At 43.2% G+C, this 458,341-nt stretch overlaps 7 protein-coding genes and 1 long non-coding RNA gene across 10 annotated transcripts; 3 read left to right on the top strand and 5 right to left on the bottom strand.

The window, feature by feature from the left end:
• Positions 1-42,842: 42,842 nt before the first annotated feature.
• Positions 42,843-82,889, bottom strand: WSB1 (WD repeat and SOCS box containing 1). Its single transcript, XM_060757056.2, has 9 exons — positions 82,729-82,889; positions 72,306-72,474; positions 69,440-69,708; positions 64,567-64,698; positions 60,197-60,297; positions 54,907-55,079; positions 52,802-52,915; positions 46,356-46,463; positions 42,843-43,168 (listed from the first exon to the last, which is right to left on the bottom strand). Exons 1-9 carry the CDS (start codon positions 82,766-82,768, stop codon positions 43,009-43,011), a joined length of 1,266 nt encoding a protein of 421 aa, XP_060613039.2. The 5' UTR covers positions 82,769-82,889; the 3' UTR covers positions 42,843-43,008.
• A 16,850-nt stretch (positions 82,890-99,739) lies between these two features.
• On the top strand, positions 99,740-352,026 carry NF1 (neurofibromin 1). Of its 2 annotated transcripts, XM_060757062.2 has the most exons (58): positions 99,740-99,979; positions 126,414-126,557; positions 128,829-128,912; positions 130,916-131,106; positions 132,570-132,676; positions 132,795-132,862; positions 137,061-137,136; positions 139,256-139,413; positions 142,497-142,670; positions 144,908-145,030; positions 146,444-146,518; positions 148,197-148,328; positions 149,381-149,515; positions 150,354-150,467; positions 151,422-151,501; positions 157,456-157,579; positions 159,308-159,463; positions 163,732-163,978; positions 164,091-164,164; positions 165,721-165,804; positions 166,017-166,457; positions 168,217-168,356; positions 169,630-169,752; positions 171,523-171,606; positions 173,356-173,472; positions 175,125-175,306; positions 175,402-175,613; positions 178,765-178,926; positions 181,565-181,668; positions 184,319-184,454; positions 187,796-187,858; positions 198,024-198,182; positions 199,859-199,956; positions 203,083-203,229; positions 204,630-204,776; positions 207,382-207,492; positions 298,277-298,709; positions 299,238-299,578; positions 302,819-303,021; positions 306,495-306,688; positions 307,439-307,579; positions 309,630-309,909; positions 316,913-317,127; positions 321,460-321,521; positions 321,628-321,742; positions 324,879-324,980; positions 327,118-327,258; positions 327,528-327,654; positions 330,269-330,400; positions 334,247-334,382; positions 334,540-334,697; positions 335,366-335,488; positions 337,842-337,969; positions 342,841-342,941; positions 345,373-345,515; positions 347,934-347,980; positions 348,112-348,328; positions 351,187-352,026. In XM_060757062.2, the coding sequence occupies exons 1-58, from the start codon at positions 99,920-99,922 to the stop codon at positions 351,327-351,329; spliced, it is 8,514 nt and encodes a 2,837-aa protein (XP_060613045.2). In that variant the 5' UTR covers positions 99,740-99,919; the 3' UTR covers positions 351,330-352,026. The 2 variants fall into 2 exon arrangements, with proteins under 2 accessions (XP_060613045.2, XP_060613047.2); XM_060757064.2 differs by lacking the exon at positions 187,796-187,858.
• LOC137097690 (uncharacterized) lies at positions 155,124-155,911 on the top strand. The gene is made up of 2 exons (XR_010910359.1): positions 155,124-155,446; positions 155,482-155,911. It is a non-coding gene; the product is annotated as an uncharacterized lncRNA (long non-coding RNA).
• LOC132763521 (uncharacterized) lies at positions 229,486-239,424 on the bottom strand. The gene is made up of 2 exons (XM_060757057.2): positions 239,313-239,424; positions 229,486-231,432 (listed from the first exon to the last, which is right to left on the bottom strand). The coding sequence occupies exon 2, from the start codon at positions 231,423-231,425 to the stop codon at positions 230,148-230,150; it is 1,278 nt and encodes a 425-aa protein (XP_060613040.2). The 5' UTR covers positions 231,426-231,432; positions 239,313-239,424; the 3' UTR covers positions 229,486-230,147.
• Positions 247,621-250,728, bottom strand: OMG (oligodendrocyte myelin glycoprotein). 2 transcript variants are annotated; one of them, XM_060757058.2, is made up of 2 exons: positions 250,335-250,728; positions 247,621-249,452 (listed from the first exon to the last, which is right to left on the bottom strand). In XM_060757058.2, exon 2 carries the CDS (start codon positions 249,444-249,446, stop codon positions 248,130-248,132), a length of 1,317 nt encoding a protein of 438 aa, XP_060613041.2. In that variant the 5' UTR covers positions 249,447-249,452; positions 250,335-250,728; the 3' UTR covers positions 247,621-248,129. The 2 variants fall into 2 exon arrangements, with proteins under 2 accessions (XP_060613041.2, XP_060613042.2); XM_060757059.2 differs by lacking the exon at positions 250,335-250,728 and adding an exon at positions 249,587-249,681.
• On the bottom strand, positions 257,622-261,782 carry EVI2B (ecotropic viral integration site 2B). Its single transcript, XM_060757060.2, has one exon. It carries the CDS (start codon positions 261,719-261,721, stop codon positions 260,834-260,836), a length of 888 nt encoding a protein of 295 aa, XP_060613043.2. The 5' UTR covers positions 261,722-261,782; the 3' UTR covers positions 257,622-260,833.
• On the bottom strand, positions 284,141-285,544 carry EVI2A (ecotropic viral integration site 2A). Its single transcript, XM_067472250.1, has one exon. The coding sequence runs from the start codon at positions 285,538-285,540 to the stop codon at positions 284,716-284,718; it is 825 nt and encodes a 274-aa protein (XP_067328351.1). The 5' UTR covers positions 285,541-285,544; the 3' UTR covers positions 284,141-284,715.
• A 31,963-nt stretch (positions 352,027-383,989) lies between the features above and the next one.
• AKAP1 (A-kinase anchoring protein 1) lies at positions 383,990-441,044 on the top strand. Its single transcript, XM_060757061.2, has 11 exons — positions 383,990-384,140; positions 422,796-424,375; positions 428,295-428,428; positions 429,456-429,582; positions 430,389-430,516; positions 431,171-431,348; positions 434,030-434,180; positions 434,587-434,654; positions 436,693-436,766; positions 437,770-437,835; positions 439,758-441,044. The coding sequence occupies exons 2-11, from the start codon at positions 422,821-422,823 to the stop codon at positions 439,818-439,820; spliced, it is 2,544 nt and encodes an 847-aa protein (XP_060613044.2). The 5' UTR covers positions 383,990-384,140; positions 422,796-422,820; the 3' UTR covers positions 439,821-441,044.
• The last annotated feature ends 17,297 nt before the right edge of the window (positions 441,045-458,341 follow it).

Raw genomic sequence — 458,341 nt, 5'->3', positions numbered from 1 at the left:
TTGTATGTATATATATCTAATAAGCCTCTCTGAGTCCTCTTTGGGGTGAGGAGGGCAGCATATAAATGTCGCAAATAAATAAACTGGGAGCAAAGTGCATGAATTTGATAAAGTGAAGAGAGAGGGGTCCAGGAAGACAGTTCCACATTGTTCCGTGCTATGCTAATAATATAGTATATTGTATGTATATATGTATCTTATAAGCCTCTCTGAGTCCCCTTTGGGGTGAGGAGGGCGGCATATAAATGTCGCAAATAAATAAATAAAGTGGGAGCAAAGTGCATGAATTTGACAGAGTGAAGAGAGAGGGGGCCAGGAAGACAGTTCCACATTGTCTTATAAGACTCTCTGAGTCCCCTTTGAGGTGAGGAGGGCAGCATAGAATCAGAGTTGGAAGAGACCTCATGGGCCATCCAGTCTAACCCCCTGCCAAGAAGCAGGAATAAGAGAGGGGGCCAGGAAGACAGTTCCACGTTGTCTTATAAGCCTCTCTGAGTCCCCTTTGGGGTGAGGAGGGCGGCATAGAAGCAGAGTTGGAAGAGACCTCATGGGCCATCCAGGCCAACCCCCTGCCAAGAAGCAGGAATAAGAGAGGGGGCCAGAAAGACAGTTCCACATTGTCCTGTGCTATGCTAATAATATAATATATTGTATGTATATATATATATCTTATAAGCCTCTCTGAGTCCCCTTTGGGGTGAGGAGGGCGGCATAGAATCAAAGAGTTGGAAGAGACCTCATGGGTCAGCCAGTCCAACCCCTTGCCAAGAAGCAGGAATAAGAGAGGGGGCCAGGAAGACAGTTCCACATTGTCCTGTGCTATGCTAATAATATAATATATTGTATGTATATATATATATATCTAATAAGTCCCCTTTGGGGTGAGGAGCGTGGCATATAAATGTCGTAAAAAATAAATAAATAAAGTGGGAGCAAAGTGCATGAATTTGATAGAGTGAAGAGAGAGGGGTCCAGGAAGACAGTTCCACATTGTCCTGTGCTATGCTAATAATATAATATATTGTATGTATATATATCTTATAAGCCTCTCTGAGTCCCCTTTGGAGTGAGGAGGGCGGCATATAAATATCGTAAATAAATGAATAAATAAATAAATTAAGTGGGAGCAAAGTGCATGAATTTGACAGAGTGAAGAGAAGGGGGGGCCAGGAAGACAGTTCCACATTGTCTTATAAGCCTCTCTGAGTCTCCTTTAGGGTGCGGAGGGCGGCATAGAATCAGAGTTGGAAGAGACCTCATGGGCCATCCAGTCCAACCCCCTGCCAAGAAGCAGGAATAAGAGAAGGGGCCAGGAAGACAGTTCCACATTGTCTTATAAGCCTCTCTGAGTCCCCTTTGGGGTGAGGAGGGCGGCATAGAAGCAGAGTTGGAAGAGACCTCATGGGCCATCCAGTCCAACCCCCTGCCAAGAAGCAGGAATAAGAGAGGGGGCCAGAAAGACAGTTCCACATTGTCCTGTGCTATGCTAATAATATAATATATTGTATGTATATATATCTAATAAGCCTCTCTGAGTCCCCTTTGGGGTGAGGAGGGCAGCATATAAATGTCGCAAATAAATAAACTGGGAGCAAAGTGCATGAATTTGATAAAGTGAAGAGAGAGGGGGCCAGGAAGACAGTTCCACATTGTCCTGTGCTATGCTAATAATATAATATATTGTATGTATATATATCTAATAAGCCTCTCTGAGTCCCCTTTGGGGTGAGGAGGGCAGCATATAAATGTCGCAAATAAATAAACTGGGAGCAAAGTGCATGAATTTGATAAAGTGAAGAGAGAGGGGGCCAGGAAGACAGTTCCACATTGTCCTGTGCTATGCTAATAATATAATATATTGTATGTATATATATCTAATAAGCCTCTCTGAGTCCCCTTTGGGGTGAGGAGGGCAGCATATAAATGTCGCAAATAAATAAACTGGGAGCAAAGTGCATGAATTTGATAAAGTGAAGAGAGAGGGGGCCAGGAAGACAGTTCCACATTGTCCTGTGCTATGCTAATAATATAATATATTGTATGTATATATATCTAATAAGCCTCTCTGAGTCCCCTTTGGGGTGAGGAGGGCGGCATATAAATGTTGTAAATAAATAAATAAACTGGGAGCTAAGTGCATGAATTTGACAGAGTGAAGAGAGAGGGGGCCAGGAAGACAGTTCCACATTGTCTTATAAGCCTCTCTGAGTCCCCTTTAGGGTGAGGAGGGCAGCATAGAATCAAAGAGTTGGAAGAGACCTCATGGACCATCCAGTCCAACCCCCTGCCAAGAAGCAGGAATAAGAGAGGGGGGCAGGAAGACAGTTCCACAGTGTCCTGTGCTATGCTAATAATACAATATATTGTATGTATATTATAAGCCTCTCTGAGTCCCCTTTGGGGTGAGGAGGGCGGCATATAAATGTCGTAAATAAATAAATAAATAAATAAAGTGGGAGCAAAGTGCATGAATTTGACAGATTGAAGAGAGAGGGGGCCAGGAAGACAGTTCCACATTGTCTTATAAGCCTCTCTGAGTCCCCTTTGGGGTGAGGAGTGTGGCATACAATCAAAGAGTTGGAAGAGATCTCATGGGCCATCCAGTCCAACCCCCTGCCAAGAAGCAGGAATAAGAGAGGGGGCCAGGAAGACAGTTCCACATTGTCTTATAAGCCTCTCTGAGTCCCCTTTGGGGTGAGGAGGGCGGCATAGAATCAAAGAGTTGGAAGAGACCTCATGGGCCATCCAGTCCAACCCCCTGCCAAGAAGCAGGAATAAGAGAGGGGGCCAGGAAGACAGTTCCACATTGTCTCCTGTGCTATGCTAATAATATAATATATTGTATGACTTGGAAGGCGCTGAACAGACTGCGCTCTGGCACCACGAGATGCAGAGCCAACCTTAAGAAATGGGGCCACAAAGTGGAATCCATGACATGCGAGTGTGGAGAAGAGCAAACCACTGACCACCTGCTGCAATGCACCCTGAGCCCTGCCACATGCACAATGGAGAACCTTCTTGCAGCAACACCAGAAGCACTCCAAGTGGCCAGATACTGGTCAAAGGACATGTAATCAACTACCAAACTCGCAAATTTTGTATTTTGTCTGTCTGTTTGTTTTGCTCTGTTAGAAATGTAATACAATTGACTGGTTACCCTGACACGACAAATAAAATAAAACAGGAGCTCAACCCGACCCACAACTTCAAACTACCGATCTTTAGGTCAGCAGATTCAACAATTCAGCAGTTTAAGCCGTTGCGCCCAAAAATTGACATTGAAGGTATGATGTTCATAGGTGTTTTTGTTCCATTATAAGACTAGTCTCCATAAAGCTGGAAGAAAGGTGCATCAACACGGTAGAATGAATCAAGCTTGATGCCAATTGAACTGCCGTGGCTTGATGCTGGGGTATCGGGAGAGCCAAACAGCCTTGCTGTAAGAGCATGGGGCCTTTTTGCCGCAGACAGCGCACAGTGTGCTTCCCCAGACATTTTGGTAGCTGTCTCTCGACCCGCCACTAAAAAAGCGGGATTTCAAAGGCCGGGAGTGTGCTCTTCCCCTTCTGTGCCTGTTCCTGCAATCTGGCTGCTGTTGTTCTTTGCTCTGTTCAATCTGGCCTCCCTCGCAAGGCACAATGAGGGTGACATGCGCCACCTCCTCCTCCTCCTCCTCCTCCTTTGCAGCCGACTAGACAGCCTGACGTGGGAAGCGCTTTCAGCCCATTGTTCAGGAGAGATGGGGAGTGAGTAATGTTGGGAGAAAGCCGGCAGGAGGGAGTCGCATGCAGCTCTCGCAGGCAAGCACACACAGCCACAGCCTCCACCTTTCCCCTCCTCATTTCTGGAAAACCACAATATAAAAAGCTGAGAAGCAACCACAGGGATAGAAAAACCTCTTTGGGAATGGCATATCATGCGAATGCAATATCCTACAACCTCCGTATCCATGGGACTGGCTTCGTTTCATCCACATTTATTTATTGTCGAAGGCTTTCATGGCCGGAATCACTGGATTGCTGTAGGTTTTTTCAGGCTGTATGGCCATATTCTAGAGGCATTCTCTCCTGACGTTTCGCCTGCATCTATGGCAAGCATCCTCAGAGGTTGTGAGGCCTATTGGAACTAGGAAAAGGGGTTTATATATCTGTGGAATGACCAGGGTAAGACAAAGGACTCTTGTCTGCTGGAGCTAGGTGTGAATGTTTCAACTGACCACCTTGATTAGCATATAATGGCCTGACATTGCCTAGAGCAAACTTTTGTTGAGAGGTGATTAGATGTCATTGTTTGTTTCCCCTCTGTTGTTGTGCTGTTGTAACAGTAGTATTACATTTTTGACATAACAAACAAATAAACATACAAAAGACACAGAGTTTGCAAGCTTGGTAGTTGATTAAATGTCCTTTGACCAGTATCTGGCCACTTGGAGCGCTTCTGGTGTTGCCGCAAGAAGGTCCTCCCTTGTGCATGTGGCAGGGCTCAGATTGCATTGCAGCAGGTGGTCTGTAGTTTGCTCTTCTCCACACTCGCATGTCGTGGATTCCACTTTGTGGCCCCATTTCTGAAGGTTGGCTCTGCATCTCGTGGTGCCAGAGCGCAGTCTGTTCAATGCCTTCCAAGTCGCCCAGTCTTCTGTGTGCCCAGGAGAGAGTCTCTCATTTGGTATCATCCATTGGTTGAGGTTCTGGGTTTGAGCCTGCCACTTTTGGACTCTCACTTGCTGAGGTGTTCCAGCGAGTGTCTCTGTAGATCTTAGAAAACTATTTCTAGATTTAAGTCATTGAGGTGCTGGCTGATGCCCAAACAGGGGATGAGCTGAAGATGTCTCTGCCTTGGTCCTTTCACTATTGGCTGCTACTTCCCGGCGGATGTCAGGTGGTGCAATACCGGCTAAGCAGTGTAATTTCTCCAGTGGTGTAGGGCACAGGCACCCCGTGATAATGCGGCATGTCTCATTAAGAGCCACATCTACTGTTTTAGCGTGGTGAGATGTGTTCCACACTGGGCATGCGTACTCAGCAGCAGAGTAGCATAGTGCAAGGGCAGATGTCTTCATTGTGTCTGGTTGTGATCCCCAGGTTGTGCCAGTAAGCTTTCATATGATATTGTTTCTAGCACCCACTTTTTGCTTGATATTCAGGCAGTGCTTCTTGTAGGTCAGGGCCCGGTCCAGAGTGACTCCCAGGTATTTGGGTGCGCTGCAATGCTCCAGTGGGATTCCTTCCCAGATAATCCTCAGAGCTCGGGATGCTTGTCTGTTCTTGAGATGAAAAGCACATGTCTGTGTTTTAGATGGATTAGGGATCAGCTGGTTTTCCCTGTAATAGGCAGTAAGAGCACCTAGAGCTTCAGAGAGCTTCTGTTCAACCATCTCAAAGCTCCCTGTAATGGCACGATCATCAGCATAGATGAAACTCTCTGTCCCTTCTGGCAGTGGCTGGTCATTTGTGTAGATGTTGAACACGGATGGAGCAAGCACGCTCCCCTGAGGTAGGCCGTTCTTCTGTTTCCGCCATCTGCTTCTCTGGCCCTGGAACTCAACAAAAAAGCTCCTGTTTTGTAGCAGGTTTCCTATGAGGCGGGTGAGGGGCTAGTCCTTTGTGATATTATGTGCAAAAGCTGCACATCGCAAGTGCTGAACCTGACCCAGCACATAGAAGATGGCTTTGAAAGGAAGCAGATCACAGGAGTTGTCTTCATAGACCTGTCTGCAGCTTATGATACTGTGAACCACCGCCTCCTCCTGAGAAAAATGTATAATATCACCTCTGAGGATGTTTGCCATAGATGCAGGCGAAACGTCAGGAGAGAATGCCTCTAGTGATGAAGGCAAGATGAAAATACATAATACACATATTGGAAAATATATATTGGATGTAACCATATTAGACACTCTGGCACATGGTCCTCATTAATAGCAGCTCCTTAGATAAAGATGCTTAAATGAAGATTGATAGGTGTTAAAGTTAAAATATGCCATTGAAGTCAATGTAAAAGTAGAATTTTGTAACGCACATTGTATGATGCATGCATATTATTTAAAGGGTATATAAACCAAGGCTTTTCGTTGTTCGTTACCCTGTCTCTGGACTACCAGCAGGGTCCACATCCGGTTGGTGCTAAACGAGAATAAACCGTGCTTTTTCAGACCTCAGGAACTCTCTTTGTCTCTTTTCCTCAAACCTTCTCCCTGCCATTTCACTAGAACATGGCCATACAGCCCAAAAAAACCTACAACAACCCAAACATTTATTTATTTATTTCCTGCATTTGCAACCTGCCCTTCTCACCCCCCGAGGGGGGACTCAGGGCGGCCTCACAGCAAGTGCTGCCACAATTAGAAACATTCAACAATGCAATTAAAACATTAAACAATCGATTAAAACAATTAATTAAAAACAGTTAATTAGAACAGTCAATTAAAACAACTGATTAAAACACGCCAATTAAAATCCAAATCCAGCTCTGGGTCAATTCATTATCGTAAGTTATCTAAAATCTTCTTCACACATTGCTGCTATTCACGGGTCGAACACTTGGTCCCATAGCCAAGTCTTGAGTTTCCTTCTAAAAGACAGGAGGGAGGTGGCCAGTCTGATGTCCCTGGAGTGGGAATTCCACGGGGGGGGGGGAGGCCCTGAAACGGCCCTGTCCCTCGTCCCCACCAGTCGCGTTTGCGATGGCAATGGGATCGAGAGCAGGGCCTCGCCAGATGATCTTGGACTTCATGATGGTTCGTAACAGGAGATACGTTCGGAGAGATAATTTGGGCCAAAACCGTTTAGGGCTTTAAAGGTTAAAATCAGCACTTTGAATTGTGCTCAGAATCATAGAATCATAGAATTATAGAGTTGGAAGAGACCGCATGGGCCATCCAGTCCAACCCCATTCTGCCAAGAAGCAGGAATATTGCAGAAAAGAAGCAAGGGAGCGGAGGGATGAATTATTGTTGCCACCAACTTGAAAGGAGCCAGTATTCAGGAGATTTTACCCCAGTTCCCAATTTTAAAAAGACTTAGCCGATTTGCAATGGAGGTTGCCGATTAGGAACCAAATTTACCATCAAGTTAGAAGGGAGGATGTTCAATTGCACCTCCTCCTTTATTAAGAAAGTAATAGCTTAGTAGTAATTACACTGTATATACTGTAGCGTGACTGGAGAGAAGAATGTAGATTTATTTGGTTACTTTTCCCTGCGTTTCTGCCACCATGTGAGGTAAGTTGTAATATTGTGAGAAATGGCACTTCGTACACAGAATAGACGGAGCTGAGGCAATCTTCAAATAAAGGTTAACAATTTTATTAAGTACACAGCGTGTGGTTGCAAGACGTAACTTCTCCTTGTTGCACTTGGAATAATACTTGTAACTTTAACAGTTCATTCTTTCAAGTAACACAGTATCTTTCTGACGTAGAGCACTTGTTTCAGACAAAGTTTCCATACAGGGATGTTTCCCTTAGTTGATCCTCCCTAGATCAAATACTAAGTAAACTATTCTTTAGCCTCTCCTTAGACTAAAAGAATACCAGCTATGTTTCACCATTCGGCTGCACTAGCCTGAGAAACTTCCAATAGCCAAACCCAGCTTTTCAAAGCCTCAAAGTTTTGCTTCACAAGTCACTCCGCCACCTTTCCTTTCCTTCTCTCCCAACTCCTAACTCCTCACTCCTCTGAACCTAACTCCTGACTGCTCACTCCTCTAAACCTAAACCCTAACTGATTTTTTAACTGTCGTTTTTTCAAACTCTCCCCTCTAAGCTCCTCCCACTTCCCTCTCTCCTGCATCAGTCTCCATGGCAATGCACGTGAAGGACTCCTCTGACTTAGGCCGCTCCAGCATTACTGCAGCCAATCTAAACACAAATACAGTTAAAATCATACAATTTATAATCAACTCCTGTACAATTGCATTCAAAGCACCCCCAACAGAGGGCCATCCAGCCTCTGTTTAAAAGCTTCCAAAGAAGGAGCCTCCACCTCCCTCCAGGGCAGAGAGTTCCACTGCTGAACAGCTTTCACAGTCAGGACGTTCTTCCTAATGTTCAGATGGGATCTTCTTTCTTGTAGTTTGACAGCAAGAGTTTCCATCTGCGTCCTAGTCTCCAGGGCAGCAGAAAGGAAGCTTGCTCCCTCCTCCCTATGACTTCCTCTCATGTATTTATCCCTGGCCCTCATCATGTCTCCTCTCAGCCTTCTCTTCTTCAGGCTAAACATGCCCAGCTCTTGAAGCCGCTCCTCATAGGGCTTGTTCTCCAGACCCTTGATCATTTTAGTTGCCCTCCTCTGGACACATTCCAGCTTGACAACATCTCCCTTCAATTGTGGTGCCCAGAACTGGACACAGTATTCCAGGTGTGGTCTAACCAAGGCAGAGAAGCCCAACTTCATTGAAACCTTCCAATCTATGTTATGGAAAAGACCCATTTCAATCAAATCTCCAGACCCTTGATCATTTTAGTCTCCCTCCTCTGGACACATTCCAGCTTGTCAATATCTCTCTTCAGACTGACAGCCAGTGGAGCTGGCATAACAGAGGGGTGGTGTGCTCCCTGTACGTTGCTCTGGTGACCAACCCGGCTGCCAATCGTTGGACTAATTGAAGTTTCCGGGCAGTCTTCAGAGGCAGCCCCACCTAGAGTGCATTGTAGTAGTCTATTTGGGATGTAACAAGAGCATGGACCACTGTGGCCAGATCAGACTTCCCAAGGAATGGGCGCAGCAAGTTTTAATTGTGCAAAAGCTCTCCTGGCCACTGCCGAGACCCGGGGTTCCAGGCTCAACAATGAATCCAGGATCACTCCTGGATTCATTGTGTCTTCAGGGGGAGTGTAAGCATGTCTAACACAGGCTGTAACTCTATCCCAAGGTTTGGCCTTTCAACTGACCAGGAGTACCTCTGTCTTGTCTGGATTTAGTTTCGATCTGTTTGCCCTCATCCAGACCGATACAGCGGCCATTCAGGACCTGCACAGCCTCCTTAGTGAGAGGTGGGAAGGGGTGATAGAGCTGAACATCATCCACGTACAGATGACATCTGACCCCAAAACTCCAGATGATCTCTCCCAGCGGCTTCATGTAAATGTTAAACAACACGAGTGACAGTACTGATCCCTGAGGGACCCCACAAGTCAATAGTTGTGAGGACAAGCAACACCGTCTGAGAGTGACCCTCAAGGAAGGACCGGAGCCACTGCAAAACAGTACCTTCAAGTCCCTGAGGCGTCCCAGAAGGATACCATGGTCAACAATATCGAAGGCCGCTGAGAGGTCTGGCAGAACCAACAGGAACACACTCCCCCGTCTAGTTCCCGGAGTAGATCATCTACCAAGGCGACCAAGGCCGTTTCGGTTCCATGTCCCGACCTAAAACCAGACTGTGCCGGATCTAGATAATCCGTGTCTTCCAAGAATACCTGGAGTTGCGAGGCCACCACATATTCAAGGACTTTGCTCAAAAATGGGAGATTGGAAACTGGCCAAAAGTTGTTCAATTGGGAGGGGTCCAGTGATGGTTTCTTTAACAGTGGCTTTATAACAGCCTCTTTTAGGCTGCCTGGAATCTTGCCTTCCTATAAGGAGGCATTAACCACCACCTTCTCCCACCCTGCCAAACCCCCTCTGGCTTCCTTCATCAGCCGCGATGGGCAGGGGTCTAGGATGCATATGGTCGCTCTCGTCTCTCCAAGGATCTTGTCCACATCCTCGAGCTGCACTAATTGAAACGAATCCATTAAAACCGGACAAGCAGATATTGTATTACAGCCCTCTAGGCATTTTTGAGGTCCTCCAATGTGATTGTAGGGAATTCTTGGGCTGGTAGTCCTTCACTTCAACATGGTTCTCAACAGCAGCAACAACAACAACAACAGGGTTGCTGTGAGTTTTCGAGACTCTATGGCCATGTTCCAGAAGTGAAGTCGAACATGACCCCCCCCCCCCATAAGAGATAGTTTTGCTAAGGGCAAGGACGCCAGGCTGGATAATAAAGGTTAAGCCTTGGTCAGTTTGGTGTGTATCATTTAATCAAGGCTTTATGCTCTGTTTTCATATGTTTACAGCAGAAAGTAACCAATTTATTACTGAAAATCATGCCACAAAAGTATTTGAATTTTTCCATCTGGGACACACCTGGGCTCCTGATGGTCCCCCATCTCGCAAACAAGGGACTCTCTTTCCCCCTCATGGATATATTTCCCTTTATGGACCTTCCTATGAATAATATAAACTATGGACACTGGGGGAAGGTAGTTGGGTTTACTCTCTGTGTTATGATTTCTATATTTTCATATTTTCTCCTATATTTCTATATTTTCCGCCATGAATTTGACCTTGCCTTGACCCTTTTTGCCCCCTTCCCCTCCCCATGGGGGAAATGTACAAGCTGCCCTGTCTCGGGAAAAGCAATCATGAAAAGACCCTTATCTTTGGACATTCTTTGCATGGACAATAGTAAAGGAAATCTTTTTGACTTCGGAGTTGGGCCACCATTAGGATTTCTGTTTGGCAGACTTTTTGATCATATAACAATGGGAGGAATATGACCTTAGGAAAGTCCTCTTTTCCTCCAAGCCATTTTTCTTTCAAATCTTTCCAATAAGGACATTCACAAAAGTTTCTCCTTTGTGCCCTATCTGATTGTAAGAGGAAAACCCGGATTAAGCCATCAATGCTTATCACAGACCCATCTCAGGACAATAAAGTGGTTTCTCTGGCAGACTGATCCCCGGACTCGATAAGCTTAAGGACATTAAAACTCCATAATCCACTCAAGAATGCATTGTCTCCCTTCATCCCACCTCCCTTCTGATTCGCTGGAGCGTCGAGGCAGCAGGAGCCTCCTGATTGGCTCTGATGCATGGGGGACGGCCAAGCCTCCTCCCAGCTGTTTGCACGTCAGCCAATCCCCTTCAAGTTGGGCAGGAGGGGGGAGCAGGAATTTTGAAACTCACAACTCTGTATTTTCTATAAAAATGGCCTTTATTTCTGTAACCACATGCTCTGCTTAGTGAATGATTGCCTCTCTGCATCCTTTTCAGCCGAATCGCTAATAAACCTCGGTGGCACTTCCTTCCACTTGGCGAGACCTTTTATTGGGAAAAATCAGGGATTGGGTGCTTCTCTCTGTCTCGCCAGGGTAACGAACTCTTTAAGGAGTCAGATTGGTCTCTGCCTCCTGGCAAAGACCCCTAAATTCCAGCTCTAAAACAATAGGACCATCAATAAAGAGCAACACTCAGAAAACAGGACTCAATCAGGACCAGCTAACACCTCCCATCAAAGACAGCTCCACCAGTGCCACGCTGCCACCAGTGCTAGTTTTTCACGGCAAAACTATGCCGTTTTTGGTTCAAGGAATCTGGAATTATTAGAGCTTGGTGGTGAGTTGTACAAAGATGATCATGAGAGGGGGTTCTCATTCTTCAGAGCTCCCCAGTGAAGAATCTTCCTGAACTTTGCAAACGTTGCAAGGCATGTTTTCTTAGGATTAGTTCGGAGGGTCAGCCTCCCTGCGGTACTTAAGCCACTTATATGGGCCGTGAACTCTCTGGCTAAAAAAGGCACATGGGAATCACTGTCAGATGGCAAAGTGGAGGCATGACCAAATGAAGGTATAGGCATCAGCTGGCTACCCCTGGGAAATAATTACCTCCATTTATTTATTTATTTATTTATTGTGTCACAAGCAAATTGAAGATACAATTATAATGTATTTAAAAACACAAACAAAGTTTCAAAACTTGGCATTCCATCTGAACATTAGGAAGAACTTGCTGACTGTGAGAGCCGTTCAGCAGTGGAACTCTCTGCCCCAGAGTGTGGTGGAGGCTCCTTCTTTGGAAGCTTTTAAACAGAGGCTGGATGGCCATCTGTCAGGGGTGATTTGAATGCAATATTCCTGCTTCTTGGCAGAATGGGGTTGGACTGGATGGCCCATGAGGTGTCTTCCAACTCTTTGATTGTATGATTCTATGATTATACTAAATGCCACTTGGAGTGCCTCTGGTGTCACTGTGAGAAGGTCCTCCATTGTGCACATGGCAGGGCTCAGGCTGCATCGTACTAGGTGGTCAGTGGTTTGCTCTTCTCCACACTCGCATGTCATGGACTCCACTTGGTGGCCCCATTTCTTCAGGTTGGCTCTGCATCTCGTGGGGCCAGAGCACAGCCTGTTCAGCACCTTCCAGGTCTCCCAATCTTCTGTGTGCCCAGGAGGGAGTCTCTCATCTGGCCTCAGCCACTGATTGAAGTTCCGAGTTTTAGCCTGCCACTTTTGGACTCTTGCTTGCTGAGGTCTCTTGTCGACCTTAGGAAGCTATTTCTTGATTTAAGACATTGGCATGCTGGCTGATAGCCAAACAAAGAATGGGCCTTGGCCCTTTCCTTAAAGTATTCTGTTCCTACAGACATTTAAAAGCACACCATTTCTACTGACTTTTAAAATGGAGTCTGAGTTTGAACAGTCCCAGATCTGATCACATGGTCTGCAGCCCCTCCCACAACATGCGAGTTAGAAATCGCATAGCAATGCGTATATATACAATCCAGAAAGCAATCTGAATTCTGTAAAGCATTCTGATCCTACAGGCGTCTAAAAGCACACCGTTTCTACTGACTTTTAAAATGGAGTCTGAGTTTGAACAGTCCCAGATCTGATCACATGGTCTGCAGCCCCTCCCACAACATGTGAGTTAAAAATCGCATAGCAATGCGTATATATACACCCTGTACAATGCAGAAAGCAATCTGAATTTTGTAAAGCATTCTGATCCTACAGATGTCTAAAAGCACACCATTTCTACTGACTTTTAAAATGGAGTCTGAGTTTGAACAGTCCCAGATCTGATCACATGGTCTGCAGCCCCTGCCACAACATGCGAGTTAAAAATCACATAGAAGTGCGTATATATACAATGCAGAAAGCAATCTGAATTCTATAAAGCATTCTGATCCTACAGACGTCATTTGTTGTTGTTTGTTGTTTATGCTTTGATGTTGTCCGGGCTTGGCCCCATGTAAGCCGCTCCAAGTCCCCACTGGGAAGATTTTATTTATTTATTTCTGTATTTATTTCAATTACTTATGCCCCGCCCTTCTCACCCCCGAGGGGGGACTCAGGGCGGCTTACAAACAAAGGCACAATTCGATGCCTCAATCAATTAAACAAACAATACATAAAAACGATTTAAACAATTAACAAGTTAAAAACATTAATACATAATAAAATAGCAAAACAATCTCTTGCTCAGTGTTCAGAGCTCCGTATATCCATTCCATTCCATTCGCCCATGTTTATCGTCAGATCTTCCCTTAGCTGCCAGAATGCCCAAAAGCTTGGTCCCATATCCAGGTCTTCAGTTTTTTCCTGAACGACAAAAGGGAAGTCGCTGATCTAATCTCCCCGGGGAGTGAGTTCCACAGGTGAGGGGCCACCACTGAAAAGGCCCTGCTCCTCGTCCCCGCCAACCTCACTTGTGATAGGGGCGGAGTCGAGAGCAGGGCCTCCCCAGATGATCTTAAATTTCGAGATGGGATGTAGAGGGAGATCCGTTTCATAGAATCATAGAATCAAAGAGTTGGGCCATCCAGTCCAACCCCCTGCCAAGAAGCAGGAATATTGCAATCAAATCACCCCTGACAAATGGCCATCCATCCAGCCTCTGCTTAAAAGCTTCCAAAGCCTCCACCACACTCTGGGGCAGAGGGTTCCACTGCTGAACGGCTCTCACAGTCAGGAAATTCTTCCTAATGTTCAGATGGAATCTCCTCTCTTGTAGTTTGAAGCCATTGTTCCACGTCCTAGTCTCCAAGGAAGCAGAAAACAAGCTTGCTCCCTCCTCCCTGTGGCTTCCTCTCACATATTTATACATGGTTATCATATCTCCTCTCAGCCTTCTCTTTTTCAGGCTAAACATGCCCAGTTCCCTAAGCCGCTCCTCATAGGGCTTGTTCTCCAGACCCTTGATCATTTTAGTCGCCCTCCTCTGGACACATTCCAGCTTGTCAATATCTCTCTTCAATTGTGGTGCCCAGAATTGGACACAATATTCCAGGTGTGGTCTAACCAAAGCAGAATAGAGGGGTAGCATTACTTCCTTAGATCTAGACACTCTGCTCCTATTGATGCAGGCCAAAATCCCATTGGCTTTTTTTGCCGCCACATCACATTGTTGGCTCATGTTTAACTTGTTGTCCACGAGGACTCCAAGATCTTTTTCACACGTACTGCTCTCGAGCCAGGCATTGTCCCCCATTCTGTATCTTTGCATTTCATTTTTTCTGCCAAAGTGGAGTATCTTGCATTTGTCACTGTTGAACTTCATTTTGTTAGTTTTGGCCCATCTCTCTAATCTGTCAAGATCGTTTTGAATCCTGCTCCTGTCCTCTGGACTATTGGCTATTCCTCCCAATTTGGTGTCGTCTGCAAACTTGATGATCATGCCTTCTAGCCCTTCATCTAAGTCATTAATAAAGATGTTGAACAGGACCGGGCCCAGGACGGAACCCTGCTGATGGCACTCCACTCGTCACTTCTTCCCAGGATGAAGAGGAAGCATTAGTGAGCACTCTCTGTGTTCGTCCATTTGACCAATTACAGATCCACCTCACCGTAGTTTTGCCTAGCCCACATTGGACTAGTTTCCTTGCCAGAAGGTCATGGGGGACCTTGTCGAAGGCCTTCCTGAAATCCAGGTACGCCACATCCACGGCATTCCCCACATCTACCCAGCTTGTAGCTCTATCGAAGAAAGAGATCAGATTAGTCTGGCATGACTTGTTTTTGATTAGCGATGACTGCATTTGTTTCTAAGTGTTTGCAGACCGCTTCCTTTACAATCTTTTCCAGAATCTTGCCCGGTAAATACACTGGGCCGGAACCGTATAGGGTTTTGTAGGTCAAAACCAGCACTTTGAATTGTGCTCGGAATTGGATCAGCAGCCAGTGGAGCTGGCGCAACAGGGGGGTGGTGTGCTCCCTGTACGTCGCTCCGGTGAGCAATCTGGCTGCTTCTCGCTGGACTAGTTGAAGTTTCCGAGCAGTCTTCAAAGGCAACCCCATGTAGAATGCGTTGCAGTAATCCAACCGGGATGTAATAAGAGCGTGGACCACCGTGGCCAGATCTGACTTCCCAAGGTACGGGCGCAACTGGTGCACAAGTTTTAATTGTGCGAAAGCTCTCCCAGCCACCGCCGAGACCTGGGGTTCCAGGCTCAGCGATGAGTCCAGGATCACACCCAAGCTGCGAACCTGCGTCTTCAGGGGGAGTGTAACCCCATCCAGCACAGGCTGTAACCCTATGCCCTGTTCGGCCTTACGACTGACCAGTAGGACCTCTGTCTTGTCTGGATTCAGTTTCAATTTGCTAGCTCTCATCCAGTCTGACACAGCAGCCAAGCACCTGTTCAAGGTCTGGTGGCGGGGTATATTATTATTATTATTATTATTATTATTATTATTATTATTGCTGCATGCTCAAACTAGATCTGCTCCTGTCCCCTTTGTATTAGGAAAGCAGGCCAAAAAGTCTAGTTGATTTTCCATTTCGTTTCAAGTGGATTTTGTTGTGTCTCTCCCCTCCTTTGTTTCCTCCTGGAATCCATTAGGGTGGGAAGAGGGGCACGGGGAGGGCAAAGGCCTGAGCCAGTGGTCTCATGGACGCTTCCCATGGGAAAGTTGGAACTGGGATAAAACCTTTAAGACAGGGCAATCGGGGGGAAAACAACAACAGGAGATTCCATTGGATAGCTTTGGATTCCTCCACAGTCAGAAGGGTCAGCTTTGCCCGCAGGCATTGCAGACACAAACGTCCCCACCATGTAATAATAGTCCACAATCCCCTCCACTATTTCCCCTGGATGGAGAGATCGTGGTCCTGCACTCCAGCCGTGGCTTGCCCCAGTGATGTCACCAAATGGCACCGTGCCACGAGTGCTTCTAAGCTTTTCTGTGCCACAGTGCCAGTCCTTTCAAACCAAAGCCACCATGACAACAGGGAACAAGGCCATATTTGGCTTGCAGAACTGGCTTCCAAGAACCTGGAATGAGTGCAGAGCAAATAACAAAATAATGGCAATGGTTTCCATTATTATTATTATCATTATTTGAAACACAACAAGATGAGTCCATAGCAAAAAGGGTCACTCTGGTGGCTGTTGTATTGGATCACACGTTGGACCCTTCCCAAATGTCCAGGACTGTGTGATGTCTTCTTCACCTGGCAGCTGGTAATTTTATCAGCGCTGATTGTGTTTAAGTGCAGACCAAGGTCTTGAGGCACTGCACCCAGTGTGCCATGCCTATTTTTTTTGTAATTAAATAATTTTTGTAATTAATTTTTGTAAATTATTATTATTATTATTTGAAACACAACAAGATGAGTCCACAGCAAACAAGGTCACTCTGCTAGCTGTTGTATTGGATCACACGTCGGACACTTCCCAAATGTCCAGGACTGTGTGATGTATCGGCAAATAATGTGTGCAGATCCAATAAGGTGGCCTTCTGCAGCTGGCAGATTGTAATTTTATCAGTGCCGATTGTGTTTAAGTGCAGGCCAAGGTCTTGAGGCACTGCACCCAGTGTGCCGTGCCTAAATTTTTTTGTAATTAAATATTTTTTTGTAATTAATTTTTGGATATTATTATTATTATTATTATTATTATTATTATCATTATTTGAAACACAACAAGATGAGTCCACAGCAAACAAGGTCACTCTGCTGGCTGTTGTATTGGATCACACGTTGGACACTTCTCAAGTGTCTAGGACTGTGTGATGTCTTCTGCACCTGGCAGCTGGTAATTTTATCAGCGCTGATTGTGTTTAAGTACAGGCCCAGGTCTTTAGGCACTGCACCCAGTGTGCCATGTCTATTTTTTTGTAATTAAATAATTTTTGTAATTAATTTTTGTATATTATTATTATTATTATTATCATTATTTGAAACACAATAAGATGAGTCCACAGCAAACAAGGTCACTCTGCTGGCTGTTGTATTGGATCATATGTCGGACACTTCTCAAGTGTCTAGGACTGTGTGATGTCTTCTGCAGCTGGCAGCTGGTAATTTTATCAGCGCTGATTGTGTTTAAGTGCAGGCCAAGGTCTTTAGGCACTGCACCCAGTGTGCCATGCCTAATTTTTTTTATAATTAAATAATTTTTGTAATTAATTTTTGTATATTATTATTATTATTATTTGAAACACAACAAGATGAGTCCACAGCAAACAAGGTCACTCTGGTGGCTGTTGTATTGGATCACACGTCGGACACTTCCCAAATGTCCAGGACTGTGTGATGTATCGGCAAATAATGCGTGCAGATCCCAATAAGATGGCCTTCGGCAGCTGGCAGGTGGTAATTTTGTCAGCGCTGATTGTGTTTAAGTACAGGCCAAGGTCTTTAGGCACTGCACCCAATGTGCCATGCCTAATTTTTTTTGTAATTAAATAATTTTTGTAATTAATTTTTGTAAATAATAATAATAATAATAATTATTATTATTATTATTTGGAAGACAACAAGATGAGTCCACAGCAAACAAGGTCACTCTGCTGGCTGTTGTATTGGATCACACGTCGGACACTTCCCAAATATCCAGGACTGTGTGATGTATCGGCAAATAATGTGTGCAGATCCAATAAGGTGGCCTTCAGCAGCTGGCAGGTGATAATTTTATCAGCGCCGATTGTGTTTAAGTGCAGGCCAAGGTCTTGAGGCACTGCACCCAGTGTGCCATGCCTAATTTTTTTGTAATTAAATAATTTTTGTAATTAATTTTTGTATATTATTATTATTATCATTATCATTATTTGAAACACAACAAGATGAGTCCACAGCAAAAAAGGTCACTCTGCTGGCTGTTGTATTGGATCACTCATCAGACATTTCCAAAGTGTCTAGGACTGTGTGATGTATCAGCGAATAATGTGTGCAGATCCCAGTAAGGTGGCCTTCTGCTCCTGGCAGGTGGTAATCTTGTCAGTGCCAATTGTGTTTAAGTGCAGGCCAAGGTTTTGAGGCGCTGCACCAAGTGTGCCAATCACCACAGGGACCACCTTTACTGGCTTGTGCCAGAGTTGTTGAAGTTCGATCTTTAAATCCTCATATTGTGTCAGCTTTTCCAGTTGTTTATCTTCAATCCGGCTGTCACTTGGGATGATGATGATGATGATTATGATTATTATTATTATTATTATTACTATTATTATTATTTCCCATTTTTGAGTTGTCTTCATAGACCTGTCAGCAGCCTATGATACTGTGAACCACCGCCTCCTCCTGAGAAAAATGTATAATATCACAAAGGACGACCACCTCACCCGCCTCATAGGAAACCTGCTACAAAACAGGAGCTTTTTTGTTGAGTTCCAGGGCCAGAGAAGCAGATGGCGAAAACAGAAGAACGGCCTGCCTCAGGGGAGCGTGCTTGCTCCATCCATGTTCAACAACTACACAAATGACCAGCCACTGCCAGAAGGGACAGAGAGCTTCATCTATGCTGATGATCGTGCCATCACCGCTCAAGCAAGGAGTTTGAGATGGTAGAACAGAAGCACTCTGAAGCTCTAGGTGCTCTTGCTGTCTATTACAGGGAAAACCAGCTGATCCCTAATCCATCTAAAACACAGACATGTGCCTTTCACCTTAAGAACAGACAAGCATCCCGAGCTCTGAGGATTACCTGGGAAGGAATCTCACTGGAGCATTGCAGCACACCCAAATACCTGGGAGTCACTCTGGACCGTGCTCTGACCTACAAGAAGCACTGCCTGAACATCAAGCAAAAAGTGGGTGCTAGAAACAATATCATACGAAAGCTGACTGGCACAACCTGGGGATCACAACCAGACACAGTGAAGACATCTGCCCTTGCGCTATGCTACTCTGCTGCTGAGTATGCATGCCCAGTGTGGAACACATCTCACCACACTAAAACAGTGGATGTGGCTCTTATCATGGTGTGCCTGCGCCCTACACCACTGGAGAAATTGCACTGTTTAGCCGGTATTGCAACACCTGACATCCGCCGGGAAGTAGCAGCCAATAGTGAAAGGACCAAGGCGGAGACATCTCCAGCTCATCCCCTGTTTGGATATCAGCCACCACGTCAACGACTTAAATCTAGAAATAGTTTTCTAAGATCTACAGAGACACTCGCTGGAACACCTCAGCAAGCGAGAGTCCAAAAGTGGCAGGCTCAAACCCAGAACCTCAACCAATGGCTGATACCAAATGAGAAACTCCCTCCTGGGCACACAGAGGACTGGGAGACTTGGAAGGCGCTGAACAGACTGCGCTCTGGCACCACGAGATGCAGAGCCAACCTTCAGAAATGGGGCTACAAAGTGGAATCCTTGACATGCGAGTGTGGAGAGGAGCAAACCACAGACCACCTGCTGCAATGCAACTTGAACCCAGCCACATGCACAATGGAGGACCTTCTTGCAGCAACACCAGAAGCACTCCAAGTGGCCAGATACTGGTCAAAGGACATTTAATCAACTACCAAACTCACAAATGTTGTATTTTCTCTGTTTGTTTGCTTTGTTCTATTAGAAATGTAATATAATCTTGGACTCATAGAATCATAAAATTTGAAAGGGTCGACCAGTCCAACCTCAATGCAGGAAGGCACAATCTAAGCCCTCCTGATAGATGGCAATCCAGCCTCTCCGTTTATAGAGTCAGAATAGGGTTGGAAGGGACCTCTCATGTCTTGAGACTCAAGACCATCCAGTTCAACATCCTTCTGCCTTTAGGGAAGGAGATACTTCTGGAACATGACCATACAGCTCTGAAAACTCACAGCAAACCCATCAATACATTGTTTACTATCTGTAGTTAAAGAGGGGATAGTTTCTTGTGTCCCTCAAAGGAATGCAGTGTTAAAGGGAACTGTTTTCATTCTGAGGCTCTGATGCCATCTAGAGGCAGCAGAAGATGCCAATAAGAGAGGGAGGTGGGAGGAAAATTCTGCCCATTTAACTGACATGAGTTGTAGTTCTACAAGATCTTTCGCATTGTCATACTGAGTGCTGTTGCTTCTGCAAACAACAAGCTCCATAGCATCGAACCACGATAAAGTGTTGTCAAATGGCATTAATTCGACAGTATTCTACATAATTTGTAGGATTGCAAAGTTGAAATCCACATAGAATCATATAATCCTAGAGTTGGAAGAGACCTCGTGGGCCAACCCCATTCTGCCTTCAAAGCACCCCGACAGATGGCCATCCAGCCTCTGTTTAAAAGTTTGTGGCGCAGCTGGCTGAGTGTCAGCTGCATTAAGATCACTCTGACCAAAAAGGTCATGAGTTCGAAGCCAGCCCGGGTTGGAGTGGGTTTCCAACCTATTGTGTGTAGCCTGTTGTCGACCTTTGCAACCCGAAAGACTGTCTGTCAATTAGGAAAATAAGGTACCACCTTAAAGTGTGGGGAGGCTAAATTAACTGATTTATGAGGCCATAAAGAAGACTCCAGCAAAGCATTCCAGCGGGGAAGCATGTGGGGATTGCGGAAGTGCTTCATCAGCGTCGCAGATGGACTATGAAAGCGACAGCTCCACTGGTGGCCAGAAAAAGTTAAAAAATAGCCTCTGTGTATGTCTGTATATGTTTGTATGTCAAAAATTGGCATTGAATGTTTGCCACATATGTGTACACTGTAATCTGCTCTGAGTCCCCTGCGGGGTGAGAAGGGCGGAATATAAAAGCTGTAAATAAATAAATAATAAATAAATAATAAAGAAGGAGCCTCCACCATTCTCCGGGGCAGAGAGTTCCACTGCTGAACGGCTCTCACAGTCAGGAAGTTCTTCCTCATGTTCAGGTGGAATCTCCTTTCCAGCAATTTGAAGCCATTGCTCCATTGCGTCCTAGTCTCCAGCTTGCTCCCTCCTCCCTGTGGCTTCCTCTCACATATTTATACATGGTCCTCATCATGTCTCCTCTCAGCCTTCTCTTCTTCAGGATAAACATGAACAGCTCTTTAAGCCGCTCCTCATAGGGCTTGTTCTCCAGACCCTTGATCATTTGAGTTGCCCTCCTCTGGATACATTCCAGCTTGTCAACACCTCTCTTCAATTGTGGTGCCCAGAATTGGACACAATATTCCAGGTGTGGTCTAACCAGAGCAGAATAGAGCACGGGGAGAACGACTTCCCTGGATCTAGGCACTAGACTCCTCTTGATGCAGGCCAACATCCCATTGGCTTTTTTGCCGTGACATCACATTGTTGGCTCATGTTTAACTTGTTGTCTACGAGGACTCCAAGATCTTTTTCACACGTACTGCTCTCGAGCCAGGCATTGTCCCCCATTCTGTATCTTTGCATTTCGTTTTTCCTGCCCAAGTGGAGTATCTTGCATTTGTCACTGTTGAACTTCATTTTGTTCGTTTTGGCCAATCATCTCTCTAATCTGTCAAGATCGTTTTGAATCCTGCTCCTGTCCTCTGGAGTATTGGCTATCCCTCCCAATTTGGTGTCATCTGCAAACTTGATGATCCTGCCTTCTAACCCTTCATGTAAATCATTAATAAAGATGTTGAACAGGACCATCATTCTTATAAATTATTATTATTATTATTATTATTATTATTATTATTATTATGTCTCTTTGCATTTTCTTTTTTCTGCCTAAGTGGAGTCTCTTGCATTTGTCACTACTGAACTTCATTTTGATGCCAAACAGACTTGAGTGGTTAATTCAAAACTTTGTGGCATCTCTCATTCGTCCTGTGATGAGAGTCGTAGTCCATCTTATCTGGACTGCCTTTGTTTTGGGGAAACTGGGATGAAAATGCTTTGGAATTAGGGAACCACTGCCTTCTCCGCCACTTATCCAATTCAGGACTGGCATAAACACTCTTGTAGTCTTGTAGAGCAGTATTTCTCAACGTGAAGGTCGGGACCCCCAGGGAGGGGGTCGTGAGGAGGTCTCAGAGGGGTCACCAAAGACCATCAGAAAACACAGTATTATCTGTTGGTCATGGGGGTGCTGTGTGGGAAGTTTGGCCCAATTCTATCATTGGTGGGGTTCAGATTGCTCTTTGATAGTGGGTGAACTATAAATCCCAGCAACTACAGCTCCCAAATGTCAAGCTCTATTTTCCCCTAACTCTACTACATTTGGATATATTGAGTATTGGTACCGAGTTTGATCCAGATATATAATTATTTGAGTCCACAATGCTCTCTAGACATAGGTGAACTACAACTCCAAAACTCAAGGTCAATGCCCACCAAACCCTTTGAATATTTTCTGTTGGTCATGGGAGTTCCGTGTGCCAAGTTTGGTTCAATTCCATCGTTGGTGGAGTTCAGAAGGCGCTTTGATTGCAGGTGAACTATAAATCCCAGCAACTACAACTCCCAAATGTCATGGTCAATTTTCCCCAAACTCCACCAGTGTTCATATTTGGGCATATTGAGTATTGGTGCCAAGTTTGGTCCAAATCTATCATTATTAGAGTCCACAGTGCTCTCTGGATGTAGGTGAACTACAACTCCAAAACTCAAGGTCAATGTCCACCAAACCCTTCCAGTATTTTTGATTGGTCCTGGGAGTTCTGTGTGCCAAGTTTGGTTCAATTCCATCGCTGGTGGAGTTCAGAATGCTCTTTGATTGTAGGTGAACTATAAATCCCAGCAACTACAACTCCCAAATGACAACTAGTATTCAAATTTGGGCACATTGGATATTTGTATCCAATTTGCTCCAGTGAACGAAAATCCATCCTGCATATCAGATATTTACATTACAATTCATAACAGAAGCAAAATGATAGTTATGAAGTAGCAACAAAAATAATGTTATGGTTGGGGGTCACCACAAAATAGGAACTGTATTAAGGGGTCGCGGCATTAGGAAGGTTCGAGAAACATTAAGACGGTTCGAGAAACACTGTTGTAGAGTAATATTATTTTACTAAGGCAATGTTGAACCACCAGAGGGAGCTCATATTCTGGAAATATCCAATCTTCCAAGTACAAAACTTGTAAATATCTACACAATGGCCTCCAGCATGGTGTTGCAATAGGAACACAAATATGTGGCATTCCCAAAATCTGGAAGCAATGGTTCCTTTGCTTTCTGATGTGCACACATTGTGTTTCATGCACAACAATAATAATAATAAGCCCATCAAGCCAGTCACAAGCCAGTCAAGGTGGTCCCAGTGGTGATCGGCACACTGGGTGCAGTGCCTTAAGACCTTGGCCTGCACTTAAACACAATTGGCGCTGACAAAATTACCATCTGCCAGCTGCAGAAGGCCACCTTACTGGAATTTGCACACATTATTCGCCGATACATCACACAGTCCTAGACACTTGGGAAGTGTCCGACGTGTGATCCAATACAACAGCCAGCAGAGTATCTGCTAGTGAAAGGACCAAGGCAGAGACATCTCCAGTTTGGGTATCAGCCAGCACGTCAACGACTTAAATATAGAAATAGTTTTCTAAGATCTACAGAGACACTCGCTGGAACACCTCAGCAAGCGAGAGTCCAAAAGTGGCAGTCTCAAACCCAGAACCTCAACCAATGACTCAACCAATCCCACTGGAGCATTGCAGCTCACCCAAATACCTGGGAGTCACTCTGGACCGGGCCCTGACCTACAAGAAGCACTGCTTGAATATCAAGCAAAAAGTGGGTGCTAGAAACAATATCATATGAAAGCTTACTGGCACAACCTGGGGATCACAACCAGACACAGTGAAGACATCAGCCCTTGCACTATGCTACTCTGCTGCTGAGTACGCATGTCCAGTGTGGAACACATCTCACCACGCCAAAAACAGTGGATGTGGCTCTTAATGATACATGCTGTATTATCACGGGGTGTCTGCGCCCTACACCACTGGAGAAATTACACTGCTTAGCCGGTATTGCACCACCTGACATCCGCCGGGAAGTAGCAGCCAATAGTGAAAGGACCAAGGCAGAGACATCTCCAGCTCATCCCCTGTTTGGGTATCAGCCAGCACGTCAACGACTTAAATCCAGACATAGTTTTCAAAGATCTACAGAGACACTAGCTGGAACACCACAGCAAGCGAGAGTCCAAAAGTGGCAGGCTCAAACCCAGAACTTCAACCAATGGCTGATACCAAATGAGAGACTCCCTCCTGGGCACACAGAAGACTGGGCGACTTGGAAGGCGCTGAACAGACTGCGCTCTGGCACCACGAGATGCAGAGCCAACCTTCAGAAATGGGGCTACAAAGTGGAATCCTCGACATGCGAGTGTGGAGAGGAGCAAACCACTGACCACCTGCTGCAATGCACCCTGAGCCCTGCCACATGCACAATGGAGGACCTTCTTGCAGCAACACCAGAAGCACTCCAAGTGGCCAGATACTGGTCAAAGGACATTTAACCAACTACCAAACTCACAAGTTTTGTATTTTTCTGTTTGTTTGCTTTGTTCTTTTAGAAATGTAATATAATGGACTGGTTGCCCTGACACGACAAATAAATAAAGCTGCTGTGGACTCGTTATGTTTCAAATAATAATAATAATAATAATAATAATAATAATAATAATAACAACAACTTTATTTATTGTTGTTCATTCATTGAAGGCACACCAGAACAGCCAAGTTTTTAGGCTCTTCCTGAAGACTGCCAGGGTGGGGGCTTGCCTAATTTCTCCAAGGTGTGAGTACCAGAGCCGAGGGGCCACCACAGAGAAGGCCCTCTCCCTCATCAACACAAATTGCGTTTACGACGGGGGCGGGAGCGAGAGAGGGGTCTCTCCAGAAGATCAAAGGGATTGTGTCGGTTCGTATTAGGATATTGACAAGCTGGAATTGTCCCGCGCAGCTATGCAGATGACATTGAGGACCTCGAAATTTGTCAATAGGTGAGCCTCTTCATCCCACCTTTTCAAGGCCGGCTGAAGGCAGTGAGCTTGGCTACGTGGCCTCCTCCTTGAAAGGAATACATTTTGCTGGCAAGGCAGCACAGCTCATACATTTACTTTAGATAAGAAATCTGGGTTCGTGTGGAGGCCATTGTAACAGGACCGGGGTTATCAGCAAGGCGATGGCCTTGTCCAGCCGCTGGAATCTGAGCGAGGATAAAGCTGACAGCGCCAAAAAGGCTTCGGTAGACTCCGTTTACAGGTCTTGAAGGCATAGAATCATAGAATCAAAGAGTTGGAAGAGACCTCATGGGCCATCCAGTCCAACCCCATTCTGCCAAGAAGCAGGAACATCGCATTCAAATCACCCCCCAACAGATGGCCATCCAGCCTCTGTTTAAAAGCTTCCAAAGAAGGAGCCTCCACCACACTCCGGGGCAGAGAGTTCCCCGACATTGTGGGTAAAGTAGTGTTGGCAAGGCGGTTGTCCCCCTCCCCCAGTGCGCCTAATGAGGTTTGCGGGTCTGTGAGCAAAAAGGTGTTTTCCTACTTGTGTGAGATGCACCCCATCCCTTGCCAGTAGGCCATCCTCCTGGAAAAGCAGGCCATGGTCAAGGAAGCCAAAGCGTTCCTCCTGACACCATTTTCTAAGCCAGTCATTGACCTGCATCTTGGACAAGGGGTGGATGGGTTGTCTTACAAAGCTTGGTACACACTACTAAAATGTTTCACCTCTCCATTTCATGCCACTGTACTTGGAATAATAATCAGCAACACAACAAAACAATACCGAAAGAAGTAAACCATAGAATCATAGAATCAAAGAGTTGGAAGAGACCTCATGGGCCATCCAGTCCAACCCCATTCTGCCAAGAAGCAGGAATATTGCATTCAAATCACCCCTGACAGATGGCCATCCAGCCTCTGTTCAAAAGCTTCCATAGAAGGAGCCTCCACCACACTCCGAAGGTCAGAGAGTTCCACTGCTGAACGGCTCTCACAGTCAGGAAGTTCTTCCTCAAGTTCAGATGGAATCTCCTCTCTTGTAGTTGGAAGCCATTGTTCCGCGTCCTAGTCTCCAAGGAAGCAGAAAACAAGCTTGCTCCCTCCTCCTCCCTGTGGCTTCCTCTCACATATTTATACATGGCTATCATATCTCCTCTCAGCCTTCTCTTCTTCAGGCTAAACATGCCCAGTTCCCTAAGCCACTCCTCATAGGGCTTGTTCTCCAGACCCTTGATCATTTTAGTCGCCCTCCTCTGGACACATTCCAGCTTGTCAATATCTGTCTTGAATTGTGGTGCCCAGAATTGGACACAATATTCCAGGTGTGGTCTAACCAAAGCAAAATAGAGGGGTAGCATTACTTCCTTAGATCTAGACACTATGCCCCTTGTACAAGATGTCTTGAAGACATCTTGGACAAGGGGTGGATGGGTTGTCTTACAAAGCTTGGTACACACTACTAAAATGTTTCACCTCTCCATTTCAATCTCAGCAAGATGGAGTGGATGAGGGATTGGAGAACATCCAACCCCAAATTGGGAAAGAAGTCGTCCAGGAATACCTGGCCGCTCTTAATGAGTTCAAGTCCCCAGGGCCAGATCAACTACACCCCAGAGTATTGAAGGAACTAGCGGAAGTCATTTCGGAGCCATTGGCAACCATCTTTGAGAGTTCTTGGAGAACGGGAGAAGTTCCAGCAGATTGGAGGAGGGCCAATGTGGTCCCAATCTTCAAGAAGGGAAAAAAGGATGACCCAAACAACTACTGTCCGGTCAGCCTCACGTCGATACCGGGCAAGATTCTGGAAAAGATTGTTAAGGAAGCGGTCTGCAAACACTTAGAAACAAATGCGGTCATTGCTAATAGTCAACATGGATTTATCAAAAACAAGTCATGCCAGACTCATCTGATCTCTTTCTTCGATAGAGCTACAAGCTGGGTAGATGCGGGGAATGCCGTGGATGTAGCGTACCTGGATTTCAGTAAGGCCTTCGACAAGGTCCCCCACGACTTTCTGGCAAGGAAACTAGTCCAGTGTGGGCTAGGCAAAACTACGGGGAGGTGGATCTGTAATTGGTTAAGTGGACGAACCCAGAGGGTGATTCTCCCCAATGCTTCCTCTTCATCTTGGAAAGAAGTGACAAGTGGAGTGCCACAAGCAGGATTCTGTCCTGGGCCCGGTCCTGTTCAACATCTTTATTAATGACTTAGATGAAGGGCTAGAAGGCAGGATCATCACGTTTGCAGACGACACCAAATTGGGAGGGATAGCCAATAGTCCAGAGGACAGGAGCAGAATTCAAAACGATCTTGACAGATTAGAGAGATGGGCCAAAACTAACAAAATGAAGTTCAACAGGGACAAATGCAAGATACTCCACTTTGGCAGAAAAAACGAAATGCAAAGATACAGAATGGGGGACAATGCCTGGCTCGAGAGCAGTACGAGTGAAAAAGATCTTGGAGTCCTCGTGGACAACAAGTTAAACATGAGCCAACAATGTGATGTGGCGGCAAAAAAAGCCAATGGGATTTTGGCCTGCATCAATAGGAGCATAGTGTCTAGATCTAGGGAAGTAATGCTACCCCTCTATTCTGCTTTGGTTAGACCACATCTGGAATATTGTGTCCAGTTCTGGGCACCACAATTCAAGAGAGATATTGACAAGCTGGAATGTGTCCAGAGGAGGGCGACTCAAATGATCAAGGGTCTGGAGAACAAGCCCTATGAGGAGCGGCTTAAGGAGCTGGGCATGTTTAGCCTGAAGAAGAGAAGGCTGAGAGGAGATATGATAGCCATGTACAAATATGTGAGAGGAAGCCACAGGGAGGAGGGAGCAAGCTTGTTTTCTGCTTCCCTGGAGACTAGGACGCAGAACAATGGCTTCAAACAACAAGAGAGGAGATTCCATCTGAACACGAGGAAGAACTTCCTGACTGTGAGAGCCGTTCAGCAGTGGAACTCTCTGCCCCGGAGTGTGGTGGAGGCTCCTTCTTTGGAAGCTTTTAAGCAGAGGCTGGATGGCCATCTGTCAGGGGTGATTTGAATGCAATATTCCTGCTTCTTGGCGGAATGGGGTTGGACTGAATGGCCCATGAGGTCTCTTCCAACTCTTTGATTCTATGATTAGCATTTAATGGCCTAGCAGTTTCAAGGTCTGGCTTCTTACTTGCTAGGCCATTAAAGAGAAGTCAGCCATAGCAGAGCACCTGATGAACCAACCAGGACACAGCATATTATTTGAGAACACAGAAATGCTGGACCACTCTCACAACCACCATGTCAGACTATACAGGGAAGCCATTGAAATCCACAAGCATGTGGATAATTTCAACAGGAAGGAGGAAACCATGAAAATGAACAAAATCTGGCTACCAGTATTTAAAATCTCTAAAATCAGGAGAGTAAATAAAGAACAACACCCAGAAAAGCAGGGAATTTTCTGATATGAAACAATCAGGGTCAGCTAACACCTCCCAACAAATGATTCCCCTAGGCAGGAAGCAGCCAGCTTTTGAAGCTGCAAAGCCATTCAGTGCGAATCAAGGTGGCCAACTGCAACATTCTCACTTGCCTGAAGCAGACAAGCATTCTTTTCCCCACCCTGGATATTATTCCACAGGTATATAAACCCCACTTGTCTAGTTTTCAACAGATCTCCCAACCTCTGAGGATGCCTGCCATAGATGTGGGTGAAACATCAGGAGAGAATGCTTCTGGAACATGGCTAGACAGCCCAGAAAACTCATAGCAACTCGATGATGATGATGATGATGATGATGATGATGATTTTATTTGTCGTGTCAGAACAACTAGTCCATTATATTACATTTCTAACAGAACAAAGCAAACAAACAGACAAAATACAAAATTTGTGAGTTTGGAAGTTGATTAAATGTCCTTTGACCAGTATCTGTCCACTTGGAGTGCCTCTGGTGTTGCAGCAAGAAGGTCCTCCATTGTGCATGTGGCAGGGCTCAGGTTGCATTGCAGCAGGTGGTCTGTGGTTTGTTCTTCTCCGCACTCGCATGTCGTGGATTCCACTTTGTAGCCCCATTTCTTAAGATTAGCTCTGCATCTCGTGGTGCCAGAGCGCAGTCTGTTCAATGCCTTCCAAGTCGCCCAGTCTTCTGTGTGCCCAGGAGGGAGTTTCTCATTTGGTATCAGCCATTGGTTCAGGTGCTGGGTTTGAGCCTGCCACTCTTGGACTCTCGCTTGCTGAGGTGTTCCAGCGAGTGTCTCTGTAGATCTTAGAAAACTATTTCTAGATTTAAGTCGTTGACGTGCTGGCTGATACCCAAACAAGGGATGAGCTGGAGATGTCTCTGCCTTGGTCCTTTCACTATTGGCTGCAACTTCCCGGCGGATGTCAGGTGGTGCAATACCGGCTAAGCAGTGTAATTTCTCCAGTGGTGTAGGGCGCAGACACCCCGTGATAATGCGGCATGTCTCATTAAGAGCCACATCCACTGTTTTAGTGTGGTGAGATGTGTTCCACACTGGACATGCGTACTCAGCAGCAGAGTAGCATAGCGCAAGGGCAGATGTCTTCACTGTATCTGGTTGTGATCCCCAGGTTGTGCCAGTCAGCTTTCGTATGATGTTGTTTCTAGCACACACTTTTTCCTTGATGTTCAGGCAGTGCTTCTTGTAGGCAAGAGCACGGTCCAGAGTGACTCCCAGGTATTTGGGTGCGCTGCAATGCTCCAGTGGGATTCCTTCCCAGGTAATCCTCAGAGCTCGGGATGCTTGTCTGTTCTTAAGGTGAAAGGCGCATGTCTGTGTTTTAGATGGATTAGGGATCAGTTGGTTTTCCCTGTAATAGGCAGTAAGAGCACCTAGAGCTTCGGAGAGCTTCTTTTCAACCATCTCAAAGCTCCCTGCTTGAGTGGTAATGGCACGATCATCAGCATAGATGAAACTCTCTGTCCCTTCTGGCAGTGACTGGTCATTTTTGTAGATGTTGAACATGGATGGAGAAAACACGCTCCCCTGGGGCAGGCCGTCCTTCTGTTTCCGCCATCTGCTTCTCTGGCCCTGGAACTCAACAAAAAAGCTCCTGTTTTGTAGCAGGTTTCCTATGAGGCGGGTGAGGTAGTCGTCCTTTGTGATATTATACATTTTTCTCAGGAGGAGGCAGTGGTTCACAGTATCATAGGCTGCGACAGGTCTATGAAGACAGCTCCTGTGATCTACTGCTTTTCAAAGCCATCTTCTATGTGCTGAGTCAGGTTCAGCACTTGCGATGTGCAGCTTTTGCCTTTTCTGAAGTCAGCTTGCTGTGGGATCAGACAGGCGTCTATATCTTCCATAATTCTATGCAAAATAAGTCTCTCCAGAACTTTGTAAAGATGGCACAACAGGGAGATTGGTCTGTAGCTTTTTGGGTCATTACGGTCTTTGCCTGGCTTCAAGACGGCGATGACTCTTGCTTTCCTCCATGATGATGATGATGACAATGATGATGATGATATCAGTCGTGCTTAATGCAAAATGTATAGAGATCAGGGTGGCTTCTTCTTCTAGCACAATCTTCAAAAGGATGTTTTATCATTCACATTAATCAATTGTTTATCAAATTGTGTGTGTGTCAAATACCTAAACAAACTATGGATTGGGTCACAACTTTGTTTTTTCTCCTTCTCCAGTATAGGGATCAGAGCTAGAACAACAGGTCATAAGGGAGCACTGGTTGCAGGTTCAGATGTTACAAACCAGAGTCTGCAAGTCAACAACAACACTACTTAACAAACCATGGCATGCTAATACAACTTTTCGTACTTGTCTTTACTAGACATTCATGGCTTTTGGGAGGAGATATGATAGCCATGTATAAATATGTGAGAGGAAGCCACAGGGAGGAGGGAGCAAGCTTGTTTTCTGCTTCCTTGGAGACTAGGACGCGGAACAATGGCTTCAAACTACAAGAGAGGAGATTCCATCTGAATATTAGGAAGAACTTCCTGACTGTGAGAGCCGTTCAGCAGTGGAACTCTCTGCCCCGGAGTGTGGTGGAGGCTCCTTCTTTGGAAGCTTTTAAACAGAGGCTGGATGGCCATCTGTCAGGGGTGATTTGAATGCAATATTCCTGCTTCTTGGCAGGAGGTTGGACTGGATGGCCCATGAGGTCTCTTCCAACTCTTTGATTCTATGATTCTATGATTTTGGTGGTCCCATTGTTGTCTTTGAATCCTTGTGTTTGACTGCCAATCCCTGACTAAGATCAATTGCTTCTGAAGTCTAAATCAAGCTGCAGTTAATGGCTTAATTAAGGCAAACGATGCCAGCTTGCTCGTGGGCACGGAGCCCCATTGCCCTCAGAGGGCATTTGGCAAATGGAGAAGCATGCCTCTCACTTGATCGTCTATTTTGACTCCTTGTACAATTAGCAGTGTCCAGCAACAACTGAATAGTTGGTTTCCTTGACTGTCGGCCAACGTTCAAAGAGATTTAAATGAGCCTCAGTTCACAAACGAAGGATTCACCCCCCTTTTCTGGCACGCTTTGGCCAAACATGTTCTCCTCTGGCTTGCTGGATGCTACGAAGTGATTCACAGCTCTGTAGTACAAGCACAGTTCCCCTTTAGTGGCCGTATCCTGGCAATGTGGTTTCCTCATCTCTGTCGTTGCACAAGTGAAGAGGCAGGAGGCGAAGGGGAAGAGAAGTCCAGATTGCAGAACATGATCAGGAGCTGCCTGAATCCAAAGTGCTCTTCCAGCAATCACCGGCCAATCCCTCTCCAATCCCAGAAATACAGCTTCATGGTGTAACATTAGAAAATGTTGACCATTTGTGCTCCCTTGGCAGTCACCTCGCCACAAAAGTCAACATTGGCACTGAAATACAACACCGTCTGAGCTCTGCGAGTGCAGCATTTTTCCAAATGAAGCACAGAGTGTTTGAGGACTGGGACATCCGTAGGGAAACCAAGGTGCTTGTTTATAAAGCTATTGTCCTCCACAAAAGTCAAAATTGACATTGAAATACAACACCGTCTGAGCTCTGCGGGTGCAGCATTCTTCCGAATGAAGCACAGAGTGTTTGAGGATCGAGACATCAGGAGGAATACCAAGATGCTTATTAATAAAGCTATTGTCCTCTACAAAAGTCAACATTGACACTGAAATACAACACCGTCTGAGCTCTGCGAGTAAGGCATTCTTCCGAATGAAGCACAGAGTGTGTTTGAGGGCTGGGACATCCGTAGGGATACCAAGGTGCTTGTCTATAAAGCTATTGTCCTCCACAAAAGTCAAAATTGACATTGAAATACAACACCGTCTGAGCTCTGCGGGTGCAGCATTCTTCCGAATGAAGCACAGAGTGTTTGAGGATCGAGACATCAGGAGGAATACCAAGATGCTTATTAATAAAGCTATTGTCCTCTACAAAAGTCAACATTGACACTGAAATACAACACCGTCTGAGCTCTGTGAGTAAGGCATTCTTCCGAATGAAGCACAGAGTGTTTGAGGGCTGGGACATCCGTAGGGATACCAAGGTGCTTGTTTATAAAGCTATTGTCCTCCACAAAAGTCAAAATTGACACTGAAATACAACACCGCCTGAGCTCTGCGAGTACAGCATTTTTCCGAATGAAGCAGAGTGTTTGAGGTCAACTGTAGGGATACCAAGGTGCTTGTTTATAAACCTATAGTCCTCCCAACCCTGTTATACGCCTGCAAGACGTGGGCTACCTATAGACATCACATACAACTCCTAGAACAATTCCATCAGCGCTGTCTCCGAAAAATCCTGCAAATCTCTTGGGAAGACAAGCGGACAAATGTCAGCATGCTAGAAGAAGCAAAGACCACCAGCATTGAAGCAATGGTCCTTCACCATCAACCCTGCTGGACCGGCCACGTTGTCTGGATGCCCGAACTCTCTATTCCAAACTCAAGAACGGAAAACAGAATGTTGGAAGACAGGAAAAAAGATTTAAAAATGGGCTTAAAGCCAACCTTAAAAATTCTGGCATGGACACTGAGAACTGGGAAACCCTGGCCCTTGAGTGCTCCAGCTGGATGTCAGCTGTGACTAGCAGTGCTGTAGAATTTGAAGAGGCACGAATTGAGGGCAAAAGAGAAAAATGTGCCAAGAGGAAGGTATGTCAAGCCAACCCCAACCGGGACCACCTTCCACCTGGAAACCGATGCTCTCACTGCGGGAGAAGATGCAGATCAAGAATAGAGCTCCACAACCACCTACGAACCCACAAGAACAGTCATCAAGGAAGACCATCTTACTCGTCCAACGAGGGATCGCCTAAGTAAACAAGTAAAGTAAAGTAGTACAAGCAGAGTTCTCCTTTTGTAGCTGCATCCTGACAATGTGGTTTCCTCATCTCCGACATTGCGCAAGTGAAGAGGCAGGAGGCGAAGGGGGAGGGAAATCCAGATTGCAGAACATCATCAGGAGCTGCGTGGCAGGACGCTGGAGTCCACGGCACAATCGTGTGCAAAAGCGCACACTTGTTTGAGAATGCCACCACTAAAATGTGAGAAGTTTTATTTATTTCCTATCAAGAGCATTGCATAAATTAGTATAAAACTGATAAAAATAGGAGGAGCGCAGGCAGCTAAATATCTTTTGACTGAAAACAGGCAACAGCAACAGCATTGTCTGTAGCCTCCAACAATTCTTCCTCTATACATGAGGCAGGGCATCGTGGACAAGCATACAGATGCGGAGTTGTGTGTTCTCCTCGACAGTCACATAAGGTGTGGGATTCTTTTAGGTCGTGTCATTTTGCCAGGTTGTCTTTTGATCTGCCCAATCCACTTCTGAGCCTGTTCAAGGACTTCCAAGTTGCCCATTCTTGGTTTGCCTCTCGTGGGTGGTCATCCAGTTGGGATTTCCTCGTTGAGCTGCCCAGAGGGATACCCTTGCTGTTGCTGGGGGGAAGCCATGAGGAGTGGTAGTTCTCATGAAGCTTTTCCTTGATTTGAGTCTACTGGGAGGAGGATGGTAGCCATGTAGTGAATGGCTTTCACAGGGTTCAACCGTCATATATCACATTTGAATGTGAGAAGTCAACTTTGTACTGCGTTTCTCAACATTAATACAGCTTGAAACCATTCATTGCAGTCGTTCTGATGACTTCCTAACTGAAGAAGAGTTCCCTATTTCGTTGATCCGTGACCTTCGTTCTACTTTTCTCTGCCACTTTGTAGATTACTAGGTGTGTCAAGATCTCCTTTCCGCCTTGAGAAATCTCCCTGCAGATCCTTGACGTTCCTCTGCAATGTTTTATGGACTTTCTCCAACCCCCAAAGAAAGAGGCCCACAGCAGCTGGGAGGAGTCAACCAAGGCTGCCAGAACATTATTTCCCAAGACATGTTTTGTACCAAGTCTCCAAAAGTGAGCCCGGCCTTCTCTCTCCCTCTCTTGTCTTGGCGCATTAGATTGCCAACCATTGAGAGAAGCCAATTTTTAATTTGAGAGCTGAAGGAACACATAGAATCATAGAGTTGGAAGAGACCTCGTGGGCCATCCAGTCCAACCCCATTCTGCCAAGAAGCAGGAAAATTGCATTCAAAGCACCCCCGACAGATGGCCTACAGCCTGTTTAAAAGCCCACTTAACCAATTACAGGTTGAATGAAAAGTAATGCCTCCACCTTCGTTACTTGGCTTTGGATGGGAATATTTTCATAAATCAAATGCTGAAATAATCCTTAGAATGTGCCCTTTAACTACCACTATTCACTTTTCCACACAATCACCAGACAATTGGATACATTTCTGCCAAAAATGAACAAGTTTTCTGAAGAAGTCGACAATCTGTTTCCACAACCAGTGTCTCAGAGTTCTCTCAACGTCTTCATCAGAAGCATAATGATGTCCCCACAGATCTTCTTTCATTATCGGGAACAGAGGGAGTTAGATGGTGCTAAATCTGGACTGTATGAAGGATGCCGTACAGTGGTGAGATCCGGTCTCTGAAGTTTCAAGTCTGTGCACTTTCATTTTAGGCATCAGCATCCTGGGTTTTTTTATTTATTTATCGTGTCATCCGCAACCAGAACACACTGTACCACATTTCTAACAGAACAAAGCAAACAAACAGATAAAAAAACACACACATTTTGCAAACTTGGTAGCTGATTAAATGTCCTTTGACCAGTATCTGGCCACTTGGAGTGCCTCTGGTGTTGCCGCAAGAAGGTCCTCCATTGTGCATGTGGCAGGGCTCCGGTTGCATTGCAGCAGGTGGTCAGTGGTTTGCTCTTCTCCACACTCGCATGTTGTGGATTCAACTTTGTAGCCCCATTTCTTAAGATTGGTTCTGCATCTCGTGGTGCCAGAGCGCAGTCTGTTCAGCGCCTTCCAAGTCGCCCAGTCTTCTGTGTGCCCACAGGGGAGTCTCTCATCTGGTATCACCCACGGATTGAGGTTCTGGGTTTGAGCCTGCCACTTTTGAACTCTTGCTTGCTGAGGTGTTCCAGCGAGTGTCTCTGTAGACCTAAGAAAACTATTTCTTGATTTAAGTCGTTGGCGTGCTGGCTGATGCCCAAACAAGGGATGAGCTGGAGATGTCACTGCCTTGGTCCTTTCACTATTGGCTGCTACTTCCCGGCGGATGCCAGGTCGTGCAATACCGGCTAAACAGTGTAATTTCTCCAGTGGTGTAGGGCGCAGACACCCCGTGATAATGCGGCTTGTCTCATTAAGAGCCACATCCACTGTTTTAGTGTGGTGAGATGTGTTCCACACTGGGCTTGCGTACTCAGCAGCAGAGTAGCATAGTGCAAGGGAAGATGTCTTCACTGTATCTGGTTGTGATCCCCAGGTTGTGCCAGTCAGCTTACGTATGATATTGTTTCTAGCACCCACTTTTTGCTTGATGTTCAGGCAGTGCTTCTTGTAGGTCAGAGAACAGTCCAGAGTGACTCCCAGGTATTTGGGTGCGCTGCAATGCTCCAGTGGGATTCCTTCCCAGGTCATCCTCAGAGCTCGGGATGCTTGTCTGTTCTTAAGGTGAAAGGCACATGTCTGTGTTTTAGATGGATTAGGGATCAGTTGGTTTTCCCTGTAATAGGCAGTGAGAGCACCTAGAGCTTCGGAGAGCTTCTGTTCAACCATCTCAAAGCTCCCTGCTTGAGCGGTAATGGCACGATCATTAGCATAGATGAAACTCTCTGTCCCTTCTGGCAGTGGCTGGTCATTTGTGTAGATGTTGAACATGGATGGAGCAAGCATGCTCCCCTGAGGCAGGCCGTTCTTCTGTTTCCGCCATCTGCTTCTCTGGCCCTGGAACTCAACAAAAAAGCTCCTGTTTTGTAGCAGGTTTCCTATGAGGCGGGTGAGGTGGTCGTCCTTTGTGATATTATACATTTTTCTCAGGAGGAGGCGGTGGTTCACAGTATCATAAGCTGCTGACAGGTCTATGAAGACAGCTCCTGTGGTCTGCTGTTTTTAAAAAAAAAAAAAACCCCAAAAATAGCATCCTGGGTAACCATCGTGCACAGATCTTCCAATATTTATTTTATTTATTTATTATTTATTTATTTAGTGCATTTCTACCCCGCCCTTCTCAACCCCCGAGGGGGGACTCAGGGTGGCTTACAAAAGGCACCATTCGATGCCAACAACAGACAATGAGATAAAACATATATCAACAGCAATTATAAAACAATTAAAACAATCATGTTATACATCACAATCAATAAAAACCAATTTAATGTTCAACGTTCGCCAGCTCAGAATCCGTAAGTTCATTCCACATTGTCAAATACTATCAATTCTAGTCATCATTGTCCCTTGTCTGTCTGCCAGATTACCCAAAGGCCTGGTCCCATATCCGTGTTTTTAATTTCCTTCTAAAAGAGAGGAGGGATGTCGATGACCTAATTTCCCCAGGAAGTGAATTCCACAGGCGAGGGGCCACCACTGAGAAGGCCCTGCTCCTCGTCCCCACGAATCTCACTTGTGAGAGATTTGGGGCCGAGAGCAGGGCCTCCCCAGAAGATCTTAAACTCCGAGGCGGGACGTAGAAGGAAATGTGCTCGGACAGATACGCTGGGCTGGAGCCGTATAGGGTTGTGTAGGTTAGATAGCCAAGCAAAGCAATAATGTGACCCACACATTCTTGTAAAATGCCGATAATGCTTGAAATTTCTCTTTGAGTGATATGACGATCGTCCTGAATCAATCTGTCAACCTTTTGCTTGTGAAACTCGGTGGTTGCTGTCACAGGACGTCCAACTCTTTGTTTGTCACGCAAGTCAGATGCTCCTACCTCAACATCTTTAAACTTACTAGACCAACGACGCACAGTACTCGCATCAACACAATCACCATAAACCGCTTGTATTCTCTGATGCATCTCCTTTGGGGTGACACCTTCAAGAATTCAATGACTGCACGTTGCTTAAGTCGCATCGACTCTGCACAGGGTTCCATACTTCGCACTTTAACAACACAACCGTTCAATGCTAAGGCTTCCTGCCAAAATTGAACTGTAGAGGAGATTCTACTGAACAAGACAGTACCCGCCGCATAACTGTACTGCCATCTGTTGAGAAGTTACGAAGGTGGAGGCATTACTTTTCATTCAACCCTCGTACATCAAAAATCACGTCCTTGGGCAAATCCACAAAGAGTTCTGACACCCCCTCTCCCCCCCCCCCCCCCATTGTTGCCTTTCAGCAGCTAGTCAAAATATTTGAGTTACTCCAAGAACACATCAATGCACTTTCGGGCTCATTGCTACCAAGTAATGTTAAAAAAAAAATAAAAATCTGGCCACATCATGGAATCTGACCCAGCCTCCAGGCCTTTTCCAAAATTCCTGATTAAGCCCACACACATTTGATGCCAGGGACTGGAGATAACTCCAGAGAGCTTTCCAGATTAGTTATGAAAACTATTCATTGCTGTTCTACTCAAGTAAGAAAAATTTGAACTCCCTGCCAAAGATCAGACACAATTTCAAAACATGCAACAGGTGAGAAACCAGTTTTGAAAGCCATATGTAGCAAAACCATTCTGAGCTATAGTCCGTCAGATATCTTGGCCCCATATCTTGGACTGCTGTGTACTAAGATTAGTTCAAATTCCATCATTGGTGGAGTTCAGAAGGATCTTTGATTGTAGGTGAAGTAGAAATCCCAGCAACTACAACTCGCAAATGGCAAGGTCTATTATCCTCAAACTCCACCTGTGTTCACATATGAGCACATTGAGTATTCATTCTAAGTTTAGTCCACATCTATCAATGTGTGAGTCTATAGTGCTCTCTGGATTTAGGTGAGCTACAACTCTAAAACTCAAGGTCAATGCCCACCAAACCCTTCCAGTATTTTCTGTTCATCATGGGAGTTCTGTGTACCAAGTTGGGTTCAATTCCATCGCTGGTGGAGTTCAGAAGGCTCTTTGATTGTAGGTGAACTATACATCCCAGCAACTCCAAAACTCAAGATCAATGCCCACTAAACTTTTCCAGTATTTTCTGTTGGTCATAGGACTGCTGTGTACTAAGATTAGTTCAAATTCCATCGTTGGTGGAGTTCAGAAGGCTCTTTTGATTGTAGGTGAAGTAGAAATCCCAGCAACAACTCCCAAATGTCAAGGTCTATTATCCCCAAACTCCACCAGTGTTCACATTTGAGCATATCGAGTACTCATGCTAAGTTTAGTCCACATCTATCATTGTTTGAGTCTATAGTGCTCTCTGGATGTAGGTGAGCTACAACTCTAATACTCAATGCCCACCAAACCATTTCAGTATTTTCTCTTGGTCATGGGAGATCTGTGTGCCAAGTTGGGTTCAATTCCATGCTTGGTGGAGTTCAGGCGGCTCTTTGATTGTAGGTGAAGTAAAAATCCCAGCAACTACAACACCCAAATGTCAAGGTCTATTATCCCCAAACTCCATCTGTGTTCACATTTGAGCATATTGAGTATTCACGCTAAGTTTAGTCCACATCTATCATTGTCTGAGTCTATAGTGCTCTCTGGATGTAGGTGAGCTACAACTCTAAAACTCAAGATCAATGCCCACCAAACCCTTACAGTATTTTCTGTTGGTCATGGAGTTCTGTGTGCCAAGTTAGGTTCAATTCCATCGCTGGTGGAGTTCAGAAGGCTCTTTGATTGTAGGTGAACTATACATCCCAGCAACTCCAAAACTCAAGGTCAATGTTCACTAAACTCTTCCAGTATTTTCTGTTGGTCATGGGACTGCTGTGTACTAAGATTAGTTCAAATTCCATCATTAGTGGAGTTCAGAAGGCTCTTTGATTGTAGGTGAAGTAGAAATCCCAGCAACTACAACTCCCAAATGGCAAGGTCTATTATCCCCAAACTCCACCTGTGTTCACATTTGAGCACATTGCGTATTCATGCTAAGTTTGGTCCACATCTATCATTGTCTGAGTCTATAGTGCTCTCTGGATGTAGGTGAACTACAACTCTAAAACTCAAGGTCAATGCCCACCAAACCCTTCCAGTATTTTCTCTTGGTCATGGGGATTTGTGTGCCAAGTTAGGTTCAATTCCATCGCTGGTGGAGTTCAGGCCGCTCTTTTGATTGTAGGTGAAGTAAAAATCCCAGCAACTACAACTCCCAAATGTCAAGGTCTATTTTCCCCAAACTCCACCTGTATTCACATTTGAGCATATTGAGTATCCATGCTGTTTGGTCCACATTTGTCATTGTTTGAGTCTATAGTGCTCTCTGGATGTAGGTGAACTACAACTCTTCCAGTACTTTTTGTTCGTCATGGGAGTTTTGTGTGCCAAGTTGGGTTCAATTCCATTGTTAGGGGAAGGCTCTTTGATTGTAGGTGAACTATACATCCCAGCAACTCCAAAAGTCAAGGTCAATGCCCACTAAACTCTTCCAGTATTTTCTGTTCGTCATGGGAGTTCTGTGTGCCAAGATTGGTTCAAGTTTATCTTTGGTGGGGTCCAGAATGCTCTTTGATTGTAGGTAAACTATAAATCCCAGCAACTACAACTCCCAAATGGCAAAATCAATCCTATCCCCTCACCCCAATCAAATTTGAGCGTATGGGGTATTTGTGCCAAAAAATGGTCCAGTAAATGAAAATACATTCTGCATATCAGATATTTACATTAATACTAATACTAATAATAGTAATAGTAATAATAATCATCATCTTTATACCCCACCACCACCTCCCCAATGGGGACTCGGAGCGGCTTACATGAGGCCAAGCCCAAACAACAAATTACAATAAAATAAAACCAAACAATAAACAACATAATTACATAAAACACGTGAAAACATAGCAATATAAAATTACAATAGGCACCATCAAAACGACAATGGGCGGCCTACATGTAATGGTTAAAAAAGAGACTAATTAAAACTCAGGTGAGATAAGAAAGAGACAGATTATTTGCGGAGGAGGACCCATTATAGTGGGGGTTGTGGAATCAAGCTTTTCCACAAGGGGGGGGGGCATGTATTCCAATGACAAAACGTTGAGGTTAGGCAATAGTGTGAGAATGTAAACCTATTCATCAAAAGCGCAGCGGAAGAGCCAGGTTTTAAGGTTCTTTTTGAAGGTTTCTAGAGTACGGGCTTTCCTAATTTTTGCAGGTAGTGAGTTCCAGAGTCGGGGGCCACAGAGGAAAAAACTCTCTCCCTTGACCATAACAGTAGCAAAATTACAATTATGAAGTAGCAACAAAAATAATGTTATGGTCGGGGGTCATCCAAACATGAGGAACTGTATTAAAGGGTGACGGCATTCAGAAGGTTGAGAATCATAGAATCAAAGAGTTGGAAGAGACCTCATGGGCCATCCAGTCCAACCCCCTGCCAAGAAGCAGGAATGTTGCATTCAAATCACCCCTGACAGATGGCCATCCAGCCTCTGTTTAAAAGCTTCCAAAGAAGGAGCCTCCACCACACTCCGGGGCAGAGAGTTCCACTGCTTAACGGCTCTCACAGTCAGGAGAAACACTGGTTTAGACTAAAAAGCAAGTGAAAAAGGTCAACTTGCTTGCCCATCCGTCCCCCACAAAGCCACTGTGATTTTGTACATTGGATGCCACGCATTTCCAAATAACCACCTTCCCAACAGCTTTTGTAGAATCCTTTAATACAAAACGACAAAACAAAATATGCATCGTTGGCATTTTTATGTAGTACGTATACATTCTTTGTATCTGCAGGTCCAGAAGGCAAAAGCAAAGAGGGGGAAACGATTGTGTATCTTTGGTAGTTCCCCCACGTCGCCTCGTGAAATGACAAAAGAGGTCCCAGAACAGCAGAAGGAAGAGAAGAAAGGAGCTCAAAGAGAGAAGTACTACTAGTAGTAACCAGGCCGTTGATACAGTAGTTGGATTTCAAAAACGATTAAGGAGGTCCATTTGTATCCCTAAATGCTAACCTTTCATTTGGTGAAATTAAGGCTTCCCTGAAGATGGCCCGCTTGTGGATACCCCCAGATAAATTCTATTAGACCTGACGCAGCCTGAACTAAAGCTTCCTTTGTCTCAACACAACTCCGCATCCTGGGGGTGTGACTATTCTGCCTGGCCCCACAAATATGGTACAAAAGCCACTGAGTATTATTCGCCAGCCAATACATAAGTCTGTGCTCCAAAGGCAAGACCTGCTGGTTCTATTTTTCACAGCACCAATGTATACGCTTGTGTCCCCAGAGATACAGATATATACGAGGGTTGAATGAAAAGTAATGCCTCCACCTTCGTAACTCCTCAACAGATGGCAGTACTTGTATGCGGCAGGTACTGGCTTGTTCAGTAGACTCTCCTCTACAGTTCCATTTTGACGGGAAGCCTAAGAATTGAACAGTTGTGTTGTTAAAGTGCAAAGTATGGAACCCTGTGCAGATGGTCGGTCAATTGGCCTTAAGCAACTTGCAGTTGCAGTTGACAGCAGAAGGTGTCACTTCAACATCCACAGATGGCAGTATTGGTATGCGGCAGGTACTGGCTTGTTCAGTAGACTCTCCTCTACAGTTCCATTTTGACAGGAAGCCTTAGCATTGAACAGTTGTGTTGTTAAAGTGCAAAGTATGGAACTCTGTGCAGATGGTCGGTCAATTGGCCTTAAGCAACTTGCAGTTGCAGCTGATAGCAAAAGGTGTCACCTCAACATCCACAGATGGCAGTACTGGTATGCGGCAGGTACTGGCTTGTTCAGTAGACTCTCCTCTACAGTTCCATTTTGGAGGGAAGCCTTAGCATTGAACAGTTGTGTTGTTAAAGTGCAAAGTATGGAACTCTGTGCAGACGGTCGGTCAATTGGCCTTAAGCAACTTGCAGTTGCAGTTGACAGCAGTTGAGAGCAGCATGGAACCCTGTGCAGACGGTCGGTCAATGCCACTTAAGCAACTCGCAGTTGACAGCAGAAGGTGTCACCTCAACAACTTTAAACTTTCTCGCCCAACGACGCACAGTACTCACATCAACACAATCATCCTAAACAGATGAATCCCCTTTGGGGTGACACCTTTTGCTGTCAAGAATTCAATGACTGCACGTTGCTTAAGTCACACTGACCAACCGTCTGTGCAGGATTCCATACTTCGCACTTTAACAACACAACCGTTCAATGTTAAGGCTTCCCGCCAAAATGGAACTGTAGAGGAGAGTCTACTGAACAAGCCAGTACCTGCCGCATACCAGTACTGCCATCTGTTGAGGAGTTACGAAGGTGGAGGCATTATTTTTCATTCAACCCTCGTACATAATTCATGCAAAGTGCAAATCTCGCATTTGGGGCACAGGTGGGCCGAGGCCAGCTTTTGCATTGTATACGTTCATATATATACTTACACGCCTAAGCAGCTATATTTATTATTATATACCTATATACACATACACACGCGCACACAGTACATGCCATATATATAAAAAGCCGTCACAAGAGATATACATGGGAACACACAGAGCAGCTTATATCTAATTATGTACATGTTTTTTTCACAGTTGAGGACGCTTTGGGAAAATCTCCATACGGTCAACATTCAGAATCTTGGTTTTGTGTATAGAGAATAATGGCCAGCTTTAATTCAAAACCGGTGACAGGCCTGGCCCTGATGGGTCGTAAAAAGAAGACCAATGCTTTTTTAAAGGGGATACTGTCAGACAGGTCTTTCCCGAGCTGATTTGTCTCCTACATCCGGTAGGAAAGGAAGCCCACAACGGTGGAGGGAATGGGCAGTTTGGCCACTTGCGGAGTGGGCATCACGCGCCGGACTGCCATGCGGCACAAGTGCTGGAGGCTGGGGACATGCTTGGGGGTCGCCCAGAAGTAGACGCTTCCATCTTGCGTTCTGCAAACAATCATATCAGAAATAAAATATTACACTGTGTGTAATGCACAATTCTTTGAAGAATATCAAATTTTAATATAGAACATATATATTCTATCTTAAAACATTGTATTCATTATACCCCTGTCTTTATCTATATACCGTATATTCCGGCATATAAGACGACTGGACGTATAAGACGACCCCCAACCTTTCCAGTTAAAATATAGAGTTTGGGATATACTCACTGTATAAGACTACCCCTCTTCCAACACACACCAAATAAAAATTTTAAAAGCATCAGATTTGATTTCAATATTGTAATTTTCCTATTACTGTCCCTCCTTCTCTGCCTCTCAGATCCCGCACCTGCGCACCTGCACTACTTCACTGCAATCTTCAGGAGCGAGATCTGAGAGGCAGAGGAGGAGGTATTGTAATAGGATACAAGGGCGGGCCAGACAGGTAAAAGAGTTCTGTTTTTCTGGGCCCAGAGCAACTCTATCTCTTTTTTCCATACCCTGGACACCCCAGACGCCTGCAGCTTGCTCCACCCTTCACTTACACCTTCCCAGTGAGATGCCCCTTCACCTCACCATCAGGACCGTATTAAGTCCATGAATCCTGATGAATGGATTTTCTTCTACCATACTTGTACATCGTCGCCCTTAATGCTTTCATACAGTCACTGAATACGGCAGGGACGCAGCCACTGCCGTTTTTGAGCTCCCCCCATAATATGCAGCAACCACAGATTCTCCAATCCCGTATGGAAGTTTCAACACCTGCTCTATAAGACAACTCCCAGCGTATAAGACGACTCCCATATTTAAAACGACTTCCATGCATAAGGCTACTCCAGTGTATAAGACTACTCCCGGGTATAAGACGACCCCTGACTTTTGAGAAGATTTTCTTGGGGTAATAAGTAGTCTTATACGCCAGAATATATGGTAAATAAAAATGTAATGTTCATTTGTGGGATTAACATAACTCAAAAACTACTGGACGAATTGACACAAAATTTGCACACAATACACCTCTCAGGCCAACGAGTGACCATCACTCATAAAAACACTGAAAAACATATCTGAAGGGATTTAAAAAGCCACAAAACAAAACAAAACAAAACTATATTACAACACATGCACAAAACCACATATATACACAAACACACATATATACACATATACTGTTAACTGTTTTATTTTGCTATGTATTGTATTGTTGTATTGTGTTGTGCTGGGCTTCGGCCTGTTGTAAGCCGCATCGAATCCCTTGGGAGATGCTAGCGGGGTACAAATAAAGTTTAATAATAATAATAATAATAATATACACAAATATATATACACACAAAACACATATACACAGACTGCGCCACAGCAACACGTGGCAGGGGACAGCATATAAAACACATTGCACATTTTTAATTTTTTTGTGTTTTTATACATATACTGGCTTGGGTCCCTGGCGTTGTTCGGGTCATTTGAAAAAGTCAATTTTTTAACTGTACAAAATACATAATGTTGTGGGTGAACTACAACTCATGTCATGCCAGGTTAACCCCCTGAAAAACTCCAGCAGTAAAGAGTAAACTTTACTCTAGATGCAAAGTCATTGGAGGGAGGGCCATTGGTGTCTCCTGAGTAGTGGGAGCTATAGTTGTTTGTGGAGGCAGGAGCTGGGTAAGTGGGCACCCCAGCCACATACACAGATACTTATTTTCACTTTTATTTATTTCACTGTATTACTTTTATTATGTGCATATATGTATGTATGTATCTTCCCCTCTGGGGAGATATGGTGGAATGCAAATAAAGTATTACAGTGTTCCCTCGCTATTTCTCGATTTGCTTTCCACGGACTCACTGGAAAGCATATTATATATTATAATCAATTAATATATATTATATTAATTAGTATATTATATTAATTATAATTAATTAATACATATATTATATATAATTAATATATAGGAGCCCCCAGTGGCGCAGTAGGTTAAACCTCTGTGCCGGCAGGACTGAAGACCGACAGGTCTCAGGTTCAAATCCAGGGAGAGGTAGATGAGCTCCCTCTATCAGCTCCAGCTCCTCATACGGGGGCATGAGAGAAGCCTCCCACAAGGATGATAAAAAAACATCAAAAAAATCATCCAGGCGTCCCTTGGGCAACGTCCTTGCAGACGGCCAATTCTCTCACACCAGGAGTCACTCCTGACATGACAAAAAATATATATAATAATTAGAATAGAGTGAAGAAGGGAGCAGAGAAGACAGTTCCATCTTGTCTCCTGCAACATCAGAGTCCCTCTCCCAGCAACAATATAATATTATATAATACTAATATTATGAATGATGTATTAGTATTATGCTAATAATATAGTATGTTTCCATCCAAAGCAAGGTGGGGAAGCCGGCCCTGGCTGAACCACTGGTTGGATTGGCCAGGGCCAGCTTCCCCACCTCGCCTCAGCAGCCATGGAGGCCTGCGGAGGCCCTGGGCAGCGCTGCAAAGGCTGCTGGGGTGAGGTAGGAAAGCTGGCCCTGGCCAATCCAGGGGCGGTGTGGGGCCTGCCGCCGGTTAGCCAGCTGGTCAAGCGTTGAGAGACTTTCCACCGCACAGGAAGCTTCTAGGAAGAAGAAGCCCCCTGCAAGCAGCATGGCCGGCAGGAGGGTGCCCACCACCACAACGGCCCTTGCCCGGTAAGACGGGGCAAGGCATTTCACACACACACACACACACACACACACACACACATATAGCGTCCCTACATTGTGGTTTTTCACTTATCGTGGGTGGTCCTGGAACGTAACTCCCATGATAATTGAGGGAACAGTGTATTATTATTATTATCAGATCAAAAGACAACTTGGCAAAATGGCACTGCCTAAAAGAATCCCACACCTTGTGTGACTGTGGAGCAGAACACACAACTCTGCATCTGTATGCTTGTCCATTATGCCCTGCCTCATGTACAGAGGAAGAATTGTTGGAGGCTATAGACAATGCTGTTGCCCGTTTTTGGTCAAAAGATATTTAGCCACCTGCCCTCCTTCTATTTTTATCGGTTTTATACTAATTTATACAATACTTTTGATATGAAATAAATAAATAAATATTAATGTGTGAGTGTTTATATGTTTATATGTGTGTGTGTGTGTGTGTGTGTGTGTAAACATAATATGCATATGCATAAAAGCCTGCTCACCCAGCAGCTAAAACACTGCCATCAGTAGAAAAGGCACAGCAAAGTCCATTGCTTAAAGGCGCCACCTGGACCGGATAGTCCTCGTCGATTCTCCAAAACCGCACCATCCTAAAAGAAAAAAAGCAATTAAATGAGACATCTAATCTCTAATTTGTTAAGAAAACAGCTGGGAAAAGGAAGACAAAAGAGTGATAAAGAAAAGTAAGCCAACAGCATTGTATATTTCAGCTTTTTTTTTTCCAAAAAGAGATGCAGCTTTGAGAAGATCCTCACAATCTCTGAGTTTGCCTGCCATAGATGCAGGGAAAACAGTCAGGAGAGAATGCTTCTGTAACATGGCCATACAGCCCGAAAAAATTACAACAACCCAGTGATTTCGGCGGAATTAAGTTTAAAAATAGGCAGTTAGTCAGGAGAGTCAGTTAGGGATTCCTGTTTGTGAAGGACAGTTAGGAACTTCTGTGAGAGAAAAGCAGTTAGGAAAATGAAGCTTAGGTTTTAAGGAAAATAAAGAAGTGCCAGTGTGGCGGAATATAGTTCTGTCAAGAGTATATGAAAAAGTAATATATTTGTTGATGTGAAACAGTTGAAGTTTGATAAGAAAAGCTAAGTGAATGAGATTGATTGTAAGACTCAAGACTGTAACAGAACACACAAATGTAACCACAAGCATTGGAGCCAGAAGCGATAAATAAACTTTGTTACTTGGTTTACTACAAGAGTGTCTCAAGCCTGTAATATAAAAGCCTCAAAGTAAAAGCTCACAAGAAAGCCCCAGCCAACTTAAAAAGGGGAAAATATATCAATACAAGGCAGAAAAAAGATTTAAAAGGAAATATTTCCCCACATCGTCACACATATAAAGACTCCTGGAAAAGGACTGAAGTAGTGAAATGTCGTCCCTGCCTCCAACTCCCAGAAGCCCTAAGGAGCTTGTTCAATTGTCAGGAATTCTGGGAGTTGAAGGCCCAAACAGCTGGAGGGCCGCAGTTTGAGGATGCCTGCCTTTGACTATACATTGATCTTTGAGAATATCTTGGTAATTCTCTCTCCACCACCTTTCCCCAATCTGGTGGCCACCCAATGGTCAACGACTATACTTCTCAATTCTCCCAGTCTGGATTGTGAAATTGGGGCAAGGCTAATCTAGAAAGCAAGCATTTCCTAAACTCGTGACGGGTTGCTTTTCGACATCAACTTGCCTAAAGGCGACATGCCTTCCTAAATGCCAGAAGTTCAGCTGTCATATGACATACCCCTTGCTGCGTAACTATCCTTAACATACACATAAGAATCATTCCTAGAGAATTATGCAATGTAGAGAAACTGCTCAACTAATTACAGACTTGAGTCCCTATTGTAACTTTTGCTCCACTTTCTCACTACTGGATTCCTTATGTCCTTGCTACTGCTATGCTTGACCCACTGCTGTCATTCACATGATTGCAATTGAAAAGAAGGTGCAAGTACAATCCTAATAAGCCAAGGAATGATCCAGCTCTTTGGTTGTACATGTGGGCACTGATTTTAAAGCGCAATTGATACGAGGGTTGAATGAAAAGTAATGCCTCCACCTTTGTTACTTGGTTTTGGATGGGAATATTTTAATAAATCAAATGCAGAAATAATCCTTAGAATGTGCTCTTTAACTACTACTATTCACTTTTCTACATAATCACCAGACAATAGGATACATTTCTGCCAACAATCAACATCCCCTATGAACCATCAAGGATGTTAAGATCTTCCGGAGAGGCCCTGCTCTTGGTCCCACCACCTCCGCAAGTGCGTTTGGTGGGAACAAGAGACAGGGCCTTCTCTGTAGTGACCCCTTGGCTATGGGACTCTCTCCCGAACGAGATTAGATCTGCCCCCTCCCTCTTGTCCTTCAGGAGGGCTAGTGAAATCCTGGTTATGGAATGAAGCATTCCAAGAATAATGGCCGAGACTGGTTACAGACCAAAGTGAGTGACCACATATGCAGACTGAGTTGAACATGATTTTACCTTGGCGATTTGGTATATATGTATTTTATCTATATGTATTTTAATCTTGTATTGTTGTATGGTGTTTTAACTTGTATTAGTAGCATTGAATCCTTGCTGTAAGCCAGTCTGAGTCCCTCTACGGAGGTGAGAAGATCGGGATATAAAGGTTTTAAATAAATATAATAAATAATAATAAACAAGTTTTCTGAAGCAGTCACAGAAGAAGTCAACACTCTGTTTCCGAAACCAGCGTCACACAGTTCTCTCAGCGTCTTCATCAGAAGCATAAAAGTGTCCTTGCAGATCTTTTTTCATTAACAGGAATGAATGGAAGTCAGACAGTGCTAAATCTGGACTGTATGGAGGATGTCGTACAGTGGTGAGATCCAGTCTCTAAAGTTTCAAGTCTGTGCGCGTCACCATCCTGGGTACTTATTGTGCACTGATCTTCCGATAGCCAAACAAGGCAATAATGTGACCCACACGTTCTTGTGAAATGCCGATTATGCTTGAAATTTCTCTCTGAGCGATATGACGATCATCCTGAATCAATCTGTCAACCTTTTGCTTGTGAAACTCGGTGGTTGCTGTCACAGGACGACCAACTCTTTTTTTGTCATGCAAGTCAGATGTTCCCACCTCAACATCTTTAAAATTAAAAAGTAATGCCTCCACCTTTGTAACTTCTCAATAGATGGCAGTACTAGTATGTGGCAGGTACTGGCTTGTTCAGTAGACTCTCCTCTACAGATCCATTTTGGTGAGAAGCCTTCGCATTGAACAGTTGTGTTGTTAAAGTGCGAAGTATGGAACTGTGCGCAGATGGTCAGTCAATGTGACTTAAGCAAGGTGCAGTCATTGAATTCTTGACAGCAGAAGGTGTCACCTCAACATCTTTAAACTATCTCACCCAATGACGCACAATACTCACATCAACACAGTCACTATAAACAGCTTGCATTCTCTGATGAATCTCCTTTGGGGTGACACCTTCTGCTGTCAAGAATTCAATGACTGCACCTTGCTTAAGTCGCATCAACTCTGCGCAGGGTTGCATACTTTGCACTTTAACAACACAGCTGTTCAATGCTAAGGCTTCCCGCCGAAATGGAACTGTAGAGGAGAGTCTACTGAACAAGGCAGTACCTGCTGCATACCAGTACTGCCGTCTGTTGAGGAGTTACAAAGGTGGAGGCATTACTTTTCATTCAACCCTCGTAGCTTCTGAGCCTGGCCATTTGAAGCATCTCAAGTATGACAACTGGAAATTCAGGGCAATCAAATGGAAAGTCCTGCCTCAGAATAAATTCTTCTTACTCAATGGACTGAGCAGCCTATTCCCGTGTTGAAACATGAGGCTCCGTGGCATTGCGTGGGCCCCAATCATGGGATAGTATCACTTATGTAATAGCACTGTTATGCAGCATTGACACTTATGTAATATTTATCCAAAATAGGATAGACACACCCATTTGTGTGTATGAATGTTTGCCGCAAAGGGACAGATCAGAATTCTCCTAAGCAAGAGCCTACAGTGTAGGAGCTAACAATGGTTCCTGGCTGAGAAGTTGGTGGGACTTTGAGCCACTGTCACCCAAAATATCTGGAAAGCACAAAGCTGCTTTTTCTGCCTTTTCTTGTTGTTTATTCGTTCAGTCACTTCCAACTATTGGCAACCGCCTGGACCAGCTCACACCAGAGCTTGGCCGTGGCCATCCCCAACTCCTTCAAGGTCAAGCCAGTCACTTTAAGGATACCATCCATCCACCTTGCCCTTGGTCGGCCCCTCTTCCTTTTTCCTTCCATTTTCCCCAGCATCATTGTCTTCTCTAGGCTTCCCTGTGTTCTTATAATGTGGCCAAAGGACTTCATCTTTGCCTCTAATATCCTTCTCTCCAGTAAGGCTTTATTTCCTGGAGGATGGACTGGTTGGATCTTCTCGCGGTCCAAGGCACTCAGCATTTTCCTCCAACACCAGTTCCAAAGTGTGTCTCTTCCTTTGCTCAGCCTTCCTTATGGTCCAGCTCTCATATCCATAGGTGACTATGGGGAATACCATTGCTTAAACTATGTGAATCTTCGTTGCCAGTGCGATGTCTTTACTCTTCACTATTTTATCAAAATTGGTCATTGCTCTCCTTCCAAGAAGTAAACATGAGAGGAAGCCACAGGGAGGAGGGAGCAAGCATGTTTTCTGCTTCCTTGGAGACTAAGACGCGAAACAATGGCTTCAAGCTTCAATAGAGGAGATTTCATCTGAACATGAAGAAGAACTTCCTGACTGTGAGAGCCGTTCAGCAGTGGAACTCTCTGCCCCGGAGTGTGGTGGAGGTCCCTTCTTTGGAAGCTTTTAAACAGAGGCTGGATGGCCATCTGTCAGGGGTGATTTGAATGCAATATTCCTGCTTCTTGGCAGGGGGTTGGACTGGATGGCCCATGAGGTCTCTTCCAACTCTTTGATTCTATGATTCTATCTTCTGAATTCCTGGCTGCAGTCTGTATCTACAGTCATATTTGTGTCTAGAAATACAAAGTCTGTTACTGCCTCCATGTTTTCTCCCTCTATTTTGCAGTTATCTATCAATCTGGTTGCCATCATCTTGATTTCTTTTCCATGTTGAATTGCAATCCAGCTTTTGCCCTTTCTTCTTTCACCTTGGTTAGAAGGCTCCTCAGCTCCTCTTCACCATCAAAGTGGTATCATCTGCATATCCAAGGTTGTTAATGTTTCTTCCAGCAATTTTAACAGCCAAGGATTCCTCAAGCCCTGCCCGTCACATGATGCGTTCTGCATACAAGTTAGGTCAGGTGAGAGCTAACAGCCCTGCCGTATGCCTTTCCCAATCTGTTGTTCTGTGGTCTGGTCTTACTGTTGCTACTTGGTCATTATACAAATTCCTCTGGAGACACAAAATGATTTAATCTTCCCATACTACCAAGAACTTGCCACAAATTATTATGATCCATACAGTCAATAAGACAGAAAGAGATGTTATGATTATAGGAGTTAGGAAAGATGAGATGTTGGACATAGAATAGTATCTTTAACTCCATTCTGCATTTCTTCAGGATTAGCTGATTTTGCTGCAGATGGATTCTGAGCAAGGAAATGACTGAAAAGAAACATTTTTTTTAAAAAAAAACCCAAAATATTGGGGTGACTGCTCCCTGTTTTTAATATACAGATGTGAGCCCCATATTCTCTTAATTCAGAATGGAATCAGGGAGTTGTATGCAAAGTGGACATTTTCTTTATTTATTATTTACTAGCCATCCCCTGCTACGCGTTGCTGTGGCCCACATGGGGGTTTTGTATGGGAGGTTTGGCCCAATTCTATCATTGGTGGGGTTCTGAATGCTCTGTGATTGTAGGTGAACTATAAATTCCAGTAACCACAACTCCCAAATGTCAAGATTCTATGTTCCCCCAACTCCACCAGTGTTCACATTTGGGCATATTGAGTATTCGTGTAGTTTGGTCCAGATCCATCATTGTTTGAGTCCACAGTGATCTCTGCATGTAGGTGAACTTCAACTCCAAAACCAAAGGACACTGCCCACCAAACCCTTCCAGTATTTTCTGTTGGTCATGGGAGAACTGTGTGCTAAGTTTGGTTCAATTCCATTGTTGATGGGGTTCAGAATGCTCTTTGATTGTAGGTGAACTATAAATCCCAGCAACTATAACTCCCAAATGACAAAATCAATTCTTTTTGAGTGAAGGACATACATTGGGTTTTTAGGTGTCTTGTGTCCAAATTTGGTGTCAATTCGTCCAGTAGTTTTTGAGTTCTGCTAATCCCACAAACGAACATTACATTTTTATTTATATAGATTATTATTTATTTAGGGCTTTTATATCCCGTCCTTTCTCAACCTCCGTAGATGGACTCAGGACGGCTAACAATGTGGCACCCCATGGCGCCCACATCAAAACATAAATATACAATTAACAGCAATGTAATAATAACAATATAAAACAATATAAACAGTATAAAACTTTATAAACATTATAAAAATAATATAAAAACAGACAACAAAAGTCAGCTGTCACCGATTTAAATCATTATCCAAGGGCAGTCCATCAGTTCTAAATAAGTCAACACATCAGTAGTTCAGCCTATTCTCCAAAGACCTGATCCCATGCTCATTTTCCTGTGGATACATTAGGGAGACCCTGCAATTTTAGGTAAGGGATATGTAGGCTCTCTTGCTGTTGGAAGGACTGGCATGCCAAAGTATGCTCTCCTCCCAAGAAGGAAACATCTTCTGCTTTCCTGGCTGCAGTGTACTCTCACTATTCTTGTTTCACCAACAGCTGAGGCGACTGTGCAAATGGAAATTGGGAGTTTTACATGCCTGGGAGGCCACAAGGGCCTCCACAGTGCTAGATAATTCACATTTTTTCACAGCTAGAAAGAGCCAGAAGAAGCCAGCTCTGGTTTTTGCCATACTCACTTATCATCAGCAAGCGTTGCAACGTGGAGCCCATCGTGACTAAAAGATACTGATCTGACCCATCGGTCGTTGGCTCCTCCAGCAAATATTGGCGTCGGAGGTGGAAACAGATGCCTAAGGGCAAGAAAGGAACATTGGTTCACGGAGGAGCGACGCAGGCCTTGGCTTTGCATTTAATGATTAACTAGGAAGCATTCAAAAGGGATCTCTGAGACTTAGAACAGAAAAAGGTGTAAAAATCCCTTCCCATAAAGCAAGTTTTCGAAAAGCAAAACAAGCTGGAACTTGCCTGTTCCTTGCAGGGGTTTCCAATCAAGTGGATACCCCCCCCCCCCCCAAAAAGAAGAAGATTAAACCAGAAAATAAGCCCTATCATGATTTTTCAAGATCCTCATAATATAAGACCTATGCCAAAAATAAGCCAGACAGACAAATTTAGGACATCTGTTGCAACTCATGGGGGCTGTGCTGAATTACAAGATAATATTAATCTATAGCCATATTGACCTGAGTCTAATGCGCCATAGAATCTAATGTGTGCCTCAATTTGCAAAACCCTGCACCGGGACTGTGGCGCAGCTGGCTGAGTGTCAGGCCAAATGTAATAATTTATAATTTAAAAAATAATGCTGGGCATGAACAAGGTAGGGTATAACTGGATAGGGTTTTCAAAGAAAGGTGAGGGTGCGCAGGCAATCCTAAATCAATGTTACAGTGCATTTGAGGACATATTGCTAAGAGTTTTCCTTATTTTGGGAAGGCACACTGGAACAACCACGTTTTCAGGCTCCTCCTAAAGACTGCCAGCGTTGGGGCATGTCTGATGTCCTTGGGAAGTGAGTTCCAGAGTCGGGGGGCCACCACCAAAAAGGCCCTCTCCCTCGTCCCCACCAATCGCGCCTGCGAAGGAGATGGGAGCACGAGCAGGGCCTCTCCAGATGATCAAAGAGATGGCGTGGGTTCATACACAGAAATGCGGTCAACTTTTTCTCTTCTTGTAAGGGAATTATATTATCATGTATAAGTAATAATGTTAATTTTGGTGTAATCTCAATCTCTTATTTTTATTATTGCTCTTATTTCTTTAAATATACTTTCCCAAAATTTTTGTATAATTTTACATGACCACATATCAAGGTAAGTCCCTATTTCCTGACAGCCTGTTCAGCACTGATTTGAGTATTTTTTTTATCAATATGATTTAATCTAATGGGAGTTAGATACCATCTCCATATCGTTTTGTAGTAATATTCCTTAATTTTCATATTTTATAGACCTCACCTCCATTTCTAAGCTGAAGAACCGGCGTTGTCCATACACACCTCCAAGGTCATGTGGCTGGCATGACTGCATGGAGAGCCGTTACCTTCCTGCTACCCCTCTATTCCGCTCTGGTTTGACCACACCTGGAATATTGTGTCCAATTCTGGGCACCACAATTCAGGAGAGATATTGACAAGCTGGAATGTGTTGAGAGGAGGGCAACTAAAATGATCAAGGGTCTGGAGAACAAGCCCTATGAGGAGCGGCTTAAGGAGCTGGGCATGTTTAGCCTGAAGAAGAGAAGGCTGAGAGGAGATATGATAGCCATGTATAAATATGTGAGAGGAAGCCACAGGGAGGAGGGAGCAAGCTTGTTTACTGCTTCCTTGGAGACTAGGACGTGGAACAATGGCTTCAAACTACAAGAGAGGAGATTCCATCTGAACATGAGGAAGAACTTCCTGGCTCTGAGAGCCGTTCAGCAGTGGAACTCTGCCCCGGAGTGTGGTGGAGGCTCCTTCTTTGGAAGCTTTTAAACAGGGGCTGGATGGCCATCTGTCAGGGGTGATTTGAATGCAATATTCCTACTTCTTGGCAGGGGGTTGGACTGGATGGCCCATGAGGTCTCTTCCAACTCTTTGATTCTATGATTCTATGCTGGAGCAGTACCTATTGATGTGCATGTTTTTGAACTGCTAGGTTGGCAGAAGCTGGGGCTAACAGCGGGAGCTCACTTCGCTCCCCGGATTCAAACCGACAACCTTTTGGTTAGCAAGTTTAGCAGCTCAGTAGTTTAATCCGCTGTGCCAATTGTCGGCTCCTAATCCTGTCCTTGCTCTTACCCAAATTCCTTCAGAATCACTCCGATGTGCGGATCCCAGACATAGACACGGGTGTCATAGGATGCTGTAGCCAGCAAAGCTCCATCAGGGGAAAACTCACAAGCTACAACATCATTGTGGTGTCCTTCCAGTTTCCGGATGAGGGAGTACTTATCCATATCCCAAAGCAACACCTGAAATGTAAAAAGGGCAAATGTTATAGCTCTGCTCCAGCAAAGGCGGCCATTTATACAGTCCCACCATCCCCTCATCCCCCTCCCTAGACCTCTGTGCTAGTTTGACTCAGCATTATAAATTAAAGCCAAGCATTATGAATCACGATAATTAAGATATATGCTCAGTGTCATACCCAGAATCATCTTAAATTAAAAAATGAAGCATACATGCAAAAGCTAACGGGTTAAGTGTTATTCATAACGTAAGCCCATATCTACACATATGTAAATAAACTTTCAAACAGAAATTTAACTACGCAGCTTTTTTAAACTAAAGACCAAACGTTACTTATGTTTAACTCCAAAGATATACAGCAATAACGTTAAGTTATTCCCATTTTTGGAAGTTCCCAACACAGCATCTTTAACTAAAAAGCAAGTGTTACGTATGCTTTAACTTTAAAGACATACAGTCATAACGTTAAGTGCTACGATTCCCATTTGAGGGAGTTCCCAACTGTCTACCAATATTGTAAGAAATACAGACAGAAAAAAAGGAAGGTTAACATATGGTTACTCCCGTGGATTCCCCAGTGAGTTTAAGACCACTTGTTTACAATAGGCTTGGATCGCCAACGTCAGCCTAGGAAGAGAAACAGATACCGGAAGCAAAAAAGGGAAAGGACAAGACTTTGCCAAATTCCAGAACAATACATGAAGTTACTAAACATTTACACAATTGTTTTGTTTTTTAAAAAGCATCAATAACATTACTCAAAAGTCAGTTAATCAGGTTTTTAAACATAAACAGGCATGACTTAGTGCAAAATGCATGCATCTGTGCATTTTTACAAGATAGCAGTTTAATGATATGTGGGGAAATGTGGGTTATCAAATTCCCAAGGCATGTTTTAGCATCACACTTGTGACAGGTTATGTATACAGAAATGCGCTTGCATTTTTATGCTTTCATGGCACAGGAATGAATTTTAATTTTTCAACCAGCCATCCTGAATCACAGGAACAGGCAGAGCGCTTAAATACTCCAGGAGGATCTGCACAAAACAACTTAAGACTTTGCTAGAGAACTACGTCATTAGGAAACTGTGTTCAAAGTCAGTCATAATAAACTACGATGACTGCTTTGGCTCATTAATAGACTCCCAACGTTTCGTATCAATGGAAGACAAACGTTAAAAGGAGGAGTCACTGGATGTCACTAATGTGAAAATGAAATTACAAAAAGAAAAAAAAGAAAAGAAAGGGGGGAAAAAGCAGAAAGTGGACATCAACCAGCACCTGCGTACGTACAGGACACCCTGCAGCCGAAGGCAAGGGTTACTTCGTCCTATGGGTAAAGTTCGCCTCCAGCCTGGTAGCCGGAGGAGCCAATCTTTCTGCCCAGCTAACACCATTGTGCGCTTGTCTGAGTGGTGCCAGCTTACCCTCAATCACACCAATATTGCTGCCACCACCTGTGACAGGGAAAGCAAGAAGCTTATGGAAAACACACAGCCTACAAGATCAATGCATACATCTGTTCTAGTTTCAAGGGTCTGTTTTTGTTTAATCCTCTACAATATGCTTTCTTTTCAAATCGAATTAGACAACAGAAATAGCATCTTTCAATTACTTATGAAAAGTAGCTAACTTTTAAAGCCATTGTTCTTAACAGGGTGGACAACTTGGTCAACAACTGAAGGCCACTTGGGAAATGTTCGCAAACATAAATCTTGGCCTTGTGTGTGTGTTGTGTGCGCGCGTGCACGCACACACACATACATACAAGGGTTATCTGGAAAGGTTACAAGGCACGTAGCTCTCGCAGGGAATCTCCTCGGGGGAAGTTGGTATCACTGCCGTGTAGCAGGAAGCCAGCGGAAGTGAACGAGCAGTGCCAGTCGTCAGTAGCTCATCCACTGACATTATGGTGAAGGTTAGAGATGAGCATCCTCATTCTGTTTCCCTCCAAGTGCGAAGTTTGCGCTGTAATACACTACCTAAATGCGAAGGGCATGAATGCCGCTGCGTTTCATTGCTAAATAGTTTTGGTTTACGGAGAAGACGTAATGCCAAGACAGCATGTGGCAGAATGGGTACAGAATTTCAATTGTGGAAGGATGGAAATTCACGATAAAGACAGAAGTGGACAGTCAGCCGTTCTGACTGATGATGTGGCTGAAAATGGTTGCAGGAGATTTTTATGACACAGACATCCAAAAACTCTTCCCACGGATAACAAAATGTGAATGGTGATTATGTGGGAAAATAATGTAATACCTATGTTATGTAATACCTATCTATATACTGTATATACTCCAGTATAAGCCTAGTTTTTCAGCCCCTTTTTTAGGCTGAAAGTCCCACTCGGCTAATAGTCAAGGTTATTTATTATCCTACCCTGTTAGAAATACATAATAAATGTGTTGTTGTTGTTGTTGATTTATTTATTATTTGAACTTATATGCCGCCACTCCCCTGGGGCTCGGAGCGGCTTACAAGAACAGGCTAAAATCTAACACAATTTAAAAACAATTTAAAAACAATCAGAGATCAAAGGCCCATCGAAATAGATATGTCTTACATGCCCTGCTGAAAGCTGATAAATCCCGCAAGGCACGTACTTCAGGTGGCAGAATATTCCAGAGTGATGGTGCCACTGCTGTGAAGGCTCTGCATCTGCTTGCTGTTAGATGCAAGGTCTTGACACTGGGAATTTCCAATAGATTTTGGTCCTCAGAACGGAGGGATCTCTGGGGTTGGTAGGGGGTGAGGCGGTCCCTCAGGTACATCGGCCCCAGACCTTGCAAGGCCTTAAAGGTGAGTACCATCACTTTGAAAGTGATCCGGTGCTCAATCGGTAACCAATGCAGCTGTAGTAAGATTGGTGTTATGTGGCATCTCATCGGAATTCCCGCAAGAAGCCGAGCAGCTGCATTTTGTACCAACTTGAGCTTCCGGATCACCAACAGTTATGGTAAAGGTTAGAGATGAGAGTCCACATTCTGTTTCCCTCCAAGTGCGAAGTTTGCGCTGTAATGCACTACCTAAATGCAAATGGCATGAACGCCGCTGCGATTCATTGTGAGATCGTTTCAGTTTATGGAGAAGACGTAATGCCGAGACAGCATCTGGCAAAATGGGTATGGAATTTCAAGTACATACATTCACGATGAAAACAGAAGCTGATGGCCATCCATTGTGACTGAAGACGTGGCTGAAAATGGCAGCGTGAGACTTCTATGATACAGGCATCAAAAATCTCATCCCACTGATGACAAAATGTATACAGAAACATGCTTGCATTTTTAGTGCAATGGTGATTATGTGGAAAAATAATGTGAGACCTATGCTAGAATCCATGTAAGTTTTATTAAAATATACTCAGTCTTTGTATTTTAAAAAAAATATTGTAACCTTACTTTCCAGATATCCCTCATAGAGTGAACTTTGCACTTGGAGGAAAACAGAATGCTCTCTAATTTACACCACAACGGCAGTTGATGAGCTACTGGTGAGTGGCACTGCTCGTTCGCTTCTGTGGGCTTCGCTCTACAGGGCAGTGAACCAACTTCTCCCGCAAAAATTCCCTGCGAGAACTATGCCTTGTAACCTTACTTTTTTTGATAACTCTCGTACATACCAGTCCCAGCCTGACACGTGCACATATAGCTAAGTCATGCTGTTCAGCATTTTGAGGATTTTAGAAGGTGACAGTGACGTATAGAGCTTATCAAGGTGTTACATTTCTGCAACTCTGGCTCACAAACAAAATTGAATCAACGTGAGTCCATATCTTAAATAGGGATCTGGCATAGGGTTTTAGAAACTATTTGCTGAAAGGTTTGGAAATTTAATATTTTCAGCATCATTTCCAAGTCAATGAATATTTAATATTGTTAAGATAGGACTGAAGATTACAAAATTCCACTAAGTGGCCTCAGAGGATACAAGTTGCCCACCCCAAGACTGATCCTATCTGAAATGGACTAGAATCTCTCTATATAGTCAGCCTTCCACATTCATTGGGGTTAAGGGTGCAAGACTGCCATGATAGTATTACAAAACAATAAACACACTGTATTGTCGAAGGCTTTCATGGCTGGAATCACTAAGTTCTTGTGGGTTTTTTCGGGCTATATGGCCATGTTCTAGAGGCATTTCTCCTGACGTTTCGCCTGCATCTATGGCAAGCATCCTCTGAGGATGCTTGCCATAGATGCAGGCAAAACGGCAGGAGAAATGCCTCTAGAATATGGCCATATAGCCCGAAAAAACCCACAAGAACTTAATAAACACACTCTCTAGGAATCTCTAAGGTTCTCCAGAGTGACTCTATGGTCCACTGTTGCTGCATTGGAGGACCTAGAGATCCCTAAAGACTGTATCAATCAAATGGGTAAATAATAAAACCTGCAAATGTCAAACCCACAAATCTGGAGGGCAGACTATATTACCAGCTCAATCCTGTGTTTATTCAGACATTTGCTCAACTGATTTCACTGGGGATGCATTCACAAATAAACATAACTAAGATCATAACCATATACTAATGGGCTCTCTATACAAACTGGTTCTACACTTCATAGTACAATGCAACTTGCTAATGTCATTCAATTACACCACATTATGTTTTGTATTAGGTTATTGCAATACAACTCTATGCAGAACTAGCTCAATTTCCTTGCGATTCACTGAGTTAAAAAGCTCTTTGTCACTACTAGGCAAATACTGCTATTTCCTGCTAAATCAGACCAATAGACTTTTGAAGTGAGTACCACTAAAAATATTCAAAAGCTCATTGAGGCACAAACTATTCTTAAACTAGAACATAATGCTTACTTCTTTTTTTAAAAAAAGTTAAGGAACAGATGGAGATGCGCACAGCCACTTGGCAAAAAGTATACCCAGATTCTCTTAACCTAAAAGCAATGCATGTTCAGCGCAGTAAGTATTAACTTACTGGTTTTTTTAAAAAAGGCATGCAATTCCTTGCATTGTCATCATCAACAAAATAATCATTTATCATACAACTGGACACCGAGCACAAGCCTGGCTTTATTTTACCATTGGAAATCATTTGCTTTGCTCACAATCAAAATACAAGCCGAAGATCACGAAACTTGGATACCTACTGTTTTATTGGCCCCCACGGAGCAAAGAATGGAAGAATCTGGAGAAAAAGCACAGCTGAACACCCAGTTTGGGTGCCCTCTTAATACTTTCATCATATTTCCTACAAAACACGAAGGAAGGGAGATAAAGTCCAGTTAGCATCAGTAACGCTCTAACATCGATGGGCAATGTCTAGACATTTTGAGTTCTTATTTATTTATTTCCGCCATTTATATGCCGCTCTTCTCACCCCGAAGAGGACTCAGAGTGGCTTACAAGATATATATACATAAAATATATTATATTATTACCATAGCACAATATCAGTATTATATATGGAGCCCCCGGTGGCGCAGTGGGTTAAACTCCTGTGCCAGCAGGACTGAAGACCGACAGGGGAGAGGCGGATGAGCTCCCTCTATCAGCTCCAGCTCCTCATGTGGGGACATGAGAGAAGCCTCCCACAAGGATGATAAAAACATCAAATCATCTGTGCGTCCCCTGGGTAACTTCCTTGCAGACGGCCAATTCTCTCACACCAGAAGCGACTTGCAGTTTCTCAAGTCGCTCCTGACACGACAAAAAAAGTATTATATACTACTATATTGTATTATACCATTATATTGTGATATTATTATTATTATTATTACATCTATATAAATAAAAATGTAATGTTAGTTTGTGGGATTAACATAACTCAAAAACTACTGGATGAATTGACACCAAATTTAGACACAAGACAATAATTGGTCATTTCTCCTTTGGAATGACCCAATGGAAGATAACTGGCAGCTAAACAGTCAGAATTCAAGATACAACACATTTCTCCCAGCAGGTTTACTCCGCCAATTTTAAATTATGAATTTTAACCTTATATTTTACTAGCTTGGGGACCTGTGTGCCAAGTTAGTTCCAGGTCCATTGCTGGTGGAATTCAGAGTGCTCTTAGATTGCAGGTGACCTATATATCCCAGTACCTACAACTCCAATAAATCATGGTGAATTCTCCCCAAACCTCTTGTTTGTCTTGTATTTTCACTTTTATTATGTGTATAGATAGATTAGTATTGGTGCCAGTCTTTGTTCTGTGTGTTTTAATATATGGATTTTAATCATATTATGTTTTATCTATGCTTTTAACTATGCTGTCCTTCACCTCGAGCCATGAGAAGAAGAGAGTTGTTGTTGTGATCTCCCTAATCTGTTTTTTAACAGTGGGCCCTTCCTGAAAGAATGGAAAATAATAATAATAATAATAATAATAATAATAATAATAATAATCTATATTTATACCCCGCCACCATCTCCCCAATGGGGACTCGGAGAGGCTTACATGGGGCCAAGCCCAGACAACATGTTACAGCAAGATAAAACCAGAACATAAACAACAAGCAACATCATCAAAATTACATAGGAAAAAAGTATAAACACAGTAACAAAATAACATTCCAATAAACACAATCACAATAACAGTGGGTGGGAACTGTCTGCACGCCCACCATCCCTAAAATACCTTTCCTATTTCCCTTGGACATGCCCAGCATTTTAAATTTTAATCCTTACAGTTGGCCCTGCCACAGGTTTTTAAATGCGTTGTGTCATTATTGTATTGTCTTGCTTTGTTGTGAGTTATTTATAGTTGTATTGTTGTTATGTTTTTATGATGTATTTGGACTTGGCCTCTTGTAAGCCACACAGAGTCCTATGGGAGAGGGTAGCGGGGTATAAATAAAGGTTTATTATTATATTATTATTATATTATTATTATATTATTATTATATTATTTATTTATTATTATTAGGGAGCCCCCGGTGGTGCAGTGGGTTAAAGCACTGAGCTGCTGAGCTTGTTGATCGAAAGGTCGCAGGTTCGATTCCGGGGAGCGGTGTGAGCTTCCGCTGTCAGCCCTAGCTTCTGCCAACCTAGCAGTTCGAAAACATGCAAATGTGAGTAGATCAATAGGTACCGCTCCGGCGGGAAGGTAACGGCGCTCCATGCAGTCATGCCGGCCACATGACCTTGGAGGTGTCTACGGACAACGCTGGCTCTTCGGCTTAGAAATGGAGATGAGCACCACACCCCAGAGTCAGACATGACTGGACTTAATGTCAGGGGACTACCTTTACCTTTACCTTTTATTATTATTATTATTATTATTACAGGATAAAATTATTAAAAACTCTAATAAGATAAAAATAAGAGCAGGTTATTTGCAGGGAGCTCATAAAAACACACAGGGTTGTGGAACTAAATTTCCCATTTGGAGGACGTGTACTCCAGTGGCAGAAGCATTGAGGGGAGCCATAGTGTCATGTTGTGCACCTACTCGCCAAAGGCGCAGCAGAAGAGCCAGGTTTTAAGGTCCTTTTTGAACGTTTCCAGTGAAATTATTCCTATGAGGCACAATGGAAGCTTTGGGGTGTGGCATATGGTTCATTATTGATTTTAGCCACCACGGTTTATCAGTTCAACAAAGACACACACTCCCCTCTATTTGCATTGTTTAATACAAAGCCTCTGTGTTTATTACGCCACCCTTTCCACTAGAGTTCCCATTTTGACACATGACCAGGGAAATAAAACTCAAAAAAGGGGGAAAAACACAGAAGTAAAGTGTTATTCATTAGATTTAGACCACAAACCAAGATCACAGGACTATACCCGCAGTCCTGCTTTGTTATGCAATCCTGGTAGAACTGGGGCTGCTTTCTTTCCCACTTGTTGCTCTAAATGTTATTCCAGATTTCAAAGCCATACAGGGCAAGTTTTTGCAAGCTTGGTTAGGTCTGTGGGTGACAAATCTAGAAGAAAGCAGCGGAATCCTGTTGGGGCCAGTAAGGAAGTCAAAGCCAAGAAATGGAAGTCAGATGGTCACAACTAACCAAGCTGCTTCCTGATCTGCCAAAAATAAAAAAGGCTGGCACTGCTCCATCTGACTCAATCACCATTTCCAAATGTGAGATGCCTCAACTGAGCCCTTGCAGTCCTAGGAAGCTCCTTTTCAAACCCTACTTCGTTTACTATTACTCAATGGTTTAATGCAGTGGTTCTCAACCTTACTAATGCCGTGACCCCTTAATACAGTTCCTCATGTTGTGGTGACCTCCAACCATAACATTGTTTTCGTTGCTACTTCATAACAGTAATTTTACCACTGTTATAAATCATAATGTAAATATCAGATATGCAAGATGTATTTTCATTCACTGGACCAAACTGGGCACAAATACCCAATGCAACCACATGTAAATGCTAGTGGGGTTAGGGGAGGATTGATTTTGTAATTTGGTAGTTGTAGTTGCTGGGATTTATCTATCTATCTATCTATCTATCTATCTATCTATCTCTATATATAAAAATGCTCTGTGCATAATGAGTACCTTAAAAACCAAAGATCCAATGAACGAAATCACACCAAATTTGGCAACAAAACGTCTCACAACACAAGGAGTGACCATCACTCAAAAATTATGATTTTGTCATTTGGGAGTTGTAGTTGCTGGGATTTATAGTTCACCTACAATCAAAGAGCATTCTGAACTCCATCCACGATGGAATTGAACCAAACTTGGCACACAGAACTCCCATGACCAACGGAAAACACTGGAAGAGTTTGGTGGGTATTGACCTTGAGTTTGGGATTTGTAGGTCACCTATATCCAGAGAGCATTGTGGACTCACACAATGGTGGATCTGGACCAAACTTGGCATAAATACTCAATATGCGCAAATGTGAACACTGGTGGAGCTTGGGGAAAATAGACCTTGACTTTTGGGGAGTTTAGTTGTTGGGATTTATAGTTCATTACAATCAAAGAACATTTTGAACTCCACCAACGATAGAATTGCTTCAAAGTTCCCATATGTGAACAAATGTGAACACTGGAGGAGCTTGGGGAAAATAGACCTTGACTTTTGGGAGTTGTAGTTGCTGGGATTTATAGTTCATTACAATCAATGAACATTCTGAACTCCACCAACGATAGAATTGGCTCAAACTTCCCATATGGAATCCCCATGACCATCAGAAAATATTGTGTTTTCTGATGGTCTTTGGCGAACCCTCTGACACCCCTTCGCGACCCCCTCAGGGGTCCCGACCCCCAGGTTGAGAAACACTGCTTTAAATCATGGTTGAGCCAGCACTTAATGAGGATGTCATTGATTCAGTGAGTCTACTTTAGTTGAGACTACTGGTTTAACGCAATAGCTTATCTCCCTAGTTTAAAAATGCAGCTATTTCTTCAATTACCATCACAAGGCATTCCAAGGATCATCAATACCATTATACATCTAAACCCTATTACATGATCACATAACCACAACTCCAGTTCTTTCCTCACAGTTGTTTCATGGTTCGTGGAAATTATCTCCCACTGCTATAACGTACCATCATCTTTTAGGTCCCACACTCGTAGGGTTTTGTCTCTTGAGGCAGATACCAGTATCAGACTCCCATCAGGAGCAAACGTTAAGTCTCGTACAACTTCGGTGTGGTCCATTAAGTTAAGGAGGAGCTTTCCTGTTGAAAGAGCCCAGTATTAATTACATTTAATTACATTTATTACATTGTACTATAACATTATACTGTAATATTATTAGTAATAATGGCGCAGTAGATTAAACCCCTGTGCCGGCAGGACTGAAGACCGACAGGTCGCAGGTTCAAATCTGGGGAGAGGCGGATGAGCTCCCTCTATCAGCTCCAGCTCCTCGTGCGGGGACATGAGAGAAGCCTCCCACAAGGATGATAAAAGCATAAAATCATCTGGGCGTCCCCTGGGCAATGTCCTTGCAGATGGCCAATTCTCTCACACCAGAAGCGACTTGCACTTTCTCAAGTCACTCCGGACACGACAAATAAAATAAAATAAAATATATAATGATAATATCATATTATTATTATTAGTATTATATTGTATTACATTATAATATTATCAATATTATATTTATATACAATATATTATATTACATTATATTATATTATATATTTCTAGCCAGAATTAGAGGGCTAATCAGAAGTTAAAGAACAGTAAGACTTATTTATTTCGGGTCAAAAGCATTGCATAAATAAATTAGTATAAAACTGATAAAATAAGAGGAAACACAGGCAGCTAAACAATTGTAGACCAAAAACAGGCAACAACAACCACACTGTCTGTAGCTTGAAACAGTTTTTCCTATGTGGATAAGGCAGGGCATTGTGGGCAAGCATACAGGTGCAGAGTTCTGCTTCACAGTCGCACAAGGTAGTGTCATTTTGCCAGGTTGTCTTTTGATCTGCCAACTTTAACTGTTCAGGGACTTTAGAGTTGCCCATTCTTGGTTTGCCCCTGGAAGCAGACCCTTATTGGGGGGGGGGGGGGGTCATCCAATTGGGATTGCCTGGTTTAGCTGCCCAGAGGATGCTCTTGCTGTCGCTAGGGGAACATTTAGATGAGTGGTGGTTTTCATGAAACTTTCCCTTGATTTAAGTCTACTGGGAGGAGGCTGGTAGCCATGTAGTAGGTGGCTTTCACAGTGTTCAACCTTATTTCTCTCACAGTTAGCAGCAACTTCCCATCAGACATTGGGAGGGAGGGGGGCAATGCCAACTAGCTTATAAAGCAGAGGTCCTCAAACTTTTTAAATAGAGGGCCAGGTCACAGTCCCTCAAACTGTTGGAGGGCCAGATTATAATTTTTTAAAAACCATGAATGAATTCCTATGCACACTGCACATATCTTATTTGTAGTGCAAAAAAACACTTAAAACAATACAATAATTAAAATGAACAACTATTTTAACAAATATAAACTTATTAATATTTCAATGGGAAGTGTGGGCCTGCTTTTGGCTGATGAGATAGGATTGTTGCTGTTGTGTGCTTTCAAGTCGTTTCAGACTTAGGTTGACCCTAAGCGAGGGCCGGGTAAATGACCATGGAGGGCCATATCTGGCCATCGGGCCTTTGTTTGAGGACCCGTTATAAAGTCTACCAACAGGTGTAGGTTTGAGACATCCTGCGATTATTCTGCATGCTTCATTCAGTGCTATATTCACCTGCTTTGTGTGGGCAGACTTGTGCCAAACAGGGCAGGCATACTCAGCGGTTGAGTAATTGTCAGGTTTTACAATGTATTGCAATGTAATATAGCTGAGTCATGCACTGCTAATAGGCTTCTATTGGGAATGCTGAGTCATGCATTAACTATATATAGGGAATCATTTGGGGAATGTGTTCTGGCCTAGTCCAGGTGATTGTGAATGATGTAATCCTGGGTCTGAGTTAAGTTAATGAGTTGGGAACCAATCAGAGATTGCTATGTGTAATTGTATAGAATTGTATATAAGGAAGTCATGTACAGTGTATTCTCTCTCCTTGTGCTGTGATGTTGTTCATCAAAGGCTATATGTAATTAAAAAAACCTGTCTGCTAAGACAAGATATAACTGTATGCTGTGGTAAGTTTGTAATATCATCTAGACAGGGGGAAAGACAATGATTAAACTGACAATGGACAGGTATGACCTCAAGTGCCTGTAAAAGGTTCCAGAGTGACTGCAGACTGTGGGAGCAGTTGACTGAAAATATTGTGCAGGAAGAAGCTACTGGAAAGCTCTGAAGTTGTGCAACTGACCTGCTGCTGAATTGTGAAATTAATCTCAACAGTAAGACTAGGCCAATCTTATTAATTTTGGGTCTGCACCCCATGCAGTGTTCAATCTAATGAGACACTGAGATATTTAGGAGGGGGGGACAGTGTTTGAGCTCTTGGCCTTCCCAAGCGAACTTTCAATATCCTGTTGGCTTCACGGTTACGTACGTCGAAAGCACACTTGTGTCTAAATAAGATTTACTTGTGACTGCTCTTTCAGGGAAGGTAGCCTATCAAACTTCTTCCATATAAAACCTATCAGCCTTGGAGGTGTCATAAACTCTTGTTTGTCCTGATAATGGGGCTATGTGCAACATACTCTGGACATGTACTTATCTTATGTATTTACAATGGGGAGAAAGAGTAATCTTTCTGACTGGAGAGACACCACACACAGTGCTGAATAATAAACTGAAGGTCTTTTACTCAATCCTCACCAGCACTAGTCATGGCTGAAACATCCACCAAAGTGATTTGACAACCAGGAAGCTTTTAAAAATACTTACTGAAACGTTTTCCCTTTATACTTTGAATTGGCTGATTTGAGGTCAAGCTTGATGCTATACAATATTTTGTTTAGTTAACCCCTGATCCCAAAATATAGATCATTTCTAGTAACATGCTTGTTTTATCTACTGGATAAGCTTTCTAGACCGACTGCCAGGAAAGCTTATCTTCCATACAGTGCCAAGGTTTACTCTGAAAGAAAAGCAGCTTGGCAGCCTGTTTCAAGGATTACCATGGGCCATGCTATCATGGCTCTAAGGAATCCAGCTATTAATTTTCACCCGGACTGTAAAGTGAACTGGGTGAAAACTTACAGCTGCAAAGACCCGGCTCTGTTCACAGATCAAAGCAATTTTTACAAAATGATCACATTTAAGGCAATAAATAGAAGTTACAATTGCAAGCCAACAATCATCTGGGTAAGTACTACAGTACTACAGAAACATTAAACTAATGAGCAGACATGACAAGATCACCCTTCAGGGCAATGGCCCAAGGTTTAATCTAACTCAGCATGTGTACTCAAACAGTGGCTGCTCAAACACTAAATGCATATGCCTCAAATACCTTTTGTCTTCCTTAGCAATTACTGTATATACTCAAATATAAGCCTAATTTTTCAGCCCTTTTTTAGGGCTCACTATGCCAAGAAAGGAGAGGCTGCGCGCCTTCTTCTCCTCTCACTATGCCAAGAAAGGAGAGGCTGCGCACCTTCCTCTCCTCTCACTATGCCAAGAAAGGAGAGGCTGCGCACCTTCCTCTCCTCTCACTATGCCAAGAAAGGAGAGGCTGCGCGCCTTCCTCTCCTCTCACTATGCCAAGAAAGGAGAGGCTGCACGCCTTTCTCTCCTCTCACTATGCCAAGAAAGGAGAGGCTGCGCACCTTCCTCTCCTCTCACTATGCCAAGAAAGGAAAGGCTGCCTTCCTCTCCTCTCACTATGCCAAGAAAGGAGAGGCTGCGCGCCTTCCTCTCCTCTCACTATGCCAAGAAAGGAGAGGCTGCACGCCTTCCTCTCCTCTCACTATGCCAAGAAAGGAGAAGCTGCGCGCCTTCCTCTCCTCTCACTATGCCAAGAAAGGAGAGGCTGCGCGCCTTCCTCTCCTCTCACTATGCCAAGAAAGGAGAGGCTGCGCGCCTTCCTCTCCTCTCACTATGCCAAGAAAGGAGGGGCTTCGCGCCTTCCTCTCCTCTCACTATGCCAAGAAAGGAGAGGCTGCGCGCTTTCCTCTCCTTTCACTATGCCAAGAAAGGAGAGGTTGCATGCCTTCGTCTCCTCAATCCTTCCCACCTGAGTTTTTCCCCACTTTTCCTGCACCCCTTTCCCACCCCAGTCTTCCCTTTTTCTAGTTTTCCTCTTCCTAACCCAGTCTTTACTATCCCCAGCCCCCCCTCTTACTTTTCCAGCTCCCTTTCCATCCCAGTCTTTTCCAGGTTCCTGCCTCTCTTTCCCATTTCAAACTTGCCCCGTTTCCCACTGCTGTTTCCCACTTTCCCAGCCCCTCTTTCTCACCTCAGTCTTTCCAATTTCTCCACTTGCCCCATTCTCACTGCAATCTTTCCACCTATCCAGCCCCTCCTTTTGCACCCCAATCTTACTAATTTAGCAATCTTCCTTTCCCCATCCCATTCTTTTCCAACCCCCCCCCCTTTCCCACCCCAATTTCCCCGGCTTTTCCCAATCCTCCCACCACACTCTAGACTGGGGTCTTTCCCACTTTTCCAGGCCTCATTTCCATCCCAGCCTTTCCCAGTTTCCAGCTCCCAGTTCACACCTCAGTCATTCCTCTTCCCCCAGTTCCCCCCTTCCCACCCCAATCTGCCCTACTTTTCCAGTAGTTCTCAGTGCTAAATAAGCTTGTTTAATGTATCTGTTATGGCGGTTTGAGGCCAAAAAATGACTCCAAAAGCAACATTAGGCACTATATAAACATTTCTTACAGTTTGGTAGAAAAATAGGGCCTTCCAGATCATGTCTGGACTCCAGCTCCCCTCAGCCCCAGGCCAAGTATACTGGGAGCTGTCATTCATAATTATTTTCTAGAGAGCCACAAATCCCCCAAACTGGCTCATAATCAAGGCAAATAGGATCCAAGTATGTATATTAAGATATCCCTTACCTGTATAGGCATCCCAGATTTTGATACGCCCATTGGACAAGCCTGTTGCCAGGAGCAGCTGATCCTGGCCAAACTTGAACCGGTGCCATTCTATATTCACACATCGGCTCTGCTTCTCAGGGACAGAGGATCCAAACGCAAGGCTCCAGACGATGTCACCACAGTCTATAATCTGCTCACAGGGCTTACTTTTCTGGCTGTCATCACTGTTCTGCCTTGAAAGTTTGGAATGGCTGGAGTTGACAAAGTTCTTGACGCCATGCAGCGAACTGGGGGAGAAACAGCCAACACTTTAGGAAGACATAAAAGCTTTAAAAGCAACCTTCCCAAGCCTCCATTAGTTATTTGTCACGCATATAATTGCTTACTGTGTTGTATATGTGTGTATTGGTATGCAATTTCACCTTAACTCTTTGCTGTGGGAGGGGCTGAAGACCATGTGATCAGGTCTGGCCTTCTTCAGGACTCAGACTCCATTTTTAGTAACAGTTCAGTTTAGATTTCAGTACAGAGGCCATCAGGCTTCACTAGACTTTCAGATTAGACAGAGACTCTATTAGATTCTCAGAACAGAGAGATGCTTTAAATCAGGGGTCCTCAAACTTTTTAAATAGAGGGCCAGGTCACAGTCCCTCAAACTGTTGGAGGGCCGGAATATAATTTGAAAAAAAATTGAATGAATTCCTATGCACACTGCACACATCTTATTTGTAGTGCAAAAACACTTTAAAACAATACAATAATTAAAATGAAGAACAATTTTAACAAATATAAGCTTATTAGTATTTCAGAGAAGTGTGGGCCTGCTTTTGGCTGGTGAGATAGGATTGTTGTTGTTGTGTGCTTTCAAGTCATTTCAGACTTAGGCTGAACCTTAGTGAGGGTCGGGTAAATGACCTTGGAGGGCCGTATCCGGCCTTAGGGCCGTAGTTTGAGGATCCCTGCTTTAGATTATGGACTGTTGATTATGAGAACAATGACCTGTGTTATTTACACAGAGAAAGTACCGTATATTCTGTTGTATAAGTCTACTTTTAACCGAAGAAAATCTTCTCAAAAGTCAGGGGTCGTCTTATAGGCGGGGTCATCTTATACGCGGGAGTAGTCTTATACACTGGAGTAGTCTTAGCTGAAACTTCCAATCGGATTGGAGAATCTGTGGTTGCCGCATATGGTGGGGGGAGCTCAAAAATGGCAATGGTCGTGTCCCTGCTGTATGCAGTGACAGTATGAAAGCATTAAGGGCGACACTACACAAGTACGGTAGAAGAAAATCCGTTCATCAGGATTTGTGGACTTAATGCGGTCCCGATGGTGAGGTGAAGTGGCATCTCACCAGGAAGGTGTAAGTGAAGGGCGGAGCAAGCTGCAGGCATCCGGGGCGCTCGGGATATGGAAAAAAGAGATAGGATGGCTCTGGGCCCAGACAAGCACACCTCTTTTACCTGTCTGACCTTCTCCTCTGCCTCTCAGATCTCGCTCCTGAAGACTGCTGTGAAGCGGTGCAGGTGCACATGTGCAAGATCTGAGAGGCAGAGAAGGAGGTACAGTAATAGGAAAATTACCATATAGAAATCAAATCTGATGGGTTTTTTAAATAAAAATGGTGTGAGTTGGAAGAGGGGTAGTCTTATACGGCGAACATATCCCAAACTCTATATTTTAACTGGAAAAGTTGGGGGTCGTCTTATACACCCAGTCATCTTATATGCCGGAATATATGGTACTTCAAATCTACTTGTAACTGGATTGCTAAGCAAAGTACCTGTATGTCGAATACACAAAGTCTGTGAGTAAACCAACAATGTTACTTTTTTAAAAGTCTACTTATTTTTGTCTCTTGTGAGCATGATTTAAAGGCAGATATATTTTAAGGGAGAGTAGATGTTTTTTGGAAGATAAGAACACTTCTGAAACTCTGCTGAATATATAGATGATTGTGTGTTGCCATGTCTTTGTCCTTAACCGTTCAAAGACATAGGTACATCAGTTTAACAGCTGAGAGACCTAATTTGCCTTGCATGAATGCCATTTTCCCAAAATAATAATAATAATAATAATAATAATAATAATAATAATCTTTATTTGTACCCCACTACCATCTCCCCAAGGGACTCGGTGCGGCTTACATGAGGCCAAGCCCACAATACATCAATAAACAAAACATCAAATAAAACAATCAATGCAATACAATTCATATAAATCACATAAACATAAACATAAATAATTCATATAAATCACAAATGTTTATGACTCTAACAGGTCATGCTTTTACCAAGAGATTATGGCATCATTTTTCAAAAAAATTGTGACTTCTAACAAGGTCATGCCTTTTCAAAGATCATAAAATCTCCAAAAGGTTATGGGGATTTCCGTTTTCCTAAACTAGACATAATGGCTTAACATTCACATCAGCCCAGGCCAGCCTTAAAACATATGCGGAGTGCGACAGGCATGAGAAGGAAGAAATACTCTTTTTATTCAATCAGCCAAAACCTCAGAGACTGAACAAAATAAGATACCATCCATTCCTCTTTGTGATATGTGAGGAAATGTGATTAATTTTATCATTCCTGAAGCATTTTTAAACTGATATATATTCGAATACTGAAATAATTTGAGCCCTGTTTCCGTGTTCACATATTCTTTTAAGACGGCACAATTCTTGTTCTCAACTCCATACTGATTTATATTTAGACTCAGTCATACCCAAAGTATAACTAATGAAACAGACCAAATAATGTTTGACTCCCAACTCATCTTTTCTAGTATGGTGCAGAATGTTCCAGTTCCTACAATTGTAAGAGTCATGATTTAGAGGTGAAAAGGAACACAGTCCAACAGAGGCCAAACAGACGACACTCACAAGTTATGAATGCACTGAGACCAGGGCACAAGCTTCACTATGCGATGGCCTTGTGACCAAGCAAAGTAAGAGCCATCCGGAGCAAAGGCGACGGTCCAGTTTTCTCGCCCACACTTTTTATCGAAAGGCGACGTTGGGGCTAGAAGTTCTCCCACAATTCGAGATCTCCCTGAAAATTAGAAATACAGAAATGTTTAATGCAATATATCTCCGAATGTACAAAAGCAGATTGGCATAACCTGGGGATCACAACCAGATACAGTGAAGACATCTGCCCTTGCACTTTGCTACTCTGCTGCTGAGTACGCGTGCCCAGTGTGGAAAACTTCTCACCACGTTAAAACAGCAGATGTGGCTCTTAATGAGACATGCTGTATTATCACAGGATGTCAATGCCCCACACTACTGGAGAAATTACACTGTTTAGCTGTTATCGCAGCACCTGACATCTTCCGAGAAGTAGCAGCCAGCGTTGAAAGGACCAAGGCATTGACAACTTCGGCCCATCCTCTGTTCAGATATCAGCCAGCATTCCAATGCCTTAAATCCAGAAATAGCTTCCTAAGATTCTACAGAGATACTTGCAGGAACATCTCAGCAGGCGAGAGTTCAAAAGTGGCAGGCTTAAACCTAGCAACTCAATCAGTGGCGGCGACCAGATAAGAAACTCCCTCCTGGGCACAGAAAAGACTGGAGCACATAGAAGGCACTGAACAGGCTGCGCTCTGGCACCACAAGATGCAGAGCTAACCTTAAGAAATGGGGCTACAAAGTGACTGGACTGACCTTGAAGGAGCTGGGGGTGGTGACGGCCGACAGGGAGCTCTGGCGTGGGCTGGTCCATGAGGTCACGAAGAGTCGGAGACGACTGAACGATTGAACAACAACAACAACAAAGTAGAGTCCACGACATGCGAGTGCAGAGAAGAGCAAACCACAAAACCACTTACTACAATGCAACCTGAGCCCTGCCACATGCACAATGGCGAACCTTCTCACAGCAACCCCAGAGGCACTCCACGTGGCTAGCTTCTGGTCAAAGTACATTTAGCATAATGCAAAGTTCTTTTTTAAAAACTTTGTGTTTTAAAATCCATTTTTACTGTACTGTACTCATCTTGCTTCTGACACAATAAATAAATATCCACCCACTCTCATCTTCTTCTCTCTCAGGCGATCCCTTGTTGGCCAAGTAGGATAGTGTACTGGCAGTGGGTCCGTAGGTGACTGTGGAGCCCTATTCTTGATCTGCATCTTCTCCTGCAGTGAGGACATTGGTTTCCAGGTGGAAGGTGGTCCCAGGCGGAGTTGGCTTGACGGGCCTTCCTCTTGGAATGTTTCTCTCTTTCGCTCTCCATTCGTGCCTCTTCAAATTCTGCAGCACTGCTGGTCACAGCTGACCTCCAGCTGGAGTGCTCAAGGGCCAGGGTTTCCCAGTTCTCAGTGTCTATGCCACAGTTTTTAAGGTTGGTCCCCCTCAATGGACTGTCACCTTGTCGTGGTGAGGGGGCTTGTGTGCTCCAATGAACCTGCGGGCACAACAACTGGAGTCATGCACTCCCAGGAGTGGCCGCGGAGGAGGTTCCAGACCAAGCACAGTCCGAAGACCTCGACCGCGGAGCAGGCGGAGGATAACATGGTATATGTTACAACAGCTGTGAAGGCGGAAGAAGGCTGCAACAGACTGAGAAGCCATGGTCATTGTGTTAAACTACACCACCAGTGGAATCTCACTCTGTGAAGACTGTGTGTTGATCAGCTGTGCACTGACCTACTCACATTAAAAAAACACATGCACAGGTGTCTTCCACTCTCATATTCATGTTTGGTTAATGGTGTCAAAATATCTCACCCTCTCCTAATTTTAATCACTGGACAGTTTATTGCTTTAATGTTATTGGTTTGCTTTTTTGAGTTTTTATTGTTGTAATTGTTATGCTGTTGTTTTATTAAGGGCCTTGGCCTTTGTAAGCCGCACCGAGTACTTCGGGAGATGTTAGTGGGGTACAAATAAAGTTAATAATAATAATAATTAGGTTCTTGTGGGTTTTTTCGGGCTATAGAGCCATGTTCTAGAGAGAACCCATAAGAACCTAGTGATTCCAGCCATGAAAGCCTTCGACAATACAATAATAATAATAATAATAATAATAATCCCATGCCGGTTTACTAGGTCTTATTTTAATTTATTTGGATTGTTTTAGTTTCACTTTGTTTACTCACGCCACCCCTTTGACAAATACTACTTACTACTAATGTCAACATCCACAAACCTTGAATAAATGACACGCTTTCTTCACGATGGTTAAATGTACATATATTTTGTCTAACGCACAGTTATTACAAACATTGCACAAAAGCACCTTCAGGCTATGCATATAAAGTGGATTTAAAACACAAATAAATGTCGCTTATGTACTCCAAATCACAGAATCAAAGAGTTGGAAGAGACCTCATGGGCCATCCAGTCCAACCCCATTCTGCCAAGAAGCAGGAATGTTGCATTCAAATCACCCCCGACAGATGGCCATCCAGCCTCCGCTTAAAAGCTTCCAAAGAAGGAGCCTCCACCAAACTTCAAAACATATCTGAAACTTCAAACACTTCAGGTTCCAAGCATTTCACATAAGGGATATTCAAAGTGTACAAGATTTCACTTTGAGAGCATCAAATCTTTTTCTCCTGTTTAATTTTGCTTCTATTTCAATCCATATCTCCCAGTGCAAAAAGAAAAAAAACTGGATTTTCGAGCACAACTTATGCACTTTCTTTGGAAGAGAATGCGGCCGCAAGGAACCATGAGGCAACACACACACACCCCGCATGTGAGTTGGATGTGGTTTCTCACGTAAGCTCTGCAAAAGGGAGGGAGGAGGAGGCCACATGTCTACATGAGGAGCTCAGGCAGGACACATAATAGATGGCCGCTGTGAGCCATTTGCCTAAGGAGGGGGAGAGGTGAATGAATGCCATAAAACTGGAAGCCAACCCTTATATGGAAACAGAAAATCCACAACAGTACCCTCATATAGAAGAATACTGCAGAAACATGGTGGAGTTTAGCATTTTCCTCAACTAGATTCACTTCTCTATTAGGGAAAAAGTTTCATATGGTGAAAGGAGAGCAATCTGTCAACACACACAACGTACGACTATGCATCCGGCCATTTTAATCTACCATGGAATATCACTTCAGTTAAAGAACTGGTGCCGGCCAGACTGGTTTGGAAGAGCAAGCCTGTTCTAGATATGTATCTGCAACAGAGCTCCAAGTAATCCACTTCATTCTTTTCCACGAGTTTGAGGGAAGGTGTGGTGCCCTTCTCAAACAGAGACTGCTTATATACAGCCAAATCAAGATAAGAAAGGGTCATCATCTTGTGTCTGAATACAGATATATTTTGAATTTCACTGATCATTTCTATGAATTGGGGGAATGACCCTGGGAAAGAAAGTTAAGAAAATGCAATGGACAAGCAGTAGAAGACATTTTATGATTACTTTTGAAAAAGTAACCATTTTGTTGCCAACCTTTTATCACACAAAAAAGAACAAGAAGGTACTATGGGCAAGAGATACAACACAAGGTATCGATTTCACCGCATTGTGATCTTTCCTAAGAAACATTATTGCATTGTGTTGCTGTGAGTTTTCCAAGCTGTATGGCCATGTTTCAGAAGCATTCACTCTCTTGACATTTCACCCACATCTATGGCAGGCTTTCTCAGAGGTTGTGAGGTCTGTTGGAAACTAGGTAAGTGGAGTTAATATATCTGTGGAAGGTCCCGGGTGGGAGAAAAAACTCTTGTCTGCTTGAATGTTACAATTGGCCACCTTGGTTACCAGTGAATGGCCTTGCAGCTTCAAAGCTTGTCTGGTTGCTGTTTGGGGGATCCTTTTTTGGGAGTGTTAGCTGGCCCTGATTAATTCTTGTCTGGAATTCCCCTGTTTCTTGAGTGTTGCTCTTAATTTACTGTCCTGATTTTAGAGATTTTAAATACAGGTAGCCAGATTAGGTTCATTTTCATGGTGTCCTTCCCCCAGGCAGCAATCAGCTAGGCTTTAGAATCCTAGAGTTGGAAGAGACCTCATGGGACATCCAGTCCAACCCCTTGCCTAGAACAGGAATATTGCATTCAAAGCACCCCTGACAGATGGCTATCCAGCCTCTGTTTAAAAGCTTCCAAAGAAGGAGCCTCCACCACACTCCGGGGCAGAGAGTTCCACTGCTGAATGGCTCTCACAGTCAGGAAGTTCTTCCTAATGTTCAGATGGAATCTCCTTTCTTGTAGTTTGAAGCCATTGTTCCGTGTCCTAGCCTTCAGGACAGCAGAAAACAAGCTTTCTCCCTCCTTCCTGTGACTTCCTCTCACATATTTATACATGGCTATCATCTCTCAGCCTTCTCTTCTTCAGGCTAAACATGCCCAGCTCCTTAAGCCGCTCCTCATAGGGCTTGTTCTTCAGACCCTTGATCATTTTAGTCACCCTCCTCTGGACACATTCCAGCTTGTCAATATCTCTCTTCAATTGTGGTGCCCAGAATTGGACACAAATGGAAGCTGCAAAGCCATTAAATATTAAATGCTAACCAAGGTGGCCAATTGCAACATTCACACTTGCCTCAAAGAGACACAAATTCTTTCTCCCACTCTGGACATTATTTCACAGATATATAACCCTCACTTGCCTCTTTTCCAACAGGCCTCACAATCTCAGAGGATGTGGGAGAAACGTCAGGAGAGAACATAGCCATACAGCCTGGAAAACTCACAGCACCCATTACGTGGCAAACAGGGCCACATAAAAATGTTTTGTATAGTACAAACTACATCTGTTAACCTTCTAAGCAACTTTCTCCAATCTTGTGGCATAGAGATTCCAAATATCACCAGCCATCATGGCTCCTAGACCAACACAACCCATCTGGAGAACATGAGATGAGGAAGGCTTATTCCTAAACGATGGTAGTATATTATGCTTTATTTATTATTTATTTACGACATTTATATGCCATCCTACTCACCCCGAAGGGCGGTTTACAAGAAAAAGTAAATACAATATATTATATTTACAGAGCAGTTTACAAGTAAAAAGTAAATACAATATATTATATTCTCATAGCACAATATTAATATATATTACATTGTACTATAACATTATACTGTAGAATACTACAGTATAATGTTATAGTACAATGTAATATATATTAATATTGTGCTATGATAATAATTATATATTTTATATTAAATGTAATATTACTAATAATAATTAGTAATATTCCATTTAATATAAAATATATAATTATAATATCATTTTATTAGTAGTAGTAATATATTGTATTATATTATAATACTATCAATATTATATGTATATACAATATATTATATTATATTTGCTTTGCTATTTGCAACAAATTATTTCTATTGTACACACAAATACGCACAGACAGCTTCCTCCACAGAGCACACCTACCTGGTTCACACAAGCAACAGCTGGCATTTTGTTTTGTAACTAAGTACATACAGAGTTAGGAAATGTGTACATTACCAACACATACCAAAATACAAAGCAAGCATGTAACAACACGACATCTTCACTATCAAGACCTCACATCTTTCAGAATTCTCAAGATTACTTTGCACTTCCTAACTGATGTGTTAATCACACACATTCCTTATCCAGATCTCTCCAGAGAGGTATAACCACAACCTTGTTGTACATTTCATAACAAACTCCACCCTTAACTGCCAAGTATGTAGATGTGTGTGTACATGAACCTGTCGACTTGTGGCAACCTCATTAAACTCATAGTTTTCTTAAGACAGGAATCCTCAGAAATTGTTTTGTCATTCCTTCCTCAAAAATACAACTTACATCATGTGTTATTTCATGAGCTTCTCTTGCTTAGCTTCCAAGATCAGATCAGATTTGGTGTCAATAGAGTATTTAATTTGAGGCCAAGTAGACTTTTCTAAAAGTAGAAATATTTCAGATGTACCCACGCTGCAGTTCCTACTCTTCCTGGCAGAGCATGACGGCATCTGTAGTCCAATACAAGCACTTGGATGGAAGCTCTCCAACAGTTTACGCCCATCAACATCCCAAAACTTTATGTAACACTTGCCCACACAAAGCGCTCCACTCTGTCAGCACCATGGCATTCAGATCCTGCGCTGCAATTGCTAGGCGCCAAAAAACGCCCACTCCCTCCTGGCCTTCAACTCTCTTTATCACACAGCCCAAGCCCGTCTCACTTCCCAATCCTCGTGTTCACAGTGAAGAAGAATCTTGCTCAAGTCATGGAAAAGGATTCCTCTTTCAGAATGCAACAGAAGCAAGACTGAAATACTTAAAATGGATTTACAGTGACTTTATGAAGAGCTACACAAACGCTGATCTCCAACCTTTAATTTGAGCACTGTCCCAAAGCTCACCCCTGAAAATGTCATATATATATATATATATATATATATATATATATTAATTATATATATGGAATTCCAAAATACTCTCAAATTGAAATAGCGACACCTCAGCTTTCGGGCAGCTCAGTGCAAAGGAACTTCACCTTATTTATTATCTATTTATATTTGACATGTATATCCTGCCCTTCTCACCACGAAGGGGTCTCAGAGTGGCTTATAAGTTGTACGTACAATATATTATTAGCATACCACAGTATTAGTATTGGAGCGCGGATGAGCTACCTCTATCAGCTCCAGCTCCGCACGCGGGGACATGAGAGAAGCCTCCCACAAGGATGGTAAAAGATCAAAAACATCCGGGCGTTCCCTGGGCAACATCCTTGCAGATGGCCAATTCTCTCACACTGGAAGCAACTTGCAGTTTCTCAAGTCTCTCCTGACGCAATAAAGTATTATATGTTGCATCTGAACATGAGGAAGAACATGTTCAGATTCCATCTGAACATGAGGAAGAACTTCCTGACTGTGAGAGCCATTCAGCAGTGGAACTCTCTGCCCCGGAGTGTGGTGGAGACTCCTCTTTGGAAGCTTTTAAACAGAGGCTGGATGGTCATCTGTCAGGGGTGATTTGAATGCAATATTCCTGCTTCTTGGCAGGGGGTTGGACTGGATGGCCCATGAGGTCTCTTCCAACTCTTTGATTCTATGATTCTACTATATTGTACTATACCACTATAGGTAAAGGTGTACATTAGGTGTACAAAGGTATACATTAAGTCCAGTCATGTCTGACTCTGGGGTGTGGTGCTCATCTCCATTTCTAAGCCGAAGAGCCGGCGTTGTCCATAGACACCTCCTAGGTCATGTGACTGGCATGACTGCAAGGAGCGCTGTTATACCACTATACTGCAACACTATTAATAATATTACATGTAATATATAATATACAATGATTATATTATTCTATTGTATTATTAGTATTGTATCACTACTATGTGCACATTCAATATATTGCATTATTAGCATAGCACAATATTATCATTATATACTATTATATTGTACTATACCACTATACTGCAATATTATTAGTATTACATGTAATATATAATATACAATTATTATATTTTATTATTATTAGCACTACATTGTATTAGCCAAACGTAAAGGTTTTCCCCTGACATTAAGTCCACTCTGGGGTGTGGTGCTCATCTCTATTTCTAAGCCAAAGAGCCGGTGTTGTCCGTGGACACTTCCAAGTTCATGTGGCCGGCATGACTGCATGGAGCGCTGTCACCTTCCAGCCAGAGTGGTACCTATTGATCTACTCACATTTGCATGTTTTCAAACTGCCAGGTTGGCAGAAGCTGGGGCTGACAGTGGAAGCTCACGCCGCTCCCCGGATTTGAACCTGCAACATTTCAGTCAACAAGCTCAACTCACTGCACCACCGGGGTCTCCTCGTATTGTAGAATAATAATAATAATAATAATAATAATAATAATAATGATAATAATATTATTAGCAATATTATTATTATTCTACAATAATATTATTGTAGATAATATTAAAATAAGCAGACACAATTTGGGGCATTAAAAATCAATTTTGAAATCAAGACTACAGTATGAGAGTTAAAAGCAGGTTCAAACCATATATACTGTATACAGCAAGCCTGGGTCAACTTGGGCTCACCCTCCGGGTGTTTTGGACTTCAACTCCCACCATTCCTTCTCAAGACCACCCATATATATTGTATACAGGAGTATATTGATGGGAAGCTTCCCACTGGAGTAGAAATCGTCTATCCGACAGATGGCAAGCTATTTAACCTCAGCAGACTGAAAGCCAAAACCAAGGTTAAAACAACATCTATTATAGAACTCCAGTATGCTGATGACAATGTCATCTGTGCGCATTCAGAAAAAGACCTACAAGCCACTCTAAACACCTTCACAGAAGCATACGAGAAGTTCGGGCAGTCATTAAACATCGAGAAAACCAAAGTCCTCTTCCAGCAGTCACCAGCCAACCCCTTTCGAATGCCAGAAATACAACCTAGTGGTGTTACATTAGAAAATGTTGATCATTTCTGCTATCTTGGCAGCCAACTCTCCACAAAAGTCAACATTGAAATACTGAAATACTGAAATACAACACTGCCTGAGCTCTGCGAGTGCAGCTTTTTTTCCGAATGAAGCAGAGAGTGTTTGAGGACCAGGACATCCGTAGGAATACCAAGATGCCTGTTTATAAAGCTATTGTCCTCCCAACCCTGTTATATTCCTGTAATATAATATAATATAAGTATATATTGTAATATATTATAATATAATTATATAATATAATAAATATAATATATAATAGCGATGGTCCTCCGCCATCAACTCCACTGGACCGGCCACGTTGTCCGGATGCCCGACCACCGTCTCCCAAAGCAGTTGCTCTACTCTGAATTCAGGAACGGAAAACGGAATGTTGGTGGACAAGAAAAGAGATTGAAAGATGGGCTCAAAGCCAACCTTAAAAACTGTGGCATAGACACTGAGAACTGAGAAGCCCTGGCCCTTGAGCGCTCCAGCTGGAGGTCAGCTGTGACCAGCAGTGCTGCAGAATTTGAAGAGGCACGAATGGAGGGTGAAAGAGAGAAGCATGCCAAGAGGAAGGCGTGTCAAGCCAAACTCGACCGAGACCGCCTTCCACCTGGAAACCGATGCCCTCACTGCGGAAGAAGATGCAGAGAAAAAATAGGGCTCCACAGCCACATATGGACCCACAAGAATACTGGAAGACAATCCTCGGAAAACGAGGGATCGCCTAAGTAAGTAATACTCCTGTGAAACGTGGACTGTCTACAGACGTCACATGCAACTCCTGGAATGATTCCATCAGCGCTGCCTACGAAAAATCCTGCAAAATTCTTGGGAAGACAAGCGGACAAATGTCAGGGAAGCGTGCTAGAGGAAGCAAAGACTACCACCACTGAAGCGATGCTCCACTGCCATCAACTCTGCTGGACTGGCCACGTTGTCTGAATGCCAGATCACCATCTCCCAAAGCAGTTACTCTATTTCAAACTCAAGAACGGAAAACAAATGTTGATGGGCAGGAAAAGAGATTTAAAGATGGGCTCAAAGAAAACTTTTTAAACTCTGGCATAGACACTGAGAACTGGGAAGCCCTGGCCCTTGACCGCTCCAGTTGGAGGTCAGTTATGACCAGCAGTGCTGCAGAATTTGAAGAGGCACGAATGGGGGGTGAAAGGGAGAAACGTGCCAAGAGGAAGGTGCATCAAGCCAACCCCGACCGAGACCGCCTTCCACCTGGAAACCAATGCCCTCACTGCGGAAGAAGATGCAGAGCAAGAACAGGGCTCCACAGCCACATACAGACCCACAAGAACACTCTCTCGGAAATTGAGGGATTGCCTAAGTAAGTAATATTCCTGTGAAACGTGGACTGTCTACAGACGTCACATGCAACTCCTGGAACGATTCCATCAGCGCTGCCTATGAAAAATCCTGCAGAATTCTTGGGAAGACAAGCGGACAAATGTCAGCGTACTAGAAGAAGAAAAGACCACCAGCACTGAAGCGATGGTCCTCCACCATCAAGGACCGGCGATGTCGTCTGAATGCCCGACCACCGTCTCCCAAAGTAGTTGCTCTACTCTGAACTCAAGAACGGAAAACGGAATGTTGGTGGACAGGAAAAGAGATTTAAAGATGGGCTCAAAGAAAACTTTAAAAACTCTGGCATAAAGCCCTGGGCCTTGAGCGCTCCAGTTGGAGGTCAGCTGTGACCAGCAGTGCTGTAGAATTTGCTTAAGCGGCTGAGAGGGGAAAGGAAGGGGCCTGAGGCTGTTAGGAATGGTGGGCCCAAGCCTACTCTACACTGAACCCTCTGAAAGTAACAGATTTGCTCCCTCAGCGACCAGCCCCACCTCTTATGGTCATGAAGAGAGACCTTATTATGAATTAAAAACCCGCCCATCTTACCAATTAGCTTCTCGTTAACACTCGGGGGAAAGCTGGCCATCTACGGAGCCGCCTCTTCGATCGGCTCTGAATGAATTGGTCCTCAGAGTGTGGTGGGAAAGGAAGGAACAGGCACCCGAGAGGCTTCCCGCTCTCCAGAAGAAAGGCAGACTGACACAAAATGGCGGCCGCCCGGATGTTTATATAGGAAGAGGCGGGGCCGTTTGCGGCAAGCCACGCCCCCTGGGGAGGCGGGGCCAGAACACTCCCGCTTAAGTCAGCCTGCCTATTCAGGTTCCCTCCCCGCCCCTTTTCCCTCTGTAATGGAACAGTCCAAAGAGCGCGCGACGCTTGTGGAAGAGACCATTCCGTGGAGGAAACGGGGGTGTTCATAAAATCATAGAATCAAAGAATTGGAAGAGACCTCATGGGCCATCCAGTCCAACCCCATTCTGCCAAAAAGCAGGAATATTGCATTCAGATCACCCCTGACAGATGGCCATCCAGACTCTGTTTCAAAGCTTCAAAAGAAGGAGCCTCCACCACACTCCTGGGCAGAGAGTTCCACAGCTGAACGGATCTCACAGTCAGGAAGTTATTATTAATTATTATTATTATTAAACTTTATTTATACCCCGCTAGCATCTCCCAAGGGACACGATGCGGCTTACAAAGGCCAAGGCCTCAACACAACAACAACAAACAATAACAATACAACTCAAAGCAAATTAAAAAATTAAAAACATAAGCAATAACAAACATTACACCATTACACAATAAAACCAGGGCTGGGCCAGTTATGGGTACAGGTTAAAAAGTGCTGGGTGTGGCAGGTGGTATATTGGATTTCTGGGCAAGTGCATGTGCAGAGAGTCTTAAACTCTATTAAAGTGCTTCTGGGACATAGAGCTGGGGGTTATCCTATTCCGGAAAGGCACATCGGAACAGCCAGGTCTTCAAGTTCTTCCTAAAGACTGCCAACGTGGGTGCTAGTTCTTCCTCGTGTTCAGATGGAATCTCCTCTCTTGTAGTTTGACGCCATTGTTCCGCGTCCTAGTCTCCAGGGAAGCAGAAAACAAGCTTGCTCCCTCCTCCCTGTGGCTTCCTCTCACATATTTATACATGGCTATCATATCTCCTCTCAGCCTTCTCTTCTTCAGGCTAAACATGCCCAGCTCCTTAAGCCGCTCCTCATAGGGCTTGTTCTCCAGACCATTGATCATTTTAGTCGCCCTCCTCTGGACACATTCCAGCTTGTCAATATCTCTCTTGAATTGTGGTGCCCAGAATTGGACACAATATTCCAGGTGTGGTCTAACCAAGCCAGAATAGAGGGGTAGCGTTGCTTCCCTAGATCTAGACACTAGGCTCCTATTGATGCAGGCCAAAATCCCATTGGCTTTTTTTGCCGCCACATCACATTGTTGGCTCATGTTTAACTTGTTGTCCACGAGGACTCCAAGATCTTTTTCACACGTACTGCTCTCGAGCCAAGTATCGTCCCCCATTCTGTCTCTTTGCATTTCGTTTTTTCTGCCAAAGTGGAGTATCTTGCATTTGTCCCTGTTGAACTTCATTTTGTTAGCTTTGGCCCATCTCTCTAATCTGTCAAGATCGTTTTGAATCCTGCTCCTGTCCTCTGGAGTATTGGCTTTCCCTCCCAATTTGGTGTCGTCTGCAAACTTGATGATCCTGCCTTCTAACCCTTCATCTAAGTCATTAATAAAGATGTTGAACAGGACCGGGCCCAGGACGGAACCCTGCTTCAGGCACTCCGCTCGTCTCTTCTTTCCAAGATGAAGAGGAAGCATTGGTGAGCACCCTCTGGGTTCGTCCATTTAACCAATTACTGATCCACCTCACCGTAGTTTTGCCTAGCCCACATTGGACTAGTTTGTTTGCCAGAAGGTCATGGGGGACCTTGTCGAAGGCCTTATGGAAATCCAGGTACGCCACATCCATGTTGAACACAGCGCGGGAAAAGTTTGGAAACTCCTGTTATGGTTATCAAAAGCAATAGTATATGTAATACAAAATATACAATCATTATATTATTATATATTATTATATTGTTATACCAAAATATTTATAATACATTACCAGCGTTGTTTTTGTTTATTTTGAAGAACAAGTCCTATGAGGAGCGGCTTAAAGAGCTGGGCATGTTTAGCCTGAAGAAGAGAAGGTTGAGAGGAGACATGATGAGGGCCATAGATCAATGTGTGAGAGGAAGTCATAGGAAGGAGGAAGCAAGCTTGTTTTCTGCTGCCCTGGAGACAGTGACTTCAAACTACAAGAAAGGAGATTCCATCTGAACATTAGGAAGAACTTCCTGACTGTGAAAGCCGTTCAGCAGTGGAACTCTCTGCATCAGAGTGTGGTGGAGGCTCCTTCTTTGGAAGCTTTTAAACAGAGGCTGGATGCCCATCTGTCGGGGTGCTTTGAATGCAATTTTCCTACTTCTTGGCAGAATGGGGTTGGACTGAATGGCCCATGAGGTCTCTTCCAACTCTAGGATTCTATTATTCTATTCGTTCAGTTGCTTCCGACTCTGGAATGATCAAGGGTCTGGAGAACAAGCCCTATGAGGAGCGGCTTAAGGAGCTGGGCATGTTTAGCCTGAAGAAGAGAAAACTGAGAGGAGACATGATACCCATGTATAAATACATGAGAGGAAGTCACAGGGAGGAGGGAGGGAGTTTGTTTTCTGGTGCCCTGGAGACTAGGACCCAATGAAGCAATGGGTTGTTGTAGGTTTTTTCGGGCTATATGGCCATGGCCTAGAGGCATTCACTCCTGACGTTTTGCCTGCATCTATGGCAAGCATCCTCAGAGGTAGTGAGGTCTGTTGGAACTCACGGTCTGTTGGAACTAGAGGTAGTGAGGTTCCAACAGACCTCACTACCTCTGAGGATGCTTGCCATAGATGCAGGCAAAACATCAGGAGAGAATGCCTCTAGGCCATGGCCGTATAGCCCGAAAAAACCTACAACAACCCAGTGATTCCAGCCATGAAAGCCAATGGAGCAATGGCTTCAAACTACAAGAAAGGAGATTCCACCTGAACATTAGGAAAAACGTACAACACTTGCAAAAAATACAACACCGCCTGAGCTCTGCAAGTGCAGCTTTTTTTCCTTCGAGTTTTAAGAATATAATTTTAAGGAAACAGTTGATTGTCAAAATCCGAGCCTCGCTGTTGCCGCTCTGCCGCTGCCTTCGCTGGTTTTCCGTCCCTTGCCCTGGAGACTTGGTGCGGCTACCCCACGAGGCTTTCAGGGAACAGCTTGACCTTGAGGCTTCAGCTCTTGGAGAGAGCTGCTCATTAAAATTCCCAGGTATCAGATTGTTTTCCAAACCCAAATCTTGAGAGCTCGCAGAGAGAGGGAGTGAACCATCATTGCTAGGCCCAACAGGAATATTCTCATGAGAAACTGCCCTTTGCACTGGGGCCTCTCTGTCATTGTCTGCCTGAAAATCATTAACCAAACCATTTCCATCTTGTACCTTAGCCTCAGCACCATCATTTCTCTCATCATTTCCCATATCAGGATCCTGAAACACAAACACAGGCTGATTCCCAACACTTGTGCCACAAACACCATCTGCCTACGACAAAGAACTGGTGGGATCACAAGCCAGAAAAAGAACACGTCAGGCTCCTCTGGGACTTCCGAATTCAGACAGACAGAGTTCTGGAGCACAAGACTCCTGACCTCACAATCATGTTAAAAAACAGAGTGTGGATCGTCAATGTTATTGTTTGAGTTTATTTACTGCTGTATTGTTGTTGTCTTGTTTATTGTTGTATTGGGTCTCGGCCTACTGTAAGCCGCACCGAGTCCTTCGGGAGATGTTAGCGGGGTACAAATAAAGGATTATTATTATTATTATTATTATTATTATTATGTTGCAATCCCAGGTTTTGTGTTGTTGTTTTTTTGTCGTGTCAGGAGTGACTCCTGGTGTGAGAGAATTGGCCGTCTGCAAGGACGTTGCCCAGGAGACGCCTGGATGATTTGATGTTTTCAATCCCAGGTGACAGCAGGATTGAAGAGAAACAACTGGAAAAGATAACACGATATGACGATTTAAAGATTGAACTGCAAAGACTCTGGCACAAGCCAGTCAAGGTGGTCCCAGTGGTGATCGGCACACTGGGTGCAGTACCTAAAGACCTTGGCCTGCACTTAAACACAATTGGCGCTGACAAAATTACCAGCTGGCAGCTGCAGAAGGCTGCCTTACTGGGATCTGCACGCATTATTCGCCGATACATCACCCAGTCCTAGACACTTGGGAAGTGTCCGACGTGTGATCCAATACAACAGCCAGCAGAGTGAACTTGTCTGCTGTGGACTCACCTTGTTGTGTTTCAAATAATTAGAAATATTTATTAAAATACATATAACAAACACCTATTCTATCTATCTACAGTTTCTATCTATACACATATTTTATCTTCTATCTATACACATAATAATAAAAGTGAAAATAAGTATGTGTGTATGTGGCTGGGGTGCCCACTTACACAGACAAGCTCCTGCCCCCACAAACAGCTATAGATCCCTTAGGAGACATCAAAGGCCGTCCCTCCAATGACATTGCAAATCCCCAACCTGGACTTGAACTGTTGACTTTATTTACAATATTTATTTACAGTATTTATATTCTACCCTTCTCACTCTGCAGGGGACTCAGGGCGGATTATAATGTATATATACATGGCAAACATTCAATGCCATAGACACACAACATATATAGACAGACACACAGAGGCTATTTAACATTCCAACCTTTTCATGAGGGTATTCTGGCCACCAGGGGAGCTGTTTCTTCACTGTCCATCTGCGACACCGATGAAGTACTTCCTCATTCTTTGCATGCTTGCTGGAGATTTTTATGGCCCCGTAAATTAATTAAGTTAGCCTCCGCACATAAGCGATACCTAAATTTCTGTTGCAATCCAGAGCAGGGAACGAGGCCCTAAGATAACTATCCACCACATTTGGCTGTGAAAAACAATCCTTTTTTATTGAAGAAAAATGGTTACAAAATAAAGGAAAAATGCAAGTCAAAAGCCACAGCAAAATCAGCAAACATGAATTTAAATGGACAAAGCAAAACCAAAAGCCTCACTGGGAAAATACTGGAATCTGTTAGCAATCCACTAACCGTACTTGATATCCTAGAAATCTTCCCAAACTATGACCAGGGAACCGGGAGAACTGCCAAGGTCTTCATCAATTCTGAAACGATGCCTGAACTGAGGCAATCAGCCTGGCGTATTGCAATTAAAACTCAAGAATCGGTTCCGTGAACCGCCCTTCTGTTTTGAAGCCAATTTTTTTAATTCTTGAATTCGGGAGGATCGACGCAAACTGAGTGTTTTACTTCTGTCTTCCCAAATTTGGCCCCTTCTGTTGTCATTACAGTTAACAGGTGCAGAAGGGAGGGAAAGTTCAAGGTCTCCCTCTGAAACATTCTCAGGAACACTGGTACTTTCATTTTCCAAATCTACAGAAGTTCCTTCCTCACTAATTTCAGGAACATTGGCATTTTCCAAACCTACAGCAGTTTCTTCCTCACTAATTTCAGGAGCATTGGCATCAAAAGGTACATTTCCACTAGCATCAGTAAATATACTTTCATTAGCATCAGGAGGAACAAACAGAGAATTAGGTTCAAGTTCAAACTCAGGCTGAACCCCAACAATTTCCAACTGTCTTTCAGGCTGCAAAGGTTGACAGCAAGCTACACAAATTGGTCAGAAGTTCACTCCGACCTGAGCTGGGTTCGAACTCATGACCTTTCGGTCAGTAGTGATCTTAGTGCAGCTGCGCCACAATCCCGGTGCGTCACAGTCCTGGATTTTTCAATTGGCAAGATTTTCTGTAGTTGGCTGTTTTACCTGCTGTGCTAAAACCCAGCCCATACACAGAATTAACACTAATTCTAATAAAACATAAAGCTAAAATCCATAGTACTGAAATAAATAGGTCTTAAGTCCTTAAACAAGGCTTTCTCGCTGTAATCTTTCATATAAAGCAAGGCTTGAGTGCGGCGTAGAAAGAGGAAAAGTTCAGAAGTTTATTGCTCTTATTTGGTTACCAAATTTAGGTCATAATTAGGGTTTCTGGACTTCACAGTTGTTTCGGACTCAATGTGCCAAATTATAGCAACATCTGCTTAGGTCTATCGGGGTTTGGTTCCCATTATATACAATGGCAAAATCAAGGTCAGCCTTTCCCAGGTGAGATCACCTTCCCTATATTATCTGGAAATACCAAAACCTAAGGCCAACTTCTGCAGTGAGCATCCCCTCTTGAGAAAATGAGCCAGTGCCCAGGGATGGCTCATTTGAGAACTATGCCTGCTATTTCCCCACATTGCAGCTCAATGACTGCCGGAGACTGATCGTGAAATCCTGGTGCAAACGTGTGCAAAAGTCATCTTCTCCCCACGGTGTCATCTTCCACGTGATTTTGGGAGTCACTGTCCAAACATTCACTGGGATGAGTCACAAGCCTCTGGAGACTGACAAAGGCCAGATCGTATGCCCAGTTTGATTAACTTCTGGATGGAGAGAACTCAAACAAAGGCTGGGATTTTATTTTGTCGTGTCAGAACAACCAGTCAAATTATATTACATTTCTAACAGAGCAAAGCAAACAAGCAGATTACAAAATGTGTGAGCTTGGTAGTTGATTAAATGTCCTTTGACCAGTATCTGGCCACTCGGAGTGCTTCTGGTGTTGCTGGAAGAAGGTCCTCCCTTGTGCGTGTGGCAGGGCTCAGGGTGCATTGCAGCAGGTGGTCAGTGGTTTGCTCCTCTCCACACTCGCATGTCGAGGATTCCACTTTGTGGCCCCATTTCTGAAGGTTGGCTCTGCATCTCGTGGTGCCAGAGCGCAGTCTGTTCAGTGCCTTCCAGGTCGCCCAGTCCTCTGTGTGCCCAGGGGGGAGTCTCTCATTGGGTATCAGCCACTGGTTGAGGTACTGGGTTTGGGCCTGCCACTTTTGGACTCTCGCTTGCTGAGGTGTTCCAGTGAGTGTCTCTGTAGATCTTAGAAAACTATTTCTAGATTTGAGTCGTTGTTGTGCTGGCTGATACCCAAACAGGGGATGGGCTGGAGATGTCTCTGCCTTGGTCCTTTCACTATTGGCTGCTACTTCCCGGCGGATGTCAGGTGGTGCAATTCCGGCTAGACAGTGTAATTTTTCCAGTGGGGTAGGGCACAGACGCCCCGTGATAATGCGGCATGTCTCATTAAGAGCCACATCCACTGCTTTAGTGTGGTGAGATGTGTTCCACACTGGGCATGCGTACTCAGCAGCAGAGTAGCACAGCGCAAGGGCAGATGTCTTCACTGTATCTGGTTGTGATCCCCAGGTTGTGCCAGTCAGCTTTTGTATGATATTGTTTCTAGCACCAACTTTTTGCTTGATGTTCAGGCAGTGCTTCTTGTAGGTAAGAGCACGGTCCAGAGTGACTCCCAGGTATTTGGGTGCGCTGCAATGCTCCAGTGGGATTCCTTCCCAGGTGATCTTCAGAGCTCGGGATGCTTGTCTGTTCTTGAGATGAAAGGCACATGTCTGGCTGGGATAAGAGACAGGCAAGGCTTCCTTTCTTAAGAGAGCAAAGTTGCTCGTTCTGTGCTGAAATGTGTTATGTTATTTTGTCACCTCAAACTATTCCTGTTTGCCAGTGGTGTCATGTGCATTCAGAGTTCAGTGGCTTTGCAGGTTAGGTTCTTTCCTAGGCCTATCCAAACACTGGCAGGGATTTGCATCCAAAACATATTGTTGTTTTTGTAAAAACTCAGCTGTTATCAGGACCTCAAAATCGAACTGCAAAGAATCATAGAATCAAAGAGTTGGAAGAGACCTCATGGGCCATCCAGTCCAACCCCATTCTGCCAAGAAGCAGGAATATTGCATTCAAATCACCCCTGACAAATGGCCATCCAGCCTCTGCTTAAAAGCTTCCAAAGAAGGAGCCTCCACCACACTCCGGGGCAGAGAGTTCCACTGCTGAACGGCTCTCACAGTCAGGAAGTTCTTCCTCATGTTCAGATGTAGTTTGAAGCCATTGTTCCATTGCATCCTAGTCTCCAAGGAAGCAGAAAACAAGCTTGCTCCCTCCTCCCTGTGGCTTCCTCTCACATATTTATACATGGCTATCATATCTCCTCTCAGCCTTCTCTTCTTCAGGCTAAACATGCCCAGTTCCCTAAGCCGCTCCTCATAGGGCTTGTTCTCCAGACCCTTGATCATTTTAGTCGCCCTCCTCTGGACACATTCCAGCTTGTCAATATCTCTCTTGAATTGTGGTGCCCAGAATTGGACTCTGGCATAAACCAGTACAGGTGGTCCCAGTGGTCATTGGCATATTGGGTGCTGTGCCAAAAGATCTCAGCCAGCATTTGGAAACAATAAACATTGACAAAATCACAATCTGTCAACTGTAAAAGGCCACCTGACTTGGATCTGCGCGCATCATTTGAAAATACATCATACAGTCATAGACGTGTGGGAAGGGTTCGATTTGTGATTTTGTGATACGAACAGAGGCGGCCCTAGGTAATTTTCAATGGTAAGCAAACGGTATTTTGGCGCCCCCCCCCCCCAACCAATCATTGATATATATTTTTTGCTCGTCGTGGGAGTTTTGTGTGCCATATTTGGTTCAATTCCATCATAGGTGGAATTCAGAATGCTCTTTGATTGTAGGTGAAGTATACATCCCAGTAACTACAATTACCGCACTTGCTCCCTTGCCTGGCTCACTTTGGGTCCGGTCCCCTTGGGAAGAGGATTGCCCAGCAGCGAGGCAAGAAAGCTGAGGCTCCCCCCGGACTACTAGGGCTGTTGTGAGCTGAGGGGGTGCTCCTCAAGTGGCGGTCGAGGGGCATTTACAGAAGCACCTCTGCGCCCCTGGCAAAAAAAAAGTGTTCTGCGACCTCTTACTTCGCGTAATGGATGAGCCGCCCCTGGATACGAAATACAGCATATATGCTGGTCATAAGGGCCCTGTGTGCCAAGTTTGGTCCAGATCCATCATTGTTTGGGTTCATAGTGCGCTCTAGGTGTAGGTGAAGTACAACTCCTATCAATCCCTCCAAAGACCTCCAGTATGTTTTGTTGGTAATGGGGGTCATGTGTGCCAAGTTAGTTCCAGGTCCATCATTGGTGGAGTTCAGAGTGGTCTTAGATTTCAGGTGAACTATACATCCCAGGACCTACAACTCATGTAAATCATGGGGAATTTCCCCCTAACGTCTCTAGTATGTTCCGTTGTTGATCAATTCCTCTGTTTGCTGTGTGCCATAGAAAGGCTTTGGAAAGGGTTGAGGGAGAGGCAGTGGGCGGGATCATGCAAATTCCACACCAATGGAAAGAGTAAGAAACACTGGGATGCCTGTGGTGGAGGAAAAACAGAAAATCTAGGATGGAATTGTCCCCGTATGAAAGCCTTCACTTGGATGGTGAGCAGGATGGTGTTGGTGGAGGACATTGGCAAGGCTCTTGTATATGTTCATGGCGCTCTCTGTAACCTGCATTGTCATTGGAGGGAGGGCCATTGGTCTCTTGAGTAGCGGGAGCTAGAGCGATTTGTGGAGGCAGGAGCTTGTCTGTGTAAGGGGTCACTCTAGCTACATACACACATACATATTTTCACTTCTGTGGATAGATAGATAATAATATAGTGGCTATTTTATACCCTACTAGCTGTCCCCTGCCACACGTTGCTGTGGCCCAGTCTGGGGATCTGGAAAATAAAGTAATGAGAAAGTGTTGGTTTCTAATATATGTAATTCCTTTCTGCTTGTAAGTAAACAGTATTTCTTGTTGTTTCTTTGTCAGTGTTGATGTGGAGAGTGTCTGGTTTGCCTACTCTGGAATATGCAACATATCATAGTCCTTCTTTAAGGGTCTCTTTCAAATCTATGATAATATATCTCTCTGTGTGTGAGAGAGAATCATATCTATCTATCTATATTTATGACTGGATGGCTCTCTGTCAGGAGGGCTCTGATTACATTTTCTTGCCCTGGTGAAGAGAGTTGGACTGGATGGCCTTAAGTATTTTCTGTTGGTTATGGGGGTTCTGTGTGGGAAGTTTGCCCCATTTCTGTCGTTTGTGGGTTTCAGAATGCTCTTTAATTGTAGTGAACTATAAATCCCAGTAACTACAACTCCCAAATGTCAAGGTCTATTTTCCTTAAACTCCATCTGTGTTTATATTTGGGCATATGGAATATTTGTGCCAAGTTTGGTCCAGATCCATCATTGTTTGAGTCCACAGTGCTCTCTGGATGTGGGTGAACTATAATTCCCAAACTCAAGGTCAATGTCCACCAAACCTTTCCAGTTTTTTCTGTTGGTCATGGGAGCCCTGTGTGCTAAGTTTGGCCCAATTCCATCATTGGTGGAGTTCAGAATGCTCTTTGATTGTAGGTAAACTATAAATCCCAGCAACGACAATTCCCAAATGACAAAATCATATTTTTTTGAGTGGAGGACATAAATTGGACTGTTAGGTGTCTTGTGTCCAAATTTGGTGTCAATTCCCCCAGTGGTTTTTGAGTTCTGATGGTAGCACGAACTCACATTACATTTTTATTTATATAGATTTTGTTTAATAATTTATATTCATACATTTTTGTATTTTTGAATGACATATTTCCCATTTTCACCCAGAGGGCTGTCACCCAGAGTTTTCAGTTAATGAAGGAATAGTCCATTAGTCAGCCATCTGCCTTTCATCCCAATAAGTAATTGATTAAATAATTTAGCACAACGTTAAAAGTTCAAGTTATGCACTTTGGACGGTTGGAAAGAAGTGTGACATAACCTGTTGGTTATGGGTTTAAACATTAACAGAAAAAATCCTACATTTTATCCGTGTTCTTAATTCCGTATTAGGCTACAACAGCAAAAAAACAAACAAACAAACAAAACAAAACAAAACTTTGGGTGCATTTACATTCTAGAGTCAATGTGGTTTGATACCACTTTGACTGACATGGCTCAGTACTGTGGGAGACTGGAAAGATGCCCATTTGATTTCTGTTTCAAGACCTTCATAGAAGGAGATAGGTAAAGGTTAAGGTAAAGTTTTTCCCCTTGACATTAAGTCTAGTTGTGTCTGACTCTGCTGCTCATCTCCATTTCTAAGCCAAAGAGCCGGCGTTGTCCATAGACACCTCCAAGGTCATGTGGCCAGAATGACTGCATGGAGTGTTGTTACATTCCCATCGGAGTGGTACCTATTGATCTACTCACATTTGCATGTTTTTGAACTGCTAGGTTGGCGCAAGCTGGGGCTAACAGCAGGAGCTCACCCCACTCTCCAGATTTGAACTTGTGAGCTTTCAGTCATCAAGTTCAGCAGCTCAGTGTGTTATAGAGCTGGAATTTAGGGGTCTTTGTCAGGAGGCAGAGACCAATCAGACTCATCAAAGAGTTCGTTGCCCTGGTGAGACAGGAAAGCACCCAATATTTTTTTCCTGATTTTCCCAATAAAAGGTCTCACCAAGTTGAAGGAAGTGCCACCGAGGTTTATTAGCGATTCAGCTGAAAAGGATGCAAAGCAGCAATCATTCGCCAAGAAGAGCATGTGGTTACAGAAATAAATGGCATTTTTATAGAAAATACAGAGTTGTGGGTTTTAATTCTCCCCGCTCCCCGCCCTCCGCCTGGCTGAAAAATGATTGGCTGATGCCCCGACAGCTGGGAGGAGGCTTCGCCGCCCTCTGAGTGCGTGGGCCAATCAGAAGTCTCCTGCCACTTCGGCGTGTCGGCGAATCAGGAGGGAGGGAGGTGAGACAAGGGAATACAATGCATTCTTGAGTGGATTATGGAAACTCAGGAAATGTCTAAATGCCTGGTGAGTCCTAGTTAAGCTAGTCTATTGGCCTGTGATGGGTGGCAATAAACATAATCTGGGTTTGCTTTAACAGCACAGACAGGGGAACAATGGGGGCAAACTTAGGTGGGTGTCTTTAGTAAGAGGTTGAATGGGTGACAGGTTGGGAGGAGGAAACTTTTCGAGGGTTTCCCCTTATCCCATGGAGATATGACTAAGAGTTTGCTAATTGGTGACTTCCTTGGTGGTCAAGTACCTCCGAAGTCAAAGAATATCACCTTTTGTCACTGTCCATGCAAGGGATGTCTCTAGATAAGAGTTCTTTGTGATGGCTAATCTCTGCCCCTCCAGGATCAGGGCAACTTCCTTACATGTTTTTCCTCAAGGAGATGGGAAGGGGGCAAAAAGGGTCAGGGCAAGGTCAAATACATGAAGGGAAATATAGAAATACAGGAGAAAATATGAAAATATAGAAATCATAATACAGAGAGTAAACCCAACTACCCTCCCCCAGTGTCCATAAAGGGAAATATCCATGTGGGGGAAAGAGAGTCCCTTGTTTGTGAGATGGGGGACCCTCAGGAGCCCAAGTGTGTCTCAGATGGAAAAATTCAAATACTTTTGTGGCATGATTTTCAGTAATAAATTGGTTACCTTCTGCTGTAAACATATGAAAATAGGGCACAAAGCCTTGATTAAATGATACACACCAAATTGACCAAGGCTTAACCCTTATTATCCAGTCTGGTGTCCTTGCCCTTAGCAAACTATAAGTTACTATCTCTAATGGGGGGGGGGTCATGTTCGACTTCAAGTGGTTTAGCCCACTGCGCCACTGGTTTCACATCCTTTGAATGCAAGAGGGGATCCTTGGGTAGTAAATCCCCAGCATCCACGGAGATTAGGGTCCCCGATGGAACCAACATCAGTGGGTGCTGAAGCCTCATGATACGTAGCAGTGTTGTAAAAATGGTGCCCCTGATATAAAATGGGAAAATGCTGTTTTGGAATGTTTGTTTTGTGGGTAGTCGAATCCGCGGATACGGAGGGCTGGCCTCTGCTTGAAATGGGATTGCATTGCTTAGGGAGGCCTGACACCCAGTGACCGAATGCGGTACTGCAGGAATGGAAACTGAGCAAATAGGAACATGCCCCACACACCTGAAATGTATTAAAATTAATGAATGCATTAAAAAACAAACAAGCAAACACAACACAAATAGGCCTGACTTAGGTTTTCCATTTATCCCAGATTATCTGGCAGTGCGGACTCATATAATCCAGTTTAAAGCAGAAAACCCGGAATCAGATCCCGGGATTTAGGGCCTGTCTGGAAGGGCCCTAATACTATTTATCGCTTGCCTCCCAAAACAAGAGGGTTTATAGAAAATAAGCAACAGGAGTGGATGGGCCCTTCCACACTGTACTTTATCCCAGGATCTGATCCCAGATTTTCTGCTTTAAACTGGAATATATGAGTCCGCACTGCAAAAAAACGTCCTGGGAGAAACATAATCAGATCCTGGGATAAAGGGACAGTGTGCAAGGGCCTGGTTTTGAAATCGAGCAGATTTAATGGTTACAGATAGTGAAATCTGGACCGCGGATAACGAAAACCAAAGCACAGATACTGAGTTTCATTAAGCAGTTCGCTGGTATTGGAAGCTGACCGCTTGTGGATCTGGTGAGACCAAGAAGCTATAAACCCAATGGGTTGCTGTGAGTGTTCTAGGCTGTCTGCTCATGTTCCAGAAGCATTCTCTCCTGACGTTTCACCCACCTCTGTGGCAGGCATCCTCCGAGGTTGTGAGGTCTGTTGGAAACTAGGCAAGTGGGGTTTATATATCTGTGGGATGTCCAGCGTGAGAGAAAGAACTCTTGTCTGGGTTGCTGTGAGTTTTCTGGGCTATCTGGCCATGTTCCAGAAGCATTCTCTCCTGACGTTTCACCCACATCTATGGCAGGCATCCTCCGAGGTTGTGTTGGAAACTAGGCAAGTGGGGTTGATATATCTGTGGGATGTCCAGCGTGGGAGAAAGAACTCTTGTCTGGGTTGCTGTGAGTTTTCCGGGCTGTCTGGCCATGTTCCAGAAGCATTCCCTCCTGACGTTTCTTCCACATCTATGGCAGGCATCCTCAGAGGTTGTGAGGTCTGTTGGAAACTAGGCAATCTGTGGAATGATGTCCAGGGTGGCAGAAAGAACTCTGGTCTGCTTGAGGCAAGTGAGAATGTTTCCATTGGCCATCTTGATTAGCATTTAATGGCCTTGTAGTTTCAAAGCCTGGCTGGTTGCTCCCTGGGAGAATCCTTTGTTGGGAGGTGTTAGTTGGCCCTGACTGTTTCCTGTCTGGAATTCCCCTGTTTTCTGAGTGTTCCTATTTATTTACTGTCCTCATTTCAGAGTTTTTTAATACTGGTAGCCAGGTTGTGTTCATTTTCATGCTTTCCTCCTTTCTGTTGAGATTGTCCACATGCTTGTGGATTTCAATGGCTTCTCTGTGTGGTCTGACATGGTGGTTGTGAGAGCGGTCCAGCATTTCTGTGTTTTCAAATAATATCCTGTGTCCAGGTTTGTTCATCAGGTGCTCTGCTATATGGCTGACTTCAAGGAACATAAGAGGCACTGCAGACTAATTCAATCAGAGAAGTCAGCCATAGCAGAGCACCCGATGAACCAACCTGGACACAGCATAATAAAGTTTAGTTGTTGTTGTGATACATAATGAGATTAGTACACAGCAAACAAGATCACTATGCTGGCTTTTGTATTCGATCATGTGGGCATGCGTACTCAGCAGCAGAGTAGCAAAGCGCAAGGTCAGATGTCTTCCCTGTGTCTAGTTGTGATCCCCAGGTTGTACCATATTATAAAGTAACTAGCCGTTCCCTGCCATGCATTGCTGTGGCCCAATCTGTGTATATGTGCTTTGTGTGTGTATATGTGTGTATATATTTGTGTATATGTGTATATAAGTGTATATGTGTATTTATGCCCATGTATTTTAATGTTGTATTAATTTATTTTTTGGCTTTTAAAATCTTTTCTGGTGTGTTTTTCAGTGTTTTTATGAGTGATGGTCACTCGTTGGCCTGGTAGGCGTATTGTGTCCAAATTTTGTGTTAATTCGCCCAGTGGTTTTTGAGTTATGTTAATCCCACAAACGAACATTACATTTTAATTTACAGTATATAGATTATAAGGTGCTGTTTTCCACAATGTCCACGCGAGGGCAGCACAGAGGCGCTTTCCTACTTATTCTTCTCTTTTCCTTTGGTGAGAAATATAATACACTTTACTTTATAATACGGAAGTGCTGTTTTCCACGGTGTCCACGTGGTGGCAGCACAGAGGCGCCCTCCACGACTCGAAGGTGCACTTCCCGATATGGCCACTTGATGGCGGCAAAGGATTACAGAACAGAATCTCAAGGCAAGTGCAACTATTCCAGTGTACGCAAGAGGGCGACAAAGGGAAAAGCCAGGAGGGCTTCACCTGCCATATCATTGATATCATTCAGCCATGGTTATATTCTCTCTCTCTCTCTACTTTAAATATATATATGGCATTACAGTAATTTTGTATATCTATATCTATATCATCTATATTTTCAGTATATCTATACATATAATAAAAGTCAAAGTTTGTATGCGGCGGAAGTGTGGCGGTGTATGTGCCGGCTTTCTGATTGGCTGTCCCTGTGGTGCTATTTGCATATGGTCTCTGATTGGCCGGGTTCAACAGGAGCCCCTGGTGGAGAAAAGGGTTCATGACAGAAACGGAGACATGAGAGAAGGAAATTTGCATATGGTCTCTGATTGGCCAGCCTCAAATCCAAAGAGAGGAAAGGAAAAGGCCAGGGGCAGCCTCAGAAAATTACCAATACAGACCAAACTTGGCACACAGAGCCCCCATGACCCACTCTACATCCTACTGCAGTTTGGAGGATGAACCATGGATGATGGGACTTGCAGTACCATCACTCACATTCTGAGACCGCTGTTAACCTCATCCAATGACTGATCAGGACCAAACTTGGCACATAGATCTTTCATGACCCACTTTACGTCCTGGTGTGGTTTGACCAGGGATGGACCATGGATTATGGGACTTGCAGTACCTTTGCTCAATTCTTGAGACCACTGCAACCCTCATCCAATTACCGATAGGGACCAAACTTGGCACACTGAGTCTCCATGACGCACTCTACATCCTGGTGTGGTTTGGAGGAGGATGCACCATGGACGATGGGACTTACAATACCTGCACTCCCTTCCTAAGACCATTACAACTGCCAACAGTGATGGATCAGGACCACAATTTACACAGAGAGCCCGCATGACCCACTCTACATCCTGGTGCGGTTTGGAAGAATTTGACAATGGATGATGGGACTTGCAGTCACTTCACTCACTTCCTGAGACCACTGAGACCCTCGTCAATGACTGATCAAGACCAAACTTGGCACACAGAGTCCCCATGACCCACTCTACATCCTGGTGCACTTTCGAGGAGGACAGACCATGGATGATGGGACTTCAAGTACCTCCACTCCCTTCCCAAGACTGCTGCAACCCTTACTAATGTCCGATCAAGACCACACTTGGCACACAGAGCCCCCATGACCCACTCTATATCCTGCTGCTGTTTGTAGGAGGATGGGCCATGGATTATGGGACTTCAAGTACCTTCACTTACTTCCTGAAAATAATGCAGCCGTTATCCAAAGACCAATAAAGACCAAACTTGGCGTACAGAACCACCATTACCCACTTTCTCTAATAACCCGGGCAACGCCGGGTCCCCAAGCTAGTATATATATAACCATGGCTGAATGATTATTATATATGATGTGGCAGGTGAACCCCTCACGGCAAGTGCTTTGATTGTGCTTTTCCTGCCTGGCATAAAGGGGGTTGGACTAGATGTCCCCTGAGGTCCCTTCTTCCAACTCTCTGACTCTCCCCTTCTTCGCCTCTCCCATCCCTTCCTGCTGCCCATTGCTTCTCATTGACTCGGACGCGCATGCGCATCTCTTTCCTATTCCCGATGGCTTTTTTTTTTAGTTGCCATCTGCGCAGGCGCGGCTCCCCCACCTCCTTCCTCCTCGCCGCGCGCGCATGTTCCCCCTTTCCCCTCCTGGACTGCGCATGCGCGTTTCCCTCACCCGCCCGGGCTGTTGTTGGGGGCGGACTCGGGTTCCCGCTTCCGGTGTGGTGTCATGGTGGCCTGTGGGCTGTGATGGCTGAGGAGGAGGAAGGGAGGGCGAGGGGAAACAGAAGAAGGAGCGGCGGAGGCAGCTGAAGACGAGGAGGAGGAGGGACCAGGCCTGAGAGGGGACATGGCGGCCCACAAGCCGGTGGAGTGGGTGCAGGCCGTGGTCAGTCGCTTCGACGAACAGGTGAGGGGAGAGACCCGGTGTGGAGCCATATTGGAATCTCAGGGAAGGATGGGAGGGAGGGATATGGTCTGGGGAAGGCCTTTGTGGGGAAAGGGAAAGGGAAGGACTGGGCATACAGTATAGACCAGGCATGGGCCAACTTGGGCCTACCTTCCAAGGGTTTTGGACTTCAACTCCCACCGCTTAAGCGGCTGAGGGTGAAAAGCAAAGGGCCTGAGGCTCTTAGGAATGGTGGGAGTTGAAGTCCAAAACCCTTGGAAGGTAGGCCCAAGTTGGCCCATCCCTACTGTATACAGTATGGTCTTGAGAACGCTTTGGTGGGAAAAAAGATTACGAGTCTCTTATTACTTCATCGCATAGCACTGCCTGAACATCAAGCAAAAACTGGGTGCTACAAACAATATCATACGAAAGCTGACTGGCACAACCTGGGGATCACAACCAGATGCAGTGAAGACACCTGCCCTTGTGCTGTGCTTATGTATTTATCTATCGTGTCATCAGCAACCATTGTATCACAATTCTAACACAGCAAAACAAACACACAGATTAAAAAGAAAAAGGAAAAAAAAACCACACAGATTTTGCAAATTTGATATTGAGTTAAATGTCCTTTGACCAGTTGGAGTGCCTCTGGATTCTATGTGATTTATTTATTTGTCGTGTCAGGATAACCAGTCAAATTATTTTACTTTTCTAACACAACAAAGCAAACAAACAGACAAAATACAACATGTGTGAGTTTGGTAGTTGATTAAATGTCCTTTGACCAGTATCTGGCCACTTGGAGTGCCTCGGGTTGCCGCAAGAAGGTCCCCCATTGTGCATGTGGCAGGGCTCAAGGTGCATTGCAGCAGGTGGTCAGTGGTTTGCTCTTCTCCACACTCGCATGTCGTGGATTCCACTTTGTAGCCCCATTTCTTGAGGTTGGCTCTGCATCTCGTGGTGCCAGAGCGCAATCTGTTCAGCACCTTCCAAGTCGCGCAGTCTTCTGAGTGCCCAGCGGGGAGTCTCTCATCTGGTATCAGCCATGAATTGAGGTGCTGGGTTTGGGCCTGCCACTTTTGGGCTCTCACTTGCTGGGGTGTTCCAGCGAGTGTCTCTGTAGATCTAAGAAAACTATGCCTTGATCTAAGTCGTTGACATGCTGGCTGATACCCAAACAGGGGATGAGCTGGAGATGTCTCTGCCTTGGTCCTTTCACTATTGGCTGCTACTTCTCAGCGGATGTCAGGTGGTGCAATACCGGCTAAGCAATGTAATTTCTCCAGTGGTGTAGGGCGCAGACACCCTGTGATAATGCGGCATGTCTCATTAAGAGCCACATCCACTGTTTTAGTGTGGTGAGATGTGTTCCACACTGGGCATGCATACTCAGCAGCAGAGTAGCACAGCGCAAGGGCAGATGTCTTCACTGTATCTGGTTGTGATCCCCAGGTTGTGCCAGTCAGCTTTCGTATGATGTTGTTTCTAGCGCCCACTTTTTGTTTGATGTTCAGGCAGTGCTCTGACCTACAAGAAACACTGCGCTGTGCTACTCTGCTGCTGAGTATGCATGCCCAGTGTGGAACACATCTCACCACGCTAAAACAGTGGATGTGGCTCTTAATGAGACATGCCATATTATCACAGGGTGTCTGCGCCCTACACCACTGGAGAAATTACACTGCTTATGCGGTATTTCACCACCTGACATCCACCAATAGTGAAAGGACCAAGGCAGAGACATCTCCAGCTCATCCCCTCTTTGGGTATCAGCCAGCACGCCAACGACTTAAATCTAGAAATAGTTTTCTAAGATCTACAGAGACACTCGCTGGAACACCTCAGCAAGCGAGAGTCCAAAAGTGGCAGGCTCAAACCCAGAACCTCAACCAGTGGCTGATACCAAATGAGAAACACCCTGGGCACACAGAAGACTGGGTGACTTGGAAGGCGCTGAACAGACTGCGCTCTGGCACCACGAGATGCAGAGCCAACCTTCAGAAATGGGGCCACAAAGTGGAATCCACAACACGCGAGAGTACAGAAGAGCAAACCACTGACCACCTGCTGCAATGCAACCTGAGCCCTGCCACATGCACAATGGAGGACCTTCTTGCAGCAACACCAGAGGCACTCCAAGTGGCCAGATACTGGTCAAAGGACATTTAAGCAACTACCAAACTCACACATATTGTATTTTATCTGTTTGTTTGCTTTGTTCTGTTAGAAAAGTAAAATAATTTGACTGGTTATCCTGACACGACAAATAAATAAATCACATAGAATCCTAGAGTTGGAAGAGACCTCCTGGGCCATCCAGTCCAACCCCATTCTGCCAAGAAGCAGGAAAATTGCATTCAAAGCACCTCCAACAGATGCCCATCCAGCCTCTGTTTAAAAGCTTCCAAAGAAAGCGCCTCCACCACACTCCAGAGCACAGAGTTCCACTGCTGAACAACTCTCACAGTCAGGAAGTTCTTCCTAATGTTCAGGTGGAATCTCCTTTCTTGTATTTTGAAGCCATTTCTCCATTGCATCCTAGTCTCCAGGGCAGCAGAGAACAAGCTCCCTCTCTCCTTCCTGTGACTTCCTCTCACATATTTATACATTATTATTATTATTATTATTATTATTATTATTATTAAGAGCAGTGTTTCTCAACCTTCCTAATGCCGCGACCCCTTAGTACAGGTCCTCATGTTGTGGTGACCCCCAACCATAACGTTACTTTAGTTGCTACTTCATAACTGTAATTTTGCTACTGTTATGAATTGTAATGTAAATATCTGAAATGCAGGATGTATTTTCAGTCACTGGACCAAATTTGGCACAAATATCCGATATGCCCAAAATTTGAATACTGGTGGGGTTGGGGGTGATTAATTTTGTCATTTGGTAATGCTGGAGTTGTTGGGATTTATAGTTCACCTTAAATCAAAGACCCTTCTGAACTCCATCAATGATGGAATTGAATCAAACATGGCGCACAGAATTCCCGTGACCAAGAGAAAATACTGGGATGGTCTGGTGGATATTGACCTTGAGTTTTGGAGTTGTAGTTCATCTACATCCAGAGAACACTGTGGACCTAAGCAATGATGGATCTGGATCAAACTTGGCACAAATACTCAATATACCTAAATGTGAACACTGGTAGAGTTTGGAGAAAATAGACCTTGCCATTTGGGAGTTGTAGTTGTTGGGACTTATAGTTCATCCACAATGAAATAGCATTCTGAACCCCACCAATGATAGAATTGGACCAAACTTTTCACACAGAACCCCAATGACAAACAGAAAATATTATGTTTTCTGATGGTCTTTGATGACCCCCTCTGACACCCCCTCATCTCTCTAATCTGTTAAGATCATTTTGAAGTCTGCTCCTGTCTTCTGGAGTATTGGCTATCCCTCCCAATAACACTAGAGAAGGAATCTACTTTTATTTATTTATTATCACTAGCTGTACCACCACACATTGCTGTGGCCAACCTTCCTCTTGCTCTCCTTTCTTTCTCTCTTTCTCTCCTTCCTTCCTTCCTTCCCTCCCTCTTTCCTTCCTTCCTTCCCCTTTTTTCTTTCCTTCTCTCCTTCCATCCATCCATCCTTCTCTTCCTCTCCCCTTCCTCTCTCCCCTTTACTTTCTCTTCCCCTTTCTCCCTTTTCTTCCTTATCTACCTATTCTTGGACTGCAACTCCCAGTAGTCCTCCTGATCGAACTACCTACCTATCTATCTCCATCTAATCTATCTATCTATCTGGAGGATTGCTGGGAGTTGCAGTCCAGAAATTGGAAATATGCAGGAATTGGGATGCTCTCAAAGAAATCCACAGAGAAGAAAGCCTGCATCTTGGAAGCAGTACATTTGGATCCTCCTCCTCTCCTAAAGGGCCTGGTTAGGGGGTGGTGGGAGCTGTAGTCCAGAAGAAAGTGTGGATATGCTATTGTGTGTTTTGTTTGTCGGGGAGTCATTTTTGCACATGCACTGTAGCATCTTTTTGCTTTTTTGGCTTTTAAAGTCCCTTCTGCTGTGTTTTTCAGTGTTTTTATGAGTGATGGTCACTCATTGGCCTGATAGGTGTGTTGTGTCCAAATTTGGTGTCAGTTTGTGCAGTGGTTTTTTGAGCTATGTTAATCCCACAAATGAACATTACATTTTATTTATATAGACTAGCTGTCCCCTGCCATCCATTACTGTGGCCCAGTTTGGAGATCTGGAAAATAAAGTAATGAGAAAGTGTTCGTTTTTAATATATGTAATTTCTTTATGTTTGCCGGTAAACAGTATTTCTTGTTCTTTTTTTGTCAGTGTTGATGTGAAGATTGTCTGGTTTGCCTACTCTGGAACATGCAACATATAATTGTCCTTCTTCATTGGTCCCTTTCAAATCTATTGGGGGGGACGGGACTTAGGGCGGCTTACATCCGGCACAATTTGATGCCTCTACATATAAATAATACATACAATAATTACATATAAATGATACAGTAAGATTAATTAAAATTAATTTAAAATAAAAAGTACATTAATAAAAACTACAATAATACTGGCTGTCCAGTCTTATGTAGAAATGAATTCAGTGAGCACAACACAATCAGAAGCTTATCCATAGTCCATTTTTTGTAACATTATCATCATTGCCATTGTCAGTTATCTACCAGCTACCCAAAGGTCTGGCTCCATAACCATGTTTTCAGTTTCATCCTGAAGGCAAGGAAGGATGTTATTGACCTGATTTCTCTGGGGAGCGAGTTCCACAGGCGGGGGGCCACCACCGAGAAGACCCTGTCCTTCGTCCCCACCAGGCGTGATTGCTCCAAAGGCGGGGCCGAGAGCAGGGCCTCCCCACAAGATTTTAAACTTTGAGGTGGGACGTAGAGGGAGATAGGTTTGGACAGGTAAGCTGGGCTGGAGCCGTATAGGGCTTTATAGGTCAAAAGCAGCACTTTGAATTGTGCTCGGAATTGGACAGACAAAGAAATATTTATTTATTTACCATATTTATATACCGCCTTTCTCAGCCCAAAGGCGGTTTACATTTGACAATTCGTATTGTGCCAAATGTATAAAATACAATTAAAACCATTAGCATATAATAATAATAATAATTATTATTATAATCTTTATTTATACCCCGCAACCATAAGCCCAAAGATACAATACAGCAAAATAAAATACAAAATGCAAACAACAAAAAGCAACCAAAATTACATTACAATAAATACATATAGTATCAGAATAAACAAAGCAAAATAGCAATATAAAATCAGACACAATGGGCGGGCCACATGGACAATGGAAAATGATAAAACCCTGGATGAGGTAGAAGTAGAAAAAGTGCATTTGAGAGAAGCCCGAAAGGATGAACAGTGGGGTTAGGCTCTCAGGTTAGGATGGGAGAAAGTGCATCATAGGGGCAACGTGTAGGTGGAACAAGCAGAAATGGGGTGAATGGTCACTCCAAAGGCACATCGGAAGAGCCAAGTTTTCAGATCTTTCTTAAAGGCTGCTAGGGTCATAAAAAGTCAATAGAAACATAAATCCTCAGCGTCTCCTTACTGAAATCACTATTCAATCACATCCTCAGTTGTTCCGTGGTCTAGCATTGCTACATTGCATTTGCAAATGCCCGCTCAAAAAGCCAGGTTTTAACCTTTTGTGGCATGTTAAGAGGGAGGTGGCCAATCTAATATCCCTTGGAAGGGCGTTCCACAGCCGAGGGGCCATCACTCAGAAGGCCCTGTCTCTCGTTCCCATCAAATGCATTTGAGACGGAGGTGGGATTGAGAGCAGCCCCCCCCCCACCAGACGATCTTAAAGTCCTAGATGGTTCATAAGGGGATTCGTTTGGACAGGTAAGCTGGACTTCAAATAAGGACTTTAAATTTGGTCTCTGCCTCCTTCAGAATTCTAGGGTTTGTAATCTGGTGAGGCTGTTAAAGGCTCCTCCCTAAACTACAATAGCAACAACAACAATAACTACTTTATTTTTTGGAGATCCTGGTGCGTTAAACTGCTGAGCTGTTGAACTTGTTGACCAAAAGGTCAGCGGTTTGAATCTGGGGAGCGGCGTGAGCTCCCGCTGTCAGCCCCAGCTTCTGCCGACCTAGCAGTTTGAAAACATGCAAATGTGAGTAGATCAATAGGTACCGCTCCGGTGGGAAGGTAACGCTGCTCCATGTAGTCATGCCGTCCACAAGACCTTGGAGGTGTCTACAGACAACACTGGCTCTTCAGCTTAGAAATGGAGGTGAATACCAACCTCCAGAATCAGACATGATTGGACTTAATAGCAAGGGAAAACCTTTACCTTTATTTTATTTTTATACCCTGCCTCCATCCTGTGTCTGAGGCACAGGAGCATCAGAAGCTGCCTCTCAATGAGTCATAGAATCATAGAGTTGGAAGCGACCTGGTGGGCCATCCAGTCAACCCCCTGTGAAGAAGCAGGAAAATTGCATTCAAAGCACCCCCAACAGATGGCTATCTGTTTAGCCTCTGTTTAAAAGCCTCCAAAGAAGGAGCCTCCACCACACTGCGGGGCAGAGAGTTCCACTGCTGAACGGCTCTCACAGTCAGGAAGTTCTTCCTAATGTTCAGGTGGAATCTCCTTTCTTGTAGTTTGAAGTCATTGTTCCATTGCGTCCTAGTCTCCAGGGCAGCAGAAAGGGAGCTTTTTCCCTCCTCCCTATGATTTCCTCTCACATGGCTATCATGTCTCCTCTCAGCCTTCTGTACTTCAGGCTAAACATGTCCACCTTGTTAAGCCGCTCCTCATAGGGCGTCTTAAAGAGATGTCCACCAGTCAGACCCTGTTGGCCATCTAGACTGGTTTTGTCTTACTGGAAGCAGTGGCTCTTCATGGTTTTGGGCAGGATTTGTTTCTGAAGATCATTGATATACTTTGGAGGTCTCCTGGTGAAGTATGAACCAGGTCTGACTCCACTTAGCTTCTAAAAATGCACTGCGGTGACTTTGATGAATCTAGTTATATGGCTCTTTCTACAGTGCCATATAAAGTCCAGATTATCTGCTTTGAATGGGATTATATGACAGTGTAAACCAGGGGTCCACAAACTTTTTAAACCAAGGGTCAGGTGGGTTATCTGATTTGATAATCTGGGTCATGTGGTAGTGTAGAAGGGGCCTCCATCTCCATCTAAGCAGGATTTTTCTCTGGATAATGAGGTCCTGCTCTTGGGAAAGGGATGATGGAAGGGTACAAGGTACTGCATGAGTGTTTCTCACTGGCCCCCTCTAGGCTGCTTTATAAAATCCAGATTATTTGCTTTGAACTGGGTTATATGGCAGTATAGACTCAGATAATCCACTTCAAAGCAGATACCAACACTCTACCTCCTCTATCTTGTTCATGCCCAGCATTATTTTTTTAACTTTAATTACATTTGGCCCAGCCATAGATTTTAAATGTGTTTTGTGCTATTGTTCAATGTTTATGCTATTTATGTATGAGTTTTATTTTATTGCTTTGTACTAGTATTTGTATTTTGCTTTGTATTGTGATTGTTATTGCATGTATTGATGTATTGTGGGCTCGGCCTCATGTAAGCCGCACCGAGTCCCTTGGGAGATGGTAGCGGGGTATAAATAAATTATTATTATTATTATTATTATTATTATTATTATTATTATATGACAGTGTAGATCTAGCCACTGTTTGTGGTCTCCTTTCACAATTTAGGGATGCTCCCCAATCTATTTGTATGCTGAGATAAAAGGATCACAGTTCTTTGTGGAACTGATGTATTCACTGTCTCGCTTCTTGGACAGTTTGGTCTGCATGTTTTTGCTCTGAGCCCACGATGGAAGACAGCTACTTGTACCAATTATGTTTCAACTCATGGGAAGTAAGACAGAGGTGGATATTTCAAAGTGCAGATGCGTGTATGAAAGCAGATCTTCCAGTTCTTATGTGAGGGAATGAAGAAACTGAGGTGTCAGCCTTTGGGCCGGGTCATGTGTGTAGGCGTTACTTCTTGAATGAGGAGAAAAATGAGACTTTGCTTTGACCACTTGCTAACCCCCCCCCCCCCCCCCACTTATGAGTCAGTACATACATTTTTGTGTGGGGAAAGGAAATGCTTTTGCCGAATGCCTTGAAACTCATCTCTAGTGAGATGAATCCACTTTCCTTTTGCCTCCTCTCAGCTGGAGTGTTTTGGACAGAAAATGTCAACTGACTTGTGTGTGCGAAGGAGGAAATGAGATGATCTAGCTTGGTTTCCCTCCATTGGAATGGCTGGACGATGGATGGACGATGTGGGTATTTGTGGGTGAGGAAAGGGTTGAAAAACAGCTGGATGGAAAACCTGCAGTTCATCTCTGTGTGGGGAAAAAAGGTCTGTAGAGAAGAAGAGTTGATAATTGATTGCACCAAAGAGACTTGTGGCACTTTGGAGACCAATTACAGAATACATTATGCATCTTATTTATTTATTTATTTACAGAATTTATATTCCGCCCTTCTCACCCCACAGGGGACTCAAGGCAGGTTATAATGTGCATATACATGGCAAACATTCAATGCCATAGACACACAATATATAGACAGACACACAGAGGCTATTTAACATTCCAGCTTTTTCATGAGGGCATTCTGACCACCAAGGGAGCTGTTGCTTCACTGTCCGTTTGTGACACCGATGTAGTACTTCCTGATTCTTTGCATGCTTGCTGGAGATTTTTATGGTATTGTAAATTAGTTAAATTAGCCTCACTTCATACTCAGTACATACATTTCCTACTGATTTATCGTGTCATCAGCAACCATACCATTGTGTTACAATTCTAACAGAACAAAACAAACACACAGATTGTAGTGCCTCTGGTGTTTCCGCAAGAATGTCCTCCATTGTGCATGTGGCAGGGCTCAGGGTGCATTGCAGCAGGTGCTCAGTGGTTTGTTGTTCTCCGCACTCACATGCCGTGGATTCCACCCTGTAGCCCCATTTCTTAAGATTGGCTCTGCATCTCATGGTGCCAGAGCGCAGTCTGTTCAGCGCCTTCCAAGTCGCTCAGTCTTCTGTGTGCCCAGGAGGGAGTCTCTCATCTGGTATCACCCATGGATTGAGGTTCTGAGTTTGGGCCTGCCACTTTTGGACTCTCGCTTGCTGAGGTGTTCCAGCGAGAGTCTCTGTAGATCTAAGAAAACTATGTCTTGATTTAAGTCGTTGACGTGCTGGCTGATACCCAAACAGGAGATGAGCTGGAGATGTCTCTGCCTTGATCCTTTCACTATTGGCTGCTACTTCCTGGCGGATGTCAGGTGGTGCAATACCGGCTAAGCAGTGTAATTTCTCCAGTGGTGTGGGGCGCAGACACCCTGTGATAATGCGGCATGTCTCATTAAGAGCCACATCCACTGTTTTAGTGTGGTGAGATGTGTTCCAACTGGGCATGCATACTCAGCAGCAGAGTAGCATAGCGCAAGGGCAGATGTCTTCACTGTGTCTGGTTGTGATCCCCAGGTTGTGCCAGTCAGCTTTTGTATGATGTTGTTTCTAGCGCCCACTTTTTGCTTGATGTTCAGGCAGTGCTTCTTGTAGGTCAGAGAACGGTCCAGAGTGACTCCCAGGTATTTGGGTGTGCTGCAATGCTCCAGTGGGATTCCTTCCCAGGTAATCCTCAGAGCTCGGGATGCTTGTCTGTTCTTAAGGTGAAAGGCGCATGTCTGTGTTTTAGATGGATTAGGGATCAGTTGGTTTTCCCTGTAATAGGCAGTAAGAGCACCTAGAGCTTCAGAGAGCTTCTTTTCAACCATCTCAAAGCTCCCTGCTTGAGCGGTAATGGCACGATCATCAGCATAGATGAAGTTCTCTGTCCCTTCTGGCAGTGGCTGGTCATTTGTGTAGATGTTGAACATGGATGGAGCAAGGCAGGTTATAATGTGCATATACATGGCAAGCATTCAATGCCATAGACACACAATATATAGACAGACACACAGAGGCTATTTAATATTCCAGCTTTTTCATGAGGGTATTCTGACCACCAAGGGAGCTGTCGCTTCACTGTCCATTTGTGACACTGATGAAGTACTTCCTGATTCTTTGCATGCTTGTTGGAGATTTTTATGGTATCGCAAATTAGTTAAATTAGCCTCACTTCATACTCAGTACATACATTTCCTACTTGACAGATGCAACTGTCTTTTGGGCTGCAAAGGTCAACAGCGAGCTACACAAATTGGTCAGAAGCTCACTCTGACCCGGGCTGGCTTCGAATTCATGACCTTTCGGTCAGTAGTGATCTTAATGCAGCTGGACTTCCAGCCAGCTGTGCCACAGTCCCATTACTTGTTACACAAGAATGAGTGACACTTTATTATTCTGCAGGTTATATCTTGGTTTAAATACCGTGGTAATGCTTTTTTATTCACATTTACCAACCCCCCAAACAGAATAATAGAATGCCAAACAGAATAATAGAGGTTGTGTAACTGCACAAAACATGCCTCTAAAGCAGACAGCCAAGACTTCAAGATAAACCCAATAAGGATGAGAAGCAAAGTGTTAAAAGCCAGAACTCATTGTTAGTATAGAGTGGGGAACTATTTCAATTAATAGGGCCAAAGCTATTCTCTTCAGGTGAGGAAGAAACTTTGGGAAGGGGCTCACCCTCCAGCGGGTGGTTCGGTTTTCCAAGTGGCTCCAGCTGCACCCTCTTCTATATCTGGAAAAGAAGACTTCCAATCACAAAAGCTGCTCTCATATTAAAATTATTCAGAATTTCAAAAGATACTATTTCTTCTTGGCAGTGAATTGATGGAGTTTCTTAATGCAATAGTTCTCAACCTGTGGGTCCCCAGATGTTTTGGCCTTCAACTCCCAGAAATCCCAACAGCTGTTAAACTGGCTGGGGCTTCTGGGAGTTGAAGGCCAAAACACCTGGCTGAGAACCACTGTCCTAAGGTGTGCACAAGGTTTCTTGTTTTTATTTTGAAATGACATGTGGATGTTACCAGCTAAATCACTTGGTTTGCACTCAGTGGGAACAGAACTGGAATCCTATGTGTGTTTTATGCAAGTATATGGAAGAAGTTGGGCATTTTTAGTGCTGCTGTGGAACCGTTGTGTTCAGTGCACGGTTGCAGAAGTGGAAATGCAGTATGCATGGTTGCGCAATACTCATGGGTGCTCATCCTCACATTATACATTGTAAACACACATGTTTCATTGTAAACACACATATTTCATTCTGCATAACTGCATAACTACTGTAGAATTCCAGCAGAATTCAAAGTGTGGTTTTGACCTATAAAGCCCTAAATGGCTCCGGCCCAGTTTACCTGTCCGAACGGATTCTCCCCTATGAACCATCAAAGCTATTAAGATCTTCGGGGGGGGGGGCTGCTCTCGGTCCCACCACCCTCGCAATCACGGTTGGTGGGGACGAGGGACAGGGCCTTCTCAATGGTGGCTCCCTGGCTTTGGAACTCCCTCCCACTTGAGATCAGATCGGCCCCCTCCCTCCAGACGTTCAGGAAATTATTAAAAACTTGTCTCTGGAATGTGGCATTTGAGGACTGAACCTAGAACCTCTCCTTGTGATGAATTATGATGAACTGTGACTATGAGTTTGACTATGACCATGACTGGATTGACGATTTGGCTTAGGTAATTGTAATGATGATGTTTTATTGTACTGCATTGTACTATTTTAATATGTAATGACTTGTTGTTCTTTATATGATTGTATTTTATACATGCTGTAAACCGACCTGAGTCCCTCGTTGAGGTGAGAAGTCTGGTATAGAAAACGTCTAAATAAATACACAAATAAATAAATAATAAATAAGTGTAAAATTATGCTCTTGTCTCTTCAGTTTAGAACAGTGATTCTCAACCTGTGGGTCCCCAGATGTTTTAGCCTTAAATTCCCAGAAATCATAACTGCTGGTAAACTGGTTGGGATTTCTGGAAGTTGTAGGCCAAAACACCTGGGGACCTATAGGTTGGGAACCAATGGTTTAGAATCTCATCCAGGGAGCTCTATGTGGAGAGAAGTTAGAGCAGAGGTTCGCGACCTGGGATCCCCAAATGTTTTTGGCCTTTAACTCCCAGAAATCCTAACAGCTGGTAAATCGGCTGGGATTTCTGGGAGTTGTAGGCCAAAAACTTGGGTAGAATCGTGCATAGGTTAGAATCCACAGCCTGCTTTTGTGTTCAATGATACAGAGTTTAATTTGTCGGCTGGTTTGTCCAACATACATCAAGGAGCAGGGACAAAAGATGATGTAAATGACACCAGTAGTTGTGCATATAGCAAAATGACGCGGTTGATCTATCAACTGCGTCATTTTGCTACATGCACAACTCTTAGTTTGAACATTTTGAAAAACTTTGGCTTGAATGAATTGCGGACATATGGCACAACGGTGACAAGGGAAATTTCCTACCAAATTGGGTCTAGTCCTCCTAATGTGTGGATTATAGTTGATATTTGAGTGTACCAGCATATCTCTCAAGTTTTGTGTTCTTTTGTGTGCTATCATAGGATGCTTTTCACAGCCTGGTATGTCCCTTAAAAGTTAATTGTATTCCTTACTGTTATCCACTTAATGTGTTCCCTTTAGATCCTCATCATTGTTTATCTTACTTGAAGAATTGTCCACTTTAAAAAAACTTATTACTACCACGTGAAGAAGACTGCATATAGTCGAAACCGGTTGTGGTTGATGAACTGTGATTTGAAAAAGGATTTTGAAAAAGGACTGATAAACTATGCTTGACAAACTGTGATTTTGGAAAAAAAGGACTGATAAACTGTGTGTTGCCGTGGACAAACTTTACTTAAATCAAGAAGCTCTGGATTAAGAGACTTGTAAAAAGATTCACAAACTGTGTATTGTTATTGACAAATTTATTTTCAAAAGAACCTTAAAACAGCTGTATATCTTGCTGTAAAAATCCGTTGTTTATACCATATAAGATAAATAATTTTTGGTTTAGAGAACTGTATGCTGTATAACTTCTACTAGATTCCATACGTTGAATACGTTGTTTCCATACGTTGAATGTTTGGTCTTGGGGACCTTTTGCCTTTTGCATTTCAGGGAACCCCTGCTCTCTTTTTTTTGTGTTCCAGCGAGTGTCTCTGTAGATCTTAGAAAACTATTTCTTGATTTAAGTCGTTGATGTGCTGGCTGATACCCAAACGGGATGAGCTGGAGATGTCACTGCCTTGATCCTTTCACTATTGGGTGGAGAATACTAAAAAAATTACTAAAAAATAGTCTTTCTGGGGAAAATCCTTGTTTTGGTATATGTACTTTTGGGTTAGAAACATTTCCAACCTTTGGGATTAGAATCAGTGGTTCTTAACCTGTGGGTCTCCAGGTGTTTTGGCCTACAACTTCCAGAAATTCCAACCAGTTTATCAGCTGTTAGGATTTCTGGGAATTGAAGGCCAAAACATCTGGAGACCCACAGGTTGAGAACCACTGGATTAGATGAACAGAAGTGTATTGTTTTCACTGAATGGTTCATTTGGGGGATGTAGGGGTTGAGAATCCATGGAACTAAACCAGTGGTTCCCAGCCTTTTTTTGACTAGGGACCACTTTGACCAGGGACCACTCTCCAACATTAGTACCAAAGGGGTTACAAATCAGTTTTTGGCCAACTTTAGAGTTGGTTTGCTTATTTGGGGTGCTGATTCAGAAAACTGTATTGAATAGACCACATCAGCTCTAGTTTCTGATACAGAAGATGTACCATCCAGTAGTTCCATTGCATTGAACGACTACATCAGCTTTAGTTTCCGATACAGAACGTATACCATCCAGTAGTTGCCATCTCCTCACCTTCAATTTTTTAAAAATTAGCCTTGGTACTATAAGAGGGTTTTGTGAGACAGGTCACTGTTGTTGCAACTGTGTAGTAACGGTGAGGCTGCAGACCATATTTTAGTTCTTGCGGACCAAGTGTGGTCCATGGAGCACAGGTTGGAAACCACTGAACTAAACCAATCAAACAAATAGCCAACACCTCTGGGGAAAAGGTCCGCAAGGCTAAAGCAGAAAACGAGCTCAGACTTGCCAGGGACATTAAAAACAATAAAAAGGGCTTCTATTCTTATGTCAGTAGAAAAAGGAAAAACAAGGAGGTGATAGGACCTCTTCGAGGAGAAGATGGGGCAATGCTGACAGGGGGTAGGGAAAAGGCAGAACTACTTAATGCCTTCTTTGTTTCGGTCTTCTCACAAAAAGAGAGTCTTCAACCTCAGCAAGATGGAGTGGATGAGGGATTGGAGGACATCCAACCCCAAATTGGGAAAGAAGTCATCCAGGAATACCTGGCCGCTCTTAATGAGTTTAAGTCCCCAGGGCCAGATCAACTACACCCCCGAGAATTGAAGGAACTAGCGGAAGTCATTTCGGAACCATTGGCAACCTTTGAGAGTTCTTGGAGAACGGGAGAAGTTCCAGCAGATTGGAGGAGGGCCAATGTGGTCCCAATCTTCAAGAAGGGAAAAAAGGATGACCCAAAGAACTACCGTCCGGTCAGCCTCACGTCGATACCGGGCAAGATTCTGGAAAAGATTGTTAAGGAAGCGGTCTGCAAACACTTAGAAACAAATGCAGTCATTGCTAATAGTCAACATGGATTTATCAAAAACAAGTCATGCCAGACTAATCTGATCTCTTTCTTCGATAGAGTTACAAGCTGGGTAGATGCGGGGAATGCCGTGGATGTAGTGTACCTGGATTTCAGTAAGGCCTTCGACAAGGTCCCCCATGACCTTCTGGCAAGGAAACTAGTCCAATGTGGGCTAGGCAAAACTACGGTGAGGTGGATCTGTAATTGGTTAAGTGGACGAACACAGAGAGTGCTCACTAATGCTTCCTCTTCATCTTGGAAAGAAGTGACAAGTGGAGTGCCACAAGCAGGGTTCCGTCCTGGGCCCGGTCCTGTTCAACATCTTTATTAACGACTTAGATGAAGGGCTAGAAGGCATGATCATCAAGTTTGCAGACGACACCAAATTGGGAGGGATAGCCAATAGTCCAGAGGACAGGAGCAGAATTCAAAACGATCTTGACAGATTAGAGAGATGATGGGCCAAAACTAACAAAATGAAGTTCAACAGTGACAAATGCAAGATACTCCACTTTGGCAGAAAAAATGAAATGCAAAGATACAGAATGGGGGACAATGCCTGGCTCGAGAGCAGTACGTGTGAAAAAGATCTTGGAGTCCTCGTGGACAACAAGTTAAACATGAGCCAACAATGTGATGTGGCGGCAAAAAAAGCCAATGGGATTTTGGCCTGCATCAATAGGAGCATAGTGTCTAGATCTAGGGAAGTAATGCTACCCCTCTATTCTGCTTTGGTTAGACCACATCTGGAATATTGTGTCCAATTCTGGGCACCACAATTCAAGAGAGATATTGACAAGCTGGAATGTGTCCAGAGGAGGGCGATTAAAATGATCAAGGGTCTGGAGAACAAGCCCTATGAGGAGCGGCTTAGGGAACTGGGCATGTTTAGCCTGAAGAAGAGAAGGCTGAGAGGAGATATGATAGCCATGTATAAATATGTGAGAGGAAGCCACAGGGAGGAGGGAGCAAGCTTGTTTTCTGCTTCCTTGGAGACTAGGACGCGGAACAATGGCTTCAAACTACAAGAGAGGAGATTCCATCTGAACATGAGGAAGAACTTCCTGACTGTGAGAGCCGTTCAGCAGTGGAACTCTCTGCCCCGGAGTGTGGTGGAGGCTCCTTCTTTGGAAGCTTTTAAGCAGAGGCTGGATGGCCATTTGTCAGGGGTGATTTGAATGCAATATTCCTGCTTCTTGGCAGGGGGTTGGACTGGATGGCCCATGAGGTCTCTTCCAACTCTTTGATTCTATGATTCTATATACCTGAAGTAAGGATAAAGTGAGGAGAACTGTCTTTATGGAACATACAGGAACAACAAGTGGTTATTTTGCAGATCATTGGCAGGGTCCTTTGGATGCTGTGAAGGTTCACTTTTGTTGAATCAGTATAGGGAGAAATTGTGTGAATGAAGATCATTCCTCCTCATAGTTTATTGTTTATGGAAGTCTTTGAACAAGCATTGTGTGTGAGTTGCAACTTTAGAACTGGAATATGAACAGACTTGTTGGCCCAAAGGAACTGGAGAACTGGCCCGTCTTGAGTGGTCTGCATGAACATTTTGTTTGTGTGCGTTTTAAAGGAAACCATTGAAAGAAATCTTTTGATTGTGACTTTCCGGGCAGAAGTGGGAAGCATTTCTGAGCCTCAGGCATTGAAAGTTTTGAAGCTTCTTTATATATAAATAGGCATTTGTGTCACACACACATTCTCCAATCAGCTTACCACTTTTCTCTGTGCCTTCTGATAGCGATGAAGAATAGTTATTTGTGTCTTTTAATTTTTGCCTGGTAGGTGGTTCTGTATCTATTTTGGATGAGTAGGCTTCAGAACTCATCGACACAGTTACACCAACTCAAACCTCGTGCAGAAGGCATTAATTTAGGACTAAATATTTCTGAGTCTAGGGGTTTGTTCAGAGTCCCAGGATTGAATAATTTTGGTCCTTCTGCACAAAAATCCTGGTTTCCCCACACGTTTTAATTTCAACAGGAGGAATCATTTTAGGGCTTCTCCTGCTGAACAGTTGGGAGTCACCAATCCGAACTTCCATGCATTGATCAGAATTCAACAAGTAGAGTCTAGACCTCACAACCTCTGAGGATGTCTGCCATAGATGTGGGTGAAATGTCAGGAGAGAATGCTTTTGGAACAACACCATACAGACCAGAAAACTCACAGCAACCAGTGGTTCTGGCCATGAAAGCCTTCGATAACTATCAGTGCTTAAACTGCTCACCTTTTGTTGCCATCATGCCTTTTTAAAGAAATGTTGTATATATCATTTAATACTTTGAAAGACTGAAGCATTCTAATGTTTTGGCTTCAAAATGAGAGGTATATTCCCCTCCGATCAAATAAACATTAGCCAATGTACAACCAGATATATATATATATGAATGAGAGAGAGAGAGAGAGAGATTTAGGCACTATTAGTCATTCAATTTTTTTTTCAGCTGGTTGAAAATCACTGTTTTGAAAGAGCAATGCTCATTATTTGCTAGACCACTTGTTTACTTGCCAATAAATTCCAGTGTTTTTTTAATAGATGTTTTCCACAAAAAGGTCTGGGCTGGTATTGTTGGCAGATAAAGATGATCTTGTTTTGATAAATTGGCAAAAATGTGGAAAATAAGTTTCTTTCCCCCTCTCATTAGTTTCCTAGCTATCTCCCTTTTCAGTGGTTAGAAATTTGACATGAGGTTCTGGAAAGCCAAGTTCAAAGATCTGCCTTAGATGTCCTTTCCTTTTCAGCCTCAATGCTCCATCTGTGAAAATAGGAGCAATGACTATCATTATGACTATAGAAGAATAAAAGAAGAATTCGGTGTCACCTAAGCCTCATAGCCTTCGCTGGTTGTTTTTTTGGATTTAACTATTGGCAGATGAGATGTTTTAAAGTACCTTCACTGGAAATGAAATTCGGGGCTGTCTAGTAATTGGGAGAGATGGAACATATGTGTTTACCAAATTCCACATTAGCATTTAACTATTTTGATACTAGAGGCTTTGGCTATTATTGATATTTTAATAACAAATAGTAGTGATAAAGCAGTGTGCTGGAGTCATAGAATCAAAGAGTTGGAAGAGACCTCATGTGCCATCCAGTCCAACCCCCTGCCAAGAAGCAGGAATATTGCATTCAAATCACCCCTGACAGATGGCCACCCAGCCTCTGTTTAAAAGCTTCCAAAGAAGGAGCCTCCACCACACTCCAGGGCAGAGAGTTCCACTGCTGAACGGCTCTCACAGTCAGGAAGTTCTTCCTCATGTTTAGATGGAATCTCCTTTCTTGTAGTTTGAAGCCATTGTTTCGCATCCTAGTCTCCAGGGAAGCAGAAAACAAAATTGCTCCCTCCTCCCTGTGGCTTCGTTTCACATATTTATACATGGCTATCATGTCTCCTCTCAGCCTTCTCTTCTTCAGGCTAAACATGCCCAGCTCCTTAAGCCTCTCCTCATAGGGCTTGTTCTCCAGACCCTTGATCATTTTAGTCGCCCTCCTCTGGACACATTCCAGCTTGTCAATATCTCTCTTCAATTGCGGTGCTCAGAATTGGACACAATATTCCAGGTGTGGTCTAACCAAAGCGGAATAGAGGGGTAGGATTACTTCCCTGGACCTAGACACTATGCTCCTCTTGATGCAGGCCAAAATCCCATTGGGTTTTTTTGCCGCCACATCACATTGTTGGCTCATGTTTAACTTGTTGTCCACGAGGACTCCAAGATCTTTTTCACACGTACTGCTCTCAAGCCAGGCATTAGCCCCCATTTTGTATCTTTGCATTTCGTTTTTCCTGCCAAAGTGGAGTATCTTGCCTTTGTCACTGTTGAACTTCATTTTGTTAGTTTTGGCCCATCTCTCTAATCTGTCAAGATCGTTTTGAATCCTGCTCCTATCCTCTGGCGTATTGGCTATTCCTCCCAATTTGGTGTCGTTTGCAAACTTGATGATCATGCCTTCTAGCCCTTCATCTAAGTCATCAGATGGTGTACTTTACTTACTTAGGTGACCTCTCGTTGTCTGAGTATGATGGTCTTCGAAGTATAGTGTCTTGGCGGTGGATACGTAGGTGATATGGAGTTCTATTCTTGATTCACATGTTCTTCCACTGTGAAATCATTGGTTTCCAGGTGGAAGGCGGTCCCGGTCAGGTTTGGCTTGACGCGCTTTCCTCTTTGCATTTTTCTTCCTTTCCTCCTCCATTCGTGTGTCTTTGAATTCTGCAGCACTACTGGTCACAGCTGAGCTCAAGTTAGAGCATTCAAGGTCCAGTTCTCGGTGTTATGCCACAGTGTTTAAGGTTAGCTTTAGGCCCATCTTAAAAGCTGTTTGCCTGACCACCAATATTCCATTTTCTGTTCTTGAGTTGGGAGTACAGTAACTACTTTGGGAGATGGTGATCACGCATTTGGACAACTTGGCCAGTCTGGCGGAGTTGATGGTATAGGAGTATTACTTCAGTGCTGGTGATGTTTGCTTCTTCCAGCATGCTGAGATTTGCCCACTTATCTTCCCAAGAGATTTGCAGGACTTAGCAATGCTGATGGAATTGTTTCACCTTGGTATCCCTATGGATGTCCTGTTCCTCAAACACTCTCTGCTTCATTTGGAAAAATGCTGCACTTGCAGAGCTCACGTAGTGTTGTATTTCAGTGTCAATGTTGATTTCTGTGGAGAGGTGGCTGCCAAGGTGGTAGAAATGGTCAACATCTTCTAATGTTACACCATTAATCTGTATTTCTGGCATTGTAGGGGGACTGGCTGGTGACTGCTAGAAAAGCACTTTGGTTTTCTCAGTGTTCAGTGAGAGACTGAGCTTCTTGTATGTTTCTGCGAAGGTGTTTAGAGTGGATTGTAGGTCTTCTTTGAAAACACATGAACTACATTATCATCGGCATACTGGAGTTCTATAACAGATGTTGTTGTGACCTTGGTTTTGGAGTGGTTTAGTGGTTTGAATTTGAATCTCTGTTCTGCCAAGGAAACCTGATGAAAAGAAGGCAAAGGCAAAATCCCCTCTGAATAAATCTTACCAAGAATCTCCTGTGATTGGGTCTCCTTAGGGTCGCTAGAAATTGGGAGTCATTCGAAGGCCACAACAAAAGCAATTAAGCAAGCTGGTAGTAATAGTAAAGCAAAGCCAAGGAAAGTTTATTGATTAGTCTACTGACCGTATCAACATTAAAAACAAAAACAGAAATGTACACAAATAGACAATAATCACTATCCTAAGTCTCCCATAATAGTGAAATAACATACATACAAACTTGATTAAGTTAAAAGATAATTGTGGTAGTAGTAGTTTATTTGTAAAGTACTTCTCATAGTAAAAGTAATACTTTACTTTGCAATTACAAACAAAAATTTTGAAAGAGAGGTTTTGCAATGGGTTGTGTACATGCTAATTCAGCTTTTTGCTATTGCCTTCACTATTCGATATATGCCCCAACTTCCAAGAATTGTAAAAATGTCTGTGTTTTAAACACATCTCTTTAAAAAAATCATTTCTCATGTATAGCTACATACTAAATCCCACCTATTTGCGTGGCTCAAAAATTTTAAGTGGAAAATACAAACATTTTCTATATAGAGATTAATATATGCACAAATATTATATTGTTCCTTGGCACTAGATGATTACTAGCTTGGTGTTCTTGTTGGTTGATACAATACTATGATTGGTGCTAGGACTAAACATTGGATTTCATAGGATAATTGGTCTGGTGAGGATTTTGTAGGGCATCTTGACCATTGGTTCAGTGATTAAGGAAGCCTACAAGTCTAGATATTTTTGCTTCAAACTCATGCAAATTGTTGGAAAGTAACAGCTCTGGATTTTGAACATTAGCAAAGGTATCCATTGAGAGTGTAGCTGAAACTCCTGGAATATGCTGTGACACTTTGCATCACTCATGAGAAGAGATAGTTACGGCACAGGTCATTGTATTTAGGGATTTTACTAAGAATCTGGAAGAAAATAATTACGTCTTTGGCACTTAACCATCGGTATTTCATGAGAAATGTGCATTTTTCCTAAATGTGGCTTGCAGATGTGCCATTTCTGTGTCATTTTGATCAAAGCAAAACTTCCTCAGACTGGATTTTTCAGCAAGATTTTGTTCCACTCTTGAGTTGCTTGCAACCAACTTACTGCTAAATGACGCATGAGGAAAATGATTGGTCTATGACCTTTTGAAGAATTTGTGGATGCCCCTTGGAACAAAGTGCTTAGTGTTCGTGGAGCAGGACTACTTTCTTAGAGACATGGAGTCATTTCTAGCCTTATCTGTCTTGCTTTCGAAAGCTTCAGATGTGAATTTTAACTCATATATTCTTCTTCTTGCCTTTCTGAATTTATATTGGGAAAAGACACTTGTGGGGCAGTTTGTGCCAGGTGGAAGAAGTCACCACTGAATTTTTAAATATAATTTTGGCAATAAAATTTACCTGACAACATCTGATTACTTCTTTGAATTCCTTGAAATACATTTTTGGGCTGAAGCAGAGATAGACAATGTGATGACCACCAGGTCTTTTGGACTTCCACTCCTGGAAACCCTAGCCAGGTTGACCAATGGACAGAAGCACTGTAACTTGAAAGGTTTGGAGAACGCCAGGTTCTCCTGAACTAAACAGAACATATTCTTAAAGCCAAATCAGTTACTATTAGACAGAGTTTGTTCATTACACCTGAGAGCTCCTGAACTCTTCCTTGTGGCTGTGCTAAAGGCTGGAGGAAGTGTATGAGCCTGAGGCTTCTTCTGTCTGGACTTCGTCATGCTTGACTTTAGTGTGTTGTTGGAATCAGGCCATGTGATTTGCAAGCCTTTAAGGTGCCAGTAGATCTCCTGCATTTATTTCCCTGAAATCTGTCAGTGATGATTCTGTCTCAGCAACCATAAAGGGAATCATAGGGTGTTTCTTTTTTTCGCCTAACATTCCCTATTGGATATATAATGATGTTGCTGTTGTTTATTTGTTCAGTCGCAACTCTTCATGACTTTCTGGACCAGCCGAGGCCAGAGCTCCCTCTCAGCCATCACCACCCCCAGCTCCTTTAAGGTCAAGCCAGTCAATTTAAGGATACCATCCATCCGTCTTGCCCTTGGTCAGCCCCTCTTCCTTTTTCCTTCCATTTTCCCCAGCATCATTGTCTTTTCTAAGCTCTTCTCATGATGTGGCCAAAGTTCTTCATATTTGCCTCTAATATTCTTCCTTCCAGTGAGCAGACGGGCTTTATTTCCTGGAGTATGGACTGTTTTGATCTTTTCATGGTCCAAGGCACTCTCAGAATTTTCCTCCAACACCACAGTTCAGTAGAGTCTGTTTTCCTTCACTCATTCTTCCTTATGGTCCAGATCTCTCATTCATTGGTTACTATGCGGAATACCATTGCCTTAACTATGTGGACCTTCGTTTCCAGTGTGATGTCTCTACTCATCACTGTTTTATCAAGGTTGGTCATTGCTCTCTTTCTAAGAAGTAAACATCTTCTGAATTCCTGACTGCAATCTGTGTCTGCAGTCATTTTTGTACCTAGAAATACAAAGTCTGTCACTGCCTCCATGTTTTCTCCGTCTATTTGGCAGTTATCAATCAGTCTGGTTACCATAATCTTATTGGGTTTTTTTTTTGCAACCCAGCTTTTGCCCTTTCTTCTTTCACCTTGGTTAGAGAGCTCCTCCTCACTTTTGGCCATCAAAGTGGTATCATCTGCATATCCAAGGTTGTAAATGTTCCTTCCAGCGATTTTAACTCCAGCCTTGGATTTCTCAAGCCCTGCCCAGTCTGTTCATGATGAGTTTGCAAGCTTGGTAGTTGATTAAATGTCCTTTGACCAGTAGCTGGCCACTTGGAGTGCCCCTGGTGTTGCTGCAAGAAGGTCCTCCATTGTGCATGTGGCAGGGCTCAGGTTGCATTGCAGCAGGTGGTCAGTGGCTTGCTCATCTCCGCACTCGCATGTCGTGGATTCCACTTTGTAGCCCCATTTCTGAAGGTTGGCTCTGCATCTCGTGGTGCCAGAGCGCAGTCTGTTCAGCGCCTTCCAAGTTGCCCAGTTTTCTGTGTGCCCAGTAGGGAGTCTCTCATTTGGTAGCAGCCATTGATTGAGGTTTTGGGTTTGAGCCTGCCACTTTTGGACTCTCGCTTGCTGAGGTGTTCCAACGAGTGTCTCTGTAGATCTTAGAAAACTTTCTTGATTTAAGTCGTTGACGTGCTGGCTGATACCCAAACAGGGGATGAGCTGGAGATGTCTCTGCCTTGGTCCTTTCACTATTGGCTGCTACTTCCCGGCGGATGTCAGGTGGTGCAATACTGGCTAAACAGTGTAATTTCTCCAGTGGTGTAGGGCGCAGACACCCTGTGACGATGCGGCATGTCTCATTAAGAGCCATGAAGCAACCAGAAGCGACTTGCAGCATGCAAACAAGCAAGCAAAACAACGACTGGACTTAATGTCAGGGGAAAACCTTTACCTTACCTTACAGTCAATAAGACAGAAATAGATGTTATGATTATAGAAGTTAGGAAAGACGATTTTGAACAGTGAGATGTTGGACAGAGAATAGTATCTTTAACTCTATTCTGTATTTCTTCAGGATTAGCTGAATTTGCTGCAGATTGATTCTGAGCAGGGAAATGACTGAAAAGAAAAATGTTGGGGTGACTGCTCCCTGTTTTTAATATACAGATGTCATCCCCATATTCTCTTAATACAGAATGGAATCAGGGAGTTGTATGCAAAGTGGACATTTTCTTTATGCTCATTGTCCTTTGGATACATTTGGGATACCCTTCAGTTTTAGGTAAGGGATGTGTAGGCTCGCTTGCTGTTGGAAGGACTGGCATGCCAAAGTGAAGGCTAAGTACATTTGGGTAGAATTACCATTCCACCCATATCCTGAAATACTAGTGTTTTAGGCAGCTGTATCAGATGCTTATCATTAGCTTACAGATTCCCCCTTGCTACTCGTAACTTCCTTGCAGACTTCAAGCATCTCCAATTATACACTCCATAGTTAGTGGACTACAGTTCTTTGCCCTGAAGAGGCTGCACTCATGAGGAGACTCATGATCAGCATTGTCTCAAAATAACAGCTAAAACTCATTCTGAAGGGTGGGTTGTGTTGTTGGTTGCACACCTTGCTTTGAGGGCTTTCTCACAGGTCGCTCTTGGAAGCAGAATGGACTCTTAGACCCGTTGCAAACTAGGTTCCTGCGGGAGCAAACCTTGCTAGCACGTCCCTGACGTCATGAGACTCCGCCTCTCGCCCCGCCCCTTTCTCCGCCTCTTTCTCCGTGCGAGAGTGGTTTTTCCTTTGCTAGGGCAGCATTCCCAGCGTACTCTCTCAGTTGGCAGAATTCAACTGAGAGAAAATGCGGGCAATGCTGCCCTAGCAAAGGAAAAACCACGCTGGCACGGAGAAAGGGGCGGAGAAAGGGGCGGAGAGAGAGGCGCAGTCTCATGACGTCAGGGACGTGCTAGCAAGGTTTGCTCCCGCAGGAACCTAGTTTGCGGCGGCTCTTAGTATATGGTTGCTTAACTTGATACCTCACACTCTCCTTATACACAAGCTATAGATTTTGATGCTGAATCTTTCTTACTGATGTCTCAGTTTCTTTCTCCTTCTGTAGCCATTTCCCAGAGTCTTTTCCAGAGAAGTCAATGCTTTCTGCACCTTACCATGCCTAGCCTGGTGTTATCCCCATCATTTCAAATAATGATTAGCAATTAGAGTCCTGCACTTCATAATTTATGTGGTGTCAGCAAGCAGGAAGCATTTTTCCTTTTGGTTTTAAATCCCATTAAGTTTTAATCGCTTTGGGCTCTGTAGTTGGGTTGGGTTTCTCTAAATTGCATGCCTGCACTTCTGTACTGATCTACAGAGTGTTTACTTTTGTGGGAAGAGGGGGCTTTGTTAGTAAAATGAAACTGTCCCATACAGAAGATACAACTAAGATTCTGAAACACGGACTTCGCTTTCACTGAGTTTCAGTGATAATGCTTGTTTCACCCTATTTGTGTGTTAAAGCTTCCTCTGCTCATTTTAGAGATGCTTGTGAAATGCCAATTTAAGTGCTCCAAAATTGCTCCTTAAGTATGTCTGTGGTTTTAGATATTGAGAGCTTTTGTTATGAACACAGCAAGTGTACCAGTGACAAAGCCTTGCATATCAGCTGGCTCCCTGTACTATTTCTAGGCAAATTCTGGGACACTGTTTTCTTTGTGTATGTGAATTGTAGCTTTAGAGCAGGGGTCCTCAAACTACGGCCCGTGGGCCGGATACAGCCCTCCAGGGTCCTTTACCCGGCCCTCACTCAGAGTCTGAAACGACTTGAAAGCACACAACAACAACAACCACCTTAATTCATAAACCAAAAGTAGGACCACATTTCCCATTGAAATACTACTAAGTTTATATTTGTTAAAATTGTTCTTCATTTTAATTATTGTATTGTTTCAAAGTGAGTTTTTTTACACTACAAATAAGACATGTGCAGTGTGCATAGGAATTCATTGACTTTTTTCCAAATTATAATCCAGCCCTCCAACAGTTTTGAGGGACTGTGACCTGGCCCTCTGTTTAAGAAGTTTGGGGACCCCTGCTTTAGAGTGTGGAGTTGCATCTTTTGGCTTCAGATAGACTTCGTGATAGCAGTTGATATTCCTGACCATGCACCAGGACCCATAACTTACTGGAGTCCCCAGACCAGCTGGAGATACCAGGTCTTTTGAGCAGTGTGGTGCAGAATAGTCTATTGCTGAAGCCTCCCACAGTTACATGGTTGGAATTGGGCCTTACAGGAAAGTGCTGATGTTGGCGGTTGCTCCTCTTCTTGTGTGATGCTGTTTGCTTTCCTTCTCATTCTACTTTTCTCTAATCCAGTGGTTCTCAACTGTTGGGTCCCCAGATGTTTTAGCCTTGGACTCCCAGAAATACCAACAGTTGGTAAACTGGCTGGGATTTTTGGGAGTTGTAGGCCAAAACACCTGGGGACCCATAGTTTGAGAACCACTGCTCTACTTGATTGAGACTTCTTTGTATGGACTTCAATCAGAAACAGCACTACCATGAAGGAGCACTACAGAGGGAAAGGACAGCAATGATCAGTGGTGGGGAGAAGGAGATGGGAAAGATTGCACTGGACCTTATATACAGCTGGCCCTCCACATTTTGCAGGTATATGGATTTGATTATTATGGTCTCGTTTGGAATCTTGAGGCCATCTACATCCAGTGGTTGTGTAGGATTGTGTTCACTAGTGTGGCTTAAAGATTCAAGCAAATTGGAAGCTTATCTGATATACTATTTTATTTTAGTATTAGTAACGGGTTGTATTTACTTTATGTTGTTTTGTGCCTTCAGGATGGTTTGAGGGCTCTCAACAAGAAACCCCGACGACCCTAGCACAGATTTGTTTGGAAGGGTTTAGCCTTGCCTCACTCTGAAGCTGAGATTGCCTTGCTTAATGTCGACGGGTTTTCATCCTGAGTGGGGATTCACATTCTGGTGTGTCTCAGTCCTGATCCAATACTCAAACTAGTACATTATGGTGTCTCTTGATATTACGTTGCTGAAATACAGTAGGTGAAGCAAGAAGTTGTATTCTGTTGAGAGTACTTCGGTTGTATTTTCTTGCCTGATGGAATAGGGTTGGACTGGATGGCCCTTGTGGTCTCTTCCAACTCTTATGATTATATCGGAAATGATTAATATATTGAGAGTTGTTTTAAAAGTTCACAGGTTGAAACAATCTTCAGTTCAACAGCTTGACTTGTCTTTCATGGGAGTGCTTACCAAATCTTCATTTTCATTGCAGCTTCCAATCAGAGTCAGCCAACAGAATACCCACACCAAAGTCAGCACGGACCATAACAAGGAATGTCTCATCAACATTTCCAAGTACAAGTTTTCCCTTGTCATCAGTGGCCTCACCAACATCTTAAAAAATGTTAACAACATGGTGAGTGATTGTCTTTTACTTGGATATGGGCTTGGTGGAGCATTTTTCAAACTATGGAGATTAAAATGTGTTAGCTTCCCAAACTTCCGGTGATTATTTGGGAATTAACGTATATGCTTAAGTATTAGCTGAGTTTTTCAGCCCTTTTTTAGGGCTGAAAAAAACCCCTCAACTTATACTCGAGTGACGGTCCTGGCGGGAAGGTGTGGGGCTGAAAGAAGCCCTTCTTTCTTGCCAGGACCCCCACCTCTGTACAGCAACCCAGCTCTTGCCTCTCTCACACACTTGCCTTCATCTCCCCCCCTCGCGCCTTCTTTCCTCTTCCCCTCTCCTGCGTGCTTGATTTCTTCTTTCCCTCTCTCTCGTGTTTGCCTTCCTCTCCCCCCTCTTGTGCGCTTGCCTTCCTCTCCCCCTTTCTCACATGCCTTCCTTCCTCTTCTCGCTCTCTCACACGTGCCCTCCTTTCCCCCTCTCTTGTGCACCTTCCTTCCTCTTCTCTTCTCTCGTACGCTTGCCTTTCTCTTCCCCTCTCTTGCGTGCCTTCTTTCCTCTCCCCCTCTCTCGTGCTTGCCTTCCTCTCCCCCTCTCTTGCATGTCTTCCTTCCTCTCCCCCTCTCTTGCGTTTGCCTTCCTCTCCCCCTCTCTCTTGTGCTCATCCTCCTCTCTCCCTCTCTTGTGCATCTTCCTTCCTCTTCACTCGCACGCCTTCCTTCCTCTCCCCCTCTCTCTTGTGCTCATCCTCCTCTCTCCCTCTCTTGTGCATCTTCCTTCCTCTTCACTCGTACGCCTTCCTTCCTCTCCCCCTCTCTCTCACGCTTGCCTTCCTCTCCCCCTCTCTCGCATGCCTTCCTTCCTCTTCCCCTCTCTTGTGCACCTTCCTTCCTCTTTCCCTCTCCTGCGTGATTGACTTCCTCTTCCCCTCTCTCTCGTGTTTGCCTTCCTCTCCCCCTCTCTCACATGCCTTCCTTCCTCTTCCCTCTCTCGCGTGCTTGTCCTCCTCTCCCCCTCTCTCTTGCGCTCACCCTCCCCTCCCCCTCTCTTGTGCACCTTCCTTCCTCTTCTTTCCTCTCGTATGCTTGCCTTCCTCTCTCTTGCGCGCCTTCCTTCCTCTCCCCCTCTCTCTTGCGCTTGCCTTCCTCTCCCCCTCTCTCGCATGCCTTCCTTCCTCTTCCCCTCTCCACACCTTCCTTCCTCTCCCCCCCTCTCTCGCGCTTGCCTTCCTCTCCCCCTCTTTTGTGCCTTCCTTCCTTTTCTCCTCTCCCTCAGGCTTGCCTTCCTTCCCCCCTCTCTTGCATGTCTTCCTTTCTCTTCCCTCTCTTGCGCTTGCCTTCCTCTCCCCCTCTCTTGTACACCTTCATTCCTCTTCCCCTCTCTCAAAGCTCTCACTCCTCTCCTCTCTCTCTCTCGGTGGTTGTGGCCCCCAGAGTGGGAGGGAGAGAAAGGGGCACATCGCTGGCACCACCATTCTCCTTTGCAAAGGTGTCAGTTCCTCAGAAGCGGCATCTCCCCATTGATTTCAGAGAGTGATGTATGGAGTATTGGCGGTAGAAGGAGCGAAAGAAAGAAGGCATGGGCAAAGGAAGGAAGGAAAAGAGAGGGGGAAGGAGCGAGAAAAGGAAGGCGGGAGGAAAGTTAGGGAAAAAAGAAAGATGGGAAAGAAAGGAAGAGAAGGAAGTAAATTAAAAAAGAAGGAGGGAAAGAAAGAAAGACTGCTGCCTTGCTGTGCCAAGAGGGACACTTTCCTCTCCCTGATACTTTTATTTCTGGTGTGATGCTGCCTTTTAAAAATACCTTCTCCTCCCATCATTTGTTATAATGAGTTTTCTTAAAACAGGACCAAATTGATCAATCATGTCTAACTAGCACAAAATCACATCCTTTGCATTTGTCTCCAAAGGCACAGGCAAATGGTGAGCATTAAAGCCCTGGGAAAACAAAAGTGAACATGGTGGGGGCAGAGTAACAGGATCTCCCATACTTTTCATACTTGTCCTTCAACCAGTGGGAGTCAACAGATCTACCATTATGTTGCAGTTTAGGAAGGGAACTTTGGAAATTGCATTTGTTTACCATTTAGTTTCTCTTCCTCCCTATCGAATTTTGAAGGAAATTTTATGTATACTTCCTGTGTCCATCAGCTTATTCTACAGATCCAATATATATGCTGTTATCCTGGTTCTAGTCTGATTTGTAAACCAGACATATTGTTGTATTGAGTGATGGGCTCCAAGTCTGTTTTCCTAAACACGACATGATTGTTTTCCTTTCTAGAGGATCTTTGGAGAAGCTGCTGAAAAGAACTTGTATCTCTCTCAGCTTATTATTTTGGACACATTGGAAAAATGTCTCGCTGGGGTGAGTACCTTGCTGGATTTCCTTGGTGAATTGCACACGGACAACCTGCTTTTCAACTGGTTGAGGAAGTTTATGTTTTTGTAGGGTGGAAATGGCAGCACAAAGTGTATACCTTTGCTTCCAACTCAGGCTAGTGCTGGAGAAAAAAAGAATGTTAGATTTGCAGCTAACATTCAAAGAGATAAGTTTTAATGTCTTAAGTAAATGGGTTTTCCTGTTTTTCCCCCAGTTTGGAAAAGTTCTGCACAAAGATAACAGAGCTTTCTCTTCTCCTGCTAAAGATGACTTCTGCAGGTGTTTCCTTGTTTATGTTAGTAAACTTAGTCTAAACTTCAATGGGAATGTAGTCCTGAAGGTTTTTATGGGGGGAGAGCTTTCTTATTTCCACTTACTGTATATACTCGAGTATAAACTGAGTTTTTCAGCCCATTTTTAGGCTGAAAAAGCCCCCCTCGGCTTATACTCAAGTCAAGGTTATTTACTATTTTACTCTGTTGTTGTTGTTATTATTTATTACATTTATTATTTACTCATTATTATTACATTTATTATTTTATTCTATTTATTATTATTATTATTATTATTATTATTATTACATTTATTATTTTACTCTTATTATTACATTTACCGTATATTCTAGTGTATGACTACTTTTTAACCTAAGTAAATCTTCTCAAAAGTCAGAGGTCGTCTTATACGTGGGAGTAGTCTTAACGTGGGAGTCGTCTTATACGTGGGAGTCGTCTTATACACGGGAGTTGTCTTATAGAGTGGGTGCTGAAACTTCCAATTGGATTGGAGAATCTGTGGTTGCTGCATATTGTGGGGGGAGCTCAAAAATGGCAGTGGCCGCGTCCCTGCTGCATGCAGCGACTGTATGAAAGCATTAAGGGCGACGCTGTACAAGTAGGGTAGAAGAAAATCAATTCATCAAGATTCGTGGACTTAATGCGGTCCCGATGGTGAGGTGAAGGGGCACCTCACCGGGAAGGTGTAAGTGAAGGGCATTGCAAGATGCAGGTGTCCGGGGCGCCAAGGGTATGAAAAAAAAAGATAGAGTGGCTCTGGGCCCAGAAAAACACAACTGTTTTACCTGTCTGGCCCACCATTGTATTCTATTACCTCCTTCTCTGCCTCTCAGATCTTGCTCCTGAAGACTGCAGTGAAGTGGTGCACATGTGTGAGATCTGAGAGGCAGAGAAGGAGGTACAGTCATAGGAAAATTACCATGTTGAAATCAAATCTGATGCTTTAAAAAAATTTATTTGGTGTGCGTCGGAAGAGGGGGCTAGTCTTATATGGCGACTATATCCCAAACTCTATATTTTAACTGGAAAAGTTGGGGGTTGTCTTATACACCCAGTCGTCTTATATGCCGGAATATACGGTACATTATTTTACTTATTATTTTATTACATTTATTGTTTTACTCTATTATTATCATTACATTTATTTTACTCTATTATTCATTTATTTTACTATCTTTATTATTATTGAAAAGATACGTAAGCACATTTACATTGAAGAAGGTTAGAATAATGGTTCAATCAGAGTTGGGCAGTCTTATCTTAAATTACAGTTTTATTTAAATATTCAAAAATATATAACCTACTGATGCCTCAGTAACAGCGCTGCATGTAGTCATGCTGGGCACATGACCTTGCAGGGGTCTATGGAGATTTCTGGCTTTTCGGCTTAGAAATGGAGATGAGCACCAACCCCCAGAGTTGGACATGTCTGGACTTAATGTCCATGGAAAACCCTTTACTAATTTACTGATGCCTCAATTATTGTAATTTTATTGGTATCTATTTTTATTTTGAAATTTGCCAGTAGCAGCTGCATTTCCCGCCCTCGGCTTATACTCAAGTCAATACGTTTTCCCAGTTTTTTGTGGTAAAATTAGGTGCCTTGGCTTATATTCAGGTTGGCTTATACTCGAGTATATACAGTAACTTTAAATCAGGTTTGAAGTGATTACATGATGAATTGAATTCTTTTAGCAACCAAAAGACACCATGAGGCTCGATGAGACGATGCTGGTCAAGCAGTTGCTGCCTGAGATCTGCCATTTTATCCACACCTACCGTGAAGGGAATCAACATGCCGCAGAGCTTCGTAGTTCTGCTTCTGGGGTTCTCTTTTCTCTCAGCTGCAACAATTTCAATGCTGTCTTCAGCCGTATCTCCACCAGGTAGGTTTAACAAACAAATCTTAAAGCAATAGGCCGAACTGCCTTTATAGTCGTGAAATTATCACTTTGTAGTGGCTTCATACTTCGTTGTGGGTGCAAACCTTATTGTCCACTAGCTTGGGTATCCGACGTTGCCACATCATTTGACAAAGTAAATCTTTTAATTATACATAAGGTTGTGGGTGAACTACAACTCACATCATACCAGGTTAGACCCGAGAAACTCCCATCAGTTTGTTATGTTGGGCAAGTTTGCTGTAGATGCATCATTGGTGGGGTTCAGTTTGCTCTATGGTTGTATGGTAAATTACAACTCCCACTATGATGAGTCGGTCCCCTAAAACCCCTCCAGTAGGTTGAGTTAGTCATGGGGGTTCTGTGTGGCAAGTTTGGTCCAGGTCCATCAGTCTCGTTGTGGTGAACTACAACTCCCAGAAAGGAAGGTCAGTTCCCCCCAAACCCCTCCAGTCATCAAATTTCGGCATATCAAGTATGTGTTTCTAGTTTGGCCCAGATCCATCGATGTTTGGATTCACAGTGCTCTCTGGATGTAGATGAACTGCAACTCCCCCAAATCAAGGTGAATTTCCCCAAAGACCTCCAGCATTTTTTTGCTGGTCATGGGGACTCTATCTGCCAATTCCCTCTTCGGTGGAGTTCAGAGTGCTCCTTGGTTGCAGATGAACTATAAATCCCAGTACCTACAACTCCAAAATGTCCCGACCAATTCCCCTCAAAACTCAACAGTAGTCAAATTTCAGCATATCGAGTATGCATGCCAAGTTTGGTCCAGGTCCATCATTGTTTGAGTTCATAGTGCACTCTTGGTGTAGGTGAACTACAACTCCTATACATCCCACCAAAGACCTCTGGTATTTTTCTTGATTATGTGGGTTCTGTGTGCCAAGTTAGTTCCAGGTCCATCATTGGTAGAGTTAAGAGTGCTCTTAGATTGCAGGTGAACTATACATCCCAGGACCTAAAACTCCTATAAATCAGGTGAATTCTCCCTAAAGCTCTCTAGTATGATCAGTTGCTGATCAATTCCTGTTTGCCTTGTGCCATAGAAAAGGATAGGAAAGGGTTAAGGGAGAGGCAGTGGGTGGGTCATGCAAATTCCACACCAGTGGAGAGAGTAAGAAACACTGGGGTGTCTGTGGTGGAGGAAACACATAAAATCTAGGATGAAATCTTCCCCGTATGAAAGCCTTCACTTGGGTAGTGGGCAGGATGGTGTTTCTGGAGGATATTGGCAGGGCTCTTGGACATGTTCTTGGTGCTCACTATAACCTGCAATGTCATTGGAGGGAGGGCCAGGTGTCTCCTGAGTAGGGGGGAGCTAGAGCTGTTTGTGGAGGCAGGAGCTTGTCTCTGTAAGTGAGCACCCCAGCCACATCAACATATACAGATTTCCACTTTTATTGTTTATATAGATTTTGAGGAAGGTATTAATTATTTTCCAGATTGCAGGAATTGACAGTGTGCTCTGAAGACAACGCCGATGTTCACGACATCGAACTCTTGCAGTACATCAGCGTAGACTGTGCAAAATTGAAACGTATATTGCAAGGTAAGCAGAAAAGCTTTTTATTTTTTTCAGTTGGAGGTTTGTGGGTCGATGAGGGATGGCTTGAGAGAGGCTTGGGATTTCCTCCTGTTGATCTTTCTCCTTGTTGATGTTATTACAGAGACGGCCTTTAAATTCAAAGCCCTCAAGAAAGCAGCACAACTGGCAGTTATCAACAGTCTTGAAAAGGCAAGTTTCTTCTTCACTTGTAATTGCTAAGGCTCGTATTCTTTTTAAATTAGTAGTTGTGTTTCTTTGAGTCATTTTTTTAAAGTTGTTTTTATTTAGAATATGTTGCTCCTTGAGACTGGAGAATGCTGGGTTTTCCCTTGGAAAGAGTGAAAGTAAATAAAATGGATTGTGTATATATAGAGAGATATATATATATCTCACAATAAATAAAAAATGGGGGTGTAGTGGGTAAAATACTTCCAGGATCCTCCAGGTTAGAAAAGTTATCATAATTTTTATTATCTTCGTGTAATTAAATCGTCGGCTTCTTGGTGGTAATCCTTCAAGATTCATTCAAAAAGTTCCAATATAAATTTCTTTATATTCTTTTTTATATATTCCAACATGTTTTTCCAGTCTGTTCTGGGGTTTTTTACATTATTTTGTGAAATTTTATGTGTAAGTATATCCATGTTCATAATATCCATTGTTTTTAGTATCCATTGCTCCACTGTGGGTATTTCATTAGATTTCCAAACTCTGGCAAGGATCATTCTCACTGCTGTTGTAAAGTAAAAGAAATTTTTTCCTGAATTTTTGTCTGTTATGAAGTCTGTAATCCCTAATAGCATTAATTCTGGTTTATATTTGAGTTTTATATTCAGGATTACTTTAATCTTCTTATATATTTCATGCCAGAAATTCTTTACTCTATTACAATCCCACCACATATGGATAAAGTTGCCCTTATGTTTACCGCATTTCCAACATTTATCTTTTATCTTACCCTTACTTATCTTTGATATTATCTCAGGGGTTAGGTACCACCTGTAAAATATTTTGCACCAATTTTCCTTTAGTTCAGATGCGTATGTATATTTTACCTTTCTGTGCGAAATTTCTTCCCATTCTGACATGGTTCTAGATCTCCCTATATCCTTGGACCGCTTTGTCATGTTTTCTTTTGAGTCATTTTCTGACCTAGGCTTTGCCTTGCAGTCACCATATCATGAGGTTTTATTGTCAAGATTTGTTCCGAAAGGGTTTGCCTTTGCTTTCTTCTGAGAGAATGCCTGACATCCCTCAGTGGTTTCCTTGGCTGAGCAGGGATTTGAAGTCTGGTCCCCACATTCGTAGTCCAGCATTCAAAATCTTACACCCTGCTAGCTGTACTGAAGAACAAATCCGATGTTTTCCCCTGCCCTTCAAGCAGGAAGGCATAATACAATGGGATCACATAAGAATATGTGAAATATTTAGGTTTTTTAAAAAACTATTATCATAAGAGACCTGCAGGGTGAAACTAAAGGCCTGTCTATGTTGCACCCCAGGCCTGGAGCCACCTATGACCACAGTGCCACACAAGTCCACAGTATAAGCAAATGGTTTATTGTAAAAACACATAAAATACCCGTATATTCTGGTGTATAAGACTATTTTTAACCCAAGAAAATCTTCTCAAAAGTCACGGGTCATCTTATACGTGGAGTCATCATCATCGTCATCACTTTATTTCTTAATTAGTCACTCTCCACCAAAGTGCTCCGAGCGACTTACAATTTAAAATAGTTTATACACAATATAAAACATTCAATATAAAAACATTTAACATAAAAATATTCAGCAGTGACTATGGCAAAATTTGATCCGGTTACTTAAATGCACAACCAAACAGCCAAGTCTTGAGCGCCTTTACAAAAGGTCGCAACTCCGACATTGCTCTAATATATGGAGGCAATGAGTTCCACAGAATTGGAGCACAGATCGAAAAAGCTCTACGCCTTGTAGCTTCCAAATGTGCCTCCCTAGGACCCGGTATGTAGAGGAGATTTTCCTGGGTGGATCGAGGTGACCACTGATGGGGAAAAGGAATGAGGCGGTCCCTAAGATATAAAGGTCCTTGGCCATTTTGAGCTCTAAATGTCAGGTTCCGTATCTTGTAAGAGATCCGATGTTCTATTGGTAGCCAATGCAGTTGTTGCAGAATCGGTGTAATATGGGATCTTATAGATGATCCCGCTAGAGCCTGGCTGCCGCATTTTGGACCATCTGAATCTTCTGGGTCGTTGACTTTGGAAGGCCGGCATATAAGGCGTTGCAATAGTCCGACCTCGTGGTGACTGTTGCGTGGATTACTGTTGCCAATGCTTCTACCGAAAGGTAGGATGCCAATTTCCTTGCCTGGCGAAGATGAATAAAGGCCTGCTTACTTATGGCAGTGATCTGGGCCTCCATCGTCAGCGATGAGTCCAACACAACCCCAAGGCTTTTAACAGTGGCAGACGGAACCAGAGCATCCCCATCGAAATCAGGCAGAGACTGGATTAATTCTGGCGGCTGGCTGGGCCAGAGTATCTCAGTTTTTGCAGGATTGACTTTTAGTCTGCTTGCTCGTAGCCAACTCATCACTGCTTCCAAACAACTTAAAGTTCTCAGGAATCACGGTTGTCCCAGGTTCGAGATGCAAGAGTAGCTGGGTATCATCTGCATACTGGTAGCACTCTATGCCAAAGCTCCGCACCAGTCCAGCAAGTGGTCGGACGTAGATGTTAAATAACAGGGGCGAGAGGATAGCACCCTGGGGAACTCCACAGCAAAGGCAGGAGCTCTCAGAGCTTTGGCCTGACCACCCCACCCTCTGTCTCCGATCCCGGAGGAATGAATTGAACTATTTGAGGGCTAAACCTCGTACACCAGACAGAGCTGTCTTATAGAGCGGGTGCTGAAACTTCCAATCGGATTGGAGAGTCTGTGGTTGCTGCATTTGGTGGGGGAAGCTCAAAAATGACAATGGCTGTGTCCCTGCCGTATGCAGCGACTGTATGAAAGCATTAAGGACAACGCTGTACAAGTACGGTAGAAGAAAATTCATTTATCAGGATTTGTGGACTTAATGCGGTCCCGATGGTGAGGTGAAGAGGCGCCTCACCGGGAAGGTGTAAGTGAAGGGCAGAGCAAGCTGCAAGCTTCTGGGGCACCCGGGGTATGGAAAAAAGAGATAGATTGGGTCTGGGCCCAGAAAAACACAACTCTTTAACCTGTCTGGCGCATCCTGCTATCCTATTACCGTACCTTCTCCTCTGCCTCTCAGATCTTGCTCCTGAAGACTGCAGTGAAGTAGTGCAGGCGCACATGTGCGAGATCTGAGAGGCAGGGAAGGAGGGACAGTAATAGGAAAATTACCATGTTTAAATCAAATCTGATGCTTTTTAAATTTTTATTTGGTGTGCATTAGAAGAAGGGTAGTCTTATACGGCGAATATATCCCAAACTCTATATTTTAACTGGAGAAGTTGGGTGTCGTCTTATATGCCCAGTCGTCTTACATGCCGGAATATACGGTATATGAAAAAGCAAGAATTAAGAAAGGAGTGGGGTAATCCAAAAAAGGTTTAGCAATAGGTGATAGCCACACAGGAATCCGAATGTCTCATAAAAATCCAATGGGAGCACAGTCCAGAAATAGCTGAAACTCACAAGTACAGCATAAATTCCTAAACAAAAGGTTTACTTAGAGAACTTGAGGAAGAATCATAAAACAAAAGGATACTTGATTCCAAAACCAAGACTTGACTTGACACAAGAACTCAGGCCTAGCTTCTCCTTTGAAAGCCAACGTTGCCTGAACCAACTATACGGTAAACAACTGGCTGTTAATAAGCACTCACGAAATCATGTCATATCCCATGAATTTTCTCTATCTCTTTCCCATGAATTCTCTTGGACCTACCTAGCCGATTCTCTGCTCTGAACTGTAAAGAAGGACTTTTGCTTATCTCCGTAACACCAAGTGCTTTCGAGAGTTTTCCATTTAACTTAATACTTCTTCACTCAACCCCTTACCTAATGATGTTGTTTCTGGCTCCTGTAACTGACCTTGCAACTTAGCACTTTCTGAGCCAGTTTCACTTTCCTGGCCTGAACCTTCAACACTTTGAACCTGGCCTGAATCTGCAGCACTTCGAACTGCAGGAAATCCCACAATCCCTTCTGAATAATCAGTGAATCCATCATCAGCCCCTGGATGAGGCTGACCTCAACAGTCCAGTTCACCATATTCAGATGTTTGTCATGCATATGGCAATATTGTGATGAATCAGAGTAATACATTTGGAAACGACAAGATGGCTTCTCATCACCAGGTAGAAAATTTCTGCATTGCAAATGCATTCTCCAAACTAAATGATTTCTTATGACGTCTCTTGATGTTGTTTAGGCATTTTGGAATTGGGTGGAAAACTATCCAGATGAGTTTACAAAGCTGTATCAGACGCCGCAGACTGATTTGTCCGGTAAGTCAACACTAAGTCTTGCATATCTTATGGATTTCTTCAGGCAACAGTTTCATTCATTTTTGCAATTGTATGAAGTGTGCAAATCATGACGCCATATCATAAATGTGATATGGATGTGAGCATTTCCTCCATTTCCCTTTTTATTTGTTTATATAATTTTTGTCCCGCTTTTCTCTCCCCACAGGGGACTTGTTGGTATGTCCTTTATGGACTCCTTTATTACCTACCTGCTTTTAAAGCAGTACCTATTTGTCTACTCATGTTGTTGTTTTTTGATCTGCTAGGTTGGCAGAAGCTGGGCTGACAGCCAGGAACTCACCTCAACCCAGTCTTGAACTGTCAACCTTTTGATGGGCAAGATTTACTATAGGTGGCGGTTGGTCTGCTGTGCTAAAGCCTGGCTCAGGCTTTTGAAATTTTGAATTTTTTGTCAAATTTTGAGTTTGGGGATTTGCATAGACACAACTGAGAGCCCCCGATGGTGCAGTGGGTTAAACCCCTGTGCCGGCAGGACTGAAGACCGACAGGTCGCAGGTTCGAATCCAGGGAGAGGCGGATGAGCTCCCTCTATCAGCCCCAGCTCTTCATGCGGGGACATGAGAGAAGCCTCCCACAAGGATGATAAAAACATCAAATCATCCGGGCGTTCCCTGGGCAACGTCCTTGCAGACGGCCAATTCTCTCACACCAGAAGCGACTTGCAGTTTCTCAAGTCGCTCCTGACACGACAAAAAACAACAACAAAAAACTGAGATTATACTCTATGCATCTTTGATCATTGTTGATTGCAACAACTTCTGTAAAACCTTTTAATTTTCTAGAAGACGTTAAAAAATGGGATTTCAACCATCTAAGCTGGATTCTTTTCCCAATAATAATAATAATAATAATAATAATAATAAAGTTTATTTGTACCCCGCTACCATCTCCCCAAGGGACTCGGTGCGGCTTACATGAGGCCAAGCCCAAAAATACATCAAACAAATCATCAATCAACAGAACATCAATAAAACAATGAATAAAATACAAATCATATAAATCACATGAACAGAAAATACACAATAAACAATCAACAGTGACATATAAACATTTTTAAAATGGCTGGGCCAAATGTAATAGATTAAAATTGAAAATATGCTGATGTGAACAAGGTAAAATATTTACCTTTAAATTTTTAATCATTACATTGGCCCGGCCTTAGTTTTTTTTTTAATGTGTCATGGTATTATTGTCTAATATTATTTGCTATTGTTTTAATGTTTATTGCTGTTTTATGAGTTATTTTGTTGTATTTGTGATGCTGTTGTTTTTGTTGTGTTTGGGCCTCGGCCTCTTGTAAGCCGCACCAAGTCCTTTGGGAGATGTTAGCGGGGTACAAATAAAGGTTTATTATTACTATTATTATTATTATTATTATTATTATTATTATAACTGGGATAGGATTTTTCAGAGAGAAATGAGGGAACTCAGTCAATCCTAAGTCAGTATTAAAGTGCAGTATGAGGGCATATTGCTGAGAGTTCTTCTTATTCTGGTATATATATATTCTCGATTCAGAAGCAACCACAAGCAAGTGGTTGCTTCTGGTAAGGCACACTTATTCTGGTAAGGCACACTGGAACAACCACGTTTTCAGGCTCCTCCTAAAGACTGCCAATGTTGGGGCATGTCTAATTTCCCTGGGAATGAATTCCAGCGTCGGGGGGCCACCACTGAGAAGGCTCTCTCCCTTGTCCCCACCGATCATGCCTGCAAAGGAGGTGGGAGCGTGAGCAGGGCCTCTTCAGATTATCAAAGAGATTGTGTGGGTTCGTACACAGAAATGCGGTCATGCAGGTGGGCGGGTCCCAAACTGTTCAGGACTTTGTAGGTAAGAACCTGCACCTTGAATTGGGACCAGAAAAAGTATATATGTTGGAAAGAGGACTTGCCTTCCCATGAAGGTCATTGTGATGTGCAAATGTTATTTTTTCCAAGAGTTGTTGCTGTGATATTAAATATTGATATGGTGCTAAAAATGAGAGGGCTGCATTTGGAGCCTAGGTGTATGCTGTTGGACTTGTTTTTTGTTTTTTTTGCATTGATTAATTGTTTGGTCTTGTCTCGTCTCTTGCAGATTGTGCAGAGAAGCTCTTTGATTTGGTGGACGGGTTTGCAGAAAGCACAAAACGCAAAGCCGCCGTTTGGCCGCTGCAGATCATCCTCCTTGTCTTGTGTCCAGTCATCATCCAAGACATTGCCAAAGATGTGGTGGATGAGAACAAAGCAAACAAGGTGAAGAGGGTGGAAAACATCTCCCACAGGCAGCCTAATAGTTTGCAATATTTTTTAAACTAATAAAGCTGTGTGATGCTGAAACATGTGGGCTAAACTAGAACCTCCCTCTGAACATCTTACCATATATACTTGAGTATAAGCCCACCCCAATATAAGCTGAAGCACCTAATTTTACCACAAAAAACTGGGAAAACGTATTTATTTATTTATTTACAATTCAAACTTATATGCCGCCACTCCCCTGGGGCTCGGAGCGGCTTACAAGAACAGGCTAAAATCGAACACAATTAAAAAACAATTTAAAACAATTTAAAAACAACAATATCAGAGATCAAAGGCCTGTCGAAACAGGTTTGTCTTCCATGCCCTGCGTAAAGCTGATAAGTCCCGCAAGGCACGGACTTCAGGTGGCAGAGTATTCCAGAGTGATGGTGCCACTGCTGTAAAGGCTCTGCGTCTGGTTGCTGTTAGTCGCAAGGTCTTGACACTGGGAATTTCCAATAGATCTTGGTCCTCAGGTCCTATTGACTCGAGGATAAGCCGAGAATGGGAAATGCAGCAGCTACGTGTCAATTTCAAAATAAAAATAGATACCAATAACATTAATTGATGTACCCGTAGGTGAAATGTTTTTGAATTTTTACCGTATTTCAAAGAAAAACAGTAAAATAGCTCTGTAAGTGGAAAAGTAGGGTCAACAAAAACAGTATGGTGTCAATAAGAACTTTATAATAATAGTAATAATAATAAAACGTCATTTGTATCCCACCCTATCTCCCCATGGGGACTCAGGCCGTCTTCCAACATAATAACAGGCAAACATTCAATGCCTGTATAAACAAAAAAACATAAAAATTTTAAACAAAAGACAATAGTATGAGGAGCAGCTTAAAGAGCTGGGCATGTTTAGCCTGAAGAAGAGAAGGCTGAGAGGAGACATGATAGCCATGTATAAATATGTGAGAAGAAGTCATCAAGAGTAGGGAGCAAGCTTGTTTTCTGCTGCTCTGGAGTCTAGGACGGAATGGAACAATGGCTTCAAACTACAGGAAAGGAGATTCTACCTGAACATTAGAAAGAACTTCCTGACTGTGAGAGCCGTTGAACAGTGGAACTCTCTGCCTCGGAGTGTGGTGGAGGCTCCTTCTTTGGAAGCTTTTAAACAGAGGCTGGATGGACATCTGTCGGGGGTCCTTTGAATGCAGTTTTCCTGCTTCTTGGCGAAATGGGGTTGGACTGGATGGTACCAACTCTATGATACTATGATTCTATGATTCTATACTAAACATTGTACAATAAGTTAAAATAAACAGTTGCATTAAATAATTACCATTAAAAGCATTAAATAACTACCATTAAATAACTACACTTGATTACATGCCCAGCCACTGTCAGTTTTACCATTGTCTTTCCCCCAGTCTAGATGATATTACAAACTTACCATAGCATACAGTTATATCTTGTCTTAGCAGACAGATTCTTTTAATTACATATAGCCTTCGACGAACAACATCACAGCACAAGGAGAAATATACACTGTACATGACTTCCTTATATACAATTCTATACTATTACACATAGCAATCTCTGATTGATTCCCAACTCATTAACTTAACTCAGACCCAGGATTACATCATTCACAATCACCTGGACTAGGCCAGAACACATTCCCCAAATGAAGTTCTATATACAGTTAATGCATGACTCAGCATTTCCAATAGAAGCCCATTAGCAGTGCATGACTCAGCTATATTACATTACAATACATTGTAAAACCTGACAGGTCTCTTCCAACTCTATGATTCTATGGTGCAGTCCAGGCAGAAGTACACCTCTCAAAAAGAAAAGTATTTTAGAAAATGACATCATTTTTAGTTTTTAAAAAATCCAGTTAATTGGCTTTTGTTTACCATAGTTCTGGGGCTCTGTAATAATAATATATAATAAAACTTTTTTTATATACAGTCCTATTTCCCTTAGGGGACTCAGAGCGCTTTCCACATATGCAAAATAATATAAAAACATACAATACTAGTGGTCCCCTGCCACGTGTTGCTGTGGCCCAGTCTGGTGATATGGAAAATAAAGTAATTAGAAAGTGCTGGTTTCTAATATATGTAATTTCTTTATTCTTATGGGTCAACAGTATTTCTTGCTGTTTCTTTGTCAGTGTTGATGTAGAGATTGTGTGGTTTGCCTACTCTGGAACATGCAACATATCATAGTCCTTCTTTAGGTGCCCCTTTCAAATCTATGATACTATATCTGTGTGTGTGTGAATTATATCTATGGCTGGATGGCTCTTTGTCAGGAGGGCTTTGATTGCGTTTTCCTGCCCTGGTAAATGGAGTTGGATTGAATGGCCTTAAGTATTTTCTGTTGGTCACGAGGGTTCTGTGTGGGAAGTGTGCCTCAATTCTCTCGTCGGTGGGGTTCAGAATGCACTTTGATTGTAGGTGAACTATAAATCCCAGTAACTACAACTCCCAAATACCAAGGTCTATTTCCCCCCAAACTCAATCTGTGTTCATATTTGGGCATATGGAATATTCGTTCCAAGTTTGGTCCAGATCCATCATTGTTTGAGTCCACAGTGCTCTCTGGATATAGGTGAACTACAACTCCCAAACTCAAGGTCAATGCCCATCAAACGCTGCTAGTGTTTTCTGTTGGTCACGGGAGGTGTGTGTGCCAAGTTTGGTTCAATTCCATCGTTGGTGGATTTCAGAATGCTCTTTGATTATAGGTGAACTATAAATCCCATCAACTACAACTTCCAAATGACAAAATCATATTTTCTTGAGTGATGGTCACTCCTTGTGTAGTGAGATGTTTTGTTGCCAAATTTGGGGTGATTTCGTTCATTGGGTTTTTTTGTTTTTAAGGAACTCATTATGCACAGAGTATTTTTATATATATATATATAAAACATAAACATAGGCATAAACTGTAATGACTGTGGCATAAAGCACATTGCACACCAGAGCCAATGATGAAGTCCTCTGGGGTGGTCAGTTTGAAAATGGCATCCAGATGCCTCAGATTTGGCGTTCTAACACCTCCTGTTTTGAATCTTGCAGAAGGTATTTCTGGACAACCTCAGGAAGGCACTTGCAGGCCACAGTGGAAGCCGGCAGCTCACCGAAAGTGCAGCCATTGCTTGTGTGAAATTGTGCAAAGCCTCAACCTATATCAGCTGGGAAGACAACTCTGTCATTTTCCTACTTGTGCAGTCCATGGTGGTTGATCTCAAGGTAAGGGAAGGAAGTTAAAGAATGGTGTAGTACACTTTACAGCCTTTTACTTTTAAACAGCTCAGCCATGGGGAAGTTTTTCTAGTCAGTAAAGCTTAAGGATTCGAAATAATCTTGCACAGGTCGTCCACTATTTGCGAAGCAGTGACAATCAAGGTGAGGCTTTATTGTTTGGCTTGTGGGATTGGTCATCTGTTTCACCCCAGGATGGTCATTTGAAGTATGTGTGTGCGTGTTTTGTTCTTTCTTATCTGATAAAGAGTTTGCCAGAAGTGTGCTTTCTCCTTTCGCGTGAGAATGTGGTTACACATTCCTTAAATCTTACTCTTCCTGCTCTTATTTTTTTTAAAATAGCATTTCTCAACCTGGGGGGTCACTAGTAGGTTTCAGAGGTGTCACCAAAGACCATCAGAAAACATATATTTCAGATGGCCTTAGGAACCCCTTTGGCAGAGAAGGCTGAAGATCTCTCCGTCTATCCTTCTCTTCCTTTTTGATGTTGGTGAACTGCAACTCCCAGAATTCCAAAACAGCCTCTCCCCCAAATCACCAAAAGCCCTCCTCCTGCTGTGATTGGCTGGCCTCTCAACCAAGGGGAGGGCTGTTTCTGAGACCCCAAGCAGGGAGGGCAGAGCAGTCATGAGGTCAGTCCCCTCGAAACCCCACCAGTATTGAAAGTTTGACATGTAGGGTGTGTGTGGCAAGTTTACTAGTTCCACCAACAGTTCAGTTCAGAGTGCTCTCTGAGTGTTGGTGAACTACAGCTCCCAGAATTCAAAAACACCCCTCAACCCCCACGAGTTTTCAGTGTCGGCTGGGTTCAGAGTGCTCTTTGATTGTAGGTTAACTATAAATCCCAGCAACTACAACTCCCAATGACAAAATCAAGCCCAACCGAACCAGTATTCAAATTTCGGTGTATTGAGTATTTGTACCAAATTTTTATTTTATTTTTATTTATTTATTATTCAAACTTATATGCCGCCACTCCCTTGGGGCTCGGAGCGGCTTACAAGAAGAAACTAAAATCCAATTTAAAAACAATTTTAAAAAAGCAATGTCAAAGACATTTATGTCTTACATGCCCTGCGGAAAGCTGATAAGTCCCGCAAGGCACGGACTTCAGGTGGCAGAGTATTCCAGAGTGATGGTGCCACTGCTGTGAAGGCTCTGCGTCTGGTTGCTGTTAGACGCAAGGTCTTGACATTGGGAATTTCCAACAAATCTTGGTCCTCAGAATGGAGGGATCTCTGGGGTTGGTAGGGGGTGAGGCAGTCCCTTTCGAGGGGACTGACTTCAGAATTTGGTCCAGATCCATCATTATTTAGGTTCATAGTGCTCTTTGGATGTAGACAAACTACATCTGCCCTAAATCACTGTCAATTCCTCCCAAATCCCTTCAATATTTTCTGTTGGTCATTGTGGTTTTGTGTGGGAGGTTTGGCCCAATTCTATCATTGGTGGAGTTCAAAGGGCTTTTTGATTGTAGGTAAACTATAAATCCCAGCAACTACAACTTCTGAATGGCAAGGTCCAATTTCCGCAAACTCCACCAGTGTTCACATTTGGGCATATTTAGTATTCGTGCCAAGTTTGTCCAGATCCATCATTGTTTGAGTCCACAATTCTCTCTCTGGGTGTAGGTGGACTACAATTCCAAAACACAAGGTCAATGCCCACCAAACCCTTCCAGTATTTTCTCTTGGTCATGGGAGTTCTGTGTACCAAGTTTGGTCCAGTTCTATTATTGGTGGAGTTCAGAATCCTTTTTGATCGTAGGTGAACTATAAATCCCAGCAACTACAACTCCCAAATGACAAAATCAACCCCTCTCCAACTCCACCAGTATTCAAATTGGGGCGTACCAGGTATTTGTACCAAATTTGGTCCAGTGAATGAAAATACATCCTGCTTATCAGATAGTTACATTACGATTCATAATGGTGCAAAATGGCAGTTATGAAGTAGCAACGAAAATAACGTTATGGTTGGGGGTCAACACAACATGAGGAACTGTATTAAGGGGTCACAGCATTAAAAAAGTTGAGTAACACTGCTATAAAGTATTAGCCACACAACATATTGCATTCTTTTCCACTGATACTGTCATGTAGCAACCTCTGTTTTGGAAATCAAAAGTCTGGAAGCTTTATTTAAGAAAGAAGTTGATCACAGCACCACAGATATTGGGTCAGAAGGGTGAATAATAACCAGAGCCCATGTTTGTTGTGTTCTAGAACCTGCTGTTCAACCCTAACAAGCCTTTCTTAAAAAACAACCAGAATGCTGACATCGACCTCATGATCGACTGCTTGGTGTCCTGCTTTCGCATCAACCCAAAAAACAACCAGCACTTCAAGGTGAGGCTGGGGCGCTTCTTAAAAGATCCCAAATCTATTTTTGAGCCTTTGGGATGTGGAATTGATTAATAGAGATTAATTTCTTAGCAATTACGGATTTGAGAGAAGCAGGAAGGGAAAGAAGAAAAGAAAGAAAGATAGAGAAGCAAGGAAGGAGAGAAGGAAATAAAAAAGTGAAGGGAAAAAGAGAAGGAAGGAGAGAAGGAACAAAAGATAGAGAAGGAAGGAAGGAAGGATGTAACCAAAGAGCAAAGAAAGGGAGGAAAGAAACAGGTAGAGATGGAAGAAAGATGAGAGATAGGGAAAGAAAAAGAGGGAAGGAAGGAGAGAAAGAGGGAGGGAAGGTTGGCCACAGCAACGCGTGGCGGGTACAGCTAGTAAATAAATAAATTATCAGAAGCGAATTGAGAATACAGTTATCTATATAAATAATATCTATATTATTTATATATCTATATTATATACTGCCAGTGGCGCAGTGGGTTAAAGCACTGAGCTACTGAGCTTGTTGACCAAAAGGACGCAGGTTCGAATCCGGGGAGCAGCGTGAGCTTCTGCTGTCACCCCCAGCTTCTGCCAACCTAGCAGTTTGAAAACATGCAAATGTGAGTAGATCAATAGGTACCGCTCCAATGGGAAGGTTTTGACGCTCCAGGTGATGCGATACCAGCTAAATATTGCAATTGCTCCAGTGGTGTAGGGCATAGACATCCTGTGATAATGCGGCATGTTTCACTAAGAGCCACATCCATTGTTTTAACGTGGTGAGATGTGTTTCACACTGGGCATGCATACTCAGCAGCAGAGTAGCAAAGCGCAAGGGCAGGTGTCTTCACTGTATCTGGTTGTGATCCCCAGGTTGTGCCAGTCATCTTTCGTGTGATAATTGTTTCTAGCACCCATTTGCTTAATATTCAAGCAGTACTTCTTGTAAGTCAGAACACGGTCCAGAGTGACTCCCAGGTATTTGGGTGTGCTGCAATGCTCCAGTGGGATTCCTTCCCAGATACTCCTCAGAGCTTGAGTTGCTCGTCTGTTCTTAAGGTGAAAAGCACATGTCTGCATTTCAGATGGATTAGGAATCAGCTGGTCTTCCCTGTAATAGGCAGTAAGAGCACTTCAAGTTTCAAAGAGCTTTTTTTTTCAACCATTTCAAAGCGCAATGCTTGAGTGGTGATGGCATGATCGTTAGCATAGATGAAACTCTCTGTCCCTTCTGGTAGTAGCTGATCATTTGTGTAAATGTTAAACATTGGTGGAGCAAGCACGCTCCCTGTGATAGACTCTTCATAAATCACTGTCAACTTGAAGGCATGTAACAAGAACCACAACGATCTGACTTTGATGGACCTTGCGCAGAAGCTCTCTCTGGAAGAAAACCCTCTAAAATATTTCCTACTTCCTCTTTCATAGACCTGCTTGGCACAGAATTCCCCGCCAACGTTTCATTACGTCCTGGTAAATTCACTCCACCGTATAATCACAAACGTAAGTTATTTATGCTTCTTTAAATTTCACAAAATTATAGTGAAACAGGTGATGGTGGGGGAGTGCTAGCCATTAACATTTTCGGAATAACCAAAATGACCATCAGAAGGTGGTTTGACCACAGTTTGCTCTTACTTCAGCTTCTTGGATGTTTTTAAGAGGGGGATGAATAAGAACATTCAGAGCCAGCTAACACCTCCCAACAAAGAATCCCCCTGGCAGGAGACAGCCAGGCTTTGAAGCTGCAAGGCTATTCAATGATAATCAAAGCCGTTGATTATGTTTTGGTTTTATCTTGATGTAATATACTGTTCATGCTTGGCCCCATGTAAGCCGCCCCGAATCCCCATCGGGGAGATGGTGGCGGGGTATAAATAATATTTATTATTATTGTTATTGTTATTGTTATTATTATCTGTCCGAACGGATTCTCCCCTATGATCCATGAAGGTTGTTAAGATCTTCTGGAGGGGCCCTGCTCTCGGTCCCACCACCCTTGCAATCGCGTCTGGTGGGGACGAGAGACAGGGCCTTCTCGGTGGTGGCCCCTCGGCTGTGGAACTCTCTCCCGATGGAGATTAGATCTGCCCCTTCCCTCCTGACTTTCAGAAAGCTAGTGAAATCCTGGCTCTGGGGCATAGCATTCTCAGAATGATTGGGGAGTTCAGCAATAACCTAATAACTACTGACCACACTGGCAGATTGTGATGAACGTGATTTTATCTTGACGATTTGGCTTTATGTTTGTATTTTAATGTATTTAATACAATAATGTATATATTGTATTCTGTTTGTATTTTAATGTTATTATGTTATTAGTTTATTTGTGTATGGATTTTCTGTTGTTAGCCGGCCTGAGTCCCTCTGCGGAGGTTGAGAAGTTTTAAATAATAATAATAATAATAATTATTATTATTATTATTGATTGCAACATTCACACTTGCCTTAAACAAGACAGGAGTTCAATGTATTGTCGAAGGCTTTCATGGCCAGAATCACTGGGTTGTAGGTTTTTTCGGGCTATATGGCCATGGTCTAGAGGCATTCTCTCCTGACGTTTTGCCTGCATCTATGGCAAACATCCTCAGAGGTAGTGAGGTCTGTTGGAACTAGGAAAAAGGGTTTATATATCTGTGGAATGACCAGGGTGAGACAAAAGACTCTTGTCTGCTGGAGTTAGGTGTGAATGTTTCAACTGATCACCTTGATTAGCATTTGATTGCCTGGCATTCCACAGATATATAAACCCTTTTTCTTAGTTCCAACAGACCTCACTATCTCTGAGGATGCTTGCCATAGATGCAGGCGAAATGTCAGGAGAGAATGCCTCTAGACCATGGCCATATAGCCCGAAAAAACCTACAACAACCCAGACAGGAGTTCTTTCTCCCATCCTGGACATCATTCCACAGATATATAAATCCCAGTTGCCTAGTTTCCAACAGACCTCACAACCTCTGAGGATGCCTGCCATAGATGTGGCCAAAACATCAGGAGTGAATGCTCCTGGAACATGGCCAAACAGCCCAGAAAACTCACAGCAGTGCAGTGATTCCGACCATGAAAGCCTTTGACAACACAATAAGAACTTACTGACACGTTGTAATCTGTAAGATTTAGGCTACTGCCCTAAATTTTCTCCTAACTCATTATATTTTGATCCTCTTCTTCCTTTCAGTCTGCACTGGAGTGGTGGCCCAAGATTGATGCCGTCTATTGTCATTCTGTGGAACTCCGCAGCATGTTCAGCGAAACCCTCCACAAAGCTCTTCAGGGTTCCGGTGTGCACACTCCAATTCGCATGACACCGGTGGGTCGCTGCTCCTTCTCTGTCATTTATTGCTGTTCTTTGGTGTCTTAATGAGGGCGGGGTGGACGGACTGTTATAATTCCAAGCGTGGTAATGTGGTATCATGGGAACGGGTATCAAAACAGAGCCAAAAGTCTAATTCTGGAGCAGACCATTGCGGAGGGGTCGGTGAAGTCATAATCATGTGCCTCCATTACATTGGTGGAACACGTAGCTTGTTTTCACCTGTTTGCTGAATGAAGTTTATGAAAAAACATTTCTTTTTTTCATTTCAAAGATTTTATTTATAAATTTGCCCAACAAAATGTATAAGTATACATTCTTCTCTGTTTTTACAGTATCTTAGACAAAAGAGTATGTCATATTATATACAATCTAACAGTAAATAAACATCAAAAACATCTTTCTTATCATTATTTTTAAATTTCCATTACAACTTGTGCTACATATAACTCTATCACACACCTCTTATCCACTTGTACATATTGTATTTCTTTATAATTATTATTATATATTTTTTCCCCTCTTCCCCTTCCCCTTAGTTTGTGCCCCCTTCACCAGGACCAACCAACTCATGTTGTTTTACTATTCCATAGTCATATTACAAGTAATGTAAATATATAATTATAATAAATTATTATTATTATCATATTGTAGTACATTATATTATAAATATTATATGTATATACAATATATTATATTATTTTATTTTAGTAGAATAGCACAGGAGATTAATATAGCAATTAATGATAAGCTAACTTGAAATATTAAAATTAAAAGGGGAATATGTAAACAAACAGACTTTTGGAAAATATGGGGAATATGGGTGCCTTTTACCTTCCTGCTGAGGCGATACCTTTTGATCAACTCACTTTACATGTTTTCGAACTGCTAGATTGGCAGAAGCCAAGGCTAACAGCAGGAGCTCACCCCAACCCGCAGCTTCAAACTGCCGACCTTCCAGTCACCAAATTTTTTCTGTAGCTAGCGGTTAAATAGCTACCGCGGATGCTTTTAAGAGAGTGTTGACAGTGATTTTTTTTCTCCTCTAGAGTCTTACATTTAAAGAGAAAATGTCAAGCCTTAAATTTAAAGAAAAGCCTACAGACGTGGAAACAAGGCATTATAAGGTCTTGTTGTTATCCATGGTCAAACTCATCCATGCGGACCCCAAGCTCTTGCTCTGCGTAAGTGAAAATCTATGTGCACTGTTGTTGTTCTTTTCACTGCACTATTGTTTATTTGCTTACTAGCTGGGAACCTGGCATTGCCTGGTTATTTGAAAAACTCAGTTTTTTAATTGTGCAAAATGCATTAGGTTGTGGTTGAACTACAACTCACACCATGCCAGGTTAACCCTGAGATAGTCCATCAGTACTTAAAGTTTGTTATGTTGGGCAAGTTTGCTGTAGATTCATCATTGGTGGGATTCAGTTTGCTCTATGGTTGTATGGTAAATTACAACTCCCACTATGATGAGTTGGTCCCCTCAAACCCCTCCAGTAGGTTGAGTTAGTCATGGGGGTTCTGTGTGCCAAGTTTGCTCCAGGGCCATCATTGATGGAAGTCTAGTTGTGGGTGAACTACAACTCCCAGAAAGGCAGCTAAGCTCTCCCCAAACCCCTCCAGTCATCACATTTCGGCATATCAGGCATGTGTTCCTAGTTTGGCCCAGATCCATAGCTGTTTGGGTTCACAGTGCAATTTTGCCAAGCACAGGTTGCCACCCTATACCTTGATCTGGTCTGCGATTGACCTGTCTTGTCAGGATTGATCCTCAACTTATTCGTCCTCATCCAGACCGTCACAGCGGCCAGGCACTTGTCCAGTAACCAAGGGCCTTCCTTGGAATTAGGTGGAAAAGAGTAGTAGAGTTGGGTGTCATCTGCATAAAGATGGCACCGAACTCCAAAACTCCAGACGACTTCACCCAGCAGTTTCATATAGATGTTAAAGAGCATGGGGGGCAAAATAGAGCCCTGCGGGACCCCACATAAGCTTACAAATCCATATCTTCATATGCAGAATCCAAAGAAACAGGGGCCTGAGACACAGGGCAGCACGGCTGAACTCATCACAGGCCTTGTCCAGTTGGTGCCCCAGTCTAGCATGCCGGAAATAGCACAAGAAGCCATGGAGGTAAGGAACCTGCGTGCTTTGTGTTTACATCCTGGCCCATTCCTTGGAATAAGCAAGAGAAGCCTCACACGGCCTCCCCTTTTTCAGAGTTCGAAATTCGACATCAAAGCCATGTGCTAAAGCTGATGCCAGCCAGTTTTAAGGCTGTGACCCATCACTCTACTTTTTAAGAGAAGGACTTTTGTGTGTCCAGAGCGACTTGAGAAATTGCAAGTCGCTTCTGGTGTGAGAAAATTGGCCGTCTGCAAGGATATTGTCCAGGGGGCACCTGGATGTTTTACCATCCTGTAGGAGGCTTTTCTCATATCCCCACAGGAGAAGCTGGAGCTGATAGACTGGAGCTCACCCCACTCCCCAGATTCGAACCGTTGACCTTTTGAACAGCATTCATGCTGATACAAGGGTTTAATCCCGTGATGGTGAACCTATGACATGCGTGTCAGCACTGACACGCATGGCTATTTTTGATGACACGCGGCCAATCTAATTCCATCCTTAAATTTGTAAAAGTCTGCACGTTTGAGCATTGTTCACTCCATAACTAAGCATGGAATATACATTTTTCTTATTTAAACTATAAATATTGCAAAATTATGGGGTGTTTTTTTCTCAAAGTTGACACCCCACCCAAGTTATGCTCAGGTTTTTGGCAAATTTTGACACACCAAGCTCAAAAGGTTGCCCATCACTGGATAATCCATTGTGCCACTGGGGCTGAATAAAATATGGTTTGCCGTGCTATCGTCATAATTTTGTCCCTTTGTCTGAGCTTCGGGATTTCATTATATGTGGTCGATTCAAAAGTATTATGGCTCCGAATGGGAAAATACGGCTCGAAGTGGCAAAAGTAGAACTGAGAACGTAGTAGAACCTAATTTGTGCCTCATTTTATTCTGAGTATTTCTTTGCTGGTCTTATATGTATTGAGAGGCTCCTTTGTGTTTATATGTTCAGGCCCTGCTTGTGCTTCATCAGTTAGACAGCATTGATTTATGGAATCCCGATGCGCCCATTGAAACCTTTTGGGAGATCAGGTAAACATATACTGTTTTATCTCGAATTTGTAAACTGGATGCTTTCTAGATCTGTATCATAGCTAGAAATGAGAAAAGCATGGATTTTTAATACAAAAAACATATTCCTTCTATGCCAGCATTTCTTAACCTGGGGGGGTTGGGACCCCTGGGGGAGTTGCGAGGGGGTGTTAGATGGTCACCAAAGACCATCAGAAAACACAGTATTTTCTGTTTGTCATGAGGGTTCTATGTGGGAAGTTTGGCACAATTCTATCATTGGTGGGATTCAGAATGCTCTTTGATTATAGGTGAACTTTAAATCCCAGCAACTACAACTCCCAAATGTCAAGGTCTATTCAGCATTTGGGCATATTGAGTATTTAGGCATATTGAGTATTCGTGCCAAATTTGGTTCAGATCCATCATTGCTGGAGCCTACAGTGCTCTCTGTATGTAGGTAAACTACAACTCCAAAACTCAAGATCAGTGCTCACCAAACCCTTCCAGTATTTCCTTGGTCATGAGAATTCTGTGTGCCAAGTTTAGTTCAATTCCATTGTTGGTGAAGTTCAGAATGCTCTTTGATTGTAGTTGAACTATAACTCCCAGCAACTACAACTCCCAAATGACAAAAATCAATCCCCCCTGTAAAGAAGTTGATTATAAATTGTATGACTTTAACTGTATTTGTGTTTAGATTGGCTGCACTAATGCTGCAGCGGCCTAGCTGAGAGGAGTGTGTTACCATGGAGACGATGCTGTAGAGAAGTGGGAGGAGCTTAGAGGGGAGAGTTTGAAAAACGACAGTTTAAGTTCAGTCAGAGTTAGAGTTTAGGTTCAGAGGAGTGAACAGTCAGAGTTAGGGTTTAGGGTTAGAGGAGTGAGCAGTCAGGAGTTAAGATTGGAGGGTGAGGAATTGGTAGAGGAAAGATTAGGAGGTTATAGCTGTAAAAGAGTGAATTGTGAAGCAAAGTTTCGAGGCTTTGGAAAGCCAGATTAAGCTACTGGAAGTTTCTTAGCCAGAGAGTCTGATAAGGGAAACATAACCAGTATTCCGTTAGTCTAAAGAAAGGCTAAAGAATAAGCTTATTAAGTATCTGATCAAGGGAGGATCAGATAAGGGAGACATCCCTGTATTGGAACTTTGTTCTGTAATAAGTGCTTCACCTCAGGAAGATACTGTATAACCTGAAAAAGTGTAACATTCAACTAACCAAGCATTATTCTGAGTTCTATAAGAAAAGTTACAACTTGCAACCACACGCTTTGTGCTCAATAAACTTGTTAACTTTTGTTTGAAGACTGCCTCACCTCCATCAATTCTGCGTCCAGTGTGCCATATCTCCCAATAATACCTCACATCACACATTGGTGGCACCATTAAGAGTAATAAATAATAAATCGTCCCTCCTCTCTCCTAAGACGTTACAAATTGGTGGCAGACGACGGGATCCGTTTAACAACTGATCAAGTGCCTTAAGACTACTTTGAGAATAAATTGTGAGGTAAAAGTCATTGAAATATGGCTACCAGACATACCATACAGATGTTTAATTGGAAATGATCTGGCTAAAAAGATTGAAAACTGGAGAATGACGTGTGAGGAGGAAGAATATAACAACAAAAGCCCTGATCAAAAAGCCATGTGTTTCACCATACAACAGGATGGGGATGAGAATCCAGAATCTAGCACTACGGTTGCTGAGCTTATTAAGAAGACAGGAGGAGTCAGAGAAATTCAACAGGAACAAAGAGCAGAAGAACAACCCTATAGATTTATTGCTGAAGATGGTGTTCCAAATATAAAGTCAGAAGTGTACAGCCAGAAGAGACCATGCAAACGAGGAACAAGCCCTGCAGCAGAGCCGATTCCAGTGGTTGATTATTTGAGAGCCAGTGAAGAGAGTATAGAAACAATAGGTCTGGAAAGACAAGTGATAAACTCTGAGGAGAAAGAGGAATCCTTGACCTTAAAAGATGTATTTCCTTCAGCTCCACATAAAGAAATTACCTCAGCTGAACTTTTTGACAAAGACAATAAAATAAAATCAAAAGAGAAAGCTGAAGAAAAACAGACTCTTGATTTGACAGTAGAAACTGATGAGAGTTCAAAATATCCAAGGACCTTATGTGAAACAAAGATCCAAACACCTGAAGGGCTAATTGAAGTTAAGATGACTTCAAGACATGATTCATCCACTATAAAAGTTCCAGATGATCATACAAAAGAAGTTCTAAAGAATGGAACTATAGCTGAAGATAAGAGTTTAAGTGAAACTTATCAAAGAGCTGGCATCAACAAAATGATAAATACAAGATTGTACCCTATGACAGATGATGGTGAAAAAGAGAGACATTTTGCTGAGAGTAAAACATTAGATCAACTCTTCCTTGCTAACTCTGAACATGTCGATGTGTCTACATCTGAAGAGAGGGTGAGCAGAAAAAGAAGATTTGGCCATGTGTCGGAAGAGAGATCTCCTTTATCCTTGAACGGAGAGGAAGGAGAGAGTGGAGGCCGGGCTGATGGACTGACAGGAGAGCTGATGTACGCAGACTGTATTGGTGGTGATAAAAAGAAAAAGCTGCAATTTCTAGCTTTAGAAGTTTGTCCAGATAGCAGTGATGAGCTTGCCATGAAGAAGGACAGTATTCGTGTTCGTTCTTCCAAGGACAGTGAATTCTCTTCAGTGCCAAGAGAAGATGTTCGAGGGATTCCAGATACTTCACTAAAATCTGATGCTACATTAAAGCAAGCTGTTGTTCAAGCCCTGAAACTCGATGGTAACAGAACTGTTCCTGATAATTGGAAGGTCAGATTAAAAGAAGAAACCCCAGCAGCAAAAAAGAGAGCAGAAAAGACTTGCAGACGTCGTGTGAGAAAGAAAACCGTATCTCCAGATCATCGAAAAGACATCCAAAGAAGACAAAAGAAGAAACCTAAAAAGAAGAAACGAAGAAGTGGAAGAAAGAAGCTAAAAGATCATCTTAAAGAGACATTGCTGTGGACAGTTGGTCCAATACAACTGCGGTTGTGTTTGAACCATGGGACATTGGACACTAAGACATCTATGTCAATGATCAAATGTGGGAGTTTAACTATTGTATCGGCTATTAACAAATTGGGACCATATATATGGAGAAAAGTTGTGGTATGGTATATAGATAAATGTCTTATAAATTGACCAAACTAGGTAGAAGGTCAATTATATATGTTAATGGGATAGAAACACATTTGGACAAGGATATTTGATGTTGATATGTAGAATTGAATAGATAGAAGATGATCACAGATAGATCTAAATTATATAAAGGTAATGTATGTATAATATAGTATAGTGTAATATTTAAAAAATGGGTATACTGTTTTATTGCAGACTTATAAAATATATGATGCCATTACAGTGGTGAACTGTATATATTTCATACCATAGGTATAAGATATAATCCCATTATATTAAAGTGTGGTAGGTATATACGTTTTGCAATAGGCAATAAATATTTACAAATATATATATAAATATAGAAATGTTTAGATAGATTGTTTATATGAAAAACGTTAAAAATGTGAGACTTTGATACCACATCCATAGATGATCTAGAATTTCGTAAGGTTAAAGGTTTGTATGTATAAATTATAATGTATTTAACCATAATATGTTTGCATTTCAGAAATATTGTGTATTTAGATATTGTTGGATAATTTGTGGAATTATTTTTGCCCATTCCGGGACTGAGAATGGCCCAAAAATAACTTTTTCTGGGGGGGGAAGGTGTAAAGAAGTTGATTATAAATTGTATGACTTTAACTGTATTTGTGTTTAGATTGGCTGCACTAATGCTGGAGCGGCCTAGCTGAGAGGAGTGTGTTACCATGGAGACGATGCTGTAGAGAAGTGGGAGGAGCTTAGAGGGGAGAGTTTGAAAAACGACAGTTTAAGTTCAGTCAGAGTTAGGGTTTAGGTTCAGAGGAGTGAACAGTCAGAGTTAGGGTTTAGGGTTAGAGGAGTGAGCAGTCAGGAGTTAAGATTGGAGGGTGAGGAATTGGTAGAGGAAAGATTAGGAGGTTATAGCTGTAAAAGAGTGAATTGTGAAGCAAAGTTTCGAGGCTTTGGAAAGCCAGATTAAGCTACTGGAAGTTTCTTAGCCAGAGAGTCTGATAAGGGAAACATAACCAGTATTCCGTTAGTCTAAAGAAAGGCTAAAGAATAAGCTTATTAAGTATCTGATCAAGGGAGGATCAGATAAGGGAGACATCCCTGTATTGGAACTTTGTTCTGTAATAAGTGCTTCACCTCAGGAAGATACTGTATAACCTGAAAAAGTGTAACATTCAACTAACCAAGCATTATTCTGCGTTCTATAAGAAAAGTTACAACTTGCAACCACACGCTTTGTGCTCAATAAACTTGTTAACTTTTGTTTGAAGACTGCCTCACCTCCATCAATTCTGCGTCCAGTGTGCCATATCTCCCAATAATACCTCACATCACACATTGGTGGCACCATTAAGAGTAATAAATAATAAATCGTCCCTCCTCTCTCCTAAGACGTTACACCCCCATCCTGCATATCAGACGGTACATATCTTTTTTGTAGATCAAAAAACACTTAAAACAATACAATAATTAAAATGGAGAACAATTTTAACAAATATAAACTTGTTAGTATTTCAATGGGAAGTATGGGCCTGCTTTTGGCTGATGAGATAGGGTTGTTTATTTATTTATTTATTTATTTCGGCACGTCTACCCCGCCCTTCTCAACCCCCTGGGGGGACTCAGGGCGGCTTACAACTGGCACAATTCGATGCCAACAATTCAACAGATAAAATACATAACAACAATAACCACAATAATTAAAAACATTCAATTAATACAATAACAACTAAAAAGCTAATCTAGTGGCCAACGTTCACCGAGTTCTAAAGTCCGTAAGTCCATTCAGCATTACCATAGTCCTTTCCAAATTCTGGTCGTCATTACCTTGTCAGTCTGCCAGATTACCCAAAGGCCTGGTCCCATATCCATGTTTTCAGCTTCCTTCTGAAGGAGAGGAGGGATGTTGATGACCTAATTTCCCCGGGGAGTGAGTTCCACAGGCGAGGGGCCACCACTGAGAAGGCCCTGTCCCTCGTCCCCACCAGCCTCACTTGTGATAGAGGCGGGGCTGAGAGCAGGGCCTCCCCAGAAGATCTTAAACTCCGAGGTGGGACATAGAAGGAGATACGTTCGGACAGGTACGCTGGGCCGGAGCCGTATAGGGCTTTATAGGTCAAAACCAGCACTTTGAATTGTGCTCGGAACTGGATCGGCAGCAATTGGAACTGACACAACAGAGGGGTGGTATGTTCCCTGTATGACGCTCCGGTGATTAATCTAGCTGTCGCCCGTTGGACTAACTGAAGTTTCCGAACAGTTTTCAAAGGCAACCCCACGTAGAGTGCATTGCAGTAATTTATTCGGGATGTAACAAGAGCGTGGACCACTGTGGCCACTTGGAGAGAGAGGGCAGAATAATAATAATAATAATAATAATCAGGCTTCCCAAGATGTTGTTGTTGTATGCTTTCAAGTCATTTCAGACTTAGGTTAACCCTGAGTGAGGGCCAGGTAAATGACCTTGGAGGCCCTCAGAAATTAGTTTGAGAACCCCTGAACTAGATGGAAAAAACATTTTTTAAATACAGTGAGAGAAAGAGATCCCAAGGTGCTGCTTTGCGGCAAAAAAGGAACTGAGGCCCCAATCCCAGGCCATCACGTACATAAGGTGTGAATTTCACAGATGACCACTTGAAGAAACATGGTTACAGGTAAGCACCCTATCCTTCAGTGGGGTCCTATGAAGAGATGAAATACTTCTGCATCTTTTGTCATAATTATTGTAATGCTTACTTTAAATATTGCTAAAGATATGGAAAAGGTTGATAAGGGCTAACGAGAATATTTTTTCCTAATTTCATGTTCCTGCAGTTCTCAAATGTTGTTCTGTATATGCAAGAGACTCACAAGTAATCAGATTCTGAGCAGCACAGAGATCCTCAAGTGGCTGCGAGAGATTCTGATCTGCAGGAACAAATTTCTCTTGAAAAACAAAGTAAGTGCATGCTTCCATTGCCCAGGAAATCATAGAATCATAGAGTTGGAAAAATGACCCTTTCAAACATTTGCTTGCATTAGATGTAGAGATTAACTGATTGCTTTATGTTTCTATTTATGTATTGGATCTGGGATTGAATGTTTGCCATCTTTTGTTGTAATCCTCCCTGAGTCCACTTGGAGAGAGAGGGCAGAATATAAATAAAATAGTAATAATAATAATAATAATAATAATTGCAAAGGCTCTGGCATAAACCAGTACAGGTGGTCCCAGTAGTCCTCAGCCGGCATTTGGAAACAATAAACATTGACAAAATCACGATCTGTCAACTGCAAAAGGCCACCTGACTTGGATCTGCGTGCATCATTCGAAAATACATCACACAGTCCTAGACACTTGGGAAGTGTTCGACTTGTGATTTTGTGATACGAAATCCAGCAGAGAGATCTCATTTGCTGTGACGTACTGTGTTTTTGTGTCAGTAAAATAGTAATAATAATAATAATAATAATAATAATTAGATACACAACAAGATTAGTACACAGCAAACAAGATCACTATGCTGGCAGTTGTATTGGATCATACGTTAGACACTTTCCGAGTATCTAGGACAGGGGTCCTCAAACTTTTTAAACAGAGGGCCAGGTCACAGTCCCTCAAACTGTTGGAGGGCCAGATTATAATTTGAAAAAACCATGAATGAATTCCTAAGCACACTGCACATATCTTATTTGTAGTGCAAAAACACTTAAAATTTTGGGGTTGTTGTAGGTTTTTTTGGGCTATATGGCCATATTCTAGAGGCATTCTCTCCTGATGTTTCACCTGCATCTATGGCAAGCATCCTCAGAGGTTGTGAGGTCCAGCCATGAAAGCCTTCGACAATACTTAAAATTGTTCTTTATTTTAATTATTGTATTGTTTTTAACAAATATAAATGTATTAGTATTTCAGTGGGGTAGTGTGGACCTGATTTTGGCGATATGATAGGATTGTTGTTGTTGTGTGCTTTCAAGTCATTTCAGTCTTAGGTTGACCCTGAGTGAGGGCCGGGGAAATGACCTTGGAGGGCCGTATCCGGCCCCCGGGCCTTAGTTTGAGGACCCCTGGTCTAGGACTATGTGATGTATTGGCGAATAATGCATGCAGATCCCAGTAGGCCTTTTCCAGCTGACAGATGGTAATTTTCTTAGCACCAATTGTGTTTAAGTGCAGACCAAGGTCTTTAGGCACTGCACCCAGTGTGCCGATCACCACTGAGACCATATTTACTGGCTTGTACCAGAGTCTTTGTAGTTCTATCTTTAAATCCTTGTATTATTATTATTATTATTATTATTATTATTATTATTAAGTTTTCTCACATTACAAACTGAATTCCGTCACCATCCAGGAAGGCACGGGTAATAGCTAATAGGTCTTATTTCTTCCTTTCCTCGCTGTATTGCTTCCAGACTACTATCTCACCTACTGCCGCAATATGATGAGTTGGTTCAGAAGCATGAGCGAACTCTTTGAGCCAATTTATTCCAAAATGTCCTCAGAATTGGGTAGTACATTCCTCTCCTCAGCTGTTCTGTCTCAAATGTATACATTGTTTTTAGTCCTGCCTAAAGTATTTTTATGTCCTTCTTTCAGAAATGCGCCATTTTTCTTTCAGCCCTTTTTAAAAATTAGAACAGTTGGGTGACACTTAAATTATTATTTTTTCTCGCTTCTCTGTAGCAATCAGATAGGAGCTCCTGCCCCTTTCTCTTCCTTTATGGGGTTGGATGCGATGTCTCTGGAGGAGGAGCTGGTCAGATTTCTCTTGACCACGAAGAGATGATGCGTTGTATCCAAGGAACCGCACTCAGGAAAGGCAAAGGCAGCTTCTGCATGGTGAGTAACACCATAGTGAACGATGCCATCTGGGGCATTGCTTAGACTTAAGTCTTGGAAAGCGCAAATCAAACTGGGCTCTCAGCTTGGCATTGGGCCTTCTCATTTCAGATCGTTAGATCAATCAAAGCAAGCAGTGTTGTCATTGAGATGTTCAGGACTTAATGTGACTGAATTAAAAAACACAGCCATTTTTGTCTGGAATATCCGTATGCAAAGGGCTTTTGTAACATCCTTGAGACCAAATAAGATAAAGAAGTGTTATCACAAACTCCTAACTCTAGCCTATGAACTATAATGGTCTATGTGTTGTTGAAGGCTTTCATGACTGGAATCACTGGGTTGCTGTGAATTTTCCAGGCTGTCTGATCATCTTCCAGAAGCATTATCTCCTGACGTTTTGCCCACATCTACGAGAGATATCCACAGAGGTTGTGAGGGCTATTGGAAATTAAGCAAGTGAGATTTATCTATCTGTAGAATGGGAGAAAGAACTCTCTACCTCTGAGAATGCTTGCCATAGATGCAGGAGAAACATCAGGAGAGAATGCCACTAGAACATGGCCATATAGCCCGAAAAAACATACAACAACCCAGTGATTCCGGCCATGAAAGCCTTCGACTACACAGAAAGAACTCTTGTTTGCTTGAAGCAAATGTGAATTTTGCAGTTGGCCACCTTGATTAGCATTGAATAGCCTTGCAGCTTCAAAGTCTGACTGCTTCCTGCCTGGGGGAATCTTTTGTTGGGAAGTGTTAGCTGGCCATGATTGTTTCCAATCTGGAATTCCCTGTTTTTTTAGTGTTGTTTTTTATTTACTGTCTACCCCATTGTGGAGTATGGAGGAAATCCAGTAAATTACTATGTGAATAGATTAACCATTTTCCCCAGCTGTGGGGTAGTTTGGAATGTTATAGTAACTAGAACAAAGTTAAAATAATAATGGGGTACAGTATAAATCAACCAGTTTGCTACATAAAAGATCAGGTATTACGCCTGGTGGTCCCCCCCCCCCCCCCCCCCCCGTTTCTGCAAACTTTGGAGAGTGGCCATATATTCAATTCCTGTTGTTTCACCCATAGTGTTTTCCTCATATTGCACTTCCCCTCCACCTCATTGAAAGTCTAATTTATTTATTTATTTATTATTCGAACTTATATGCCGCCACTCCCCTGGGGCTCGGAGCGGCTTACAAGAATGGCTAAAATCTAACACAATTTAAAAACAATTTAAAACAATTTAAAAACAGCAATATCAAAAATCGAAGTCCTGTCGAAACAGGTATGTCTTACATGCCCTGCGGAAAGCTGATAAGTCCTGCAAGGCACGGACTTCGGGTGGCAGTGTATTCCAGAGTGATGGTGCCACTGCTGTAAAGGCTCTGCGTCTGGTTCCACTGCTCCATCCCCTGTGAGCTCCTCCCCCACAAATATACCTTTTTCATTGCTATCTCATCCAGAGTTTTATCATTTTATGTTGTGCATTTGGCCCACCCGCTGTCTTTGATTTTCCATTATGTTATTTTGCACTGTTTATTTTACTTGAATGGCTTATTTATTGTGATGTTATTTTTGTTGTTTACAATTTATTTTGTTGTAATGTATCCGTCCTGGGCCCGGTCCTGTTCAACATCTTTATTAATGACTTAGATGAAGGGTTAGAAGGCAGGATCATCAAGTTTGCAGACGACACCAAATTGGGAGGGATAGCCAATACTCCAGAGGACAGGAGCAGGATTCAAAACGATCTTGACAGATTAGAGAGATGGGCCAAAACTAACAAAATGAGGTTCAACAGTGACAAATGCAAGATACTCCACTTAGGCAGAAAAAACGAAATGCAAAGATACAGAATGGGGGACAATGCCTGGCTCGAGAGCAGTACATGCGAAAAAGATCTTGGAGTCCTCGTGGACAACAAGTTAAACATGAGCCAACAATGTGATGTGGTGGCAAAAAAAGCCAATGGGATTTTGGCCTGCATCAATAGGAGTCTAGTGTCTTGATTCAGGGAAGTCATGCTCCCCATGCTCTATTCTGCCTTGGTTAGACCTCACCTGGAATACTGTGTCCAATTCTGGGTACCACAATTAAAGAGAGATATTGACAAGCTGGAATGTGTCCAGCGGAGGGTGACTCAAATGATCACGGGTCTGGGGAACAAGCCCTATGAGGAGCGGCTTAAAGAGCTGGGCATGTTTAGCCTGGAGAAGAGAAGGCTGAGAGGAGATATGATAGCCATGTGTAATTATGTGAGAGGAAGTCACAGGGAGGAGGGAGCAAGCTTGTTTTCTGCTGCCCTGGAGACTAGGGCACAATGGAGCAGTGGCTTCAAACTGTAAGAAAGGAGATTCCACCTGAACATTAGGAAGAATATAAAGCCCTAAACGGATCTGGCCCAAATTACCTTTCCAAACACATCTCCCTCTATGTACCATCGCGGAGATTAAGATCCTCCGGGGAGGCCCTGCTTTCCGTCCCGCCATTGTCACAGGCGCGATTGGTGGGGACGAGGGACAGGGCCTTCTCGGTGATTGCTCCCCGGCTATGGAACTCCTTCCTTCCTGTCCTTTAGAAGGATGGTAAAAACTTGGCTGTGGGACCAAGCTTTCGGGACAGGGCAATGAAGCGACAGTGGGAAAGATGACATGGCCAATTGGATTTGATGCGGATGGCTAGGACGGTTTTAAATTTTAAATTTTAAATTGTGTTATTTTAAATGGTGTATTTTAATATTTAGATAAATGTTTTTTAATGTTTATGTATTGTACCCAGGCATTGAATGTTTGCCATGTATATGTTGTGTTTCACTCTGAGTCCCCTTCGGGGTGAGAAGGACGGATTATAAGTGTTTTAAATAAATAAATAAATAATAAATAAAGAACTTCCTGACTGTGAGAGCCGTTCAGCAGTGTAACTCTCTGCCCTGGAGTGTGGTGGAGGCTCCTTCTTTGGAAGCTTTTAAACAGAAGCTGGATGGCCATCTGTCAGGGGTGATTTGAATGCAATATTCCTGCTTCTCGGCAGAATGGGGTTGGACTGGATGGCCCATGATTCAATCTATGATTCAATCATTGGGCTTGGCCTCATGTAAGCCGCTCCGAGTCCCCTTTGTGGGGAGATGGTGGTGGGGTATAAATAAAGATTATTATTATTATTATTATTATTATTATTACTACTACTACTACTACTATTACTAGCCACCCCCTGCCACACGTTGCTGTGGCCCAGTATGTGTATATGTGTTATGTGTGTGTATATATTTGTATATATGTGTATGTATGTGGTTTTGCGCATGCATTGTAATGTATTTTTAATTTTTTTGGCTTTTAAAGGATCTTCTGCTGTGTTTTCTAGTGATTTTATGAGTGATGGTCACTTGTTGGCCTGATAGGTGCATTGTGTCCAAATTCGCTGTCAATTTGTCCAGTGGTTTTTGAGTTATGTTAATCCCACAAATGAACATTACATTTTTATTTATATAGATTATTATTATTATTTCTGTGAAGGAGAGGGGTACATGACACAACTGTGCAATAAGTAACGTAATTGTAGTTTGCATGGATTTTTACTCTGTAAGTGAATGTGACTCTGGTTATCGAATTTCCCCCTTTAAAAAGCGGATGCTGATGTGGATAATTATTATTTATTATTATTATTTATTATTTACCTTACTTATGTAGCGCTGTTCTCAGCCCGAAGGCGACTCACAGCGGTTCACAACAAATACGAACAGCAAAAATTCAGTGCTACAGTATAGTAACAGTTAACAACCTAACACATTACACAATTGATAAACAGTTACTACAATACCCATTCACTGTCGTCTCGTCATCAAAAACATGTTCCAGATTCGTCATCCATTGTTCCATTCCAGTGTTCATTAACCAATCATTGCACTAATTATTCGAACGCCTGCTCAAACAGCCAGGTCTTCACTTTTTTGCGGAATACCATTAGAGATGGTGCTAGTCTAATGTCCGTAGGAAGGGCGTTCCACAGCCGAGGAGCCACCACCGAGAAGGCCCTATCTCTCGTCCCCGCCAGCCGAGCTTGAGAAGCAGGCGGAATCGAGAGCAGGGTCTCCCCGGAAGATCTCAAAGTCCTGGTGGGTTCATAGGCAGAGATGCGGTCGGATAGGTAGCTTGGGCCAGAACCGTTTAGGGCTTTAAAGGCCAACGCCAGCACTTTGAATTCAGCCCGGTAGCAGATCGGTAGCCAGTGGAGTTAATAATAACATTTAGTCTGCCTATGTTCTGTCTCCTAAGGAGAGCACTGTAGGTTGCAGTGGGACACAGATTTGTCGCCAGGCCCAGACCAAGCTGGAGGTGGCCCTTTACATGTCTCTCTGGAGCCCCGATGCAGAGGCCGTTCTGGTGGCCATGTCCTGCTTCCGACACCTTTGTGAGGAAGCGGACATCCGGTGTGGAGTCGACGAGGTATCAGTCCACAACTTCCTGCCTAACTATAACACCTTTATGGAGTTTGCGTCTGTGAGCAATGTGATGTCAACAGGTAAGACTCACTCAGTTGTTTAATAGTGCTCTTGAAAGTTTATGTATTGGGATTTGTAGCTCACTGTAACCCCTTAAATTGAAAAATCTTGTTTTGGACTGCCCTTCTTTAGGAAGAGCTGCGCTCCAGAAAAGAGTGATGGCACTGCTGAGGCGAATTGAGCACCCAACATCAGGTAACACTGAGGTATGTTCTTCCCTTGCTCCCCTTACACAACTATTCACTTTTAGTAGTTGGCAGTAATATTTCCATCACCATACCAAAAAAGAGAAATGCTAAAGAACGCTCAAACCTTCGTACAGTGACACTTATTTCACACTTATTTCATCTTTCAAGAGAGGAGATTCCATCTGAACATTAGGAAGAACTTCCTGACTGTGAGAGCCGTTCAGCAGTGGAACTCTCTGCCCCGGAGTGTGGTGGAGGCTCCTTCTTTGGAAGCTTTTAAGCAGAGGCTGGATGGCCATTTGTCAGGGGTGATTTGAATGCAATATTCCTGCTTCTTGGCAGGGGGTTGGACTGGATGGCCCATGAGGTCTCTTCCAACTCTTTGATTCTATGATTCTATGATTCTACATGCCAGTTAGGTAATGCTCAAGATCCTGTAAGGAAAACTCCAGCAATACATGGAGAGAGAGTTCCCAGATGTACAAGCTGGGTTTAGAAAATGCAGAGAAACGAGAGACCCAATTGCCAATATCCTCTGGATAATGGAGAAAGGCAGGAAGTTTTAGAAAAACAGTTCTAGATGCTTGAGAAGGGTTCAACTTGTGATTTTTTTGATACGAAATCCAACATATAGATCTTGTTTGCTGTGACATACTGTGCTTTTGTGTCAATAATAATAATAATAACAGCAATACCTTTTTTACCCACCTCTCTTCGTGGGTCAAGGCAGGGCACAACAGTTACTTACCTACTTTACTTACTTAGGCGATCCCTCGTTGTCCGAGTAGGATAATCTTCCAGGGTGGGTCTGTAGGTGACTGTGGAGCCCTATTCTTGATCTGCACAGTGAGGGCATTGGTTTCCAGGTGGAAGGCGGTCCTGGTCAGGGTTGGCTTGACAAGCCTTCCTCTTGGCACATTTCTCTCTTTCGCCCTCCTTTCGTGCAGCTTCAAATTCTGCAGCACTGCTGGTCACAGCTGACCTCCAACTGGAGCACTCACAGGCCAGGGCTTCCCAATTCTTGGTGTCTATGCCAGAGTTTTTAAGGTTGGTTTGAGCCCATCTTGAAATCTCTTTTCCTGCCCACCAACATTCCGTTTTCCGTTCTTGAGTTCGGAGTAGAGCAACTGATTTGGGAGACGGTGGTCAAGCATCCAGACAATGTGGCCAGTCCAGCAGAGTTGATGGCGGAGAACCATCGCTTCAGTGCTGGTGGTCTTTGCTTCTTCTAGCACGCTGACATTTGTCCGCTTGTCTTCCCAAGAGATTAGCAGGATTTCCTGGAGGCAGTGTTGATGGAATCGTTCCAGACGTTGTATGTGACGTCTATAGACAGTGCACGTTTCACAGGCATAGAGCAAAGTTGGGTTAACAACAGTTATAAACACATCATTATGAAACATATTAAAATTCATACATTAAAATACACAGAAGAAAGATTAAAATACAGTCAACAGAAGACAATATTAAATCTATAGTTAGAAATAACTGGGTTGGCCTGCCAGAAAAGATAGGTCTTTAATGGTCTCTTTATGTTTTGAATAATGGTTTTTTGTTTGTTTGTTGCATTTCAGGCTTGGGAAGATACACATTTAAAATGGGAAGCAGCGACGAAACTCATCCTCAACTATCCAAAGACTAAAATGGAAGATGGCCAGGTAAAGTGGAGACTGTTACACGGTATCAGGGCATCTTTCTTTGCTTCTTTTTTAGGTCTAAAATTGATTTGGATACCCTCCATCCAGGATAGCCTGCTGCCATGCTACTTGAAGGATTCCGATGGTTCAGAATAGAAACTTTTTAAAGCTCTCTGATGCTTGCAAGGGTTCTGAATTCAGCATAATTGCAGCTCCCTCTTTCTTCCTTCAAGGTTGCTGAAAGCCTTCACAAGACCATTGTGAAGAGGCGGATGTCCCACGTCAGTGGGGGAGGCTCCATAGATCTCTCCGACACGGATTCCCTGCAAGAGTGGATCAACATGACAGGCTTCCTCTGCGCCCTTGGAGGGGTGTGTCTTCAGTACCGGGGCAGCGTGCCGTTCCCGTCCTACAGCCCACCCATGGGCCCTGTGAGCGAGCGCAAAGGCTCCATGATATCCATGGTGTCAACCGACGGCAACGTGGAGACCCCCGTCAGCAAGTTCATTGACCGCTTGCTGTCCTTAATGGTCTGTACCCATGAGAAAGTGGGCCTGCAGATACGGACCAACATCAAAGACCTCATGGGACTTGAGCTGAGCCCGGCCCTCTATCCTACACTCTTCAACAAGTTGAAGAACACCATCAGCAAGTTCTTTGACTCTCAAGGGCAGGTAAAACAGTTTTTGTTGGATTCTGTTTTAAGAGTAGTATTGTGGGATGAGCTTAGAAGGCTTCGTTGTCATGTAAGAGAAGGTGATACATGGAAGGAAAGTGTTGTACCCCTTAGTTGGCTCAGTCTTTGGATAAACCGGGCATGGGTGAACTTCAGCTCTCCAGGTGTCTTGGACTTAACTCCCACAATTCCTGACAGCTGGTAGGCTGTTAGGAATTATGGGCGTTGAAGTCCAAAACACCTGGAGACCAAAGTTGACTCATGACTGAGATATGTCAAAAATATTAAAAATTAATTGGGTATTTTTGATTACAAAAGTGTGAGTACTAAAAGAGTGAGTAGGCCGAAGCCTGTTAGAGTCAGTGGGCCAAAGCTAGTGTCTTCCTAAGGAGAGTGAGTAGGCCGAAGCCTGTTAGTGGGTCAAAGCTAGTGTCTTCCTGAGGAGAGTGGGTAGGCCGAAGGCTATTAGTTAGTGAGCCAAAGCTAATGTCTTCCTGAGGAGAGTGAGTAGGCCGAAGCCTGTTAGAGCCAGTGGGTCAAAGCTAGTGTCTTCCTGAGGAGAGTGGGTAGGCCGAAGGCTATTAGTTAGTGAGCCAAAGCTAATGTCTTCCTGAGGAGAGTGAGTAGGCCGAAGCCTGTTAGAGCCAGTGGGTCAAAGCTAGTGTCTTCCTGAGGAGAGTGGGTAGGCCGAAGGCTATTAGTTAGTGAGCCAAAGCTAATGTCTTCCTGAGGAGAGTGAGTAGGCCGAAGCCTGTTAGAGCCAGTGGGTCAAAGCTAGTGTCTTCCTGAGGAGAGTGGGTAGGCCGAAGGCTATTAGTTAGTGAGCCAAAGCTAATGTCTTCCTGAGGAGAGTGAGTAGGCCGAAGCCTGTTAGAGCCAGTGGGTCAAAGCTAGTGTCTTCCTGAGGAGAGTGGGTAGGCCGAAGGCTATTAGTTAGTGAGCCAAAGCTAATGTCTTCCTGAGGAGAGTGAGTAGGTCGAAGCCTGTTAGAGCTGGTGGGCCAAAGCTAGTGTCTTCCTGAGGAGAGTGAGTAGGCCAAAGCCTGTTAGAGCTGGTGGGCCAAAGCTAGTGTCTTCCTGAGGAGAGTGAGTAGGCCAAAGCCTGTTAGAGCTGGTGGGCCAAAGCTAGTGTCTTCCTGAGGAGAGTGAGTAGGCCAAAGCCTGTTAGAGCTGGTGGGCCAAAGCTAGTGTCTTCCTGAGGAGAGTGAGTAGGCCAAAGCCTGTTAGAGCTGGTGGGCCAAAGCTAGTGTTTTCCTGAGGAGAGTGAGTAGGTCGAAGCCTGTTAGAGCCAGTGGGCCAAAGATCGTACCATACTGAGGAGAGTAGGCCAAAGCCTGTTAGAGTTAGTGGGCCAAAGCTATTGTCACCCTGAGGAGTGTGAGGTAAACCTCTGTGTGATTTCTTTTCCTTATCTGTGAGCAAGATGCTCCTGCCATACAATGATAACCACACCAGGGTGGGAAAACTTTAGGATTGTGGAAAGAAGGACGAAACCACTTCTTTCCAGTGTGAGCTTGAGTTTAACTCTTCCAGAGTATGAATTTCCTCACTTTGTTTAATGGCTCTAATTTGAGGAATGTTGACCCAATTTAGCTGGAAGCAGCTAATTTGAGAAATATTGCAATAGGCCACAAACAGGTACTTAAATCTTGTTGCTTGCAGAAAACTCATTGTAACACTGCTGGGTATTTTAATGTAAAAAGGTCTTCTTCCTGTCATTTGTGAAAACCAGATCAAGCACTCTTTGCCTTTGTGCAGGTCCTATTAAATGACACTAACACGCAGTTTGTGGAGCAAACCATTGCGATCATGAAGAACCTACTGGATAACCATACAGAAGGGAGCTCTGAACACCTTGGACAAGCCAGCATTGAGACCATGATGCTGAATCTGGTCAGGCAAGTTGATCCCTTCTTCCTCGTGGTTGTGTCCTTGTGATCCAGGACTTTTGTGTATCTATTGGGATGCTGGAATATTGAGAAGAGATTTAGGCAGGATTTAGCTGTTCTGTATCAATCTCAGACCGAATTACCCCATTTGACACTTCAACTAGAAAGTGCAAGATGCAGGATGTGATAAGATAGGATGTGTATGACCTAGTATGTTTCGGCGTACACAACATGCCGTTGAATGTTGTGCTCTGCCCTGAGTCCCCTTTGGGGTGAGAAGGGCAGAATATAAATGCTTTAAATAAACAAATAAATCTATATAAATAAAAATGTAATGTTCGTTTGTGGGAGTAACAAAACTCAAAAACCACCAGACGAATTGACACCCAATTTGGACACTACAACCTTAACAGACCAACGAGTGACCATCACCCATAAACACCTCCCCCGCTCAAAAGCAGTAGAAAGGACTTCAAAACCCCAAAAAACTAAATGACAATACAGATGCAGATGCCCAGCTTACTAACAGTTGAGCTCCTCAACTCTTTTCCAGACTATGTCTTGAGGGAAGGAATGAAGGAAGGAAAGGGGGGAAAGAAGGAGGGAGGGAGGGAGGGAAAGAAGGAAAGAAGGAAGGACAAGGAAAGAGGGAATGAATCAAAAAAGCAGAGAAGGAAGGAAAGAAAGAGGTAGAAAAAGGAAGAAAGGAAGGAGAGAATGTGGGAGGGAAAGAAAAGGGGGGTACAGAGGAAAGAGCTAGACAAGGAAGGAATTAGAGAAGGAAAGAAAAAAAGAGAAGGAAGGAAGGAAAGAAAGAGGGAAGGAAGGAGAGAAGGAAAGAGGGAGGGAGGGAGGGAGGGAGGGAAGGAAGGAAGGAAGGAAGGAAGGAAGGAAGGAAGGAAGGAAAGAGAGAATGAAGGATGGAACCTAAGAGTAAAAGAAGGAAGGTAGGAAAGAGGTAGAGAAGAAAGAAATGAGAGAAAGAAGAAAGGAAAGGAAGGGGGGAAAGGAAGGAGAGAAAGAAAGAAGGAGAGAAAGAGGGAGGGAAGGAAGGAAAGAGAGAAGGAAGGATGGAACCTAAGAGTAAAAGAAAGAAGGTAGGAAAGAGGTAGAGAAGAAAGAAATGAAAGAAGAAAGGAAAGAAAAGCGGGGAAGGTAGGAGAGAAAGAAAGAAGGTTGGCCACAGCAAGGTATGGCAGGTACAGCTAGTAAATAATTAGAGAGGAATGCTTCATATTTTGGAAGTGAGTTTAATCTAGTGGCTCATGCTCTTTCCTCACAGATATGTTCGCGTCCTTGGAAATGTGGTTCATGCGATTCAGATCAAAACCAAGCTCTGTCAACTTGTGAAGGTGATGATGGAGAGGCGGGATGATCTGTCCTTCTGCCAAGAGATGAAGTTCAGGTAGAGAATTAAAAACGGGTTTATGGGATTCCAAAGTGTTCCGTATTCTTTGTAGCAAACATGGAAGTCAAAAGTGGCTCTGTAGTCAAAAACATACAAGAACCTGTGCTGACTTGCACATTTCTCTCCCTGGCGATATATTGATGATTTATTTATTTATCATGTCAGAAGCAAATTGAGAAAACCATTATAATGTATAGAAAAACCACAAACAAAACTGAAAACTTGGCATTATACTCAATGTCCTTTGACCGGCATCTGGCCACTTTGAGTGCCTGTGGTGTCGCTGTGAGAAGGTCTTCCATTGCGCATATGCTTCTGAGGACAATTGCAGAGAATTAATCAGAACAGGGCATTGTTTCCTTATTCAGGGAAGGCACACTGGAACAGTAGATGGTCTGTGGTTTGCTCTTCTTCACACTTGCATGTCGTGGGCTCCTCTTTGTAGCCCCTCTTAAGATTGCATCTCGTGGTGCCAGAGCGCAGCCTGTTCAGTGCCTTCCAAGTTGTCCAGCCTTCTGTGTGCCCAGGAGGGAGTCTCTCATTCGGCATCAGCCACTGATTGAAGTTCCGAGTTTTATCCTGCCACTTTTGGACTCCCACTTGCTGAGGTGTTTCTGCGAGTATCTCTGTAGATCTTAGGAAGCCATTTCTTGATTTAAAGCATAAGCTTGCTGGCTGATAGTTGAACAGAGGATGGGCTAGAGATGTCAGTGCTTTTGTCCTTTCATTATTGGCTGCTACTTCCCGACGGATGTGAGGTGGTGCAATACCGGCTAAATAGTATAATTTATTCAGTAGTGTGGGGTGTAGACATCCTGTGATAATGCAGCATGTCTCATTAAGAGCCACATCTACTGTTTTAACGTGGTGAGATGTATACCACATTTAGCATCCGTATTCAGCAGCAGAGTATCAAAGTGCAAGGGCAGATGTCTTCACTGTCTCTGGTTGTGATCCTCAGGGTTGTGCCAGTCAGCTCTTGTATATTATTTCTAGCTCCCACTTTTTGCTTGATATTCAAGCAGTGCTTCTTATAAGTCAGAGCATGGTCCAGAGTGACTCGCAGGTATTTGGGTGTGCCGCAATGCTCCAGTGGGATTCCTTCCCAGGTAATCCTCAGAGGTCAAGATGCTTGCCTGTTAAGATGAAAAGCACATGTCTGTGTTTTAGATGGATTAGGAACCAGCAGGTTTTCCCTGTAATAGGCAGTAAGAGTACCTAAAGCTTCGTAGAGCTTCTGTTCAACCATTTCAAAGCTCCCTGCTTGAGCGGTGATGGCATGATTGTCAGCATAGATGAAACTCTGTGATGATGTCATCGATAATATAGAAAAATGCATTTTAGAAGTATTGAGAAAGAGTAAGTCAGTGGAAATCAGGATGATAGTAGTTGGAAGGAGTGAGAAAGAGAGAGGAAGCGACGAGTCTGAAAAGATGCCTGGAGAAAGAAGAGGAAGAGGAGGAAAGAAAGCAAAACAGAGGTGATATCTGAAAACAGAAGCAAAAAGCGCCCAGAAAACTAATTGGCTAAAAGGAACATTTACAAATGGGAGTGAGAACTGTTCCACTGCAGCCAGACATTGCAGCCACAAAACCAGGTTTTGTGGTTCAGAAAAGATCCAGGTCAAGGTGTCAGAGTGATTTTATGTTTCTTATATTTTAATATCTAACATTTCACAATCTTAGCACACTGTTGCATCTTTTAAATTGGATTTATTGCACTGTGGTGTCTTTTAGTTTCCAACTGTTTGTAATGTTGTCTGTTTAGGAACAAAATGGTAGAATATCTGACAGATTGGGTTATGGGAACATCCAACCAGGCAACAGACGAGGATGTGAAATGCTTGACAAGGTAAGACAGATTCTAATGCCCACTTTTTACAGTTTTGGGTAAAATTACAGCATGGCCAGATAAGTTGTTGAAGGCTTTCATGGCTGTAATCTCTGGGTTGCTGTGAGTTTTCTGGGCTGTATGACCATGTTCCAGAAGCATTTTCTCCTGATGTTTTGCCCACATCTATGGAAGGCATCCTCAATGGCTGTGAGGTCAGTTGGCGTAAATACGGTGAGCCTGTAGTGTTTTGAGCATCTCTGTGGGGAGAAACTGTTCCAAGACACACGAAGATTAGAAAAACTGAGGACCAGGAAAGCACATCTACTGTGCTCCCTAACTTTCCTTCTATGCTGCAGAGACACAGATACCATCCCACAATTTCTCGCAGCCAAAAGGACTTTCAAAACATCACAGGCTCACTGTATTTAGCCAGCTGACCTCACAACCTCTGAGGGTGCCTGCCATAGATGTGGCAGGCACCCTCATAGGTTTTTAATGCATCGTGGTGTTAATGTTACTGTTTATTGCTTTGTTTATGAGTTTATTTATTGTCTGTATTGTTGTTGTTGTTGCTTTTTACTGATGTATTTGGGCTCGGCCTCTTGTAAGCCGCACCGAGTCCTTCAGGAGATGGTAGAGGGGTATAAACAAAGGTTTATTGTTGTTGTTGTTGTTGTTGTTGTTGTTGTTATTATTATTATGTGGACAAAATGTCAGGAGAAATTGCTTCTGGAACATGGCCATACATCCTGGAAAACTCACAGCAACCCATAGCCAGATAGTTGCGGATGTGCTATCAGTAGCAATTGGGAATTGTATGCTTGTGAAAGGGCCGGGCTTTCACACAGCTGATTAATCACTAACAGCAATCCATCTTGCCAATCAGTTCGAAGCCCGGGTTGGGGTGAGCACCTGACCTTTCAGCCCAGCTTACTGTCCACCTAAGCAGTTGAAAACAGCGCTGAAATTATAGGAATTATAGAGATTATTTTTGTAACGAAATGAATATAAATGCAATAAAAATTATTACATTTTAATATCTAACATTTTATGATCTTAGCACACTGTTGCACCTTTTAAATTTTAAATTTTAAATCGAGCCGAGCCCAGCGGCCTTCCCCTCGCTGTGGTGACATTTCTTCTTCTCGCGACCTCACACCTCTGAGGATGCTTGCCATAGATGCAGGCGAAACGTCAGGAGAAATGCCTCTAGAACATGGCTCTATAGCCCGAAAAAACCCACAAGAACCTAAAAATTATTAGGTTTTTTTTTAAAGAAAAAAAAAGACTAGAGCAAGTTGAATTGCTGTAAAGAATCTGGCTTAAAGAAAAGGATGAAGTAGTTTTTGTTAAGACTTATACATCTTTATTGGAATATAAATGTTGTAAATAAATAAAATTTAAAATTATGAAAGTTATGTAGTGCGAGTTGGAGGAAGGGAGGTTCAACCTGGCCCAGGGGTACAGTTCTGTATATTCTTTCCATGTTTAATGAAAGTGATATAAGTTTGATGTGCAGAAGACTTTTCATTTACAGTGGCTTTTATAATTTGCCAAAAAAGGCAAGAAACAAACATAGGAAGTTGCAGGGAATATTGCTCACGTTTCAGTCAAAAGCCATGAGTGGTGTTGAAGTCATGCCATTTATACATTAACACTTTAAAGCATTTTAGAGCCACTTACTGAGAATGCCACACTGAAAGGGTGGATCAGGAAACTTTGTGAAAGAAGAGCTGATTGTTTTATTCCGTTTCTTGTTTTGTTTAGGGATTTGGACCAGGCGAGCATGGAGGCAGTGGTGGCCCTACTTGCGGGGCTTCCACTGCAGCCAGAAGAAGGAGATGGAGTTGAACTGATGGAAGCCAAATCCCAGTTGTTCCTTAAGTAAAGGCCGCTTATTTTTTCCCCCAGCATTCTGTAAAGTTAGAATAGTTTCTTATGTCTTTTTATTTTAGTTTTTATGGGCATCCCATGAGAAGGAGGCAATAGGATTTCCATGATTATTTTCTTCAAATAATCATGGACTTTTCTCAGTGTGCTTCTTCATATCTCCATGTAGCTGAAGGAAATAGAGGAGTTTCCTTTCTCTTTAAGTTACACTCTTAAAGAGATGCCGTGTCATCTTTAGAGGTGTGCAAATGACTCGTAAGAAATTGGAAATAGGAAAAAAAATCAAAAGTTTTGTAAGTCAAAAGTCTTTTTGAAGCATCAGCGTGGCCCATTCCAAAAACTTAAGAATCCAAACTGACCCCCAAACTTTTTTGTAAGCATTTTATAAAGCTCAGACAAAATATTAAAAACAGAGACAAAATTAACTAAAAAGATTAACCAACAATTGCTGACATGGTCAACAGTAAAAGAACAGGTAAAAGAGACTTAGGTAGAACAATAAGTATGTCAGAGTGAGAAGAAATGTGGACAAAGAAATCAAAACTTACATACTCCACGGAATTAAAAGAAAACTGGTATAAAATGTTCTACAGATGGTACCTAACACCAGAAAAACTAGCAAAAATTAACAAAGTTGGAACCAGTAACAAATGCATGGGCACTTTCATACACCTATGGTGGAAGTGCAAGAAAACCAAATCTTTCTGGCAGTTGATGCACAAAAAGATAGAATTAATTTTACAGATAAGCTTCGAGTTTAAACTGGAGTATTTCTTATTAGGAATCACGGATTTCTAAATGGAAAAAAACAGAAACACATTATTTATCTAATAATGGCAGCCAGGATCAACCTGACACAACTATGGAAATCTAAAGAAACACCAATGATTGAAAACTGGCTATTGAAAGTACGCGATATAATGAATATGGACATACTCATGCAAAATTTAACAGATAATAATATACAAATACAAAGAACAAACTGGGAAAAGTTTATTTAATTTATTAGAAAAGATAACACAAAAATTTATATCCAGGAGACATAAAAGAATCTCAAAGGACAAATGACGAACAGAAAATAAACCACAAAGACCACAAGCTCGGTGAAAAGAGTTTATAACAACCCAGAAGAACCTGGAAGTTGCAAACAGTTAGATTTTTCTTTTTTTTTTTCTTGTATTTTTTTTTCTTTTTCCCTTTTTCTTTCCTTTCATTCTCTCCCTTGCCCCGCTCCCCTCTGTTCTTCCTACTTTCCCACCACAAATTGTTCTCACACTTTTGTTGTAAAATTATCTTGATATTTAAACCTCTCTCACGCTCCAATCTATTGGAGACAATTTATCTATATAAATAAAAATGTAATGTTTGTTTGGGGGATTAACATAACTCAAAAACCACTGGGCGAAATGATACCCAGTGGCAGGGGACAGCTAGTCAGTAGATATATTAGTATTTCTGAAAGTTTGGGGATAATAATCCCCTGTTATCTTGTGTCATGGGATAGAACATTCAAGGAGCTAGCTATTGTAGTGTTTCTAAAAGCTGTTGAGATGTATCATGTGCTATGTCTGTGGGAGAGGTCGATTGTTTGCATTGTGTAAAAATGGTTCTCCCTGAGATATGAAACCCATTCTTTTTACTTCTAGGTACTTTACTCTGTTTATGAACCTTCTCAACGACTGCAGTGAAGTTGAAGACGAAAGCGCACAAACCGGCGGCCGAAAACGTGGCATGTCGCGAAGATTGGCCTCATTGCGGCACTGCACAGTTTTGGCGATGTCCAACTTGCTGAATGCGAATGTGGACAGCGGCCTTATGCACTCAATAGGTAAAAGGGAAGGCAATTGTGTTTGCTGCCTAAAGTTTTAGGAATGCCATTGTCTGTGCAAATCAGCAAACCTGTTTCTTGTGTTCTACGGCTAGGGTTGGGATATCACAAAGATCTGCAGACCAGAGCCACGTTCATGGAGGTCCTCACCAAAATCCTGCAGCAGGGCACAGAGTTTGACACTCTGGCCGAAACGGTGTTGGCGGATCGGTTTGAGAGATTGGTGGAGTTGGTGACCATGATGGGCGACCAAGGAGAGCTGCCCATTGCCATGGCTTTGGCCAACGTGGTGCCTTGCTCACAATGGGTAAGACCGAGCATCTTCTTGGCTCTCCCATATGATGTAGGTTTGTGAGCACAGTGGGGATGAGCAGAAGATAGATTAGTATCTTCTGGGTGGTTCTGATTTATTTTACACTAGATCTGGAATGCTGTTTGATGCCAAAACTACTGACAAAAAAACCCCTCAAAGAAACATACTGGATCATATTAGGGATCCATTTTGTTCAGTGTTCTGTTACGATGGTGGCATCATGTGGTTAATGGGAAACTATCCAGCAAGATATGAATGTAGCTCCACAATTCTGTCCGATGTTCCTCGGGGATTGATATACAGAGACATATTCTACCTTGGTTAGACCACATCTGGAATACTGTGTCCTATTCTGGGCACCACAATTGAAGGGAGATGTTGACAAGCTGGAATGTGTCCAGAGGAGGGTGACTAAAATGATCAAGGGTCTGGTGAACAAGCCCTATGAGGAGCGGCTTAAAGAGCTGGGCATGTTTAGCCTGAAGAAGAGAAGGCTGAGAGGAGACATGATAGCCATGTATAAATATGTGAGGGGAACCAGGTTTCCATAGCACAAATCAAGTTCGTTATTCTTCCTTCTTTGTTTCCATACTGGGCTTCTTTCCCATGCAGATAAACAGTTTCGCTCTCACAGAGCCTCTTCTCATACCGAACTTACACAGGAGCTTCACAAAGTAGCTTTACACACGAGGCCTTCAACCTGGGGCCTCCCCTCACTGAAGCTTCTCACACTGGGCCTTTTCAAACTGAGGCCTACTAACACTGAGGCCTTTCTCCCACTGAGGCCTTCTCACAGTGAGGTCTCTCTCAGACTGATGTCTCTCACACTGAGGCCTATATAGAACTACATTTTTGTAATTAAAAATACCTAGTTAATTTTAAATATTTCGGACAAGAAAAGCCCGTGCTGTGCAAGAGAGGAAGTTGTGCGCTGTGCAAGAGAAGAGTAGAGGAAGGCACACGTGCTGTGTGAGAGAGGAATGAGAGTCCTTCTTTGAGCCCTACGCCTTCCCGCCAGGACCCTCACCCGAGTATGAGCCAAGGGGGGCTTTTTCAGCCTTAAAAGGGGCCGAATATAAAAAACAAACCAGCATTTGCAAGGCTTGCTAAACAGATTAATGTTCCTTTTCATGAAGTATAACTGAAGACTCCTCTACAGAAGACACTTGACAATGCTGCACAACAGATTAGTGTAGATGCCTCAGACAGCCATTTTTTTTCAAATATATATTTTATTCATGATATTAAAGATATTAAAGATATTGAAAATAAAGAGGAAAGTAGAGGTTGGGATTTAAGGGGTCCACAAGAGAGAAAGAAAAAGAAAGAGAGAAAAAACCCTTTTACATGTAAAGTGGGAGAACAATGGTGTGATAGGAAAGTAGGAAAACATGTGCAGTGTAACAAAAGAAATAAAAAAATTGAAAAATGAAAAAAAAGAAAAAACGGGATAAAAATTGCTGTATATACTCGAGTATAAGCCTAGTTTTTCAGCCCCCTTTTTAGGCTGAAAAAGCTCCCTTCGTCTTATACTGGAGTCAAAGTTCTTTATTATTTTTCTCTGTTATTAGCATTATTTCTATTACATTTATTTTACACTATTTATTATTATTATTATTATTATTACATTTACAGTGTTTTGTCCTATTATTATTACATCTATTATTTTACTCTATTTATTATTATAATTACATTTATTAATTTACTTCATTATTATTGCATTTATTATTTTACTGTATTGTCACTGTTATAATTGCATTTCCATTATTTTACTCTATTATTATTATTATATTTATTATTTGCTCTCTTTATTATTGCTGGAAGGATACGCTCGGCAGCCAGACTACTAAGGGGTGCTGGATACAGGGAGCACACCACTCCGCTGTTACACCGGCTCCACTTGCTGCCAATTAGCTTCCAAGCACAATTCAAAGTGCTGGTGTTAACCTATAAAGCCCTAAACAACTCCGGCCCTGTTTACCTCTCCGAACGAATTCTCCCCTATGAACCATCAAGGTTATTAAGATCGTCTGGAGAGGCCCTGCTCTCGGTCCCACCAGCCTCGCAAGCGCACCTGGTGGGGACGAGGGACAGGGCCTTCTCGGTGGTGGCCCCTCGATTCTGGAACTCTCTCCCACTGGAGATCAGAACTGCCCCTTCTATCCTGACATTTAGAAAACAGGTGAAGACTTGGTTATGGAGACAGGCTTTCGATGAGTGAGCCAACACCCTGAGATATGGATGGAGGATGATGAGCAACGATTTTAGTATGAAGACTGACCATTATAGTTATTGATTGTAATTGCTGTTTTAATGTTTTACTGTAATATGTATTATGATGTTTTATTGATTGTATGTGATATTATGGTCTGAGTCCCTCAAGAGAGGTGAGAAGGTCGGTATACAAAACTTTTAAATAAATAATAATAATAATAATTACATTAAAGAAGGTTAGAATAATGATTTAATCAGAGTTGGGCAGTCTTATCTTAAATTACAGTCTTATGTAAATATTCAAAAACATTTCACCTCCTGATGCCTCAATTAATGTAATTTTATTGGTTATCTATTTTTATTTTGAAATTTACCCATAGCGCTTGCATTTCTCACCCCCAGCTTATACTCGAGTCAATACATTTTCCCAGTTTTTTGTGGTAAAATTAGGTACCTCGGCTTATATTCGGGTCGGCTTATACTCGAGTATATACGGTAAAAATAAAAAATAGTCTGTTGACTTCCATCTAGTCCTTTGCGGCTTTGTCTTTATCTTAACCTAAATAATCTCTATTGAGGGTATCATTTCATGGCATTTCAATGAAATAAATAGGCTTTTCTTGTGTCTCCATTATGCATTGATGTCTTTTAATAAATCTATTTAAATTTAAGACAGTCATTATGTGACGATCACAAAGCTTTCACTGTGGACCCAATCTTGAGCTAAGGGGACCCCATTCGGGGTCAGGACTCACAGTTTAAGAAGATCTGATCTAGTCTAGTTATCATTGATAGCCCTAACTAAGATGGGAAGCCGTCCAAGTTGGCAGAAGAGACACACAGTGCAACTTGGTTGGAATTGTCTTGGTTTGTTAGGTGCTGCTGTTTAATACTGATTTGTCCTATGTTTTTGTTGTCTGTGTTTTGAAAGGACGAACTGGCTCGTGTCCTGGTCACCCTCTTTGACTCCCGGCATTTGCTCTACCAGTTACTTTGGAACATGTTTTCGAAAGAAGTAGAACTGGCTGACTCCATGCAGACGCTCTTCAGGGGAAACAGCTTGGCGAGCAAAATCATGACTTTCTGTTTTAAGGTACTTGGATTTTAGTAGAGTCTGTCAGACCAGCAGAGAGAGCAAGAGAGGAAAGAGTAGAATCTTAATACAGAACAGAAAAAAGTAGATTTCAAAGGTATTCTGCTTTCAGTAACCAGCAGCCCATCTTTACAATTGTCCTACCGCCAGATTAATATAATTTCTAGGTTCTTGTGGGTTTTTTCGCGCTATAGGGCCATGTTCTAGAGGCATTTCTCCTGACGTTTTGCCTGCATCTATGGCAAGCATCCTCAGAGGTGCTTGCCATAGATGCAGACGAAACGTCAGGAGAAATGCCTCTAGAACATGGCCCTATAGCCCGAAAAAACCCACAAGAACCTAGTGATTCCAGCCATGAAAGCCTTCGACAAAATATAATTTCTGCACAAAATCCAAGCTTTTCTTGGGGCAGTAGTGTTAACTCAGTGTTTCTCAACCTTCCTAATGCCGAGACCCCTTAATACAGCTCCTCATGTTGTGGTGATCCCCAAGCATTATTTTAGTTTTGTAACTTTGCTACAGATATGAATCATAATGTAAATATCTGATATGCAGGATGTATTTTCATTCACTGGAACAAATTTGGCACAAACACCCGATACGCCCAAATTTGAATACTGGTGGGGTTGGAGAGGATTGATTTTGTCATTTGGGAATTGTAGTTGCTGGGATTTATAGTTCACCTACAATCAAAGAGCATTCTGAACTCCACCAACAATGGAATTGAACCAAACTTGGCACACAGAACTGTGACCAACAGAAAATACTGGAAGGCTTTGGTGGGCATTCAAACTACAAGAAAGGAGATTCCATCTGAACAGGTAGAAGTAATGCTACCCTTCTATTCTGCTTTGGTTAGACCACACCTGGAATATTGTGTCCAATTCTGGGCACCACAATTGAGAGAGAAATTGACAAGCTGGAATGTGTCCAGAGGATGGAGACTAAAATGATCAAGGGTCTGGAGAACAAGCCCTATGAGGAGCGGCTTAAGGATCTGGGCATATTTAGCCTGAAGAAGAGAAGGCTGAGAGGAGATATGATAGCCATGGATCAATATGTGAGCAAAAGTCATAGGGAGGAGGGAACAAGCTTGTTTTCTGCTGCCCTGGAGACTAGGACGCAATGGCTTCAAATACAAGAAAGGAGATTCCACCTGAAAATGAAGAAGAACTTCCTGACTGTGAGAGCCGTTCAGCAGTGGAACTCTCTGCCCTATGAGGAGTGGCTTAAGGAGCTGGGCATGTTTAGCCTGAAGAAGAGAAGGCTGAGATGAGATATGATAGCCATGTATAAATATGTGAGAGGAAGCCACAGGGAGGAGGGAGCAAGCTTGTTTTCTGCTTCCCTGGAGACTAGGACGCGGAACAATGGCTTCAAACTACAAGAGGGGAAATTCCATCTGAACATGAATAAGAACTTCCTGACTGTGAGAGCCATTCAGCAGTGGAACTCTCTGCCCCGGAGTGTGGTGGAGGCTCCTTCTTTGGAAGCTTTTAAACAGAGGCTGGATGGCCATCTGTCAGGGGTGATTTGAATGCAATATTCCTGCTTCTTGGCAGAGGGTTGGACTGGAGATGACCCATGAGTTCTCTTCCAACTCTTTAATTCTATGACCTTGAGTTTGGGAGTTGTAGTTCACCTACATCCAGAAAGCACTGTGAACTCAGGCAGTGATAAATCAGGACCAAACTTGGCACAAATCCTCAATATGTCCAAATGTGAACACTGGTGGAGTTTGGAGAAAATCGACCTTGACATTTGGGAGTTGTTGTTGGTGGGATTTGTAGTTCACCTACAATCAAAGAGCATTCTGAACTCCACCAATAATGAAATTGAACCAAACTTGGAATAAAGAATTCCCATTACCAACATGAAATACTGGAATGGTTTGGTGGGCATTGACCTTGAGTTTTGGAGTTGTAGTTCACCTACATCCAGAGAGCACTGTGGACTCAGACAATTATGAATCTGGACCAAACTTGGCAGATATCCTCAATTTGTCCAAATGTGAACACTGGTGGAGTTTGGAGAAAATCGACCTTGACATTTGGGAGTTGTTGTTGGTGGGATTTGTAGTTCACCTACAATCAGAGAGCATTCTGAACTCCACCAACAATAGAATTATGTCCAACTTCCCACAGAGAACCCCCATACAAAATGCTGTGTTTTCTGATGGTCTTTAGAAACCATTCTGATACCCCCCTCGCGACCCCCCCCCCCAGGGGCTGTGACCCCCAGGTTGAGAAACGCTGTGTTAACTGATTATTAGATTCAGTTATTTCCAGTAAAGCACTAATGATTGGGATTGACTAAAGGGCCATGAAACATGCAAAGTATTAAAATACACATTACTGTTTAAAATTTATACCTGGAGTGAAATGTACGCACATTTCTCCAGGACTTTGTATTTCCTCACATCTTGATATTCATATTTTTTTGTATAAAATGTGGAGGAGTGCTCATACACAAAGCACCCTTCTCATGGATCGGTGTGTTGGCATACTGTGCTAATTTAATTATATTTCAGCTGTTTTATTAATTGGCTGAACAATGATAGAAATAGAAACATGGTGCTGTATAATTTTTAAATGGCATTTATTTGGAATAACAGAGTGGGCTAAACTTCCTCATGCAGGTCTATGGGGCAAACTATCTGCAGAAGCTTTTGGAACCTTTGTTAAGAACCATCATTACATCTTTGGAGTGGCAGCACGTCAGCTTCGAAGTGGATCCTACCAGGTTTGAATTTGGGCTGGTGTTTTTTGTTTTTGTTTTTTTAATTTATTGGGTTTGTGACAGAAGTGGATTTGAGGGTACAGTTATAATGCATTTAAAAGATCACATACAAAGTTAAAAACTTGGCATTATGCTAGACTTCCTTTAACCAGAAGCTGGCCACTTGAAGTGCTTTTGGTGTCACTGTGAGAAGGTCCTCCATTGTGCATGCACCAGGGCTCAGGACACATTGTAGAAAGTGGTCTGTGATTTGCTCTTCTCCACACTCGCATGTCGTGGACTCCACTTTGCAGCCCCATTTTTTAAAGGTTGCCTCTGCATCTTGGGTCCCAGACTACAGCCTGTTCAGCACCTTCAAATTTGCCCAGTCTTCTACATGCCCAGAAGGGAGTTTCTCGTCTGGTATCACCCACTGATTGAGGTTCTGGGTTTTAACCTGCCACTTTTGGGCTCTCGCTTGCTGAGGTGTTCCTGCCAGTATCTCTGTAGATCTTAGAAAGCTATTTCTTGATTGAAGATGTTGGAGTGCTGGCTGATATCCAGATAGAGGATGAAGATGTCATTGCCATGGTCCTTTCATTATTAGTTGCTGCTTCCTGATAGATGTCAGGTAGTGCAATACTGGCTGAACAGTATAATTTCTCCAGTGGTGTGGGGCTGTTGAGATTAATTTCATAATTCAGCAGCAGATCAGTTGCACAATTTCAGCGCTTTCCAGTAGCTTCTTCCTGCACAGTATTTTCAGTCAGCTGCTCCCACAAACTGCAGTCACTCTGGAACTCTTCTACAGACACTTGAGCACATGCCCGGCCATTGTCAGTTTTACTATTGTTTTTCCCCAGTCTAGATTACATTACAAACTTACCACAGCACACAGTTATATATTGTCTTAGCAGACAGGTTCTTTTAATCAATTACATATAGCCTTTGACGAACAGCATCACAGCACAAGGAGAGAGTATACACTCTACATGACTTCCTTATATACAATTCTATACATTTACTCATAGCAATCTCTGATTGGTTCCCAACTCATTAACTTAGCTCAGACCCAGGATTACATCATTCACAATCACCTGGACTAGGCCAGAACACATTCCCCAAATGAAGTTCTATATACAGTTAATACATGACTCAGCATTTCCAATAGAAGCCTATTAGCAGTGCATGACTCAGCTATATTACATTACAATACATTGTAAAACCTGACAGGGGCGTAGTCATCCTGTGATAATGCAACATGTCTCATTAAGAGCCACATCCACTGTTTTAGCGTGGTGAGATGTATTCCACACTGGGCATGCGTATTCAGCAGCTGAGTAGCAAAATGCAAGGGCAGATGTCTTCAGTGTGTCTGGTTGTGATCCCCAGGTTGTGCCAGTCAGTTTTTGTACATTATTATTTTTAGCACCCACTTTTTGCTTGATAGTCAAGCAGTGCTTCTTGTAAGTCAGAGCACCGTCTAGAGTACACCCAAACACACAGGTATTTGGATGTGCTGCAATGCTCCAGTGGGATACCTTCCCAGGTCATCATCGGAGCTCGAGATGCTTGTCTGTTCTCTCCCTCTCGAGCGAGGGAGGATTTGGAAAAGAAAACACACTGTTAAGGGAGGGAAAGAGGAGAGAGAAGATTAGGGAGAACTTCCTGACTGTGAGAGCTGTTCAGCAGCGGAACTCTCTGCCCCAGAGTATGGTGGAGGCTCCTTCTCTGGAGGCTTTGAAACAGAGGTTGGATGGCCATCTGTCGGGGGTGCTTTGAATATGCCTGTCTGGCCATATATTCTACTCATGGAAAAATTGAGAATGCTTTTTGTCATCCCTCATTTTTTGAGACTACTGTATATACTCGAGTATAAGCCTAGTTTTTCAGCCCTTTTTATAGGCTGAAAATGTTCCTCTCTGCTTATACTCGAGTCAAGGTTATTTATTCTTTTACTCTGTTATTATTATTTTTATTACATGTATTATTTTACTCTATTTATTATTATTATTATTATTATTATTATTACTATTACTATTATTATTTAACTCTATTATTATTATTACATTATTATTTTACTTTATTAATGTTATTATTACATGTATTATTTTACAATATTTATTATTGTTATTATTACATTTATTATTTTACTCTATTATTACTGTTATTATTACATTTCCATTATTTTACTCTTATTATTATTATTATTATTTATGTTACTTTATTATTATTGGCAGGATACATAAGCACATTGAAGATGCTTAGAATCAGAGTTGCACAGTCTTATCTTAAGTTACAGTGTTATGTAAACATTCAAAAACATTTAACCTTCTGATGCCTTAGTTAATGTAATTTTATTGGTATCTTTTTTATTTTGAAATTTATCAGTTGCTGCTACATTTTCCACCCTCGGTTTATACTTGCGTGAAACATTTTCCCAGTTTTTGTGGTAAAATCTTGGTTTATATTCGGGTCGGCTTATACTCAAGTATCTACAGTAAGTTATCACCTGCCTTTAGAAATCTGAATCCTTAGATATGGCAAGTCTTACATCACTGAACTGAAAAGTCTTTTCTTTGGATGAAGGGAGACATAGCTGTAGCTCTGATTGTGCAAAAGACGCCTGGTCAACCTTTAAGGGCCAAAGCCTTGACCGATTTGTGTCTTGCAGGTTGGAATCCAGCGAAACCCTTGAAAACAACCAGCAGAGCCTCCTCCAGATGACTGAAAAATTCTTTCATGCCATCATCAACTCCTCGGCTGAGTTCCCTCCCCAGCTTCGAAGTGTGTGCCATTGCCTCTATCAGGTATGCCTCAAACTTACATTGTGTTTTCGGTGGTTTGCCCAGAAGTGTTGCAAGAGACAAACAGCCCTCCTGTTGCAGGTGTGTAATGTTATTGTCTGTGAAACTGGAAAGGAAGCAGAGACACTTTGGTCCCTTTGAGACAGCCTTGGTTGATAAAGTAGGCCTTCTTAATTCATAGTAAAGTCATTCAAGGAGATGGGAATATCTCTTTAGTCAAGGGAGTCTGGATGGTTGTGTGGGACTTAATTGTCTGGCAGGACTTTTCTCTAAAGTGAGACCTTATGGTCGGGGTGACATTCAGAGGTCCCAGTTCAGTCCTTGAAAGATCTCAGCTGGACTAGAGATGATCCCTACCTTTTTGTTTTGTTTTATTGCATCATTTATGGCTCGGCTGGTTCTCATTCCACACCTCCACCTGCTTTAACATACCTGGTATCAGTGGGGAGGCCACTGGCTCTGTCTAGGTCTTAGAGAATTGGTAGCCACAGCTGACACTGAACTTCCTCACTGGAGATAATATTCTCATTGGCAATAGGAGCCTACTTTTTGTTTAATGCATTAATGTAGCTGGAAAGAGGAATGCGTTGAAAAACATTTCAGCAATTTGGTTGTCCTTGCAACAGCATTTGTAATGGGTTTTTTAAAAAAATCTAATTTTATTTTCTGCATATTTTCCTTCTCGGTTATTGTCTGGGAAACCTGTTAACTTACTCTGAAACTTTTGTGCTACAGAGTTGCAGAGCACTGCTTATGAATGGGATACGCAATTCAGGAGATGAAAGTTGTGTTTACCATTATTTCCAAAATAATGTCGAAGGAACTCAATAAAAAGGGGGAAATAATTCTCGACACAGGGAAAGGGATGATGATGATGGATATGAAGCTACAAATCAGTCAAGTTGTAAAAAAGTGCCCCCCTTTTAAATATCTGAAGGCATACCATGTAAAACATGAAAGGGGCTTGTTTATTGTTTATTATTGCAAAGATACAGACCAAGACAACTCATAGGAGATTAAAGGACAAAAAGAGCTTTGCTATGTTGGAGAGACTGTTCTTCAGTGTAGTTTTTTAAAACAGAAGGCAGATTACCTTCTTTTAGGGATGATTCAACTACATTTCTGTATGGCGGGGGGTTGGTATAGGTGACGGTTGGAGCTCCTTAATTCTGTAATTGTATAATTCTAAGAACAAATCTTGTTCAAGTTGAAGACAGAGATGCAAGGCAATTGGTGGTCTATGTTTCTGTCTTCATCCTTCAGTCTAGGTATTGACAAACCCAGGCCCAGGAGCCGGACACGACCCCTCGGGCTTTTTTCTCAGGGCACTTTACTTTCTCACCATCCTATCCTTCCTTTGTTCTCTCTTTCCTTCCTCTTTCCCTCCCTCTTTCTCCTTCCCTTCCACCCTTTTATCATTCCTTTCTTTCCTTCCTCCTTCTCTCTCCCCCTCCTTCCTTCCATCCTTTCCTCCTTCATTCCTTCCTTCTCTCCCTCTTTCCCTTTCATCTTTCCTTTCTTCTCTCTTTCCTACCTCCCCTCCCACTTTCCCCCTCCCTCCATTCCCTTCCACGCTTTTCTCCTTCCTTGCTTCTCTCTTTCCTTCCTCCTGCCCTTCCTTCCTACTGTCCTTCCTTCCTTGCTTCCTTCCTTCCTTCCATCCATCCATCCATCCATCCTTTCCTTCCACCCTTTCGTCCTTCCCTTCTTCCCTCCCTTTTGATTTTCTTTTCTTTTTCCTTCCTCCTTCCCCCTCCCTTTCCCTCCCTCTCTCCTTTCATCCTTCCCTTCCACCCTATTCTTCCTTCCTTCTCTTTTTACTTCCTCCTTCCCTTCCACCCTTCCTTCCACCCTTCCTTCCTTCCTTCCCTTTTGTCTTTCCTTCCTTCCCTCTTTCCTCTCTCCTTCCCTCTCTCCCTCTTTCTCCTTCCTTCTGTTCCTCCCTTTTGTCCTTCCTTCTCTCTTTCTTTCCTCTTTCCCTTCCCTCCATCCATCACAGGGCAGTTAGTCCTCATAACAGGGAGTGCTAGCATGCAGCCCCCAAGTTAGAAAGTCTTGTGAATTGTGGGGATATCATAGACCTGTTTAGAGGATAGCAGTTGTTCAGTGAAGACTCTTTTCCCCATGGAAGAATGATGGGCAGCTCATTTATTTGTTCCTATTAATAATTGAGGCTTAGAAGATAATGTGGGAGAAAGTGCATTCCATAGTCGAGCAATTACTTGGGTCTAATTTTCTTAGTCCATTTAATATGGAAACTATAAACATGCTTGGAAGGATCTAGACCTTCAGAGGGAAGCCATTTCTTTCTAGGCATTGTCATGGCAGACTTTTTGAAAGTGAGTGTTTGTGGAGGTCTCCTATGACCCACAGCCAGCAGGACCATGGCCAAAGTGGGAAATTCTGAGAGTTGTTGTCCAAAACATTTATTTTTTATTTACAGTATTTATATTCCATCCTTTTCATCCCAAAAGGGGATCACAGAACAGACATACAGCAAACATTCAATGCCGTTATACACTGACAAGACAGACAACTGTACATAGATACAGGTGTATATATATGCTGTGTGGAAAGGCCCAACATAATGTATGGACAGGGCACTAGGGGAGTAAGATACATAAGAGCGAGAGCGCAGATCACAAAAGGCAATGCCCCACAGTCACTGTTGGATTGATTTGCGAGCCATGTCAAAACCCAAATGAGTTAGAAGGGATGCGGAAAAGCCGATGGAGGAGGCTTTCTTAGAATTGATCTTAAACCAACTGGGCTAGCATTCCTCATCTTGGTGCATTTCCTGCATAGGAACTGAAGGCATAGCATAGTAATGTGTACTTTGAAATATCGTGCAAGGACTACTAGTCAAGTGCTGTTTTGCCAAGTTTGGCATAGACAGCGAGGGAAACAATTCTATAGCCTTTTTGTCTTTCTTATACTCTGCTAAATGGTGCTGATATTTCAAAAACGTATAGGCAAATCCGGGTGAAATATTAACCAGTGCACATCGGGCTTGTGGAGTGGAAAAGCTATTGGAAAATAAACAATTGGGCCTTGCAGAACACAATTTCAAATGCTCCTTTAACATGCCTAACCTAGCCAGAAATAGTAGAAATGATTGGAACCTGACATTTGCTTGCTTTCTATTTGTGAACAAATTGTGGTCACCCATGCCAAATACAAATCCCATCAAGCATTAAATGTGTATTTTTAAAATTCATTTTCTGTTCTGTTTTGTTACATTTTGATCGTGTAATGTGGTGTACAACAAATCAACAGTGGGTTGTTTTTTTGTTCCTGTATGTGGTTGGTGCTGTGACTTGTTTGTGCTCATCTCTGTTCTGTAGGCAACTTGCCACTCTCTCCTGAATAAAGCTACCGTAAAAGAAAAAAAGGAAAACAAAAAATCAGTAAGTTTTGGAGAAGTTTTATTAGCCATTTCTCTCAAACCACACCAAACCTCCTCTTCCTCAATCTCTTGTTTTCACTCTTTTGTTTCCAAAATCGCTTCACTTTCAGCTCTCTGACATTCATTGACCAAAAAATAAAATCATTCTACTAATTCTGGCACCAAAGAGCTTTCATTTCAATTAACACCGAGTCTGAATTCACCTCTGTTAAAAAGAAAGCAGCCCAAAATTACTAAATGTGCCTATTTCAATGTGCATCTTGGAAAGCAACCTCTTGCTGTTCTGCACCAGCATTTTTCAACAACCTTCTCTTTGTCAGCCCTTTTGCAAGGCCAAAATCACGAGGGGAAAGTCAGAAAATAGGAGCAAAACATATGTTTGCACTGGGAACAACAAGGCTCTCTGAGGCCTAGAAGGAAAGAGCCAATCTTTTAGGGCAGAGATGAGAAAATGGCCCTCCGGAGTGGTTTTTGTTTTGCTTAAGTTGCTAGGGCAGTGGTTCAGTCTTTGGTCTGCCAGGTATTTGGGACTTCGGCTCCCAGAAGTCCTAGCCACCCTGACCAACTGTCAGGCATCTTGGGACCTGAAGTCCAAAACAGCTGTAGGACCAAAGGTTGGGAACTGCTGCTCTTGGGGATTTGTTACATTTTAGTCTCCTTAGGGGGCCTTTTGAGCTCAGTAGAAAGCATTTTTAAAGTCTGGTCAAAGGCCTGGAGGTCTAAAACAGGGCAAAAATGTACTCATATCTCTTGGAGGGTATTTAGGGCATTAAGGAGTTTTGGTTAATAGCACTATGATGGTGGATGTGGTCCTCCAAGGTCTTCTGGGAGGCTAGTATGGATCCCTAAACCCGCACAACATTGTTTCTCCAATTTCGGTAAGGCACCGAAATGCCAGGGTTTTGCTAGACAGCATCAAGATATGAGCCATAGGAAGTGAGGAAGTTGGTGCTGACTGCCAAGCAAGGGTTGGTTTTTGGAAATGCTCCTCATGACAACTGTGTGAACAAGGATGTGCCGAATTAGCTGCCTCTTGGAGCCGTGGTGGCACAATGGGTTAAACCAGGTATGGGTAAACCCAGGCCCAGGGGCTGGATGCGGTCCTTGAGCTCCTCTCCCTCACCATCCTGTTCTCCCTTCCTCCTCTCTTTCCTACCTCTTTTCCTTCCTCCCTCCCTCCCTTACCTCCCTCTTTCCTCCCTCCCTTCTTCCCTCTCTCTTTCTCCTTCCTTCCCTTTTGTCTTTCCTCCCTCCCTTCTCTCTTTCCTTCCTCCTTTCTTCCTTACCTCCCTCTTTCTCCTTCCCACCTTCCTTCCCTTCCACCCTTTTGTCCTTCCTCCCTTTCCTCTTTCCTCCCTCCCTCCTTCCCTCTCTCTCTTCTTCCTCCCTCCCTCCCCTCCCTTGCCTCCCTTCCTCCTTCCCTCTCTCCCTTCCTTCCCTCCCCTTCATACTCTTCCACCCTCCCTCCCTTCCTCCTATCTTTTCTTAATCCTTCCCTCTCTCCCTTCCTTCCCTCTTTCTTTCTCCTTCCCCCTTCCTTTCCTTCCATCCTTTTGTCCTTCTTTCCTTTCCTCTTTCTTCCCTCCTTCCCCCTCTCTCTTTCCCTTTCCTTCCTACCTGTCTTCCCCTTTGTCTTTTCTTCCTTCTCTCTTCCCTCCCTTCTCTCTTTCCTTCCTCTTTCCCTTCCTCCCTCCCTTACCTCCCTCCCTTCTTCCCACTCTCTTTCTCCTTCCTTCCTTTTGTCTTCTCTCTCTCTCTCTCCCTCCATCTCCTCCCTCCCTTTCTTCTCTCCTTCCTTCCTTTCCACCATTTTGTCCTTCCTCCCTTCCCTCTTTCCTCCCTCCTTCCCTCACTCTCTTCCTTCCTTCCTCCCTTCCCCACATCCTCTTCCACCCTCCCTCCCTTCTTCCTCCTTTTCCTTCCTCCTTTCCTCCCTCTTTCTCCCTCCCTCCTTTATTTCCACCTTTTTGTCCTTCTTTCCTTCCCTCTTTCTTCCCTCCTTCCCTCCTTCCCCCTCTCTCTTTCCCCTTCCTTCCTACCTGCCTTCCCTTTTGACTTTTTTCTTCCTTCTCTCTTCCCTCCCTCCCTTCCCTCCCTCTCTCCCTCCTTCCCTTCCTTTTCTTTTTCCTTCCTCCTTTCCTCCTGGAGGATGTTTAGCTGGGAGAAGAGAAGGTAGATAGGGAACATGAGAGCCTTGTGTCCGGTTTTCAAAGAGTGTTCCATTGAGGAGGAAGAGGTGGGGGAGGAAAATGACTTTCTTCTGTTCTAGAGACCAGGGCACAAGGGAGCAATGGGTTCAAATGGCAGGAAAAGAGATTCGACTGCAAAGGTTAGGAAGAACTTCCTGGAGAGTAGCCTAGGCTGCCTTGGAGTGTGGTGGAGCCTCCTTCTCTGGAGGCTTTTCCGCAGAGGCTGTCTATCGGGAGTTCTTTGGTTGTGCCTTATCATGTAGCAGGGGGTTGGACTGGATGGCCGTTGGGGTCTCTTCCAACTCTAGGATTCTATATCAGGAGTAGGCAAGTCGGGGTCTCATGGATATACTTTTTCTCTCCCGTTCACTATCTCTTCCTAACCAAGGCTAACCCTAATCCAAACGTTTCCCGTCTTTCCTTCACTTTCTGCCTCCAAAAGAGAAGAAGGAGAGGAAAGGACTGGGAGAGGACCTTCTTCCTCCCGGCCTGCCATGCGGCCCCCATGGTAGAAAGTTTGCCTATGCCTGGATTAAACACCTGCTGACCTGAATATCGGTGGTTTGAACCTGTCTGTCATCTCCAGCTTCCCATATAGGGTCATGAGAGAAGCCTCCCACAGGATGGTAACACATCTGGGTGTCCCCTTGGCAACGCCCTTGCAGATGGTCAATTCTCTCACACCAGAAGCGACTTGCAGTCTCTTAAGTCGTTCCTCAGACAAAAAAAAATAGTACTACACATGACTTGTATCTGAGGCTGTATCCTCTGAATGCCAATCCCTGGAGCTCATGAATAGAAGAGTGCAACTGTGGTCATAATCTTCTTGTAGATCTCCCGTCATCATCTAGTTGAGTATTGAATATTCAATGAGAATTCAATATTCAATAGAGAATATATGGACTTGAAAGGCTAAACACATCTACCGTATATACTCCAGTATAAGCCGACCCGAATATAAGCCGAGGCACCTAATTTTACGACAAAAAACTGGGAAAATGTATTGACTCGAGTATAAGTCGAGGGTGGGAAATGCAGCAGCTACAAGTAAATATTATATTAATATTAATATTATATTATATTATATTATATTATAATATAATATTATATTATATTAATATATTAAAATTATATTAAAATTATATTATATTAATATAATTATATTATATTAAACTTATATTAATTTAGGCATTAGTAGGTTAATTTTTTTTGAATATTTACATAAAACTGTATTTCAAGATAAGACTGTCCAACTCTGATTAAATCATTATTCTAACCTTCTTCAATGTAAATATGCTTACATGTCCTCCAGTAATAATAAATAGAGTAAAATAATAATAATAATAATAATAATAATATAATAAAATAATAAATGTAACAATAACAATAATAAATAGAGAAAAATAATAAATGTAATAATAACAACAATAATAAAATAATAAATGTAATAATAGTAACAACAACAAAGTAAAATAATAAATAACATTGACTCGAGCATAAGCCGGGGGATACTTTTTCAGCCTAAAAAAAGGACTGAAAAACTAGGCTTATACTCGAGTATATACAGTACTTCAGCTAAGCACATCTACTGATTTTATGTCTGTTTCTCCTCATGGAGGAGATTCTCAAGATCTTGAAGTGTTACTGGAGGCATGCCACACCTCAAGATCTTGAGAAGGCGTGGATGGTTGCCTTCAGGAAGTCATTGCATACAAAGCTGAAATACTAAACATTAAAGAACAATATTTAGTATTTAAATATTAATGTTTAAATACTAAACATTAAAGGCCAATATTTCGGACCAAGCAGCCATTTAGCTACCCTGAGTCCCCGTTGAGGGACATGGTGGCAGGGTATAAATAAAGTTTATTATTACTATTTATTATTTCCCCCAAAAAAGACCAAAACAGCATAAATCTCTGCACTGTATAGGTTGCTTGAATTATAAGTGTAATACCCCAATTTTGCAGGGGCAGCTCAACCCATTACGCAAAGTAAGCATTTGCAGTATAGTTGATTTTTCCCAGGGGCACTCTTGGGGGAAAATAGACCTTGACATATGCGAGTTGTAGTTACTGGGATGTATAGTTCACCTACAATCAAAGAGCATTCTGAACTCCACCAATGATGGAATTGAACCAAATATGGCACACAGAACTCCCACGACAAACAGAATATATATATCAGTGATTGTTTGGGGGGGGGGGGGGGGCAAAATACTGTTTGCTTACCTTTGCAAATTACCTCGGGCCGCCTCTGGGTATTTGACTATAATTTCCTTTGTCTCTGACCCATCATGGACAATTGATTAATCTGGCAGTTAATTGTATCTTTAGTTCTCAATCTTCCTCTTTGGAAATTCTTTCCAAACACTGCATGTGTGCACACCGTCTCCAAATATACAGTGAGTTGTAGACATATTTTGATTGACAAACTGTGCCACAGAATCCATAGTAAACATGTTTAATACCAAAGTAATAGCTCGCTTTTTGTGTGCGAATTGATTTAGGAAGTTCCGATGGGTTTAAATCTAAATTAAGGTGTGAAACCAATACATATCTGTGTTGTTGAAGGCTTTCATAGCCAGAATCACTGGGTTGCTGTGAATTTTCCGGGCTGTATGGCCATGTCCTACAAGAGAGGAGATTCCATCTGAACATGAGGAAGAACTTCCTGACTATGAGAGCCGTTCAGCAGTGGAACTCTCTGCCCCGGAGTGTGGTGGAGGCTCCTTCTTTGGAAGCTTTTAAACAGAGGCTGGATGGCCATCTGTCAGGGGTGATTTGAATGCAATATTCCTGCTTCTTGGCAGGGGGTTGGACTGGATGGCCCATGAGGTCTCTTCCAACTCTTTGATTCTATGATTCTATCCTAGAAGCATTGTCTCTTGACGTTTCAGCATCCTCAGAGTTTGAGGGGTATGTTGGAAACTAGGCAAGTGGGGTTTATATGTATCTGTTGATCTATCTATCTATGAAGAGAGAGGGGGGCAGAAGACAGTTCTATCTTGTCTCCTGTGCTTTACTTATAATATAATATATTGTAATATAATATATTGTATATACATATAATATTTATAATATTATAATATAATCTATATAAATAAAAATGTAATGTTCATTTGTGGGATTAACTCAAAAACCACTGGACAAAATGAGACCAAACTTGGACACAATACACCTAACAACCCAATGTATGTCCTTCACTCAAAAAAATGGGTTTGTCATTTGGGAGTTGTAATTGCTGGGATTTATAGTTCACTTACAATCAAAGAGCATTCTGAAACCCACCAACGATGGAATTGAGCCAAACTTGGCACACAGTTCTCCCATCATCAACAGAGAATAATGGAAGGGTTTGGTGGGCAGTGTCCTTTGGTTTTGGAGTTGTAGTTCACCTACATCCCGAGATCACTGTGGACTCAAACAAGGATGGATCAGGACCAAACTCTACACGAATACTCTATATGTCCAAATGTGAACACTGGTGGAGTTTGGGGAAAATAGAATCTTGACATTTGGGAGTTGTAGTTGCTGGGATTTATAGTCCACCTACAATCACATAGCATTCTGAACCCCACCAATGATAGAATTGGGCCACACCTCCCACACGGAACCCCCATGTGGGCCACAGCAACGTGTGGCAGGGGACGGCTAGTACAATATAATACTAATAATAATACAATATTAGAATTTTATATTTTATATTACATGTAACATTACTAACAATATTACAATATAATGGTATAGTACAATATAGTCATATATAATACTGATATTGTACTATGCTAATAATTTTATATATTGTATGTATATATATCTTGTAAGCCGCTCTGAGTCCCATTCAGGGTGAAAAGAGCAGCATATAAATGTTGTAAATAAATAAATATATCTATCTTTCTATGGAATTATGTCCAGAGTGGGAGAACAAACTCATGTATGTTTGAGGCAGGTGTGAATGTTGCAATTGATTGCCTTGATTAGCATTGAATGGCCTTGCAGCTTCAAAGCCTGGCTGCTTCTTTCCTTGGGCAATCCTTTATTGGGAAGTGCTAGCTGGGCAAAATGTTAGGGGAGAATGCTTCTTGAACATGGCCATACAGCCCGGAAAACTCACAGCAATCCAGAGATTCTGGCCATAAAAGCCTTCAACAATACATATCTATCAGTCTATAATAAATGTCTATATTATCCACAAAAGCAGCTTGCTTGAGGGCATTGAGAGTTAGAGGAAGGTGGATCCAAAGCCTTCTGTGGTTGTGTATCCAATTTAGAAGAAAGGAAAATATAAATGTGTGTATTTCCTTTTGTATTGCAAGAGATAATAGTTGTCTGCCGGAGTTTTGTTTTGTTTTGTTTTGTTTTCTTTGCCTAAGAGCTGTGTTGGATGCCAGTTTTGCTTAAAGGCCTTTAGATATCCCTCCTTCCTCTGCAAAATGGTGTTGAGTGAGTGTAGTCTTGACCACATAATTTTGTAATTCTTTGAAAATGATATTATTTGAAGCATTCAAAAGAACTGGTGCTGTATATCTTCACATACCAGCTTCGGAGGGAGGAGTCACATATATTCCAGTTACTTCTGTTGACTTCTCTTCTCCCCCTTCAGTTTAGTTTGGGCTTTCACCTTCACTGTTACTTCAGACTTGCTTTCCCTTCTTGATTCGCTCCTCTCCTGCATTTCTTATATTGCAAATACAGACATATCTCAGTTAACAAAGATAAGAGAGGCGGGTAATAAATGCAGTTAATATTATTATCATTATGGGTATCATCATTGTCATCAAAGCCTCTGAGACAGAAGCTCTTTATACAAAATTTTCCCACATTTTCCCACTCTCCTGCAATGAACATATTGGTAGTTTTGAATTTGGAAAAATGTTAAACATGTTCTTCTTCTTTAGTTCAGGAGCTTATCCCTATTCCATGTTTTCCATTAATGATATAATAATAATAATAATAATAATAATCCCAGGCGACAGCAGGATTGAAGAGAAACAACTGGAAAAGCTGACACAATATGAGGATTTAAGGATTGAACTGCAAAGACGTTGGCACAAGCCAGTCAAGGTGGTCCCAGTGGTGATCGACACACTGGGTGCAGTGCCTAAAGACCTTGACCTGCACTTAAACACAATCGGCGCTGACAAAATTACCATCTGGCAACTGTAAGAGGCCACCTTACTGGATCTGCACGCATGTAGACATTAAAATGTAGACATTAAAAAATCCCCACTGCTCTCAACACAAATTGAGGTTTTCAGGCTTATCATAAACTGGTAAAAAAAAAAAAACCCAAAAGAGATTGAATAGTGCAAATACAGTTTGGTCTAAATGTATAGACTGACAAGCAACGACGTACCCACTTTCTTGGGAAGTGTCCGACGTGTGATCCAATACAACAGCCAGCAGAGTGTCTGCTGTGGATTCATCTTGTTGTGTTTCAAATAATGATGATGGTGGTGACGACGACATCGGCACACTGGATGCAGGGCCTAAAGACCTTGGCCTGCACTTAAAAACAATCAGAGCTGACAAAATTACCATCTGTCAGCTGCAAAAGGCATGCATTATTTTCCGATACATCACACAGTCCTAAACACTTGGGAAGTGTCTGATGTGTGATCGAATACAAAAGCCAGCATAGTGATATTTTTTGCTGTGTACTCATCTTGTTATGTATATAATAATAATAATAATAATAATAATAATAATAATAATATTTGAGAACACAGAAATGCTGGACCACTCTCACAACCACCATGTCAGACTACACAGAGAAGCCATTGAAATCCACAAGCATGTGGACAATTTCAACAGAAAGGAGGAAACCATGAAAATGAACAAAATCTGGCTACCAGTATTAAAAAACTCAAAAATTACAACAGCAAAACAACAGAGAGTAAACAATCAGGCACATCAAATCACTCTCAACAAAAGATTCCTCCCAGGCTCTTCCAAGCCATTAAATGCTAATCAAGGTGGTCAGTTGAAACATTCACACCTAGTTCCAGCAGACAAAAGTCCTTTGTCCCACCCTGGTCATTCCACAGATATATAAACCCATTTTCCTACTTCCAACAGACCTCACTACCCCTGAGGATGCTTGCCATAGATGCAGGCGAAACGTCAGGAGAAATGCCTCTAGAATATGGCCCTATGGCCCAAAAAAACCCACAAGAACCTAATAATAATAATAATAATAATAATAATAATAATAATAATAATTTATTTGTATTCCGGCCTATCTCCCCAAGGGGACTCGGGTCAGATTCCAGCATATACAGTCACGAGGCAAACATTCAGTGTCTTGAAACAGTGAAACACAAATACACAGAGATAAAGGTAAAGGCTCTGGAGGGTTGTGCTCAACCCAGAGGTGTTCCTAGGTCATGTGGCGTGCATAATAATAATAATAATAATAATAATAATAATAATAACAACAACAACACTTTATTTGTACCCCACTACCATCTCCCCAAAGGACTCGGTGAGGCTTACATGAGGCCGAGCCCAAACACAACAATACAAGCAATAATCACAACAATACAAGCAATTAAAATAAAAACATAAACAATAAACATATAACATTATCAATAAGACAACATACAATTAAAACTGTGGGAAGGCCAAATGTAAAATTAAAATTGGAAATAGTGCAGAAACATGGACAAAAAGGTGATAGTGGCGTTTGTGGACATACGAGCAGACCTAAAAATGTAAAGTGCTTTAGAGGGACAAAGTGCTAAGGGATCATTATTCCGGGAAGGCACACTGGAACAACCACGTCTTCAAGTTCCTCCTGAAAACTGTCAGCGTTGGGGCCTGCCTGATGTACTTAGGGAGTGAGTTCCAGAGTCGAGGGGCCACCACTGAGAAGGCCCTCTCTCTTGTCCCCACCAATCGAGCCTGCGATGCTGGCGGGATCCAGAGCAGGGCCTCTCCAGATGAACGAAGAGATTGTGTGGGTTCGTATACAGAGATGCGGTCACGCAGGTAGGCGGGTCCCAAACCGTTCAGGGCTTTGTAGGTAAGAACCTGCACCTTGAATTGGGTCCGGTAAATGAATGGCAACCAGTGGAGCTCCTTGAACAGGAGGGTTGATCGCTCCCTGTAAGGAGTCCCAGTTAACAACCTGGCTGCCGCCCGCATGGAGCGCCATTTATCTTCTCTCCTATTGATCTACTCACATTTGCATGTTTTCGAGCTGCTAGGTTGGCAAGAGCTGGGGCTCACAGCAGGAGATCACCCCGTCCTGCAAATTCAAACTACCAACCTTCCAGTCAGCAAGTTCAGCAGCTTAATGGTTTAACCCATTGCTCCACTGCGACCCCACTCTATATTATGCCTAGCTATGCATCTACTTTGTTAACTGAGGTATTCTGGTATATGGCTAAGTTTTAAACAATCAGGAGTGTTTTTTTTTAATTGCTGTGTCTTTAAAATGGCTGTTACGAGTGGACAATATCTGTTCCACCTATTTCCTTAAATGTTGTAGCGCATGATTTATAGTAAAATAAATTCCCTTCCATGATTTAATGAGTTTTTGAGTAGAATATTAGTGGTGCTTGCAAAGTGTTTCTTCCACGCAACACTTTGCCTAGAAACAAAGCAATGCTTGTTTTCCTTTCAGCGTAGTCCTTTGAAGTGGCTTCCCTTGGTTTTTATTTTCGATTGGTTTTGCATATATACAGGCTTTGCTGCATGTATGAGGGAAGGAGAAAGCGTTCAATGAAACCATGCCTCCTTTGTAATGTTACCACTCTTTTCTTTCTCTTTTGTCTTCCGATAACAATATGGCACTTGCTTTAGGAGCTTGTTTAACATGAGAGACCTTGTCTTGTTTTAGTCCTCTTCCGTTGATCTGCGCATAGGGATTGGGAGTGAAATGCTTGCTCGTTTTTCTTCTTCATGCCTGTCCTCTCCCCCTTTCCCAGTTCAATTGTGCCTTTTTATCACGTCCCGACTTGTTGCTGTGTAGGTTGTCAGCCAGCGGTTTCCCCAGAACAGCATTGGAGCCGTGGGGAGTGCCATGTTCCTGAGGTTCATCAATCCCGCCATTGTCTCCCCGTACGAGGCCGGGATATTGGACAAGAAGCCGCCTCCGAGAATCGAAAGGGGCTTAAAATTAATGTCAAAGGTGAAGAAGAATGCACTGCTTTTGTGTATGTTTGGGTTCTTAAAAACTGGTTTGAAATAAATATCTCCATACAGCAGGAGTCCTCTAGCATTTTAAAAAGAGGACCAGTTCGCAGTCCCTCAGACTGTTGGGGAGCCAGGAAAAAATATATGAAGGGATACAAGGGTTCCGTCCTGGGACTGATCCTGTTCAACATCTTTATTAATGACTTAGATGAAGGGCTAGAAGGCATGATCATCAAGTTTGCAGATAACACCAAATTGGGAGGGAGAGCCAATACTCCAGAGGACAGGAGCAGATATCAGAACGATCTTAACAGATTAGAGAGATGGGCCAAAACTAACAAAATGAAGTTCAACAGTGACAAATCCAAGATACTCCACTTAGGCAGAAAAAATGAAATGCAAAGATACAGAATGGGGGACAATGCCTGGCTCGAGAGCAGTACGTGTGAAAAAGATCTTGCGGTCCTCGTGGACAACAAGTTAAACATGAGCCAACAATGTGATGCAGCGGCAAAAGAAGCCAATGGGATTTTGGCCTGCATCAATAGGAGCCTAGTGTCTAGATCTAGGGAAGTAATGCTACCCCTCTATTCTGCTTTGGTTAGACCACAACTGGAATATTGTGTCCAATTCTGGGCACCACAAGTGAAGGGAGATATTGACAAGCTAGAATGTGTCCAGAAGAGGGCGACTAAAATGATCAAGGGTCTGGAGAACAAGCCCTATGAGGAGTGGCTTAAGGAGCTGGGCATGTTTAGCCTGAAGAAGAGAAGGCTGAGAGGGGATATGATAGCCATGTATAAATATGTGAGAGGAAGCCACAGGGAGGAGGGAGCAAACTTGTTTTCTGCTTCCCTGGAGACTAGGACGCGGAACAATGGCTTCAAACTACAAGAGAGGAGATTCCATCTGAACATGAGGAAGAACTTCCTGACTGTGAGAGTCATTCAGCAGTGGAACTCTCTGCCCCGGAGTGTGGTGGAGGCTCCTTCTTTGGAAGCTTTTAAACAGAGGCTGTATGGCCATCTGTCAGGAGTGATTTGAATGCAATATTCCTGCTTCTTGGCAGAATGGGGTTGGACTGGATGGCCCAGGAGGTCTCTTCCAACTCTTTGATTCTATGATTCTATGAAAGGAGATTCCATCTGAACCTTCAGAAGAAAGAGTCAAGTTAATTAGGATGGTTGCTGTTGTGTGCCTTAGGACCCTTCCAGACAGGCCTTATGTCTCAGGATCTGATCCCAGGTTTTCTGTTTAACCCAGATTATCTGGGTATGTGGCCTCATATAATCCCATTTATATAATCCCATGGCCATCTGTCAGGGGTGCTTTGAATGCAATATTCCTGCTTCTTGGCAGGGGGTTGGACTCTTCCAACTCTATGATTCTAAAGCAGAAAGGCAATGGAGGACTGTCTTAATCTTGTTTTCTTACTTTTCCAAACTTTTAAAAAAATGTCCACATACAAAATCATATATGTACATTTCTCCTAACATATTGTCTGTACATGTGTACAATTTCACTGTACTTTGCTGTGTGCACACATCCATTCTGTCATTTCTGGTTAAGGTGTGTCCTTAGGGATGCTAAAGTCAGGTTAAAGAGGAGGGCTTCGCGTTGCAGCTTCTTGTGTCAGAATCAGTTGCTTCAGTGGTTCTGTTTATCATTTAGGTCCTGCAGAGCATTGCCAACCATGTCTTGTTTACAAAGGAGGAACACATGCGGCCTTTTAACGACTTTGTCAAAAGTAATTTTGACGCAGCCCGAAGGTAAGCCAGATCATAATAGTGTTGGGTTTTAAAGCAGGTTGATGGGGGCAGACAGTCTTAGATCTGCACTGAATCTGATGGTGTCAAACGGGGGAGTGCAAATATGTCTGTATCTACGTAGAAGTGGTAGTGAAAATCAGCCACAGTGTACATTACTCAGAAAGCAAATCAGCACCACTTTTCTTAATTGATTGGTTTACGAAGCGAAAGCAAAATGAGGGTACACTTATAATGTTTTTTAAAAGAAATTTAAAAATTTAACATTATACTAAATGTCCTTTGACCAGTAGCTGTCAACTTGGAGTGCCTCTGGTGTTATTATGAGAAGGTCCTCCATCATGCATGTGGCAGGGCTCAAGCTGCATTTGTGTAGTAGGCTTTGCTCTTCTCCACACTGGCATGTCACAGATTTCACTTTGTGGCCCCATTTCTTAAGGTTAGCTTTGCATCTCATGATGCAAAGGCACAGCCTGTTCAGCGCCTTCCAAGTCTCCTATTCTTATTTATTTATTTTATTTATTTATTTATCAATTTTATATACCGCCACTCCCCGAAGGCTCGGAGCAGTTCACAATATACACATGTAATACATAACATTAAAATAAAGGAAAAATTCAATCAGCAAAGTTCAAATGCCAGCCTAAATAAATAAGTTTTACAAGCTCTACGAAAGGATAGTAAATCTCGGAGAGCTTGTGTCCCCACTGGCAAGGCATTTATTTATTTATTTATTTACAGCTTTTATATTCTGCCCTTCTCACCCCGCAGGGGACTCAGGACAGATTACAATATACACATATATGGCAAACATTCAATGCCAATTTTTGACATACAAACATATACAGACATAGACAGAGGCTATTTAACTTTTTCTGGCCGCCAGGGGAGCTGTCACTTTTATCGTCCATCTGCGACGCTGATGAAGCACTTCCGCATTCCCCGCATGCTTCCCCGCTGGAATGCTTTGCTGGAGTCTTCTTTATGGCCTCATAAATTAGTTAATTTAGCGTCCCCACACTTTAAGGTGGTACCTAATTTTCCTACTTGACATGCAGCTGTCTTTCGGGTTGCAAAGGTCGACAACAGGCTACACACAATTGGTTGGAAACCCACTCCAACCTGGGCTGGCTTCGAACTCATGACCTTTTGGTCAGAGTGATCTTATGCAGCTGACACTCAGCCAGCTGCGCCACAGTCCCGGTGCTCCACAGGTAACGAGCCACCACCCTAAATGCTCTACACCTAGTAGACATCAGGTGAAAGGTCTTAAAATTGGGAACTTCAAGTAAATTCTGGTCGTCTGAATGGAGTGATCTTTGGGGTTTGTAGGGGATGAGGTGGTCCCTCAGGTATTCTGGCCCCAAGCCATATAAGGCCTTGAAGGTAAGAATCAGCACTTTGAAGGTAATACGATACTCAGTCAGCAACCAGTGCAGTTGATGCAGGATTGGAGTGATATGACACCTTGCTGAGACCCCTGCAAGAAGCCGGGCAGCAGCATTTTGTACTAGCTTAAATTTCCGGATCACCGATAAAGGCAGGCCTATGCAGAGGGCGTTACAATAGTCCAATCTTGAGATGACCGTAGCCTGGATCACCGTGGCCAGGTTGTCCCTGGACAAATAGGGAGCCAGTCGCCTAGCCTGACGCAGATGGAAAAATGCAGCTCTGCTCACAGCGGAGTCCTGGGCCCCATCGTCAGCATAGGGCCTGTAAGGACTCCTTATGTTTGCCCAGGAGGGAGTTTCTCATCTGGTCTCAGCCACTGATTGAGGTTCTGGGTTTTAACCTGCCACTTTTGGACTCTCGCTTGCTGAGGTGTTCCTGCCAGTATCTCTGTAGATCTTAGGAAACTATTTCTTGATTTAAGATGTTGGCTGATATCTGAACAGAGGATGGACCAGAAATGTCACTGTCTTGGTCCTTTCATTATTGGTTGCTACTTCCTGACAGATGTCAGGTGGTGCAATACTGACTAAACAGTATAATTTCTCCAGTGGTGTGGGGCGTAGGCATCCTGTGATAATGTTGAGATTAACTTCATAATTCAGCAGCAGATCAGTTGCACAACTTCAGCGCTTTCCAGTAGCTTCTTCCTGCACAGTATTTTCAGTCAACTGCTCCCACAGCCTGCAGTCACTCTGGAACCTTTTACAGACACTTGAGCACATGCCCGGCCATTGTCAGCTTTACCATTGTCTTTCCCCCAGTCTAGATGATATTACAAACTTACCACAGCATAGAGTTATATCTTGTCTTAGCAGACAGGTTCTTTTAATTACATGTAGCCTTCGACGAATAACATCACAGCACAAGGAGAGAAATATACACTGTACATGACTTCCTTATATACAATTCTATACAATTACACATAGCAATCACTGATTGGTTCCCAACTCATTGACTTAACTCAGACCCAGGATTACATCATTCACAATCACCTGGACTAGGCCAGAATACATTCCCCAAATGAAGTTCTATATATAGTTAATGCATGACTCAGCATTTCCAATAGAAGCCTATTAGCAGTTCATAACTCAGCTATATTACATTACAATACATTGTAAAACCTGACAGATAATGTGGCTTGTCTCATTAAGAGCCACATCCACAGTTTTCGCATATTGAGATGTATTCCACACTGGGCATGCATATTCGGAAGCAGAGTATTAAAGCGCAAGGGCAGATGACTTCACTATGTCTGGTTGTGATGCCCAGGTTGTGCCAGTCAGTTTTCATATGATATTATTCCTAGAACCCACTTTTTTCTTGAAATTCAGACAGTGCTTCTTATAAGTCAGAGCATGATCCAGAGTGACTCGCAGGTATTTTGATGTGCTGCAGTGCTCCAGTGGGATTCCTTCCCTGGTAATCCTCAGAGCTTGAGATGCTTGTCTGTTCTTAAGGTGAAAAACATACATCCAAATTTCAGAGGGATTAGGAATCAGCTGGTTTTCTCTGTAATAGGCAGTAAGAGCACCTAAAGCTTCAGAGAGCTTCAATTCCACCATTTCAAAGCTCCCTGCTTGAGCGGTGATGGCACAATCATCAGCATAGATGAAACTTTTCTTGAGGCTTAGCTATCATTGCTGAAGATAATGGATGTTTCCCCCTTTCTTTTTATAGGTTTTTCCTTGACATTGCATCAGACTGTCCCGCCAGTGAGACAGTCAACCACAGCCTCTCTTTCATCAGTGATGGCAATGTCCTTGCTCTGCACCGCCTGCTTTGGAACAACCAGGAGAAGATTGGCCAATACCTTTCCAGCAACAGGTAGAAGGAGCTGAACTGTGGCCCAAAATTGTTGGTGTGTTCTCAGGCTGAGATTGTAGAAGAGTACATTATCTATGTATTGCTGCAGATGATTTGCCTTCTTTATTTTGTATTACCTGCAAGAGAAAACTTTATTTGTATTCCGCCCTATCACCCAAGAGGGACTCAATTGATATTTCCTGTACACTTTATATTTCCATAAACATAGTTTCTTTATTTTTGTAAAGGCTATGCTCAGCCTTGTTGACTGAAAGGTCGCAGGACTCTTGTTTGTTAGAGCTAGGCGTGAATGTTTCAACTGACCACCCAAACACGAATCAAGGAACATGAAAGGCACTGCAGACTGCTTCAACCAGAGAAATCAGCCATAGCAGAGCACTTGATGAACCAACCTGGACACAGCATATTATTTGAGAACACAGAAATGCTGGACCACTCTCACAACCACACAGAGAAGCCATTGAAATCCACAAGCATGTGGACAATTTCAACAGAAAGGAGGAAACCATGAAAATGAACAAAATCTAGCTACCAGTATTTAAAAACTCTAAAATTGCAACAGCACAACAACAGAGAGGAAACAAACAAAGACATCTAATCACCTCTCAACAAAAGTTTGCCCCAGGCACAGGCAAGGTGGTCAGTTGAAACATTCACACCTAGCTCCAGCAAACAAGAGTCCTTTGTCTCACCCAGTTCATTCCACAGATATATAAACCCTTTTTCCTAGTTCCAACTGACCTCACTACCTCTGAGGATGCTTGCCATAGATACAGGCAAAACGTCAGGAGAGAATGCCTGTAGACCATGGCCATATAGCCCAAAAAAAAACCTACAACAACCCAATGCCGTTACTGTTGCCCATTTTTGGCCTGTGCTCCTTCTATTTTTATCAGCTTTATACTAATTTATGCAATGCTTTTGATACGAAATAAATTAATATTGTTACTGTATTTTTGAAGGCTTCAATGGCTGGAATCACTGGGTAGTTGTACCTTTTTCGGGTTATATGGCCATGTTCTAGAAGCATTCTCTCCTGGCGTTTCACCTGCATCTATGACAGGCATCCTCAGAGGTTGTGAGGTCTGTTGTCAGTTTCCAAGAGACCTCACAACCTCTGAGGAAGCCTGCTACAGATGCAGGTGAAATGTCAGGAGAGAATGCTTCTAGAAAATGGCCATATAGCCCGAAAAACCTACAAGAAACCAATATTATTATTATCCACACCAATAGTGCTCTATGGTTTTAGATAGACGTGCATTGATCTATCTACACCTGGCTGATTAAAAGCAACAACTTGCTGAGTTGTAAAATTAAAGAGAAAGCTATTTGTTAAGAGAGCATACCATCCGTCACCAATTTTGTTGAGATTGTATTGATTGTGTACCATCATCCGCTAGGGACCACAAAGCCGTTGGAAGGAGACCATTTGACAAGATGGCGACTTTGCTTGCTTACCTTGGCCCTCCTGAGCACAAGCCTGTGGCGGACACACAGTGGTCCAGCATCAACCTTACTAGCTCCAAGTTTGAAGAGTTTATGACAAGGTAATTGTATGTCTTTTAGTGATTTTAGCAATAGCTTTATGCTTTGTACCTGTTATAGCTCACTGACTGCTTCTGTTTTTCCTCCATTTTTGGTCTTCTACACTTTGCCTTCTCTGAAGCACTGGAAGTTGTGGAAATGTCTTTTTAAAAATTATATTTATTGAAAATATTCCATAAAAACACAAAATAGTATATATAAAATCTTTGGATAGCCAAAGAAAAAAAGGAAAAGAAAAGAAAAAAAAGAAGAGAAGAGAAAGAGATGAAATAGAAAGAACATTAGAAGGGAAAAAAAATAGAAAAATTAGGAAAGAAAGAGAAATGTACTATCTTGTTGGCTTCCTGGATATTGTCTATGTGACTTCTTACTCTTCCTTCTTCCTTCTTCTATCACCCCTTCCTCTCTTCTTATATCAAAATATTTATATTTTTGTGTTTCAAATATTCTGTCACTTTTGTCCAATCAGTTTCTTTTATCAGGGTCCCCTTATTTTTCGATATTAAGTATGTCAATCTGTCCATGTTTCTAATGTCAGCAATTTTCCTAATCCAATCATTTTCTTCTGGAATCGCTTCCTTTTTCCAAACTTTTGCATAGCAAATTCTTGCTACCATACTTAGGAGTTTGTCAGTGTTTTTGTCTAAATTCTGGTTTGTTATACCAAGCAGTAATATCTCTGGTGTGAAGGGGATTCTTATACTTAAAATTTCTTGTAATATAACTTGAATTTTTCCCCAATATATTTTTGATTTTTCGCATGACCACCACATGTGGAAGTATAATCCTTCCATCTTCCCACATTTCCAACATTTGGTGTTTATATTTTTGTAACACTTCCCTAGCTTCTGTGGGGCCATATACCATCTCTGTGAAATTTTGATCCAATTGTCTTTTAATTCAATCGCATATGTATATTTAATTTTCTTTTTCCAAATTTTCTCCCATTCTTCTTTTTTTATTTTTCTTCCAATATTCTCCTTCCATCTCTTCATATAATTTTTTCCCTCTGCTGTTTCAATATTCAATTCTCATAATTTTTAGGCATGGGCAATCCATGGTTCTAAATGGTTCTAAAGTACTTACAAAACTAAAGTTCTGATGGTGAAAACTAGGGGGCGCTGATACTTTGCTTCTACAGTGTTGCTAAAGTTCTGGTGGTGAAAATTTCAGAACTTTAACAAAACTTTCAAAATTTCTTTATTGGTGATTTTTATGACAGAACCAATTAGGAACTGCCATTTATAATGAAATTTTGAATGCCTCTACACCAGTGATTCTCAACCTTCCTAATGCCGCGACCCCTTAATCCAGTTCCTCATGTTCTGGTGACCCCCAACCCATAACATTATTTTCATTGCTACTTCAGAACTGTAATTTTGCTACTGTTATGAATCGTAATGTAAATATCTTATCTGCAGGATGTATTTTCATTCACTGGACCAAATTTAGCACAAATACCCAATATGCCCAAATTTGAATACTGGGGAGGTTGGGGGAAAATAGACCTTTACATTTGGGAGCTTTTGTTGCTGGGATTTATAGATCACCTACAATCATAGAACTTTCTTAACTCCACCAATGGCAGAATTGAACCAAACTTGGCACACAGAAGTCCCATGACCAACAGAAAATACTGGAAGGGTTTGGTGGGCATTGACCTTGAGTTCGGGAGTTGTAGTTCACCTATATCCAGAGAGCAGTGTGGACTCAAACAATAATAGATCTGGACCAGCCTTGGCACGGATACTCAATATGCCCAAATGTGAACACTGGTGGAGTTTGGGGAAAATAGACCTTGACAGTTGGGAGTTCTAGTTGCTGGGATTTACAGTTCACCTTCAATCAGAGAGCATTCTGAACCCCACCAACGATAGAATTTGGCCAAACTTCCCACACAGAACCCTCATGACCAACAGAAAATACTGTGCTTTCTGGTGGTCTTTGGAGACCCCTATGAAACCCCCTCGTGACCTCCTCAAGGGTCCCGACCCCCAGGTTGAGAAACACTGCTCTAGACCATGGCCATATAGCCCAAAAAAACCTATAACAACCCAAATTTTGAAAGTTTTGTGAGAGTTCTGAAATTTTCACCACCAGAACTTTAGCAACACTGTAGAAGCAAAGCACCAGCACCCCCTAGTTTTCACCACCAGAAGTTTAGTTTTGTAAGTACTTTAGAACCATTTAGAACCATGGATTGCCCATGCCTAATAATTTTCTATAAATCTTCGTTATTATCTTTCGATCTGATTTTAATATTGCGTCCCAGGATGTATTTTGTTCTTGACAGCCTGTTTTTTGTCTTTCTGAAAGCATTATTTTATTTGTCTATATTGATATCATGGGATTCTTTCATTCACTAAATTCATTTCCTGGTGTGTTTTTAATGTTATCTCCCTTTCTTCTTTCTTTATTAATTCTTTAGAATTGTCTTTTTTTAGATGTGTCCTGTGTGTTCTCCATAACCTCCACGATATTGGGGTAGACATTTCCCCTGAAATATTTTGGGTAAACTTATCTTCGAGAGCAGTGTGTTTCTGGTAAGGGAGAAGATACAGACACGAGCGTGAACTGGTGTCTTAATGCTTATGCTTCTCCCCTCAGGCACCAGGTCCATGAAAAAGAGGAGTTCAAGGCCCTGAAAACACTAAATATTTTCTACCAAGCTGGGACATCAAAAGCTGGAAATCCTGTCTTCTACTACATTGCTCGCAGGTAAGATTCCTTTTCCTTTCTAAAATCATTTTACTGGAGACCTGTGGAATTAATATACAAATAATATAATTTCCTGCTTTTCTATAATGATCAGTCATTTCAAGAAATGTCTGTGCATTTATGGTTTGAAAATGTTGGCAAAATATGGTCATGCAAAAACATGGCAAATATCTCTCAATAAGCTCTTGAAGAAGGATTTGTAAAGTTGTGTTGCCAAAGGCTTTCATGGCTGGAATCACTGGGTTGCAGTGAGTTTTCCAGGCTGTCATATTCCATATCTCCTGATGTTTCGCCTGCATCTATGGAAGGCATCCTCAGAGGTTGTGAGGTCTGTTGGAAACTTAAGCAACTGGGGTTTATATCTGTGGAATTATGTCCAAGGTGAGAGAAAGAACTCTTTGTCTGATGTATTGTTGAAGGCTTTCATGGCTGGAATCACTGGGTTGTTGTAGGTTTTTTCGGGCTATATGGCCATGTTCTAGAGGCATTCTTTCCTGACGTTTCGCCTGCATCTATGGCAAACATCCTCAGAGGTAGTGAGGTCTGTTGGAAACTTAAGCAACTGGGGTTTATATGTCTGTGGAATTATGTCCAAGGCGAGAGTAAGAACTCTTTGTCTGATGTATTGTCGAAGGCTTTCATGACTGGAATCACTGGGTTGTTGTAGGTTTTTTCGGGCTATATGGCCATGTTCTAGAGGCATTCTCTCCTGACGGTTCGCCTGCATCTATGGCAAGCATCCTCAGAGGTAGTGAACTCTGTTGGAACTAGGAAAAAGGGTTTATATATCTGTGGAATGACCAGGGTGGGGCAAAGGACTCTTGTCTGCTTGAGCTAGGTGTGAATGTTTCAACTGACAGGCATTTGATGGCCTGGCAGTGCCTGTGGCAATTTTTTGTTGAGAGGTGATTAGATGCCCCAGATTGTTTCCTCTCTGTTGTTTTGCTGTTGTAATTTTAGAGTTTTTTAATACTGGTAGCCAGATTTTGTTCATTGTCATTGTTTCCTCCTTCCTGTTGAAATTTTCCACATGCTTGTGGATTTCACTGGCTTCTCTGTTTAGTTTGAAATGGTGGTTGTTGGAGTGCGTCCAGCATTTCTGTGTTCTCAAATAATATGCTGTTTTCAAGGTGTTTTATCAAGTGCTCTGCTATGGCTGATTTCTCTGATTAAATTACCATTAGGGCCAATCAGGGCCAGCTAACACCTCCCAACAAAGGTTTCCCCCAGGCAGCAACTAGCCAGGCTTTGAAGCTACAAGGCCATTCAATACTAATCAAAGTGGCTAATTGCAACATTCACACTTTTACTATATGTGTGTTATGGCGATAATTTTTAATGCTTATATTTTGTTTTGTTAATCTTATGGTTATGTTGTTTTTACCTTGTATGTTTTGTGATGTTACCTGGGAACCGCTCTGAGTACCCTTCGGGAGATGGAGCGGTATATAAATAAAGTTTTATTATTGTTATTATTGCCCAGTGCTTGTTCTCCGACCGTGGACATTCCACAGATACATAAACCCCACTTGCCTAGTTTCCTACAGACCTCACAACCTCCGACGATGCCTGCCATAGATGTGGGCGGAACGTCAGGAGAGAATGCTTCTGGAACATGGTCAGGCAGCCCAGAAAATTCACAGCAACCCTATAACAGAGCAGTTGCTTTATGCGGGCTTGACTTCTATGTTTTTTGTAATTGAGGAATACTTTGTACACAGTGGGTTAAACCAGTTATTCTCAACCTGTGGATCCCCAGGTATTTTGGCCTACAACTTCCAGAAATCCCAGCCCATTTACCAGCTGTTAGGATTGCCGGGAGTTGAAGGCCAAAACCCACAAGTTGAGAACCACTGGGTTGAACACGAAGTATAGTGGACTACTATTGGTATTATTATTTTATTATTACCAGCTCTGGAAGCAAACTCTGCTCAGCTATTCTGACTTTCAGCTGCTAAACAAATAACTTGTCCCACTATTCTGTCTGTGTGTACATTGAAGAGGCTGCCTTTACAGCATATGCATATGTGTCAACATAGCGTCAATCGAAATACTAACACCGACTGTTTAAGACAAATATTTGTGCCTAAAAGGTAAGTCCAGGAAGCCATGACTTTTGACATCTGATGAACCAGTAAAGGCATCAATCAAGGAGTGTGGAAATTCTTGGTTTGAGAAGCAGAATTAAGTTTTCTTTTCTGAAATTGTGTAAACATGTCTCAGTATATTGACAGAAAAGGAACGAAGCATGTGTTTCATAATGAGGTTCTTTATTAAGGCCTCGTGCTTTTTATGATATGCCAAGAAAGGGACATATGTGCCCCGGAGTGTGGTGGAGACTCCTTCTTTGGAGGCTTTGAAACAGAGGCTGGATGGCCATCCGTTGGGGGTGCTTTGAATGCAATTTCCGGCTTCTTGGCAGAATGGCCCACAGTCTCTTTCAACTCTATCAACTGTATAGAAATATAGAGGAAAATACCATATATACTCGAGTATAAGCTGCTGTGCCTTTGGCGAGTAGGTGCACAACACGACACCATTGCTTCCCCCAACACTTCTATCACTGGAATACATGCCCCCCCAAAAAGATACACAACCCTGTGTATCTTTATGAACTCCCGGCAAATAACTTGCTCCTATTTTTATCTCATTATAGTTTTTAACATTTTATCCTGTACATGTGGCCCACCCACTGTTTATTATGTCTGTGTTTTTTGTTTATCGTAATGCTATTTTATTATTGATTTTTAAAATGTAATTTTGATGATGTTGCTTGTTGTTTATGTTTTGGTTTTATCTTGATGGAATATGTTGTTCGGGCTTGGCCCCATGTAAGCTTCTCAGAGTCCCCATCGGGGAGATGATGGCGGGATATAAATAAAGTGTCAGAACACGCCAGACACAAGATAAAGTTCAAAACACCGCTTTATTGTAAACAAAAGGACCTACAAAGCACTTAACTGCAGTGCTAAGGTCTGCTGAAGCAATTTGGCACTAAAAACAAATGATTTGGAGAAATAAAAATATAATCCGGATTATAGTGCTGCCTAATAATCTGGATTAAACTAAAAATGAAGCAATTCGCTTGAGAATCAAAACGGAGCACAAACACAGTCTTTAAAGCTGGAAAAACGTATTTTCAGAACAAAAAGTAGTTAGAGTCACTAAGATATTAACAAACAAAGTCCAGAAGTCCTAAAAGCGAAGTCAAACCAGTCCAAAGTCAAATCCGTAGAGAAGCGAAGCTGGAATGCTGAGGTCACCAAGAAATCAGGAACACACGAGGCTACAGCCCAGGACCCAAGGTGGAAAGTTGGCAGGTACAAAGAATTATGTCCAATGAAGACACTTTGCCAACTGCGACTTGCAGTTCAAACTGAACCCCCTTTTATCTCACAATTCTTCATCAGAGCTTGACGAGCTCCCCACCCTTTCGTCATCACTCCCAGCTGCAGCTGAATGCCCATCCCTCCACCTCTGCCAACGATTATCAGGGGTCAGATCCTGCCAAGAGTCCCCTGGCTGCCAATCCCCAGTGAACCCCTCAGATTCCTCACTAGAGGTGGGCTGGTTACAAATATCCCTTATGTTTGCACACAGGTCCAATTTAACTCATCATCTTCCATGTCACTTCCAGTCCCAGAACTCCTTTCAAAACCAAATAAATCTTCATCCTCTATTGGTACACAAAGTATTTCCCGAATACGTTTCCTTTGTAATTCCCCTTCAGACTCTGGCTCACGAGCAGCCCTCTTTACACCTCTGGTCACTCCCCCATCCCCCATTTCACAATCAGAGAAACCTGAGAACGTTTCATCCTTCCTTGGAGCCATAATGATTTCCCTAGAGAGGAGATTCCATCTGAACATGAGGAAGAACTTCCTGACTGTGAAAGCCGTTCAGCAGTGGAACTCTCTGCCCCGGAGTGTGGTGGAGGCTCCTTCTTTGGAAGCTTTTAAGCAGAGGCTGGATGGCCATCTCTCAGGGGTGATTTGAATGCAATATTCCTGCTTCATGGCAGAATGGGGTTGGACTGGATGGCCCATGAGGTCTCTTCCAACTCTTTGATTCTATGATTCTAATGCGATGACGCTGCTGTTCTCCCTCTGACTCCAAAGCAGCCCCGTTTTCCCTGCTACTAGGAGTAGCAACTCGAGCAACACACTGAACTACAACATAAAGATTATTATTATTATTATTATTATTATTATTATTATTATCATTATTATTATTGTATGAATCTATGCTTGCCTTTCCAGAATAGACGGCTGAGTCTGTACTAAAAGTGTTTTTCTTTCTGTAGTCCAGATACGATGCAATCAGCCTCAATTTCCTCTGTGTAGAAAAAAGGAATGTCCCTTATATATATTTAGCCATGTTGACAATATTTAATGATGATTGAGAATCAGTTTGCACCGAAGGGCAAAAGAAGGGTTGCACTTCGCTTTCATATCTTGGATTTGCCTTCCGAGAAACTTAATGCCACAAAAAATAAAAGCTGTCCTGGAAAGTAGATGCTTGCTGCTGTGGGTTTGCTAAAATAAATTAGAAAACAAACAGTTGAAAGTCAAATTAAATCAAAATGCAAGCCATAATCAGGCCTGTCAACCCATTACATTCAGAAATAAAGAGAAGGCATAAAATGTGAAAAGGGGAAGAGAAGTGGGAGTATAAGGACAGGGATATTGCCATGTAGAGAGGTGGTGTGATTGGGGGTTGTGATATTTGCTGTTGTGGCTACGCCACTAGTAGGTTTTTCCTTGGAGGTGGCAGCCATTGTAGCAGCCTTTGCCGGAGCCTTTGTTGAAACCTTTGCCGTAGTCACCAGATGGTCTGATGGAGCCTTTGTCGAAACCTTTGTCGGAGTCACCAGATGTTCTGCTGGAGCCTTTGTCGAAACCTTTGTCGTACTCATTGTCATAGCCTTTGTCGAAGACATTGCCAGTGTAGGTACTTTGGTAGTGTCCACCCCTTGTGATGCTGCCAAGTGGAGTTTGCACAAAATTACAACCACCAGCGCAGGCCATAGCCATTTGACCAACTTCTTCATCCTGTATTTTTAAAAAGTAAACACAAATTAACTCCATGTGCTTTTAGAATTGTTTTCTTGTCTCAGAAGATCAATTTGTGGCAGGAGCCAAAGCATGTATTGTGATTTTATTTTGTTATTCTGCATTGTTTAATTTTATTTTGTTTCATTATGTATTTTGCTGTGTTTAATTTTCTGTTGTTTTGTATTTTATTTCGTTGTATTGTTTTTGGGCTTGGCCTCATGTTAGCCGCCCCGAGTCCTCATTGGGGAGATGGTGGCGGGCATAAATAAAGATTATTATTATTATTATTATTATTATTATTATTATTATTTGAAATACAACAAGATGAGTCCACAGCAGACACTCTGCTGGCTATTGAATTGGATCACACGTCGGACACTTCCCAAGCGTCTAGGACTATGTGATGTATCGGCGAGTAATGCATGCAGATCCCAGTAAGGTGGCCTTCTGCAGCTGGCAGATGGTAATTTTGTCAGCGCTAATTGTGTTTAAGTACAGGCCAAGGTCTTTAGACACTGCACCCAGTGTGCCAATCACCACTGGAACCACCTTTACTAGTTTGTGCCAGAGTCTTTGCAGTTTGATATTACTATTATTATTACTATTATTATTATTATTATTATTATTATTACTATTATTACTATTATTACTATTATTATTATTTTATTTGTCTCTATACAAACATGCTTAGTGTTTGCAGCTTAAAATGCTCTAAATCTTGTATTATAATTACAGTCAGGCTTCATCATACCCTCATGTTTCTCTGCTCCACTCCCATTAGTATTTGGTGAGCATGGAGTATAACTTCATTCTCACTTGAACTAATTTGAGTGACTCTTCTGAAGACTTATTTCTACAATGCACAGGATAATATCGTATTTATTTGAGTATAAGCCGACCCGAATATAAGCCAAAACACCTAATTTTACCACAAAAAACTGGGAAAATGTAATGACTCGAGTATAAGCCAAGGACGGGAAATGCAGTAAATTTCAAAATAACAAATGATACCAATAATATTGCATGAATTGAGGCATCAGTATGTTAAGTGTTTTTCAATGTTCCCATAAAATTGTAATTTAAGATAAGACTGTCCAATTCTGATAAAACCATTATTCTAACCTTTTCCAATGTGAATGTGCTTACGTATCCTTCCAATAATAATAGAGTAAAATGATAAATGTAATAATAATAATAGAGTAAAATAATGGAAATGTAATAATAACAGTAATAATAAAATAATAAATGTAATAATAACAATAATTAAAGTAAAATAATAAATATGATAATAGATTAAAATGATAAATGTAATAATATCAATAATAAATAGAGTAAAATAATAAATGTGATAATAATAGAGTAAAATAATAAATGTATTGTCGAAGGCTTTCATGGCTGGAATCACTAGGTTCTTGTGGGTTTTTTCGGGCTATAGAGCCATGTTCTAGAGGCATTTCTCCTGACGTTTCGCCTGCATCTATGGCAAGCATCCTCAGAGGTTGTGAGGTCCTCACAGACCTCACAACCTCTGAGGATGCTTGCCATAGATGCAGGCGAAACGTCAGGAGAAATGCCTCTAGAACATGGCTCTATAGCCCGAAAAAACCCACAAGAACCTAAAATAATAAATGTGATATTAATAACTAATAGAGAAAAATAATAATAAATAGAGTAAAATAATAAATGTGATAATAATAGAGTAAAATAATAAATGGTAAAATAATAAATGTATTGTCGAAGGCTTTCATGGCTGGAATCACTGGGTTGTTGTAGGTTTTTTCGGGCTATAGAGCCATGTTCTAGAGGCATTTCTCCTGACGTTTCGCCTGCATCTATGGCAAGCATCCTCAGAGGTTGTGAGGTCCTCACAGACCTCACAACCTCTGAGGATGCTTGCCATAGATGCAGGCGAAACGTCAGGAGAAATGCCTCTAGAACATGGATCTATAGCCCGAAAAAACCCACAAGAACCTAAAATAATAAATGTGATATTAATAACTAATAGAGAAAAATAATAATAAATAGAGTAAAATAATAAATGTGATAAAAATAAATAGAGTAAACTAATAAATGTAATAATAATAGAGAAAAGTAATAAATGTAACAACAACAACACAAATAGAGAAAAATAATAAATGTAATAATAATAAATAGAGAAATGTAATAAAATAATAATAATGACAGTAAAATAATAAGTAACCTTGACTCAACGCTGGGTACCCAAGCTAGTATGCAATAAATGCATTATACACTCATAATCTGATAGCTTACCATTTAGTTCTATGATCTATGTATCTATTCTATTAATTCTTTTAAGTTCATTGTTCCATACCTGTCTTCAGTACCAGATGCTTAGGATGACAGTTAAACCCAGACGCTTCTAAGAAGTTCTCCTGTGTGCGGCTGATAATCAGTCTGCTCAGTTCTTCCATTTAAATATAATTTGAGGGATGGTTATGCAATGGCAATCCTCCAGATGATTGGTTCCTGTGCCACGCAAATATCTCAGTGTTACCTTTTTCCAGGGCAACAAGGACAAACACAAAACGTTTTGCCCCACAGCTTGCTGGAGGAAGTAAATTTGTATTAATTTTTTTGTATGAAGAGAGAGGGAATTCATCCAACATTTTTTCCCTGTTGGATGAATAAATAGTTTAATGGAACACATTTAGAAGGTCTCAACAGGAGCCATGTTTTTGCACAAGACCATCGGGTATATTTTTCCTGGTCCTGTAAACCATATTTAAGAAATGGTTGAAAACTTGGAAAACATTTGTTGTTGAGCGAGCTTTGTTTGTAACAGGACAATTAAACTGTATTTAAACACTGTGTTAAAATACAGTGATTGCTAGTTTTCTTTAAGCCAAGGGTCCTCAAACTTTTTAAACAGAGGGCCAGGTCACAGTCGCTCAAATTGTTGGAGGGCCAGATTACAATTTGAAAAAAGCATGAATGAATTCCTATGCACACTGCACATATCTTATTTGTGTTGCAAGAAACACTTAAAAACAATCCAATAATTAAACTGAAGAACAATTTTAACAAATATAAGCTTATTAGTATTTCAATGGGAAGTGTGGGTCTGCCTTTGACTGATGAGATAGGATTGTTGTTGTTGTTGGTGGTGTTGTTGTTGTGTGCTTTCAAGTCGTTTCAGACTTAGGTTGACCCTGAGCGAGGGCCAGGTAAATGACCTTGGAGAGCCACATCTGGCCCCTGGGCTTTAGTTTGAGGACCCCTGCTTTAAGCAATTTTATAAACACTGTCTTCATTTAGGCCAGTTGTTCCCAACCTGTGGTCCGTAGACCACTAGTGGTCCGCAAGAACAAAAATATGGTCTGTGGCCTCACCATTACTACACTATTGCCTCGAAACCACATGGCAACGAGAGCACCTGGTCTTGCAAAATCCTGTTTTAGTGCCGAGTCGACCGGGATGTCGGGAAGGGAGTGGCTGACTACCCACGAAAGCACTACTACCACATCAACTCTAGATTATTAAATACAGTTTTCTTTAGGCGAGCAGATGGAGACTACTGCATGATCACAGAATCATAGAATCAAAGAGTTGGAAGAGACCTCATGGGCCATCCAGCCAAACCCCTGCCAAGAAGCAGGAATATTGCATTCAAATCACCCCTGACAGATGGCCATCCAGCCTCTGTTTAAAAGCTTCCAAAGAAGGAGCCTCCACCATGCTCCGGGGCAGAGAGTTCCACTACTGAACAGCTCTCACAGTCAGGAAGTTCTTCCTAATGTTCAGATGGAATCTCCTCTCTTGTAGTTTGAAGCCATTATTCCGCGTCCTAGTCTCCAAGGAAGCAGAAAACAAGCTTGCTCCCTCCTCCCTGTGGCTTCCTCTCACATATTTATACATGGCTATCATATCTCCTCTCAGCCTTCTCTTCTTCAGGCTAAACATTTTCAGCTCCTTAAGCGCTCCTCATGGGGCTTGTTCTCCAGACCCTTGATCATTTTAGTCGCCCTCATTTTAGTCGCATGGCATATGTTCTTTATCAGAAACTAGAACTAATATGGTCTATCCAATGCATTTTTCTGAATCAGCACCCCAAATAACCAAACCGAATCAAAAACTGATTCGTAACCATTTTGGTACTAATGTTGGAGAGCGGTCCCTGGTCAAGTGGTCCTTGGTCAAATAAAGGTTGGGAACCACTGACTTAGGCTAAAATTGTAACTGCAACAAAGATCTGAAGGAATGCTTTAAAAAGTTGATTTAATGTTGTATTTCCTCTCTGATATAATGAGAAATGGGAACCCATAGGCCCCATATAGATGTTGGACTATAATTTCCATCACCAACATGGTCAGTGATTAGGTGATGGAGGCTAAGTCCATTGACTTCAGCAGAGTAACAAGTTCCTTATAAACGTTTTTTTGGGTGGTACTAATGCTACACAACAGACTCTGAGACCAAGTGCCTTGTCGGGATACTGGGAACTTACATCCCCAGCTTACACTAAAGAATCGAAACACAAATACTTTTCATTTCTGATTGAGAGGAGGTGACTTTTTACATCGCCTTCTAAACAATTACTGGAAAGGGAATCTGGGTCTGCATAATTATTTGGAAGAGCACGTTCTAACAAAAAACAGACCCACATTCACATGGAGCCCATTGAAGCTTTGGGTAACTAAATTCTACCCTCTTCAAAACCCAGAAATCTTTGTACAAAATCTGTATAACAGCAAGAAGATCCAACCAGTCCATCCTCCAGGAAAGAATGCCCGACTGTTCACTGGAGGGAAGGATATTAGAAGCAAATATGAAGTGCTTTGGCCACATCATGAGAAGACAGGAAAGCTTGGAGAAGAGAATGATGCTAGGGAAAATGGAAGAAAAAAGGAAGGGGGGGGGGGCGACCAAAGGCAAGATGGATGGATGGTATCCTTGAAGTGACTGGCTTGACCTTGAAGGAGCTGAGGGTGGCAACGGCCAGCAGGGAGCTCTGGCTTGAGCTGGGCCAGCGGGACATGAAGAGGTAGAAGCAACTGAACGAAGAAACAAAATAACATCCCAGTCTGGCAAGATGGGTGAAGTTAGGTCGCAGCCATGGGCACTATTTGTAGTGACAGCTTATTTGAAAAGTAACCAAAGCCCTGGAAAATTGAAAAGGGGTCTGTGATAGAAGTTCATAAGATTGTGTGTGATTTTGATACCCCTTCCCAATTACCTCTAAGGTGGAATGTAGGGACTTCAAGTGAAACATAAGGTAGACAATTGAGGATAGTATCCAAGGTTGCACTTGTTGAATCATAGAATCATAGAGTTGGAAGAGACCTCATGGGCCATCCAGTCCAACCCCCTGCCAAGAAGCAGGAATATTGCATTCAAAGCACCCCTGACAGATGGCCATCCAACCTCTGTTTAAAAGCTTCCAAAGAAGGAGCCTCCTCCACACTCAGAGGCAGAGAGTTCCACTGCTCAACGACTCTCACAGTCAGGAAGTTCTTCCTCATGTTCAGATGGAATCTCCTTTCTTATAGTTTGAAGCCATTGTTCCACGTCCTAGTCTCCAGGGAAGCAGAAAACAAGCTTGCTCCCTCCTCCCTGTGACTTCCTCTCACATATTTATACATGGCTATCATGTCTCCTCTCAGCCTTCTCTTCTTCAGGCTAAACATGCCCAGCTCCTTAAGCCGCTCCTCATAGGGCTTGTTCTCCAGACCCTTGATCATTTTAGTTGCCCTCCTCTGGACACATTCCAGCTTGTCAATATCTCTCTTCAATTGTGCCCAGAATTGGACACAGTATTCCAGGTGTGGTCCAACCAAGGCAACCTTTTGCTCACCTTTTTGACCTTCATTTCTAACTGGCCCCAACCAACATGGCCAAAGGAGACAGGACTGTGAGAGTTGGTGTCCCCAACATCTGGAAGGCCTGGAATTCCCAACCTCCTGATTTAGGAAATGTTATGCCATTATGTTAAAGCAGGAGTCCACAAACTTTTTAAACAGAGGGCCAGGTCACAGTCCCTCAAACTGTTGGAGGGCCGGATTATAACTTCAAAAAAATGAATTAATTTCTTTGCACACTGCACATATTTTATTTGTACTGCAAAAATCACTTAAAAACAATACAATAATTAAAATGGAGAACAATTTTTACCAAATATAAACTTATTATTATTTCAGTGGGAAGTGTGGACCTGCTTTTGGCTGATGAGATAGGATTGTTGTGTGCTTTCAAGTTGTTTCAGACTTAGGTTGACCCTGAGCGAGGGCCGAGTAAATGACCTTGGAGGGCTGCATCGGGCCCCCGGGCCTTAGTTTGAAGACCCCTGTGTTAAAGGGCTTTAAAGTGTGTTAGTAAGTTTATAGACAGAAGAAACTGGGTTGGCTACTTATTGGGATGACCAAAGGAATCCTCCATGTTCAGATGCAGTATATCCCTCAAAACCTGTTTCTGGAGATTGTAGAGGTCCTTTTCAACATCCTCAAGACATCTCCTTGTCCAGAATGAGATGCTAGATTTAGATCGAGCTGGCAGTTGATCTAACCTGGCTCCTCTTAGCCTCGTTTTCTTTCTTAGCATAGCAATGGCAACCATGCAACATACAACTTAGTTTCCTAGGAATTGTGTGTTTACCATTGAGGATGGTATTTCCTCCTCAAAGGGCCACAATAGTGCAGTAATTCTATCCTAACTGGGAGATACCAAATGGAACCACAGGTTGCGTTTGTATTTTGCGGTTTCACCTTCGAGACGGAAAAACTGATTGATTATTTTTCAAAAGCGTCAGTAGTTACGTTAACTTCTTTTCTGATACTTGTGCAAATTTGCCTGTAAATTGTAACCTAATGCTACCTTTCGTTTTCATTTCTTGGAATAGAATCCTTAAGTTTCACCTTCCTGTAAAGCAACCCCTACTCAAGTGTAAGCCATATCTCTAAGCAGTTTCCTTTGTTGACGCAGTAAATAGAGCGGTTTCTAAAAGGTTACAGCTCAAAATTATGCCAAATCAAGACGAAAAACCCAGGGATTTCCTTTGTGTGAGCTGTGATAGTGCTTGAACCCTCTTCATCTTTGGATCCTGGGCAAATTGTTTTCAAGACACCAAGCTGTCTTGCAAAAAACAAGACATTGATTATTCCTGGAGGCTGACATTGAGAAGCTTTTAAACAAAAAGTTTTAAGTTTGCCCACCCCCTAATATAAATATACCATTGATCTTTCAGATTTAAGGATTTCATTATTTGTGAATTGGATCAAAATGGAATCTAGGAATCTTCAGCTTCTCCAGTGCAACCCTGTGATTGACTTCCACTAGAGGATGTCCATAAAATGATGCAGGAGGATAACTTTCTAAGAATCTCTGGGTCCTCCAGTGGTTATTTATTTCCTATCAAGTGCATTGCATAAATTAGTATAAAACTGATAAAAATAGAAGGATTGCAGGCGGCTAAATATCTTTTAACCAAAAATGGGCAATAGCAACAGCATTGTCTGTAGCCTCCAAGTTTGCAGACGACACCAAATTGGGAGGGATAGCCAATACTCCAGAGGACAGGAGCAGAATTCAAAATGATCTTGACAGATTAGAGAGATGGGCCAAGACTAACAAAATGAAGTTCAACAGTGACAAATGCAAGATACTCCACTTTGGCAGAAAAAAACGAAATGCAAAGATACAGAATGGGGGACGATGATGCCTGGCTCGAGAGCAGTACATGTGAAAAAGATGTTGGAGTCCTTGTGGACAGCAAGTTAAACATCAGCCAACAATGTGATGTGGCGGCAAAAAAACCAATGGGATTATGGACTGCATCAAGAGGAGCAGAGTGTCTAGATCTAGGGAAGTCATGCTCCCCATGCTCTATTCTGCCTTGGTTAGACCACACCTGGAATATTGTGTCCAATTCTGGGCACCACACTTGAAGAGAGATATTGACAAGCTGGAATGTGTCCAGAGGAGGGCGACTAAAATGGTCAAGGGTCTGGAGAACAAGCCCTATGAGGAGCGGCTTAAAGAGCTGGGCATGTTTAGCCTGAAGAAGAGAAGGCTGAGAGGAGATATGATAGCCATGTATAAATATGTGAGAGGAAACCACAGGGAGGAGGGAGCAAGCTTGTTTTCTGCTTCCCTGGAGACTAGGATGCAATGGAACAATGGCTTCAAAACTACAAGAAAGGAGATTCCATCTGAACATGAGGAAGAACTTCCTGTGAGAGCCGTTCAGCAGTGGAACTCTCTGCCCCAGAGTGTGGTGGAGGCTCCTTCTTTGGAGGCTTTTAAACAGAGGCTGGATGGCCATCTGTCGGGGGTGCTTTGAATGCAATATTCCTGCTTCTTGGCAGAGGGTTGGACTGGATGGCCCATGAGGTCTCTTCCAACTCTTTGATTCTATGATTCCTCTGCACATGAGGCAGGGCATAGTGGACAAGCATACAGATGTGGGGTTGTCTGTTCTGCTCCACAGTCACACGAGGTGTGGGATTCTTTTAGGTAGTGCCATTTTGCCAGGGTGTCTTTTGATCTACCCACTCCACTTCTGAGTCTGTTCAAGGACTTCCAAGTTGCCTATTCTTGGTTTGCCCCTGGAGGAAGACCCTCCCTCATGGCTTGCCATCCAGTTGGGATTTCCTGGTTGAGCTGCCCAGAGGGATACCCTTGCTGTTGCTGGGGGGACGCCAAGAGGAGTGGTAGTTCTCATTAAGCTTTTCCTTGATTTGAGTCTACTGGGAGGAGGCTGGTAGCCATGTAGTGGGGGGCTTTCACAGGGTTCAACCTTATTTCTCTCACATTTAGCAGCAACTTCCCGTCGCACATCGGGGGGGGGGGGGGGGGGAATGCCAGCTAGCTTGTAGAGTTTATCAATACGTGTAGATTTAAGACATTCTGTGATTATTCTGCATGTTTTATTCAATGCTATGTTCACATGCTGTGCATGTTCCTCCATTGTTCAACTTCCAGAACTGATGGGGTAGGACAAGAAAGGACCATATAATAGGTCTAGACCAGCTATGGACAAACTTTGTCCCTCCAGGTGTTTTGGACTTCAATTCCCACAATTCCTAACAGCTTACCTTACCCAAGTACATTACAAACCTTTGTGTATAAGTATAGGGGTGCCATGTAGGTGAGATAGCTACAAATGAGTGTGTGTCTTTATTCCCTTGTCATTCAAACCTTGTTGCATTGAATATTCTTGTTTCAAAGGGTCCTCAGTTGATCTTGGAGGTTGTTGAGAACCAGATTGTCACCTATACCCACAAGAAGTCTTTGACGTCTTCCTGACATGAAAGTCATTTTGTGTTAAACATCTCAAGTGTGTTAACATGGTATGGCCACTAGAGAGAGCATTGGGCTAAAGCAGTGGTTCCCAACCGTCTTTTTTCTTCTTTTTTTTTTTTTACCAGGTGCCACTTTGACCAGGGACCGCTCTCCAACATTAATACCAAAAGGATTACGAATCAGTTTTTGGTCAACTTTAGATTCAGTGTGGTTATTTTGGATGGTGATTCAGAAAATTGCATTGGATAGACCACATCTGCTCTAGTTTCTGATGCATATATGCCACACAGTAGTCGCCATCTGCTCGCCCACAGGAAACCATATTTAATAATCTAGAGCTGGTGTGGTGGTAGTTATCTTTCGTGGGTAGTCAGCCTCCCCTTCCCGACATTCCCATTGCCTTGGCACTATAAGAGGGTTTTGCGAGAACAGTTGCTCTCATTGCCATGTGGTTTCAAGGCAATGATGTACTGAGGCCGCGGATGATATTTTTGTTCATGCAGACTACTGGACCACAGGTTGGGAACCACTGGACTAAAGTCTTCCTCTATATTTCAGTGGGGGTGATCAGTCATTACTTAGTTTGGGGGATTTTAAAATGTCTTCAGTTGAATAACTCTAGTGATCTTTCACTTGATGACTTTGCTCGTTGGAATCCTGTAGCACAGTGGTTCACAGCTTGTGGCCCCGTGGGCCACCAGTGGTCCGCAAGAATGATAATATGGTCCACAGTCTCACCATTACGACACCATTGCTTTGAAACCACACAGCAACGAATGCAACTGGTCTTGTGAAACCCTCTTATAGTGCCAAGGCAACGGGGATGTCGGGAGGGGAGAGGTTGACTACCCACAAAAGATTGCTCCTACCATATCAGCTCTAGATTTTTAAACATAGAATCATAGAATCAAAGAATTGGAAGAGACCTCATGGGCCATCCAGTCCAACCCCCTGCCAAGAAGCAGGAATATTGCATTCAGATCACCCCTGACAGATGGCCATCCAGCCTCTGTTTAAAAGCTTCCAAAGAAGGAGCCTCCACCACACTCCGAGGCAGAGAGTTCCACTGCTGAACGGCTCTCACAGTCAGGAAGTCCTTCCTCATGTTCAGATGGAATCTCCTTTCTTGTAGTTTGAATCCATTGTTTCGTGTCCTGGTTTTCTGTGGGTGAGCAGATGACAACTGCTAGATGGCATATGCCCTGTATCATAAACTAGAGCTGATGTGGTATATCCAGTGCAATTTTCTGAATCAGCACTCCAAATAACCAAACCAAATCTAAAGTTGACTAAAACCCAATTTGTAACCCCTTTGGTACTAATGTTGGAGAGTAGTTCCTGGTCAAAGTGGTCCCTGATCAAAAAAAAGGTTGAGAACCACTGTTATAGCACAACTGGTGGAAAAATGGGAGGGTATTTTGGAGGAATTTGCAAATTAGGGAGTTGTCCTAAGAACCGAAATACTGTTGAACCTTGCATTTGGTGTCCATTAATAGAGGAAGCGTGGAATTGAGCGGGAACTAGAAGGAACTAGAAGCGACTAAAATGATAAAAGCTCTGGACAACAAGCCCTATGAGGAGCGGCTTAAGGAGCTGGGCATGTTTAGCCTGAAGAAGAGAAGGCTGAGAGGGGATATGATAGCCATGTATAAATATGTGAGATGAAGCCACAGGGAGGAGGGAGCAAGCTTGTTTTCTGCTTCCCTGGACCCACTCCAATGGCTTCAAACTAGAGGAGAGGAGATTCCATCTGAACATGAGGAAGAACTTCCTGACTGTGAGAGCCGTTCAGCAGTGGAACTCTCTGCCCCGGAGTGTGGTGGAGGCTCCTTCTTTGGAGGCTTTTAAACAGAGGCTGGATGGCCATCTGTCAGGGGTGATTTGAATGCAATATTCCTGCTTCTTGGCAGAATGGGGTTGGACTGGATGGCCCATGAGGTCTCTTCCAACTCTTTGATTCTATGATTCTGGTTGCACTGGAAGGGCCTGGGTGTTATGGGAGTTGTCCAAAATGTCTGGAAGGCCAAGAGTTCCTCACCTCTTCCTTAGAAGGAAGGAACTGGCTTCTGTCTTTCCTGGGTTGCTAGGCAGCCCAGAAATATTGTTCCTCTTCTCATGCAACATTGAATTAACACAACATGTAAAAAACATGATGCAAACATTTGCAAACAAACGTTTAGTCCCATATGTTCAGACTTTACATTTCCAAATAATACATTTGAAATTACTTTATATGTCCACCATTGAACTGTGCCTGAATTGGTTCTCTGTTTCCTGACCCCGTGGAAAATACATTTTTCAATTTGAATGAAAGAGCTGCAGTGTGCCTTTGTCCCTCTGCACCTACCATTGCGACCACACTGCTCTGGAAGTCCACTCAGTTGCCGTTGGCTTCTAAGAATTGCTCGCCTGAGGTTTGGAGGTGTAAAGCAGTGCTTTGCATGTAACAATTAGGTCCTATTTTTGCCTCTTTGGCCTTCCTGTGGGTGTATAGTTTCCCAGCCAGGAGAGCCGGCTTGCTATCTTAAGGCCTACGTGCCACTTTCGCTTGTGGTGTCTGTGGAAGGGTTGTTTATTTCTGTTTTATCGGTGCTATGGCCACTGCTTTTTGGAACTTCCTGTCATTGTCGAGATGCTGGCGCTGAATTTGCTGGCTCACAAACTGAGCATTCTCTCCTCTGCAAGCCCCATAATGTTATCATGCTCTGGTCTGCTGAGTTGGATTAACTCAAACTTGGGAGTGATTGATGTTTTCTTGGAACTGAAACTAAACCGTCAACGTTTACATGTCAGTTACTTCAGTTGCTGTGTTCTTTTAACTGCATCCCACTTAGCTTTGGAAGTCTGTATTAATTGTCCCTCATTGCCGAGCTCTGCTTCATGCTCTCCTCAAGGGCAGAGTAAATAAACTAGAACCTTTTGTGTTGTGACATTAAAATCCCATGTGCACTGTTTATAAAGAGAAGACATTTTAAATATTACTTAATAAAGAAGAGGAAGCAGTGGTTTTATTCCTATTGTCAACCAAAGTTTGATTAAAATTGAAGAATGGCTGTGGGCTCATATTAAACATGCATTTCCCTGCAAAGAGAAAATACGTATAGGAAAAAAAACAAGTATATAAGCCAGAGTTAGCAACTTGAGTCCCTCTGAGTCAGCGTTTCTCAACCTGGGGGTAGGGACACGTAGGGGGTTCACCAAGGGGTTTCAGAGGGGTCACCAAAAACCGTCAGAAAACATATATTTCTGATGGTCTTAGGAACCCTTTTGATAGAGAAGGCTGAAGATCTCTCCGCCTATCTTTCTCTTCTTTTTTGGAAACACAAGGCAAATTGTCCCACCAAAAGCCCTTCTCTTGGCTGTCTTCCCAGCAAAGAGGAGAGCTCTTTCTGAGACTCCAAGCAGGAAGGGGAGAGCAGGCGTGCTCAACACATGGCAGCATGGTGCACATGTGTGAGTGAGAGAGAGCATGTGGGGCTGGAGGGAGGCTCATGCCGGCAAGTCTCTTCAGGGCATGGGGGAGTTCTGTGTGGATAGTTTGGCCAATTCTGTTGGTGGTGGGGTTTAGAATTCTCTGTAATTGTAAGTAAACTATAAATCCCAGCAACTACAACTCACAGATTTCAAGGTCTATTTTCCCCAAACTCCACCGGTGTTCACATTTGGTTATACTGAGTATTTGTGCCAAGTTTGGTCCAGATCTATCATTGTTTGAGTCCGCAATGCTCTCTGGATATAGGTGAACTACAACTCCCAAACTCAAGGTCAATGCCCAACAAGCCCTTCCAATATTTTCTGTTGGTCTTGGGAGTTCTGTGTTCCAAGTAAACATGTGCAGACGAGGGAGAGTGTGTGAGGCTGGAGGGAGGCTCGTGCCATCAAATTTCATGACATTGGGGTTCTGTGTGTGAAGTTTGACCCAATTCTATCGTTGGTGGGATTCAGAATGCTTTTTGATTGTAAGTAAACTATAAATCCCAGCAAATACAACTCCCAAATGTCAAGGTCTATTTTCCCCAAACTCCACCAGTGTTCACATTTGGGCATACTGAGTATTTGTGCCAAGTTTGGTCCAGATCTATCACTGTTTTGAGTCCACAGTGCTCTCTGGTTGTAGATGAACTACAACTCCAAAACTGAAGGTCAAGACCCACCAAACCCTTCCAATATTTTCTCTTGGTCATGGGAGTTCTGTGTACCAAGTTTGGTTCAGTTCTATTGTTGGTGGAGTTCAGAATCCTTTTTGATTGTATGTGAACTATAAATCCCAGCAACTACAACTCCCAACTGACAAAATCAACCCCCTCCTAACCCCACCAGTATTCAATGCCCACCAAACCGTTCCAATATTTTCTGTTGGTCATGGGAGTTCTGTGTGCCAAGTGCACATGTGTGGACGAGGGAGAGTGTGAGGCTGGAGGGAGGGTCGTGCCATTGAATCCCTTCAAGACATTGGGGTTCTGTGTGAGAAGTTTGACCCAATTCTATCGTTGGTGGGCTTCAGAATGCTTTTTGATTGTAGGTGAACTATAAATCCCAGCAACTACAAATCTAAAAGGACAAACTGAATCTCCCCCAACCCCATCAGTTTTCAAATTTGGACGTTTTCATGCCAAATTGGGTCCAGTGAATGGAAAAACATCCTGCATATCAGATATTTACATTATGATTTATAACAGTAGTGAAATGACATTTATGAAGTAGCAACGAAAATAATTTAATGGTTGGGGGTCAGCACAACATGAGGAACTGTATTAAGGGGTCGTGGCATTAGGAACGTTGAGAAACACTGCTCTAAGTATTTATTGTTGGACTGCAATTCCGGACTACAACTTCCATCCACTCGAGCATGGAGGACGATGGGAATTGTAGCATAATAGCATCAGGTTGGTCACAAGTTGGCATTCCCCCATGTGCTCCATTGCCTTCAAAGTGAAATATTTGTCTTGCTGGTAGGTATTTGGTCCTACATCCTTCTTAGCCCCATGTGGAATACTCCCCTACTGGCTTAATGGGATCTTTACATAGGTTAATCCCCTTAATGCACTGGATGTGCTCTGCTTGAGAATAACAATTGCATTCAGACTAGCAATATAGAAGCTTAGTCTGTAGCAAAAAGGTACACACTTTGGCCAGCAAGCAAACAGAGTCCTCCACGGTGCTTTTATTTCTCCTGAATGGCGCCGTGTAGTTCCCTTAACTAAGCAAACATGCCAAAAGGTATAACAAGCAGTCCCTAAACACAGAAAGCCTCCAATTCACCCCCATTGTATGGAAGTCTTTCACTACCAATGACTGCACCTGCCTGGTCCAACTCATATTGTCCACTTTGCGAAGGACCATTCTATCTCCATCCCAAAGTAGGAACAAAACAACACTAAGTGAACTTCCCCCAATTTGCACACTTTTTCTGACTACTGCCTGTTCTTACCTCAAGCTTGCTTACTCGCTGGGTTGTTGTGTGTTTTCCGAGCTGTATGGCCATGTTCCAGAAGCATTCTCTCTTGACGTTTCACCTGCATCTATGGCAGGCATCTTCAGAGGTTGTTGGAAAGTTGGAAATGCAGTTTATGTATCTGTGGAATGTCCAGGGTAGGAGAAAGAACTCTTGTCTGTTGGAGGTAGGTGTTAATGTTTCAGTTGGCCACCTTGATTAGCATTTAATGACCTAGCAGCTTCAAGATCTGGCTTCTTACTTATGAACAAAATCTGGTTACCAGTATTAAAAACTCTAAAATCATGACAGTAAATAAAGAATAAATTTCAAAAACGGGAACTCCAGACAAGAAACCATCAGGGATAGCTAATTACCTCTCAACTGTGCTCTTACCTACAAGAAGCACTGCCTGAACATCAAGCAAAAAGTGGGTGCTAGAAACAATATCATACGAAAGCTGACTGGCGCAACCTGGGGATCACAACCAGATACAGTGAAGACATCTGCCCTTGCGCTGTGCTACTCTGCTGCTGAGTATGCATGCCCAGTGTGGAACACATATCACCACACTAAAACAGTGGATGTGGCTTTTAATGAGACATGCCGCATTATCACGGGGTGCCTGCGCCCTACACCACTGGAGAAATTACACTGCTTAGCCGGTATTGCACCACCTGACATCCGCCAGGAAGTAGCAGCCAATAGTGAAAGGACCAAGGCAGAGACATCTCCAGCTCATCCCGTTTTCTAAGATCTACAGAGACACTCGCTGGAACATCTCAGCAAGTGAGAGTCCAAAAGTGGCAGGCTCAAACCCAGAACCTCAACCAATGGCTGATACCAGATGAGAGACTGGGCAAACAGAGGACTGGGCACACAGAGGACTGGGCAACTTGGAAGGCGCTGAACAGACTGCGCTCTGGCACCACAAGATGCAGAGCCAACTTTCAGAAATGGGGCTACAAAGTGAATCCTCGACATGCGAGTGTGGAGAGGAGCAAACCACTGACCACCTGCTGCCATGCAACCTGAGCCCTGCCCCATGCACAATGGAGGACCTTCTTGCAGCAACATCAGAAGCACTCCAAGTGGCCAGATACTGGTCAAAGGACATTTAATCAACTACCAAACTCACAAATGTTGTATTTTGTCTGTTTGTTTGCTTTGTTCTGTTAGAAATGTAATATAATTGACTGGTTGCCCTGACACGATAAATAACCTCTCAACTAAGGATTCCCCCAGGCATTAACCCAAAATTAGTAAGAATATCAGCCCTAGCCTTGTCTTACTCAACTGCCGAGTATGCCTGCCCTATTTGGCATAAGTCTGCCCATGCAACAAAGCTGGTGAAAATAGCTTTGAATGAAACATGCAGAATAATCACAGGATGTCTTAAACCTACACCTATTGATAAACTGTACAAGCTAGCTGGCACCCCCCCCCCCCCCTCCCCTGATGTGTGACGGGAAGTTGCTGCTAAATGTGAGAGAAATCAGGTTGAACACTGTGAAAGCCACCCACTACATGGCTACCAGCCTCCTCCCAGTAGACTTAAATCAAGGAAAAGCAAGGAAAAGGAACTACCACTCCTCTTGCCGTCTCTCCAGCAACAGTAAGTGTATCCCTCTGGGCAACTCAACCAAGAAATCCCAACTGGACAGCCCCCCACGAAGGAGGATCTTCCTCCAAGGGCAAACCAAGAATGGGCAACTTGGAAGTCCCTAAACAGACTCAGAAGTGGAGTGGTCAGATCAAAAGACAACCTGGCAAAATGGCACGACCTAGAAGAATCCCACACCTTGTGTGACTGTGAAGCAGAACAGACAACCCCACATCTGTATGCTTGACCACTATGCCCTGCCTCATGTACAGAGGAAGAATTGTTGGAGGCTACAGACAATGCCATTGCCCGTTTTTGGTCAAAAGATATTTAGCCACCTGCGCTCCTCTTCTATTTTTATCAGTTTTATACTAATTTATGCAATGCTTTTGATACGAAATAAATAAACCTACCTCCAATAGACAAGAGTTCTTCCTCCCACCCTGGACATTCCACAATTATGTAAACCCCATTTTCCTACTTTCCAACAGACCTCACAACCTCTGAGGATGCCTGCCATAGATGTAGGCGAAACATCAGGAGAGAATGCTTTGGGAACATGGCCAAACAGTCTGAAATGCGTACAACAAATCAGTGATTCTGGGCATGAAAGCCTTGCTCCTAGGTAATAAGGGCAAAGGCCATAATGATTTCCTTTTTTAATTTAGCCAATTCCAGAGCTAATACATCACCTGCTGAGCTTAGCTCAAAGAGGAGTGTCACCGGGCTGGTGGCCTTACATACATACATATATATTTTGTAAATATGCCTCCATTCCCTCTCATCCCCAAGTAACATGTGTAGGTTTAAGACAATGAATTGCTTATTCAATTTTGCAATGTTACCTATAGTTCCCAGAATCCCCAGCCCACAAGGCCGGTGGCTTTGTTGTTGAGGGATTCTAGGTGGGTCTTAATCCAAAAAAGAATAACATTCCCAGATTCTGGGAACTGGCATCAGATGCAGTTTGAGCTAGTAGTGGTTTCCGATTCATCTCGAAATAAGGGACCATTTACTAATAACTTTTTAGGAAGGATCATTGGATAGGTTGAAAACTGTGGCTGTCCTTAAACTGTAGTTCACCTATTCAAATAATCCATCTCCTCTGTAATGTTTGGATTTGAATGTGGTGATCATTTGAATCCTGATTTGAATGTGAATTCAGATTATTGTTCCATTAAGAGACTGATAGTGCTGCATAAAAATATAGTCAGACTGATCAAAGAACTGATTGAAGAGTGGTCAAGAGAGAAGAGGAAGTCCTCTGCTTTCCTGCTCGGATGGCAGCAGACAAATAGAGAAAGCTTTCTTATAAGCAAAGTCCTGCAAGAGCAAGCAGTGCAAGTGCAAGAAACGAAGGTGCCGATACAACAGTGTTCCCATTCTTAGTGGTTTTCGCAGCAGACACTTTCACTGTTGTCGTGTTTGCCAGCCTAGTAGAAATACCTATAGTGCTGCTGGCTAAGCGAGGAGTAGACATGGTGGAATTCGTCTCCTGGTTGGATGATATTGTAGGTTTGCTGATAGCTGATGTGGTATTCTTCAGGGTAGAAGTTGATATGGTGCTTTTGTTTTTTGGCAATGTAGTGGTATTGGTGGCTAGTGGTGTGGTAGCATTCTTGGCCTGAGATTTGACGGTGCTGGAAAGAGACGTATTGTTGTTGGATGATATTGTAGTTTTGCCAATCGATAATATGGTGTGTATCAGGGTAGAAGTTGATATGGTGGTTTTGTTTTTTAGCAGCGTAGTGGTATTGTTGGCTAGTGGTGTGGTAGCATTTTTGGCCAGAGATTTGATGGTGCTGGATGATATTGTAGTTTTCCCAATTGGTGATGTGGTGGTCATCACGGTAGTAGTTGGTATGGTGGTTTTGTCTTCTAGCAACGTTGTGGTATTGTTGGCTAGTGCTGTGGTAGCATTCTTGGCTGGGGATTTGGTGGTGCTGGAATGAGACGTCATGTTGTTGGATGATACTGTAGTTTTACTGATTGGTGATGTGTTCATCAGGGTAGAAGTTGATTTGGTGGTTTTGTTATCTAGCGACGTAGTGGTATTGTTGGCTAGTGGTGTGGCCGGAGATTTGATGGTGCTGGAAAAAAATGTGTTGTTGGATGATATTGTAGTTTTCCCAATAGATGATATGGTGTGTATCAGAGTAGAAGCTGATATGGTGGTTTTGCTTTCTAGCAACATAGTGGTATTGTTGGCTAGTGGTGTGGCCAAAGATTTGATGGTGCTGGAAAGAGACGTAGTGTTGTTGTTGTTGACTAACAGTGCAGTGGTGCCCGTTGGTGGTGTAGTGACATTGGCGACGGCATCTGCTGTAGGTGTGACATTGGTGGCCAATGCCACAGTGGTTCTTTCAACAAATCCTGTCGGAGATGTGGTGTTCTCATTGGCCAGTCCTGTGGTGGCTTCTCTGGCCAGGCCAGGAGTCGACCTGGTGTGGTTCAAGAGCAGTGATAGGGTGGTGCTGTCAGGGCGAGGAGTAGATGTTCCCATCATCGTGGTGCTACTGCTTTGGAGAGTAGTGGATGCAAGTGAACTAAGCAGTAGACCAAAGGTGGTGAATGAATAGAACTTCATTGTGCACCTGCATTTGTGATAAAAAAAATAATGTTAAGATTATAGTGGATTTGATCTGCAGATTAAAAGCCAGTTCAGGTCTGTATTCCTCACACAGTTATCCTCAGGACACCTGAGAACTTTCTGTCCGCAAACTTTGTTCAGTAGGTCATTAACTAAGTCCCAAGATGACTTTTGTTTCTTTTCAAGCTTTTACTGAGAAAGTGGCTGCTCTAGAGGTGAATTATAGCAATGGTTATTGGACTGGTAATAATATACCGTATATACTTGAGTATAAGCGAAGATTTCCAGTCCTTTTTTAAGCTGAAAAGCCCCCCTTGACTTATACTCAAGCAACGTTATTTATTATTTTACTGTGTTATTATTATGATTTTATTGCATTTATTATTTTATTCTAATTATTATTATTATTATTACATTTACATTATTTTACTCTATTTATTATTGTTTTTATTACATTTACATTATTTTACTCTATCTATGAACCATCAAGGTTACTAAGATCTTCTGGAGGGGCCCTGCTCTCGGTCCCACCACCTTCGCAATCGCGTTTTATTTCACCCCAGCCATTCCACAGATATATAAACCCATTGTCCTAATTCCAACAGACCTCACTACCTCCTAGGATGCTTGCCATAGATGCAGGTGAAACGTCAGGAGAAAATGCCTCTAGAACATGGCCCTATAGCCCAAAAAAACCCACAAGAACCTATTTTCCATTTGATAAATCCATTTAGCAAACTGGTTGCTGTGGTTCCAAACAAACCAGATTTCCCAAGTTGTCATTTTGACGAAGCCCATGGCAATCCATCCACACAACTGATCCAGAGTTGAAATACGTTCCTTTTTTTGTGGTGTAGGAACTTACTCCTATTCTTTTTACATTATTTCTACCTCTGGTACCAGTTTCCCCATTAAATAAGTCATACCTAGGAAGACATCTCCTTTGTTAACGGATGTATACCTGTTTTTAGAATGCAAGTGAAAATGAATATGGTACAAAAGTGTACGGGGGCGTATGAAATGTGCAGGTTGCTGCAGCATTTGGATAGAACAGACCGAATGCCTGGGAAACTGGTATGGACCAGAAATAGATTGGCTCATCCATCCCGAGCAGAAGGATATTTTTAATATCACTGTATGTTTTATTCATGCGCCTGCCTGTTTCATTTAATGCTTCTTTTGTCAGGTGATGGATGGTTCTGTATGATATTTTCAAAATGGTAGATGGTCTTATATTACTCTCTCTCCTTCTTTTGGCCGCAGTTTTGAGGACTTAAAAGTTGAAAATGAAATGGAAATAGTTTAAATTTAGTAAAATAACCTGCTTCCATGAAGTCCATAGGGGTGTGGGAAGCTTTTAATTGAAAATCTTAGGCATTGAACCTACATACCTCTATATCAGTGGTTACCAACCTGTGGTCCATGGACCATCAGTGGTCCACAAGATCAAAAATATGGTCTGCAGCCTCACCGTTACTACACCGTTGCAATGGGAGCGACTGGTCTTGTGAACCCCTTTTATTATGCCAAGGCTTATCTATATAAATAAAAATGTAATGTTCGATTGTGGTATTCACAGAACTCAAAAACCACTGGATGAATTGACACCAAATTTGGACATAATACACCTAAAAACCCAATGTATGTCCTTCACTCATAAAAACACTGAAAAATGCAGCAGAAGGGACTTAAAAGCCCAAAAAGGTAAATGATGAAAAGCTACATGACAATACAGAAAAAAGGAAGAAAAGGGGATGAAAAGAAAGGAAGGAATGAAGGAAGGACAAGAAAGAGGGAGGGAAAGAAAGAAGGAAAGGGAGAAGGAAGGAAAGGGAGAGAAGGAAGAAAGGAGACAAAGAGGGAGGGGAAAAAAGGGAAAGGAAGGAGAGAAGGAAAGAGAAAAGGGAAACAAGGAAGGAAAGAGGGAGCGAAGGAAGGTGGGAAGATGTAGAGAAGGAGGAAAGGAAAGGAGGAAAGAGAAAAGGAAGAAAAGAGAAAGCAGAAGAGAAAGAAAAAGGGAGCAGGAAGGAAATAGAGAAGGAAGGAAGAAGAGAAGGAAAGAAGGGAAGGAAGGAAGGAAAAAGGGAGTGAAGGAAGGAGGGAAAGAAGGACAGAAAGAGGGAAGGTAGGCCACAGGAAAGGGAGAGAAGGAAGAAAGGAGACAAAAAGGGAGGGAAAGAAAAAAGGGAAACAAGGAAGGAAAGAGGGAGCGAAGGAAGGTGGGAAGATGTAGAGAAGGAGGGAAGGAAAGAAGGAAAGAGGAAAAAGAAGAAAAGAGAAAGCAGAAGAGAAAGAAAAAGGGGGAAGGAAGGAAATAGAGAAGGAAGGAAGAAGAGAAGGGAAGGAAGGAAGGAAAGAGGGAGTGAAGGAAGGAGGGAAAGAAGGACAGAAAGAGGGAAGGTTGGCCACAGCAACACGTGGCGGGTACAGCTAGTTAAATATAGTTTTCTTTGGGCAAGCAGATTGTGACTGGGTTGTTGTAGTCGCCTAAGGGCTGAGAAGAGCGGTATACAAATAACGTAAATAAATAATAATAATAATTGTAGGTTTTTCGGGTTGTATGGTCATGTTCTAGAAGCATTCTCTCCTGATGTTTCGCCTGCATCTATGGCAAGCACCCTCAGAGGTTGTGAATCTCACAACCTATGAGGATGCTTGCCACAGATGCAGGCGAAACGTCAGGAGATAATGCTTCTAGTACATGGTCATACAACCCAAAAAAACTACAACAACCCAGTGATTCTGACCATGAAAGCCTTTGACAGATGGTGACTACTGGATGGCATATGTTTTGTATCAGAAGCTAGAGCTGATGTGGTCTATCCAACGCAGTTTTCTGAATCAGCACCCCAAATAACCAAACCGAATCTAAAGTTGACCAAAAACCCAATCGTAACCCTTTTGGTGCTAATGTTGGAGAGTGATCCTTGGTCAAAAAATGGTTGGGAACCACTGGATTAGATAGAACTATGGAGACCAGGGTGACCTTGGGCAAGGCTCTATATGCATGTGGTCTCACATTGAAGCATTCCCGTCCCTGATAACATTTTCCACCATAATGTAGACATTTAAGTGTCCAGACCAGTGAAAAGATGGATATTGACAAGCTGGAGTATGTTCAGTAGAAGGCAACCAAGATTAAAAAATGTCCTTTGAGGAACAGTTTGGAGAACTGGTGGGTCTGTTTCAGTAGGAAAAGAGAAACCTGTGAGGTGATATGGGGATTATCTTTAGATATCTGAAGGGAAAGAATGTAGAAGTTGGCGTGAACTTATTTTTTTGGCTGCTCCAGAGACTAGAACACTACCTCACGGGTACAAATGTCAAGTTGTAGCACCTTAGAGACCAACTGGGAAGACAAAAGTGGTGGCATAAGCCATAGATGGCTTGCATAGAGAGCTAGTTCTTTACATGTGCTTCTAGATCAGTGGTTCTCAAACTCTGGGTCCTCACGTGTTTAGGCCTACAACTCCCAGAAATCTCAGCCAGTTTAAGATTTCCGGGAGTGGAAGACCAAAACATCTGGGGACCTGCAGGTTGAGAACCACTGTTCTAGATCAAAGATTTATCTCTTGATGCCAAGAGTGCAAGGGACTGTCCGTCTTTGGAGGTTAGAAAGGCATCTTTCAAGATTGTGTATCTCTGTATGTTAGAAGTTGGACTATATGACTAGATGGCCACTGCAGTCTGTTCCAGTTCCGTGATGCTATGAGCTTGGAAGGGGCCCAGCATAGTCACTAATGGATAAACAAAGGGGAGAAAAGAGTTCTGCCTAATCTGATGGTACGAATAGTTTCAATAAAATGTTTTTCAAGAGGTTGTTGTAGGTTTTCTGGGCTGTATGGCCATGTTGGCTATTGGGAGGGATAGCCAATACTCAAGAGGACAGGAGCAGAATTCAAAACGATCTTGACAGCTTAGAGAGATGATTGGCCAAAACTAACAAAATGAAGTTCAACAGTGACAAATGCAAGATACTCCACTTTGGCAGGAAAAACCAAAGGCAAAGTTTCAGAATGGGGGACAATGCCTGGCTCGAGAGCAGTACGTGTGAAAAAGATCTTGGAGTCCTCGTGGACAACAAGTTAAACATGAGCCAACAATGTGATGTGGTGGCAAAAAAAGCCAATGGGATTTTGGCCTGCATCAATAGGAGCATAGTGTCTAGATCTAGGGAAGTAATGCTACCCCTCTATTCCGCTTTGGTTAGACCACAACTGGAATATTGTGTCCAATTCTGGGCACAATTCAAGAGAGATATTGACAAGCTGGAATGTGTCCTGAGGAGGGCGACTAAAATGATCAAGGGTCTGGAGAACAAGCCCTGTGAGGAGCGGCTTAAGGAGCTGGGCATGTTTAGCCTGAAGAAGAGAAGGCTGAGAGGAGATATGATAGCCATGTATAAATATGTGAGAGGAAGCCACAGGGAGGAGGGAGCAAGCTTGTTTTCTGCTTCCCTGGAGACTAGGACGCAATGGAACAATGGCTTAAAACTACAAGAAAGGAGATTCCATCTGAACATGAGGAAGAACTTCCTGATTGTGAGAGCCGTTGAGCAGTGGAACTCTCTGCCCCGGAGTGTGATGGGGGCTCCTTCTTTGGAAGCTTTTAAACAGAGACTGGATGGCCATCTGTCAGGGGTGATTTGAATGCAATAGTCCTGCTTCTTGGCAGGGGGTTGGACTGGATGGCCCATGAGGTCTCTTCCAACTCTTTGATTCTATGATTCTAATGTCCTAGAAGCATTCTCTCCTGACGTTTCGCCTGCATCTGTGACAAGCATCCTCAGAGGTTTTGTTTTTCAGGAGTTCAGGATTTCAGCCTCCCACCACCTTCATGGCTCAAGTCTAAACACAGAGTAGTATCTCCCAACTTTGGGGTAGAACCTAAAGAGCAACATATGTCACAACTTTCCAATTCCATGCAGGCACAGAAATGCTCAGAATGAGACACTTGGCTGTATTGGTCCCTGGTTCAAATTTCTCAGAATATTATATTCTGAGAAATTACATGAAACCTGAAAAAAGAGCCAAGTTGGCACTCTATTTTTGTTCACTGCAGAAGAAACTGTTTCCGCACTCTGTCTTTTTTTGCAACCCGATTTGGTTGCTGTGGAACCCAACGCCGAAATCAGAAGAGGGGAAGAAGTCTGAAGGAAAAGATATTGGCAGGCAGGAGAACCTGCTGCTCAGCAAAGGAAAGACTAGGACCCCTTCCACACAAACACACACACACACACACACAGAGACAGACACTATTTGCTAGCCACATATTGGGGGCAAACTTGCATAGGGGATCCCCCCCCCGCACCAAATGCCGCTCTGGGCCAGAGTGAAGAGAGAGAGGGCCAGGGGACAGTTCCATCTTGTTTCCTGTGCTATGCTAATATTATATTATATTATATTATATTATATTATATTATATTATATTATATTATATTATAATATATTGTATATACATATAATATTTATAATATTATAATGTAATGCAATATAATACTACTACTAATAATATCATATTATAATTACTCGAGTATAAGCCTAGTTTTTCAGCCTCTTTTTTAGGCTGAAAAAGCGCCTCTCGGCTTATACTCGAATCAAAGTTATTTATTATTTTACTCTGTTATTAATATTATTTTATTAAATGTATTGTTTTACTCTATTTATTATTGTTGGACAATTTCAACAGAAAGGAAGAAACCATGAAAATGAACAAAATCTGGCTAACAGTATTAAAAAACTCAAAAATTACAACAGCAAAACAACAGAGAGTAAACAATCAGGCACAACAAATCACTCTCAACAAAAGATTCCCCCCCAGGCACTTCCAAGCCATTAAATGCTAATCAAGGTGGTCAGTTGAAACATTCACACCTAGCTCCAGCAGACAAAAGTCCTTTGTCTCACCCTGGTCATTCCACAGATATATAAACCCATTTTCCTACTTCCAACAGTCCTCACTACCTCTGAGGATGTTTGCCATAGATGCAGGCGAAACATCAGGAGAAAATTCCTCTAGAACATGGCCATATAGCCCGGAAAAACCTACAACAACCCATTATTGTTGTTATTATTACATTGATTATTTTACTATATTTTTATTATTACATTTATTATTTTACTCTATTATTATTTTTATTACATTTCTTATTTTTCTCTTTATTATTATTGGAAGGATACAGAAGCACATTTACATTGAAGAAGGAAGGTTAGAATAATGATTTAATCAGAGTTGGACAGTTTTATCTTAAAGTTTTATGTAAATATTCAAAAACGTTTAACCTATTGATGCCTCAATTAATGTAATATGGAGCCCCTGGTGGCGCAGTGGGTTAAACCCCTGTGCCGGCAGGACTGAAGACCCGACAGGTCGCAGGTTCAAATCCGGGGAGAGGCGGATGAGCTCCCTCTATCAGCTCCAGCTCCTCATGTGGGGACATGAGAGAAGCCTCCCACAAGGATGATAAAACATCAAATCATCCGGGTGTCCCCTGAGCAACGTCCTTGCAGACGGCCAATTCTCTCACACTAGAAGCGACTTGCAATTTCTCAGGTTGCTCCTGACACGACAAAAATAAATAAATAATGTAATTTTATTGGTCTCTATTTTTATTTTGAAATTTACCAGTAGCAGCTGCATTTCCCACCCTTGGCTTATACTCGATGCCCTGGCTTATATTCGGGTCGGTTTATACTCAAGTATATACGGTATATATTTATATTACATGTAATATTACTAATAATATTACAATATAATGGTATAGTACAATATAGCAATATATATTACTGATGTATTGTCGAAGGCTTTCATGGCTGGAATCACTAGGTTCTTGTGGGTTTTTTCGTGCTATAGGGCCATGTTCTAGAGGCATTTCTCCTGATGTTTCGCCTGCATCTATGGCAAGCATCCTCAGAGGTTGTGAGGTCTGTTGGAAATAGGAAAATGGGTTTATATATCTGTGGAATGGCTGGGGTGGGGCAAAGAGCTCTTCTCTGCTGGAGCTAGGTGTGAATGTTTCAACTGACCACTTCATTAGCATTTGAAGGCCTAGCTGAGCCTGAGAAAATCTTTTGTTGAGAGGTGTTAAGATGTGCCTGGTTGTTTCCTCTCTGTTGCTTTGCTGTTGTAATTTTAGAGTTTTTTAATACTGGTAGCAGATTTTGTTCATTTTCATGGTCTCTTCCTTTCTGTTGAAATTGTCCACATGCTTGTGGATTTCAATGGCAGAGAGGAAACAACCAGGCACATCTTAACACCTCCCAACAGGGGATTTTCCCAGGCTCAGCCAGGCCTTCAAATGCTAATGAAGGTGGTCAGTTGAAACATTCACACCTAGCTCCAGCAAACAAAAGTCCTTTGTCCCACCCTGGTCATTCCACAGATATATAAACCCATTGTCCTAATTTCAACAGACTTCACTACCTCTGGGGATGTTTGCCATAGATGCAGGCGAAACGTCAGGAGAAATGCCTCTAGAACATGGCCCTATAGCCCGAAAAAACCCACAAGAACCTATATTACTGATATTGCACTATACTAATAATATATATTGTGTGTGTGTGTGTGTGTGTGTGTGTGTGTGTGTATATATATATATATATATTATTATTATTATTATTATTATTATTATTATTATTATAAGCCTCTCTGAGTCCCCTTCGGGGTGAGAAGGGCAGCATATAAATGTCATAAATAAATAAATAGGGATGACCAAGCTGCCTGACAATCAAATGCCACTGATTCAGCATTCCCTGGGACCTTTATTATCCTGCCCTTGGACAACATTTGGAAAGGAGAACCACCTTTAGCACATGAGCCCATCATAGAAGCAGGCAGTGTCCCTTACAAAACAAGGCATCTGTGTCGCAATATCAGATTCCATACCTGGCTCTTTTTCTCCCCTTTGGCTCCTGGTCTTGGAGGAGATCAAATGCAGCTCCTTTGCTCCTCCAGCTTTGCAGACTTGGCCACAGCTGGACAGGAACATCAGGGACTGCAATTTATGTCAGGCTTCAGAGTGAGGTAATCACGCAGCTAACAAAGGGTTTGCTTCCTTGTTTGCAAAACACAATCCAAAGTAAATATGGTGTTGAATAGAAATAGCCTGCCTATAGGGTTCAGGAAGGATCATGAAAATACAGAAAGCCTTTTTCAGTCTCCAGTGCTTGCACGGGTATGTTCTGCAAGCCACGGTGACTAATAGCTTAGTTAGTTAGAATAATCCACAATAAACCCTTTTTTAACCAAATCAGTTGAATCACAAAATTGGTCTAAAAAATGATCAGCTGATTTTGAAAAATCTCAACAGGGGCTATTTGTCAACTTCGAGGAAGCATCTTCCTTTTCACACCTATCACAGTGAGTCAATAACAGGCAACTTCCTCAATGGTAGGAATCCACTTTGGGAGTTAGGCAAGTGCAAGGCTATTCCCTCTTTTGTCAAGACTAGAATGATGTTGTCCTCCATTGCTCAGGTAGTAGAGATTGCAAGAGACCATCATTTGATTACTTTCCCTCTCTACTTCCTTATATCAATATAGCTCTGCCAGTCAGTTCCATTTTTTTTCATGACTCATACTTACCCAAACTTGTCTTACACCATGCTGCTCTGTATGCTTGAAACCGCCTCCCAGGATATTTATTTATTTACTTACTTACTTACTTACTTTGCTTATATACCGCTGTTCTCAGCCCAGGAGCGACTCACAGCGGTGTATAACAAAATACAAAACACAGTATAAAAACGATTCTCAATCCATTATGCAAAAACATTATACAAAAAGCATAATACAAAACATTGTCATTACTACGAAAACCATTCAGCGTCGTCTCATCGTCCAAACCACAATCCAATATCATTTTCCGTTATTCCATTCCTATTGTAATTACCAATCATTGCACTTCTTGTTCGAACACCTTCTTGAACAACCAAGTTTGTAATTTCCTGCGGAATATCATCAGGGAAGGACCCTGTCTAATGTCCACGGGAAGGATGTTCCACAGCCGAGGGGCCACCACCGAGAAGGCCCTATCTCTCGTCCTCGCCATGCTTCCTCTTATTTCTTCGAGGGTCTCTTCAGAACCCATATTTTCCATGAATTCTTTTTCTAGGCTACGGTATATGACAGTGTTTCTCAACCTGGGGATCGGAACCCCTGGGGAGGGGTCATGAGGGGGTCAGAGGGGTCACCAAAGACCATTAGAAAACACAGTATTTTCTTTATATCTCTTATTTTCCTTAGTCTTTTATCTTTATTCCGAAGGTATTTGTTAGCTTTCTTACCCAACCTGGGGTTCCTTTCTTCTTTCCTTTCCTTCTCGTCTTCTTAAAATTTAAAATAGTGGCCGGCGTTCTGTTCCCGGCTTTCGCCGGGTATCCTTTCCGCGCCCTGCACAACTCTTCTAATTCGGCCTCCAACGAACCATACCAATAGTTCCTGGGTTGGTGTTTTTTGGTTGGAAGGCACAAAGAGTTTCTAGCGCCCAACTGCTTCTCGCTGCTGGGTTGGGGGGAGCTGGGGAAGAGACCCCACTCTACCAAAGGCTTGCGGAAAAGCGGGTTGTTGAGAAGCTTGTTGAGGAGCTTCAACAAACCCTAGTGTCTGCCATCATGCCGCTACCGGAAGTTTGCGGTATCACTCTGTGTTTGCTTATTCTTATGTCCTTATGTCTTTCTAAGAGTTTTGGAGGCTTGAGGCTTAAGGAGATTTGGAGAAGTTTTAAGTATTAAGTTTTAGGGAAGAGTTATAGATTGTAGAATTGGTGTAGGATCTCCTTCTCTGCACAAAACCTCACAAAGCCAGAACAGAGTTTCTAACATATATATATTCCCCAAACTCCACCAGTATTCAAATTTGGGCATATCAGGTATTTGTGCCAAATTTGGTCCAGAGCATGAAAATACATCCTTTATATCAGATATTTACATGATGATTCATAACGGGAGCAAAATTACAGTTATGAAGTAACAACAAAAATAATGTTATGGTTGGGGGTCACCACAACATGACTGAATCTAATAATCAGTTAACACAGCATTTCTCCACCCGGGGGTCAGAGCCCCTGGGGGGGTCACGAGGGGGGTGTCAGAACAGTCTCTAAAGACCATCAGAAAACACAGTATTTTGTATTGGTCATGGGGGTTTTCTGTGGGAATTTTGACATAATTCTATCATTGGTGAGGTTCATAATGCTCTTTGATTGTAGGTGAACTACAAATCCCAGCAACTACAACTCCCAAATGTTAAGGTCTATTTTCTCCAAACTCCACCAGTGTTCACATTTGGACATATTGAGGATTTCTGGTCCAGATTCATCATTGTCTGAGTCCACAGTGCTCTCTGGATGTAGGTGAACTACAACTCCAAAACTCAAGGTCAATGCCCATCAACCCTCTTCAGTATTTGGTGTTGGTCATGGGAGTTCTGTGTGCCAAGTTTGGTTCAATTCCATCGATGGTGGAGTTCAGAATGCTCTTTGATTGTAGGTGAACTATTTTTTTTTGTCGTGTCAGGAGCGACTTGAGAAACTGCAAGTCGCTTCTGGTGTGAGAGAATTGGCTGTCTGCAAGGATGTTGCCCAGGGGACACCTGGATGATTTTTGATGTTTTTATCATCTTTGTGGGAGACTTCTCTCATGTCCCCGTATGAGGAGCTGGAGCTGACAGAGGGAGCTCATCCACCACTCCCTGGATTCAAACCTGCGACTTGTCGGTCTTCAGTCCTGCCGGTACAGGGGTTTAACCCACTGCGTCACTAGGGGCACCAGGTGAACTATAAATCCCAGCAACTACAATTCCCAAATGACAAAATCAACCTCCCCCGAACCCCACCAGTATTCAAATTTGGGTGTATTTTGGGTTTTTGGTCCAGAGCATGAAAATACATTCTGCATATCAGATATTGACATTATGATTCATAACAGTAGCAAAATTACCATTATGTAGTAGCAATGAAAATAATGTTATGGTTGAGGAACGCGGCATTAGAAAGGTTGAGAACTACTGGTCTATGCTGGCATATTGCAATTGACCCACTCACCCTCTGCACATCATCTTACTACTGCCTGCTGGAATCTAATTGGCTTTGTTTCTAGGCTACGATTTACAACATCGTTTCTCAACCTGGGGGTCGGGACCCCTGGGGGAGGGGTCGTGAGGGGGTCAGAGGGGTCACCAAAGACCATCAGAAAACACAGTATTTTCTGTTGGTCATGGGGTCAAGTTCACCAGCACTTTCACCCAATCCTACACCCCCCCCCCCCCAGCCGATTTTATAAGCCAGGATGGGCAAGGGTCTAGAGCAGTGGTTCTCAACCTTCCTATTGCCACAACCCCTTAATAGAGTTCCTCCTGTTGTGGTGACCCCCCAACCATAAAATAATTTTCATTGCTACTTCATAACTGTCATTTTGCTACTGATATCAATTGTAATGTAAATATCTGATGTATTTTCATTTACTGGACCAAATTTGGCACAAATACTCAATATACCCAAGTTTGAATACTGGTGGGGTTGGGGGGGATTGATTTTGTCATTGGGGAATTGTAGTTGCTGGGATTTATAGTTCACCTACAATCAAAGAGCCTTCTGAACCCACCAATGATGGAATTGAACCAAACTTGGCACACAGAACTCCCATGACCAACAGAAAACACTTTGGTGGGACCTTGAGTTTGGGAGTTGTAGTTCATCTACATCCAGATAGAGCACCGTGGACTTAAACAATGATGGAATTGAACCAAACTTGGCATGGATACTCAATATGCCCAAATGTGAACAGTGGTGGAGTTTGGGAAAGACAGACATTGACACTTGTGAGTTGTAGTTACTGGGATGTATAGTTAACCTACAATCAAAGAGCATTCTGAACCCCACCAGTGACAGAACTGGGCCAAACTTCCCACTCAGAAACCCCATGACCAACAGAAAATACTGTGTTTTCTGATGGTCTTTGGTGACCCCTCTGACACCCCCTTGCGACCCCTCCAGGGGTCCCGACCCCTAGGTTGAGAAACACTGGTCTAGAGAGCAAGTGGTTGGCCTCATTTCTCCTAAGATCTTGTCTCCTTGGACTGCACAAGCTGAAAATGGGTTTTGGCTGAGATGGCTAGGCCAGATAGGCGCGCCTTGCCTTTCCTGGCTACGTAAGGGCGGCTGAAAGATATGTTGCAGCTGGCTCTTGCTCTGTGTGTCTCCAAATTCATCCTGTCTTTGGAACTAGTTCCAAGGAGGTTGGATGAAAATAGAGATCCCTTTTGGCCCTCAGAACACTGTTGCAGCAGTCCCAGTTTGGGAGATCGACCACTCTTGTAATGCAACTCGTGTTCCTTCAAGTAGTTGTGGACTTATGACCCTATCATGACGTTTTGGATTTATGACCCTATCATGACGTTTTTCTTGGAAAGGTTTCTTCAAGAAGCCTTCTTCTGAGGTTCTGACTTGCCCAAGGTCATCCAATGGGTTTCCATGATGAAAGGTGGTTCAGAGTCAAAATCTTATTCTCAAACCACTACGCCGCACTGGCTTCCGTGTAATAGAACTGCCCTTTGTATTTTGCACGTATTCTCAGATTATCTAATCTCGATCCTAGTTGGCGTGTGACTTTGCCATTCCGATTTCCTTGAACCGTGTCGGGAAGAAAATGGTTGTTTTTCTAAATGTAGGACTAGCCTTTCCTTTCTGAATCCCTTGCTCCTGGTAACCATGGAAATGGCTGCTGCGATATGCAACCCGTTGTGGGACCTGGCACGTGCCGGGGTTTGCCCGCCAGACCTTCCCCTTTCTACCTTCGCATCTCGCTCACAATATTTGCATTCCAAACAGGACGTGGGTTTCTGCAACCTCTCAAAGATAGGAAGACAGGTCTGGGTTTATTCCCAATTTCACTCCCGCAAGCCATGATAGCATCCATCTTTTATTAACTGTGCTTAAGGAAGGGAGTAACCGTGTCCTGGCTGGGATGTGTACCCAAAACGCTCTTAGTTGAATCCAAGCAAATGGAATATGTCCCTCTTGCAGCTTCCCTGGAGCTGAATCATTCAACAGCTGCACATTTCAAGTATCTTGTGTCTCTCCTCCCTTCTATCCCCCTGCTGCTTGCCGCTAAGGAAACGACGACTTCTTGCCTGTAGCTCTTATTTCCAGGGAAACCAACCTTGTGCATAGCAGTTGTCACACGCGGCACTCAGACTGGAGAAGTTGATAAGTGTGATGCTTAAAACAAGGATGGGTGGTATGACATGGGGGCTTAATGTTGTTTGGTATTCAGACTGTTTTGTCCATTACGCCCAGCATTGTTTACTCTGCCTTCAGTGTGTTTCAGACAGCGCCTGCCTCTTGGTCTCTTCCAAATTGGAAGTGCCAGCAACCAAACCTGGCATCTCCTGCATGCAAAGCAGGTGCTCAGCTGTGCCACTAAATAGTGATGCTGCCTCTGCCCCACATTTGTTATTTCCTCAGTATTAAGGTTTCCTTAAGAGCTGAAGTTCCCAATCTGTGGTCCATGGACCACCAGTCGTCCATAAGAATTAAATATGTTGCACTGCCTCACCATTACTACATCATTTCCTTGAAACCATGCGGCAATGAGAGCGACTGGTATCGCAAAACCCTCTTACAGTGACAACGCAATGTTGGGAGGGGATGTTGGGAGGGGAGAGGCTGATCACTCATGAAGGTTTACTACTACCACATCAGCTCTAGACTATCAAATATGGTTTTCTGTGAGAGAACAGATGATGACTACTGGGTGGAATATGTTCTATATTGGAAACTAGAGCTGATGTGGTCTATCCAATTCAATTTTCTGAATCACCACCCCAAATAACCAAACTGAATCTAAAGTTGACCAAAGACTCAGAAGATTCAGAACCAAGAGGGGTCCCTGGTCAAAATAGTCCCTGGTCAAAGCAGTCCCTGGACAAAGCGGTCCCTGGTTAAGTGGTATCTTCTTGAAGTAGTCCCTGGTCAAGTGGTCCCTCATCAAAGCGATCCCTGGTTAAGTGGTACCTTCTTGAAGTAGTCCCTGGTCAAGTGGTCCCTCATCAAAGCGATCCCTGGTTAAGTGGTACCTTCTTGAAGTAGTCCCTGGTCAAAGTGGTCCCTGGTCAGAGCAGTCCCTGGTTAAGTGTTAACTTAGAATCATAGAATCATGGAGTTGGAAGAGACCTCATGGGCCATCCAGTCCAAACCCCTGTGAAGAAGCAGGAATATTGCATTGAAAGCACCCCTGACAGATGGTTTAAAAACCTCCAAAGAAGGAGCCTCCACCATACTCTGGGGCAGAGAGTTCCACTGCTGAACGACTCTCACAGTCAGGAAGTTCTTCCTCATGTTCAGATGGAATCTCCTCTCTTGTAGTTTGAAGCCATTGTTCCACGTCCTAGTCTCCAGGGAAGCAGAAAACAAGCTTGCTCCCTCCTCCCTGTGGCTTCCTCTCACATATTTATACATGGCTATCATATCTCCTCTCAGCCTTCTCTTCTTCAGGCTAAACATGGCCAGCTCTTTAAGCTGCTCCTCATAGGGCTTGTTCTCCAGACCCTTGATCATTTTAGTCACCCTCCTCTGGACACACTCCAGCTTGTCAATATCTCTCTTCAATTGTGGTACCCAGAATTGGACACAATATTCCAGGTGTGGTCTAACCAAAGCAGAATAGAGGGGTAGCATTACTTCCTTAGATCTAGACACTATGCTCCTATTGATGCAGGCCAAAATCCCATTGGCTTTTTTTGCCGCTACATCACATTGTTGGCTCATGTTTAACTTGTTGTCCACGAGGACTCCAAGATCTTTCTCACATGTACTGCTATTGAGCCAGGCATTGTCCCCCATTCTGTATCTTTGCATTTCGTTTTTCCTGCCAAAGTGGAGTATCTTGCATTTGTCCCTGTTGAACTTCATTTTGTTAGTTTTGGCCCATCTCTCCAATCTGTCAAGATCGTTTTGAATCCTGCTCCTGTCCTCTGGAGTATTGGCTATCCCTCCCAATTTGGTGGCATCTGCAAACTTGATGATCATGCCTTCTAACCCTTCATCTAAGTCATTAAGTCTTGAAGTGGTCCCTGGTCAAGTGGTACCTGGTCAAAGCGGTCCCTGGTCAGAGTGGCCCCTGGTCAAGTGGTGCCTTCTTAAAGCGGTCCCTGGTCAAAGCGGTCCCTGGTCAAGTGGTCCCTGCCCAAAGTGGTCTCTGGTCAAGTGGCCCCTGATCAAAAAATGGTTGGGAACCACTGCTTTAGAGGCAGCATGTCCCTGTTTGCACTTTATACTGAAATAGCTCTGATCATAGAATCATAGAATCAAAGAGTTGGAAGAGACCTCATGGGCCATCCAGTCCAACCCCCTGCCAAGAAGCAGGAATATTGCATTCAAATCACCCCTGACAGATGGCCATCCAGCCTCTGTTTAAAAGCTTCCAAAGAAGGAGCCTCCACCACACGCCGGGGCAGAGAGTTCCACTGCTGAATGGCTCTCACACATCAAAAGACAGTTGCCCAGTAAGTGTTATATTATTATTATTATTATCATCATCGTCGTCGTCGTCGTCGTCGTCTTTATCATCATTGTATTACACACCTCTCCTGGCAAGTAATTAATCAACATTCAGAACCCCACTTGCAATCCTAAAGAAATGGTCTCATTTTGAATCATTAAGCATATTTTTTAACTACTGGGCTACTGTCTGAAAGCTCTCTTTCATAAAATCCCATTCAGAAAGGCATTCTCTGAACTAAAGCATCTGTCTGTTGCTTCCAGAGCACTAGGCACATGTCATGAATGTTTAGCTGGGGTTAAGCTTCCCTTTGACTTTGGTTTCTGTTAAGTTATATATTGATTGGAAAAAAATGATTTGAAATGCCTTTGCAAAATATGGTTTGGACTAAGTCTGTTCTGTGTTGTACCCTTTTGGAACAAGGCTACCCTTCTGTATGAAGGTGGCAACCAGGCCTTGCTTATAGCTCCCTTTATGGGCCCAGGAGGCAACATCCAGCTCAGTAGACTTAAGCCATGGTTTTACTGCACTCCTGGAATCTGAATTAAGAGAGTTAAGTGCAGTTAGTGCATGGTTTGGTTACTGTTGTTACAGCTTTACGCATTTTTAAATTGATCCCATCATATGTATTAACTCAAATTTAACTTGTCCCTATGCACCTATGCCTCAGCTATATGCCTCAAAATAAGAAGCGAATGAGTTTTAGATGTCTTTATTGTCTCCCTTTTTCATTTTTTTGCATTTCATCTCTTATAAAGGACCAGGACTTATCTATTACAGGACTCTGACTGGCAAGTCAAGCAAGGCAATACATATATAATACAGGCCTTTTTCTTTCCAGATGTTTAATGACAAAACTATTCATAATCAATACATAAAATACTGACATATTTTCATATATATATATTTGTGTGAAGAAAATTAAAAATGTAAATACAAAATAAGCACATTTCATTTAAAAACGATTATATTATTTGATAGAATTAGGCTTCTCTCCCCCCCCCCCCCCTTAATTCAGTAAGACATAGTTAGAATAAGTAGCAGCTTGGTTATCAAGACATAATTTTGTGCAGTCTTTTCATGTAGGAGTTGCGTTCTTTTTATGGTCACTTTTTGGACTCTTAAACGGGCATTTCTACTTGCATTTAAGACATGGCACACAAGCATTTATGTTCCCTCCACACTGGAATAACAAAGCAACTTATTCACTTCAGCACAAATCCATAGCCCATTTCTAGGGACACCACGGCAAGCATTACGACAAAGATCCAGCACCGCTCTGAAGCCGTTGCTTTGGAGGGTGCCCGAGGGTTAATTTTCTTGGTAGATTCCTCTCTCTTTACAGTAGTTGTGCTTTGAGGTCTCTTTGAATAGTTTGTAGGCATCCCGCCGGTGATACCCAAGGTCATTGGCGTGGTGGACAATCCTGCTAGGCCTATTGTGCTTGCATTCAGAGAGGATGTATCTTGAATGTAGATGGTGTGCCCGGCTGCAGCCGCTTCATAAGAACTGAGCTTCTCTGTGCTCAGCCCTTCCGGGTGCAAGGACAGCGGCCTGCCCGTGCTTGTGAACGCAATTGTTCGCCCAACAGTAGCGCTTAGACTGATGTCTTTCATTCTGAACTGTTGATGCACGAGTCTGGTTTGTTCAGTTGCCACCGGAGGCCCAGCTGTGTGCAACGCCTTCATTGCTTTCACAAGGAGGGGGTTCTCTGCCGTTGTGGGAGTTGGCAAGTACGTGGTGGCCTCAAAGGAGCACGGCGACCCCAGGACCATAGCGCTGGTTTCTTCCACCCATTTCTGGAGATAGGAGAGGGCTTCCTCGCTATCATCCCCACATGCCCAAGGGTTGTTGTAAAGGGTTATTAGTTGGAGTTGGACAAGCTGGTCAAAAGCTCCCTCAGGAATATAGGTGAACTTGTTGTTGTGCAGGTAAAACTTAGAAAGGTGCGTGAGCCTCATTAGTGTGCCTGGTAGTATTTGTGTCAAGAAGTTGTCGGATAGATCCACCGTTTCGGTGTTGTAAGGAATGTTGGTGGGGACAGTCCAGAGCTTGTTGCTACTAAGGTTGAGGAACCTGAGGCTGCTCATGGTGTTGTTAATGAGGACGGCCCTTTCCACCATGTTCCTGGAGACATCAAGGACTTTAAGGTTCCACTGGTATGCCGTGTCAAGCTTCTGAAGGACCCTGATGTTGTTGTATGCCGCATATATTTCCCACAGTGACCTGGGCAGGTGAGCTGGGAGGTTCTGGAGCCAATTGTGGGAAAGATCCAGGGTCCTCAAATTGGTGAACTTTGTCAGCTGGCGGTCGAGGTCCACCAAGTGGTTATGGGACAGGTTTAAATAGGTGATGTTATTCTGAAGTCCGTGGGGCAGCGTTGTCAGGTTTCCGCCAGAACAGTCCACATTCCTGTCATTTCCTGAGCATGAACACACAGAAGGACAAATCCCCTGAACGGCTGGTAGGATGAAGAGAAGAGCCAGGACACAGGGTGGCGCCTTCAAGACCCGGTTTTCCATGGTTGCCTGGAAGCAAATGCATACAGAAACACCCAAATTATTACACAGATTTCGAATGCGGTTCATAAGGCAGTTGGATAAATCTCAAGCAGAGATGCCTCGCCGATGGAAGCACATTTCAAGGAAAATCCCACACATACCTACATCACTGTGGCATAGACCTCATAGGTTCAAAAGCCCGCTTATTTACAAAGGCTCTCTTCATCCCACTGTCTCTGCTGTCTGGCAGAAAGAGGCTCATCTATTTCCACTTCCCTCCTCATCTCTTCCCCCCTCCCTTATGCCTTCAGCTCCCAATGGTAGCATTCTTCCTAAACGGCTGGTCTTGTCCAAATATTATACAATGTCTGCTTTCTGTTTACAGCAATCTGAATGCTGTGTTTATCTTTTGAATATTCTTCTTTCCTATTTTCTGTCTTTTATGAAGAATGATGCCCGTGGTGTGTGTTTGCATTACGGTGGAGGTATAGCTGGCGGCAATATCAGTCTTAAATCTCTGCAGTACTATAGCAGTTCTGTAAAAAGAAGCTATGTTGGATCAGAGACATAGATTTGGAAGAATGTCATGCCGTGGCAACCTACCTGAATCTCACCACAAACATTGCCCCCCTTCCTATAACACGACTCCCCTTTTTTGGAAGCATGGCAACAACATCTCCATCTCTAAAGCCAAAATTTAATGTCAGGATGAAATTGTCTTAGCAGCTACTGCAGCAGACCTCTGGTGCATGGAACTGCCAAGCGAAAGGCATCATTTTCTTCCTTCTGTGTCGTTTACTTTAAATACACAGACACACACAACCAACCATGGATATGGGATGAAGAGCATAGCATTATCCGGCTGTATAAAAGCAAATGGGGGTGGAGAGGGGGAGAAGACCTACTTACCCTATTCCCTACCGCAGCCTTAGTGCATCCTTTCCCTGGAAGATGGGAATGCAAAGGCCGGCTTGCTCTCGAAGGGAGCCACAGTTTGTCTGTGGGTTGTGCTTTGCCGCCTCAGCTGCATCGTACTGCCGTTTCCAGGGGTTCTGCAACCACCTGATCAGCGCTCGCTCCGTCGGAGGAGGACTGCAGAGCTGTCTTTTTGGTGCTGACTCAAATTTATTGCCAGGGGTGCAAACTCAACAGAACGGACTGCCTCCCTCTCTCTCCTCTCTCTCTCTCTTTTAAAGAGACCCGACTTCCCAAAGTTCTGTCTGTATGTTTCTTTCCTCCACCCTCCTCTTGGGACATAGCTCAGTGCATTAGGATGCAGCACACATACTTGAACTGTGCAAATAGCATCCAACCTCTGAGGCTTCTCTCTCTCTCTCTCTCTCTCTCTCATTTTTTGGCATTTTTTAGTTAGCTAGAAGGCTCCTTTGGTGTTTAGCAGTCTCCTCCTGCTCTCTGCCTTTGATTTGAACCACCTTTTCTTGCCCAAGAGCCTACTTCTGCATTCTTCAACTGCAGCGCTTAAACCTGCAGGGTTGTTAAAGAGGCATTTAAATCATACCGTTTCAAGGAAGCCCAAGGACTGCCTATACCAGCCCCCTGTCTTAGATAAGGTGCTTCTTATATTAATCCACCACTCACCCATGGATCAACCTGACCCCATCTAGATGGGTTAACCAGCTGATCCCTAACCCATTTAAAACACAGACATGTGCCTTTCATTTCAAGAACAGAGAAGCATCCCGAGCTCTGAAGATCACCTGGGAAGGAAACTCACTGGAGCATTGCCGCGCACCCAAATACCTGGGAGTCACTCTGGACCGTGCTCTTACCTACAAGAAGCACTGTCTGAACTTCAAGCAAAAAGTGGGTGCTAGAAACAATATCATACGAAAGCTGACTGGCACAACCTGGGGATCACAACCAGATACAGTGAAGACATCTGCCCTTGCGCTGTGCTACTCTGCTGCAGAGTATGCATGCCCAGTGTGGAACACATCTCACCATGTTAAAACAATGGATGTGGCTCTTAATGAGACATGCCGCATTATCACGGGGTGTCTGCACCCTACACCACTGGAGAAATTACACTGCTTAGCCGGCATTGCACCACCTGACATCTGCCAGGAGATAGCAGCCAATAGTGAAAGGACCAAGGCAGAGACATCTCCAGCTCATCCCCTGTTTGGATATCAGCCAGCACGCCAACGACTTAAATCTAGACATAGTTTTCTAAGATCTACAGAGACACTCGCTGGAACACCTCAGCAAGCGAGAATCCAAAAGTGGCAGGCCCAAACCTAGCACCTCAACCAATGGCTGATACCAAATGAGAGACTCCCTCCTGGGCACACAGAAGACTGGGCGACTTGGAAGGCACTGAACAGACTGCACTCTGGCACCACGAGATGCAGAGCCAACCTTCAGAAATGGGGCTACAAAGTGGAATCCTCGACATGCAAGTGTGGTGCCACTGACATGCAAGTGTGCAAACCACTGACCACCTGCTGCAATGCAACCTGAGCCCTGCCACATGCACAATGGAGGACCTTCTTGCAGCAACACCGGAAGCACTCCAAGTGGCCAGATACTGGTCAAAGGACATTTAACCAACTACCAAACTCACAAGTTGTGTAATTTTTTGTCTGTTTGCTTGTTCTGTTAGAAATGTAATATATAATGGACTGGTTGCTCTGACACGACAAATAAATAACCCCATCTATTATATGGTTCAGAAGAAGGTGATGCACAGAAGGATGCCTCCACTTGCTAATTCACTTCACTTCACTTTATTTCTTAATTAGCCGCTCTCCACAAGGTGCTCCGAGCGACTTACAATTTACACAACATAAAAACATTCAACAGTGACTATTTGGCAAATTAGATCTGATCACTTTACTTAAATGCACAACCAACAGCCAAGTCTTGAGCGCTTTTACAAAAGGTCGCAACTCCGACATTGCTCTAACGTATGGAGGCAATGAGTTCCACAGAATTGGAGCATAGGTCGAAAAAGCTCTACGCCTTGTATCTTCCAGGTGTACCTCCCTAGGGCCCGGTATGTGTAGGAGATTTTCTTGGGTAGATCGAGGTAACCACTGATGGAAAAAGGAATGAGGTGGTCCCTAAGATATAAAGGTCCTTGGCCATTTTGAGCTCTAAATGTCAGGATCAGTATTGAAGCATCCATATGGAAAATGAATGGCTGGAGCTTGGGGGTAGTGTGTGTGTGTGTGTGTGTGTGTGTTTGAATATAAGCTATTAAGAACTTCGGGTTTATTTTACACATTCACTAACTCCAGTCTTTACTTCAAACAGTGGCCATTTGAAGTAAAGCTATTTTGTGTTCTGCTTTGCCTTGGAGGTTGGACCTTTGCTGCTGATCTGTGGGTTCTTTCCGGACCTATTTAGCATTTCCTTACGTAACATTACTCCCGTAACTCTGGGCCCATCCCTTTTTACTGATGCCCTGTTCCATGCTGTGTAACATTAAACCAGTGGTTCCCAACTAGTGCTCTGTGGACCACCAGTAGTTCGCAAGACCGAAAATATGGTCCAAGGCCTCACCATTACTACATTGAAACCACACCACAGTGAGAGCAGTGGGTCTCACGAAATCCTCTTATAGTGCCAAGGCAAGAGGGATGTTGGACGGGAGGAGGCTGGACTATAATTTATTTGGTGATGGAGACTATAGTGTATTGACCTCAGCAGAGTAAAAAGTTCCCCATTCCCTTTAAAAGTTTTTTGGGTGGTACTGATGCTACACAACAGACTCTAAGACCAAGTGCCTTGCTGGATACTGGGTTGGAAAATCAAGAACTTACATCCCCAGCTCACGCCTAGAATTGAAACACAGGTATTTTTCACTTCTGATTGAGAGGAGTTGATTTTCCATTGCCTTCTAAACAATTACTGCACTGGAAAAGGAATCTGGGTTTGCATAATAATTTGGAAGAGCACATTCTAACAAAAAACAGACCCACTTTCACATGGAACCCATGGAAGCTTTGGGTAACCGAATTCTACCTCCTTCAAAACCCAAAAATCTTATAGTGCTGAGGCAACGGGGATGTCAACATAGGAGAGACTGACTACCCACAAAAGATTGCTACTACCACATCAGCTCTAGATGATTAAATATGGTTTTTTGTGGATGGGCAGATGGTAACTACTGAGTGGCTTATGTTCTATATCAGAAACTCGAGCTGATGTGGTCTATCCAATGCAATTTTCTGAATCAGCACCCCCAAATAACCAAACTGAATGTAAAGTTGACCAAAATCCAATTAATAATTCTTTTGGTACTAATGTTGGAGAGTAGTTCCTGGTCAGGTGGTGCCTGGTCAAAAAAACGTTGGGAACCTCTGCATTAAACCAACACATCTGTGGGATGGTCGATTTAAAATCTGGGGTTAATCCCAGTCACGAGTGGACCTTTGATGATGTAGTCTCTGGTGCTCCCCTCATCCATGCTTGACATCACAAGCCCCCAAGAGGCCAACTACCATTTTCTGCAAGGTACAGTGTTCCTCCTCAGAAGGAACATTGCTCCTATCCTATGGTATCAATAGGAGCATAGTATCTAGATCTAGGGAAGTAATGCTACCCCTCTATTCCGCTTTGGTTAGACCACACGTGGAATATTGTGTCCAATTCTGGGCACCACAATTCAAGAGAGATATTGACAAGCTGGAATGTGTCCAGAGGAGGGCGACTAAAATGATCAAGGGTCTTGAGAACAAGCCCTATGAGGAGCGGCTTAAGGAGCTGGGCATGTTTAGCCTGAAGAAGGCTGAGAGGAGATATGATAGCCATGTATAAATATGTGAGAGGAAGCCACAGGGAGGAGGGAGCAAGCTTGTTTTCTGCTTCCTTGGAGACTAGGACGCAATGGAACAATGTCTTCAAACTACAAGAGAGGAGAATCCATCTGAATATGAGGAAGAACTTCCTGACTGTGAGAGCCGTTCAGCAGTGGAACTCTCTGCCCCGGAGTGTGGTGGAGGCTCCTTCTTTGGAAGCTTTTAAACAGAGGCTGGATGGCCATCTGTCAGGGGTGATTTGAATGCAATATTCCTGCTTCTTGGCAGAATGGGGTTGGACTGGATGGCCCATGAGGTCTCTTCCAATTCTATGATTCTATGGTGGTAGCTGCTTATTGCAAGAAAGTTTGTTTAGAGGGCGTACCTAACCACTTCCTGAGAGTAAACATAGTCACCCATTTAATGATGGATTGTGCTTTTTAGCCTTAGGTTCTCTAGATGTTTTGGACTTCAAGTCAAGATTGCCTACCTCCATGGTTCTCAACCTGTGGGTCCCCAGGTGTTTTGGCCTACAATTCCCAGAAATCCCAGCCAGTTTACTAGCTGTTAGGATTTCTTGGAGTTGAAGGGGATCTGGGGATATACAGATTGAGAACCACTGCCCTACTTGATTAAATCAAAGAGGTAAGAAAAGAATTGAGGTGGTAGTTTGGGTCTTAAAGATGATGCCTCATTATCAAGATTAGGGATGGGGACTATATGCAACCCTCATGTTTACCAAGACTCCAGAGATGTCCTTAGGGAGACATAAGGCAATTTTGTCATGTTTTAGAGCTCAGTACTCACTTCCAAGTCATTTCCTGGTTATTGTTTTTAAAGCCTCACTGAGATATAGAGAGAATTGGAAGCATGGGGAGGACATTTTGGCCCTCCAAGGTCTCTTACCTTCACACAGCTGCTCTCCCAATCTAGCCTATGAGTGCCAAACTTGAAAAACATGCCCAAGTGTGCACCAAGTATGCAACCAGTCCCATTTCTGTGGTTTGACCCCTGCGGGCAATTATTCAGTCTTTTTGCTGCAGGACTTGGCAGGCAGGTGCCAGTGAGAAAATGCACACATTTCCACATCAGCCAAGGGCCGCACGATGAATGAGATGACCTTGGATGCACTGCAGTATCCCTCCCGTTTTGGAGTCTGTGGCAAACGTCCCATAAGTTGCCTGTGACTGCAGCCCTTCTCTCTCTGTATTGCACCATCCCTCCCGTCTATCAATGCAATGAAAATATGGAGTGCGACTCAGCATCTTGCTAAGGGCATCCTGTTCACCTGTGAACAGCTGAACAGGTTTGGAATGAATGGTTTCGTGGCTATACAATCTGGAGCCTGTGTATCTTGCTCGGTATTAAAGCAGATAATTAGGTTCTTTGTAATGGCCAGATACTGCTGGTAATAATTCCTCAGTCTTTAATGTTAAAACAAGATATGCTCAGACATATTATTGAGCCGTTATTAACATCCAGCTCCCCTCTCCTTCCAAGCATATATCATTTCCTCCATACAGCATTGAGGGCTGCTCCTTGTTTTACTTTTCTTGGCTGCCGTTGGCTCTGCATTGCTGAGATCTATTCTGCTGTATAGGGTTGCAATAAAAGGGTTCCTCGGTTTTTCGTTGCAACCCCAGGTTTTGTCCTCAGCTATCTCTGGAAGGTATGACTGACAGATGGGTGGAGGGAAGCCATTCCTTGGGAGTAAATGAGGACGCTGTGTGATATAATGCCTTCTGTTTCCAGTATTTAAGCAGCGAATGATACCACAGAAGGAGCCAGAATGGTGCTACCTGTGCCAAAGAGGGAGACAACAGTATAAGAGAATCCCCAGTTTGGCAAAAGTTTTTTTAAAAAACGATTTGCAAGAACTAGCACTGGAAAATTAGGTTTAAAACCCTGTTCATCATAGAAACTCACTGAGAGACACTGGGCAAGCCATGATCCTCAGCCTCAGAGGGAAGCAATGGCCAACCTCTTAAGAAACCCCTGTGATAGCTTTGCTTTGGGGTTGCCATCATTCAGAAATTACTTGAAGACACAAATCAGCAACATGGAATAATATAATAATAATAGTAACACTTTATTTATATTACGCCAATCTCCCCGAGGGGACTTGGAGCACATTACAGCATATAAACAGACGCAGGCAAACATTTAATGCCTTGTTACAGTGAAATACAATGAAACACAATTAACACAGACAGAGGCAAAGGCTTCTCCTTTCATTTCCGGCTCTGGAGGCAGTGTCTTTCATTTCCAAGCAGAGAAGTCTGTGTTGTTCGTAGGCACGTACTGGTTGTATGGCGTGACTGCATGGAGCGTCCTTTTGCCTTTCCCGCCAAGGCGTTACCTATTAATCTACTCACATTTGCATGTTTCATCATCATCATCATTTAATAACTTATTAATCGCCCTCCATTCGAGAATGCTCCAGGCGATTTACAGCTAAATTATAAAAGATAAAATACATACATACAAAAATTAAAAATCAACAGAGATCGAATGCTCTAGTAAAAAGCCAGGTCTTAAGTGCGAGAGTAAAAGGCCCTAAGTCACGCATGGCTCTCATGTAGGGCGGCAAGGAATTCCACAAGGCAGGGGCAGAAAGAGGAAATGCCCATCTGCGCCTGGTCCTTTCCAAGTGCACTTCTCTAGGACCCGGTATATGGAGTAAGTCATGTTGGGCTGGTCGTTGCGACCTCCGATGATGGGTGAAGGAGAGGCAGTCCCTAAGGTATGATGGACCCTGGCCGCAAAGAGTTTTAAAGTTCAGAACTAGCATCTTATACAGGCCACAGTACTCAGTTGGAAGCCAATGTAAATGTTGCAGCACTGGTGTTATATGGCATTTTATGGGCGTTCTTGTGGCTGCCGCATTCTGAACAATACGAAGCTTTTGGGTCGTAGACATCGGAAGGCCCACATACAGGGCGTTGCAATAGTCCAGCCTAGACGTGACCGTGGCATGGATGACAGTTTCCAGAGCCTCGTCAGCCTCGTTTCCAAACTGATAGGTTGGCAGGAGCTAGGGCTAACAGCAGGAGCTCACCCCGGTCCATGGATTTGAATTGCCAACCTTCAGGTCAGCAGTTCAATAGCACAAGGGTTTGACCCATTGCACCACCGTGGCTCCAGGCTTAGATGATGTTAAGAGAGGCACTTTGCACTGCAATATGTTGTCACACATCACCGTGTGTCGACACATTTACAAAATCCATAGGTGCTCAAGTCCCGTTATATACCAGGGCCTAGTAAAATGACATCCCTTCTATAAAATGGCAAAATCAAGGTTTGCGCTGTGGATTTAAAAAAAATATGTTCAAATTATGGATAGCTGAGTTGATGGATATAGAATCTGTAGCTACCGCGAGCCAGCTAATCTGTTTTTTCTCAAGCTACGTTTTATAGTTCTTTGGAGCATATAGAAGGGGTCAATTGAGCTGGGAAATTCTGTATGGTACATAAGCTCTGCTTCACAAACCCTCAATGATTTTGTTAAAAGTAATGCCTCTTTGTTTGTTTATTGTCTTTATTTTATATTTCATCTTTTCCTCAAGGCTGGGAGTCGAGGCAGCTTATGCATTTAAAAGATTACAATCCAAAAATTACAAAAGCAATATTAAATCAGATTAAGCTGTGAACCATATTAGAAACCTATTTTCTAAAAAGAATTTTTAGGAGAACAAGGAGGGAACCAGTATGGTATCCTTAGAGAGGGAGTTCTAAAATATAGGGACAGCCACTCAGAAGGCCCTTTCCCTTGACCCCAGTGCTGTATATGAAGGGCTTTTCTTCACATATTGTTGCACTCCAGGCCTGGAAACACCTATGGCCACCACACCACACAAGAGTCCAGAAATATAAGCAAACAGTTTATTGTAAAAACATATGAAAAGCATATATAAAAATCAGGAATAAGAAAGGAAGATAAATACTACAAAACGGTTTAGCAACAGGTAATAACCAAACAATATTCCAAATGTCTCATAAAGTTCCAGAAGTGATAAAGTCCAGTAACAGCCAGAAATCACAGATACAGCATAAGTCCACAATCAAGAAGGCATAACTAGTAAAACGTGAACAGGATCATAGAAAACGTCCAGGATATATATAAAATCCAAAATCAAAGCTTGACTTGAACCAGGAACAAGAGAACGCAGGCTTAGTTTCTCACTCCAATGTAGCATTGCCTGAACTGACCTTAAGGTAAGCAACTTGTTTAATAGACACCCATGAAATCATCCCTTTTCCTGTGAATTTCCTTCACAACTTTCCCCCATAATCCCTCTGCTCTGATTTTTAAACAAAGACCTTTGTTGATCTCTGTAGCTCAGTGGTTCTCAACCTAGGGTCCCCAGATGGTTTTGGCCTACAACTCCCAGAAACCCCAACTAGTTTACCAGCTGTTAGGGTTTCTGGGAGTTGAAGGCCAAAAACATCTCGGGGTTCCCAGGTTGAGAACCACTGCTGTAGCTACAGGTGGGCTCCCATGGGAACCGTCCTTATCACTCAGCTCTTCACTCGATTCCTTATCTGCTGTTGCTACTTCTGACTCCCCTGAATGCCTGAGCTGGTTTTCTCACAGAGAGAGCCATCATTTCTCAGACTTGAATTTCCCAGACTTAAGAGCCGATCACTTTGTGCCACGGGAAAGCTCACAATCCTCTCTACATCATCAGTTAAACCAGTGTTTCTCAACCTGGGGGTCGGGACCCCTGGAGGGGTCACGAGAGGGTTTCAGAAGGGTCGCCAAAGACCATTAGAAAATACATAAGAATCCCTTTGGCATAGTCGTTTGGGTTCACAGTGCTCTCTAGATGTAGGTGAACTACATTTCACCTAAATCACTGTCAGTTCATCCAAAATCCCTCCAGTATTTTCTGTTGATTATGGGGGTTCTGTGTGGGACGTTTGGCCCATTTCTATCGGTGGTGATTCAGAGCGCTCTTTGATTGTAGGTGAACTATAAATCCCAGCAACTAGTACAACTCCCAAATGTCAAGATCTATTTTCCCCAAACTCCACCAGGGTTCATATTTGGGCATACTGAGGATTCGTGCCAAGTTTGATCCAGATCCATCATTGTTTGCGTCCACAGTGCTCTCTGGATTTAGGCAAACTACAACTCCAAAACTCAAGGTCAATGCCTACCAAACTCTTCCAGTATTTTCTGTTGGTTATGGGAGTTCGGTGTGGCAAGTTTGGTTTAATTCCATCATTGGTGGAGTTCAGAATGATTGTAGGTGAACTATAAATCCCAGTAACTACAACTCCCAAATGACAAAATCAATTCTCCCTCCAACCCCACCAGTATTAAAATTTGGCATATTGGGTAAGGTAAGGTAAAAGTTTTCCCCTGACATTAAGTCCAGTCATGTCCAAGACTGGGGGTTGGTGCTCACTTTCTAGGCCGAAGAGCTGGTGTTGTCCATAGACACCTCCAAGGCCGACATGACTGCATGGAGCTCCGTTATTGGGTATTTGTTCCAAATTCGGTCTAGTGAATGAAAATTCATCTTGCATTTCAGATATTTTCATTATGATTCATAACAGTAACACAATTACTGTTAGGAAGTAGCAATGGTAATTATTTTATGGTTGGGGGTCACCACAATATGAGGTGCTGTATTAAGGGGTCACGGCATTAGGAAGGTTGAGAAACACTGAGTTAAACCATCAGCCTCTAGTGGGTGTTCTAAAACACATATCCCAACAATCACAAGATCCTTTATACAAATAAAATGCATTGAGTTTCTCTTGTAACCTTCTACTGGTGCCTGGCAAAATCTCTATTAATGTCGCTAAATAGCCAAGCACGTAAAAGTAGTTTATGAAAGCAAACTTAAATTATCTGAAGGTGAAGAAAGAAGAGCAGAATATGATCTGATTATCATATCTCCTTGCATGCAGCATAGGTGATTGGACATCTAGTTAAAAGAAAAGGAGACTGAATCTGAAGTACAGCTGTGCCTTCACGATCCAAAAGTACCAAATACAGAAGACACAGTCATTGATTTAACTCTGATTGGTGCTCAGGATCCAGTGCATAAGGCAGGTATTTCCAGTCGGCTTGGGAGAGGCAGCTGAAACATTTTTCACATAAGTCCAATTTCAATTTCAAAAGAGAGAACTTCTCAAAAGGGAAGAGATGATTGAAAAGAAAAGTTCAAGGGCAGGGCGGGAGAGTCAGCGCTCTTAATTGTGCTTCGATCAAAAAGCACTTAAAAGGAAACCTGGTTCAAACACCACGCTATGAGTTCGAAAGTCCAACTGAGATGATTCTGTGTTGATCATGATATGAAGGTTTCCCGTAAAAACAGTTTTGTGGTCCAAATGAAAACAAGAATCTCTTAAAAGGGCACAGAATCTAGTGTTGGTGTATATGCCATTATTCAGTCTAGCACTGAATAATACTTACTGTTTGTGCCCATCATGTGGCTTCCTTGAAGGCATTTGGTTAAGAATATGAGATGCCAGGTTAGATGGACCTGTTGACTTTGCAGGATTAATGTGGGCAGTGTGGTTTCTCTTTGCTTACAAAAGCAGTGAGCAGAAAAGCAGATTAGGTTCTTTGTTAAACACTTTGCCTTCTACAAAGGAGTCCAGGGTTCCGATTTAACAGTAAGGGACTCTGAATCAGTTCGATAAGAGTTCGTCTGGCGGTGGAGGCAGCAGTAATGCTTCACTTGGTGTTTGATAGGTGGCAACGGGAGGCATAGGATGGTGGATCTCAGCATATGGGTCAAGTGAAACAGACTCTGCTTGAGTGGGACCAAGGTTTCCATTGAGACCACCAAGCCAGTTGGGCGGAGGAGGCAGGTTAAGAGGCTCAGGGCTGTAAGCTTGAAGTGGAACGTCAACCATGTCACTTGGTTCTTCAGAGACCGCCGTTTGTTCGCTTGCTGACGAGCCCGAGTTCCCTGTTGCTGTAGGACCAGACTCCTCAGTGTCACATCTCGATGCAGTGTCCAGATCCTGCCTCGATTCAGACAAGGGGCCATCTGCGTTTTCCAGTAGCTGTGTCTCCTTGTTAAACTTCCATGGCAGGAGAGAGAGAACAGACACCCGCTTCAGGCCATTGGCCACTTCTTTGTCCGTCGCAACTTCTGGCACGTCTCCATCCGCAAAGGGGGAGCGACCAGCCCAGTGCGGAAGAGGCAAAGCTGCCTTCCTCCATCGCCTCCATAGGAAGATGCCAACAATAACGGCAATCATGATAATCAGGGTGACCCCAATTACTACTGCTGTTAATACGTGTTCGTTGTGAGATTTGGGCCCCTCTGTTATAGGCTGCTGGGGCTTCGCTGTGGACAATGGCCTGTTGTTTTTGGTGGAGCCTCTTGTTTGAGAGGAATGCATTTGGGTGGTGAAAATAGTGTCGACTTCTGTTACTCTGACTGTTGGAAGAGGAACGGGAGAGGAAGAGTTTGCAGCCCCCTTTGTCTTTGCAAAGATGGGGTTCCACCATATTTGCCCACAGAAGAAAATGAGGACAGTGGGATTGGTGTTCATTGTTGTCATCATGCTGGCGAACCCTTCTGTAGCATATAGAGAAGAAAACAGCGCTCTAAGTGTTGAATCTTAACTTCTGAAATAATGATAATGAACAATTAATTTTTTTTGGCATATAATAAAATAATAATAATTATAATATTTTTGTCTCAAAACACAAAAAAATCTACAATTTAAAACCTGAATTATAATAACTAAAATTTTATGCTCCTGTAGAAAAACTAATTTTAACCTAATTTTAATTTCTTGAATAATGATTTCTAGACTGCCTTTCAGGGCGTAATATTTATTATTTGTTATTTGTTATTTATAAAAAGTTATTTAGCCTATGCTTCATCCTAACATACCAAATTTACCATGCATATTAAAATTGCAGTGATAGGCAAAGTATAGTTCTGTATAAGCATGATATCATAGTATCATCAGTTTTACAAACACATACGCCCTATATGTTCATCTGGAAAGAAAACACTTCTGGTGCATGACAGTTCCACCCCTTTCAGTGGTAGGTCATATAGACCAGGACCTCAGGCATTGATAGTAATGCATTGGCAAGTCTATATGGCTGCAGGAGGTCCTTTCAGATGGGTCCCAAGGCTCTTGAACATGGCCTGTTTTCTGTCTCATTGCTGACCAGGCAGTGAGATAATAAGAACTGAAATAGCAGAGGAAATATTGACTCTCATATTTGACTCCCAGCATTGGTTCATAGCATGAGAGTTGACTTAAAAGAAGCAGATCAGGAACTTTAAACTGATGTAAGAGCAAAATGGCTCATCTCCATCACCTTGTACTGTAAATAGCTGACCTATTCCAGTCAATCTCTACAGAAGCCATAGAACAGTGTTTCCCAACCTGTGGTCTGTGGACTTCCAGTGGTCTGCAGGAACGAAAATATGGTCTGTACCACATGGCAACAATAGTGACTTGGTCTCATGAAACTCTCTTTAGTGCGGATGCAACGGGGATATTGGAAGGGGAGAGGCTGACTGCCCACGAAAGATTACTACTACTTCCACATCAGCTCTAGATGATTAAATAAGGCTTTCTGTGGGTGAGCTGATGTCGACTACTGGGTGGCATATGTTCTGTATCAGAAACTAGAGCTGATATAGTCTATCCAATGTAGTTTTCTGAATCAGCACCCCACATAACCAAACCAACTCTAAAATTGACCAAAAACTGATTTGTACCCCTTTTGGTACTATTGTTGGACAGTAATTCCTGGTCAAAAAAATTGACAGTTTCTGCCATAGAAGAACCTGTCTGAAAGAGGAGACCAGAAGAGTGGGCCATGGAGGAATATAATAAGCAACCCCACTATTTCCTTGGGGAAGACCTCAGGAAGGTCTTCAAATGGAGACTGGGTTGTTATTTTGGGGCAGTACTTAAGTTGCATGTTTTTGCATAGCAGCAGGGTGGACTAGTTGGCCCTTGAAATCCCTTCTTCCAATTCTGTGATTGTATACATGTGGCCTTGGCTCCCAGCTAACTCTATATGTAGCCCTCAAGCTATGAAAAGTGTTGTACCCTTGCAGATAGAATCCTGTAAATAGAGTTTTAAACATTAAAGAAGAATGTGAATGTTGATTTGGAATTGAACTATTGGTTGATTTGAGGTTGAAACATTGGTTGCTTTGCTGCGATTCATTAGTGCCTCTCAATAACCTAGTACTAGTGATCCTAACAGTATGACTAACTGCCACTGTAATCCTAGACATTTTCATTTGCACTGCATCGTGAAAAAGTAGTACCTTACAGAGCAGACATGGGCAAACTTTGGCCCTCCGTGTGTTTTGGACTTCAACTCCCACAATTTCTAACAGCCTCCCTTCAAAAACTCAACATGTTCTCTCAATCATTTTAATTTGGATGTTGTTGTTGACCACTAACTGATGGAAGAGCCTGGCTATGACTTGGTCCTCAATGCTTGACTTTCATTTAACCGTAATAAGAACTTGAGTTGAGGAAACCCATCCTAATTTTATTATAATTTGCTTGTTTGAGGTTGCAAAAAAGAGCCTTTACAAAATTAGCATTCTCTATAGACTAAAGAACTCAGTTCTGAGTTATATCAGTTTTAGTGGTCTCCTAGTTGTTTTTGTTTCTTTTCGCAACGAAATAAAAATAAAATCTGTCTTACCTGTTGGATCCCGTCTCTCGTTCTAACCAGCTTCTGGTTTGTACGCCTGCATTTTAATGTTCCAAGAGCAGGGAAGTGAGAACATAACAGAGAGCTTGAAATATTTGGTGGTTCACACATTGCAAAAGGATCCTATTTTGACATAAAGAGGAAGTTTATCAATGCTTGATGCAGGAAGCAGAAAAAACTGAGAAGTGATTAAGAATGGTTCTGTTTGCACCGACAAAGGCTACGGCGAAGGCTTCAGCCTCCATAGAGATGTTTTCAGTTCTCGTCCACACTTCAGAACAGTAGAAATGGAAGTGGGAAGTGTGTTTTTATCCCCTGCGTCTGAGCATAGAGAATATGGCTGAGGGGCTGCGTTAAATTGGGCAAACCTATGTGGACTTGACCATATGTGCCTTCATTGCTTTTTTTCCCCTTGGGGGAGACAAAGATAATGTAATTGGTGTGAGAAGAGACCTATGTGGACATTGCTTTTAGAACTTGAGATCTTTGGTTGGTGCAGTAGAGATGCAAATCTGTTTCTCGCTTTTCATCATACCATAAAGTCAAATTGTTTCACGCATGTGGAAAGTCCCTCTGCGGATGCAGCTCACAACTGATCCACAATATAGCTATTTTTTCATGTCAAAAGCATTGCATAAATAAATTAGTATAAAAGGTGATAAAATAGAGGAAGCACAAACCGTACAGGTTAGCTACAGAGCGGAAACTGAGCACAGTTGTTCCCAAGGCATGCCGGTACACGACGCATGTGCTTGTTGTGGTATGTGCGCTAACTACTAGTGTCTACAACAAAACGGACCTTACTTAAAAAATACCCCTCGTACATTAAAACACATTAAAATACAGATCAAGAATTACATAAAGCCAATTCGTCAAGGTAAATCACAAATTCACCACCATCCGCCTTGTGGTCAACAGTTATTGATTCGATCATAAATCTTCTGCTCTACAGTCACACAAGGTGGAGGATTCTTCTAGTTAGTGCCATTTTAGCCAGGTTGTCTTTTAATCTGCCCACTTCGCTTCTGACCCTGTTCGGAGACTTCCAAGTTGCCCATTTTTGGTTTGCCCCTGGAGGAAGACCCTCGGGGGGGGGGGGGGGCATCCATTTGGAATTGCCTAGTTTAGGTGCCCAGAAAGATACTCCTGCTGTTGCTGGGGGAACATTAAGAGGCATGGTGGTTCTCATGACACTTTCCCTTGATTTGAGTCTACTGGGAGGAGGCGGATAGCCATGCAGTAGGTGGCTTTCACAGTGTTGGCTTCACAGTTCCGTAGGTGGAAATCACATACTTGTGTCTTGGCAGGGTTATCTTTGTAATAGCTTTACAATATAGCTAGAAATTGTCCTGTGATATCTTCTGGGGACATACCCAAAGACTTAGCAGTTTGGTAGGAATAACAATCTCCTGATCTAACTTAGTATGTTCCTGCAGTCATTTTTATAGCACTAGGAACTAGCAAAGGAGCACTTTATGGATGATCTCTTCGCTGTAACTAAGAAAATTAGGTGCAATTAGGAATATTCCTCCTTCCCAGCTTTCTTTTTTGGGAAGTGAACCATGGACAATGGTCATGTCTGCAAAGTCCTCACTTTGGATGATCAAATTCTCTATCTTCACAAAACTAGCTTGTGGCTGAACCCGATGTGAGCAAGGAAATTAAATAGGAAACTCCCCCTGAAATCACAGGTTCGCAGTTTGGGTGTCCTCCTGGACTCGTCACTGTCGCTTGAAGCTCAGACATCAGTGGTGGCTGGGAGGGCCTTCGCAGAATTAAGACTTGTGCGCCAATTGCGACCATACCTCGGGAAGGCGGATCTAGCCAGGGTGGTCCACACCTTAGTCACTTCCAGATTGGATTACTGTAATGTACTCTACGTGGGGCTGCCCTTGAAAACGGCCCGGAAATTTCCATTGGTCCAACGGGCGGCGGCCAGGCTGTTAACTGGTGCTCCTTACAGAGAGAGGTCAACCCTCCTGTTTAAGGAGCTCCACTGGCTGCCATTCATTTTCCGGTCCCAATTCAAGGTGCAGGTGCTTACCTACAAAGCCCTAAACGGTTTGGGACCCGCCTACCTCCGTGACCGCATTTCAGTGTACGAACCCACACGATCCCTTCGTTCATCTGAAGAGGCCCTGCTTACGATCCCACCGGCATCGCAAGCGCGATTGGTGGGGACGAGGGATAGGGCTTTCTTGGTAGTGGCCCCTCGACTCTGGAACTCTCTCCCTAAGGACATCAAGCAGGCCCCGTCACTAGCAATCTTTAGGAGGAGCTTGAAAACATGGATGTTCCAATGTGCCTTTCCAGAATAAGGAAACTCCTAGCATTATGTACCAACGCACTTTATTTAGAGATCTAGGATATCTGCATGCCCACCCCCCTCCAAACATCCCACCTGTCATGCTCAGCACTTTTTAAATTTTAATTTTAATTATTACATTTGGCCCGGCCATTGTTTTTAACAGCGTCATTGCGTGTTGTTAATGTTATTGCTTGTTTTTTGTTTTATTTTGCTGCATTATTGTTGTTGTTTTATTGTTGTATTTTGGGCTTGGCTTCATGTAAGCCGCACCGAGTCCTTCGGGAGATGGTAGCGGGGTACAAATAAAGGATTATTATTATTATTATTATTATTATTAGGAAACTTTACCATCACAAACCAGAAAACTCCTGTGAAGGTTTACCATTTCTTTAATAACTCACTTTGCTTATTTGGAACCCACTTGATCATAACACTCCTTCTTTCTCCCTCTCTAATCTGCACCTTCTTTTATTATTTGTTCTATTTTTTGTGTATGAAGTAGGAACTAAGGGGTTGTGTCAGTGTGTAAAGCTTAAAAGCCGGAATCTGTTCATGTGAACATGGCTGGTCGTGCTTAAAGTCATGCCCTCTGTATTACTTGAGGTCTCTTTTAATCTGGGCTTTCAAAGTTTTACAAAGATGGGGACTGTGTATAGCCTGGTGCAAGTGTTTCAAACCAGAGTAATCCAAACACCAGAGGTCTTGAACAAGGCATGATCTAGCAAACCAGACGTGTTCTTAGAGAAACAAATGGGGGTGGGACAACATAATTCTTTATATCCTGAGTCATTTGTGGGGGAAGACGTCCATGTAATAAATGAACAGACAATCCCTATTTAGTGTCAGAGGAAGATTGAATGAATTGGCCCTGGAGAGGGATAGGCCGACTGTGCACCACCCATAGACTCATGAAATTGGAAGAGACTACAAGGGACATCCAGTCCATAACCCCTGCTTGCTTCTGATTACTTCATCGTGGTCAATGCCAGAGTTTCCTATTACATCATGGACCTCAAATTAGCTTTGCTGGAATAGCGAAAGTCTTCTTCTGTAAACAGTCCTTCTTAATAGGAGTGGTCCAATCGGTGATCTTGGAAAGTGGGATGCTGTATGAGACTCTTCCTCAGGTAAATGAGCCAACATAGTCATGTGGTGGCAAAAAAAAGCCAATGGGATTTTGGCCTGCATCAAGATCAGGGGTCCTCAAACTTTTTAAACAGAGGGCCAGCTCACCGTGCCTCAGACTGTTGGAGGGCCGGATTATAATTTGGAAAAAAAAAATGAATGAATTCCTATGCACACTGCACATATCTTATTTGTAGTGCAAAAAATACAGGCTTTCAATGTTTGATAGTGCTGTTTTTAAATTGTTTTTAAATTGTGTTATATTTTAGCCATTCTTGTAAGCCGCTCCGAGCCCCAGGGGAGTGGCGGCATATAAATTCAAATAATAAATAAATAAAAACTTAAAAACAATACAATAATTAAAATGAAGAACTATTTCAACAAATATAAAATTATTAGTATTTCAATGGGAAGTGTGGGTCTACTTTTGGCTGATGAGATAGGATTGTTGTTATTGTTGTGTGCTTTCAAGTCGTTTTGGACTTAGGTTGACCCTGAGCGAGGGCCAGGTAAAGACCTTGGAGGCCCGCATCCGGCCCCCAGGCTTTAGTTTGAGGACCCCTGGTCTGGATCTAGGGAAGTAATGCTACTCCTCTATTCTGCCGTGGTTAGACCACACCTGGAATATTGTGTCCAATTCTGGGCACCACAATTGAAGAGGGACGTTGACAAGCTGGAATGTGTCCAGAGGCGGGCGACTAAAATGATCAAATGTCTGGAGAACAAGCCCTATGAAGAGCAGCTTAAAGAGCTGGGCATGTTTAGCATGAAGAAGAGAAGGCTGAGAGGATATATGATAGCCGTGTATAAATATGTGAGAGGAAGCCACAGGGAGGAGGGAGCAAGTTTGTTTTCTGCTGTGCTGTAGACTAGTACGCGGAACAATGGCTTCAAACTACAAGAAAGGAAATTACATCTGAACATGAGGAAGAATTCCTGACTGTGAGAGCCATTCAGCAGTGGAACTCTCCGCCCCGTAGTGTGGTGGAGGCTCCTCCTTTGGAAGCTTTTAAACAGAGGCTGGATGGCCATCTGTCAGGGGTGCTTTGAATGCAATATTCCTGCTTCTTGGCAAGGGGTTGGACTGGATGGCCCATGAGGTCTCTTCCAACTCTATGATTCTATGATAAACAGCTCTACATGAAAGAGAATGATTTGTCAGCCATGGAAAAAGCTCACTCCTCATTTATTCCCACTCCTTTCAGCTCAAAGTGAGTCCAGTGTGACCCCTTCTTTCCCAGGATCCTAGGGATGCTCATAGTGCCACTCTTTACTCTTCTTCTTCTGAAGCCAGCATCCTCCAGAGTTCTACACCAGCAGAGTCTAATCTGTTTGCAGCATTAGTCACAAAACGTATAGTTCGGTTCGTTAAGTCTTTGGCAGCTCATTAATTCTCCAAAAGAGCTGCGTGGGGCTTGCTTTCTCTCCCAGGCCTTTCTCTCCCATTAAGGGAGCAGCTGAAAACCTACATCTGATGCTTACCTGGGTGTCTTTTCCCTCTGAGCAATTTCTCTCGTGGCTGTTGGCATTTGAGGAAACACTGAGCAGGAAGTGCTGTGTTCCTTTGTGGTTGCGAGTGGGTGTTTGTGCAGCTCACAGCTCTTCCTCCTTGCTGGGATCAGCTGCTGTTTGTCTTCCAAGGAGAATGCTGCTTCTCTCTTTGCTGCTTTTGCTCAGAGCTGAAGGGACAGTTGCCAAAACGTTTGGCTTATAACTCCTGATGACCAGCTTGTGGGAGTGCAGGTTTTTGCAAAGGAAGGTTGGCATGAAGGTTGCTGTTCTCCTATACCAAACACAATAAACTTCTCCTTAATTTACAGTCCAGTAGTCCTGAGTGGGGGTGTTAGCAGCATTCAGTTACTTGGCTCAGAATACACCTTTGTCTGGCTCATGATAGTTGACTGAATGCCACCACTCCACCACATTTTCCTCCTCTAGATATAAACCATTGTTCTGTTATCTCATAACCTCCTTCCCTGCTGAAGCAACAGTGTCTCTGGTGCCCAAGATCCTGGCAGATGTAGTTTTCCAGGGTGCTTGCGTCCTTAGGTTTAAATAGCAGATAGATATGGACTGCGAGAAGATCCAACTAGTCCATACTTCAGGAAATAAAGCCCGACTGCTCATTGGAGGGAAGGATATTAGAGGCCAGGATGAAGTATTTTGGCCACATAATGAGAAGACAGGAAAACTTAGAGAAGACAATGATGCTGGGGAAAATGGAAGGAAAAAGGAAGAGGGGCCGACCAAGTGTAAGATGGATGGATAGCATCCTTGAAGTGACTGGCTTTACCTTGAAGGAGCTGGGGGTGTTGACGGCCGACAGGGAGCTCTGGCGTGGGCTGGTCCATGAGGTCACAAAGAGTTGGAAGCAACTGAACGAATGAACAACAACAATGCTAGGAACCAACATGGGATAATGGTCTGAGAATTCAACTGCGAATGTGGACAACAGGCTTCAAATCCTTCAGTTTACAAGTTAACTGTCAAGTTACTTTCTGTTAGAACTGTGGTTCCCAACCTGTGGTCCTGGATCACAAGAACTAAAATATGGTCCACGGCTTTGCTGTTACTATGCCATTGCAAAGAGAGGGATTGGTCTCAGAAAACCCTCTTATAATGCCGAGGCTTATTAAATATGGTTTTATGTGGGCAAGTAGATGGTGACTACTAGATGGCATATGTTCTATAACAGAAATCCATGAAGAAGCCTGTTGCAACCACTCTTGTGATGGTTGAGGAGTTATAAAGTAAAATCTAGTCCTTCTGGAAAGCATCAAGCAGAGGAATGCTTTCTTAATGCATCCATGAGGAAACCAGTCATAAATAAAGTTCTTCATCTAAGGCTCTTGGGCTGACGTGGTCTATCCAATGAAGTTTTCTGAATCGGCACCTCAAATAACCAAACTCAATCTAAAGTTGGCAAAAAACTGATTCGTAACCCTTTTGGTACTCATTTTGGAGAGTGGTCCCTGGTCAAGTGGTCCTTGGTCAAAAAAATATTGGGAATCACTGTGTTATAAGAAAGGCTTCCCCTGGCCCTGAAACAGCCCACATCCCATAAAAATATGGAGAAAATGTTTCAATGCCCTCAGAGGGGCATTTTGGGATAACACATTTGTACACAATATTTTTATACACATATAAACAGCTCCCATGTTCTCAGTCCATATTTTTTCTAACCTTGCTGAGAAACAACCCCACCCAATCCTCTATATCTGTTGATTACTGAGTCCTGAGTTGCCTTTCGGGCTGAAATGGGCGGGATAGAAATAATGTAAATAAATAAATAAATAGATAAATAACCGTTTCTCAGTCTCATCCAGCGTGACCAGTAGCTAGGCTGGTTGGAACCACTTGTGGTGGTTGGGAGTCATAAAAGTAAAATCCGGTCCTGCTGGAGAGCATCAAGCAGAAGAACGCTTTCCTAATGCATCCATGAGGAAGCCAGTCATAAATAAAGTTCTGCATCCAAGGCTCTTGAGATGGCTTTGATTGTATTTTGCATACCATATTTTAGTTATTTACTAGCCGTCTCCTGCCACGTGTTGCTGTGGCTCAATCTGGTGATCTGGAAAATAAAGTAATGGTTTCTAATATATGTAATTCCTTTATGTTTGTGGGTAAACAGTATTTCTTGCTGTTTTTTTTGTCAGTGTTGATGTGGAGATTGTCTGGTTTGCCTACTCTGGAACATGCAACATATCATTGTCTTTCTTTAGGGGTCCCTTTCAAATCTATGATACTATATCTGTGTGTGTGTGAATCGTATCTATCTAACTATATCTATGGCTGGCTGGCTCTTTGTCAGGAGGGTTTTGATTACGTTTTCTTGCCTCGGTGAAGGGAGTTGGACTGGATGGCCTTAAGTATTTCTGTTGGTCATGGGGGTTCTGTGTGGGTAGTTGGCCCCATTTCTGTTGCTGGTGGGGTTCAGAATGCTCTTTGATTGTAGGTGAACTATAACTTCCAAATGTCAAGGTCTATTTCCCCAAACTCCACTAGTGTTCATATTTGGGCATATGGAATATTCATGCCAAGTTTGGTTCAAATCCATCATTGTTTGAGTCCAAAGTGCTCTCTGGATGTAGGTGAACTACAACTCCCAAACTTAAGGGCAGTGCCCACCAAACCCTTCTAGTGTTTTCCATTGGCCATGGGAGTCTTGTGTGCCAAGTTTGGTTCAATTCCATCATTGGTGGTGTTCAGAATGCTCTTTGATTGTAGGTTAAATATAAATCCCAGCAACTACAACTCCCAAATGACAAAATAAATTCTTTTTGAGTGAAGGACATACATTGGGTTGTTAGGTGTATTGTGTCCAAATTTGGTGTTAATTCGTTCAGTGGTTTTTGAGTTATGGTAATCCCACAAATGGGGTGGATCACAGAACACATATACGGCGAACATTCAATGCCATTATCACTGGCAACACAGACAACTGTACATAGATAGAGGTATATATAGGCTTTCCCATTGTTGGCATTTTGGAGGCTTGAGCTCAGTTCCAGCCATGAGGGGCTGCTGTTGCTCCATCTTCCTTGCCGAAGAACCTTGTTCGTAAACTTCCTCCTTGATCAAATCTCCAGCAGTTTTCTGGCATTTCCTTATGGGTGCCTTAAATACCTCCCTGCTTTAAAGCGGTACCTATTTATCTACACACATTTGCTTTCAAACTGCTAGGTAGGCAGAAACTGGGCTAAAGGTGAGGAGCTGACCCCGACCCAGGCATCAAGCTGTCAACTTTTCAATTCGCAAGATTTACTGCAGCTGGCAGTTAACCTGCTGTGCTAAAGCCCGGCCCTATATGTCTTACAGGTTTGAGCATTCAGCTAATATGGACAATGCATCGTTTTTCTCATCCTTCAGGCACTGGATCAAGATTGTTTTCCCCTCCAGAAGTTTTTTTTTGGGGGGGGGGGGGTCTTTCTCTCTGGTGTGTGTTAGTGCTGCTATCAGTCTTTTATTTGTGGACTCACTTTCTCAAAGCACTATATCATTTATTTATATAGTGCCATCACTATACATGACACTTTACAAAGAAAGCAACAACAAAGCAGTTCCTTATCCTCAGGCTGACAATCTAGTTAAGACATACCATAAAAGGAAGTAGGAATGGCCTTGTGGTGGGGGAAATTAAACCTACATATACTGCCTCTTCCTTTCTCTTTCAACAGCCAGGGCAGTGGCAGTTAGGGTTGATGGAGGGTCCTTCACTTGCTTCTGGGCCTTGACGGCCTCTTCTCCTCTCTCTTTGAGGCTTAGGCAGTAGCAGTTGGGATGAAGGGGGGACTTTCCATCTACTTCTAAGCCTGATAAGGCTGTCCCTGCATCATCTTCTCTCCCTCCGAAGCCCAGTTGGGATGGAGGGAGGATCTTCATTTGCTTCTGCATGATGGAGTTGTGTCTCCCTCTTCTCTCCCTCCAAGGCCAGGGTAGTGGCAGTTGAGATCAAAGGAGGGCAGTGGCAGTTGGGATGGAGGGGTCACCTTTCATCTGCTTCTGGTCTAGCCATGACCAGAAGCAGATGCCTCTCCATGACAGCTGTTGTGAGGGATTGCATCCCACTTTAACTTCCTTAAAGCTTTACCATCCCTGCCTTATTTGGAGCTGGTGTGAATTGCTAGCTCTCTTTCCATTTTTTTTGGTGAACAAATTTTAAGATATATTTTTGGCAAAAACAGAACTTTGTGAAATTGTTTGTTTATTCATTTGGAAAATTGTATTTTCTTTTTTTAAAAAAATAGTTTTTATTAAAATATTTGAAAATTACAACGAAAGTGGGTGAATATTTAGAAGCAGAGGAGACGACTGAACGAATGAACAAAGGACAGTAGGAAAAGATAGAGAGCACCACCACCCCCGTAAGATTAAAAAAAAGAAAAAAAAGAAAACCCCTCAAGAATCCAAAAATTGAAAATCCAAAATAAAGATTAAAAAAACAAGATAAAAAAGAAAAAAAGAAAAAGTAAAAATTAAAATTAAAAAAAAAGTTGACTTCCATCTCAACATCAGGTATTATGTCTCCAAAAATTAACAATATTTCCGTTACTTCCACATTAAAATGTTCCTCTTATTTACTTCTTTCTTTCTCATAATTGTCATAGAGGGTCCAATTTGTCCTCTTTATCGGATTCCCGGTATTTTTTTTCCAAAAAAAATTTAGTTCATCCATCTCTCTTATTTCTCTAATTTTCCCTAACCATTCTTCAATGGTAGTGATACTGTCCTGTTTCCATAGTTTTGCCAAAGATATTCTCGCTGCCGTCGTAATATAAGTAAATAATTTGTCTTCATTTTCATCTAATTGTAATTCTAAATCTGTGAAACCTAATAGATAATATTCTGTTTCTTCTTGAATACTCTCTTCAGGATTTTTTGTGTTTCTTCATGTACCATTGACCAATATTTCACTATTTCTTTACATATCCACCACATATGATAAAAGATACCTGTCTGGTGACAACCTTTCCAACATTTATCAGAAGAATTTTTATTTATAAGAGACAATTTATTAGGAGTAGTGTACCATCTGTGGAACATTTTTATCCGATTTTCCTTTAGACCTGTTGCATAGACATATTTTAACTTTCCATTTTTGACCCTTTCCCTAAGAACATAGACAATGGCTTCATACCAAGTCAGACTATTGATCTTGGTTCAATAATATGTACATCAATCTTCCTCAACCTGCCAGTCTCCATAGATGTGGACCCACAATAATCTCCAACACAGTTGGCCATGCTTTCTGGACATGATGGATGTTGTAGTTACACACCTCTGTAGGCCACTGTTTTGGGTGTTTGGTTACCTTACACCAGTGGTTCTCAACCTTCGGGTCCCCAGATGTTTTGGCCTTCAACTCCCAGAAAGCCTAACAGCTAGTAAACTGGCTGAGATTTCTGGGAGTTGTAGGTCAAAACAGCTGAGGACCCATGGGTGAGAACCACTGCTCTACACTGTATATCAGTAGATCTCCAATCTTTCCCAGTCCTATCTGGAGATTTAAACTAGTATGTTGTGCTTGCAAAAGCGTGTTGCCCATAGACATTGACTCACAATACTCTGCAATACAGTTGGCCATGTTTTTTGGACATGATGGATGTTGTAGTCACATACCCCCGTAGGCCACTGTGTTGGGAGCTTGGTTTACTTTACACTGAATATCAGTGGATCTCCAGTCTTCCTCAGTCCTATCTGGAGATACTGAAGATTGAAACTAGTATGTTGTGCTTGCAAAAACATGTTCCACATAGACATGGACTCACAATAATCTCCAACACAGTTGGCCATGCTTTCTGGACATGATGGATGTTGTAGTCTCACAGTTCAGTAGCCATTGTGTTGGGAATTTGGTCTACTCTGCACTGAATATCAGTGGATCTCCAGTCTTTCCCAATCCTATCTGGAGATACTGAAGATTGAAACTAGTATATTGTGCTAGCAAAAACACGTTCCCCATAGATATGGACTCACAATAATCTCCAACACAGTTGGCCATACTTTCTGGACATGATGGATGTTGTAGTCTCACAGTTCTGTAGCCATTGTGTTGGGAGTTTGGTCTACTCTGCACTGAATATCAGTGGATCTCCAGTCTTTCCCAATCCTATCTGGAGATACTGAAGATTGAAACTAGTATGTTGTGCTTTCAAAAGCATGTGTTAGTGTGTTAAGGCCCTTTCTATGAACTTTGAATGCTCCAGATGTCATTGTTATCATCATAATCTTTATTTTTATCCCATCTTTCCTCTAAGATTGGGATTCAAGTTGGCTTGCAGATTAAACTGAACACGTTATCATTGAAAACATGCACAAAAAAGGAGCAGAATTACACAGGATTGCTTGCAAAAACCTTGGACGTGCTTTTCAATAAACTGTAGTTAATGTTGCATCAGGTATCCACCCTTTGGGGAAAACATTTGGCCTTTATGGACTGTAGATGAAAGTTTGGATGTTTTACGCATCTGGATGTGTTTGTAACCCTGTGTAATGTTCATTAGCCACCTGGGATCGTGTCAGTTAACAACCAGACAAGTTTGCTGTGGATGTTTCCCTTCTCAAAACCCATTAAAAGAAGAGTGAAACATGCTCTTCCCAGAATATTTTTTCTTGCAGAGTAGAGAAGAATTGCACCTAAGCCAGAACCATCTGCCTGAAGTCTTGGCCAAAAGTGATTTGGCTTGATTGCCTTGCAGTGAAGAATCACTCTTGCTAAGGATCATGCCATGCCGAGCACATTCAGGGGACAGATTAATCACTTGGCTATGTATGGAAAAGGAGAAAAATCCCCGGCAGATTAGGACATTTTTGCTCTATCTTTCCTCTCCTCCCAGTGTGAGAAGTCTTCTTTCCGATCCTTCAGCCAGAAAGATCCTTATTTCTTCCTTTCTCAGCCCTCGAGAGAGGCAAAGGGAAAACCTAAGGCCTCTGTCCAACTTTAGGTTAGCTCTCCCTTTACATCGCAAGGCAGTGACGACCAGCTGCAGTACATGTGTATGTATGGAGGGGTTCGTTGCTCAAGGTCCTCTCCTCTTCACAGTGGGGCCAAGGTTGTTTATTAATGCAGCCTGCAAGTCAGGCTTGTGTAGGAGTGAGTCTGAACTCAGGTTGGCCCTTCCACATTTGCTCCCTTCCAAATAAAAATCTGGGGAAGAGCAGCTGCTTCTTCCTCCTTAAAGCCATGAAGTGACCACACCATGGGGGAAGACAAACCCGCCCAGGACATGAGAAGTCAGCATGAGGAACTGGGAGAGCACTTTGTGCACTGCTGAGCGTCTTAGGCGTGGGGCAGGAAGAAGCAGATGGGGCTGAGGCAATTCCTGGGCTTGGCTGGGTCTCCTTCAGCACATGAATTGCTGGAAAAGCAGAAATCACACTCTTTTGGGTCACCTATAATGCATCTTCCCGTACAAACATCACAAAGTCCTCCTGCCTTCCTCCATCTATATCAGTGATGGGTAACCTTTTGAGCTTGGTGTGTCAAAATTTGCCCAAAAACGGAGCATATCTTGGGTAGTGTGTCACTTTGAGAGAAAAATCCATATTTATTTATTTATCGTGTCATCAGCAACCATACCATTATATTACAATTCTAACAGCAAAACAAAAACACAGATTAAAAAGAAAAAGAAAACACAGATTTTGCAAATTTGGTAGTTGGTTAAATGTCCTTTGACCAGTATCTGGCCACTTGGAGTGCCTTTGGTGTTGCCGCAAGAAGGTCCTCCATTGTGCATGTCCAAATTTGGTAGTTGGTTAAATGTCCTTTGACCAGTATCTGGCCACTTGGAGTGCCTTTGGTGTTGCTGCAAGAAGGTCCTCCATTGTGCATGTGGCAGGGCTCAGGGTGCATTGCAGCAGGTGGTCAGTGGTTTGTTCTTCTCCGCACTCGCATGCCAAGGATTCCACTTTGTAGCCCCATTTCTTAAGATTGGCTCTGCATCTCGTGGTGCCAGAGCGCAGTCTGTTCAGCGCCTTCCAAGTCGCCCAGTCTTCTGTGTGCCCAGGGGGGAGTCTCTCATCTGGTATCACCCATGGATTGAGGTGCTGGGTTTGGGCCTGCCACTTTTGGACTCTCGCTTGCTGGGGTGTTCCAGCGAGTATCTCTGTAGATCTAAGAAAACTTTTTTTTCTCGATCCAGAAGCAACCAGAGGAAAAAAAATCCATAATTTCACAATATTTAAAGTTTAAATAACAAAAATGTATAATTGCAATATACAGTATAACTTTAGGCAATTAGGGGATAACTAGCCTAACTGACCACAAGATGGCACAGGTAACTGTCTTTTAGGAAAGGGCAGGGTTAATAAGCAGAAATAGGGGTTCATAAGGATGCACAACAGTAATACTAGTGAAATGGAGTCTGTACTATGCTGCAAGATGGCGTTGTTTATGTAAATTAAGATGGCTGCTGCTATTTCTAATGGTGGGAAATGGCACCCATAGCACAGGCCCTTGCCTCTTCCAGCTTCCCTCTCACTTATGATGGTTAATTAGAAATCCACAACACCCCAGAACAGTAGATTGGATGATGGTTGCTGTGATTATGTGGTTGCTGGTAATGGTGATCACAGGGCCCCCAGAGATGCATCCCCCGCAGCATTGCACTGCTCCCTGCTCCACCGGACGGAAGTGAGGTCAAAGATTCTCTAACAGCCTAACTAGAAGTCCCAGAACTAGATGCTCTGTGCCGGAGTTCTGTTGTATTGGCCTACAGACCTCCGGTACAGAGTGACTACAATACATTACAGTGAATGTTTCATCCTCGGCTACTGCACCTGGCATGCAGCCCCATACTTCTCTGTATGTGGCTGCATGCTGCCTCGTGTCGTTGAAAATGGCTACGCGTGTCAGTGCTGACACACGTGTCACAGGTTCGGCATCAGGGATCTATATAAATAAAAATGTAATGTTCTGGGTTGTTGTAGGTTTTTCCGGGCTATGTGGCCATGTTCTGGAGGCAATTTTTCTCCTGACGTTTCGCCTGCATCTGTGGCAAGCATCCTCAGAGGTAGTGAGGTCTGTTGGAAGTAGGAAAATGGGTTTATATATCTGTGGAATGACCAGGGTGGGACAAAGGACTTTTGTCTGCTGGAGCTAGGTGTGAATGTTTCAACTGACCACCTTGATTAGCATTTAATGGCTTGGAAGTGCCTGGGGGGAATCTTGAAAAATTCACACCTTGCCCTAGTGAAGAGAGTTGGACTGGATGGCCTTAAGTATTTTCTGTTGGTCATGGGGGTTCTGTGTGGGAAGTTTGCCCCATTTGTGGGTTTCAGAATTAATTGTAATGAATCCCAGTAACTACAAATCCCAAATGTCAAGGTCTGTTTCCTCCAAACTCCATCTGTGTTCATATTTGGGCATATGGAATTTTTGTGTCAAGCTTGGTCCAGATCCATCATTGCTCGAGTCCACAGTGCTCTCTGGATGTAGGGGAACTACAACTCCCAAACTCAAGGTCAATGTCCATCAAACCCTTCCAGTGTGTTCTGTTGTTCATGGAAGTCCTGTATGCCATGTTTGGTTGAATTCCATCATTGGTGGAGTTCAGAATGCTCTTTGATTGTAGGTAAACTATAAATCCCAGCAACTACAACTCCCAAATGACAAAATTAATTTTTTTTGAGTGGAGGACATAAATTGGACTGTTAGGTGTCTTGTGTCCAAATTTGGTGTCAATTCCCCCAGTGGTTTTTTGAGTTCTGATGGTAGCACGAACTAACATTACATTTTTATTTATATAGATGTACCAAACATACCAAGTTTGTATGAAAATGTGACTCTATTTCCTGTGCTGGTCAATGACCGAAATAAATGATTTGATTGATTGATTGATTGATTGATTGAATAATAATAATAATAATAATAATAGAGCAAAATAATAGAAATGTAATAATAACAGTAATAATAGAGTAAAATAATAAATGTAATGATAGGGTAAAATCATAAATGTAATAAAACAATAATAGAGTGAAATAATAAATGTAATAATAATAGAGTAAAATAATGTAAATGTAATAATAGCAATAATAATAGAGTAAAATAATAAATGTAATAATAATAATATACTGTAAATGTAATAATAATAATATACTGTAAATGTAATAATAATAAATAAAGTGAACTGATAAATGTAATATAACAACAACAACAATAGAGTAAAATAAGAAATAACTTTGACTCAAGTATAAGCCATGGGGGGCTTTTTCAACCTAAAAAAGGGCTGAAAAACTTGGCTTCTACTCAAGTGTATACAGTAAGTGGGAGCCCCCGGTGGCGCAGTAGGTTAAAGCACTGAGCTGCTGAGTTTGTTGATCGAAAGGTCGCAGGTTCGATTCCGGGGAGCGGCGTGAGCTACCGCTGTCAGCCCTAGCTTCTGCCAACCTAGCAGTTCGAAAACATGCAAATGTGAGTAGATCAGTAGGTACCGCTCCAGTGGGAAGGTAACGGCGCTCCATGCAGTCATGCCGGCCACATGACCTTGGAGGTGTCTACGGACAACGCTGGCTCTTCGGCTTAGAAATGGAGATGAGCACCACACCCCAGAGTCAGACATGACTGGACTTAATGTCAGGGGACTACCTTTACCTTTATACAGTAAGTAGGCAGAGTTTTCCAGAATCCATTCTGGCCTTGTGTGATGGCAAAATGAGAGTAGTGAAATCTAGAATCCGCTGCCAGCATGGCCAGTGGCTGTCCCAGCTGGGGATTCTTGGAGCTGCAATCCCAGAAAATAACATCTCCAAGCTCTGTAGCTGATGGTGTTATTTGTAACCTGTCTCAGCTTTTCTTGAAAAGGTGGGGTGATTATGTCTGGCATTGTATGTATGAAAGCATGGCTGGCTGATATAATGCACTTGATCAGTGTATTTTGTTGTTAGGGGAGACCGGCAGCATTTATGTGGGAAGAAACCAGATTGCTGTTTTATTCAGTGAGGTTTCCTGTTGAGAAATTACCAGATTGGAGTGGAAGGAAGCCATGGACAGGAGAAACAAGCTCAGATACAGATTTTCTATTAACAAATATAAAACACTGTGGCCCAAGTACATCTTTTGGCTTAGATACTTGGGGGAATATCATGAGAATATTTGCATAATGTGATGTGGCGGCAAAAAAAGCCAATGGGATTTTGGCCTGCATCAATAGGAGCATAGTGTCTAGATCTAGGGAAGTAATGCTACCCCTCTATTCCGCTTTGGTTAGACCACACCTGGAATATTGTGTCCAATTCTGGGCACCACAATTCAAGAGAGATATTGACAAGCTGGAATGTGTCCAGAGGAGGTCGACTAAAATGATTAAAGGTCTGGAGAACAAGCCCTATGAGGAGTGGCTTAAGGAGCTGGGCATGTTTAGCCTGAGGAAGAGAAGGCTGAGAGGAGATATGATAGCCATGTATAAATATGTGAGAGGAAGCCACAGGGAGGAGGGAGCAAGCTTGTTTTCTGCTTCCTTGGAGACTAGGACGCGGAACAATGGCTTCAAACTACAAGAGAGGAGATTCCATTTGAACACGAGGAAGAACTTCCTGACTGTGAGAGCCATTCAGCAGTGGAACTCTCTGCCCCGGAGTGTGGTGGAGGCTCCTTCCTTGGAAGCTTTGAAACAGAGGCTGGATGGCCATCTGTCAGGGGTGATTTGAATGCAATATTCCTGCATCTTGGCAGGGGGTTGGACTGGATGGCCCATGAGGTCTCTTCCAACTCTTTGATTCTATGATTCTCTAAACCACAAGCCACTCTAAACACCCTTGCAGAAGCACACAAGAAGCTCAGCCTCTCATTGAACATCGAGGAAACTAAAGTGCTCTTCCAGCCGGCACCAGCCAGTTGCTCTCCAATACCAGAAATACAGCTTATTGGCGTAGCATTAGGAAATGTTGACCATTTCTGCTCCCTTGGCAGCCACCTCTCCACAGAAGTCAACATTCACACTGAAGTACAACACCACCCGAGCTCTGCAAGTGCAGCATTCTTCTGAATGAAGCAGAGAGTGTTTGAGGACTGCGACATCCGACATCCGTAGGGAGACCAAGGTGCTTGTTAATAAAGCTATTGTCCTCCCAACCCTGCTATACACCTGTGAAACGTGGACTGTCTACAGATGTCACACTCAACTCCTGGAACAATTCCATCAGCACTGCCTCTGAAAAATCCTGCAAATCTCGTGGGAAGACAGGTGAACAAATGTCAGCGTGCTAGAAGAATCAAAGACCACCATCATTGAAGCTATGGTCCTCCACCATCAAGTCCACTGGACTGGCCATGTTGTCTGAATGCCCGATTGCTGTCTCCCAAAGCAGTTACTCTACTCCCAACTCAAGAACAGAAAATGGAATGCTGGTGGATAGGAAAAGAGATTGAAAGATGGGCTTAAAGGTGCTTACTTACTTAGGCGATCCCTCGTTGGACGAGTCAGATGGTCTTCCATGATGGGTTTCCTTGTGGATTCGTAGGTGGCTGTGGAGCCCTATTCTTGACCCGCATCTTCTCCCACAGTGAAGGCATTGGTTTCCAGGTGGAAGGCGGTACCGTTTGGGGTTGGCTTAACGCGCCTTCCTCCTGGCACGTTTCTCTCTTTCACCCTCCACTCGTACCTCCTCGAGTTCTGCAGCACTGCTGGTCACAGCTGATCTCCAGCTGGAGCGGTCAAGGGCCAGGGCTTCCCAGTTCTCAGTTTCTATGCCAGAGATTTTAAGGTTGGCTTTGAGGCCATCTTTAAATTTCTTTTCCTGTCCACCAACATTCCCTTTTCTGTTCTTAAGTTCAGAGTAGAGCAACTGCTTTGGGAGACGGTGGTCACGCATCCGGACAACGTGGCCGGCCCAGCAGAGTTGATGGCCGAGGACCATCGCTTCAATGGTGGTCTTTGCTTCTTCCAGCACGCTGACGTTTGTCCGCTTGTCTTCCCAGGAGATTTGCAGGATTGTCTTAAGAGATTTGCTTAAAGGTAACCTTATAAACTGTGGCATAGACACTGAAAACTGGAAGCCTTGGCCCTTGAGCTCTCTTAATTGGAGGTCAGTTGTGACCAGCTGTGTTGCTGAATTTGAAGAGACACAAATGGAGGGAGATAGGGAGAAAAATGTCAAGAGGAAGAAGGAGAGTCAAGCCAACCCTGGCTGGGACTGCCTTCCACCTGGAAACCGATGTCCTCACTGTGCAAGAACACAGTCAAGAATAGGGCTCCACAGTCACCTATGCATCCACCGCCAAGACATAACATTTGGAGGGTCATCATTCTCGGACAATGAGGGATTGCCTAAGTAAGTGAAATTGTGGTATTTGTTCGAACTCAAGGACTGGAATCAAACACATCTGAAGGGCGCGTAGTTGTCTACTTCCTGCTTTACTCTGCAGGTGTTTTGCCTGTCTCTATTTTGGATTTCTTCCAAGGAACTCAAGGTGTCACGAGCATCCCAATGTTATCTACTCAACCACTCACAGAGCAGTTGAGCCAAAGTCAGAAGGTATCCTTGTGAAGAACTGCTCCTTAGGCAGAAAAAAAATGAAATGCAAAGATACAGGATGGGGACGATGTCTGGCTCAACAGGAGTATGTGTGATAAAGATCTTGGAATCCTCATGGGGAGGAAGGTAAACATGAGCCAACAATGTCATGCAGAGACTAAAAAAGCCAATGGGATTTTGGCCATCTAGGGCCTGGCTCCAGGGAAGTCATGCTACCCCTCTATTATGCCTTGGTCAGAACACACCTGGAATCACACTGTGTCCAGTTCTGGACACCGCAATTGAAGGGAGATGTTGACTCTCAGCTGGAATGTTCCAGAGGAGGGGTGACTAAATGGATCAAGGGTCTGGAGAACAAGCCTTATGAGGAGTGGCTGAAAGAGCTGGGCATGTTTAACCTGAAGAAGAGAAGGCATAGAGGACCATGGATAAATATGTGAGAGGAAGTCATAGGGAGTAGGCTTGTTTTCTTCTGCCCTGGAGACTAGGATGCAGAACAATGGCTTCAGACTACAGGAAAGGAGATTCCACCTGAACATTAGGAAGAACTTCCTAACTGTGAGAACATTTCAGCTGTGGAACTTTCTCTCTGCCCCGAAGTATGGTGAAAGCTTCTTCTTTGGAAGCTTTCAAGCAGAGATTGGATGGCCATCTGTTGGGGATGCTTTGAATGCGATTTTCCTGTTTCTTGGCAGAGGGTTGGACTGGATGGCCCACGAGGTCTGTTCCAACTATAGGATTCTATGATCCTGGGGGTATTTTGAGAAGCAGGAGGATGACATGGAGTGTCTGTGCCTACCTTCAAGACAACAATTGAAATCTTGTAGTAGGATGAAAACTACAGTATGCATTCCCTTACTAAGTTGCCGCCATTTTTTCCACATCTATATATATAAAAATGCTCTGTGCGTAATGAGTACCTTAAAAAAAGGAACCAATGAATGAAATCACACCAAATTTGGCAACAAAATGTCTTACAACACAAGGTGTGACCATCACTCAAAAAATTATGATTTTGTCATTTGGGAGTTATAGTTGCTGGGATTTATAGTTCACCTACAATCAAAGAGCATTCTGAACTCCATCAATGATGGAATTGAACCAAACTTGGCACACAGAACTCCCATGACCCAACAGAAAATATTGGAAGGGTTTGCTGGGAATTGACCTTGAGTTTGGGAGTTGTAGTTCACCTACATCCAGAGAGCACTGTGGACTCAGACAGTGATGTATCTGGACCAAACTTGGCAGAAATTCTCAATTTGTCGAAATGTGAACACTGGTGGAGTTTGGAGAAAATCAAACTTGACATTTGGGAGTTGTTGTTGCTGGGATTCACAGTTCACTTACAATCAAAAAGCATTCTGAACGCCACAAACGACAGAATCGGGCACAGTTCCCACACAAACCAACAGAAAATACTTAAGGCCATCCAATCCAACTTCCTTCATCAGGGCAAGAAAACGTAATCAAAGTCCTCCTGACAAAGCGCCATCTACCCATAGATAGATAGATAGATAGATAGATAGATAGATAGATAGATAGAGATATGATTCACACACACAGATATAGTATCCTAGATTTGAAAGGGACCCTTAAAGAAGGACAATGCTATGTTGCATGTTCCAGAGTAGGCAAACCAGACACTCTCCACATCAACACTGACAAAGAAACAGCAAGAAATACTGTTTACCTGCAAGCATAAAGAAATTACATATATTAGAAACCAACACTTTCTCATTACTTTATTTTCCAGATCAACAGACTGGGCCACAGCAACGCGTGGCAGGGGACAGCTAGTAACTAATATATGTGTGGAAAATTGTTGGTTTTAAATTTATTTACTTTTTTATTTAAATTTCGCAGCATAATTCCTCTTTACATTGTATAAATTGGAGATTATCCCTGGTCCATTCAATTCAAACAATTGTCAAATGTCTTTATTTACAGTTCCCTTTCTCAGCTGTCCATGTGATGTGAGGCGGTATGTGCTCTGCCCGCCTAAACATGTTTTCCATTCTGTAGCAATGTTTGCTTTTTCTTTGCATGCATTAACATTCAGCTCTTCCTCAGAACAAAACCATCCCCGCTGCTTCAGAACATCTGTCTCTTTGATATAGCAAATTATCTGTATCACCCAAAAAAACTATCAGTGGTGTGGAAATATTTGAAATGGGCCAAGCGTGATCCGCTCACAAAGTTGCTTCAAGCAGCAGAACTGGGAAGGAATGATTGATACTATAGATCCGTAGACACGTACCAATGTTCCCTCAAAATCTGAGGGACTGGGAATTGTTCTGCATCCTTTTTTTGGCATACAGCGGAGTAAGAGGGGAGGAAAGAGGGAGTCATCCCCATCTCCAATAGTGCAATATTGGGGTCCACTCCCTGGAGCTCTCTACCTCTCCGCCAGTAGCCTCCTGCTTTGGATACCTGAAGGAATCCTTAAATCTCAATCTTGGTTATGGAGCTGTTGCGTGGCTTTGCTGTCGTCTCCTTTGGCGACATCTCCTTGTTCTTCTGCCTGATGGATATTTCACTTGCTAGTTTCCTACTGGCTTCTTCTCCCGCTTTCTCTTGTCCTGACGTTCTCTCCTCCCTTGGGCCCTGAGGAGGAAGGCTTGTTTCTGTGGTCTCCGTGTTCATCCTCTGCAGTGTCTCTAATCCAATGGGCCACAAACTGCTGGCACTCAGAAAATCTCCATTGGTCCTGGGAAGGCGCCTGCTTGCCTGGCTTCTCTTGACATGGGATAGTTTGATGGCCATGACAACAACGACCAAGAGAAGGCACACACAAAGGAAGACAAGTAGTCCAATGATAATGAGGCATATCAGCATTAGTCTCTTATTATTTTCCTCACAGAGTTCAGCTTTGGTTGGGTTCTCACTCAGAGTCACAGATTCTTGACCTGGACCAGTGACTGAGTAGGAAGATGTTGGCACATCTGGTGGAAGCGTTGAGGCCAATGGTGGAGATGTTGATGTCTCTGGGGATGATGACTGCGTTGGCAACATGGTTGTCTGGACTGAGGATGTAGGCAGGAAGGTGGTCACCTGTGTGGTGTATGTAGTTGTTTCCTGGGTAGTAAGGAGATCCTGTGAAATCACAGTAGTACTTGGGTCCGTTGAGCTTGGACTTGTTGGAGTTTGAGTAGTGAGAACAGAAGGACTTGTTGTTAAAGGAGTCTCCATAGCAGCCACTCCTATTTGTAAGCAAAGTGGTAGGATGATCCCACAGAGGAACACCAAATATATGTGAAACTTGGCCATCAGTTTCATGTTTGATTGATGTCACCTAGACATTGGGGAAAAAACGGGAAAATATTAAGTAAATAAATAAGACTGAAAAAGTGGTACAGTTGAATTGCCTTTCGTGTACAGAACCATCTGACTGTACAATATAATTGGGTTGTTGTAGGTTTTTTCGGGCTATATGGACATGTTCTAGAGGCATTCTCTCCTGACGTTTCGCCTGCATCTGTGGCAAGCATCCTCTGAGGATGCTTGCCATAGATGCAGGCGAAACATCAGGAGAGAATGCCTCTAGAACATGCCCATATAGCCCAAAAAAACCTACAACAACCCAGTGATTCCAGCCATGAAAGCCTTTGACAATACAATATAATTATTTGTGTGTTTGATTTTTGTAGTGCCATCCTATTGTCCCTCTAGGTCAGCATTTCTCAACCTGGGAGTTGGGATCCCTGGAGGGTTGCGAAGGGGTTTCTGAGGGGTCACTAAAGACCATCAGAAAAAACATATTTTTGATGGTCTTAGGAACCCCTTTGGCAGAGAAGACTGAAGATCTCTCCGCCTGTCCTTCTCTTCCTTTTTGGAAACAGACGGCAAATCCTCCCACCAAAAGCCCTCCTCTGCTGTGATTGGCCGGCCTTTCAGCTGACCTCTTAGCCAAGGGGACGATGTTTCTGAGACTCCAAGCAGAGAGGGGAGAGCAGGCGTTCTCAGCGCATGGCAGCATGGTGCACATGTGTGGAGCGAGGGAGAGTGTACGAGGCTGGAGAGAGGCTCATTCCAGCGAGTCCCTTCAAGGCATTGGGGTCCTGTGTGGGAAATTTGGCCCAATTCTGTCATTGGTGGGGTTCAGAATGCTTTGATTGTAGATGAACTATAAATCCCAGCAACTACAACTCCCAAATGTCAAGGTCTATTTTCCCCAAACTCCACCACTGTTCACATTTGGACATATTGAGGATTTCTGCCAAGTTTGGTCCAAATTCATCATTGTCTGAGTGGGAGCCCCCGGTGGCGCAGTGGGTTAAACCCTTGTGCCGGCAGGACTGAAGACCGACAGTCGCAGGTTCGAATCCGGGGAGAGGCGAATGAGCTCCCTCTATCAGCTCCAGCTCCTCATGCGGGGACATGAGAGAAGCCTCCCAGAAGGATGATAAAAACATCAAATCGTCCGGGCGTCCCCTGGGCAACGTCCTTGCAGACGGCCAATTCTCTCATACCAGAAGTGACTTGCAGTTTCTCAAGTCGCTCCTGACACGATAATAATAATAATAATAATAATAATAATAATAATAATAATAACAATTGTCTGAATGCACAGTGCTCTCTGGATGTAGGTGACCTACAATGCCACAACTCAAGGTCAGTTCCCACCAAACCCTCCCAGTATTTTCTGTTGGTTATGGAAGTTCTTTGTGCCAAATTCCATCATTGGTGGAGTTCAGAATGCTCTTTGATTGTAGATGAACTATAAATTCCATCAACAACAACTCCCAAATGACAAAATCAATCTCCCTTCAAACTCACCAGTGTTCAAATTTGGGCATATCGGGTATTTGTGCCAAATGTGGTCCAGTGAATGAAAAAAAACATCCTGCATTTCAGATATTTACATTCCGATTCATAACCCCACCAGTATTCAAATTTGGGTGTATTGGGTATTTGTGCCAAATTTGGTCCAGTGAAGGAAAATACATCTGGCATATCAGATATTTACATTCCAATTCATAACCGCACTAGTATTCAAATTTGGGCATATTGGGTATTTGTGCCAAATGTGGTTCAGTGAATGAAAAAACATCCTGCATTTCAGATATTTACATTCAGATTCATAACCCCACTAGTATTCAAATTTGGGTGTATTCGGTATTTGTCCCAAATTTGGTCCAGTGAATGAAAAAACATCCTGCATATCAGATATTTGTATTCCGATTCATAACAGTAGCAAAATGACAGTTATGAAGTAGCAACAAAAACAATGTTATGGTTGAGGGTCACCACAACATGAGGAACTGTATTAAGGTGTCGCCGCATTAGGAAGGTTGAACAACACAGCTATTGTTCTTCTAGGTTTGTAAGCAGATAAACACCATAATTAAAAACTTAAAATTGACACGCCCGGTAAATCAGTTAAGATACATTAATAATTTAACCTAAATTTTAGTCTGAGTCGAAAGAGTTTCGTCTTGTGAATTGAACACAGATTAAAGCATATTCATTTTTCTCCTGCCTTCGAAATTGCAGAAGAAAATTTCTGGGTTTTAGAAAGATATTTATAGCATCTTGTATCCAAAGTGGAATGATAAATGTCATGGCTGTTTTCCCATCTGTGCAGAATCTTGCGTTGTTTCTACAAAAGATTACTGAAGCCAGTTGTTCCCCGAAGAAAGGTTTAAGTGCCATAACCCAAAATAACCCTGTTCTTTGCAGAAATTACTTTAAATTTACTTTAGTTGCATCTTCTGGATTTCTTATCTTTTCCAGCAAGACAAAAAGGGGAAAGTTAGTTGTCTCTATAATTATAAATAAAGAGCCCAATACCATCTCTTCTTATAAAGGGGCTTAAAAGGAACTGTGAGTTTTGAATGCTACAATCTTCAATATGCTTAGTTAAGGTGCATCCCATTGGTCTAGATTTTGAGCCATGCATACTACTAATGCTTCCATGTGACTATGTGTGTATGTGGCTAGGGTGTCCACTTACACAGACAAGCTTCTGCCTCCACAAACAAGTATAGTTCCCAGTACTCAGGAGACACCAATGACCCTCCCCCCAATGACATTGCAGGTTGTAGTGAGCACCGTAAGCCCACCACCCAAGTGAAGGCTTTCATGTGGGGACAATTTCATCCTAGATTTTATGTGTTTCCTCCACCACAGGCATCCCAGTGTTTCTTACTCTCTCCAGTGGAGACCCCTATGAAAGCGCTGAAGTTGTGCAACTGATCTGCTGCTGAATTGGGAAATTAATCTCAACTAAAATTAGATGCTTTGAATGTTACCTGGCATTTCGGGTATACAGTAGAGCAGGGGTCCTCAAACTTTTTAAACAGAGGGCCAGGTCACAGTCCCTCAAACTGTTGGAGGGCCGGATTATAATTTGAAAAAAAAAACATGAATGAATTCCTATGCACACTGCACATATCTTATTTGTAGTGCAAAAACACTTTAAAATAATACAATAATTATCTTGGCCTATGAGCCCACGAGGGCCTTGAGATCATCTGGGGAGGCCCTTCTCTCGATCCCGCCTGCCTCACAGGCACGTTTGGTGGGGACGAGAGAGAGGGCCTTCTCGGTGGTGGCCCCCCGGCTGTGGAACACTCTCCCTGTAGACATCAGACAGGCGCCCTCCCTTATGTCTTTCCGTAAAAGCCTAAAGACATGGCTATTTGAGAAGGCATTTAATTAAGTGCTACAATAATTTGGTAAAGACGACTGGAACGGAATATGGATTATGAGATTGGTTACGATTCTACGATGAGACGGAGCGGATTATTTAGTGTAACTATATAACTGTTGTATTGTGGTTATGTTGTTATTTTGTTATTGCCTTTTGTAAATTGCCTTTTATATGTTGTACACCGCCGTGAGTCGCCCTAGGGCTGAGAACGGCGGTCAACAAATGCAGCAAATAAATAATAAATAAATAAATAATAAATAATTAAAATGAACAATTTTAGCAAATATAAATATATTAGTATTTCAATGGGAAGTATGGGCCTGCTTTTGGCTGATGAGATAGGACTGTTGTTGTTGTTGTTGTTGTTGTGTGCTTTCAAGTCATTTCAGACTTAGGTTGACCCTGAGCGATGGCCGAGTAAATGACCTTGGAGGGCCGTATCTGGCCCCTGGGTCGTAGTTTGAGGACCCCTGCAGTAGAGTCTCGCTTATCCAACATAAATGAGCTGCAGAACTTTGGATCAGCAAAAATGTTGGATAATAAGGATGGATTAAGGAAAAGACTATTAAACGTCAAATTATGTAATGATTTTACAAATTAAGCACTAAAACATGTTTTACAACAAATGGACAGAAAAATCAGTTCAATACACGGTAATGTTATGTAGTAATTACTGTGTTTACGAATTTAGCACCAAAACAGTGCAATGCATTGAAACAGCTGTGGATCCGAGCGGGAGGCAGACTGTGTTGGATAATACAGAATATTATATGAGCAAAGGTGGGATAAGTGAGACCCTGCTGTAGATGCAGTATACGTGTATGTGGACAGTGAAGTCTGAGAGAAATCAAGTTAGTTAACACTAAGTACAGGAAACCTTTGGAAGAGGAGGAGGTGGCACAGCCTTTCAAATGTTTATGCGAGGGTTGAATGAAAAGTAATGCTTCCAACCTTCCTAACTACTGTACTGGTATGCAGCAGTACTGGCTTGTTCAGAAGACTCTCCTCTATAGTTTCATTTTGGCAGGAAGCCTTAGCATTGAACGGTTGTGTTGTTAAAGTGCGAAGTATGGAACCCTGCGCAGATGGTTGGTCAATGCAACTTAAGCAATGTGCAGTCATTGAATTCTTGACAGCAGCAGATGTCACCCCAAAGGAGATTAATCAGAAAAGGCAAGCTGTATATGGCGATTGTGTTGATGTGAGTATTGTGTGTCGTTGGGCGAGTAAGCTTAAAGGTGTTGAGGTGGGAACATCTGACTTGAGTGACAAACAAAGAGGCAGGAAGGATGCCAAAACGGCATTGATACATTCAACAAAGTGTTGATGATTTCTCAAATTTTGCAGTGTACGAAGATGTAACAGAGACCCACATAGTAGGGTTGAAAACTCAGTTTTGAACCTGGTGGCTGAGATAATGAAAGATGAAAGTTGGAACAGACCTCATGGGCCATCCAGTCCAACCCCCTGCCAAGAAGCAGGAAAATTGCATTTAAAGCACCCCTGACAGATGGCCATCCAGCCTCTGTTTAAAAGCTTCCAAAGAAGAAGCCTCCACCACACTCCAGGGCAGAGAGTTCCACTGCTGAACAGCTCTCACAGTCAGGAAGTTCTTCATGTTCAGATGGAATCTCCTCTCTTGTAGTTTGATGCCATTGCTCCATTGCATCCTAGTCTCCAGGGGAGCAGAAAACAAGCTTGCTCCCTCCTCCTTATGACTTCCTCTCACATATTTATACATTTCTCCTCTCAGCTTTCACTTCTTCAGGCTAAATATGCCCAGCTCTTTAAGCCACTCCTCATAGGGCTTATTCTCAAGACCCTTGATCATTTTAGTTGCCCTCCTCTGGATTCCAGCTTGTCAATATCTCTCTTCAATTGTGGTGCCCAGAATTGGACACAATATTCCAGGGGTGGTCTAGTCAAGACAGAATAGAACATGGGGAGCATGACTTCCCTGGATCTAGACACTATACTCCTATTGATGAAAATCCCATTTGCTTTGTCAACATAAATTGATCCTACTTGATCCTCCCAATCCAGAATAAAACTCTTTTTCACAATGGACTTGGTGGCAGCAGCAGGAGCCTTTCCTCCCCAACCTCCAAATACTATTAGTTTTAGACCGCCCTTCAAAGGGTCATTGCTCTTGTATAGAAAGCATCCACAGATGCCCATTATAGTGGCGGAGGCGGGTGCTTCCACTGCTGGCACAAAGCACCCACTGTTCATTGTGGAGCTTTATGGTGGAGATTGAAGATTTCACTTGAAGAGACAAAAGCAGAGGAACTGACCCATTAAGGGCTCTTTCTTCACCTTCACTCACTCTGGCCATAGGGCTGGTTTTGTGCTGGAATTGCCCCAAACCTGATGTTGTTTGTGCCTTTCTCCTCTCTGATATACAAGGATTGAATGAAAAGTAATGCCTCCACCTTCGTTACTTGGGTTTGGATGGGAATATTTTAATAAATCAAACACATAAATCATCCTTAGAATGTGCTCTTTAACTACCACTATTCACTTTTCCACATAATCACCAGACAATTGGATATATTTCTGCCAACGATGAACAAGTTTTCTGAAGCCTTAATGGAAGAAGCCGACACTCTGTTTCCACAACCCATCGTGCACAGATCTTCCGATAGCCAAGCCAAGCAATAATGTGACCCACGCATTCTTGTGAAATGCCGATTATGCTTGAAATTTCTCTCTGAGTGATACAACGATCGCCCTGAATCAATCTGTCAACCTTTTGCTTGTAAAATTCGGTGGTTGCTGTCACAGGACGTCCAACTCTTTGTCACTCAAGTCAGATGTTCCCTCCTCAACACCGTTAATCTTACATTGGCTGCCGTTTACCAACCAAGCCCAATTCAAGGTGCAGGTGCTTACCTACAAAGCCCTAAACGGTTTGGGACCTGCCTACCTGCGTGACCGCATCTCAGTTTATGAACCCACGCGCTCCCTTCGTTCATCCGGAGAGGCCCTGCTCGCGATCCCACCTGCATCGCAGGCGCGTTTGGTGGGGACAAGGGACAGGGCCTTCTCTTTGGTTGCCCCCCGACTCTGGAACACCCTCCCCAAAGACATTAGACTAGCACCCACGTTGGCAGTCTTTAGGAAGAACTTGAAGACCTGGCTATTCCGATGTGCCTTTCCGGAGTAGGTTAACCCCTGGATCCGGATCTATGTCCCAGAAGCACTTTATTAGAGTTTAAGACTCTCTGCACATTGCACTTGCCCAGAAATCCAACATACCACCAGCCACACCCAGCACTTTTTAACTTGTACCCATCACTGGCTCGACCCTGGTTTTATTGTGTAATGGTGTAATGTTTGTTATTGCTTATGTTTTTAATTTGCTTTGAATTGTATTGTTATTGTTTTGTTGTTGTTGTGTTGAGGCCTTGGCCTTTGTAAGCCGCATCAAATCCCTTGGGAGATGCTAGCGGGGTACAAATAAAGTTTAATAATAATAAAAATAATAATTACTCACCCAACGACACACAATACTCACATCAACACAAATCACCATAAACGGCTTGCATTCTCTGATGAATCTCCTTTGGGGTGACACCTTCTGCTGTCAAGAATTCAATGACTGCACGTTGCTTAAGTTGCATTGACCAACCATCTGCGCAGGGTTCCATACTTCACACTTTAACAACACAACCGTTCAATGCTAAGGCTTCCCACCAAAATGGAACTGTAGAGGAGAGTCTACTGAACACGCCAGTACTGCCGCATACCAGTACTGCCATCTGTTGAGGAGTTACGAAGGTGGAGGCATTGCTTTTCATTCAACCCTCATATAAACATTTGAAAGGCTGTGCCACCTCCTCCTCTTCCATAGGTTTCCTGTACTTAGTGTGAACTAATTTCTTGACCATTGGTCTGTGACTGTGGAAACAAGGATCTGAACCCCACTCAACCTTGCACAAGTTACATACTCTCAGCCTCAAGGGAAAGGCAGTGGAAACTCCTCTCAAACAATTTTGCCAAGTAAACCCTATGAGAGCGTCAACAGAGGATGGCCATAAGTCAGTAGAGACTTGACATATAGCAACATTAGAGGATACACTTGTTTCTTTTGGAATCTGCAGTTCAGGGAAAGTCCCAAGGAAAGGTGGAAAGCAAGCCCCAGTAAAAGGGAAATATAGACTTACCTGGTCAGCAGAAAAATTGGTTCTCTGATACTCTTAATAGCCCTGCAATATTTTTGCTGTGGCCACAGCGGCAAACTCTGGAAGCTGGATTTTTTTTGTGCATTGCAAGTGAATGTGTGCATCTGCAACATGATGTTTAGTTCTCCATTTAGAGAACAAAAACCACAAGGATGACACATTTCCTTTCTGGTGCAACTATACCGTGACGTGTAAGAGGAAGGTGGGGAGGAACCACCATTTTGCTCAAATTAGCTCTTTGGGTTGTAGGGATGCCTGAAAGCCTCTCTGCCGTAAAGTGAGGAATCGCCGTTTTCTGCCATTTCTGCATTTACTTTGAGCCCTCCCTCCTTGTTTTTGGCTTATTTTTATTTCCAAATCGATCTTGCTGGGGATCCCTTTCAGGGTTTTTAATCTGGCAGACTTTCTGACCACACGTCCCGTCATGTGCTTCAGTTTTCTGCAATATTCAGGCTGCCATATAAATGTTTCTGGCTTTATTGCTGTTGAATTTGAAATCACCTTATTGAGGCACAGTTGTGATGCCTCTTTTAAGAAGGCAAACCCTGTGGCACCTCCCGAGGCCCAGCTCCCAATGAGGTGCCTGGAGGCGGAGGAGATAGAGATACAACAGTCTTTATTTGCAAATAAACATTTTGTGGTTGACAGCATGAAAGTGAAGTCCCACACAAGACGCACCTCGGTTGCGGCTTTTGTAGGTTCTGCAAGCTCAAAGCAACCCAGTGATTCCGGCCATAAAACCTTTCGACAACACATTTGTAGTATTTGTAGTATTGTCTATATACTCCATTGTAATCATTTGTGAAAATTGCTGGAAGAAACATTAACAACCTCAGATATGCAGATGACACCACTCTGATGGCCGAAAGCGAGGAGGAGCTGAGGAGCCTTCTAATCAAGGTGAAAGAAGAAAGCGCAAAAGCCGGGTTGCAGCTAAACGTCAAAAAAACTAAGATTATGGCAACAAGAATGATTGACAACTGGAAAATAGAGGGAGAAACCGTGGAGGCCGTGACAGACTTTGTATTTCTAGGTGCAAAGATTACTGCAGATGCAGACTGTGGCCAGGAAATCAGAAGACGCTTACTTCTTGGGAGGAGAGCAATGTCCAATCTTGATAAAATAGTGAAGACCTTAGGGAAGGCTGAGCGAAGGAAGATAGATGCTTTTGAACTGTGGTGCTGGAGGAAAGTGCTGAGAGTGCCTTGGACTGCGAGAAGATCCAACCAGTCCATCCTCCAGGAAATAAAGCCCGACTGCTCACTGGAGGGAAAGATACTAGAGACAAAGTTGAAGTACTTTGGTCACATCATGAGGAGACAGGAAAGCCTAGAGAAGACAATTATGCTGGGGAAAGTGGAAGGCAAAAGGAAGAGGGGCCGACCAAGGGCAAGATGGATGGATGGCATCCTTGAAGTGACTGGACTGACCTTGAGGGAGCTGGGGGTGGTGACGGCCGACAGGGAGCTCTGGCGTGGTCTGGTCCATGAGGTCACGAAGAGTCGGAGACGACTGAACGAATGAACAACAACAATCATTTGTGTATTTAGGGCAATAAAACAAATAAGTTCAGAGAGTCTCAGCTGGTCCAGTGCATAGGTGTACCTGTAGACCTTTCTAAGGAATTAAATTTGGTGAATGTGCTTGGCATCATGTACCTCTATTGTGCTAAGCCTCTTAAGACTATTTCCTCCTAAAAAGCTTTTTCCCCTCTTGGAAACAACAACAAAGCTTTTAATTAAGTGCAAAACTGCTTTAAATGAGCTTATTTGGTATCCTGAAAGCATTTCTACGGCTCCCCCTTCATCTGCCGCTATTCATCTGGATGCTCTTGGACACATCCAATTAAGCAGCGGGATGCCATGTCTCAACTCTCAGCAAATGCAGCATCTGAATTATAATCCCATCAGATGGCGGGGTTTGTAATGGAAATGCCAGTGGTGGCTTAATTGGGGCAGCGCCACTCTAATAAATGACCTCGTTTCCCTCTTTTAAGTGCAGGCGTCATTTGAACACTTGGGGAAGGCAAATAAATCGGGATTTGATGAGGAATCCTTGCCGAGATACAGTTGCTGGCTTGGTTCTAATGGGGAAAAAAGTTGAAGTTGGTTTTCTAAAGCGGCTGGTTCAGGTTTAAAGCAATGAGTGCCTGGTTTCCTTCCATTTGTGGTTTATTCTCCCTGGTCTTTGAAATGAATGTGTGTAAAATTGGAAGAAACCCTAAGAGCCATCCAGTTCAACCCCATTCTGCCATGCCAGCATACACAACCCAAACACTCCTGAAAGAAATCCCATCCTGCCTCAGTCTAAAGACCTTCAGAGAAGGAGACTCCACTAGACTCCTGTAGTGAAATTGCTACTCTATGTTAAAGTTTTGGTGTATAGCTCTATGTTTACATATGGCAGATAGGGAAGAATAGGCACAGACAGGATAGCAACAGCAGGGAAAGGATTCATTTGCATATGTGAAGCCGATTGGTCATATGCAGATTAGTGTAGGCCCAGGATTTGAAAAGGCTGCTAGGCCAAAATGACAGTTGGGGAGAGCAGAGCTGAACATTCCAAAGGGGCGGAGCCAAGGTTCTGAAAGAGGCAATTAGAGTGTGGGAGTTTGACAATGACAGTTAGGAATCTGTGTGTGAAGAGGAGAGTTGGTTTTTGAGTGTCTGATAGAAATAAGCAGTTATGAAGATGTGTTAAAGACTTCTGATATAGAGAAGCAGTTAGTTAAATAGAGCTCGAGTTTGAAGGAACATAAAGAAGGCTAGTGTTGCCTTAGTTCAAAATATAATTCAGCCAAGAGTGTGTAAAGCAAGTAACATGTTTGTGAATGTGAAACATTGATAGTTTATTCAGGAAAATTAACCAAGTAAATGATACTGACTGTAAGCCTCAAGATTGCAACAAAACACAAATGTAACCACAAGCGTTGGAGCCAGAAGTTATAAATAAACTGTGTTACTTGGTTATACACAAGAGTGTTTCATTGCCTGTGATATAAAGTGCAAAGGTTTAACAGCACACAGAAAGCCCCAGCTGATTGGATCTTCTGGTGGTCCAAGGCACTCTCAGAACTTCCCTCCAACCCCACAGTTCAAAAGCATCTATCTTCCTTCACTCAGCCTTCCTTATGGTCCAGCTCTCACATCCGTAGGTGACTATGGGAAATACCATTGCTTTAACTATGCAGATCTTCATTGCTATTGTTGTTGTGACACAGCAAGAATCAGAAACTGTTTCTGACGAGTCTGACAAGGATAATGGGACTCAGGTTCACAGTTTGGTTCAAGATGTCCCTACTATAGACAGTGAAGAAGTGCAGTTTCCCACAGCAAGGCATGAGAGTGTTGATACTGAAGATAACAGCCAGGTGCAGATTGACTCCGAGAAGGAGGATAGCTCTTTGCCTGGTTCTCAGCCTGATAATGAGCAAGCAGAAGCTAACGAGCAGATTGACCTTGATGATACGGGAACTTTAGATAGGGCTGCCCGGTTAGAATTCCGTGTTTGAAGGAGTGAAAGGATAGCTAACAAGAGGGAGGCCAGAGGCCTTCATGTTTTGCAAAGGGTATTAAACAGGGGGTTTGAGACCAGATCTTTGTCAAAGCAACTTTCGCGTTTACCTAAGGAGCTTGCCTATGCTAGGCTGGATTATCTTTGTGTTCATGGTTCCAGGACTTTGTCATGTTCTCTTGGGTCTTGCTTTGCTGATGTCTATTGGATTATGCTTCAAGTGCTATGTTATCCTGATCTTTTGAAACATTACCTTTGCTTTTAAGAACTTTCTACTTTTTATTTTTAATAAACCATCAAGACTTTTGGCTGTGTGCAGTTTGATGTTCTTCAGCAAGGTGATTCTACTCTGAGGTGCAACAGTGTGATGTCCCTAATCTTCACTATTTTCTTGAGATTGGTCATTGCTCTCCTCCCAAGAAGGAAACGTCTTCTGATTTCCTGGCTGCAGTCTGCATCTGTAGTAATCTTTGCACCGAGAAATATAAAGTCTGTCACTGCCTCCACGTTTTCTCCCTCTATTTCCCAGTTATCAATCATTCTTGTCGCTATAATTTTGGGTTTTTTGACGTTTAGCTGCAACCAAGCTTTTGCCCTTTTTTTTTCACCTTGGTTAGAAGGCTCCTCAGCTCCTCCTCGCTTTCGGCCATCAGAGTGGTATCATCTGCATATCTAAGGTTGTTAATGTTTCCTTCAGCGATTTTCACCCCAGCCTTGCATTTGTCAAGCCCTGCACATCGCATGATGTGTTCTGCATACAAGTTCAATATGTTGGGTGAGAGTATACAACCCTGCCATACGCCTTTCCCAATCTTGAACCAGTCTGTTGTTCCATGGTCGCTTCTTACTGTTGCTACTTGGTCCTTATAGAGATTCCTCAGGAGAGAAACAAGGTGATTTGATATGCCCATACCACCAAGAACTTGCCACAATTTATTATGATCCACACAGTCATCATGGAAATAGTGGTAGCTTAACCCCTGGCTTTAAAAGCAGTTCTCTTTAGATGTGTTGGACTATAGCTTCCCCAATTGTCCTATCTTTATGTGGGTGATGTAGATCAGTATATCTAGAGGGCAAAGAACAACAGACGAGCCCATTGCAGTATACTAATCACGACTGCGCCTACATTGGCCAGCGGCATTGGAGCGGAGCTAATTTCTCTGCAGATTTCTGATAGTGGCATTGGCCTTCTTGTTTTTATGCTGTGCAGGAAGCTGATCTGGCTGAGGTGTTTTTAACATCTATTTCCCTTGGTATTTATTCTGTGCCAGCGCTGGGTGGAATTCTAGGCCTCCCCAAGGGCTCTTTCAGTGTGAAAGACTCACATGCGGTGAAAGATATAGTAAAGGGTAGGCAACAGAGAAGCTGATGGGGTCCAGACTCCTCTCACAGGCAATGGTACAACTAAAATCTAACCAAACTACCTCCCAGCTGGGGCAACGAAAAGCAAGTGTGCATTAATGACTCATTTTCCCTCAAAGCTTTAAGAACTTTGCAAGCAGGTTTAGCAGCAGAGGAAAATTCTCAAAGTCACAAATATAGATGTCACCCATTGCACGCTTGTTAATATGTGTCTTTGATGTCAGCAAGGTCTCCAAAAACCACTTGCCTATTGGTAGAGGCCCAAACTCACTCTCTGTTCCTCTTCTAGGTTCAAGACTGGCCAGATCAACGGGGACCTGCTGATATACCACGTCCTGCTAACCCTGAAGCCATACTACGCTAAGCCATACGAGATTGTGGTGGACCTCACGCACGCCGGCCCCAGCAATCGTTTCAAGACGGACTTCCTCTCCAAGTGGTTTGTCGTCTTCCCGGGGTTTGCTTACGAAAATGTCTCGGCCGTGTACATCTACAACTGCAACTCCTGGGTGAGGGAGTACACCAAGTACCACGAGCGGCTCCTGACGGGCCTCAAGGGCAGCAAGCGGCTCATCTTCATCGACTCGCCTGGAAAGCTGGCAGAGCACATTGAGCACGAGCAGCAGAAGCTCCCAGCGGCCACCTTGGCCTTGGAAGAAGACCTGAAGGTTTTCCACAATGCCCTCAAGCTGGCCCACAAGGACACCAAAGTCTCTATTAAAGTACGTTGCGCTTAATAATCTGGTCTGTGCCTTAGAGAAAGTGGACCATATTTATTTATTTATTTGACAGGCAGCATTCTTTCTCTCCTTCAACTTAGATAGCAGGATATAAAACCAATTAAAGAGGCAGACACTAATATTAGACATGAAAGCTGATATTGCAAAGTATAGTCTCAATTCAAAAATATGATGTCTTAACAACTGTAGTTCTCAGGCTGTTTATTTTTCTGTGAAAGCCTAATAAGGATGTGTGTGTGTTTATAGATTTTTTCCCCCCCTGAAATGACTGATGTTGTCAGAGAAGGAAGAAATGAGGTCCTTGCTAATTTGCTGAGCAACATTCTCTTCATTTAAAATATTATCCTAGCTTGAGTACTCGGTGTTGCCCGGGTTATTTTTACAAAGTCAATTTTTTAATTGTACAAAATGCATAAGGTTGTGTGTGAACTACAACTCCCATCATGCCAGATTAACCCCGGGAAACTCCATCAGTACACACACCTAGATAAACTAAATGCCTTCCTGCAGGTTGGTTCTACAGCTGTCCAGGTGACTTCCGCAGAGCGCACAAGAGTGTTGGGACAGACGGTGTTCCTGAACGACATTTACTACGCCTCGGAAATTGAAGAGATTTGCCTTGTTGACGAAAACCAGTTCACCTTAACCATTGCCAACCAAGGCACGCCTCTCACCTTCATGCACCAGGAGTGCGAAGCCATTGTTCAGTCCATCATCCACATACGAACCCGGTGGGAACTGTCCCAGCCCGACTCCATCCCTCAGCATACGAAAATCCGCCCCAAGGATGTGCCTGGAACCCTGCTCAACATCGCGTTGCTCAACCTGGGGAGCTCCGACCCGAGCCTACGGTACGAACCCCTTTATTTCAGCTGAGACTTTCAGGCACTCATTTCCTTTAGGGAATTCTCAATTCTCTCCTGGTTTGAAATAGACTGGCTTCATTTCAGGATGTGTGCATTTATACATTTTAGCAATGATAGTCAACAACCATGGATTTCTCCATCCGAAATCTTTGCCTTATTATGTGAAACCCAGTATAACACGGAACCATGTGCTGTTGAGCACATTGAACCATTTTTAGCACTATATGTTTAGGAAGCATCTTCCACTCAACTTCTTAGTTGTTATAATAATATTTGTGTGTGTGTGTGTGTGTGTGTGTGTCAGGAGCAACTTGAGAAACTGCAAGTCGCTTCTGGTGTGAAAGAATTGGCCGTCTGCAAGGACTTTGCCCAGGGGATGCCCGGATGTTTGATGTTTTACCATCCTTGTGGGAGGCTTCTCTCATGTCCCTGAATGGGGAGCTGGAGCTGACAGAGGGAGCTCAATGTGCTCTCCCCAGATTGGAACCGCTGATCTGTCGGTCAGCATTCCTGCCGAAACAAGGGTTTAACCCGTTGCGCCACCAGAGGCTCCTAACAATGTACTATACTTTATTTGTATTCCACTCTATCTCCCCGAGAGGACTCAGAGCGGATTACAGAATGCATATATGGCAAGCATTTAATGCCGTTATACAGTTAACAACAAAGACAGACAGTACACAAACAAAGGCGAAGGCTTCCCCCTTTTCATAAGACATAAGACAGTCCAAGTACTCATGCTGGTCACATGACCAGGGCGTGGCAATGTAGGCTCCTTGACATGGAAAGGGAAAACATCACCTTCCCCAGAGCCAGAAATGAACACTGCCTCCAAAGCCAGAAATGAAAGGAGAAGCCTTTGCCTTTGTTTGTGTTTGTGTTTGTGTGTCTCATTGCATTGTAACAAGGCATTGAATGTTGGCCAGTATCTGTTTACACTGTAATCCGCTCTGAGTCCCCATGGGAAGAAGGACAGAATATAAATAAAGTATTATTATTATTATTATTATTATTATTATTATTATTAATCTCTGGCATCTGGAAGCTGTGCAACTCCGCCCATGGAAAGGTGCTCTTGTTCTGTTTACACTGTTTACATTGTAATCTGTTTACACTGTAATCCGCTCCGAGTCCCCATGGGAAAAAGGATGGAATATAAATAAAGTATTATTATTATTATTATTATTATTATTATTATTATTAATCTCTGGCATCTCTGGAAGCTGTGCAACTCCGGCCATGGAAAGGTGCTCTTGTTCCATTTTCCATGCCGAGGAGCCTGTTGTCTGAGGATACCTTCTTGATCGAATTGCTGGCATGTCTTCATGGGCGCCTTTTACCTCCCTGCCAAAGCAGTACCTATAGATCTACTCACATTATTGTTTTTGAACTGCTAGGTAGGCCAAAGCTAGGGCTGATGGCAGGAGCTCACCCTGAGCCATGTCTTTGAACTGCAAACCTTCCAGTTGGCAAGGTTTACTGCAGCTGGTGGTTTAACCCGCTGTGCTATTGTGGCCCCACTTATTTTTATTTATTATTTATTTATTTACGAAATTTATATGCCACCCTTCTCACCCCGAAGGGAACTCAGAGTGGCTACAAGTAAAAAGTAAATACAATATATTATATTACCATAGCACAATATCAGTATTATATATTACACTAGCTGTCCCCTGCCACGCGTTGCTGAGGCACAGCCTGGTGATTTGGAACATACAGTAATGAGAAATTGTTGGTTACTAATATATGTAATTTCTTTATGGTTGTGGGTAAACAGTGTTTCTTGCTGTTTCTTTGTCAGGGTTGATGTGGAGATTGTCTGGTTTGCCTACTCTGGAACATGCAACATATTATTGTCCTTCTTTAGGGGTCCCTTTCAAATCTAGGATACTATATCTGTGTGTGAGAGAGAATCATATATATTTATCTCTATCTATGGCTGGATGGCTCTTTGTCTGGAGGGCTTTATGTTTCCTTGCTCTGGTGAAGGGAGTTGGACTGGATGGCCTTAAGGCAGCATTTCTCAACCTGGGGTTTGGGACCCCGGGGGGGGGGGTTGTGAGGGGGTGTCAGAAGGGTCACCAAAGACCACCAGAAAACACAGTATTTTCTGTTGGTCATGAGGGTTCTCTGTGTTAAGTTTGGCCCAATTTCATCAAAATGCTCCTTGATTGTAGGTGAACTACAAATCCCAGTAAGTACAACTCCCAAATGTCAAGGTCTATTTCCCCAAAACTCCATCTGTGTTTATATTTGAGTATTCATGCCAAGTTTGGTCCAGATCCATCATTGTTTGAGTCCACAGTGCTCTCTAGATATAGGTGAACTACAACTCCCACACTTAAGGTCAATGCCCACCAAACCCTTCTAGTGTTTTCTGTTGGTCAGGGGAGTCCTGTGTGCCAAGTTTGGTTCAATTCCATCGTTGGTGGAGTTCAGAATGCTCTTTGATTGTAGGTGAACTATAAATCCCAGCAACTACAACTCCCAGCAACTACAACGTATGACAAAATCATAATTTTTTTGAGTGATGGTCATTCCTTGTGTTGTGAGACGTTTTGTTGCCAAATTTGGTGTGATTTCGTTCATTGGTTCTTTTGTTTTTAAGGTACTCATTATGCATAGAGCATTTTTATATATATAGAAGATTGTACTATAACATTATACTGTAATATTATTAGTAGTATTACATTTACTATAAAGTATATAATTATAATATCATATTATTAGTACTAGTATTATATTGTATTACATTATAATATTATCAATATTATATTATATTATATTATAGTATAGTATATTATCGTATATTATCGTATATTATAGTATATTATAGTATATTATATTATAAGCACAGTGCAGGAGGCAAGATGGAACTGCCTTCACGGCCCCTTACGTCACAGTAGATTACATTATTCAATGTTTAGGCTGTTCTCATTTACTTTTAGAGCTGATCCTTTTAACTATGGATTTAATAGACATGCATGCATGCTTAAATAGATATATGAGACTAATGACATTGGATTTAAAAGATTTCATTTGTCCAGTCTTTCAAAATTCCTTTGGGTGGGGACGTTGAACAAGGGAGCTCTGTACTAATCCATCTGAAAGTGAAAGAAAAGACAAGTCACCTGCCTTCCCATTGCATTAAGAAATAGTTCACTTATTAAATCCAGCTTTTGTGGATCCTGTTTTTAAAAATGCATCCCTTCTTCTCTGTTGCAGGTCTGCGGCCTATAATCTTCTATGTGCCTTAACCTGTACCTTTAACTTAAAGATTGAAGGCCAGTTACTGGAAACTTCGGGTCTGTGCATCCCTGCCAACAACACCCTTTTTATTGTCTCCATCAGTAAGACGCTGGCAGCTAATGAGCCCCACCTCACTCTAGAATTTTTGGAAGAATGCATTTCCGGATTTAGCAAGTCCAGTAAGTCAAGATACTTCATTTCTGCTTTGGCTTGAATGGTCGAAAGGTTTGGATTCTGCTGACAAACAGAAGCAGAAACAGTGTTATTACAGTATTATTGCTGCAATTCTTTCTCCTTCCTGTGGAAGATGTCTTCATTAGCAGTGCAATCTCTATGGGTGCCATTCCCAGACATAACAGCCAAATCTGGTTGCTACTTAGCAGGCGTAGCAGAGGGTTCTTGTGTCAGGCACGTCATGATGCAAACTGATCCGTGAGGGCTGAGCGAAGATTATTACATTTGAGTAATCAACCGTATCACCTTGGTTTCTGGCTGTCAGGGAAACGACTGTCTTGCCAAAAGAAAAAGAATATTATTTATTTATTTACGACATTTAGATGCCGCCCTTCTCACCCCAAAGGGGACTCAGAGCGGCTTACAAGATATATTATATATATATATATATATATACACACACACATACACACACTAGCTGTACCCGCCACGCATTGCTATGGCCAACCTTCCCTCCCTCTTTCTCTCCTTCCTTCCCTCTTTCCTTCCTTTCCTCTTTTTCTTTCCCTATCTCTCATCTTTCTTCCATCTCTACCTGTTTCTCTCCTCCCTTTCTTTGCTCTTTGGTTACATCCTTCCTTCCTTCCTTCCTTCCTTCCTTCCTTCCCTATCATTTGTTCCTTCTCTCCTTCCTTCCCTCTCTTTTTCCTTTCACCTTTTTATTTCCTTCTCTCCTTCCTTACTTCTATATCTTTCTTTCTTTCCTTCTTTCCCTCCCTGCTTCTCTCCTTCCTTCCTTCCCTTTTTACCTCCTTCTCTCGTTACTTCTTGATTGTCCCTTCCATTTAATATTGTATTTACATCTTAGAAAGAAGGAAGGAAGGAGGGACAGGAAGGAAGGAAAAGAAAGAAGGAGGAACAGGAAGGGAGGGAGGAAGGAAGGAGAAAAGAGGGAGGGAAAGAAAGGAGGGAGATGAAGAAAGGAGGGAGGGAAGGAAATGAAGAAAGGGAAAGAAGGAGGAAAGGGAGGGAGGGAGGAAAAGAAAGGAAGGAAGGAAGAAGGAAGGAGGAACAGGAAGGAAGGAAAAAGGAAGGGAGGGAGGGAGGGAAAGAAGGGAAGGTAGGAAAAAAGAAGGAAGGACAGGAAGGGAGGGAGGAAGGAGAAGGAAGGAAGGTGGAAGGAAGGAGGGAAAGAAAGGAGGGGGATGAAGAAAGGAGGGAGGGAAGGAAATGAAGGGGAAATGAGTCGCCTTCGGGCTTGAGATACAGCGGTATATAAGCAAAGTAAATAAATATAAGCAAAGAAGGAAGGAGGGACAGGAAAGAAGGAAAAAGGGAGGGAGGGAAAGAAGGAAAGGAAGGAAAAAATAGAAGGAGGGACAGGAAGGGAGGGAGGAAGAGAAGGAGAAGGAAGGAAGGAGGAAGGAAAGAAGGGGATGAAGAAAGGAGGGAGGGAAGGAAATGAAGGGGAAGGAAATGAAGAAAGGGAAAGAAGGAGGAAAGGGAGGGAGGAAAAGAAGTAAAGGAAAAAGGAAGGAGGGACAGGAAGGAAGGGAAGGAGGGAAAGAAGGAAAGGAAGGAGAAGGAAAGAAGAAAAGGAAAGAAAGGAAAGGGAGGAAAGAAGGGAGAGAAGGAAGGTCCTTCATTCAAGCACCATGGACCTTCCTCGCCGCCTCCTCCTCCCCCTTCCCCCCTCCTCCTCCTTCTCCCCTTCCTTGCGTGGAGCACTCCGTTGCTGCTGCTGGCACTTTCCAACAGGGAAAGGAGGAGGAAACTCCTCTCCTGACACAGGAGGGGAAGAGAAGGGACTGCATGTGGCAAGCCTCCACCTCCACTCCACTCGCTTGTGTGTGTGTGTGTGTGTGGCCGTGCATGTGCGCCTGGCTTTAACGGCCGGCTGTTTCCCCGCGAGGAGGAGGAGGGGGCGTGGCCATGGGTCTCGGTAGACATGCAGTTTCTCCTTTGTGGACATGCAGTTAAGAAGTCCTTTCTGCTTTTTGTTTTCGTTGTTTTTTTGAGTAGAGAACATACATTGGGTTGTTAGGGACATAGTGTCCAAATTTGGTGTCAATTGCCCCAGTGGTTTCTGAGTTCTGTGAATAGCACAAACGAACATTACATTTTTATTTATATAGATATTATTAACATAATAATAATAATAATAATAATAATAATAATAATAACACCGCCACCATCTCCCCAAAGGGGACTCGGAGAGGCTTACAAGATATATATACATACAATATATTATATTATTAACATAATAATAATAATAATAATAATAATCTTTATTTATACCCTGCCACCATCTCCCCAAAGGGGACTCGGAGCAGCATACATGAGGCCAAGCCCAGAGATACATTACAGCAACATGAAATATAAACAACAAAATAACATCACAATAAAATAAATAAACCAATCAAGTAAAACTTCAAATATTCAGGCATTCCCTGGGCAATGTCCTTGCAGATGGCCAATTCTCTCACATCAGAATCTACTTGCAGTTTCTGAAGTCACTCCTGATATACAAAAAATCATCATCATCATCATCATCATCATCATCATCTACCACTTTTTTTCTCTTAAAGGGATTCAAAGTGATAAACAGTGGTAAAAGCATCCCCATCTTTTCCCCAGTGATTATTAGACTTCTTTGATGAGCATATCGAAGCTGTTTCTTTCAAAAGCTCTTTGCGGAGCAGCCCTTATAACATAATAATAGAATTATATTAGCAGCTGTGACGGTATACATAGAAAAGGGAAGCTTGTATAATGCAGGCTCTCATGTGGGTGCTGTGCACACTTTGATGGGCACGCGGAGTCAGCCTTCTTGCAAAATCTCTTTGCAAAGACAGCTTTCAAACACAGGAATGGAATCTATTGGCAGCTCTGACAGGTAGCAAACGTGTACAAGGAAGGCCAAGGTAATGCAAGCTCTCATATGAACATTGTCGAGCTCTGTGCCCAGGAAAAACTTCTTCTCCTTCCGTCCTTCCTTCCTTCCTTTCCTCCCAGACGAAAGAGTTTCCCAAGCTCTCCCTGACAAAGGCAGGGGCATCCACTGATATACCAAAGAGCCTTATTTGTGATTTGTTTGCATGTCTTTGTATTTAAAACCATTACCCTCTGTTTGATCTGGCTCCACGTTCATTCAAAGGGCCCATATTTTCCTGTTCGCTTCCTTCTTTGTTCTGTTTGGAAAGCCCCTTCTGTTTTAAAGGTGACTTGGATTGCAGTATTCCAGGAAACTCCGATCCATGTTGTCTTTTGGCATCCAGAACTATTTACTGTTCTGATTTGGCTCTTTGATTTGATTAGTTCTTTCAAGATTAGCTTTTTGTCGGTGCTTCGGCTTGGTTTGAGAATGATAACCTTGCATATTTTGTATAGACATCAGGTTCTCTCGCAAAGCGAAGCCTTATTTCCCAAACTTCACTTCCTGATTGTTCTTACGCCATTATTTCTATTTTTGTTTCAGGCATTGAGTTGAAACACCTCTGTTTGGAATACATGACTCCCTGGTTGTCAAATCTGGTCCGCTTCTGTAAACACAATGATGATGCCAAACGCCAGCGGGTCACCGCTATCCTTGATAAGCTTATCACGATGACGATAAATGAGAAGCAGATGTACCCTTCCATCCAAGCTAAAATATGGGGGAGCTTGGGACAGGTACTACCTTTTTCAGTTAATATTCTGGTGGGGGGGTGGGGTCGGGGCGGGGGAGGGGGGCATGGGGGCGTGGCATGAACATGAGGGGCGTGGCCGGGGGAAGAAGAAGGAGAGGGAGGAGGTAAAGTTGGGGTATGGGCGTTTAGGGGCGGGGCGGGGGAGGGTGGGGGCGGGGCGTGATCGTGGGGGGTGTTGCCGGGGAAGAAGAAGGAGGGTGCGTTGGAAAGAGGGCGTATGGGAAGGTAGGGGCGGGGCGACGGAGGATGGGGGCGTGGCTTGCGCAGAGGGTGCGTTGGCCGGCCAGCCATGTGCACGCGCCGGGGACTTGCGGCAGGGCCCCTTTGCGCATGCTCAGTTGTTTTGTCTAATTGTGAGTGTGTTTTAATGTTGTTTAGAATTTTGAATCGATTTGTGAATACCTTGTGGGTTGAGGTATGTGCATGGTAAATTTGGTAACTTTTCGTCGGGGGGTTTTCGCGTTTTGCTGTCCCGTTGAACGCCCTTTCTCTTTTTATATATATAGATTAGTAATATTACATGTAATATAAATATATAATTATAATATCATATTATTAATATTATTATTGTATTACATTGTAACATTATAAATATTATATGTATATACAATATATTATATTACATTATATTATATCTCTTGTTTCTGTGGGTGATTTGTGAAGAGCCCCTGTCAAGATTCAGTTGCAGTCTTTGTGTTCATTAATCTGAACATTTTCTTCCCTTTTCCAACAGATTACTGATCTGCTTGATGTGGTGCTGGACAGTTTCATCAAAACCAGCGCCACAGGAGGCTTGGGCTCCATCAAAGCAGAAGTCATGGCCGACACAGCTGTAGCCTTGGCTTCTGGGAACGTGAAACTAGTTTCTAGCAAAGTAAGTAGTTCAGTTTAAAGCCTGTCCATACAAAGTCTGCCCAATTAATATTCTTTTAGTTTTTATCATAGGCTGGCCACATACCTAAACAGACATAATTCCTAAGGAAAGGCCATCTTGTCATCTTTCTCTGCCTTCATATCTGGCTAGAACAGTGGTTTAAATACTGGGCGATTCCTATAGTGATAGCACAGCATTGCTGCTTGTGCACTATTCAGTTTATATTGATGGGTTTTGGCACGAAAGGAAATAATCACAAGACGATCCCTCTTGGATCTGACCAGAGCTCAGCCTGTTCTTTTGCAGCCAGCCATGTTCATGAGCATGATGTAAAATCAGTGTTCTTGCCAAGCTATTATGTACATGAGCTCTGGTTAGAGAGTGACCTCAAGGATGCATACGTATGTATATGATAAACCAGGCATAGGCAAACTTTGGTCCTCCAGATGTTTTGGATTTCAACTCCCACAATTCCTAACAGCCAGTAAGCTGTTAGGAATTGTGGGAGTTGAAGTCCAAAACACCTGGAGGGCCAATGTTTGCCCATGCCTGTGATAAACCTACATACTCATAAGTGAAGCCTTCCAATGTGGATAGTGAACTATTTGGTGAACCTCACCTCTGAACTCAATGGTCCTTGAGCATCGTATTTCTTTCAGTAAGGGATGCTTGGGCTCTCAAAACCCACCCACCTTCTGGAATCTAGAGGCACTAGCCGTCCCCTGCCACGCATTGCTGTGGCCCAGTCTGTGTGTATGTGTTTTATGTGTGTATATATTTTTTTTGTGTGTGTGTGTGTATGTGTGTGGTTTGCAATTGTGTTTTTTTTGTTTTTGTTTTTTTTTTTGGATTTTGTACTTTTCAGTGTTTTGATGAGTGAGGGTGATTTTTTGCGTGTGTTATAATGTATTTTTTATTATTATTTTTTTTGCTTTTTAAGTCTCTCCTGCTGTGTTTTTCAGTGTTTTGTGAGTGATGGTCACTTGTTGGCCTGATAGTGTCTTGTGTCCAAATTTGGTGTCAATTCGTCCAGTGGTTTTTGAGTTATGTTAATCCCACAAATGAGCATTACATTTTTATTTATATCCTAGCCATCCCCTGCCACGCGTTACTGTGGCCCAGTCTGTTTATATGAGTTTTGTGTGTGTATGTTAGTGTATATGTGTATATATGTGATTTTGCACATGTGTTACAAGGTTTTGTTTTTGTTTTTTGCTTTTTAAGTCTTCTGCTGTGTTTTTCAGTGTTTTTATGAGTGATGGTCACTCGTTGGCCTAATAAGTGTTTTGTGTCCAAATTTATTTTTTGGCTTTTTGTGTTTTTCAGTGTTTTTATTAGTGTCACTTGTTGGCCTGATACGTATATTGTTTCCAAATTTGGTGTCAATTCGTCCAGTGGTTTTTGAGTTATGTTAATCCCATAAATGAACATTACATTTTTATTTATATCCTAGCCATCCCCTGCCATTCGTTGCTATGGCCCTGTGTATTTGAGTTTTGTGTGTGTATGTGTGTGATATGTATATTGTGTCCAAATTTGGTGTCAATTCGTCCAGTGGTTTTTGAGTTATGTTAATCCCACAAACAAACATTACATTTTTATTTATATCCTAGCCATCCCCTGCCACGCGTTGCTGTGGCCCAGTCTGTGTATATGAATTTTGTGTTTGTATGTGTGTGTATATGTGTATATACGTGTTTTTTTGCGTGTGTTATAATGTAATTTTTATTTTTATTGCTTTTTAAGTCTCTCCTGCTGTGTTTTTAGTGTTTTATGAGTGATGGTCACTTGTTGGCCTGATAGTGTCTTGTGCCCAAATTTGGTGTCAATTCGTTCAGTCGTTTTTAGGTTATGCTACTCCCACAAACGAACATTACATTTTTGATATAGATATAGACAGGAGGCTGATATAGACAGGAGGCTTGAGTGGGAAGACTTTAGAACTGTCTTTTTAGGACTGTGGAAAGAAGGAAGAAACCACTTGTCTCCAGCATTCTATTGTTGTGAGCTTGATTTTAACTCCAGAGTCTGACAGGTTGATTCCTTTCAGGTCATTGGAAGGATGTGCAAAATCATCGACAAGACCTGTCTGTCTCCCACTCCGACATTAGAGCAGCACCTGATGTGGGATGACATTGCCATCCTTGCCCGCTACATGCTGATGCTCTCCTTCAACAACTCCCTCGATGTTGCCGCCCATCTCCCTTACCTCTTCCATGTAGTCACTCTCTTGGTAGCCACCGGCCCTCTGTCCCTTCGAGCTTCCACTCATGGCTTGGTCATCAACATCATCCATTCTCTGTGCACTTGTTCGCAACTCCACTTTAGCGGTAAGTCCTTCATGTGGTGCTTTTTATAGCCTTGGACATTAATCACTTCTTTTGCTTGGGCCCTGTTTCCTAGCAGCCAACTCAGGACAGTTTCAAGCGGTTGGCAAGGTACGGTGTAAATCTATCTGAACGACCAAGTCTAGGCCTTAGGCTACTCTTGTAAGGGCTCTTCCACATGTAATAATAATAATAATAATAATAATAATAATAATAATAATAATATGTTGTTGTTGTTGTTGTTGTGGTTGTTGTGGTTGTTGTGGTTCATTCGTTCAGTTGTCTCCGACTCTTCGTGACCTCATGGACCAGCCCACGCCAGAGCTCCCTGTCGGCCGTCACCACCCCCAGCTCCTTCAAGGTCAGTCCAGTCACTTCAAGGATGCCATCCATCCATCTTGCCCTTGGTCGGCCCCTCTTCCTTTTGCCTTCCACTTTCCCCAGCATAATTGTCTTCTCTAGGCTTTCCTTTCTTCTCATGATGTGGCCGAAGTACTTCAACTTTATCTCTAGTATCCTTCCCTCCAATGAGCAGTCGGGCTTTATTTCCTGGAGGATGGACTGGTTGAATCTTCTCACAGTCCAAGGCACTCTCAGAACTTTCCTCCAGCACCACAGTTCAAAAGCATCTATCTTCCTTTGCTCAGCCTTCCCTATGGTCCAGCTCTCATATTCGTAGGTTACTACAGGGAATACCATGGCTTTGACTAATAATATAGAGTAAAGTAATGTAATTGTAATCATAACCATACTAATAGAGTACAATAATAAGCCAAGGGGGGCTTTTCCAGCCTCAGTAAAGGGCTGAAAAACTCGGCTTATATTCGAGTATATACGATATTTATTTATTTACAGTATTTATATTCTGCCCTTCTCACTCAAAGGGGACTCAGGGTGGATGACACTACACAAATACAGCAAACATTCAATGCTGTCATACAATGACAGGGCAGACACAGTACATTGATAGAGGTATCTAGGCTATTCCCATCTTTGGTGTTGTGGAGGTTGTGCTTGATTCTGGCCACAAGAGGGTGCTGTCACTCCATCCACCATGCCGAAGAGCCATGTTCACAGACTTCCTCCTTTTGATGGTGTCGCCAGCATTTTTCTGGTATTTCCTTATGGTGCCATTAAAATACCTCCCTGCGTTACGTGCTACCTATTCATCTACTCACAGCTGTTTTCGATCTGCTAGGTGGGCAGTGAGCTGGGCTGAAGGTTGGGCACTCACCCCCGACCCGAGCTTTGAATTGCTAACCTTTCGATTGGCAAGATTTATTGCAGCAGGTGGTTAACTTGCTATGCTAAATCACGGCCTTTTAGTACAGCATTTAAAGGCATAGAATGAGTTCCAAAGAATCAATTCATTCATGGCAGTGGCTTTACAGCATAGTGAAGTGAAATGTAATTTATTGCCTAATGGTGCCATCTTTTAATTGTCGGGTGGCTTTCTGGTTTTGCGGCTAAAGAACAATGCTGTGTAGTAAAGATCAATATCTAGGTGAAAGTGTAAAGCATTTAGTCAGTCATTGAGCTCCTATTACGGTTTTAGATGTCTCTAAACAAGAGGGCAATGCACTTTCTAATAGAAGTACCTCTCTCTTCTGGAAAATGCATATGCTTCCCTTGGAGAAGAAGGCCGCTTCGTTGTCCTTTTTTATTGTTCTGGTGTAACTCCAAGCACTAAACCACAAAGTATCATTCAGAACACAAACTCTTGATAGATTGCAAAGATTTCAAAAGACTTGCCATATATACTTGAATATAAACCGACCCGAAAATAATAATAATAATAATAATAATAATAATAATAATAATAAACCTTTATTTATACCCCGCTAACATCTCCCGAAGGACTCGGTGCGGCTTACAGGAGACCGAGGCCCAGCACATCAATAAAACAATAGTATAACAATACAACAATAAATAAATCCCAAAAACAAGCAATAAACATTAAAACAATAGCAATAAACATTAAACAATAACACCATGACACATTTAAAAACCAAATGTAATGATTAAAAATTTAAAAATGCTGGGCATGACAGGTGAAATGAATAGGTTTTTTGGAGATAGGTGCGGTATGTAGACAATCTTAAATCTCTAGTAAAGTGCATTTGGGACATGATGCTTGGAGTTTCCTATTCTTGGAAGGCACACTGGAACAACCACGTCTTCAAGCTCTTCCTAAAGACTGCCAATGTTGGGGCTTGTCTGATGTCCTTGGGGAGAGAGTTCCAGAGTCGGGGGGCCACCACGGAGAAGGCCCTGTCCCTCGTCCCCCCCAATTGCGCTTGTGACGCAGGTGGGATCGTGAGCAGGGCCTCTCCAAATGATCGGAGAGATAGCATGGGTTCATATACGGAGATGTGGCCACCTAATTTTACCACAAAAAACTGGGAAAACGTATTGACTTGAGTATAAGCCGAGGGTGAGAAATGCAGCAGCTACTGGTCAACTTCAAAATAAAAATTGATACCAATAAAATTACACTAATTGAGGCATCAGTTGGCTAAATGTTTTTGAATATTTACATAAAACTATAATTTAAGCTAATACTGTCCAACTCTGATCAAACCATTATTCTAACCTTCTTCAGTGTAAATGTTCTTATGTATCCTTCCAATAACAATAAAGAGAGTAAAATATAATAATAATAATAATATATAATAATGGAAATGTATTAATAACAGTAATAATAGATTAAAATAGTAAATGTAATTATAATAATAGAGTAAAATAATGGAAATATAATAAGAGTAATAATAGAGTAAAATAATACATGTAATAATAATTATAAATAGAATAAAATAAAAAATGTTACATCTTGTCTCTTGCCTGTGTCATCAGGCAAGATACACCCCCGGAACCATAGAATCAAAGAGTTGGAAGAGACCTCATGGGCCATCCAGTCCAACCCCCTGCCAAGAAGCAGGAATATTGAATTCAAATCACCCCTGACAGGTGGCCATCCAGCCTCTGTTTAAAAGCTTCCAAAGAAGGAGCCTCCACCACACTCCGGGGTAGAGAGTTCCACTGCTGAACGGCTCTCACAGTCAGGAAGTTCTTCCTCATGTTCAGATGGAATCTCCTCTCTTGTAGTTTGAAGCCATTGTTCTGCGTCCTAGTCTCCAAGGAAGCAGAAAACAAGCTTGCTTCCTCCTCCCTGTGGCTTCCTCTCACATATTTATACATGACTATCATATCTCCTCTCAGCCTTCTCTTCTTCAGGCTAAACATGCCCAGCTCCTTAAGCCGCTCCTCATAGGGCTTGTTCTCCAGACCCTTGATCATTTTAGTCACCCTCCTCTGGACACATTCTAGCTTGCCAACTGCTGCTCTAGGCCAGAGTGAAGAGAGTTCGGGGCAAAAGACAGTTCCATCTTGTCTCCTGTGCTTTACTTATAATACAGGGTTAGTCGAAATGCATAGGCCAATAAGCCATTCAATTGAATGGCTTATTGGCCTATGCATTTTGACTAACCCTGTACAATACAATACAATACAATACAATATAATATAATATAATATTTATGATATTATAATGTAATACAATATAATGCTAATAATAATACAATATTGTAATTATATATTTTACATTACATGTAATATTACTAATAATATTACAATATAATGGTGTATTACAATATAGTAATGTACAATACTGATATTGTACTGTGCTAATAATATAATATATTGTATGTATATATCTTGTAAACCGCTCTGAGTCCCCTTCGGGGTAAGAAGGGCAGCATATAAATGCCGTAAATAAATATGAATAAATATATTATTATTATTATTAATAATAATAATAATAATAATAATAATAGAGAAAAATAATACAGTAAAATAATGTACATGTAATAATAACAGTAATAGTAGAGTAAAATTATAAATATAATAATAACAATAAACAGAGTAAAATAATAAATGTAATAATAATAATAAATAGAGAAAAATAATAAATTACAATTATAACTTGTAAGCCGTTCTGATTCTCCTTTGGGGTGAAAATGGCGACATATAAATGTAGTAAATTAAGAAATGTAATAATAATAATAATAATAATAATAATAGAGTAAAATAATGTAAATGTAATAATAATACTAGTAAATAGAGTAAAATAATAAATGTAACAACAATAACAGAGTAAAATAATAAATAACCTTGACTCGAGCGTAAGTCGAGGGGGACTTTTTCTGCCTAATTATCAGGAGATGGATGGGACACAGTGTGGTCCGTGGCACTTTTTGAAACACTGACTTTCAGAACATTTGTCAAAAATCATCAAAAAGGAAGCATGGGAGACAATTTGGTGGCCATTGATTCTATTTACCCGCAAGGAACCATCACATCACTGCCCACCATTCTCACACCTTAACATTGGAAAGAAATGGATTATCTCAAAATGACTCAATATATCATTACAGATGTATGTTACACAATTTATCTTTACTGCTTATCTTCTCTGTATACTTTGTTACTGTTGTTATTGTTCTGAACTGATCTACCAAATTTACATCTCCCATATAATGATAGCTAGAATGGCATGGGTTGAAATTATTATTCTCAGACTGAAAATTCAACATTTGCCAGGGCTGCCCCATGCAGATTAAATGATACAGATAAATGACTTGACTGCTTCAGTCAGGTCTGGTTCGTTACACATAAGGTAGCATGGTGTGAACTTGCACCTCCGATTAGGAAATCATTGATATGCATTCTGACAACAGACGTGTACGCGAAGTGACATTTGCCCCAGTATGTCACAGACAGTCGAAATCTTCACTCATCTTGATTCACAGAAATGAAGAAGTAAAATGGAAGTTCCTTTTTTCCATTCCTAAGACAGGGTTTCAAAAGCAGTCACTCCTGATCTTGGCTGTGCAAAGGTGTTCGTCTTCCCATTATTGCCAAAACAAGAGGAAAAATAATATATATTATCCTGCCCTTCAGTCAACTTTTGGGTGACATGCCCACCCCTTTTAGTTTATCTTCAGTGCCCTGTGAGATACATTAGACTGAGTGTTCCAGTGACATAGGGATTGTTTTGATGAGCTTACTCACCCCAATTTAATCCACATCACAGAAAATGCTCTTCCTGGGCAGAGAGCGGAAGATGTTTTTATTATATTGTATTATAATATATTGTATTATAGCTATTCTAATAATATAATGTAATATAATATTTCTAATAATGTAATATATTATAATTATAATGTAATATAATAGGGAGCCCCCGGTGGCGCAGTGGATTAAAATGTTGAGCTGCCGAGCTTGTTGACTGAAAGGTCACAGGTTCGAATCCGGGGAGCGGCGTGAGCTTCCGCTATTAGCCCCAGCTCCTGCCAACCTAGCAGTTCGAAAACATGCAAATGTGAGTAGATCAATAGGTACCGCTCCAGTGGTAAGGTAAGAGCATTCATGCTGGCCACATGACCTTGGAGGTGTCTACAGACAACGCCAGCTCTTTGGCTTAGAAATGGAGATGAGCACCACACCCCAGAGTCGGACACGACTAGACTTCATGTCAGGGGAAAACCTTTACCTTTACCTATTATAATATAATATATTGTTTATACATATAATATTTATAATATTATAAATACATATAATATTTATAATATTATAATGTAATGCAATATAATACTAATAATAATATATTATAATTATATATTTATATTACATTAGCCATCCCTTGCCACGCGTTGCTGTGGCCCAATCTGGTGATCTGGAAAATAAAGTAATTGGAAAGTGTTGGTTTCTAATATATGTAATTTCTTTATGCTTGTGGTGATGTAGAGATTGTCTGGTTGGCCTACTTTGGAACATGCAACATATAATTCTCCTTTATTAGAGGTCCCTTTCAAATCTATCATACTATGTGTATGCGTGAATCATATCTATCTATCTATCTATCTATCTATCATAGAATCATAGAGTTGGAAGAGACCTCATGGGCCATCCAGTCCAAGCCTCTGCCAAGAAGCAGGAATATTGCATTCAAATCACCCCTGACAGATGGCCATCCAGCCCCTGTTTAAAAGCTTCCAAAGAAGGAGCCTCCACCACACTCCGGGGCAGAGAGTTCCACTGCTGAACGGCTCTCACAGTCAGGAAGTTCTTCCTCATGTTCTATCTATCTATCTATCTATCTATCTATAACTATGGCTGGATGGCTCTTTGTCAGGAGGGCTTTGATTATGTTTTTTTGTCCTGGTGAAGGGAGTTTGACTGGATGGCCTTAAGTATTATCTGTTGGTCATGGGGGTTCTGGTGGGAAGTTTGCCCCAATTCCGTAATTGGTGGGGTTCAGAACTCTCTTTGATTGTAGGTGAACTATAAATCCCCAGTAACTACAACTCCCAAATGTCAAAGTCTATTTCCCCAAACTCTACCTGTGTACATATTTGGGCATATGGAATATTTGTGCCAAGTTTGGTCCAAATCCATCATTGTTTGAGTCCACACTGCTCTGTGGATGTAGGTGAACTACAACTCCCAAACTCAACGTCAATGCTCACCAAACCCTTCTACTGTTTTCTGTTGGTCATGGGAGTCCTGTATGCCCCATTTGGTTCAATTCTATCATGCTATTTGATTGTAGGTGAACTATAAATCCCAGCAACTACAACTCCCAAAAGACAAAATCAATTCTTTTTGAGTGAAGGACATACATTGGGTCGTTAGGTGTATGCTGTCCAGATTTGGTGTCAATTTGTCCAGTGGTTTATGAGTTATGTTAATCCCACAAACGAACATTACATTTTTATTTATATAGATGTGATATTACTAATAATATTACAATATAATGGTATAGTACAATATAGTAATATTTAATACTGATATAGTACTCTGCTAATAATATAATATATTGTATGCTGCTCTGAGTCCCCTTTGGGGTGAGAAGGGCGGCATATAAATGTTATAAATAAATATATAAATTTGTGTTTACAATTTTGGGACTGAAGTTCAATCTCTTTGCTTGTGTTTCCTTTCACAGAAGAGACCAAACAGGTCCTGAGGCTGAGCTTGACGGAGTTCTCACTGCCCAAGTTCTACTTGTTGTTTGGGATCAGTAAAGTGAAATCAGCAGCGGTCATTGCCTTCCGGTCCAGTTACCGGGACCGGTCCTTCTCTCCTGGCTCCTACGAGAGGGAAACGTTTGCACTCACATCCCTGGAAACTGTGACGGAGGCCCTGCTCGAAATTATGGAGGTATGATGTGCCATGAATGCGAGTGATGCGATTTCATTGGCAGGTTATTGAGCTAAACATTGACAGCCTATTCTATTTCTGTACTTTTTTCTTTTTGTCTTTACTGTTGATATGGTCAATGGACTAATCATTAAACTTCGTAATTGGCAGCCTATTGCAGTGTTTCTCAACCTGGGGGTCGGGACCCCTCTGGGGGTCGTGAGGGAGTGTCAGAGGGGTTGCCAAAGACCATCAGAAAACATAGAATTTTGTTGGTCATGTGAGTTCTGTGTGGGAAGTTTGGCCCAATTCTATCCTTGGTGGAGAACAGAATACTCTGATTGTAGGTGAATTATAAATCCCAACAACTACAACTCTCAAATGTCAAGGTCTATATTCCCCAAACTCCACCAGTATTCACATTTGGGCATATTGAGTATTTGTGTCATGTTTGGTCCAGATCCATCATTGTTGGAGTGCACAGTGCTTTCTAGATGTAGGTGAACTACAACTCCAAAACTCAAGGTCAATCCCCATCAAACCCTTCCCATATTTTCTGTTGGTCATGGGAGGTCTGTGTTCCAAATTTGGTTCAATTCCGTTGTTGGTGGATTTCAGAATGCTCTTAGATTGGAGGTGAACCATAAATCCCAGCAACTACAACTCCCAAATGACAAAATCAATCCTCTCCACAACCCCAGCAGTATTCAAATTTGGTTGTATTATTGGATATTTGTGCCTAGTTTGGTCCAGTGAATGCAAACATACCCTGCATATCAGATGTTTACATTACGATTCATAAAAGAACACAATTACAGTTGTGAAGTAGCAACAAAAATAATGTGATGGTTGGGGGTCACCACAACATAAGGAACTGTATTAAGGGGTCGCAGCATTAGGAAGGTTGAGAAACACTGGCCTATTGATTTGTATTTGTGGATATTTTAGTTCTTGTGGGCAGTATTACCATAACAAGAAAGACAAATGAAAATACCAGGACAATAGCAGTGAATAGTAGCCATTTGCCTTGACTGCATCTGAGAAGAATAAAGAGAGAGAGTGGATCATACCACTTCAGCAAAGGATCAGGCGCCATGGTGGTACTATGGGTTAAACTGTTGTGCCGGCTGGACTGCTGACCTGAAGGTTGGTGTTTAAAATCTTTAAGACGGAGTGAGCTCCAGCTTCTCATGCAGGGACATGAGAGAAGCTGTGCTGGTACAGCTGTACCAGAAGCTCCCACTTTATTTGCTTTGTATTAAGTGTTTGCTTGCAGCCCAAGGCTTGGGATTCTGCAGAAGGGTGGCTTCCTGTTAAAGTTTGCAGTTATAGGGCAGGCCCCCTGTCCATCATCGTTAAGTTTGGTTCCGCCCTCTGTTCAGGACAATTGAGAAAGGAAGGGAGCCATTTTCAGTCATTCTCAGCAAGGGAAGTCAATGTACTGGACGTGTACAGACTTCTCCTGTACAAAGGCTTCAACCCTTAAGACCTCCTGGGGGAGAACAGTCTTAAGAACATCTAAAGATTCCCAAAGGTTCCAGGGAAACAGCCTTACAGCCCTGAGGAATTTGGGAGGGAATAATAGCTTTGAACATCTAAGAACTCCAGCTGAAGTGACTACAGGCCTACTGGTAGGTCCACTCGGTGCTTTGAGACGCAGATCAACCCGGTAGTGGAGCCCACATCAGTTAGGTTTAGGATCACAGTCAGCCTGGGAGAAGTTTGGAAAGGGATTTTCCTTTAGAGTAAAGTAACAGTTAGAAGCCACCAGTTGCACAGAGCCTGGAAGCATTTGTTTAACCTTTTGAAGATAAAAGAAGTTTCTATTGATTGTTTTACCAATAAAAGACTTTGTTATATTTTACAAGCCCTCTAAAGACTGTTTATGGTGGAAATCCTTAAGAATTTCTCTTCGGGCCCCCTGGCTTCCCGCTGGGCTAAAGTTGCACGTCCTGTTTTAAAAGCAATTCGTTTCAAGCCCAGCACGCAACAGAACAGAAGCCTCTCAGTGGATGGTGACACATCCGTGCGTGCCTTGGGCAACGTCCCTGCAGACGGCCAAATTTCTCACACCAGAAATGACTTGCAGTTTCTCAAGTCACTTTTGACACAAAAAAAGAGCAAAGAATCACCTTTGCTAATGCTTCCCTTTTGAATTTTTGAATTCTTTTAAAAAGAGCTTCCCATTAAAATTCCAAAGCAACACAGAGGATGGGAATAGAGAGGTTCAAGCCCAGCCTGCTCTCTGATTCCTGGCATTATCATTTTGTCATTTTGGATTTGTATTTGCTGGGATTTATAGTTCACCTACAATCAAAGAGCATTCTGAACTCCACCAGCGATGGAATTGAACCAAACTTGGCACACAGAACTTCCACGAGTCCCCTTTCGGGGGGAGAAGGGCGGGGTATAAATATAGGAAAAAATTGTACCTCTTGAAGATTTTGTGTGTCGAGGTGACACTGTGGAGCCTTCAAAAATATGGACTCCTCCTGACAATGATGCAGCCCATCATCTCATGTCAGGACTCAACCATTCCATTCTTTTATATCCAAAGACCAGTGATGCGTAAGAGGCAAGGAAGAGGGGACTGCACATTATTTTTCACATCAGTATCTCAGAAATGCTGCCGCAGCTGAACATAAAAGCCAGAGTACAATGTATTCATAGGAAGGCAGCTGTCACGATCCATTAGTGCAGTGTTTCTCAACCTTCGTAATGCCACGACCCCTTAATACAGTTCCTCATGTTGTGGTGACCCCCAACTATAACATTATTTTGGTTGCTACTTCATAACTGTACTTTTACTCCTGTAATGAATCGTAATGTCAATATCAGATATGCAGATGTATTTTCATTCACTGGACCAAATTTGGCACAAATACCCGATATGCTCAAATTTGAATGTTGGGGGGGGGTTGATTTTGTCATTTTGGATTTGTAGTTTCTGAGATTTATAGTTCACCTACAATCAAAGAGCATTCTGAACTCCACCAATTTATTTATTATCATTTATTTCCTATACTTTTACCCCGTCCTTCTCACCCATGAGGAGGGACTCAGGGCAGCCTCACAAAAGCATAATCGGATGCCAGCATCATAAAAAAATCGGCAATACATAAAAAAATATTTAAAACAGTAATTAAACAGTTAATTAAAACATGTCTGTTAAAATCAGAATCCAGAATCCAGTCCAGGGAAAGTCATTGTCTTAAATCTTCTTTCAGTTACTGTTATTACTGGTCAAATGTGTGGTCCCATAGCCAGGTCTTAAGACAGGAGGGAGGTGGCCAATCTTATGTCCCTGAGGAGGGAGTTCCACAGACAGGGGGCCACTGCTGAGAAGGCCCTGCCCTCGTCCCCACTTGTCGTGTTTGTGGTGGTGGGATCAAGAACAGGGCCTCTCTGGATGATCTTAAATTTCATGATGGTTCATAACAGGAGATACATTCGGACAGGTAGACTGGGCCAGAACCAATGATGGAATTGAACCAAACTTGGCACACAGGACTCCCACAACCAGCAGAAAATCCTGGATGGGTTTGTTGGGCATTGATTGTGAGTTTGGGATTTGTAGTTCACCTACTCCAGAGAGCACTAATGGATCTGGACCAAACTTGGCACGGATACTCAATATGCCCAAATGTGAATACTGGTGAAGTTTGGAGAAAATAGACTTTGCCATTTGGGAGTTGTAGGAATCAAAGAGCATTCAGAACACTCCACCAAGAGGCAATTGGACCAAACTTCCCACACAGAACCCCCATGACCAACAGAAAATACTGTGTTTTCTGATGATCTTTGGTGACCCCTTCTGACACCCTCTTGTGACACCCAGGTTGAGAAACGCTGTGTTAGTGGAACAGGAAAATGCCAGTCGCTATCTATATATATAAAAATGCTCTGTGCATAATGAGTATCTTAAAAACAAAAAAACTACAGGGCCAAATGACCCCAAATTTGGCAACAAAACTCCTCACAACCCAAGGAGTGACTATCACTGAAAAAAACCCCACAAAAACAGAGACAAAGGAAGAAGAGAAAGGGGGAGGGAAGGAAGGAAGGACAGAGAGAAGGAAGGATGAAACCAAAGAGTGAAAGAAGGAATGAAAGAAAGAGGTAGAGAAGGAAGAAAGGAGAGAAAGGGGAAGAAAAGGGGGGGGGGGGAGGAATAGGTAGGTCCCTCTTTTTCATAATAGTCCAGATATCTACCTCTACTTCAAAAATTCTTACTATAGGCCACAGCAACGCGTGGCAGGGAACAGCTAGTTGCTTTATAGAATCATGAAGGGAACAACACCTTAATTTGTGTTGACATTAAGCACTTAGATATTCCTTTTGGTTTTTTCATAGGCATGCATGAGAGATATTCCGACCTGCAAGTGGCTCGACCAGTGGACAGAACTTGCTCAAAAGTAGGTTGTGCCAGGTGGCATGTCAGTGTTACGGTTGGGATAAGATGACTTTGGTAGTTTCCTTCCAGCCAGTGTTGTTTCAATCGACCACTTTCTTCCTCAACAGGTTTGCATTCCAGTATAATCCCTCCCTCCAACCGCGAGCCCTGGTTGTCTTTGGGTGTATCAGCAAGCGAGTGTCTCACGGTCAGATCAAGCAAATCATCCGGATTCTTAGCAAGGTGCATACCTTTTTTGTCATTCCTTCGTTATTCTGTAATTTTTGAATTTTGTTACTGGCAATGGCGAGCAGTTACACATTTCCATGTCTCTTCTGATAGATTTCTGAAGTCCCATTCACCTGCCAAGTTCTGTATAGAGAAGGCTTTCAGTCTCGGGCCCACTTCGCATCCTTGGTAGCAATTTTATGTTTTGTTTTGTTATACTTTCAAACAAACTTGAGCTGGAAAAGCTCCCAGAGTATCTTATATATGATCTTTAGGGAAAAGAAATGACCTTTTGAAATGATAACTTTTTGGAAAACCATAATCTCCAAAGCCTTTTGAAAGCGTGATTAATTCTCCAAAAGGACCCGGACTCTGTGATTTTAATTGTTGTTTTAATGTAATGTTTTAATTGGGTGGTTTTAATGTTTTGTTTATCCATTGATGTATGTATACATGCGGCATTGAATTGTTGCCTTTGTAAGGCCGCCTTGAGTCCCCTTTGGGGTTGAGAAAGGCAGGATACAAGTATGGTAAATACTAGAGACAAAGTTGAAGTACTTTGGCCACATCATGAGGAGACAGCAAAGCCTAGAGAAGACAATGATGCTGGGGAAAGTGGAAAGTAAAAGGAAGAGGGGCCGTCCAAGGGCAAGATGGATGGATGCCATCCTTGAAGTGACTCGACTGACCTTGAAGGAGCTGGGGGTGGTGACTGCTGACAGGGAGCTCTAGCGTGGGCTGGTCCATGAGGTCACGAAGAGTCGGAGACGACTGAACGAATGAACAACAACAAATAAATTTGCATTCATACCACTTGGAATGATAATAATAATCATCATCATCATCATCTTTATTTAATACCCCGCCACCATCTCCCCAATGGGGACTCGGGGCGGCTTACATGAGGCCAAGCCCAACAGCATATTACAATAAAGTAAAACCAAAACACAATAACAACACAGTAAAATACTATTGATTCTATGAAATACATACAACATATGAGTACAAAAAGACAGAGTGAGCTCCCGTCTGTGAGCTCCAGCTTCCCATGCAAGAACATGATAGAAGCCTCGCACAGGGTGGTAACACATCCGTGCATCCCCTGGACAATGTCATTGCAGTTGGCCAATTCTCTCACACTAGAAGCAACTTGCAGTTTCTCAAGTTGCTCCTCACACAATTTGTAAAAACCTAGGAAACAGGATAGGCCTTCAGCAGAGCCTTTGTTGTAATTGTGTGTCTTCAGGTTTATGGCAACATTATGCTGCATCTGCCATGGGGTTTTCAAAAGGAGTGAAAGTGGGGAAGGCCTTGCTCAAGAGCCAGTTAATTTGAGGACAGGTTGAGCATCCCTTATCCAGAATTTTGAAGTAATCTAAAATCCAAAATTGTCCAAAAGGTTGGGTGATACATTGACATCCTTGCTTTCCAATGGTTCAGTGGACACAAGCTTTGTTTCACATACAAAATATTTGTATAACATTCTCTTCAGGCTCTGTAAGGTAAAGGTAAAGGTTTTCCCCTGACATGAAGTCCAGTTATGTCCAACTCTGGTGTAGTGCGCATCTCCATTTCTAAGCCGAAGAGCTGGCGTTGTCCGTAGACACCTCCAAAGTCATGTGGCCAGCATGACTGCATGGAGAAGATCGACTCTGTATATAATGTCCATTAATTAAATGTTTCCTTGGAAGCTTTTAAACTAAGGCTTGATGGCCATCTTTTGGGGGTACTTTGTGCTTTTTCCAGAAAGGCAGAAGGTTGGACTTGATGGTTCATATGGCCTCTTCCAACTCTGTTATTCTATGATTCTGTGTTTAGACTAGGGGCCGCGGTGGCGCAGCGGGTTAAACCAAAGCTGCAGAATTTGCTGACCGGAAAGTTGGCGGTTCAAATCCGTGGACGGGCTGAGCTCCTTTTGTTAGCCCCAGTTTTTGCGAACCTAGCAGTTCAAAAACATGCCAATGTGAGTAGATGAATAGGTACTGCTTCGGCAGGAAGGTGACGGCGCTCCATGTAGTCATGCCAGCCACATGATCTAGGAGGCATCTATGGACAATGCCAGCTCTTTGCCTTAGAAATGGAGATGAGCACCAACCCCCAGAGTTGGATTAGACTAGACTTAATGTCTAAGGGAAACCCTTTCCTGTATCTTTTATGGTCCCATCTCCAAAATGTCTCATTATGTGCATATACGCAAATCTGGAAAATCTGGGGGGGAAAATGGGAAAAAATCCAAAACACTTCTGGTCCCATTTTGGACAAGGGAGATGCAATCCGTCCTGGTGAACCATAGCCAATTCAGGGCTGCTCTTCTCACCCCTGTGATGTTTTTCCTTCTGGTTTTGGTGCCACCATGTGGCTTGTTTGGGCAAATGTTGCATGGCATGTGTTTGTGTCTGTGGCCAATTATTTCCCTCTACAACATTTAGAAGCAGAGCTTGCTGTGGATTGCATTTGAGATAAAGGTTGCTGCCACCAACAAGTCTTTCCCCCAATATATCAAGTAGAAGGGAACCAGGAAGTCCCTCTTCCAAACTACCCTGCAGCGTCATAACAAGTGCAGAGATATGAGGCTTCCACATTCTGGAACCCTGAAAATGTCACGGTGTCCAGGCCTAAGTAAGCGGATGCAGTGTAAACGATGAGGAAAATTAGAAGGAAGTCTGTGTCACATTTCCCCAGGATGCTGGACAGCTAACACATTGCATAACAACTCACAGTGTGATCATGTGCAAAATTTACATGCGAGTAATATTTGTCAACTGAGTAAAACAGACATATTGTTGTCATCTCACGGTCAGGAATCCTAGAAGGAATACACAGACACTGGGTGAACTTGATGTCATGCGCATGATGAGAAGATTTAGATGGAAATCTATATCTTAGGTCACCAGGATGTTGGATAGCTAACATATTGCATAACTACCCACAGTGCAATCATGTGCAGACTTACATGAGCGTATTATGTGTTGAAGCCAGTGTTACTTCTGTACTAACATATAAAATAATTGACGTTTAATATGACGAATCTGATATATGTAAATTATAGATGCATTTGGTTTTATGTCTTCTTTTCCCAGTTTGGAAGTGGGGAAAAGGACCACATTTTCCTCTTCCAAGCTGAATGCTCTTTTCTCTTTATCGACAACAGGGTCTTGAGAGCTGCTTGAAAGGCCCCGATAACTACAACAGCCAAGTCCTCATTGAAGCCACAGTGATAGCACTCACCAAACTCCAGCCGCTCCTCAATAAGGTGAATGTTGTATGTCAGCCTGTGATTGTGTCTGATGTTAATGTCGATATTTATGCTGGGAATGATGTTTATGTTGATGTTCATGGTTGGAATGGGAAACTTCCTGAGAGTGGGCCTGGGAATGAGGGTTTTCTTGGGCCTAAGTTCAGAAGAGAGTCCTGACCTGTCCCAAGAAGATTCACAAGGCCACATTCTTGTGAGAGGCCCTTTGCCGCTTTTCTCAGAACAACTGTCTGATCATGATTTGTCAGGTGCAGAAGTTAATGAGGGAGATGATAATAACCGCTTGGACAGAATGCAAAGTTTTAGTAAATAGAGGCAAAGTCTTCAGAGGCTGAGAGGATCAGTGCAGCAACAACAAAAGAGAGATAACAAACCTTTATCTGGTGGGAAGATAAACAAAAATGCTTTCCTTTCAGAGAAAAATTTATAATGATTCATGGGAGAGAGTTGCCTCAGTTGGGTCAACGTTGTTATTTTATCATGGTCATGGTTTCAAGTGCTCTGAGTTTCTTGTACCAAGTTTTTGCCAAGATCAAGATTTGTCTATGAGATTTTCCTGCTCTCTTGTTTCATGGATTTTTATATACTCATTTTTATATGCCTAATTTCATGGATATTTATATACTCAGGTTTCTTGCTTTCCTTTGAATCTTATGAACTATTATTTATATTTGATCTTTATTGGTTTAGCTATTTTTTACTGTTGATCTGCAATATAATATAATCTAATATATAATATTATAATATTATATTATAATATAACAATAATATAATATAATATAATAATATAATATAATATAATATAATATAATATAATATAATATAATATAATATAATATAATATAATCTGCAATAAACTGCTTGATGATTTTACCAAGCTGGTGTGGTTTTTTTTTTTATCGTGTCATCAGCAACCATACCATTGTATTACATTTCTAACAGAACAAAACAAACACACAGATTAAAAAAACACAGATTTTCCAAACTTGGTAGTTGGTTAAATGTCCTTTGACCAGTATCTGGCCACTTGGAGTGCCTCTGGTGTTGCCGCAAGAAGGTCCTCCATGGTGCATGTGGTCCTCAGGTCCTCAGGGTGCATTGCAGCAGGTGGTCAGTGGTTTGTTCTTCTCCGCACTCGCATGCCGTGGATTCCACTTTGTAGCCCCATTTCTTAAGGTTGGCTCTGCATCTTGTGGTGCCAGAGCGCAGTCTGTTCAGCTCCTTCCAAGTCGCCCAGTCTTCTGTGTGCCCAGGGGGGAGTCTCTCATCTGGTATCACCCATGGATTGAGGTGCTGGGTTTGGGCCTGCCACTTTTGGACTCTCGCTTGCTGAGGTGTTCCAGCGAGTGTCTCTGTAGATCTAAGAAAACTATGTCTGGATTTAAGTCGTTGACGTGCTGGCTGATACCCAAACAGGGGATGAGCTGGAGATGTCTCTGCCTTGGTCCTTTCACTATTGGCTGCTACTTCCCGGCGGATGTCAGGTGGTGCAATACCGGCTAAGCAGTGTAATTTCTCCAGTGGTGTGGGGCGCAGACACCCTGTGATAACGTGGCATGTCTCATTAAGAGCCACATCCACTGTTTTAGTGTGGTGAGATGTGTTCCACACTGGGCATACGTACTCAGCAGCAGAGTAGCATAGTGCAAGGGCAGATGTCTTCACTGTATCTGGTTGTGATCCCCAGGTTGTGCCAGTCAGCTTTTGTATGATGTTGTTTCTAGCGCCCACGTTTTGCTTGATGTTCAGGCAGTGCTTCTTATAAGTCAGAGCATGGTCCAGAGTGACTCCCAGGTATTTGGGTGTGCTGCAATGCTCCAGTGGGATTCCTTCCCAGGTAATCCTCAGAGCTCGGGATGCTTGTCTGTTCTTAAGGTGAAAGGCACATGTCTGTGTTTTAGATGGTGTGGTGTTTAAGGTAAACTCCCGTGGTTCCTTGCATCTTGCCTTGTAGTGCCTTGTAGGTAAGGAGAAGTTGACTGCGCAAGACGAAATGCTTTATTTGTGTCCTCAGAACGAAGAGGCCCAGTAGCTGCAGTTCTTCTTCTCCCCTTTCTCTCTAAGCATCTTTCTATCTTTGTCATGGAGTTTTGCATTCAGGTTTAAGCTTTCTGTTGTTTCTCCTTCCCCCCAGGACTCGCCTATGCACAAGGCCCTCTTCTGGGTCGCTATGGCTGTTTTGCAGCTGGATGAAGTCAATCTGTATTCGGCAGGCACGGCTCTCCTTGAACAGAATCTCCATACACTAGACAACCTTCGAGTATTCAACGACAAAGTAAGCAAGATGGGAAAACTGTTGCAGCATGCTTATCTCTCAGTCAGAAGGAGGTGGTTTTTCAGTATGGCACCTTCAATCCTTACACTTTGTAGAAAACTGAAAGGTAATCTCCCCAATTAGATAGATGTCTCTATATTGAATCAATGGAAGGTAAAGGCTGGCTGTATTAAGCACCAAAGCCCTGCCAAAGCCTTAAGCGTATCCCTCAATGTTTTTAATCTTCTCCCTGCCAAATCCCAGAATCTGTATTTTGGCTTTCATAACAGAGCCCTGAAGAAGTCTTCATGGAGATCAGACGGCCACTGGAATGGCACTGCAAGCAGATGGACCACTTTGTGGGACTCAATTTCAACTCTAACTTCAACTTTGCACTTGTGGGGCATCTGCTGAAAGGTAGAGGAATCAGACATGCCTCTATGTTGGGGGTGATTTTTGTTTTGCTCATTTAATACTGTTCTCGGAGTAGATGGAAGCAATAGTACAGTTGGCATCAGGGTTTGTGCCAGTGCCTTGAGTTCTGTATCCTGTGTAAGTGAGTAGTTGATCAAAGTTTGGAAACTGTCTGTAGGCCAATAAAGCCTTGCCTGCCAGAGCTTGTGAGAGCGTGATGTTGTTCTCCAGAAGTTTTTGTTGATTGTTCACCGTGTTTTGAGTGGTCTCAAGTGGGACCTATAAGTAACCATATATTTCATATATTTATTTATTTCATATATTTATATCTCGCCCTTCTCCCCACAAGGGGGACTCAGCGCGGCCTCACATGAGCATCAGAGGATGCTAACAACATAAATACCATTAAAACTACAACTCACAATAAAATCATTTTAAAACATTGTACATCATCAATAAAATTTAACAATAAATTAATAGATTAACATGCCAGTAAAACCAAGCCGAGAGAATCCATGTCGCAAAAATCCAAATTTCCTTTTTCTGTTGCCGCTGGCCTCTAAGTGAATGCCTGGCCCCAGTACCAGATCTTCAGTTGTTTCCTAAAGGACAGGAGGGAGGTGGCCAACCTGATATCCTTAGGGAGAGAGTTCCACAGATGGGGGGCCACTGCCGAGAAGGCCCTGTCTCTTGTCCCCACCAACCTCATTTGCAAGAGTGGTGGGATCGAGAGCAGGGCCTCTCTTGATGATCTTAAGCTTCGTGATGGTTCATAGCAGGAGATACCTTCGGACAGGTAATCTGGGCCAGAACCGTTCAGGACTTTAAAGGTTAAAACCAGCACTTTGAATTGTGCCCAGAAGCTAATCGGCAGCAAGTGGAGCTGGCGCAACAGAGGAGTGCTATGCTCCCTGTACGCAGCTCAAGTTAACAACCTGGCCGCCGACCGCTGGACTAATTGGAGCTTCCAAGAAGTTTTCAAAGGCAGCCCCACGTAGAGAGCATTGCAGTAGTCTATTCAGGATGTAACCCGAATAGGGTTATCATTTTGTGTTTTTGGTCTGTCTTGTAGTAAATGATTTGCGGGTATTAATCTTGCCTTGTTAGACACAAAATGACTAATGATACACTACTATTCATAACAAAGTTCTTAATCCTGATCCTATTGCTTTTTTAGTTTCATGGAGACGTTACGTTGTGGAGCATTCAAAATAGTAATCCCTGTCGCAGGAGATAGTCATTCCCATTCTTGGCATCTGATTGTCCAGCAAAACCAAGCTCCAGATAAAGCTTTGGCCACTTTTTGCCGTGCTCTGACTAATCCACAACTGACTGTACTCCTGTTGTACCCCAGCCAGAGTTCACCTTGCCCTTAGCACCAACCAGGAATCCAAAAGGAATCGTAAAACAGTATGTTTGTAAAAGTACATATAAAAAGGGGGAAATCACTAAAAGAAGTAAGAAAAGCAAAATACAACAGGTAATTATAAAAAGTAGTCAATAAGTAAAAAGCCCAACCCAACTGGTAAGAAGTAAACATTTCAGAGGCAATAATCCATAGGTACATAAAAACAAGAGTCGTGACATGAGCATAGATCCAGAAAACAAGAATCAAAACATGAACATGAATCCAGAACCAAAACCAAAACTCCCAAGACGTTAGACTAGAACCATGAACGGGAGCAGGACTCGATATCCTCACAGCTTTGCAGTGTTGCCTGATCTGAATTCCCAAAGTGACACTCTCTACTTTAAAGGACTGCAAAACATCAAGTCATTTCTTTGACTTGGCTTTCCAGCTTGTGAAATTGTCTCTGCACTTCCTTCTCACGAAGCCTCCTTGATTTCCTGAGCTTGATGTTTTTCTCCCTAAGATCGAGCCTGATATCTCTGTCTAAGACAGCTGTTCCCTCAGATAAATAATAATAATAATAATAGTAGTAATAATAATAATAATAATAATAATAATAATAATAATACTTTATTTATATACTGCTCCATCTCCCTGAGGGGACTCAGAGGGGACTCCCAGGTAACATCACAAAACATACAAAGTAAAAAACAACATAACCATAGAATTAACAAAACAAAATATAAGCATAAAAATCCTCGCCATGACATTTAAAAGAATCCTGCCTGTCCAAGGCAATTAAATTTTTTTTAAAAGGCCGGGCCAAGATTTGTGCAAGCCCAAAAATTCTAGGGGGCCCGGTAATTAAGTGCAATGCTATGGCAGGCAACAACAATATTAGGTACGGGTCAGTGGCTGTTCATTCCGGGGCCGATTAGAGGAAATGATCTGGGTAATTGGTAGGAAGAATAAGGCCGTATTCGACAATGTATAGGGCTGAGTTAGAACTGGTCATTTTCAAAGGCTTGTTGAAATCACCAGGTCTTCAAGCTCTTATGAAAGGAGGGGAGGGATGGGGCCTGTCTTATTTCCTTTGGAAGAGCATTCCAGAGGCGGGGGGCCACCACTGAGAAGGCCCTCTCTCTCATCCCCACCAACCGTACTTGAGACGGTAGTGGGACTGAGAGGAGGGCTTCCCCTTTTCTTTCATTTCCTATCCTTTCCTTTCAGATAACGCTCTGCTTAATGTAATGTTTATTTCTGTAGGCTACCGGCACCCCTCTGCAACCATTGCAGCACGGACCATAAGGATCCTGCACACGCTCCTCTCTCTGGTTAACAAACACAGGAACTGTGACAAGTTTGAGGTGAATACCCAGAGTGTGGCTTACCTTGCAGGTAAAAAAACCCAATCTCTTTGGCTTGTATCCAATCCAGGCTTCTTTGTGTGTAAAATGCTTCTCTCAAAAATGTGAATTGCAAAAAGAGAGATCTGGTGCACTGCGGAGCTTCCATGGCTGAGCAAGGGGAAGACTAGGGGTCAATGTGGAGTATCCCCTGGCCTAATTTGATATAGTTATATGGATAAAACTAGGTGTACCCACCACGCATTGGTGTGACCAGTCTTCTCTCCTTCTTTCCCTACTTCCTTCGCTCCCTCTTTCCTTCCTTCATTCCCTTTTCATCTTTCGTTCTCTCCTTCCTTCCTTCTCTATCTCTTTCCTTCCCTCCCCCTTTTTTCTTTTCATTCCTCTTTCTGTCCTTTCTTCCTTCTCTACCTCTTTCCTTCCTTCGGTCTTCACTTCCTTCTTTCCTTCCCTCCCTCTTTCTCTCCTTCTTTCCCACCTTCCTTCACTCCCTCTTTCCTTCTCTCCCTTTTTTCCTTCTCTCCTTCCTTCCTTCCTTCTCTACCTCTCTCCTTCCTCCCGCCTTTTTCTTTTCCTTCCGCTTTCTCTCCTTTCTTTCTTCTCTACATCTTTCCTTCCTTTGATGTTTGCTTCCTTCCTTCCTTCTTTCCTTCCCTCCCTCTTTCTCTCCTTCTTTCCCTCCTTCCTTCGCTCCCTCTTTCCTTCTTTCCCTTTTTTCTTCCCTTCTCTCCTTCCTTCCTTCTCTACTTCTTTCCTTCCTCCCCCTTTTTCTTTTCCTTCCGCTTTCTCTCCTTTCTTCCTTCTCTACCTCTTTCCTTCCTTTGGTGTTCGCTTCCTTCCTTCCTTCTTTCCTTCCATCCCTCTTTCTCTCCTTCTTTCCCTCCTTCCTTCGCTCTCTCTTTCCATCTTTCCCTTTTTTTTCTTTCCTTCTCTCCTTCCTTCCTTCTCTACTTCTTTCCTTCCTCCCCCCTTTTTCTTTTCCATCCTCTTTCTCTCCTTTCTTTCTTCTCTACCTCTTTCCTTCCTTCGGTCTTCGCTTCCATGCTTCCTTCATTTTTTCCCTTCCTCTTTCTTTTTTCTTTCTTTCTCACTTTACTTCCCATTCTCTTCCCTTTTTTTGCATCGTCATTTAGTTTTTTGTCATTTAGCTTTTGGGAGGGGGGAGTATGAGTAATGGTCACTCATTGGTCTGTTAGGGGTATAGTGTCCAAATTTCGTGTCAATTCATCCAGTGGTTTTGGAGTTATGTTGATCCCACAAATGAACATTACATTTTTATTTATATAGATGAGGGCATAAATAATGTAAACATGATAGAATGGAAGACGAGTTCATCTCTGGCGACTCCTTTTGGGATTTGCTTCCCTCTTTTTAAAAAAAGTCATTTGGTTGCATTGTTTTCCCTTTGCTGTTCAAGAAACAATCTAAACCTACTCATTAAATATTTTTTTACTTTGTATTATTGGGAGGTTTAGGAATATAAAGAGTAGTCTCGGGAGTATGTTCATCTTTATAATGGCAATCCTTCCAAGGAGTGATATATTGAGGTTGGTCCAGTTTTTCATATCTTTTCTGATCTTGATCCAGGCTGGTTCGTAGTTATTTTTAAAAAGTTGAGAATTCTTAGCTGAGATGTGTATCCCTAGATATTTGATTTTTGGCACTATTTGCATTCCTGTAGACTTTGAGAGGTTCTCTTGATTTTCTTTGATCATATTTTTGGTCAGTATTTTAGTTTTTTCCTTATTTATCTTAAAGCCCGCTAGACTACTGTATGTTTCTATCGTCAATATCCATTTCTGGGCTTGATCTCTTGGGTTTTCCACGACACATATCAAGTCATCGGCGAAAACTCTAAACTTGTTGGCCTGCTTACCTACACTCAATGGAGGCAGATTTTTATTTTCTCTCAACTTTCTCAGCAAAATTTCTAGGGACTTGATAAATATGAGGGGAGAGAGGGGGCAGCCTTGTCGTGTGCCTTTTCTTATTGTTATTGGACTTGAGGGATATCCGTTGATCCACAGCGTGGCTTTTTGTTTGCTATAGATTGCCTCAATTGCATTGATGAACCCAAGGCCAAAGTCCATCTCTCTGAAGAGTGATTTAAAGAATTCCCATCTCATATTATCGAATGCCTTCTCGGCGTCCACCGCTATGAAGGCTACCTCTATTTCATGATGTTGATCGTAGTACTCCAATAAGTCTATAATATTCCTCGTATTCTCCCTCATCTGCCTTCCGGGGAGAAAGCCTGTTTGTTCTTCTCCTATCCATTTGTCGAGGAACAATTTCAATCTTTCTCTTAGTATTGCTGTTAAGATCTTATAGTCCTGGTTGAGAAGGGAGATAGGTCTGTAATTTTTCGTCTCAGTCGCTTCAGTGTTCTCTTTGTGGATTATTTATTTATTTGCTATACTTGTATACCGCCGTTTCTCAGCCTAGCCGGCGACTCAACGCGGTTTACAACAACTTATAACAAACAACAGTATACAGTTTAAAAGCATAAAAACACGATCCACAATACATATATCAATAAACAATCCAATTCATCTCTTGACTAAAATCGTGATCCAGTTTCGTCATCCAAATTGCCAGTCCTTCAATCATTACACTTATTGCACTGAGTTAACCGAACGCCTGCTCAAACATCCAGGTTTTTAGTCTTTTCCGGAAAACCATCAATGAGGGGGCTGATCTTACCTCCATGGGGAGGGCGTTCCATAGCCGCGGGGCCACCACAGAAAAGGCCCTGTCTCTCGTCCCCGCCAACCGCACCTGTGAAGCAGGCAGGATAGAGAGCAAGGCCCCCCCAGAAGATCTTAGGATCCTGGTGGGCTGATAGGCCGAGATACGTTCGGATAGGTAAGTTGGGCCAGAACCGTTTAGGGCTTTAAAGGTCAGCGCCAGCACTTTGAATTGAGCCCGGTAGCAGATCGGCAGCCAGTGGAGCTGGTGCAGCAGAGGAGTTGTATGCTCCCTGCGCTCCGCTCCAGTTAGTATCATGGCTGCCGAGCGTTGGACTAATTGGAGCTTCCGGGCCGTCTTCAAAGGCAACCCCACGTAGAGAGTGGGGATTACTGTGATGTTCACGGATTTCCACGTTTCTGGTATCTCCTTTTCCTTCATTGCCTCATTCATAATTTTCTTAAGGTAAGGTGCAATTTCGTCACACATGGTTTTATAGAACGTCGCCGTGAAGCCATCAGGTCCCGGGGCTTTTGATGGTTTTAATTTTTTAATCGCCTTCTTTATTTCTTCTTCTGTGATTTTCTTATTCAGCAGCTCTCTCTGTGCGTCAGAAATTTTCTCTAGTTTCAGCTCTCCCAAATGACAAAATCAATCCCCTCTAACCTCACCAGTATTGAAATGTGGGCGTATTGGGTATTTGTGCCAAATTTGGTCCAGTGAATGACAATGACAATACATCCTGCATATCAGATATTTACATAACGGTTCATAACAGTATCAAAATGAAGTAGCAACCAAAATAATGTTATGGTTGAGGGTCACCACAACATGAGGAAGTGTATTAAGGGTTTGCGGCATTAGGAAGTTTGAGAAACACTGTCTTACGGCAATGCCACATTTCCCACCCCTTCCAGCACTAAGTCAAGTGTTTACATTTTCATACCATTTGAAACCTATCTCAGATAGGTTCATCTCAGCCTTGGAGTTCTCACCTATGTATTTTTAAACCTTTCTTTGGTGCCTTCGGGACTAGAAACACTTTTTCCCCAAAGGCAGCATATGAATCTCATAGCGTCCAGCCTCTGTGATATCACTGTAGACTTACAACGTAAATACATGAAGTCCTGCCTGCAAGACACTGTTGTGATGTGTTGACACACTTTTTTGCTCCTTTTTGTCTATGCAGCCTTACTGACGGTATCTGAGGAGGTTCGGAGTCGATGCAGCCTCAAGCATAGGAAATCCCTCCTGCTGACAGATATTTCAATGGAGAATGTTCCCATGGAGACATACCCCATACATCACAGTGACACCAGCTGTAGGTCAGTCTGTGTTTTAATATTTTGCCCGTTTTATGTAATCTTTACGTAGAATCCTGTATCTAGCTGGGAAAAAGCTGGCATATACATAGGGGAAATCTGTAATAGAAAGAGGTCATAAGAAGTGACAAGGGTTGCTTATGTTTCTCCTTTCTTCCAGGACACTAAGAGAAAACCAGCCCTGGTCTTCCCCCAAAAGCTCTGACCGACACCTGGCTGCCAATTACCCGACTGTGGGGCAGATCAGTCCGCGCACAAGGAAGTCCATGAGCCTGGACATGGGGCAGCCTTCTCAAGCCAACACTAAAAAGCTATTAGGTGAGCGCACAATATCACCTACCTCTTCCTCACCAGAGGAGGGCGACTAAAATGATCAAGGGTCTGGAGAACAAGCCCTATGAGGAGCGGCTTAAAGAGCTGGGAATGTTTAGCCTGAAGAAGAGACTGCTGAGAGGAGATATGATAGCCATGTATAAATATGTGAGAGGAAGCCACAGGGAGGAGGAGGGAGCAAGCTTGTTTTCTGCGTCCTTGGAGACTAGGACGCGAAACAACGGCTTCAAACTACAAGAAAGGAGATTCCATCTGAATATGAGGAAGAACTTCCTGACTGTGAGAGCCGTTCAGAAGTGGAACTCTCTGCCCCGGAGTGTGGTGGAGGCTTTGGAAGCTTTTAAAGAGAGGCTGGATGGCCATCTGTCGGGGGTGCTTTGAATGCAATATTCCTGCTTCTTGGCAGGGGGTTGGACTGGATGGCCCATGAGGTCTCTTCCAACTCTAGGATTCTATGATTCTATTATTAAGACAAGGCCAGGGCTAATGTTCTTATTAATTTTGGGTCTGCACCTCTGCATTCTTTTGCCTCCTCCATCTACTTTTCCTGCCCTGAAACCTTGCCCTAGGGATTCCCAGATTGTTTTAGGTGAGGTTCGGCATATCTCTGTCTTACTGCTTCCCAATCTCAGGTCCTGATTTTGTTTTAACAGGTACAAGAAAGAGTTTTGATCACTTGATATCTGACACGAAAGCACCTAAAAGACAAGAAATGGAATCGGGTATCACCACGCCTCCCAAAATGAGGAGAGTAGCAGAAAATGATTACGAAATGGGTAATAATTCAAGCTTATTGATCTTGTTACTGAGCCCCTTTGGGGAGATAGGGCAACCTATACATTTTTTATCATGTCAGAAGCAATTTGAAAAACTTCAAGTTACTTCTGATGTGAGAGAATTGGCCATCTGCAGAGACGTTCTCCAGGGTATGTCTGGATGTCTTACCATCGTGTGGGAGGCTTCTCTCATGTCCCTATATAGGAAGCTGGAGCTGACAGATGGGAGCTCACCCCACATCGCAGATTCAAACCACTGACCTTCACATCAGCAGTTCAGCCAGCACAAGGGTTTAACTCAATGCATATTATTATTATTATTATTATTATTATTATTATTATTATTATTATTCTGTCACAAAAACACAGTATGACACAACAAATATGCTGGATTTCGTATCACAAAATCACAAGTCGAACACTTCCCAAGCGTCTAGGACTGTGTGATGTATTATTATTATTATTATTGTTATTGTTATTATTATTATTTTACTAACACAAAAATACAGTATGACACAGCAAATGAGATCTGTATGCTGTATTTCGTATCACAAAATCACAAGTCGAGCGCTTCCCAAGCGTCTAGGACTGTGTGATGTATTATTATTATTATTATTTTACTGACACAAAAATACAGTATGACACAGCAAACAAGATCTGTATGTTGCATTTCGTATCACAAAATCACAAGTCAAACACTTCCCAAGCGTTTAGGACTGTGTGATTTATTATTATTATTATTATTATTATTATTATTATTATTTTGATTATTTTACTGACACAAAAACACAGTATGACATAGCAAATGAGACCTATATGCTGGATTTCATATCACAAAATCAGAAGTTGAACACTTTCCAAAAATCTAGGACTGTGTGATGTATTATTATTACTATTATTATTATTATTATTATTATTATTATTATTTTACTGACACAAAAATACAGTATGACACAGCAAACGAGATCTGTATGCTGGATTTCGTATCACAAAATCACAAGTCTAATGCTTCCCAAGCGTCTAGGACTGTGTGATGTATTATTATTACTATTATTATTATTATTATTTTACTGACACAAAAACACAGTATGACACAGCAAATGAGATCTATATGCTGGATTTCGTATCACAAAATCACTAGTCGAACACTTCCCAAGCGTCTAGGACTGTGTGATGTATTATTATTATTATTATTATTATTATTATTATTTTACTAACACAAAAACACAGTATGACACAGCAAATGAGATCTGTATGCTGGATTTCGTATCACAAAATCACAAGTCAAGCGCTTCCCAAGCATTTAGGACTGTGTGATTTATTATTATTATTATTATTATTATTATTATTATTATTATTTTACTGACACCAAAACACAGTATGACACACCAAATGAGATCTATATGCTGGATTTAGTATCACAAAATCACAAGTCGAACACTTCCCAAGCGTCTAGGACTGTGTGATGTATTTTCGAATGATACGTGCAGATCCAAGTCAGGTGGCCTTTTGCAGTTGACAGATTGTGATTTTGTCAATGTTTATTGTTTCCAAATGCCGGCTGAGGTCTTTTGGCACTGCACCCAGTGTGCCAATGACTACTGGGACCACCTGGACTGGTTTATGCCAGAGCCTTTGCAGTTCGATGTTGAGGTCTTGATAATGGCTGAGTTTTTCCTGTTGTTTTTCCTCAATGCGACTGTCATCTGGTATGGTGACATCAATAATCCAGATTTTTTTCTTTTCCACAATTGTGATGCCTGGTGTATTTTGTTCCAAAACTTTTGTCAGTCTGGATTCGAAAGTCCCGCAGTATTTTTGTGTGTTCATTTTCCACAACCTTTGCAGGTCGATTTTTCATTACCTTATGGAAAGGTAAGGTAATGCTTTACTGCTGGTAGGTGGTACTTGTGACATAAGTTCCAGTGAATCATTTGGGCCACAGAGTTGTGCCTCTGTTTGTAGTCTGTCTGTGTGATTTTCTTGCAACAGCTGAGGATATGATCTATGGTTTCATCAGCTTCCTTACACAGTCTGTATTTTGGGTCATCAGCTGATTTTTCAATCCTGGAAAATTATTATTATTAAAATTAATATAAAATTATATTATTATTATTATTATTATTATTATTATTATTATTATTATATTTGAAGTCAACATCAAACATAATGAAAGGGATTGATCAATGAGCCTTAATATCCACAGTTGAGTTTGAACCCAACCCTTTCTGGGTACCTGTTTTGCAATCTCTGGAACTTTTTTTTTCTTTTGGTTGCATAACAAATAAACCTGCTGTTCCTCCTTGCCCTCTTTCTTCAGTATTATCTGTCCATCCCTCCTTCCTCCCTGCAGATACGCAACGGATATCACCCCAGCAGCACCCGCACCTCCGGAAAGTCTCGGTATCCGAGTCCAATGTCCTCCTTGACGAAGAAGTCCTGACGGATCCCAAAATCCAAGCCCTGCTGCTCACCGTCCTTGTAGGTGTCCCTTTTCTCTTGTGCAAAACGGAAAGTAACATGTTTAGTGTGATGTGAGGGGGTAAGAGAGGAGATACCTTTCGTTTAATATCTAAATGAGTTTAGATATTGATGAAAGATGAATACAAAATAGAGGAAAACATTCAAAAGTAAAAAGTCACAGTAAAAATCAGCAACAAGAAATGTCCATAAACAAGATCATAAAACCCACAGCAAAACTGCTGAATCCTGGAACCTGTTAGCAATCCACTAACCGTACTTGGAACAACTAGAAAACCTCCAAGGAACAAGGCCACTTGAATCAGGAGACCTGCAAAAACTTGCACATGAATCTGGAACAATGCCTGGTGTGAAGCTGCATTCAGGCCAGGCATACTTAAGGCCAAGAAATCTATTGCGAGGCACGCCTGACGTTTTTGTTTGCATTTCTCTCAATCTGGCTGACCTACGTAAACTTTGTGCTTCTCCCCGGCTCTGCCAAATCTGCCCCCGCCTATCCTCATTAGGCAGACCAGGTGTCAGATTCTCTGGAGAACTAAGGCTGAGAGGAAAAGGGAGTGAAACTTCTCCGCTCAGCTTGGAATGCATGTTCTCATGGGAATTTTGACTTTCGCTTTCCAAGGCTGTAGGATTTTCACTACTCAAACCATCATCAAGAGCGACTAAAATGATCAAAGGTCTGGAGAACAAGCCCTACGAGGAGCGGCTTAGGGAACTGGGCATGTTTAGCCTGAAGAAGAGAAGGCTGAGAGGAGATATGATAGCCATGTATAAATATGTGAGAGGAAGCCACAGGGAGGAGGGAGCAAGCTTGTTTTCTGCTTCCTTGGAGACTAGGACGCGGAACAATGGCTTCAAACTACAAGAGAGGAGATTCCATCTGAACATTAGGAAGAACTTCCTGACTGTGAGAGCTGTTCAGCAGTGGAACTCTCTGCCCCGGAGTGTGGTGGAGGCTCCTTCTTTGGAAGCTTTTAAGCAGAGGCTGGATGGCCATTTGTCAGGGGTGATTTGAATGCAATATTCCTGCTTCTTGGCAGGGGGTTGGACTGGATGGCCCATGAGGTCTCTTCCAACTCTTTGATTCTATGATTCTATGATCATCTAAATTGGCCTCAGAATTCACATTGACATCTACATTGGCATCAGGGAATACAATCAGAGAATCAGGTTCAGGTTCACACACAGGCTGAATCCCAACAGTATGAGGGTTGAATGAAAAGTAATGCCTCCAACTTGGTAACTCCTCATTTCCTGTCGTAGTCACTGTGAATCGTACATTTGATATCTCTGCGCTTGCGCAATACAACTTACGGATTCACAGGTGACTACTCAGGAAACTACAGTTACAGGTAAGCAACTTATAAATAGATGGCAGTACTGGTATGCGGCCGGTACTGGCTTGTTCAGTAGACTTTCCTCTACAGTTCCATTTGGATGGGAAACCTTAGCATTGAACGGTTGTGTTGTTAAAGTGCGAAGTATGGAACCCTGCGCAGATGGTCGATCAATGCAACTTAAGCAACATGCAGTCATTGAATTCTTGACAGCAGAAAGTGTCACCTCAACATCTTTAAACTTACTTGCCCAATGATGCATAGTACTCACATCAACACAATCACCATAAACAGGTTGCATTCTCTGATGAATCTCTTTTCGGGTGATATAGGAAATTGATGATTGACAATTGAATCGAACAATGCTTGACAATAAGGAGACACCAATGATGTTGTTTTTTATTGCCATTGTGGTTTATGTAATTGTAATGTTTTTAAATTTTAATGTGATACTATGTATACTGTTTTGTTGGAAACCGCCTTGAGTCGCCGATAGGCTGAGAAAGGCGGTATACAAATACAGTAAATAAATAAAATAAATAAATTCTGTTGTCAAGAAGTCAATGACTGAAAGTTGCTTAAGTCGCATTGACTGACCGTCTGTGCAGGGTTCCACACTTCTCACTTTAACAACACAACCGTTTGATGCTAAGGCTTCCCGCCAAAATGCAACTGTAGAGGAGAGTCTACTGAACAAGCCAGTAGCTGCCGCACACCAGTACTGCCATCTGTTGAGGAGTTACAAAAGTGGACGCTTTACTTTTCATTCAACCCTCGTATGTATGCAGTACTACAGGAAGGAGCAGGGAATGTACTTGAGACCAGGGATGAGAATGGTTGGACTACAATACCCATCAGTCCTTTTAGTATTGAAGAAGGCTGAGAGCTCAGGTTCAACAACATTTTGAGGCCTGCTTGAATTCCTACCCTTAACTTCGATGTATGGGTGAAAGTATCAAAGAGCTGTTTTTCCGTCTTGCTACGTGGGAGTGATCCCTTGAAGTAGAGGGAACAGTATCATTATGATCTTGCCAAGAGAATGCTGCAATGCCTTCAAAGCACGTTCCCATTGTGTTGTCTTTGCTTGAAGGTATCTATTTTAGGCTAACCCTAGAATAACATAGAACTGCTCCAGTAAAAAGAAAGAAAGATCTGTGCCATGTTTTATAGTACCTTAACAAACAGGAGACTAACTGCAGCAGATACTTCCACCCAGTTCATCTGCCTCAGTGGTTGCCAAGCTCTTTTTGACAGGGGACCACCTGAACAGATACCACTTTGAACAGCGACCACTCTTACCAGGGACCACTCTCCAACATTACTGCCAAAAGGGTTACAAATCTGTTTTTGATCAACTTTAGATTCAGTTTGGTTATTTGGGGTTGTGATTCAGGGGTGATTTGAATGCAATATTCCTGCTTCTTGGCAGGGGGTTGGACTGGATGGCCCATGAGGTCTCTTCCAACTCTTTGATTCTATGATTCTATGATTCAGAAAATTGCATTGGATAGACCACATCAGCTCTAGTTTCCGATACAGAACATATGCCATCCAGTAGTTGCCATCTGTTCACCCACAGAAAACCATATATACCGTATATACTCAAGTATAACCTGACCCGAATATAAGCCGAGACACCAAATTTTACCACAAAAAACTAGGAAAACGTATTGACTCACGTATAAGCTGAGGGTGGGAAATGCATCAGCTACTGGTAAATTTCAAAATAAAAATAAATACCAATAAAATTACATTAATTGAGGCATCTGTTGCTAAATGTTTTTGGATATTTACATACAGCTGTAATTTAAGATAAAATTGCCCAACTCCGATTAAACCATTATTCTAATGTAAATGTGCTTGCATATCTTTAAATGAAAATAAATAGAGGAAAATAATGGAAATGTAATAACAATAGAGGAAAATAATAAATGTAATTATAACAATAATAAATAGAGTGAAATAATATATGTAATAATACAACAATAATAAAGTAAAATGATCAATGTAATAATCATAATCATAATACATTTATTATGTATTTCGAACAGGGTAAAATAATAAATAACTGATTTGAGTATAGTGGGTTGTTGTAGGTTTTTTCGGGCTATATGGCATGGTCTAGAGGCATTTCATGATCTAGAGGCAATGCCTCTAGACCATGACCAAATAGGCCGAAAAAACCTACAAAAACCCAGTGATTTTGGCCATGAAAGCCTTCGACAATACATTGATTTGAGTATAAGTCGAGGGGGACTTTTTTAGCTTAAAAAAGGGCTGAAAAACTAGGCCTATACTCGAGCAGATACAGTAATGATCTTGAGCTGATGTAGTAGTAGCAATATTTTATGGGTAGTCAGCCTCTCCCCTGCTGACATCCTCATTGCCTCGGTACTATAAGAGGGTTTTGTGAGACCAATTGCTCTTGTTGTCTCGTGGTTTCGAGGGAACGGTGTAATGTTGAGCCTGCGGACCATATTTTCAATCTAACGGACCACTGATGGCCCGTGGACCACAGGTTGGGAACCACTGATCAATTAGAACCCCAGTAAATCTTTTACTTTCTAACTGGGATGTCACACTGCAGAATTGTAACACTATTGTTCCACTTCCATCTCATGGAATCCAGGGTTTTTCTCCTGAGTTGCCCTTCAAAAACAGCCTTAATACAATGTTGAAAGTAAAAAAAAAACTTTACTTCAGCAAACACAAAGGATAAGCCAATGCAGTTGAAAAATTCAAAAGAAAGCAAGGAAGTCTTAATGCAGACACAAATTAAAGTCTATTACAAAGTCCCAAAAGAAACAGCAGTCTTCCATCGGACAACGGACAATGACCACTAAGTCCTTAGCAGCAGACACAAAACAGGTTCAGTTGGAGTGAAAACATCAGCATCAGAGTAGTTGTTACCAGCGAAAGCTGCTCCTGCTTTTGATTTATAGCCCTGAATTCCCCATGCAGGAAGTGCTAGGGCATCTCCCAATTAGTTCAGCGTTTCTAGCAGCTATTCTAGCTGAACGCCGCCTGTGCTCTGTCTCTTTTCCTCTCTCTAAAAATGTGGGCATCATCTCATCATCTGATTCTTCTTCTCCCTCCAATTCCTGAGAACTTCCCTGCTCCCCTTCCTTTTCCAAAGATGAGGAATCGCTAACAGTTTTGTAGTTCAGAGAGGGAGCATTTAACAATTCTCTGCCAGGGGATGCTTGTTCCTTGCAGGGTTACAAACCCCAGGATTCAGTAGAATGGAGCCATGACAGTTGAAGTGGAATCTTAGCACTATAATTTCATGGTGTGAATGAACATTGAGTTGCCATCAGATATCTATGTTTTCTGGAAGTGAGTACAATGAAAATGACTGACTGGTGTCTGTTGAACTGAGATGGATAGAAAGCGAGCTATGTGAGCTGATCACATACTTGTGTTTCTTTTCATGCTTATTTTTGGCAGCAAAGGGGAGGGGGGTTTAAAACACAGTTTCTCACCACTGATGGTCGTCCTTTCATTTTTCCTCACCCGCTTTTGTTTTGGAAACAGGCAACTCTGGTGAAATATACTTTAGACGAGTTTGACCAGCGGATCCTGTACGAATATTTGGCAGAAGCAAGTGTTGTGTTTCCAAAGGTTTTTCCTGTTGTGTAAGTGTCAGTTCTTTCATAACCAGGTTTCTTGCTTCAAAACATCCTTCTGTAGGATCCAGAGTTTGTCTGCTGTGGTGATTTAGAAGCACACTCAAAATGCACACCCAGCCATACACTTTTGTCCTTTTTCTTTCTTCTCCTCTCCCTTTCTTGCCTTTCTTTCTATCTTTCTTTCCTTGTTCCCTTCCTCCCTTCCATGGGTCACCTCCCTTTCCTAGGAACACCACAAAGGGTCACTTCACCTAGCAACAGACTTTGTGATACAAACATACATACTTTGATATATATTGATTTCTTTCCATCATGATAGCCATGTATAAATTTGTGAGAGGAAGTCATAGGGAGGAGGGACTAAGCTTCCTTTCTGCTGCCTTGGAGACTAGGACACAATGGAATATACCTTGTGAAGTCTGACTTGACCATGGTGGTCCACACCTTAGTTACCTCTAGACTGGGTTACTGTAATGCACTGTACGTGGGGCTACCCTTGAAGACGGCCCGGAAACTACAACTTGTCCAACGTTCAGCAGCCAGATTAATAACTGGGGTTAGTTATGGGGAACGATCCACTCCCATGTTTAAGGAGCTCCACTGTATGTTGTTTGTTTTCTGGTCCCAATTCAAGGTACAGGTTATCATCTACAAAGCCCTAAACGGTTTGGAGTCCGCCTACTTTTGTGACCGTATCTCTCCCTGTGTACCAACCCTTCGATTTTTGGGGGAGGCCCTCCTTTTGCCCCTACCAATCTCACAAGCTCGTCTTGGCACAAAGGAGAGAGCCTTCTCCTCTGTGGCCCCTCAACTCTGGAACATTACCTGGAGAGATCAAAAAAGCCCCTTCACTAGAAACGTTCAAAAAGGACCTTAAAACCTGGCTCTTTCGCTGCGCCTTTGGCAAGTAGGTGTGCAACATGATACTGTTGCTCCCCTCAATGCTTCTGCCATTGGAGTACACGCCCTCCAAATGGGAAGTTTAGTTTCACAACTCTGTTTTTCTGAGCTCCCTGCAAATAACCTCCTCCTACTTTTATCTCATTACTCTTAATTGTTTTATCCTGTACATATGGCCCGTCCACTATTATCATGACTGTGTCCATTGGAATGTGGGTTTTTTTCTATGTAATTTTGATGATGTTGTTTGTTGTTTATGTTTTTGGTTTTATTCTGCTGTAATATGTTTTTCTGGCTTGGACCCATGTAAGCCGCTCCGAGTCCCCACTGGGGAGATAGTGGTGGGGTATAAATAAAGTTTATATTATTATTATTATTATTATTATTATTATTATTATTATTATTATTATTAACAATGGCTTCAAACTAAAAGAAAGGAGATTCCATCTGAACATGAGGAAGAACTTCCTAACTGTGAGAGCTGTTTAGCAGTGGAACTCTCTGCCCCGGAGTGTGGTGGAGGCTCCTTCTTTGGAGACTTTGAAACAGAGGCTGGATGGCCATCTGTTGGGGGTGCTTTGAGTGAGATTTTCCTGCTTCTTGGCAGGGGGTTTGACTGGATGTTCCACGAGGTTTCTTCCAACTCTATGATTCTATGGTTTTCCCCCAAATCAGGATTCAGGAAAACAAATTAAAAATGCATTTTGTTAAACAAAACTAAAATTAAAAATTACAATGATTAAACAATCACAAATATAAAAACACATATTTATTATTTACAGTATTTATACTCGGCTCTTCTCACCCCAAAGGGGACTCAGAGCGACTTATAGAATAAACACATATGGCAAACATTAAATGCCGATTATATGCTTAACAAGGACAGACAACACAGAGATAAAGGCAGTTATTCCCATCTTATTTCTGGCATCTCGGAGGCTGTGCTCGACTCCGGCCACAGGGTCAGGGTGCTGTCATTCCATCTATGTCGAGGAGCTTTCCTCCAATCAAAGTCCTTTAAGGGTGCCTTTATTACCTCCCTATTTTATCTACACGCATATCTTCTTTCGACCTGCTAGGTGGGCAGGTGAGCTGGGGCTAACACCGGGTGCTCACCCAACCCGGGCTCAAACTGCTGACCTTTCAATCAGCAGGATTTTTCTGCAGCACAGCAGTTTAGCCTGGCCCCACATACACACTAGCACATTAATTTACAAGTTTCCAACATATAATATGGTGGAATGGACTTTATATCATCAAACACCTGTCAAGAAATACCTTGATTTGTTTGCAGAAGAAACAAATTATGAGTTGGCCAGGGGCAGAGAATGGCCCATTAAGTTCTCCCCAGAAATGTGATTCCCCGGCCAAGGAGAACGGCCACCCAAATCAATTTGTATGTACTCCACATACTGACTCTGGATATTTCCATAATTGCTTTGTTGACTACATAATCTTTACACGCTATTGACTCCCTGCAGTAAAAAAAACAAACCCAGGCAATGTTCTACTAACCGAGCTTTGTTTCCTTCTCTAGGCACAATTTATTGGACTTCAAAATAAATAACCTGTTATCGCAGTGTCAGGATCCGAATTTATTGAACCCGATTCATGGCATTGTTCAGAGCGTGGTTTACCATGAAGAATCGCCGCCCCAGTACCAGACATCTTACCTGCAAAGTATGTACCTTATAGCTCCAGGGAAGGAGCTGGTAACAGTGCGATAAAAATACGAGGCTTGAATGAAAAATAATGCCTCCACCTTCGTTACTAGGGTTTGGATGGGAATATTTTAATAATACAAACGCAGAAATAATCCTTAGAATTATTTGGAAGCTTTTAAACAGAGGCTGGATGGCCATCTGGTGCTTTGAATGCAATGTTCTTGCTTCTTGGCAGAATGAGGTTGGACTGGATGGCCCATGAGGTCTCTTCCAACTCTAGGATTCTGTGATTCTATTTATGTATTTACTCTTTAATGAAAAGTAATGCTAATGCCTCCACCTTCATAACTCCTCAACAGATGGCAGTACTGGTATGTGGCAGGTACTGGCTTGCTTAGTAGACTCTCCTCTACAGTTCCATTTTGGCGGGAAGCCTTAGCATTGAACGGTTGTGTCATTTCACTATTCATTTTCCACAAAACCACCAGACAATTGGATACATTTCTGCCAACGATTAACAAGTTTTCTGAAGCCGTCATGGAAGAAGTTGACACTCTGTTTCCGCAACCAGCGTCTCACAGTTCTCTCATTCTGGGTACCCATTGTGCACAGATTTTCCGATAGCCAAGCAAAGCAATAATGTGACCCCACACGTTCTTGTGAAATGCCGATTATGCTTGAAATTTTGCTCTGAGTGGTACGACGATCGTCCTGAATCTATCTGTCAACCTGAACCAATCTGTCAACCTTTTGCTTGTGAAACTCGGTGGTTGCTGTCACAGGATGTCCAACTCTTTGTTTGTCACGCAAGTCAGATGTTCCCACCTCAACATCTTTAAACTTACTCGCCCAACAAAACACAATACTCATATCAACACAATCACCCTAAACAGCTTGCATTCTCTGATGAATCTCCTTTGGGGTGACACCTTCTGCGGTCAAGAATTCAATGACTGCACATTGCTTAAGTTGCATTTTTTTCTTTTTTTTCTTTTTTTAAAATATTTTTATTAATTTCTTCATACAGATAACAAAACAATACAATATGAACCTTAGCCATCTAAAAGAAAAACTGTTTACAATCTTTATGGCTAGGATACAGGTTCCAATTGTGCTTCCCTTTACCGTATATCATGATTAATAACCCTTTTAAACCCCCCATCCCTCCCACCCCCATCTGGGTTTACATCAGTACATTGATTTAATTATTTGGAAGGCCTGATTTAAAGAGAGAGAAAATGAATATTCAGTCAAGACAAGATTGGTTTAGGAAATGGTCTTGTTTAATCGACAAAGCGGAAGGAAAAGATAGGTACAGACCTTTAAATCAGGCATTGCTTAAGTCGCATTGACCGACTGTCTGCACAGGGTTCCATACTTCGCACTTCAACAACACAACTATTAAATGCTAAGGCTTTCTGCCAAAATGGAACTGTAGAGAAGAGTCTACTGAACAAGCCAGTACCTGCCGCATACTTTTTTTTTTTTGTCATGTCAGGATCGACTTGAGAAATTGCTAGTTGCTTCTGGTGTGAGAGAATTGGCCGTCTGCAAGGACGTTGCCCAAGGGACGGCCAGATGTTTTGATGTTTTATCATCCTTGTGGGAGGCTTCTCTCATGTCCCCGCATGAGGAGCTGGAGCTGATAGAGGGAGCTCATCCGCGCTCTCCCCGCATTTGAACCTGCGACCTGTCAGTCTTCAGTCCTGCCGGCAAAAGGGTTTAACCCACTGCGCCACCGGGGGCTCCGCTGCATACCAGTACTGCCATCTGTTGAGTTACGAAGGTGGAGGCATTACTTTTCATTCAACCCTCGTAGATTTAAATACAATTTAAATAGCCTTTAAAACTCACCTCCCCCCATAACATGGCAGGATTTCACAGGAAACCTTACAACTCTCAGGGGAAAGTTATTTGTACTCAGAAGTCAGTAGCGCAGTGGGTTAAACCCCTGTGCCGGCAGGACTGAAGACCGACAGGTCGCAGGTTCGAATCCGGGGAGAGGCGGATGAGCTCCCTCTATCAGCTCCAGCTCCTCATGCGGGGACATGAGAGAAGCCTCCCACAAGGATGATAAAACCATCAAAATCATCCGGGCATCCCCTGGGCAACGTCCTCGCAGACAGCCAATTCTCTCACACCAGAAGCGACTTGCAGTTTCTCAAGCCGCTCCTGACACGATAAAAAAAGAAAAAAGTCCATACAAACATACACACTGCAGAATGGTATGATTCCCACTCCTCTTGTAAGAGACTCACACACTTTTCCAGTGGATTGCTGCATTCATGGAGTGACAAACATGAATTGAGGTTGCATTGGAGTCTGTGAGTCAGCATTTGCAAAACCATCTTGGCACACTTCTTTGAATATTACCAGTACTTCCTTAACTAAGTTAATTCTTCTCTTCTTGTCCTTGCGGTTTTGTTGGCTGCAGGTTTTGGATTCAACGGTTTATGGAGGTTTGCGGGACCATTTTCTAAGGTGAGGGGTTTGGGTCTCTCTTGGGTTGGACCTTCTGTTTTTCAATAACACCCGAATAAAGTGAGGGAGTCGGTTTCATTACATAATGAAGTACGCTACAACCACAGGAGCTGATCTCGTTTTTTTTCCAGCAAACACAAATCCCGGACTATGCTGAGCTCATCGTGAAGTTCCTGGATGCCTTGATCGATACCTATTTGCCGGGCATCGATGAGGAAACCAGCGAGGAATCCCTCCTGACCCCGACGTCTCCCTATCCCCCCGCGGTGCAGAGTCAGCTCAGCATCACCGCGAATTTAAATCTCTCTAATTCCATGACCTCACTTGCAACTTCCCAGCATTCCCCAGGTCAGTTTGTTGCACTTGTTGCCGTTCTCTCTCTCTCTCTCTCTCTTTTTTGGACATTGGACTTTCAGTTTGATAGATATCTTCCTCGTGTAGTGTCCATTTTTCCCAAGATGTTCATTGAATCTGTATTGAAGACTACTGAATGAATATTTATATTCCATCCTTCTCAGAGCAGATCACAAAACACATATACGGCAAACATTCAATAATCTATATAAATAAAAATATAATGTTCATTTGTGGGATTAACATAACCCAAAAACCACTGGGCGAATTACAATTATTATTACACTGTTCTACAAATTTTCAGTTTTTCTCAGTTGCGGAAACGAAATGTGCCGCTTCTTAATAAATTTAACATGCTGAATTCAAATATAATAATTAAATGTGTTAATTGGCCCTGGTTTTTATGCAACAGCTATTTCAATTTTTTCCACAATAGGTAATTCGTTAATATTATGATAATGCACCTAACCTTACTGCATGTATATAAACCGTGAATATTTACTAAATTTTAGTCAAATTATATTGCCAATAGTTTATACATGATAAATATTTATTTAATTAGTCTATCGTTTATGTTTGTGCAACAAGAAACTATATTAGTAGGCCTAATGCAGTTGAAAAGTCTGAAAGTTTAAATGTCGCTTTAATCGTGACTTTAGTTTATATCCTGTTTGCTTCTCTTGACTTTTCTTTTGTATTCAAGGAAAGGATTGTCTCTGACAATGCTCCAGCAGTAGTCTGACAGCATTGACGGAGTCCATTTGCCTTGATATCTTTTTTCCATAGTGCTCTATTTACACACGTCCGAGGAGGCATTATTACAGTAAAAAGAACAATGTAAAAGAATGTTTAACGATACTGTCTCAGTCTTCAACTGACTGACCCTCACCGTTCAAAAGTCTGGCCTTATATAGGGCTTTCTGGCTTTTGCACACAGCACTAATACTGCGTCATCAAACTTTCTAGAATATTCTAGAATCTTCCATAGTGTAAGTCGCAACATGCATTTTTTTAACCATACGTGATCACGTGATTGCTTATATCATAAAAACTAGAGCCAATATACATTTTTAAATGTCATTTTCGTTTTCAGCACCCCAAAATCATAAAAGAACAACTATTTTCAGGCCCGCAACTTTTTCTCTGTTGAACAGTGTTATTATTATTATTATTATTATTATTATTATTATCATTATTATTACTGGGTGCAGTGCCTAAAGACCTTGGCCTGCACTTAAGCACAATCGGCGCTGACAAAATTACCATCTGGCAGCTGCAAAAGGCCACCTTACTGGGATCTGCATGCATTATTCGCTGATGCATCACACAGTCCTAGGCACTTAGGAAGTGTCCAACGTGTGGTCCAATTCAACAGCCAGCAGAGTGTCTGCTGTGGACTCATCTTGTTGTGTTTCTAATAATAATAATAATAATAATAATAATAATAATAATAATAATAATAAGGTGGTCCCAGTGGTGATCGGCATACTGGGTGCAGTGCCTAAAGACCTTGGCCTGCACTTAAGCACAATCGGAACGGACAAAATTACTATCTGCCAGTTGCAGAAGGCCACCTTACTGGGATCTGCACGCATTATTCACCAATACATCACACAGTCCTAGACACTTGGGAAGTGTCCGACGTGTGATTCAATACGACAGCCAGCAGAGTGGTCTTGTTTGCTGTGGGCTCGTCTTGTTGTGTTTCAAATAATAATAATAATAATAATAATAATAATAATAATAATAATAATCTTTATTTATTTTCCAACCTATCTCCCTGGAGGGACACACAACATATGAATCCTCTTGTTTCCACCAGCCCTCACAACCTCTGAGGATCTTCTTGTGTTTCTAATAATAATAATAATAATAATAATAATTATTATTATTATTATTATTATATATTTATAACACGCTCTCTTTCCCTGGATGGACTCATAATGTTAGTATGATGCCTCCTCCACAAGTTTGTCTCAATTTGTGGTGGGATGTTAGTACTGACTAATTAATTTTGGCCTCCATCCTTTATTATTTTCACATTTGTAATGTAAAGACTATAATGAGTTGGTCCATCTTTGAGATGTGTATTAGCCTATACAAATCGACGTCATGTATGTCGAGGGCACATTCGGGGGCCAAAATTATAGGTTTTGATATGTTTGCTGACATTTTTGGACTTACACATAGGTATATAGCAGGCATGGGCAAACTTCGGCCCTCCAGGTGTTTTGGACTTCAACTCCCACAACTCCCACAGTTGTGGGAGTTGAAGTCCAAAACACCTGGAGGGCCAAAGTTTGCCTGTGCCTGGTTTATTTATTTATTTTGTCGTGTCAGGAGCGACTTGAGAAACTGCAAGTCGCTTCTGATGTGAGAGAATTGGCCGTCTGCAAGGACGTTGCCCAGGGGACGCCTGGATGATTTGATGTTTTTATCATCCTTGTGGGTGGCTTCTCTCATGTCCCCGCATGAGGAGCTGGAGCTGATAGAGGGAGCTCATCTGCTTCTCCCCGGATTCGAACCTGCGACCTGTCGGTCTTCAGTCCTGCTGGCACATGGGTTTAACCCACTGGTTTATCATATACATACATATGCATCCTTAAGGTCACTCTCTAACCAGAGCTCACGTACACAATAGCTTGACAAGAACACTGATTTTAGATCATGCTCGTGAACATGGCTGGCTGCAAAAGAACAGGCTGAGCTCTGGTCAGGGCCGAAGTTTGCCCATGCCCACTCCCTTCTGAAATTGATGCTTTCCCTTAAATGTGAGAAGAAAAGCCAGTCCTTGCAGGAATCCTCGGGAATCGTTTGCCTTCTCACCGCCCTTCTTTTGCCTTCTGTTCAAGGGATCGATAAGGAGAACGTGGAGCTCTCTCCCACCACGACGCACTCCAACAGCGGGAGGACGCGCCACGGCTCTGCCAGCCAAGTCCAGAAGCAGCGCAGCACCGGCAGCTTCAAGCGCCACAGCATCAAAAAGATTGTGTGAAGCTCTTTCCGCCCCTTTTCCATGTTATTTTATTTTTTCAAGACTGACAGATGCACTCTTGCCCCGCCCCGCCCCTTAACCACGCCACGTGGTCCTGCCGCACTTAAAAATCTTTGAACTCCTCCCATCCGCCGCGGTGCCAGACGATCAATTCTTGAAACTTATTGTGTATTTTTTTTACTTTGGGACTTTTTTTTGTTTTAATGCAGCTGCCTTCTTTTTGTTTTGTGTTATTCTTAAACAGACAAACCATCCCTATTGTTTTTTTATTTTATTTTAAGTTGTCCTGACACGAAAATAAAGAGTCATCTGATGAAGAGAACCACTTTTAAACCACCCGTTCAAAGCGGGGAATCGCCAACGATGGCAGTGACGGTGTCCTGATGGCGGAAATCGCCTCCAACAGACACTTTTTTGGACACCTTGGTCTTGGGTTGCTGCCATTTTCTTTTGAGCGTGCTGCTCTTTTGTTTAATAGCTTGTTTTGTATCTGTTTTTAAAATTGTTAATATTCAATCCTCTTTGCACATTAGTGGTTTTGTTGGCCAAGGGACAGGCGCGGTGTCCTGGGTTTCGTCCGAGATCCTTTGAGCTGTGGATTTCTTTCTAAACAAGAGATAAGAACCTTCACTCGTTTTTCTCCATCCATCTCTTTTCTGCTCTAAAAAGCAGATTTAGATAAACTTCTCAAAACTTTTTTCCTGACCCATGAATGCTTTCTCCTCCCCCCCGCCCCAAAAAAAATTATCATCTCAATCAAGAGCTCAAGATAAATGCACACTGTATTGTCGAAGGCTTACATGGCCGGAATCACTAGGTTCTTGTGGGTTTTTTCGGGCTATAGGGCCATGTTCTAGAGGCATTTCTCCTGACGTTTCGCCTGCATCTATGGCAAGCATCCTCAGAGGTAGTGAGCTCACTACTTCTGAGGATGCTTGCCATAGATGCAGGCGAAACGTCAGGAGAAATGCCTCTAGAACATGGCCCTATAGCTCGAAAAAACCCACAAGAACCTAAATGCACACTGTTTGGGACTCTGCCCAAAATTCCCATGTGTTGATTTGTAGACAAAACAGGGTTCCTGCGCAGGAAAAAAGATTTTCCGTACAGAAAAGAAAACTATTTCTACGCAGTGATTTTTTCCCGTGTACATAAGAAGCCGTTTCCTGCGTAGAGAAGTCTGTTTTCTGTACAAACAACCAGGAGTGGATTTTGCGCAGAATACATCAAGCTTCAAAAACTCCATTCGTTTTTGGAATAGTTTTCTTTCAAAACATTGCTAAACAGGCTTCCAAAATCTTCCATGTCTGCCCATAAAATTGCTAAAATAACTATGGTAGTTTCTCCTTTTGAGAAGAAACATACTCAAGAATTACATCTCTGTGTTGTCAGAGGCTTCATGTCAAAAATCACTGGGTTGCTGTGAGTTTTCCAGGCTGTATGGCCATGTTCCAGAAGCAGTCTCTCCTGATGTTTCACCCACATCTATGGCAGACCTCCTCAGAGGTTGAGAGGTCTTTTGTAAACTAGGGTTTCCAAAAGGGTTACAAATCAGTTTTTGGTGAACTTTAGATTTGGGTGCTGATTCAGAAAATTGCATTGGATAGGCCACATCAGCTCTAGTTTCTGATACAGAACACATGCCATCCAATAGTTGCAAAAAACACAAGTCCACTACAAGTCGTAGTGCATAATCACAGAGGTAAAAGTTTTTTGCAGCTTATATATAATTACCTCTGTGATTTATGTACTACGGCTTGCAGTGGATTTGTGTTTTTTGTGATTTTGGGAATCCATTGTCTTTTGTGTGCCATCCAGTAGTTGCCATCTGCTTGCCCACATTTTTTATTGTGTCAGGAGCAACCAGACAGTTGTATTACATTTTTAACAAAACAAACAAACAAACCGACAAAACACAAAGTTTGCATGCTTGGTATTTGGTTAAATGTCCTTTGACCAGTATCTGGCCTTTTGGAGTGCCTCTGGTATTGCCGCAAGAAGGCCCTCCATTGTGCATGTGGCAGGGCTCAGGTTGCATTGCAGTAGGTGGTCAGTGGTTTGCTCTTCTCCAAACTCGCATGTCATGGATTCCACTTTGTGGCCCCATTTCTTAAGGTTGGCTCTGCATCTTTGTGGTGCCAGAGCGCAGTCTGTTCAGCGCCTTCCAAGTCGCCCAGTTTCTTTGTGCCCAGGGGGGGAGTCTCTCATTTGGTATCAGCCATTGATTGAGGTTCTCAGTTTGAGCCTGCCACTTTTGGACTCTCGCTTGCTGGGGTGTTCCAGCGAGTGTCTCTCGCTTGCCCACAGAAAACCATATTTAATAAGCATCAGCATTATAAGAGGGTTTTGCGAGACCAGTTGCTCTCGTTGCAACGGTGAGGCCACGGACCATATTTTAATTCTTGAGGTCCATGGACCATAGGTTGGGAACCACTGTTCTAACAGAAAGGAAGTTGACGCTAACTTGTAGACTGAAGGATTTGAAGCTTGTTGTCCAGAATCGCAGTTGAATTCTCAAACCATTATCCCATGTTGGTTCCTAGCATACATACGAGGGTTGAATGAAAAATAACTCCTCAACAGATGGCAGTACTGGTATGCGGCAGGTACTGGCTTGTTCAGTAGACTCTCCTCAACAGTTCCATTTTGGCAGGAAGCCTTCGCATTGAACAGTTGTGTTGTTAAAAAGTATGGAACCCTGTGCAGATGGTTGGTCAATGCAACTTTAGCAACATGCAGTCATTGAGTTCTTGACTGCAGAAGGTGTCACCCCAAAGGAGATTCATCAGAGAATGCAAACTGTTTATGGTGATTGTGTTGATGTGAGCACTGTCCATCGTTGGGCAAGTAAGTTTAAAGATGTTGAGGTGACATCTTCTGCTGTCAAGAATTCGATGACTGCACGTTGCTTAAGTTGCAGTGACCAACTGTCTGCGCAGGGTTCCATACTTCGCACTTTAACAACACAACCGTTCAATGCTAAGGCTTCACAGCAAAATGGAACTGTAGAGGAGAGTCTACTGAACACGCCAGTACCTGCCGCATACCAGTACTGCCACCTGTTGAGGAGTTACGAAGGTGGAGGCATTACTTTTCATTCAACCCTCGTATCTGCTATTTCATAGAATCAAAGAGTTGGAAGAGACCTCATGGGCCATCCAGTCCAACCCCCTGCCAAGAAGCAGGAATATTGCATTCAAATCACCCCTGACAAATGGCCATCCAGCCTCTGCTTAAAAGCTTCCAAAGAAGGAGCCTCCACCACACTCCGGGGCAGAGAGTTCCACTGCTGAACGGCTCTCACAGTCAGGAAGTTCTTAAGAACCCAAGCATCTTTGGACTTAAGAACCCAAGCATCTACATCTCCCAGGATCTTGGGCACCAGGGACACTGTTGCTTCAGCAGGGAATGAATTTATGAGAAAACGGAAGAATGGTTTATATCCAGAGGAGGAAACATGGCCAGACATCCCAGAAAATTCACAGCAACCCAATTACATCTCTATTATATTGCTTTAGACAGCCCAAAACTGTGCAGTTGTCTAAATTTTGAAATTTTTAATTAAAGAAAAGCATGTTTGTCAGGAAATTAGTACTGTTGACAACAGCATTTCCATATGTATTGACAATAACTGATTAATTAGAACAAAAGTCACCTTAATGTATTGTTGAAGGCTTTCATGGCCGGAATCACTGGGTTGTTGTAGGTTTTTCCGGGCTGTATGGCCATGTTCTGGAGGCAATTTTTCTCCTGACGTTTCGCCTGCATCTATGGCAAGCATCCTCAGAGGTAATGAGGTCTGTTGGAAGTAGGAAAAATGGGTTTATATATCTGTGGAATGACCACGGTGAGACAAAGGACTTTTGTCTGCTGGGGCTAGCTGTGAATGTTTCAGCTGATCACCTTGATTTGCATTCAATGGCTTGGAAGTGCCTGGGGGGAACCTTTTGTTGAGAGTGATTTCATGTGCCTGTTTGTTTCCCCTCTGTAATTTTGCTGTTGTAATTTTAGAGTTTTTTTAATACTGGTAGCCAGATTTTGTTCATTTTCATGGTTTCTTCCTTTCTGTTGAAATTGTCCACATGCTTGTGGATTTCAATGGCTTCTCTGTGTAGTCTGACATGGTGGTTGTGAGAGTGGTCCAGCATTTCTGTGTTCTCAAATAATATGCTGTGTCCAGGTTGGTTCATCAGGTGCTCTGCTATGGCTGATTTCTCTGGTTGGAGTAGTTTGTCCCACCCTGGTCATTCCACAGATATATAAACCCATTTTTCCTACTTCCAACAGACCTCACTACCTCTGAGGATGCTTGCCATAGATGCAGGCGAAACGTCAGGAGAAAAATTGCCTCCAGAACATGGCCATACAGCCCGGAAAATCCTACAACAACACAAAGTCACCTTAGTTTTAAAAAAAAGACAAAACGGAATCAGATTCTCCATCTGAATTTTTAAACGATGGTACAAAAAGGGGGTTACAGATTTAATGTTGTCAGCAATTGTTACTAAAGTTCAGTTAACACGTAATTCGTTTTGTATATATCTAAGGAACAATTGCTCTTATTGTGTTGATACAGAGGAGAACAGTGTTAAGTAGGTTTCGCTCCTGGCGGAGGAAGGAATTAGCAAGGAGGACAGACCAAGACGAAATGGATGGCGAGGCAGAGAGCGAGAAACAGGGAAGTAGCTACAAATTTTGCAGTTCCTTTTTGCCCGTAACTAAAATATGTGTTGCAGTGCAACCCCAATATCTGTGGGAGATATATTTCTGCACTTTGCATTGATATGGTAAGCTGTGGATAAGAGCCAATCGTGTTACAGTAGAGTCTCGCTTATCCGACATAAACGGGCTGGCAGAAAGTTGGATAAACAAAAATGTCGGATAATACGGAGTCAACTATTGTTATCCGTCTGACACGGTGTTAGACACCTAGAATACTAACAACAGGAACTCAAAGGGTTAAAGCAAGGCAATGCCTCGGGGCTAGACGGGCCCAGCAGGAAGTGCCTGGATGCGGAAGAGGAGGAGCGTGGAAATCACAGATGGAAGGATGGAGGACGCTTCCGCTTCCAGTCCTGCCTCTTTTCCCCTTTCCTCCCTCCTCCTCCTCATAGAATCATAGAGTTGGAAGAGACCTCATGGGCAGGGCCGTAGCCAGAAAAAATTTTTGGGAGGGGTTGAAATTTTCGGGGGGGGGGGTTGAAATTTTCACCGGGGGGGGGGGGTTGAAACCTGCCTCCTAGCTCACGCTGAAGCAAAGAGCATAGCAGGGAGCAGAGCAGCCTTCAATAGCCTGCAGCTCCGCCTCTGTCAACCACCTCCACCAAGTCTGGCCTCCTTAATGAGAGCATTCAACACCCCCCCCCCCAACTTGGTTGCTTCACTACATCGGCTATTGCTGCAACTAATGACAGTGTGAATAAATTGTCAATATTTGCCTGAGATAGTGCTTGCTGTTCTGGAGGGACTCTTAATTTTTTGCATCTCATAGACTTAGGATGGGGATTTGGTTAACCAGTTAAAATTCATGAGAAAACCAGTTTTTTTTAAAAAAAATCTGAAACATTTCAGGGGGGGTTGAACCCCTACCCCCCCCCCCCTCGCTACAGGCCTGCTCATGGGCCATCCAGTCCAACCCCATTCTGCCAAGAAGCAGGAAAATTGCATTCAAAGCACTCCCTACAGATGGCCATCCAGTCTCTGTTTCAAAGCTTCCAAAGAAGGAGCCTCCACCACACTCCGGAGCAGAGAGTTCCTCTGCTGAACAGCTCTCACAGTCAGGAAGTTCTTCCTCATGTTCAGGTGGAATCTCCTTTCTTGTATTTGAAGCCATTGCGTCCTAGTCTCCAGGGCAGCAGAAAACAAGCTTGCTCCCTCCTCCCTATGACTTCCGCTCACATATTGATCCATGGCTATCATGTCTCCTCTCAGCCTTCTCTTCTGAAGGCTAAACATGCCCAGCTCTTTAAGGTGCTCCTCATAGGGCTTGTTCTCCAGACCCTTGATCATTTGAGTCGCCCTCCTCTGGACACATTCCAGCTTGTCAGCATCTCCCTTCAATTGTGGTGCCCAGAATTGGACACAGTATTCCAGGTGTGGCTTGACTTATTTATTTATCGTGTCATCCGCAACCAGAACACTGTATTACATTTCTAACAGAACAAAACAAACAAACAGATTTTTTTAAAACAACACAAATTTTGCAAACTTGGTAGCTGATTAAATGTCATTTGACCAGTATCTGGCCACTTGGAGTGCCTCTGGTGTTGCCACAAGAAGGTCCTCCATCGTGCATGTGGCAGGGCTCAGGTTGCATTGCAGCAGGTGGTCAGTGGTTTGCTCTTCTCCACACTCGCATGTCGTGGATTCAACTTTGTAGCCCCATTTGACTAAGGCAGAACAAAGCATGGGAAGCATGACTTCCCTGGATCTAGACCAGGGGTTCTCATACTTTTTAAACAGAGGGCAGGTCACAGTCCCTCAAACTGTTGGAGGGCCGGATTATAATTTGGAAAAAAAAAGGAATGAATTCCAATACATACATATCTTATTTGTAGTGCAAATAACACTTAAAAACAATATAATAATTAAAATGAAGAATAATTTTAACAAATATAAACTTATTAGTATTTCAATTGGAGCTGTGGACCTGCTTTTGGCTGATGAGATAGGATTGTTGTTGTTGTTGTGTGCTTTCAAGTTGTTTCAGACTTATGTTGACCCTGAGCAAGGGCTGGGTAAACGGCCTTGGAGGGCCGTATCCAGCCCTTAGGCCTTAGTTTGAGGACCCCTCATCTAGACACTAGACTCCTATTGATGCAGGCCAAAATCCCATTGGCTTTTTTTGCCGCCGCATCACATTGTTGGCTCATGTTTAACTTGTTGTCCACGAGGACTCCAATGTATTGTCGAAGGCTTTCATGGCCGGAATCACTGGGTTGTTGTAGGTTTTTTCGGGCTATATGGCCATGGTCTAGAGGCATTCTCTCCTGACGTTTTGCCTGCATCTATGGCAAGCATCCAGATGCTTGCCATAGATGCAGGCGAAACGTCAGGAGAGAATGCCTCTAGACCATGGCCATATAGCCCGAAAAAGCCTACAACAACCCAGATTCAAAGATCTTTTTCACACATACTGCTATCTTTATCTTTTTTCACTTATTGAGAATGGAGAGAGAGTTGGGGAGTGCTCCTTTAATAGAAGGGGAAATGCTGGAGGAAAAGGGGGCGTCAGATAAGACGCAATGTCGGATAAGCAAAGGTCGGATAAGCGAGACTCTACTGTATTTTCAGTGGGACAAACTCTAAAGATCCCAAGAAGAGGGCAAAGCTTGTACATGGAGAAATGAATAAGTGATGCTGTGAATAAGTGAAACCATGTGATATTGGTCCCGCGGATACAAGGATTGTACTGACATTGCATTAAGACCGTGACTTAATGAAGTTTGCCATCCTTTTTTGCAGTACAGCTGTACCTTTGTAGCATATTTTTCAGTTGCATTCAATGGGAGAGTAGGGCTATTACCTGGTTCGACCCCATGGTTCAGATGGAGGGAGACGGGGTTTGAAACCAAGGCCAAAGACTTGACGGCGTTTACCTTTAAAACATCAACCAGAGTCGTCGTTTCGTTACTTTTGGGAAACAGGGACTTGAAAACTTTTTAAACTGCAGCTATAATGATCACTATGGTCTATGACCATAATAAAGATTTTCGTTTTATTTTTTAATGATCACTAACTAGTTTTCGGGGAAGGGCTGGAAAGGATCACTGTGAGTAATGTTCTGTGAAGACCATGTTTCCAGGCTCTGCTTTTGCCCATTTGGCCACTTTCAGGTATTGAATGACACCAGGGGAGTCCAAACTGGAAGCACTGGTTTCCTGTCTGTCTTGAAAATATAGTGGCTTCATATGTGAATAAGTCCAATCATTGCCTTGGGCACAGTCATCCCATCTATTGTCGAAGGCTTTCATGGCTGGAATCACTAGGTTCTTGTGGGTTTTTTCGGGCTATAGGGCCATGTTCTAGAGGCATTTCTCCTGACGTTTCGCCTGCATCTATGACAAGCATCCTCAGAGGTAGTGAGACCTCACTACCTCTGAGGATGCTTGCCATAGATGCAGGCGAAACGTCAGGAGAAATGCCTCTAGAACATGGCCCTATAGCCCGAAAAAACCCACAAGAACCTAGTCATCCCATCGTTGTACCTACTGTTGCAGATTTGTGGGAAATTCAAATACAGCCGTCCATCCAGTGAGGCCAAAATGCCTCTGGCTGAGAGGAAGCCGTCTCTTTCCTTCCTCTCTGACCTGTGGCTCTCCTAAAGCAACCACGTCAAGGAGGTCTCTTGGCAAAGTTTGCCATTTGCTTTTTTGTGTGTGCACTTTCAAGCCACCTGATGACTTTATGGAGACCGCACAAATTTTCAGAACATCTTCTTGGGCAAGGAAGTAATTTTGACAGTTCCTTGCTTCGAAATATAGCTTTCGGCCCCTCATATTCCCCCATCCAGGGCTTCCGAGATCAGATCCGGGATATGGTGCCTTTTTGGCCTCTCTACTGAGGCTAAAAAAACTGGTTTATTGTGAGTTTTCAGGGCTGTATGGCTATGTTCCAGAAGTATTCTCTTCTGACGTTTCACCCACATCTATGGCAGGCATCCTCAGAGGTTGAGAGATATGTTTAAAATTAATCAAATGAGGTTTATGTATCTGTGGAAGGCCCAGGGTAAGAGAAAGAACTGTTATCTGTTGGAAGCAGGTGTGCATGTTGCAATTAATCACCTTGATCAGCATTACAAATAATAATAATAATAATAATAATAATAATAATAATAATAATAATAATAAATCACGCAGTCCTAGATGCTTGGGAAGTGTTCAACTTGTGATTTTGTGAAACGAAATCCAGCATATAGATCTCGTTTGCTGTGACATACTGTGCTTTTGTGTCAATAATAATAATAGTAATAATAATAATAATAATAATAATAATAATAATAATAATAGTCCTAGACACTTGGGAAGTGTCCGACATGTGATCCAATACAACAGCCAGCAGAGTGTCTGCTGTGGACTCATCTTGTTGTGTTTCTAATAATAATAATAATAATAATAATAATAATAATAATAATACATAACGCAATCCTAGACGCTTGGGAAGTGTTTGACTTATGATTTTGTGAAACGAAACCCAGCATATAGATCTCGTTTGCTGTGACGTACTGTGCTTTTGTGTCAATAATAATACTACTACTAATAATAATAGTCCTAGACACTTGGGAAGTGTCCGACATGTGATCCAATACAACAGCCAGCAGAGTGTCTGCTGTAGACTCATCTTGTTGTGTTTCTTCTTCTAATAATAATAATAATAATAATAATAATACATCACGCAATCCTAGACGCTTGGGAAGTGTTCGACTTGTGATTTTGTGATACGAAACCCAGCATATAGATCTCGTTTGCTGTGACATACTGTGCTTTTGTGTCAATAATAATAATAATAATAATAGTCCTAGACACTTGGGAAGTGTCCAGTGTGTGATCCAATACAACAGCCAGCAGAGTGTCTGCTGTGGACTCATCTTGTTGTGTTTCTAATAATAATAATAATAATAATAATAATAATAATAATAATAATAATACAGCACACAATCCTAGACGCTTGGGAAGTGTTCGACTTGTGATTTTGTGATAAGAAACCCAGCATATAGATCTCGTTTGCTGTGACGTACTGTGCTTTTGTGTCAATAATAATACTAATAATAATAATAATAGTCTTAGACACTTGGGAAGAGTCCGACATATGATCCAATACAACAGCCAGCAGAGTGTCTGCTGTGCACTCATCTTGTTGTGTTTCTAATAATAATAATAATAATAATAATAATAATACATCATGCAATCCTAGACGCTTGGGAAGTGTTCGACTTGTGATTTTGTGATACGAAACCCAGCATATAGATCTCGTTTGCTGTGACGTACTGTGCTTTTGTGTCAATAATAATAATAATAATCCTAGACACTTGGGAAGTGTCCGACGTGTGATCCAATACAACAGCCAGCAGAGTGTCTGCTGTGGATTCATCTTGTTGTGTTTCTAATAATAATAATAATAATAATAATAATAACAACAACTACTACTACTACTTTATTTTTATACCCCGTCAGCCATCTCCTCTAGTGGACTCAGGGAGACCGACAAGGGACAAGTCTAAAAATTACAATTAAAACACACAAGTAAACCACTTACCAATTAAAAACATCAGATAAAACAATACAACACAATTATACCCAACATAAGAGCAGTATGGCTGAGAAAAGATTCAATGAGTACGAAACATTTTACAGGAGCGCAAGAAAAGTGCAGCTTTTGTACTGACTTCAAGGCCAGGCTGATTCCTGCCTGGGAGAATCCTTTGTTGGGAGGTGTTAGCTGGCCCTGATGGTTTCGTGTCTGGAATTCCCCTCTTTTCTGGGTGTTGTTCTTTATTCATTGTCCTAATTTTTGAGTTTTTTAATACTGGCAGTCAGATTTTGTTCCTTTTCCTGGTTTCTTTCTTTCTGTTGAAGTTGTCCACATGCTTGTGGATTTCAATGGCTTCTCTGTGTCGTCTGACATGGTGGTTGTTAGAATGTTGTTGCAACATACACAGTTGCCTCAAACAGACAAAAAGTTATTTGGGCAATAAATAAAGGCCAGCTAACACCTCCCAACAAAGGATTCTCCCCGGCAGGAATCAGCCAGGCCTTGAAGTCAGTACAAAAGCTGCACTTTTCTTGCGCTCCTGTAAAATGTTTCGTACTAATTGAATCTTTTCTCAGCCATATTGCTCTTATGTTGGTTATAATTGTGTTGTATTGTTTTATCTAATGTTTTTAATTGGTAAGTGGTTTACTTGTGTGTTTTAATTGTAATTTTTAGACCTGTCCCTTGTCGGTCTCCTTGAGTCCACTAGAGGAGATGGCTGACGGGGTATAAAAATAACGTAGTAGTAGTAGTAGTAGTAGTAGTTATTATTATTATTGTTGTTGTTGTTGTTGTTGTTGTTTAATTGTAATTTTTAGGCTTGTCCCTTGTAAGTCGCCCCAAGTCCACTAAGGGAGATGGCTGATGGGGTATAAAAATAAAGTAGTGGTAGTAGTAGTAGTAGTAGTTGTTGTTGTTGTTGTTATTATTATTATTATTATTATTATTATTATTATTATTATTATTAGAAACACAACAAGATGAGTCCACAGCAGACATTCTGCTGGCTGTTGTATTGGATCACACATCGGACACTTCCCAAGTGTCTAGGACTACTACTACTACTACTACTACTATTATTATTATTGACACAAAAGCACAGTACGTCACAACAAACGAGATCTATATGCTGAGTTTCGTATCACAAAATCACAAGTCGAACACTTCCCAAGTGTCTAGGATTGTGTGATGTATTATTATTATTATTATTATTATTATTATTATTATTATTATTTGCAATGCTGATCAAGGTGATTAATTGCAACATTCACACCTGCCTCCAACAGACAAGAGTTCTTTCTCTCACCCTGGGCCTTCCACCGATACATAAACCTCCTTTGCTTAATTTTAAACATATCTCTCAACCTCTGAGGATGCCTGCCATCGATGTGGGTGAAACGTCAGGAGAGAATGCTTCTGGAACATTGCCATACAGCCCGGAAAACTCACAGCAACACAAGAGAATTCCTTTACAAGGCCAAGTGCAACTTAATGTAACTAAAAATAAGGGAACGTTTGCCCATGCCTGATCTATAATGACATTTAGTCGAGAGAACGTGAGTGAGGACAGCTGGTTTGAATCTGTCATAAACATAATGATGGTCGAAAGCATGAAACACTAATTTCAGAGAACTTAAGGAGACTAAAAGCTCCTTGTTTTGAGTAGAGTAGATCCATTGAAAGATACTGTACCTGTCGTTCTGCACTTATGGGCGCCCCTCAACAGACCCACTCTAGCCAGGATTACAATTTGGTTTAGCCCACTGCTATGGAAAATTGGCCCTCCATATCCGTGGATGGCGGATTCTGCACCCAGAGATTCAACCATCCACCTACCTCACCCCTGAAATCCAAAACCTTGTATAAGGGACACAATTTAACGACGCTATTGTATATAATAGGATATGATCATCCATGGGTTTTAGTTTTTTTAGGGCTTAGGCGATGCCTCATAACTCGAGGATGATGGTCCTCCAAGTGTAGTGTCTTGGCGGTGGGTCCATAGGTGGCTGTGGAACCCTATTCTTGACCCGCATGTTCTTCCGCAGTGAGGACATCGGTTTCCAAGTGGAAGGCGGTCCCAGTCAGGGTTGGCTTGGCACGCCTTCTTCTTGGCATGTTTTTCCCTTTCGCCCTCCATTCGTGCCTCTTTGAATTCCGCAGCACTGCTGGTCACAGCTGACCTCCAGTTAGAGCAATCAAGGGCTAGGGCTTCCCAGTTCTCAGTGTCTATGCCACAGTTTTTAAGGTTGGCTTTAAACACATGAATTTTAGTACCCACAGAGGGATACTGGAACCAAGCCCCGACTGATACCAAGGATCCTGCAATGTTTAGAGTCAGTAGGACCTGGAAAAGAGACTCCCATCAGTCTCCGGCTGCATGACTGGAGATGGTTGCACTTATAGAAGGTCTCATGTTGGGAGAGGCAGCCATGAATCTTCTTCTATCCCCTGCCTCACCCCTGAAACCCGAAATCTTGCATAAGTGACACCACTTGACGACACTATTGTATATAATGGGATACGATTGTCCATGGATTTTAGTATCCACAGGGAGATACTGGAACCAAGCCCCATTGGATCCTGCAATATCCAGAGTCAGTAGGACCTGGAAAAGAGACTTCCCATCCAGGGGAACACAACTCCCATCGGTCTTCAGCTCCATGACTGGAGATGGTTGCACTTACAGAAGGTCTTATGTTGGGGAAGGCAGCCATCTTGGATGCTCTTTCCCAAAGTTGCTTCCATGCGCACTATTCAGTACTGTAAAGATTTGGTGCATTGTTCTTTTACTCCTTATTTTATTTTATTTTTTTACATCTTCCCCTGATGTAAAGGTTTAAAGCCGATGCCTTTTCCTTGTGCAAAAATATTCCGGCGAAAGCCGCCATCGGGTTCCACTTTGTGATACACATGCCTTCATTTTCAGTCACCGGGAAACATTTGAAAAACCAACGTGCTTGGGAACTTTAGCGTCTTCTTGAGACTTCCCCGCGCTTTTTGGGGGTTCCCTGCACTCTTGGCATTTATCTCCCCGACATATACGGTTCCTCCCGTCCCTTTTCCCCCTGTATCAAAGCGCGACTTAATTGTTATGCAAGAGACTTGAATTGCAATCGTCACATTTTGCATTGGCCACACACCTTTTTTTTTAAGACACAAGTACATTCATCCTGTAAATAGTTTTGTGTAAAATTTGACAGAAAAAAAGGTATATTTACTACACTGTGTAAATACATGTGACAATATATTGTATTATTTTGCTTTTTTTGTAAAGCAGTTAGTTACTGTACATGTATAACATAATGAAATTTGATTATCTTTAGTGTTCGGTAAGTGTTAATGTACTACTTTGTTTCTTCCCTGCTGTTGCATTCTGTCATTTAAAGGAAGCAATGCTGTGTACTATAAACTTAACAGCCGTGTATTATATTTCCATCCGAGCCTCAACTTGGAAGATATTTTTTCTTCTTCTCCTTGGTCTACGATCCTGTTAATATTTGGAAGCGCTTGTGTCAAGAGAAGGCTGGTGAGCTCTGCAAACTTGCACACTTATGGTTGGATAATGGGGATGTGAGTCTCTATCTATAGCTACTATACATAGAGATGCACACACATAACCTATAGAGATTACGGTTACAAAATATGGTTGTTTACTCCCTCTTTCCCTCATGTATGTACTTCCTTTTTTTGAAGTAAAAAAAAACAAATGTAAATTCAGCCTGGGTTTTTTTATTGTTTGGGTATGCCGAGCTCCCTTTTCTCATTGGTTTTTGCAATGATCTGCTTTGACTTTCCCAATGGGTAATGAGGAGACGTTTGAAAGCCTGCTGTCGCTATACGCTGACCACTCAGAAGTGTGTATGAGAAGGAGGGAATGGAAGAACTAATCATAGAATCATAGAATCAAAGAGTTGGAAGAGACCTCATGGGCCATCCAGTCCAACCCCATTCTGCCAAGAAGCAGGAATATTGCATTCAAATCACCCTTGACAGATGGCCATCCAGCCTCTGTTTGAAAGCTTCCAAAGAAGGAGCCTCCACCACACTCCGGGGCAGAGAGTTCCACTGCTGAACAGCTCTCACAGTCAGGAAGGTCTTCCTCATGTTCAGATGGAATCTCCTCTCTTGTAGTTTGAAGCCATTGTTCCGTGTCCTAGTCTCCAGGGAAGCAGAAAACAAGCTTGCTCCCTCCTCCCTGTGGCTTCCTCTCATATATTTATACATGGCTATCATATTCCCTCTCAGCCTTCTCTTCTTCAGGCTAAACATGCCCAGCTCCTTAAGCCGCTCCTCATAGGGCTTGTTCTCCAGACCCTTGATCATTTTAGTCGTTCTCCTCTGGACACATTCCAGTTTGTCAATATCTCTTGAATTGTTGTGCCCAGAATTGGACACAATATTCCAGGTGTGGTCTAACCAAAGCGGAATAGAGGGGTAGCATTACTTCCCTAGATCCAGACACTCTGCTTCTATTGATGCAGGCCAAAATCCCATTGGCTTTTTTCGCCGCCACATCACATTGTTGGCTCATGTTTAACTTGTTGTCCACGAGGACTCCAAGATCTTTTTCACACGTACTGCTCTCGAGCCAGGCATTGTCCCCCATTTTGTATCTTTGCATTTCGTTTTTTCTGCATTTCGTGGAGTATCTTGCATTTGTCACTGTTGAACTTCATTTTGTTAGTTTTGGCCCATCTCTCTAATCTGTCAAGATCGTTTTGAATCCTGCTTCTGTCCTCTGGAGTATTGGCTATCACTCCCAATTTGGTGTCGTCTGCAAACTTGATGATCATGCCTTCTAGTCCTTCATCTAAGTCATTAATAAAGATGTTGAACAGGACCGGTCCCAGGACGGAACCCTGCGGCACTCCACTTGTCACTTCTTTCCAAGATGAAGAGGAAGGCTTGGGGAGAATCACTCTCTGTGTTCGTCCACTTAACCAATTCCAGATCCACCTCACCGTAGTTTTGCCTAGCCCACATTGGACTAGTTTCCTTGCCAGAAGGTCATGGGGGACCTTGTCAAACTAAAACAGAAGTTTCCCGATATCACATGGTATAACAAAAGACGCAAGGCTAGAGGCTTATTAATATTATGCCTGTGCAGGATGGATCTTCCCAGAGGTTTTCCTTTCCTAAAAAAAAAATCCCACCCCTGTGTTTCCAATATGATAGCGAGACGATGATGGATAGGTGTTATGATGAAGTGAACACTGCTCGTCCCTAAACTTTCTTTTGAATTAAAGCTGCCACCAACCTAAGGTGTGTTAGGATTTTTTTCAAAAACAGGAAAAAACGAAAAAAAATATTAGAGGTGATCTTTTCTCACTCCTGCCAACACTGCTTTTATCCCTGGCTCCCAAACAACTGTTTGTTGAGAGGCTTTTCTGTAGTAACAGGGTGTTAAAATTGCTGGAACTATGACAAAGACTGGAGTGATATACAGTAGAGACTTGGTTGAAAGTCAAATAGAATAAGATTTATTTTTAAAATAGACAACTAACCACTCCTGAGAGGTACAAAAAGCATGACTTGTTACAACAGTACTTCAGCTTGATTGGTTGCTTGAACAGTTCTCTTCACTTTGTTCCAGACAGAGCTAACCAAACAGAACTAACTGTTGGTAACAAAACCCTCACTCTCTTTCAGAGAATAGTGATGAGTCTGACTAGCCTATCTAGGTATTTATTTATCGTGTCATCCGCAACCAGAACATTGTATTACATTCCTAACAGAACAAAACAAACAAACAAACAGGTAAAAAAACACAAACACAAATTTTGCTAACTTGGTAGCTGATTAAATGCACAGCAGGGAGATTGGTCTGTAGCTTTTTGGATCATTACGGTCTTTGCCTGGCTTCAAGATGGCAATGACTCTTGCTTTCCTCCAGATTTTGGGGATCTGACAGGATGCAGTGCAGTTGTTCATCAGCTCAAAACCTTACTTAAAAAATATCCCTCGTAGTTAATAACCCAGGGGCTACCTAGATAGGAACTGGAGCCTATCTTGGTAGCCCCTGGGTTATTAACTACGAGGGGTATTTTTTAAGTAAGGTCCGTTTCAACATAAGTACACAACAAAAGTTTATTTCAAAAAAATAAATTTATTTTCAGAAAGTACATACTTCACTCTATTTTTCGACATAGTTGCCAAGTTTGTTCAAACACTTATCATACCTATGAACCAATTTTAAAATACCCTCTTCACGAATCCTCGTTTCAATTGAAGCCACCAAATCATCTGTAATCAAAGAAGGGCGACCGGAGCGGTCCTCATCATGGACGTTGTCACTGCCATCTTTGAATTGTCGTACCCACTTCCGCACTTTGCTTTCACTCATAACAGTATCACCGTACACTTCACAAATCTGTCGATGAATTTCTGCAGCAGCAGGTTCCTTGCTGACAAAAACCGTATCTCTGAGCGAATCTCACATGCGGCGGGTGAGTTGATAGTCTTAAACATTTTTAAAGCACAGAACCGTAGAGGTTAGCTACAGAACGGAAACTGAGCACAGTTGTTCCCGAGGCATGCCGGTACACGACGCACACGCTCATTGCGGTATGCGTGCAAACTACTAGTGTCTACAACAAAACGGACCTTACTTTAAAAATACCCCTCGTAACTCTACCCTAGAGTTCTTCCTGTTAACTAACCCATCTTGGAGAGCCAATCTCTTGTGCTAACTCTCACAAGAGATCAGACTGCTGTCTGACCTTTTTCCTGTCAGCTCACAGCACTGTCTAACATGGACACTCTTTCTCCCAGCTCTCTCCCTGAAAACCCAGTTTCAAACTCTACACCTTCACACGCCACCTCCCAACTCTCACTGAAGCTACCTTCTTTCCCTCCTCAGACTTGGCTCCTCCCAACTGCTCTGGCCAATCATCATCATCACTTTATTTCTTAATTAGTCGCTCTCCACCAAAGTGCTCCGAGTGACTTACAATTTAAAATAGCTTATAGCAATCCTAGGAGTCTCTAAACTCCTCCCCTCTTCCAACCATCCTCACTCCTCACTCCTCCCTGGCATTCCCTCCTAAAATGAAGGCCTGCCTTACTGTTATCCAGCCTCCCTTTCTGGCCTGCCAGGTAAGATTCACCACACATGGTTACATTACTTACAAATTAAAGAACATTATAATCAAGATAAGAAATTAGGTTTCCACAATATGGAAGAATTCTGGGATAAAATTTTGAAAATGGAAAAGAAGTGTATAATAAAGTTATATGATAAATTGTTAGATTGGTCAACAGAGGGAGAGATGATAAAAACTGTATGCTGAAATGGGCAGAAAATTTTAAAAGACCGATACCATTTTATTTATTATTTATTTATTATTTAAACTTATATGCCACCACTCCCCTGGGGCTCGGAGCGGCTTACAAGAATAGCTAAAATCTAACAAAGTTTAAAAGCAATTTAAAACAATTTAAAAACAACACTATCAAACATCAAAAGCCTGTCGGAACAGGTATGTCTTACATGCCCTGCGGAAAGCTGGTAAGTCCCGCAGGGTACGAACTTCAGGTGGCAGAGTATTCCAGAGTGATGGTGCCACTGCTGTGAAGGCTCTGCGTCTGGTTGCCGTTAGACACAAGGTCTTGACACTGGGAACTTCCAATAGATCTTGGTCCTCAGAATGGAGGGATCTCTGGGGTTGGTAGGGGGTGAGACGATCCCTCAGATACATTGGCCCCAGACCATGCAAGGCCTTAAAGGTGAGTACCATCACTTTGAAAGTGATCCGGTGCTCAATTGGTAACCAATGCAGCTGTAGTAAGATTGGTGTTATGTGGCATCTCATCGGAATTCCCGCAAGAAGCCGAGCAGCTGCATTTTGTACCAACTTGAGCTTCCGAATCACCGACAGAGGGAGGCCAATGTAGAGGGCGTTACAGTAGTCCAGTCTTGAGATGACCGTGGCCTGGATCACCATAGCTAGGTCGTCCCTGGACAGGGAGGGGGCCAGCCATCTAGCCTGCCGCAGGTGAAAGAAGGCGGTTCTGCTCACGGCGGAGACCTGGGCCTCCATCGTCAGCAGAGGGTCCAAAAGGACTCCCAGACTCTTTACCAATGGTGACGGGCGTAACGCCTCGCCATCCAGGGTGGGCAGATGGATGTCCCCACTGCCTGGTCGACCCAGCCATAGGATCTCCGTCTTTGCTGGATTCACCCTCAACCTGCTGGCACACAGCCATCCAGTAATGGCCTCGAGGCACTGATGGAAACAATCGGGTACAGAGTCCAGTTGGCCTTCCATCTTCAGAACCAGCTGAGTGTCATCGGCATACTGGTAACACTCAAGCCCAAAACCTCGAACCAGCTGAGCAAGTGGTCGCATATAGATGTTAAACAACAGAGGGGAGAGAATGGCCCCCTGAGGAACCCCACAAGATAGAGAGAGGGGACCTCTTCGAGACCAGGCCTCCCCTCTCCACTCGTTGTCCACGGTTGTGAAGAAAGGAGGACAGCCAGTTTAAAGCTGTCCCCCTGATTCCAGCAACAGCAAGGCGGTGGGTCAAAAGATTGTGGTCAACTGTGTCAAATGCTGCTGTGAGATCCAATAACACAAGCAGCGCTGACCCGCCCTGGTCAAGCTGGCATCGAAGGTGATCCGGGATGGAGACCAGCACAGTCTCAGCACAGTGGACAAAAAGGCAAGAACAACTTGCAAAAAAGATAGGGCTACAAATTACATCAAAAATTGAAAGTCTTCGGAATCTGGATCACGGCGAAAAATAATCAATTGTTAAAAAATAACTATGAAAAAATCTGGATGGTAATCAAGAAAGACCTGACCAAATGGAAAAATTTAAATTTCTCCCTCTTGGGCCGTACTTCATTGGTTAAAATTAACATCTTGCCTTGGCTACTTTTCCTCTTCCAGAACTTACCAATAATAAGAAATGTAAAAAAAAATTTTTAGAATGGAATAGAGAACTATCGAAATTTGTATGGAATGGTAAAAGAACAAGGATAAAACACACATAATACTGACAGATAAGAAATCAAGAGGAGGCTTTGGCCTCCCTGATCTATGATTATATGCTGAAGCCAGCTCCCTAATAGTTAACCTACTATCAAAGGGTTAACCTACTAGTTAACCTACTATCAAAGGGTTAACCTAACCTAGTTAACCTACTATCATTAGGGAATGGATAAAGCTGAAAGATGAAAAACGGTTGGTGCTGGAAGGCTTCGACCTGCGGTCAGGATGGCATGCTTATACATGGTATGAAAAGGAGCAGAAAGAAAAAGGTTTTGGAAACCATTTTGTAAGATCGGCCCTGTTAAGAATTTGGTAGAAACTTCTACTCGGAAACTCCGTTATGGGTATCTCCGATGGAAGCAAACCAGAGGAGGTTGTTAGGATGGATGAAGTGGCCAACATACAAGGATTTACTAATCACCGGTACTAGCTCTTTAATCTTGCATGAAGATATTAAAAAAGATTATCCAAATATCTCTTGGTTACACTACCTACAAATTAAAGAATACTTTAATAAAGATAAAAAATAGGTTTTAATCTGAAAACGACAAGCTGGGATAAATTCCTTCAGTTAGAGAAAAAGGTCAGTTACCATGATGTCTAATCAATTGTTAGATTGGCACACAGAAACTGAGGTGGTAAAGAACTGCATGATAAGATGGGATGAGAATATCAGAAGACTCATCCACTTAAAGGAATGGGAACAAATTTGGATTAAGAAATCAAAATTTACTTATGCTATGGATGTTAAGGAAAACAAAGTCGATAGGAACTTTAGAAGGGTCTACCCCAGGAGGAGAGGCCCTGCGGCCCCACCAAAGAGGGATCGCTATATTGGTGAGCAAAGAGAAGCCTAATTTTAAGCAATTTATTTTCTCTAAGTTCCCAAAAAAGAATCTAACCAAAGTTGAAGAAAGTGCCACCGAGGTTTATTAGCGATTCAGCCGAAAAGGATGCAAAGCCGCGATCATTTGTCAAGCAGAGCATGTGGTTACAGAAATAAAGGCCATTTTTATAGAAAATACAGAGTTGTGAGTTTCAAAATTCCCACTCCCCCATCTCGCCCAGCTCGAAGGGGATTGGCTGATGCGCAAACAGCTGGGAGGAGGCTTGGCTGTCCCAGAGCCAATCAGGAGGCTCCTGCTGCCTTGATGCTCCAGCGAATCGGAAGGGAGGGAGGCGGGACGAAGGACTACAATGCATTCTTGAGTGGATTATGTTTAATGTCTTGGAGGTTTAACTGGCCTGCCAGAAAAACCACGGCTATTGTCTTGAGATGGGCCTGCGAAAAGCATTGATTACTTAATCCGAGTTTTCCTCTTGTGATCAGATAGGGCACAAAGGGGGAGGCTTTGGTGAATGTCTTTAGTGGAGAGATTTGAAAGAAAAACGGGTTGGGGGAAGAAGGACTTTTCGAAGGTCATCTTTCCCCCATTGTTATATGATTAAAAGTTTGCCAAGCAAAAATTTGACCAAGGCTTAACCCTTATTAACTTAACTCTCTGGGATGGGTCTCGGGGGCACGGTTTTGTCATGGCTCCGGTCCTTCCTGGAGGGAAGAACCCAGATGATGAAGCTGGGAGATGCCTGCTCGGACCCCTGGCCTTTGACCTGTGGGGTCCCGCAAGGCTCTATTCTGTCTCCCATGCTTTTTAACATCTACATGAAACCGCTGGGAGAGGTCATCCGGAGTTTTGGAGTTGGGTGCCATCTCTACGCAGATGACGCACAACTCTACTACTCTTTTCCACCCAATTCCAAGGAGCCCTCTCGGATGCAGGAGAGATGATGAGGTGCATGTATAAATATGTGAGAGGGAGTCATGGGGCGGAGGGAGCGAACTTGTTTCCTGCTGCCCTGGAGACTGGGACACAATGGAACAATGGCTTCAAACTACAAGAAAGGAGATTCCATCTGAACATCCCTGCTCGTGATTCCGCCAGCGTCGCAAGCGCGTTTGGTGGGGACGCAAGACAGGGCCTTTTCTGTGGTGGCCCCCTGACTCTGGAACACCCTCCCAAAAGATCTTATGCAGGCCCCTACATTGGCAGTCTTTAGAAAGAACTTGAAGACCTGGCTGTTCCGATGTGCCTTTCCAGAATAGGAATGTCCAATAACAAGTCCCAGAAGCACTTTATTAGAACTAAGATTGCTGCACACCGCACACTGCACTTACCCTATAATCCTTACATATCACCTTAAGGCTATCCAGTCCAACTCCCTTCACCAGGGCAAGAAAACATAATCAAAGCGCTACTGACTTTAAACAAACACCTTTCAACAAATGCTATCTGTAGGCCTGTGTCTCCCTCTGCTGGCTGTCAAATATGAGCTCCCACCTGATCCTGGAACTTGTCTGATCATAGAATCAAAGAGTTGGAAGAGACCTCATGGGCCATCCAGTCCAACCCCATTCTGCCAAGAAGCAGGACTATTGCATTCAAATCACCCCTGACAGATGGCCATCCAGCCTCTGTTTAAAAGCTTCCAAAGAAGGAGCCTCCACTACACTCCGGGGCAGAGAGTTCCACTGCTGAACAGCTCTCACAGTCAGGAAGTTCTTCCTCGTGTTCAGATGGAATCTCCTCTTTTGTAGTTTGAAGCCATTGTTCCACGTCCTAGTCTCCAAGGAAGCAGAAAACAAGCTTGCTCCCTCCTCCCTGTGGCTTCCTCTCACATATTTATACATGGCTATCATATCTCCTCTCGGCCTTCTCTTCTTCAGGCTAAACATGCCCAGCTCCTTAAGCCGCTCCTCATAGGGCTTGTTCTCCAGACCTTTGATCATTTTAGTCGCCCTCCTCTGGACACATTCCAGCTTGTCAATATCTCTCTTAGAATCATAGAATCACAGAATCAAAGAGTTGGAAGAGACCTCATGGGCCATCCAGTCCAACCCCATTCTGCCAAGAAGCAGGAATATTGCATTCAAATCACCCCTGACAGATAGCCATCCAGCCTCTGTTTAAAAGCTTCCAAAGAAGGAGCCTCCACCACACTCTGGGGCAGAGAGTTCCACTGCTGAACGGCTCTCACAGTCAGGAAGTTCTTCCTCATGTTCAGATGGAATCTCCTCTCTTGTAGTTTGAGGCCATTGCTCCACTGCGTCCTAGTCTCCAGGGAAGCAGAAAACAAGCTTGCTCCCTCCTCCCCGTGACTTCCTCTCACATATTTATACATGGCTATCATGTCTCCTCTCAGCCTTCTCTTCTTCAGGCTAAACATGCCCAGCTCTTTCAGCCACTCCTCATAGGGCTTGTTTTCTAGACCCTTGATCATTTCAGTTGCGATCCTCTGGACACAGAGGCAGCCCTAGGTAATTTTCAATGGTAAGCAAACAGTATTTCGGCGCCCCACCACCACCACCACCAATCACTGATATATATTTTCTGTTTGTCGTGGGAGTTCTGTGTGCCATATTTGGTTCAACTATACATCCCAATAACTACAACTCCCAAATGTCAAGGTCTGTTTTCCCCTAACTCTACTAGTGTTCACATTTGGGTATATTGTCATGGGTCATGGGGGTTCTGTCTGGGAAGTTTGGCCCAATTCTGTCATTGGTGGACTTCAGAATGCTCTTTGATTGTAGGTGAACCATATCATATGTCAAGGTCTATTTTCCCGCAAGAGCGCCTCAAGAGCACCCCTGGGCAAAATCAACTATACTGCAAATGCTTACTTTGCGTAATGGTTGAGCCGCCCCTGCACACAGATATAGTATCCTAGATTTGAAAGGGACCCCTAAACAAGAACAATGATATGTTGCATGTTCCAGAGTAGGCAAACCAGACACTCTCCACATCAACACTGACAAAGAAACAGCAAAAAATACTGTTTACCCACAAGCAGAAAGGAATTACAAAATATTAGAAACCACCACTTTCTCATTACTTTATTTTCCAGATCACCAGACTGGGCCACAGCAATGCCTGACAGGTGACAGCTAGTACAATATAATACTACTAATAATAATATTACAATATAATGGTATACTACAATATAGTAATATATAATACTGATACTGTACTATGCTAATAATATAATATATTTTACTAGCTGTCCCTGCCATGTGTTGCTGTGGCCCAGTCTGGTGATCAGATAATTGTTATATTGCATTACATTATAATATTATAAATATTATATGTACATACAAAATATTATATTATGATTTTGTCATTTGGGAGTTGTAATTGCTGAGATTTATAGTTCACCTATAATCAAAGAGCATTCTGAACTCCACCAGCGATGGAATTGAATCAAATGTGGCACACAGGACTCCCATGACCAACAGAAAACACTGGAAGAGTTTGGTAGGCATTGACCTTCAGTTTTGGAGTTGTAGTTCACCTACATCCAGAGAGCACTGTGGACTCAAACAATGATGGATATGGACCAAACTTGGCAGCAAAACTCAATATGCCCTAATATGAACATTGGTGGAGTTTGGGGAAAATAGACCTTGACATTTGGGAGTTGTAGTTACTGGGATGTATAGTTCACCTACAATCAAAGAGCATTTTGAACTCCACCAATGATGGAATTGAACCAAATGTGACACACAGGACTCCCATGACCAACAGAAAACACTAGAAGGGTTTGGTGGGCATTGACCTTGAGTTTTGGAGTTGTCGTTCACCTACTTATAGAGAGCACTGTGGACTCAAACAATGATGGATGTGGACCAAACTTGGCACGAATACTCAATATGACCAAATATAAACACAGATGGAGTTTGGGGAAAATAGAATCTTGACATTTGGGAGTTGTTGTTGCTCGAATTTATAGTTCACCTACAATCAAAGAGCATTCTGAATGATAGAATTGGCCCAAACTTCCCACACAGAACCCCCATGACCAACAGAAAATACAGTGTTTTCTGACACCCCCTCGTAACCCCCCCCCCAGGGGTCCCGGCCCCGAGGTTGAGAACCACTGGCATACACCTAACAACCCAATGTATGTCCTTCACTCAAAAAAATTAAGTTTATCATTTGGGAGTTGTAGTTGCTGGGATTTATAGTTCATCTACAATCAAAGAGCATTTTGAACTTCACCAATGATGGCATTGGGAGTGGCACACAGGACTCCCATGACCAACAGAAAACACTAGAAGGGTTTGGTGGCCATTGACCTTGAGTTTTGGAGCTGTAGTTCACCTACATATAGAAAGCATTGTGGACTCAAACAATGATGGATCTGGACCAAACTTGGCACGAATACTCAATATGCCCAAATATAAACACAGATGGAGTTTGGGGAAAATAGAATCTTGATATTTGGGAGTTGTAGTTTCTGGGATTTGTAGTTCATCTACAATCCCAGAGCATTCTGAACCCCACCAACGATAGAATTGGGCCAAACCTCCCACAGAGAACCCCCATGACCACCAGAGTGGGCCACAGCAACGCGTGGCAGGGGACGGCTAGTAATAAATAAATAAATAAATAACTGGAAGCCTAGTTTCCTTTCAGTTGGGCTGCTCTTCCAGGCAATGAATCCATGCCCTTAAGGAATCATAGAATCAAAGAATTGGAAGAGACCTCATGGGCCAAGGAGAGCTTCCTTGGGTTGTGCCAGATAGCAACCCACTTTATTTCTTCTGTTGTGATCAGTTTGAACACGCAAGAGGATCTCCTTTGTTTCTCAGCAACCAAAGGGTGCTGACTGAAAACACCCCAAGGCTGTGCGACTCAGGTGAGATGGGGAAAAGCCAAGATAATGTGTTGCAGAAGAGCATTGGCACTGTAATCTATACACATAGTAAAAGTGAAAATATGAATGTGTGTGTGGCTGAGGTGTCCACTTACACAGACAAGCTCCTGTCTCCTCAATCAGCTATAGCTCCTACAACTCATGAGACACCGAAAGCCCTCCCTCCAATAACATTGCAGGTTATAGTGAGCGCCGTGAACATGCCCAAGGGCCACGCCAATGACCTCCACCAACACCATCCTGCCCACCACCCAAGTGAAGGCTTTCATATGGGGACCATTCCATCCTAGGTTTTATGTGTTTCCTCCACCACAGACACCCTACTGTGCAACGCTAGGTACCCAAGCTAGTCTATATAAATAAAAATGTAATGTTCGTTTGTGGGATTAACATAACTCAAAAACCACTGGGTGAATTGCCGCCAAATTTGGCCACAAGACACCTACTAACCCAAGGAGTGACCATCAAATTGATTTTGTCATTTGGGAGTTGTAGCTGCTGGGATTTATAGTCAACCTACAATCAAAGAGCATTCTAAACTCCACCAATGATGGAACTGAACCAAACTTGGCACACAGGACTCCCATGACCAACAGAAAACATTAGAAGAGTTTGGTGGGCATTGACCTTGAGTTTGGAAGTTTTAGTTCACCTCCATCCAGAGAGCACTGTGGACTCAAACAATGATGGATCTGGACCAAACTTGGCACAAATATTCCATATGCCAAAATGTGAACACTGGTGGAGTTTGAGGGAAGTAGACCTTGACATTTGGAAGTTGTAGTTACTGGGATTTATAGTTCACTTACAATCAAAGAGCATTCTGAATCCCACGAACGACAGAATAGGGGCAAACTTCCCACACAAAACCCCCATAAAAAGGTAAAGGTAGTCTCCTGACATTAAGCCCAGTCACAAATTCCAAGATTCCATAGCATTGAGCCATGACAGTTACCAGTAGCGTCAAACGACATTAATTCTACAGTGCAGATGCACCCAAATATTAAGAAACCAGGTGCCCTTTTAATTTATCCAAGGCAGCACAGATTAATATGTACTCATTATGAAGTCAGAGGTGTTGGAAACATTGTGGGTCAGACTGGATGGCCCTTGTGGTCTCTTCCAAATTTAGACCACACCTGGAATATTGTGTCCAATTCTGGGCACCACAATTGAAGAGAGATATTGACAAGCTGGAATGTGTCCAGAGGAGGGCGACTAAAATGATCATGGGTCTGGAGAACAAGCCCTATGAGGAGCGGCTTAAGGAGCTGGGCATGTTTCGCCTTCAGAAGAGAAGGCTGAGAGGAGATATGATAGCCATGTATAAATATGTGAGAGGAAGCCACAGGGAGGAGGGAGCAAGCTTGTTTTCTGCTTCCTTGGAGACTAGGACGCGGAACAATGGCTTCAAACTACAAGAGAGGAGATTCCATCTGAACATGAGGAAGAATTTCCTGACAGTGGGAGCCGTTCAGCAGTGGAACTCTCTGCCCCGGAGTGTAGTAGAGGCTCCTTCTTTGGAGGCTTTTAAAGACAGGCTGGATGGCCATCTGTCAGGGGTGCTTTGAATGCAATATTCCTGCTTCTTGGCAGAATGGGGTTGGACTGGATGGCCCTGGAGGTCTCTTCCAATTCTTTGATTCTATGATTCTATGACTGTGGGAGCCGTTCAGCAGTGGAACTCTCTGCCCTGGAGTGTAGTGGAGGCTCCTTCTTTGGAGCTCTTTAAAGACAGGCTGGATGGCCATCTGTCAGGGGTGCTTTGAATGCAATATTCCTGCTTCTTGGCAGAATGGGGTTGGACTGGATAGTCCATGAGGTCTCTTCCAATTCTGATTCTATGGTCCTGCTTTTAGACACCAAAGCTGTCCATACAAGGCTTGGGGCTGTGGACCTCTTTCCCAATTTCTGAAACCAACACTAACCTTTCTTTTCAAATCCTCTGTCCTGATTTCCCCGCCCTTCAGCAGATGGTTCCCATATCAGGAGATTGGGATTATGCCGGTCATTGGGATCCCCTTTCTCCTACTGATAGCAGCTCGCCGAAAGTGTTTGCTCTTCTGGTTAAAGATAAACGAGAGAAAGCAGCAGCAGGAGTGGTAGAAAGTGATTCCCGTCTGAAACCCTTGAGAGAAGCTGCCAGCCAATGCAGACACTGCCAGGTGAAATGTACTATATTACTATAGTAGTAAGCTTTTAAATATATATGTGTGTGTATAAACATTAACATACAATTGTAAACACAATACAAGAATCGTAGAGTTGGAAGAGACCTCATGGGCCATCCAGTCCAACCCCATTCTGCCAAGAAGCAGGAATATTGCATTCAAATCACCCTTGACAGATGGCCATCCAGCCTCTGTTTCAAAGCTTCCAAAGAAGAAGCCTCCACCACACTCCAGGGCAGAGAGTTCCACTGCTGAACGGCTCTCACAGGAAGTTCTTCCTCATGTTCAGATGGAATCTCCTCTCTTGTAGTTTGAAGCCATTGCTCCATTGCGTCCTAGAAAACAAGCTTGCTCCCTCCTCCCTGTGACTTCTTCTCACATATTTATCCATGGCTATCATATCTGTTCTGTCGCGCGCTGGGCCTGTAAAAAATTTCCTTTAGAACAGGACGTGCAACCTTTGCCCAGCGGGAAGCCCAAAGAGAAGTTCTCAGAGGTTTTCCACCACAAATGATCTTTAGGTGGCTTGTGAAGTACAACAAAGTCTTTTATTAATGAACAATCAAACAGAAACTTCTCTTGTCTTCAGTAAAGTTAAGCAAATTATTCCAAGCTTTTAGGCAACTGGTGGCTTCCCAATCTTGCCCACGAAGGACAGGCAACTGTCTTCAATAACTTCTTCTTTACTTTAAATGGAAAATCCCCTTTTTAACTTCTTCCAGGCTGACTGTAATCTAACCCTTACTGATGTGGGCTCCGCTACCGGGTCGAACTGCTTCTCCAACGCCGAGTGGACCTACCAGTAAAGGCTTAGATGTTCTCCAGGTGGAGTTCCTTGGTCTTTAGGGCTGTTTCCCTGGAAATTATTTGGAGACTCTTAAGACTGTTTCCCCTCGGAAAGTCTTTAGGATTGAAGCTTTTGTACAGGGAAAGCTTGCGCATGTCCTGTACATTAGCTTTCCTTGCTGAGACTAACTAAAAATGGCTCCCTTCCCTTCCCAACTGCCCTGAGCAAGGGGCAGGACCAAAACTTAACAATGATGGACAGGTGACTTGCCCTATGACTGCAACCAAAGGAAGCCACCTATCTGCAGAGTCCCTGAAACCTAGGACTGCAAACAAACATTTAATACAAAGCAAATATAGCTGGAGCTCCTGGTACATGTTCAGATGGAATCTCCTTTCTTGTAGTTTGAAGCCATTGTTCCATTGCGTCCTAGTCTCCAAGGAAGCAGAAAACAAGCTTGCTCCCTCCTCCCTGTGGCTTCCTCTCACATATTTATACATGGCTATCATATCTCCTCTCAGCCTTCTCTTCTGAAGGCGAAACATGCCCAGCTCCCCAAGCCGCTCCTCATAGGGCTTGTTCTCTAGACCCTTGATCATTTTAGTCGCTCTCTTCTGGACACATTCCAGCTTGTCAATATCTCTCTTGAATTGTGGTGCCCAGAATTGGACACAATATTCCAGGTGTGGTCTAACCAAGGCAGAATAGAGCATGGGGAGCATGACTTCCCTGGATCTAGACACTATGCTCCTATTGATGCAGGCCAAAATCCCATTGGCTTTTTTTGCTGCTGCATCACATTGTTGGCTCATGTTTAAGTTGCTGTCCACAAGGAGCGCAATATCTTTTTCACACATACTACTCTCGAGCCACGCATCCACCATTCTGTATCTTTGAATTTCGTTTTTCTGCCTAAGTGGAGTCTCTTGCATTTGTCCCAATTGAACTTCATTTTGTTAGTTTTGGCCAATCATCTTTCTAATCTGTGAAGATCACTTTGAATTCTGCTTCTGTCTTCCGGAGTCTTGGCTCTCCCTCCCAATTTGGTGTCATCTGCAAACTCATGCTCCCCATGCTCTATTCTGCCTTGGTTACACCACACCTGGAATACTGTGTCCAATTCTGAGCACCACAATTGAAGGGAGAGGTTGACCAGCTGGAATGTGTTCAGAGGGCGACTCAAATGATCAAAGGTCTGGAAAACAAGGCCTATGAGGAGCGGCTTAAAGAACTGGGCATGTTTAACCTGCAGAAGAGAAAGCTGAGAGGAGACATGATGAGGTGCATGTATAAATATGTGAGAGGGAGTCATGGGGCGGAGGGAGCGAACTTGTTTCCTGCTGCCCTGGAGACTGGGACACAATGGAACAATGGCTTCAAACTACAAGAAAGGAGATTCCATCTGAACATGAAGAACTTCCTGGCTGTGAGAGCTGTTCAGCAGTGGAACTCTCTGCCGCGGATTGTGGTGGAGGCTCCTTCTTTGGAAGCTTTTAAACAGAGGCTGGATAGCCATCTGTCAGGGGTGATTTGAATGCAGTTTTCCTGCTTCTTGGCAGAATGGGATTGGACTGGATGGCCCACGAGGTCTCTTCCAACTCTAGGATTCTATGAACTCGAAGTTCTGGGAGTTAAAGTCCAAAACACCTGGAGGGCCCAAGTTTGCCCATATCTGGCCTAGACCCAGGGGTGGCTCAACCCAATACGCAAAGTAAACATTTGCAGTATAGTTGATTTTGCTCAGGCGCACTCTTGGGGGGAAATAGACCTTGACATATGTGAGTTGTAGTTACTAGGATGTATAGTTTACTTACAATCAAAGATCATTCTGAACTCCACCAATGATGGAATTGAACCAAATATGGCACACACAACTCCCACAACAGACAGAAAATATATATCAATGATTGGTTTGGGGGGGGGGGGTGCCAAAATACTGTTTGCTTACCATTGAAATGGTAAGCCCCCGGTGGTGCAGTGGGTTAAAGTACTGAGCTGCTGAGCTTGTTGATCAAAAGGTTGCAGGTTCGATTCCGGGAGCGGCGTGAGCTTCTGCTGTCAGCCCTAGCTTCTGCCAACCTAGCAGTTTGAAAACATGCAAATGTGAGTAGATCAATAGGTACCGCTCCGGCGGGAAGGTAACGGTGCTCCATGCAGTCATGCTGGCCACATGACCTTGGAGATTATTTATTTATTTATCGTGTCATCCGCAACCAGAACATTGTATTACATTTCTAGCAGAACAAAACAAACAAACAGATTAAAAAAAACAAATTTTGCAAACTTGGTAGCTGATTAAATGTCCCTTGACCAGTATCTGGCCACTTGGAGTGCTTCTGGAGTTGCCGCAAGAAGGTCCTCCATGGTGCATGTGGCAGGGCTCAGGTTGCATTGCAGCAGGAGGTCAGTGGTTTGCTCTTCTCCGCACTCGCATGTCGTGGATTCCACTTTGTAGCCCCATTTCTTAAGATTGGCTCTGCATCTCGTGGTGCCAGAGCGCAGTCTGTTCAGTGCCTTCCAAGTCGCCCAGTCTTCTGTGTGCCCAAGTGGGAGTCTCTCATCTGGTATCACCCACGGATTGAGGTGCTGGGTTTGGGCCTGCCACTTTTGCTGAGGTGTTCCAGCGAGAGTCTCTGTAGATCTAAGAAAAGTATTTCTTGATTTGAGTCGTTGACATGCTGGCTGATACCAAACAAGGGATGAGCTGGAGATGTCACTGCCTTGGTCCTTTCACTATTGGCTGCTACTTCCCGGCGGATGTCTGGTGGTGCAATACCGGCTAAGCAGTGTAATTTCTCCAGTGGTGTAGGGCGCAGACACCCCGTGATAATGTGGCATGTCTCATTAAGAGCCACATCCATTGTTTTAGTGTGGTGAGACGTTTTCCACACTGGGCATGCGTACTCAGCAGCAGAGTAGCATAGCGCAAGGGCAGATGTCTTCACTGTGTCTGGTTGTGATCCCCAGGTTGTGCCAGTCAGCTTTCGTGTGATATTGTTTCTAGCACCCACTTTTTGCTTGATGTTCAGGCAGTGCTTCTTGTAGGTAAGAGCACGGTCCAGAGTGACTCCCAGGTATTTGGGTGCGCTGCAATGCTCCAGTGGGATTCCTTCCCAGGTCATCCTCAGAGCTCGGGATGCTTGTCCGTTCTTAAGGTGAAAGGCGCATGTCTGTGTTTTAGATGGATTAGGGATCAGCTGGTTTTCCCTGTAATGGGCAGTGCGGCTGGCGGGTACGAGAGACAGGGCCTTTTCTGTGGTGGCCCCACGGCTATGGAACGCCCTGCCCTTGGAGGTAAGATCAGCCCCTTCATTGATGATATTCCGAAGAAGATTGAAGACCTGGGTGTTTAAGCAGGCATTTGGTTAACCCAATGCAACGAATGGTAACTGACTAAAGGACTGGCAACATGGATGACGAACTGGATCACGTTTTTAGTTAAGAGTCGAACTGGATTGGTATTGATGTATGAATTGTGTTTTTATGTTTTTTATGTTTTTTATGCTTTTAACTGTATACTGTTGATTGTTATATTATGTTGTAAACTGCGTTGAGTCGCCGGCTAGGCTGAGAAACGGCGGTATATAAATATAGCAAATAAATAAATAAATAAATAAATAAGAGCACCTAGAGCTTCGGAGAGCTTCTGTTCTGCCATCTCAAAGCTCCCTGCTTGAGCAGTAATGGCACGATCATCAGCATAGATGAAACTCTCTGTCCCTTCTGGCAGTGGCTGGTCATTTGTGTAGATGTTGAACATGGATGGAGCAAGCACGCTCCCCTGAGGCAGGCCGTTCTTCTGTTTCCGCCATCTGCTTCTCTGGCCCTGGAACTCAACAAAAAAGCTCCTGTTTTGTAGCAGGTTTCCTATGAGGCGGGTGAGGTGGTCGTCCTTTGTGATATTGTACATTTTTCTCAAGAGGAGGCGGTGGTTCACAGTCTCATAGGCTGCGGACAGGTCTATGAATATAGCTCCTGTGATCTGCTGACTTTCAAAGCCATCTTCTATGTGCTGAGTCAGGTTCAACACTTGCGATGTGCAGCTTTTGCCTTTCCTGGAGCCAGCTTGCTGTGGGATCAGACATGGGAATCAGACACCTTGGAGGTGTCTACGGACAACGCTGGCTCTTCGGCTTAGAAATGGAGATGAGCACCACACCCCAGAGTCAGACATGACTGGACTTCATGTCAGGGGACTACCTTTATCTTTTTTAGCCAGATTTTGTTCATTTAATGGTTTCACCCTTTCTGACAAGAGTCCTTTGCCCCACCCTGGTCATTCCACAGATATATAAACCCATTTTCCTAGTTCCAACAGACCTCACTACCTCTGAGGATGCTTGCCATAGATGCAGGCGAAACGTCAGGAGAAAATGCCTCTAGAACATGGCCATACAGGCCGAAAAAACCTACAACAACCTATTGTATGGTCCTTTCTCGTCTTACTCCATCAGTTCTGGAAGCCCATGTGTAGAATTAATTCAGTTTGATACCACTTTTGACTGCCATGGCTCAACACTGTGGAATTATACTACATCTCCCAGGGTCCCATAGCACTGGGTCATGAGAAAGCGGGTGAAATCGTTGCGCGGTCCCTCCTCGTCATTCCTTTGAGCCTGAGTCGGGTCACGCATGCGCAATGGGCAGCCTTGTCCTGCTCCCAGGGAGGGAAAGGGAAGTCTCGCGCGGGCTGGGAGGGGGTGGGGCGGAGGGGGCGGGGCGAGCGGGGCCTTAAAGGCGCGGTGGGCGGGGCCAAGAGGACGCTGTGTATTTTGGTCGGATGCCTCAGCGTTCTGAAGGGCCCCGGCGGGCGGGAGGCAGGGAAGGAAGGCGGCACGTGGAGCGGAGCGGGGCCCGGGCCCAGGCCGAGCAGAAGCCTCCCAGGACGGTGAGAGGGGCCTGCTTTGGGGCCCTTGCGCGCCCTTCCGGTTCTTCTGCCTTTGCCCCTTGGCGGGGGGGGGGTGTGTGTGTCAGTCTCAGCCCTTTAGTATTGTTGTGATACTACATACAAGGCTTGGATTTCCAACCAAGTTTGCAGGAGGCCCCTCTATTGGTATTCTATTACTATTAATATCATTACTGTGTTGTCTAAGGCTTTCATGGCCGGAATCACTGGGTTGCTGTGAGTTTTCTGGGCAGTATAGCTATGTCCCAGAAGCATTCTCTCCTGACGTTTCGCCCACATCTAGGCCTCCTCAGAGGTTGTGAGGAGGGGAGAAAGGTCTCTTGTCTGCAGACAAGAATGGCCTTGCAGCTTCAAAGCCTGGCTGCTTCCTGCCTGGGGAAGAACCCCAGGTTGGGAGGTGTTAGCTGGCCCTGATTGTTTCCTGTCTGGAATTCCCCTCAGAGATTGTGAGGAGGGGAGAAAGGTCTCTTATCTGCTGAAGGTTGCAGCAGACAAGAATGGCCTTGCAGTTTCAAAGCCTGGCTGCTTCCTGCCTGGGGAGGAATCCCAGGTTGGGAGGTGTTAGCTGGCCCTGATTGTTACCTGTCTGGAATTCCCCTCAGAGGTTGTCAGGTCTGTTGGAAACTAGGTAAGTGGGGTTTATATACTCGTATATATACTAGTTGTCACCTGCCACACACTGCTGTGGCCCAGTCTGTTCCAGAAGCATTCTCTCCTGATGTTTCGCCCACATCTTTGGCAGGCCTCTTCAGAGGTTGTGAGGAGGGGAGAAAGGTCTCTTTGCTGAAGGTTGCAACAGACAAGAATGGCCTTGCAGCTTCAAAGCCTGGCTGCTTCCTGCCTGGGGAGGAATCCCAGGTTGGGAGGTGTTAGCTGGCCCTGATTGTTTCCTGTCTGGAATTCCCCTCAGAGATTGTGAGGAGGGGAGAAAGGTCTCTTGTCTGCTGAAGGTTGCAACAGGCAAGAATGGCCTTGCAGCTTCAAAGCCTGGCTGCTTCCTGCCTGGGGAGGCATCCCAGGTTGGGAGGTGTTAGCTGGCCCTGATTGTTTCCTGTCTGGAATTCCCCTCAGAGATTGTGAGGAGGGGAGAAAGGTCTCTTATCTGCTGAAGGTTGCAGCAGACAAGAATGGCCTTGCAGTTTCAAAGCCTGGCTGCTTCCTGCCTGGGGAGGAATCCCAGGTTGGGAGGTGTTAGCTGGCCCTGATTGTTACCTGTCTGGAATTCCCCTCAGAGGTTGTCAGGTCTGTTGGAAACTAGGTAAGTGGGGTTTATATACTCGTATATATACTAGTTGTCACCTGCCACACACTGCTGTGGCCCAGTCTGTTCCAGAAGCATTCTCTCCTGATGTTTCGCCCACATCTTTGGCAGGCCTCTTCAGAGGTTGTGAGGAGGGGAGAAAGGTCTCTTTGCTGAAGGTTGCAACAGACAAGAATGGCCTTGCAGCTTCAAAGCCTGGCTGCTTCCTGCCTGGGGAGGAATCCCAGGTTGGGAGGTGTTAGCTGGCCCTGATTGTTTCCTGTCTGGAATTCCCCTCAGAGATTGTGAGGAGGGGAGAAAGGTCTCTTGTCTGCTGAAGGTTGCAACAGGCAAGAATGGCCTTGCAGCTTCAAAGCCTGGCTGCTTCCTGCCTGGGGAGGAATCCCAGGTTGGGAGGTGTTAGCTGGCCCTGATTGTTTCCTGTCTGGAATTCCCCTCAGAGATTGTGAGGAGGGGAGAAAGGTCTCTTGTCTGCTGAAGGTTGCAACAGGCAAGAATGGCCTTGCAGCTTCAAAGCCTGGCTGCTTCCTGCCTGGGGAGGCATCCCAGGTTTTTAGGTGTTAGCTGGCCCTGATTGTTCCCTGTCTGGAATTCCCCTCAGAGGTTGTTGTCAGGTCTGTTGGAAACTAGGTAAGTGGGGTTTATGTACTTGTATATATACTAGTCGTCACCTGCCACACACTGCTGTGACTCAGTCTGTTCCAGAAGCATTCTCTCCTGACGTTTCGCCCACATCTTTGGCAGGCCTCTTCAGAGGTTGTGAGGAGGGGAGAAAGGTCTCTTGTCTGCTGAAGGTTGCAGCAGACAAGAATGGCCTTGCAGCTTCAAAGCCTGGCTGCTTCCTGCCTGGGGAGGAATCCCAGGTTGGGAGGTGTTAGCTGGTCCTGATTGTTTCCTGTCTGGAATTCCCCTCAGAGGTTGTCAGGTCTGTTGGAAACTAGGTAAGTGGGCTTATATGCTCGTATATATACTAGTCGTCACCTGCCACACACTGCTGTGGCTGAGGCTGTTCCAGAATTCTCTTCCAGAAGCATTCTCTCCTGATGTTTCCCTCACATGTATGACAGGCATCCTCAGAGGTTGAGGGGTCTGTTGGAAACTAGGCAAGTGGGGTTTATATATCTATGGATTCATATAATGCATATTGTATATACATATAATATTTATAATATTATAACCATAGAGTCATAGAATCCTAGAGTTGGAAGAGACCTCATGGGCCATCCAGTCCAACCCCATTCTGCCAAGAAGCAGGAATATTGCATTCAAATCACCCCTGACAGGTGGCCATCCAGCCTCTGTTTAAAAGCTTCCAAAGAAGGAGCCTCCATGACACTCCGGGGCAGAGAGTTCCACTGCTGAACGGCTCTCACATAATGTAATGCAATATAATACTAGTAATAATAATACAATATTATAATTGTAATATTGTTGTCATTGTTTTTAGAGTTTTATTGTTTTTGCTTGATGTTTTATTATTTGCCTCTTTTTAAGCAGAGGGCCAGGTCACAGTCCCTCAAACTGTTGGAGGGCCAGATTATAATTTGGAGAAAAAAATGAATGAATTCCTATGCACACTGCACATCTCTTATTTGAAGTGCAAAAAACACTTTGAAACAATCCAATAATTAAAATGAAGAACAATTTTAACAAATATATACTTATTAGTATTTCAATGGGAAGTGTAGACATGCTTTTGGCTGATGAAATAGGGTGGTTGTTGTTGTTGTTGTGGTTGTGTGCTTTCAAGTAGTTTCAGACTTAGGTTGACCCTGAGCGAAGGCTGGGTAAATGACCTTGGAAGGCTGTATCCGGCCCCCGGGCCTTAGTTTGCGGACCCTAACTTTACAGAATTTATATGCCGCCCTTCTCACCCTGAAGGGGACTCAGAACGGCTTACAAGATATATATATATATATATACATACAATATATTATATTATTAGCATAGCACAATATCAGTATTGTTTATTACTGTATTGTACTATACCATGATATTGTAATATTATTACTAATATTACATATAATATAAAATATATAATTATAATATTGCATTATTATTTATATTATTAGTCTTAAATTGCATTATATTATAATATTATAAGTAGGATATGTAAACAATATATTATATTATATTATATTATATTATTAGCTTAGCACAGTGGAATGATGTCCAGAGTGGGAAAAAGAACTTTTGTCTGTTGGAGGCAAATGTTGCAATTGGCCATCTTGATCAGCATTGAATGGCCCTTGCAGCTTCAAAGCCTGGCTGCTTCCTGGATAGTAAATAAAGAGCAACACTAAAAAAGGGGGGGAAATTCTGACAGGAAACAACCAGGGCCAGCTAACACCTCCTAGCAAAGGATTCCACCAGACAGGAAGCCGCCAGGCTTTGAAGGTGCAAGGCTATTCAGTGCTAACCAAGGTGGCCAATTGGAACATTCCCACTTGCCTCCAACAGACAAGAGTTCTTTCTCCCATCCTGGACTCCCCCAGGCAGGAAGCAGCCAGGCTTTGAAGCTGCAAGGCTATTTAATTCTAACCAAGGTGACCAATTGGAACATCCCCACTTGCCTCCAACAGACAAGAGTTCTTTCTCCCACCCTGGACTCCCCCAAGCAGGAAGCAGCCAGGCTTTGAAGCTGCAAGGGTATTCAATGCTAACCAAGGTGGCCAATTGGAACATTCCCACTTGCCTTCAACAGACAAGAGTTCTTTCTCCCACCCTGGACTCCCTGCAAGGCTATTCAGTGCTAACCAAGGTGGCCAATTGGAACATCCCCACTTGCCTCCAACAGGCAAGAGTTCTCTCTCCCACCCTGGACTCCCCAGGCAGGAAGCAGCCAGGCTTTGAAGCTGCAAGGCAATTAAATGCTCACCAAGGTGGCAAATTGGAACATTCACACTTGCCTCCAACAGACAAAGAGTTCTTTCTCCCACCCTGGACTCCCCAGGCAGGAAGCCATCAGACTTTGAAGGCTATTCAGTGGTAACCAAGGTGGCCAATATTAACATTTCCACTTGCCTCCAACAGACAAGAGTTCTTTCTCCCACCCTGGACTCCCCCAGGCAGGAAGCAGCCAGGTTTTGAAGCTGCAAGGCTATTCAATGCTAACCAAGGTGGCCAATTGGAACATTCCCACTTGCTTCCAACAGACAAAGAGTTCTTTCTCCTACTCTGGACTCCCCAGGCAGGAAGCAGCCAGGCTTTGAAGCTGAACGGCTATTCAATGCTAATCAAGGTGTCCCGTTGCAATAGTCACACTTGCCTCAAGCAGACAAGAGTTCTTTCTCTCCTCAGATACATAATCCCCACTTGCCTAGTTTCCAACAGACCTCACAACCTCTGAAGATGCCTGCCACAGATGTAGGCGAAATGTCAGGAGAGAATGCTTCTGGAGCCTGGAAAACTCACAGCAACCCAGTGATTCAGGGCATGAAAGTCTTCGACAACACCTTTTCCAAAGTGCCTTCCTTGGAGCGTTGTGTGGCTTTAAGGACCCCTCCCCCTCAAAAAATGCTCAGATTTTCCTCCTTTTCACAACTTTTCAGCTTGAACGACTATACTTTGCATTGTGCCCAGAAATGTATGAAGAGACCCGGTTGAGAAGAAGTGTCTTCTGTGCCTTGGAGGGAGCCTTGAGTCACCCTTCCCTCGGCTTCACCTTTCACCCAGCGGCATTGTCATTAACATGCCCTTGGCCGGCCTGCCTTCCCCTCGCTCTCACTCTCGGCAGGTTTACTATGACTCCATTCCCTCCGAGTAGAGACTGAGTATCGCAATCCAAAATAGTTTGAACCAGAATAGCGTTACTTGCATTTGTTTTCCCGTATAGTGCATAAGATGTGTGTGTGTGTGTATATATATATATATGTGTGTAACAACTAGCTGTCCTCTGCCATGAGTTGCTGTGGCCCAGTCTGTGTATATGTGTTTTGTGTTTGTATATATTTGTATATATGAGTTTGCGTATATATATATATGTGGTTTTGCGCATGCGTTGTAATGTATTTTTTGTGGGTTTTTTGGTGTTCTTATGAGTGATCGTCACTCGTTGGTCTGATTGGTGTATTTTGTCCAAATTTGGTGTCAATCCGTCCAGTGGTTTTTGCGTTGAGTTAATCCCACAAACGAACATTATATTTTTATTTATATAGATTTATTTACGACATTTTTATGACGCCCTTCTCACCCCAAAGGGGACTCAGAGCGGCTTATAAGATATATATACATACAATATATTAAATTGTTAGCACAGTACAATATCAGTATTATATAGTACTATATTGTTTCTGCCAACCTAGCAGTTCGAAAACATGCAAATGTGAGTAGATCAATAGGTACCGCTCCAGCGGGAAGGTAATGGCGCTCCATGCAGTCATGTCGGCCACATGACCTTGGAGGTGTCTATGGACAACGCTGGCTCTTCGGCTTAGAAATGGAGATGAGCACCACACCCCAGAGTCAGACATGACTGGACTTAATGTCAGGGGACTACCTTTACCTACCTTTACCTATATTGTACTACACCATTATATTGTAATACTAGCCGTCCCCTTCCATGCCGTTCTGTGGCCCACATGGGGGTTCTGTGTGGGAGGTTTGGCCCAATTCTATCATTGGTGGGGTTCAGAATGCTCTTTGATTGTAGGTGAACTATAAATCCCAGTAACTACAACTCCCAAATGTCAAGATTCTATTTCCCCCAAATTCCACCAGTGTTCACATTTGGGCATATTGAGTATTCGTGTAGAGTTTGGTCCAGATCCATCATTGTTTGAGTCCTCAGTGCTCCCTGGATGTAGGTGAACTACAACTCCAAAAACAAAGGACACTGCCCACCAAACCCTTCCAGTATTTTCTATTGATGATGGGAGAACTGTGTGTCAAGTTTGGTTCAATTCAATTGTTGAATTGAACCATCAAAGAATGCGCTTTGATTGTAGGTGAACTATAAATCCCAGCAAATGCAATTCCCAAATGTCAAGGTCTATTTTCCCCAAACTCCACCAGTGTTCATATTTGGGCATATTGAATATTTGTGCCAAGTTTGGTCCATATCCATCACCGTGTGCACCGTGCTCTCTGGATGTAGGTGAACTACAACTCCAAAACTCAAGGTCAATGCTCACCAAATCCTTCCAGTACTTTCTGTTAGTCGTGGAAGTTCTGTGTGGGAGGTTTGGCCCAATTCTATCGTTGGTGGGGTTCAGAACGCTCTTTGATTGCAGGTGAACTATAAATCCCAGCAACTACAACTCCCAAATGACAAAATCATATTTTTTGAGTGAAGGACATACATTGGGTTGTTAGGTGCATTGTGTCCAAATTTAATGTCAATTCGTCCAGTGGTTTTTGAGTTACGTTAATCCCACAAACGAACATTACATTTTTATTTATATAGATTATTAGTAATATTAAGTGTAATATAAAATATATAATTATAATATTGTATTAGTAGTAGTAGTATAAATAAATAAATCAGTGGTTCTCAGCCTGTGGGTCTTAAGATGTTCTGGCCTTCAACTCCCAAAAATCCTCTAATAGCTGGTAAAGTGGCTGGGATTTCTGGGAGTTGTAGTCCAAAACACCTGTGGACCCACAGGCTGAGAACGACTGCAATAAACTCCATTCCTGTTTTGCCCCGGTGCATTCATAGAATCATAGATTCAAAGAGACCTCATGGGCCATCCAGTCCAACCCCCTCCCAAGAAGCAGGAATGTTGCATTCAAATCACCCCTGACAAATGGCCATCCAGCCTCTGCTTAAAAGCTTCCAAAAAAGGAGCCTCCACCACACTCCGGGGCAGAGAGTTCCACTGCTGAACGGCTCTCACAGTCAGGAAGTTCTTCCTCATGTTCATTCTGAGAAAGCTAGGAAGCACTGTCCCTGTAATGCTTCACTGACATGCGTTCCTAGAAAGTCCGGCCATCCCATATGATGTCGCAACATAAAGCCACATCTTGCTTGATGTATTGTCAAAGGCTTTCATGCCCGGAATCACTGGGTTGTTGTGAGTTTTTTGGGCAGCATGGCCATGTTCCAGAAGCATTCTCTCCTGACATTTGGCCTGCATCTATGGCACGAATCCTCAGAGGTTGTGAGGTCTGTTGGAAAGTAGGCAAGTGAGGTTTCTATACCTGTGGAATGTCCAGGGTTGGAGAAAGAGGCTTTGAAGCTGCAAGGCTATTTAGTCCTAATCAAGGTGGCCATTTATTTACTTATTTATTTTCAGCTTTTCTATTCCGCCCTTCTCACCCTGCAGGGGATTGAGGGCGGATTACAGTGTATACATATATGGCAAACATTCAATGCCAATTTTTGACATACAAACACTTACAGCCATACACAGAGGCTATTTAACTTTTTCTGGCCGCCAGGGGAGCTGTCGCTTTCATCGTCCATCTGTGATGCTGATGAAGCACTTCCGCATTCCCCGCATGCTTCCCTGCTGGAATGCTTTGCTGGAGTCTTCTTTATAGCCTCATAAATCAGTTAATTTAGCCTCCCCACACTTTAAGGTGGTACCTAATTTTCCTACTTGATAGATGCAACTGTCTTTCGGGTTGCAAAGGTTGACAACAGGCTACACACAATTGGTTGGAAACCTACTCCAACCCGGGCTGGCTTCGAACTCATGACCTTTTGGTCAGAGTGATCTTAATGCAGCTGACACTCAGCCAGCTGCGCCACAATCCCGGTGTTGAGGCAACATTCACACTTGCCTCAAGCAGACAAGTTCTTTCTCCCACCCTGGATGTTATTCCACAGATATATAAACCTCACTTGCCTAGTTTCCAACAGACCTCATAACCTCTGAGGGTGCCTGCCATAGATGCAGGCAAAACGTAAGGAGAGAATGCTTCTGTAACATGGCCATACCCCTCAACCTCTGAGGGTGCCTGCCATAGATGCAGACGAAACGTAAGGAGAGAATGCTTCTGGAACATGGCCATACCCATCCACCTCTGAGAGCAGCTGCCATAGATGCGGGCAAAACATCAGGAGAGAATGCTTCTGTAACATGGCCATACTCCTCAATCTCTGAGGGTGCCTGCCATAGATGCAGGCGAAACATAAGGAGAGAATGCTTCTGGAATATGGCCATACCCCTCAACTCTGAGGGTGGCTGCCATAGATGCAGGCGAAACATCAGGAGAGAATGCTTCTGGAACATGGCCATACCCCTCCACCTCTGAGAGCAGCTGCCGTAGATGCAGGGGAAACATCAGGAGAGAATGCTTCTGGGACACTTGCTGTTGTGGAAGACTTTGCAGGTCATTGAGCTTCATTTCCAAGCGTGAGCTTCCCCATCTGTGTCAGAAAGAGGTTTACCTGGGAAAATCCCCATTTTTCTGAAACAGCCACCTTCCCTTTGACTATAAAGCCCAAACGAGGGGAAAACATTAGGTTACGCCTCGCTTGGGTGTGTCAGTGGTTAGCCTTTCAGAGTGTGATAAATTCCCCTTGAGCCTTGGACCCACCCTTCCGAATGGGACGTCTCAATGATTTTACGCCGATTGAAATATGCTCTTGACCTCGGTTCCCACCCTGATTTTGCACAGAGGCATTTCCTTAATGTCTTTCACGTGTCGTAGTTCAGTCCTGCCTTCGTTTTGCCGCAAATCACTGATCAACAAATCATAACAGTCGTAGCAGGAGCAACCAAATAATAATAGTGACCGCAACTGGAATCCTTCAAGGTGTCTCGTAAACCAACAATAAAGTTTTAATTATGCGATGTTCCTACTTCTTGGTAGAATGGGGTTGGACTGGATGGCCTCGGAGGTCTCTTCCAACGACTTGATTCTATGATTGTGTGGGCATGTTAGTGGTAAACTCTGCTGTCATAATAGTGTCTCGGTCTCTTAAGTACATATGCTTTCATACAGCCTGGAAAATGCACAGCAACCCAGTGATTCGGGCCACAAAAGCCTTTGACAACACATGTTTTGTTTGTTTTCTCTTTGGATGGATCCTCAAGCGAGGCCCTCGTTTGCAACGGGATTAAGATCCAGCTCCCAGCTGTGCAATGGCTGGAGGTCACCCTCACCGCCTTGTGTGTGTGTGTGTTTGTGTGCGTCTCAACTTTCTCCCCTTTGCTCCGGAGGGAGGGGGAGCGCAACTTGAGAAATGCCATTGACTCCGGCCTCTCCCACTCCGCCATGTGCTTCCTTTGCCAAGCTGGGAGCGAAGGAAGAGCCTCGGCATGACCAAGCATGGCTTCCTTTGCAACGTCTGCCCCCTCCGGTCATGCTCAGATCTGCGTTCTCAGATCTATGTTTGGATGCTTTCGCTTTTGAGAAGTGGGTGTCTGTGAGATAGTTGTGATTTGCTACCAAGTTCATTCCAACTCATGGCAACCCTGTAAACCAGTGTTTCTCAACCTGGGGGTCGGGACCCCTGTGGGGGTCGCGAGGGGATGTCAGAGGGGTCGCCAAAGGCCATCAGAAAACACAGTGTTTTCTGTTGGTCATGGGGGTTCTGTGTGGGAAGTTTGGTCCAATTCTATCATTGGTGGGGATCAGAATGCTATTTCATTGTGGGTGAACTATAAATCCCAACAACTACAACTCCCAAATGGCAAGGTCTATTTTCCTCAAACTCCTCCAGTGTTCACATTTGGGAATATTGAGTATTCGTGCCAAGTTTGATCCAGATCCATCATTGTTTGAGTTCACAGTGTTCGCTGGATGTAGGTGAACTACAACTCCAAAACTCAAGGTCAATGCCCACCAAATCCTTCCAGTATTTTCTGTTGGTCATGGGAATTCTGTGTGCCAAGTTTGATTCAGTTCGATCACTGGTGGAGTTCAGAAGCCTCTTTTATTTTAGGTGGACTATAAATCCCAGCAACTCCAACACTCCCAAATGACAAAATCAATCCCCCCAACTCCACTAGTAATCAAATTTGGGTGTATTGGACATTTGTGCATCCTGCATATCAGATATTTACATGACGATTCATAACCGTAGCAAAATTACAGTTATGAAGTAGCAACGAAAATAATATTATGGTTGGGGGTCACCACAACATGAGGAACTGTACTAAGGGGTCGTGGCATTAGTAAGGTTGAGAACCACTGCTGTAAACAAACCATTAACTGCCCAGTAAAGAAGTGTTTCTCTACTTTTCTAATGCCGCGACCCCTAAATATCTATTTATTTACTAGCCGTCCCCTGAGGAGGAGGCTTGTAAAGCTGCAATTCACTACCACTGAGCTACAGTGGTGTCAAATTGCATTAACATTACAGTATAGATGCTCCCTTTTGTATGCAGAGTAAGTATATTGATTTTATTAAATACTAGCCGTCCCTTGCCACGCGTTGCTGTGGCCCAGTTTGGTGATCTGGAAAGTAAAGTAATTAGAAAGTAGGTTGCTGTAAGTTTTTTCGGGCTATATGGCCATTTTCTCCTGACGTTTCACCTGCATCTGTGGCAAGCATCCTCAGAGGTAGTGAGGTCTGTTGGAACTAGGAAAATGGGTTTTTTAAATAAATAATTTTATTGAAGATATAAACAAGTACATAGAAAGTGGGAGAACAATATAAAGGGGATAGCAAAGTGGGGAAAATCTTAGACTACAGGGAGGGAATCGAGAAAAAAAAGGAAAAAAAAGGGGGGAAAGGGGGTGTGGAAAAACGTTGGTTAAAAGTGACTTCCATCTAGTCCAGTGTTTCTCAACCTGGGGGTCGGGACCCCTGAGCGAGTCGCGAGGGGGTGTCAAAGGGGTCACCAAAGACCATAAGAAAGCACAGTATTTTCTGATGGTCATGGGGATTCCATGTGGGAAGTTTGAGCCAATTCTATCGTTGGTGGAGTTCAAAATGTTCTCTGATTGTAATGAACTATAAATCCCAGCAACTACAACTCCCAGACTCCACCAGTCTTCACATTTGGGCATATTGAGTATCCATGCCAAGTTTGGTCCAGATCCACCATTGCATGAGTCCACAGTGCTCTCTGGATATAGGTGAACTACAACTGCCAAACTCAAGGTCAATGGCCATCAAACCCTTCCAGTGTTTTCCATTGGTCATGGGAGCCAAGTTTGGTTCAAATCCATCGCTGGTGGCAGGCATGTAGTCGGGGAAAATGCACAGCAACCTCCAACCTGTTGGTCTTCAGTCCTGCCAGCACAGGGGTTTAACCCACTGCGCCACCATCTGTGATACTATATCTATGGCTGGATGGCTCTTTGTCAGGAGGGCTTTGATTATGTTTTCTTGCCCTGGTGAAGGGAGTTGGACTAGATGGCCTTAAGTATTTTCTGTTGGTCATGGGCGTTCTGTGTGGGAAGTCTGCCCCAATTCTGTCGTCGGTAGGATTCAGAATGCTCTTTGATTGTAGGTGGACTATAAATCCCAGTAACTACAACTCTTAAATGTCAAGGTCTATTTCCCCCGAACTCCATGTGTGTGCATATTTGGGCATTTGGAATATTCATGCCAAGTTTGATCCAATCCATCATTGTTTGAGTCCACTCTCTAGATTTAGGTGAACTATACCTCCCAAACTCAAGGTCAATGCCCACCAAACCCTTCCAGTATTTTTGGTTGGTCCTGGGAGTTCTGTGTGCCAAGTTTGGTTCAATTCCATCATTGGTGGAGTTCAGAATGCTCTTTGATTATAGGTGAACTATAAATCCCAGCAACTACAACTCCCAAATGACAAAATCATTTTTTTGAGTGGTGGCCATACTGAAGGTTTTCCACAGGCAGTGGGCCGCTGATGAGAAGGCCCTGTCCCTCCTCTCCACCAATAAGAACCGTATGAAAACATTCAGTCGCCAATTTAAGTCATTGTCCTAAAAGCAGTCCGTCGAGTCCATTAATACAGTTCCTCATGTTGTGGTGACCCCCAACCACAACATTATTTTCGTTGTCATCTACATATATACCAAGTCCATGTTTCTCACATTCATAACTATGTATTCCATAATTATTTCTTTTCTTCATAACTGTACTTTTGCTACTGTTAAAAATCATAATGCAGGATGTATTTTCATTCGCTGGAGCAGATTTGGCACAAATACCCGATAAGCACAAATCTGAATACTTTTGACATTTGGGAGTTGTAGTTGCTGGGATGTATAGTTTCCCTACAATCGAAGAGCATTCTGAACTCCACCAACTACGGAATTGAACCAAACCTGAAACAAAGAACTCTCATGAGCAACAGAAAATACTGGAAGGGTTTGGTGGGCATTGACCTTGAGTTTGGGAGTTGCAGTTCACCTTCATCCAGAGGGCACTATGGACTCAAACAATGATGGATCTGGACCAAACTTGGCACAAATATTCCATATGCCCAAATATGCACACAAATGGAGTTTGGGAGTTGTAGTTACTGGGATGTATAGTTCACATGAAATCAAAGAGCATTCTGAAACCCACGAACGGCATGTCAGTATCTGATATTCAGGATGTATTTTCGTTCACTGGACCAAATTTGACACAAACATCCAATACGCCCACATTTGAATACTGGTGAGGTTGGGTGGGGGAGGGGGGATTGTAATGTCCAGGGGACGTTTGTGGTGTTTTCCTTTCTATGTGTGTTTGTCGTTCCAACAACCTTGTGAATTGAAGTTAGATGAGAAACGGTCACTGGACCAAAGCCTCACGTCAGATTTCTTTCTTATCTCACTTTGTAACAGCTACACCACACAATGGTTGAGTGCTTTGGGTACATCAAGGAATGAGGCCTGGCATATATGTCCTGACATTACAAAGCATTACACAATTTTTGGCATTGTGATCATACGAGGGTTGAATGAAAAGTAATGCCTCCACCTTTGTAACTCCTCAACAGATGGCAGTACAGGTATGCGGCAGGTATTGGCTTGTTCAGTAGACTCTCCTCTTACAGTTGCATTTTGGCGGGAAGTCTTAGCATTGAACGGTTGTGTTGTTAAAGTATGGAACCCTGTGCAGACGGTCGGTCAGTGCGACTTAAGCAATGTGCAATCATTGAATTCTTGACAGCAGAAGGTGTCACCCCGAAGGAGATTCATCAGAGAATGCAAGCTGTTTGTGGTGATTGTGTTGATTTGAGTACTGTGCATCGTTGGGTGAGTAAGTTTAAAGATGTTGAGGGTGGGAACATCTGGCTTGTGTGACAAACAAAGAGTTGGACGTCCTGTGACAGCAACCACTGAGTTTCACAAGCAAAAGGTTGTCAGATCGATTTAGAATAATCATCGTATCACTCAGAGAGAAATTTCAAGCACAATCAGCATTTCACAACAACGTGTGGGCCACATTATTGCTTTGCTTGGCTATTGGAAGATCTGTGCACGATGGGTACCCAGGATGCTGACGCCTGAAAATCGCTGAACAACACACAGTACTCAAATCAATACAATCACTATAAACAGCCTGCATTCTCTGATGAATCTCCTTTGGGGTGACACCTTCTGCTGTCAAGAATTCAATGACTACACGCTGCTTAAATCGCATTGACTGACCGTCTGTGCAGGGTTCCATACTTAGACATGATAGCCATGCATAAATATGTGAGAGGAAGTCATAGGGAGGAGGCAGCAAGCTTGCTTTCTGCTTCCCTAGAGACTAGGACGCAGAACAGTGGCTTCAAACTACAAAAAAGGAGATTCCATGTGAACATTAGGAAGAATTTTCTGACTGTGAGAGCCGTTCAGCAGTGGAACTCTCTGCCCCGGAGTGTGGTGGAGGCTCCTTCTTTGGAAGCTTTTAAACAGAGGCTAGATGGTCATCTCTTGGAGGTGCTTTGAATGCAATTTTCCTGCTTCTTGGCAGAATGGAGTTGGACTGGATGGCCCATGAGGTCTCTTCCAACTCTATGTACATTGTTGTCCACCTTACTAAACCACTTATCCTTTAACTAGTTCATGTAGTGGTCTTTCCTTCCCCCCTCTAAAATTAGTCTGTTGTTATTGTTGTTGCTAGCTATTATTCTTACGTTGTTTTACGCTGTTTTATGCTGTCTTAATTGTTTTTGCTTTGTTTTTAATTGTATTCTGTCTTGGGCTTGGGCCCCATGTAAGCCGCCCCGAGTCCCTTTGGGGAGATGGAGGCGGGGTAGAAAAATAAAGTTGTTGTTCTTGTTGTTGTTGTTGTTTTTTTTTTTAAAAAAATTTTTTATTGAATTTTATAGAATACAACGAAAGTGTGGGAATAATATAAGAAGATAGAAAAGTAGGAATACACCCCGCCCAACCCCCCGTGAGAGAAAGAAGAAACACAAAAAGAGAGAAAAAGAAAAAAAAAAAAACATGTCCACAAAAATCCCTAAAAAAAAGAAAAAAAAAGGAGGGAGAAAAAAAAAAAGGACTCCCTTCTGATTCTGCTCCGACAGTGTCATTAATATTATTCCAAAAATAACGAGAACCCCACAAAAAAAAAGAAAAAGAAAAGGGGGTTCTCCCTCCCATCGTCCCTATAGCCTCATGTTCCTTGTGTAAGTTTCTCTATATATTCTTCCACTATTGACCAATTCGTCTCTTTAATTGCGTTTCCAGTATTCTTTTTCAGAAGAAAAGTCAGTATGTCCATGTCTTTTATTTCATTTACTTTATGTATCCAATGGAGTCTCCCTGGAATATCCTTCTGTTTCCACATCTTCACGAAGACGATTCTTGCAGCTGTTGTTAAATATATAAACAAAATATCCTCATTAGAATCCAATTTTATCTCATCATCTACAATTCCCAGCAGATAATATTCTGCTTTTCTTGGGAAATTCTTTTTGAATACTTTTTGCATTTCTTCATGTATAGTTTTCCAATATTTTTGGGTTTCTTTGCAACTCCACCATAGATGAAAAAAGGTCCCTTCGTGTTCGTCACACTTCCAACAATTTTTTGATACATTCTTATACATACTATTTAATTTTACTGGAGTCATATACCACCTATGGAACATCTTTAACCAATTTTCCTTTAGATCCATCGCATAGGTGTATTTTAATTTTTTCTTCCAAATGATTTCCCAATCACACATTGCAATAGGTCTTTTAGAATTTTCCGCCCATTTAACCATGCACCCTTTAATTAGTTCGGTCTCTGTTGACCATTCTAATAATTTCTCATATAGTTTGGATATGCATTTCGTGTCTGTCTTTAAAAAATTATCCCAGAATGTTTCCTTAATCTGAAATCCTTGTTTTAAGTCCAAGGCATATTGTTCCTTTATTTGCAGGTAGTGTAACCAGGTGATTTTAGGGAAACTCTGATTAACTTCTTGAAGAGGTCTCAAAGTTGTTGAATCCTTTTTTAAAAGCTCTTTATATGTGGGCCAAGTCCTCCAAGTCCTTGTTGTTGTTGTTCTTCTTCTTCTTCTATGATTCTATCATTCACACTTTAACAACACAACCATTCAATGCTAAGGCTTCCCTCCAAAATGGAACTGTAGAGGAGAGTCTACTGAACAAGCCAGTACCAATACTGCCATCTGTTGAGCAGTTACGAAGGTGGAGGCATTACTTTTCACTTTAACAACACAACCATTCAATGCTAAGGCTTCCCACCAAAATGGAATTGTAGAGGAGAGTCTACTGAACAAGCCAGTACCCGCCGGATACCAGTACTGTCATCTCTTAAGGAGTTACGAAGGTGGAAGCATTACTTTTCATTCAACCCTCATAACACTGTTGGCCTTCCACTTTTGTGGGGGATAGGGGCACAGGATTCCCCCCAAGTCTGAATAGCGATGGCTTAGATCAGGGGTCCTTGAGTTAGATCAGTGTTTCTCAACCTGGGGGTCGGGACCCCTGAGGGGGTCGCGAGGGGGTGTCAGAGGGGTCACCAAAGACCATAAGAAAGCACAGTATTTTCTGATGGTCATGGGGATTCCATGTGGGAAGTTTGAGCCAATTCTATCGTTGGTGGAGTTCAGAATGTTCTCTGATTGTAATGAACTATAAATCCCAGCAACTACAACTCCCAAATGTCAAGATTTATATTCCCCAGACTCCACCAGTCTTCACATTTGGGCATATTGAGTATCCATGCCAAGTTTGGTCCAGATCCACCATTGCATGAGTCCACAGTGCTCTCTGGATGTAGGTGAACTACAACTGCCAAACTCAAGGTCAATGGCCATCAAACCCTTCCAGTGTTTTCCATTGGTCATGGGAGCCAAGTTTGGTTCAAATCCATTGCTGGTGGAGTTCAGAATGCTCTTTGATTATAAGTGAACTATAAATCCCAGCAACTACAACTCCCAAATTACAAAATCAATCCTCCCCCAACCCCACTAGCATTCACATTTGCGTGTATTGAGTATTTGTGCCCAGTTTGGTCCAGTGAATGAAAATGCATCCCGCATATCAGATATTTACATTATGATGTATAACAGTAGTAAAATGACTGTTATGAAGTAGCAACGAAAACAATATTATGGTTGGGGGTCACCACAACATGAGGGACTGTATTAAGGGGTCACGGCATTAGGAAGGTTGAGAACCCCTGGGTTAGATGTTTGAATCTAGGGATAGAGCGGATGAGCTCCCTCTGTCAGCTCCAGCTCCCTATGCGGGGACAAAAAAGAAGACTACCAGAAGGATGGTAAAACATCAAACATCCAGGTATTCCCTGGGCAATGTCCTTGCAGACTGCCAATTCTCTCACACCAGAAGTGACTTGCAGTTTTACAAGTCGCTCCTGACACGGAAAAAATAATTGTTACCCACTTATCTCCCCATGGGTCGAGGTATGGCAGGACACAAGTAAAACACATTACTATATCTATATACGGCAAAAAAAGCCAATGAGATTTTGGCCTGCATCAATAGGATAGTGTCTAGATCTAGGGAAGTCATGCTACCCCTCTATTCTGCTTTGGTTAGACCACATCTGGAATATTGTGTCCAATTCTGGGCACCACAATTCAAGACAGATATTGACAAGCTGGAATGTATCTAGAGGAGGGCGACTAAAATGATCAAGGGTCTGGAGAACAAGCCCTATGAGGAGCGGCTTAGGGAACTGGGCATGTTTAGCCTGAAGAAGAGAAGGCTGAGAGGAGATATGATAGCCGTGTATAAATATGTGAGAGGAAGCCACAGGGAGGAGGGAGCAAGCTTGTTTTCTGCTTCCTTGGAGACTAGGACGCGGAACAATGGCTTCAAACTACAAGAAAGGAGATTCCATCTGAACACGAGGAAAAACTTCCTGACTGTGAGAGCCATTCAGCAGTGGAACTCTCTGCCCCGGGGCGTGGAGGAGGCTCCTTCTTTGGAAGCTTTTAAACAGAGGCTGGATGGCCATCTGTCAGGGGTGATTTGAATGCAATATTGGGAAGTCTGACTTGGCCACGGTAGTACACGCTCTGGTCACATCTCGCCTTGACTACTGCAACGCTCTCTACGTGGGGCTGCCCTTGAAGACGGCCCGGAAGCTCCAGCTAGTCCAGCGCGCGGCAGCCATGTTACTAACGGGAGCACACAACGCCCTTGTTGTTCCAGCTCCACTGGCTGCCGATCTGCTGCCGGGCCCAATTCAAGGTGCTGGTGTTGGCCTACAAAGCCCTAAACGGTTCCGGCCCAAAATACCTGTCTGACCGCATCTCGGCCTATGAGCCCACGAGGACCTTGAGATCGTCTGGGGAGGCCCTTCTCTCGATCCCGCCTGCCTCACAGGCACGCCTGGTGGGGACGAGGGATAGGGCCTTCTCGGTGGTGGCCCCCCGGCTGTGGAACACCCTCCCTGTAGACATCAGACAGGCGCCCTCCCTTATGTCTTTCCGTAAGAGCCTAAAGACCTGGCTATTTGAGAAGGCATTTAACTAAATACTACAATAATTGGCAATGACGACTGGAACGGAACATGGATTACGAGTTTGGTTATGATTCTACAATGAGACGGAGCGGATTATTTAGTGTAACTATATTATTGTCGTATTATTGATATGTCGATATTTTGTTACTGCTTTATTGTAAATTGTCTTTTATATGTTGTACACCGCCGTGAGTCGCCCTAGGGCTGAGAACGGCGGTCAACAAATGCAGCAAATAAATAAATTAAATAAATAAACTTCCTGACTGTGAGAGCCGTTCAGCAGTGGAACTCTCTGCCCCGGAGTGTGGTGGAGGCTCCTTCTTTGGAAGCTTTTAAGCAGAGGCTGGATGGCCATCTGTCAGGGGTGATCTGAATGCAATATTCCTGCTTCTTGGCAGGGGGTTGGACTAGATGGCCCAAGAGGTCTCTTCCAACTCTTTGATTCTATGATTCTATACATATGCTCCCAGGGCATCAGGTGAAGCAAAGAGAGAAATGGAGAGCTTTTCCTTGCCAGTGCCTGGCTTATCTGTCTCTCCTCCCACTCGCAAGGGCAAACATTGGGAGTTGAGTGACCTTGCTTCGCCCTGCAGCTGGGAGCGAATGTCCTTGGGGCAGCTTCTGTGGAACTGCTGCTGATCACTTGCATCCAAAAGAGTGGTTCCTTCGTCGTCGCAATCCAGCGGTTGGCAAGCAAAGGGTGATCTGTAAGCACATAAAAACCACTTGTGTATTTCTCCGTAGGGAAGGGAGCATTGGGGAGACCTGCGCTTTGCCTGCTTTGCAAACACAGTGCAGACAAAACAACATCTCAGGGCCTGGAGTACAGCAGAAAGTTTTTTGTTTGCAAAAGTTTGGCATCCCCGAGTTACAAACAGCCTTGCTTACTACTTACTTAGGCGATCCCTCGTTGGACGAGTAAGATGGTCTTCCTGGATGACTATTTTTGTGGGGATCCCTTGTTGGACGAGTAAGATGGTCTTCCTTGATGACTATTTTTGTGGGTTTGTAGGTGGCTGTGGAGCCCTATTCTTGACCCGCATCTTCTCCCACAGTGAAGGCATTGGTTTCCAGGTGGAAGGCGGTCCCGGTCTTGGACAGCTTGACACGCCTTCCTCCTCGCACGTTTCTCTCTTTCACCCTCCACTCGTGCCTCCTCAAATTCTGCAGCACTGCTGGTCACAGCTGACCTCCAGCTGGAGCGGTCAAGGGCCAGGGCTTCCCAGTTCTCAGTGTTTTTAAGGTTGGCTTTGAGCCCATCTTTCAATCTCTTTTCCTGTCCACTAACATTCCCTTTTCCTAGGTTCTTGTGGGTTTTTTTCTAGCTATAGAGCCATGTTCTAGAGGCATTTCTCCTGACGTTTCGCCTGCATCTATGGCAAGCATCCTCAGAGGTAGTGATGATGCTTGCCATAGATGCAGGTGAAACGTCAGGAGAAATGCCTCTAGAACATGGCTCTATAGCCTGAAAAAACCCACAAGAACCTAGTGATTCCAGCCATGAAAGCCTTCGACATTCCCTTTTCCGTTCTTGAGTTCAGAGTAGAGCAACTGCTTTGGGAGACGGTGGTCAGGCATCCGGACAACGTGGCCGGTCCAGCGGAGTTGGTGGCAGAGGACCATCGCTTCAATGCTGGTGGTCTTTGCTTCTTCCAGCATGCTGACGTTTGTCCGCTTGTCTTCCCAAGAGATTTGCAGGATTTTCCGGAGGCAGCTCTGATGGAATCGTTCCAGGAGTTGCATGTGATGTCTGTAGACAGTCCACGTTTCACAGGCATAGAGCAGGGTTGTGAGGACGATAGCTTTATAGACAAGCACCTTGGTATCCCTACGGATGTCCCGGTCCTCAACCACTCTCTGCTTCATTCGGGAAAATGCTGCACTCGCAGAGCTCAGGCGGTGTTGTATTTCGGTGTCGATGTTGACTTTGGTGGAGAGGTGGCTGCCAAGGTAGCGGAAATGGTCAACATTTTCTAATGTTCCACCATTAAGTTGTATCTCTGGCATTGGAGAGGGGATGGCTGGTGTCTGCTGGAACAGCACTTTGGTTTTCTCGATGTTCAGTAACAGGCCAAGCTTTGTGTATGCTTTTGCTAAGGTGTTTAGAGTGGCTTGTAGATCTTCTGGAATGTGTCCAGAGGAGGGCGACTAAAATGATCAAGGGTCTGGAGAACAAGCCCTATGAGGAGCGGCTTAGGGAACTGGGCATGTTTAGCCTGAAGAAGAGAAGGCTGAGAGGAGATATGATAGCCATGTATAAATATGTGAGAGGAAGCCACAGGGAGGAGGAAGCAAGCTTGTTTTCTGCTTCCTTGGAGACTAGGACGCGGAACAATGGCTTCAAACTACAAGAGAGGAGATTCCACCTGAACATTAGGAAGAACTTCCTGACTGTGAGAGCCGTTCAGCAGTGGAACTCTCTGCCCCGGAGTGTGGTGGAGGCTCCTTCTTTGGAAGCTTTTAAACAGAGGCTGGATGGCCATTTGTCAGGGGTGATTTGAATGCAATATTCCTGCTTCTTGGCAGAATGGGGTTGGACTGGATGGCCCATGAGGTCTCTTCCAACTCTTTGATTCTATGATTCTTCTGAATGCGCACAGACGACATTGTCATCAGCATACTGGAGTTCTATAACAGATGTTGTTGTGACCTTGGTTTTGGCTTTCAGTCTGCTTAGGTTAAATAGCTTGCCATCTGTCCGATAGATGATTTCCACTCCGGTGGGAAGCTTCCCATCAACAAGGTGAAGTATCATAGCGATGAAGATGGAAAATAAAATTGTGGCAATAACACTGTTTGACACCCGATTCCACCTTAAATGGGTCACTTTGGGAGCCATTGCTGTCCAAGACTGTTGCCATCATGTAATCATGGAGGAGCCGCAGGATGTTCACAAATTTGCTTGGGCGCCCGATTTTTTGGAGGAGAAACGATTCATAGTTAAGGGCAGGGTTGAGACAACAGGAAGTGAGAGAAATCTACCCCTTGGAAGGGAAATTCACTTTTGAAAGGGTTATTGTCATGGGGAAAGGAGTCCCCACTGAAGTTTTCTCTCCAGTCCTTGTTTCCACAACAAGCCAAATACAGTGCTAGAATCGTAGAGTTGGAAGAGACCTGGTGGGCCATCCAGGATCTCCCAAGACATACGTGTTTCCCTGCAAAATGCAAGCGGCGGCATGCACACCTTCTGGGAACACTCACAAGTCTAGACAGACATCAATTTGACTGCCCTTCCCATGAAATTATGGGGAGGAAAGGGGCTAGAGAAGGGCTTGTGCCTTCACTTGCCCAAGAGTCTCTTATAGAAATCCAAATAATAAAAGACAAGGGTTTGTATTACATTATCTATATAAATAGATAATGTTAGTTCGTGCTACCATCAGAACTCAAAAACCACTGGGAGAATTGACACCAAATTTGGACACAAGACACCTAACAGTCCAATTTATGTCCTCCACTCAAAAAAAAAATGATTTTGTCATTTGGGAATTGTCGTTGATGTGATTTATAGCTTACCTACAATCAAAGAACATTCTGAACTCCACCAATGATGGAATTGGGCCAAACTTAGCACACAGGGCTCCCATGACCAACAGAAAAAACTGGAAAGGTTTGGTGGACATTGACCTTGAGTTTGGGAATTATAGTTCACCCACATCCAGAGAGCACTGTGGACTCAAACAATGATGGATCTGGACCAAACCTTATTTCATATGCCCAAATACGAACACAGATGGCGTTTGGGGGAAATAGACCTTGATATTTGGGAGTTGTAGTCACTGGGATTCATAGTTCACCTACAATCAAAGAGCATTCTGAAGCCCACCAATGATGGAATTGGGCCAAACTTCCCACACAGAACCCCCATGACCAACAGAAAATATGGTATTTTCTGATGGTCTTTGGTGACCCCTCTGGCACCCCCTTGCAATCCCCCCAGGGCCCTGACCACCGGGTTGAGAACACTGTGCTAATGTCTTCTTCCTTCCTTCCACCCTCTCCAATAATGTTTGTCAGAGAGCTGCTAAATCTATATAAATAAAAATGTAATGTTCATTTGTGGGATTGACATAACTCAAAAACTACTGCACGAATTGAGACCAATTTGGACACAAGACACAAATTTGGACACAAGACACCTATCAGGCCAACAAGTGACCATCACTCATAAAAACACTGAAAATCACAGCAGAAGAGACTTAAAAAACAAAAAAAAAACCCCAAAATACATTACAACACATGCGCAAAACCACATACACACACACACACATATATACATCAGCTGCCATGCATTGCTGTGGCTCACTCTGGTGGTCATGGGGGTTCTTTGTGGGAGGTTTGGCCCAATTCTATCGTTGGTGGGGTTCAGAATGCTCTGTGATAGTAGGTGAACTACAAATCCCAGCAACTACAACTCCCAAATGTCAAGATTCTATTTTCCACAAACTCCACCAGTGTTCACATTTGGGCATATTGAGTATTTGTGTAGAGTTTGGTCCAGATCCATCATTGAGTCCGCAGGGCTCTTTGGATGTAGGTGAACTACAACTCCAAAACCAAAGGACACTCCCCACCAAACCCTTCCAGCATTTTCTGTTGGTCATGGGAGAACTGTGTGCCAAATTTGGTTCAATTTCATCGTTGGTGGGGTTCAGAATGCTCTTTGATTGTAGGTGAACTATAAATCCCAGTCGCCCTTGGGCTGAGAATTGCGTATATAAGAGCAGTAAATAAATAAATAAAATAAATAAACTACAACTCCCAAATGACAAAATCAATTTATTTTTTTTAGTGAAGGACATATATTGGGTTGTTAGGTGTTTTGTGTCTAAATTTGGTGTCATTTCGTCCAGTGGTTTTTGAGTTCTGTTAATCCCACAAACGAAAATTACATTTTTTTATACAGATACTAGCTGTACCCGCCACGCGTTGCTGTGGCCAACTTTCCCTCTTTCTCTCCTTCTTTCCCTCCTTCCTTCACTCCCTCTTTCCTTCTCTTCTTCCTTCCTTCTCTCTTTCCTTCCTTCCCCTTTTTTCTTTCCCTCCCTCTTTCTTTCCTTTCTTCCTTCTCTACCTCTTTCCTTCCTTCTCTCTTTGCTTCTGTGCTTCCTTCTCCCTTTCCTTCCCTCCCTCTTTCTCTACATCTTCCCCTTTCCTTCACTCTTTCTTTCATTCCTTCTTTCCCTTTTTTCTTTCCTTCTGTCCTTCCTTCCTTCTCTAACTTTCCTTCCTTCCCCCCTTTTTCTTTCCCTCCCTCTTTCTCTCCTTTCTTCTCTACCTCTTTCCCTCCTTCTCACTTTCCTTCTTTCCTTCCCTCTCTCTTTCTCTACATCTCCCCCTTCTTTCGCTCTTTCTTTCCTTCCTTCTTTCCTTCTCTCCTTCCTTCCTTCCTTCTCTAACTTTCCTTCCTTCCCCCTTTTTCTTTCCCTCCCTCTTTCTCTCCTTCTCTACCTCTTTCCTCCCTTCTCCCTTTCCTTCTTTCCTTCCCTCTCTCTTTCTCTACATCTTCCCCTTTCCTTCACTCTTTCTTTCATTCCTTCTTTCCCTTTTTTATTTCCTTCTCTCCTTCCTTCCTTCCTTCTCCCTTTCCTTCTTTCCTTCCCTCTCTCTTTCTCTACATCTTCCCCCTTCTTTCGCTCTTTCTTTCCTTCCTTCTTTCCTTCTCTCCTTCCTTCCTTCCTTCCTTCTCTAACTTTCCTTCCTTCCCCCTTTTTCTTTCCCTCCCTCCTTCTCTCCTTTCTTCCTTCTCTACCTCTTTCCTTCCTTCTCTCTTTGATTCCATGCTTCCTTCTCCCTTTCTTTCTTTCTTTCTTTCTTTCTTTCTTTCTTTCCCTCCCTTTCCCTCTCCTTTCTTCCTTCTCTACCTGCTTCCTTCCTTCCTTCTCTCTTTGCTTCCTTCTCCCTTTCCTTCTTTCTTCCTTCCCCTCCCTCTTTCTTTTCTTTCTTCCTTTCTTTTTTCTGTATTGTCATTTAGCTTTTGGGGGCTTTTAAAGTTTCTTCTGCTGTGTTTTTCAGTGTTTTTATGAGTGAAGGACATACATTGGGTTGTTAGGTGTGTTGTGTCCAAATTTGGTGTCAATCCATCCAGTGGTTTTTGAGTTCTGTTAATCCCACAAACGAACATTACATTTTTATTTATATAGATATTCACAAATATACACACACACATATATGCATGTATATACAAACACAAAATACATATACACAGACTTGGCCTCAGTAATGCGTGGCAGGGGATGGCTAGTTTACTATAATTTCCTTCTGCGTCCTGGCTGAGCAGGTGCTTTATTCTGTTGTGAATCCAGTCTTGGGTGGATGGATGTCTTTTGTCTTCCGCGCCATTTCTCGGGCTCTTGTGATGAAACATGGTTACAAGAGGATTTGCGGAGGCAGAAATAAAAATGCCTGGCTTTTTAAATCTACTTGGGCTCCAAGTTAGCTTATCTTTTTCTGGAATCTGGAGCCTCTGTGTGGGCTTCTAAGGCAGCTCCTGTGTCCTTCAGCTATTTTTAGCATGGAAACATTCCCCAGCTCCCGTGGCTTCGGTTTTTAACACAACCCGGTCCCATCCACTGTGGAGCCCTTTTCGTTGCATGCGCTGACACACCGCTGTATTGCACATCTTTCTAATTTGGCTTTGTTACACAATGATTTGTGTATGCGCTTAGGGGGAGAATCCTGTGGATTTTCAGTGGTGCGTCCAAGTTTGGGTGCTGCGTAGTCCAACCAAAATGCCTATTCTGGCAACGCTCACAGTGGGAAGTCTTGGAGGGTTTACTTAAATAGAAGGAAGGATGCAAAGGTATCATAGAGTTGGAAGAGACCTCGTGGGCCATCCAGTCCAACCCCTTTCTGCCAAGAAGCAGGAATATTGCATTCAGAGCACCCCTGACAGGTGGCCATCCAGCCTCTGTTTCAAAGCCTCCAAAGAAGGAGCCTCCACCACCAGTGGTTCTCAACCTGGGGTCCCAAGATGTTTTTGGCCTTCAACTTCCAGAAATCCTGACATGAGGTAAACTGGCTGGGATTTCTGGGAGTTGTAGGCCAAAAACATCTGGGGACCTCAGGTTGAGAACCACTGCTCCACCACACTCTGGAGCAGAGAGTTCCACTGCTGAACAGCTCTCACAGTCAGGAAGTTCTTCCTCATGTTCAGATGGAATCTCCTTTCTTGTAGTTTGATGCCATTGTTCCATGTACTACTCTAAGGAGGGAGAAAAGGGAGCTTTTTTGTATTACTTACTTAGGCGATCCCTCATTGTGCGAGTAGGATTGTCTTCCAAGATCGGTGGATCCATAGGTGACTGTGGAGCCCTGTTCTTGCTCTGCATCTTCTCCCACAGTGGCATTGGTTTCCAGGTGGAAGGCAGTCTCGGTCGGGTTGGCTTGACACACCTTCCTCTTGGCATGTTTCTCTCTTTCACCCTCTATTCATGCCTCTTCAAATTCTACAGCACTGCGGGTCACAGCTGACCTCCAGCTGGAGTGCTCACAGGCCAAGGCTTCCCAGTTCTCGGTGTCTATGCCACAGTTTTTAAGGTTGGCTTTGAGCCCATCTTTCAATCTCTTTTCCTGCCCACCAACCTTCCATTTTCCATTCTTAAGTTCAGAGTACAGCAACTACTTTGGGAGACGGTGGTCAGGCATCCGGACAACATGGCCAGTCCAACGGAGTTGATGACGGAGGACCATCACTTCAATGCTGGTGGTCTTTGCTTCTTCCAGCACACTGACATTTGTCCGCTTGTCTTCCCAAAAGATTTGCAGGATTTTCCGGAGGCAACGCTGATGGAATCGTTCCAGGAATTGCATGTGACGTCTGTAGATAGTCTACGTCTCGCAGGTGTATAGCAGGGAGGACAATGACTTTATAAACAAGCACCTTGGTCTCCCTACGGATGTCCCAGTCCTCAAACACTCTCTGCTTCATTCAGAAGAATGCTGCACTTGCAGAGCTCAGGCGGTGTTGAATTTCAGTGTGAATGTTGACTTTTGTGGAGAGGTGGCTGCCAAGGGAGCGGAAATGGTCAACATTTTCTAATGCTACACCATGAAGCTGTTTTTCTGGCATTGGAGAGGGATTGGCTGGTGACTGCTGGAAGAGCACTTTTTTTCTCAATGTTCAATGACAGGCTGAACTTGTAAATATTCATATTACACCGTTAGTGTGGCACTTGAGAGATCAAGATCTAATGGACTCGATAGTGACTTGCTTGCTTTTGGGCAACCTTCAACCATTGCGATGCTAGAAATTTGGAAAATGAAGGCAGATTTCTTGGAAATGGGAGCGGGAAGGTCAATGGTCTGGTTTTGAATTCCCATCTGCTCCATATATTGATTATGTAAGGTGAGGCTGATGGGAAATGAGTCCAATGTAAAGCCATCAAAACAACAACAGGAAAGTGTTGTACGCAATGCAGAATTTTATTTATTTATTTCGGATAATTGTACCCCGCCCTTCTCAACCCCTTGGGGCTTGAGAACTTTATTTGCTTATCAGTGTCTTGCGTTAACTAGATTATAATCTTTGTTGTGTGTATGTATGTGTGTGTGTGTGTGTGTGTGTGTATATATATATATATATATATATATATGAATGAAATTAGCTGTACCCGCCACGCATACTGTGGCCTACCTTCCCTCCCTCTTTCTCTCCTTTCTTTCTCTCCTTCCTTCCCTCCCTCTTTCCTTCCTTCCCTCTTTTTCCTTCTCCTTTCTCTTCTTTCTTCCTTCTTTACCTGTTTCTTTCCTCCCTTCCTTTGCTCTTTGGTTCCATCCTTCCTTCTCTCTTTCCTTCTTTTCTTCCCTCCCTCTTTCGGTCCTTCTCTCCTTCCTTTCCTCTCTCTTTCCTTCCTTCTTTCACTTCTTTTATTTCCATCTCTCCTTCCTTCCATCTCTTCTACCTTCCTTTGTTTCCTTCTCTTCTTTCCTCCTTCTTTCCCTCTTTCTCTCCTTCCTTCCTTCCTTCCTTCCTTCCTTCCTTCCTTCCTTCCTTCCTTTCCCCTTTTCTGTGTATATGTGTTTTGTGTGTGTATATATATATATACACATATATATGTGTATATATATTTGTGTATGTGTGTATATATGTGTGTTTGTGTATATATGTGTTTTTGAACGGTTTGGGACCCGCCTCCCTTCGTGACCGCATCTCTGTATACGAACCCACACAATCAGTTTGATCATCTGGAGAGGCCCTGCTCATGCTCCCACCTGTATCGCAAGCGCGATTGGTGGGGACGAGAGAGAGGGCCTTTTCGGTGGTGGCCCCTCGACTCTGGAACTCACTTTCTAAGGACATCAGGCATGCTCCAACTTTGGCAGTCTTTAAGACGAGCTTGAAGGCATGGTTGTTCCAGTGTGCCTTCCCAGAATAAAGATCCCATAGCACTTTGTCCTCCAAAGCACTTTATATTGTTTTAGGTCTGCTTGTATGTTCCCACAAACCGCCCATCACTTTTTTCGCCCATGTCCAGCATTATTTTTTAATCTTTCAATTTTAATCACATTTGGCCTACCCATAGATTTTAAAGTGTGTTGTCCTATTGATAATGCCTGTGTTATTGTTTTATTGTTTTGTTGTTTTAAATTGCTTGTATTGTTATTGTTATTGCTTGTATTGTTGTATTTTGGGCTCGGCCTCATGTAAGCCGCACCAAGTCCCTTGGGGAGATGGTAGCGGGGTATAAATAAAGTATTATTATTATTATTATTATTATTGTTGTGCATGCGTTGTAATGTAATTTTTTGTTTTTTGGCTTTATACGTCTCTTTTGGTCTGTTTTCCAGTGTTTTTATGAGTGATGGTCACTAGTTGGCCTGAGAGGTGTCTTGTGTCCAAATTTGGTGTCATTTACTGTAAGTATGGATCTTTTACAGAAGCCAAACCAGTTTTGGCACACTCCACCAGTGGCTGGCAGATAGCAATGCACCACTCCTTCATCGGTGGCAAAACACAAAGCCCTTTGCCACACCAAGCTTTCCCTTTTGTAGGAACATAATTATAAACCTATCTGGAGATTTTGTCCCTTAAGGAAATGTTCCCTCTTTTTGTGTGGGCCCAAACTGTGGGTGAGATCTGCATACATCCACCAGTTGCAGCTTGTTTGGCTGCTCCAATTCAGTTTGTTCAGGCTTTGTGTTGATTTTGTCCCATTTTATTTAATCTAAATTGGGAGATAAATACGGTGCATGAAGGACCCAGAATGGGGTGGTGGTTTCAGTGTGGCATGATCACTTTGGATATAAGAAAATATGTCATGCAGATGAACAGTAAAGAACAAGTTGTTTAATCTTCGTAGTTCAGAGCAACATGTGGTCAGTTGCATAAACTCACATAATGTCCTTTTATGAGTGATTTTAAATGGTCTTTCTTTGTCCATGTTGGATAATCTCCTTCAACAGCTCATGAAGCAAGAGCACACTCCAAACTCTGTCTCTCTGTCTGCTTCTCCGCAAGCACTTGCATAGCTCAAGCCTGATAAATGTAACAGTATCCAAACGTCCCAGGCTCAGCCATCTCTCCAGACGAAGTTCAACTAGTCAGCTTCATGCATCTTATTTACAGTTGACACACACACACTAATTGATTTCTCACGTTCTCCAATAGTTCTTAGGTGAGTCACTGTCTGCTTCTCTGCAAGCAACTGCATATCTCAAGGCTGATAAATGTTACAGTATCCAAAAGTCCCAGGCTCAGCCATCTCTCCAGGCGAAGTTCAACCAATCAGCTTCGTGCATCTTATTTACAGTTGATACACACACACTAATTGATTTCTCACGTTCTCCAATAGTCCTTAGGTGAGTCACTGTCTGCTTCTCTGCAAGCAACTGCATAGCTCAAGGCTGATAAATGTAACAGTATCCAAAAGTCCCAGGCTCAGCCATCTCTCCAGGTGAAGTTCAACCGATCAGCTTCATGTATCTTATTTACAGTTGACACACACACACTAATTGATTTCTCACGTTCTCCAATAGGCCTTAGGTGAGTCACTGTCTGCTTCTCTGCAAGCAACTGCATAGCTCAAGGCTGATAAATGTAACAGTATCCAAAAGTCCCAGGCTCAGCCATCTCCCCAGGCAAAGTTCAACCAATCAGCTTCATGCATCTTATTTACAGTTGACACACACACACTAACTGATTTCTCATGTGCTCCAACAGTCGCAGTTACTTCTCGTCAATTACTATATGTTATTATTTCTGCCAGACAAAGAATACACCTGACCCATAACACACACAGTAATGCAAGCTTCTCTGGGAAAAGTTGTCTTCCTCCATACTACACTCTTCTTCCTTTACCGCCTGCTGACAATCACCAAGTACAGTACAGACGAAGTTTTCGACGTTTTGTGAGTCCGTCCTTATACGGCCACAAGTGTTTACGGCATAAGACTGTTTAAAGAGAGGACAAAGAACAGCTCTCCTTATGATCTGAGAACTCAAAAAATAGAAAAGCTGAAAAGGCTACTATAGCTAGAATACACGCCAATGCTCAGTGGTTGGCAGCCTCCCAAATCACACTCACTGGTGTCGATTACCAGACTGGCATGCTTTGAGATTTGAGGCCTTTGCACAGCGTTTGGGCCAGCGGGCAGGGGTTTCGGTGGGAGGAATGGCCAGCCGTCAGCCTTCGGCCCATCAGCGGCATGCATCAACTGCCTTTTAAGTTACATAAGAATGAAACCAATCCAGGTATGGATAGCTTCTGTAATGGCAGTCCTCAGAATCACGGAAGAGATTGGGGTGTTGTGTGGTTTTCGGGCTGTGTTCTAGCAGCATCTTCTCCTGACGTTTTGCCTGCATCTGCGGCTGGCATCTCCAGAGATTCCGGCCGTGAAAGCCTCCCGACAATACACAAAATAGATTCCCTAAAACAGCGTTTCTCAACCCTGGCACCATCTCCTCTATAATAATCATCATCATCATCTTTATTTATACCCTGTCACCATCTCCCTTAATAATAATAGAACTGCAAAGACTGTGGCACAAGCCAGTAAAGGCGGTCCCTGTGGTAATCGGTGCCTCAAGACCTTGGCCTGCACTTAAACACAATCGGCGCTGACAAAATTACCATCTGCTAGCTGCAGAAGGCCACTTTACTGGGATCTGCACGCATTATTCGCCGATACATCACACAGTCCTAGACACTTGGGAAGGGTCCAACGTGTTATCCAATACAACAGCCAGCATAGTGATCTTGTCTGCTGTGGACTCATCTTGTTGTGTTTCTAATAATAATAATAATAATAATAATAATAATAATAATAGGAACCCTCGGTGGTGCAATGGGTTAAACCCTTGTGCTGGCAGAACTGCTGACCAAAAGGTCAGCGGTTCGAATCTGGGGAGCAGGGTGAGCTCCCGTCTGTCAGGTCTAGCTTCTCATGTGGGGACATGAGAGAAGCCTCCCACAGGATGGGCAAATATCTGGGCATCCCCTGGGCAACGTCCTACCCCGGTGGTGCAGTGGGTTAAACCCCTGTGCTGGCAGGACTGAAGACTGACAGGTCGCAGGTTCAAATCCGGGGAGAGGTGGATGAGCTCCCTCTATCAGTTCCAGCTCCTCATGCGGGGACATGAGAGAAGTCTCCCACAAGGATGATAAAAACATCAAAATCATCCAGGCATCCCCTGGGCAACGTCCGTGCAGACGGCCAATTCTCTCACACCAGAAGTGACTTGCAGTTTCTCAAGTTGCTCCTGACACGAGTAATAATAATACTTTATTTATATCCTGCCTTCTCTCCCCAAGCTTGCAGAAAACAGCTTTCTAAGCTCAGTCCCTGGTATATCATGCATAGGCTCCTTAGTCTGACAAGGAAGTAGTCCTCATGGCTCCATGAAATAATCTGAGACATAGAGAATATTTCTGGTGGGGAGAGTTGTGTGTCACTGTTATTGTTTATTTTCTGTTTTATGGCATTTATTTTAACTGTTTTGTATTGATTGTTTTGTTACTGTCTTTGTACTGTGGGCTTGGCCTCATGTAAGCCACACCGAGTCCCTTGGGGAGATGGTAGCGGGGTATAAAGTATTATTATTATTATTATTATTTTTATTATTTATTGTAGACTGGCATATCTTTCTAATCAAGTTAGAATAGAGTTGGAAGAGACCTCATGGGCCATCCATCCCAACCCCATTCTGCCAAGAAGCAGGAAAATCGCATTCAAAGCACCCCTGACAGATGGCCATCCAGCCTCTGTTTCAAACCCTCCAAAGAAGGAGCCTCCACCACATTCCGGGGCAGAGAGTTCCACTGCTGAACAGCTCTCACAGTCAGGAAGTTCTTCCTCATGTTCAGATGGAATCTCCTTTCTTGTATTTTGAAGGTATTGTTCCGTGTCCTAGTCTCCAGGGAAGCAGAAAACAAGCTTGCTCCCTCCTCCCTCACATATTTATACATGTCTATCATGTTTCCTCTCAGCCTTCTCTTCTTCAGGCAAACATGCCTAGCTCTTTAAACCGCTCCTCATAGGGCTTGTTCTTCAGACCCTTGATCATTTTAGGCACCCTCCTGGACACATTCCAGCTTGTCAATATCTCTTCAATTGTGGCGCCCAGAATTGGACACAATATTGTAGGTGTGGTTTATTTATGGCTTCCATTCCTTCACACTTTTCTCTATCCTTTCTTTCCCATTGAATCAGACTGGGCCACAGCAACATGTGGCTGGGTACAGCTAGTTTTCAAATATTTCTGCCTGTGCTTTTCTGTGGAATATACATTGGATTCTGCTTGCTGGGCCCTACATATACCATCAGATCAAATTGGCAATGGAATCAACTCTTGTGGGTTTTTGTGTTCATGCGATTTGTGATTTACAGTTAACAAAACCTTCTGGTGGTTGTTGAGCCTTGCCATTTGTTGTGTCTTGGTTCCAGGAACATCCCAATATATAATTAGGGGAACATCTGTTTTTAGCCTTCTTTTTGTCTAGAAAAGACCTCTTGCCTACAAATCCGATGTGGCATGACAATGACCATGTGCTCCTGCAATTTAAGGTACAAAGGAAGACAAGACAAGTCAAACCCGCATTTTGGACTTTAGGAGAGCTGATTTCCAAAAAATGAAAGAAACACTGAGCAGCATTCCATGGACACAGATACTAAAAGACAAGGGAGTTACGGATGGATGGGAGTTTTTCAAGAGCGAAATACTCAAGGCGCAATTGCAAACAGTACCAACAAAGAGAAAAAATAGGACAAGTGCAATGAAGCCAGAATGGATGTCCAAAGAACTTCTAACTGTGCTAAGACTCAAAAGAGACATGCACAAGAAGTGGAAAAAGGGAGAAATCACCAAATAAGAATTCAAACAAATAGCCAACTCCTTCTTGGCAGGGGGTTGGACTGGATGGCTCATGAGGTCTCTTCCAATTCTATGATTCTATGAACACCCCAGTATATAATTAGGGAAAAGTCTGTTTACCCTTCTGGTGTTTTGGTTTTTTTTTCTAGAAAAGGCCCCATGCCTACAAATCCGATGTGGCATGATAATGATAGGGCTTTATCCCACTTTCCTGAGAACATGGGCCTTGGAGTTGGGATTCCTGAGTATTTATTTGGGAGCAAATCTCTGAGCCCTGAGATGCTAAGATGCTGTGCACTGCCAGGAGAAACGATGAGTACATTGTGCAGTGAGCCGTCCATTCGATGGACAGCTGTTTACCCCCGAAATTCCAAACCGAGGGCCTGTGGATTCGCTTCTGTTAAGGAAAGGAATGCCTGGCCTGTCTTTTTATAACTCGCAGGGAGCTCTTGCACCAATAGCATGAACTGCAGACCTCTTTCCATGTGGCGTGGAACTGAGTCTCCTTCGCCCACTAATAATGCTGCATGTACCGGGAACCATTTACACAACGGGCTACATAATCATTGCAAGGACAGGCTTTATTTCCCAGTTTGATTTGGGTCTTGCCTATTGTGAGTGTCTGTTGTGTACAACTCTTACATGATGACAAAAGCACTCTTTTGACTATCCTTAGAGAAATAAACATCTATTCAAGAATATCGATGCTGTTTTCAAGGCACATAGCCTGCAATTTTGGTATCTGCTGGAGTTTGGTTCCTGGACCGAAATCCACAATTACATGACTCCTGTTATATACAACCGTGTTTCTCAACCTCCTAATGCCGCGACCCCTTAATACAGTTCCTCATTTGTGGTGACCCCCAACCATAACATTATTTTCATTGCTACTTCATAACTGTCATTTTGCTACTGTTATGAATGTAAATATTTGATATCCAGGATGTATTTTCATTCAATGGACCAAATTGAGCACCTAATTTGCCAAAATTTGAATACTGGTGAGGTTGTGCACGGATTGATTTTGTCATTTGGGAGTTGTAGTTGCTGGAGTTGGGGTAAAGTCCTACCATTATCATGCCACATCGGACTCCCCAACCATAACATTATTTTAGTTGCTACTTCATAACTGTAATTTTGCTACTGTTATGAATTATAATGTAAATATCAGATATGCAGGATGTATTTTCATTCACTGGACCAAATTTGGCCCAGATTTGAATACTGGTGGGGTTGGGGAGATTGATTTTGCCATTTGGGAGTTGTAGTTGCTGGGATTTATAGTTCACCTACAATCAAAGAGCATTGTGAACTCCACCAATGATGGTATTGAACCAAACTTGGCACACAGAACTCCCATGACCAAGAGAAAATACTGGAATGGTTTGGTGGGTATTGGCCTTGAGTTTGGAAGTTGTAGTTCACCTATATCCAGAGAATACTGTGGACGCAAACAATGATGGATCTGGACCAAACTTGACATGAATACTCAATATGCCCAAATGTGAACACTGGTGGAGTTGGGTAAAATCGACCTTGACATTTAGGAATTGTAGTTTCTGGAATTTATAGTTCCCCTACAATCAAAGAGCATTGTGAACTCCACCAATGGTGGAATTGACCCAAACCTGGCACACAGAACTCCCATGACCAAGAGAAAATACTGGAAGGGTTTGGTGGGCATTGACCTTGAGTTTTGGAGTTGTAGTTCACCTATATCCAGAGAGTACTGTGGACGCAAACAATGATGGATCTGGACCAAACTTGACATGAATACTCAATATGCCCAAATGTGAACACTGGTGAAGTTTGGGGAAAATAGACCTTGGCATTTGGGAGTTGTAGTTGCTGGGATGTATAGTTCACATACAATCAAAGAGTATTGTGAACTCCACCAATGATGGAATTAAACGAAACTTGGCACATAGAACTCCCATGACCAACTGAAAATACTGGGAGAGATTGATGGGCATTGACCTTGAGTTTTAGAATTGGGCCAAACTTCCCACACTGAACTTCCCTGAATAACATACATTACTGTGTTTCCTGGTGGTCTATGGCGATCCCTCTGACACCCCCCTCGCAACTCTCCCGGGGGGGGGGGGGGACTCCCAATCCCCAGGTTGAGAAACGCTGATATACAATTCCATTTTTTTATTTCCTATATTTATACCCCACCCTTCTTAAAATATGCTTGTTCACTATGCCCTGCCTTATGTACAGAGGAAGAATTGTTGGAGGCTACAGACAATGCCATTGCTGTTGCCCGTTTTTGGTCAAAAGATATTTAGCCACCTACTCTCCTATTTTTATCAGTTTTATAATAATTTATGCAATGCTTTTGATATGAAATAATAATAACCCCACCCTTCTCACCCCCGGGGATGGGACTCAGAGTGGCCTCACAGAAGCACCATACGATGCCAGTATCATAAAACATTCAATAATACATTAAAAAATAGATGAAAACACGTCTATTAAAAATCAGAATCCAAAATCCAAGTCTGGGTCAATTCATTGTCTTGAGTTGCTTAAGTCTTCTTTCAATTGCTGCCATTCACTGGTCGGAGCTCCCGGTGGCGCAGTGGGTTAAACCCCTGTGCCGGCAGGACTGAAGACCGACAGGTCGCAGGTTCGAATCCGGGGAGAGGCGGATGAGCTCCCTCTATCAGCTCCAGCTCCTCATGCAGGGACATGAGAGAAGCCTCCCACAAGGATGATAAAAACATCAAATCATCCAGGCGTCCCCTGGGCAACGTCCAATTTTCTCACACCAGAAGCGACTTGCAGTTTTTCAAGTCAGTCCTGACACGACTGGGATTCACTGGTCAAACGCTTGGTTCCATAGCCAAGTCTTAAGTTTCTTTCTAAAGGACAGGAGGGAGGTGGTCAGTCTGATGTCCTTGGAGAGAGCGTTACACAAATGGGGGGCCTCTGCTGAGAAGGCCCTGTCTCTCATCCCCACCCGTCGTGTTTGCGATGGCGGTGGGATCGAGCGCAGGGCCTCTCGAGATGATCTTAAATGTTGTGATGGTTCGTAACAGGTGATACGTTTGGACAGGTAGTCTGGGCCTGAACTGTTTAGGACAGTGGTTCTCAACCTTCCTAATGCGCGACCCCTTAATACAGTTCCTCATGTCGTGGTGACCCCCAACCATAAAATTGCTTTTGTTGCTACTTCACAACTATAATTTTGCTATTGTTATGAATCGTAATGTAAATATCTGATATGCAAGATGTATTTTCATTCACTGGACCAAATTTGGCCCCAATATACCCAAATTTGAATACTGGTGGGGTTGGACAGGGATTGATTTTGTCATTTCGGGGTTGTAGGTGCTGGGATTTATAGTTCACCTACAATCAAAGAGTATTCTGAATTCCACCAATGATGAAATTGAATCAAACTTGACACACAGAACTCCCATGACAAAGAGAAAATACTGGGAAGGTCTGGTTGACATTGACCTTGAGTTTTTGGAGTTGTAGTTCACCTACATCCAGAGAACACTGTGGGCACAAGAAATGATGGAACTGGATCAAACTTGGCACAAATACTCAATATGCCCCAATGTGAACACTGGGAGAGTTTGGAGAAAATAGAACTTGCCAGTTGTAGTTGTTGGGATTTATAGTTCACCCACAATGAAACAGTATTCTGAACCCCACTGATAGAATTGGACCAAACTTTCCACACAGAACCCCCATGATCAACAGAAAATACTATGTTTTCTGATGGTCTTTGGTGACCCCTCTGACACCCCCTCATGACCCCCACAGGAGTCACGACCCCCAGGTTGAGAAACACTGGTTTAGGGCTTTAAAGGTTAAAACCAGCACTTTGAATTGTGCTCGGAAGCTGATGGGCAGCAAGTGGATCTAGTGTAACAGAGGGGTTGTGTATCACTCATGGATAATGCTGGGATCAAGGTTTGGTAACTATTGTCGTCCCTATGTATGAAGATTGCCTTCATAGCTTTAAGGACCAAATACTTTAAACGAAATCCTAAGACCTTCAGGATGCAGAAACCAAGCGTTTTCACCTTCTGGTTGTATGAAGCGGCCTGAGGATTTCTAGCAACGGTGGGCAGCATCCAGGCCGCAGAGCAACAAGTGCGGTGACCTTCCAGGGAAAGAAGGGAGCTTAGCCACTCACGTGACGTCCATGTTGCTCAGTTAATCCGTAACAGTCTGTGATGGGGTTTTCTGTGTCCAGTTCTTTTGCATATCCTTTTTAATGTCATTTATTTATTTATTTATTTATTTATTTCACAGTTTTCTATACCGAGCTTCTCAACCTCATTGAGGGACTCAGCCCGGTTTCCAGCCATAAAAAACATATACACTCATTAAAATATCATATATCACAATTACAAAAACAACTTTTAAAAACACTAAATATAAAATTACAGTGGTCAGTCCTATTAAGATGGATCTACATCAACTTCCATCCAGGGTCCTATGGTGTTGCCTCATTCATCGAAGGCCTGACTCCACAGCCACGTCTTCACCCGTTTCCTAAATGTTAGGATGGATGGGGCGGTTCTGGCCTCCAGAGGGAGAGAGTTCCAAAGTCGCGGGGCCACCACCGAGAAGGCCCTGTCCCTCGTCCCCACCAGGCGCGCTTGTGAGGCCGGTGGGACCGAGAGCAGGGCCTCTCCAGACGATCTTAGTAATCTTGATGGTTTGTAGGGGAGAATACGTTCGGAGAGGTAAACAGGGCCGGAGTCGTTTAGGGCTTTATAGGTCAACACCAGCACTTTGAATTGTGCTCGGAAGCTAATTGGCAGCCAGTGGAGCTGGCATAACAGAGGAGTGGTGTGCTCCCTGTACCCAGCACCCGTTAGTAGTCTGGCTGCCGCGCGTTGGACTTGCTGCAGCTTCCGGGCAGTCTTCAAAGGCAACCCCACGTAGAGAGCGTTGCAGTAGTCTAAGCGGGATGTAACCAAAGCGTGTACTACCGTGGCCAAGTCAGCCCTCCCAAGGTACGGACGCAGCTGGCGCACAATATTTAATTGTGCAAATGCTCCCCTGACCACCGCTATGACCTGGGGTTCCAGGCTCAGCGATGAATCCAGGAGAACTCCCAGACTGCGTACCTGAGCTTTCAGGGGGAGTGTGACCCCGTCCAGCACAGGCTGTAACCCCGTACCCTGTTCGGTCTTACGACTGACCTTGTCTGGATTTAGTTTCAATCTGTTGTCCCTCATCCAGTCCGAGACAGCGGCCAAGCACCGGTTCATGACCTGAACAGCCTCCTTAGTGGTAGGTGGAAAAGAGTGATAGAGTTGGACATCATCTGCGTACAGATGACATCGCACCCCAAAACTCAGTTGTGTAGAATTGCTTGGGTGCTTTAGAATTAAGAGTGTTGAAAGGGGCACCAGAAGGACCATGTAGTCCAACCCCTGCCATGCGGAGATATGCACCAATAAAAGTTCTCCTGAAGGCTAGCCATGCAACCTCTGCTTAATTAAAGATTTTTGAAAGAGGAAAGTATTATTATTATTATTATTATTATTATTATTATTAATTCCAAGGAAGCCCCCTGGGTGCTGGACGAGTGCCTGGCCGCTGTGGCTATCTGGATGAGGATGAACAAGCTGAAGATCAATCCTAGCAAGACAGAGGTCCTCCTGGTCGATCGTAAACCGGATCAGGGTATAGGGTGGCAACCTGTGTTGGACGGGGTTGCACTCCCCCTGAAGTCACAGGTCCGCAGTTTGGGTGTCCTCTTGGATTCATCACTTACGCTTGAGGCTCAGGCGTCGGCGGTGTCCGGGAGGGCTTTTGCACAATTCAGACTCGTGCTCCAACTGCGACCATACCTCGTAAAGGCTGATCTGGCCAGGGTGGTCCATGCCTTGGTCACCTCTAGATTGGACTACTGTAATGCGCTCTATGTGGGGCTGCCCTTGAAAACGGCTTGGAAATTCCAACTGGTACAACGGTAATGGCACGATCATCTGCATAGATGAGACTCTCTGTCCCTTCTGGCAGTGGCTGGTCATTTGTGTAGATGTTGAACATGGATGGAGCAAGCACGCTCCCCTGAGGCAGGCCGTTCTGTTTTCGCCATCTGCTTCTCTGGCCCTGGTACTCAACAAAAAAGCTCCTGTTTTGTAGCAGATTTCCTATGAGCACGTAGAGCTTCGGATAGCTTCACTTTTGCGGGGTGAGGGGAGTAAAGAATCAAGTCTTAACATTCTTTTGCAGTCAAATCATGCTTAGTGTTTTGCAAAGAATTAAGAGGAGAAAACTGAACTCAATTTTACACTCTTCTTCTCTCCCCTCCACTCTTTAGGTGCTGTTGCTGAGTCACTAGAAAAATGGCGCTGCGCTTCCGCGCTTTCCTTCCCTTTGCCATACCCGGAGTGCTGGCGCTCATTGGATGGTGGTGGTTTTCCTCGCGTAGAAAAGAGCGGGCCAACAACCACGACAGGCAAGACCTACCCAACTTGGAAGAGCACAGACTAGTCTCCGCTGCGGAGGAGTCCCGTTTGGGTGAAGACACACCGCCAAGTAATGAACTCTTGTTGCCTTTGGAAACCAAAGGGGCTGCTCAGCCATCCATCGCGGTTGATCCTTCGGGAGAACCGCGAGCACCATCAGAACAGCAGGCTGGTTGCTTGGATCCTTCAGAAAGAGACGAACAGGCTGATGCAAGAACGACCATTGAGTTGAACACACTTCGGGACGACAGTGAAAAACTAGAATTGATCAGGTGCCAAGGTATATCGGGATCCCATGTCTTGGAGTCCTCCCCTCCAGCTGCACAAATAGGAAGCTCCAGCAGGGATGAAATGACTGCTGAGGCAAAGCTGGATTCCACACAAGTTGCAGACCAGGTGCCCCAAGCCATTTTTATGACGGGAGTTCTGCTGGACTCATCTCATTTGGAGAAACCAGAAGATAACGGTGAAGATCTAACAGTCCCGAACGACTCCGAAGAAGAGCAGTGTCCTAGTGCTGGCCCTTTGCCCATTCCCTGCTCTGATGTGGCACATCAAGCTCCATTAGATCAAACTGAAAGGGAGGAGATGAATGGTGGCACTGCTGTTGAGATGGACACCACTGATGTTGAGATGTCACGAGAAGTAGAGACGTCCAGTTCAAAGGCTGGTAGTATGTTGAACCACTACAGGTATGGAGATGAGAGACAGAAGGGCGGTTTGGAGAAGGAGAGGATTGGAGGCATCAGGTTGGACGAAGAGGAAGTCGAGAACATTGAACACGTTGCCACACATATAATTTCCAATGTCATCCGAGCTGCCACCGAAGAAGTTCTTTCTGGGTCAGTGAACAACGTGTCTGACAGGATCTGTCAAGGGGCCAGTTGTGTTGGCAAACAGCTGGAGAAGATGTGCACGAGCGCGGAATGCAGCACAATGAGTGACTCTGCAGCCAAGAAGGTTCCTCCCTTAGAACGACCTCCCTTCCTAGAAGGAAGTACCGACCATCCGGTGTTCTCTAGCCACTTGACACACGGCCTCCTGGGAAACCCCACCTTTGGTCAGTCTCAGGACTCTCTATTTACTGGGCAGCCTCTCAGCGACGAAGCCGTGACCACGGACCAGGAGGAGGAGATTGAAGATGCTCACACTTCAGATTCCGGCTGCAATGCATGCGCATCAGAAGACGGGGCAAGTGCAGAGGACCTTTTGAAAATCCCTTTGTCTCCTGCTTTGCAGCAATGCCTGGATCTGTTGAACATGCCCATCAATGAGGACTTGGAGCAAAGGTCGGCACTGAGCAGAAAACCGTTCTCCTCTACGCTAGCGGGAAACAAGGTGCCGTATAGCAATGGGGTGCTGAAGGAGGAGTGCGTCCCTCGGGGACATGAGCAGGCCTGGTCGGTTGAAGCAGATGCAGAGCACTCAGGAGGTAAGTCCTTCCTGCTGCTTCTCCATCTCTCTCTATATAAATAAAAATGTAATGAGGATGCTTGCCATAGATGCAGGCGAAACGTCAGGAGAAATGCCACTAGAACATGGCCATATAGCCCGAAAAAACCCACAAGAACCTAATGTAATGTTCGTTTGTGGGATTAACAGAACTCAAAAACCACTGGATAAATTGACACCAAATTTGAACACAATACACCTATCAGGCCAACGAGTGTCCATCTATATCAGTGGTTCTCAACCTGGGGTCCCCAGATGTTTTTGGCCTACAACTCCCAGAAATCCCAGCCAGTTTACCAGCTGGTAGGATTTCTGGGAGTTGAAGGCCAAAAACATCTGGGGACCCCAGGTTGAGAACCACTGATCTACATAAATAAAAATGTAATGTTCGTTTGTGGGATTAACAGAGCTCAAAAAGCACTGGATAAATTGACACCAAATTTGAACACAAGACACCCAACAACCCAATGTATGTCCTTCACTAAAAAAAAATTGATTTTGTCATTTGGGAGTTGTAGTTGCTGGGATTTATAGTTCACTACAATCAAAGAACATTCTGAACCTCACCAACGATGGAATTGAACCAAACTTGGCACACAGTTCTCCCATGACCAACAGAAAATACTGGAAGGGTTTGGTGGGCATTAACCTTGAGTTTGGGAGTTGTAGTTCACCTACATCCAGAGAGCACTGTGGACTCAAACAATGATAGATCTGGACCAAACTTGGCATGAATACTCAATATGCCCAAATGTGAACACTGGTGGGGTTTGGGGAAAATAGACCTTGACATTTGGGAGTTGTAATTGCTGGGATTTATAGTTAACGTATAAACTATAAACCTAGCCCAAAATGGATCTGCACCAAACTTGGCACACTACCGACATGGCCAACATTAACTACTGGTGGGGTTGGGGGGGCCGCTATTTTGAATTCTGGGAGTTGAATTCTGGGAGTTGTCATTTACCAACACCAACAAGGATGAGGACAGGCAGAGACCTTCAGCCTTCTCTGCCAAAAGGATTCCTAAGACCATCAGAAATATGTGTTTTCTGGTGACCCCTCTGAAACCCCCTCACGACCCCCCCAGGGGTCCCGACCCCCAGGTTGAGAAACACTGATCTATATAAATAAAAATGTAATGTTCGTTTGTGGGATTAACAGAACTCAAAAAACCACTGGATGAATTGACACCAAATTTGGACACAAGGCACCTAACAACCCAATGTATGTCCTTCACTAAAAAAAATTGATTTTGTCATTTGGGAGTTGTAGTTGCTGGGATTTATAGTTCACTACAATCAAAGAACATTCTGAACCCCACCAACGATGGAATTGAACCAAACTTGCCACACAGTTCTCCCATGACCAACAGAAAATACTGGAAGGGTTTGGTGGGCAGTGTCCTTTGGTTTTGGAGTTGTAGTTCACCCACATCCAAAGATGACTGTGGACTCAAATAATGATGGATCTGGACCAAACTCTACAAGAATACTCAATATGCCCAAATGTGAACACTGGTGGAGTTTGGGGGAAATATATTCTTGACATTTGGGAGTTGTAGTTGCTGGGATTTATAGTTCACCTACAATCACAGAGCATTCTGAACCCCACCAACGATAGAATTGGGCCAAACCTCCCACACAGCATCCCCATGTGGGCCACAGCAACGCGTGGCAGGGAATGACTAGTCACTCATATAAACATTGAAAAACATAGCAGAATTTATTTATTTAGAAGTTTTCTATACCGGCCTTCTCACTTCAGCGAGGGACTCAGGTTGGTTTACAGCATATATGAAAGTACAATAATATATAAGTACAACAAAGTGCAATGTCATTACATATTAAAATAGTACAATAAAGTACAATAAAGAGACTTAAAAAGCCAAAAAAAATCTATTACAATGCATGCGCAAAACCACATATATACACAAACACACATACACAAATATATACACACACATATATGCATATATACACACACAAAACACATATACACAGAAAGGGGGAAGAAAGGAAGGAGAAGGGATAGAAAGAAGAATAGAAGGAGGGAAGGAGAGAAGGAAATAAAAAAGAGAAAAAAGTAAGGAAAGAAAGAGGGAAGGAAGGAGAGAAGGAACTAAACAAAAAGAGGAAGGGAAGGATGGAACCAAAGAGCAAAGGAAGGGAGGAAAGAAACAGATAGAGAAGGAACAAAGAAAAAAGGGAAAGTAGAAGGAAAAGGAAAAGAGGGAGGGAAGGAAGGAGAGAAAGAAAGGAAGGTTTGGCCACAGTCACTCAAAACAACACTGAAAAACACAGCGGAAGAGACTTAAAAAGCCAAAAAACAAAGAAAAAATACATTACAACACATGCGCAAAACCACATATATACACAAACACACATATATACACAAATATATATGCATATACACACACAGACTGGGCCACAGCAATGTGTGGCAGGGGACTGTTAGTCTATCTATATAAATAAAAATGTAATGTTACAATGCATGCACATAACCACATAAATACACATATACACAAATATATAAATACACACATAAACACATATATACACACACAAAACACATATACAAATGGTAATCAAGGTGGTCAGTGAAAACATCCAGTGAAAACATCCAACAGACAAGAGTCCTTTGTCCCACCCTGGTCATTCCACAGATATATAAACCCTTTTTCCTAGTTCCAACAGACTTCACTACCTCTGAGGATGCTTGCCATAGATGCAGGCGAAACGTCAGGAGAAAATGCCTCTAGAACCTGGACATATAGCCCGAAAAAAACCTACAACAACCCTGCACATATCTTATTTGTAGTGCAAAAAAACACTTAAAAACAATACAGTAATTAAAATGAACAATTTTAAACTTATTAGTATTTCCATGGGAAGTGTGGGCCTGCTTTTGGCTGATGAGATGGGATTGTTGTTGTTGTTGTTGTGTTTTCAAGTCGTTTCAGACTTATGTTGACCCTGAGTGAGGGCCAGGTAAACGACCATGGAGGGCCGTATCTGGCCCCCAAGCCATAGTTTGAGGACCCCTGATATACAGTATATATCTACGCAAACACATCTATACACAAATATATACACACCCAAAACACATATATACAGACTGGGCCACATTAACACATGGCAGGGGACGGCTAGTTTTTAATAAATGTTCAATTTGTGTGTTTTCCTTCCTGGAATGCTGTGGTTGAGTTCTTGCAAGGTTGCTTTTGGGAACTCTCCCTCTCTGTCCCTCTTCCCCGTTGCCCAAATCCCATAATGTATAACACCGTTTTGCAGACATCCTAGCCCTGTGTGGGTCTGCACATTCAAGTTACATGTAACCTTCAACACAGCGTCCTTGGCGATTGCTGGAAGATTCTTGACCTGCTCTGGTCTTTCTCAGCACAGTTGTTATTTTGCTCTGTATGCTTCATGAATGTCCTCTAAGAACAGGCCTGGGACTTTGTGGTGGAATGCAAACCACGTGTAGTTCACATCTTTACCAATCCACACACTGTCTTGCTAGAGAAAAGATGTGGCATGCAGATGTTCAGTAAAGAATAAGGTGTTTATTCTTTGTTATGCAGAGCAACATAGGTACAGTCATGTGAACATTGACTCACACAATGTCTTCTGAAAGAGATTCAAATGGTCCTTGAGTGTCCATGTGAAAACTCTTCTTCCAGCAGCTCAGAAGCAAAAAATATACTGACTTGTCCTGGCAAGCTCCTGCACAGAAAATCTAAACATGTAACTGTTGCCAAAACTCCCAGGCTCACCTAGCTTTCTGGGTATGGCCCAACCAATCAGCATTTTTCAGTTAACACACTCACCAGCTGATTTTTACATGCTCCAACAGATTTCACTCCTGTGGTTCAATGCTCCTCTCGTCCTCTCTTGTAGACTCAGATGTAAATAGCATGGATTCCATGGACAGTGAGTGCGCCCTCCGAAAGAATGGCAGCTGCCAGAACTCAAAGACCGGATCAGACCCTCTTAAGACAGAGCTTGTTATCTGGGAGATAGAAATACCAAAGGTAACGTCCAAAACACTCTTGTTACCAATCTTTATATTATATATATTGCTTAAATTGCGATTTATACATTGATCTGTCCAAAGCCGCATTAAAAAAAACTTCGAGTACACAATTGGAATAGAAATTGCCATTGCAATAATTCAACGAGTTGTGGGATTTCATTTGGAGTGGGAGGAAAGAGTACGAAGAGGCCTTGCTGTCTCCTCTGGGGAGGGTTTTCCAAAACAGGCAAACTCAATTTTGGCCAGGATATGGCTCCAGTGGCACCACTGAGCTGTTGAACTTGCTGATCGAAAGGTCGGCAAATTGAATCCGAGGAGCTGAGTGAGCTCCCGCTGTTAGCCCCAGCTTCTGACAACCTAGCAGTTCAAAAACATGCAAATATGAGTAGATCAATAGGTACCGCTTCTGCAGGAAGGTAATGACACTCCATGCAGTCATGCTGGCCACATGACCTTGGAGGAGTCTACGGAGAACGCTGGCTCTTCGACTTAGAAATAGAGATGAGCATCAACCCCCAGAGTTGGACACAACTGGACTCAACATCATAGGGAAACCTATACCTTTTACTGTGGCTCCGGAAGAAAGCACTTGTGTAGGAGCTGAATGTGAAATAGGCCATAAGGTTTTAAATTCTCTGTGTTATTGTTTATATATAAGTTATATTAATTGTACTGTTTTATTTGCTTGCTGTTTTGTTTTTACTGGTGTGTTGTTGGGCTTGGCCTCATGTAAGCCGCCCCGAGTCCCCTTGGGGAGATGATGGCGGGGTATAAATAAAGTATTATTATTATTATTATTATTATTATTATTATTAGGGTGTTGATGTGGATTTTGCAGATTAGGTACAATTTTTGGATACAAATTGCATGGAAATTATAGCAATTTACACAATTTGGAAATGGCTGAAGGGATCTGGGGGTACGCATGTGATTTCCTGACTTTATTTTTTGTCACTTCTGATAAGCCTTAAAAAGTACTTCTTGATTCTCCTAATTGCATATACTTGTTTTATTGTTTTCTGAAGCATTTAGTTGGACGCCTGATAGGCAAACAAGGGAGGTCGGTCAGCTTCCTGAAACAAGCATCCGGTGCCAAAATCTACATTTCCACCATACCTTACACTCAGGACTTCCAGATCTGCCATATAGAAGGTAAGTGGGTTCGTGCCCAGTTAGAAAAACCTGCTAATGTCAGCACATGTTCAGGGCTAGCCCAAGATATTAGACCACCTGAGACACAGCAGCAAAGAGCACCAGCCAAGATACAAGAAATTCTCGAGCTCTTCTTGTACATGGCAGAAGAATAGCGGCCAGGCTTTAGCACAGCGGGTTAAACCGCCAGCTGCAGAAAATCTTTCCGATCAAAAGGTTGACAGTTCAAGTCCGGTTTGGGGTAAGCTCCCAACTGTCAGCCCAGCTTCTGCTCACCTAGCAGTTCGAAAACAGTCATGTACGTAGACAAATAGGTACCGTTTTGACGGGGAGGTAATAAAAGGCGGACATGCCGGCGATTCAGTCAGGAGAGCGTCTAAGGACAACAAAGCTCCTCGGCATGGAAGATGGAGCCACAGCAATCCCCCAGGACCAGAGTCACGCACAGCTTCCAGGTGCCGGAGATGGAAAACGTTGGGAATGTAATGTTCGTTTGTAGGATTAACATAACTCAAAAACCACTGGACAAATTGATACCAAATTTGGACAAAATACATGTATCAGGCGAACAAGTGGCCATCACTCATAAAAACACTGAGAAATACAGCAGAAGAAACTTAAAAAGCAAAAAAAATATACATTACATCGCATGCACAAAACCACATATATATACGCAAACACACACATATGCACACAAAACACATATACACAGACTGGGCCACAACAACCTGTGTCAGGGGGACGGCTAGTATTTCATAAATGCCTATCTGAAATATTGTTTCCTCCTGCTTTTTTCCTTTTCGCAGGCTCTCAGCAAAATGTTGACAAAGCCCTGAGCTTGATTGGGAAGAAGTTCAAAGACCTGAGCCTCACCAACATCTACACGCCGCCCCCTCCTTTGTTGCCTTTGCATTCCCTCCGCATGATCTCCTGGGTAAGCGCGGGCCCGGAGGGAAATATCTGTATCTAAGACATAACAAGTCACAGCACAAGCTTTTGTGGATCAGAATCCATTCCCTAATATGTGCAAGCCCTAGAACTTGGTCTTACAACTTACTTACTTACTTAGGTGATCCCTCGTTGTCATAGTAGAATCATAGAATCAAAGAGTTGGAAGAGACCTCATGGGCCATCCAGTCCAACCCCCTGCCAAGAAGCAGGAATATTGCATTCAAATCACCCCTGACAGATGGCCATCCAGCCTCTGCTTAAAAGCTTCCAAAGAAGGAGCCTCCACCACACTCCGGGGCAGAGAGTTCCACTGCTGAACGGCTCTCACAGGAAGTTCTTCCTACGATGGCCTTCCAAGTGTAGTGTCTTGGCGGTGGATACGTGGAGCCCTATTTCTGACCTGCATGTTCTTCCACAGTTAGGGCATCAATTTCCAAATGAAAGACAGACCTGGTCAGGGTTGGCTTGACACACTTTCCTCTTACCACAGTTCTCCCTTTTGCCCTCTTCAAATTCTGCAGCACTGCTGGTCACAGCTGACCTCCGGTTAGAGTACTCAAGGGCCATAGCTTCCAAGTTCTCAGTGTCTATGCCACTTGTAGAATTTGAGTTCCTTTCTCTCCCTTCCCTCTGGTAGCTCATGCTTCCTGAAGGGGTCACTGTGGAAGTGATTGTGGTCAACCAGCTGAATGCCGGACACCTATTTGTGCAGCAGCACATGCACCCCACGTGCCACGTCCTGCGCAGTCTAGACCAGCAGATGTTCCTCTGTTATTCCCAGCCCGGGATTCCAACCCTACCGACCCCAGTGGAAGGTAAGTAACTTGCAAGTCCAACATTCAAACAACGGTACCATGTTTTTCTCTACTTGTAGACCCACTTCATACCCGAAGGAGGTGTGGAAAGCCACAACCTTGCCCAGCCTCCTTTCCTGTTGTTCAGTAACACACTGACCCAGAAATGCAATCACTTCTTTTCCATGTCTACCTCAGTCTCACATTTGGGGAGGCCAGAGGACGGTTCCATCTTGCCTCCTGCTTATGTCATCAGTTGGGGACACCGCTCTCCAGTACCAACTGCTGCTCTGGGCCAGAGTAAAGAGAGAGGGGGCCAGGGGACAGTTCTATCTTGTCTCCTGCATATGTCGTCATTTGGGGACCCCTCTCCACAGTACCAACTGCTGCTCTGGGCCAGAGTGAAGAGAGAGGGGGCCAGGGGACAGTTCTATCTTGTCTCCTGCATATGTCATCATTTGGGGACCCCTCCGCACAGTACCAACTGCAGCTCTGGGCCAGAGTGAAGAGAGAGGGGGCCAGGGGACAGTTCTATCTTGTCTCCTGCATATGTCATCATTTGGGGACCCCTCCCCACAGTACCAACTGCAGCTCTGGGCCAGAGTGAAGAGAGAGGGGGCCAGGGGACAGTTCTATCTTGTCTCCTGCATATGTCATCATTTGGGGACCCCTTCCCCCAGCACCAACTGCAGCTCTGGGCCAGAGTGAAGAGAGAGGGGGCCAGGGGACAGTTCTATCTTGTCTCCTGCATATGTCATCATTTGGGGACCCCTCCCCACAGTACCAACTGCTGCTGCTCTGGGCCAGAGTGAAGAGAGAGGGGGCCAGGGGACAGTTCTATCTTGTCTCCTGCATATGTCATCATTTGGGGACCCCTCCCCACAGTACCAACTGCAGCTCTGGGCCAGAGTGAAGAGAGAGGGGGCCAGGGGACAGTTCTATCTTGTCTCCTGCATATGTCATCATTTGGGGACCCCTCCCCACAGTACCAACTGCTGCTCTGGGCCAGAGTGAAGAGAGAGGGGGCCAGGGGACAGTTCCATCTTGCCTCCTGCATATGCCGTCAGTTGGGGACCCCTCCCCCAGCAACAACCGCTGCTCTGGGCCAGAGTGAAGAGAGAGGGGGCCAGGGGACAGTTCTGTCTTGTCTCCTGCATATGTCATCATTTGGGGACCCCTTCCCCCAGCACCAACTGCAGCTCTGGGCCAGAGTGAAGAGAGAGGGGGCCAGGGGACAGTTCTATCTTGTCTCCTGCATATGTCATCATTTGGGGACCCCTTCCCCCAGCACCAACTGCAGCTCTGGGCCAGAGTGAAGAGAGAGGGGGCCAGGGGACAGTTCTATCTTGTCTCCTGCATATGTCATCATTTGGGGACCCCTCCCCACAGTACCAACTGCAGCTCTGGGCCAGAGTGAAGAGAGAGGGGGCCAGGGGACAGTTCCATCTTGCCTCCTGCATATGCCGTCAGTTGGGGACCTCTCCCCCAGCAACAACCGCTGCTCTGGGCCAGAGTGAAGAGAGAGGGGGCCAGGGGACAGTTCTATCTTGTCTCCTGCATATGTCATCACTTGGGGACCTCTCCCCCCCCTCCCCGGCACCAACTGCCACACTGGGCCAGAGTGAAAACCTGGGGCGGGGGGGAGGGGGAGGCAGGGGACAGTTCCATCTTGTCTCCTGTGCTATGCTAATAATATAATATAATATATTGTATATACATATCATATTAATAATATTATAATGTAATGCAACATAATACTACTACTTATATAATATTATAATTATATATTATATTACTTTTAATATTACAAATAATAGTACAATATCATGGTATAGTACAATACAGTAATATTGTACTATGCTAATCTATATAAATAAAAATGTAATGTTCGTTTGTGGGATTAACAGAACTCAAAAACCACTGGACGAATTGACACCAAATTTGGGCACAAGACACCTAACAACCCAATGTATGTCCTTCACTAAAAAAATAATGATTTTGTCATTTGGGAATTGTAGTTTCTGGGATTTATAGTTCACCTACAATCAAAGAGCACTCTGAACCCCTCCAACGATGGAATTGAACCAAACTTGGCACACAGTTCTCCCATGACCAACAGAAAATACTGGAAGGGTTTGGTGGTTTGGTGGGCAGTGTCCTTTGGTTTTGGAGTTGTAGTTCACCTACATCCAGAGATCACTGTGGACTCAAACAATGATGGATCTGGACCAAACTACACGAATACTCAATATGCCCAAATGTGAACAAATGGTGGAGTTTGGGGGAAATAGAATCTTGGCATTTGGGAGTTGTAGTTGCTGGGATTTATAGCTCACCTACAATCAAAGAGCATTCTGAACCCCACCAACGATAGAATTGGGCCAAACCTCCCACACAGAACCCCCATGTGGGCCACAGCACCACGTGGCAGGGGACGGCTAGTAATATAATATATTGTATGCATATATATATATATATATTTGTAAGCTGCTGTGAGTTCCCTTTGGGGTTAGAAGGGCAGCATATAAATGTTGTCAGTAAATAAATAAACCAATGACATTGGCACAGGAAGAAATCATTGAATCATTAGGTGAAGAAATTTTGAGATTTCAGAGTGCAGTAAGCAGCGTGGTTATCGATCTGCCTATTGGTAGCACCCTGAAACTTGTGCCTGACCCGTTCTCAATTTTCCTGCTCTTCAGTTGGTGCCATCTGTGCAGCGCCGGGAGTGGAAGGGGCCTGGTGGCGGGCACAAGTGGTGGGATACTTCAAAGACGTCGGCGAAGTGGAGATCAGATACGTGGACTATGGCGGATATGAGAGAGTCAAGATCGACACCCTTAGGCAAATCAGGTCAGTTGGCAACTCCCTTCTGAGGCTATGGGAAACCCAAATGGGGAAAGAGGATAAACCTGTCCAGTCAACTGATGGCAGAATGTGTGCCATTGATATGGACTCTGGTTAGCTGTTGTTTACCTTGCATACCTCAGGCAATGTCCTTAAGTCTTAAAGAATGACTGCTCAGGGTGTTTGTTGTGGAGTTATGCAGCACCTCTTCTAGCCCCACCTTTGAAATAAAAACAGTGGGAACTTACTCAGAAAGAACGTTTGGCAGCACCACAAGACCCGTGTCTGACATTGATCAATGGAGCTCCCACTTTGTCTTTTTCTATGAGTGGATTTCGGTAGCTTCTCTTGAGGATTTCATAATTGAACTCCATAATGCAGATAATCTGTTGCATTTCTATTTTTTTAATAGGTCTGACTTTGTAACACTACCGTTCCAAGGAGCAGAAGTCCTGCTGGACAATGTAGTTCCACTGCCAGGTAATACCAATCTCTAGTTGTGGCAATTTATTTGGAGTGAATAAGAGATGCTCCTGTGAATACGAGATGCAGGATTCAAAATGATCTTGACAGATTAGAGAGATGGGCCAAAATTAACAAAATGAAGTTCAACAGTGACAAATGCAAGATACTCCACTTTGGCAGGAAAAACGAAATGCAAAGATACAGAATGGGGGACAATGCCTGGCTCGAGAGCAGTACGTGTGAAAAAGATCTTGGAGTCCTCGTGGACAGCAAGTTAAACATGAGACAACAATGTGATGTGGCGGCAAAAAAAGCCAATGGGATTTTGGCCTGCATCAATAGGCGCATAGTGTCTAGATCTAGGGAAGTCATGCTCTCCATCTTCTATTCTGCTTTGGTTAGACCACACCTGGAATACTTTGTCTAATTCTGGGCACCACAATTGAAGAGAGATATTGACAAGCTGGAATGTGTCCAGAAGAGGGTGACTAAAATGATCAAGGGTCTGGAGAACAAGCCCTATGAGGAGTGGCTTAAGGAGCTAGGCATGTTTAGCCTGAAGAAGAGAAGGCTGAGAGGAGATATGATAGCTATGTAAAAATATGTGAGAAGGCACAGGGAGGAGGGAGCAAGCTTGTTTTCTGCTGCTCTGGAGACTAGGACGCAATGGAACAATGGCTTCAAACTACAAGAGAGGAGATTCCACCTGAACATTAGGAAGAACTTCCTGACTGTGAGAGCCGTTCAGCAGTGGAACTCTCTGCCCTGGAGTGTGGTGGAGGCTCCTTCTTTAGAAGCTTTTAAACAGAGGCTGGATGGCCATCTGTCGGGGGTGCTTTGAATGCAATATTCCTGCTTCTTGGCAGGGGGTTGAACTGGATGGCCCATGAGGTCTCTTCCAACTCTATGATTCTATGATTCTATCAAGATGGCATGCTTTAGGCATCTAGTGAGAGTTCAGGCTTGATACAGAAGTTGGAAGAGACTTCGTGGGCCATCCAGTCCAACTCCTTTCTGCCAAGAAGCAGGAAAATCACATTCAAAGCACCCCCAACAGATCCAGCCTCTGTTTCAAAGCCTCCAAAGAAGGAGCCTCCACCGCTCTCCAGGGCAGAGAGTTCCACTGCTGAACAGCTCTCATAGTCAGGAAGTTCTTCCTAATGTTGGGTAGAATCTCCTTTCTTGTAGTTTGAAGCCATTGCTTCATTGCGTCCTAGTCTCTAGGGCAGCAGAAAACAAGCTTGCTCCCTCCTCCCTATGGCTTCCCCTCACATATGTATATATGGCTATGATGTCTCCTCTCAGCCTTCTCTTCTTCAGGCTAAACATGCCCAGCTCTTTAAGCTGCTCCTCGTGTTCAGATGGAATCTCCTTTCTTGCAGTTTGAAGCCATTGCTCTATTGCATCCCAGTCTCCAAGGCAGCAGAAAACAAGCTTGCTCCCTCCTCCCTTTGGCTTCCCCTCACATATGGGGCTATGATGTCTCCTCTCAGCCTTCTCTTCTTCAGGATAAACATGCCCAGCTCTTTAAGCTGCTCCTCGCGGTTAAGGTGTAATCTCCTTTTTTGTACTTTGAAGCCATTGCTTCATTGCATCCTATTCTCCAGGGCAGCAGTAAACAAGCCTGCTCCCTCCTCCCTATGATTTCCCCTCACATCTTGATCAATGACCGTCATCATGTCTCCTCTCCACTTCCTCTTCTGCACGCTAAACATGCCCAGCTCTTGAAGCCTCTCCTCATAGGGCTTGTTCTCCAGATCCTTGATCATTTTAGTTGCCCTCCTCTGGACACATTCTAGCTTAGAGTCAACATCTCCCTTCAATTGCAGTGCCCAGAATTGGACACAGTGTGATTCAAGGTGTGGTCTGACCAAGGCAGAATAGAACATGGATAGTATGATTTCCCTGGATCTAGACACTAGACTCTTATTTATGCAGGCCAAAATCCCATTGGATTTATTATACTCTCATGCCCATTCCAAAAGTACATTTCTGCATTTGGTAAGATATTCGAATTACTTTTAATTATTTTCTTCTCTCTTTTCCTGAAAAGGTGAAGATAACTTTTCACCCGAAGCAGACACAACAGTTAGTGAAATGACCAGAGGGACTCCCCTGCTTGCACAGGTATGTGGAATGGCTGCTTCTCAGTTCATGTTGCATTCAGTTTTTGAGAAGTTTGAGGCAAAAATTAGAATAATAATAATAATAATAATAATAATAATAATAATACTTTATTTATACCCTGCCACCATCTCCCCAATGGGGACTCGGGGCAGCTTACATGAGGCCAAGCCCAAACAATAAATTACAATAAGATGAGATACAAATTGCAATAAAATAAACAACATAGCATATAAGCAATAGACACAAAACATTTTTAAAAATCTGAAATCAGAATTCTGTGATCAGAAATCATTGTTTCCTCTCCAAAAACAGGGCGACAGTCACATGGAAATCAAATCATCATTGATTGTGCTGCTGTTGCCTGTATGTTCAGGAGGAATTTCTCCTCTTGGCTCTGGATATAATTTGTTTATTTATTTACGCTATTTCTATCCCGCCCATATCAGCCCGAAGGCGACTCAGGGCGGCGAACAGTTGGCACAATTCGATGCCATATATAAAATACACGCATCAGTAAAAATAGAAAAAAAATCACATCACAATTATCTAAAAGCATAAAAACAGTAAACACTAAAAAATGTAAAGCTATGTCTTCATGTTCAGTCCTCGCCTGTTCCGTCGTCTTAGCCATTCCTAGGTCATTTTCCGATTTGAGTTTGTCTGATTATGCTGAGGCTCCAAATGCTTCCTCGAAGAGCCAAGTTTTCAGCTTTTTTCAAAAGGTCGGAGGGAGGGGGCCGATTTAATATCCCTAGGCAGGGAGTTCCACAGCCAAGGAGCCACCACAGATAAGGCCCTGTCCCCGCCAAACTGTTTAATGTTATGTATTGAAATGTTTTATGTTTATGATGGCACCGTATGGTGCTTGCTGTGAGTCCACCCTGAGTGTGTGTGAGAAGGGCAGGGTATAAATATAGGAAACAAACAAATCATAAATAAATAAATACTTTTGCTTCTTGGCCCATCCGTTGTTTGAAATCCAAATGTTCCATTCTGTTTCCAGGTTACGAATTGTGACAGTGCAACAGGCTTGCCTCTAATACAACTGTGGAGCATGTTAGGAGATGAGGTATGTTATTGAAGGGGTGCGTGTGTGTGTCGAATGCATAAATTGACCCAGGATAATGACCTCTTGTCCAATCCTTAGCAGTCTCTTGGTTAAGAGTGTTATAATAAAAAAGTGAGCATTTAGTTGAATTTCTGTATAAATCAGTGGCCTTACCAGCTATTAGGAATTTTGGGAGCTGAAGTCCAAACCACCTGGAGGACCAAAGATTGGGAACCACTGGCATAAATGAACTGACTTCTCAGTCTCTGTATACCCGAGTGGGAACTGTATATCTATGGATTATGTGTGGTCCATAGCCAATTTTGAAGCCTCTAAACCAGACATGGCCAAACTGCCAAGAGTTTTAGACTTCAACTCCCATAATTCCTAACAGCCCGGCACAGTATTTCAGTAGGTACTCCATGTTCATTGGGTTGGGGGCACAGAACCTGCATGGAAGAGGGGAAAAAGAGAGAATACGATAGTTTTCTAGGAATCTCTGGGTCTACCAGTGTGACCCTGTGATCACAGAGTCACAGACTCACGCTGGAAAACTCAACAATGGCTATGAACATGTTCTCTTTAGGAACCTCTAGGTTCTCCAGCTCCAATATGTGGTCAACTTCCTGTGTACCTAGAGATTCCTAGAGGAACTTCATCAGTGGTTCCCAACCAGTGGTCCATGGATCACCAGTAGTACACAAGAAGGAAAATGTGGTCCTCGGCCTCACCATTACTACACTATTGCCTTGAAACCATATGGTAACAAGAACGACTGGTCTCGCAAAACGGGGATGTCAAGAGTACTCATGAAAGATTACTACTGTCACATCAGCTCTCGATTATGAAATACGGTTTTCTGTGGGTGAGCATATGATGACTACTGGATGGAATATGTTCTATATCAGAAACTAGAGCTAATGTGGTCTATCCAATGCAGTTTTCTGAATCAGCGCCCCAAGTAACCAAACCAAATCTAAAGTTAACCAAAAACTGATTGGTAACCCTTTTGGTGCTAATGTTGGAGAGTGGTCCAAGTGGTCCCTGGCCAAAGATGTTCCTGTTCAAGTGGTTCCCGGTCAAAATGGTCCCTGGTCAGAAATGTTCCTGTTCAAGTGGTCCCTGGCCAAAAGATGTTGCTGTTCAAGTGGTCCCTGGTCAAAGTGGTCCTTGGCCAGAGATGTCCCTGTTCAAGTGGTCCCTGGTTCAAGTGTTCCCCGGACAAAATTGTCCCTTGTCAAAGATGTGTCTGTTCAAGTGGTCCCTGATCAAAGTGGTCCCTGTCCAAAGATGTTCATGTTCCCTGGTTCAAGTGGTCCCCGGTCAAAATGGTCCCTTGTCAAAGATGTCCCTGGTCAAAGTGGTCCGTGGCCAAAGATGTTTGTGTTCAAGTGGTCCCTGGTCAAAGTGGTCCCTGGTTCAAGTGGTCCTCAATCAAAATGGTCCTTTGTCAAAGTGGTCCCTGGCCAAAGATGTTCGTGTTCAAGTGGTCCCTGGTCAGAGATGTTCCTGTTCAAGTGGTCCCTGGTCAAAGTGGTCCCTGTTTCAAGTGTTTCCTGGTCAAAATTGTCCCTTGTCAAAGATGTTTCTGGTCAAGTAGTCCCTGGTCAAAGTGGTTCCTGTCCAAAGATGTTCGTGTTCAAGTGGTCCCTGGTCAAAGTGGTCCCTGACCAAAGATGTTCGTGTTCAAGTGGTCCCTGGTTCAAGTGGTTCCCGGTCAAAATGGTCCCTTGTCAAAGTGGTCCCTGGCCAAAGGTGGTCCCTGGTCAACTGGTCCCTGGCCAAAGTGGTCCCTGGTGAACTGGTCTCTGGTAAAAGTGGTCCAGTGGTTCCCAAAAATAGGTTGGGAACCACTGGACTACATTGATTAACTCTTCAAATAATCTCGTCTGCAAATGTGGTGTAATAGCAGCTGACCCAGGCTTGTTTATCTTTTTTTCCAGTTGGTGTCTATCAACCGAACCTTGGTGGAGAGTGGCCTCGCACAGTGGGTCGAAAACTACTAAGGACATCCTTCTCTGTTTTCTGGACTAGTTTTCCTTATCCGCCCCACCCTCCACAACCACCTTACCCTTTCCCCCTCTTTCTCTCCAATTTTTGGCACTGTTTCAAAATTGGGTTTGGCAACTCTCCTTCCTGAGCCCTCCCCAAACATTTACGCTCGTGGCCAGCTGTGATGTGTCCACCTGACAACAAGTCTAGATTGCGTACCTCATTTTGCAGGAAGGCCTGGAGTTGAACCGTAAGCCATAGGAAATCGTCGCTTGGAAACCCGCCTCCCCTTTATCTACTTTCTCACCTGGGTCCAAAAGTGACATTCAGAAAAGAAAAAAAAGAGTAATAATAAATTAATATATGATCATAGAGCAAGGATGAAATTGTGTTGAACACACTCCCGTTTCCTGTTGACCACTGCCTTAATGTTAGCTGACTTTATCTGAAGGCGAAAATTTGCTTCCAGATTCCCCCCCCCCCCCCCCAAAATATAAATAAATTATATATCCTGGAAGCATGTCATCCTGCACTTGATGGCAGTTCTGTACTTCCAAAAGGTAAATAATTCTGGCTGTGGGCAGCTGGAAAGTTGAATAATAATGGATACTGCTGCTCTTTGCAGGTTACTGATTAATTTTTAAAAAATTAAGGTTCGTGTCAGAAGCAGGAAATCACCATTTTGCAAAGCTCCTTAAACTATGCGATAAAACCGTTTCAATCCCCAGATCAATGGATAGCCAAGCCTGATTGTAATTCATAACTTGTTTTCTAGTTGTGCAAAGACCTTTGTAAATATATATAAAAAATGTAATATTTTGTACAAGAGACGAAGAAGAAAATGAGGCAGGAGAAACTAACTCAAAAAGGGAACTTCGAGCAAAATTGGTTTTGTTTTTTCCATACCAAATTTTCCTCTGTAGGTAGAAATGGTTTGGGGTGTGTCGTTACAGCTGAGCAAATTAGAAGGTGTGAAGGTTTTTTTTTGTGACCTCTCATGTACAGGATGACGTTTGTCCCCTTAGCTTTGCTGTATGGTCAGAATGGTCATTAACTCTTTGCTACTTTTTTGCTGTACAGATCTGACTTAAAGGGAAAAAAAATATTTGGAATTAATATTGCAGTGGTGTGTCTCAATTTTTTTTGTTCCTTGTTAGATTGGTTTCAAAAGTGGAATTGGAAAAAAAAGATAATTTAACCTAATTTAATACTGTTAAAAATAAATAAATTTAAACATTGCTGTTGAGTTCAAAGTTTATTTTTGTTTAAAAAAAACATGGATGTACCTTGTAATGAAAAAGCTTGTCTACTGTCAATTTTCTGGACTGTATGGACATATTCCAGAAGCACTTTCTCCTGACGTTTCACCTGCATCTATGGCAGGCAACCTCAGAGGTTGTGAGGTCTAAGCAAGGGAGGTTTATATATCTGCCTGAACATCAAACAAAAAGTGGGCGCTAGAAACAACATCATACGAAAGCGGACTGGCACAACCTGGGGATCACAACCAGACACAGTGAAGACATCTGCCCTTGCGCTTCATCTATGCTGATGATCATGCCATTACTGCTCAAGCAGGGAGCTTTGAGATGGTTGAACAGAAACTATCCGAAGCTCTAGGTGCTCTTACTGCCTATTACAGGGAAAACCAGCTGATCCCTAATCCATCTAAAACACAGACATGTGCCTTTCACTTAAGAACAGACAAGCATCCCGAGCTCTGAGGATCACCTGGGAAGGAATCCCATTGGAGCATTGCAGCGCACCCAAATACCTGGGAGTGACTCTGGACCATGCCCTGACCCACAAGAAGCACTGCCTGAACAGCAAGCAAAAAGTGGACGCTAGAAATAATATCATACGAAAGCTCACTAGCACAACCTGGGGATCACAACCAGACACAGTGAAGACATCTGCCCTTGCGCTATGCTACTCTGCTGCTGAGTATGCATGCCCAGTGTGGAACACATCTCACCACACTAAAACAGTGGATGTGGCTCTTAATGAGACATGCCGCATTATCACAGGGTGTCTGCGCCCCACACCACTGGAGAAATTACACTGCTTAGCCGGTATTGCACCACCTGACATCTGCCGGGAAGTAGCAGCCAATAGTGAAAGGACCAAGGCAGATACATCTCCAGCTCATCCCCTGTTTGGGTATCAGCCAGCACGTCAATGACTTAAATCAAGAAATAGTTTTCTTAGATCTACAGAGACACTCGCTGGAACACCCCAGCAAGCGAGAGTCCAAAAGTGGCAGGCCCAAACCCAGCACCTCAATTCATGGGTGATACCAGATGAGAGACTCCCCCCTGGGCACACAGAAGACTGGGCGACTTGGAAGGCGCTGAACAGACTACGCTCTGGCACCATGAGATGCAGAGCCAACCTCAAGAAATGGGGCTACAGGGTGGAATCCACGGCATGCGAGTGTGGAGAAGAGCAAACCACTGACCACCTGCTGCAATGCACCCTGAGCCCTGCCACATGCACAATGGAGGACCTTCTTGCGGCAACACCAGAGGCACTCCAAGTGGCCAGATACTGGTCAAAGGACATTTAACCAAATACCAAATCTGCAAAATCTGTGTTTTTTTTCCTTTTTCTTTTTAATCTGTGTGTTTGTTTTGCTCTGTTAGAATTGTAATACAATGGTTGCTGATGACACAATAGATAGATAGATAGATAGATAGATAGATAGATAGATAGATAGATAGAGTATCTGTGGAATAATGTCCAGGGTGGGAGAAAGAATTCTTGTCTGTTTGAAGCAAGTGTGAATGTTACAATTGGCCACCTTAATTAGCGTTTAATGGATTTCTTACTTCACAGGGGAATCCTTTGTTGGGAGGTGATTGCTGGACCACTCTAACAACGACCATGTCGGACTACATAGAGAAGCCATTGAAATCCACAAGCATGTGGACAATTTCAACAGAAAGGAAGAAACCATGAAAATGAACAAAATCTGGCTATCAGTATTTTAAAAACACTAAAATCATAACACTATTATTTATCGTGTCATCAGCAACCATACCATTATATTACATTTCTAACAGAACAAAACAAACAAACAGATAAAAAAACCCACAAATTTTGCAAACTTGGTAGTTAATTAAATGTCCTTTGACCAGTATCTTGCCCCTTGGGAGTGCCTCTGGTGTTGACGCAAGAAGGTCCTCCATTGTGCATGTGGCAGGGCTCAGGGTGCATTGCAGCAGGTAGTCAGTGGTTTGCTCCCCTCCGCACTCGCATGTTGTGGATTCCACTTTATAGCCCCATCTCTGAAGGTTGGCTCTGCATCTCGTGGTACCAGAGCGCAGTCTGTTCAGTGCCTTCCAAGTCACCCAGTTTTTTTGTGCCCAGGGGGGAGTCTCTCATCTGGTATCCCCCACAGATTGAGGTGCTGGGTTTGAGCCTGCCACTTTTGGACTCTCGCTTGCTGAGGTGTTCCAGCGAGTGTCTCTGTAGATCTAAGAAAACTATGTCTTGATTTAAGTCGTTGACGTGCTGGCTGATACCCAAACAGGGGATGAGCTGGAGATGTCTCTGCCTTGGTCCTTTCACTATTGGCTGCTACTTCCCGGCGAATGTCAGGTGGTGCGATACCGGCTAAGCAGTATAATTTCTCCAGTGGTGTAGTGCGCAGACACCCCGTGATAATGCGGCATGTTTCATTAAGAGCCACATCCACTGTTTTAGTGTGGTGAGATGTGTTCCACACTGGGCATGCATACTCAGCAGCAGAGTAGCACAGCGCAAGGGCAGATGTCTTCACTGTATCTGGTTGTGATCCCCAGGCTGTGCCAGTCAGCTTTTGTATGATATTATTTCTAGCACCCACTTTTTGCTTGATATTCAAACAGTGCTTCTTGTAGGTCAGAGCACGGTCCAGAGTGACTCCCAGGTATTTGGGTGTGCTGCAATGCTCCAGTGGGATTCCTTCCCAGATGATCCTCAGAGCTCGGGATGCTTGTCTGTTCTTAAGGTGAAAGGCGCATGTCTGTGTTTTAGATGGATTAGGGATCAGTTGGTTTCCCCTGTAATAGGCAGTAAGAGCACCTAGAGCTTCGGATAGTTTCTGTTCAACCATCTCAAAGCTCCCTGCTTGAGCGGTGATGGCACGATCATCAGCATAGATGAAACTCTCTGTCCCTTCTGGCAGTGGCTGGTCATTTGTGTAAATGTTGAACATGGATGGAGCAAGCACGCTCCCCCGAGGCAGGCCGTTCTTCTGTTTCCGCCATCTGCTTCTCTGACCCTGGAACTCAACAAAAAAGCTCCTGTTTTGTAGCAGGTTTCCTATGAGACGGGTGAGGTGGTCGTCCTTTGTGATCTTACACATTTTTCTCAGGAGGAGGCGGTGGTTCACAGTATCATAGGCTGCTGACAGGTCTATGAAGATAGCTCCTGTGATCTGCTGCCTTTCAAAGCCATCTTCTATGTGCTGTAAACAGTAAACAGGTGTGAATGTTTCAATTGACCACCTTGATTAGCATTTCATGGCATAGCAATTTCAAGGTCTGGCTTCTTACTTGCTAGGCCATTAAAGAGAAGTCAGCCATAGCAGAGCACCTGATGAACCAACCTGGACACAGCATATTATTTGAGAACACAGAAATGCTGGACCACCATGTCAGGGTATGCAGAGAAATCCACAAGCATGTGGATAATTTCAAGAGAAAAGAGGAAACGATGAAAATCAACAAAATCTGGCTACCAGTATTTTAAAAAAAACTAATTTCAGGCCAGTAAATAAAGAGCAACACTCAAAAAACAGGGGAATTTCAGACAGTTAGAGCCAGCTAACACCTCCCAACAAAGGATTTCCACAGGTAGGAAGCAGCCAAACTTTGAAGCTGCAAGGGCATTCAAGGTAGCCAATTGCAACATCCACACTTGCTTCAAACAGACAAGAATTCTTCCTCCCACCCTGGACATTATTCCACAGATACATATACCCCATTTTCCTAGTTTCCAACAGACCTCACAACAGGGAATCAGAGTTGGAAGAGACCTCATGGGCCCAGCTCCTTAAGCCACTCCTCATAGGGCTTGTTCTCCAGACCCTTGATCATTTTATTTGCCCTCCTCTGGACACATTCCAGCTTGTCAATATCTCTCTTGAATTGCGGTGCCCAGAATTGGACACAATATTCCAGGTGTGGTCTAACCAAGGCAGAATACAGCATGGGTAGCATGACTTCCTTGAATCAAGACAGCAGACTCCTATTGATGCAGGCCAAAATCTCATTGGTTTTTTTTGCCGCCACATCACATTGTTGGCTCATGTTTAACTTGTCCACGAGGACTCCAAGACCTTTTTCACACGTACTGCTCTCAAGCCAGGCATCGTCCCCCATTCTGTATCTTTGCATTTCGTTTTTCTTGCCAAAGTGGAGTATCTTGCATTTGTCACTGCTGAACTTCATTTTGTTAGTTTTGGCCCTTCATCTCTCTAATCTGTCAAGATCGTTTTGAATCCTGCTCCTGTCCTCTGGAGTATTGGCTCTCCCTCCCAATTTGGTGTCATCTGCAAACTTGATGATCATGCCTTCTAGCCCTTCATCTAAGTCATTAATAAAGATGTTGAACAGGACTGGGCCCAGGACGGAAACCTGCGGCACTCCACTTGTCACTTCTTTCCAAGATGAAGAGGAAGCATTGATGAGCACCCTCTGGGTTCGTCCACTTAACCAATTCCAGATCCACCTCACCGTAGTTTTGCCTAGCCCACATTGGACTAGTTTCCTTGCCAGAAGGTCATGGGGGACCTTGTCGAAGGCCTTACTGAAATCCAGGTACGCCACATCCACGGCATTCCCTGCATCTACCCAGCTTGTAACTCTATCGAAAAAAGAATGTTCACAGGTGTTGCTCGTTTCCTTATTATGTGACCACACCTGCTGGAATTTTCTCCTACATCATGTTTGAAGCCAGCCTCCATCTTGGGCAAGATCATCAGAGAGGTCTCATGGTCTAGTGTAGTTTGATAGTTAGACTATGACACTGAAGGCCTAAATGCCGTTCTCTTTTCCTTGATGGAAATACATTTGGTAAGTCACATGCTCTCAGCTCCAGGAAACCCTGCAATGGGGTTGCCATAAATTGGGAAACAACAACAAGAAAGCTTTTCTGGCTCTTTCTATCTACATTTTGATATGTGTCTAGAATTTTTGTGTTTTAATTATGCTGGAGGGAAGGCCATTGGTGTCTCCTCTGAGTAATGGGAGCTATAGCTATTTGGGGAGGCAGGAACTTGTCTGTGTAAATGGACACCCCAGCTACACACATACATACGTATTTTCACTTTTATTATGTGTATACATAGATAGAATCATAGAATGCTAGGGTTGGAAGAGACCTCATGGGCCATCCAGTCCAACCCCATTCTGCCAAGAAGCAGGAAAATTGCATTCAAAGCACCCCTGACAGATGGCCACCCAGCCTCTGTTTAAAAGCTTCCAAAGAAGTGCAGAGAGTTCCGGGGCAGAGAGTTCCACTGCTGAACAGCTCTCACAGTCAGGAAGTTTGAATCATAGAATCCTAGAGTTGGAAGAGACCTCATGGGCCATCCAGTCCAACCCCATTCTGCCAAGAAACAGGAATATTGCATTCAAAGCACCCCTGACAGATGGCCATCCAGCCTCTGTTTAAAAGCTTCCAAAGAAGGAGCCTCCACCACACCCTAGGGCAGAGAGTTCCACTGCTGAACAGCTCTCGCAGTCAGGAAGTTAGAATCATAGAATCCTAGATTTGGAAGAGACCTCATGGGCCATCCAGTCCAACCCCCTGCCAAGAAGCAGGAATATTGCATTCAAAGCACCCCTGACAGATGGCCATCCAGCCTCTGTTTAAAAGCTTCTAAAGAAGGAGCCTCCACCACACTTCGGGGCAGAGAGTTCCACTGCTGAACAGCTCTCACTGTCAGGAAGTTCTTCCTAATGTTATGCATATATATGTGTGTATATATATGTGAGTATGTATGTGTATATGTATGCATGTAGGTGTATGTGTATATTTGTGTGTGCTTGCATATATATGTGTGTGTCTGTATATGTATATTTCTGTGTTTATATGTGTGTATGTATATTGTGTATGTGTGTGTGCTTGTGTGTATATATGTGTGTGTGTGTATTTATGTATGTATAAGTGTGTATATATTTGTGTATTTGTGTTTATATGTGTATATTGTGTATATGTGTGTGCTTGGGCATATACATATATGTGTGTATATATGTGTATGTATGTGTATGTGTATATTTGTGTGTGCTTGCATATATATGTGTGTGTCTGTGTATATGTATATTTCTGTGTTTATATGTGTGTATGTATATTGTGTATATGTGTGTGCTTCTGTATATGTATATATGTGTGTTTATATGTATATGTGTGTAGGTGTTTATGTAGGTGTGTATATGTGTATATTTGTGTGTGCTTGCGTATATGTGTGCTTGTATGTATGTGTGTTTGTATGTGTATGAAAGTATGTGTATATGTATATATGGTTTATTTTGGGGGGTTTTTAAAGTCCGTTCTGCTGTGTTTTTTGTGTGTTCTTGGGGATGATGGACACTCATTGGCGTCTTATGGCCAAATTTGGTGTCAATTCGCCCAGTGGTTTTTGAGTTACGTTAATCCCACAAACATTGCATTTTTATTTATATAGATTACTTATAGAATCATAGAATCAGAGTTGGAAGAGACCTCATGGGCCATCCAGTCCAACCCCCTGCCAAGAAGCAGGAATATTGCATTCAAATCACCCCTGACAGATGGCCATCCAGCCTCTGCTTAAAAGCTTCCAAAGAAGGAGCCTCCCCCACCCTCCGGGGCAGAGAGTTCCACTGCTGAATGGCTCTCACAGTCATGTTCAGATGGAATCTCCTCTTTTGTAGTTTGAAGCCATTGTTCTGCGTCCTAGTCTCCAAGGAAGCAGAAAACAAGCTTGCTCCCTCCTCCCTGTGGCTTCCTTTCACATATTTATACATGGCTATCATATCTCCTCTCAGCCTTCTCTTCTTCAGGCTAAACATGCCCAGCTCCTTAAGCCGCTCCTCATAGGGCTTGTTCTCCAGACCCTTGATCATTTTAGTCGCCCTCCTCTGGACACATTCCAGCTTGTCAATATCTCTTGTCAATGATCGGAAGCATTAAAATGGCACAACAAGGGGGAGCCCTAAATTACTTATATTTTCCAAAGAAGCTCGTAAATAGCTTGGAACCATTTCTTTTCATTTCTAGATTGATACCTTTTGTTTTCAAAGGGTGTATATGACATTATTAATGTATATACAGGGTTAGTCAAAATGCATAGGCCAATAAGCCATTCAATTGAATGGCTTATTGGCCTATGCATTTTGACTAACCCTGTATTATGAAAAATATTTCCATACAATTGCAGCTGAGGAAACGGTCAAGAGGTGGCGATAGAGCATAAGAAATTGGGAATATTTTGGATTTTTTGTGTATTTATTAGGAGAAGTATCAAGTCTGGGCAAACTTGGGCCCTGGAAGTGTTTTGGACTTCAACTCCCACCATTCCTAACAGCCTCGGGCCCGAAAGGGCCCGAGGCTGTTAGGAATGGTGGGAGTTGAAGTCCAAAACACTTCCAGGGCCCAAGTTTGCCCATGCCTCTATTAGCTGCTCTGTTTTGAGAACATTTTGAGATACTATTTGTTTAAAAATTGGTTGTTTTTCTGTTTCCTGAGGCGTTTCTCAAGGCCAAAAAGAGCAGTTGGCCGTTTCCCGCTCTTTTTCGTTTCTGAGGCAAAGCATGAGGGAAACGAGTGTGGAATGAGTGTCAAGCGCAACAGCCAATCCCAGGCGAGGATTCAACACCTTCCTTCACTCTCATTGGCCACTCTGCGTAGGCGGGAAGCAGCCGTGGCTGAGAGGGCAAGAAGCAGTGGCTCTTTGTGTCATTTTCTGTGAGGAAAAAAATTGCCATTTTTCTCCCACTTTCACCAGTTGTTATTTTGCGGGAAAGCTGGTTTTATACGTAATTAGCAACAGACATGGCTTCAAACTACAAGAAAGGAGATTCCACCTGAACATGAGGAATAACATCCTGGCTGTGAGAGCTGTTCAACAGTGGAACTCTCTGCCCCAGACTGTGGTGGAGGCTCCTTCATTCTTGGCAGAATGGGGTTGGACTGCATGACCCACCAGGTCTCTTCCAATTCTAGAATTATAACTTTCTGACTCTGAGAGATGTTCAGCAGTGGAACTCTCTGCCCCAGACTGTGGTGGAGGCTCCTTCATTCTTGGCAGAATGGGGTTGGACTGGATGGCCCACCAGGTCTCTTCCAATTCTAGGATTATAACTTTCTGACTGTGAGAGCTGTTCAACAGTGGAACTCTCTGCCCCAGACTGTGGTGGAGGCTCCTTCATTCTTGGCAGAATGGGGTTGGACTGCATGACCCACCAGGTCTCTTCCAATTCTAGGATTATAACTTTCTGACTGTGAGAGCTGTTCAACAGTGGAACTCTCTGCCCCAGACTGTGCTGTAGGCTCCTTCATTCTTGGCAGAATGGGGTTGGACTGCATGGCCCACCAGGTCTCTTCCAATTCTAGGATTATAACTTTCTGACTGTGAGAGCTGTTCAGCAGTGGAACTCTCTGCTCCAGAGTGTGGTAGAAGTTCCTTCTTTCTTGGCAGAATGGGGTTGGACTGCATGGCCCACCAGGTCTATTCCAACTCTATGATTCTAACTTCCTGACTGTGAGAACTGTTCAGCAGTGGAACTCTCTGCCCTGGGGTGTATTAATGTATAAATACATTAATAAAACAAAAATATATTTTAATGGCTGGCTGTATAAATGATCAAGGGCCTGGAGAACAAGCCCTATGAGGAGCGGCTCAAAGAGCTGGGCATGTTTATCCTGAAGAAGAGAAGGCTGAGAGAAGACATGATAGCCATGTATAAATACGTGAGAGGAAGTCATATGGAGGGAGCAAGCTTGTTTTCTGCTTCCCTGGAGACTAGGACGCGGAACAATGGCTTCAAACTACAAGAAAGGAGATTCTATCTGAACATGAGGAAGAACTTCCTGACTGTGACAGACGTTCAGCAGTGGAACTCTCAACCCCGGAGTGTGGTGGAGGCTCCTTCTTTCTTGGCAGAATGGGGTTGGACTGGATGGCCCACCTGGTCTGTTCCAACTCTAACTTCCTGACGGTGAGAGCTGTTCAGCAGTGGAACTCTCTGCTCCGGAGTGTGGTAGAGGCTCCTTCTTGGAGGCTTTGAAACAGAGGCTGAATGGCCATCTGTTGTGGGTGCTTTGAATGAAATTTTCCTGCTTCTTGGCAGAATGGGTTTGGACTGGATGGCCCACCTGGTCTGTTCCAACTATATGATTCTAACTTCCTGACGGTGAGAGCTGTTCAGCAATGGAACACTCTGCCCCGGAGTGTGGTGGAGGCTCGTTCTTTGGAGGCTTTGAAACAGGCTGGCTGGCCATCTGTCGTGGGTGCTTTGAATGCAATTTTCCTGCTTCTTGGCAGAATGGGGTTGGACTGGATGGCCCATGAGGGTCTCTTCTAACACTATGATTCTAACCTTCTGACTGTGAGAACTGTTCAGCAGTGGAACTCTCTGCCCTAGGGTGTGGTGGAGGCTCCTTCTTTCTTGGCAGAATGGGGTTGGGCTGGATGGCCCACCAAGTCTCTTCCAACTCTTATGATTCTAACTTCCTGATGGTGAGAGCTGTTCAGCAGTGGAACTCTCTGCTCTGGAGTGTGGTGGAGGCTCATTCTTTGGAGGCTTTGAAACAGGCTGGATGGCCATCTGTCGCGGGTGCTTTGAATACAATTTTCCTGCTTCTTGGCAGAGTGGGGTTGGACTGGATGGCCCATGAGGGTCTCTTCTAAATCTATGATTCTAACTTTCTGACTGTGAGAGCTGTTCAGCAGTGGAACTCTCTGCCCCGGAGTGTGGTGGAGGCTCGTTCTTTGGAGGCTTTGAAACAGGCTGGCTGGCCATCTGTCGTGGGTGCTTTGAATGCAATTTTCCTGCTTCTTGGCAGAATGGGGTTGGACTGGATGGCCCATGAGGGTCTCTTCTAACACTATGATTCTAACCTTCTGACTGTGAGAACTGTTCAGCAGTGGAACTCTCTGCCCTAGGGTGTGGTGGAGGCTCCTTCTTTCTTGGCAGAATGGGGTTGGGCTGGATGGCCCACCAAGTCTCTTCCAACTCTTATGATTCTAACTTCCTGATGGTGAGAGCTGTTCAGCAGTGGAACTCTCTGCTCTGGAGTGTGGTGGAGGCTCATTCTTTGGAGGCTTTGAAACAGGCTGGATGGCCATCTGTCGCGGGTGCTTTGAATACAATTTTCCTGCTTCTTGGCAGAGTGGGGTTGGACTGGATGGCCCATGAGGGTCTCTTCTAAATCTATGATTCTAACTTTCTGACTGTGAGAGCTGTTCAGCAGTGGAACTCTCTGCCCCGGAGTGTGGTAGAGGCTCCTTCTTGGAGGCTTTGAAACAGAGGCTGAATGGCCATCTGTTGGGGTGCTTTGAATGCAATTTTCCTGCTTCTTGGCAGAATGGGTTTGGACTGAATGGCTCACCAGGTCCCTTCTAACTCTATGATTCTATGATTCTAACTTTCTGACTGTGAGAGCTGTTCAGCAGTGGAACTCTCTGCCCCGGAGTGTGGTAGAGGCTCCTTCTTGGAGGCTTTGAAACAGAGGCTGGATGGCCATCTGTTGGGGTGCTTTGAATGCAATTTTCCTGTTTCTTGGCAGAATGGGGATGGCCCATGAGGTCTCTTCCAACTCTAGGATTCTGATTCTATGGCTGTGTTGCCAAATAAATGGCCGGCTTCTCAAAACCGCCATCATTAGGCCTAAAAACAAGAGCCTTTGAGACCACATATTGTAAATTGTGCCACGGCAACAAAACATAGAAAATGAAGGAAACACAAGAGAATTCCTTTACAAGGCCAAGTGCAACTTAATGTAACTAAATATAAGGGAGAAAAAGAATAAACTTCCAGCAGAAGAGTGATAACATAGGGATACATAGGAACACATAAAGTTACATAGAAGTGAACATGCAGGTTTAGTAGAAAAAACAATTATTTTGGGTTGCTGTGAGTTTTCCAGGCTGTCTGGCTATGTGTGGTCGAAGGATTTCATGGCTGGAATCACTGCTTTGTTGTAGGTTTCTTTGGGCTATATGGCCATGTTCTAGAAGCATTCTCTCCTGACGTTTCGCCTGCACCTATGGCAAAAATCCTCAGAGGTTTTGAGGTCTGTGGCTATGTTCCAGAAGCATTTTCTCCTGACATTTCAGCCACATCACTGAGCCCCCGGTGGTGCAGTGAGTTAAACCCTTGTGCCGGCAGGACTGAAGGTTCAATTCCAGAGAGAGTGCGGATAAGCTCCCTTTGTCAGCTCCAGCTCCCTATGCAGGGACATGAGAGAAGCCTCCCACAAGGATGGTAAAACATCAAAATATTTGGGCAACGTCCTTGCAGACGGCCAATTCTCTCACATCAGAAGCGACTTGCAGTTTCTCAAGTCGCTCCTGACCCCCCAAAAAAGCAGCTTTTAAAATTACAACAGCAAAACAACAGAGGGGAAACAAACAGGCACAGAAAATCACTCTCAACAAGAGATTCCCCCCAGGCGCTTCCAGGCCATTGAATGCAAATCAAGGTGATCAGCTGAAACATTATCCTAGTCATTCCACAGATATATAAACCCATTTTTCCTACTTCCAACAGACCTCACTACCTCTGAGGATGCTTGCCATAGATGCAGGCGAAACGTCAGGAGAAAAATTGCCTCCAGAACATGGCCATATAGCCCGGAAAAACCTACAACAACCCAACTCACAGTTTCTCAAGTTGCTCCTGACACAAGAAAAAACAACTTGTATTTGATATGAATACTTAGCTGTGTTTGTTTCAACTATTGTCAAAAAAAAATTATGCTCCACATTAAGCATAATGTGTGGCTTGACCCACAGCCCACAAACAGCAAGATTTGCGTTGTGATGGGCAATTTGTTAAGGTAATGTGACTTTCTGGGAGGAAATTATGCCCTTCCTTTGTTTCCCATGTATGTTTGTCAACCAACTAAAAGGGTTTTCTCCCCTTCTCCAACTTAATAGTGCCTTCCGTTTAATTGATTAATTAAATAAATTGAAATGAACATTGCAGTGCTTCAATAGAGGAAGATATTTTAAAGCTTTATAACGAAGATAATTGTTTCTTTTGATTAAGAAGAACAAGCAAATATTTGTTGCTGCTTAGAAAAACATCTCAAATTCTATTCCGCCTCAAAGCTAGTATTTTCTTTCTCTCCTCATGCTGGCAAATTGTTCAGTTTTCATCATTATCTTGTCCACTTGTTAATAGGGCCCATTTGTAGTCCAACGATCTTCGGATGAGGGCATCTTGGCAACACTGATGAACGATGGGTTATGACCTATCCCTGAGGCATGACCATTACAGAAGACTTCACATTTAGCTTCTGAGAGAAAGTAAAATATCTTTGGTAGAATGTATTGTCGAAGGCTTTCATGGCCGGAATCACTGGGTTGTTGTAAGTTTTTTGGACTATATGGCCACGTCCCAGAAGCATTCTCTCCTGACGTTTCGCCTGCATCTTTGGTAGGCATCCTCAGAGGTTGTGAGGTCTCACAACCTCTAAGGATGCCTGCCATAGATGCAGGCGAAACATCAGGAGAAAATGCTTCTGGGACGTGGCCATACAGCCCAAAAAACTTACAACAGCCCAGTATCTTTGCTTCTTCAAAATAACATCTATGAATCATATATGTGCAAATCTGACATTGAAGCAATGCGGATGGGTGATTGAGTCTGTATTTCATTTTATGTTTCAAATAACAGGTGACATTTTGTCCAGAAGAAGTTACGAGATCATTAACTGTATTTGCAAGCACGTATTTTCTGAGTGTTAACTGAGATCAGGTTTGGGAGGCCAGAATTATGAGTAAATATTTACTCATAATTCTCATAATAAATATTTATTTATTTTGGGTGGTTGTGGGTTTTCTGGGCTGTCTGGCCATGTTCTAGAAGCATTCTCTCCTGACATTTCGCATCCTTAGAGGTTGTGAGGTATATTGGAAACTAAACAAGGGATGTATTGTCGAAGGCTTTCATGGCTGGAATCACTAGGTTCTTGTGGGTTTTTTCGGGCTCTAGGGCCATGTTCTAGAGGCATTTCTCCTGACGTTTCGCCTGCATCTATGGCAAGCATCCTCAGAGGTAGTGAGGTCTGTTGGAATTAGGATAATGGGTTTATATATCTGTGGAATGGCTGGGATGGGGCAAAGAGCTTTTCTCTGCTGGAGCTAGGTGTGAATGTTTCAACTGACCACCTTCATTAGCATTTGAAGGCCTGGCTGAGCTGGGAAAATAGACCATGAAAATGAACAAAATCTGGCTACCAGTATTAAAAAACTCTAAAATTACAACAGCAAAACAGCAGAGAGGAAACAACCAGGCACATCTTAACACCTCTCAGCAAAATATTTTCCCAGGCTCAGCCAGGCCTTCAAATGCTAATGAAGGTGGTCAGTTGAAACATTCACACCTAGCTCCAGCAGACAAAAGCTCTTTGCCCCACCCCAGCCATTCCACAGATATATAAACCCATTGTCCTAATTCCAACAGACCTCACTACCTCTGAGGATGCTTGCCATAGATGCAGGCGAAACGTCAGGAGAAATGCCTCTAGAACATGGCCCTAGAGCCCGAAAAAACCCACAAGAACCTAAACAAGGGATGTTTCTATATCTGTCGAAGGTGGGAGAAAGAACTCTCACCTATTGGAGGCAGGTGTGAATGTCACAGTTAATAACCTTGATTAGCATTGCAAAGCCTTGCAGCTTCAAGATCTGGCTGATTCCTACCTGGGGGAATCCCGTGTTGGGAGGTGTAAGATGGCCCTGATTGTTCCATGTCTGAAATTCCCCTGTTTTCAGAGTGTTGTTCATTTGCTTAGTTTCCAATATAATTCACAACTTCTGAGGATGCCTGCCATAGATGTGGGCGAAATGTCAGGAGAGAATGCTTCTGGAACATGGCCATACAGCCCGGAAAACTCACAGTAACCTAGTGATCCTGGCCATGGAAGCGTTCGACAACACATTTATTAATTTTATTTATCGTGTCAAAAACTAATTAATAATTTCTATTTTAATACATTGAAAAAAACACAAACAAAGTTTAAAACTTGGCATTATACTAAATTTGACCAAAAGCTGGCCACTTGGAGTGCCTCTGGTGTTGCTGTGAGAAGGTCCTCCATTGTGCATGTGGCAGGGCTCAGACCACATTTGTTCTTCTCCACACTCGCATGTCGCCGTCTCCCACTTTGTAGCCCCATTTCTTAAGATTGGCTCTGCATATTGTGGTGCCAGAGCGCAGCTTGGTCAGTACCTTCCAAGTCACCCAGTCTTCTGTGAGCCCAGGAGAGAATTTCTCATCTGATATCAGCCACTGATTTGAGGTTCCAGATTTGAGCCTGCCACTTTTGGACTTTCGCTTGCTGAGGTGTTTCTGTAGATCTTAGGAAGCTATTTCTTGATTTAAGGCATGCTGTCTGATGTCTGAACAGAGGATGGGCTGAAGATGTCAGTGCCTTGGTCCTTTCATTGCTGGCTGCTACTTCCCGACAGATGTCAGGTGGTGCAATACCAGCTAAACAGTACAATTTCTTCAGTGGTGTAGGGCATAGACATCTAGTGATAATGAGGCATGTCTCATTAAGAGCCACATCCACTGTTTTAACGTGTTTAGATATTTTCCACACTGGGCAGGTGTATTCAACAGCAGAGTAGCAAGGGCAGATGTCTTCAGTGTATCTGGTTGTGATTCCCAGGTTGTGCCAATGAGCTTTCGAATGATATTATTTCTAGCACCCACTTTTGCTTGATATTCAAGCAGTGCTTCTTGTAAGTCAGAGCACGGTCCAGGGTAACTCCAGCTATTTTGGTGTGCTGCAATGGTCTGGTCCTCAGAACTCGAGGTGCTTGTCAGAGCTTCTGTTCAACCATTTCAAAGCTCCCTGCATGAGCGGTGATGTCAGGATCATCAGCATAGATTAAACTCTCTGTCCCTTCTGGCAGTGGCTGATCATTTATTAAAAATGTTAAACATTGATGGAGCAAGCACGCTCCCCTGAGGCAGGCCGTTCTTGTTTTTGCCATCCTATGAAGCGGGTGAAGTGGTCATCCTTTGTGATATTATACATTCTTCTCAAGAGAAGGCGATGATTTTACAGTATTGTAAGATGCTGACGGGTCTATGAAGACAGCTCCTGTAATCTGCTGTCTGTCAAAACCATCTTCTATGTGCTAAGTCAGGTCCAGCACTTGTGATGTGCAGCTTTTCCCTTTCTTGCCAATCCCTCTCCAATGCCAGAAATACAACTTAATGGTATAACATTAGAAAATGTTGACCATTTTCGCTACCTTGGCAGCCACCTCACCACAAAAGACAACATTAACACTGAAATTCAACACTGCCTGAGTTCTGCGAGTGCAGCATTCTTCTGAATGAAGCAGAGAGTGTTTGAGGACCGGGACATCCGTAGGAATACCAACGTGCTTTTTTATAAAGCTATTGTCCTTCCAACTCTGCGAGACGTGGACAGTCTACAGACATCACATGCAACTCCTGGAACGATTCCATCAGCGCTGCCTCCAAAAAATCCTGCAAATCTCTTGGGAAGACAAGCAGGGAAATGTCAACGTGCTGGAAGAAGCAAAGACCACCAGCATTGAAGCGATGGTCCTCTGCCATCAACTCCGCTGGACTGGCCACGTTGTCCGGATGCCCGACCACCGTCTCCCAAAGCAGTTGCTCTATTCCGAACTCAAGAACAGAAAACCGAATGTTGGAGGACAGGAAAAGAGATTTAAAGATGGGCTCAAAGCCAACCTTAAAAATTCTGGCATAGACACTGAGAACGGAAGCGCTCCAGTTGGAGGTCAGCTGTGACCAGCAGTGCTGTAGAATTTGAAGAGGCACGAATGGAGGGTGAAAGAGAGAAACATGCCAAGAGGAAGGTGCATCAAGGCAACCCCGACCGGGACCACCTTCCACCTGGAAACTGATGCCCTCACTGCAGGAGAAGATGCAGATCAAGAATAGGGCTCCACAGTCACCTACGGACCCACTGCCAAGAACTACACTTGGAGGACCATCATCCTCAGACTACGAGCTTGCTCTGGGATCATAAGTTGGTCTATTTTTTCCATAATTCTGTGCAGGATAAGCCTCTCCAGAGCTTTACGAAGATATGAGTGATAGATAAGTTCATTTCACAAAGAGGCAAAAGCACCAGGGCCACCTCAACTACTTTTGAACACCACCGCTATCATTTTCCCTCCCAAGTATTCAAAAAGGCCTTTTGCCATTCTCCTCAGAGAAGCAGGTGGTTCCTTTTTGGATAAGAGTTCTCACTGTACCTTAACTTTTATCTCTGCATAGGGTGATAAAAGACCAAAATGAAGTATATCTTGGGAAAAAAACCTAAAAGAAGCACCAATTCCCTTTACTCTCACAGCGTTACTTTGAGGGGAAGCACCAAAGAGCCACCGCTGCCATTTTATCACCCAAACAATTCAAAAAGTCCAGAAGCAGCATTTCAGCAGATAAAGTAGACACTTCTTTTAGGTTTTCCCAAAACAACCTAAGCTTTTGCAGCTCTATTCGGAGAATGGGGATTTTTTTTTTTTTTTAGAGGTAGCACCGTGGGTTGAACCACTAGCTGCCGAAATCTGCTGACTGGAGGGATGGCAGTTTTGAAGCTGCGAGTCAGGGTGAGCTCCCACTGTTAGTTCTAGCTTAGGCCAACCTAGCAGTTTGGAAGCATGCAATGCGAGTAGATCGATAAGTACCGTCTTGGTGGGGAGGTAAAAGGGTGCCCCATGCAGACATGCTGGCAGCACTGAGATTTCTATGGATAATAGGCTCCTCGACATGGAAAAATGGAGCAAGAGCATGTCCTCATGGATGAAGTTGAGCATTGCCTCCAAACGCCAGAGATGAAAAAGGGGAAGGCCTTTGCCTGTGTCTGTGTATTGTATGTCATTGTTATTCATTGAATGTTTGCCTTATATGTGCATACTGTAATCCACTCTGAATCCCTCCGGGGAGATAAAGTGAAATATAAATAAAGTGTATTATGTATTGTTGAAGGCTTTCATGGCTAGAATCACTGGGTTGTTATAGGCTTTTCGGGCTATATGGCCATATTCTAGAAGCATTCTCTCCTGATGTTTCGCCTGCATCTGTGGTAAGCCATATAGCCCGAAAAACCATATAGCCCGAAAAACCTACAACAACCCAAAGTGTATCATGATTATGATTGTTATTATTACTATTATTATTTACTAGCCACCCCTGACACGCGTTGCTGTGGTCCAGTCTATGTATATGCGTCTTGTGTGTGTGTATATGTGGTTTTATGCATGCGTTGCAATGGGGGGTTTTTTTTGGCTTTTAAAATCTTTTCCACTGTGTTTTTCAGTGTTTTATGA

The sequence above is a fragment of the Anolis sagrei genome, chromosome 11, assembly GCF_037176765.1.
Source record: "Anolis sagrei isolate rAnoSag1 chromosome 11, rAnoSag1.mat, whole genome shotgun sequence".
Classification (NCBI taxonomy): Eukaryota; Metazoa; Chordata; class Lepidosauria; order Squamata; family Dactyloidae; genus Anolis; species Anolis sagrei.
This window is presented reverse-complemented; position numbering and strand designations above follow the sequence as displayed.

Coding starts and splice junctions, on each gene's coding strand:
- WSB1 (XM_060757056.2), bottom strand. CDS start 82,768: ATGGCCAGCTTTCCCCCGAGTGTTAACGAGAAGCTAATTG. Junction 60,298..64,566: donor GTGGGACCTAAAAGATGATG/GTACGTTATAGC, acceptor CGTGTTTTGTAG/GAAATATGATGAAAGTATTA. Junction 43,169..46,355: donor GGCAGTGTTTTAGCTGCTGG/GTGAGCAGGCTT, acceptor GATTGTTTGCAG/AACGCAAGATGGAAGCGTCT.
- NF1 (XM_060757062.2), top strand. CDS start 99,920: ATGGCGGCCCACAAGCCGGTGGAGTGGGTGCAGGCCGTGGTCAGTCGC. Junction 126,558..128,828: donor TAAAAAATGTTAACAACATG/GTGAGTGATTGT, acceptor TTTCCTTTCTAG/AGGATCTTTGGAGAAGCTGC. Junction 132,863..137,060: donor TTATCAACAGTCTTGAAAAG/GCAAGTTTCTTC, acceptor GATGTTGTTTAG/GCATTTTGGAATTGGGTGGA.
- LOC132763521 (XM_060757057.2), bottom strand. CDS start 231,425: ATGAAGTTCTATTCATTCACCACCTTTGGTCTACTGCTTAGTTCACTT.
- OMG (XM_060757058.2), bottom strand. CDS start 249,446: ATGGAAAACCGGGTCTTGAAGGCGCCACCCTGTGTCCTGGCTCTTCTC.
- EVI2B (XM_060757060.2), bottom strand. CDS start 261,721: ATGATGACAACAATGAACACCAATCCCACTGTCCTCATTTTCTTCTGT.
- EVI2A (XM_067472250.1), bottom strand. CDS start 285,540: ATGGCCAAGTTTCACATATATTTGGTGTTCCTCTGTGGGATCATCCTA.
- AKAP1 (XM_060757061.2), top strand. CDS start 422,821: ATGGCGCTGCGCTTCCGCGCTTTCCTTCCCTTTGCCATACCCGGAGTG. Junction 428,429..429,455: donor GGGAGATAGAAATACCAAAG/GTAACGTCCAAA, acceptor TGTTTTCTGAAG/CATTTAGTTGGACGCCTGAT. Junction 436,767..437,769: donor GGACTCCCCTGCTTGCACAG/GTATGTGGAATG, acceptor TTCTGTTTCCAG/GTTACGAATTGTGACAGTGC.